This window comes from Camarhynchus parvulus, chromosome 3 (assembly GCF_901933205.1).
Source record: "Camarhynchus parvulus chromosome 3, STF_HiC, whole genome shotgun sequence".
NCBI lineage: Eukaryota > Metazoa > Chordata > Aves > Passeriformes > Thraupidae > Camarhynchus > Camarhynchus parvulus.
Genome location: NC_044573.1, coordinates 32,526,790 through 33,103,505, shown reverse-complemented (window position 1 = coordinate 33,103,505; position 576,716 = coordinate 32,526,790). Strand labels below are relative to the sequence as shown.

General features: G+C 38.8%; 6 protein-coding genes across 9 annotated transcripts; 4 read left to right on the top strand and 2 right to left on the bottom strand.

The window, feature by feature from the left end:
• The first annotated feature begins 21,269 nt into the window (after positions 1-21,269).
• AHCTF1 (AT-hook containing transcription factor 1) lies at positions 21,270-57,861 on the top strand. Its single transcript, XM_030944460.1, is given in 37 exon segments — positions 21,270-22,440; positions 22,540-22,666; positions 23,822-24,075; positions 27,678-27,858; positions 28,632-28,839; positions 29,673-29,789; positions 30,511-30,595; positions 34,896-35,046; positions 35,755-35,887; positions 35,974-36,081; positions 36,083-36,153; positions 36,618-36,679; positions 37,459-37,587; positions 39,679-39,769; positions 39,856-39,945; positions 40,136-40,276; positions 41,047-41,151; positions 41,275-41,368; positions 41,680-41,803; positions 41,903-41,959; positions 43,121-43,267; positions 44,000-44,187; positions 44,361-44,505; positions 44,599-44,730; positions 45,272-45,419; positions 45,505-45,655; positions 46,196-46,303; positions 46,763-46,958; positions 47,830-48,024; positions 49,216-49,645; positions 50,165-50,264; positions 51,183-51,289; positions 52,466-52,626; positions 53,652-55,443; positions 56,206-56,339; positions 56,777-56,883; positions 57,397-57,861. Coding segments are annotated over 36 exon segments (6,750 nt in total). The 5' UTR covers positions 21,270-22,440; positions 22,540-22,545; the 3' UTR covers positions 57,584-57,861.
• Positions 57,862-63,437: 5,576 nt separating this feature from the next.
• LOC115901645 (protein ELYS-like) lies at positions 63,438-80,972 on the top strand. The gene is made up of 24 exons (XM_030944461.1): positions 63,438-63,569; positions 64,614-64,867; positions 65,342-65,522; positions 66,291-66,498; positions 67,650-67,766; positions 68,433-68,517; positions 69,915-70,065; positions 71,022-71,154; positions 71,241-71,422; positions 71,884-71,945; positions 72,628-72,756; positions 74,106-74,196; positions 74,283-74,372; positions 74,563-74,703; positions 75,467-75,571; positions 76,053-76,146; positions 76,449-76,572; positions 76,672-76,728; positions 77,709-77,855; positions 78,599-78,786; positions 78,961-79,105; positions 79,198-79,329; positions 80,501-80,648; positions 80,734-80,972. Exons 1-24 carry the CDS (start codon positions 63,449-63,451, stop codon positions 80,883-80,885), a joined length of 3,237 nt encoding a protein of 1,078 aa, XP_030800321.1. The 5' UTR covers positions 63,438-63,448; the 3' UTR covers positions 80,886-80,972.
• SCCPDH (saccharopine dehydrogenase (putative)) lies at positions 80,521-93,809 on the bottom strand. Of its 2 annotated transcripts, none has more exons than XM_030944463.1 (12): positions 93,732-93,809; positions 93,232-93,344; positions 92,322-92,402; positions 91,744-91,873; positions 90,086-90,135; positions 88,500-88,630; positions 87,825-87,942; positions 86,785-86,904; positions 86,596-86,652; positions 85,510-85,621; positions 84,596-84,677; positions 80,521-84,161 (listed from the first exon to the last, which is right to left on the bottom strand). In XM_030944463.1, exons 1-12 carry the CDS (start codon positions 93,790-93,792, stop codon positions 84,056-84,058), a joined length of 1,161 nt encoding a protein of 386 aa, XP_030800323.1. In that variant the 5' UTR covers positions 93,793-93,809; the 3' UTR covers positions 80,521-84,055. The 2 variants fall into 2 exon arrangements, with proteins under 2 accessions (XP_030800323.1, XP_030800322.1); XM_030944462.1 differs by having other exon boundaries at positions 93,519-93,799.
• Positions 93,810-121,839: 28,030 nt separating this feature from the next.
• Positions 121,840-168,069, bottom strand: CNST (consortin, connexin sorting protein). 3 transcript variants are annotated; one of them, XM_030945603.1, is made up of 12 exons: positions 167,913-168,069; positions 166,170-166,267; positions 153,923-154,360; positions 147,223-147,428; positions 144,294-144,324; positions 141,113-141,199; positions 140,541-140,655; positions 138,057-138,078; positions 137,788-137,884; positions 131,918-132,777; positions 124,458-124,593; positions 121,840-122,818 (listed from the first exon to the last, which is right to left on the bottom strand). In XM_030945603.1, exons 3-12 carry the CDS (start codon positions 154,308-154,310, stop codon positions 122,613-122,615), a joined length of 2,148 nt encoding a protein of 715 aa, XP_030801463.1. In that variant the 5' UTR covers positions 154,311-154,360; positions 166,170-166,267; positions 167,913-168,069; the 3' UTR covers positions 121,840-122,612. The 3 variants fall into 3 exon arrangements, with proteins under 3 accessions (XP_030801463.1, XP_030801462.1, XP_030801464.1); XM_030945602.1 differs by having other exon boundaries at positions 167,940-168,069; XM_030945604.1 differs by lacking the exons at positions 166,170-166,267; positions 167,913-168,069 and having other exon boundaries at positions 153,923-154,375.
• Positions 168,070-168,188: 119 nt separating this feature from the next.
• On the top strand, positions 168,189-178,491 carry TFB2M (transcription factor B2, mitochondrial). The gene is made up of 8 exons (XM_030946482.1): positions 168,189-168,492; positions 169,308-169,396; positions 170,331-170,484; positions 170,905-171,053; positions 172,668-172,757; positions 174,977-175,039; positions 176,237-176,388; positions 177,702-178,491. The coding sequence occupies exons 1-8, from the start codon at positions 168,189-168,191 to the stop codon at positions 177,886-177,888; spliced, it is 1,188 nt and encodes a 395-aa protein (XP_030802342.1). The 3' UTR covers positions 177,889-178,491.
• Positions 178,492-184,553: 6,062 nt separating this feature from the next.
• Positions 184,554-567,790, top strand: SMYD3 (SET and MYND domain containing 3). Its single transcript, XM_030944597.1, has 12 exons — positions 184,554-184,737; positions 228,105-228,168; positions 234,932-235,039; positions 236,136-236,193; positions 240,460-240,596; positions 489,804-489,871; positions 492,322-492,424; positions 498,979-499,089; positions 518,840-518,927; positions 522,222-522,396; positions 560,982-561,090; positions 566,754-567,790. The coding sequence occupies exons 1-12, from the start codon at positions 184,574-184,576 to the stop codon at positions 566,859-566,861; spliced, it is 1,293 nt and encodes a 430-aa protein (XP_030800457.1). The 5' UTR covers positions 184,554-184,573; the 3' UTR covers positions 566,862-567,790.
• The last annotated feature ends 8,926 nt before the right edge of the window (positions 567,791-576,716 follow it).

Below are 576,716 nucleotides of genomic sequence, written 5' to 3'. Positions count from 1 at the left end.
AATAATCTCTTCCCTCTGCTGGTAATTTATAACTGGTAGTAAATAGGAAAACGTGCATTTCAGCACTGAATGTATTCATCCTGCCTTCTGCACAGTGGGGTGAACATTACCCTTGCACATCCTGGCAGGCTTGTACACTGACAAATATTTCTGGGGATGGTAACTGAGCTATGCCAGGCAGTCCTCTTACATGTGATACAACTTTGGCTTCACAGACAGCAAGCCAGAGCCTGAGCCCAAAGGGCTACAAGCATATCTGCAGATAAAGTCATAAACAGAAAAATGGGGACTCACAAAGCTGAGCTGGACACCCTAGAGCTGTGCTGATAACACTGGGCTGAACTCAGGCTTGGCAACCAGCACTTTGAAGCACGTCGAACAGTGAAAATCTCCCTGACTTCAGCAAGGATCTGGTTTCACATGTGTTTTCTCTGCTCAGATGTACCAATGGCCTGTAGCCAGTGATTTTCAGCTCTGTTTCTACCCAGCATGTCTTAACCCTGGCAACTAAGGCAAGATTTTTTTCATAAAATAATATTGCTGTTTTCCCTCATTTCTGCCAAGATGCTTTTTCACAGGCATTTCAGAATTTCTTCTCTCCCTAGGCCTTGGGCTCTTAAACATTTCCTACAAGGAGGAGTAGGATAGACTGCTTGTATACCTCTGCCTTCCCCTTTTTTCCAGTCTGGTTTAGCCACCAGCTCAAGTAGAGACTGCCATTCCTGCAGCCCAGCTGAGAGCATGTGTCCTTGTGGCAGGATAGAGGCCAACCCAAACAGCACTCCCTCAGTGTCCCATGATGGCAAAACCTTGCACCATTTCATTAACTTATTGTCTGCTATGATTTTTTGGGGTTTTTTTCATGTGCCATGAAGAACCTCCTTGAAGAGTTTCCTCTCCTTCATGGTTTCAAAAGTCTTCTGAGTTGTGTGGCATCCTGTTTGGGTCTGTGTCAGCAAGTTCAGACTCCACCTGAACTGGCAGTCCCTGAGCCATGTCTTGGCTCTGTACGGTTTATGCCCTTCCATCTCTTACTCTTCCTCTCATCCATCTCCTAGGCTTTGCCTCCTCTCTTTTTAAAATGGATCTAAGCATTTGAGGCTCTGGGCCTATCTGATGCTGCAGTTGGGATTTTGTCCCCATGGGAGATGCAAGCCTGTACCCTGTGTCCTTTCACTATGGACCTACCCAGCATGAAGCCTAAACTCTCAGGTGGCAAAGAGAAGCCGGTAGATGAAATAAAATAGAGTTTTCTGCCCTAAAAGCACTAAAAGCAATTGAAGTTGGAAGAGACTAGGAGTGCTGAATTTCCACCCTTCAGCAGGTCATGGAGGAGGTGAACACAAAGGCAATTCCTTGTACTGCCTTGAAAAGATAAAAGGGTCACGTCTGGGACCAGGGCAGGGAGTCCATGGCAGGACTGGCTTGCTTAGGAGGTCAGCCCAGGTCAGATGAGGAGCTCCATAGAAGGGTCAATAACAGTAAGAAATGGGAAAGCTGTTGGCTGGGAAGGTCACTGGGAACTTTGGGGGTAAAGTTCAGGATGGTGTAAAGGCATCAGTGGGGCCGATGCTCTCTGCCCAGACAAGTCATTCCCAGTCTTAGCACTACAGGCTAAGGATGAAGGACCATCTCTAACATTAGCTCTGATGAGTATCAGTGGACTGGTCTGCATGTTCAGGGTGCCATCTTTGCTCTGAGCACGGTATCATTTTCTCTGAAGTTGGGTCATGCGAGTGGTTGGTGCTGGGCCGTGAGTCCCCTGGGACTCTCTGTTGACCAGGGCTCTGTTTAGACCAAGTCTATCTCTGACTATCCAGACTAGATGAATGGGTCCTGGCTAGAAAGGCTAGAAATAAATTTACTAATTGGGCTTCCTTTATTAGAAAAGTGGATTCTAATGCTGGCTCAAATGTACCCATTTGTGCAACGTTGTCTGGATGATGTCTAGATGTTCTGGTAATCCAGACATCACCTGATTATATCCAAATAATTATTTCCATTATTTTGAAACCAGCATTCAGTGAAACTGACCCACAATTTCTGGTTGAGCCCTCACGTTGCAGGGCAGCTGGTGTTATAGCACCCTCTCCTCAGTTTTTCTTGATCTCATTTGTGGTCTACTGACACTGTGTTGCTTTTGCTGCTCAGAGGACATGATGAGTTCTTGCCAGCCTCAGCCATCCCTGCTCCCCTGGTTGAAGCAGCGACTGGGAACTGAGTGAACTGGAATTTGAGTAAATGAAAGCAAGGGGCTTGATTATGCCAGATGTCCTGGGCAATTAGAGTGTTATAGAGAGGAAAAGATCTTAACCACAGCAGTGAGTCTGCCTGGGCATCCCCCAGGAGGTCAGGGGGTGCGTGATGGCTTCTGATGAGAACACCATGCTTCCTTCACTTAACACGCTTTTGTTTGGGGTTTTCTATCGTGCTGTAGCTGTGAGAGGGGGAACAGCCAAGGAGGGATGACTCACAGCCGTGCTGGAGGCAAGGCAATGACTCAGAGGTGGAGCTGGCTTGCAGTCCAGCTGCAGCCTTACATCACACAGTAGTGGTGGGGCTGGAGAGGCTCCCAGTGTGCTCTCCTTATTAATAACCCTGACAAAAGATGCAGTGACTTGTTTCTGGCATCTTTTAGCACATTCCCAAAATTTATCCCATATGTTCACCTGCTTCCATCTGACTCAATCTTCTCTGAACACAAGTGACCAGGCTCAGTTCTGGGATAGCAGGCAAGGCTTGTCTCTGCCTTTATATGATAGCAATAAAGCCTACTGCAAATGCCTGGCCTGACACATCTGACAACAGCATTTACCTTGATTTATGTCTGTATCACATTGGGAACTCATCATAGTCCTGGGGTTGATTAATGCACCACAGAGCCCAGCCATGACACCTCCCTCAATGGATCTCTGTGCGACTTGGAAGGACCTCCTAGGGAGGCTTCATCCAGCCTGCAGAGCTGCTTAGCTCTTGCTGAGCAAGAAGCAGCTTGTTAGCACTGCCCAGCCAGATCTGTTGTAGGGAAGCTGTTGAGAGAGGCAGGTGCATGCTCACTTCCGTGAGGTGGAGGCCATGCCATCCTCATCCTGCTCTCTGAGAAAGTCCTTCAGTGTGAAAACACATTGCCCAGCTGCCATCAGGGGAAATGGCAGAAGGGGTTAAGAAAGGCATGCAACAGAGCTCAAAGAGTAAAGCAGACTCCTTCCCCAGAAAAAAAATGTACACACCCAAGCTGCGACACAGATTTATTCCCCCACTTCCTTGAGGGGGGGGTAATGAAGGGCTGGGCTGGGCACTGCACGTCACTTGCTCCTGATGTCAGGATCAGAACCCTTCAGTTTTTGTCTTTTATTTCTCCTCACTGGAAGGATTTCTCAATCACAGCAAAGTGTGTTTTGGTGATATTTTTGTTCCTTGGTCTGAGGATATGTTGACAATCTCACTTCCTACCAACTGCAACACTGCAATTGCTTAATGCAGAGTGTTGTCACATCCCTAGTTTATCAGACAGAGCATTTCAAGTTTTTAACCTCTCATTCAAATGATTTGATGAAAATGCCACAATAGTTTTCTTGCTATAGCCATAAACATCAGATGCTGTGCAAGTTTCAGTCCAAACAGCCTAAAACCCTATTTATTTCAATGAAATTACCATTGGTAATTTGTACCTTTTCATTTAAGAATGTGTTCACACATGAAGGAAATTAACTGTTTTCAGATAAAATTACTTATTGCTAGCAAATGACTATTATTTTGACTTGCACTAACAGTTGCTAATAATGCAAGATGGGGAGGGAGAGAAACATGTGTCTGTACCAGCTGTTGTATCACTCTTATCCAAAAAGCATGAAGAAGTTGCTGGCAGTAATCACAAAAAGATTTTCTTTCTTCCTCTTCAAACACAAGTATGACAGCTGTTGCCTCTAGCAAGTGTAATGTTTGCCCTATTGATGTTCATCCCATACAGAGTTTTGTAACAGACCAAAGAAAAATAACTCCTCAATATGGTAATAGTTGTGCAGTGAATCAAACTTGTTTCCTATGGTTGGCACTCAAATAAGAAAAAATACCCAAAACCAAACTGGCCACATGAAGATGTAATGACCTGACACCCAGACCTGTCCTGTGTGAAGAAGGGCAATAGCAGCAGAAATTATCAACCTGGTCTCCTGGAGGGGCACTGCCTCAGATTTCCTCACAAGTCCTTTTCTGTTGCTGTATCAACAATTGCACTCCTTGTCCCTCTGGGCAACAACTCTCCCTCTTGACAGAAACTTTGTTTTCTTGTTCCACAGTGGGTCTTGTGACAAGGAAGCGGCACAGCTGGGCTCCCTGGGCCAGGCTGCTCCCCGCTCTGCTCTCTGCTGCCCGTGGACACTTGTGAGCTGTGTCTGCTCCAGCAGCATAATACCTCCTTACCTGAGCTGATGAAGTATATGGAAACACATCATTTTGGGGGTGAACACATCATTTTGCTTGTTCTTACAATTGTATAGTGTCATGGCCCCAGTTTTCACAGGGGAGTCTCTGCCAAGGCAGCCTAGGTCCTACAACAACCAGCAACCCATATAGTGCCAGCTCTGCAGTGCAGCTAAACTTTTGCTGGGCAAACTCAATCCCTATTAATATATATCAAAGAAAGAAAAAAATCATCTTGAGGCAAAATATACGGGTAACCCCTGGGTTCTGAATTTTCTCTATTTTTTTTTGGCAGCCAAGCTGCTCACTTACTGTTATCAGCATCACCTCTGATTTCCCTCCATCAGCTGTGAGGTTTTAACACTGTACATAGCCTACACAATTCCTTGTTTCTCTCCCTTTCATTCTGAGACCTCACATTTGTCCCTCTATCTGTCTCACCAGTACTGTATTTTGGTGCTGTCCAAAAAAGTTTCAGGCTGAGGTGAAGTAACATGGGTCAACTCACTGCAAAATACCCTTAAAAGAGCTGCGCTAGAATAGAAAACTTGGCATTCCCTCTTTAAAATCCAGCAGGTTAACCACAAGACAACATACATAACTCTAAGTGCATGCTCAGGGATCCAGTGTATCAATATCCAGGGTAATGTTTCTTCAGTTACAGCAGTACTTCTTTTTCTGCCAGACCTCATGGGCAACATGGTCAAAAACAAATTCTAGATCTAATACTTCTTCACAGGCTTTTGATTAATAAATCAAAAAGTGAAGAGCAGCCAAAATCTCTAACATATGCAAGGAGCTAAAATAATTTGTGATACTTCGGGACAAACCTCATTCATTCAGAGGGGAGTGGGCTGGAGAGGAGGATACTCACTCCTGTGATTTAATTTCAGCTGAAGTGAGAGGTGCTCAGCTAGCATGCAAACTGTAGCAGCATCATTTGTCATTCAACCAGAAGTCATGATTTGGATGAGGAAATGACTAGGTAAAATCCAGTGATTTGTTCTTATGCAGAAAAGAGATTAGAATATTGAATCTGCTTCTTAAAGCTTGAAAAATCTGTGCATTTTTATTCTCCAAAGCCAGGGCCAAGTCACAGCAATTATTTTGGGGTAAAGTTATCTGATGTGCTCAAGGGCACATGTGGACTAGAAGTCAATGGTGCCATTTGGCCCTTCAGTAGGTCCTTGTCTGCTGTTAGCTTTACAAAATTCAGGGAATGTGATGTTCATCATCCAGCATGAGCAGCTGCTGCTGGAGCTGTTCCTTGGCTGGAGTGCTGGTCAGCCAGGGGCCAGCAGTTCCTCCAAAGTATATTTAATTTTGCAGTGTAGGTTTTTGAGCCTATTTCTTAAGAGGCAGTATATGAATAAATGCACAGATCCACCTGCTAGCCAGATTGAAGCAGGTCTACTCAGATGCCAGGAACTGGGAGAGCTGGTTAACATTTCTGGCTCAACTTTTGATCTGTTGCATGAATTTTGGCAAGGCATTTCTCACTGTAGCTGCTTCCCTTCCAATTTGTCAACATGCAAGCACTTTGTGTGACAGGATAAATGTAGTCTTGTCTTTATATGAAGCCTAATGAGATGGGACTCTGATCTCAGCCAGTGCCCCTAGACCTAAGCTGTTGAATTTAGATTTTTTTAGTTAGGTGCCTCTGAAAAAAAAAGACTTGGTAGCCTGTTTGTCAGCAGCAGCAGCAGATCCAGGGGCCACAATGAGACTGCAAGGAAATCTGAGCTCTCCTTTTACCGGATGAGTCACAAAGCAAAACCAGGCAAAAGTTGCTCTCGGTGAGATCCCCAGCCAGAGTCCTGTCACTGACTGGCATTGTAATATCAACAATAGGAAGTGAATTCAGCTTGCTTACAACCAGTTTTGGATCACACAGCTGGTGAGGCATCTGACAGGCCACGTGCACTGGCTTCTTTCCTCTGGAAACCCCTGGCAGCTTTTAAATGTCAAAACTTTTCCAATTCCTATGAAATACTAGATGAAAAGAATCCTTCATGGGAAGAAGCTGGACACCAGGCAGTTTCCTGGCACCAGTGTGCCATGGTGCTGCAGAATCAGTGGTAGCACCAAGGAGGAGGAGCTGGCTCTGTGGGAGGCACTGGTGGCAGGGAGGAGGTCCCTTGCCCTGTGTCCTTATTCAGCTGTTGAAATAATTTTTACACTCATCCATAGTTTGAGGCTCAGCATCAAGAAAAGATATTGTTTCTTTGTCAGCATTTTTTCAGGGAACTCCCATGGGAGTTCCCTGAAAAACTCCCATGTTTTCCCCACAGGCTGAGGTTGGACACCATACAACCTGCAGCAGAAATGTTTGCTAGCAGAAGGGAGAAAATAGTAAATATACCTCCCTCATTAAAAGGAAATGTTTTCCTACAAACATCAAGCAACACAAGTTGGCAAACATACTCATCTTAAATGTTCGTTGTAGGGCATCACCACTCATTTATTTCCTGAAAGCTGCACTGTCTTGTGTAATTAACACGGTACAAGATGCTGGTGTAGTTTCTAGTGGAGGTGGGGAAACAATCCAGCTGATCCTTGCCTAGGGTGATGTGTTTCAACAGAGTTGGTGCTACACAGAAGCTGTGTCTCTCTGGAAGGAAAAAGACCTCTGCCCAGAAAGCCCCTTGGAGCCCCAAGCAAAGAAGCCAAGTCTCCTATAGGTCAGGTAGTACCAATTCTGGGAGCTGTCCCAGCCGTGCCAGGGACATGAGCCCAACATGCCCATCCCAGGCATTGCAGGCAGAGGCAGTTAGGCAGGCGGGAAAATCAGGGGGTCTACCCTCCACAGGCTCCCTTAAAGCCTGGCTAGGCATTGCCCCACGCCTGAAGCTGCCAGGCAGAAATTCAAGCTGGTGCCACTCAATTAATTTCCATTATGCCACTTCCAGAAAAATATTTTTTAGCTTTCAAGTGGTGGAGAAGGGGAAGCAAAAAGAACTACTTATTCACAGTAATTCTTTGTTCCAGCAGTTAATGAGCAGATTCAGCAGACTGAGTGATGTTTCCTCTAAATTGCTCAAACCAGAGGTCACAGTGGCTCTTTCAAGGGCACTGGCTTTATGTTAGCTGTCTGTGTTTGCAGAGGATGGATCACCTCAATTTTTCAGCACAGGTGGGTCACAAACACAACAAGGCTCTGATCACTTTCTGCAAGGCACCAAGCACGCACTGACAAATGAGATGTCTTGGCACTTCTCAGGAGGTGATCAGCATCTGGCAAAACAAAAGGCTGCGGGGCTGAGCTATCCAGACAGCCTACACAACAATAAATTACACATTGAAGTTGCTGTGCTGGCAAATGTATTAGTCACCCACACTCAGCAGCGCTTCTTGCACAGCTGGGCACATTGACATTAAATCTTACCTGCACTGGGAAATGACTCTTTCTCTCAAACATTTTCAAGAGCCAGTCTGTTGCAGATGGTTTGGAGAAACACAGATATCCTGAGCTCTTCTACACAAGGCCATTTCTCTAATTTGCTTTCTCTGCTTATAAAGGAATGGCTGGGTACTGTGTGCTTTGCAAAAATCTGTCCTTGATGGTCATTTCAACATATACAACCACATTTCTTATGAAAAAAAGCCAGTCTGATTTTTTTTTCAGGTTGCATTTTCTAGCATTTGGGGGTTTGCTACCTAAGTTTGGATTTTTTTGCCTCCAAGTTTTCTAATTAACACCTATTGGTACTTTGACCTGAGGTCACACATGTAGAGGTTAAGCGCCAAAGAAAATGTCTAATACCAATAATGTCATCATGGTCCCCAGCTCAGCTTGTATTGAATTAGGGCATTTCAAATTTGAACATCATATAAACCACCTTACACATGCAGTATTTGCACAGTGATAATGAACTGTAGTCAGCAGAGTGGTTTCGGTGCAAGTGGAACTGGAGTGTTTTTATTTTAGAGCTCAGAAAGCATCTGCAGGCTAGTTTGCAGCACCTCAGCATGGCAACCCATTTCCTCAGTTCAGTGCACTGTTGCCATTGCGCTGCATCAACTGAGTTCAAAATCCCCCTGAACCAGAAATCACAGGGAAACTGTATTTCCAAGTTGGATTTTAAGACCTTTTTCTTTAGGATTAATTTGTTATTTTCCAAATGTGCAAGCGCATTATTCCTTTATTTCAATATGAAGGGTAATGGATTTGTCAGAGCTGGAAGAAAGGCCAGAAAAGCAATGAATAAATTATCTTTTTTATTTTGTGGGAAAAGCCTGATTTTGGATTACTGATCATTGGTATTTATCTACAAAACCATAGGCATAAAAACCATTGTGCTCAAATAGTACAATTAATTTAGTCAGATTACACATGTGCTATGCAGGAAATTCTACTCCTTTGCTGTGTAAAGCAATGTTGTTTGTTTATGCCATCGGGCAGATGTCTTAGGTTGGAAAGGGGGGTGTGTATTCTATTCCTATCTGTTAGAGGTGGGGCAGTTATCTTCTGTTATTTGGGAAGTTTTCTTTATCTCTTCCACAACCAATTCACGCTCTGGGGAGGCATCTTCTGTTAATGGGCTATTTAGTGTCGCTGCATGGCTGATCAAATAACATCATCCCATTGTGAGAGGCTCTGCCCAGAGGGAGGAGCCAAGCATTCCTACTTGGATATAATCTGAGGTTTGGGACACTTCAGGGAGCCTTTTCCTGCTGGATTCCCAGAGAAGCAGCTGCCTTTTCCACTGGATTCCCAGAGGAAGACCAGGTCCATCTACACCACCACTGGACCTTCAGAGGAAAACTCCACCCTTCTACAGGATCACTGCTCCAACAGAACCGCATCTGTCACTGCAGGAGGACTGCAGCCACCACATAACGAACTGCTACCAACACACTGACCCACAGGGTGTCAGGTCGTATTCTGATTCTGTCAGTGGTTTGTTTTCTTTTTTGTATTCTTGCATTTGTGTTTTTAATTTTCCTGGTAAAGAACTGCTATTTCTATTCCCATATCTTTGCCCGAGAGCCCCTAATTTCAAAACTATAATAATTTGGAGGGAGGGGGTTTACATTTTCCATTTCAGGGGAGGCTCCTGCCTTCCTTAGCAGACACCTGTCTTTTCAAACCAAGACAGACATAAACTCCATGTTTCTGAAGACATGCAATGCAGCCCAGGTGCTCTAGAACATGAAGGTCCTTCTGTTTTGGCTGGTGGGTACTCTCATTGTGTGACCTTCATGCTGCACGAGGAGGAATGTCAGTCATCAAAAAGGCTAGGCAAGTGAAATACTGCTGGTGAACTTGGGAATTTCTTGTGTGGTCAGTTAACAAAACAACTGAGAAGAAAGAAACTTCCTGCTTTGAATTGACTGGCGTAAGGCATATCCACATCACCTCTGCTTACCCTTGGTTTGCTTTGATATGTTGGTTATTTTAAATACATTGAAGCAACCATCTACCTTTACCTGCACAAACCTAAAAATAAACATAAAAGGAGGGATAAGCAAATGGAGGCCATGGACTTCCCTATAAGGAACTGCAGTGTAGAGACTCGTGTGTCTGGGGAGTTATTTTGCCTTTTATTTCATGATCAGCATGGATAATTGGAAGGTTTTAGAGCAGTCTAACAAGCACAACTTATGGGAGAAGCTCGCTTTATGGGGATTTAATTGGCTATGCACTAAACAAGGTTTGTAACCACAGCCACTTCCCAACTCCTGGTGAACAGAGCCATAGGTAACTACATAAAAGTGAAGCAACCTTTCCTTGCCACTTGCCTAGGTTCCCCCTAATGTTAGAGGGAGAACCAGGCACCCCAGAGGGTCTGACCTATCCAGGTGTCTCTCCTACAAAGGACAAACAAGGTCTGCTGAAGTGCGTACTCTTTTCTCCAAAAAACGGAGAAAAGGGAGCCAAGATGGTTAATTTATGGGCAGTGGTGCTGTAGGTGGGACAGGGTAAGGTACAGGGCACTGCAGGGCTGTAAGCAAGGGAAATCTGACTCAGAGATCAGTCAGCACAGCTGAAAAATAACAGTCTATGGACACACTTAAAGTCGATACTCATCTTTCATACAGCTGAAGTCAGATGAGATAATCCTATCATAATGACCAAGTGTTTGTTTCTAGAAGAAATAATCTCTCTTGAAGATACATCTGCATTCCTTCTCAGCCTTGCTATTGACAGACCCATATTAATTTTGAGTTAACATGAAGGTTATTGTATTGTGAAGAAATGCATTGACTTTTGGGGGTGGGGGAAAGGCTTATGTGGGCATAAGCTATACATATGTAAAATATTTGAAATCCTTTATTTCCTCACTTTTGACTGCTTTGTGCAGATTTTAATAAACGACATGATGCCCATAAATTATGAAATGAAAAGCCTGAATGGCATTAGTGAAGCTACCAATATTACTCAGAGGTTCCCACCTGCTTGAAGCCAGACCTTGCAGTGTTTGTCTTCTCTCTGCTGCTCATTTAGGAGCAGATGTATGCAAACTAAGTGTTTGAGCAAGGACAGGTCCTCCCAGTGTCACAGCTCACACCAAACCCACCAGCCAAAGAACTTCCCCAATTGCTACACACAGTGGCGGGATGACAGAGGACCAGAACAAGAAAACTTTCCTGTCCCAATCTGATTTAAGGGAAGAAAAGCCATGTCTGCAAGAGGAACACATCTAGGCTTCAGATTACAATGGAAAGAAATCCAACAACAACAATAAAACGTAAAAAAAACTAATTCCCAAACTTAGTAATATGTAATGCTGTAATGTATAAAATTCAGCTGGGAATAGCTCTGACAATCAAGCTGTAATATTTTCTACAGGAAAAACTGAGATGTGATAATACTCAGTATGCTGCTTGGGAATGCAGTTTTCAAGGTCTCCTAAGGTCCCTCTTTTTCTTTTTAAACTGAAATGCATACACTTCTCTCCCTCCTTATTTTTGTGACTTCATGACATTTCTGCAACTGCCGTTTCAACCCAAACACCACTTAATATTTTCTTTCTCTGGGAAATTCTGGAGTGCCTCTCCTCATATTAAATTATTGCTGCTCTAGTGGAGAATAGAAGAGATCCCGTTATATTATGTTCAGTCCATTAAGTCTCTAATTACTTTGATTTTGATATTGAAAAGCTCTAATTAATTCTTTTAATGTGTAATATTGTTAAAGCCCTACAATTGACTTAATACAATTTTAAAGGAAAAAATAGTAACTATTTCTTCCCAATGAAATATATAGGAGAATTAAAGGATGAGAATACTTAAATATTACTTAAGACATGTATAGAACTAATTGCTAGTACATCATAACTAGGCATTCTGAGTCCAGAAAATTAAATTAAGATCAGACTCTTAAATCTTACAAAAATCTCAGCCAAAACAGTTATATCAGCTGAAACAATTCACAGTGAAACCTCTCAAAAAGCCCAAATGTCTTTGTGTCTGAGTCTTTTTAATATTTGGCTTTTAAAACACCACATACACTGTCAAAATAGATTCCTTCTATGTAATTACTGAAAGACAGTATTTAATTCCTTGTTTTTAAACTTGTACCCTTGTAATTTGGATAAGTATAACCACATTGCTAAGCATCCTGTCTCTTTAAACAATCCTGTGCTTGAAAATAATCATTACACCACTGCAGCATCTTCTTTGTTTCATCTTTACATCCCTGATACATGCCAACAATATAACCTTCATTTTAACACAAAGCTTTCTTCATCTCAGTATTTGCTTACTTTTGGTGTAGCTTACTGAAAATGCCAGACCACAAGGACCAAGAAATGCTTGTAGAGGATGCTACTGCACTATCTTCACAATGATTTGAAAAAATATTATCAAGCATGCAACACCTTTCATTTTAACTTCTTGAGGCAAAATCACAGTTACTCAAATGCAAAACAAAGGCAAAAGTGGATGCCAACTGGATGCACCAAAGCAGCAGCCACACCCCACTGCAGGAGCAGCACAACGCAGCAGAGTGCTCGTGGGTCTCACCCATAATCAGATATTGACTTATCAACCTGGAAGAAAGGCTGTGCTGCAGGATGCCACTGGGGAGTCCAAACCCCACCTCCCGCTCCCTGTCATTCAAAAACTGCTTTTGGGGTCTTCTCCCAGCTTTCCCAGAGCAGATGGACTGACTCAGTTCTGGAGCCCTTCCTTGCACCCAGCACTGTGTTCCAGGTTTCCCAATTCCCTGGGGAGGGGTATTGCCAGGGCCAGGTACCCCCGTGGGTGCATCAGGACCTGGTGTCCAGACACCCACAGCTGTACAGCAGCCAAATTGGTGACAGGGTCTGGGGAGCTGCACCTCAGAGCTGCTGTGCTGCTGCAGCTGAGACTCCACTGGTTCCCAACCCAGCCATAACAATTAGACTTGGCAATCATTAACTTAGCTGAGTAACAACATAAGCTTTCTAATACAGCTTGTCCGCCAGGTTTTCAACAATCCTAACTGCCTGAAACCTGATGACATCTGGTACACCAAGCAGCCTAATTTTTTCCAGCTCAGCTGAACATTTTCCATTTGCATGCACTTTGCATACATTTTCAGTCGCAGCATCTTCCTCTTCCCTGCATCTTCCTTCCTGCTTCCTTCTCTATTTGCACAACATCTCACTGCTTTCTTCCTGTGTTTTGACTTTGCAATCCCCCCATCTCAAACCCACTTCCACTCATCTCACTCCCAGTCTTTCCTGGTGCCACAGGCGCAGAGCTCTCTTTGGTTTTGCCATCCTGCTCCTTTTCTTGCTGTTGTTTCCATTTTCTCTCGTCCCTTAATTGCCTCATGCTCATTTTACCTTGTTAATTGCTCACTCTTGTCTGGCTCTTTCTCATTTCAATAAATGCAACTATTAATTCTCTTATTGTTTACAAGCCACCAACTCCTCCATCATTCCCCTCCCCAGCTGGACAGGGGAGAGAAAATATAATGAAAGCTCGTGGGTTGAGATAAAGAGAGGGAGAGATCACTCACCAGACACTGTCATGGGCAAAACAGACTCGTTTCAGCGAAAGGGAATTAAATTTCTTTAAAATTATATCAGAGTGAAACAATGAGAAATAAAAGCTAAATATTAAAACACCTCACCACTACCCATCCCATCTTCCTGGGTTCAACTTCATGCCTGAGTTTCTCTACCTCCTCCCCTTCCTGCAGCACAGAGGGATGGGGAATGGAGGTTGCAGCCAGTTAAGCACACATTGTCTCTGCTGCTCCTTCCTCCTCAAGGCCGGGACACTTCACTGCTCTCCCACCCCAGTGTGGATTCCCTCCCAGAGGAGACAGTCCTCCACAAGCTTCTCCAATGGGAATCCTTCCCATGGGCTGCAGTGCTTCATTAACTGCTCCAGTGTGGGTCCCTTTCCAAGGGTTCCCTGTGGGATCACAAGTCCTGCCAGCAAACCTGCTCCAGTGTGGGCTCTTCTCTGCATGGGATTGACAGGTCCTGCCAGGAGCCTACGCCAGTGTGGGTTTCCCACAGGGTCACAGTCTGCTTTTGGGCATCCACCTGCTCTGGCATGGATCACAGGGGACTGCAGGGGGACAGCTGCCTCATCGTGGTCTTTACCACGGGCTGCAGTGGGATCTCTTCTCCAGTGACAGAAGCATCTCTTCCCCATCCTTCTGCATTGACCTTGGTGTCTGTAGAACTGTTCCCCTGGCATATTCTCACTCCCCTCTCTGGTTGGAATTATGCTTTTTGTTACTTTCTTAAATCTGTTACCCCATAGGAACTACCACCATTGCTATGAACTGGCCTTAGCAGGCAGCAGGTCTGTCCTGGAGCTTCCAGGCTTTGGCTCTGTCAGACACAGGGGAAGCTTCTGGCAGCTTCTCACAGAAGCCACCCTTGAGGCTCCTCCACTACCAAAACCTGGCCACACAAACCCAATACAAACATGCCCCTCTATTCTCTTTGCTTTGTAAGCTCAGTGAAAGGCTGGACTCCTCCTCATGAAACTCCTCCTCCCTCATCGGGCCCCTGCCCCCACATTCAGTCAGCACTGTTTTTGTGGAAGCCTCAAAATGACCTCCTCTTAGGCAGCTCCAGCTCTCCCCATCACCTGTCAGGCACTTGCCACAAGTCAGCTCCCCCTGAGAGGTTATTCTCTCTGTCATAGCTCTGCCCTCCCCTTTCCCTTCCCTTTCTTGACCACCGTACCCACTTTTGGAGACTCCTCTTTATCTTGCTCTCCAGACTCTAGAAGGGGTGGTATGAAATTGTGTTCTTGTCCTCTTTCTCTTCTATGCCTTTATGTCCATGTAATCCCTACCACAAACATAAATTCACCTGCCTAGCAGCTTAAGAACCCAGTGCTCAATTCAGATTAATCTCTAAAAGAGAGATCAACCCAACCAAAAGTAAAAAGGTACAGCATAGGTGGCTCTACCTACAATGGCTCCATCTAGGCTCCCATTACAGCTAATCCTATAGGAGGTATCCAACGCCAGCCAGGACAGGCCCTCAGGAAAAAGCTGTTTCCTTCCCCCACCTAAAAAGGGAGTCCAGCTGAATGGATTGATTACTGTACCGTAGACACTTAACTCTGGGCCAGATGAGTCATAGAGCCTTTTTTCCAAACACATCCTTGCTCAGCTCCCCGATGCCTGCTCAGATAAGCCTTGCTGTCAGTTGAAGCTCAAGCTTGGCTAAACCAGTCCAGTTCATCCCATGGCCCCTCAGCTGCTGTTCAGGCCAATGTTCACTTATGCCTCTGACAGGGAGGACAGCTTTGGTCCAGACTTCTCCTTGTGTCCTTATTCTGATCATACCTAAGCCTTGAAAGCACTGTTCCACAAATAATTCCTAACATGAAGCCCTTCTCTCTCCATGTGTGGAGCTAAGGCTCTCATCCACACTGAATAGCCACTTTGAATTGTGCTTACTGCCAAAGCACTTGTCCTTCCCTCAATAAATGCAGCCCTGTCCTGCACACAATCACTCTACATGTCTTTGCAAAGGATATAGGTCTGACTTGTCCTCCAGTGCTGCCACGCCTATCTTTGCACTTCTCCCTTAGCTCCCTGCTCTCTGTCACATCAGATGAGAGCTGCCTGTCCTCGCTTTCAAGCCCACCCCGGATCTGTCTCTGTCATGCACAGCCTTTCACGTGTAACAGCCAGCTCTGCCATCGCCCATCAGCTGGTGACCAGGGCCAGGCTTCCTTCTTTGCAGGCAAATTCTGTCTCACCAACACCCTGGGACCTGTGCACAAACGCCCCCAAGGTCAGGGGCCGGGCTGGCCCCTGCAATCCTCATGGATTGCACAGGCCTTCTTCTCCGTGACCTGTGCTCTTCTATGATATAAATTAATAGACTTAAAATGGCAACAGCAGCCACCCAGTCACAAAAAAGATTTGCATAATAGTATAAAGAAAGGCAACTCAACATTAAGAGTGTGAAAAGAGTGCATATTATACGGCTCTATGCAGATATTTACTATATGTGTTATGTTGTACTGATAAGTAGTGCTGTATTAACATTTAATAGTATGGTAAATGTAGTTTTGTAGTTAAAATGTAACTTTTGTATTTAAAATAGAAACTATGTATATGGGATATTTTTTTAAAGAAAGGAATGAGGTACTTCCACTGAAATAGCAGCCAAAGGACACCTAAATCTTTCAGAGAAAGAGAATTTATTGCTCCATTATCAGAAGAAATGAACTTCTTCCCGCCTCACTCAGCCCTGAGATGCTGTCAGGATTAAGAGGAAGAAGTTGACACTGACCAGACAGAATCCTGTGTTTGCATGGAATTTATGCATCATGTATGAGATGTATGAATATGCAACAGGCTATTGCTTTTAAGGGTTAATCCTCTGTTAATGTGTGTCCTTTTTCGGGCTTATTTTGGCCAGAAAAAGGTACCCAGACTGTCTGTAACGCTTTGTTTTTATTGTCTCGTATTGTCCTAATCCCAATTGTTCAAATTTTTATTACTCTAATTTTATTACTATTTTTATAACCATTTTATTACTATTAAACTTTTAAAATTCTAAAAACAAGTGATTGACATTTTTCCCAAGAGGCATAGCTGTAATTTAGGGATAATGTGTGCTGGGAGAAATTAAATGCCTTTGCCACCCCTTTGATGATGCTGCCACTTCTTAGAAGCATTGCACATTTCATAGAGTCATAGAATGGCTTGGGTTGGGAGGGACTTTAAAGATCATCTTGTTCCAACACCCCTGCCATGGGCAGGCATGCCTTCCCTATACTATTTGTTTATCAATACCTGAAAATATTTTTTTAATGTCAAAGAATGTTTTGACCACATTAAAATATGTACACTGAAAGGATTAGCATTTGGCTTGCACTTTTGACTTCATACTTACTTTTTCTCCTTTCAGTGACTAACAGTGTAACATTAATTTTATATTAATTTGTTGGGTTTTTACATAAAATTTCTTATTAAAATTAAGAGGAAAACTGCAGCTAAATAGCCTACCCCTTTAAATCCTTTTAAGTAGGTGACCTAATGACTGGCCTTTCAGTACCTGAAGGGAACCTACAAGAAAGATGGACAGGGGCTTTTTACAAGAGCATGACAGGAGAAGGGGGAATGGATCCAAAGTAAGAGTGTAGATTAGATAGCAGGAAGAAGTCTTTTACTGTGAGCGTGACAAGGCCCTGAGAAACTGTGGATGCTCTATTCCTGGAAGTGTTCAAGGCCAGGCTGAAAAGTGCTTTGAGCAACCTGGTCTAGCGGGAGAGATCCCCTTCCGTGACAGGGGGGCTGTAGCTCGATGATCTTTAGAGTCCCTTCCAACCCAAACCATTCTGTGATTCAATGAACTCCAGACAGAGCGCGGGGGGAAGAGGGAGGAGTGGGTGAGCGGCTCCTGCCATGAGATGGACACAGGCAGGCAGGGCCAGCTTTGCCTTCCCCTGCCGGCGGTTCCCTCACGGCGAGGCAGGAGAGCAGAGCCGTCCCCACGGACGGGCACCGCACGGCGCCGGTCCTGCCGGCCCAGGAACTACAGCTCCCAGCGTGCCCCGCGACAGACAGAGCCACCGGGGCAGGGGCGGGAGCGGAAGCGGAAGGGGCCGTCGCGCGGCACGCCGGGATCCGTAGTCCGGAGGCCGCCGCCGCCAGCGCCTGGGGCCGTGTCCCGCGCATTTGAAAATTCCCGCGGAGGTTCGCTGCGCATCTCGCGAGAACTCGGCCCGTCCCCCCCCGTCCCGTCCCGCCCCCCGCGCGGCGGGTGAGCGAGCGAGGTGGGTGCGCGGGCGCGCGGGGCCGGGCCGTGCAGGGCCGTGCCGTTGTCGCCGCTGCGGGAGGGAGATGCCACCGGCACCGGCACGTACCGGGAGTGCGGGCTCGGCTGGGCTGGGGGCAGCGGCACGCACAGGCGGAGGGGCGGAGGTGGCGGCAACGGCGACCCCCGCCCGCCCGTCTGCCTTCGTTCTTCCCTTTCTTCCTTCACCCCCGTACCAGCGGGTACCGGGCGCTCCCGAGCCGCATAGGCCGGCACCGGCGCTGGCGCAGCACAGGCCCGCGGGGGCCTCGGGCGGGCCCGGCCGCCCGTCCCTTATGTAAGTGACCCCCGGGCTGTGGCGCCGTGTCCGCCACACGTGCCTCGGCCCCCGGCGGCGGGGGAGGCCCGGGCGGCGCGGCCTGGGCAGCGCACATGGGAGGCTCCGCAGCCGGGAGGCTCCGCCAGGCTGGGGGGCGTGGGAGATGCGGCGGCTGCCGCCAGGAGCTTTCCCTCCTGCCCGGCCACCCGCGCACGCCCTCTGCTCTCGCCCCTTGGGCCGTGTTTTTGGAGGGTTTTTCTTTACTTCTTTCTAATTCCGCCTCCCCCCCGCCGGGCTTCGGGGTTGTATTCCATGAGGAGGCGGGAAATGCGCTCTGTGCCTAGAGCGGCGATTGCGGGACGTGGGATGGGTGCAGTGGGGAGGCCATAGCTTTGGAAGAATCCAGTGCGATTTGTGGGGGTCTCTGGGTCTCTGCATGAAGCAAAACATCGCGAAGCAGAGTTGCTGCTGGCTTAAACAAAAATGCTCGGTGTCTTCCTTAATAAACTGTGAGTCCATGTGTGGAGCTTCTGCCAACAGAATGCTTGGTGTCAGTCTTTCAGGTCTAGTGATTGCTTCCTCATCGTGTCTGGGGAAATTGGAGGAAACTGAGGGACTTGTTTGTGTCGGGATGGCTGCACCCCGTTTGGGGTACAGGGCTGAGCGTGGTCGTGCAGGTGCCTTTGCAGGGCCCGTCGGTCTGGCTGGTTGTGTCAGCCTTGGCTGGCAGCTGTCCCGTGTGCTTGGGCACGCAGCTTTGTATCCTGGGGAGGACAGCTCCTCCTTCACGTGCTGCCTCAGCTCTCCTTCCTGCATCGATTTGCCTCGGATTGGCTTTTTCAAGCGTGATCAAGCTTCTGTGAATTTTACATCTTCTGCCTAGTAAGGTGTTGGACAGTTTTGGAGAAGCAATGGTAACTTGCCTTTCCTGGTGTGACGCTGCTTTGGTGGAAAGAATAGAATCCTTAAACTGACAAGAGAGAGTCACCCTGTTGCATGGGTTGCAGGTGTTTCTGTAGTTGGTCTTGTCAGGTTGCTGGTTGTAAAAAACCTATTGGAGAATTAAATGTTCCAATTCCATCTGGATACAGCCTTGGGCAGGCTGCTCTAGGTGATGGCTCGAGCATGGTGTTTAGGAGAGGTGACTGTGTGTGATTCTGGCAGATCTTTCTCTTTGATGTGATTCTGGAATTTGTGCTGGGAAGGGCCAGCAATGGGATGGCATTCCAGTGTGGTATGCTGGAAATGTCTTCTAAAATACAGTAGTAGAACAAAGAAGCAAATGCGAAGATGAGAGATGGCAGCAAGATCTCTTTTTATGTCAGTGAAGTCAACATGTCCTGTGAAATCTTGTTTTCAGCTGTGACTGACCATATTTTTAGCTTTTTCTTCCGTGAGTTGTCGGCCTTTTAAACTGATTTTTGTGGAATACCATCAAAGTTGACATCTCAGAACTCTGACTTGGCTGTGTGCAATTCTGCTTAAACACACAATTTCTCTTTCTCTTTATTTTCCCTCCTTCCCTCTTCCCCCCTCCCAAGCTTTTTAATCCAAAAATTTATGACATTTCTGTCTTTGGAAATAGTTCATGGTGCTTGGAAGTTATAAGTTCCTAGGGTGAAAAAGAACAGTCATTTTGGCAACTTGCACACAGACTGCATTGCTATAGGATACAGCTGGGAGGTTGAATTCTGGTTCATTCCTGAAAGTGGAGTAAGCATGTGACATTTTACCCTAATCTGATTTCTAACACAAATAAGAATGTGATTGTAGTTATTGTTTCAATGACAGCTGAAATGCAGTTGCTGTTGGATATATCTCTTAAGGTTGAGAGGCTTTGTGCCTTTAATCTAGATCTGAGTATTTCCCCTCTGTTTTGATTTCCTAGCTGTTCTTGGTTTAACTTAGCAAAATGATGCAAGGAAAGCATTGTTATAGAGAGATCAGTATATATTGTTCATAATTTGTTATAAAGTTTCTCAACCTTGTTCCATGCTTGATTTCTAAAAACAAAAAGAGGTTTTTAAAATGGTCATTGCCTTACTGGAGCAAAACTGAGCATGCCTGATGCTCTGGTATTTTCATTTTCTACAAAAATGGTTTAGCTCTTGGAGTTCTACTTATTTGATGGTTCTTACTGGTGTTAATGGATGGATTTTTTTAGTATTGTGGGCAGGAGTATGCTGTGTTAACATATGAGCTTTCCATCAGGGAAGAATTCTTTTTGGGATGGTGAGGAGTTAGTTGTTTAAACTCAAATCTCCCCAGCAGAGGATGTTTGAATTTGATTTCCAGTTGAGCCCCACAAGGTTTTGTGCTCTTGGCACAGCAGGTAGGCAGTGTCTCCGGCAGGATGGCTCAGGGTGACTCAAGGAGAGCACGCAGCTGAGAAGTTTCCTTGCATGCCCTTACCTGCCCTACTGCAAGATATTTGTTCACTCTTTTCTTAAAACTATCTTGCTATTATTGTGGTCTATGGTATTAATAATCATATACTTACTACACAGACATCTCCATTCTTATTTTCAAAAAAGAAAAAAAATATTCACTACAATAATTCTGCAATTTTGTGCTCTTTTCTAAAATTCCTTAGTATGTGTTGTCAGAGTCAGTGCTTTGTCAGGTTGGAGAAATGGGCTGACAGGAACCTTATGTAGTTTAAAAAGGGAAAGTGCCAAGTCCTGCACTGGGGAGGAACCACCCCAGGCACCAGTGTGTGTGGGGGCCTGTGCAGCTGGAAAGCAGCTTGACAGAAATGTCCCTGGGACACCCGGTTGGCCATGAGCCATCATTGTGCCCCTGCAGCAAAGAGGGCTGATGGTGTCCTGGGCTCATGAACCTTTGGCAGCAGGTAAAGGGAGGTGATCCTTCCTCTAGTACTGCACTGGTGAGGCCTCAGCTGGAATGCTGTGTCAGGTCTAGGCTCACCAGCCTCCCAAGATGAGAGGTGAAGGTGCTGGAGAGAGTGCAATGAAGGGCTACAAAGATGGTTAGAGGAGATTGGAGCAGCTCTTCTCTGAGAAAAGGCGGGGAGACAGGCTGTTCAGCCTGGAGGAGAGAAGGCTCAGGGCTTCTCCTCAATGCACATAAATACCTGAAGGGAGGGTGTAAAGCAGATAGAGCCAGCAACATTCCAGTGGTGCCCAGTGACAGGAATACGAGCACACGCTGAAACATTTCAAAGATGCCATTCATCAACCAGATGTGTCTGAATTAGTATTTGCTATTATGTGTTACTCCTAAAATATATCCACTAAATTGCAATTAAACTAAGCAAGAATGCTGGTCAAATTGTGAGGCATTTTACTCTCTGGACCTCCTGGATACAGTGCAGAAGTTGTCACTTGAAACTGATGGCAAGTACCAAAAGAGAAACTCAGCTAAACTACTGCAAGTGAGTTGTCCCACTTGGAACCTGATCTGTGCTAGTAGTGAATGCTGTCAGAGCGATCAGGCTGGCTGGCTGCAGTAGTGGTTTTGCCATCAGCAACATTTTTGTCAAAATGTTGACTTGTGCTTAGTGCAGGACCCTGACTTACCCTTCCTGTGCTTCATGCGCTCGTTGTCCTGCTGGCAGCAGATACAGGAGCACAACCCAGCACTAGTGACCTGTGTATAATACCTTGAGATGTCATGAAGAAAGCAGTACTGTTTGAACAAGACAGTTGAATTTGTCTTGTCTGTCAGAGGCCTTTTCTATAAGCCAGATGACATGCAAAACATAGATACTTAAAAGTAATTTGTATTTCCATGCATATGGATTATCTCATATTTAGCCACCTGTTTAATCCTGTAAATTAGTTCAGCTCTTCAGTTTCTCCAGGGAAAAAAGATCTGTCTTGACATACTGAAATGTGAACTCTTGTGGAGCACATGTATGAGCATGAAACTGTCTGAGGCCTAGAAATTTTTTCTCTAATACTGCAGAGATGTGATAAGGAAAGGCAATAGGAAGGAAGGGACTAGATTAAGAAATATAAGGATTTCAGCAGAGAAAAAGAAAAATATTTTGAAGTGTTGTGTTATGTTCACCTCTTAAATGTATGAAAAAATACTTCTAATTGATCAGCTATGAAAGTCAGTATTGCTTGAAAGTACTAGCAATATGTTTTCTGGAAGAATTTGAGGATGAATTTGGTCAAGAATTTTGTATTCCTGAATGCCAAAAATAAGCATGCAAAAAGTAAACAAGACATGGCTGATCTGTGACATTACTAGAAGACAATTGACAAAAATAATACTGTATTAAATCAAGGGAAAGGGCAGAGTTATACCTCTTACCAAGAAGCTTTTTGAAATATGATTTTTCTGAGATCACGTCTTGCTAACCTGTATGAGTAAGCTTGAACTTGGTGTGTTGTTCTCTTCCCTGTTATTTATCTTGTTCATCCCTCTGTGTCACTTACTGTTGGTGGTCTTGTAGGCATTGGAAAAGCTCAAGATTCTCCTTGTGCTCTGCTGTGAGATGAAAAACTGTCCCAAGTGCCATTTCGTTTGAGCAAAAAAGGAGCTACAAACGATGTATGGGAGATTTGTCACTGCATACTGATAAAGCTTGGGTCAGTCTCAAAGATATTTATGGCTGACATGAGTCTCTTTGCCTTTTGCCTTTATTTCCAGTGAAGAATGCGAGACCTAACAGCTCAGGTAACGAGCAGTCTGCTGCAGTTTCCAGAGGTGACTGTTGAGGCACTTGGGGAAGATGAGATCACCCTAGACTCTGCGCTGTGTGGGAAGTTTTCTGGAGGTGAGCAAATTTGGATTTGGTATGAAGTTGTTAGTGCCTGAAGCACAGGGTCTTGGCATCAGGTTGGTTCTGTTAAGTAAAGTGGATCAGGTGTTCTGATAGTGGTGACAGGATATTTTAACATTTAGAGGCATTGCAAGTGCAACAGCCTGCTCCAGTCCTGTGCTGTTTAAATAATCTAGCTGACCATGCCCTCCTCAGTTCTGAATGAAATAGAAGGCAGTTTTCAAGGAAGAAATAGTGTTGTTTCAGGATGTATTCTTTTTACCAGCTCAAGCTCTCCGTCCATCATGACATCTCATGCAGAAATAGTTACAGGGACACAATATACTCCTTTTTCTTCTCTAGTCTAAATAAAAAGTGGAAAGAGGGAAAGCTCTGTTAAGTGCTGCCCATGTATTTCCAAGGTACTTAATAGGATATGGATTGAGGACCCAGTGAGAGTTGCTGACAACGCCTAAGCAGATTAGGCAGTTGACTTTCTAGGTGATCTGAAGGTAGAGCTGGATGCCTGTCTGGATGTCTGGGCTTCTGTGAAGACCAGGTAGAATCTTATCTACCTGATTGTACTTGCAGTAATGGAGCTCATCCTTCCTTTGAGCTTGAAGTCCCTCAGTAGAGGAGCAAGTGTTAAACTCTTTGGTGAAACACCAGTTGTTAAATTCTTTCTGGGATCAGCTCATGTAAAAGTTGGAATTACACATGCAGTGCCCATTTTAAGATAATTTCCTGTCCAAATCCCTGCCCAGAGTAGTCGTGTGTCAAGCAAAATCCTTAACTGGAACTGAATTGGTTTAGGTGGGCTGTATTTGAAGTATGCTTTGAGACTTGTATTCCTGTACATATTTAGGTGTTTTTTAGCAAAACCAGGCCAGGTATGGTGTACAGACTAGAGCTCAGTCTATTGTGATCTTTATCCCAAACAGTGAATGTTCTTGAGTGCAGAAATGACAAGTAGAAATACAAAAGAATGGGGTTATTAATTTTAAGAAATATTGGTTGAGGATTGGAATGTGTGATTTAAAATGACTTTCCAGGAGTAGGTAGGTTGGCCTTCCTCCCTTTGTTGCATTTGCGGGAAGGGCCCAGTGCCATTGCTGTTGTTCCAGTTGTGCTGCTGGGCATTTGGTGAGTGCTGTTCCTTTTGCCCTGCAGGCAGAAGTGGCCTGGCGTGGCTGGCGTGTGGCCCCCAGCTGGAGGTGGTGAACTCGGTGACAGGAGAGCGGCTCTCTGCCTATCGCTTCAGCGGGGTGAACGAGCAGCCTCCCGCCGTCCGCGTGGTGAAGGAGTTCTCTTGGCAGAAGAGGACTGGGCTGCTGGTTGGCTTGGAGGAAGCAGAGGGAAGTGTTCTCTGTCTCTACGACCTTGGGATCTCAAGAGTGGTTAAAGCAGTTGTTCTTCCAGGAAGGGTATGTATCCTTTTGGAGAAATGGAAGATTTTGTGTTGTTTGGTGCTGCATAATCCTGTTTCAGGAAGAGCTCTTGTGCATCTCTTTGTATGACTTATCCTTTTTATACTTCATTAACCTATTGTCAGTTCAGATTATCCAGTCTAGAGAGCCTTGATGTAAAATCTTGCACTTAGCAGCTGCATTATCTTTTGAGTTTACTGATAGTAAAAAAAACATTGTAGAACACATAGTGGCAAAATTCTCCACTTTTAAGAAAAAGGCATTGAAAACCAGAGCAAAAAAGAAAACCCTACTTAAATTGTCTGTAATATACCTTTTCTAAATGGCTAATTTCTGTCAGGAATACTGTCCTAAAAGTATCTCAGACTCCCAACATTGTGCTGTTAATGACTTTGACGCATTCCCATGAATCTCAGACTAGGAAGCAGGTGACGTGGGAGCAGAACAGATTTTTCTGTTAGCTTAGGATTGGAAAAAAGATTGTAGTGAGTTAACTGTCAGATAGTTGGCAGATTTACTTTCAGTCTGCAGTCCTTGAGTCTCTGCTTGTTGAATATAGTGTTTGTGTGGATGGGATACAGTGATATGTTGATAATTTTTTCTGCCTTCTGTAGAACCCTTGAATTCAAATGATGCTGTGTCCCTTTGTCTCATTAACACAATGGAAACGAGAATCAGATTAAGTTATCAGAACATCAAGATTCATTGTGTTTTTATCATCTTAGAATCTGCAGAAAATAAATACTTATTTACTACTCAGTTTTCCCTAACATTATTTGGTTTGACTTACTAGAGTTCAGGTCAAAGTCTTGTTAGTAGTAGTAAGCATTTGTGTTAAGTTCTAAAGATACAAGTCATATCAGTGTTCCAGTGTGTTGTTTTGCTATCTGCTCAAGTTGTAGATGGAAAAGTAGGCTGTGTGCTAGCATGAACTTAAAATAAGTAAATTATGTTTTGGTAAGTGATGTTGGTGTGTTAGGTTTTATTTCTTCTATCTAAGTAAGCTAGGAAAAAGCAAAGGTTAAGAAGTAAGAACTATGTTGCATGTTGAATCTGTAGCTGTGGAAGGGTTTTGAAATAGAAGGTAGTTCCAACAATCAGTTGTATTAGAGTTGTTCTATACCACAAAAACTGATGAAGTGCTGCAAGAAAGAGTTGGTTGTTGGGTGATGAAGGGTAGGAATTTTGAAATAAGCCAGAGCTGCTCTGAAAGTTATGCTCTTATGCCCTGAAAGCTCATGATTACAAGTATGTTTGGTCTGTTGCTTGTGTTTTGCTTCCTGTGTCTTTAGTATTTTGTTAGTTCATAGTCAGGACACAGATATTGCTAATTGGAGTCTTAACTTTCAGGCTGTGAGTGGGAGTAAGGGTAAGCGAAAACAAGTAGATAAAACGTGCACTTGGCTGCGGTCCATATGTTTTGAGTTCTTTCAGAAACTCATATTTGCATATTATGTAATGTATAGTTTTGGGGGGGGGATTGATTTACATGAATGTTTCTCTGATTTTCAGATTGATTATTTTTAAAGGTAAAATGTGGATCTTTTCTTAACATCACTTCCTGCAGTTCTGTCATTTCTCTTTTAAACCTTTAATGAGCACTGTGGTTTTGGGACTATTTTCTCAACAGGTATAAGTTCTGTAGACAGCTAAGTTGTACAGCTTAACCTAGAGCAACTCTGCTCCAAGGTGTCAAGATGTTAGTGTATTAATACAGGGTGTTTATTGTGACTGTGTGAACATAAGAGTGGATGTTGAGTCGATCAGAGAATAAAGAAATCAGTTAAAAAACCCAGACTCAGGAACTTAGAAAGAATTTTGGCATAATATCTTTGCATGTGTCTGTGAGTGTCTCTCGATGCCCTCTTGATATGTGTATGAGATGCAGCAGGAGATTGAAAATGTTGATGAGTATGATTTGAATTGGATTCTGAATTAAAAACATGAAGTACATCAAATCAGTTTATAACAGTTGCATGTTTCAGAGCTGTTGCATGGTATTTTCCCAAATTTTCCTGGTTCGTATGAGGCAGAAGGGCAGCATTCAGATTCAGTGAGCTGAGAAAAGTTTTCTTTGTTCTTTCCCAGAATGAGTTGGCAAAGTGCTAGGGAGAATGGGAAAAAGCAGTACATAGCATAGTGGAAAAATATGTCGTTTCAGGAGCTTCTACATGGAAAATTGAAGTAATCAGGGAACGTTTTTGGAAGCCTATGCAAAACTAGTAAAGATTCATTTGGAGCCAGTTGTACAATGAAAAAACTAACTTGAAAAGAACTCAAAAGTAACACTTCAACCTCAGCTAATTGCACAGCAAGTTGTGTTCTGTATTTCCTCCTCGGTCACCAACACTTGGAACGCAAGAATCCGAGTAATCAAAATACTTCTGTTAGTCCTCGGAGCAGCAGAGAGGATTAAAAATTTAATTTGAATCATAAGAAATGTGAAAGAAAATCAAGTTTCCTGAATAACTAAAGATACTTCTAAGATTGGGTTTCTTGTGTTCAAGGTGAAAGGTGAATTGCGAAGCGGGTGGCCAGGCAGGTGTAGTCATAAGCAAGTGCTTGATACAGGAGAGGAGAAAGCTTCAGGGGGCGATAAGTTTGGATATTTTCCCCCACTTCTGGGGTAAATAAGCAGCATGAAAAGATGGACTACATTGTGACACTCACATCTTTGTTTCAGACAAACCTTTGTTGCTGATGTAAAGCTGTCTGCTTTCATGATGCTACATTTGTAAGAGTTCCTGTTCCTGAGTAGTCCTGCTCCTCTGGTGCAGGAGCCCTGGTGTGCTTGTGTCTCTGCTAGAGCAGTCAGTATTGTCCTGGGTGTTGTGTGGGTGCTGAGGGGTCTGTTCACCTTGTGCTGAGGTCATGGGGAGTGCTTGGCCTGTCAGGGAGAGAGAGAGCTCCTACCTCAGGCTGAGCGAGTTCTTGTTTGGTCTCTTGCTGCCTTTGACAGTTTCCCTTACCATCTGTAAGAGTGCTGGTGTGAATTTAAAATTTTTGTTGGATATTACCAGTCAAAGTGAGGGCCAGTGAAGATTTTAGTAAGCCAGCATCTCCCTCCAACCCTTTCTAGAATGTTTCATTCCCATGGAAATGGTGTGTCTGGTGTACCCCACGGCCACTGCCTTGTCTCCTTGAAGCCCTGATTTAGCTTACAAAATGCAGGGTAAAGAAGGCCTGGACAGTATCACAGTGCTGATGGGCTTTGAGTAGTGGGAGAACTAGATCTAGCTTTATTATTTAAGATTAATTATTACTTAAGATCTAGATCTAGTCTTTATTATTTAAGTCCTTTACACATGGTAAAGCTTCTAGCATGTAATTGATTTCATGTCTCTTCTTAGATGCAATTATTTCTAAGTAGGAAATGGAAACGGGTAAGCTGTAAAGACAGAATACGCCATTTAAGTGGGGAGAGCTTTCTTTCTATTAATTTCCTTTCTGCTTGATACAATAGGGAGCAATGATTTGGTTTTCAGTCTTATGAACCTGTATTTCCTGTCCTGTTTCTGATGTGCTAATGCTGGCTTCCCTTCTGAGGATTACTCCTGGGGCTGTCAAAGACTCTGACATTAACGTGCAGTTCCCTGCAGGTGACTGCCATCGAGCCCATCAGCAATGACGGCGGAGCCAGCGTGAGCACGCGGCACCTGCACCAGAGTCTGCGATGGCTCTTTGGAGTGGCAGCAGTGGCCACAGATGTTGGCCATGTCCTTCTGGTTGACCTTTGTTTGGATGATTTATCTTGCAGTCAGAATGAAGTAGAAGCGTCAGGTAAGCTGCAGTTTTGAAACTTGAATTTAGAAGTAAGAAAATGTTTCTTTTCAAAACCCAGCTTGTATCCCAGCGAAGATCCCAGCGTGCTGACTGACTGCTGGCATTTCTGACCTTGCCCACTGCTGGCTCAGACAGCAGTTTGACATGGTGTGGTTCTGAACTGATCCAGAAATGGAGTGGCTTAATGTTCTTCCTGATGTTCAGAAGGGCTCTTGCTGCCCACACCCCTTTGTCCCTATGATTCTTGCCAGTGGGAGGTAGGAATTTTTCCATTTGAGTCAGTGCAGCTGTGTGATAGGAAGTTGTGTCAGAGGTACCAAATTCCTTGGGAATGTTCTCCTGTTTCCATCAATGGCTTGGGGCAGGCTTTAGGCTTGTGTTTTGAAATAAATCTGGCTTATCAAAAGTCATTCATTTGGGTGAATGAATCCTGCAATTTGTGTTGTCCGATTGCACTCTTTTGGGTGTTGTAAGAGTGGCTTCAGGAGTTCATATCCCTTCAGGTAGTTTCCTCATGAGGCCCAATAAAGGAATTTGTCTACAATGGTTACATTTGTACCCAGTTTTGAAATAGGAGTGAGAATACCTGTCCCCTTGGAGAGTCCTTCTGTTTCAGAATGGGTGCAGAAACAGGAATAGCCAAAAAAGGTGCTGCAAAAATGGTTATTTTGCTTGAAGAATTAGATTATATACATTGTATAATCGCATCACATCAAATGCAACTGAAGTGGCATAATGCATTAATTTCTTGTCTGCTTTTACATGTTCAGATCTAGAAGTTGTCACTAGAATTCCTGCTGAAGTTCCACAAAGAAGAGAAGCTGTGACCAGGGAAGGGAGGCATCTCTGTTTTCAATTGCGAAGTCCTTCAGGAACAGCAGTATCCACCCTGTGCTACATAAGCAGAAGCAACCAGCTCGTTGTGGGATTTTCTGATGGCTACTTGTCACTATGGAATATGAAAACTTTGAAGAGGGAGTAAGTAGTCACTTCCACTTGGTTGCACTTGGAGGTGCAGGGCTCTCAATTTTTTGCTTCAGGAAGTCATGCAGAAGGGATGTGATAGAGCTGAGTTTTTATAATTCTGTTTGTTCTGTCCAGTTGTATTTTGTGAGCCGAGGTAATGTGTGTGTTTCCATGAAAGATTTGGAATGATTTACAACCAGTTACTGCAATTAGGGCATCCATTGAAAGGCTTCACTGTATGAATAATGTGATTTTGGTGATCATATTCTTTAAAGTGTCCATGATGGATCTAGTGAGACATGATAATTCAACATCTGTGCCTGAAAACACATTCTTTCCTACATTTCAGCCGTGATGGAAATTGGTGATCGACTCATTCCCGGACCAGGAATATGTGAATGAAAGTTTGTTTGAAAGATTTGGAGATCAGAATAAGGGATATATACATTTTAAGCAATAGTGAAATTTAGAGGTGATTTGAAATCTGCCACTTGAAATATATGACCACATTCAGATAGGTGTTACTTAAGGAAATCTACAGTGCCCCACCATAAACTATCTATGTGTTGTGGATGCATTATGGATGCATACATAGACAGTGGACACATAATTATATGCAAAAAAAAGATTGTGAAGATGCAATTGAAGTTCAGAAGTTGGGAAGACAAATACTTAAGAAGTAGTGGCTTGTCAGTCATCAGTTGTTTTAAATGGAAGTATGACCATCTGTACTTTGAGGATAAGTATGCAAGCTGCTTTTTTCCCAGAAGATGCTTCTACCCTTTTACAAGCAGCCAGAGCTAGCAGGCTCTCCTTTTTTCTATATTTTTCTTTTAAACCTGTAGGCACCACTCCCAGCTTGAAGGAGGAAGGATTCCTGTCTATGCAGTTACTTTTCAAGAGCCTGAGAATGACCCCCGCAATTGTTGCTACTTGTGGGCTGTTCAGTCTACACAACAAAGGTGAATAAAATCTTGCCATAAGTCACTGTTTTGGTTTTTTTTTTTAATATTTGTTCACATTCGGTTGATAGATGTGTATTCGTTTGGTTTCTTTAACTGTAAAGGAGATGAAAAGTGTTAAGCTTACGGTGCAAGGATTTTACATTTGTAAAGAGGGGTTTGAATCTTTACTACCTTGTGGAAGAAGGCAAAGGAAACAGTGGCTATTTTTTTGTGCTTGCAGTCTCAAATTATGTCCCTTGTTTCTTGATGACTGCTTCAAGATTTGTTTGGTGTTCCCACCATTATATTCAGTACCATTTAAAGTAGTTTTGGCTGTAGATGCAGAACAGTAAACATCATCAGCAAGCTACTTAATCAGCACAGCTGTTCACAGACTGGCAGTCTTCTTAAGTTCAACTTAAAAGCAGTTTTCATGGAGAACGCTTTACTGTTGTGAGCTATTTCCAGCAATTCAGCAGTTTTTTTCCTCCATGTTGCATATTAAAGCTTTCCAAACAAAGGCAGAGCTAGCATTTACCCCTGAAGCTGTTCATGTCAAAATTTTCTCCTTTCTGTTTTAATGGCTAAATGTGACCAATTACCGTGTTTTGGGAAGCAGTGTTTTTCTTTTCAGCAAGAGCCATACTCTTAAGTCAGTTTCAGCCTAGATCTAATAAAATTATAATGAGAATTGTAAAGCAGCTTTGTAATAAAATTTTCTCATTTATACCTTTTTCAGTGAAGGTGATGTTGTGAGTTTACATCTGTTGCAGTTAGCATTTGGTGACAGGAAACGCCTGGCATCAGGACAAGTCATGTATGAGGTAAGACAGGCCTGTATGTGAGAAGATGAAAATAGTAATTTTGTGTATGTAAGGATCAGTTAAGTTGACCAATTAATATTTACCATGAAAGATCAGTGAGACTTAAGAAAAAAGTCTTTTGATGAGTCTTTTTAGGCATTCTTTTGTCCGTATTTTTCAGAACAAGTCATAGAATCATGGAATGGTTTTGGTTGGAAGACCTTAAATATCATGTATTCCAATCCCCTGCCATGGCTATGGATGCCACCCACTAGATCAGTTCTCTCAGGGCCCCATCCACTCTGGCCTTGAACACTTCCAGGGATGGGACATGTGTAGCATCTCTGGGCAGCCTCACCTCCAGATCCTCACCACTCTCACAGTAAAAAATTTCTTCTAACATCTAATCTAAATCTCTCCTGTTTTAGTTGAAAACCCCTTCTCCTTTGTCCTATCACTACCTGCCCTTGTAAAATGTCAAAGCCTCCCTCTTTTTTATAAGCTCCCTTTATGTGCTGAAAGGCTGCCCTGAGGTCTCCCAGGATGAGGTTGAACTTCTGGGCTGTGAGTGCATATTGCTTCCTGTCCACCAGAACCCTCATGTCCTTCTTGGCAGGGCTGCTCAGTCACTTTTCCCAGTCTGTAGTCATGTCTGGGATTGCCCCATTCCAGGTGCAGCACCTTGTGCTTGGACTTGCTGACCTTCATGTCCTGAGATTCCTATTGGCCCACCTCTCAGGCTTCTCCAGATCTTTCTGGATGACATTCCAGCCTTTTGTTTTGTCAATGCACCTTTCAGCCTTGTGTCATCTGCAAACTTGCTTAAGGTGCACTTGATCTCACTGTGTGTGTCGTTGATGAAGATATTGAGGAGCACTGATCCCCACGCAGGTTTCTGAGAAACACACTCAACGTCAGTCTGTGCTTGGAGATAGACTGTTGGCCACAACTCTCTGGCTTGGTCCTTCGAACCAATTCCTTATCCACTGAGTAGTCTACCCTTCAAATTTGCCTGTCTTCAAATTAGAGATGGTGATGTCATGAGGGATTGTCAAAGACCTTGTAGAAGTCCAGGTAGATGACATCGGTCAGTTTTCCCTCGTCAAGTGTTTGTCACTCCATCATAGAAGATGGCCAGATTGGTCAGACACAATCTGTCCATGCTGAAGCCATACAATTTTATACTTCAGTGTCATGAGTTCCACCTGGATTCATCTGCAAGGAGCCCTTACACATGTGATTCCTGAAGAGGAAATAGCTGTTACAAATGAAATTACTCTTAATTTAAACATCACATGAATGGCATGTAGGAAGAGAAGGCAAGGCTTTGAATAGCTTTGTGTTACCAAACTATAGATTTGAGGAAGCTTCTGTCTGTCTCCCTTTCTTTCAATATGGTCATATATTTCTCTTTATACATTTCTGACCTCTATTTTATAATCTTGTTTTTCTTTTAAACTCCGTCAGCCTGACTTAAAATACACCTACAAAAATACCTACAATGTCTCTTCAGTATTGATTCTGAAACTCAGTAGCAGTAAAGATGACTCTTGTTTTGAGTTTTGGATGGGTTATCTCTGAAATCTACTCTTAAAGCTAGCAAAAGATGTACATACAATGTACAGTGGTATGATTTGGTCAGAAAAGTCTCCATAAATTTTTAGAACTGGTTCCAGAGATGCTGTGGTATAGAATAAACAAAATATACAGGGGGTATCATTAGGTCTCAGATAATCTAACAGAGGCAAGAGGCACCTCCATAATGTTTTATAATGTTTAATTCTGTTCAGTAGTATGCACGAAACTCTACCAAGATCTTTTTGATGCAAAAGTAATCTTAATTCACATTAAGTCTTTCCTCCTATTTGACACTTGTCCTTGTATGTTCTCAGTAGTACAAAATGAAATTGAGATAATCCTTGGATTGTGGTTCAAAGATTTTTTTTTTAATAGGGACTTTGAATTTTGAATTTTTTGAATGAGCTTGAATTTTATGCTTTTTTCCTTTTGTCTGTAGGAAAGGGCCTTCCTGATTTGGAAGTGTTGCTTTTGAACAGATAAAGGTTAGGTGTTGGGAGGAAGTGGTGTTTCTTTAAAATACATCATCTATCATGGTGATGAAGTAGAAATACCTTCAGGTGGTTCAACGTGTCTGAATATGCATGTCATATCTTCATGTGCAGTTTTTAAGTGACAAAAATATACAGTGCTCTAGAGGAACAGAACACCTTGTTTACTTGGGGCTTTTTTGTGTTTGGTTTTGTTGGGTTTTTTTTAAGGGTTTTCATTGCAGTTCACTCCTGCATCTTGTAGTGCTCTAAGTACTTTGGCAAGTTAATAGGGGAAAGTTTCTTTAATCTTCTCAAGATTTGCTTTTGAATTTCAGTTTTGTTTTATCCTCTTAAAAGAAAATTTTTAGCTAAGTCTTAGTGACAAGGACACTACCTTTTACTGTGTGCTGCACTGGGGAAAAAGCAATTGTCTCTATTTCCTTCATGGCTACTACTTCTTTCCATCTGAACAATTTAATGTTAAAATGTGAGACCTTTAACTGTTTGGCAGTTATTTGTCTTGGTTGTCTTTCCTGAACAAGATGTGACTAATGTCAGTTTGTACCTCAGAGAGTTGAAATGTTTCATCAGTCTTTAAAAATGGATTTACTAGAAATTCCCGATGACACTCTTAGAAAAAAAGCACACAAAGTGATAGAAAATGTTACTGTGTTTGTGACCTGAAAAACCTGTGGTGTAGTTAAAGTAAGACTTGGATCCCTCTACAGACTATACAACCAGTAGTACATTCACAGGCATATGTTGAAAGATTATAACAGGAACCAATCTTAGAAGGCTGTTGAAGAGAGCTGAATATCTGCACTCTCTGAGGAGGAAAGACAGATAAACCACTTAATAGTGTACTTTCATGCTGAGACCTGATAGCATCTACTTCCAAAAAATCCCCACAAAACAATTCTTAATCCCTTCCCAAGGGATGCATCACGATAGGATCTGTGCTCACCAGTGGACACTTAAGTGTTGGAATACTTCTTGTTGTCACAGAGTGGTCAGTATGACATGATGGTTCTCTTCTTGTTGGTCTTCAGTGACATAAAATTTAAGAGTTGTTCCCATTTGCCAGGCCAAGCCTGAATAAACAAGGAGAAATTAATCTAATGCTGCTCCTTGTTCACTGGGTATAAGTCATAGGAGCTTAAAATATTTGTCTGCTTACATCACTGCTGTACATCCCAGGAATCAGACTTGAGGCTGTGAAACCGTACATCTTTGACTTCATATCATGGTAAAAGTCACAAATGGACCTTTTGGAACATGTGGCACTGTGTTTTTATAAACGTGTCAGACTTGGGTCTCTTGCCTTCAAGGCTGGTTTAAATCTGCTCAAGTAAGAAAACTGAAAGGTAAACTTAAATTAGACTTGCAAAGACCTCTTTTAGATCATCTCAGCAGCTGCTGTATCTTGTAGGTCAATTCATGGTCCTGGAGCATATCCTTACATTGTTGTGCACAAGGCTTGAGTACAGTCTCTGTGTTCATGTCAGTGTCTGACCAGTGCAACTCCTTTGAACACTGTCATTTTTAACTGGTCTGGAATGTCATTTCTCAATATCTTCCATGCACTGGAGTTCCTTAACTTAGGTTTGCTTACCCCAGTGTGGAAAACTTGAAATATGTGAAATATGCAGCTTTGGTTAGGAAGTTGTCTTTGGCAGGAACTACTTGGTATTACTTTCTCCTTCCCCTCTGCACTGAAAGGTGAAATGGCTCTTCATACATGAATGAAAGCAGAAATTTCTAGTCATTAAAATTAATGCCGGACAGGTTTATGGAATTTTAGTGCTTTATCTTGTGGAACTGTCTTTTGGAATGGTGAATTTCTTGTTCAGGACATCATCTCTGTTAAAATTGGTTTTAGTGATTAGTTATCCTACAGTGAAGATGAGGTTCTTTGCTTAGGCTTCATGTTAGTTTTTCAAAGAGATGGTTTTGATTTTTCTTATCAGCCCTGCATATATCTGTTACTTCCAACATTCCTTAATAAAATAGTGTGAACTGTGCATGCTTCAGAGCAAAGTTTTGCTAAGGAAATGCTAATATTTGAAAATGTGCAAAGCCTTTTCAGCCAATATCTGTTAAAATTTCACACTTAATTCTCTTGAATGTCAAATGTAGTTTTTATTTGCTATCAGAAATAAGTTTATTAGAAATAAACAGTACAATATGCATGTTATATTAGGTATATACATTCTTTCTTAGTGGATCTAATGAAAACTACCTTATTTTCTTTTTGGTTTTTTTCCACACAGGGTTTGGAATACTGTGATGAAAGGTACAGTTTAGACCTCACTGGTGGAATCTTCCCCTTGAGAGGGCAGACCAGCAATACTAAATTGCTCAGCTGTCAGACCATAGAAAAATTTCGCAATCATGCTGACAGAGAGGACAACGTTAATGAAGGTTTGTTCTGATGTCCCTGCTTGGTTATTCTGAACTACATGCTTTGGAAATCTAAGCAGTAAATGCTGTTCTGTACCCACAGTCTTAAAGTCTTAAATATTCATCTAACTGACCTTGTTGGGCTTATTTAAAAAGCAAAATTGTTTGCTGAAGTTATGTGGAACTTTTTTATCCCTCTGAACATAATTTTTTAAGGGAAAAAATAGACTTTTGTTTGCTGGGATGGTAGAGCAGTGTACGGGGTCATCTGTATAAGGCTGGTCAGTCAGTTTGTTCTGCCAGTTGTCTTCATTGAACAGTAAGATCCTTCTGTCTATTGCTTAGGAATGTTACCTGAATGTTTTTTATCCTGATGAAACCTCTGGCTGCATCCATTTAGCACCTGATCACTAGTGGTGTTCCCCAGGGCTCAGTATTGGAGCCAGTTCTAATTGATATCTTTTTTTGATGATCTGATGAACAACTTGATGAGCTAATAATTGTGTATTTGGTTTGTTTTGGAACAGATACAATTTGAAAAAGAGGCAGTATGATTAAAACCTATCTCATGGACATTTGCTATTCTGTATATGGTTTTTATCATTCTTAATGAAGTGTTGTGTTTCTTGAGTGAAATAACAGCATTAAGCCAAAATAGAAAGTGGTGTTTTAAAACCAGCAAAAATCTCATATTTTCTACAGTAAGAAACAATGTCTTGTCTTTGACAGTAATCTCTCCTGACACCAGTGTATCAATCTTCAGTTGGCAAGTGAATACCTATGGTCAGGGAAAACCATCTACTTACCTGGGAGTGTTTGACATCAATCGCTGGTATCATGCCCAAATGCCAGACTCGCTGAGGTAGGTTTTAATTAAGAAGTTTCAATATCCCTACAAAAGGTTAATTTCAAAATTGCTATTGAGCTTATGCGCTTGTTTTCTTTAAGGCCAGAAGAATTCCTTCATGATTGCCCCTATTTTGCACTGTGGTCACTGGATCCTGTTATAAGCATGACTTCTCCAAACCTCATTTTGGATATTCTGGTACACGAAGTAGTCTGAGTCGGGGGTTCCTCCTTCTTATCCACCACCTGAACAGTTCTTTAATCCAAGCACCTATAATTTTGGTAGGTATTTCACTGCTTTTCATTTGAATAGTGACAAGCTTCGGTGGAGGTCAAATGCCACTTGAGTGGTTCTCTTTCTTGTTCATTATTTGTCACATGAAAACCAAACCAAAAAAGCCCCCACAAACTTTCCCCAACCTGCTTACCTTGTCCTAAGAAGGCACTTAGTCTTGTGAAACATACCTGACAGGCAGCTGAGCTTTGGGTTTTGGGGCTTCTGTGACATGGCCTGGGAAGGGGTGATGGTCCCAAAATGAAATACCTTTGAGCTGAGGCCCAAAGCAGAGCACTGGGTAGCACTCAAGTTTCTAGAGACAGAGAGTAAGTCCTTTTTATGGGACGTGTGTAAGTGGTGTGATGAAGGAAAGGGGTGCTGGAGGTTTGTCTTTGCAGACAGCACTATTTACAAAGCATAAACTGGTGAGAAGGTGCCAAGGTCTGTCAAATGTTCCTTGTTTCTGCAGATGTGACGTGCTTGCTCAGCTCGGGAGTTGTTCACATGACTTGCACTGGCTTCCAGAAGGAGGTGACTTTTTTATTGTATTGAGGGTGTCAAGAGATGAACCTTTTGTAACTTTTCTCTTGCTGTGCTTTGAGTGTCAGAGACCACTTGATGCTCACGCTGCCCATCCACATGCATAGCTGCAGTCATATCCTGCCAGTTTCATGCAAATGGCACTGGAGGCATGAGCAGGGATTGAATGGCTGGAAAGGAGGAGTGTGGTGGAAGCTGGGGAAAGTGTTTACTTCTTTGTATGATGTGGAGTTAGGGTTTTGATCCCTGATGAATTTGAGCATGGAGAGAGGGAAAAGTGATTTAACTGTTGAGGAAGAAATGCGTGTTTTTTCTCTCAGCCTTGGCCAAATTCTAATTTCTGAGCCACTGCACAGCTTTTGACAAACCCTTTCAAATTAAGTTCCCGCTCACTAAATATACCCATAATACATCATCTTCCTCACAAACGAGCGCAGAGTCTTTCAAAGAGTGATTTGTAGTTGTATTTGTTTTAACCTCTTACAGAATGTAATTTGTGTCAATGTTCAGGGAAAAGCAAGGCCTGTATATTGACAGAGAGGCTGGAAAATACTTTCTTGCCTTCAACCTTGCAAGGGCCTTTTCTTCTGTAGGATATTTTTTTAGAAACTCAAACTGTTAGTGTTCTGCTATCTTTAAGACTCTACTTAGCAATGCTTACCAAAAATGCTAACCTAAAGCCTGCTGCTTCTAATGCAGCTTTCTGGCAGTCCAAGTGATCTTAGTGATTGAATGCTGTCTTAACCTGTGTGTTTTGATTGATGTTTCAGACCCTGAAGTTTTTGAAGAAATCTGGTCCTTTAATAAGTGAAGCCATCCGTGACAGCTACTCTCGGTGTCTTGTAGCTGGCTTGCTGTCTCCAAGACTGGTTGATGTCCAGCCATCCAGTCTGAGTCAGGTGGGTGTATGCTGGAAAATCCAGAGGGAAGTATATCCATCTTGTCTGAAGGCTGTAGAAGCTACAAGACCATGATTTTTGATTGCAAGTTGCTCTGAGAAGGAGGTTTTGGCATACAGTTAGCAGAAGTAATAATGTTCTTCTGACTGTGAGCAGCCCTGAGAGGTTTGTCTTCAGTGACCCGTCTGTAAATTCCATGCCCCAGGTCTGCATGCGGAAGTATTCAGTCAGTGCTGGGCTCGTGCATCAGAAAGCAGTTCTCCCTCGGCACAGCCTTCATCCTCTTCATGCCCTCAGTGTCTCAGAGCCTTGGGTGCAGGGCAGTAGGTGGCTCCGATGGTGCCTCCCTCAGATGTGCACTATTGCAAACACCAGCTTGCTGCACTAGACGTTATTTCCTTCCAAGGAAAGTGCTAACCGGTTATAGTGGTGCTCTCTACCTGACAACTGCATCACCACTTCCTCTCATTATCCCTTCATCAGGGAATTTCCCTTCCCTGCACCCTCTCAAACTGATCTTTACCTCTGTAGCCTTTGCCTTGAGCTGTGGTAGATTGATTTCCTCCTCTTAGACTGCCCTCTTGCTGCAGCACCTTCCTCACCTGTATCTCTCAACACTGCTGCATTCTGTCACCACAGTGGCTTCACACCCCTCTCTTCTGGGTTTTCCATTTTCAGTGCAGTAAACTTTGTTTCTCATCTGAAGGCTTTCATGAAAGAAGGAGCCTTTGTGATGAACGGCCCATCTTTCTCCAGGCAGGGTCAAAGCTGAAGGGTTCGATGGTCATCATGGAGTGGAGCAGCAAGCACTAGGAAGGGGAGAGCAGTCTTCTCCCTGCCTTCATCTTCCTGTCTGTGGGATTCTTCACCAGACTGTGGAAATGTGTCAGGAAAAATAACACTTCTGCATAGTGTGGCAGCTAAAACAAATTTGGCAAGCAGACTCAGCTTATTTTGCAAGCCTTATATAGGCTTTTACATTCTGATTAGATGTTCTCATGTCAACTCTGGTGTGAAATTATTTGGGATAGCAAGAAATTTTATGATGACCTTTACTGAATTGTGACTATATTGTTCAGACACTGCATTAAATAGGGATTGCTTTGGAATACTAGAAAGAAAAAATTCAGAATTAGGGTCAAATATCTTGGAACTTTGGTACCCTAAGTAGTATCTGGCACGTTTCCTTGTCTGAAACCAGACTTCAGAAAAAGATGGAAATATCCTGTATGTCTTCTAATATGTAGAAATTGCTCTTAAATGTCATGATTTTAGTTAGAATGCAAACCTTTAAAATTTGTTTAAAAAAATAGAGGAAAGAAAAAAAGAAAAATTTGTTGCAGGATCATTTCCCTTGAAATAAATATCTGAGCTTGAATAAGCTGCTACATTATTTCCCATGTGTGTGCATGCCTGTGTATTATCCTTCTCAAGGACTGCCATGGCATTAGAATACAGTAATTGAACAGGCTGAAATTCCAGCCCATTAGAATTGAAATGTTTATGGTACTTTATGGTACTTTACTTCTTTGTGGTACTTTAACAAATTGTAACTTAATGTTTTGGCTATTAACGCTGCTTCCTGTCTTGCTGCTTTCGGGAACTACTTGGCTTCAGCTTCACTGTTTGCATGCAAACACAGTGGTGTTTGCTCTGTCCCCTTCACATGTTCCTGATGGCAAAGGGGTGTGCTCAAAGTGTATAATGGGTATTAGCAGAGGATGTTACTGGAAATAGTTAATTGGGACTCTGTAAATGAAGAATGAAACCCTGAGGCACAGAAATGGAGACTGAAACTAGCCTGCATGAAGTTGAAATGTCAGAGGAAAACGTTCCTGTGTTCCTCAAACCAACAAGCAGTCCAGCCTGTGGCTGGAATGAGGAAAGAGTCAAGAATATGGAACTAGCAGCATTTGCAGCTAATGTCTGAATGGGTATCCAGTTAGAAGCAAACACTTCTGTCAGTGGCTCAGGTAGTGTCCGATTCAGAGCTCCTACATGGGTTACCAACAGAAACTGCAGTGTTTATCAAGGTGAGACTGAGAGGAAAAGTCTGTGAGGTTGTGATTTGCTTTTGTCTGTTCTGTTCAGGAGGAGCAGTTAGAGGCTGTGTTGTCAGCTGCTGTGCAGACAGGTTCTTTAGAAGTTCTGACGGGATGCATTAAACACTGGACTTCCGAAGGTAATGCTGCTTCCATTGTTTTTATGTTGTGTGTGTTTTGCTTAGAAATCGTGGCTTCATGTCCTTTTTGTTTTCTGTTTTTAAAGAGCAGCCAAGTTCTGCTGTAAATTTACGGTTTGTTCTTGAGTGGACGTGGAACAAAGTGATCTGTACAAAAGATGAACTGGACCAAATCTGTGAGTAGCGGTGTGGTGGTTTTTGAAACCTTGAGTCATCCTTTGTAAAGGATCTTCTTCAGTAGTCTGCCAGTGTATGCTGCTGGTTTTTTAAGTGGTTCTTTAAGTCTCTTGTGGTTGTTGAAGTGTTGAAGTTTGGAAGTGTGCAGTGGCTCTGCTGAGTGATGATTCAATATTTTTCCTTGACAAGGTGTTCCGCTGTTTGACGGCTCCTGCAACTTCATTGACCCGCAGACATTACAGTCCCTCCAGCACTGCCAGCTGCTGCTGAGCAACCTCAGCACAGTCCTGAACTGTTTCCTAACAGAAGCCCGAGAGCTTACTGAGAAAGGTTGGTGAGAGCACTGCTAGGCCTCTGGTCTGCTAGTTAACATTTGGAAGGATGCTTGGGTTGTAACTGAGGAGGCAGGAGCTGCTGTTGTTTTGGATGGTTGGGAGAGAGTTGGGTAGAGCTGGGAGGAGGGGTTTAAATCTGAGCAGTTGGGACTTTGATTTAAGCCACTTTGAGTTCAGGGGAGCAGCTTGTTGTGGAGTTCATGAGGCTGGGTAGGGGAGGCTACAGTGGTTCAGCATTGAGCTGAGTAAGCACCTGGGCAGCAATTGCAGCAACTGAGTGTGGTAATGCTGAGAAGTGTTCCTAATTGTTAGCTAGCAATTGATAGTTGTGTGCAAATTGCTGGGAAATACAATAGAAACTGAAATGAATAAAGCAATTTCCTTGAGGTTTTTTGGCTTCTGATTTTATAAATTCTTGTTGGCATGTTAAGGGAAAAAAGAGGACTATATATAAGAGGACTCTTTCGCTAAAATAAAAATCTCTGCTATGTGGAAAACATACATTTTCTTCCTTCCTTCCTTATGTAATAGATAAGACTATTATTTTTCAGTTTAATCTTTAGTGATTCCGTTTCTTTGTAGTGATTGGTTTTTGTTTTGAGTGTGAACAGTGATTTTTTTCCTTCAAATTCATAATTGATCCAGAGGGACAACTACACGTAAGAAGAGTTTCACCATGGTCTTTTATACTTTGTGTTTGTTTTGCTGAATGAAGCTTTGTAAAAAGGGGAGGAATATCCAAAACATCTTATGCCTTTTTTTCAGGTTTTACAGACTTGACAAATAAGCAGATGGTAACCAGCCTCATTTCTTTGTACGCACAAGTGGTGATCTGGTTCTGTCGATCCAGTCTCCTTCCTGAGGGTTTAGGTAAGCAGAGCCTGTAGTACCAAAACACTTGAGGTTGTGTCATTTCTGTTTGGTCTAGTCCAAAGTTTTAGTTGAAAAACGTTGTCTTACTTCTTTAACTTGCTTTTACTTTATCACCTGTAGATGATCACATGCATTTGTCCAGACCTTTCTACAATTACCCTCTGATTCAGAGCTACTATATGGGTCACCGAGAGAAACTTGAGCGTTTATCAAGGTAAGACTTGGAGGAATTCTCTAGAAAACTGCCACTGTTAGACTGTGTGAGAGTGGTTATTTTTGCAGTTAAAACCCTTTGTCTGCACTCCTTGGCATTACACAATGTAACAGAGCATGAAAGCAAACCTGGAACCCAAAAGGTCATTCTCTCTTGGGCAACTCTTCTCTTGGGTTTATGCGCTGGACTCCTTAATGAATAAGTTCGTTGTGAGCTAAGGACCATCTTTGCTGTAACTCTGAAATCTGTGCCACTGAGAGGCTGGAATGAGTGTTTTGCTCTGTGCAAGCCCTTGCTCCCTTTTGTTGCAGAGGCAAATGGGATTCTGATTGCTTGATGATTGATGGAATGGTTTCCCAGTTGGGAGAGGAAGTGGAAAAGTTGTGGCGGAGAGATGAAGGCGGCACTGGGAAATACCCACCTGTTAGTTTACATGTGAGTGTTCTGTTCACTGAAAACCCCAGCAGCAGTCCCCTAAAGCTAATGATGGTGGAAGACAGGAGCATTAGAAAACCTTTTCGTCTTTCATTTCAGGCATTGCTGGATCTCTATTTGCTGGAAAGCATTGAAGAAAGCGACAAACATGCAATTGTATCCTTTCCAGATTCTGTCATTACTTCTTCAGTGTGCGCACATAAAAGTTTTTCATACTTGTCACCTCTGTGTGGTTAACAACACTTTTAAATTTATGCCTCAAACACAGTGTGAGTGAACACATTTATAATAGAATTAAGTCCTTGACAGAAGCATTGCTTAATTTCTTTCTAGATTGGAATTTTTCTGATTTCTTTTTTGTATGTTTTGTTGCAAAGTCTTTTCTCATATGAGAAAACATGTTCTCTAAGTTGTATTCAAGATAAAAACCTCACTTAGTTCTTCTCAAATTTTAACGCAGTTACCAATTTTTCAAGACACCCCTATATGTAGCATATGACTGCTTGTTAGTATGGTGCCCTAAAATGTACTGGTTCAGAGCAAAAGGGTTTATAACAGTGGTTTTCCAGTTTCTGATTTTTGCCAAAATCATTTGTTTCCCAGCCTTGCTAACAGTGTTTGGTTTTGGGTTTGTTTTGTGTAAAAAGTGCACTGGATATTCATTGGCGGAAACCTAATTTTTAGGCTGCTGAAACATGCAGCATTACCTTTGTTGTTTTTTGGCTAAGCCAAGAGTGGGGCCAGGAGAGCAAAGGGGTTAAAAATGCTTGTAGTCCCAAGGTGCCTCACTCAGACATTTTCTTAACATGGGATGTCAGAAAGGGAAGGTAACACTTTCAGTGAGGGATCCACATGCAGTTTTAAACACTGTTTCAGTCAATGCTAATTTGAATTGTAAAGGCACCATAACATGTGTTGGTTTTGTGAAGACAGGAAATGAGGAGAAGAACACAGCTGTAGAACTTGTTTTCTTTAATAATTAAGCATTGGATGTTGAGTGTCCAACTGGTAGCTTCACTGACAGAAGCAGAAGCCTGGGTTTGTAACAGCAATATATAAATACCCAATATCTTCCTTTTTGATTGCCTTACGGAAATCCACAAGTGTTTCTTTCTGGAAGTATATTCAGAATACAGTTTTAAGATTAGGGCCTGACTATTGCTATAATGGGCTGTAATAGCTTAAAATGGCAAGATCATACTTTGGGATGTTCTGCTTTCTGCTATTTTCATGTTCTTATTTCATTGTTTTGCTAACTGTAATGTGATACAAGTTTTTGGTCTTAGCAATTTATTCACCTTAATTAGATACTCTCAGACAATTTACTTGCTGCTGGATATTATGCATTCCTTTCCAAATAAAACAGAAACTTCAATTGACTCCTTTCCAACTGCCTTTGCTATCCCTTGGGGTCTTGTTAAGCTGATTCAAGGGTTTTGGCTTCTAGATCACAATGATTATGAAGTAAGTATGAAACAGTTGAGTTAGACACACATGGCACTGCAGAGCTGTAACCAATAAAAATATTTTTTAAATTGTTACTTAGGTATAAGGAGCTATCGAAGCATTGGAAGCTTTTTTTTAACACTGGTCTGACATCTTCAGCAACAAGTTATGATTTGAAATTTTGCTTTAACTACTTTAACAGGAAATTGATTGAAGCAAAGGAGTAATCAATACTTAATATTTGAATTTTCAAAGCTGTCTATGGTTAAGTTTTCAGCAGACTGCTTGGGCACGGTTTCTAGAAGAGTGTTTTGGGTACTTGAAGCATGGAAGCTGTGATGGTAACAGGAACATTTGGGATAAAAGACTGCAGGAGTAACTTTTCGACCTCATAGCTATTCTTCCTGATACTGAATGTTGTTCTTGTCACTGTGCTAATACGACCAATTTTTTTACAGCGTAAGTTATCAAATAATGTATTTATTAAAAGTGATCTCTGTACACGGGGTTTTGTGAACTTAGAAAAATCTGAATTGTTCCTCTTAAAGCATTCACTTTGTTCTGGGTGTCTGATTTTTTTTTTCCTGCAAATACTGAAGAATTTTTACTGATGTGTCCTGGATCAAGTATTTTCATATTTAGACCTCTAAGTTGGTCTAACCCACGTCCAGCCTTGCTGCAGAAAGTTTTGACTCTTTGTTGCATGGGTGTGTGCATCTATGGTAATGAAGCTGCTCTCAACTTGTGCAGAATTCCCTGGCCCTGCTCTTCCATCCAGCTACACTCAAGACTGTGTCATGGCAACACATGAGGATAATCCAGTCCCTGATGTGCCAGGGAGAGCACAGGCGAGCCCTCAGGTACATGCAGATGATGAAGCCGTCGATGTCCAGCAGCAGTGAGGTGCGGCTGTTCCTCACCGTGCTGTTGTCCAATAGGTAAGGAAACCTCCCCTCTTTTGGCATTCACATCTTGGGAGATGTGGAGAACTGATGACACAAATGGGGCTCCCCTCCATTTCCTTTGAGCTTTGAATGGATGCCGTCGCTGTGGGGCATCTTTTTGGCCTCAGTGTTCCCATTCCTTTCCATGTCCCAAACCTTAACTGCAGGTGCATGGTGGAGGCTTGGGGTCTGTTGCAGCAACACACCACCAAGTTAAACATAGAAGAGCTGCTAAAGCACATGTATGAAATCTGTCAGGAGATGGGGCTGATGGAGGATTTGCTGAAGCTGCCCTTCACAGACACAGAAAAAGTGAGTTTGGAGAAGAAACAAAAAAAATCTTGTCTCTTTGGTAAGAGAAGAGGCAGAATCGTAATGAAGTTTGAAATGTGTTATTTCTCACAGGAGTGTTTGGAGAAATTTTTACAGACCAAATCTGGTATTCAGAACCATGAATTCCTCTTAGTCCACCATCTGCAGCGTGCCAACTACATCCCAGCACTCCAGCTGAATCAGTCCATGAAGGCCAATCTGATGGTAAGGGTAGCAGTCCTCCTGAGTGAATTAAGAATTAAAATTTACAGACCATGATTGACTCCAGTCAGAAGACTTTGTTTGCATCTGAGGAATAAATATATATCTTGTCTTTTCATTCAGTTCCTCAGATCCCTCTGTTATGTATGGTTTAGGTTATGGAAGTTGTTTGTGTTACTGGTTTCTGTGGAATGAAGAGTATGTTGTATGCCATGTCTCGTATCTGGCTTTTACCTGAGAGCAGTCTAGATGCTCCACAGGTAAAATCTGCCTTTTAGGTTGTAGTTATCAGTTTTGGAGTTGTTTGGAGTTTCTACGTTTTCGGGTTTTTTTACTAGCCTTCCTTGCACTTATATGAAACAACCCGGTAAAATTGGTGTCTGCTCCTGGGTGGAACACAGAACTTGCTGTGGCTCTGTGCGGGGGATTTATTCTCCTGTATCTGTAGAGCAAATTTAGGCCTTAGTTAGAAAGAGCAATTAGTTCTGTGCAATGAACTTCTGGTGAATTGTTAACTTCTTGCTGTACACATTTCCCTTGTCAGAATGATCGTGATCCTCGCTTGAGAGAGAGAGCAGTAGCCAGAAATTCTCTCTTAGACCAGTATGGCAAGATCCTTCCCACAGTTCAAAGGAAGTTGGCAGTAGAGAGAGCCAAGCCGTACCGTTTGCCTTCATCAGTCTTAAGAGAAGGTAATTTTAGAGAAGGGAACAAGGATGTGCAGCTGACCATCACTGTGAATACACAGGGCTGATACTTCTCCCTCTTGCTTTACAGTCCCAAGGCCAAAGCCATTATCAACAGCAACAAGGCAGGCTAATGCAGGAAATGTCCATACAAGAGCAACTTTCATTAGTAAAGTGTTGTCCAAAATTGGAGAAGTATGGTTAGGAAATGAGGAGAAAACAAATATCTCACGATATGATAGGTAAGCAGCCTTTTATAAAAGTTACACTTAATCTGCATGTGTGGAGAGGGAGGTGGAGAGAGAGTGAGTTGTAGGGGGAGAGAAAGAGATTTCAGTTTGAAATGTGTTAGTTTTTTGGTGGGAAGGTAGACATGAATAAAGCTTTTATTTTGCATTTCTGCACATATATAACAGCTAACAATCAATTCCTCAAGTGTAGTGTTTGGAGAGTTTCTCTGCTATGATAATCTCTCTACAAATGCGCATATTTATATTATGACGAATGTGTTTACAGTGTTTAAGAAGCTGAAACTCAAACTGTTTGTCACTACCATGAAGCTGTTGGTGTACCAACTTTTATAGACATATTTGTGTGATCACATAGTAATCTTTTACCAGTTCCTGCTTGGTTATTTAAAAATAAGCAGAATTAGTAAGAGTGGAGAAGAGGCTTATTGTCAGGTGATTGTCCTACATGGGATGTAGGTAAATAAACTTTAATTCTGATATGGCAGAACTTTGAGGGAATGAAAACCAATTACGTTTTCATTTTCCTTCTAGTCCTAGAACTACAGAGCCAGCAGTCAGTACACATCCTGTCCCTGGTGCAGAGTTGCCTGATGCATTTCTTGGGACACCTATTACAAAACTTTCTCAAAGATGTTCAAGGTATAGTAGATCTACAGACTTTATATTTCAAAATTGTATTGTTTATCATGTATATACATGTGCATGTGTGTATGCTTTTTTGGTTTACCAGGGGTTCTGTTGGATTTAGTGTTGTATCTCAAAGAAAAAGTCAACTTAGGGACAAAATTAGGTACACAATTTGAAATGTAGATGAGTTTTCTCCACTGCTGAGAATTAGGTCACTTGTGCAACATAAAATTGGGTATTCTTATGTCAGAGGCAGGGATTTAGGAAATTAGTTATGAAATGTAAAGAAGTAATGAAAAAAATGCTCCTAAGTGCCTGTCACTTGTTTGTGGGACTGATTGATCACCCCCTGCAGTGAGGTTGTATTTCTTGATCATCCAGTGTTTTTGTTCTGCATCATCTGAGATAATCACTGCATGCTTTCTTTCATTTATTTATTGATGTTCCTAGTGTAAAATGGTATTTTAACAGGTTGCTGGATTTGGTGGTTCGTCCTGTTCCTTCCCGCTCTGTGGCACAGGAGGAGAGCTGGCAGTCCCCGTGCAGAGCTTCCACTTCTTTTGTGGCATCCAGCCCCCTGAGAGCAAGTACACATCGCCCCAGCTCCCAAAACAATCTGCCAAGAGCATCAGAGCTGAATTTACTGGAAACTCCTCGTGTGGTCAAGGTTTGTATTTTAAAAAGTTAGTAGCAACCAACCAAATGAAAAACTTTTAGGTTTGTTTTAGGTGAAATCACCAAAGTGTTTAGTAGAAGGGCTTCTGGATTGAAATTTTCAGTATGCATGTGGTTATTACATACACAGCCCTTTTGGAAGCAGTAAGTTGGGAACAGTCTTTAAGCAGGAAACTTTAGTTCTCAGCTGATTGCAGTGGACAGCTTGTCCTATAGCTTTGTGAAGTAAATTTATTTTTATTGTGTGGAACAATTCCATCTTTTCACCTTCTTGTGAAGTACCATTCATACAACTGAACTAGCTTCATCCTCCTCTTTTGAAGCCTTTTCAATACTGTAAAACGATCTGAGATAACAACAGCTGAATGCTTCTGCATGAGGATGTGTAGGTATTTCTGTAGCAGTGTCACTTCCTCTTGTGTGCAGCTGAATAACTAAGGAAAAAAAGCTGTGTCCATTCCTTTGCAGAATGGCTGTCAGATGCAGCAACTGAAAACGCTACTGTGCAGAGTAAAGCTGTGTGCCTTTTATAAGAGCAGTGTAGGAATTGCAAAAATTAGTGGATAGGAGAGAACATTGCAGAAAAAAAGATATCATATCCCTATTTCCTGAAGAAGTAATTTTGAAAAATAACTTTTATTTTGTTGGCATTACAAAGACAAACAAAGGGAAATATAAAAAGCATGCATTTTTATCTTTAAAATGTTGGTATTTTTGGAAGAACAGTGCAAAGGCACAAAACTTTCTGCTGCTATAAACCCAGTTCACAGTGTAGGGTAATTATATTTTTGTAATTTAAGCACAGTCTTCTGTTTTGAAGATTTAACTGATTCTAAATTAAGCGTTTTTATTTCTTTTCCTAGAGAGCTAAAGTTTTGGCCACATCTTCCGGTTTTCCTGGGTTTACTCCTCAGTCTATTCTCAGGTCCAGTCTTCGCACTACACCCCTAGCAACTCCCTCTGCATCCCCAGGACGATCAGTTACTCCTCCTTTACGAGCAAAGGAACCTAGAATATCTTTCAGGGAAGAGAGCTCCCATGCAAAGTGGACTGTTGGGGTAAGCTGGCCTGCAGTTAGTGAGTTTTGCAGATGATGCTGTGATTTAATTTAGATTTATCTATATTCCTTACACTGAGAATCTGGATTGTGAATCAGAATGGCAGAATTTGGTCCAAAAAAAAAAGATTGTGTTATGGTAGACATTTTGTAACATGGTGTTCTTGCAGGAACTTACTCATAATAAACATCAGGGACCATGGTGGGTTTTACTCAGATGTTGTTCAGAATGTTAGTTCACCTTTCAGCTGTACCTTCTCAAATGGTAGTGTTGCAGGAAGGTAAGGAATATAGATGGAGCCTCTTGTTTGGGTTTGTTAAATTTTGTAAATTTAATATCTGTGAAAGTAACAAAAGTCATAAAGATGCATTGATTCTCAACCTGTCATTTTGCAGCATTGGGTTTACTTAAATGATGGTAAAAAGAGACTCCTGATGAAGAGAACTGTAGTGTTTTGTTCTCTCAGGCCTAAAGTTCTCGGGTTAGCTTCTTGCCTTGCACCAGGGATAGCATCCATGTAGTTTTCAAATGCAATGGGTCCATCTTGATCAACTGTGGTCCCTTCTGCTCCTGCAGCTGTGTAGCTGGATTCTGTGGTTCAGCCCATCAGCCAGTTGCCAGCATAATGTGCCCAAATGGGGGGCACAACGGGGGCATGTGCTGCTATCCCATGTGTGAGTAGCTCATGTATGTTACAAGGAGCTACTCAACTGTAACAAGATGTACTCTCTCCTGTATGAAATTCTTACTGATAGTGGCACTATGGCCAGATTAATTTGCTTGTTCCATGCCACAGGCATAGTTGAACACCAGCATATTTTAGTAGTGCATATGTGTTTGTTGAAAGGGCAAGCATAAAATAGAGAAATCTTGAGTTAGGGTTTTACTAGGCAAAGCTTTGTCTTCCTGAAAATACACTAGTAAACCCAGTGAAGAGCCTTGAGATGACATTGTGAGCAAGACTGATTTAATCTTAATTCTTCAATGTCATGGAAACTCAATAAGCAATCTAAAGTGTAATTAATTCTTACACTCAGCCTTAAATCTAAGATAAGGCTAGAAGGAGAATTAATTTTGCATTGCCTCACTAAGGGGACATGTGGAACTTAGAAATATCAGTATTTGTTGGGTTTTTCTGTTTTGCTTTGACAACAAGCAGACTCATGTTGCCGATTTGAACTTTTATTTTAGGTGACAGAAGATGATAAAGCACTATTTGGAGCTTCATCTGAGCATCATCAAGGCTTGGTAGAGGATGCTTGGTCTGAAAGCAGAACTAAACCAACTCTGTTTACTCTGAGCAGTCCTGGGGAAGATCATGCTGAATTGCAGGAGTCTTTAGAAAGCATACCTGGAGATGATTTGGAGAAGATGGATGTCAGCAAGGAAAATAGTAACTTCTCTGTCAGATCAGACCAGACTACTTTGGAGTATCATGATGCAAAATCACCTGGTGATTTTGAAGATGATGTCATCTTTATATCTGCTAAACCAGCTAATTCTTCCTCTGAAGAAACTGTTGATGTTCAAGAATTGGAGAAGGAGGAAGAAAGTGAGATGGTTGAATATAAACCTTTCCAGATAGAACAACCAGATCCTTCAGGGCAAAAAAAAGAAGCAGGTAAGTTTCATCCTGTGATAACCTAAGTTTCTGAATTTTTTTAATGTCTTCAAAATATTGACTTACTGAAGAGTGCAGCAATTAATTATGAGTTTTCACAAGTGCTCTAGGCTTTTAAAATTACCTCTATATTTTAAGTCCCTTTTTGGTATCCTGGACCTTATGAATGTATACTTTCCTTGGCTGACATCTTTTTGTGTAGTTGCAGCTGAAAGGCAACAGTGTGGGAGTTTTGAAAAGGATACATGTTTAAAACTTTGGCTTCTGGTTATGTTTTAGGAGTACTTCTGTAATTTGCAGGAATTTTTACATTGTTTGACTGAAATTATGCATCAGGCTTCCTGTTCTACTGGAAAGAAGAACACAGGCCATCTGTGCACTTGAAGTCTTGGTGGCATTATTTTGTTAAGTCCCTATCCTAGGTGAAATGCATAAAGGATCACTTTAAACTCATATGAGCAATTTAAAAGAAGTGATGTTGAGTGCAACAGGGAAGTCATCCATCTCTTCATTTTGTAGGATTTGTGGAAGAATCAAATGCTGAATATCAGACCCTTCCTGAGCATAAGCCAGTGTTTAAAGCTGCTGACGCTGCAACTTCTGGGGCTGGAAATGAAGGGTGAGCTTAAGAAGTAGATGCATCTTTGGGTTCACACAACATATATAGCTGCTGGCTTTTCTGTGTTTGAAAACTGATTGTGACCTGGGATTAGTTCTTTCCTGTGTTCTTATATGTAAGGGCCTGTCTATTCCATTCTGTCTGTGACCAAAAGTAATCTGGCATGAATGTATGAATATTGACTAGCTGTCAATTTGAGCCTTTTTTCTCAAATCATAGCAGACCACGAAGTATGATGATAAAGACTTCATTCAACAGTCCCATACAGACCTTGTGAGAGTTACTAAGCAGATACTGTGAACATAAGCCCTGGATTTTTTTTTCTGAGAATTGTGTAGTTAAAAATGAATCCTGAGATACCTGTAACTTCAGTGGGTTTATTTTGGAGTTTGAGTGCTTTCTGACAGTATTTTTTACACTTAATTTTTGTTTTCTGTGTGTGCTCAACTAGCATCTATTTGTTTATGGAAAGGGAAGTAGTTTTCTCACCAGGTACTTTAAAAGCTGCAACTGCTGAGTGATAAAGACAGAATGTCAGCAATGAGAGAACCGTTAATTTCAAGTGGTAACTTTCACCTGTACTGACTTATGTTCAGTTGGTTCTGAACCTCTTATTGTAGTTGCCTTCTTTCTACAGAAGACAAATAATAAATCATTCTGTAATACACCTCTGCTATATTATTATCTAGTGTTGGATCGCTGGAAAGAATGTTAAGTACTTGATTGATTGCATAAAATGAGTTACAAAGTGAATTACGAATTGAGTCACAAATTGAATTATGTTGATAGAGAAATTCCTAATTTTTCTTGGTTTTTTTGTGATCTGAAACTTGAAGATGTTAGAGTGAGAAAGTAACTTGTAAAGCTCTTAAAGGTGTGTTTTCAAGCTTTATGATGAATTTCTCTCTTTTCATGAAGTGCAACAACCTACCAGGAGTCTGAAATGACCTCTTCATCAGAAGAAAAAGCCATACTGGTTGCAACAAACCCACAGCTCGCTAAATCCCCGGAGGAAGACAGTGAATGTATGTTGGAAATGTTCTGTGTGGTAGGGTAGCAGAGCTCAAGTGAATGTGTAGTTTGCCATACCACTGTAGGTGTCTCAGATTGAAATAGTGGTAGCATGTTACTGCTAACTTTCATTAAACTGTAGAGAGAACACGCTCCTTAAAGAAAGTCTTTGGAGAAAGTGCATAGTGAATCTTCTCATTCTTGATCAAAATGTTGAGATGCTGGTAGAACTCAAAGTATTATAAGGAGAGATCAGTGTTTATTTAATGTTGTACACCACTACCAATTTGTGTGCCATGGGATGTGCTGCTTGATTTACTATTTTAAAAGATGATGCATCCTCAGTATTCAGACTGAAGCAACCATCTACCAGTGTGCCTTTCCAGCCACATTTTCCTCTTTTTTTCCCCTCCATGGGGCTGATTTTCTCCTTCTTCCTTGCTGTGGGGCTGCATCCTTTACCCAGTCTGTAGTTGTCACAGTTTAGACCCAGTCGACAACTGAGCCCCACACAGCCACTCACTCATTTCCCGTGGGTGAATGGGGGAGAGAATCAGAAAGCTAAAGGTGAGAAAATTCATGGGTTGAGATAAAGACACCTTAATAGGGAAAGCAAAAGTCTTGCATGCAAGTCAGGCAAAACAAGGAATTCATTCACCACTTCCGATTGTCAGGCAGGTATTCAGCCATCCCCAGGAGAGCAAGAAAATGGGTTGTGGGAAGGAAGACAAGAACCATAACTTCTAATGTCTCCTACTTCTTTCGTTCTTTCACCTGCCTTTTATGCTGAACATGATGCCATATTTTATGGGATGTCAGTTGGGGCCAGCTGTCCTGGCTGTGTCCCCTCCCATCTCCTCGTGCACCCCCAGCCCACTCACTGCTGGCATGGTGTGAGAAGCAGGAAAGGCCTTGGCTCTGTGTGGGCACTGCTCAGCAGTAATTAAGACATCCCTGTTATCAACACTGCCTTCAGCACAAATCCAGAATAGAGCAGTACCAGTTATTATGAAGAAAATTACTATCCCAGCCAAAACCAGCACAACAGATTTAGCTTTTGGAGAAAGCCCAATATATGTGGCAGGATGGCGAACCATATTGTTTGCTCTTGCTAGCTCTGTTACTTCTTTTTGCTCAAACTTACATCATTTATATAAAGGTTAAGATAAAATTACATAAATCTCTTCTAGCTGTGATAAGTATCCTTGACAATGAGGACATGGTCAGTGCTCCGTCTCAAAATCGCCTTGAGGGCAAGTGTGTGGATTTACCTGAAGAATGTAACCCTGAAGCAGCTGAAGCTGAAGAAGTCCCTGTTTCTAACAATCCTCCAAAAACTGAGGAAATCAATGTAAGTAAACTATTTTCCCATTTTCTACACAATAGAACAGTTTGCAAATTGAGGACAGACCTGTTCTACTGACAATTTGGAGATACTCAAAAATGTGTCTGTTTCTTGAGCTGCTTAACACAAGTTTAAAATCTCAGTGTTGTATAGATAGATATGTTTTTCTCTTCTGCATTCTCTGTTCCTATGGGAACATGAACGGGACCTGTCAAGACTTAGGCCTTTGAGAGCAAACAAAACCAAAATAAAAGCCTAAAATATTTTTGAAACCAGCTAGGCATTGATTTGATTTACTTGAATTCAAACTTTATTTTACTTAAAAATAGTTTTAATGTTAAAGACAATAAGAAAGTTAAAGGAGTGCAGCTTCTTTGTACTGGTAACCAGTTGCCAAAGGACAAAAAGATGTGGGGACCACCGTCAGAATTATTTTGATGCTTAGGTCGTTTGTTCCTTCTTGACACAAAGAATTCCTAGTAATGAGCGCATTTTGTTGTCAAGATATTTCTTCAAGAGGTGGAGGTATTTAGTAACTATGTGTTATCTCATGCAATCCAAATGACTCCTCAAAGTGCAGTGTTGAGTTGTTGGATGTGATACCTGGCCAGTGTAAGTGCTGCTGTCAGAAATATCATGACTGAAGCTTTAAGCACTGGGGACCCAATTGTATTTTAGCCTGTCAGAGGCAGTGGGTCACTCTGGCTGTGGAGCAGTGCAGAGGGCACTGCAATGTGATGGGCACCCCTGGCTGCGTACACAGCTTGTGTTGGAAAACTGCTCCTGGTCATGGGCAGTGGCAAATGGTCAGTTCTGAAGAGAAATATCAGAAACAGAGCATGTGAATTGCACACAGGGACTGCTCTGATCCCTGTGCTTCAAATACATGAACTCTCAGCTGGAGTACAAAAGCACATTGTTTCACATTCAGGGGTGGTCTTAAGGGAACTATCCTCAGTTTCATCTAGCTCAGTGTGAAGTTAGTCTGTTTGGTATTGAATAAAGTATTAACAGCCATTTTTTAACTTTAGGTTATAGAAGATACCTCAGAACCAGCACCTGAAACATCACCATATAGTGAGCTAGATCCATCAAGTGTTCTTCATTATAGCTATGAAAATATAGAGAAACAGTTTGCATGTGATTTGCCTGATAATAAAGATAGTGAATGTGATGCAGCTGAGGGAGATGGAGACCTTTTTCTATCTCAGAATAATTTTACCCTAGTTTTGGAAGGAGAAGAAGGGGAAGCAGAGATGGGAGACCCTGCATCAGTAGATGCTTCTAAACCAGATGACACAACAACAGAAGAAAGGCCTGTGACCAATTTAGGAAATACTGAAAGCCAGGAACATGTTACAAACTCAGTGTCCACTGTAACTGGTGATCAGGAATCTCAAAATATTGCAGAGTCACTCCCATATGTGCCTGAACCTATTAAGGTTGCCATTGCTGAGAACTTACTGGATGTAATCAAGGACACGAGAAGTAAAGAATTTACATCTGAAGTTGTAGAACAATCAATTCATGAAACCATAGGTAAAAAGGTAACTAGATTCCAGAAGGCAAAAGCTCCCTTAACACCTGTGCTAGAAGCAGTGGGAGAGGAAACCAGCAGACATCATTATGGCACTGCTCCAAGAACACGCACAAGGGGACAGCTGGGTAGAAGTCTGGGTGTTCTGTCAGCAGACGCTCAGCAGCTACTGAAGACAGACAGCCCTGCTCTGCTTGGGCTGTCTCCTCGGAGAAGTACCAGGCGAACAAAAGAAGCACCTGAGACTCCCAGGCTCCAAACAGAGGAAAATGCTCAAGAGGAGCAAACACCTGTGACACCTGTTACTCCTAGGAGAGGTAGGAAACCTAAACTGTCTAATTTAGAAAAAACAGAGAGCAGCCATTCTGATGGACAAGCCTTGTCTGACAGTACACGGCCTATTACTCCTAGAAGAGGATCAAGGAGAGCAAAGGAGGCTGCATCTGAACTCCAAGAAGAGGCTAATGAGGAAATGCCTCTTGCTGAAGGCAGTGTTACTGCTTCTTTCGCTTCCAGAAGGACTAAAGGAGGAAAAAGTTTAGGTGGAAATCCAGAAACTGGCAAGACTGATACTGATCATCAAGTAAAAACAGCAGTCAGTCCCAGTAGAAGTGCAAGAAAAATGAAAAGCTTTAGTTTACAGTTTACTGAAGATACTGTCAAGGATCAACAGGTGCAGCTTAGTGATCAACTCCTTTTACCTGTGCCAAGTAAAAGAGGCAGAAGAAGAAAGATTAGTTCATCAGAAGTTTCAGAAAATTCTGATCTTGATGTGTCTAAATCATCGATTCCTCAAACAGAATTTAAACTTCCTGTCACGCCTAGAAGAAGTGCTAGGAAGGCGGCACAAAACTTCGTGGCAGACCAAGAGTCTACCTCTTCTCAGGAAGATGTACATTCAGGTGTGAAAGTAGAAGCCCTTGATACTCCTAAGAGAAAAACTAAGAGAGTGCCACAAGAGAACCCAGAAAAAGTGAATACTCATGAACAAACTCCTGCAGAACCAAGCGAGGAGCCACCCACACCCAGGACCACAGTGAGGACAGGGCGTCGGGGCAGGAAGAGGAGATCAGTGTCAGAGGAGACCTCCCAGGAACCTGGGGATGTTCCTTTGCTGCTGGAAGACATAAACCCCTCAGGACATGATCAGACATCTAGAGCTCTGACAGATCGGGTTACAAGGACCAGATCCCGCAGGACTGCCATCCATCAGAAACTGTCTGTTGAGGAAAATGAGGCTTTCCTTTTCTCTCCTCCTCTCACAAAGCTGACAAAGAAATTTGAAGGTAGGTGCAGTATGTTTATATACAAAAGAGGGCATACCCTCTTCTTTAAACCACTGAAAACAAACTGTGAGGATGGCTTTAAATATTGTAAAGAATGTAAGCATGCAAAAGAAGAAGTTTGCCAAGAGGCAGTTCACCTTTTGGCTGAAGTCTGTGTGACTGCCTGCTTAGTTCTGGTAGAAGCAGATTATGAAGCTGATCTAAGCCATGAAATTAAATTTAAGCTATATTTTTGTAAGGAACTTAATTTTTGTCACATTTTGAAAACCAGAGATTATTTGTGAATATGTGATTGCCGCCCCTCCTCCCCCAACAGAGAAATAAAGGATGTGCGTTTTCAAATTCTGTTCTGTTTTCAAGTTCAGATGTGCTGCATCTTGCAACAAGCTGTTTAATTATGTGATTCTTTTTCATGAGTGTATACTTTGTCAGTGAAATTACTGTACACAGGAGTTTTTTAATCAGAGTACATGATAATTTTTTTAAAATGTATAAGGACTGTTGATGGCTCTGGAGTATAATGTCTTTGATTATGTAGGTGCAGGTAAAATCACTACATTGCCTTAGTTTTGTTTCACTATTTTTATGCTAAAAGAATGAATCCAAAGAGGCAGTTACTGGGGGAAAAATGCCTTTGCATGGAGTGTTTATAAAGCTGATTGGACCTTTATTTTGGGAAGCTCTTACTTGTCAGCTGTAATTTAATATTACTGTCCCTCATGTATAGTGTATGTGCATGCTAACAATGCTTTGTCATTTTAGCTGGAAAAACAGACCATCCTGTGCAGTTCCAGGATTTAGACCCGGATTTGTCTTCTCAATTTGTCTTTTCACCCCCTCTTTTGAGATCAAGGAGAAAAACTGTAGCTAGCATTTCCCGAATTGTGAAAGAAGCAGTAAGTAAAATCTCTAGTTGTCCCATGTTCTTGATTTTAATTCTGTACCATTTTTTGAGATCATGCTTTGCCCTTTTCATTGGAAGCATATCTAAGAAGAGCTTTAAATGAATCAGCTAAAAATTTTATTGTTTTTCTTCATGAAAACTAGCTACAAAAGTCAGTTTTGAATCTATGTAAATCAAGAATTGATATATACTGTTTTGCTTTTAGCAAAAGGCACAGCGGCTCTCTTTAAACTTACTTCGTATGTTATCTGTTAATTGCAGAATTTTAACTTTTAGGATGGTAAAATAATTTGATGTGGAAGGTTTATTTTGCAAACAAAGGGTACTTTTGGAAATAACTTTGGCATGATTTCGTAATGAAAAAAAAATATTATTCCATGGAAGTCTAAGAACTTGTTCATGAGTAACGTTTTTGTTGTCTTAACATAGGAGCTTCCAGCTAAAGAGGAAGAGGATACCAAATCCATAGAGGCTGGGGTAAAGCAAAAATTGAAGAGAGGTAGAACTCCAAAATCAAAAATGAAGAAAGGAAGCAAGTATGAAATCAGTTTTGAACAGTTATTTGCATTTCTTAATGTGATGGTGGCTCAGCTGTTAAGTGCTTAACTACTTCTTCCTCACTTGGCTGGTCAGGTCTTCTCTCACTCCATCAGCATGTCCAGCTTGCTGGTCTAATAGGCACCTTTCCCGGGAACTTTTAAGGGTTTGGTTTGCTAATGGAAACGGAAGAGGGAAGGAATAGAAAAGGGCAGGTGGATACTAATTGCAGTGATGACATTGCAATGCTCTTACATTGTCTTATTCCACCTTATGAACTCAAACTCTTCTAGTTTAGCTTCTCATACAAGGTGGAAGATGGCCAGACAAGGAATAAAGGGAATGAAAGCAAAACAAACCTGATTTATGTACCATTTTTTACCTTAATTCTATCTGCAAAGAAGCCCATGCATTTATTTTTTTAATTGAGTTTGGAATTCCACATCATTTTTTTCCTCAATTAAATACTGTTAGTACTGAAAAACTGATTTGATGCCTGTCCTTCTTTTCAGAACCACAAAAGATTCTTGGTCACCTCCACCAGTTGAACTAAAATTCATCTCTCCTTTTGGAAGTCCAGTGGATGGAACAAAAACCAAACAGAAAGAAACTACAGATGCAGCAGGGAAGACCCTAAGAAAGAACAAAAAAAGACTGTCTAATTTTCCAAAGCCAGTTGTGCGCCGGAAGATGCTGTAACTGTTTTTTTTAAGTTTATAATGTACGCCACTGTTTGTAAAGTCATCAAAATTGTGTGAATTAGTAAAAAGAAGAAAAATCATCTAATTTGGAAGAGATAATTTATATAAATTATTGTAAAATTTCATAAAAAATGGTCTTCAGTAAGTAACTCCATATGGAGTGTGATTTCCTCAGTCAATGCAGTTTTCTATTTTATATTAAGACTTCATACATTTATATAATATGTAAATACAGCTTATTTTAGGAATGTTAAATAAAAATGTATACTTCACAATGTGCTTACTGTCTGATAGCTTTTTGAGGGAATATTGGGTTGAATGACCTGTATTGCTCAGAACTTTTAATGTTGGTTTGTGGGAGTTACAGACTCCCAAAAGTGATTCCAGAAGCTTTTAAAAAGTTTGTTTAGAATTCCTGTAACAAGTAAACATTTTAAGCATACTAGTTTTAATTTTAAAATTATGTTTGACCTTCTGGCACAAATAATTGGACTTAAAATACAAACTGGTAATTCCTTACATTCACGGTTAAGTTGTACTGTATTGAAGTCAGAATGTAAACAATTGTGTTTTAAGCTGTGCAATATATTTTTTTTGTATTTGTCTTAAACTTTGGGAAAGCTGCTCTTTAGTTCATAAAACCAGATCACACCTCAGATGTGTCATTATTTCTTAAAATTTGTTGTCAGCAAAAAGTTAACTGTACAGATGGTGTGATGCTTACAATAGCATATCAGATTTAAAGGGATACTACCCAGATACTTTGAAATTTGAGCCAAAATTATTTTCGTAATTTGTCTGCTACTATAATTGAAATGCTTACTGTCTGTAAACATGCTTTGCAGTATTTGAAACCTGCATATCACAGTACTGAAAACCTGATGGTAAAGCCTATATAATAGTCTGAAAAAGGTACAAAAATGTACAGAAATCTTAGTTACAAACCATATTTTTGAATAATTATTTCATTAACAGTCTTGGGTTAAGGAGTATATGTCCCTATAAAGTTTCAATTTGTATAAATAAAGTCACAAACCTATTCTTTTAAAAGCAGACATGGAAGTACTATTTTGATGTGCAGTCTTTTAGACAATGGATTATTTTTCTGTATGTTAATTTATATATGGATGCAACTTTGAAGACTACAGAATGGTGGAACCTGATATTAAACTTTTCAATTAGTAAAAACTACTACAGTTATTTAAGATATAAGTTATTTATTAACTAATAGCTTGTACATAGTGAATGAATGTATTAATAACAGACTTAGCTTGTGAAGGAAGATTGTTCTGGGGCTGTGATTTTTCTATCTCAGAACAGATCATTCTAGAGAAGCGATTGCATGCACTTGAATATTTTTCTCCTTGGGGAAGTATTAATGACTGAATGAAAGCTTAAAAAAAAGTCAAAAGTTTAAAATGTGAAACTGGCAGTAAATTGAGACCTTTGAGTCAAGTTAGTAATTATTTTTTCTGTTTATTTTGTACATGAGTGACTATAAATATGGTCAAAGAGGAAAGGGAAGGGAAATTTAGCAATTTTTATATTTACATTTCTCAGAAGTGCAGTCAGTAGCTCAAAATGGAGTAAAAGGTCAAATTTTCAATATTGGAATAGAATACAGATGACAAATCTGACTTCTTTTTGTAGTGTGCAAGAGTATTTGTAAAATACTCTGATTATTGTCAAATTGAATTGACTGATGAAATCCTAGTGAAGATTGCTTAATAGGGTTTTAATGCATTTCTGTAATTTATACTTATATATGTATATTTTTTGTATGAAAATTATTTAGAAAAAATGAAAATATAGCATTAGCTGATTTTATTAGTTTTTAGCGTCTATTTTATTTACACCTCAGCTAAAATATCCTCATTTGTCTGTGCTTAGGAAGAAGGCAAGCAATAGCAAAATACAATTGGCAATAGATTTAATAACTTCCTAAAAGTTTGCAATTTTCTAGTTAACTTTTTACTTCAAAGGAGTTTTAATTATGTGTTGAAATGTTTTACTCTTTTTTCTCTTTTTTTGTAACTTGGATTTGGTGCATGGTTCTCCAGTGCAGGCCAGTTTCCCCAAGAAGCAGTTTAAAAAGGAGCCTGAGCATAATGTGTAACAAGGAGTGGGCACTGAGAAATTTGAGGGACATAGAAGGAAATGGAAGCAAAACCAGACACTGTGACTCTGTTTAGAGTCTGAGGAAAGGAAGAAGCTGGGGAACGGTGTTAAGGCACCAGCTCAAGGATGGGTTTATAATGGAGTGGAGAAAATAGACTTTATGTGGGTGCTTTCTGTGTAGGCTTGCTACATGTGTGAAAGATGAGTGGAAAAGAATTGCAGCTGTTTGCACATGGATCTGAGAGGGAGAGAGCAGTAGTGCCAGAGAAGGGCAGGAGGGACCTGTGAGAGGAGGTGGGATGCATTGTGGTGGATGGATGCAGAAAGCCTTGGGGGCATAGAGCTGAAATTTTGTAGCAAGCAAGGTGGGAATTTCACAGGAGCTACAGCTCATTGCTAAATGGAATATTCTGAAGTATTTCTATAGAAAGGGAAGTAATTCCTTGATTCCTTAATGTTTTTATCCCCTAAAGAGGTGCTGGATGGCTAAAAGCTGAAGCCAGATTGTGCATCTGTACCTTTGGGGTATAACCCCAGAGAAAAACTCCACTGGAAAGTTGACCACTGTGGGACAGCAGAATCTTAGCTTTCAGGAAGAATAAAATGGGGTGCAATGGCAGATTTTATTCCCAGGAAGCACACAGCAGGAGATAAAAGTGACAGGAGTATGAATAACATTAAGGGCTGTTGGAAGGTACAGTGGAAATTATTCTCTTGAGTTACCTTACAAACTTTCTTTTCTTCAAACATTTATAAGCTGAGGCTGGTGAAAGTATTTGTTCTAGGTTATAACATGAAGGAGAGTTAAATCTTATTTTACTTTCAATAAGCACTCAGTGCTTGAAGTGCTAATTGATTCATGTCGACTTTGTTTATTTGCCTTAATATTTGTACATGTCCAGTGTGCAAGTAAGGACACAGATAACTATTTATTCCCCCATCAGAACTTCCTCTCATGGAAGGGCTACTCTCAGGGTTGTCAGTGCAATAAATTTGTTTGCTGCGATTTCATTACTTCCCATGTAACTAATATATAGCAAAGTTGTTGATTTCTGGTGGGGGAAAAAAAAGCTATAGCAGAAAACAACCTACAGGTTCTCATGAGTAGTTAGGCAATGCTTGCAACCAATTAGTCTAGGCCAATCTGAAAATACTGAAATAATAGAGTTTTAGGTAATAGGACAGTGTTTGTTTCTTCATACTTTTGTCTTCTGTGCAAGCTTCAGGATTTCCATTCCACAAATGCTTTTTTCACCAAAGTAGTCAAGATAATGAGTCCCTTTGATGTGCTTGAAGATAAATGTTCTGTGGTTCCTGTGGAATTAAAGTTGTTCCTAAAATAAAATGCATTTTCCAGCACTGGGCTGTGTGGATGACCAATATGTGAGGTAGAGTGAAAAATGCAAGTTACGGTTACTGATGTGACCGTTCAGGTCAGTTCCTCCCTGGCTGTGTCATGACTCACAGCAGGCATTGATGTGCTGTGCATTGCTGCAGAACTTGGTTTAAACCTGAATTCAAACATGAATTATTAGTGAATGACTGCTTGCTTGTGTTTTGATACTGCAACTGGGATTTTAATAACAGTGAGAGAAGGATGCAGGATGTGGGTGTGTGATTTCTGTGAAAAGGAACAGCACGAGCGTATATGATCCCAGGAGTCCGGGGCACTGAAAAACCTTTGCTTTTGACCTGACCTGTTCTGGCTTCTGACCTTGGTGTCTCCCTTAAAGGACAAGAACAGTGTGCTCATCTCAGCAGGACCCAACAGTTACATGGGCTAGGTAAGATCTTATTCAAAGAAGCAACTAAAATCAGTTTTCACTAATACACTGCTGTACACTGGTCTGTTTTTTTATCTCTCCTTACTAACATTCACCTAAGCATAATGCACATGTCTGGTGTTCATAGGTTTGAAGTGTTACATAGTGTTACCTACGTTTCTGTCATCCAGGAACTGAACACCAAAATGTAGCGCATGCTCTCACCCAGAATCACAGAATAAACTGAGTTGGAAGGGACCCACAAAGATCATTGAAGTCCGACTCCTGGCCCTAAACACACCGTGTGCCTGAGAGCATTGTCCAACATTTCTTGAATTTTGCCAGGCTGATGCTGTGACCGCTTCCTTGGGGAGCCTCTTCCAGTGCCCAGCCATGCTCTGGGTGAAGAAACTTTTCCTAATACCCAGCCTAAACCTCCCTGACACAACTTCAGGCCATGTCCTCAGGTCCCGTCACTGGGCACCACAGAGAGGGGATCAGTGCCTGCCCCTGCTCTTCCCTCACAAGGAAGCTGTGACTGCAGTGAGGGCTCCCGTCAGTCTCCAGGTTAATCAGACCAAGAAATCTCAGCCACTCCCCATGCATTTCCCCCCCTAAGCCCATCTTCCTTGGCCTTTTCTGGATGCTCTCCTCAGTATCCCCCTTCCATGGTGACTGCCGGGCCCGAGGGTGCCCCGGTGCCGGGGGTGGATGGATACGTTGTTTCTGGGAGCAGCCAGCCCCGGTCCCCGGGCAGGCCCTGCCGGTAGAGGCGGGGCGTGCGCCCGGCGCGGCCCTGACAACGGCATGGCTGCGGCTTAGGCGGGCTGCGGCGTTCCTGCAGGCGGCCCTGCTGCCTGGCAGCCAAGGACTGCCTTACTTGCTGCTCTGGGAATTAAGGTGTCAGATGTAGTTTTGGACAAACAGTGGTGACAGGCCTTTCCTGGTGTGGCGCTGGTTTCCTGGTGTAGTGGAGAGAACGGAATCCTTACTCTGGCAGGAGAGAGTCAGCGAACGCCAGGCCCTGTTGCAGGTGTTGCTGGAGTTGATTTTGTCAGGCTACTGATTGTAAAAACCTGCTGGAGAATTAAATGTTTCAAATCCACCTGGATACAGCCTTGGGCAGCCTGCTCTAGGTGGTGGCTTGAGTAGCAGGGCTTGGACGAGCAGCTAAAGTTGGATGAGATGGCTGCCAGTGGTTCCAGAAGGCCATTCTAGCGTTCCGTTGTAAAGCCAAGATTGTAGAACTTATGCTGGGGGGGACAAGCAGTGAAATATCTTGCTGCTGTGTTCTGTACTGAGCCCCTTGGCACTTATGTCTGTCTGTCCAGGTAAAGGAAGCAATGTAGAGACAAGCATTGACTCAGCACAGACTTTAGGAACTTTTGCTTGCTTAGCCATGTTAGACAGGCTGCAACTCCTGAATGAAATGAGAGTCGTGTCAGACAAGAGCCACAGCAGATAGCTGGGTAAATTTGCTCTAATGTCCAATTCTGATTTGTGCTGGTTTTCTCACTTAAAGGAAAATCAAACTTTGGTCTGCATCTAATACAGAATCTTAGCTCTTGGGAGCTATTGGGATAGAGTGCTGAAACCCTTTCTAATTCTCATCTTCTGCTGTAGGTTTATGCTTCCTGGCAATCACAAACTTTTTAAAATATTATTTTTCTGAGATCAAATCTTGCTAACCTGTATGAGTAAGCTTGAACTTGGTGTGTTGTTCTATTCCCTGTTATTTATCTTGTTCATCCCTCTGTGTCGCGTTTTCTTGATCTCATAGGTATCAGAAAAGCTCAAGATTCTCTTTGTGCGCTGCTGTGAGATGAAAAACTGTCCCAGTGCCATTTCGTTTGAGAAAAAAAGGAGCTACAAACGATGTATGGGAGATTTGTCACTGCATACTGATGAAGCTTGGGTCAGTCTCAAAGATATTTATGGCTGACATGAGTCTCTTTGTCTTTTTCCTTTATTGCCAGTGAAGAATGCGAGACCTAACAGCTCAGGTAACGAGCAGTCTGCTGCAGTTTCCAGAGGTGACTGTTGAGGCACTTGGGGAAGATGAGATCACCCTAGACTCTGCGCTCTGTGGGAAGTTTTCTGGAGGTGAGCATTTTCCTTTAAATTTGGATTTGGTATGAAGTTGTTAGTGCCTGAAGCACAGGGTCATGGCATCAGGTTGGTTCTGTTAAGTAAAATGGATCAAGTGTTCTGAGAGTGCTAACAGGATATTTTAACATTTAGAGGCATTGCAAGTGCAACAGCCTGCCCCAGTCCTGTGCTATTTAAATAATCTAGCTGACCATGCCCTCCTCAGTTCTGAATGAAATAGAAGGCAGTTTTCAAGGAAGAAATAGTGTTGTTTCAGGATGTATTCTTTTTACTGGCTCATGTATTTCCAAGGTACTTAATAGGATGCAGATTGAGGACCCAGTGAGAGTTGCTGATAACACCTAAGCAGATTAGGCAGTTGACTTTCTAGGTGATCTGAAGGTAGAGCTGGATGCCTGTCTGGATGTCTGGGCTTCTGTTAAGACCAGGTAGAACTTATCTACCTGATTGTACTTGCAGTAATGGAGCTCATCCTTCCTTTGAGCTTGAAGTCCCTCAGTAGAGGAGCAAGTGTTAAACTCTTTGGTGAAACACCAGTTGTTAAATTCTTTCTGGGATCAGCTCATGTAAAAGCTGGAATTACACATGCAGTGCCCATTATAAGATAATTTCCTGTCCAAATCCCTGCCCAGAGTAGTCGTGTGTCAAGCAAAATCCTTAACTGGAACTGAATTGGTTTAGATGGGCTGTATTTGAAGTATGCTTTGAGACTTGTATTCCTGTACATATTTAGGTGTTTTTTAGCAAAACCAGGTCAAGTATGGTGTACAGACTAGAGCTCAGTCTATTGTGATCTTTATCCCAAAGAGTCAATATTCTTGAGTGCAGGAATGACAAGTACAAATGCAAAAGAATGGGGTTATTAATTTTAAGAAATATTGGTTGAGGATTGGAATGTGTGATTTAAAATGACTTTCCAGGAGTAGGTAGGTTGGCCTTCCTCCCTTTGTTGCATTTGAGGGAAGGGCCCAGTGCCATTGCTGTTGTTCCAGTTGTGCTGCTGGGCATTTGGTGAGTGCTGTTCCTTTTGCCCTGCAGGCAGAAGTGGCCTGGCGTGGCTGGCGTGTGGCCCCCAGCTGGAGGTGGTGAACTCGGTGACAGGAGAGCGGCTCTCTGCCTATCGCTTCAGCGGGGTGAACGAGCAGCCTCCCGCCGTCCGCGTGGTGAAGGAGTTCTCTTGGCAGAAGAGGACTGGGCTGCTGGTTGGCTTGGAGGAAGCAGAGGGAAGTGTTCTCTGTCTCTACGACCTTGGGACCTCAAGAGTGGTTAAAGCAGTTGCTTTTTCAGGAAGGGTATGTATCCTTTTCGGAGAAATGGTAGATTTTGTGTTGTTTGGTGCTGCATAATCCTGTTTCAGGAAAAGCTTTGGAGCATCTCTTTGAAGGTTGTGTGTCTTCTGAATTGTATTAACGTATTGTCAGCTCAGACTACTCAGCCAAGAGAGCCTTTTTCTCAACACCCCTTTCTGCATTTTTGTTATATTAGTTTTAAGGCCCTAAGGAGCACCATATTTCTGGTATTATTTTCCTTGTGGGTTTATAGTGATTGCATGTTTCAGGACTTCCGCATGGTATTTTCCCAAATTTTCCTGGTTTGTATGAGGCAGAAGGGCAGCTTTCAGGTACAATAGGGAGCAATGATTTGGTTTTCAGTCTTATGAACCTGTATTTCCTGTCCTGTTTCTGATGTGCTAATGCTGGCTTCCCTTCTGAGGATTACTCCTGGGGCTGTCAAAGACTCTGACATTAACGTGCAGTTCCCTGCAGGTGACTGCCATCGAGCCCATCAGCAATGACGGCGGAGCCAGCGTGAGCACGCGGCACCTGCACCAGAGTCTGCGATGGCTCTTTGGAGTGGCAGCAGTGGCCACGGATGTTGGCCATGTCCTTCTGGTTGACCTTTGTTTGGATGATTTATCTTGCAGTCAGAATGAAGTAGAAGCGTCGGGTAAGCTGCAGTTTTGAAACTTGAATTTAGAAGTAAGAAAATGTTTCTTTTCAAAACCCAGCTTGTATCCCAGCGAAGATCCCAGCGTGCTGACTGACTGCTGGCATTTCTGACCTTGCCCACTGCTGGCTCAGACAGCAGTTTGACATGGTGTGGTTCTGAACTGATCCAGAAATGGAGTGGCTTAATGCTCTTCTTGATGTTCAGAAGGGCTCTTGCTGCCCACACCCCTTTGTCCCTATGATTCTTGCCAGTGGGAGGTAGGAATTTTTCCATTTGAGTCAGTGCAGCTGTGTGATAGGAAGTTGTGTCAGAGGTACCAGATTCCTTGGGAATGTTCTCCTGTTTCCATCAATGCTTGGGGCAGGCTTTAGGCTTGTGTTTTAAAATAAATCTGGCTTATCAAAAGTCATTCATTTGGGTGAATGAATCCTGCAATTTGTGTTGTCCGATTGCACTCTTTTGGGTGTTGGAAGTGTGGCTTCAGGAGTTCATATCCCTTCAGGTAGTTTCCTCATGAGGCCCAATAAAGGAATTTGTCTACAATGGTTACATTTGTACCCAGTTTTGAAATAGGAGTGAGAATACCTGTCCCCTTGGAGAGTCCTTCTGTTTCAGAATGGGTGCAGAAACAGGAATAGCCAAAAAAGGTGCTGCAGAAATGGGCATTCTGTTTGCAGAATTAGATTATACATGTTGTATAATCACATCAGTTTAAAATGCAACTGAATGGCACAATGCATTAATTGCCTGCTTTTACATGTTCAGATCTAGAAGTTGTCACTAGAATTCCTGCTGAAGTTCCACAAAGAAGAGAAGCTGTGACCAGGGAAGGGAGGCATCTCTGTTTTCAATTGCGAAGTCCTTCAGGAACAGCAGTATCCACCCTGTGCTACATAAGCAGAAGCAACCAGCTTGTTGTGGGATTTTCTGATGGCTACTTGTCACTGGGGAACATGAAAACCTTGAAGAGGGCGTAAGTAGTCACTTCCACTTGGCATGTTTGGTGATGCAGGGCTTTCAATTTTTTGCTTCAGGAAATATATGAATTTTCAGAGCTCTTTTTCCGTGAGTGGCATGTTGGGTATAAATTTGGAGTGTTCGGAAATCCTCTTCTGAAGTAACTATTAAGTCATACATGGATTAAGTGCAGCACCTTCTCTTCAGTGGACTGCAATTGATTTCTTACTGTGCCTGTGCATAGAGGTCTTGTGGAAAGTACTGGGTCATATCAGACAGCAGGGATGTGAGAGATCTGATTTTTATAAGTCAGTTTGTTCTGTCCAGTCATATTCAGTTAAACAAGGCAATGTGTGTTTTTCCATGAGACAGGTTTTAGAATTTTTTTTCAGAACCAGTTACTGCAATGAGGGCATGCACGGAAAGGCTTCAGTATATGAATAATGTGATTTTGGTGATTATATATTTTTAAGGGACCAGGATGAAACTAGTGAGACATGATAATTCAACAGCTGATCTGTGCCTGAAAGCATATTCTTTCCTACATTTCAGCCTTGATGCAAGTATGGGGCTGACCTATTCCAAGGCATTCATGTACATGGACCAATTTTTCCTTGGAAGCCTTGGAGATGAGAATAAGAAGCATATATATTTATAAACGATAGTAAAATTAACAAATTATTTTAAATCTACTGAAGAGCAATGTAACTTTAAATACGTGGCAAAATTCAGATAGGGGTGTACTTTAGCAAATCTGCAGTTACTCACCATAATTACTGATACATAAATAGATAGTGGAGGCATAATTTGGTGTCAGGAAAAGATTGTGAAGGTACAACTAAGGTTCAGAAGTCTGAAAGAAAACATTTGTTACAATGCCCAAGTAAAGAAATGAGAATCTCCTTCTGTTTGCTGTTTTTTAAAATATGTTCAGGCTTACTGCATTTTAAGTTCAATATGTTGAAGTAGGCTTCAACAATAGGAACAGTGTTTTCCCTAGCAGCTGAACTAATCATTTCTGTTCCTCCTCCTCAGGCAGAGGAGGACATAAACAGAGGTTATTGCTTTGATGGACAGAAATCTCCTCACCTTGAGTGCTACATAGAAAGGTAGTCACTTGCTTGCCTTCATTATTTGTCTTTTCTATTTTGTTTTTCAAACCCGTAGGCACTACACTCAGCTTGGAGGAGGAAGGATTCCTGTCTGTGCTCTTACTTTTCAAGAGCCTGAGAATGATCTTCAAAATTGTTGCTACTTATGGGCTGTTCAGTCTACACAACAAAGGTGAATAAAAATTACAATAAGCCACTGATTTTGCTTTTTTTTTTTTAATATTTGTTCACATAGAGTTGTCCCTAAAAGAGGACAATGACAGTATTGCTTCATGAGAGCTTCAGAATTCTTTGGAGTTCTTGTGTGCCAGTTCAGCTTCCCTGGCAGAAAAGGAGCAGTGTTCAGCAAACAAATCAATGGCTTCCAGCTGGGATAAGGAATAAGAGAGTGTAGAAGGGTGCACTGCATACAAGAGAAGGACTGGAACTTAGGTGGGAAGGGGACAAACATACCTCTCAGCATCAGCAAACTACTTAGCCCAGCTGTTCATAGACTGGCAGTCTTCTTCAGCTTGACTTTAAAGCAGTTTTCATGGAGAATGCTTTACTGTGAAAAGCTATTTCCAACAATTTTAGGTCCATGTTGCACATTAAAGCTTTCCAAACAAAGGCATAGTTAGCATTTGCCCCTGAAGCTGTTTGTGTAAAAATTTCCTCCTCTATGTTTTACTGGCTAAGTGTGACCAATTATCATGTTTTGGGAAGCAGGTTTTTTCTTTTCAGCAAGAGCATGCTCTTAAGTCAGTTTCAGCCTAGATCCAGCCTAGATCTAATAAAATGATAATGAGGATTGTAAAGCAGCTTTGTAATCAAATCTCCTCATTTATACCTTTTTCAGTGAAGGGAATGCTGTAAATTTACATCTGTTGCAGTTAGCATTTGGTGGCAGGAAATGTCTGGCATCAGGAGAAGTCATGTATGAGGTAAGACAGGCCTGTATGTGAGAGATTAAAAGATAAAGTTTCCCTGAGTATCAGTTAAGTTGGCTCCTTGTATGTGAATGAAAGCTGAAATTTCTAGTCATTAAAATTGAATGCATGATGAGTTTATGGAATTATAGTGCTTTATCTTATGGAACTGTCCCTTGGTATGGTGGATATCTTGTTCTGGTCCGCATTTTTGATTAAAATTGATTTTATCTTTAGTAATTTTGTAAGATGAGATTCTTTGCTTAGGCTTCATGTTAGTTTTTCAAAGAGATGGTTTTGGTTTTTCTTAACTCCTGTGCATATGAATCTGTTATTTCCAAAATTCATGAATAAAATAGAATAGAATGTGCATGTTTCAGGACAAATGTTACCATTTTTTCTTTTCAATAATGAAAGACTTTTTAATTTATTCATTTATTTTAGACACCTTTGATATTCATTTGTAGCATTTCCTGGAACCATTAAGAGAAAGCTTGTCTCTTAGATTAAATGAATTAAATGTATAGAATGAGAATGTGTTGCTTCATGCCAGTTCATTTTAGATCTCTGAAAGTTTTGGAAACTCATTTTCTGCTTGGAAGTGGTTTTGCTGTTTTTTTTAGTTTGGTGTTTTGTTGGGCTTTTTTATTGTAGAGCTGCTATTTGTCCACAGTACACACATATTCACATATTGTATGGTAGACAGGTTAAATGAAGGCTGTACTGGAAAGACAGTATTTCACTTAATGCTTCCTTAGAAAATGGTGGTGGCAGAGGTTCAGGGCCATCCCTTCTGTATATCTATTTCTGTGTCTCAAAGCAGTTTTCTTGCTCTGTAGTAATTTGGGATCTTAAACACATTGTCTGTGTTCATCCCATGTCCTCGCCATAAGGAATTGAGGGATATTTCCCTGATAAGAGCTCATGAGGTTTGAAAGAAGGTTTTAAATCTCGAGGAAGTTCTCATTGTTACTAGAGAGATGAGTGTTCACTCTACTGATGTGCTTATCAATAACCTCTCGTGACAGACCTTTAGCTGCTCTAATGTCAGGTTCTGTAATCAAAACACGGAGCAAAGGCTTTGTGTGAAGATGTGTTGCATTGTTTTAGATGTCTCTTTGTATGTATATGTTCAGGTTTGTGAAGACACTTTGATTATGCAAGGAATTCCACAAAACATGTTTAGATCTAGACTAATGTTAGGGAAATGCTAAATTTTGAAAATATGCAAAAGCCTTTAGAGTAAAACTTGCCTGTTATGACTCTTGCATGTCAGATGTAATTCTTGTTGATGGGAAACATACAGTAAAATAAGCATATTATATCAGATATTTGCATTAATTCATACCTAGGTATAATATATATTGTTATTTCAGAATTGCCTTTCCTCTCTTCTTAATTTTTCCCCCCAGGATTTTACATGTTGTGTCAAACTCTTCAGTTTAGATCTCTCTGGTGGAATCTTTCCCTGGAGAGGGCAGACCAGCAATACTAAATTCCTCAGCTGTCAGACCATAGAAAAATTTTGCAACCATGCTGACAGAGAAGACAACATTAATGAAGGTTTGTTCTGATGTCCCTGCTTGGTTATTCTGAACTACATGGTTTGGAAATCTGAGCAATGAATGCTGTTCTGTACCCACAGTCCTAAAGTCTTAAATATTAATCTAGCTGACCTTGTTGGGCTTATTAAAAATCCCTGTGTGCTTAAATTATGTGAGACTTCTTATCCCTCTGAACATAATTCTTTAAGGGAAAAAGTAGGTTTTATTTTATGTTTGCTAGGGTGCTGGAGCAGTGTACGGGGTCATCTGTATAAGGCTGGTCAGTCAGTTTGTTCTGCCAGTTGTCTCCATTGAACAGTAAGATCATTCTATTGCTTAGGAGTGTTACCTGAATGTTCTTTATCTTGCTCAAACCTCTGGCTGCATCCAATGTGCATCCAGTGAATCTAGCTCCCTAGGGCTGAGAACTGGAGGCAGTCCTGTGAAATATTTTCATCAATGATTTGAATGAGGGGATCGAGTGCACCCTCAGTAAGTTTGGGACAACACCGTCATGAACAAGAATGTGGATCTGTTGGAGGGTATGAAGGTTTTGCAGAGGGATCTGCACAGGCTGGTTTGATGGACCAAGGTCAGTTGTAGGACTTTCAAACACCTTTTGCAATGCTACAGCCTTGGGGAAAAGTGGCTGGAAATGTGCCTGGTAGAAAGCTACCAAGGTGTCCTACATGACAGCTGGCTGAATACGAACCACCCCACCACATTAAAAAACGCCAAATTCCCCAAATAATTATTCATTCAGCATGCAAAACTTAATTAATAATTGTGTATTTGATTTTGCTTAAAACAAATATAATTTGAATAAGAAAAAGAGGCACTGAAACCTATTGCAGAGATGGTTGCTATTTCATAAATTTTTTATCATTCCTAAGTAAAGTGCTGTGTTTCATGAATGAAATAACAGCAAAAATCTCATATTTTCTACAGTAAGAAACAATGTCTTGTCTTTGACAGTAATCTCTCCTGACACCAGTGTATCAATCTTCAGTTGGCAAGTGAATACCTATGGTCAAGAAAAGCCATCTGTTCATTTGGGAGTGTTTGACATCAATCGCTGGTATCATGCCCAAATGCCAGAATCACCAGGGTAGGTTTTAATTAAGAGGTTTCAATATCCCTACAAAAGGTTAATTTCAAAATTGCTATTGAGCTTATGCGCTTGTTTTCTTTAAGGCCAGAAGAATTCCTTCATGATTGCCCCTATTTTGCACTGTGGTCACTGGATCCTGTTATAAGCATGACTTCTCCAAACCTCATTTTGGATATTCTGGTACACGAGCGTAGTCTGAGTCGGGGGGTTCCTCCTTCTTATCCACCACCTGAACAGTTCTTTAATCCAAGCACCTATAATTTTGGTAGGTATTTCACTGCTTTTCATTTGAATAGTGACAAGCTTCGGTAGAGGTCAAATGCCACTTGAGTGGTTCTCTTTCTTGTTCATTATTTGTCGCACGAAAACCAAACCAAAAAAAGCCCCACAAACCTCCATTCTGCCTACCTTGTCCTGACAAGGCACTTAGTCTTGTGAAACATACCTGACAGGCAGCTGAGCTTTGGGTTTTGGGGCTTCTGTAACATGGCCTGGGAAGGGGTGATGGTCCCAAAATGAAATGCCTTTGAGCTGAGGCCCAAAGCAGAGCACTGGGTAGCACTCAAGTTTCTAGAGACAGAGAGTAAGTCCTTTTTATGGGACGTGTGTAAGTGGTGTGATGAAGGAAAGGGGTGCTGGAGGTTTGTCTTTGCAGACAGCACTATTTACAAAGCATGAACTGGTGAGAAGGTGCCAAGGTCTGTCAAATGTTCCTTGTTTCTGCAGATGTGACGTGCTTGCTCAGCTCGGGAGTTGTTCACATGACTTGCACTGGCTTCCAGAAGGAGGTGACTTTTTTTATTGTATTGAGGGTGTCAAGAGATGAACCTTTTGTAACTTTTCTCTTGCTGTGCTTTGAGTGTCAGAGACCACTTGATGCTCACGCTGCCCATCCACATGCATAGCTGCAGTCATATCCTGCCAGTTTCATGCAAATGGCACTGGAGGCATGAGCAGGGATTGGATGGCTGGAAAGGAGGAGTGTGGCGGAAGCTGGGGAAAGTGTTTACTTCTTTGTATGGTGTGGAGTTAGGGTTTTGATCCCTGATGAATTTGAGCATGGAGAGAGGGAAAAGTGATTTAACTGTTGAGGAAGAAATGCATGTTTTTTCTCTCAACCTTGGCCAAATTCTAATTTCTGAGCCACTGCACAGCTTTTGACAAACCCTTTCAAATTAAGTTCCCACTCACTAAATATTTCAGCTTCAGCACAAACAAGCACAGATGTGTGATTTAAAGTTGTGTGTTAGGTTTAACTTTTACAAAATGTAATTTGTGTCAGGGAAAATACCAGGCCTGTATATTGACAGAGAGGCTGGAAAATGCTTCCTTTAGCATTGCAAGGGTTGGTATTTTCTTCTACAGGGTATTTTTTTAAAAATTGAAACCATTAGTTCGGCTGTTTTTTTTAAAGCAGAACCTTTGTGATTGAATGCTGTCTTAACCTGTGTGTTTTGATTGATGTTTCAGACCCTGAAGCTTTTGAAGAAATCTGGTCCTTTAATAAGTGAAGCCATCCGTGACAGCTACTCTCGGTGTCTTGTAGCTGGCTTGCTGTCTCCAAGACTGGTTGATGTCCAGCCATCCAGTCTGAGTCAGGTGGGTGTATGCTGGAAAATCCAGAGGGAAGTATATCCATCTTGTCTGAAGGCTGTAGAGGCTACAAGATATGACCATCTGAGTTTTACTTGCAAGCTGCTCTGAGAGGCAGGTGTTGACATTATTTAGCAGAAATAATAATATTCTTAGATCCAAACTCCAAATTTGACTTGGAAGAACCTTCTTGGCAAGCCGACCCAACCCACAGGATGCTTATTTTGCAAGCCTGATGTAGGCTCTTACATTCTGATTAGATGTTCTGATGTCAACTCTGGTTGGGAAGTAACCTGGGAAAGCAAGAAGTTTTATGATGACATTTCCTGATATTGTTCAGAGACTTTTATGCGTTTGAGCAGGGATTGCTTCTGGATGCTAGAAATAGAAATTTCAGAATTAGGTCAAGAAGACTGGGTTTGAATTTCTTTGGCACCCTAAGCAGTATTTGGCATGTTTCCTTGTCTAAAACCAGATTTCAAAAAAAGATGGAAGTATCACACATGCTTTCATATGACAGAATGTGTAGAAATGTCTTTGAATGTAATAATTTAACTTATAAGGCAAACATATTTTTGAATATGTTTTAGGAAAAAGAGAGACAAGGAAAAAAAGAAAAATGTAAAATTCTATGCAGGATCATTTCACATGAAATAATGGTCTGAGCTTGAATACGCTGCTACATTCTTTCTGTATGTGTGCATGCCTGTGCATTATCCTTCTCAAGGACTGCCATGGCATTAGAATACAGTAATTGAACAGGCTGAAATTCCAGCCCATTAGAATTGAGATGTTTCACTTCTTTATGGTACTTTAACAAATTGTAACTTAATGTTTTGGCTGTCAAAGCTGTCTCCTGTCTTGCTACTTTCGGGAACTGGTTTCACTGTTTGCATGCAAACACAGTGGTGTTTGCTCTGTCCCCTTCACATGTTCCTGATGGCAAAGGGGTGTGCCCAAAGTGTATAATGGGTATTAGCAGAGGATGTTACTGGAAATAGTTAATTGGGACTCTGTAAATGAAGAATGAAACCCTGAGGCACAGAAATGGAGACTGAAACTAGCCTGCATGAAGTTGAAATGTCAGAGGAAAACGTTCCTGTGTTCCTCAAACCAACAAGCAGTCCAGCCTGTGGCTGGAATGAGGAAAGAGTCAAGAATATGGAACTAGCAGCATTTGCAGCTAATGTCTGAATGGGTATCCAGTTAGAAGCAAACACTTCTGTCAGTGGCTCAGGTAGTGTCCGATTCAGAGCTCCTACACGGGTCACCAACAGAAACTGCAGTGTTTATCAAGGTGAGACTGAGAGGAAAAGTCTGTGAGGTTGTGATTTGCTTTTGTCTGTTCTGTTCAGGAGGAGCAGTTAGAGGCTGTGTTGTCAGCTGCTGTGCAGACAGGTTCTTTAGAAGTTCTGACGGGATGCATTAAACACTGGACTTCCGAAGGTAATGCTGCTTCCATTGTTTTTATGTTGTGTGTGTTTTGCTTAGAAATCGTGGCTTCATGTCCTTTTTGTTTTCTGTTTTTAAAGAGCAGCCAAGTTCTGCTGTAAATTTACGGTTTGTTCTTGAGTGGACGTGGAACAAAGTGATCTGTACAAAAGATGAACTGGACCAAATCTGTGAGTAGCGGTGTGGTGGTTTTTGAAACCTTGAGTCATCCTTTGTAAAGGATCTTCTTCAGTAGTCTGCCAGTGTATGCTGCTGGTTTTTTAAGTGGTTCTTTAAGTCTCTTGTGGTTGTTGAAGTGTTGAAGTTTGGAAGTGTGCAGTGGCTCTGCTGAGTGATGATTCAATATTTTTCCTTGACAAGGTGTTCCGCTGTTTGATGGCTCCTGCAACTTCATTGACCCGCAGACATTACAGTCCCTCCAGCACTGCCAGCTGCTGCTGAGCAACCTCAGCACAGTCCTGAACTGTTTCCTAACAGAAGCCCGAGAGCTTACTGAGAAAGGTTGGTGAGAGCACTGCTAGGCCTCTGGTCTGCTAGTTAACATTTGGAAGGATGCTTGGGTTGTAACTGTGGAGGCAGGAGCTGCTGTTGTTTTGGATGGTTGGGAGAGAGTTGGGTAGAGCTGGGAGGAGGGGTTTAAATCTGAGCAGTTGGGACTTTGATTTAAGCCACTTTGAGTTCAGGGGAGCAGCTTGTTGTGGAGTTCATGAGGCTGGGTAGGGGAGGCTACAGTGGTTCAGCATTGAGCTGAGTAAGCACCTGGGCAGCAATTGCAGCAACTGAGTGTGGTAATGCTGAGAAGTGTTCCTAATTGTTAGCTAGCAATTGATAGTTGTGTGCAAATTGCTGGGAAATACAATAGAAACTGAAATGAATAAAGCAATTTCCTTGAGGTTTTTTGGCTTCTGATTTTATAAATTGTTGTTGGCATCTTGAGGGAAAAAGAGGACTATAATCTCTTTTGCTAAAGTAAAAATCTCTGTTAAGTGGAAAATAAATGTTGTCTTCTTGAACATATCTTATAGTTTAGATTTTATGTTTCAATTTTAATCTTTAGTGATTCTGTTTCTTTGTAATGATTGGGGTTGTTTTTTGTGGAGTGGTAATGGTGGTTTTTTCCTTCAAATTCATAAGTGATCCAGCGGGACAAATTCAAAGACAGGTTTCCACTGTGTTTGTTCATACTTTCTATTTGTTCTGCAAAGAGGGTTTTGTAAAATGAAGGGAATTGCAAAACTCAAATCATGTTTTGCCTTTCTTTCAGGTTTTTCAGACTTGACAAATAAGCAGCTGGTAACCAGCCTTATTTTTTTGTATGCACAAGTGGTGATCTGGTTCTGTCGATCTAGTCTCCTTCCCGAGGGTTTAGGTAAGCAGAACCTGTAGTACCAGCACACTCGTTTTGATAATAAAAGGAGTACCTGCATGTTTGGAACCTTTGATTTATTGCTCGAGGTGAAAGTTCACCTTGGAAATGCTCTTGAGACACCTTATAAATTCAATTTTCAACTTTAATCATTTTACAGATGCTCACATGTTCAAAAAAATAATTCCATTTGAGAGTTGTTTTTTAGGAGTAGCTTTGAGCTTACGCTACGTGCTCTGAATGCAGCATCAACCGCAAACATGAAACTGATCTTGAGACAAGAAGTAGTTGTAGTTTTGCAGTTTGCAGTAGTAGTTTTGTCTTAGTTCTCCTTTACCAATGGCAGAAACAGGATTGGATTCTTTGAGAGTTGGAGGCTTCTTGAGGTTGTGTGGTTTCTGTCTGTCTAGACCAAAGTTTTAGTTGAAAAACATGGTCTTACTTCTTTAACTTGCTTTTACTTTATCACCTGTAGATGATCAAGAGGATCACATGCATTTGTCCAGACCTTTCTACAATTACCCTCTGATTCAGAGCTACTATATGGGTCACCGAGAGAAACTTGAGCATTTATCAAGGTAAGACTTGGAGGAATTCTCTAGAAAACTGCCACTGTTAGACTGTGTGAGAGTGGTTATTTTTGCAGTTAAAACCCTTTGTCTGCACTCCTTGGCATTACACAATGTAACAGAGCATGAAAGCAAACCTGGAACCCAAAAGGTCATTGCGACTCTTCTCTTGGGTTTATGTGCTGGACTCCTTAATGAGTAAGTTCGTTGTGAGCTAAGGACCGTCTTTGCTCTGACTCTGAAATCTGTGATACTGAGAGACAGGAATGAGTGTTTTGCTCTGTGCAAGCCCTTGCTCCCTTTTGTTGCAGAGGCAAATGGGATTCTGATTGCTTGATGATTGATGGAATGGTTTCCCAGTTGGGAGAGGAAGTGGAGAAGTTGTGGCGGAGAGATGAAGGCGGCACTGGGAAATACCCACCTGTTAGTTTACATGTGAGTGTTCTGTTCACTGAAAACCCCAGCAGCAGTCCCCTAAAGCTAATGATGGTGAAAGACAGGAGCATTAGAAAACCTTTTCATCTTTCATTTCAGGCACTGCTGGATCTCTATTTGCTAGAAAGCATTGAAGAAAGCGACAAACATGCGATTGTATCCTTTCCAGATTGTTATTTCTCCTTCAGTAATAACAACATAAATGTTCTTACGTGTTCGTCACCTATGTGTTTTTTGCAAATTCTTTTCTGGTACAAGCAAACAGGTTCCCTAAAATATTCAAGATAAAAACCTTGCTTAGTTTCTCTCAGTATGTAATAATTTTTAACTTTTAAAGCACTCCTTTCTGTAGCAAAGGACTGTGTGTTAGAACAGTGCCTGAAATATGCTGCTTCAGAATAGAAGTGTTTGTAACAGTGGTTTTCCAGTCGCTGATTTGTTTCCCAGCCCAGCTAACAGTGTTTGCTTTTTTTGTTAAAAAGTACAAGCACACAGAATAATAAAGAGGGGGTTGAGAACAGTCATGGGGCTGAAGCCTAATTTTTAAGCTGCTGGAACATGCCGAATTACCTTTGTTGTTTGTTGGCTAAACCAAGAAGGGAGGATGGAGAGCAAAGGGGTTAAAAATGGTTGTAGTCCCAAGCTGCCTTTCTTAGACACGATCCACAGGCAATTTTAAACAGAGTTTCAATCAGTCAGTGCTAAGTTGCTTTGTAAGGGCACCATAATTTGTGTTGGTTTTGTGAAGACAGGAAATGAGGTGGACAAAACAGCTGTAGAACTTGTTTTCTTTAATAATTAAGCATTGGATGTTGAAGTGTGTTGAGTGTCCAACTGGTAGCTTCACTGACAGAAGCAGAAGCCTGGGTTTGTAACAGCAATAAATATCTTCCTTTTTGATTGCCTTACGGAAATCCACAAGTATTTCTTTCTGGAAGTATATTCAAAATATAGTTTTGTGATTAGGACTTGCCTATTGATATAATGGGTTGTAATAGCTTAAAATGGCAAGATCAGTACATTAGGATGTTCTGCTTTCTACTATTTTCATATTCTTATTTCCTTGTTTTGCTAACTGTAATGCGATACAAGTTTTTGGTCTTAGCAATTTATTCACCTTAATTAGATACTCTCAGACAATTTACTTGCTGCTGGATATCATCCATTTCTTTCCAAGTAAAACAGAAACATTACTTGTTTCCTTTCTAACTGCCTTTGCTATCCCTTGGGGTCTTGTTAAGCTGATTCGAGGGTTTTGGCTTCTAGATCACAATGATTATGAAGTAAGTATGAAACAGTTGAGTTAGACACACATGGCACTGCAGAGCTGTAACCAATAAAAATATTTTTTAAATTGTTACTTAGGTATAAGGAGCTATCGAAGCATTGGAAGCTTTTTTTTAACACTGGTCTGACATCTTCAGCAACAAGTTATGATTTGAAATTTTGCTGTAACTACTTTGAAAAAAATTGATTAAAAGAAAGGGATAATCAGTATAAATAATGCTTAATATTTGAGTTTTCAAAGCCATATGTGTTTTAGGAGCTTTTCAGCGGACTGCTTGGGCACTGTTTCTAAAAGAATGTTTTGGGTACTTGAAGCATGGAAACTCTGATGGTAGCAGGAACATTTGAGCCAAAAGACTGCAGGAGTGACTTTTCAACCTATTCTTCCTAATGTTTTAGGTTGCTCTTTACCTGTCACTATACCAATAGGATCAATTTGATTGTGAAGTAACTTATTATTTAGTAATGTATTTATAAAAAGGGGTGTTTGTACACAGAATTTTGTGAACTTAGAAAAATCTGAATTGTTCCTCTTAAAGCATTCACTTTTTTCTGGGTGGCTGATTTTTTTTCCTGCAAATACTGAAGAATTTTTACTGATGTGTTCTGGATCAAGTATTTTCTTATTTAGACCTCTAAGTTGGTCTAACCCATGTCCAGCCTTGCTGCAGGAAGTTTTGACTCTTTGTTGCATGAGTGTGTGTATCTATGGTAATGAAGCTGCTCTCAACTTGTGCAGAATTCCCTGGCCCTGCTCTTCCATCCAGCTACACTCAAGACTGTGTCATGGCAACACATGAGGATAATCCAGTCCCTGATGTGCCAGGGAGAGCACAGGCGAGCCCTCAGGTACATGCAGATGATGAAGCCGTCGATGTCCAGCAGCAGTGAGGTGCGGCTGTTCCTCACCGTGCTGTTGTCCAATAGGTAAGGAAACCTCCCCTCTTTTGGCATTCACATCTTGGGAGATGTGGAGAACTGATGACACAAATGGGGCTTCCCCTCCATTTCCTTTGAGCTTTGAATGGATGCCGTTACTGTGGGGCATCATTTTGGCCTCAGTGTTCCCATTCCTTTCCATGTCCCAAATCTTAACTGCAGGTGCATGGTGGAGGCTTGGGGTCTGTTGCAGCAACACACCACAAAGTTAAACATAGAAGAGCTGCTAAAGCACATGTATGAAATCTGTCAGGAGATGGGGCTGATGGAGGATTTGCTGAAGCTGCCCTTCACAGACACAGAAAAGGTGAGTTTGGAGAAGAAACAAAAAAATCTTGTCTCTTTGGTAAGAGAAGAGGCAGAATCGTAATGAAGTTTGGAATGTGTTGTTTCTCACAGGAGTGTTTGGAGAAGTTTTTACAAACCAAATCTGGTATTCAGAATCATGAATTCCTCTTAGTCCACCATCTGCAGCATGCCAACTACATCCCAGCACTCCAGCTGAATCAGTCCATGAAGGCCAATCTGATGGTAAGGGTAGCAGTCCTGCTGAGTGTGCAAGTTTCTGTCTGCGTGACTGATCACTTTTGATAGTCCTCAAGAAAAATCTTGCTTTGTCTTTTATACTACTTTTTGAAAGATTAGGAATAAGTTCCTACATGTCAAGTTACAACTCAACCTAAAAGGTGGCTGAAATAATTTTACTACTGCAAACTGCCTTGTGGAGTTATAAATTAAATGTTCAGTGGTTGACTCCACCAAAAGTTTGTTTGTATCTGACGAAAAAATAGGTATGTTTTCTGCCATCCCATATTTTCATTCAGTTCCTCAGATCCTGCTGTTATATATTGTTTAGCTAGGGAAGTTATTTGTGTCAGTTTTTTCTGTGGAATAAAGAGTATGTTGTATGTCACATCTTGTATCTTGCTTTTACCTGAGCGCAGTCTGGATGCTCAACAGGGTCCAATATGTGTAGTGGGGTTTATTTGTGGTTTTGGGTTTTTTATTTTCTCAAATTATAGCACAAGCTCTCTGATTCCAGTAGTTTCATGCTACCAATTTTAAGACATAAATTCTAACCTATGTTTCTCAAAATATCCAGATCAAATTTTGCATTATGTGGACTTCTCTTAGGGATCTCTGATGCATGTGTTGTGTTTTGAAAGTGTGTTTTTCCAGTAAATCAAACTTAAAAGGTAGTCTTGGAAGGTTTAAGTATGTGAAAACTGTGTTCCAGACAGAAGGTGTGTGTAAGTAGATTTTCTTAATTTTCCCATCATTTTGTCCAACATAATTTGCAGTTGCCCTGTGTATTCAGTAATCTCAGATATCTTTATTTCATGATAACTAGGGGAAAGCCTGCTCTTCCATAAGCCATTTGAAAATTGCAGGTGTTAAGTATGTAAGAATAGGCTCTGCAAAGTGCCAGGATCCTTTTAACTAGGAGTTTTATGTTCTGCTTTTATTCCAGTCTTCTTTGCACTTATCCAAAACTACCAGGTGAAATTGGTGTGTGCTCCTGGGTGGAACTTGCTGTGGCTCTGTGCAGGGGATTTGTTCTCCTGTACCTGCAGGTACAGGAGAACAAGTCCCCTGCACAGAGCCACAAATTTAGGCCTTAGTTAGAAAGAGCAGAGACAGTCCTGTGCAATGAACTTCTGGTGAATTGTTAACTTCTTGCTGTACACATTTCTCTTGTCAGAATGGTCGTGATCCTCGCTTGAGAGAGAGAGCAGTAGCCAGAAATTCTCTCTTAGACCAATATATCAAGATCCTTCCCACAGTTCAAAGGAAGCTGGCAGTAGAGAGAGCCAAGCCGTACCGTTTGCCTTCATCAGTCTTAAGAGAAGGTAATTTTAGAGAAGGGAACAAGGATGTGCAGCTGGCCATCACTGTGAATACACAGGGCTGATACTTCTCCCTCTTGCTTTACAGTCCCAAGGCCAAAGCCATTATCAACAGCAACAAGGCAGGCTAATGCAGGAAATGTGCATACAAGAGCAAGTTTAATCACTAAAGTACTGTCCAGATTTAAAGAAGCATGGCTAGGAAACAAGACCACAAATTTCTCAGAATATAAGAAGTAAGCAGCCTTTTCACAAAGTTTAGCCTTGTTCTATGTTTGTGTTTGAGGGGAGACAGAAAAAGGAGAGAAATCTGTTTGAATTATGTTAGTGTCTTGGTGGGAAGGTACATGTGAAAATAGCTTTGTTTTGCTTTATTGTACATAAAATATACAATGTTTGAGACACAATTCATCATAAGTACTATTTGGAGAAGCATACTACTATGATAATCTTAGTTAGGCAAATACATGTATTTACATTATGAGAAATGTGCTTACATTTCTCATGAAAGTTTAAGACAGCTGAAATGAAAGCTTTGACCACCACCAAGCTCTTGGTGTAGACTTTCACAGACGAACAATAAGAAGTGCCTGTCACTTCCATGTGGGCCTAATGTATCACCCCAGCAGTGAGGGTTTACCTGTATTTCTTGTTCACTGTGTATTCTTGTTGTCAGCATCACAGCATGCTTTTTTTCATTTATTTATTGATGTTCCCAGTTTAAAATTAGTATTTTAACAGGTTGCTGGATTTGGTGGTTCGTCCTGGTCCTTCCCATTCTGTGGCACAGAATGAGACCCAGCAGCAGCCCCCATGCGAAGCTTCTACTTCTTTTGTGGCATCCAGCCCCCCGAGATCAAATACACATCGCTCCAGCTCCCAAAACAGTCTGCCAAGAGCATCAGAGCTGAATGTACTGGAAACTCCTCTTGTGGTCAAGGTTGGTATTTTAAAAACTCAGTAGCAACCAACCAAACCAGAAGCTTGTGAGCTTTGTTTAAAATGAAACCCCTGGATTCAAATTGTGAGGTATTTTTTGCATGCATGTAGTTATTGTATACAGACCTTTTCACAGCAGTAAAATGGGAACAGAGGGAAATTTTAGTTTTCAGTTAATTGCAGTGGTCACCTTGTCCCACAGCTTTGAGAAATACAGTTGTTTTTATTGCATGGAACTAAGTTCAACCTGAACTTTTCAGTCTATACTTAGCTGCCTAAAGATGCAATTTGTGGCTTAACCATGTCATTATTTAAGTGCCAAGTAGCTTTGTGTAGTTTGATGTGCATTTCTACAATCAAGAATCATGCTTCAGGCTCTTAATCCAGTGTCATGAATGACAACTGAGCAATGTCAGTGATGTCAGTCTCTGTCAGATTCAGTGACGACTCTCTGCAGCAGTTTTGCTTATCAATTGTTTGTGTTAAACTGTATTTCCAGTCTTTGCCATCAAACTGTTACTATGCATGGCAGTAACACCTGACACGGCCCCTTGGTTCTGATCTTTTTGCCTTTGCCTACCTGAATGAAATCACTGCCATCTCCCTAAACCTTTTTCTTGTTAGGAAATATAATCTAAACTATTGAACTAGCTTCATCCTTCTCCTTTCTAACTCTTTCAATACTGTAAAACATTTCTGAGCCAGGAAAACCTGAACACTGCTACATGAGGATATGTAGGTATTTTTACAGCACTATCCCTTCATCTTGTGTGCAGACTGATTAATTAGTGCAGAAATAAGCTGTGGCTGTTGCTCTGTTGACTGGCATCTGGAATACAGCAATTGAAAACACTGCCTTGTGGAATAGTGGTTGTGTGCCTTTTAAAAGAGCAATGTAGAAATTGCAAAAATTCCTGGGATAGGAGAGAACATTGTAGGCAACAAGATGCTATATGCTTGTTTCTTCAGGAAATTTGAAAAATAACCTTTTTGTTGTCATGACTGAAGCTTTAAGCACTGGGGACCCAATTGTATTTTAGCCTGTCAGAGGCAGTGGGTCACTCTGGCTGTGGAGCAGTGCAGAGGGCACTGCAATGTGATGGGCACCCCTGGCTGCGTACACAGCTTGTGTTGGAAAACTGCTCCTGGTCATGGGCAGTGGCAAATGGTCAGTTCTGAAGAGAAATATCAGAAACAGAGCATGTGAATTGCACACAGGGACTGCTCTGATCCCTGTGCTTCAAATACATGAACTCTCAGCTGTAAGGTAGTATGTATGTTTCACATTCAGGGGTGAGTGGAAGGGAAAAGCAGCTTTTCTGTGTCTTGAATTTCTTCGAGATCGGTGCGAAATTAGTCTGCTACTGAATAAAGCATTAACAGACATTTTTTAACTTTAGGTTACTGAAGACAGTGCAGTGACAGCATAAACTTAAGAAGCAGCACCTAAAACCCCACCATATAGTGAACTACATCCATAAGGCAATCTTCGACACAGCTATGAGACTACAAAGCATCAATCTGTATGTGATTTGCCTCAGAATAATAAAGGTCAGTGTGATGCAGCTGAGGGAGATAGAGACTTTTGTAACCTTAAGTATCTCAGAGTAACTTTCATAGTTTTTACAAGTTCTACTGATACAACAAAAAAAGCCTCTACACGGAAACAGAATTTAATGTATTCACACTCCTGAAAATCATGAAGGCTACCTTTCAAATATTCCCAAGACTCAAAGCTTCCACTGCCCACAAATACCAACCCAGAAATCAGACAGCAGGACAAGACACTCTCATAATTCTTAGGCTAACAACAAAAATCAGGCTCATCAACCACAGTATCAAGTAGTGTGAAACAGGTCAGTGCACCCAGAACCTGGATCACATCAGGTCAGATTCCAAAAACAGTCAACAGAACAAGCCTCCTTCTTTACAGAAGCAAAAGCACAATACAGTTCATGACTACTTACCTAACTACAGAAACTACACAAAGATCTGCACTAACAGCAATTATTAAATAAAGATTAATTGAAGATGTTAATAAAGACATATACCGAACACACATTAGAAATAACTAGTAGCTTATCTGCTAAGGCACTTCTGTTTCCAGGCTGCCTGCTTTACATAGTTGCAGAATGGGGCAAACCAAGGCAGCTATGCTTACTTGTGAAGCAGATGGTATAGTGGGTCCATGAAGTAGGAACTTGAACTTAGATAATGAGATTAAGATTCCAGAATTAGTACCCAAGAAGTTACCAATTTGGTATGTCTGTGAATTAACACTCAATACCCACCTTTTAAGGGTTTGCTCACTATAGCAAATACTATTACAGCTTTTAACTTGAATTTTCTTCTGTTTCTGCTGCAAACAATAGCATAGTGAAACTGTTTTATGATTAGGCTTTTGCAGCCAAATGGGTTTTATTAGAGTTATTCCCAGGAAAGGTGTTAGTTCATACAGTTATGTTCTGACTTCAGACTTCAGGCTTGCTAATAACAGAGAACTCAACTCCACGCTTGTTGAGGCGATCAATCAGTTTTGTTTTCGAGAAGGCAGCTCCTGGAGAATATACACCACCCCTGTTAGTGAAAATCAAAAAGGAGAAACATTAGTGGCATAGTGATTGAGGGACACCTTTTGTTAAGCTAGAGATGTGCTTCCCTGACTAAGAAAGAAAAAGCCACTTAGTCCGAGAAGAGAGTGGGTGAGGAATTTGGCAGGGTGGTTATAATCACAGGTTCATTTCTGCATCCAGCAAGCTCTATAGAAACCACTCCATTAACTGAACATAAAGACATTGATGCCAAGGCCTGACTAAAAGCCTGTGACTACTGATTGGCTGGTGAAGAGCAAGTGGCTTTAAATCAGCTTGCAGTGAAGCATCTCCCTTGCACAGCCAGTTGGGTGAGGTAACACAAATCCACAGGGCTGATTAAGTGTATTTTCAAAGAGAAACATTTGCACACAGTAGCTTTAAGGGAGAACAAGCTGCTCAGCATGGGAAGGTACTTACCGTTTAGGCAGAGAAGCTGAATCTTCCAGAAGAGATAGAGCTGCTTGAACCATTGCAATTGGTGTAGCAACATATCCAGGCTCTGACAAAAAAAAAAAACCAAACCAAAACCCCCCAATGAAACACAGTGCCTTGAAATGTAGAATGCAATCTTGCTCTTCCCTACAGCATTCTGGAGAATAATGTCTTCAGCAATGAAACAGCCTTTCTGATTTAAGAACAGCTTTTTTTTACCTAGTAAACAAACAGACTGAGTAGCTGGTGAAATCCTTACGATCTAATCCAGACAAATACTGCTTCACATAATGGCCTCTAACCACACAACTGTGAGTGACCACATCGTGGTGACAGAGGGCTTTCTGACACAGCAAGAGCTTTCCCCATCCTGTACTTCAATTCAGAATTTTACCATGCAACACTTGCATTCTGCCACATCTCTAGTTATTTAAACAAGCTGTGCTCCAGTAACTCATTTCTGAATGTACATTCTTGCTCTCTCCAAATTTCAGATGTCATGTCCCCTCAAGGAATGACCTGAACAAAAGTATGTAATAGTCAGAAATTATACCCACACCAGACCTGTTAAAGTTCACTCTCTGGGAACTGGAAATAAACAAAGTACTAAGTCCAGGCTGTAACAACTAAAAACTATTCTTAAAGCCCTCTTCCTTCAAAAGGTCTGCTCTGCAAAAATGAAAATCAGACCAGGGAAAGTCAGAGGAAAGAGATTCACAAGAATGCAAGTGAACTGGCTATTTCAAAAACCAGGTCACAATGAATTCTAGTATTCAAGTTAATAACACTGTAAAGGCTGTTGGCTTTATTCCTGTTGCAGGTGCTTCTCAAGGGTGAAAGGGACAGCAGTGCAATCAGAAATGTATTTTAGAGCAGGGAATGCTAGGCAAAATACATACCTGGTCCTTTCACTTCAGTGCAGATCTTCACATTTGGTTTGCTTTTCTGGGGATCTTGTCCCTCACTGTAACCCTCACCAAAAAAAGTCATTGTAAAAGAGGTTCCATCCATCTGTAGTGGACAAGACAAGCATAGTCACCAAAAGAGAAACTGGTTGCTACCAGGAAAGCACAAGTAGTAAATAAAAGTATCCAAAATCTATATATAGAATCCTGCCAAATACTATAATCCATTTAAACATGAGAGAAGTTATTTTGAATTACTGCTTGAAAGGTTAATCTGAGTTTTTAATTGCTTCTGCTTTGTTGCACTGGCCTTGTACTAAAGTCTGTTTGTTCTCTCAGTACTTTCAGTCCTGGGTTTTTTGTTAATCAGTCTCCCTTGGTCATCACATTTGATGGAGTGCTCTGAGCCATCCATGGGAATACATCAGGCCCAGCAACATTATCCATTTATTCCTCTTAGCAGTTACACACACTTTGATGTCTAAAAGCAGAAGGCATGGTTATTTAAATATCCAGTAACTATCTAAAACAGGCACACACAACATGCATTTGGACCTAGAGGGGAAGCTGTATGAGTGGAGGCTGAGGTTTCTTGGTCTGATCAGCCAGGAGGAGACTGAGGGGAGACCTCACTGCAGTTACACCTTCCTTGTGAGAGGAAGATGAGGGGCAGGCACTGATCTCCGTGGTGCACCAGTGACTGGACCTGAGGGAATGGCCTGAAGTTGTGTCAGGGAGGTTTAGGTTGGATATCAGGAAAAGTTTCTTCACCCAGAGGGTGGCTGGGCACTGGAAGAGGCTCTCCAGGGAAGTGGTCACAGCACCAGCCTGACAGAGTGTCACCAGCCTGACAAGACGTGCTTGGACAGCACTCTCAGGCACATGGTGTGACTCTTGGGGTATCCTGTGCAGGGCCAGGAGTTGGACTGTAATGATCCTTGTGGATCTCTTCTAACTCAGAATATTCTGTGATTCCTTTAGAAATTATTTCTTTGAGGCTAAGCAGTTGACTCTGAATTACTATTCCACCATTACCACAACAAATGTATTCTATAACTGTGGTAGAAAACAGTCAGTTACCTGCTTCTGGGTTGGTCCTTTCTTTGAGAAGCGTCCAGCAGAGAAAAATTCTGGGTACTGTATGAATAGAGGAGAGAAAAAAAAAAAGGAAGAAAAAGACAAAAAAAGACCAGCAGTAAATAAGAGGGAGAAAAAAAGATATCTCCAATATCTCCAAACACTAAATTATTTTGTGTTTTGAAAACTTACTTTTGTCAGAAGTTTTCTTCCAAAGTTAAACTTCACCAGAAGAAGAAATAACATGCCCAGAAACATCAGCTTGATAACAGAGCCAAGACCACCTACGGTCACATAAGCACCATACTGGACCTGAAGAAAAATGGATTTTCAGTGATAGGATTTACATTAATTTTTTCCATCAATTGATTTTTATAAATCAATCTACCCTGTAAGTAAGATGCAGTTATTTTGTACAACATACATTGGTTTAAACAGGGCCTTAAACAATTGTCTTAGTTCTAAGGAACTGTTTGAAGAATGCTTCACTTTATCATTTATTCTGGGAAGACAATGTAACTACAGAGTGAAGAGGGAGCACACATGGTACACAAGAACAGACGACTTTACAGAAAGATGTGTTTTGGCATCCAATTTCAGCCTTCTTTCCTAGATCTCACTTTTCTCCTCCTTGTGCTTTTTAAAAGAGAAACTGAAATAGCAATGGCAAGCCTTTCTCATTTGTAGCTTCCAAGTGCATTTTTAAAGCACCATCTCACCCTCATTGCTGAACTGATGCCTATGATTCTGCACAGCAGTTATAGAGATTGTTGGTGGTTATCTCCTCTCAGGAAACCATGGAAAATAAAAATTAATCATCTTTTCCACCACATTACTTCACACTTTACTCTGCACACTGGCGACCCGAGCATCAAAGAAATCTTAAGATATAAATGAGCAGCATATGAATTATGTATCAGAATATTTACTACACTATACTGAGCTGGCTATAGCTACCATTGACTACAATTATGATGCTTTTAGAAGCTCTGCTTATACAACAAGAGAAGTCTCTGCACGGAATCAGAATTTAACATATTTATCATGACGGCTACCTTTCAAATATTCCTGTGACTCAAGGTTTCTATTCCCTACAAATACATACCCAGAAATCAGACAGCAGGAGAACCTGACATGACAATCTCATAACTATCATGTTACCAAAGGCAGGCTCATCAGCCACAGTCTCAAGTAGCATCAAACAGGCCAGTGCACAAATAACAGTAACTTACAGGTGTTTGCTGCAACTCGGTGTGCAAATAACGCTGAGTCCTTTTCACAACAGAGCCATCAGATCCCATGAATGTAAGACAGTACTCCTTGAATTCCGGACTGTAAAACATAAATCCCCTGCAAATGAAAAAAAAATTAAGTCAGAAAACAAATGTTCCAATCTTCACACAAACTGAAAGAAATTGACCGTAATGGCCTTACCATTACCAGTTTTCTCCCAAGAATTTTTGTGACATTATCTCTTTTCACTAAAAGCAAGCAATTCCAAATATATCCCTGGCTCACTCAAAATTCGCTACATATAATTCACTATAGATAATTCACTATATGCACTATATCAAGGATGAATATGATAATCAATATAATAGTATTTTCATTTTTTCCCTCCATTCTACTAATCGCTTCTGAAATCAAAAGTTTCCCATGTCACTAGAAGTCCTTTAGAATGCGTTAATTTTGAGACCCAGTAAATGATGAGACATGTTCTCTTTTCAGTAAGATATGAACAAGTCTGTAAAACTGAACTGATCTTCAATTCTACTAGATGACCATCTATGTGTTCATACTATACTAAAGTCCTAACTGCATCTTTTCAGTATTTAATACTGTAGCAATCTGTATCATAAATACTGGAACTGTTAGGAGACTGTATATTCCACATCTTATGCTTATACCTTTTTTTAAGCTTTGCACCAACTACTGGAACAGGGGCATATCCTATCTGTTTTCGAAGCTTCTTCAGGCTGGCTTCATCTGCAAGGCCATAGACAGCTGATTTCCAGGTCCCATCATGTACACCAAGACCCTTGTGACATACCATGAAACAATAATTAGTTCAGTATTTAAAAGTTTCATGGATTATTTTAATAATATTAGAATCACTACATGTATTACAATTATTACATATAAATGTTATGATGATAGTGTATTGAAATGGTGTGGGTTGACTTGGCTGGATGTCAGTTGCTTAATTACCAAGACACTCCATAACTCTCCTCCTAGCTAAGATAGGAGGAGGAGATGGAAAATAAGATGGAAAAATCCCTTGTGTGTAAAGATAAAGGTGAGTTAATAAAGCAAAAGCTGCATATGGAAGCAAAGGTGTGGTAGTAACAAATGCCTCCCCCTCTACCCTTCTCCTCCTTTCCCTTAGCCTTTATTGCTGAGCAGACAGTATGGAACATCCCTTTGGTCAGTCTGGGGCAGCTGTCCGGGCTGTGTCCCCTCCCAGCATCCTGCCCACCCCAGCCCATGAGGTGAGGGGGGGAATGCTGCAGAGACAGCCTGAGTGCTGTGCCAGCACTGCTCAGCAGTGGCCACAACACTGCTGTGTTACTGACACCTCTGCAGCTGCCACACAAAGCTCAGCACTGTGAGGGCTGCTGTGGGGAAATGAACTCCACATGAGCCAGACGCAACACAATCTCCACCCCTCTTTCCACATGATCTGCAACATACTCAGGACCCACCAAATCTGACACATATCTGTAGCTCTTCATAACTACACCTCAGTGTAGTTAATTCTCATTATTGAAATCCCTTCTTACCAACACTTTGAACTTACGCTATATATTTAAATATATGTCCTCATATCCAACATATAGATTTATACATTCCCATGAACTGCTATCCCCTGTTGCTTAACAGATACTACTCTCCCATTCCACGGGGGGCTTCCTCCATTCTTCCACATGTTTTTTAAGAAAAAAAATGGTTTGTAAGGCAAGATGGATACTCATGCCAGGAGCAGTAGTGTTTGGTTGTTGGGCATCCAGACTGACTTGGATCATTGTTGCATTTTTTAACAACAGCATTAGAATTATTACATATATTACACATTATTACAATTACGATCCACAGGTATTATCATTAAATGCATTAAAGTACATTGAAACGACCTTCACCCCAGCAACAAACAAAAACCCCAAACAGCCTAACACTAGGATTAGTGGCAATACACTCTGGACCTGTTACAGTTTCACTTGTGTAAGAATCCTTCCCACAGTCTCCAAAAACAAAATAGTTCTTGGAGCAGCTTACCAGAGCAAAGTGTGGGTAGACAGCTCTGCAAACAGACCTTACAAAAGGGTGTTTGCTTAGGATACTTTTAGTGGCTCCTAAAGAATAAAGTTCTTAGACTTATCAAAGACCTGCCAGCTTGCTCCTTGGTCTGACTTAATGTAGCAACATTTATTCTGATGGGCTGTGGTGATGTTATTGCAAATACTCCTGAGTTTCAGGAAGGAAGAAACCAACTAACCTCAGGCCCAGACTTCACCGACAGGAAACTCTCAACAGCAGTTAAAGTACCTGTAAGGGAGGGGAAAATATTACATATTTTCAATATTGCATATTGGCACACACAGTCATTAGTCTGCAAAGCCAGAGAATGCTCTGATAGACTCAAAACAGCAGGCCACTGACATTATCAGCAGAGTTACATCTTTATCTCAAAGCAAAGTAATGTAACATTAAGATGCACAGCTATCTGAGTTAGCAAGTACTACATTTCTTGTGGAAATTACTTCAATACAGGTCACTAGTATTACCTCTATTCATTAATTTTTTTCATTTATCTAATGAATGAGATAATGTAAAAAATTCATTGAAAAAAGGAAAGTAATATTGAGAGCCACATTTAGTTTTCCTCAAGTTTCAAAATAAAAGATGATGTAGGCTGTGAAAGCAAACATGAACTTAAAAATTTTGTTACACCCAAACTACAAAAAACCCACCACCAAAACAAAACAACCCACAACCCCCTCAAAAACCCAAAACAGAGAAAATATTTAATTTTAGCATAGTTTAAAAGAGTGTTCTGCAAAGAATGTTTAGTTTGATGAACAGCAGAACAACACAACGCCTCCAAATTCTGATTTGTTTTGCTTTGCTTAGTTCCTTCTGAGATTGGAAAACTGTATTTGTATGGATAAATTTCAATACAGCAAGCAACTGGATAGACAGAGGTAATGCCATAAAGTCAAAATAGGAAGAGATAAAAGACATCTATTCAAAACAGGTGTCAAACATCAAATTACAACCTCATGAACATCCAGACACTCATTTCCATACCTTGTTTCTCCTCCAAAGTCTGAGGTTTCTTCAACTGAATGCTGACTCCAATGTAAACCGATCCCATTTAGCAGCCTTTTTAATAGCCCATAAAAGCAAAACATTTGGATACTCTTATGGGCCCTCCCAACTGAAAGTCAGACTTGATGAACAGAGTATCCTCATCTGGGATCAGGATCAAGTACTATTTACATAGAATTAAACCCTCTCACATATTTTCTTAAATGTATTTCTCTTTCAGTTACCCTCTAGCTGCTATTAAAAGGCACTGCTACTTACACTCACAAAACAGCTTCTCAGAGCTTGCAGTTGAAAAAGGAAACTTGGGAAACCTGATTACACCCCCCCAAGTCTGTGGGCCCCTTCCCACTGTCTCTTTCCTACAAGATTCTCACTGCACAAGTGGCAATTGTGCTGAGGCTGCCTAGGGACATCCATACATTGGCTGAGCAGCCTGCTGCTCACAGCTGAACATTCTGTCCTCTCAGATTCACAGAATATTCCAAGCTGGAGGGGACCCATGAGCACCACTGAGTGAATGCTCTCGTGGAGATGGAACCCACAAGCTTGGTGTTATTAGCAGCCTGCTCTGAACAACTGGGCTCAACACAGGGCCCTCTTGGTGAGCAAGGGGACCATGACTCCTCCCCTACCCAATGACACATCCAATGGGAATATGACACTCAATTTCTCTCTACCGCATTTGGTTGAAACTGGTTACCTGGTAAAGGCAGGCAGAAAGAGACATTGAAAGAGTTTCCACAGGACCACTTCTGCTTTAGGAAACCAGATGAGAGCATAATCTGCATTCTTATTCCACCATAAAAATACACTTATTCTAGTCACCTTTCAGCTTGTCTCTGGTGTACAGTACTCCCATATCTGCCGGTATGGAGTCAAAGCCACAGCTTCCAACAACATATACTCCCTTTTCTGCAGCTCTCTCATTGTATTTCAGGTACATTCCTTCCAGAAACTGAAACACAGCCAGAACAAATATTTTAAGCTGAAATTCATTCTTGGCCATACCCAATATCAGCCATCGGCACTTCACTGTCACATCATAGCACCCTCCATGCTTCAAGCACCTTTGACAGATATACAATTCCTGGTCTGTAGTATGAAAGTTTCACAGCAGTGAAAAGAAAAGTACAAAATTCCCATGTAGTATCATAACAGAGGCTTGAAACATATTCAGCAATTTGGAACTTCCACAGAAACCCAAAGAGGGTGTCTTAAAAGCAAGAAAACGATACAACCAAGTATAGTGTACTTTAAAATAATTACTGCATCTTGAAATTGTAGATCAGGAGGCAGAATTTGTCTTCATGTTCAGAAACATAAGCAGAAACATGAAACAAACTAAACAAACACTCCTTTTTCAGAGCCTTGATATAAGGTAATGGTTTTTTACCATCACATACCTGGGGTTCTCCACTAATGTCAATGCAGCTTGCACCATTTTCAACACAAGCTTCTACCACAGGTTCTCCAAAGAATCTATACTATAAAAGGAAAGAACACCAGATGTAACAAAAGAAAACCCACACACCACAACTCAACCAGTGTGCTTTACCTAAAATATGTATCTGCAATAAAAGTGAACCTGGTGGCTATCGATTTTTCTAAGCAGGGCTAAAATGCAAGAGCACTTCTATTTCTTGGGAGTGTGGGGAGAAGAAAACATAATCTTCACTGCTGCCAATGGAGCTTGCTGCAGAATACCACACCTGATTTCTCATGAAATCAGATCAGATCACCAAGACCAATTGAATACCGCCACTAATTTCACTTTACACTTCCTGCACTCTTATTATCAGCATATTCTCTACTTAAACACTGAATTTCAAAGACATGGTCATGACCCAACTCCCACCTCGCAGACTTTGATGCTCTCTGAATGCACTGGAAATGCTGCCACTCTGAGTTTTAAAAGAGCCAAGCGCTTCTGGCAGCAAGCCTGTGGGCCCCTTTTCCAGCTCCGTGCTTAACCCTAGCCACACACTGACATTCTGGCCCAACCCAAAACGTTGCGCCAAACTTTACCGTCAGTATCTCAGGCTGCCTGTGAAGGACTAAAAACCATCTCCGCTATATTTCACTGTGGACACCTATCCATGAACCGCACCACCTGCGAGGGCGGTGGAAACCCTTCGGCCACTGCAGTGCACAGCGGTACTGGCAACTCCAGGGTCGAGTTCCACCAGCTGCGCTGTCCCTGCGCGGCCGCGGCAGCTCTCGGAGCCCCGCTCCGGCGCAGGCAGCCCGCAGCCCCGGAGCGGCCCCGGGGCGGACTGGCCGCGGGGGACCGCCCCGCCCGCATCCCGCACTCACCGGGCCCACGCAGTTCAGCACCACCCGGGTCTGCTTCGCCATGGCGGCCAGCGAGCCCGCGTCGCCCACATCGCAGAGCAGCACGCCGACCTCCTCCCCGGGCGCCGCCTTCCCTGCGCACCGGAGACCGCGGTCACCGACACCGCTCCGGTCGGGACGAGCCCCTTCCTCCCCGGCGCAGCGCCGGGGCTCGCCCCGCTTCGCTCCTCAGCCCTTGCCCGCACACCCGACCCGCCGGGCCTCCCCGGGCAGCGGCGCTGCACCCCCGCCCCGGCCGCGGCCCGTACCCAGCCGCTCGGCCGCCCGATCCAGCACCGCCCGCAGCTTCTCGCGGCTCCGCCCGGCCACGGCCCAGCGCAGGCGGCCGCTGCACAGCTGCCCCTCGCCGGCGGCCGTCGCCGCCGCCGCCCGCGCCACCTCCTCCACCACGAACTGGCCGGTGAAGCCCGAGGCGCCGAACACCACGATGTCGTAGACCCGCCCGGCCGCCATGGTACCACCGCGGGCCGCCATGGAGCGAGCAGCCTTCGTACTGGCGACAGCGCCGGGCAGCGCTGGCATGACGGTCCCGCTCCGCCCCGCCCCGCCCCGCCGGACCCGGCCCGCCCCGCGCCCCCTCGGGCTGCGCCGGTGCCCGCCCGGCCCGAGCGCGGCCTTTGCTCGGCTTGGGCGGCGCGGGCAGCGCGGAGCCTCCCGGGGCGTTTAACGGACCGATAGGGAGGAGAAGTGTGCCAGGGTACGGCCGAGGGGGCCTGGAGCCCAGCGGCGTAAGCGACGTTTACAGGGAGAGGCCCTATGGACTCATAAAATGGTTTGGGTTGAAAGGGACTTAAAGATAACTCCCCTGCCATGGCATGGGCATGGCATGCATTGCCATGCATTGCCATGGACAAGGACACTTTACTCGACCTGGTTGCTCAAAGCCTCATCCAACCTGGCCTTGAACCCCTTCAGGCATGTGGCATCCACAACGCCCCTGAGCAACCTGCTGCGGAGCCTCGACTCTCTTACAGTAAAGGGTTTTCCCCTAATACCTAATCTAAACCTGCTCTCTTTCCAGTTGCACCCATTTCCTCTTTTCCTGTCACTACATGGCCTTGTAAATAGCCTTGCCCCAGGCTGCAATTAGGTCATGCTGAAGTCTTCACTTTTCCAGGCTGAACAATCCCAATCCTCTCAGCCTTTCCTCACAGGAGAGATGCTCCATCCCTCTGATCAACTTGTTGCTCCTCCTCTGGGTCACCATTGTTCGGTCCCAAAGCAGACATCCTCTCTCGTGATGAGCATGGCTCTGTGGGGATTTCAGCACAAGTAATACAGGTGGTCCGAAGACTGTTACTAATAAAAAAGGAGAAATTTAATGACCTGGAAGTAAAATGAAACACTGTTGCCTCACAATTGCAGCAAATATTTATGATATGCTCAACAACAGAAGCAGAAGGACCCGACATGTCAAGTTCCTGTTGCAGCAGGGAGAACTGGTGGCCCTGTGGATAAACTTCAGTATGGAGCATCCCTGACCGCACGGGGTGGTGAGGCCACGTTTTCTGTGTTTTCATGGCCAGGCTGCTCACCTGAATTCCAGAGGCTTGCAGCAAGTCATGCAAAGGGAAGCAGCCTCGTGAATCCTGCTCAGTGGCCCATTTTCCCAGGGAGCACCTACCGTATTTAATTGTTCCCAACAGAAGCCTGTCTAACCTGTTTAAAATCCTCCAGTGATAGACGCTTTCATACTGTTCCTCAGGCAGTCTCCTCATGCATTTGTTATAAATATGGATGGAGACAAGAAGCTAGATCTTCAGATCTTGTAGTTTTAGCCCCATACTATTTCTCCTGTTTCTTGAGGACATTGGCAAAAGATTTAATCCCTGAGGAGTCTATAAAAGGATGCTGCAGAGCTGGAAGCTGCCATGCATCTTCTTAGTCTTTATTAAAAAGATTCCTTTGATTTTTTTTTCCTTGCAGGCCACTTTGAGCATAGATTTCTCCTGTTCTGAACTATCTTCAGGGGGTTTACATTTTTTTGGTAACATAATGTCCAGTACTAGACCCCACATTTGCCTTGTCAGTATGAAACTGATTGAGAAGGTTATGTGATATGATGGAATTTGCATCTGTTTCTACATGACTCAAAGCCTTGCCTTCTTTTTTTCTTTTGCAAGTGTCACATTGTTGCTGCACCTGCAGGTCATGACCTGTTCCACCTCAGAGGCTTTTTCAAATTATTGCTGCCTAGCCAGTCTTTTCCCATCTCAGATTTGTACTGAAGAGTAATGACCTTTCTGAATATATGCTAAACATCTCATCTCCAAGGCAGCAGCTCCTCTCCTCCAAGCATCAGTATCAACTCCTTGAGTAGTGCTGAAGCAGTTGTTTGTAGGCCTACACCATCAGCTGTGTCAGTGAAACAACTCAGTCTAACAAAAAACAAAGAGTGGGGGAGGGAAGGACAAAGACTTTTTTGTGCTCCTTTTTAATTCAGATAATTTTGTTGATCTGATTTACAGAGCAACCCTGCAAAACCAGTTTCTTGTGTTTGAGGTCACTGAACATCATCTGTCAAGCTGTCTCTACTACCTTCTTCTCCTTCCTACGCACCAGGATAATTTCCATCTGTGCTCACAATACTGTGGAACTCCTCTGAGCTCCTTTGCTCTTATGCTCAGTTTTTCTCTTCTGCCACCAATTGTCAGAGCAGTCTTCTTTGAGGCCACTGGTTTTGGTCTTCCATTCTCTTTCCTCTCTTGCAAAAGTTTTGAAAAACATTGCAACAATAAACATTAGATATTTTCCCCCTAATTTGAAGTAAACAAAAATATATTTTTTTCAGACTTCTAAAATTATTCAGTGACAGGAGGCTGTAATAAGTTTGCAGATTTGCAGAGGTATCCTGACATAGCTTGCAGGGCTGGCTGGGATCCTCAGCCTGCTTTCTTTATCCCTGTGCTTCAGATGCTTCTCTCTCTTGCTCACTCTCCCTCTCCATGTTATCTCCCAGAAAACAAGGCAGCTTATAAACCTATGATTCTGACTCAACCATTTGTTAAGAATCAGGGCTGCACAAGCCTCCTTGGACCATATGTATTTGATAAGACCTTCATTGTGTAGTTAGGCAGAGGCTTGGCAAGCACAAGCTTGCATGCAGTGCTGAGTGCCCTGTCTCCTCCTGATGACTGAAACATTACACCAAATTGGGCAGACCTACCCTGTTTATCAATCCACAACTCTCAAGATTTCACCTGCTCTTTCAATGTCAGCTGTGTTTCTTTAAAACACACTGCTGGAGCAAGATAATTCATGTAAATTGCAAGCTTACACAAGAGCGAAATCAGGGTTTAAGAATTACAGAAGGACAAGAAATAAGCAGAGGGCTATCAAACATGTGGCAAACCTAGGTTGGTTTTTTTCCCTTTTGTTCGCATTAAATATCACTATGGTAGCTTCAAGTAATTTTTTCTTGGGAGAGCTCTGTTTGACAAGTTGAAGAATTCTGTATGCAGTTTTTCTCCAGCTCTCTGCATACAAAGAGAACAAAATTCAAAGTCTCTAAGCCAGTTTCCATTCCTGCCTTTGAACTAACAAGTAGGTGGGTAGGTTTCAAAATAGCAAACATCAAGGTGATGTCAAGGCTCTGATTTTAAATGGGAGACTTACAGCAGACTTGACTAAAGGCAAAGGTTAACCCATCTCCGTAGTTAGTATCGACAGTGCAGGATTGCAAAAAATACTCTGTGGGAAAGCAGTGGGACGATTTACAGTTTTTCCTTGTCCAATAGGAAGACAAGAAATGCCAGATCTGCTGCCAAGTGCAGTTCTGCAAAAGAGGTTCCAACCTGAAACAGCTTCAGAAGCTCACCAAATAAAAAGACATTGCTGTTTCTTTTAAAATTTTGTTTCTTAGATTTGAAGGTAGGGTTTTTTCCACGTGTATCTGCATACAGATACTTCAGGATTTCAGTACTTTAAAGCCTCCTTTAGCTAGACAGATTCAGTCTAAAACAACTTTATCTACCATAGGTCCCTGCTGGTTTCTTTGGGATAGAAAAGCATGCAAATGAAACACACAACACTCCTGTGTGTGCTTTGCTGTATCTTTTCAAATTCCTGGAATTAAATGGGCTTGCCTCCCTTTGCTAGCTTATCCTGTTCCATCTGGAGCACCTGACAGGATCTGAGGAATCTGTGCAAGCATTTTTAAAAGCACCCATATGCCCCTTCATTTCATGGAAAGGTTGTTCCAATAAACTCCTTTATATCAATATTCATATATTTCTTGGACACCAGTATTTGTGGTAAAGTTTTTCATATTCATCTATAACTTTAGGGCACTTTTTGTTTACTGAAGTGGAAATGCAGATGTTCTATTACTGTTGTTTTTAATTAAAACAACACCAAGGCAGCAGAAAGAGCACAACATTATGTCATTTACACAATGCTGTATGAAGGCAATTTTATAAAACACAATTGTCACGTACCTCCAAGGATGAAACAAGATAGTTGACTTGCATAATTGCAAAAGTTACTATGGAACATAAGAGTAGGCAGAGGTGTTGGGAAATAAAGTTGATTAACAATGCATGGATAAATCACTGCAGGGAATGAAGAGTAATGTGGGTGAGTATAAAAGGGATTTAGAAGAAGCAAAAAGGCAGGCATCTCTACCTGCTACAGTTGCTGCAGTTACTCGCTATTTAAGAATGTGAGAACAAGAGTTTCTGGAACAAAGCCCACAGTTTTTAGTGCCATTTTATCCTTAATTTGTGCAGATTATTACTTTATAATCAAGAGGCAATTGGCTCCAAAATGCCAACCCATACAGAACTTAAAATTTGTAATAAATGGAACCATCTAGACCAGAACAAAAAAGAGGAGCTCAAACTAAAAAAGTGCTGACAAGCCAACAGGCTTGCCACATGTGGCAGTTCACTAATGTGTTATTTATTTTACTATAATTTTATTTTAAAATTAAAATGTCATCTAACCTTAAAAAAATAATCCCAATCTTGAATCATAAAATCATTTAGTTTGGAGAAGACTTTGAAGTTTACTGAGTCCAAATGCAAGTCTAACATTGCCAAGTCCATCACTAAGCCATGTCCCTAAGCACCACACCTACATTTTTTAAAATATCTCCAGGGATGGTGACTCCACCACTTGCCCCTGTAGCCTGTTCCAATGCTTGGCCACTATTTCCATGAAGGAATTTTTCCTAATATCCAGAGTAAAACCTCCCCTCATGCAACTTGAAGCCATTTCCTTTCATCCTGTCACTTGTTCCCTGGGAGAAGAAGCCAATCCCTACCTGGCTCCAGCCTCCTTTCAGGAAGGTGTAGAGAGTGACAAGAGCCTGGACCTTCTTTTCTGCAGGCTAAACACCCCCAGCTCCCTCAGCTGTCATCCTCAGACTTGTGCTGCATTCCTTTCTCCAGCTCCACTGCCCTTCTCTGGACCCTCTCCAGCCTGTCCATGTCCTTCTTGCAGTGAGGGCCCAGAACTGGACACAGCGCATGAGGTGTGGCCTCACCAGCACAGGGGGACAATCCCTGTCTTGGTCCTGCTGGCCACACCATTGCTGACCCAGGCCAGGATTCCATCGGCCTCCTTGGCCCCATGGGCACATGCTGGCTCATGTTCAGGTCCTTTTCCATTGGGCAGCTTTCCAGACACTCTGCCCCCAGCCTGGTATACTGGATGGAATTGTTGTGACCCAAGCGTGGGACCATCTTAATCTGTATGTATGCGTACATAGAGATTAATGTGTATATTGTATACATGATATGTAATATGTATATTATATACATATATATAGTCAACCAAATATATATTTAGACAAGTAATAAAAATGCATTAACAAAGTTACTTCTACCTATTTTGCTTGTTTCTGAATTGGAGATTACAAAGCAACAGATGGCAGCATATAATACTTGCAGATCCCATCCTTTTATTTTTTAATAAGCCCTGTGCACATTTCCATTCATACACAGCTCTAAACAATCTCTTGAGGAAAGGAAATGAAGGCACCATTGACACACAGAAGTACAGCCAAGGTCAAAGCTTTTGATTTTCACTGGAGTCCAGGCTCTTCCTTCTGTATTTACTGCAGTTACCAGTTCTCACACTGAACTTGAAACACAGGTATGAGAAGACTGATAAATGTGTAGTTTTGTCAGTTCAGGGAGACCAAACAAGACAATGTAGAGGAAGAGCACATTTTCTCTGGTGACACTAAGTAATAACCAGTGCTGAGTTAGAATGCTCTACAATAAAAGTGGGCACCCAGTAAATTAGGACTTTAGGAGTTAAATGTCACAGTTCTCTTGCTGAGGGCTCTGCAGTACCCCACAGCTCAGTATTCATTTTGATGACAACAATTGAAGATTTGAAACTTTCTTCCATAGCTGCAGAAAAATAATTTGAAGACTGGTAAGAAATTAAAAGTGAAAATATCTAGAAAATGCAGGCTGATCTCTACTAGAGAAGTTAAAACCTGGAATGCAGCTATGCTAAAAGAAATAAGGATAAATGTTTTGCCCAGAGGATGATAAATGTGGGAGACATTAGCAATGTTGAGCATCAGATTGCATAGAAAGAAATAAAAACCTGTCTCCATTTGAAGCTGTCATTTAAAACACTGCATTCCAGTTCAGCCACTTTGTTACAAATTGAAGACAGTTGCATGAAAATCACCCAGGAAATAATGAATTACCCAGGTACAGGAATGGAGACATCTTCCAGAAATAAAATTCCCAAGGTCAAGGTGTATAGTATCAAGATAAAAATAGCTACAGAGGCATGATAACACTTTGGAAATGTCTGAGGATGTAGCTCTTGGGGATGGAAGGTGAAGGGCTTGGAGCACAAGAAGAGGTGCCACCTGAGCAATGTGGCTGTCAGGGTGACCAGCACGACCCATTCCTCACAGCAAGGGAGGTGTCGATAGGAGAACAGGTCCTGTGGTTTGACAGGTGCCAGGGGACAAGACATCTGAAACTGACTGTGTAATTTTGTGACAAAGCACCAGAATGTTAACTGTGAGGAAGCCTTAGGCTGCAACAAGGGGAAGGGGATGGCTGGACAGATCCCCTGTTCTTTTCTGTCTGCAGTCTTCAGTGTTAGACTGAATTGTAAAATTCTCTAGCCACCTTTCCCTCAAGTAGGTTGTGAATATAAAACCAGAGTCTAATAGTCCTTTGAATACTCCTTGCATTTTACTTAAGCAAGATCATTATAAAGGGAAAATATCCATATGCTCTAATTAGCTGAAACTGCTCTCAGGCAAAAGCATTCAGTCCTTGATGTTATTCTCTGTGACTCTACTGACTTTAGCTGCCTCCAGAACCCCTTGGGGGCCAGTTCAATGCCTGATCCCACATCCAGGTGCTTCTGTTCAGTGCATTTGAATGATCTGTCTGTGCTCATGCAGGGTATCCACAGGTACTTTTCTTCTCTCAGCTTAAATACTGTCTGTTCACAGACAAAAAAGGACTATCAGATTATCCAGTTCACACATTGGCAAAAACATAACTGCTCATGTTTTGTTACATTTACAAATCACAGCTGAACTACACATGTATAACTGTTCTCAGAAGCCTTGTAGCTACAAGCTACCATCTTTGCAGTGGTAATATATTCCATCTTTTAACCTCCAAATACTTCTTTTTTCTCAGTATTTTCTTGAACTGCTCTCATGGGAGGCCAGCTATCCACAGCACCTGTTTCCTTTTGGTTAAGGGTTAGGAAGGATGGTCCTTCATAAAACTCTGATCTTCATCCCAGAAACTACAGCATCTCAGTGCAAATCTCCCTCTCTCATTCTGCAAGCAGAATGAGTTCTCTATAAGAAAGAAATAACATATAAAGAAATAACATTTCTCTAAGAAATAACACAGTTATTTATTCTGTTCCTATAAGAGTTTTACAACCTTTATGCCATCATAACTTCCCTGGAAGCCACCCTCTCTCTCTAAAGTTTGTTGCAAATGCATGGTCTGGGCTGCTTATGGAATTACTGGCAAAGGTATCAGCAAAAGCAAGATAAATATATATCTTATAACTGTGTGTGTATCATATAAATTTGCAAAAACACAGTGAAATTTGATGGCAATGTTCACTACCACTGTTAGATAAAGCACACAAAGGAAAATCATATTAGAACCAATCTAGAATGGTTTATTTGTAGACTGGGGATCCAAAAGTGTAAAGTTGGAGAAGGGCAAGGGTGCCAAAGGACAAAGGAGCCCCTTTTGTTGTTGCAAGAGGTTCAGAGCAGACCCCCTTGCCAAACTTAGTGTCAGACTTGATCAATGGTTTATATCCAAGGAATGTATCACCACCTAATCATTGACTAATTTAACATTTACAAAATGATCCAATAGGATTTGCTGTAAGCACAACAATAACTTAATTACAAATCTAATCTAACTATGAATGTGGGGTGGGAGCACTCGTAGTATGTTTGCTGTACCGCATGCCAATCGATTCACACGTGCGCACGCACACACACACACACACACAGAAGGATGTATAAAGAAAAATTCAGGATGTACCTGTGAAAAATTCCCCAGGAGTTCAGTGAAGTACTCACAGCAGATTCCTCTGCATCTCTCAGCAGCTGAGAGGTGGGGTATCAGCTCAGGCTCTGTCATCAATGGTCCTCTGGGTTGCTGAGCTCCAGAGATGTCCCACTCAGAGGGAGATGTGCTGCAGCCCAGGGGATCTCAGCAGGTCTCACTCAGGGCCACTCTTTACAGGGTTGAAGATGACTGACTCAGGTCATCAGTAAATTTCCATTGTGGCCACAGTCCAGGCCAGTAGTTACTGGAATTTTACTTGAGAAGTCTAATATTATTCCACTTAGGCTGTTACTCAGACAAAAATAAGTTTTCAAGGTTATTTGTTAGAAAACAGGAGCTCATTAGGCAACAGAAGTTCCTGGGAGCAGACAGTTTTTCTGATAAGCTCAGGGAGAGCTGACTGCCCATGAGCCAATAATCAAGGCTGAGGCCTAAGGAGTGTCCCTGAGATCATGAAGAAGCCAGAGAGGGCTAAGGGGCCAGATCTTGCATCACCACCATGCTACATCCTCAGGAATTATCAGAGATTGAAGGGCAAGGAGTTCCTGATAAGGTGAGAGGAAATGGTGCAGTGGTGGAGCTTTCTTTTTCTCCCTCCTGTTCCTGTGAAAGAAAGTGGAAGAAAAGAGCTCACCATTCAGTTTTGTGCAGCTGTCTTTGTTCTGTGTGGATATTTTGTGCAGCAGAATTTCTGCAGAGTTTTGGGGATGAGAGCAGTTTCAAATGGTGCTCTCAGCCACTGTACCCTGACAAGGTATTCCTGTGCTGAAATAAGGGGGATGAGCAACACTTCCAAGCTGATCCCTCTGTGTCTCCCATGTAGTTACTATTCAACAGCCCCTAGCTGACCTCGGCACAGCACAGCTGCAATTGAATTTAGATCTGTCTGTAGCATGGACAAAGGCAAGGTGTCTTCCATCTCCGCAGAGCAAAGATCCCAACTGATCCCTGTTGTCTGTAGTGTTGGAATGGGGCACATTTTTCAAAATCTTCTGCTCACAAATGCATCTCATCAAGGAGATTTTCTGAGAATTGCCACAAGATTAACCAACTATTAAATTTTGTTCATTCTGCAGAAAGCAGAAGTGTAACTTTCAGACCACTGCCTTGCCACTACTGAGTTTAGTCCTAAATTGAGCAGACAGTGCATGGAGCATTTACTGTGAGGATGGAAAGAACAAAACCACAGGATGTAATGCAGAGACAGCAAATTCCCCTTGTTTCATAAAACTGGCTGCTCAGCAGCATGAAGGGCCAGTAACTGAAATTTGAGAAATCCCAGAGAACTAAATGGTCCTCCAAGGTGAGGAATATCTGCAGTGCAGCACTTTTTTACCATGTTCTTGAGAGACCTGTAACACACCAGGTAACTCTGCAAGGCCTCTGTAGAGCCCTGAATTGGTTTGTACCAGGACAGAATCTTGCTTACCAACAGAGAGAAAATTCCTTCCCCCTTTTTTGACTTCCTGGATTATCATCAAGGTGTTTAACCAAGGTGAGAACCACTTATTTAATGCTTTACTTGAATAATAATTTCTTATTTGTCATCTACTGAAGCTGGCTCAATTCATATGAAATAAGGAATTGATCTTATTAACCGTTTTCACTGTGACCTGAAGGCGTGTGGGGTGATAAGGGTGAAAGTCCACTGTCTGATCTTATCCAACCTCCTCCTGTTGCACCTCCCCTCTAGCAGAGTGCCTAAGACTGTCCTAAGTGCTTTGGATGATTTTTCCAACTCATATCAGTATTTGAGTCTTCTCCAGCAAAAAAGGCTCCCAAGGTGTGCAAGAAAAACTTTTTTACAAGTGGTTTTAAAATAATAATCCAGTTAACGCAGCACAGCAGCAGATCCCAAGTCTGCCGTGTGCCGACTCTTGCCTGAACAAGAGCCTGCACGTGAGCACCAACTGCATGACATGGGGAGGACAGCCTGATGGCAGATAATACCTGACCACATTGTTAAAGCTCTTTACTCCTTAATCACTTCTGGGACAGCAGATAAACACTTTCCCAACAGCACTTAGAGTGAGCCAACAGAACCTTGCTGCTGTGCAGAGCACAGCCGACTGCTCCTCGCCTCCAAGCGGTGCCCAAACCTGCACTTGCAGCTCACAGCAGTGGGGCAAGGAGAGATAAGGGCAAAACGAGATAAAGCACATTGGTGACACCTGATGTGCTGTGGGTAGGTGAGGGGGTTAGGTTGGGGGCAGAGGCCAAAGGTTGGGCTCTGGCTGAGGCATGTTGCTGTGCCAGGAGGGTGGCTGAGGCAGGTGCACTGGTTTGCAGGAGCAGGACGTGCAGCAGAAGGCGTCAGTACTCGGATCTCAGGCTCTAGGGAGGGGGAAGGAAAGCACTGGCAGGGAATAGGCAGGCAGGAAGTGAAACAAAACTCTTCTGACCCATTTTTATGGTTTCCAAAAAGGTATTCTGGTAATAATTACCAGTGCTAACAAACAGAATTTGAGATTTCCCTGCCCAGTTCAGTATTGATTTGCAAATTATTTGCAGTTGAAATCTCAGTGATACATAGCCTGCATAATGCAGGCTACGTAGCTGCCCACACTGTAAATTAATCAGCTGGGGAGATTTACCAGCAAAACAAGGAGAGTAACAGGGTGAGGTGCAATAGCTCCTTGCTAAGCCCAGAAATTGTGTCTCGGCTCCCTCTAGTGAGATGTGTTGGTTTTCTACGCTCAGAGACAGCTACTGGCTGCCGAATACCTATTGATTGAAAGGCTAAATTCAGACACAAATGCTTCCAAAACAAATAAACAGGCAAAGGATCTTTGTACCTGTATGGTAACAGCTCACACCACTTCTGCTTCACAAAGCTAAGTTCTTTTTTTCAAAGGTTTATAGAAAAGCTCAAAAGACCAAATGTAGTTTTAGTGGTGATAAAGACAGATTGAAACGAAACTGTTTCCAAACCACTTGCAAAACAAAATCAGCAGGGTTGTATAAATTCGTACTGCAGGTAAGAGAAATATTTTCTAAAATGTGGAAAGGAGTGTGGTAGAGGGTTTAGCCACAATGAATGCACGACAGCTGTCAGAAATAAGGCTGGCATACAAATCAGTTCATTTGATAGCTTATGGAATAAGCAAATGGATGCATCACTAACTTTTTTAAAATTCAGACTGCTCAATTTTCTTCATGACATATGAAATCTAAGACATGGCCAGTAATGTAAGCCTAAAGAAGAGATTTTGCAAGTCATTAAATCCCCCCTCAGGATTTGACATCCTCCCACAATAACATCCCATTAGCAAAGTTGGAGAATATTTGAATTTGTTCAAATTTTACAGTAATTAAATAACAAACAAACCCCCCTCCCCCCCAAAATAGAAAACAAAATCTCATGGAGCATGCAGCTTGAGACATGTTTGTTTTTTCTTTTTCCCCCCAGTGTAATTTCTCTGCCTGCCATTTTAATTATTTCCTTCTGGAATGAGGAATAGAAGGGACCTTTTTGTATGCCATGAGCTTAAGCTACAGAGGAATATGGAAGCCCTTGTCTTGGTTGTACACTCTTGTCTAGGGACTACTGGCTGCTACAGCAAACTGTGGGCACCAGCAATGCTGTTCCCAGCTGCTGATATTCTCTGTCTTGTTACCATTTTTGCTATGCTCATGAGACTGAATTTTACTGCATCATTCAGCCACAACTACATATTAGCTTCTGTTATATATATTCTTCCTTTTTCAAGGTTCCTGTTTCACAAAAAAATTTCTTGTCTCTTAGATATGTGCCACTAACCACCTTTTAGAGCCCTACCCTCTTCTGGGTGCAGCATAGAAGTAGTTCCCTCAGAGTTCCTGTCTTCACACTGCCCTGCCTCACTGAGAGCTCATTTCTGGACTTCTCAAATCCACATACACATTTAGGAGTGGGCATGAGAGCAGCCATGAAGTTAATCAGAGCAGAATGAGAAGTGCTATCCCACCAGGATGAGTGAAAGCTCTAAAATTAATTTGTCCAAGTGAGGAAGAGGATGAAGAACTGGAGTTTGCATTTGGCATTACCAGGCATTTCCCTGCCCATCACATCAGGCTCATCACACGCTCACCAACAGGAGTTTTGTTCACTTGTTTTTGCAAAAGATGTCAGAAGAAGGGGAAACACCTAAATGCTGTGGTGGTAGAAACCACTGCCCTGTCTCCACACACCTCCCAGGCTAGCTCACCATTTAATCACACACTCAGCATTGAAATGGAATTTTTCAAAGCAATTGCTCTACCCTTTCCTACAAATCCAGTGGCAGCTGAGGCTTCCCAAGAGAGAGTAAGAGCCCCATTGACAGCTGTGCTTGGTCACCAGCTCTACCTGCTGCCTAATTGCAAAATGCAAATTTTCCTAGGTTTAGTTTAAGTTGAAATGACTAAGGCTGAATGCACAGGGATATGCTACAAAATATATAGCATGTGGAATGAAGGTAATTTGCAGCACCATGATCAGCTTTCATATTAGAGGAAGAATATAATGCTGAAACCATCTGGCCTGCGGCTATGAAAACACCAAAGAGACATAAAACCGAGTTCATGGCAGCATGCCAAGGCCTTGTTAAAAAACAGCACATCACTAAAACAAAGCAAGTGCTGATGTAGCACCAGCAAAGGCTCATTAATGGGCCTGGAGACAGAGCGCTCTTATATTTCATTATGTGCTTAACACCCATACCTGCCTCTGCAGAGGAGAGGTAATTTCTAATGAACACTTTCTCACGTCTTATAATGATTCTATACCAGTAATAAATACTAAGAGCTCTGGTTGTCCTGCTTACTCTGTATTATTTTTTTTACACAACACCCTGGAATTTTATTTATTTATTTTTTTAAATTACTAATCTTCTTTAGAGGAATAAATAAGAAGATGCATTGGGTGAAGCTGTTAAAATGAAACTAACATACTTTAGATTAAAAATAACTACAGGCCATGGATGCTAAAGTACTGTGTGCTGGTATTTAAGATATAAAGTTATTAGAGAGCATCTAAAGGAGGGCTGTGAAGATGATGATGGGCTCAGAGGGGAAGCCATGAAAGGAGTGGCTGAGGTTTCTCGCTGCAGTTACACCTTCCTTGTGAGGGGAACAGGAGGGGCAGGCACTGATCTCTGCTCTGTGGTCACCAGTGACAGGACCTGAGAGAATGACCTGGAGTTGTGTCAGGGAGGTTTAGGTTGGATATCAGGAAAAGGTTCTTCACCCAGAGGGTGGCTGGGCACTGGAACAGCTCCCCAGGGAAGTGGTCACAGCGCAGGCTGACAGAGCTCAAGAAGTGTTTGAGCAATGCTCTCGGGTACACGGTGTGACTCTTGGGGTGTCCTGTGCAGGGCTAGGAGCTGGACTCGCTGACCCTTTTGGGTTCTATTCCAGTTCGGGATACTCCGCGGTTCTGGGCTGAGCCGATGCGAGGCAGGAGCCGAGAGGATCCCGCCGGGACCAGCAGGTGGCACCGCCCGCTCTGCTCCCGCCTCCAGCGCCCGGAGCGCAGGGAGGGGGGATCCATTGCATGTAGGCAAGGAGGGATGGGAAAAACCCAAAGAAGGGCTAAGTGGGTAAAAGGTTCTATTTTTGAAGCAGCAGCCTGCAAAGTGCTTGCTGCACAGAGGTCAACATTTGTTTCCAAATAAAAATCTGGATGCTTGTTTGGGTTTGAGGTTTCTGCTTGTCAGCATTCCCAGAGACCGTGACTAATTTTCTTTTTGTGGGAATTCTCAATAATCTCTTCTCTCAGATCATCAGGACACACTCCTTGTTTTCTTTGTCTTGCAGGGATCGTGAAGAAGAGTGAAGGGATGAAAGTGAAAATAATTTCTGTCAAAAGTAAGACTGGGGATGTACACACAGCTAGACTAAACACAGTGAGGGGCACTATCTGGCTTCTTACTTGAACAAGATTGTCTCTAGATTTCCCTCTTCCTTTCTTCCAGTTTTTGGAAGCCATCAAGCCGTGCCCAGAACTTGCTCCTTCTGTTTCCGTCCTCCACTTGTGTTCTCTTCCAATTTATGTCCTCTTTGTGTTATGTCTGATGCCTCTGGAAGCGCCAAATGTGCAGGCAGAACACAGACTGCATGACCTCACACTTACCTGCATTTCACTGACAGGCAAGAAGGGAGAGGACATCTCCCCAGTTTGATGAGACAACATGCCACCAAGAACTCATTTTGATTCTGCACAGATGTCTTTCAAAAATTGGAAGAATAGTTTCTTGTGTAAACAACTGAGAAGTCCTTCTTCATGCACGGCATGTGTCTTCCTCACATCCTCCAGGTGGAGGATCTTTCAAGGACTTTGGGGTTAGAGTTGGTTGCAAAACATCTTAATAACTTCTTAATTTTTGCAGTATCTGTTTTGCTGGATATGAGATTGATTTAACACTGGCCTATGGATGTAAACAAGTAGTATTTGTGTATGCTGTGATGGACAATAAATATTGACCCTGAAATATTTGAATACAGTCTAGTGAAATGAAAGCTTTTTATATTTAGGTTATAGTTTCTAAGGCTTCAATCTTCTTAAAATATTTGTCTCTCCATAGTCACAAGGGACAAGAGTTTTAAATTAATAATTTCAGATTCTAGTAAGAATACACACTAATTAGTGGAGACTACAAAAACACTGTTGGACCTGGGATACAACACAAAGGCTTGAAAATACAACACGCAGAGGAAGCCTTTACCTCTGATTATCAGTCTCCTAGAAACAGCTGATTGCATAAAATATCTGAAATCTCAGTTAACATATTGTGTAATCACCTAGCATCAGGTAAGGATTGTAGACTGCATAGAGGATACCCCTAAACAAACCTTACAAATAAGGCCCATGAGGAGTTTCTGTCTCATCCCAATCCAAAAACTGTGGCTGTAATGTTTTCCATTTTATTCCCTCCCATCCCCCTGGGACCTTTTGCTTTCTCCCAGGCTAAACTAGCGTCACTATTCCATGCAGCTGCATCCCTCCCTAACCCACATAATTCCCTGTGGCAGCTGGGATCAGAAGGGCAAAGGACTCTGGTGGGTATGGAGGGCACAAAGGTCTCCATGGACTGTTTCTACATCCATACTTAGAAGGGAGAACAGCAGAAACATTAATAGTGAACATGTTGTTACAGACTTCAGCTTTAATCATGGAGCAGCTCCAGGAATGTCGCTCTGCAGATCCTGCCACCTTAAATACCTGCCAGAGGCGCTTTGGGAATTTGTCCAAGATTCCACCAAACTCCTGGCCAAGCAGCAATACCTTGGATCTGCATCCAAATCTAAAGCATAGTTAAAAAAAAAAAGAAGCTGAACTTACCCTAAGTCCACTGGAAGTTATAATTACTAACAACTGCATTTTCCTTATGGACACCAGAGATTTATGTTGACTTACATGTCCAGGAAATGAGTCATCCATTGGTGGAACTGGGACAAATTCCCATTCTAGGTGGAACCAAAAAAAGTCATAGCCATGACACTCACAGCTGCAACCTCTTGTCCAAGGTCAATTGATCCAGCTCCTCCCCAAAAACTGTTAGAAGTGGGGCAAATTGCCAAAAAGCTTTGAGAGAACTGATTGCTCCTCCCAGGGCTACCAAAGTGAGAGCAAGCAAGGAAAAATCAATCACCTAGAGGGGACAGCAAGAATCACTCAGATAACCTGCTTTTTAACCTGCTTTCCCGTCTCCTTCCACATTTTACCAGGGTCACTCATCCTGCGCAGTGTAGCAGAATCAATTACACAACGTGTGTTTCAAACCTTTAATTACTGTGGCTGCTTCTGTCTCCATATTGCTGGAGGGAGACATCCTTGCAATGGAGCTCTGGTGTCCGTGACAGCCACAGCACGTGCCATGCTGCTCAAATTCTGGTCCATGACTAAATTTCAGTGTCACCCTTCCTGGCAGTAATTACGCCTCACTATTAAAAAGGAATCATCATCAAGGCTGCTACAAAGAAACTGTTTTCATATGAAGCAGAGGACTCAAGAAAAATATTGTAACATAAAATAATTGAAAGCATATATTTTTTAAAAGTCTCAAAGGATGAAGCTTTTGTGATAATGAATAGTCTAATTTTTTGTAACTGAAACTAGGTCAACAACAAATTAAATTACCCAGCCAGCATGAAAAAGATGAATTGCAGGAAAATAAAAACCTGCCATTAAAATAGATTTCCAGCCTCTCTTGTTAACCTGGAAGGAAAAAAACCAGTAATTTCAAGATGTCAGTGTCATGAAAAGGAATTAGGCATTATCACGCTGCTTTCCCCCTGATGAAGTGCAGTGTTACAAGAACCAAAGAAATAAAATTTATACCAGGATAGTAACATACAGAAACAACAGAAAAGTGATAGCAGCTGGTCTGGTATTCTTTCAGTATGTCTTTTATTGAAAAAATATGAGATTGACAGCTTGAAATTAAATCATGGTGTCAAATCGTAACCATGAGATATTTTTCTCTTCTTTATCATTAAAACAAAAAAAGTCAAGAGTGTCTCAAAGCATTTTACTAGTTTTAGGTGCGTGTCAAATGTATTTGAAATCGAATTCCTCTGTGGGGCTGACTGCAGTGGTGAGAGGGAAACTGAGCGCTCTTGCACCCCAGCCATGGTGTGGGGCAGATGTGCTGCTGCAGCCTGGGGAGCTGGGCTGCTCTTGCACTGCTCTTCTCTGTGGGGCAGCACCACGTTCTGGGGAGATGAACAGGGCAGAGCAAGGCCTGACTGTGTTCCCTGTGGCTCCTGTCTGGGGAGATGCAGGACTATACCAGAAGTGAAGCAGGACCTGTGCATTGCCAGGCAGTATGACACATTATGAGCTTTAAACAGTAATTATAATAGCAATAAAATACCTATCTCCAAGACTGAAAGGTCAGTGACAAACCTACCCCAGAACATCTGTGTAAGAAGGGTTGTGAGCATATAAAAATCTGGCTTTGCTCTAGGTAGAGATGATGCTGCAGGGCTATCAGACAGCTTTTTCCATTTTGCTGTGATTTTGTTTTGGAAGAAAATAGCCTAGAAGTGTTCAGAAGTAACTCAGTAGTGTTCTGCTTTTGATTGAGCTGAATATTTTATAGCAATGCAGCTCTGTTTCTGCTTCTCTAAAGAGCACTGTCTCTTAAGATTGTAAAGCCAATGCCTCCAATCCCAGAAATAAGACTGCTTGAACTTTGTGATTTGGGCTTTTGGAACCTATGTGTTATGGTGCTGTCTTTAATTACATGAGCATATCCTGTTGTTTCAAGGACTCCTGTTCATGCAGTCACTGGGAAGCTGCTCAGAATTCTTTTTGCCTTCCTTACCCAATGAGTGGTTTCAGGTCTTAGTTAACATGCCTCCTCCACATCAGCTCCTGCTTATGGAACTATTCACTTAAGTGATGGATTAGCACTCATTTAACTACAGTGTCTGCAGGCTTTCTTGTAAATATTGAAGTATTTAAATATTTAAATATTGAGACCTTAAAAAGACAGAAGACTTGATCTCTGCCAACCATTTTGCATAATTTGAGAGAAGGCTGCTCAACAATGCCCATTAAACCAGTGCAAGCTCAGCCAAGTACAGAGACCATGCATGGCTCATGTGCTGGTTTGAAGTGAATTTGAAATTCAAAGGTAGTTACACTTGAAATTTGCAATACACTTAAATGAAATTGTTCTTCCAAATGAGAAAAACTCAGAAGGAAGCAATATATCTTATGATAATATGCATTGCTGATTACATGTCCAGCATAGTGTATCAGTAATTTACTTTAAGAAAGCAGCACTCCTCAAAGTAACAGAAACAGCAGCAGCAGCAGGAGCCTGAATTTTGTTTTGGAGAATGAGATATTTGGGGTCAAGAGACAATGAGAAACAAGAAATAGACTGAAGAAAGGACAATACAGTTACATTCCTTGCTCCTCTGTCTCTCTCCAATTTGAATAGATTGGCAATGAGTATTCCATCACAAGGAAAATCCCATTCCTAAGAGCTGTTTTCATTGAATTACATGACCTGCCCTTTCCCTCCCCGTCCTAAAGGTTTTTTACCATTTACTCAAACGTGCCCTGGAAATCATGGGGTGCTGAAAAGCAGCACCTCAGTGAGATATGCTAAGTACTTCAGCTCACAGAGATCTAACAGTGAATTTTAATAGGGGCTGACAGGATTATTTATCCATTTCTGGTTTTCCTGTGTAGCATAGGGATAGACAGCATTAAATGGTGGCTTCTCTGTGTTTAGTACTCCCAGCATCAACTGAAAAGAATAGGATATGCATGGGTCTGAAAAATGAGTCCACAGAAATGTAACAACAGCACCAAAAAAAGGGGTGCTACCTGCTGTGACCATAATATTTTTCTATTTCAGTAAGAGATTATGATACCATCACTCTTCTCTGCCACCACCTGGGTACATATTTGGAACCAAATGGGCAAAATCCTCTACCTTCTGCACAAAAACCTACAAGAAAATGACTCACAAAAAGGGGGAAAAACCACAGAACCAACAAAATGCCCAAATTTCTCTGCAGTCAAGGGCAGTTTCCACAGCTAATACCTGTGACAGAAGGTTGCTTCTGGAGGCAGCTGCACTAGGGAATTTCTAGATTGTGTTTGAACTGCTAGGTGTAACTTAATTTGGCTCATTTCTTCCTTTATATCAGCCTCCCACATTATTTTCAAGATTTCCAGTGAAGAGCTTATGATGGGCAATTTCTCTGTGAACTTGAGAATCTAAATCACTAAATATATCTAAATCACTAAATCCCAACTAATCCTGTCACTACAGTGAGTCACAGGTAGAAAAAAGCTTAATTGGTATAAATTTGAAAAGGAATGAGGATAGACTTCCACTTTCTCTTTCAAAACTTTTAGCATTGACACTTTGAAAAACAACCTGGTTGTATTTTCCACAGTTTATTTCTGCTAACTCCCCCTCTCCTTTCCCCACCCTTTGCAGAGACCACCAGCAACATCAGGCCCATTAAAAGCTCAGCTCCTCTGCGGGTGGTATAAAGGGGGAAGGACCAACAAGTCTGTGCACTGCAGATACCAGAGACTGAAATCCATCAGGTAACTGGCTTTACCCCTCACTCCCACAGGGAAATGCAGGGAGGCAAAAGCAGTTTTTATTTATACAGGTTTTTATTTTCTGCAGGTATCTTAAAATAGCTGTAAAATGTCACAGTATAGTCATTATGATGCTAAAACAACTCACAAAAAAACCCCCAAAACAAACTGAATGCAATTTATTCACCTGATGGCACAGCACAATAGCTGGCAGAAATATTAAAGTGTATCTCCCTATTTTTCCATACTTCTTTCCTACAGCGCCTCTGAAACAGCTTTCATATTCAGAGAAAACTCAAAAAAGAAAGTGAATAACAAGAAGGGTTTTCTTCCCTTCTTTTGTCAGATGCAAGGTTCATTGCAATTACTTGTGACAATGCAGGGTAACCATCTCAGTCAAAGCGTGACTAGCAACTTGCTGATGTTGCTTAAAATGTGTTACTTCTGAAATTACCATGACTCCACTCACTCTCAGGATCATTAGAATGAGAACTGCCACAGGGAGCTTCAGAGAATTGTCCCTGTCACATATGCAGTGTACTGAAACACAGGAGAATTAAGTGATGTGCTTAAGAACACACAGGAAATTTGTGGAAGAGCAGACAATTAAAGTAAACCCTCCCAAGTTCCAGGTTTGTGCTCTTACCACTTCATCAAGTCTTTCTCCCAACTACTTCAAATGGTGTCACAGCACAGCCTTTTCCAGCCACAGACATTTCCTTCTCTGGTCATATTAAAAAAAAAAATTATTGAGCCAATTAGTTAATAAGGATTTTGTCCAGAGGCAGGGATGAAGATTTGAGGAAAATAAAATAGAAAAGAATATAAGGACTAGGAAAAAACCCCACCACCCCACCACTAAAAAAAACCCCCAAAACCTGAAAAGAAAGTAGTTTTCTATTTACCAGTGCAGTTCAGAACAATAGCCAGAAAATAAAATTAAATTTGCCATGTCTCTGATCTAGTGTGACCTGTTAAACCATATTTAAATTCATGACTGTGATGGTAAGTGCTCTGTCATGTAAGTACCACAGAGTGCAGCCTTTTTACCTTAAGAAACTTGTTCATATTTGAATGATAGTGAAATCATGAGGCAGTGTCAGCAGCACTGCTTCTACTCAAAACTTTTTACAAGTCTTTTTAGGGTTTCCATGATGCTTTTGTTCAGGGATCCCAAAGTCTTTGATCCCTCATGCTACACATATCTACTTAATGAATATCAGCAAGTTTAGTACCACAGGGCAGATGTGCAGTCTCTTCTGTGCTGGACTGCAGGCAAAACAATTTCAGGCTCAGTCCTAAAGGACACTGCTTGATCTCCTGGGGGCAGAACATTTGAGTCACAGTTTTGGGGTTTCATTGCTGAAGCTGCAGGTGTCTTTAAAGACAACTCTTGGCTGTTAAGCTTTGAGAGACCTGGATATCCCTGCTCATCCCTGTGCTGAAAGGAGCAAAGGGAAGAATCGCCTCATTGGCCGCTCTGTACTGAGAAATTTTAGCCCTGAAAGATCCCAGCACAAATTGCACCAAAGTGCCAGACTGAGCTGGCAGTGTGGGTGGGCTGTGCAAGGCTTGCTACATGTTGCAAAATTCAGCTTATTCACTGAAAATATTGTTTCATCATCCTCCTGCACGACTTGATAGGGATGGCTCCTTTTAATGGGGCTGTTTTATAATACATGAGTCACTTATTGCTAATGGCCATCTACTTTGCCTTTGTAGGTAAATCATGGGCTATTACCCAGTGAATTGACTCAGAAAAGTAATTCCCTATTTATAGAAAAATACAAGAGACAGTACACATCAAAAAAACCCTCAAAAAACATTGCATAATTTTCTTTGCCTTCAACCAAGGGAAAGCTTTCAGTAACACAAAAATTGAAATGAAAATAGGGTTATTAAAGTCATTTTTTAGGGATGCCAAGAGCATTTGAAATTATTTTCATCTTTCACATTTGCAGACAGTGATGACAACATCCACTTTATGGTCAAAACATTTCTGTGCCTCACAAGAACTTCATTTCTGCCGGGAGGCAGAATCTGGTGACTGCGGCTTCTTTCCACATCGCTTTGTTTCCTCCCTCTTGGCACAGCCACAGGTATTGTGTGAAGCCCAGCAGAGCTGTGAGATTGTGCCTTGATTAGGATTCTCAGCAGGGCCCCTTCTGCTGAGAATTGTTATTTTCCTGGTACTTAACAGAGCATGAGTTAGATGGTGAAACACAAAGTAACTGCAGACAGCCTGAGCCTCATTTTCTGATGATAGAAATTGCCACTATACTTTGTGTTCCCACAAGTTTGTGGTCTGTTGATACCATTTGTTTTAATACATGTAAATAGCAACCAGCTACCATGGCTATGATGATATCAAGTACTAAAAATACGCCAAAAGGGCATTTGCAGTTTGTCCTGCATACTAGAAAAGAAATTAATCCCTTGAATAAAATTGATTCCTTAAGATCACCACAAAATTTATAAGAATATGGAAATATCTTTAAAGAAAGTCTTCAAAGCTGTGTGAAGTCAAAGAGACTATGAACAAAAGGCTACTCATTTATCTTCCCTAATCTGTGTTGTCCTAGTGGGAACTGGAAACAGACAAAAGATCATAAAATAGGATTTATAAACTCTGATCTTGCTCTTCTTCTTCCTGCTACGTGACCTTGTATAAACCACTTGCTCCTAAAGAGTCTACAAAGAATTTAACAATATTTTAATCCTCAGTCCCTTTTCCTCCCTGATGTCATTGAACTATTGTGCGTCTTTTTTCTGTTTCTGTAAAATCTGATGAAAAAATCCCATCACTGATAGATACCTTTATCAGAAATATTTTTTATTCTTTCCAGTAAAAAATTAGCATAGCTGATCTAAGGTCTTTGCTACATTATTTCTGCATCCATTTTGCCCACAAGATACTTTGTTTTCACCTTTGTGTAACACTGAGAAGTAGCTACCCCTTATTTATCAATTTCTACACAAACCTTCAAATCTTTGAAAAGTCACAAGAGACCTCAGAATTTTTTTTTTTTTTTGCTTTAAAACTCTTTTCACACATACTCTTTTCTATTATTTATGGTGGGTCTTTTGAAGCAACTTTGCTGGTTTCTGTGACGGTAGATACTGACATTTTGTCTTGCTGAAATTGACTGTTTGGATCTTAGTGATTCAAATGTTCCAGTCTCTTTTTTCTGCAAGTCCCTACCACAGTGCACTGAATTCAGCTGGCTCAGGAAAAATAGTGTGAAAATGTTCTTGCTACTCTGATAGCCTCAGAGACAATCTATCCATTTCATTAGAAATTCTGGCAGAAAAGCTGTACAAGCACGAAGATTCTCAGCATCAAGTGGCAAGATGCATGTTCTCTCTGGCAAAAAGCATTAATTCCTATTTCTGGAAAAGAAACAGAGGAATTGGCTTAATGCTGTATTTCTCTAATAAAAAGACAAGAAAGGAAACTGATTAATGTTTCCTAGATGAAAGTTTAAAAAGAAAAGAAAAAACATCTCCCATCTCACATTGCTCAACTTCTAGGGCATGTACGCTTTCATCATTTCTGATGCAACCACTCCCTTCTCATGCAAGGCTGCTGGCTCAGGAGAACAGAATGAATCCTGGCCAGCTTAAGGGGTGCACTGTTGGGAACACAGCATGGGCACTGCTTCTCTGCACTGCAAACAGCAACTGTGGAGTCTGGACATGTTATGGCAAAACCAGTCAAGTTTTCTCATTGCAGTTTTTGGCACATGGTGCTTTCTGAAAAACATTTAGCTCTCACTCTGAAAGCTGTTTTGGTAACAGCTTTAAGGTTGATCAGTCTATGAAAACACAATAGTGGGGCTTAAACTCATTTTCAGTGCCAGGCAATGAAAGGGGACACGATCATTAACTGGCACTTGACAGAAGTGTTACTGGAACCTTCCCAGCAACCTAACAAATGAGGGCTGCATCAGGGGCCCAGCTTGGCTACAAGATGACACTTTGCTAGACAGCTCCTTGGCAAAAAGCAGAGGGAGAGAGCTGACGGATCTGATGTCATGTGAAGATGGATTCAAATTTGTTTTCAAGAAGAGCAGCTTAAAATTTTAGATTAATGGAGGACTTTGGTCTAGTATTGGACGTATCTTACAAATTTTGGCTGTGCTTCAGCGCTGTCTCTATATTTTCTATTTTAGCCTGTTTGCCATAGTAAAAAAATAAAAAATCCTGATGAACCCAAGTGCAGGACTTTGGCTGAAATTCACTGGTACCAATTCAGTAACAGCCGTCACAGAGCAACTGTAAAACAGCATGCACCTACTCCCCACCATCATTTTCTTTAAGAGATGACCACAATATTGGGACATTACTGAAATCAGTAAACCCTAGGCTCAGGTTATGACAACATGGATTACCATGACTTTTAATTCAAAGTAATACAAACCACAAATGATATAAAGGAGCCTTAAATTCTAAAGGAGCCAAATTCTAAAAAATTCATTTTTAAGAAAGGACTTTATAGTTAAATATTTTAGGATTCCTTGGGTAGCTATTTTAGAGAAAAATATTTCAAATATTTCATTAAGACACATGGATGTCAGCATGCAGTCCTTTAAACACCAGCTGTTTATGAGCAGTACAAGAATCAGCCCAAGTTCTGCCATCACTGCTGTACACTGGTGAGCCAGTGAGAGTCATCAAGAGTTTTTACTGCAAGACTAGTTGTAATTGCTATTTCACTTTTGCCTGTGGCCTCATTGCTGATTTCTAAATCTTACTATTGAATTTCAGAGTGTGAGGTGGAAGAGGAAAGGGATGCAGGATCCCTACTTTAATAGAAGAATTCTGGATCCCTGTCAGAAAAGAAGATACTGTGGACAAGAAAGGGTGAAGAATCAGAAGGACAGTGGTAGAAAATAATGTATAGCCTGGAGAAGAGATGATTTCTCTGAGGAAGCTACTAAGAAATGCCCTCCCAGCAGTGAGCACCGAGCGCATGAGAGATGACAAATGGAAAGAGAGATTACACAGGGTATAAAGAAAACCTTTTCACCCTGAGCACAGCCAGGCAGAGGAATATACCCAAGGAGGTTGTGCAGTTTTCATCCTTGGAGGGTTTCAAGATCCAACTGGATAAAGCCCTGAGCAATTTGGTCTGATCTCAGCTGACCCTGCCTTGAGCAGAAGGTCGGACTAGAGACTTTCTGAGGTCCTTTCCTAACTCAATTCCCTCATGGTCCTGTGAATGATAGAAAATGTGCTATTTCATTCTGGGAAAGAACAGTAAAGTGGAAAGGAGCCAGAAGGAATAAAAATGGGTGGGAAAGTATTGCAAAATGTAGCATTGATATACTCCTATTCAGATCAGAGGCTGCTAGGTTGGATTGACTTGCAACTGTTTGTGTTTTTATGTATTTCATTGAGTTCAGAGAGCAGAATGCCTTGTGACCACTATCCAGGCCACCCACCAATTACTAGGAATTCTGAAATTCACCATCTGTCAATTTGCTTTCACAATGCTACAGTAAGGCAACATTTTAGTACCTGAAACCCACCTGGTCTGGCAGCACCAGGCTCTGTGAGGAAACTGGGTTTTTGTTAAACTATTGAAACAAATACAACCAGGAAAACTACACCAAAACTTACAGTTTTTATCCTCACTTTCCATTCTGATTTGGGTTTAGTAATGAAATTCATATTGGAGGTACTGTTCATTTACTTGAATTTCACAGAAAATCTCAAGTCTTTTCAGACATTTAGAAATCACAGTATCCAAAAAGTTTAATGTATTTTCTTTGGGACAGTTTTTTTTTTTTTTTTTTGCTACAGTATGTAAATTACAAGCTTGGGTGACTTTCAAAGACAGTTATTTACTCCTTTTGCTAAAGGAAGCTTAAGACAAATTTGTTACAAATAACTTTGATTCCCTTCAGATGTTCTTGGTTTTACATTACAGTACAAAGTAGGCAAACATGTTTCCTCAGGAGGGTCATCCCTTCAGGTTATTCCATTGGACAGTACCCAGCCACACAAGAATCTGGACTTCCAATGTACTCTGTTTACCTGATAGTTCAAACTTGCCCTTTACTACCAAGAACCCTAAACCAGTTTCCCTTTTTGTTACAATACTTCCTACTGCTTGTCACCAGGGCTACTATGCATTTTCCAGGTATGAAACCAAGGATAATGGAAAAAAAAATTAAAACACAGCCTGTGTCTAGATCACAAACTTCTGCTGGCATACCTGGGTTGTGGAATGTTTGCTTCCTTATGCTGTCTTGAGAAGAAGCCTGTAGTCTAGTGTGGCTCCACTACAGCACAGTGCCTTTCTTGGTCTAGTTTGGGCTGTTTGGGGTGAGGGTGTTAATTATGTGGTCAGATCTTTTGTCAGCATTATGCTGAATCTACATAAAAAGCCTTGTTGATTTTTCCTTTATCACAAGAATCTCTTTGAAATATTGATGCTCAAAGAATAAACAGGAAGGTGGGGGTTTCCAGCAGAGTACTGCAGATGATTAAGTGGCACAACTATTTTTCTATCAATTACAAATGTTTCCGACTCAGCACAAGTATGGTCCCTCTATTGCCAAGCAGAACAGCCATAAAGACAGTGGCAGGGAAGGAAACAATGAATAAAAAGTTATATACAAAAGGCTTTGAAATGCACCAAGTGTGTGTGTGAAAGGGAAGCCTTTTTCCACTGCTTTCTTCCTCCTGAAACAATTTTAGCTGTTGCTTGGTATTATTTTACCTCAAACGCTCAGATGAGTAATAACTGTTCAAATCCACTATTTCTTTTTGCTTTGATTTACCTGTCTGTAAGGTCCTAACCCCTCAGGTCACCCAGCTGGAAGCCATGTCACCAGTATTCCAAAGAGAACAGAACACACAGGAGGGCCAACATCAGGCCTGCCTGCATTCTTTGGAGCTCCAATGCAAAGTAAATTTTGTTCTGTTGATAGCTGCAAGTTTGGTAATCCTACAGACCATTTGCACTGACAGAACCGTCACACAAAGCAAGAATTTGCACCACCAGCTTTTCATAACGGAATGCCAACAGAAATTGCATCCAGATTTGAACCCCTGGTTGCCACTGAGGAGTGAGCAGCTCAGCTCAGGAGTTGGACAGCCTGTGCACATGTGCCTGTTCTGCTCCCCCAAATCCTGGGAGCCTTTGCAGGGCTGCTGCCTTGGCACAGCAGGGGAAGGCTGAAGAGATGCTCAGGTCCCAAGGAAAGGGTTTCTGAGTTACACAGAATGTCTGGCTGCTCACTTGTCAGTGGGTACATGTTGGTGACGTGCTGCACAACCTCCTCATCATCTTGTAGGCAGTTCTGCTGATACTCCTGAGTGTTTGCACCAGGAACACAGCACAAAGAGAAAACACCAGGATTTGGATCACTGATTTGAAATTGAAATAGTTATTAAAAATTGCTTTGACTTTAAATAGCTTTATAGTTTTAAATAAAATAATGGCTTTAAAATAGTTTTAATTAAATGAACCTAAAAGTTGTGGATCTTTGATATCCATGCCTGATATACTTTTAAATAAATAGATCTATAAATACCTCTTGATCTTTTTGGTGATGAAGTGCACAAAAAGTTAAAAATATTTTTTTTAAGCTGAAATGTACAGTGGTCTCTTTAGGAATATACTTAATATCCAGAAACACTCAATGCAAAGTTACAGAAACTCAAAATATATTCTAACTACATAGTCACTATAAATACATACTTTAACTGAAAGCATGCTTTTTAATTATTCTGTGAGTAAATTGCCAAAATAGAAAATTAAGCTTCTCTTTATAAGAAAAACTAAATAAATAAACAAACAAACCCAGAATTCAAATAATAAACTGAACCAGCCAGTAACACTTTAAAACACAAAAGTGTCTTTCCCTTTCTCCTTTAGAGTAGCCCATCATGATACTCTTGAGGACGACAAACAAACAACCCCCAAACTACCATTCTCAAGTTTCATTCTAAAAGCAAAAGTTTTCATTAATTTGGGCATTTGAAATTTGCTAGTTTAGTACAAAGCTGCACATGAGGCTCCCTAGGGTATAAATAAACCAAGCCTCCACAGTGAAAACCAAAAGAGAAATCATACATGCAGTTTATTCTAGAAAAAACCATGATTTTAACTTTCACTTTAAAAACCCGTTAAGTGTAACAGTGCATTAGGAACAACCAAGCTCACTAGAGGGACAATTTGCTTGCAAATGTCAGAAAGCATGATCTTTAATGTTATAATTCTGAGCAGTATCTCAAAGATTTCACTTCATAGCATTTTACAAAATGATGTCCTAAACCTGAACACGCTGCATCATACAAGGTTAGTAAGCCGGAAATCACAGAGTGGAGTGAAGTGGGCCCCTCAAAAATGCTGTTTCCTGAGGTGTAAAGGAATCCTTTCACACTCACCCTGTCAGCAGGGCTGCACCACTGGGCTCTGTGCAGCTGCCACCCCTCGAGCAGAGCGTGGCCCAGAGGGCTCTGTATCCAATTCTCACCTTCACTGTGCTGCCAGTGCTTCTCTCACCACCACACAGGGAGGGCTGAGCACCAAGGGATAGAAATACCCATTTCAAATGACTCTTTGTACTGATCTAAATTTGTTTGTAAAGCTGAGAAAGAACAGATTTTACAATCCAGGTCTCAGAACTGCAGGGCAAATAAATGCAAATGTGCTTTATTGGCTGGAACAAGTGCCCTGGAATTCTGACAGGTTGCGGATCTGCAGTGAGCCTCTGAACCTCTTCTGTTGGATCAGTCCCCCTTCACATAACCCAGAGGCTGCAGCCACACAGTTCTGTGAGCCTGTGCACTCATTTGGGATGAAGCAGACATGAGCCCTAATTCCAATAAATATTCATAGACAAAGGCAAGGATCATTATTCCCCATTTATGGAGGAGAAACTGAGGCACAAAGTGATTACTCCAAGTCAGTGATGTAGCTGGAGGAAAACCCAGTTAGCCCCACACCTGCTCCCAGGTGCTTTAAAATGAGCCAAAGCCACTTGATTATTTAATATGAATAATTTAGTAAACATCTTTTGTTTCCATGTTTAGTGAGACCAGTGATTTCTTTTTTAACCTTCCATTTCTAGAACAACCCACACGATACTGAGAGTAAAGGTCCAAGAAATTTAGTGAAATCTGCCAGCAGATTTATCCCATTCATGATATTCACTGCAAGCTGTAAGATACAGGGTCAGCCTGGTAATTACCAAATGAGGGCTCTGTGAATGCCACTGCACTCTTCTCACTCCACCCAAAGAATTACATGGCTCACCAGGAGAAATAAAATGGATAAAAACATTAAGACTTAGGAAAAAAAAATAATGTTTCCATAAAACAGAGACTTATTGCATGATAGCTGGAGGCAACACCTTTGCACAAACAGCTGTAAATTAAAGCTGTCCTTTTTCTAAGCTTCCAGAGATTGCTTACACAATGTGTGGCAATGGGAGAGAATACAGAAGACAGTTAATTTTCTTCCTTCTTCTTCACTTGCTCAAGTGGATGAAAAGCTACTTGCCTACTTTCAAAAGGATGAAGATAATGACTTTTTATGCTCCCATACCACGCTGCTACAGTTGTGAACAGATGTGAACATTGTGCCACCTGATTGCTAAACTAAAATTTTCTTGATTTCTAAGTAAATGTGAAAGTATCTCATCAAATACACATCACCTGCAGGTGGCAAGTGTTAAAGAACTTGAAATCACAATTTTGTTCTACTCTCTCCAGCAGCCGCAGGTGAGCTCTGAGCGTGCTGTGTCCACTCCTTTCAGCTATGAGAAGGCTATCCAGTGTTTAAGTTCTTCCACACGCTGCAGTATCTGTGTATAATAGAAATCCATGTTGGCTGCAAAATCAGTACACACAGGGGATTCCATGTCACCAAAGGTGCAGTACAGTGCAGTTCCTCCAATGCTAAGGAAAACAGTTGCTATGCACAGCAGGATCAGCAAAATACAGGAGCCACCAGACACTTCATCTGCAAATAAGAGCAGAAAAGGTGAAAAAAGATGCTACACAAAGCAATACAAATGCATGTGAGAAAACCTGAGATATGTTTTTATCATGAATGAGTCAGGAGGTAAACACACTTAATAATGCTCACTGTGTCAAAGTCACCACAATACACATGGGGAATTTTATGTTTCCAGTCCCTTCAGAAACCTAAATAATTCTCTTGCTTCATTTCTGCAGTCTGTGTGCCTGTCCTTGCTGGGATCACTGGTGGAGTCATTCCACACTGAAGCACAATAAGCTCACCTGGGAGAAGGCCCCACAGCCAAAGCCATCCTCCATGGAGCAGCTCAAATGAAACCAAGGCTTTGAAATGAAACCAAATGGAAACGTTCTTGCTTCATTTCTAATGACACCGACTGCACTATAACAAACTGCTTGTGATTACCCTCACATTTTGACTGCAGACACAAAACCTTCAGTGTAGGCTAATGTGAGGGGTTATTTTACATCTCAGTTATCCTCTGCTAATTCTTTGCATGATTGTTTATTCCAGAGTAGGAGTAATGCAGAGGTTGCAGAGGTGCTGCTAAATCCTCACAACCTCACTTGTCCTTGATTATCTGTACACATGAACAACATCTGTGCCTTCTGTCAGACTGACAGGGCTCTAAGGAAATTTCTGTGCTCCCTTCACTCTACACCAGGGAGAAGAAATGGGGTAAAAAGAAACATTCAACTGATTTTTTCTGGTGTGTGTTTGAAATCAAACTTGAAGTAATAATAACAATATAAAACAATTTTCCTTTTGAATCACTAAATCCTTGGGGGAAAATAATAGAAATAGCTCTAACTGGAATTTTAAATAAAACATAAATCCTTTAAAAATAATTTCAAGAAAAAGATGGGATAGGGTCCCTTTAGGCTCTGAATGTTTGAGACATGCTAACACACTTAAAAAAACTAATTTATACCATTTAGTGGCTGGCATACACAGTAGATAGAACTTTCTATATCATTAGCAATCAAAAGTAATTTTCTTAGCATCTCTTCAGTTTGAATAATAGAGACCCTAAACTAAAAAAAAAAAAAGGCATTACATGAGAAACATACTGTGTTTCTCATGAGGCTATTTAGCCCATCAAAAGGTGTAAAGCCAGATTTAATGACAGCTAGCAAATATGTATGGATGTTAAATTATAAAGCAAGGTTAAAATCTGACACCCTCCAATCCCATGGAAACCACTAGAAAGGGTTGGAAATGTACCCATGGACAAAGCACAACAGACTTGTTTCTCTTGCATCCCTCTACCTACACAGCAAATGGATTTAGGGAGAAAGCCTACACCTCCCACCTCTAAGCAATGAACATTAATGAAAGGACTTCAATTATTTGTCATTTGTAAATCATTCAGCCAGAGGAAAAAAAGCAGTGACTTCTTTCTCAACCAAGCTTTAAATCAGAAGTGTACTCACTGTATCCTTCTGTAGTCTTGTTACCCAAACCTGGTACAGATTAACAATCTTTGATCAATCACCTTTACTTACTAAGTTTTAAAAAAACAGAGAGTATGCTGAATAAATGCCTGCTTTGCTGCTGTGAACAAAAAGACTGACAATATTTGCACCCCAAGAGCACAATCCATGAATCAAATTTAAACTACCTTGATCCAATGTGTCTTCCATTTCTTGGAATCTCACTCTTCTCTTTGTTTGCCTTTGCTGGACTTGAGCAATTGTTTTTCCATCTCTGTCATCTCTCTTCTTTAGTATAGACACCAATCCTTCCACTGGGGTAATCTATCAGGAAAGTCAGTGAGTGGCACAAGAGATGTTAAACAGAGCTCATGCTTTGATTTCTCACAATGACTCAGGGAGGAACCAAGCTAAACAGTTAATAAATGGTTTCCAGTCTACTTTTCTTAAACATTGCAGCACTTGTGAAACCTCCTTCTTGAAGACATCAAGTCCTGAACAGACAGGACAGCTGCAGTATCATTCTGCTGCTGACTGACACTGCTTGCCTTTAATTCTTATAGAAGTGAAATGCAGACACATTTTCTGCTTGGAGTGTACTTTGTGTTCCTTTGTAAGCTCACTTGGGCAGGGGCAGTGGTGAGGCGGATTTGTGTCAAAATCACTGTCATCAGAGGGCAGGAAGAAGTCAATGACACACTGCTGCTGCCTCTCCAAAGATATAATCCTGCAGAGACCATCAGATACTTATTGAAAGATTAATTTTCCAGCACTGAAACTGGTTCCACAGGGGGGACAAGCAGCTACAGCGGGGCTACAAAACTGAAGAGAGGGAACACCAGGGAAAAAGAAAGAAAGCTTCAGTGCCCTGGATAGATTCCAGCTCCACATTGTAATAACCTCTCTGCATACAGCAGCAGCTCAAAATCCTTCCCTACAGGCTGGTCACCCAAACAGCTTGCACAGACACCAATATGGTCAACAAGTCAATAAACCACACCTTCTCTTTTCTTTGCTATAGCATTTCCATTAGTTGCAGGAATATATGCTAAGCCATACTGGGTTGGTTGAGCAGTCTGTAACTTCCTAGTTATTAATGAAATGAAAGTAGATAAAGTACCAGGAGAAAAATGCTTTCCTAAGCAAGTAGTTCCTGGTGTGCTAGAAATAAATAGAAATTAAAGTAGAAAGTATGTTTAGAATTGCCCTTTTTTTTACCTTGTGGGCATCCTTGTCTCAAAAGAAGTCGTAATTTTTTCTTCCTAGACCTTAGTAGGACTTTAAAAAACTTAATTCTGTAGATCAGCAGTAACGTTTGTTAACTTGAAAAGTAGCATGCATACATTTCTGCTACAGATAAAACATAACACATTTACAACTGAATTTGCAACTCATCTATTAGATAACCCCAAAGGCCTCTAATTTCCACAAAAACTCACACCACCCCAAACTTCCCATGTAACACTGTAGTTGCAGACAATGGTTATGTGTAAAATAAGTTAGAAGACCACCCATAAAAACTTGCCTGCATTGCATTTCCAAGAGTTGTAGAGAAACAGAAAACAAACAACTTTGTTTTCATAACTTCTGTCCTTAAGCTTGCCTGATGCTGTGAGCTTATATAAAGCATTGATTATAGAGAGAGAGATGGAGATGCACACAGGGAGACACAGGGCACAATCCAATAGGCACTGGAGCAGCTCTGGCCTTTGCAACATTGAACTGATAAATGTGGCAATTACACTTGCAGGTCTCTGGTCTGGCAGCGTTTTATAGCCCTCAAATGGGCAAATAATGTTACCCAGAACAACTCAGAGGATAAAATTGATCTCTGCCACACTTTTGATAGTCACTTTCCCTTTTGTTTATCTGCTCAAGAGCTTGAATGGATTATTTAATGAAACAATGCAAGGAAGTACTTGGAAAGTAGTGGAAGTGTGGAGGCAGAGGAAATAAATTAAGTCAACATGCAGAGGACCAGTAGCTGGCACAAATGACCCAGAAATAATAGTCTGCAAGTGTCTCATCACAAGAAATGAGTGCACTGAGGTGCAGCTTCTACTGGTAATGTTAAATTAGCCTTGCAAAACTGCCACGAAAATTTAACAGGGCAGCAGAAAAACCAACACTTATGTTTCTTTGTTGTGACAAGGAAGGGGGATTATGTAGGAGTGCTTTAATTTGACTTATTTGTTTGGAAGGGTGGAGATGAAATGATATCCTTTAGTAGAGTAGATTATTTTAAGCTTCTGCTTACAGCATTGCTTTCATAAAGAGGATCAATTGCTCCTCCCACACCACCCACACAGCAGGCTGGCTGTTGCCTGGCATGATTATTCCCAAGTGGCTTGGACTGCACAAGGTGGGAATGTCACCCAGAGATGAAGGGCATTCCTACCAGTCTGCCCTAAGATTGGAAGTGATGGTCTGTTCTGCAAGTCATCACTGCAACCTGAGGCACTTTTGTCTGTTGGCTCTTGGCAGTTTCTGAATGACAGTGTCACAAACTTGTGTCTTCTCCAAGCTTAAAACCAGAGGGCTATCCTTGACAGGATTATGTGGAAATGTGTTGCAGTAATTACAGTTACATAAAAGGCTTTCTGGAGGAAAGACTTGCTACAATGAGGTTCATTTACTTTCCCTGTCAGCCTACATGGATACATTTCAGGATTTACTTTAAATGTATAAAGAACTAATGTGACACAGCACAGGTTTCTCTATTCTGAACATCTTCTTTTGCTTAAAAAGAGGGAGCAAATGCTTTTGATTTTGCAATAAAAATCAGTGTGGCTAGTTACTTCCCTATCTCAACAAAAGCCATAAACTGTATTTTGAAAACTGGTCCCTTTACATGATATGCAATTAGTCCCTAGAATAGAATCATGGAATATGTTGAGCTGGAAGGGACTCACAAGGATCATCGAGCCCAACTCTGAGTCCTGCACAGGGCACCCCAAGAGTCACACCATGTGCCTGAGAGCATTGTCCAAAGACTTCTTGAGCTCTGCCAGGCTGTGCTGTGACCACTTCTCTGGGGAGCTGTTCCAGTGCCCAGCCACTCTCTGGGTGAAGAACCTTTTCCTGATACACAACCTAAACCTCCCCTGACTCAGCTTCATGGCATGACTATACTTCATCTGCCATACTTCATCTGCCTTTGAATTTTATGAGTTATACACTTAAGGACTTCTATCTTTGTCTACAATACACAAAGTGATTATATTAGATCCATCTCCCACGAATTAAACATCCAAGGAGAAGGACTTAGCTGCCACACAAGACGAAGTTCTACATTCCACTCTTTAGGAGGCAGGGGGAATTAAAAAAGGCAGAATATACTATTTAATTTGGAAGTTAATGAGGGAACTGTGGTTAATACAGTTGACCACAAGTCAAGCAGAAGCTTGACTTGAACCACAGGCAGAAAAATGCAGGCTTACACCAGACTGCCCTGCAAACAGCTCCTACATGAAAGAGCTGCATAAAGGACCCTATTGAAACATCAGATATTTTCTTAATTCTAAGCTGGATAATTAACAGAAGATGGTATTGGAGCATCTATGTAACTGAGTGTACTCAGCTCTGCTGGCCTTCACAAAATCTTTTGACAGGAGTTTTTACAGTCACTGTACAGGAACTGAAAGTGGCATGCATTATGTGGTGGCATTTTCACCAACAGTCAAAAAGGAAAGCAGCAATGACTGTTGGTTAATTGAAACTCTGTTAAGTAAAGCTTTTCTCTTTTCCCTACCATTAATAGAAAGTGAATCTGCTTCAATCAAAAGTTTCACACTTTTCAGAAAAATTTTAATAACCAGGTTGCAAAATCAGAAGAAATAATCTAATTAAACTACCTGTCTCTTCTCTGTTTAAAACAGAATTTGGTAATAAAATAACAAAAAGCTTCTTACACTGTGCTTATTTTCAATAAATGTGATGTGTGTATACTTATAAACATACTGGACAAAACAATGAAAATAAGGCCTTGTAACTCAAGTATATAGACATAAATAAAAACCCCAAAATGGAGGCACTACAAACTAGGAACTAGGAAGAAAAGTTCATTGTATGAAGCAGTTTGGTCTGAATGCAGAAAACTACTCAAGAAGGTTTGTGTATTCTTCTGTGGGCATTCAGTTATGTGGCAAAGGACTGTAGTTTTATTACAGGCAATATCAGATTTTTTTTTAAGCAGTAATCCCCAAAATGACAAAGCCCAAGACTGCCTCGTGTTACAATAAAAGCAGCAATCTCCTTTGCTAGTAAAATACATTAGATAAGTAATTTGAGTTTGAAAGAGAGCTGACTTAGCAGGTTCAGTATTCACACCCCAGCTACTGAGGGTAACCATTTTTCCTGCTGGGACACTTGCCATGCAAGTACCTGAGCTCCTTTATACAGCAACAGATACCTGATACCATGTAAGCACTTCACATGGGAGCACAGTTCTTACAAACGCAAAGCTACAGAACACAAGCCATACAAGAGAATGGAGGATCCAAAACATTGCCTCCAAACCTAGTGGAGACTTCATTTCTTGCTATACAAACTACCATCCAAAAGCTTTATGTCTTGGTAGACAGTCTCACTATCTTTGCTTTCCAAAAAGAATTTCCCAATTATAATTTTCTAATAAGGAAAAACTTTAGGATTTTACTCACTTCTCTAACTGTCTCTCACATAGAAAGTTTATGGTACAACCTTTTATTTTATATAGCAAAATGCAACTTTATTGAGGTTACAATTTGTTTTGCCACTGGTGTATCATTTCATTCTCAGAGAAATGATAGCAAAGTTATTTAAGAAGAGCTATATACTTCTAATATCTGTTGTTGCCAACTTCTGACCGTGCTTCAAAGCTCTTTGTTATGTGTATGAATCTTGTTTCTATAAAATGCCTGTGGTTTTCCATCATTTGCATGTTGTTGTACATGGTTTGTACTAGTGAAGAAATACTCAGTAAAAGGGCCTGTACAACATGAAAACTACTATTTCAGTTTTACAACTATTTAAATCCAGAGTCAGAATTTGGTGAATTTTAACTCTTGTAATTAGTTATTGTAAATGATAAACTAAAAGCAAGTGACAAAGTATCTAAGCTAGAAAACTGCATGAGATAATTCTTGGATCTCAATATGGAGCCAAGAAAAACTTCCTAACTGTAAATACCTACACAAGTATTTACCCTTCTCCATTTTCAATAAATTATTATTACATGTCAGTTGAAGAACATTAATGAAATTTTATCCTCCCATATGGGTTTTGTCGCCAGGTTATTTCAAAATTATCTTTACTTCCACCTTCCATTCTAATTTGTTTGTGGCAGTTTTGGAAACACTTACTTCATGACAAGTTTTATCACAGTCAAATTGATTATTTTTTTCTTTTTTATTGCCACATTGGTACATTTCATGTGATTAATTTAATTTCACTCATGTGGCTACCAATGCATTTTCTAGATACTCATTAACAACCAGTGTATGAAAACACTGAATCTTCTTAGGTTGCCATAGCCTGAAAAATGCAATTTCAAAGCCTACAAGAGGACAAGAAAGGAAGAAGTGTTACAGCTGGGTACAAAGATCCATCTGCGTATCAAAACTTCAGTGCAATCTCATTTTGGCACTGAAACAGAATCAATGAACAAAGTTAACAGTGCTGCTTTCTCAGGGGTGCCAAACTCTTTCAAATGTGTCTTCCAAGAAAGCTGTGGGTGCTCATCACTTCTGAAAAACAACCCCTAGGCTACTGATGGGTGGTAAGATTAACTGGAAAAACATCCTATAAGTGTATAATGAAACAATAGAAGCTGGTGTGCTGTCCTTACCTCACCCTGTGGCACCTAGAAATCCCAAGTATTGCAAAACAAACAACCCCAAATGAGGCATATGACAAATTTTAATTGCTACTGACATTAATCCTTCCACCCTTCTCCCATTTAAGCCCCTTGCCTCACACAAAACTTGGGCCTCTTGCTAAGAAGGATCCAAGGGGACTCTCACCAATGCAGCCAACATGATGCCTTATATGGCCAGAAAAAGTACTATGGAAAAAGGTACTTTTTCCTTTGCAGAGACTCAACCCTGCCATCAGAGTACTGGCAGTCCCAGCATCAGGAGAGCAAACTGGAATTGAAATTAGATGCCCTGTAAAGAATCATCATCAGTCACAGGGCCAATCAATACAAGCATAGTTTTTCTAACAGTATCAATATGCTGCTTCCTACCCCATCCTCTGAAACACAAATGGCACAAACATAGCTATATAAAAATAGATGCTATTGGATTAATTTAGGCTATATCTATGTGAAATGGAACAGTACTCCTCTGCTAAAATGCAGCACTTTCAGTGGGCTCAAGAGAAATTTAATGCTGAGGGATGATACTTAAATTACTCTTGTTATACACGTATTCAGGCTTAGCACACACTGTCAACAAAATGCTCTTTTTCAAAATCACCCTCAAAAAGAACACAAGCCAATGGACTTAGGAAATTTTGGGATGCATGTATTAACATGTATGTGGGTTTCCACATCTGCTTGTGTACAGCTTTGTGCACATGGCTGTCAGTCCTGGTATGTGGCATAATTCCTGAGAGCCCACAAAAAAGCAAGAGGCATGATCTTGGAAAGGACATCAGAAATTCTTTAGGTGGAAAGAAAAACCAAAATGCTCTCTTTTCAGCTCTGGAGAGTTTACCAAACATATAATAACATCAGCATTGATCTCCAGTATTTAGTTCCCTGCTTGGCCACTGTCCTTGAGCAATTGTGGGGGGTTCTTGGTCTCTGTGCATTAGCTTGATCTACAGAGAAGTACAGTAACTTTATTGCCAAGGGCATAGTCTATTGTTAAAGATCTTAAAAATAGAAATGAACTAAGAAGATACCTTCATACAAGCCTTCCCCCTCCAGCATCTGAAATAACATCATTTCACAATACACTGTTTTTTAATTTAAAAATAAAGCACTTAAGGATGCAAATGCAGCAAAACCAGAAAAGAAATAAAGCAAAGATGTTGCCATTACACTCTCCAAAAAAGTCCCAAAGCAATAAATCTTCTCTATTTTCAGAAAAGCAATTTAGCTTATGAAGCACTCACCCTTGTTACAGGCCTGTCAGGTGGATTCAGGGTTACAAGCTCTTTCTTAGCTTGGGTTGAACAACAAATCTGCCTAACTTGACAAAATCAGAAACCCATTCATTCATATACAGAATTTATATATATGTAGTTCTCACCCCTATGGAATAAGCACAAAAAAGCAAACTTTGTTCTATACATAGAAACGAATGATGGTACATCATAGGCATTATGTAGATTTCTGACACAAAATCTGATTTAACAGGAATTGTGAGAACACCTCTTAACAGTCTCTGTCAGAATAAAAAAAAAATTAAACTCCCCCCGGTATCACACTCATATGTAAGATCAATCTTATTTTTAAAACAGTGCACTGCTGGTAAAAAAGAAGAGAGAGAGGCAAAACAAAACTTTTTTCTGAGTAACTCAGAACAATTAAATAGGTATAGATTTCAGATTTGAAAAAGTGATACATAAAGGAATATTTAACACATTTTGAAGTGGGCAATATCTAGAATATTTTAATGGAGATAAACATGAAAGACTTTATAGGATTTACAATATTTACCTCAGTAATCTCTATCCTTCTTGTAAGTTCATCAAGAGAAGAAAAGCTGTCATCTAAAGATAAAGCTTCCAGGGAGTTATAAGATGCTCGTTCAGGTGAAATATCTGGAACAGCGTCAAAGTCCTCTTGGTTTGCAAAGTCTGCAGATTCTTCAGTGTCTATTATGTTTCCATTCAAAAATCTCAGAAATAAATCTTCGTGTTCATTATTGACCTTCTCCTTCTGTCCTATTTCCTTGCACACCTGTGAATGGGCAGCACTCGCATGCTCAGACCCTTCATTACACCCAGAGCATTCACCTGAGGCAGTTCTGTCCCATGAAGACTGTCCATCATCATCATCATCAGGCTGTATCTGTTGCTGCTTTAAATCACTATTTCCAAGCTGGCCACTAGGAATTTCTGAAGACCCAGCAGCATGTTTTGATCTGAGCAGACTTCTATCAGCTGGCACATCTTTATCAGAAGGAACCAAATCAGTAGGCATATAATCATCATCTGTTAAAGCCAAAGCATCTACCATTGGCTCAAGAGGGAGTTTCACTCCAGGCTCCCCAGCCCCTTCTATTTCCACTGCATCCTTGGAGAGCTGTCTTTCCCTCAGCTGCAGGCTGTTATCTTTACCAGCATCCCCAGATGATAAACAGCCCGAGGAAGGCCTGCCCCCTGTCCCTGTGGACTGGGTGTGTGGCTCCAGCGTTGATTCAGCACTGCAGTGCTGCTCCTCCATGTGGTTCTTTCCTGCAGCTACCCAAACACTTGCTGCCTCTGTCTGTCTCTCAGTTTTGTTTTCACCTGGGCAAACAGTGCTCGGCTGTTTATCTTCTTTCTTTGGTGCAATGCCAGGACAAGTTTCAGTACCTAAGTGCAATAGGAAAAACAGTTCCAGAGTTTTTAAATGATTCAAAGCATCAGCCCAGGGGGGAAAGAGTATACTGTGATTTGATAACATTGTAACCTAATGCTTCAAAACGCTCTCCCATAAAGGGCAGGTATTTTATGCTCCAGTCAGGATAACTTTTGTTAGTAGTCTCTGACTCCTGGTTCAGGGAAAAAAAAAAAAGTATTTGCACACATTCTTGCAGGTGAAGCACATGATTCAGTGTCCTTCTGAAAAAAGCTACTCCCAATATGTAAGTGAGTATCTTTCTGAGCAGTCACTTTTCCTCTAATGGATATTTTACATGAGTCATCTCATGGAGGCCTGGAGTTCAGACAAACGCACTTAATTACAGAAAACTGTACCTTGATGCCAGTGTATCTATCACCTAGAGAGATGTCTGCATTTCCTTTAAAGAAGCTGCAATTATACGAATTTAATAAATTTTAAATGTGCAGATCAATAGCTCCTTTGGTTAACACTAAACTAAATAGAAATTACATTTCCCATAAATGGACAGCATAAAAAGATGCTGCTTTTTGGATCACTAAGCTGGCACATGAAAAATGCAATTTGATGCAACTTATTTCTGTATTGTTATTTACAATACATATGAAAATTATTTTTTCTTATCTGAAATTTCAGAGACACACAAAGAGTTCTACATAGCTTGTGAATTCACCTACTGCTGGCATGATCTGCTGATGAAGGAGTAGATACTTAGCCCAAATTACCTATGAAATTATTAGGTATTAATCGCTACAAGGAAGCCAAAACTGTTTTTAGGCTTAGAAAGAAAGGGGCTGTTAAGAATTAAAATACCAAAGTAAGCCAGCTAGGACAGAAACTGCCTTTTATTCCATACTTTAATAGAAACTATGTTAAGACTATGTTATAGTAGAACTACTGTTGCAGTAACAGCAATACCCTCAATCAACAAATTAATAACTTTAGAAAACACTTATTTGCATTTTTTCATCATAGTGAAGAGCAGAAAGGTCTTATGAACAGATTAATAAAGATATCAAACAAAGCCCTTCTTAACTGAGTTCTCCATGCCAATTTTATTCTTCCTCACCTGTTAAAACCTCTCTTAAAATGTGAGCAATTTCCTGAACGTGTTACACAAAATAGTCACATTCATTAAAAGAAATGTTTGCATTAATTCATTGTACTGAACAATTTTATTAAATTGCAAACTCTACCCCTTTTAATGGATAATGAAATGCAAGGCAGCACAGAAAAGACAGACTTGAAAATTGAAAAAGAGAATATCCAAGCAAATAAAAATGTGGAAAAAACATCAGAATGACATTAACAGAAAGAAAGGGTACAAGGAACCTAACTTCTGTAAAACACTGAAAGAATAGGTGTGAGACAGGGACTTTTTAAAAATTAGACACAGATGAGTAGATAGCTCAAGGGATTTGTAATGGGATACTGAGCCCTTCACATACAGGTCATGAGTTCAAACACAGCCTGAATTATTGGTACAAGATTTTGTTACCATCTGTCAATTTTTCCTAGTGGATACATCCACATTACAACAGGCATCTTTGTTGGCAGCCCCAACTGCAACAGAGATTAAATGGAATTGGAAATTAAATCAGATTCTTTGCTGTGAAAGGTGTCCCTTGAGCTCAGGGCACTGTTCCTAAGGAAGTAATAAATAATCCTAGCACTGTTATCTAACCACAGATGTACAAGAACTGGGATGCAATGATCATTCACATCAAGTTTTCAGCAGTGTTCAATATTTACAACTACTTCAGGTAACCCATGCCCACTATAGACTGAGGGCAAGTGAATACAAACACTTGAAGACTTAATTAGAAAAGATGCCTTTGCCTACACTAAGTTAACTGAAGACATACCCACCAGGGGCATTAATTTTTGCCTGACTGACAGAGGTACAACAAAGTGTCTACAGAAAATTTTTTAGCAACAAAAGCACCTACAGTAATTTAAAAAATGGCTTCTTTTCCCCCTGACAGAATTGCATTAGAATTGACACTTGGTTTGCTCATCACAGGAACCTGTAGGCACCACTTTGTCCTGTTAACCCAGGACAGCCTAGCAGACAGAGTACTGATCTACAGTAATCTACCAATGGAGAATTAATTTCTCCATCTTTGTCCTTCTTCCCAATTAAAAACAAATCCCATAGAACCTAAAAGAAAACAGGGTATAAAGACTTTTTCTCCATCCTGCACATGAGTCTAAACTATATGTACACACTGCAAACTTATGCTAAGGGTTTTGTTAAATTCAGTATTTCATCAGGAAGGTTTTCATGAAACACATTAATTTATCTTTGGTCAACACTAAAGGCTATTAAGTTTCTGCTTTCAGTCAGAAGCTGAAGAAATTCATGGGAAAAGGATGTATCAAATCACATCTTTTAATATACACACACAGTATTAAGGGCCAAATTCTCTCTGTTGGTAGATTCAGAGTGAAAATCTGCCAGACAGTAAAATGTAATAGAACAGACCATTCACAACCCTTGCTCAGAAGGGTAGAAATCTAATTAGGTACTGCCCCAGGAATCCTAACTGGATGACTTCTTATAAAGCTGTTTGTCAGTTGCTGTAGCCCCAGGAGAGAGGAACTGTGAATTCTTAGGATCAACTGCCTACAGAGACTCAAACTATGTTCCCATATACCTTAGCAGATCAGTGGAGTAATTTTTGCTTCAGATTACCAAGCAAGTTTGATTTTACTTCAAAGATGCTACTATAGTGCAATGCAACAATCTCTACAATGTAATATAGATATTTCTATATGCATTTTATATATTCTTATTGATAATTGCTACATAAATTCTTATTATATATGGATCCATATGAAGGTTAGTTCTCAAAACACATGAATTTCCTTTTCCTGTCTTACTGTAAGCCAGACTTCTATTACAAGCATCTAAATGAGTTAAGTAGTTCTTCCTGTGGTTTGGTGGATAAATGTATAAGAAAAGTAAAACTTTACATGTTTACTTCTCATTTTTTATTTCATTTTCCTTTTTTTTGGTAGAGGAAAAAACACCTAAAAAGCAGAAGTCAAGCACTCTAAGTTTTCGGTGAGAAGGCCCCATGCATTTGGGCTACTGCTGAAAAAGTTAAGTATTAGGAACTGTATGTTTATTCTAATAAAGTATTCTGCTGAGGTTCAGGCAAAATCAAGGACCAGTCCCAAGTGGTCATATTGCTTCTAGTCCTGAGCTAGATCACTCAGGCACAGCTTGTTACCTGGACGATGTTTCAGACTATGAATCGCCTTTGTCAAATTTCTGTACTGGTTCACACTGCTGCCTTCCCTACCCAAATCCTTCTGAGTACAACCAAACCCATTCATCCCCATGCTACTGATGCACTGACACTGAAGGGCAGCAGCAGCCAATGACCACATGCTGCCTCAGCAGCTGCTCACACTCGCCAGGGAGAGAATTCATTGCTTCCTCAAGAAAGCACTAATCTTGTGGAAAGCAATTTTGCAAATCTCAACCATTTAAACTCGAGATAGGGTGGAAATATTCCTATCTTTGTGTTGGAAGTACTTAGTACTGCTGAAAATTTCTCAGCAGAACTGCTTTTTATTGGATGACATAGCTTTATCAATTTACCAACATTCTACAGGAACCCAAAGATTTTGATATATTTTGACAAGATTTACATTAAGAGAAAGGCATGAAAAGATGCATTTACACCATTAATTCCTTTCACCTTACGTCAAGATGCTGTACTACAGTATTTCAAGATTGAAACAAAATGCTCCTGAATTCAGAATGTTCAAATGTTCAGAAATTCTGCTCTCCAGAAAGCTTTTGTTCCCACTTGGAATAAAATCAGAGGAAAAATTGTAATTGACTATTTTTTTTCATGGGAATTTTCAACCATCCAAAAATAAAAAGCACCTGTATTCTTTTGATCTGCCTTCTGAGCTGTAGAACATGTTTGTTTCATGTTTCTAATGTTTTACGTTTAGTTGGGCTACAAGAATAGAAATGGAGAAAAGGCAGTATAGGGGTCATGATAAAAGAGCATGGAGGTAAGGAGGATCCACACATGTAGGGAACTGTGACTCTGTATTTTCATTAATTTCTGATTCTCCTGAACATCCTGGCTGATACACACTTGTAGGATAGTTTAGGTCGAAAGGGACATCCTAGGATCACTTAGGCCAGTTCTCATCTTCTGAAGAATTCTAGCTGGTTTTGAGGGAAGGTACTTAGCTTAAGCCAATTTTGGATACTGGAATGTGGCAAAATAGCAGAAACTTTTTGCTCAGAGAGAGGAGAGATAAAGCACAGCCTGGTTGTCTACCAATATTCTTTCCCACTCTGTCTCCATTTTAACAATTCATTAAATTGTAAATGTTTCATAAGAACCCAAAGATTCTAACAAATTACTCAAACAAAAAGGCCCCTGCCCCAAGGCAGAAAAAGGAAAATGAGGCTGAAAATGACATTAAAGTATGTACTGATAACAATTAACAGAATGTTTTTCTCTTCAATACTCCCCCAAAGGCCTCATCATTTTCTGTGTTGCTTCAGAAAAATGCATCTCCAAATCAGTACACTGCATGTAACTTACAATAGTTACTAATATTGTTAACTACACTCCATTGCCACACCTCAGAATGTCTGTCATCAGGTTGACTACCAAGTATATATTTGTATACATACAAATTATGCATCTTCTCTCTAGTTTCATACAATTTTGTAGCTTACATAAGCTAATAGAAATGCATGCACATTTAAGACTTTTTTTTGATGGAGGCTAGAATTACTTTACAATTATGAATATCAATGACTAATTAAAATTGCATTGTTTATCCATTGTGCTGAGAAAAAAAAAATCATCCATTTGTGCCTCTGTTGAGATCCAACAAATGCTGTACCTTCAAATGAAATAGCATTTTTATTTATAGGAATATACCATTACAGTGTAATATTTAAAACAAATGTATGCAGATGTACATACATACACACATACCTGATTTAAAAGCAGTAGCTTCTCTTTCCTTTAAAGTTCTGGACTCCATTAACTGAGGTAAACAACTGCTTTCCCATGTATTTTCTGCAGCTACTAGCTGTAAAATATGATAGTATTACCTGTTATTTTTGGAATTAAACAGGAATGCTGTGGCTTTTTGAGACATTCAAACTTCAAAAAGCATCTAAACTTGAAAGATTTTATCTAATATTTAATATATATTTATTACCAATTTTTGACAAAGCAGAATTCAATAAACAGCTGCTTACCTTATTTTTGGATGCCTGTGGCCTGCAGCAATAAAGAAAAAAAAATAAATTAAATAACCTAGTAGCAACACTGTTCATGATAAATGTAAGTGAAGTCTTAGAAACCTTTGCTCTGCTCTAAAATTAGCACAGAACTTTTCTTCTATTCAAAGTGTCAGCCTGCTAGCATACTTTCAATCACAGATCTGTACTTGCATGAATATCATCAGAAGACCAATTAGCCCTAACATTGTTCCAGCTAACTGAGCAAGCAGTCAGAAGAAAATTTACTGCAACATATCAAGAAATGTACATTCCTGTAAAAGGTTATGCTCAGAAGAAACTCTACCAACTTTAAATCATGTAAGAACTTGATACCTACTACTATTTAAAACAGGGATCACTATAAAAGAGATGGAGGAATGAAATGCCCTCCCCAAAAACCTATTTCCCTCTCCACAGACTGGGACATCTTCTGGGTTGTGTAAGGTACAGCAGCTCCCACTGACTCCATTCAGATTCACAGGTGAATCAACGCTGCTCACAGTCAGTGTGGACTTTGCCAGCTGGATACAGATTCATGCACAATGTGATTTATCACACACAATCTGTCTTGCAGTCTTTCATACAGCAAAGAAGACAAAATGTGGAGCATTTTGTTTAAAGCTACTGAAAAAAAATTGGAGAGAGACGGGAAGAGTACTGATGTTCCTATTCTGTAACAAAAACTTCAAAAAGTTACATTGCCTTTTAATTTTTACCATTTAAAATTCAAATAAAGGACACTCAAAACTATCTTTAAAGAGCAAACATGTCCAGTATGTAGCTGTAAAACTTGAGTATGAGAAAAATTTACATTACTTTCAATTAAAAAAGCAGAATGCTCACATTTTCCAAGACCTGCATGCTATTCATTAAAAAAGTGTAATTTCAATTAAAAAGTAAAATGAGTTTAAAGCTTAGGAAAAACCCCCTATATGAAAAAATAAAAGCAAATAGGCTTTTGCCTTGAGAGTTTGAAAGAGTAATAGTATTACATCCAGAGCACTGATCATGGCATATGAACACAAGCCTTAATTTTTATCAAACTGCAGGGTTTCTCAGAACAGGGAATGATATTTCAAAACTGAAATGAAAGAGAAAGCAGAGTTATTCTCAACGAGGTGACAACCCAGGTGACAACAGGGAGGTGCTGCTTGTTGCAGCACATAAATCCCAGCAGACCTGAGTCTCAGCCCCTCTGTGGGCTCCCAGGTCGTGTGCAGGTGATGCGGGCTGGGGCAGCCGCAGGCGCTCGGTGCAGCCTCCAGCAGCAGCAGCACTGTGGCTGCAAACCTGCAGCTCCAGTGCCACCCTGCCCCTCTTCCTGTGGGGATGCAGGAGTGCCTTCCCAGGGCCTCCCTCCCAAAGGCATTCAGAGTACACCTGAAAAATCTCTGCATGGATTCTGGCAATCAGCTGGGGTGTTTTCAAACTTTGGTACCATCACCCAGAAGAAAAAAAATTGATAGCCAAATCAATACTCTTTATGAGCAACAGGAGCAGTTTGCTATATCCAGAGCTTTTGTTATATCCAGATTGACTAAGCCAATGCAAAAGTACTAGAGAAAGTTCTCTCTCCCCATCTGATTGAGAGCATCTTGCCTGTCACAGCCTTTGAATGTAGTTGGTTTCCTTACTGCTGTTGGCTGATCATTTTTCAGTGGCAGCTTGTATGATTTTTTCCATCTGTGCATTAAAATCAATGTCTGGACAGTAGGACATTCATCCATGAAGGAACAGATCTCCTCCTCCTACCTGACGGGTACAATCCCATATGTGTTACTACCCAGAAAAGCACCCTGGGCACAAGTTTCTTGTACTGTGATACACTGATTCAGGAGGATGATGGATCAGGCAAAGAATTACCAACTGAGATTTCACTGTTCAGAACACTGTCATGCTAGGAAAGTACAGAATCACTGTTTCATGTAAATGCAACCGATATGAAATTGATAGAAGGTAACAAGAACTACTTTAAGCATTAAGGAATTGTCCTAAAACATGGAAACTTGGGAATAAAATCCTATAGGGTAGGTATGGGTGCTGAAGTGTGAGATGCTAGACACGTGCATTTTGAAACAATGATTAAACCAATAAGTATTAAGCAGGAATACCATCATTAGTTCTACAGTCTTTCACTTCCTAAATTAACATTATTCAGTTTTTTCCTTTGATTGAAATAATAAAACTCAAAACTACAGTTCTGGAAAACTGATGATTTGCTAAAACGAGTTCAGACTTAGTCTTCATGCATTCCTCAAACAATATTAAAAAAATGTGGAAACTGATGGCAAAAATATTTTAGTTATATATCAGAAGGAACCACCACTTTATAATCAAATTCAAGTCAGTGATGCAACTTTTATTTTGACGCTGATTATTTCAGAACACCCATAATGGCAAGGAGACAACACTTGCATTAACATACTCATTTGAGGAGTAATAATACTTTCTTATACTTACTGTTGATGTGAAGAGCAAACTCTAGTAAGCTTCTCCAGTTCTTGGCCACTCAGCTCTTTATCTGAATTCCTCAGTGCTGTAACTGGACTGGGAACTGCTGTCTTCCATTTTCTTTCTACATTAAATCAAAATCATTTTTACTCAAGATACTATAAAAGTAGCTTAACATAACACAAATAGGTGAAACTAATTAATGGAGGAATATTGACAACTTTTCTGTGGATGTTCTATAGTCTCGTTTCAGACTATGTAGAACATCATCCTATCCTTTCAGAAGACACTTTATTTTCATCACATCACATCACACTCACCAATCCTAACCCAAAAATGAGCTTGAAACAACTGTGGATCAAAATCTTGATTAACAAACTAAAGAATTACAAACTATTTCCACATCTATAATTAAATGTGGGCAAAACATTCCAAAGCAGGAATAGTCTTCTTGTAACAAGCTCAGAGAAATTCTGATATAAATGCTGCTTTTGCTATGTAACTTTTTATCCTGGAAATGTATTATTTAGAAACAGAAACTCAAGTCCTTCTTCTGCCATATTAGTTTAGCTGGTACTCACCCCACTGTTCCTGTATGGAAGAAAGATTTGCAAGCAGCTGCTCATGATAAAGTCGTTCAAGCTGAATGAACTTAATGGCCTTCTCATCTGAATGGGAGGTTAAAGGCAAATGCACACATATGTGGACATGGTGTGACTTACTTATAACTGGCATCATGTTTGAAAGGGAAGTAATTACACACTTGAAATTCGAAATAAGTGAATCAAAATGAATAATGGCTAGCATCCTGATTTCTGTGCAAGAAAAAATAGTAGACATGAAAAGAGCAAGCAGAAGTAAAATAAATTGAGAAACATTCAAAAATTAAAATCCTATTTCTCGGGTCCGGCTGTCTGGTCTCTGTCCCGAGATGAGTTGGGTGGTCCTGGAACGGACGCAGGCTATGAATAAAGAGTTCGATCTTCGGATTGTTTATTATTTCTTATCTATAAAATTTTCTCCCTGCCGAGCAGAGGTCTGTTCAGCAAGGCAGCCACAACACTCTCCGACCGCCCCCGAGGTAGCATTGTCTCTTATACTACAAACTACGCACATCATATTTACCTTTATTTTCCAATACCTATCACCTATGATAGACAGTGCATTTCTACTCTAAACCAATCCCCAAGTGCCAACATCACAGCAGAAGACGGAGAACAAGAAGAAGAAAGAAGAAGGATGAGACACGCCCTGTTTCCTCCATCTTGTCCCCATTACCCTTATACCAAAAATATTAAAACTTCTATTTTCACCCTGTGTGCACCCTGTAAATACACCCTTTAAACCCGTGTGACCTTCCAACTCTCATACCAAGCTGGCAATTCATTTGCAGGATCAAAGTCCAGCCACCAAGTGTTCCGGGCATCATGCCAAGATCTCCCAACCCCCCGATGGGGTCTCGGCTCTCAACGTGCTCTCGGGAGGCTCCGCACATCCGAAGGGAGTTCCCACACTATTCTTTTCAGCAGCTACCTCTTCCCATGTGCCTGAAGCACAACAGAAGATTTTTCTTGAAAAGAAATGACTGAAGCGTTATTATGCTGATAACTTTACCAAAAAATGAAATCTCTGGGAAACGACAACCAAAACATCTCACAAGAAATAAAAATACATGCCAATAACCATGACTAACTGAAAAGATGACTCCTTTCTCTGACGAGCTGGAGACAGTATTAAAACTTCAACTTTTGAAAAATACCTACCCCCCTTTTCAACCATTATACAACACTGTTGGACTGCTGAGTTTACCTTTTATTTTCCTGAAGATTCTGCTCACTATTCTTCCATATGAAGAGCTCTTTCCCCATGCTTAGGGTTATCAATATATTCACAAAAGTATAATGAAGTCACATATTTTACAACAGCCAGGATAATGCTAGCTCCACTAAGCCTGAGTTGTTAGTTGTGGGGCTTGAGGCTGTTTTACCAGCTATTTGAAATGTAATTCTACAATACAATAAGGACAGAAGTGAATGAGGTTCTTAGCAATACAGAAAACCCACTTTCCATTATTCATGCTAATTAAAACACTGGAGTAATTATTACAAAAACACAACCAGTAGTTGCTATTCTGGTTAGCCTCATGCAATAGCATGGCTTATGAACAACAATATTAATGGAAAGAATATTCCCTGTCTTCAGGAAATCTGTTATTAGAAACAGAATTACAGATCACAGAGAGAGCCTTAGAGGATCACAGCAACAAACCCTGAATTATTTTTAATATGAGATTCCACACTGGATGAATTAAAATGTCTGTCATGGATAATTAATACAGTGCAACATGATCAAGTAAGTTCTTTATTAACCTCAGGAAACTGATGGCTGGAGGTACAGCAGAGATATCCTTCATAAATATGTATTATATAGTGGTGTTGAATTCCACACATCAGGTGCACATTGCATTAAAAAATATTTCCTTTGATCAGCTTTAAATAGAATGCCTTTCAATTAAAGCAACTCCAATGAAAGAGGAACTGTTTCTACCATGCCATTTATATTTTAAATTTACTGTATCCCCCGCTGCATCATAATTTACTACAGAATTTTTCCATGCCTTTAATTTGTGCTGTGCAATTGACATTTTATGATGGACACTTTTGAATTAGGAGAACCAAAACAAAAATACAGTCCTCTAAAACTGTGATGGATATTTTATTTTATATGTTGCTTTTATAACATTGCAACTGTTAGCTCTCTCATTTTATCTACAGGCTAACATAATTTGTCTAGGTTTTGTATGCCTTCTTACTTAGCCTGCTAAACAATTGCCTATTGCTGAATTTTGTTTGTACAAATCACATAATGAAGAAATAATCTGTATGCACAAATTCTATAATTTATGATGCATCTTAGTGAATCACATATACCTTAAGGGCTTACTACTGCATCTTCTTTTTATAATCTGATCACTTTCTCTTTGAAGCAAAGAGGAAATCCCAGTCCACCTTTTCTAAAATTCCAACTTAACTCTGAGGTTTAATATTATTATTCTTTCATACAATTACTGAAATATATCAGAATGATTATCAGCAGTTCAACTATTACAATTTTTTTACCAAACTTACTTGCATTATCTAGGAACAAATCAAAATAAACTGGACTATTAAACTGTTCCCAGAAGCAATTACCCATATTTTCCTACAACAATTTTTCAAACTACCTTGATATGATTTTGACTGATTAGCATTTGTCAAACACCATTTTGCTATGCTTTGCAGGTTGCTTATCTCAGCTCCAGGTGCTTGGTATTTTTATTCCAATCTAGACATCTTTACTGCATATTCTAATCAACTGTTGTGACAATTTTATCATTACTGTAAGTACCCTATTTGATATAATACATACCCTACCTCTAAAATGGACATTTTCCCAGTTACTAATATTTAAAATAGAAGTTATCTTATAAAAACAAAAGTCCTTTGAAAATGTTTTCTTATTCCATGCTTATGTCCAGCTACTAATGATTGCATCAGTACAGCTGTTGGAAGTGAATCTATCCCTTAACTCACACTCCAGTTGTTTGATTAAGGAGGATTTGCTACCATAACGTGTAATCACTCATGGGTGAATTATGGTTGTCCACTTCTTTCTAACCCTGACCCACAAGATGCGAGTTAACAACAAAGCATTGGACTTTTATGTTTTATCATACCACATTATATTAATACCACGCAACAATTTCTGCAAGTAAAAGGATACATTCTTCCTCTTGAAAATAGGTCTCAGCTATCTGCAAAAGTAAAAAAAAAAAATCTGTAATTCTCATGACAGTGGCAAGGATGTAATATAAACTTTTTATCATAAATTTAAACATCTAGTTTGCAGGCTGTTATTTAGTTTGGGTAATATATGAATGTTCTGACAAAATACATGTATTCCTACCCTAGGAAAAAGGCTTTAAAAGAGTATCAAAGACCACAGAAATATTAAGTCCTCTCACATAAAACAGATTTGATTTTGTGTAATTTACAGAATTCCACAAAACCAAAAAACATTAGTAGGGTTTTATGTTCCTACAACTATAAAAATTATTTCAGAAACATTTTTACTTATCTTAATAGAAAGCTTTAAAATGACCTACAATAAAAGCACTATTTTTACTGATACCAGTTCAAAAGTTTGAATTCTGTGCCTGACCAATGTTTCCTCATGTTTGATCAAATTAAGATCATCGCTGTGCTCTCCTGAGCATTACATTGCAATGGTTTAAAACACAAATAGAGGTTTCCTGACCGATGAGAAAAGAACAGTCTTTTGTCCTCCTGTAAACAAAAAATATTTGATAATTGCAACAATAACTTATTTGTGCATGTTACAAAACTGTGCAGGCTTTCCTAAAAAGCTGAGGAATACTGACATCTTTGTCTGTAAATGTGATGAAATACAAAAAATATAAACCTCAGAAGTATTCCACAGAGCTCTACACTACCAGTGACCTTTATAAGCGGCAATTAATCACTCCTTGGGGACAGAAAATTTGGGCAGCCTTCCTATGTGCCATGCATGGTGAGGCAAGGGCAGAGCTTGCAAAATGTGTCCAGGACTGCAGGTATGCTGGTACCAGAACATTCAGGTTGAGGCACCTCATAGATGATTCCCCAATGACTTCTGTGGGAGCACTCAAAAATTCAGTCTCAAGATCTTTGGGATTGATTTAAGTAGTCATGATGTGGAGGGCTTAAATAAGCACTTTTGTAGAAGTCTGAAGATGATTGCTCAAAAAAGACAGCAACTTGATAGAGGAGTCTAGGTTACAAATTGTATTTCCTGGCTCTCAGCCTTACTGCTAACCACTAGACCATTCTGAGTCCAGTATCTTCAAAAGAGAATGGGTGAGTGACTTTTAATGTTCTTTATCTGCATATTTTGTCTGCTGTCCACAATAGCTTCCTAAGAATTTCTGGAGCTGTCAAAGCTCTACCCATGTTTTATATAAAAATACCTCTTAGATTCTGAAACAAGTCCTAAACAAATCAAATTAATCCCATTCAAGACAGGAAAAAAAATTACATCCTATTTTAATCAGAAGTTGACTCTCATAACAACCCCTATTATCCAATAGTCTTTAAATATTCAACACAAACACCATGGACTGTTAATACTCCAGAACATCTGACACAGCTCTTAATTTTACACTAAATTTTGTCACACAGAACAGAAAAATAATGTTGTAGATGAGTATTTGATAGACTTGGTTTAATGTTACGGCCAGGCTGTATTAGAAATCTGAAAAAAAAAAGTCTGAAGATGACAGGTTAATTCACTAGAAAGGGAAAAATTTCTCAACAGACTCACTTTACAGGAATGTTAAACTTAAAATCCTCCCCCCTCCCATCCTCTATTAAAAAAACAGGTTAGGAGCCTTGTAAGCTCCTTCAGCTTTCTTTCAAACAATCCATTCAAAATGCTTGAGAATTTTTAGGAAAAAAGAGATAGTGTTTGAATACATATTTCAATCTGAATATGCAGATTGTGTTCTCAGTTCTGTCACAGATCCTGCATGACTTTCAAAAGGTTCTTGCCCTTAGGGTTTGTCTTCCTCATCTAAAAAGCAACAGATTTCACCTCCATCATGAGCAATTGATTCCCCTCATGTTTGTAAAGCATTTTAAGTTTTTGCCCTATCTTGTTTTCCAAAAATGACCTTTGTACTGACTCATGAAAAAACATCAAATTCGATGAGGCTAAAAGCAAATTGTCAACCCTAAAGCTAAGCTTCCCATAAGTTAAAGAACAGTATCAAATATCTTTGCTCAAGTATGGATGAGGAAAAATAATTTAAAATCCTATGTCAAATGTAGATTATCTATAATGTGCAATCCTAAAGGTTTTTTTTTTGTATCGAAGAAGATGAACGCAGGAATGTCATTGCAGTTTAGAAATTCAAAATGTCTTCCAAAATAAAGACAATGCAGCTAAGTCAAACCAGACAGGTATAATATGGTCCATATTAGACATCATTGCCAAGCAAAAGGTCTTCTAGTCTTCTGTTAGTCTGACACAACTAAACAACAACTGCACATTAATGCTGCATCAAGTTCTATCCACATATTTGTTCTGCATCATAACCTCCAGAAAAAAAAACCAACACACTGGCCAGTTAGTAAGAAAGATTGCTTTTCAAACCACAGTTTTCCCTTTGGTCTTGCAGGTGTGGCAACTGTGCTAATATAAAGGTATACAGGAAGAAAATCTTGAATCTTAATATTCATGCACAAAATTTATGCTAGAAATATATCTGCAGACGTAAAAACCATTCCAGACTTAAATTTTTGTTTAGGTAGCTGCTGTTCTGTAATTATTCCAGTGTCTTACAAACTTTATTCAAGGTAGATTAAAGAGTGTTTTTGCTAAATCTTCCTGCCAAATGAATTTCACCATTTGGGAAGTTAGAAACCCATCCTTAAGAGTTTCCTTTAACTACAGATTATTAATAAGGCAATTTATTATTTAAGAAATATTAGAAGATCATAGAAGAGATATTTGCCTTGACCATCTGTTATGCATCAAAGTATCCTGTCTAGATATGAGTATCGGTATAAATTGCATTTACACATATTTTCCTAATGAACAAAGGTCTCAAATAAAAATAAAATTTGGTGCAGCACCCCAAAATCATAGAAAGTACCTGATGGAGACACAGGGGCAGTATCTTTGAATCCATCTGCTCAACCTCTTCACGGAGCAAAGAGAAAAGAGACTGCAATGTTTGCTTTTGGTCTTTTGGATGAAAGCTTTCCTTTGTTTCAACAGCACTTTCAGCCTGCACAAAATCTGTATCTGTATTAAGAGCATTTTCCTCCTGGATTGTTGAGGCTCCCACTGTAGAAATGCCTTAAAAAAGGACAAGTACTTAGGTTAGGATTCAAAAAAACATACATTGAGTTGCTTTTTTAGGAAATTTCACTATGAGTGTTATGAATAAAAACGTAGTAAGTTAAACAACATTGCTGCTTAACTAAATGCTGGCCTTGGCAAAATCAGTTGTGACAGGTCTGTCTCACTGTCAGCTCACCTACTCCACACAACACAGTAACACACATCAGATACATTTGTACACTTCTAAATGGGCCCTTGCTTTCACTTATGGGTAAAAAAAAAAATCAGGACACATAGAAAGTGTTATACAGAGTTCTTAATAAGAGACCAGGATGACCTAGAAGTTCTTAGAATGCAGTTTTGCTCAAAAAGGACAAATAGCAGATAGGTGAGGGCAACATGACTGAGGTTTTCAGTTTGTCTCTTTGCTCCTGCCAAGGATCTCAGACAGGGAGATCTCCTGGGGATGGACAGACAGAAGGGAGGAAGGACAATCCTATGGGTTCCTGTTTTTTAGATGGTAACACAGTGGCTTCTCACAGTGACTGCGGGATCTTAAAGGATAGAAAGAAGCAGATGATGCCAGTGTGGGATTCTGTTGTAGGAGAGAGGTGTCTAAGGGGACTTTCCTACTGAGTGAAAAGGAAGATTCCTCTACACAGCTGGATAGTTTGTTTGAGTGCCCAGGGAAAGAGGCAGTAGTGCTGATCTACGCTGGTAACAATGACACAAGGATGTCTAAACTGAATTTAGATCCCAGAACTTCTTGCTAGACAGAAAACTAAGCTCTCCATGGTACACCTCTGGCAGCTCTTTGTTGCCTGTCTCCAGCTTTATAGAAGTCAAAAAACATCAGGCATTCAGGTGGAGATATGAAAAATAATGTAAAGCATAACAGTACAAGAATATTACAGGGAAAAAAACTTTCTGGATGCAAATCCCACATTTTATTGTTAGAAATGCAAAACTTACGTATTTTGATCATGAATGTGATAGTTTTGAGAAAATGTTAAATGAGATTAAGAAAGAAGTGTAGAGTAGTAGTAGTAACAGCAGCAATGAGAGAAGTCAACTACCCATATACTGATTGGATCAGTCTCTCACAAAGATCAGAGAGCAATAAATTACAGCTTCCTATAACAGTCTTAGGAGCAACGAGAAAAGTACAGCTGCTTCCAACAGTTAATAAACTCATTTTTATTTCTCCATAAAATGTTGAATTTCACACACTTGCATAAGACTGAACATAAAAAGATTCCCACAATTGTTTAAAACAATTTAGAGAATTTGGCCACAGAAATGTGCACAATAAACTTTTAGTAACCTCAAATTATAATGAGTAATGTTCCCCAATCAGCATTTTCTGAAATCATGTTATCATTTGAAAGATGGACAGCTGAGGGCACTACTTTAAGTATCGTTGTGTCCTCAGCTTGGGCACTCTGTTTCAGACCCCTTTGTTTTCATCACCTCTGAAACCCAATAATGATGATTCAGTTTAAGATTTGGGACCTAAGAAAGGCATTAGCTTGTCCATGGAACGCTCCACCATTTTAGTTTTGATTATTTTAAACTCATTATTTAGTAAACTGTCCAAGTTAGGACTACTAATAATCTCTGTGGGTGGTTATTTTCACAGGGCTTACTGCCAGAAAAAATATGGGTGTAACTTAACATTGCTTTTTCAAAATTAATGCACATGTCTGATCTTCCGGTATTTATTTGGGTTTCCTGTGGGCCAAAAGCAACAAGAGACACAACTGGATGCAAGATACAAACCAGGAAATACTTCTAGAGATGGAATTAAGGCTGCCTTTAAAAATACAGCTTCCTGTTTAGCACATTATCATGAAACCAGAAAAGAGGGTCCTCGTGTTCTGGCAAACCTTTTCTCTCAGAAAAACAAAGAAAGAAACCAAATGTCACTTCAAGCTGCACTTTTTAAAGCAGTTAATAATCACCTGTCATATCAGAACATTAACGTTGACTGCAACATGCTCAATAGCAACTCTCATGAAAACCCTAATTTTAATGTTTTCATGATACTGTTGCTAACACACAGTTCATAAACTGCATTATTATTTGTTCATTATTATTTGTACATATGGTTGAGCTGTCACTCAAATCCTGCCCTCAAATTTCTTCCCTAATTTTGAAAGTGAGGCTTTACAGTTATGTGGGCTAATTCTAACTTGTTTGATTTTCAACGCAAGACAATACTTGTGCCTTAGTAGCACTACAACAAAGAATTTTTGTTGTAACACTTAGTAATGCTATTTCACCATAAAGATGTGATGGGCTAGGATCCCTATTTATTTTTTTCCCCCATTCTTGAAAACAGCACTCTACTTTTTCCAGGAATCAATCAATCTTACTGTCCAAAGCAGATAGATATCTTACATATATTTCTGTTTTTTTAATAAGGAAGGATTATTTTTTTCACTTTATAAAGCACTGATATTTACTACACCCCAGAATGGAACCAAAGCCTTTATGAAAATGTCTGCAAAAAGACACAGAAGTCATCAGTCAGTGGCCAGAGCACTCAGCAGGTCCATGGCAAAGAGCCATGTTCAAGTTTTTGCTCTGCCAGACTCACAAATGTTTCAACTGACCCCTTCTACGCCCAGTTGGGTGTGGCAATGTTTCCTAAGACATGGACAGAAGCAAACTTTCTCTCAATTTCCCCAACAGCTCACAGAAGCAGCCCCATGTTTGCCTAGAAGAGATCAAATGCTGACACACTTTTTGAATAAAACCCCACATTTTTTCAGTATGCCTCAGGTTTTTCTCTTTTTCAGTACTGCAAGTATATGAAATTGGGATGTTCTTTGTTACCTGCCTGAGGATGAATCCAAGGTGCAAGTATGAGTGATTTGCTATCAAAATAAAATCATGGATGTTGCCTTCTGTTTTTTATAGGAATTTGAATTTTCATATTCAGTAGCACTGGCTTAAGTCACCAGTAACAGCAGTTTCTAGTACAGAAAACATATGGCAATTTCTTTTTTTAAACATTCTTTGGTACCCAATACAGAAAGCTGTTTCAGACTGATTCATTCAAGAACTACTGAGGAAAAAGGAAAAAAGACCAGCAAGTATTTAAAAACTAGTCATTTTTAAGAGAAGAGATTTTGAGAGAAAAGTTTGGTAGTAAAGATACAACTTAACTGAGCAAGCTCAAAATCTTGTTTGGTTTGGTACATAACCCTAAACTAAATAACATTATTTGAACTATCATGTAATTTGACTATCTTATATTAATATATTTTATTTCCCTCAACACCAATTCCAAACACTTCCTTCCTTCCTCCACCTTCAAGCTGCTGCAAGAAATAAGTGGAATAATTTACAGAAAAAGCATATGCTGCAGAATTTAATTTGGGGAAAAAAAGATTGAGTGCAGGTTACCACGTTAAGGAAACATATAATGATTTGACAATATTCATCTTTTGAAAAAAGATGAACTTATTTTCAGAGAATATGGATAACCTGAAGTCCATTTTTACAAAAATGTATCGGAACAGATTAAACTTGATGAATCACTATCTCTACCACACTAAAGTTAGTACAACTCTTTACAAGGAATAACATTATGAATAATCACCAAAGTTTAAATTCTTCAGTTAAATACATGTGCATGTATTCTTTGGTCACCAGTCCTTCCATACCAGATACAATCATAGTACATTCAAAATTTTGGTGAGTATACAGAAAGAATATGAGAAAAAATTGGGATCTAGGAGCTATAGACTTGTCCATCCCCTCTCAATTTCCTACAGCAACATGAGGGCTAAAAGGAGGTGCTTCTTCAAACAATAAATAGATTAAATCCTAGAACTGCTTACTCCAGGACACTGAAAGAGATGCAAAAAGCAACTGTAAGTCAGGTGACAAATCTACTCTAAGGTATTACAGTTTGTCAATTTCCACTTGGAGAAGTCCTGAGATTGCTGCAGATGGGGAGCAGAACATGCAAACAAATCACTACAAGTTTGCCTTGTCCTTGTACTCTCACCTACAAATGCTCTGCTGGCCCCTGTCAGGGGAAGAATATTGAATCAGAAGGCTCTTCAACCAAGTACAGCGACTGTTAAACTTGCATTTCAGTCTACTGATAGGAGAAGCTAGGATAATTTTAGCTTCAACAGATCCCAAACATATACAGACTGATAATAACCCAACTTATGACTCTTTATTCTTCACAAACAACTATTTAGAGGGTTTCAGACACATTGCAAGTGCTAGTACTTGTTCTTTCTTTTAAAGTAAAAACATCTTGAGAAAAATAGATTAGCTTCTCTGACAATCACCAATATTGTGCTGAGCAAGTCACAAGTAAACAAAGATGACTAAAATGTAATTTTCTACATAAATTGCTTTAATGACTAGCAAGAAGAGGAATATGAACAATGTGCTTTTGAAGTCAAATGTCATCTTTTCTAGAATGGTAACATTTAACAGCAATCACAACAGGTGTGCTTACAGAGAAAAAGATTCATAAATCTCTTCCTTAGTTATGAGTCAAAGTAACTCATCCATGATTTCTCAATAGTTGAAAATATTTTTTCATAAAAATCACAACAATACACGCCATGAGAGTATTTAGTTTGATATTCCAGCTTGCTTGTGTGATGCTCCCACTGTCACCCACTCAGGAATCTTCCTATCTAGTTTGATTATTCTGTCCTTTAACTCTGAGTTGGTCCAAGGAGAAGAAAGCTAGTTTGGACCTTTACGTAGAGGGTGCAATGAGATATTCAGGGATCATTTAAAATAGCTGGTGCTGGAAATTAAATGGAAGACTGCCACTAAAATAATGACATTTGCAACATCAAGAAATTGTGACAGAGTTAAGTGCATTCTGTGAAAACAGAAGAAACATCATGTGAGAGTATTGAAAAAATTACTAAATGTATATTAGGCCATAAACAATGGGAGATACAATTTAATTTTGTATTCTGATCTTCCTCTCTAACAGAGTTCTTTACTAATAAAGTAACAAGAGTTTAGTAATAAGAATTCAACAAAACTCTAAAGAGTTTTGCAGACAGGATGTTCTCTTGTATGGTTTTCTACATTGCCAGGTTTTTCCATGAAATTTTCTATATTTTCAGGATTCTAATTTTTGTCTTAAAATTCAATCTACTATGGACAGCTCATTTTGCAGTATTTCTGTATCCGTTCATTCAACAAGAATACAAGCTAATGGGGAAAGAATATGAGTCAAGTTTAATTTCTAGTGTTTAGGTGAGATTTTTCCTTTTCTTCCTCTTATTGTGCTTCAGATACCTATGTCAACATGTATGTGTAACTTTTCATCAACTTGCTTTTTGTTATTCCCATCATACAGATGACTGGTTCTTAATTAATTCTGCCAATCTCATTTGAATTATTTTATTCTGTTATTAAAACTTAAATCTACAGGTGAAATAATCTACTTATTAAGTGCTGAAGATAGTTATTGAGAAATCATTCTCCCTGTAATGGCAGATTTCAGAATGCTCTTATCTCTACTAGAAAATATAATTCTTCTTTTCAGATTTTGCCTATTTGTACAAGATATGGAATGCAAGGCTTCCTTCCTTTCCTGTCTTTACCTATTCTATAATCCCTTAAAATAATAACCAGTTTGATGACTAGGTCACAAAATACTTTCCATTTAGGAGGAAAATTGTATTTTAAAATTATTTAGTTTAAAATGCATGGAAAAAAGCACACATGAATCAGCAGTTCTTTCAAAGAAACCTGTGGATGAAACATACTGATTTTAATTAATATATACAGCACTATGACACATAAGCTTTGGAATGTATGGCAAAAACCTAACATAACACATTCTGTTACACTAAATCCTACTCCTTCAAAAAGGGAAGGAGGATTTCAAATAAGAACATGCAATAAACATTATATTTTCCTTATCCAATTCACATCCAAAATATCTAAAGAAAAAGAAACTTTAAAAATTGATAGGAACACATTTTTAAACAGTTTGTTACTCAAAAAACACAACCTAGTTCTATCCGGAAAGCTTTGAAAAATGTATGTAAATGTTACAACAGCAGGGCAAGATCAAGCTATTTGGTACTCATAGCCAGATTTCAAATGTTGACATGGGATCAGGACACCAAAATGTTGCACTCGACCATGATGTTCAAATGAGCAAAACCCTAATGCCAGAATTTCTGTCCATTCTGATTTGGATACCAGCCCAGTTTCCATACTGACACAGTGTACCTCCCTCTACTCCCGTTTACTTGGTGTGCCACATTTGTTACATAGCCACTGTTTAAAATACAGAAGGTGAAAACATGTAGAGTTGAATCTGATTGAAGACTAGTAGCAGTTCTGGGAAAAAAATGTAAAACAAACCAAAACCCACCAAACCTTTAGTGAAATGCTAAAAATAATTAGTACAACATCTAAAATATATTTCTTATTAGCTCACAGATTTAAACTACAGTGTAACTTCTGAAATAAACAGAACAAAAGAATTTTAAATTAAGTACCTTTAGATTTTTTATTGGAGCTTCTTTTGCTTCTTGGACTTCTTTTTCCACCTGGCTGTTTTTCTGCGACAGGCTTTTCCTCCAGCTGGGGGTCCATATGGACATTTACAGATCTTCTCTCAGTCTCACTTTCCTTGCAGCTTGGGATCCAGTCTCCACTGTCCATATTCTCATTATTATTGATGTTATCCTGTTCACCTTTATCCTGTCGTCCCATAGCAATGCTACTACTGGTCAGAACTTCATTCCCATCACTGTCAAGTTGATTTTCATTTTCATCAGCTGAAGGAATCAAATGAGATGCCAAACATTCTACCCTGTAGTTAGTAGGAAGACTGTCCTTTGAGTCTATTTGCAGATCATTTGGTGGAAAGTCTCTGTCATCCATTAGAGCGTTACTTGTTGAACCACTTAATCTCCCCCCAGATATTTTTAGACCTAAAATATAAAATGGAATGAATCATTTACAATTGGTATAGTACAACAGATAAATAATGTCAGCCAGTGCCAGCCAACAAAGACTCACATTAGCCAAGTGACACAGCTTAAAAATAAGGGGAATTTTCTTTCATTCACTGACTCATTTAAAGTCTTAGTGTGGGGGATGTTTACATACAAAAAACCCTATAAAGTTGTATTCTTATCCAATTATAACTGTTCTAGTTACCTGAGCAAAAAGACAGCTGATCTTTACAACAGTGCTCCTGTTGTTACAGCTGAGGTAATGAGAAAAACAAAAAGATAAACAGAAGCCACCTCACGTCCCCCTTCCCCCCCTCCTTTAAATCCATGGCTAAAACAAAAGCATTCTTGTCACATAAGATCATAGTTTGCCTGAAATAAAAATAAACCAGGGAGGAATAAAAGTAGAACAACTTTTAATTCTGTCAGTGATGGTATCAGATCAAACTTGCAGATAGATAAACTGTGTTATCAGAATTAGATGGAAGTAGAACTTGTTTATTGCCTCAATTGTCACATTATTTTCAAGAAAACATTCAACATGTGTTCAGTATACACAGAAGCAGATGGTTTGTTGATAAAAAAACCAAAACCCCCCACCTACTCTCAGCAGGAGTCAATTTTCCCTTTTTGTGAAGGTGCAACTCCAATCAATGCTGCAATTAGACACATTCGCAGGAACAAAAAAAGACTAACTTAGCAGAAGACCTACATGTTACAGGAGCATTGTTGTATCAGTTCCTATCTTTAGCCTTTAGAAGCACGGCAATACTGCTGTTTAATTTAGCAACCATACACCCGAAATACAGCTCCATTATGTACATCTCACTAGATTTAGCTCACGTTTTAAACAGTGAAGCCAAGAACCAGCAAGCACTCTTGTATTATAGAAGAGCTCAGGTAAACCTCCTACAGCACGTTCCTATACTTTCCTTTAAATGAAAGTACATTCTGGGATACCTGTTTTCACCAGGCTTTCTTAACTCCTGGCATATACAAGTTGAGTAAATGAAATACAAACTTGGTAAATTTACAAGATACTCCTTCATTGTACTTGCTAGAAGAATTAAGTTGCAGAAAAATGGAAAAAATTTCCAAAGAATAAGTAAGCTTTCCTTCATACATAGAAACATATTTCTAACAAAGATTAATAAAGTGATTTTCCCCAAATTATTCCTTCATAAACTTCATTGTTGCTAAAAGGACTGAGGAAAAAAAAAACAAAGAAAGGAAAAAGAAAACATCACTGCTATTTAGGCACAAGAAGAAGGATTTAGGGAGCTACAGGCTGCTCTGCCTCACCTCAGTCCTTGGAAGGTCTTACAGTAAGTTAGCCCAGAAAGCATTTTCAAACCATCTGAAGGATAGGTGGTCATCAAGTGCAGTCAGCATGGATTTATGATGGGTAAGTTGTGCTTCTACAAAACACTGACTTGCTTGGCAGAAGAAGGTGGAATAATGGATGTGATTTACTGTGACTGGCTTTTGACACTGTCTCCAACAACATGCTCACAAACAAGCACACAAAGTACAGGCCTGGTTAAATAGATGGTGAGGAGCTCCAGAGAAGCACACAGAGAGCAACAAGCCACCAGCAGCTGGGTAATACAAAAGCAAAAGCCAGCACCACCCAGGACAATTCCATCTCTGCTTCCAACCTGAAGAACTGGCTAACCACTTCCAGCCATACCAGTCTAACGAAAACGACTGCCTACCCTAAAACACATAAGCAGCACCAGGGAAGGTCAGACTGGACATTAGGAAGCATTTCTTTAGTAAGGGTGTGGTCAAACACTGGAACAGGCTCCCTAGAGAGGGGTCAATGCCCCAACATCTAAGAGGCATTTGGACAATGCTCTTTGCAACACACTTTAACTTTTGGTCAGCCCCGAGCTGCTCAGGCAGTTGGACAAGGTGATAAAAGTAGGTCCCTTCCCATGGAAATATTCTATCCTAGTCTAGAAAAAATATGAATTGTACATAGAGATGAAAGTTGCATTTTCCTTTGGCAGCCACATTAGTTGATAATTGGTTTTCCTTGAGCGCCAGAAAGACAAAGGGAACTCTAGAGGAGATACTGAGGACTTATCTGGAAAACGCATCTGTTCACTAGAAGGATGCTCCTTAATCAAGCAATTTTCTCTCAAAGAGAATTAAACACAAAATTACAGGTTAAGAGGAGGACAGAATTTTAATCAGAGCAGAAAGAATCAGAACTAGATATTATTAGACATCCATACTACAGTTATGCTGATTTATTGATACCTGTTCTAGAGCACTAAAAAAATAATCCCAAACAGTATTATATTTGAAAGGTTCACATTTTAGTCTTTCTGTCACATGAAGTAATAACTCCTGCTGCTTTCCCCAGCTCATAGATCAAATGATGCATCAAAAGAGATTGAAGTAAATTGCCCAAATCCAATGAGGAATTAGTTTTATCAGTGATAATTAAAAAAACAGAATGTCCTACCACCACCGTCTTACTTCTATCCGTAGAAAACAGTTTATCCTTTCAACAGCCAGCAAAGGGAAAGAGAAACACACATGCATTTGAACAAAGTGTTTCCTATTTGATTGCGAAAAATGAGAAAAGATGCTTTTGAGAAGTGATATTTGCTGTAGAGGAAGCTGACATTCTGATGGAAAATGTTAACTCACTTCCTTTGAACATTTGGCTGAAGCGATAGTCCCTCTGTAGCTGAGAAGCTGGAAAGCACAACATTTCTTGGTCTATTGCTTGAAACTCAGTATTTTTCCAAATAAAAGTAGCCCTGAAAATCTATTCCTTTCTACAACCCTTAGGACTCCTTAGAGAATGAAAACCCAAAAACAGCTAGTTCAAGGAATTTAGAACACTCTTGCCCTTGATCTTTTAAAAGTATTTCCCCTCCCACCCAGATGAAATTTTTTATCTTCTTGATTTTCAATGCTGCTATTTGCAATTCCTCTTGAGTTTACCAAGTCACTAGGCAGGTATCAAAGTGAATCTAAATCCTGTGAGAATGAACTTTAGCTCTGTCTAAAAACAAAAGTAGAAACTCTTATTTATAAACAAAAATGAAATTAAAGTCCCTTGTGATTTAAAGTATATTTAAAAGACCATTAACATGCTGTTCCTGTATTTACTGTTTTGCCACAGAAATGAATTGTAAACACAAACAAACATAAAAAACAAAATGTTTGTTTTGTTTCTTCATAGGTCCATTTTTCCTCCCTTCACTGGTTGCCCAAAATTGAAATAAAAGCAACGCTGAGTAGAACTGTGTTGACCTTTGTTAAAGGTGTTTGTTACTTGTTATTTGATGAATAAAAGTGCTTCAGTTGCCACACAGATTCATACAATTGGGACATGTAATCATGGTGATTATAGCACAAATAAAAAATAAAATGGAAAATACTTGTCCAGTGGCTAAAAGAAAACGTCTGTATTGAAAAAATTACTTGTATGTTTGTTTGCTTTAGGACAAACAGTAGAGAAATTGCTTCAATTTTACAAGGCCCACGCTCGTCAGTGCTCCCTTTCATGTACTTCATACAACTTAATATAATTTTGATAACTTTTTCAGTTGCTCACTTTTTTCCATCTATCTATGGAAACATAACCTTAAATATAGCTGTTTGGGAAAAAAAAAAGTAGTAAGAAATGGGACCACTCCTGACCTGTCATGGCTAAAATTTGAAGAGGGCATTAAAACCAAACAAAAATCACAAACACTACCAGGCCCCTTAACCTTTCATACTAACTCAGCTCCTTTATCCTGAACAGTTGGTGGGCTCTTTGAATGTTTACTGAACATAGAGTGTAGTATTTAATTTACTGATCTTGGATGTATCTTACAGAAAAATCCAGGTCATAACGTTGTTTCTTCTGAGATTCAAAAAGTTTACAGTTAACTGATTTTTTATTCCATTTGATTGGCTTCATATAGCTTTTCTGCCAAAGACACTATTTCCCTCCCTCATTCTCATGCCATTTATTTTTCTGTGTTAATTGAAGAACAAATTTAATATTTTAATTCTTTGAAAGTCAGCTTCCCCACTATATCACCAACACTGCTCTATTCAAAATGAATGAGCATTTCAGATTGGTTTCCAGTGTTGCTTCTATGCAATATTTTCATTAACTTTGATGATAAATGACAACAGCAGTATAGTCTGCAGTTAGAAGCAGTTATAAGCATTTTTGAGGATTTAATTCAAAATTAATTGTAGCAATAAGTGCTCCAAAAGGAATAACATAAAATTCACTAACACAGACTATCTGCAAACTTTTGGAATAAATAAGCACATCTATCTGAAATAGGAATTAACCAGTCATTTTGTTATGATGAAGAGCATCTCAAAGAGATACCAGACACAAAACTGACCATGAGTCCAAGCTTTCTTTTTCTCCTGAGATATATACAGCAAGTATACCATGCATAAGAGAATTCATTATGTTCTACTAGGCACTATTCAATTACAATCATGGGGAGTTTTTTGTGTACCATATACGCAGAAGAAGATGCACACAAGAGAACCTGGATCCCAGCAAGAGAAGAGTTTTAGAGAGGAAGGGTCAGCACTTCATCTGGCAATAGCAATTCAGTCTAGAAAAGGTCTCTATATAAACAACCAAACAGGCTGTCTAGAGATGTGGAATCCCCATCATTTTAAAGGAGAAATCCAGCAAGTCTCAGGTTTAAGGACAGGTAAAAAATAGCCACTAAGTAGTATTAAAGGAATTTGGTTTTCTTTATTGTTGTAGGGGTTTCAGTATCTTCCCCCACCCAAAACAAACCAAAAACCAAAAATCCAAAATTTATTCCATGAAAATGAAGTTTTAAAAATCATTATGTTTACAGAGTTGGTGCTTCTACCATTAGAACAAAAAGAGGAAAACTGCAGAAACACTAAAATTTAAAGAATAGCTAAACGTAATCCATATATTTCTTAAGAATTAATCTGTTGATCTTTCTGATAGCTGGTGTAAAGATACTATCATTTAAATATTCTCTTGTGATGCATCTCTTTTCATATTGATAAATAATCTTCTACAAATTAATAAAAAACAATGTGAAAACGATCACTGCCCATTAACATCCACATAGAAGGAAAAAGGTTGACCCCATTCTATGAACATTAATACCAAAATTAAGATTCAGTGATGGGGGAGAAACTCTAAATGACTCAGTATCTACATGACTCTATGTAAAAACTACATACAACATAGCATTATGAGTTCATTAGCTTGCAAGAAAAAGGACAATGTCTACTATGCTGTTACAGGAGCCAATAAACAAAGAGCACATATGTTCTTTAGAGAAGTGCAAATGCAACTTCTCTACAACAGTTTGCTTTTTCATCTAATGTGGAAGCCAAGATACACCTACAGAAGCCTGGAATATTATCACCAGAGTGCCCTTGCCTCACCACAACAAGAAAAGTCCAAGTTGCTGAAGATATGCTTGACCAGCACAGAATTTGCTACAGAAAGAAATAGCAGCAGACAAAGGTGATAGGCAATTCATGTTCCTGTGATCATCTCACAAAGCCAGACCAATTCCAGCTAACAGAATTCTGCTCTGCATTGTGTTTTATGTTAAACATAATAGTTGGAATGCTGCTGTTTCTAAAGGAAGGGAAAAAAAGATATTCATATGTATGCTTCCATTATCCAACCTGACACCTCTGCAGAAAAACACACCCCATGCTGTTGTGCTGTCTTATAGCATGGACTCACTGGAAGTTTATCACTTCAAAAGACAGACTGATGTACAACCCTTTTACTGGGCAGCCTCACCATGAGAGAATCTCATTAATGTCCTCCTGTTCAGTTTGCCCTGCTTGGCTTGGGAAAAAAACATACTAGGGGTAAAAATATCTTTCTACGTGCTTTCTTCTTCTGTGTCAGATACACAGATTAAGAGGTCTATTTTTTCAAATGCATTAAGTCTGCTTTCCTTCAAGAAGTATTCAGATACCAGGGTGGTTTATCTAATTTCATTGAATTTACAAAAATGTCTGAGCACGAACACTTCGGTGGTTTTGTACTTTCTGACACTGAAGTGACATTTCTCAAGTGGCAGTGGCATTTAAAGGCACAACGATCTTCACATCTATAAACAGCAGGAATAGTGAGGTTTAAAGAGGAAGTTTCACATGCTATTTTCAACTTCTAAGCTTCCTAGTCATACTGCTTATTCACAGTTTTAATAAACAATGATAAACATACTGCCAGGCATACTCTACTATTCCACATTTAACATTACTTAAAAAATACGTTTCAGTCATGTAGCCAAATACAAGAGGTTTGTGTGGAAACAAATAGTAGCTTTTAGTAGAACATATGACAGTTCTCAAAAATTTCACACAAACAACCTCTTTGTCAGCACTCAAAACACACAATGATGAGTCCCCCAAGTGTTTGAAAAATTTTGGGTTTCAAGCTTCACTAGAACAAATTTGACTAAAGTTACAAGAACAAAAAGCAACCTCACCATTTGATGTGTTCAATTTTTTTTTTCTTGTCTGCAACAAAACACCAGAACATGTCTTGGGTAGAGAGATGGTAGAAGAGTCAGTAGACCAAACTGCTTTAGGAGAATGGAGAACTCTCATCACTGCAGCTCTTTTATAAACAGTCTAGACAAATGCTATTCAGGAATAACCTATGAGTAACTGCTCTTGCCTTGGGATGCAGGAACCTCCTTTTAAGTCTTCTGAAAAGTAGTAATTTGCCTTTTTTGATTTTTAAATTTTCTTTCTAATTGAAGAACTCTACGATTTTTGTTACACTTCAGAACATGCGCACAAGTTTGATTACAAAGCATAACAAAAATGAAAAGCTTCCTACTAGACAAATTTATGCATATTTTCTAGGATAGGTACTTTCTCCTTACAGAAAAAAAAAACCCAAAAAAAAGTCCTGCAAATCCACAGACTGTATTTATGAGAATTAACCAGCTCAACTCACTCTTATCCAAATCTTTACTTTCCAAGGACCTGAGAAAGCTGTTGGATCCTACCATCTCATAAGAGGTTGCGAAAAAACATACAATATAAAATCTCTCGTGATCTCAGGCAACAATTTTAAACATATACAAAAAAGCAGAAATGACAGAAAAGATCCCTTGAAATCCAAAGAAGAATGAGGCAATTCTTCTCAGTTGCCCAACTGAAGAAAGAAGAATGTTCAAGACTTTCTGAGAATTACATTTCATAGTAAGACTGAAGTCCATAATTTTTTATATGGATGAGGGACAAGCAAGTTTTATAGCCCTCATCAACACACTGGAAGTTAGTATTAAAAAATATTCAGTGAGGTCCTAAATCATATCAAGGCCAGAAGCAACCACAAGTAGAATAGAAAGCTGTCCATAAGAGTTATGAAACAATTCTTTTCCATAAGTATTACATACTTGCAGTCCCTCTGTTATCAAGCCTGCAGGTCCAACCAGAAGGTTAATTAAGAATAGAGCTAATTGTTAGTGCTTTAATAATTGTCACCATTAGAAAATCAGAATACCCAGCAGCTTTACTAAAGTCTTGCACCTATTTGCCTTTTATTTCCAAAAGGAAGAATGGTCTAGTTTCGACATTATTCAGTGTCAGATACAAATGAATGAGATCAAATCCCTTCTGTGCTCTGAACCTCCTCCATGAAGTCATCACACTGTTATATCATCTGTATTGCACTTCTCAACCACAAAGTCCTGATATACCTCACAGGGATGTAGCAAAGATTAATACAATGAGAGATTATGAAATAAATATTTCATACAAGGACTGTAAGGAGGTACAATACATTTAATCTGGCCTTTTTTCTTCTTTCTTCTTTTGGCCCTTAAATGCATGAGCAAGAACTTAATCATGTATGAGCTGTAAGAGATCTATGTGAAGCAATTCACAACCCCCAAAAAATTAATCACTGGTGTAACTGGACTGAAGTTAATGAAGCTGCAACTACTTAACCCCAGTGGTGAATTTAGCCTTGAGTGCTGTTTCAACTCTCCCCCTTTCAACAGGAAGTTATTATGGTAAATTCATTTTGGCTCTAATTGTGTAAACAGATATTGGCTATATGAGCTGTCTCTAACAATTTACACATACTTTTGACTAATAGATCTTAGAGAGGTTTTCTGAAGCACACAGTTACCAGTTTCTCCTTACAGAATTTGAATGCTTGCAAAACTTGAGCCTCTAAACAGAGATCTAATTTGTTTCAGATCAGCTTTTCAAAAAACTATGATCAAGGTCGCTTTAAGTTGTTTCTATTTAAAAAAGGTCTTTCCATTAAAAAATCCCCACTATCACAAACATTAGCAAAAACTCAGTACTGTAAAGTGGTAAAAACTAATCTCACTTAAAAACCAAAGGGAGATTGTTTCAATGATTCCATGATAGAAGAAGTTTAACAGCCCATAGAAAAACTGAATGACTATTACTTCTCCTTATGTTAATGATGTTATATTACAATATTAACATAGCAGACTTCAACAGTCTTCCAGGAGAAAAAGAGAAATCCAGGTAAGAAACTAAGCAGCTCCCAAAACAACATTTGGATAAAGAGTAATTTTATATGCCAATTCTTGCTAAGATCAAGTCTTCCTAGGATCAAATGTGTAAGCTCTGCATGGTGTAAGTCACTTTACAAAATAAAGACATGAGTCAGTGAAAATGCCAAAATATTGCTGAACAACTGACAAATGTGTAATTTCAGGACAAGATGCACCTTAATTTGTTTATTTTGCCAACTGTAGAACTGTAAAAACAGAATGAACAACACCTGAACTGTAACCCAGGTCCAGATGAAATGTTGGTATGAAGTGATAAGATCCTCATGCCCTCACTCAGAGGCTAAAAGCACACAAAATTCCAAGTTATAACCATTAAGAAAGAACCTCCAAAATGTACATTATGAATTTCCACATTATTTCAGTAACATATTCATCAAGTGAACTTAAAAATCTTCTAACATGTTCATTTTACCAAGATAAAATAACTACCACAATTAGTTTTAGGTTCTTTTTTTTTTAAAGCTATTCTGAATTAATCTGAACTTGCCTTCCAGTGTAACATCAATGCTCCAAACAAAAAACCCAAGAAAATCATTGGCATGGACAGAGAAAAGCAGTGCTAAAGCTCACATTCTAAGGCCACACATTAGCAATTCACTTGGGACAGGTGGAGCAGCGTAATGGAACAGCAGTGGAAAAAACTTCACACTCATGCTAAGCAGCTCTGTTCCTAAAAAGCAAGCACACAACACAGCAAAATTTGTCTACGGGAATCACTGGCACTAGCAGCGTTTCACTTTTTTTATCAGTTAGCCAGACAGTTTCAAAGACATCACAGTTATATTGTAAGTAGATTAATAAGAAAAAAACAAGTAAAAAAATCTTTGGTGTGACAGGCTCTCGAACAAGGCAACATTTCTAAAGCCTTCTGGATAAAGACTTATGATGAGATAGACACAAACACATGCTGAGTGAATTTAAGTCAGTAGAACATGCTCACCAGAATTCAACGAAGAGAAATTCTGAGAGAAATAAACAGAAAAAGCATCTATTGAGTGTTTTCGCTCCTCCCCACAAAGGTTTAATAGAGCTTTTTTTTTTTGCATGCACACAAAAAATATTTGCAGTAAATTTAGTGCTGATGAAAGATGCCAGATTGATAGCCCTAGGGACTGAGATTCTCTGTACACACAGACAAAGTACAGAGTGAGAAATTTGTAACCCTGCCAAAATGCCTTATAATACACAGCTTACGCAACCATCTTCACACTACAAAACCCTTCACCCTTCCACTGAAAATGTAAAAAATATTGCTTAGTGTTCAGTAGAAGGGAAATAAAACATGGACACTGTTGTTAGCATCAACAGGGACAGAATTCAAGGCACCAGATAATTTTTAAAATGTTTACTTTTGTTCTGAATGGTTCTTTTGTCAGCTGTGAACTTTGCTGCAGTGTTTGTAAGGCTGCAAAGTCAATCTGCACCTGGTATGAAAAAGCTTTCCTATTAAACACCATGGTATTACATAAGAAAAATAGCAAAGGAGTGGTTTAACTTTTTTATTCAAATAAGCTTATTCTAGCATACAGGACTTCACACCTAGTGCTCAGAAACTATCTCAAAGGAGAACTGACTTGATAGTTTCACTTAATTGGTACCTAGGCAGTCACTCTCCAGTGATCTGCACAATTGATCTAACAGACTTTTAATGGACAGCAACTCCCTATTAATCAGGTTTTCAGTGCTGGGCTGGAATCTACATTGTCACATGGAGCAGGCGAGCGTCCAAGGAACCCGGGATTCTAATTTCCCTTGCTACTAATAGCTTGGCCAAACTGCAAAAATCCCCCCACTCCCTAGCCACTGTCCCCCATCCAAATGTCAAGCCATTTTTAATTGTCAACAGAGGACATGGAGGAAAGCAGTTAAGTTAAGGTTTATAGACCGTAACAGCTCTAAACACAAAAATGCCTGACGTCCTTATAAAGGCAGACTTCTGCTCCAAAGGAAGATGTCCAACACAACCCACAGGCTGCAAACTCACTGGATCTCAAACCAGATTGTGGCATAGGATTAAATGTTACTTTAGTTCTTGGGAGATTTCCTTTGTGCACATATGGGCTAGGAGCGGGGGACAGCAATGGCAAGAAAATATGACAAAAGAATGAGGTTACTCTCTGATAGATTTTAAAAAGTAACTCTTCCAAGAGACTCTTTTCCTGAGTGTGCAGTGCTTAGAGCACTTTCGAAAAAATCTCTTACCACTCCTTCTACTACTTTCCTTGGTCACCAACCAAGCATTACAACAAAATTATTGAAGTATGCTTAACAAAATAAATGAATTCTGCAGCATCCTGCATCTCAGCAAAGCAGAGACATTCTGTCAAGCATGTAGCAGATTATTTTATTTTCACATTACTGAAGCAAATAGGCTTAAGTGATTCTTTCAGCTCTATTGTAAGAGCTTCTTTCATTTCTGTTGAAAGCTTTTTCTAAAAGTCACATTAGAGGTGGTATTTGATAACATGTAAACCTTTCAAATTTAATCTGTATTCTGAGTCCTTAGAGGAGACTAAGTATCCACTAGGAGGACAAGGAAAAAATACCATCATGCAAATTTCCATTGACATACTCATCAGGTTCTTTTTGTGGAAGATAGAAATTCTGCCAAATTTGTACTTAAAATGAAGCATGGGCACAAGAGTTTGAAAAATTGAGATCAAGATCCAGGTACTTCTGCAATTTTCACTGTTACTTAGACACAATTGCCGATACTTACTATGGCTAAGTGGCTGCAACATAGCAAAATAATAGTAAAAGACTAATGTTATAATATTAACTTGAAAATTAAGCTTTAAATTCAGCCAAATAAAGGTAAATGCAAAAGGTATTTAGAACCATTGAAAAAAAAATCAAATCTCTTTACTATCCTTTTAACCCATACAACAAATGAGCTCTTTTGGTTCAAACATAGAATGGAATCCAATAGAACAGGTAACCCTCTTGATTCCCTCTGATTTATTTCAGGAAACAACAATTAGAAGGAAACAATTCCAGAGCACTCAACAATGCACATAAATTACAAAGGCATAAGGCTGTATGAGGTAAGACTGTAAATTCATATATTTGCATGTGGTGATAGCTGGATTAAACTAGAAAACATATATCACAATCAACCATAATGTAAAAATAACTGTTCAAGTCTCCCTGTGATACACTTCAATATATTAAACAATTTTCTACATTGTAATTTCTAAATAAATTTTAAAAAGTAAAAGACTTACCATTTTCCTATGGTTTCATCAGTTTGTCAAAGATAATGAGCAGGTCATTAAAGAGGTAGTCCTTTATGCATGAAAGACTCAGCATATATCTAGCAGTTCTAGCAGGGGGAAAAAAAATCAAACCATGAGTTTAGCCCATAGAGACATGTGGTTCATCCAGGCAAGTACTAAGCTAACATAAATGAAGTCGTGAAGAAATGTGTATAATTTGTATGAAGACTTGTCAGGGCATTTTGTCATTTGGCTTTTATTAGTAAACACTCCTTTGAATAATCTCAGTTGCTCTGAACAGCCCATTCAAAGATGACCGTAGCACTCCTGAGTCCTCCAACTGACAACAAAAACTTCCAAAATTCATTAATTGAGCTTAAAACTATAGCTAACTTTTCTGTGGCCATAGCTGTCAATAAATTTTGATAAGGAATGCTGAATTAGGACATTACTAGACACTTGCTCTAAGAAAACCAAGTTCTGATTGATGTTCTACAAGTCCTACAAATTACTGAATTATCAGACTAATTAGTAAGAGAGGAAAAAAGCTATTAAAACATAAAGTCCAGTTTAAAAATGGATTGAGGTCTATCCCATCATCCAGCAGGACAATCTGTCCATTTCCCTTAAGGCACAGGGAAAACTATTACAGCACTCAGTATAAAAAAGCTGAGTATTTAAAAATAAACTGCAGAGTTGAAGGACTGCTGCATTTGCTAAGGCATTTTTCTAAATTCAGCCCAGCCGCTCTTCATGCCACATGTAGGTCTCCCCAAAACACAACAACAAAGGCACAATTTTCCATCCCAATTTCTGGTTTTGGGTGATATACCAAACAAAACGACTTTGGCTAGTAAGTAGGGAAGTGTCAATTTCTCAATTCAAGCAGAGAAACAAGATACAAGAAATTAAGCAATTTGCAGGAAATCATACAGAAAGTCTACTTCTGAACCCTTAATTTGAAGACCTGTGATTGCCAGATCTCTCTTGCCTTCTGCACAAATGAGACAGGGAGCAGGGAAACACGTTTGGAAGAATTCTCTCTCCCTTCCCCCATCACACTGCCGCCACTCACCTGCCACTGAGAGGTTTTGGCATAGCATCCCTGAAGGATGAACGCCACTTTGGCAAAACTTGAAAACGTCTTGAAGATGATCTTTAAATTATTTCTCGTTCAGGTACTGGGACGTTGCCGAAAGGACAACGCCACTGCTATCGAAAATGACAGGTTTCGCCTAAACCGTAATTGCAACAAGGTATGGAGTAGAGAGAAGCCGGCAGGGAGCGATGCCGGAGATCGGCCGGAGCAGAATCCTGCACCTGCTGAGAGCGGCAGGGCGACACAAACAACCGAGTCCCGAAGTGACTATTTAGCTGCAGACGCGGAGATCAAAGACTCCCGTGAAACACCCAGGCAAACCTCAAACTAAATACGTAGCTCCTGGGACTCCACCGACACACGGAGCACACACATCGTTCCACGGGCGCCCGCCACAGCGCTGCCCGCCGGCCCGAGCCCCCTCCCGAGCCCCAGCCCTGCCCGAGCTCCGCTCCGGGGGCACCGCGCCGGGGCCGGGAGCCGCGGCACCGCCGCCTGCCCACCCCGGCCCAGCCCGCCCGGCACCGGCTCCTTCCCGCCGCCCGCCCGGCGGCCCTAGCCCGCCCTGGAGCGCCCGGTGGCGGCCGACACAAGCAGAAGGCGGCGGCGGTGCGCGGCACCCGGGAAGCATCGCATCTTCCCTTCCTCCTCACCCTGCGGAGAAGCCGCTGTCAGCTCACCTCAGCTCCGCGGCGGCTCGGGCGGCCGGGACCCGCCAGCCGGCATGGCGTGGAGGCGCGGGGGCTGGAGCTGCCGCAGGCTGCCGGCGGCGCGGGGCGGGCACCATAGAAGGGCGGGCGGCGGGCGGAGCGCCTCCGCCGGCGGAGCGGAAGCGCGCTGGAGAGGCCGGGCACAGGAGGAAGTGACGTCCCGGTTGCCGCGGCGATCACGCACCCGGAGCGGGGAGACGCGGCGCGGGCGGCGCGGCGATGCTGGCGGGCCGGGCCCCGCTGGGCGCCGCGGGCTGCGGCCGCCTCCTGGCCGCGGGGCTGCTGCGGCCGCTGCTCTGCGGGCTGCCGCCGTGCTGGGTGACGGCGGGGCGGCACTACCCGTCCCTGCGGGTAGCGGAGCCGGCGAAGGAGAAGCGGCTGGTGCGTAAGGAGCAGCGGAGCAGCCTCGTGGTCCGCCGCTTCATCGCCTGCCCGCAGCTGGCGCGCACCGTGCGGCGCTGCCTGCAGGGCGGAGCCGGCCCGGGCCCCGGCCCCCAGCCCCTGCTGCTCGAGTTCGCGCCCGGTGAGCTGCCCCAGGCTCCGGCGCGCCCCAGTGACCTTGGGGGGGTCAGTGCGAGCTGCCGCCCTCGGCACCGGCCCTGCCGGCAGCCCGCCCGCTGCGGGAAGGGGCTGGGGCCGTGCCTCTCCCGGGATCTCGGGCGGGGGTGGCAGCTGCGCTGCGGTCCGGGATGTCCCGGCCGGAATCCCGAGCGGGGAATGTCCCAGACCCGCGCCTGGCACCTTCCCGAGACATGTGGGTGCGGGCCCCGGGGTGTGCCTGGGGGCGCATTTATGCAGAGCTTGGGGGATTAGTGAGGGTACAGTCTGGAGGCTTGAGTCACTCGTGTTAAGACTTTCCTGTAGAGTGACCAGAGATGGCATTTTCTGTCAGGTAATGCTGTGGTCTTGTAGGCGAACTTTATGAGTAAAAGCACACCCAGGATTATGGGCTGTGGATGATCCTCTGCAGTTACTTAATGGTTGAGGGTTTTTTTGTTTATATTTCTGCAGAATGTGTTTTAAAGATAATGTCGGTAAGGTTTCACAGTATATTTCAGTTGGCAGAAGAAAAAGTAATAGAAATATTCCAAACGTTATCTCCAGTGCTGTTCAGTATCTAATTGTAATGCTGTGCTCGGTGTAATACAGCGAGAAATCTCGGGCAGGCTGCCTGTAAATCATTTCTCTAACTCTTGTTTTGAGATGTGTTTAACAAACAAAAGCTATCTCCTGTTGAAGGTGATATGTCCCAAGTGTTGTGTTGGGAAAATCACCAAAGGTAATCACTTAGAAACAAAAACGCTATCCTAATTTTTTTTTCTTTATTTTCCTACTCAGGTCCTGGGATTTTGACTCAATCACTGCTTGATGCAGGTTTTAGAGTGGTAGCTCTGGAAAGTAACTCAGATTTTCTTACAGACTTACAGGTATACTTTTGATTCAGTTGCATGTTTCTAAAACAAAATTAAAGGGAAAATGAGAGCTTAAATAGTTGTGTAATTGTTGGATCAAAAAGGAATTGGACAGTGGTTGTTACTTGCAACATCTGACATAATGCCTAATAACAGTATATAGTTTGGCATTGTACATCACAAATGCAGAATGTTTTTAAGTTAATTTGGCATTTTGTGTATGTAGGAATTCAAGTTCATACATAGTCTTTCTATGCATAAATAAAATTTCATGCATAAATTTGAAACTGATTGGAGTCATTGTAGATGTTTATGTTCAAGCAAGACTTCTGTACGAACCTGTAAAAAATCTGCAAAAATACTCTTAGTTATTCTGATTATCTCACAGTTCTATTTAGTCTGTTTTCCTACAATTGACACATGTGTTGTCCTCTGCTGCTCACCTGGGCTTTGCATGGATTCAGAGGGGGTCAGACACAGAGCTGCAGAAGTTGCTCTAGAAGGTTTGCATTACAGTGCTGGTTTGGAACCAATGACTCTCACCTGACTTAAAATGTGTATAAAAGGTATCCTCTCCACAGATATGAAGAATTCTAGTTTCAAATTGTTAAAAGGGGTGGTTTCCTTAGTTTAGTAGTTTGTGTGGTTTTTTAAAAACATTGCAAAACATCTTACAAATTTAAGAATGTGGTTTAAAGCTCAAGTTGAACAGCACAGAAATTGTCAAATTTGTCAATTGAAAATGTCAATTGAAGGGGGCAATTATTTTTATCAGCTGAATCAAAGAAGCTGTTCTTTTTATTATCTGTAAGAAGCAGCTCAGGTTTGACTCTTGTTGACTGGGTAACAATTTTAGGTAGTGCTTGAATGCATTTTTTGTTTGGGTTGGGTGTTTTGCAAAACTAGTTTCCATATCCAGATTTCTTCAACTAAAGTTATTTTTATTCAGTTCCTAGAGAGTAGCCTGGATGGGCAGTTAAAGGTGATTCATGGAGATTTCTTCAGAATGGATCCTATGGCGAAGGGAGCTTTGAAACCACCTGCTGTGTCTTCTGAAAAACTTTTTGAAACCCTGGGTGTAGCAGCAGTTCCTTGGAGGGCAGGTATATGTTTATGATCCCACATGTTGCAAACACGTGTTTGAAGGGTGCGTAGGCAGTTTGGCAAAAACTTTGGGATTTGCTTGAGATATATTTTCTCTTTAATACACATGCTGGATCATTAGATGCTGTTTTCCACGTTTCAGCTTTGCTTAAGACTCATGATAGCTTCAGAACTGCCCCTCCCGCACCCCCCTACCCCATTGCAATATCAGATAATTAGGTATTTTCTTGTCATTTAAAGTTTTTGTCTAATGCAAATTGGGCTTAGCTTTGACTAAGGCTTGAACTGTATTCATTCTTGAACAACATGAACTCAAAGACTCTCTTCTCTTAGTTTTGTAGTGTAGACATTAGAATTAATGAGATTGTCTAATACATACTGCAAAATTTTAAAGATACTTTTGCTATTGTGGGAAACAGATGTTCCTTTGAAAGTTTTTGGAATTGTACCACAACAGCTGGAAAGAAACAGACTTTGGAGACTTCTTTTCGCCATGTATGAATGCAGTTCCATATACAGATACGGAAGAGTGGAACTCAACCTCTTTATAAGTGAAAAAGAGTATACGGTATGTGCAAGGCATTTTACAGGTAATGAAGGTGTGGTGCTTCACAGAACACAAACCCATTTATATTGTGTACTTAATGTTTTTGCTAGTGATTTTTTTTTCTACCAGAATTTTTAAGTATTGTCAGTTTCCTACTTGTTTGCTTTATGCTGTGATAGCACTATTAAGAAACATTCTGTTGTCATTTAACCAGAGATCTTAAAACTGTGAAGACTGGTCCTTGAGAAGTATATGCAGCAGCAGACTAGCTGCTTTCCATTGTAAATTGTGAGGTGATTAAATTCTGTGCCATGCTTTTGCAAAAAGTTTGTTTACTAGTTGCAGGTAGTAGTTAACGAAGACTGAATTCAAAACACAAAAACACAAGTGAAGAGGATTCAGAGTCGCTAAATACCAATACAGTGAGATGCACTTGTCCTCTTGAGTTGCTTTGTATGCAGTACTGAAAGTAATAGAGGCAATATATAATGATTTACACTCCTTTTTATTAATGCTCTGTAAACTAAGGTGCAGAGCCTTTTCTGCATTACATATTCCTAATTTATGCTGTCCCAAGGCTCTAGAACTGTACTTATACTTCAAGGATGACTTCTTTTTCTCTCTGTCCCTCCACCATGAAACTGGGAGGTTAGTACAGAATCATAAACCTTTAATTACTTGAAGTAGACAAGGACTTTCAGGTCCTTGTCCTTACATAACCAGTGTTGTGTCTAACACCCCACTGAAAAAAAATTAAATGTCTTAAGTATATTCTTCTGTGAAATGGCAGTTTGGACACCACTGAAATACCCACTTGCATGGTATGTTTTAATGGTCGGATGTTTTACTAAATACAGGGCAGCCTATTCATTTAAGGTAGTCCCTGTTCCTTTTTTTTAAATTAATTTTTCTGGTTATAATGTGAACTCTGTTACATAACAGGTGTGTAGTAAAAGCTATTGGAACCTTCTTTAACTAGACATTGTTTACTCCTTTTTGTTGGTTGTTCTTGCTTTTTATCTTTATGACAAGGCTGTGTAAATTTATTACACAAAGTTAAATCTCCCTGCTACAATTTATTTCTTTCCTTGGTGTTTTTGAGAATAATCACAAGCTTTTCTTTTTTCCTTGCCCTAAGAGTTGTTTGATTTGTAACATTGATCAGGATGATGACTCTGCCAGTTGCTTAATGTTCAGCGTGGTCACCTCATGTTTTCCTTACTCTGCTTTGTGTGTCTTCTTGGGAATTTTATCTTATCAGTGCAAACTGATAACTCTGCCAAAGTTACGGTTGTTATATGAAATCTGATCCTTATTTCTCTTCTGTGTGAAAATTCTCTGCCTTAAAAGGAACCAGAAAGTATATGCTGAGGATTCATACATAGTTCAGTTATCCAAATAACTGTTGTGAAGAAATATTTCAAATATTACGTGTTTTAGCCCTATGTTCTGACAAGATAAATTAAAATAGCACAAAGCACATGTTAGAGGCCTAATGTAACTTTACCTTGGAATTTTAGACTTAACTGAATTTCTTACTGTTATATATATATATATATATATGTGGATTTTGCTTAGATAATACACAGTCTTGGTTATTGCAACAAAAATGCTTGCTCTTTGCCATTTTTTTAGGTATTAACAGCAAAGCCTGGGAAGTCGAAGATTTATCAAGCATTTACTGTACTTGCACAGCTAGGGTATGAAATTGAATTACTGCATAAGGTAAGAGTTTTGTACCAGCTGATATGGCCTAAAACTGTGTATGGACATGCATTTAGAAAAGGGTTTATTTATAGTGGTTTAGCATTGCAAACTAATTGGAAGCTAATTTGATGTTTAAATCAGTTGGAGAACTGCTGAAAAACTTTTGTAAGAAGCTAAACCAGTCATGTTTTGTATAAAATTCTTTCAATTAAGCAACACTGTCATCTACTATGATGTCAGTGCTTTCACTGCATGCCATTGTACTCAAAAACATTTATTCTCAGATTCTAGAAGATAAAAAAAGATGTTTACACACCAGATAAGCCTTTTCTATTTTGCTAATGGTTGTGTGAAATTAGAAGTCTGCTTTTCCAATCTGTCATTGTCTGCTCTTTGTTATATCCTCTGAATTTTGCCAACATGTATGCTTTTGACTTCCTAAGCTGTGTTTAGTAGAAATTTTTTTGAGTCTCGGTGCTTAAATATTCCAAGCATACCTGCTTCTCCTACTAGTCAGTGCCTTCTTCCCTTGTGAAACATGCTGTGGTTTAGTTGTAAAAGTTGTAAAAGTTCCTCATGAGCACATGGCCATCAACTTTCAGTTAGTTAATGCTTTTCAGATTTATCTTTGTGCTCCATTTTTCTAGGAACCTACTGTCCTAGTTTAAATGTTTTGCTAATCTAAAATAAGGTTTTACTGCCCATTGTCTTCCAAATACCTTATACTACAAGGTATACGTTAAAGTAAACATTTAAGAAGTTGAAGAATAGTACTTTTTGAAGGAGGTCACCTGACTAACAGGGATAAAGTAGAAGTGGAGGCATTTGATGTTTCTTTTGCCTCAGTCTTTAATAGTACTGATAAGCCATGGTCTGCCTGGCTCCCTGAGCCAGAGGACCACGAGTGTGGGAACTGTGACTTTCCATTTGTGGACACTGAAACTGTAAGGGACCAGCTGTATCAGCGGAATGTTCAGAGGTCCTTGGGGCCTGATGGAATTCACCCCAGCGTACTGAGGAGCTGGTGAAGCCATGGCAGGACCTCTCTTGATCACATACCAAAGGTCTTGGAGTCTGGGGAGGTCCCTGCTGACTGAAGCAGGCCAGTGTTATTCCACATCTTCCTACAAAGAACAACGTGAGACTTGTTTGTCAAACCTCAGTAACTGCAACCATTCTGGAGTACCAGAGTCTGCTGGGTACTATTGAAAAGCATTTGAAGAATAATGAACTCATCAGGCACAGCTAACATGGGTTCACAAAGAAAAGTCTTGTTTAACCCATTTGACACCCTCCTATGATAAGGTCACCTGCCCAGTGGATGGAGGGAAAATGGTGGATGCAATTTTTCTGGATTCTAGGGAGGCTTTTGATACTGTCCTTCACAGCATCTTTCTGGAAAAGCTGTCCAGCTGTGGGATGAGCAGGTTCAGGGTGTGCTGGGTGGAGAACTGACTGAAGGGCAGAGCTCAGAGGGCTGATTTGGGCTACACCTGGCTGGCCACTGGTCACCTGGGGCTGCTGCTGGCAGCAGCTCAGTCTGAGGCAGCAGGGTGTGCCCTGGCAGCCAGGAGGGCAAACTGCACCCTGGGGTGCCTCAAACAGCATCATCATCTGGTCAAGAAAGCTGATTGTCCACTGAATTCAGCATTGATGCAGCCTCACCTTAAACACTTGGGCAGTTCTAGGCCCCACAATTTAAGAAGGATGTGAAAGTCCTTGAGTGCATTCAGAGGACAGCAACAAAGCCAGTGAAAGGACCAGAAGGAATGTCCCATGAGGAGGAACTGAGGGCTTTGGGCTTGTCTTGTTTGGAGCAAAGGAGGCTGAGGGGTGACCTCATTGCTCTCCACAGCTTCCTGAGGAGGGGAATGGGAGAGGGAGGTGCTGAGCTCTTCTCCCTGGTATCCACTGACAAGGATATATGGAAATGGTTCAAAGCTGTGCCAGGGGAGGTTTAGACTTGGCATTAGCAAGTGCTTCTTTTGGGAGAGGGTGGTCAAACACCATAACAGGCTTCCCAGAGAGGTGGTCAATGCCCCAAGCCTGTTAGCATTTAAGAGGACATTTGGAAAATGCCCTTTCTAAAGTGCTTTAGCTTGGCCAGCCTTGAATTGCTCAGGCAATTGGACTAGATGATCACTGTAGGTACCTTCCAACTGAAATAGTCTATTCTATTCTATTCTAACAAAACACTTTAATTCCATAATACATAATCCATTTGCTTCCTCCCATAGGAACCTTGGTCTTCATTTGCAACCAATTTGAAAAATGGGGGACTAGCGATACCAAAAGCTGGGGTAAGATTGTTGTATTTCCTTTTCTAAACTACTCTTAATGAAAGGTTAAAGTAACTTTATAGCAGCATTTACAGATGTGTTTTTTAAGAACTGTTCTAATTAAAATTTAGGGCAGCATAGATATTCATCAAAAGTGGAGTGAAGAATTGCTATTTTCTTGGAAACTGAAATAAACTCGTATCTTTATTGTCTGAGATGGAAAAAATGTAGTGAGTAAACAGCACAAAGGAATATGAATAGGTAAAGTATTTTGCAGAGAAAGTTACTGATGGTCACAGCTACCTGCTTGAACAAAACAAGTGTTACCACAGTCAATAACACAATCAGTATGCTGCTGGTTTTGGTTAAAATAGTTATTCACATGTCTATGATAGATTTCATGTGCAAGTTAATTGTAGAAAAGCACCAGTCTCTGAACTTAAATCTGAGAAGTGCAAAAATACCTTGTGTTATCTACTTCTCTCCTTCGGAAAAGTAATGATGTTGCTTTGTATACTAAAGGAATATTCCTATTTAATTCTGATAATATAAAAGCACATTTACTTAATATTTTTGAGTTTCTAGCCCCTTGGAAAGCTGCTGTGGTGCTGTATTGAGTGTAGTTTGCAATACTTCTGTAATATATAAGTGACTGGGTGTGCCTTATATGCTTAGTTGTGTTGCTGGAAAGCCATGTGGAGAGCCCCATCAGGTGGGCTATCCAAGATGTACCAGGACAACTTCAGAAGTAGAGATGCCAGATGTAATATATCCATTGCTGCCAATACAGAAGTACATTTATTTCCTTTGAAGACTCCACTTTGTCCCAGTTTTGTGAAATCCTCATGTTGCAATAGTGTCTTAGTGTTACACTCACATAATTCTGTCTTTATATATAAAAGGCAGGTCTGATACCTTGCATAGTATAGGCCATATAATATCTTGAAAACTCACACCAAGCCTGTGTTGTCTATTTCAACAAAGAAAGTCCAGTTTAAAAATATAGAAATAAACTCCAAGTGATAGTATGTTTCTTTTGTTTTCTATTTCCTTTTCTGTTTGAGGCACAGGGAGGTGAAGCCTCATCTTCTGATGAAATCATCTTGTTAAGACTTTTAATAAGAAATGTTACTGGCGGCAAAGATGAAACTCTTGGCTTAAGATAGATACTGTCTTAAAAAGTGATTTTTTCAGTGACTTGCTCTGTTTTTCTTGCAGCGGCTGCCAAATGACCATTTCTGTTTGGTACGACTGACTCCTCAGCAAAATCTATTTACGGGAGGCTTGAAGCCCTCAAATGCATCTACCTTTATTTTCATGGTGAAACAGTCCTTTGCTAAACCCAAGTCTAAACTTACTGATAGATTAAGGTAAGTAAGAAAGAATTACAATTTTTATACTTCAGAGAAATATATAAAAATATTAAAATACGTTCCCAAAGCAGTGTTTATTTGCAGATGAAATACTACCTCATAAAAAACCCTCATTAATTAATTTTTAATTAATTATCAACATGTAGAAGATTTTATTATGCAACCTGCTATACAGTATTTTGGGGACTGTTCCTGTCAGGAAGGTTGGAAAGTATTTAGAATGTATATGTGCAGTAATTCCTGTACCTCCAATGGAGCTTAGGTCATATATCTGTAAGAAGTTTTCACTTACTTTACAGATACAATAATAAAGCTACCAAGAGTTTTGCAGGTACAGAAATTAAAAGCTGAAAGAGATTCAGCTTACAACAGACATCAAAGTCACACTAATGAAAACAGCTGAAGGTTATAGAAGGTGCAATGGGGATGTCCTCAAATGGCTGTTACCTAATTAAAAAATTAGGCTTTGGACTTTACCAATTATGCAAGCTATTCACGTTTCTTTATGATCAGTAGGTTTCTGTTTCCCAGAAATGGAAGGTGTTCACAGTCTGGAAAGCGTTGACTTCTTGCTGATGAAAATAATGAATATACTTCTCATTTGCTGATAGTAGGTTATGAAAGTTAATTTCCAGAAAGGGGGAAAAAATAAGCTACTAAATTCCAGTAACTGTCTGAGAAAGACAAGTGGAAAGAGCCTTAATGGATTTCTTTCTTAAAGCTCAGTGGTATACCTCATCTCCACTTGATCCTTCAGCCAGGAAGTTGAAGGCTTCTAATATGCATCTTCTGTGTATTTATACACTTTTTTCCCTGTCTGGGAAATAGTTAATGTATGTGCACATTTATAAAAGTATAGCTTTCATAGCAAAGATGTAGATGGGAGGGAGGGTGGATACATCTGTTTAGGTGTAGAAGAAAATACCTGGGAGGTGTAAGTCACTAGTTCATGCTATACTGAGTCATCCTTGGCTTTAATTTCTCCAGCACTGAAGCACCCTTTCTAGGCCGTAATGCCTATTACTGACTTATGAATTTAGGATGGTTGAAGGAGAGCAAGTACCTTTCCTGTAATGAGGAGGTTTGTTTGGCTTGGTATTGTCTGTGTGTGCTGGAGGCTTTATTTGCTATTGATGTGTTTTAATAGCAGAGGTTTCTTCTTGTTTGCAGTATGGATTGAAAGTGTGTTGCAAGAAGAGGTTAGCTTCCTCTAGAGGCTATGAAAGAGTGGACCTTCAGATAATGTTTCTTGCTTTTTAATTTTTCACAGAAAGAAATGCTCCATTATGATTTTGTTTTGTTTGTTTCAGTTCCTGGAGCTTGGACAATAGTGACACATTACTGAAAGCACTAGAAATTCCCAAAAATGCTTCAATGTGTAACTTGTATCCAGAAGACTATAAGCGTCTTTTTGAGGCTTTGCAAAACTCCGATTTGTTTGCTGAGACCTTCTTCCATGATGAAGTCTTGGCAAGTACAAGGACCATGAACTTATAAATCGAAAGCTTTTGGAAGATCACTTTTGCTTCTGGAAGATTACTTTGATAAAAAGTGATTTAAATAAAATCACAGATACTGTTAGCTAGATGACTTCCTGTCCAAACAGGAAAAATTTAGCAATTAACAAGAGCCCTTCTACTTAGGATGAAAGTAATGAATTCACAGTTATCTTTCACAATCCTGTCTGGAATGGACAAGCTTTGCACACAATCCTATCTGCAATGGACAAGCTTTGCAACTTTTGCAGGAGCTTATTAGCCCATGCTACTTTTGGATGTACCACTTAAATGTAATGTTTTGTTACACTGTTGCTGTGTATTTACAACATTTGAAAAAAATTACCAGACCAAATTATTATTTGTTTGGTTTTTATTTTAGTGCTTAATGATTTGGATGCCCTTTTGACAGATTCACAGAATACAAAGGTCTTAACAACCACTGAGCCTGCAACATTGTCTGCTTTTCTGAATTTGCAGCCTAAAGTCAATAAATGCTAATAAATGAATAGTGGTATGTTAATAGAAGACAATGTAATGACAGGGTGATAAAATATTAACTGAGAGTTGCTTAAAATAAAGATTGTGATATCCCTGAGGAAAAGTTGTAAAAGTTATTTCTTTTGAAAATACGAGGGGCAACACGTACCAGGTTGTAATACAATACACAAACACCTACATGTGTATAGGGATTATTTTAGGTCTGAAAGTCATCAGAATATTCAGTGCTGTATAAATTATTTTTAAAAAAATAAAATCCTCTTTGAAACCTTTGCCAATATTTTTAATGTGTAATACATGTACCAAAAAATTACTCAAAACCGTATGCTATTAAAATTCTGGGTTTAGCTATAGTACTCTGAAAGGCAACCTGTTCCAAATTTCTCTATCTTGCCAGCTGTTCTCTTGTTGTTCAACAATGCTGAGAGGTTGTACTGGTTCTGTACTGGTTGTATATTGTACCCTCTAGAAAGAGCTGTGGGAAAAATACACTTCTTTAGCAAAGCACTACTTTATAAAATGCCATCTTGGTGAAGGCTGAGCTATTTTCAGGCTGTGGATAACAGTGCCCCAAACAATGCAAACAGAATTGTATTTATTAAGGTTAGTGTGAGGTATAGATGTGATAAGCATTCATCTCTGTCTTCCTCCTGCAGTTCTGGCTGCAGATGACAAAGTGACTTTGAGCAGCCTCAGTTCACTCTGCTAGCTAGGCTGCAGCTTCCTCTTGAAGCTGCTGCTGAGCTTTTGTAGTATTACGATGAAACTCCTGGAAAGGCTGAGGCTTAATTTGCAGTCTGTCTCAGAGCCTTGCTGGTATTCTGGTGCAGGTTGTCAGGATTTGAAGCTTCCTTTCTGCTTACATCTCTGACTATTCCATAGGTAGTCACTGTTGACTTGTCAGTGAATGGCAACCTTGCATTAACAGAAGCAATTCCTCCTTTTCCAGTCTCATCAGATGGTAACTGTCTTGTCTACTGGTCTACAAGACTGCTGTGTCTCTTGGGCTGATTCCCCCTCCCCACCTTGAATCAAAACACCTTGCTCTTGTTGCAGCAAGATGTCTTACACCTCCAACAGACCAGGAGAAGTATTCTATACATGAAATGTAAGACCACGACTGTCTAAATAAATTTCTTCAACTGTGTGCTGATAACATTTCAAACACGAACTGAGAAAAAGGGATTTGTTTTATTTTGATGCTGTTGCAAAGCAGCACTTAATGATCCAATGCAGAGACGAGCAGCAGGAGTCTGTAAGTGGAAGGAATGTTGCATAGCTGGGGACTTGAAATGAGATTTAATGCTCAACAGAAATGCACCATTAAGGCTAAATGTAAGCAAAGTTTAGCCCTGATCACAAATGTGAAATGGAGAGAGAAATGCCTGCCATTATAAAAGTGATTTTAGTATTCATGGAAAAGACTGAAAATGTGAAAATGATTACTGTATGTGAATAAATACACAGGGAGTGAAAATCAAGTAGGTCTATATATTTGATTAATTTATGCTATCCACTCAGTAATTCTTACGGTTGCAAGATTTTAGCTTTTGTCAGATAATGTTGAACTTTCACTTCACTTTCAAATTTTAAACTGTACATGAAGACTTGTCATACATTTTTCTGTTACCATTTTTTGTATGGGAATAGAATATAAGGAAATAAAGATAGTGTAGAAAGTAATCTTACCCCTAAGGAGTTGCAGCTGGGCCAATTATCAAAGACTGGGAGCAGGTCTGACTTTAACAGGCCACAGCTCTAATCAATGAGAAGAAGAGTGCTGTAAAAGAGTGGGGTGGCTGGTTGAGAAGGGAACTGGAGTCAGTTGGCTACTTTGAGAGGGAGAAAGAGTCAGTGCTTGGAGGAGCTGCCCATGAGGAAACACCAAGAAAGTACGAAACTTTTGTGATAAGGAAACAACAGTACGGAACCCCTGCAATCGGATGACAATTTTTAACCAATGCTGTACTATTTGTATTCGTTTTGCATGACTTTTTTTTTTGAGACTGATTTAATACGTGAATCTCTCAAAGATGAACCACATGTGATGCACTATCTAGTAGAACACTTTTAAGTGTTGCTCTCACTCTTCCAATATTTTGAGGAGCTGCCCAAAAAAGGTGTTTGGCATTCCCTATTAAAGCACCAGTATATCATAGCTGACATATTGATTGTAACTTTAGAGATGCCAAGGCTTTTCTAGTGGCCCTCATCACTTGTGCCATTTGTCTGGGAAAGAAAATTATGACTGTGCTAGCAATTGCCTAAGCTCTTCCTACTTACCTATATTTAAATCATAACAAACACAAATAGAATCAGAAACAAACTTGGTCCAGTTAATGAAAAATTTTGCCCCTTGGAATTAGGCCAGTTAAGTTGAACTCCATAGTCAGTTCTCTTTTGATCTAGAAGGGTTTGTGACCTTGCAGTAATTAATCCAGTAGATGCTGTGATAAGGGGTTGTTAAGGTGGAATGTGTCTGTACTGGCTGTAAACCTGTTCAGCATTAGACATTTCAATAATGAGAGCTCAGCCTTGCAGGCTAATGATAATGTTGATGGAAATATCAGCATAAAACTTGAGAAAGAGATTGTGTGGTATAGTTTAGGATGTGCAAATGTGATAGGAAGAAACTGAGGCTTCCTGAGAAGCATATTGAATTAGTTGTTTTGTCAGACTGAACACAATCTGTGGGGCTGCAGATTGAAAACTCTGACCTGAGCTTTGTAAGGCAGTAATTAGCAAAGCCATACCTTTCTTCTGTAGACGTTGAGAAAAAGGAAATAACAAGTAACTTCTCTGAAAAGGACAAGTCAGTGGGAGATGTTTATTCACTCATATTATATCCTTGTTTAACAGCTGTTGCATCTTTCTTTGTGAGGGCTGTTTAATTTGTCACTGCTAAAAATAGGCACGCTGACTGTCCCCAGCAGATAGAACACAACATGCAGCAAGCACAGGAAGCCCAAGGGGAATTAGGAGTAGTTAAGATACATGAAATGAAACAGTCGATTACTCATAATGTAAGTCTTAAGGCACTGATGTGGTTGATCCCATTGATACGACCTCAAATAAACAAACTTCCTGAGCTTGCTTCTGTAATTTGAAGGAAATTGATATGTTTGGGACAGGGAAGATAGATAAATAAAGTAGAATGGTTTGGTAAATTTCCCAGTAAAAAAACGAACAGATGAAATCTATGTGAAATTTATTATGAATTTGTGCTTAAAACACTTCTGCGGCGATTTTTAATTTAACATTCTAGAATCAATTTTTCACTGGCACACCAACACTGAAAGTGAAGAGACCTCTTCAAGAGATATGTGTTCATAAAAGATTTGTCTGTCCTTACAAGCTTTCAACTAATTAATTGATAGCTATTCTATGCTGTTAGTGACACAGGTTTTGTACAATCCAAAATTTAACACTTTGTCTTTTGAGCCATATTTTGCTCCCAGAAAAAAAAAATCCATTTTGTTCTGTGTTGTTTGGAATGGCTATTGCACATTTATGAGTAAGGAGCAGAATTTGAATTATTTCATTACTGCAGCTGTTTCTCTAAATTCATGTTGTAAAACATGCTGTCCTGAGATAGAAGAGCTGAAGCTCCATGCTGGTGTCTCCTGGCAGTAAGGATGTATGACTAATTCAGCAGCATCAGCCACAATTAAGGGATATTTCCTTCAAAACTGCCCTCATTACACTCCTTACAGCTTCTTCCGTCCAGAATGTGTCATGCACTTCAAACAGCTGCTGAGAAGTCTGACCTGTTTAGGTCTGTGTATGACTTGGTCATACAAAAATACCATGTTGATAACAGGGATTAAATTCAACTAAATATATTCTTGGGCTAAATAAGCACTTACTGGGATATACAGCCCTACTATCATCATGCTTTCGAGAAAATTCAGACATGATTCCAAAAACATCCAAGGTGGGAATTCCAGTGATCCCCATTGCTCAAATACTGTTGAATGCCCCTCCTAGGCAGATTTGTCGCTAACCTGTAGACGTAGATATCCAGAATCAGTTCTTCAGGCCTTTCACACAGAAGTCCAGATATCCAACACTGCATTAAAATGTTCAACGCTGTGTTTGAAGGCTTATCTATACAGAAAATCTCTATTACTGAAATTATGTTTTCATAGCACTTGAAATGCAATGTCAAAAGCTGTTTTCAAGTTTCTGTGGCTTATTTCCTGTACAGCTTATGCCAAGCTGATGGAAGTCCCTTTCTTCAGATATACATACTTCAAATCTTCCTAGAGTAGCTGGGCTCTTCAGGGTTGTGGTTTTCATTTTGTTTGTGTGACGGTAAGACAGAAGACTGGCATTCCCTCAGATGTATTTTTGTGCTTTGCAAGGTTGGGTTTTTTTTGTGTTACTGGACATATAAGTGAGAAAACCTGCCAAGAAAAAAAAAAAGAAAATAATAAAAATTACATCTCGTATTGTATATTTATATTAGCTCTTCCCCGAGTGCACTTTTTGCAGCTCATGGGTAGGCCTTTAGGTTCATGCTTCTTGTTTGACCATTCCTTTCTTAAATTTATCCACTAATAGAGGCAGATGTTAACTTCTTTTATTACTGGACTTATTTTTGGTACAGGTTTTGAGTGTTGCATGCTTAGAAACTACAACAGCATAGACAAGAAAATGCAGAACATTTAGCAGGTGAAGAAGTAAAGCATACAGGCCAAATACAGAGCTCATTGCCTAATAGTTTAATAACTGCTAAGGTTAATTCTTGAGAAACTCACAATATCACTGTAATTTAACACATTTCAAAAACTTGCTAGAAGAGCTAAAAATAAGCATAGTAACATGCATAATGACTTCACTAACAGCTAGATTGCTGTCAGTTCTTTTGGTAATGAATTACATCATTGCAGCATTAAGCAAATGTCAAAGATATATTTTTTGTGAGAATCCTCTGGCTTTAGGTACCTTGGTTCTTCCTAATAGCAGTGTTTTAGATATGCATATTGCCATGCCTTATTACCTTGTTGCAACTTGGATGAAAACAATTGCAGACTGAAATAATAGTTACTGGGAACAAAACTGAGTGGTTTTAGCACAGCTGCTTGGCAGAACTGTAAGGGCTATGTCTCAGCGTTCTTTGACAGCACGAATCGAGACTCCTTTCCAAAACACAAGCCCTACCTCCCTCTACAGGCGTCATAAGGAAAAACAGACAAAGTCGATCTGCAGTTTAGCACGTTTAGCCTGCATCATGAGTATAATCTCATAAATGAATGAAAGTTATGCAGACCCATGCAGAAAGCACTTATTTCACAGACTTTGTGCACCAGCATTTCAGATTAACGTTCTTATTTAATTCTGCGAGTTTTGCTTTTTCCATTGTCATTTATCTGGTGTCTCTAACTCATGGTTCTGACAAAAAGTAATCTGGTGCATGGGGTGCATTCTCAGTGAGAAACACCAGAGCATAGGTGCAGCTACCGGCCCAGTCATATTTCTTTGTATTCAGATCACAGTAAGATCCAGAAATACATACAGATGCCAGCTCACAAATATAAAGTGCTTTTTGGGGATGTCTTTTGACTGAATCATTACCACATCCCTTCCTTTGTAAACCAAACTGTTTAATATTTTGGGTGTAAATATCTAAAGTGGGGATGCCAGGAGGATGGAACCAGGCTGTACTCAGTGGTGCCAAGCAATAGGACAGGAGGCAATGGGCAGAAACTGATGCACAGAAGTTCCACCTGAACATGAAGAAAAGCTTCATTACTGTGCAGGTGACTGAGCACTGGAGCAGAGAGTCCAGAGAGGCTGTGGAGTCCCCCTGACTGGAAATATTCAAGATCCCTCTGGATGCATACCTGAGCAACGCGCTCAGGGATGGCCCTGCTCGAGCAGGGAGGTTCCGCCAGGTGGCGCACTGTAGTCCCTTCCACCCTGACCCACCCTGGGATTCTGTGATATGCATTATTAGCTGCCTCCTCAGGCAAAGGGCTGCCCTGCGCCTGTCAGTGCGGCAGTGCTGCCCCAGGACACGGGCGTGCCGCAATCCCGGTTCCATCCCGGCGGGCCCGGCTCCTGCCCGCCGCGGGGCTGCTCCCGCCCTTGCCCTGATTTAAGATGGCGGCAGCCGCGCCCGGTCACGTGCCGGCGGGCGGGGCGGCCGCGCTCCCCTCTCCGGTGGCGGCGCGCGCGGCAGGATGGAGGCGGCGGCGCTGGAGCGGTTCCACAGCCCGGGCAAGGGTAGCGGCCTCCGCTCCCGCCGGAGCGTGCGGCCCGGAGAGCTGCTCTACCGCGACGTGCCCTTCGCCTACGTCCTCAGCAAGCAGCAGCTGGGCAGCGTGTGCGAGCGCTGCCTGCGCAGGTACCGGCGGGAACGCGCCGCTCGCAGCCAGCGCCGCCCCTTCCGCCGGGGCGGGGCCGCGTCGTGCCGTGCCTGCGGGCCGGGAGTGAGCGTCCGCCGAGCGGGCGGCTGTGCCTGGCGGGGCGGGAAGGGGTGCGTGCTCCGGAGAGGAGCCGGCTCTGCCGAGTCCCGCGGCTGTGTGCTACCAGGGCTGAGGTGCGGGGCTTGCCGCTGTTTTTAACTGGAGGCTTTTCTTTTAAAGCGGCTTTTTTAAGATGCCGCCTCTTCCCGGGCGCTGCTGTTCCTGGAGAGGTTTCCTGGGCTGGCGGGAGGCGGCGGTGCCGGCGTGGCTCGGTGCGGTGCCGCCGCTCCGCGCAGTGTTCCCGCTGGGCCGGCGGTGCCGGGAGGGTCCGGGCTGCGCTCGGGGCCGAGGGGAGCTGTGCCCGGGGCCGCGCAGAGCTGGGGCGGCACCGGCCCTCCTGAGCTCCGTGTCGCCGGGCCAGGTTTATCCCCCTAAAGAGCACGTGGCTTGGAGACATGCTTTAAATAAATGGCTGCCTTCCTCCCGCGTGTCCCTGCAAGTGGAAACTGACAAACACATGGTAACTTTCTGTGTTTGTTTGGAAGGAAACGAACAAAAGTGGATTTTAAACTAGAGCGGTTTGCCAGCAAGCTGGATTGTGGCCGAGCTGTTAAAGGAGCAAGGAACATCTGTGTATTAGTACCTGAAATATACCGCTAGATGAGCCAAACCCCTGTGTAATTGCCAAGACGTGAAGAAGAGAGACAGGAGAGAATTTGATACCGCTAACTTTCCTTTTTTAGGTTTTTACTTTCGTTTGCTTTTTGTTGGTGGTTTTTTTTTTTGTTTGTTTGTTTGTTTGTTTTTTGTGGGGGGGGGGGGAAGAGGGTTATTTTGAAAATATTTGAAGTTTTTTTGTAGAAACAGTCGAGGTGGTTTGCTTCCTGGCCTTTACAGGCATGAGAATATGGGTCTCATTTAATCAAAGAAAAAATTGACAATCTATTTCAGGTGATGCTTGCATCTTGCATCTTCAGCATATTGAAAAAAACCCAACAAAACCAAAAACCCAACAAAAACCTGTTCAAAAAAAAAAAAGCCCAGAAAACACCAAGCTCAAAAGATTTTTAGCTATTATGTCTGTGAAGTCTGACTCGTGGCATCAGAGCCCTTCGGGGTGGTGACTGAACATTTTCTGCTTGAAGTTGTGAGAGGCTGCGGACTTCAGAAGACAGGCTGAGTGCAGCAACACCTGGAATAAACGTGAATCTGAGGTGTTTGGATATAGATGTGTAACCAGGGCATGTTTTGTTAAGAGAAATAATGGTATTACCAGCTTGTTATATCACAAGAGGTTATTAGCTTGTGATTTTGGTTTTTTTTATATATAGTGATAGCAGTTAAATTTAAAAAAGTAAATAAGGAAGTAAAAAATATATTGTCACCTCTCTGTCTTCCTTTGCAAAATATGCTGTGGGTAGACAGAGTTTATAGATCAAGACTGTCCAAGCTAACATTTGTCTAATTAAAGTATATATATATACATCAATACAGAAGAATTTTTTTGAATGTATAGAAATTAGGCAATGAGTAAAGTACTGCTGAACAGTAATGTGAAATAGAACTGTTTCATCAATCTGGTTTTGATCTGGTTGAATTGGGTGTGGTCTTTTTTCAAAGTGAGGTATCAGAAAAACATTACTGTTCTCTTCCAGGAATACAGATAAAAGTCACGTTGTTAACTACTGTTCCTGTTTTTCACTCTAATCTTTAGGTGGCAGTACAGGAACACAAATTAAAAAAAAAGTCTAGTTCTTAATGTTGATTTGGTGTTTTAGCAATCCTTTTATATGTGCAATTAAAGTTTGAGGCTTTACACTGATGTGTAATTCTATACTTTTGTCTCTCTGCTTGTAGTAGTGAATGTTGTTTGATGCAGTTTTAGGCTGTATGAGAAGTGCTGGGTGAGCCAGAAGATGGGTAGTGAAGTGCAGAGTATCAGAATATCTTCCTTCTGGACTGCCTGCTGAGAGGCAGCATGGTCTTGCCAGGATTTGGGGTCACAGGCTGGTGATGGTGCTGACTTACTCTATGACCTTGGCCAAGTTCCTACAGCAAGGGTCTGATGTACCAAAGCAGAGTAAGGTTGGCTGTTGGGGGCAGTTTGCTTCTCTGTTTTAGAAAGAAAAGCTCAGATAGTGCAGTAGTTCTGCTTAGTCTTGCCTCAATTAAAGTGAATATTATTGTGGATTTAAAATTTATATACAAGAACATACATACATATATATATATATATACACACACACACGTATACATATATATATTTAGTGCATCTAATGGTAGAAAGATTAACATCCCTTCCTTATTTTACTGGGCTGTTTGTACTATTTTTATAGTGACAATAAATTTTTCAGTCATTGTTTTTAGGTCTATCGTATGTAGTGCAGATGGCAGATTTTTTTCACTGTCTCCCCTTTTGTGATTTCTTACTTCAAATAGAACCTTGTATTTTCTAATGAACAGGTTCATGTTGGTATTCTTTTTACAAGGCTGGGCTGAAATGCTCTGCTCTAGATGGTTTAGTATGATAGTATAGCTGTTTGAATGGTATTCTGTTAGAAATGATAAAAAATACTGCCCTGAAATAGGATACATAATAAAGATTTGCTCTGAAATACAAGTTTTGATAGAGTGGTGGCAGTGTGTATTTCTATGGAAGCAGTGTCTTGGTAGACCATGATGGTACATTTTTTGCAAGAGTAATGTGACAAAATTTGAATGGCCAGCATGTTTTTCCAACAATTTCCTGGGGAATGCAACAGAAAATTATTTTTTCTCTTACTAATTAAAAGTTTTCTTTATGGGTTCTTCCATGCTTTAATATCTCTTTAATGTTTATCTGACTCTCAGATTTTGAATTGAAAATATACCCAGCCTATTATAGATAGGGAACTGAAGTGAAGGTCAATTATATCTTTGGTGTTTGTTTGCTTTTCACAAAACATTTCTGTGATGCCTTGTAGTTACAAGAATCCACTGCAAGAATATTTAAGTCTTAGTTGATAGTTAGGAGCAAACAAACTTCATAGAATCTGAGTCTCAGAAAAAGTAGGGAAAAAGAGGTAACAATACCCCCTTTCAAAATGCATTTATAACATTTATACCTTCAAGGGAAATGAATATATGAGAATAAGTAATTAATAACATTATGTATAGTTTATGAAATAAACTGCATTAGTGTTTCTTGTTTGGGTAAGGTCAGAGGTTCAGACTCTGGAAGTGGGTTAAGGGGAAGTATGAGTCTATTTTTTAATGACTGCAAGTTTTTTAAACATATTTAAAAAGGGGGGAGGGAAAAATGCTAGGAGGGGTGATAAGCTAGATGAGACTGCAAATGTTATTGCAGTATGGGAAATATAACCAAGCTGAATAGTTGGGTGATTACAGTGTACTAAACACAGGGCAGCAATTGTCTGCTCCTTCCTTGATTTCACCTGATTTAAAAATAGCCAAATGGAAACACCTTTACATTCAGTCCTGTGTCTTCAGCATTGACACACTCTTAAATTGGCTGCTTTGTTATTATTATTGCTACTAATAGAATCACTGCTACTGAGACAACACCAAGTTATTTCATCACCATGAAAATTGGCATACCATTGTTGGAAGTATGGAGTATCAAAGTTACTGGCAGCCTGAAGGTACAAAAATATCGTTAAGTTTTATCCACAGTATGGGATTTTTTAAGTGAAGAGAAGCAGGATTTGACTCAGAGAGTGACCAGGGGGGTGGTTGTGATTGTGTGATCCTTCCTGCCACTATGTGGCTTAGAGTTATGTGGTTCAGCCTGAGGGGAGCTTGTTGATAACTGTTCAGGTGTATCTTTTTCACACTGCAGCAAGGAGGTCAGGAGAGGAGAGGAGCTCATTATTTTGGCTTTCCAGCAATGGGAGTTTCTCCGTGAAGGTTCTCTCATTCACCAATAGTTAAGATGCTTCCTTAAGCACCAAATGGGGGGTCTTTTTCAGCACAGCACCTGAGTTCTGCTGCTTCCAGCTTTGCTGGGTGATTAGGTGCAAGCTAATGGATGCTCTTTTTTTTTAATGTGATGTTTAGCATATGTGCAGCTTCTAGTAATGCACAAGGCTTTAAAATCCACATTGCCTCTGTATTTATATCTGAAAAATACTTCTGTTACTGGTTAATACACAAATAGATGTAAATTTAGGCTAATTTTTTGAAAACATTCTGTTTTGTTGCTCTAGGTGTTCCTTATATACATATATTTTGTTCTACAAGGTTTTTAGAGTATGGAAAACGAATACTTGATACATTCTTTGACTTTCAACTTTTCATCAGTTGTCATCAAATGAAAATAGTTAAGTATTATAGTTCTTTAGATATAAAACAATATCCATGTTTTATATTTTGCTTGTATAAAAAGATGTTTTGGGTTTTTTCCCTCCTGTAGAATATTGTATTTCCATGGTTGCTTATAGAATGGAACAACAATGTTTAAAAAATTCCTTAAAGATATGTAAGAACATAATTCTTAGATTTACCACATAAATTACTAAAGTTGGTCAGCGTGACTTGGTGCCATGTCAGTAAGTCAATAAGGTTTTTTAAATGGGAGATATATTATGTGTTTGGTGACCCTTCAGTGCCAGTCAAAATTCTAGACAGAGTTCCAGTAGTTTTCAAGATGCGTAACTTCTTGTGGAGTAGAGGAATACTCACAGTGTGAGTATTACATTTTTGTGCTTCCAGGATAGGATAATCCTGGGAATAATATGCTATTATTTGATGGAGCATCCTGACAGGAGTGAAGTTGCAGCACTGACACTTGAAATACCTGAAAGTGTGAACTAAGAGCAAAGCATGTGAAACAAAATTACATGTGAGACAGAAGCTATACAAAGTATCATAATTTCAGGTTCTGTGTGCCTTTGTGAGAATGTTTCCCAAGACCTGAGGAATGGAACACCGCCACCACCAGTGTTCTTTCTGTAGCTGGATGACAGCCTGAAAAAAGGCAGCATTTTCCTTAAAAGACACTCTCCCTTCCCCATCTGAACTTAGTCCCATATTGTTGAAGCAACTTTATGAAAAGCAGTACAGAAATGTTTTTTGTTCTGCCCTCATGCCAGCTGGAGCAATAGAATTGGCTTTCAGGCTGCTGTCCCATGCTGTCAGGAAAGTCTTCTGTAAGAGAGAGCAAAGACATAGACTGTGCTCTCCTGCAGTGTGCTGTCCAGAGAAGGTCCAGATGGAGCGGAAATTACGCTCCATCTCCCATTCCTTCTGTTTGGAGTCAGGTTGAAGTAGGGAGAAGAAGGAAGCTCTGGCATTCAGGATAGCATTCATAAGGAGTTGTTCTGGCCTGCCTGTTGGTTTGGTTTACTTCCCTCACAGCACCCTTTTTAGTGTGGTCAGGAATTTTAGTGGACCAGGAGTTTTGTGTGTTACTGTTAGCAATATCCCTTGGTAGGTGCTTTTGACCGACTGTTTATTTATCCTGGAGGCTTGTTTTGAGAATGTAATCAGGTTCTGTTAGCTGTAAACCCTTCTTTTCATTGCAAGTATTTTGGCCTTCAATTGGTGCCTCCTCACTGCTTTGGATACTCTGGGCTTGCTTTAGCTACTATATGGGTCACTGCTAATCTCCTTCCCTTCCTCCCCTGCCTCGTGGTCTTGAGACTGTTGTTCGTGTCTGCTGCTGCCAACCTGGCTCTGCTTCTGTTAATAATAGGAGAAACAGAAAAGGGAGAGGCATTGTTAAAAGTAAATTCTCCCAGGTCAAGAGTTTTTATTGCCATGCCTGTCGTTCATGGAAAATGAAAATTTTAGACATGCTCTAAAGGGCCCTAATGCTATTACTGTGTTGGGATTTTGTGTATACAATTTTCATGCTTATACTGCTCTGTAATTTGAAAGGTATGGTATCAAAATTATTGTCCTGTCAAGCTGTGGCTGACCATTTAAGTTGTAGCATTCTTGTAGATTTTACTTAATTTAGGTTTTGCTGTGTATCTGCAATGCACACCTGATACTGTATTTCTGTTCTGCATGGTTCAGTCCCTAATATTAAAGTTTTAAAATATTAATATGCTCTGCATAAATACTCTTTGCTTGTGGTTATTGATAAAATGATGAAAATAAGTTTGTGGATTGGATGTCTTTAGTATGCATTTCCTTAGGTTGAACTGTAATTGTGCAAGTACAAAATTATAATCAGCACTAGAAGGGAAAAACATGAGTGATTAAAATATGGTAACCTCTAGGTAATGTAGCAACACAATTAGTTCCAGATATTTCCCAAAGTTTTTAATTATGTGTAAATTGCTTAAAGTTTTGTACTGCATTAGGAATTTATTGTTTAAATTCTTTAAGAACTGTTACTGATACCTTGCACATAAGTATTGGAATTCATGAATTGTTAGTGGTTGCTTCCACTAAGTGTCCTCAAAAGCCACTCTGTGCTTTTGCCTGTATGGTGTATGGAATGATGCTGTTTTCTCTTGAAGAACCTTGTCTTCAGAAGCAGTTGCAACAGCTGTTTTGAATTTTCCTGAATTAGATGGGTGAGGCTGATAGAATTTTCTGCCTGTCTCTCTGCCCCAGCTGATCATGTTTTGAAGTGGGTTATGGATCTGCTTGACAACTTACCTGATGTGCTGGCTAGGAGCTGCTGAAAAGGCTCCCCTGAGTCCTTGCTCTCCTTCCTGCTTGCCCCTTCTCCTTCTCTTTTGGCACTTTGCTGCTCATATGACCTACGATACACTGGTGCAGAGGAATGAACTGGCAGAAAACATACTCTACCAAAATAGAAGAGTCTTAGTGCCCTTGAATCAGCTTATTGCTGGGGGAACAGAGCTGAAGTGGCCATTGAAAGGGGGTCAAGGTCTGATGGTCAGGGCTGTGCAGTCTGATAGCAGCTGGCCTTTAGTCTGCTGTAGCTAAAGATGAAACTCTAAGAAGGAAGTTAGAGGAATTTCTGAGCTCTTATGGATGTCTTTAGGAGAAGTAGGGCTTTCAGGTGTGCAGGATTGACTGGCTTGTTAGTGTTGAGGGCAATTTTTTCTGCCTTGTAGTCCAGCCTAGTCCTGGACTGTGAGACCCCACCCTCATTTCTTTACCAAGGCATGTTTCAATCATGTAGTCGATCTATGTATTTCTTATAAGGGAGGAAACACAATTTTGGCTTCACTCAGGGAAGGCTTGCCCTGGCTGTTCATGTAGTGTTTGTGTGCTGCCTGTGTCATCTGATTTAAGCATTCAAAGCAAAAAAGCCAGCAAGTGTGTTGAGCACTACTTATGAGGGTGTGATTAGAAGTGGTTATGATCTCAGAATCACAGAAGATGTAGAAGTGTGGAAGAGGAGTAAAAGATCCTCACTAAATAAAAAGAGGAAGTAAAATCGGTCTTATAAACTGTAAACTACTTCTTACAATTCACTTAAATATGCCTCATTTATGCAATCTAATTCAAATTCTCATTCGACTGCTCTGAGTGTGCACTGGTGACCTGAAAAGACAACTTCTTTGATGATGGCATTCTTGGTAGTGGGAAGGAGCATGATAGAATAGGGAGAAAGAAGTTGAGATGTTTAGTGAAGAATGGTCCTCAGGGAGGAGGGATTTGTCTGAGGAAATACTGAGCATGAAATAAACTGTCTGTGTTTCTCAGGGTAAAATACTTAGTGTATTTTGTGCTTCTTGGGCAGAAACTTGTTTTTATTTTTTAGTCAAGAGCTTGAAAGCAGCTCACTTTAGCATAAAGGTTCAAACTGGAGTGCTGTCTTGGTGGGGGTTTTCTTGTTTGTTTGTGTTTTTGTGGGTTTTGTTTGTTTTTGTTTTCCCTTTCTTTCCCTGTTGTGTTAAGCACTCCTCCCTGGTAAGATAAACTGTGACCCTTCTTTTTGTGGGCTGATGGCTGTCTTCCATCACACTAGTAGAGCCTGCTACTCCTTCTGAGATAAGTGGTGTACCAAGGAAGACTTGCTGTGTATAAAAGTATGTCTCATAAATTTTATCTCTTCCATTTTTATGTACCTTGTATGTGAGAAATAAATTCCACCTTGCAGATCATTGTGTTCGAAATCTTTATTGAATATTGGATGGGGCGAGAAAGTTTATGCCAAGCTAGTACACTACAGTTTAATTTCATTTGGAAAAAAGTTAAGATTTTTTTTTATCAAACTCTGGATACACATATTTTAAGAGTTGAATGAAGGTTGGTGTGGGTTTGTACTTTGTGTAACTGGCTTTGATATCTGTGGTATATTGACTCCAAGTCCTTCAGCTGTTGAAAGTATCTTAGTCCAGATTTGTGAAAAAGCAAAAACAGATTGAAAGATTTAAAAGAAAAAATGAAGTGGAACAGAAAACCACTTCAGAGATTTATGGTCATAAACATCTATGTTGGTTTAGCAAATGAGACTGGCTATTCAGCTATGTATGAATTTTATCCACTTGTCATAGTAAAACAGTCATAGTAGTGGATACTCCTGCACAACAGATGGAATAGCCATGGAAACAATTTCTTGAAATACTGTATGAAACTCAGTATGTGATGATTGATTTATCTGAAGCCTTTGCCCCAGGAGAAAGAGGCTACGCAGTAATCCACACAAGATATGCATAGTATCAGGTGTAAAACAGAAACAGCAATGAAATGTATTTTATCACCAGTAAGATCCTTTACAGTATTATGTTGGCTCTTCTGTTTGTTTGTTTGCTTTAATTTTGGTTTTGTTCCACAAAAATAAGCACATCATACTTAGGTAAGTATCTCTTACTATAGAATGTCCCTCTCTGTGACTAAGAAAGTAGATGAATTGTGCTGATGAGCACTAAAAAGAGTGACAGGTATAAAAATAGCAAAAAAGTTATAGAGGCTCTTAGTTAGCAACCCAGTGCTGAAAGAAGTTAATCTTGCCACTTCCAGTGGATACCTAGTATTTTATTAGACATGTAGTCAGTTTGTGTATTTCTTATATGTGGGTTTTGCTGCCAATTAATAGCCTTTGCTGCTTTGGCAGTAATTTTGATTGAATTGCACTGACTATTTTATGTGGTTACTGCTTTATTCTGTGTTCTGATATGTCAAAACTACTCAAATTCAGTTTTAAATGAAATTCTGTAAGGGGTACAGACTTGCTGAGCATTATATGCAAAATAATTAGACCCATCTAAAGACTTTGTGAAAGTTTGGCATTGGGCTGTTTTATTGGATTCATATTTCTATAGGAAAGCGTACTGACAGGAGAATCCTGTTACATGTATATAAAATATGACACAGGTTGGAGTCATTAGTGCTGAGTTAATGCCCCTCATGGAATTTAGGATAAAAATAAATGAATATGTGGAATTTGATATGTGCGTGCCAAATTATATATTCAACTAATTTTTCATTGATTAGGAAGTTACTGGATTTTTCAAGACTTTTATTTTGGTGGTGTTTGTTTTTTTTGGTGTTTCAGGGAGCATTATCACTCTCTGGTGCTGTTCACTGCATTTTTAGAAATTCCCTTTGCAATAATACATGTCACGTTACTTGTCACAACCCACTTGTAAGGACTGGTTGTCATCTTTCTCCTTTCTCCTGCATGGACATTGAACACAGCTTGGGAGAGGAGGAGTCAATATAAATGAAAGAATGGCTGTGCTCACCTCTTTTTTAAAATATCGTGCTCATGTATAAAACTGAAGATATTGTCAGCTGATGTGTATATTTTAATGCATGTACGAGGACCATGACAATGAAGGATAACCTTGTAGTTCAGATACAGAATTGAAGGATTAGAGACTTTCTTTTGTCTGTTAAATTTAAGGTCTTTCCTAGATTACCTGTTTGAGAGAGGTGTGAGGTTTATTGCATTCACCCATGTATTTAGAAGTTGTTGGTAGAGTATAAAGTAAAATTATATAAATTATACGTTTATATATCACCTCAAGGACAATATTTGGCCTTAACCCACTTGAAGAATCTTAAAAGTGTTTATAGGCAGCATCTCTGCTATAAATTTAATAGTACCACTAGGAAACAGTCCAACACCAACAGGTTTATATGTATACTTGGAATTAACATGGCTTTTTAAAATTGGTAAAATACATCCTAATTGTGCCAGAGCTGAAAGCTTTGCCATGCAAAACTTTATGGCCTGTGCAATTTGCTGGATGTTATGATTGTTCCTTTCAGTTTCAAAAGCTGTGAAACTTGCTTGTCCTCGGCAAAAAGAAAGTTTTTGTGTGGAAAAACAAATGCAGCTTAACTGATACCATAGATGGATCAGTAGAGGCCAGTGGAATGTGAATTACCACAGACTAAAGAAAATGTCAGTGTGAAAAGTTGTTTACTTGAAATGGACTCAGCAGACATAACCTGGAGAGCTGCTCATAGCAGAAGAGATTAACTATTTCTGGGGAAAACTGATCATAAGGGAAGAACACAACAGTTTTTTAAAGTAGTTAAAAAGTCTGCTATGGATAATATTCTAGTATAAATCAATTACCAAAACAAAGAAAAAATTTAGCAGATGGAAGCTGAAGTTAACAATGTATTTATGGCATGAAAAGCTATGAAAAATGTTTTCCAATTTTTGTGTAAAAATCTCAGATTTGGAAAGGTGAGACCTGAAGTCCCTGGAAAGTTACATGGCTATGACCCTCTGTGTGACTCATGGGAACATTTAAAAAAATGACAGGGAAAAGGTTGATAATTTCTTCAATTTCCAGAAGTCGGAAAGCATCTTACAGGAAGGGTAGAAATGGTTTAAATAGGCAAGTTTTTTTATTTTTTTTAAAGATCTCGATGAACTTGTAGGCAAACTGGTGTGGAGGGAACTGGATTTTGAGCTAGGCAGTAGAAAGTTGTGTCTTTTATTTGATCAGGAGGGCTGTGAGATGAAAACCTCAATGCAAGGCATGTGGCTGGAGAGCCTGGGGCTGTTTTCATCCTGCCATCAGGGTGGTTATGCTGCCTGGTGGCAGAAAAGCACATCAGGTAGGTATATCACGGTCTGTACCAATGAACGTGGATGTTACCTGCAGTTCTGAATATCCTGTTTCAAAGTTGATGTTAGCCTCTTATCTTGTTCTTGAGTCTCAGGGGGAGTTGAATTATTAAAGGACATATTTTTTCTTTGAACAAGTAGCTCTCAGCAATGTCAGTGTTTGGTGTGCACGGAATACAGTGATGTTTGGCTTTTTTTGTGGGAAGCTGACACAGGGCTCTGGTCATTGCTGCAGCTTTCCTTCCCCAATCTGCTTTGAGGCAGATGAAATAATTTACAGAATGCCCAAGTGCATTAGAAATTACTATGGAGCCAAAGATCTTGTCCTTAGAGATTGCCTTGGAAGTTGTGACTTTGGGAATACGTCTGTTCAAAACCACTGTGCTGTAGACTTATTAATTTTTAATTTTCATATCTTCTTTTTAACCTCCCCCCATGGAGTCTTACAGGCTGTATCTGTCAGTACAGATACTATTTTATGACCTTTGTAGTTAGAGTTACTTGTGAAGCACATATTTGGTACTTGTTCATATAAGCCTTAATATTACAATTAATTTTCTCTAGAAATTACTAATAGCTGTTTGTTATTAATTGAAAGACTATACTTACTTTTCTGCTTATAGCACATGAGGATTCAGAATCAGTTTTATAAACTGCATTTGTTGGAACATCTCCATGTCGATCCATTTTACAACTTGAAGGTAATGGCATTTTTAAATATTCATTTTATTTTTGCAGTACAAAGTCACCTGCACTGTGTTTGCCTCCCTTTTGTTGTAAATTCTTTGAGGCATGAAATAGCTTGCCAGTTGTCTCTTATGCTCAGAAGTTAATGAATGGTTATCAGTTTATTGCAGATAATAACTTAGCTACAAACCGTAATGCATGCTTAAGCTCATTGTGTAGAATTTTTGCCTTAAGACAATGTTTAACCAGTGGTTGTAGGTTTAAGAATGTCATTCCAGACTGTGCATTCTCCCAGGACTACACAGCAGAAACTTTCTCCTCCCCTGCCATCCTGCCCCATTCCGTGAGAAAAATTTCTCTCAGCTTTGAAATGCCTCCAATTTTACCACAAACTCATCTTAGCTTTTAGTAAAGCAGGTGTTTTGTCTTTACCTCGTGGTGAGTCCTTAGTATTCATTCTGACTGTGAAAATTAATGACCTCCAGTTCTTGCTAGGCTTGTACCTATGAAATAAAGTCTGTCCTTGACATGTGTATCTCTTGTTTACTGCTGTTGGATGTGAGGTCACAATAAGGAAAAATAAAATCTCTGTGGACTCACCCCTGCAGTTATCTCCTATTAGAATAAAGACAGAAAAAAGGTTTACATTTTGTTCAGCTTTTATGACTCCTAGAATTGGTAATTTCCAAAAGTGCATTTTTTTCTTGTTTTTGGGTGTGTTTTCTTTTTATGCTTATGTATCCTGCTTATGCAATAAAAAAAAATCTGGATTACTTTTAATTGGGAGAATTATGTTCTCTTAAACTTACCTGATAGTGGAAATAAATAAAAAATTATGTTTGAACAGTCTTTAAAAAATTTACGTTTTAATTTGGTGAAGTTATTTCCCAATCAATTTCAGATTAAATTAATTTTAAAAATTCATTCATTTCTTCTTCTTGATTTTTTTTTAAGTTATGAGGTTATATTTACCAAATAAATATGGTGTGCATTTGAGGAAACAAGTTTCTAGTAAAGCAGTGCAGTTACTGATGGCACTTTGTGCAAGGTGGTGGTAGGCCATCAAATAGACCTGTTACTGAACGAGATTTACCACAAAGCTTTGTACAGTATTGGCTTCAATATCAGGCTTTTGGAGGAACCCTTCAAATACAAGTTACATCTTTTTCTGTTTTAAAGATGTCATAGCAGTTACTGGAAAAACGTTAAGAACATTTGGACTCTCTTCTTGCTTTGTACTAGTTTTTCATCTTTTGCATAATTGTGTGTTGACAAAGCCTCACTGACAGAAAATCGGCTCTGAAATGTGCACAGCATAAACAGTGTATGTTGATGTGACTGTAGTTCCTGTAGAACTGTCCATGAGGAGTGATGCTTTCCCATTACTCAGTCTTGTTCCTTAGCCTGTTTCAGCAGTGGACTTGGAAGCAAATGTCCCTTCTCCTCTCACTGAAAGACTAAACTGCTTAATTATGCTGGGGGATGTCAGTGCAGCTGCTGCCCCTGTGCTTTGCTTTAAAGCCCCCAGAGTGGTATTTTAGGTCATGTGTGATGGTGCTGCTGGGTGTGGAGGTTGGGTGCTCCACGTTGCTTTTGGATTACCTGCTCCAAGCAGAGCCTGGCCTTGTCTTCAGGAGCTGTGCTTTCCTTTCACCACTTGAATTCAGCTGTTGGGGTTTCACCAATGACCAAGGCCCTCTGTGGCTTGCTTTTTTTGGGGCCTCCACAGCCAAAATATTTCCAAAGGGAGGGCAGATGTGTCCTGGTTTGTTGTGTAAACAAAATTGTATCACAAGAAGATGAAGAATATTTCCAGGATGTTGTGCAGAGCAGCCATTTCTGGTGAACACAGGTAGCAGCAGCCCAGGGAATGAAAATTCAAGAGGATTAATATAGTTTGAAGAAGTGAATAGATATGACTGGGATTTAAAAATATGGTTGGAGAAAGGTAATTTACAATAACCTTAATTGTAGGAAAAAACCCCAAGCCTAAACAACAAATATCCAGAATTAGATTGCTTTTCTATGTTGTGCAAAAGCACTATTCTGTTTTGCTTTTTTTTTAACCTAGTCAACAATTTTAATTTGCATTTGACTAACATTGTTCCTAAACTCACTTTAAATACTTAACATTAAGAAAGCTAATTTGTCTAAAAAGTCTTAGTAGTGTGATTAGATTTTTTAATTGCATGCTCAGTTTCACTGAAAAGATGATAATTAAAAAAATCGGTGCCAGACATGGAAACAGTGTTTAGTTAGGCTGTAAGACTTAGGCAACTCTATCTTTCTTGACAGATGTTGAATTTCTCTGTGGAGATAAGTTTAAGATTTAAAAAAGGAGAAATTACAAGTGAAGCTTGTCTACCCACTTGCAAAATGGCCAACAGCAATAAAAGCAAGAGAGACTCACCAAAATTTAACTACAGCTTCACGATACTTTGGTTTTGTTTTCTAGGTGGCCAAAGTACACTTGTGTGTCTCCAGCAGAATAGGAATGGTGTTCCTCAACACTAATTTTGGTTGATGTCTTCCACATGCTTCAGCTAATCTGAAATTTGAAATTATGCTATATTTTAAAGATATTTTTGCAGTTGAAATCAGATTTCTCAGCAAGAATTAGGTTTGTAGCTTTCTATTCTCTGTGAACACAAGCTCTGACCTTAGGAGGTGTTTAGGTGTGTCCACTACTGCTGAAGGGAATAGACATTGGACATAAGGTACAGGAGATGGGTTATCTTGTAGGACTGAGCTGTTTCACTTCATTTCTGACCTAATCAGTATTTGAACTCTAGCTGCAGGAAATGAATGCTTACTCTTGCCATTTCATTTCTATAAGATGCTGCAATGAATTGGAAAATTATACTTCAAGAATACATGAGAACTCGAAACATCTGTTACAGTACTGGTGAAATGTGCATTTCACATGCCTGGCACAAGAAAACTAAATCCTTTAGATCTCTATATATTTTGGAGTTGCCTTTTTTTATTTAACCCCTTCAACATTTTTCTTTTCCCTCTTAAATTCTTCTCCTTTTATTTGCAGAAGACCTAAAAGTAAGCCTGCAGCATTTTTCAGAATGTTAGGATCTTTAAACAATTAATTTGCTAATGTTACTGTTGATTAAAACTTGGACTGTGGATTTGGATTTTGCTTAGAAAATCAAGTTTGAGTTTTAAACCCTGATTTATGTACAGGAAGATTTCTTTGTCCTGCTTTTGTGACCCATTCTGTATAACATTTTTGATAAAAAATGTGCATCCCTTTTGCTATCAAAAAACATTATATTGTTTCTCTGAATGTTGGCATATTAAATATCCTAATGCTGAGAAGAGATGATTTATGTATTTGGATGTGCCCATTTTTTTTCATTTCTAACAGCAAGTGAAGATTTTGATAAATTGTCTTTGTTACTATTGATGCAGTTGTCCTTAGGTATCTTTGTTCCTTCCTCATGGTTGAGCCCATCCTGTGACACTGCATGCCTGACATTGTTCTGGAGGTTAGTTGTGCAGAATTACTCAAAAAACCCAACCCCTGGGAAAGGAGAAGAACTTTCAAAACAGAAAGATGAGGAGAGTTCCAATCACATTGATCAGATAAGATGGGGTCGGTTCCTTGTGTTCAGACACACTGGCTTTAATCTGCAGGTTCTCCCCTAGATGTAAATGTACTCTCAATGCTCAATGGTTATCTTTCTGGCGAACAAGGAAGCATGGTCAACACTGAAATGAAAAATTATTTTCCAATGATAGATCTGTTTTACTGGGAATTGTTTAGCAGAATGTGAACAATGACTATGAGTCTCTCTGACTAGAAGATGCTCAGTTGTTGGGGTCTTAAACCAGGAACCTCTTATGCTGAAGTGTTTAAAACTACTGTAGATACTATCATCTAACTCTCTGTACCTACCTGAGAAATAATTATTTCTTTGGTCTGGCTATTGATGATTGATGCATTTGTTGAATACTCTGCCAGCTAAGAGATGAATTTGCTAACGAGGAACAAAATGACTACAAAGAACTGGAATTATGAAGGATTGGCTATGCTCTGAAAAAGCTGTGCAGATTCTACTTAAAACCCCTCCTGCTTTGGGATAGATGATATAGGATATAAAATCTACATATTCTGTTGCTATATGAAATAAGTAAAAATTGTGGATTTTATTAAGTAAAAATTAGGTGGTATTACAGTCTTTCATGTTCAGTTGTAACAGGCTGTGTACAAAATCTCTATATATCAGCTGTGGTTGCTATGAATAACTGAGTATGTTTCCCATCATTTGTCTGTATGTGATCATTTTAGTGATTACAGAATTTTCTGTGAAATGGTTTTGGGGGCTCAGAATTAATTCAAAGCATACAGAGTAGAGTGGAACAGTTATATGATCATGTGACTTACTTGTGTGAGGATTGATTTGATACAAAAGGACTTCACCAGCTGTTTTTCTTTCTGCTCACAGATCTCTTATATGTGTATGGATTTTAAAGGAGTTGAATGTTGCAGGAATTTTGTCTTACCTTCTGCCAGAGTCAGTTCAGTGCCAGTTCTAGTTAAAAGATGTTCTTTCTTCAAGGTTGTCATATATACTGAAAAAAAAAGTTAGTATGCCATAGGGAAGGACAGAACTTTTATTTAGCTTTAACTTTGCAATTCAGAACTATTTTCCTTAGACTAGTTTGCATCATGAAATAACATCATGTATTCTTCAGCTGTTCTGTGGTAACAAGTAGCATCCTACTCTGTGAAAAAACAAATGATTAAAAAAAAAAGGTAACCATTCTGGTGAAGGACATCTGTTGCTAACTAGTAAATTATAAGGGGGGGAAGTGTTTTTCAGCTGTAATTGGTTACATTCTGGAAGTGTAGGGGAACCTAGGTTAAAATAATGCAAGAGCAATCACATTTGTGAGCAAAATGAGATATGTTTTTAAAAGAGAATGTGCCTGGCATCTTAAGGAAAGATTTGTGGGGTGCAAGAGTCCACAGAAGAGTAAGCTCAAAAACTGAAAGCCGAGGGGAACCAAATGAGGCTGCTGTTGCCTCTGCAGAGGATAGATGAACTTGTGTTTTGATTATTGAGAGAACGGACCAATTTTAGTAAGCAATGGAATATTACCTCTTCTGGTGCTGTCATATTGAGCTCTCTTACATGATGCCTAGTGGCACCCCAGATTACATGCGATTTAAAAAAAATCCCAAAACTTGAAATGAAATAGAACCAAAATGCAGAATACATTACTTATCTCCTGCTATACTAAGCATTCTTCTATTTCCTGTGTCCTTTAAAGGTGTGCCCCAAAGATGCACAAACGTCTCTACCCACCCCACTAATATCTTTATTGGAAGTAGTAGGACTAGAGTGTACCCTTCAGCCATCTGCCATTCCACTATGCTGTGTTATTTCAGGATTGACAGGGGAAATCTTATTCTGCTGCTTGTCTTTCAGAACAGTGTGAACATTGCATCTGTCTTGGCTCACTGTGCTGATTTCCAGTTGCCTGTAATTGCATCCAGAGATGTTTGTGAATTGTTGATGAAGTAAAGGTAGACTCTGCATACCAAACCTTCTCCTCTGCAGCCCAGCTGGAGTATCCAGAAACAACAGGAAATTTCAGCTGGCCTTCAAGAGTAACACTGGGAAAAAATACGTTGCCCTAAATTGTTGCAGGAATGACACACAGGAAATGGTTGCAGGGAGGTCTGAGAAACCCTGTTTTGTTGGAACTAAAGAACTGGGTATATGCATCATGGCTAGGGCTTTGCAGCCTGGCAGTAACTGGTGGCCCAAGGGTAGGGTAGGATTGATGGCTCGCTCATTCTATTGCCCATTCCCATCCGATGGAATGTGGTTAAAAGCCTCAAGCTTTCCCCTCTTATCCAGAAACTTTGTCTTGGTAATACTAAAAAAGAAACAGCAAACCGTGCTCTGTTTCTTCTTAATTAGTACATGAACATTGGAGTTTACTTCCTTTAGATGTTGGATCTGGGCTTCTTCACATGCAAATTGTCTTGGATCTGTTTGTTAAAAAATTGTCTTTATTTTACGACTTCCTTAGCTGTTTCTGATGTTGCATGGATGCCATTTTTCCAGGAGTCAGTGATGAATTTTGATGGTAAGTTTTAACATGAATTTTTGTGGTAGTTCATGCATGTCTGATTTTAGATACTAGAATTATTATCTAAGCTGATGCTATGGTTGTCCTGTCCTACAGACCAATCCAAATCAATGACAATAAATGAAAATTTATTCAAAGATTATGGGGAGCTCTCCAAGATCTGTTTCTAGCTGCAAGTCATCTGTATTCATAGTCCATCACATGCAGTGTGTCTACTGATCTGAATGATGGGAATGGTCCCATTAGAGGAGACAATTTTGAATTCTTCAAAACCCTGTGAGCAGTGAATACCTTGTTTCTTGTATACCTGTAATGAATGAATAAAGGCTTCCTCAGGAGAAACCAGCAGGGTATTGTTTTAATAGGAGGTCAGCAGCAAGGCTGTGCTGTTCCCTGGGTGCCAGCAGTATGGCACTTCACCTGGCTTTTGAGTGCTCAGCAGGGCACAGAGGAGTGAGAAGTATCTGGACTATGGTTTCAAGTTACTCTTGAGTATGGGGTTTATGTGAGAAACAGTAAAAAGTAAAGGTTGGGTTTCAAACGCTGTTACCTTTGTTGAGTTAGGTATTTGTTAGAAGTCTACTTCTGAGCAAAACCAGTAACTTTCAAATGTGTACAAATATATTAGTGCATTTTCATATTTGTTCAAAATTCAGAATGTTTTGGAAACTGATGAAAACAACTGGTAGAAATAAACTTTAGCTCTATACCTAAGGTATGGATCTTCAGCTTGAAAACTGGATTGGTTTGGTTCCAAAAGACAAAAGGGTTTAGTAGTTTTGATAGAATATAACTCAGATTTCAACTAGTGTAGACTGACTGAAATAGTGTACTATGCTAAGAATAACATTTCTTTTAAAGCCCTAATTAGTCTTTTGATGCTGTTAGGAGGTTTGCTTCTAACTGTTAAATTGTGGGGTTTTTGCCCTCAGATGCCCAGTTATTTGTCGGTGTTCACACAGTGATGCCGCCTCTATGGTGCTGATCACCAGATTGGGTGTCGCTGGTCCTTACAGTGCTGTGGGGTGGCTGACAAGGTTTGGAGTCCCACAAGTATTTCCTGGTTTAGAAAGGGTAGCTTCAGTTTGCCAGAGAAAATTTTGTATCCAAATATTAGAATTTCTTTTGTTGTGCAACTGATATTTCAAATACAATACTGCATTTTAAAAAACAGTATTGAGACTGTCTGTGAAAGGTCATCTGCAATTACAAAATAAAGACATTTTCAAGAGTGTACTTATAATAGTAGGAAAAAAAAAAGGTAATTCTGTTTCAAGTTAAGTACATTAATCCTGGGTAATATATTTAGTCTTGGGCAATAAATTTATTCAGGTTAAGTATTCTTATTAACTCCTTTCATTAAGAAAACTGTCTTTATGAAAACATAATGATTGACTTTGATGTGGTCATTCTTCCACTGAAGCAGGATTTTTTCTTTTCCTTAAAAAGCAGATTTAAACTTATAATCAGTCTTTAGAGTAGGGAAAGTGCAATAGTGACTATAAATGAGAAATTCTGACAGACTTTCTAGGCATCCCACATCTGCTGCTATGATTGTGTTAGCTCTTCCAAGTAAATGGATAAAATTCCAAGATTCATAGTCAGTTTGAAGTATTTATATATTCTTTTAAAGATTGTAATGTTTGTCATATGCAAACAATGTGTAGTTTTTGTCATATGGCTTTAGTGTGTTTTTAGGAGGTGTATTTTATTTTTTCTTTGATGAAAGTAGTAAATTTTGCATGGATATTAAATACTTTGTGTGACAGAGGATTGTTAGCAGTACATTTTATAAGCACAATTAATAAATATTTTCCATGAGGCAAATCTAAAATGAGAATCAAAGTTGTACTTTTTGTTGGTTTTAATTTATGGCAGATATCTGTTGCAGGTATTTTTTGAAGAATGGTCTATTCATGATACTTAAAAGAATTTGAAGATATGCAAATGCACAAGTTTTTTTTCTACTGTTACTATTTTGATCTTATTCCCAATTGGTCTCAGTAACTGTACCTTACATGAACTGAAATTCATGCCAGTGTGGGGGCTCTAATAAATACTTCCTTACTTAGGGCCTTCATGCTTTTATTTAGACTTTGAAAGGTTTCTTTCCCTAGGTATTTTTCTTGTTAGAATACGGCTTGTTTTGTTAATGAATTTTATAGAAGGAAATACAGTGACATCATGTTAAGGTGAATTCCATCACGCTCAGGGTGGGCTAAGCCCCTCTGCTCAGGGTTTTGCAGAGCTGTTAGATACAAAGTTTGAAGTAGCTGAGATGGAGCATTAAGCAGAGAAGTTTGCCTGGAGGGATGTGTGTGCTTTATTTTGAGTGGCGTGGCACAGTACGCTGGCCAACAGTGTAATGGACCGTGTGTGCTGCAGTTTGCTGGGATGGAGTGGCCAGATGTGACAGTGTGCACAGGTCGCCTTTCTTGAGAGAGAGAGCAAGAGCAGAGGAGTTTGTTGTGCAAAAAAGTATCTCAAGAAGAGCACTTTCTATGTATTTAGCTGAAGAGTGGTTACCAGCTGATCTGGTCATATCCAAGATATATTTTTTTGGCATTTAAACACCTGCACACCACTGGAGAAAGACGAAACGTTGAATTCTTTGGAGGGGTAGGCTTATGGTCATATAGGTACTGCACATTTTGGCTACAAGACTGTAAGATTTGTTCTTAAAGAAAAACTTGCTGTAAATATGTAGCTTTCTGACAACCAGTATGTATTCATCTGAATTTAACATTTCTTGTCTTTAATCTAGATTTTAGGTCAATTTGATTTAGACAGACATGTTCTAGATTCATGAAACTACAGTGAAACAAGCCTGATTGAGAGATGCATCTTGACTTTTAGTGGTCAGGATTATGGCAGTAAAAGTAGTTATTACATGGTTATCACATGGTAGTTATTACATGGTTAATAAGCTGTGTGGATTTTCCTGTAATCTCGGGGAGATATTGGTTACTCTCTGATTAAAATTACAATGTAGCTAATTTATTTAATGGAAGGATTTATCCATTTAAAACAAACCAGCAGAGGGGTTCTTCTGTTAGGATAGTGAAGTCAGCCTGTGCAAGGCTTTATTCTCAGTATCAGTTCTGCTGTATTTGCATGTTTTCTAATCTCTGCATTGGAGGTACATAATTCCTGCGGTTGAAACTGTTCAAATCCTTCCTTTCACTTTCTACATTGGCTGCTTCACTCTTCCAGAGCTTCTATGTTGGTATCTAGTTCAAGTGTTTAAAGTACTCTGACTTTCTTTGCATGGCTTCAAATTGCTTCCAAAGCACATTTAAACTAGTGGCAGTTAAATGTTTTTGGTGGTGATGTAGTCTGTTTATCTCTTGCATTTTGTGTTATGCTGCCTTTCTGTTTTCCATATGTGTAAACATTCCTGAGAATGGTCCCTTCCTAACTTCTATAACCTTCATCATAGCCTCCTGAAATTTTACGATGGTTATGTTCATTCTCTGATTTCCATGAACCTGCTAGCTGATGTGTTTCTTGCTTTCATTGTCCTGTGTATTAGAGTATGGTATTTGGCTAATTAAATTTATCTGCTTTTCTTCTGTAAGTATGTACTTCTCATCATTTGATAATTGTTTTTAAAAGATTTTCTTAGGACTTTGATAATGATGAGAGCAACCTCTATACATCAAGTTACTTGGATCCTTCTTTGTAGGATAATTTAAACTGTAGAAAATCAGGAGTAAAATGAAAATAATGAAAAAGAAATACATAAAGTTCTGTTAGTGCCTTTGTTGTACCAATGTTCCATGTTATAAAGATTTTAGATTGTTGGTCAGTTTTAATGTATTAAAAATATAAGCTGAGATGAGGAATTGAACAGTGCTAAATATTTATAGCAGAGGAAAGTCAATAACTTCAGGAAAATGAAGGATTATGGGCTCCTTGTTTGAGGTTTCCAAGTCTATGAGAAAGGGTTAACGCAGATATTTAAACTTGCTAATAAATAGCATATGCTTTCTCAAGAAATTATTCAGTTTTGCTCCTACTAGGGACTTTTAAAATCTGTAAGAATAATGCTTCTTGCTGTAAGTAAACTTTGGAGCAGTTACATTTGCATGCTATATAAGTTATGATTTCTTTTTGGTGAATTATGGTACTTTTTGAAAGACCAATGTTTTGACAAAATTATTTCTCATTTGCCCTCGCCTTTGTTCCTGAAACTTTTCCAGTTTTCAAACTAAAGATTTAAAATATCTTTTTCTTTTAAAAAAATTTTGTTGTGCAAAATGGGATGCGGTTGACTTTTTTAAACAGCTATCTTGTAACCTCATCTAGTTTATATTCTACTGACTAAAACAAAATGCTTATACATAAATCAGTCTCTCTGCTCTTGATTATTGTGGGCAGTGATGCAGGGACCAATTCTAATAGAATTTGCAGGGAAGAAGTCAATTGAGTTTCGACAGGGGTCATGTAGGATCCATAAACTCCCACAGGGCAGTTATCAAAGATGTAACTGTATGCAATGGAGCGTAACAGAGCTAATGCCTTTTACTTACTGATTCTTGATTGAACAATTAGTTTGACAGTGGTCACCATGCACTTTGCCCTTATTAGATAGGTTTGATAGTACAAACAATCTTACTAGACATTTATAAGCTTCAAGGTGATTTTAAGTTCACAGGTAATTCTCCCAAAGCAGTGCTTAGGTATCAATTATCGGAGATTTTGCGTTTGCCTTCTCGGGTTTAACTCATACTCAATGTGTTTTTTCTTGATACCATCACTGCTTTATAAAACCCAAAAATTATGGGTTTGCCAAATCCCATTTTAAATCTTTGTTTTAATAGGTTAGTTGGGCTGGTGCCACATGTCCCCTAGAAAAAGGAGAATGAATAAACTTACTGTACATATTGATGTCTCTTTTTGTGTTTGTTTTTGAACAAAAATTACCTATGACTGACTCATTCTTGTTAAATAGAGGAGAAAAGGATTTCAGGTTATAATTAACAGGCATATCCCTTAATATCTCTTGTATTTTTTTAAATGATTAAAAATATTTGGCAAATTTTTTGGGAGGCATTGCCTTAGCTATTTATGCTTGCAGTAATTTTTACTAATTGTACTACTTTTGTGGTGAGTACATTACTGTAGTAATAATCCTTATGACAAAAATAGCATATTACAGATAGCTTTTGTTCTGTACAGTATAACTCTTGTTGAACTTGTTCACTCTAAATTTACAAGTGGTGTAATAATGTGTCATCTCATTCAGTGTTTGTGTTTTGAAGTAGTATTATATTGTCTGTCTCATGTCCAGATAGGGAAACAGGCAGGAAAATTAGAAGTTGCGCACCATTTAAAATGGAAACTTTAACAGATTGCCTTTTAAATTGGTTTATAGCTTTTACATATATGAAGTATTTCTGGCCAAGTGTGGTTAGGTGGTAAATATGTGAGAGCTTTCAGTATGCACGTATGTTACAATATTGAATATTAAAAACTATTCAGTGAAACAAAGTAACTTTAGTCAGATCCACATCTGGATATATGTTCAAATAATCATTTTCCTTCTTTTTGGAGTTGGAATGTAATTATTTTGATACAGTTCTTACACAGCAGCTGAGTTCTTAATTTAGATGCATTCAAAACTCAGTTTAATTGCAAATCATTCCTGTCTTTTACAAAATAGTCAAGTTATCAACATTTTCTTCTGACAGAAGTATGGGCTTTATTACCTGCAGCTGTTGACTGATCATCAGCTTCTGTGAAATCCAAATCTACATAAATATTTGAAGAAAACGGTACTTAAAAAAAAAAAAGAATATCAAAGTGAAACCACCATAATATACCAGGGTTTTTTGAAGACATGATATTTTTTTCCCCCAAATTTTAAGGTAAGAGTGGCAGAGTATCTGAAAAATTAGAGAAAGTGTAGTGTAACAGTGTGTGAAATTAATTCTTCTCTCTTATTGCAGCTTTGTCTGTTATAGGGGACATTTTTGGCTCCTGAGTCATTGTAAATCATTGGATGCAAATGGAATAATGTGGAAATAGCAGTGATATGTGCAACAATTCTCTGTCCTTGTGATCTTAAGTTCATTGCCTTTATTTATATTTTTCTTAGTAATCATCTTGCTGCTAGATTAAGGTTATCTTTGAGAACTCTTGCGTTCAACCCTCCATGCATAAGCAGTAAATACTCAGTTTTCTCTTCTGCTTGAGAGCGAGCAAGGAAATTTTACTGTGGAGTAATTCTTGTTGTCATTGATAGCAAATGGTTGAATGCAGACCCAGAATCTATGCTAATGAGGTAATCTGTTTCCATTTGCAATAGAATTTTATTATTCTTTGTAAACCATTCAGGAAGGAGTATGGGCTACCATTGATTAGTCTGTAATTAGTGCTCACAGGCAGTATGGTTGGAGCTGTGTTGGAGGGGAAAATTTATCAGTTTTTAAAAACTGCATGACTTGTGTACAGGAACTAAAGTGCAGACTCCAAAGTGTATGAAATTGCCATGTTTATCATCTACCTAAATGCTGCTGTGAGTTCTGCTTTATGTGCAACTGTTCCTCAAAGTGAGGCAGGAGTATCATGCATTACATTTGTAACAGATTGAACATGAGGCAATTATCATTAAGCCATTTGATGGTGAAGCTTATTCCCCAAGTCAGGAAGCTAGAAACAGGTATACCCTAACAGATTGGGAAAAGGCTTTTCAAAATGACCACATACTCTGTGCAGATGCACAGTGGAGCATCTGTGCAAGCTTTAGGCAGTCATTTATATATATTAGTGAGAGCATCAGTCCTTGTGTGACTCCTGTGGGGCATGCAAACACTGCTCAACTGTTATTTTGCTGAAAAATTTTCTTGCCAAATTTCATTGAAGTACATCATGGGGTAACATACAAATGGAGCTGAGAGGAAATGCCTACAAAGCCTGTCTGGGAGTCTGCCTTGCTGTTCTGACTTGTGTTTATTCTAGAGTTGGTCTTCCATTAAGTATCAGACCTTCACAGGTTAGCTACATTTGTCTTTCTTTTAAGTAGCTCCCTGTGTAGCACTAAATTTAGTCAAGCTACCTAATGTGTAATGCAGTGCCACCGACAGGGCTTGGTGATACTGTTGGTGTTTGAGCTCATTGAAGCCTCCAGCACATAAAAGGGTTTTGTGGTAGCAGTTTTGTGGTTGCAAGAGAAATTTGGAGTGCTCCAAATTGCCCCTGTGGAAGAGGGAGAGGCAGCGTGTCCTTGGCAAGCGGGGTGTGTGTGTCCACCTGTGCCTTTGTGTGCATTTCTTGTGGTATTTGCTCACTGAGCAGTGGTGGAAAGGCAGAGGGCTGAAGGTGACGTTGCTCTGAGCCTGGCCATGTTGCCTGTCTCTGCAAATGCTGGTCTGCTGCCAGGGTGGGGGATCAACATCTGTGGCTATTCCTCTAAATTGCTGCCCTGGGCTCTTTTGAACTTGGGTCTCTAAAGTTGGATGGTTTTCTTGTCTGCCTCCTTATTCCTTGCATTTGCTGGATGCTTTTACCTTGTTTCCTATTTCATTCTCTGTTTTGTTGCTTTCCAAACAACAACAAAAAAAAATTCCTGTTGTAATGTTTCAGAATTGAAACTGATGTCGCAGTACTTAAAAGTTTTCAAGAATTTAAGACAGTGACCCACTGCCTCTTCCTGCATTGTAGAAAATAATCAGTTGCGTAGAACTAAAACAATGAAGTGAAATTAATCGATACCTGTTCGTTTGGAGTTCAGCTGAACCTGCAAGTTCAGGCCACAGGGGAGAAAATGAAGAATTCCCCCTCAGCCCTCATGAAGTGAGGGACAGAGGAGGATTTGGAGAAACAGTATTTGCAATTGTGAAAGACAGCTATCAGAAAAGATAATCTGCAATGTGAGATTGTAGGTTTTCAGTTTGCATCTTGTATTTAAGCCATCACTTTCACTTGAGTATCTATAGTTGAGGATATATTTGTCCTCTTCTTGTTACTGTAAACACATACTGTCTTAAAATTATGTATTGTAGTAGAGATTTGTACAATTCTAGTCTGTCTTCATAGTTTTGTATCTTGAGCATGGAAAAAACATTGATTCATACAAACTTTCCAACAGGTAAGTGATCGTTGGAAGGTGTTGTCTGTAGTGGAATATCAAAGTCAATTATGGATATTCCCAATCTATTAACCTGTATAACCTTTCCTTTCCTTTTTTGGTTTGATGAATGGTGGAATCTCTGTCACAAGCTCCCAATGTTATTGTGTATGGATGTTCCATCCTCTTTCAGAAGGATTTGCTAAATTGTTTCACCAGACAAAGAACTGCTTTATTTTTTAAACAGTATTTGTGTAGTTATTGAAGGAATAGGTCATTGCAAGCACTTTGAGTTTTTATCCTAAATATAGTAAACTTCCTGGTTACAGGAATTAGAAAAAAATTATGTTCTGCCATTTATAGATACTGATTTATTTTTATTAAATAGGTATATGGAATTTTACTTCTATAATGAGGTTTAGTTTTATTTTAATTACTTTTTTTTCTAGCCATTTGTCCCCAACAGTAGCATTCTTAAATGTGTCGCTATATAAAGGAATCTCTTTCTTCTGCTTCTTATTTTGATTTTTTTGGTGGTAGTTTGTGTGTAGCGTTTTTTTTCCCTCCATTTTTTGGGATTTTTTTTGTTTGTCTTTTTTTTTCTTTTTTTCTGTGGTGTAGAAACAGTCTGTTAAAAAAGTGTCATGTATACTTGATAGTGGTCCTTTAGAGTCTTCAGTCAGTTTGAAAGAACTGGATTTTCAGGTGGTGTATATATGGCCTATGCTTACTAATGCTAAATAATGATCTCTTCCAGCAGCTCTCACAAAGAGGGATTTGCTCTGTCCCTCTCTACTCTCTCTTGATTCTCTAATTGCTCTTGGATCCCAGGGTGACAATTTGAGTGTCAGTGTCTTCTGGATGTCACCAAGAGGAATTGGTGACTCAACTCAGGTTGGTAGCTGCTCACCAGTACAGATTAAATGGTTTGTACTCATTTTAGAGAGATGAATATATAGATGTATAGCAAGATCAATGGGATTGATGATTGTGGAATTTTCACTGGCACTTATATTTAAGCAAAACAGGTTGTGCTGCACCTGATCAGCCTCTGAAAGTCAGCCCTGCTTTGGGCAGGAGGTGGGACATGATGGCTTTTAAAGATTTCACAAAACTTAACTGGTTTTATGCTTCTGTGATTTCTGTGCTGAGTTGTGGTGTAAGCATCTCTCCACAGCTGCATACTGCTTTCTCCTTGGAGTTATGAGGGGTCCTGAGAATGGTCCCCACAAAACTTGTTTGAATTGAAAATCTTTACAAATCTCTCCTTAGGTTGGTGTAATCTATACCTGCTTTTTCCTCTTCCCTTTGTTTCCCTAATCCCTGAAGCAGACATAGCTTTGGTGTTTGTTGACAAACATGTCAGTGAGTCTTACATTTGGAGAATGGACTAATTCCTGCCTAACCTTATGCAGGTGGTTGACTTATGAATAGTGATCACTTAAACAGCTTTCTTTTAGTGCTGAAGTTTTTGTAAAAGACTTTTTTTCCCAAGATCAGGTTTTGGGTTGTTTTTGTTACAAAATGTGTGACTGAATGTGTCTCTGTGCTGCAGAGTGACTGACTGGAGACTGCAGTGGATGCGTGAAGATTTTCACATGCTGGCTTGACTGCTGGTTTCAGCTGGGTCACAGCACAAGGGCTGCAACTCATAGTTACCCCAATTTCCCAGCTAACACCATCAGAAATTGGGGAGTTTTTTTGCATTGTATTGGTGCACGGTCAGTCTGTTCTGGTCTGACCTGAAACCTAGAGGCTCTGTTTCTGGTGTCAGTGCTAATTTCCTTTTTCACTGGTCCGAGGAGAGCAATCTTTGCTGGAAGAAACTGACCCAGTTGAGTGACTTGTTTTTCTACTACTGCATTCCTCCGGCAGTAGTGTAGTTGGTGAAAACTTTGTCAAAGACTTCAGTGGTACAATGGAAGTCCATTGCTGAGCAAGGTCACAGCATTCTGCTGTAAAGGTCAGGGCTTTTGGACTTGGAAATCAGCACTGGAGAAAGCGCCAGTTCTTGTTCCCAGAGTAGGTAGATTTCTTCTTTTCACTTACCTAGTTACCTTTATCCAGTATTTTTATCTGCAGCTGTCCACTCATCCAGCAAACACATTTTCCACTAGAAAATGCTAATTTGTAAATTTTTTTATGTATACATACTAAGTATGCTTTCATAAACAAAATTTTTCTTATCTTAGAAATATGCTTGAACAGTTTAAATCCAGTAAGTATTTGGGAAATTAATTGGTTTCTTCAAGTCATAACTAGGAGAGTTGTTGTATTTTTTGGTAATTACACAGAATGAGAAAATTTTAGGAGTAGGTGAGATCCTAGAACGAGTAATTCCTTTTTCAAAATGCATGACATGAATTCACTACAAAAATGGTCATAAACTGATTTTTTAAAATGTTTTTATAAGAATTCCAGTTAAATGTTATAGGGAGTATAGGATGGTAGGATGCTTTATTCTGCCAGTTTCTCTGTTTGCAATTAATTTAGAGTATCTTGAATATGTTATTTTGATATTACAGAAATTAAATATAATGATGGACCTAATTTAGGATTTCATTTTTCATGCCAGCATTCTAAAATATCTGCACTTAAAAAAAATCTAATTTTTTTTTTCAAAGTCAATGTTCCTGTGAAAATAAAAGCACCTTCTAAGGCCATGTACAAGTGTTAATAAATTGATAATATGTTTTTATCCTTAGCTAACAGAGTCCAGATCTCGATGACTTTTTTTTTCCCCCCAAATGTGCTTTTGGTTTTTTTTTTTAATCTGGTAGCACTACTAAGAATATAATAATTTCACTCTGAAGGAGAGTTGTACCATGTTCTTCTGGTATCCTAAAACAACTGTTTTGGCACTGCCTAGTCTATATTAATGTCTGATATTTTCGTAGGATTTATACTTTGGTTTGGGGTTATGTGCTTATATATATTTAGTTTTAGCAGATGACCACATATTTATTTATTTTGGCAATATCTTTAATCGTTCAGAAGACTTTTATCCCCAAATCCCTTAGTTTCCCAGGCAGACCTAGAACATCTGTTTGCAATTCTGTCTTGGACATTGCCAGCACAAATTAGTCTTAGAAACTCACTTCATAGCTTAAAATGTTCACAGACATTTTCAAGGTTCATGAGTTTTACAAGAACAATTAATACCAAATATACTCTAATCCAGATTTCCACCAATCCAGGTTTCCACCTAAGTTTCTTAAAAGTCATTATGAATATAAACCTGGGAGTTCCCCTTTCCAGTCACATAGGTTAGGGAATTTCTGCTGTCTCTTATTGGTTGAGACATTGCTGCTGCTCACCTTACCACAGTTTAGGATGAGGAATATAGATGAATAGTATAAGATGGTTGTGTGTGTGATTCATCCATCAGTTCCACCAGTCCTTGCCTCATCAGGCTTGTTTCTTGCCTTTTTTTGGTTTTTTTTGGCAAAAAACTGAACTCGTGGAATTTGGTTTTTTGTTTGTTTTTAAAAGAAGGCAGTGGTCAAAGCCTTAGGGATTCTTTTTATCTGTTGAAGAATGGCTTGTCTTCAACAGTGCAAAGACCTAGTATCATGATGGGATCTTTTTATCAAATTAGGTGAAAAAGTAACATTGTATGAAGTACAAAAATGTGGCCCTGTTTCAAGAAATGATTCTGTGCCAATGTCTTCCAATTTATTCTCCCAGTTTAAAGTTGGGAGACACCTGGCATATATATATGTTTATATATAATAGTATAAAGGGAAGCTTTTCAGTTTTTTGAATGTTTCTGTTGTGAAGAAATTCTACAAAATTCAGGGGTTACTGATGTGAAGCTAACACATTTTATTAATTACATGGAACTGGCATGCACTTAGCCTAACTTCAGAGAAACACTGATGCGCAACAGAGGGGACGCCACAACTCCGCCCTGCTGAGTACGGGTGTTCCAGAACATCAGAAATACCTATATAACGGCAGACTGAAAATTCAATCTGCTTTATGGAAGAAAACAAGAATTATTTTGACGTAAGAACACAGCTTAATTAAAATATGTAATTTCTCTAATTGACTGCCCTGAGCAAACATATATTCTTTAACATAACTTGTTCAGTGTGAAAGCCATCATACCAGTAGAATATACACTACATGTCCTTTTCAAAATACAGTTTACTTTTAAATTAAATAACCCAAACTGGTGTGGATCATCTCTGGGTTAGGTTTTGGACTTGGAATCTGAGTGGTTCCTTGACTAAATGGAATTTTGTTGCTCTGAAGAAATCTCATTGTCCTCAAAGGTGAATTTTGCCATGGTAACAGGAACTGCATCATACTGGGTTAAAGGTATTCCTTACCTATTTGTCATTAGTTTTATCCTTCCTGTATGGGAATGTTTTTATAATTTTTATTTTGTATTAGCAGAGTACTGGATATACATGCAGCACTTACAAATGCCTAAGTGCTTGTATTCCTCAGATAAATACTTCAGGAGTGGGACTTGTTTTTGTGTTTGACTGAACTGTGTTCCCTTTGCTACTTCTTCATGAACCCAACTGCTCTCTTTTTCAGATGGTGTATTCAGGTTTTAAGAACTCCACCAAAAGGAGAAGTCAAGTAATTTCATGTGGAGTTCTTATATTCAGCTAAAACTGTAGGTGTAATTTGGGTTCTTTTAGCTGTTTTAATAATCTCTATGAAATTAATCAGTGGCATTAATCCGCTTGCTAGCTGAGAAATACTCCCAGTTAAATACTCCTTGATTAAAATGAAGCAAACCAAAAATCCCTAATCCCAAACTACACCTGCATGTCCTTCTGTTTATGCTGACAATTTGACTTTGCTTCTTTTGGTCAGGCATTAAGAAGTGACCTTCTTGGCCAAGTATTTCCTGCACAGCCTAAGGAACCAGAGCAGCAGAGGTTGGGTGTTTTGCCTCTCAGTCTGCAAGTGACTTGGTCTTGCACCTGTCCTGTGGAGGAACATTTTCTCTGCATCTCTCATGTGCAACTTTGCTTTGTACAACTCATGCTTTCATAAGAAATACTCAAATCAGTGTTACCTTAAGTATCTGTTGCAGTCAAGTAACAACAGTGGGGACTCAACATAAGTTGCTTAAAGCTGTGGGCATGCTGCAGTGTGTTTGAGTGAAGCATGCTCAGGAGAACGTTTGGCTCTCCCTCCATTTATAATGACAAAGTAACCAAATTGGATGTAAAGTTTGACTGGAGACCAGAATTCAATCAGTACTGTAAGCTGAATGTGGGGTTTATGTTGATCCCTCTGGTACTGCACCAGCCTTTCCAATGTGCACAAGTCACTTGTGTGCACTGGCAGAGCTGTTGAAAGGGGCAGGTGCCCAAGGTGGTGAGGAGCCTCTTCTGAGTTTCACTGGGTTACTGTGGGAGTGGTGGTGGATGTTCAGAAAAGGTGATGAGTTTAAGAGTTTAACATTTTCAGGAGATACAGGAGGAAATAACAGATATGAGATGGAAAGTCACAATAGGAATAAAATGCCAATAGAGGTAGTATTTGTATGGATAAGAATATATTAATGTGTGTGCGTGCTCTTAAAAAACTTTTTATTTTGCAGTCTTGATGAAAGTGAGATTTTTATAAAACAGTGTGGTTGCAGTGGATCATTTCTTCCTGCAAGTTTTTTCAGCTCATTGATTTGAGGCATGGTTGACTTCAGAAATTACCAGAGGCTCATTTTTCTCTGACATATACTGCAGGCATTTATTTTATTCTGCAAAGCAGAGCATTGCTTGTGATTATTTAACTTTTACTGATACCTATAAGCCATATCAGCACTGACATATATTAACAAAATCCCCAGCTCTCTCCCAGCAATTGCCTAGCACATTAAACCTTCACTTTCTTCTTTTGCAAATAAGGAATAACATATTTCTCATTTTCCTGTACTGTGCTCTGCAGAGTCTCATTCCATGGTTGTTGAACTGAAACAAATAATCTGATTTCACTCATGACCCATTGCTAAAGCTATGGTATAATGATTAAAGGCTCATATTTCTTGCCCATGGAGAAAATGAAATTTAACTGAAGACTTATAATGAAGTAAAAGTAGTACCTTCTGGAACATAAACCGCAATTTTAACTAGGTAATTGTGCAAAATCCATGGCCAATCCGCATCAATTTGTGATTTTCCTTATTAGTTTAAACCTCCTTGCTGTGTCTATGCCCATTTTAAGCTTCTTCAATACCAGTGGCAATTTTTGAAATAGAAAAGTGTGTACTGATGTATTGTCATTGGGACAAATCAGCAGGAAGGTAAACTACAATCTCTTATGACAGATATTATGGCTTGGCAGGTCCTCTTCTTTTAACATTTGCTATGGAATGTTCTAAGAGAAACATGAGAACTGGTAGCTAAGTTTGGGGAAGCATGCTGTATGTTGAAATTGCTGTGACTTAATTAAGAAATAGTTTTTAAAAATTTAAATATTAAAATAATAGCTTCAGATTTTTAAAATCACTTGGTTGTTTCTCATGTTGATGCAACATCATTATTCTATTGCCTGATAAAATGAGCTAGAAATGGAGACACTTTCACTGAAAAATACATTGGAATTTTTAATAAAAAGTCAAGATGAAACAAAAGTAGTTCAAGTTTTATCTTCATTTCTACCGTTCCACAAGAATTTATGAAAACTTATTTGCAAGTATTATCTGTGCTTTATCTGTGTAAAATATTTCTGGGAGACACTAAATGATTTTGACAGTTCCTAGTTTGAATAGGTCTCTTTTGTGAAGGTATTGAGTGTAGTTAGAAATGTAGCAATACTAATTTCAGAAGCAGTTTGTGGGAGAGAGCTGCCATTTACAGGCATGCCTGAGCATTTACATATCTTCAAGCACATCAGTTAGTGAGATGGAAATTTTCAGGATTACTCCTGGGGTTTGATGCCTTCCTGGTCAAACTGTCAATTCTTCAGCAAGAAAAATTGTACTAAATCTAGTGATGGCATGGGGCTCCAAAATACATTTTGGAATTGGGCTGGTTTCTTTAAAACGATGTTTTTGCTGGAAATGGGCAAATTTTAAAGCTTTGAAGAATGTATAGGTTTTGGTTACTGAAAATTTCTCTAGAATAGTTGGGAAGTACACTTAGGCAAATTAACGCTAGGGTTCACAGCTGTTAAATGATAATTCCTTTTTTTCCCCTCAAAATATATGGGTGTCACTATAGCTAGAGACATTTCTTTTGACTATGTTTTTGTTTCTCTACTGAAAAAAAAAAGAAGGGAAACTTGGATAACTGCTGTCTCAAACTGAAGAAACATCGATTATGCTTTTAGCCATTGGATGTCACCAGAGTACAGAGAGTAAGTATTAGATGAAGTGGAACAGATTTATGACTTCCCTGGCTGTTTATTTTGGACTGGGAAGGCTCCAACCTTGGAGAGGCTTTCTCAGATCAGTAGTCTCAGCATCTTGGCCAGTTTCATCATGTCTCTGACTCTTGTTAAATTCAGGGTATTGAGCATGAAATAGGTTAAGCACCCTGTCCTGCATCCACGGGGGCATTGTCAAGAGTGAAGCAGGGGAGGAAGCAAACAAGAGGTGTACAAATATCACCACACATTTCAGCCTTGATATTTCCCTGCCTGTTACAGTGGCAAAATTGGCAGAGGCCTTGAAAACCACTTGTGTCCCTGCTGCGTGCATAGGGCTGGGGTTGCTAATTAGCTCATGTACCTCGTTTGCTCCCTGCTGTTGGGTGGTGGTGCCCTGGCAGGTTGGGTGGCTTGGCCTGTGCTCTGTCAGGTTTCTTTTGGGCAGCCCTGGGCACTGCCAGGGCTTTGCTGTAAACACTGAACCTGCTGTGGCTCAGCTGAGTCTGGGGACCTCTGCAGGAGTTTCAGTACAAACAGGTTAAATAAAGCGCAGGAGACCCTTACAAAGACCTTTGAGAACCAGATGAGGCTCCAGTGAGTCTTTAAGGACTTTATGCTTTGAGATGTGAAAAGTTTAGTGAGTATGTTTTTTAACACTAAGCTTTCTTCCAGGCGATGTGGCATTATAAATGGACTTTAGGACATTTTAGTTGTAAAGCTTAACTTTAAGTTTTAGCTATTATATGGACAGTCCTGGTTGATGGTCTTGCTTTCCATCAGTAATGGTGCAATGCAGGTCGGTGAAAATAACAATTTGGTTTTAACTGTCTTATAGGAGTCAATAGTAAATATATATGTCCTGCATTTTCTGAATAATTTATATGTAGCATTGCTGTTCCTATGCTAACATGAAATACCTTCATTCTTACTGGTGAACATTTCCAAAATTAGGCATTAGTGTGGGGACCTATGGAATCCATCTTTCAGTGACACATAAAGGAGGGACACAGAAGGGGAGATATCCCTTCTGTATTGACATCCAGAATCTGTTGGAGAAATAAGTGGGAGATATGACATAACAGATTTTATTTAAGCACTTGATAGGAAGAAGCTTTGTAAAATGTTTTTAGATCAATGCTTGGAAGTGCCACTCTGATGAGATATGAAAATTACTGTAAGGAGTATAAAGTGAAAAAGGATTTGAGGCTGGTGGGGAAAAAATAAGACTTCTTGGAGATAAAAAAACAATGCCTTTGTAATCTATAAGAGGAGAAAGACATTCTGAAATGGGAAAGGTGTTGAAATAGAATAAATTAGAGGAAAAATATGAACAGTGACAAGCAAACCAAAATGCCTGCAAAGCTGGAGATAATTAAATGACAGGGATAAAATACAGAAGATTTGAAGGAAAAATATGATGGAATGTGTCAGTTAATGGTAATTTAAAAGACTCTGTATCCAACTAAACTGAAAGAGAACTGGTTAGGCAGCTATTTGTAAATTTATTACAGATGATATTGATTTGCTAAAAGTGATCTTTCTTGAGGTTTCCCCAGTGTCTCACAGTTGTGTAGAATAGGTTTTGAGATAAACAGTGGTATTCTCAGGAATAGTCTGCATTTCTAGGAGGTGAGGATGGACTCAATATGAGAAGTGCCTTTGTCTGAGGGAAACTTATGTGCATCTAAAGTGCATCCCAAGAGAAACAGGTACAGCAGAAAACCATCCTGCACTAGAGGGCTGGATTGAAGTGGGAAGCAGAATTACAGATGTCAGGAACATTTTCATGTTCTTCTAATGCAAAAGTCTTCATTGGGATTTTATGAGTTCATGACAAGACCACTTCAGATGTCTTGTGAAACCTCACAATATCAGATTGCACCTGAGCTGGAAGCAAGCTGTTTCTCTGCTCTTTCTGCTATTTGATAGGAGCACATTTTTCCTGCATTTTACTCCCATTTTCTACCTTTGCAGGTTCTTCAGCTTATAAGCAGAACTGACTATTCCGTTCCAGTCACCTATATTTGAGTCTTAACTTGGATGTGATCTGACCACAAGGGCTAAGCAGGTTGAAAATGAAGAGTTCACTTGATATTTCCTTTCCCAATTTGAAATCTACAGGTCAAAAAGCACTGGTATTTATTATGAGCCTATCTGTGTTACTATGTCTGTCAAAGATTTTTGCCTGAAATAGTTTACTTTTTTGTTCGCCACTTTCAAAACATGTTCCATAGGGAATGAAAGATCTTTTGGGCATAGATGTTCACATTTGGAAAAAGAAAAGCAAGTGAATAGGCCTTGCAGGATCTCTAAAAAATGTTTATGCCAAAAATATACATGCAGTCCAGAAAGGAAAGAAGCTAAAAAAAGAAAAAAGCTCATGAAGATATTCTTCTCTGAGAGGGTCAGAGGGGTTTGTATTTCATTGAAAATTATACATGCATATGATCCCAGAGGTAATACTAGCAGGATGTAAATGTTTACATCAGTATGATATTTTAGAGTAACAGCTTTGTTTTGGTGGAACATTGACCTATGGGTTGAAGAAAAAACTACTTAGATATACAGCAGATTAATGACAAAATTAATCATTTTTATAGGAAGAAGTGAAAGATGGGATGTTTTATTATACGTAGCTTCATTGGATTTTAACCACATGTTCCATAAATGAGCATTTAAAAATTGCATGTAGCTTTTTTCCAGGTTACTAAGTTATAGATATGACCTTTTCATATTTTGAAATATAATCTTAGTCTTGCACAGTATTTGGCTTTCTTCTTTGATTGAAATCCCAAGGTGGAATGAATGTACTGTGTGACTGAAAATAATCTGTTTAAGCCTGAAATTGCTGGAGGGAGGCGTGTTGGCATGCCCACTGCTGGGAAGCCCTGGAGATGGCCTTGATTTGAAGGCAGTTGTGTCAAAGCAGCTTTGCAGGGCAAGGAGGTGCCACAGGCAGTTTGTAGGAGTTACCTGATGCTCTTGGAGCCACCTTCTGCTGTGATGCTGTTTCAGTGCTCTCAGTGGGGGACAGCTGTGAGTTTTGCTGGGGGAATAATAACAGTGTTTTCACACAGCCGCTGATTTCAGTTGCGATGGTGTTTGTTTTATTCATCGTGAACGTTGATAAAGTGTGTGTCTTTGTACATATACTGTGTGTGTACTTATATACATGTAGAAGGTATTATATTCCAAAGCCAGTCTTGTCTTCTAGGACAAAAAACTCCTTGTTTTGGGATATGCTGAGCACTTCTGAATGAGTTTTAAGGCCTTGTATTACTCAAATTCCTTCTAATGTAAATATTTGGGTTTTTAGTAGAGAGTTTTTTTGGTGTTTTCATGTGTAGGTTAGAATAAGAAGTAAATGTTGAATGGAGAAGTAGAATTCAAAGTTAAGATTAAATTTCATGCCAATTTGAGGGCCATATTTTTTGGTATTTCTTCTTATAAGTTCCTTCACTAATTTTATTGGAAAGCACATCTGAAGCATTTCACCATTTACCAGCTTAGTGGAGAAGAGTATAATTCTCTGCTAGGTTGTATCAAGTAATATAATAAGTACTACATTTTAATGTCTTTCTTTTAAAAAAATCAATGTTTTTGTTTGTTTGTTTGTTTGTTTCAGTTTAATCATAGGAGTGACATCTTTGTGGCTCTAGATAACTTTTCAATTTCAGCAAGGAATGTCTCACCATTCTTTTTCAAAATAGTACAAAGAGGTTTTGAAAAATCAATGCTTTCTTATCTAAATTTGGCGATACTTCAATCACTGGGTGAACACAAGGACCAGTTTCTATACAGAAGGAAATGAAATCTAGTACTTGTAATTTTTTTTCCCTTTGTTTCTTTTCCCCTGCCTTGACTTTGGCTCCTGCAACCTCCAAAAGAAGAAAAAACTAAAATTCCAATCTAGATTGTCAGGAAGAGTTATACTGCAATGAAGAAATGACTATAGACCCTTACAAATTTTGTTTTTCACAGTTTGAAGACCAGGTATTCTTCAGAAGAAAAAGTAAGATGCAGAAAAGAATGATGGGAGATATACCTACTACCCAAAACCAGGGAAAAAATAAGATCCAGAAGCTCTTGTCAGCTAAAGTTGTGTGAGCCATACATCTGTGGAGCGTGTATTTTAAAACTGAATACAGACAGTACATATGTAAAAAAATATTTTTTGTAAGGTTTGAACAGAACTGACACCCATTCTAAGCAGAAGGATCATCTTTCTCCTCATCCATTGAATTCTGATTTTTCCTTGTAGAATATATGCAGAAGTGTTTCAGGGTGTTACATGGATGTCTGGGTATAACAAGAATTACAGAAAATAACAAGTGGGCATTCAGGGTTACAAGTAAGACTTCAGAAACCAAAATTTAAGTTATGGGGAGTCATCCTGAGTGCAAAATTTTTGTTTATGCTAGTAAGTAGTGTCCTTTAGAGTGCAAACTGTCTTAACTAAATTTTCATCAGCAGGTTGGCTGTTCATGTGTTCTCTTTTACCTGGACAATGCAATACACCTTCTGTAGAAGGTTCAGGTATGAAATAGATGACCATATTATTTGGAAATAAAGTAGGTGTGTTTTCCTTATATAAAAGGTCCTAGTTCTTACTTGAATAATGGCTCTGATCACTGATGGCTAGCTGTAGTTGCTATCTTTTAACTCTAATTATACCTCCCAGAATGCTATTTCCCAGTGCTGCTCTTAGGTTAAAAAATATTAATTTGTATACCTAACACAATGAAGTGTGCATGTGGAGAATATGGGAGATTTTTTCACTACTTTTAGGAGCAGGGAATTCAAAGGCTTCTTACCTGGTGTACTCTTGTTTGCCCAGCTCCAGTGTGGGACCTGAGAGCAGTGTACAGCATAACCTTAGGGCAGAAAAGCCTGGCAGCCTTATTTCAGAGGCTGTGGGCCATGGGGCTTGTGGAAGACATCTTCTCCTCTGCCAACTCATCTGAGACTGCAGAGCAGGTCTGGGGTCCTGGCAAGGGAGAGCCGTGAGCCTGCCAGGCTGAGCTAAAACACCGAGGGCCCCAGAGGGGCTGGGAACCCTGCTGTGGGCACAACTCACTGGCTGCAGAGTTGTTGCTTGCCCAGTGCTTGGATTTGGGGTGTTGCGGACACATATGCCCCGGGTTGTGCTGCCTGGCCCTCAGCTCTGTTCATCCTTGTCCCCAGAGCCATCTTCCCCAGAGTGCCTGGTGCCCATGTGAACCAGCAGTGCCGTAGCAGCTGGGGACCAACTGTGTTGCTACACCTCATTATTGTGGAGAGAAAGCTGTAATTACATTTAACATTACCCCTGTGCTCTCAAATCTACCAAATGTAAGATGGCTGTTGGCTCTTCACAACTTTATTTTTATTATTAGAAGACAGAGGCATATTAGTTAAAATGATGAATGACTTCTTTGCTTACTGTAGGTATTGATTGCTTTCACTTCATGACAGGTCTGAAATGCACATACTTGAGAAAATCCAAGTAGACTTCATGCACTTGACAGGCTTGACTGAATTGCAAAGGTCTGAGAATTTGTTCAGGAAATTAGTTCAGCTTGACACTCATTGGAAAGAGCTGCTCTTTTCATTCATGTATACAGGGCAGGATTATTAACTGAAAAACAATATCAAGAAAAAAATGCAGGAGGGGATTTGTGTGAGATAGTCCTGTTTTCCTGCAAGATGTGGCAGAAGTGTGAATAAACTATGTGGAAAGCATGTTGAATGCAGCCTGGTAATCAGTTCTGTTGTATCTGACACTTGTGAGTAGGGCTGAAAGTCAAGTGCCTGCAATCAGCAGAGAAGTGTAGATGCATTGCCATTATAAATTAAGTAATCTAATTGTATTTGGTTGACTTTGTTGTGGTATTTGAAATTTATTAGGCCATTTCCTGGCACGCAGAAAATATCATGTGATGTTTTTAGAAATGCACTTATTTTTTAAGTTATGTGAGTGCAGGTGTGGCTCTGATAGGACCTATTAGTCCAGGCAAACCCTTGTTAACCTCTTCAACTTCTTCTTAAGGTTTTAATAATGTGTTAAAAAAAAAGGGAAAAAAAATTCTGAGGAGGATGTGCCCACTTGGGCAATTCCAGTTGAGCTGTCTTACTTGTTTTTCCCCTTTCTTGTAAGTTTTCTTTTGTTTCCTGTCCATATCAATCTCCTGGAAATTGTTCTAACCACCTCTGCATTTGGTGTTGCTCTTTTGCCTTCTCAGTACACATTGGAAGAGCTAATTCTACGAACAGTGTTTGCAGACGTAATGATAACAAGATTTAGCAATAACCAAATTCCTTTGAGGAAAGATTCTTAACCTGACTATAATACTATGTTAAAGGTCAACTGACAACCCCTGCTTACTTGTGGGTTTTGGTTTTTGTTGTTGTTTTTGGTTTTGGCTCTTTGTTTTAGTACAGGCCAAGATGCTCACTTTTGCTTGTTGTTTCATAAGGGGTTGCGGTCATTTGCAAAAACTTGTTTATATTGTGTTGGAAAATGAATAATTTATTTTTGATTGTTCCATCTTTCCTTTTTTGTTGCAGCGGAAAGTTTTTTAGAGATTAAAGTACAACTGAATCCATTATATCAAATTTCGTGCATTTTCTCATCCATTAAATTAGTCACATAGGGTGAGATGCAGTAGGTACATTGTAAGGGACTTGATACTATCTCCAGGTGAAGTTTACAGGTAATAAGAAATGCATGAGAACATCTGACAGTGACTTTAAAATTCCTTTAATAAAGCCTATGACATCAATATAATATTAAGAAGGACAGAAATATACCAGGGAAATTGCCTTACTTCTTAAAATGTTCTAAAATACATAAATCCTCTGTAGATGAATATGTGAATCTGACTAAAAAGGATTTAAGAGTTAGAGTTTTAGACCATGCTGTTTTACAGTTAGTATGCCACGTGGCATGATCCAGAGATGTTATGAATACAAAGGTATTTTTTTTGGTCCAGGAAGGGAAAGAAGGATTGGAAGAGAAAGCAATGATTTCATTAGCAGCTTTACCATTCAACTCTCTGACAGGCATTCTACATCTACTTGTCATTCAAAGAAATCTCAAAGATGAATGGATAATTCATTCATTAAATGGCACCAGGAGGGAGTCACCTTATTCAAATAATCTGACTGAAGAGTCAGTTTGACAAAAATTCCAGTTTTGAGTGCTGCTTAGATTTTTGTGTATGTGTTTGTTACTGCAGCATCGTTAACCCTTGGGGACAAGGGATACAAAGGGAATATTAACGTAAAGTATTGAAGCTTCTGAGCTTGCTGAGGGAATTTGGTGCTTTGTGGCAACACATCTGCTAGTTGTGTTACAAAAAATAGATGGAATATGTGTTGGTGACTTGACACTAATGTAAATTCTGGCATCTCTTGGAAAATTCCCAAGAGATATACCAAGGCCAGGTATCCTTGCAGTGCATTAAGGTTATTGCATCTAGCCTTCTCATGGAAGAATGTGAAAACTGTAGGAAGGACTTCTCTGATTGTTGTGGGTATTGGTTCTTTTTAATTCAGCATCCAGAAAGTTTTAGTTACTCTGCTTTGGAAATCTGCATCTTACCTGTTGCTGCTGTGACTGTGTGGTACTTCAGTGTATTTGGGACTAAAATTGTACATGTTCCTTTTTCAACTCTGAACTCATTCTTGTGTTTTGCTGAATAACATGTAGAACAAACAAAGTCTGCCTTCAAAGTGTTTTTGCTTGAGCTTCTAATCTAAATTGAGAAATATATCCTCCTCTACCAGAATGTGTTTAAGGTTGTGTCATTGCTCAACCTTGAAGATGAAGCAGCTCTCCCCAGCTGGCAAAATGAAGATTTCACACTTGTTTCTAACTCTGAATTATCCTCAGGCATTGCACCTTAAAATCAAAAACCTATTATACATGTACAAGATTTTAGATTCTGTTTATAGAAATCCAACAGTTGCTAGTTTTTTCTGTCTCAAGGGCTGGCTTTTCAGGTAGGAAGATAAAGAATGCTGTAGGAAAACATCTACATATTTCTGAAATGTTTATAAATTACTTTTCTCCTGGTAGTTAGTATGAATACCTTCAAAATATTGTGTGACAAAATAGGGGTTTTTATGCAGTACAAATGAAAATATTTTTACTTGATTTTAATGAACTGTTCATAGTGCTCTTTTTAATCTTTGACCAATGCAGCTGTCTAAAACTCCCCAAATGCTTATAAGAGACCTAAGATAATGCATCAGCTCTTACTTTTAATAATTCAAACATAGTAAAGCTTTGATGTATCAGCAAAATACCTTTCTCGCTTGTGGGACCTGAGGGAAAGGGGAGGTTGGATTTTGCTAGAGGATGGACGCTCCATGGTACTTCTGGTGTGCCCCTACTCTTCAGTTTCGGCATCATAGCTGAAATAAGTGGGCTGCGTTGTTTATCCAGAAGTTCTAGATTGACGTTTGTGGGCATGCTGGTTCTGTCTGGTTTGTACGTGGCCTTTGGATAGTGTTCTACCTTTTTGAAGTAACCCAGGGAAATTAAGATTTGGGAGCAACTGAGTGGTGTAAGTAAAAGAAGGTCACGTTGTAAAGCAGTTGATCTGGGAATCTGACTCTATGGTGTAGTCTCTAGATGGCTGACAACAGCAGAGGAGTCTTCTTTTGGTGACAGCAGACACAGCAAATTACATCTTTTCATTGCATCAGGTGGGAGTGCAAGGGAAAAGAGCACATCTGGTGCTCATGTGCAGACACCAGGGATCTTGCCCCTTCAGTTTGAAATGGGCTGTTACAGATAGTTATTTCCCAATTAAATTGGAAAGCTGAATTAATCTATATAATAAAATTTGAGGCAGCTAAATGTAAAACACTATAGCAACCTAAAGATACCATTACTAAAATTACTTTTACAAGGGGACAGTGGCATGACTGAACCCTCTTGCCTTGCCTTGTAGAAGGATGGAGAAGGAGGTACTAAGGAATAACTCCTGGTGGTAGTTTGTTGGGTGTAAATGAGCCGTGTTCAGCCCTGTGCAGCTCACAAGAGAATAGTGGCACTGAGTGAGGTGCCTGTGCTTCTTCACTAAGATCAGAGGGGTGGCCAGGAGGAAGTCTGAGGGGAAGTAGTAAGGGTTGTGCGGTCCACAGAGCCCAGATAATTGTTGTGTCTGTGATGTAAATGGCCTGCCTTTGGTTTTAACAGCAAAAAAACCCATAGACTTTTCCCAGCCTAGTTAATGACCATAACTCACATAAGCAGCCTTGCAGGTTGAGAACTGAAAGAGTGTTGCAGTGTTACCAGAATAATGCATCATGTACAGTATCTTCTGTGGGAAATGAAAGGGAAGGGAAACCTCAAAATCTGTCTCATTTCTACTCACCCAAAATAAATATCTTCACTTATACATTTGAGGTACAAGACTTGGTCTGTGTGTACTTTCACATTAAATGCTTACTGTCTAAAAATGTACAGAACTTCAGTGATATTTTCTTAAGTCATATAGATAAACTAAGATAGTATCAGAAAACACTGCTACAGTCAGGAGGTGCTTTTAACCTTTAGATTGTAATATATATGTCTGGTAGATCTCCTTCTAATTTTCATTGGATTTTTATACTCCTCCCATGAATTTTTATTTTGTTTTCATTGTCCCCTGATCTGAAGTGTTTTCTTAGAATAGAAATTTCTGCTGACATGTCAACTTTGGACTGTGTTATAAAGATAAAATTTGATGTCACAGCCACAGGTTCACAGCAAGGTCTTGTTTAAGACAGATAGTGATGCTTGCTTAAGACAAGGCTCAGATAGTAAATAGATTAGCTAGCTGTATTGCACAGCTCTAATTATGATGTTATCTACAAAATCAAACTCCTCAGAGTAAGAGCTACATGACAAAAGCACATCTGATAATTTTCCTGTTGGTCCAAAATGGCCCCAGAGATGCTGAGTGACACAAGTAAAGGGTTGTGACTATAGTTTTGAATATAGCTATGTACAATTTCTTCATGCATTACAGTGCATTTTAGACTATTCTTGTTTTAAATATGTTTTTTGTCACTTGGAATATTTGGAAATTGCTAGTTAGGTAAAAAGGATAAATACAAAACTTGATCTGTATTTATAACCCTCTTTCTTTTTTTTTTTTTCTAAACAGGAATGAAAATCTGCACAGATGTTCTCAGTGCAAGGTTGCTAAATACTGTGGTAGATCTTGTCAGGTAAGATAAAAATAACAGCTATAAAGGGTTTAAGAAAATAGGTATTTGAAGACTTTTTTTTTATAGAGTCTCCATAAGTTTTGCATGTTGTAATACCTCCACACTGTAATTTATTTGTAGTTTTGGACAGGGTGGGTAAAAATGCTGGCTTGTTTTATTTGAGTATTTTTGAAGCTACAAATGTTAGATTCTGATAAGTACAAAAGACAAAAATAAGTTGAAATGTGTGGTGTATGACTGTACTTGGTGAGAGGGGGAGGAATAATTCCTAAGCTTGTCTGTAAATTGGAAGCTCTAAGTCAATTTTGCAGTAAAACAATTTGTATTTCAGGAGTACTTTTTATAATGGTGAATTGGATATTCCTGTTTTTTAAGAGGAAATACGGGTCGAGAATCTGTTGAGAAGAGAACGCTTTAAGGAAAACTGCATCTCTGAGGAGTTTTTCCAGGAGCAAAGTGGTGCATGGCAGGAGGACAAGGGACAACAGGCTTAAGTTAAAAGACCAGAGGTTCACATGGGATACAAGGAAAAGCTCTTGACAGCCAAGAGATGGGACAGGCTGGCCAGGGTGTTTGTGTGATCTCTGTGTTTGAGGGTTTCAAGACCCTACTGGATAAAGCTCTGAGCTGGGTCTGACCCCAGAGCTGACCCTGCTTTGCAACTAGAGCTCTCCATAGATCCATTCAGCCTGAGGTAACCTGTGATCCTATCCTATGAAATATTTCTCAAAGGTGAAAAGTTCTCAAAGGCCTAAAATGTCAACTGTTATATTTGACTTGATATAGAGGATTGCCTTATAGAACACTTGAAGTTTTAAATAGTTTGGCACTGTGATTTTCTTTTTTTTTTTTTTTTTTTGGTGAGAGGGTGAGGGTTTGTAGTGGTTGTTTTTTATTTTTTTTTTGGGGGGGGGTGTGTATGTATTTTTTTTTCCTTTTCCTAAATAGAGAAAAATGAACAAAAGAAGCTACTGGTCAAAGTAGACTAGCAGTAATACTCTATAACCTTTTAAGTCTTCGACATTCCAACTATCTTGGAATGAAAGCATCATAGAATGGTTAGTGTTGGAAGGGATCTTAGAGATCATCTAGTTCCATGGGGAGACACGTTCCACTAGATCATGTTGCTCAAAGTGTTGTTCAAAGCATGCCATCCAACCTGGCATCAAACACTTCCAGGATGGAGCATCCACAGCTTCTTTGGACAGCCTGTACCAGTGCCTCACCATCCTCACAGTAAAGAAATTCTTCCTAATGTCTTAGCTAGGTATACTCTCAGTTTGAAGCCATCTCCTCTTGTCCTACCACTACATGCCCTTGTAAACAGTCCCTCTCCAGCTCTTGGTGACAGCAGAGACAGCAAATTACATCTTTTGCAGGCCCCCCCGTTCAGATACCAGAGGGTTGCTGCCAGGTCTCTCAGCCCGTCTCCATAAGAGAGGTGGTCCAGCTCTCTGGTCATCTTTGTAGCCCTCCTCTGGACTTGCTCCATGTTCTTGTGTTGGGGACCCCAGAGCTGGAGGCAGGACTCCAGGTGGGGTCTCGCCAGAGTAGAGGGGCTGGATTCCTTGCCCTGCTTTGGATGCAGCCCAGGACACGTTTGGCTCTCTGGGCTGTGAGTGCCCATTTGCTGGGTCATGTTGAGCTTCTTGTCAACCAGTACCCCAAATTCTTTTCCCCAAGTCTTTCTCCTCAGAGCTGATCTTGTCATGTGCTTCTATAAACAATTCTGTTTTAATATAATCTGTAGTGTTCTCAAGATCCCACAAATCCCTCCTTTTGGGCATTAAAACATATGGAGAGGGAAAAGAGGAAGATGTGTCATTTTGATTCATAGTATGGCAAATGTGTGCAATGTACATTAGGTGCTTACTGTAGCATCAATAATAATCCCACAGGTAGATTTATTATGGGAGATCATAAGGAAAATATGGCCATTTAGACTGTAAAAGACCAAAGTATTTGTCAGGTAAAACATCTTCTAAGAGAGTCATTGGTAAAGCTTCTGTTGGCAGGTCTCTAATATGAAATGAGACTGCTGGCACTGACCTGCAAAAGCAAATCTGCAAGGTGTAGTGCAATAACCTGTTCAAATTAGGTGTAGAGGCAATGGAGCTAGGAATTGGAGCATCTTCTTTGAGAAGCACAGCTGTCTGAACATTCTTCAAGAATTCATAAGGGATAGCCTGAAGCCGTCTTAAGTCTCTTTGCTTTGTGCTTTCAGCTCTGGGGTTCGCGTGCTTGAAGCCATCCATAGTTGTAGGTATGGATTTCAGTGAGACAGGCTACTGCTGCTTAAAGTAATCTGCACTTAACACACTGTGTATTGGCAGTCACATAATTTCTTGTTTATATAAATAAATTAACATTGAATTAATGTATGTAATATCCTGTGATATTAGGTAGCGATAAAGAATTACAGGAAAAAAGAAGTTATTTTTTAGTCAAAGCAGTGAATTTATTGGGATTGATGACTTGAAGCAGGTGATACAGATAAAACTGAGACCAGCCAGATTTCTTTGCTCTTGAGAACTGTTTTTTGATTCATATTTGTTCTAATAAGCTAGCTAAACCGTTTATGCTGCTCTGGTTTTATAGCAGCTGTTAGGAAAGCTAAACCAAATGCTTTGTGCCCTTCTTAGCCTCTATAGCTTAAGTGCAATTTATTAATATGTGCACTTCTAATTGAACTAATTGGTCAACAAATAAACAGCAGGGTATTGATGAAACTGCATTTTGCACATTTAAAAAAGTGAATATTGACAAAACAGGACTATTTTAGTTTTATAAATACAGATAACTTTGAAGTGCAAATTATGCAGTTGAATTTGCTGTTCACACTTAGTTGCAGAATGATTTAATTATTTTTGAACGTGTGATACTGCTACTCAAAACACTTAGGCTTAACACCTGTAATTTTTCTGGAGTTTTGTAATTTATACATTATATGAAAACAGAATTAATACAAAAACCTGAATTTAAAAAGTTTAATTCAATAGGTGTACTGGGTCTAGAATAATGGTGGATTTTGTGAAAGAAACTTCAATGTAAATACAACAGTGGATTTGTATTTCAGAGTGTACCAAAAGGAGAAATTTTTTTAAGCTGCAAATATCTTGTAAGAATCTTCATTTGTTTTAAAATGTCAAGTGGTTCAAAAAACTGTCTTCAGACTAACCTTTAGGAGAAGAAACAGTCTTTGAAAATGTCTCTCTTTCTGTAACTTGCAGTGAGAATAGTTATCTTTTAAGGGAATATGTATGCAGAGCCAGTAGCTGTGAAAAAAATCTATGAACAAATCAGAATACCCATTTTTAACAAATCTCCATAATGTCTGTTTTAAAGATTATGAGTAAGTTGTTCCAAATTAAAAAAAAAATCCCATTGTTTTTCTTTTTCAGGTCAGTTGAAGCAAGCTGTTTTAATTTAATTTAAAAAAAATAATAGAAATGTGAAGCCGGAACTTATCACAAGAGATCCTTTGGGCTGACCTTTTGCAACTGAATTGTGATTTCAGGATCAAGTACATATAGATTTTTCGCTTTTAATTTTTTTTTTTCACTCTGACCTAATTGGTTTTTGCCTGTATTTGACGTTTCCCTGTTGTAGTCCCTTTTCCACTGGTTGATGCCTAATTTCATGGGCTGCCTTCCTTCAAGCAATGTTATGTTGGCTGGGTGTGTCTCCAGAGGTAGGGTTATCACATCTGCTGCTCTGCATAATCTCTGTTTTGATCATCCCTGGCAATGTTTATTAATGTGGTGTCTCCCATACATTGGAGACCAATGATATAGATGATAATCCCTGAAAAATGGAAGAGTAATTTCAGGCAGAATTCAGAATGTGATATTATCAAACATTATTGAAATAATGTAATAAAAGTGAAATGTCATGTTTAAGAAAGACATCCTGGGAAAATTCAAACAGTCCTTGGGAAATTACAGATTATTTGCTTTTAACAGATCAAAACCTTCCAATGGATTTTTTTTTTTTCAGGAAGCATTAATTTTTTGTGGTCTTGCATGGAAGACAAGGGAAACCTTTGTTTCATCAACATTGCTTTAGGATCTTTTGTAGATTCAGGCTCCAAAGGGAGACAGCAGTACCATATGTCTGTGAAAGATTTGGATGTGCATTGGCAAAATCACTCTGCTGAAAATATGCAAGACATTGCAGGCATTTGTGCGGGGTCTTTGCCCATGACCTGAGCCAGCCGGAGGTGATCCTGCCTTGTGCAGGGAGGTGTTGGAGTTGGTCTGGTGCTGTTTCAGCAGGCAGACTCTCAATCTGACACCAGTAAAGAGCTCTGTCCTGCACCATCTCTGTAGCCATGTGGCTCAACATTTTGCCTTGGGTGGAGCCTGAGGATTTGCACTTGGGATGCACTGAGATTCGTGGAGAGACAATGCTTTGGGAGGAGATAAACAGAAAGATATTTTTTCCAAGTTCCTAAGTGTAGTGAAACCTTGAGCAGGAGGGTTTTGTATTAGCCCTGTACTGTTCACTTGCCTTTCTTTGCCTCCTTCTATTAGTGTTCATTTCTAACAAGACAAAAAGGAACGTTTGCAAAAATGGAGGAGAAGGGTCATACAGGTGGCCATGTCTCTGCACTGCAGTGTTTATACTCGTGCTGGATATAGGATATAAAACCTTGACTGAAAGCCAGGATACACAGAATTAGGAAAACCCTTCCACCAGGAAATGTGATACTAACATAAGTCCAACCAATAAGTATTGTTGGAAACTGACTTTAAAAGTAGGTTTCTCCAGGGTCACAAATCTTTGTTTTCATATTGTCCTGTCATTTGTATCCATGTTGTATGGATAGTAAGAAGAAATATTATTGAATTTCATTATATTTAACGCATTTGGAGCTTTTCTCTCTCTCCCTTAGCATTTGGGAATAAGTGGCTGGCAGTCTCTGTTCTACTGTAGCTCCTTCTTCAGAGGAATCAGAATGATTCCTTTTTAGCATCAATTTTGGCCAAAATGCTTTTTCACAAAATGCGTGTGTTTGAACTATTCTTACCACGTGGGAATGCTCTCAGAGAAACATGGCATATGATGCTATGTGGTCCAGAATATTTCATCTCATTAGAGCTATATTGGTTGGGTAAGTTATTAATCATTTTGATGTCACCTCTAGCATGTTTAAAATTCTGTTCAACATTTATGTAGAGGAAAAAATTTGACAGTAAAGGCTTACTCCTAGGGACATTTTTAGTTTAAGTTGGATAACAATGCCAATATAATTATATTACACAGAACGATGTCTGGACATTTACAAGCATGACTTTGTTTTTTCTAGACAAGGATAATTCTATTCAGCACTAAATACTTAACTTTTATTTGCCAGACAGCATGTGACACTAACTGTATTTGGATTAATGCCTTCTTGGTGTCATTTTTTCTCCTTGTAGAGTTATGGGTAAAAGAAATGAAATCACAAATCTCTCATGTATCTGAAAGAAATAAAAAGTTCCATTTATTTATTACACATAAGCCACAGGGGAAAAATCCTGAATTAAATTTAATAAATGGTACTGGTGCTGAAGCCTAGGTACCTGAAACAATTCCCTCACTTAAATGCAGCTTAGGAAAAAATTGTGTGAGTGCCTTTGGAATCTTTATAACTCACATGTCACCATCTCCAGGTCTGATGTGCCCTTACACATAGCTCTGCCATTTTATCTTTTTTTTTAATTGCTGAACATGTACCTAACATTAGACAATCATTTTCTCTGTGGCACTCACCTAACAGAAACTGGTTTTCTGGGTTCATGTATTTTTCCCTTACTGCATATTTGCGAGAAAATGTCACTTTCAGAAGCCTTTGGTTCTGAGTGCTTGTCATTGTAACAAATTTTTGTTGTGCCCTGTTCTTTTAATTTGCGATTAAAGCTATTTGAAACAGCTGTCTGGCTTCAAACATGAATTGTGAATATGCAAATAAAACATGTAAATATGTAGTATATTAGACTTTTTGTATATTATAAGAAGAATTTTCCGCTTGTAGAAACAGAAGACAGGAAAAAAAGTGATCAGAAATTTTCTTCCAACATATTTCTTTAGCTGAAGACTCATTGTTGCTGCTTTTCTGCACTAATCTTGGGGCAACAATGAATGGTAGAGAAAAAAGAAACATATTTCAGTGTTTCCTTTATCTTATCATCCTGACTCTTCCCTGCTATGGAAGTGTTAGTCTGTCTTTGCTATTCTAATCAAAGTGGCCTGTGAAACAAAATTTCAGGTTTGGGTAATAAATGTAACTAAAATAGTTTTGGTTCTGTCTTCTGTTTTGGTATCAGTGACCACTCCTGGTCTGAACTGTGAAAAATATCACCACCAACCCTCCCAGCTGTGGGCATTGATATCTGATCAGCTCAGGGATATTTGGGGACAGTTTTTGCAGCAATGAAAACTTGACCATTGCATTAGAGCAGCTGCATTTAGTGCAGTGAATGGACTCTGAAGGCCTCTGCAGTTCTGATTGCTGAGTGAACACGTGCCTAGAGTTGTGTGTGTTAGATAGCATCCTTTCTAGCTCTCTCCAATCTTGTGAAGTAAGCAGCTACATACTGTAGCTTCTTCATGCCACAGCAAAGGAGTGCATATTGTTTTGAGCATGTTTGTGTGCATATATAACTATAGATAACTGTATATATATAAAATATGTGTGTACATATAAAAAAGTAGGATACAGGTTATGTAAAATAAAATGCACCTGATTTTCTTTTTCTTCGTTTTTAAAATATCCTGATAGAAAGAAGCTTGGCTGGACCACAAGCAGGAATGCAAGTGTCTTAAGAGCATCGAGCCCAATTTTCCTCCGGACTCTGTCAGACTTGCTGGAAGGATTGTTTTTAAACTAGTAAGTGGTGTTCTTTTAGGTTGATTGAGTGCAGCAAATTCTGGTAAATACTTTCTCACTTTACGTTTTTAATGCAATTATGGGCTACAAGGCTGAAGTGACTGGGAGTGCTGAAAAAAATTAGACTGCAAATTGCATTACAAGTTTACTGATTCATTTGCAGAAACGCTGAAAGTATCAAGAGATTAGAAAACAGACATAACTAAGCTCAAGGGACATGTTTATTGACTTTCTTTTCCTATGGCTATGTGGTAGCATTCTAAGCTTATTCCTGCCTGGAAGCAAAACATAGGGAGACACTGTTTTCCCTTCAATACTACTGAAGTTTTTGGTGCTTTTCTGTTAACCTAATGGAAGCCTCATTAGGTGTTGTTTGAATGAGTGGTAAGGGCAGAAGCACTGGTAGCTAGCCCTTTCTTTAGAAGGCACAATGTCATGATTTCCATGCTGGGTTCTCTTAATCTCAATTACCTTTTTTAATGTTTTTCTAAACTCTCTTGGAAGTCCTGGGTGTTTGATATTCCTGTGGTTTGATTACTTTATATGGACTAAATTTTCTGATAGTTTAAGCAGCTTATAAATGTGTGGGATTGTAAATCAAAAGGGATTTGCTCTTTCTTTTGCTGAACCTGCTATGATGCTGTGTGTTTTGGATAAAAGTGCAGGTCTTTGTTGCGGTCTGAGGTGATAAAATATGATTTCCCACTTATTTTATACATTATTGCGAAGAGTTTGTGCATGATAGTTTTTAAAGGGCAAATATGTACCTAGCAATACTGTGCATTAGTTAGAGTCACATGAACTCTGAATTTACAAACCTCGTAATCTGATTTCAATTATGCTCTAAAAGGCTAAAGTAAGTTACTAAAAGTAAACTGCCAAAATGTTAAAAAAATTCAAAATGAGTAGAAAGTCTTACTGAAAGAAAGAAATTTAGTTTTTTAGGATAGTTTGTGCAAAGTCCTGGATTTATGTTGGTGCTGTTAGCCTTACCTGATTATCTTACACATTTATCACACGGAATAATCAGCCTTGTAGATTGTTTGCAGGATAAAACTTACTATGTGAGTGTTAATTATCTGTTTTTCCTCTACAGCTCAGACAATCAGTATGCCCTTCTGAGAGACTCTACTCTTTTTCCGATCTTCAGTCAAGTAAGTAATTGCCAGCCAGATTTCAGGAAATACTTCCCAGGTCTGCTTTACAAAAGGGCCATCTGATTGTCTTGCAACTTGCCTTCTGAAGGTTTGCTCTGTGGAGTAACAGAATCTAAGACAAAAACCTCTGTGGGAAAGAACAGTTATTTCAAAGATAAAAGGAAAAACATGCCTGTTGTCTTGAAGCAAAATCTTCCTGATGTTTTTTTTTTGGCTTTAGTATTTTTATTTTTGCATTTTACAATGCTCATTTTTTAATTTACACAATGTTTGCCTTACTACATACAGTGTCAGTATTTCTACATCCATAGACAATAGTACATATACTTTTACACTGAGATTTTACTTTTTTAATACTTATGTGCTATTGCATAAAGCTTCAAAATTACCTCCAGGAATAGGACAGAAAGTTAAATTTAAAAGGGATATGTGTATGTTTTTCTGATACATGACCTTTCAATAGAGAAAAAAGATGAAATGATGCAGTTATTACTTTTGTGGCTTCACAAGTTTCAACTGCCTGGGTAGAAAAAGATGCTCATTACAATCTCTCAGCAGAGCAAATGTTGAAATAGGAAACGTTTTTTTCATATTTTGTGGCATCTTAAAGACTTAGAAAGGAAGAAATACATACTTGGTTCATTTTTGCATCTTATTTAGAGGGATATTCTGGAGAGTAATGTGAATATTTTGATTACCTCGATGTTTTTAAGTATTATCCAGAATTTTGGCTACAAACTAGCTTGATCAATCGGTATAGTTAGAAATAAAACCCATATAAACATAAAAATGCAACACAGTATTAATTTTACTTCCAAACACCCTGATATTCGGCTGCCTTGGCCCAAACTGCAAGGGCAAAAGACCTTAAGGCAGCAAATTAAAATGGATAGGTTTCAGTTCTTTAAAACATAGTGATTTTCTGCAATGGATATTCTCAATTTGTGTAATAAAGGTTTATGGAAAACAGATGCTTCAAATCAAGTTAAATGATGTAGACTATGGACTTTTATGCTTCATTACACTGCTGGGATCCAAGGAAAGAGTCTTTATTGTACCAATGGCTGATTGCAGAGTGGTGCAGGAGGAGCTGGACTGGAAGAGTCTCCCTTTTAAAATTAAATATTGATCACTTGTACAGCAGTTGTCTCTAGTGTGGGCAAAGATTGTTTTGTAACTGATTGTTCCATACAAACTGATTTCTCAGTACCCTTCAGGAGATGATCTCAGCTTTCCTTGACTTGACTGGAGACAGGGGGAATAGTGTGATAAGTTGTCTGGAGAGAAGCTTTGTGTTGAACAGGCCTGAGCTGCAATGGATAAGTGGTACAGAAGTCTGTAGAGTGACCAGAAGCTTCTGCTAAAATTCTCATTCTGAAGGAAATGGTGATATGGCCTGTGATACAGATGGGATGACTGTCCTCTCGCTGATACAGAAATAACTGGTACATAGCCAGTTAGTTTAGGAGAAGACAAATGAGAGATCCACATTTCATCTGTACTTACTCTGAGTCTTAATAACAATTCCTGTGGAATCTTCTTCACTGCACAGCACCAAGTGTTTAGGACATGGACACATTAGCTGAACTTGATACTTCCAGCTACAGTACAAATGGCCTATACATAATCTTATGTAAAGGTTTTGGCTGCCTCTGTACTTGTGTTGTTTTCCTGGCTTCCTTGTTAGAGTGAATAGATGGTCTCCATGGTTTTGGAGTTAAAATAACCCAAAAGTGTTTTGAGTTGGTATGAGAACTTGTAGTAGCTGTGATGGTTTTTGTTGCCTCTGTATGCTCCAAAAGCTCCAGTTATTTCATAAGAATTTCCCCAGTGACTGCACAATTTATGAGTGGTGTTGATAAAGCTTTTGTTTCTTTGTGTACTTAGTGGATTCTATAGGAGAATCAGAAATGCATTTGCATTAGACGTCTGTGTAGGAGAAAAGATTTCTTTGAACAGAATCACATGAATTATGAATACAGGCTGTAATCTGAAACCAAAATATTCTCAGGAAGAATCTTGTTAATAGAAGATAATGTTTCAACACTAATTAGAAATGTGACAGAATTCTCATTGATACTCTTTGAATCTTTTTTTGGCTCCTCCCTGCCTTGTAATTCCAAAATATTTTGGTTTTGATAATTGTTATTGATGCTATGCTGTCTCATTTTGCTTTACACTATTACTTTTCAACATTACCTTGTACTGTTAGTTGATTTTTAGTGTGGTAGGCATATAAACTGAAAAGAAGTGTATAAAGTTGTATACACATTGAATAATTATCTGCTAAAACATATAAAACATGAAAAACCACAAAGTGCGTGGAGGCATCCAGCCCTTTATGAAGTTCTTTTCCAATCTCCATAATTCCTTTACATGTCCTGAAACTCAGATTAAGTAGGAGGGGTCTCTCTGAGCATTGTTACTTTTGCTAGTTCTCATTTATCTTAAGACAGTTCCGTCTTTCCTTAGTTCTTTGGGCTCTCTGTATGTTACAGCAATTCAGAAATCATCTTTGTTTTTACTTACCAAGATTCAGTATTCAGAAAATAGTTTGTGTGCTGTATTATGGGGCAAATATTTTGCTCTGATTCTTGTGTAAGAATCAGAGTTACATAACTGAATCCCCATGCCTTATTTAGAAAATTTTTCATGGGGCTTTTGTTGCATTTTGTCTCCCATACCAGGTTTCTAAAACAATTGAAAAAAGTTCCTTAAAAATAAAAATTGAAAACATGGACAAATTTAATTTCATTTTGCTTTTGGCCTTTTTTTTGTGTGCTTGGAAAACCAGGTTTTGATCATTTTACATTAAGGTTCCCATGGGATTTTTTTTCTGGATCATTAGCTCTGATGTCCTGGACAGATTCCAGTGTGGATAATTGCATTCTGCTTCCATCTCTATCAGTTCTCCCTGAAGTTCCAGTTGGTTTTGGTATTCATATTCACATCTGTCCTAAGCTGCAGTGTCCATTTGTAACATGCTCCTTATATGATTTAGCTTCTTTAGTCTAGGGTTGTTATATTTGCCAATAGTGAAACAAACCATACCTTTCTGTCTTTGTTATAATACATTTTGTAATGTATTATAGATAGTTTAAAGTAAATCACGTTATCTTGAAAAATTACATTTGACGTAAAAAACATTTTTGTTTCCAAAGGGATATTATACAAGAAATGCAAGCGTGTGTTTATAATTTTTCTTCTATATTTTTTAAACTTAATTGTTGCAGTCATCTAAAAGTTTGCTGCTTCTCTTGAAGGCATGGTCCTCATAGATACTATATTTTTCTATACCAGAGATTTTCTGTACATTGTGAAATACATACATGTGTAGATTTCTAACGTTTATGTTCGTTCATGCTTACAAAATCACCTGCACACATCCACACTGTTAATTGCACTTGGGTAGTGCTGTGAGCATCTATAGATGTTTATGATAAAATAAAAGTTCACCATTATGCAGAGATAGAATTGATTCATAGTGCATCATAAATCTCTGCCATTTGTTATAGACTGGTGCTTGAATATGTTCTTCTTCACATTCTCCATTTTATACTAACTGGTAGGAAAAAGAAAGTGTTAAGCAGGTAGTCAGGCAGTGAACCTGCTAGGGCAGGAGCAGTTTCACTTTCCATGTTATCAGAGATCTGGTGCATGGATAATAACTTAATTAGAAAATGAGGCACTATGATTCTTTCTGCTTCAGGATTTCTATCTGAAAAAAATGAATAGCAATGCTTTATAATTAAATGATATTTACTTATTTTTCTTTCATATTCATTGTTTACCAGTTGCACTGTATGAAACTCCTTTTGTTCATAAATACTTTTTTGTTTCATCTGCTAGCATAAAGTGTTTCTGACACATCTGTGGAGAATGCAGCATGAAAGTATGTACTGCTGCATAAAGTTCCGAGCATATTTCTAATGTGGTTAATGTTACAAACCCAGATGCCTAATTTTTGTATGTGATGTCTTACATCTGCTTACACATCTGCTTTATCTATTGGCTTTTGATCTTTAACTTGCTGCCACATTCATATGATTTGGCAGTAGCAACCTGATAAACTCTACTGTGTGTTGATAGGTAACTGTCACAAAAAATGAGAAATGTCTGCCCTCTGTCAAAATTGCCCTCTGTCAAGATTAATTCCTGGACTGGAAATGTCTAGACTGTATAGCTGCCATTGGATGTTTTCAAAATGTTGGTGAAGTGTTCTGTTTATGACATGGTCTACTGTTTTTTGCCTTTCCCAATAAGACACTGAACGGTTAAGTGAAGAAATGAAAGATGGCCTCAGGCACCTTGCGCAGACTTTGCAACTGTACTTGAAAACTGAGATCCAGGATGAGTCTCAACTGCCACCTGCAATTGACTTTTTTCAGATCTTCACAAAAGTAAGTGTTAAAATCTGGTTGCTTGACAACTCATAAATTATCTTTTCCTGGTGTTCACGATTTATTTCTGAGTGGGAGTTCAGTAGATACATTCACAGTGTGATATATGACAAAGTGGATTCAAACTTTTTTTTATTCAGTCAGTATTTAAGCAGAAGTATAACTTTAATATAATTGCAGCCCTTCAAAATTAAAGCAGTAGCTACAGGATATTTTTTCTTTTCCTTTTCTAAAATGATCATGTTAAAGTTGTTGGGTGAAGAAAAAAACCAAGAAAGTTCAAATATAATTCAGTCAATCAACCTCAGTAATTTTTTCACAGTAATGAAGAGCATATAACATCACTCTTCAGCCTAAAATTTTTCTGCAACGTGAAGTGTATTTGCAGATATCCTCCCATCCCAATTTGTCATTTAGAGGTATATGCTAATGTTTGCTATAGTACTGTATCCTACAAGCTTCTATTTCTAGAGGCCTTGTGGATTATTTATTAGGAAAGGTGACATATAAAGTATTTAAAATTAGATTCCACAGTATGTAAAATGTCTATTGTGCTACTAACTAAATATTGTTGGCTTTTGGTGTAGATATTCTATTACTTTCAATTCAAGAAGCTAAATTCAAACAATGCTAGCAGAAATATTTTATATGAAGAGTACTCATAGTTTTAACTCCATTTAATTTTTTTGATTTCTAATTGATGGATAAATTCTGCCATAAGATTTATCTTAACTTATATTTTGGTTGTTTTAGTAAGTGTATTCTTATGAAGTAAGCCAAAGTATAACTTTTTTTTTCTGCTATAAATAAAAGAAAGAGCCTCTTTGGGAGAAATTAAATAAAAATGCTATAAATTGTTTTTCTAACATTTAAAAAAAGTCTGTTTCCACAGTTTTTTTTTTTTTTTTGGACAGGAGTAGGAGCAATTTAATCAACCGTGTTGTTTTTCTGGATTTTTTAAATTGGTGATTAGACTGCTGTGATGCAAAGTTGCAATTTTACCTGAAAAATCACACAGTCTGAAATAGACCCAGTCAAGAGGGTGCATAGATAAAACCCTTTAAGTACTACCTTGTCTCCTCTCAAGCTGTTTTATTGCCTTGTGTTGGCAGCCTGGTTTGGCCTCAGCTTTGTCAGATGCATTTCACATGAAACATGCACGTTGTGTTATCTGGTGTAGAGGATTTGTGCAGCTGAAGATAAAACTGATTAACAGAAGATGATCACTGCCTAGTCAGTTTGAACTGAGTTGCAGCTTGTAAGAAATTCTTTTCAAATGTTTTTGCCTTCTACATAATAATAAGCTTAAGATGAGGAATGGCCATGTGGCTTTACAGAAACAGTGTGATGAGTACTAAACACATTGGAACAGTGGTGAAGAAATTGCAGAAGGTTTTTAATTTTTTTATGTACCCACATGCACAAGCATGTGCACATATGTGCACCTCCTCTCCCCTCCTTTGTATTTTACCAAAGAAGCATAAGTGGCCATCAAGGGGAGAGCGAAAGCCAAGACTTCCCAGCTCCATTTTTGTTAACTGGAGAACTGGGAATGCTCCTGTTAATGACAATATTTGCCCTACTGTAGCTTTGGTGTCAGAAAGATATTTTTTATATGTTGACTGTGAATTTTTCCCCACCGTATTGAATGTGGTGTGAAGTGCTGAGTTTTTAAGTTTTTTTTTGGTTTGGGGTGTTTTTTTTGTCCATTGAACTAGGGCTCATTTCCTTCTTTTGCTGGTTTTGCTTAGTCTGTGTGATAGTCTGCTCTGGGGAAATGGAGAGCAAATGACATAGACCTGTCATGTGTACACATACTTGATATCATTAATACTAAAAAGAACTGGCAGAAGGGATGGGAGAATTTGACTCGGCAGGTGAGTGGTTGGGAGAAAAGAGCAGTCAACAGCCATGTGCTTTGCATGAGTAAAATTAGTATCTTGTTAGAGTTCAGTCAAGCACAACTGTCAAGCTTTTTGTAAGACCTTGTTGTCACTCTCTAATTTTCCATGTGGCATTTTACAGCTTTCCCAATTTGGTTGTCAGACGAGTTTGTTATGAGTATGATAGTGTATTAAAATATTCATTTGGTATTTCCCCATCCCTAGGCAGGTAGCAGCAGATGTTTTCTGCCATTCCCATGGAATGTTCCTTGGAAGATAAGCTGGATGTCCATGCAATTTTTTTTTTTTTCAAAGCTGAGTAGGGATGCTTATTCTCAGCAGGTAAAATTTGGGACTTGGGAGCTGTAAAGTCTCTGATAAGACTTTTGCAGTCTCTTCTGTGTAGTATAACTCCTAAGAAGACCAGCTGTGACGACTTCCTTCTGTGGTCAATAGAATAAAGAAATACTACAGATACATAACTTCAAGATGTAATCTTGTTTTCCCAATCACTTCCAACATTCCTTTCAAGTTCAGTAGGTGCTTATTCGAACATTGAACTTTTTTGGATCAGTTCTTTCATTGCATGCCACAAAAAGATCCAGTCAAAGGTCATTTTTTATTCTGTTTGATGCTGGATTCTCAAGAAGGAAAATAAACAGACTGCCAGACAAAAGAGAAAAATTATCCCGTGGTGAGGTGACTATATTCCAGATGGTTCTTGGAAAATCTCCAACCTGATTTAGGTCAAAAGAGCTTCTCGGAAGCTCTTTTAAACAATCCTCCTTCTCTGCTGTCCACTGCTCTTGTCTTTGTGAAAATTAATTATAGTTTTATTCACTTGCATGCGATGCTTAATAGGCAGAGAATCCCCCTGAGTGCACAATTGTAGAAACTTCCCACTGAAAATCAAACAAAATCAAAGAAAATTTTGCCATTTCTTTCTATGGGGGCAGAATTTCACCCCAATGTATTTTTAGTTTGCATGAGATCTGTGGAAAATACCAGCTGTACTGGATGGGGAGGTGTTTCAGAAGGGTTATGCAGCTATCTTTCTGACAGTGTTGCCCTGTCCTTACTAGACAATTTGCTTTTGTACCAACTGTCCTTTGAGCTGGAGTTGAATTTTCTCATTTTTGTTATCTGATCAGTTTTTGCAAGCTTCAGTTTATTTAATGTGCCATTTATCAAGGTTGTGACTGTTTTAAAATTCTGATCCTCAGTATTAAACAGAATTATCTGCAGCTAATTACGTGGTAAGGCTTTAACTCCACTGAGACATTTTCTAATGTCAAGATAAATTTTTGACAGCGTGGTTTTATGGTCTAATGATGTTTCCATACCCTTGAGATAAAATCAGTCCTTGCTTTTTATTCTTCAGCTTTTACTTACATGTGTGAGGAGGTGGCCTGGAGTCCTTTGAGACATTTAATGGATGCAGGAGAAAGAATTAAATTTTTGTATACATTTATGGTTCTTTTAATACTAGCAGACAGAACAATGTGAACCTCTTTAAGACATTGAATAAACTCTGTACATATCATAAACCTGTGAGTGACTCTACTGACAGGAATCAGGCCTAAGATGACTTCTTTTAGACCAAATATAGGCTTGGTGTTTTAAATAAAAGTGCAACTACTTATACTGTGTCAGAATTCAATTTTGTGCATTTTGAAACAGTTTGAAGATTTATTTTCCAATTAATGAGAAATAAAAGAGATTCTGATGTGTGCTAGTATGATAACCATTTTAAAGATCTCCTAATTCCAGGTCCTCACATGTAAAATAATAATAAAGTATAGGCCACCTCTGCCCTAACTAGCAGTAAGATAAAATCCAGTGACAGTGAATGAACTGCTACAAGCAGACTTCTAGGGCAGTTTAGTAAACCTAAACCAGAATTTTATTGGAAAGACATTTTCTAGAGGATGTTTTGAAGAAACTGTTCATAAACAGTTTTGGGAAAGGATGCTGGATTGAAGATTTTAGGGAACCCTGTATGATGCTATTTTGGGTTTTGCCTTTTTTTACCTGCTATACATTCTCTTTATTTTTCACACATGTGCTTGTAGTTCTGTAGCCTATTGTATTGATGGCTAGTTTTCCCTGTAATTTTCCACGGCCTTTCCCTAAGCAGAAAGACAAAACAAATTCCAGAGCTCCAAGCCCTGGGAGGTAGAAGGCCCCAGTGCTATCTTGGTTCTACCTGGGAACCAAGGTTGAGAACAGCTCTTCAAGATGCATTCTCATGGGCAAAGCACAACTAGTGCTGAGGGGGGATTCCAGGGAAGGGGCTTAACCTGGAAGGGAAATTTAATCACTACTTGTCCTCCTAACTGGTGCTTTTTATCAATTATGCTGCTTTCATAGGACCTATAAATATGTATTCATCCCTGTGGAGGTGGACTTTTGTGGACATATTTCCAAAACTGCCCCTGGAGGCCTTCAAATAAAGATCCTCTTTTGTATTGCCTTCTTACTAAAATTATCTCGGGTTTCATTTCCAAGTTGGGAAAAAGGCAACACATAGAGCAGAGATGATAACCTGAAATAGCAGACTCCCTAACTCTTCTGTTGTGCAAAATTTCATTTTCTGGACAGTATTTTAACCATATGTGGGATGATAGGAACTAGACACAGAATTTTTAGCTTTATGAAATTTTCAATCTTTCCTGCAGTTCCTATCTTGACGCCTTTTTGTTATGAACAGATTCTACCTTGAAAGTAGGTGTGCTGCATTCTTTTAGTTCACTGGAGAGGTCACACACCTGTATATGTGGGAGGTGACTAGTCCTCTTAATGCATTTGGTGGATGTACTGCTCACCACTATCTTCTCAGGTCCTATTCTACTCTTTCCTTTTCAGGTCAGTTTAGAATTGACACAAATCAAAGAATAAAAACAGGTCTGAATGAGTCTGTCTAGCATAGTGCAAAAAGAAGTACCTCTATGTATTAGAAACCTGTGTGCAATTTTTATATGTCAGATTAATTTATTTTCGTCTCACTTTTTGGAGGTTTGTGGAAGAGATGCAAGTTTGATGCTGTAGGCCAGTCTCTGTGCCCACAAAAAGTTTTACCCAGAAGGTAAATTGTCTGTTTAGGCTGTTGGTGTTGTTGGTTTTGTTTTCAACTTAAAAAATAGTAAGGAGGCTCTATAACGTGCAGAGGTACATCCTTCAAGAGGCAAAGTGTCCTAGTCTCTTTAAAATCCTTTGTTTATTTATCCTATCAAAATTTAGATATTTTCACTTGTTCTTCGAACTTTTCTGTACTTACTTTTTATTCCACTCAAGGCTTTGAAAGAATTTTTTTTGCAACATAAGAGGTATTACTACCAATTAAATACAAATCTCACTGTTTAAAAGGGTTTGGTATGGATCTTCATGGGCAGAAGAGAGCTAGGAGTTGAGCAGTGTCATTTGGCCTTTGTAAAGCCTGAATACTAAATTACGGTAATTTATTTGTGTGTTGTTTTATGGGCAAGTTAAAGGAGATATTTAATGATGTGACTGATAAAATGTGTTTCATCTTCACATTGCTCCTTCAGATCTTACAGGCTCAGTGTTCTCTGGGAAGACCTTGGAATACAAGATATATCTGCCCAGTCAAGATACTCCTAAGTAATGCTTTCAGTAGGTTACTCTTACTTAAGATTCACTGGTTAACTTAATTCCTGGAATCAGGGAAATTAAAGTCGATTTGTATCAAGAAAGTCAAAAGAAATATTAGGATAAAGTTATGAGCAGGTTAAGAGTTGTTAAAGACATACAGGTGAAGGTTGCTTTCTGATGCTAGGCTTGCTAATCTAATTAACTCTGGATGCATTTGTTCGGTTTCCCTGTGATTGGGAGGCTGTGAAGTTTTTTTCCTGGAGGCAGGAAAAAAGCAAGTGCAATGTTTAATCCATTGTTGTTCTTTGTGTAATGCAGAGCTAATGTACGTTGCTGCCCTGACTCATGGTAAATTGAAGACCAGTACTGACAAATTTATTTTTAATCATGGCCCAGGAAATTATTTTGCAAAAACCTTTTAATTTTTATAGTTCTTTTTATTATAAATGCCAAATCTTATAATTTACAGGAATACCTGAAACAACATTGGTTAAGCTTAGGCGCCTAACATACATTTCTGTTTGTTAATCTTTTTGACACTTCTTTTTATTTTAGAGTTGTAAGCATATGCTCCTGCTCACCAAACTATATCAGAACCTTTTTTTCTGACAATTGCCATCTTTAAGTCTACTGCATGAGATTTGTGATTATCTTTTTACCTATAGTGCTGTTGATTTAGTTGATAAGGTTTTGTTTGGTGGGAATATGGACAAGGGAGTATGGACTCTGCATTTGTCTGCGTTTGTGGTTTTAAGCTATTGAAAACTTCACGCAACTGTGAAGAACTGACTTGCAATCATTAGAAATACAGTGTTAGTTACTGCCAAAATATTCCAGGAGAAATTTTCTGTACTCTCTTTCCAGTGTACTCCACAGGAACATAACAGAAGTCATTCTGATAGTTGTTCATAGTTGTACTGAGAAAACATGAATGATCACTTGCCTAACATGTATTGTTGATTCTGAGTTGCTGTCTTATCTAGCAAGAGGGGAATAAGCTAAGATCAGCCTCTGCAGCACACAAACTCAAAGGAAATGGGAAAAGCTAAATGTATTAGGAGAAAACTAAGCACTAGTTTGTGCTTCAGTTCTGCTGCTCTTGAAAGCATTGTAGTATGTAGAAAATCTGAAGTTGACCTTATTTTAAATTTAAATTGGTCTGTGATTTCAACATGTCTGTTAAATGGCAATAATGCTTTTCACTTCTGTAGTGCTTCCAATAAGCCTCAAGAAGAACGTGAATAAGATTTAGCAGCAATTCTTTATAGTTTTCTTGTGTGCCAGACAAGTATTTGTAAGAAAACTAAAGCTAATAGAAGGTTTGCCTTTTCATAAGAGTTCTGTAGGGCAGTCAGAACCAAACCACATCTGTCCTACCACACAGTGTAGGAGTCACAGTCTGCTGCTTGTTTCTACAATAGAACAATGAACAAGTAAAAAGACAACTGGAATATGCATAGTTGTTTTTAAGAGCCTACATCTTAAGTTGTATCTTTTAAATTTTGCAAAAATAGTTCTATACTGCTGCTGGGATTTGCATTATGTTTGTTTTGGCTCAATGTTGTTGCTTGAAATTAAGATTGCAGAGGAAGTGGCAACCACCGTGCATCAGCTTTAGCAGCAATAGTGTAAATAGAGATTAGAGAAAAATTAGTAAGTGTTTTAATCAAATAGGAAGAAATATTGCAGCAATACTCTAGAATAAGGGTGATAAACAGTCTGATAAGACTTCTCTCTACTTTGCCAAATGAAAACTGAGTCACTACAGGAAGTTATTTTTGTCTAAGGGGATTTTTCAGGTTTAGTGATTTTCTGTTATTTCCCCATTGAATTATAATTTTGGGAGATAATCTTCTGTAGCAATTATCTTAATTTTAAGTCACAGTAGTTACCTTGAAGACCAAAAGGATATTATACCATATCATGAAACAAGGCTTCAACCATTCTATCAGATTTTAAATTAAAGTATGTGATCACAATTAAAATGTAAGCTTTGGCTAACAAAGCTTGTTACAGTGAAAGTAAACCTGTAAGACTTCAGTATTTCAAAGTGAACTTACGGTATAATTGGGATCCCCTCATTTAGTTGTATGTACCATCTGTTTTACAAACTGTATAACAAGCACCAGGTGTAGAAAGTGAGGTAGACAGGTTTTAAAGCAAGAATATATTGCAAGGAGTGGTTGGGTAGAATTTGTAATTATTTGGTTTTGTGTTATAGGAAACCAAGCTTTTTTTCTTGAAGAGTGAAGGGAAGCAGAAAGACTAATTTTGAAGGAAGTTAATTCAGCACAGATTGAAAAGTGTAAACTGATAGAAAAACTGCTGACTGGAGTGAGGCGGCATGGGGGGTGTGTGAAGGGAAAGTTGCATACTTCTTGTTCACTTGATGCTTCTTCTGTTGGGCTAAGCTGAAAGTAATAAGATGGCAGAAAATAGAGAAATAAATGGCAGGGTAGTGAAGGCTATTTTGCAACAGTTTGGGTTTTTAAAAATTTATTTATGTATTTATTTTCTAAATTTTTTAGATTTTATATTTTAGTGTAGAACTGAAAAGGACGCAGGTGGCCAGGACATTAATTACCATTAATTTGCCTAATTATGCTCAGAGCATACCCACAAAACACACTTTTTAAAAGCCAGTGGTCTCTGACATGTGATATACATCAGTCTTTTGTCTGTTTTCTGACACCCTTATGGAAATGAGCTGGAAGCAGTAATGATAGAAAGCTTTAGTGGTTGTAGCAATTGGAGTACATGCAAAAAAATGTGTGGGGTGAGGTAACTTTATGTTTAGAAAAAGCCAGCATGAAACAAGGTCATGGAGATGTTTAATAAAGATCTGAGTAGTAAATGAAAACCATTTACGTCCTCTATCAGCAATTTTAAAAGCCTCTAATTGAGGAGGATAAGCCTGATACCTGTTTATAATGCTTTTGGCAACAAAGTGGTCCATCCTTGTCTTTAGGATGACCTGCAGTGGGGTTGCTTAAAGCATTTTTTGTTTGTTTGTTTTGGCTGTGGCAGAGCTAGGAATTTGTGTGGAAGGATTATTAATCAGCTCTGAGACTTGTTCAACATGTTTAATAGATGAAAAGGCACAAAACTATTTTTCATCCAGAATGACATTGCGGTAGATTGATAGTCAGTTGAAAAACACCATGATCTTGGAATATAGGGTGCTTTTGGAATACAGGATGGGGAACCATGTATTTGTGGTGCTATTGTTGACTTCTATATTCTGAACTGCTTCAGAGTCTCTCTGAAAATGAGGATAATATCTGTCTAAGGTATGCTATGGAGACAAATAGCTGTTACAGTTGAAGTATCAATTGAGGATGCAACAAGTTCTATCTCATGTAGGCATTTCAGTGGGTATCAATTAAATGATACCTACTTACATGGAATTCAGTCCTGAAAAGTGTGTTCTCTCCCTATTCCCCAATATATGAGTATATCTTTTTGCTTTAACAGTAATTGTGGTATGTCATGTTCTATTTCATTGAAACTACTCCTAAGTTTGTTGTAGACATAAGATGGAGAAAGAAACAAGGAGACCATGGTACTGGCTCAATGTCATGATTGAATTGATCCTGTATTTTAGTATGGGTGAGCAGCTGTCACAGTGTGGTTGTAGCACTGCTGCACTCTTGGCTGGCCTGTGAACACTTAGCTTGTGCAACAGCAACCTGGAGCTGACAAAGGCTGTCTCAAATGGTTTCATGACATTACATAACAGTGCTTGTGGATGTTCTGCAATAGTGGCTGGCAGCAGATCATGCAAGCGAGGTGCAAGAGCTCTGCCAGGGTGGTTTGTCATACCTTTCTTGCTTGCCTCGCCTTACACAGCTGTGCTGGAAGTTCCCATGCTGTCCCCAGGTAATTTAGATGTAGATTGACTGGCAGAGTCAGATCAAGGAATATTCCCTTTAGGAAATCATCTATTTGCCTGCATGATCTAATTTCTTTTCCTCCTCCTTTCCTCCTGATTGTATAAATGTTGACTAGACATTTTTCATGTCTGTAATCACCGATAAATTGTATTTCTTCTTACAGATCCTTTGAAAATATATGGGCTTTTTGAAATTTTAAATGTGTTCATTGAAATGTGTCCCTAATGTCGTAGATACTGCAGATAATGGATTTGAGCTTATCTCCCTTCTGAATTTAAAGTAATTGTGAGCTGTTATTAAAGTTTTTATAATCACTTTTGGAAATCTGGCAGTATTTTTCTAGTTTAAAATAGAAATCTGGAGTATTAAAGCTTTCTTCCTTCTCACATTCCACAAGAATATTCTTTAGTCTGTCAACAAACCTTGTGCTTTGCCTGTACTCACAAACATAAAAGTCATCTTCTTTCTTCTTCTATTACCATCAAGGCCAAATTTCCATTCAGCTTTCAGAGGAAAGTGGATTGGATGCCTATTCTTTGAAGGGTATTTTTATGCATCACAAAGTCTTTGAAGTCAGAGTTTCATCATGAAAATAGATAGGATGTGGTGAAGTGTTGCTCCTCGTCAAGATAGAAATGGTGAAGTGCTAACCTGCTGCTTTGTCAACATCCATTCAGTGTTGTGGATGAAAATTACTTTGCTTGTTTGGGTCTTTAGTCTGGGAAGATAGTAAAGAAGGGTGCACATATTGTCTGTGACATCAGTGTTTTCTGCTATGCAGAAATTATGCAGACTAAGTAATGCTGACATGTTTCTCGTTTTGTAGTAATTTCAGCCTTTAAGCTCATTCTAAAATTAAGAATCAGCATTTTAAACAGCAGCTTGCACAGGGTGCATTTGTGAATCTTCTGAAGGAATCATGTTTGCTTTTATACTTTATGAGTAAAATTCCATGACCTGACTGATAGTGAGAAACTGTTGCAATAGCATAGAATTGCTAGTTTTACTTTGAAACTTCCAACTTTTTTTTGTATTTTTATATTTTTGGGGTTTCTTTTAACCTGAGACCATATCCATCATCCTGATAATTTAAATGACATAAATCTGTACCTAGGTTTTATAATTAATATTACATATACTGACTATTTTTTTGCCTATTAAAAAGTGAAGTACAGTCTGAAGTTTTATAAAAAATTATATACTAGTGAAGAAGCAGCTTGTGAGAATATGATGATAGTCTTGGAATTTTCCTAGTGGGTTTGGACCAATGACAGATATGAGTCCAACATAATTTGCTGCCGTAATCATACAAGATCACTGTTTCTCATTCCATATCTTTTTTTCCCATTCAACTATCCTTTCAGACATATCAGACAGTTGGATGGTGATTTCTAATGTAAGTTCCAGTTCATTTGATTGGAAAGCCATAGTTCTGAAAAGCTCCAGTGATAAAGTTTAGTGCAGTACTTCATCAGTTTGCCCCCATTCTGTCAGTTTACTCTAGACCAAAATTTGTCCAATTGCCTGAATGATGTACCTAGGCTGACTTCAGAGCTCAGTGAGTGTGTGACCAAGAAGAGAATTCAGCTTGTTGTCTTACCATCCTTGTACCTGATAGTTAAATCAGGAATAAGTGCATTTAACCATCTCCTATAAAAACAATATACTTGATATGAATTAACAGTGGCTGCTGAGAATTACGAGACTTGTAGCATCATCTTCAGCATGACTGAACCACAAGGTATAAAAAATAGAAGCAATTTGGGTTATTTGTGTTAACTGTGGTTTTGAAAAATACCTTTTCCTGGTTAACTTTAACTTTGCACAGTTACCAAAAAAACTACTTGACTTAATGATGATGTTAATGGATATGCTTCTTATATATTATTGAACTGTCTTTGTAATATCTTGCCTATTGTTTGGGAGAAGAGTAAGTATATACACACCTACTTTCCAAGCATAGTGCTTCCAGCTGTATTTCTTTGATGTTTTTATCTTCAAATCAAAGAATTGCACTACAGACAACAGAATAAATAAAATTTATGCTGGCAACCCTGTCCATGATATAAGCAAACTGAGCAGCCCAGTTTAGTAGATCCAACATTGTACGATTTCTAGTAACTCTTTTTACTACCGTCTAATTGTTGTAGATTCACCAGAAATTACATTTGCAAATTTAATTTTCTGTTCATTCAATTTCTAGATGAGATGGATGAGAGGAATGTGAAGACTCATAAGAAAGGCACAGAAAGAGAAAAACAAGCCTGCTTATAAGGGAATGTGGTGTTTTCCAGTTAGGTCTGAGACAACATTTGAGCACCATTGTTTTTTGTCACAGCATCTCTTGGTGTTTTTTGAGGACAAGCATACAGGTATTTCTAGAAATTTAAATGAGTGTGCCTAAGTGTGAGAAATTGAGATGATGAGAGGCTGGTGAGTTCTTACTCATTTGTGTAGTTCATCATATTCCATATTAATTATTTTGCTAGCATTAGCCTGTACACATCAGGAAAGTGAGAAGTTGTGAATATGTGTCACTATATGGTTTTAATCACGCTGATACCCCTTTGACTGGAGCTCTGTTTTCAGTGTGCAGTTTGAGGAGATTTCTCTGGACTCCATTTTTGCATTGCTGTGGTGGAGGGGAGGAATGGTTCATAGGCAGAAATAAGATGGAGCTTGTTACATCCACCTTGTTGGATCAAACAAGCACATAATAGCAGTAATTTGTATTTATCTGCTGCCTTCTCCTGAACTGTTTTACTCCAAAGTTCTCACAGTCAGCTTTCCAAGATGTGAAGGTAGGAGTGTGTTACATGATGTCATTCAGTGGCAATTGATATTTACTTGAGCTAGGATTAAGTAGAGAGTGCTTGATTGTCTGATGATAATTCTGTAATTAGTATTCTTAGTGATTAGAAGTCTCGTTGGGTCTCATGAAATGATTTTTTTACATGTAGCAATATTAATTAACTTGCAACTTGGCAAGTTTTCTCCTGGTATCTCATCTTTCCAGTGGGTAGCTCTTGTACATCTTCTGCCATTTCAGTGGGGAGCTGTTAGTTGTCTTAGTTCTTTATGGCAGAAAGAGAACTCTTTTAGACCAACAAAATTTGCTTACTTGCTATGGTGCTACTACTAGCAAAAGAGAAGTTCTGAGTCCCACTTTTTAGAATCAAAATTGCACAGAGAATCTGGAGTACCTTCAAGAGGGAGGGCAGGTGACTCTTCCAACTCATGACAGCTCAATCAACGCAAGTGATGTTGATTAAATACAGGCAATGATCAATTGTGGAATTTAGAATAGTGAGGCAAAGTGACTGATTTATTCTTCCAAGTAAAGCTGATTTCCTGGGAAAAAAGATACGGTAAAAGATCTGGCCATGGGATCCTCCAGTGTTCACTTGGTCTTTTTGAAAACGAACTAGCTTTTTTTAAATAGTCAATTTTGCTTTCCTTTCACTAACACTGATTTTGTATCTGGGTCTATGTGAAAGAAAATAAAGAGATTTTACACCCCAAATGCCTGAAAGATTTTTAAGGTTGAAAGATAATTTTGCATAGTGATGGTGATGTACTTTTGTGGTCCAGATTGCGATCTGTATGGCGATCGTGTGTGTATATATATATATATATATATATATATATATATATATATATATATATATATATATATATATATATATATATATATGCTGTTTGACTTGGGTGTCCATTCTGACCCTGTGACCTTGTTTTTAGCCTTGTGTGTTGAGATTCAAGTAGATTGAGAGTCCCATCATTAATTTAATGGAATTTGGGACAAGATGTCAATGTACTTATTGCTTCTTAAGAGCAAACAGGGAAAAAAACTTGAATTTTTCCCACACTGATTTGTTGCCAGAACCTGCCTGCATTTGCTCACATGTCATTCTGTCTTGGTAAATCAATCTGCCTCCACATATCCATCTTAGCTCTTCTGTGTTCTGGGAGATGTTATGTTGGAATTATGATCAGCACAATGTATGTTCAGTGTGAAAAGTACACCATGAAATGATAACACTAACAGCATTGCACATACTGTTTTGCTATAGATTAGGAAGAATTAATTAGCACTGCTATTATTAAAGTGTTACTAATTAATGTTGCACTGTAGTCATATGCTGTAAAAAGTTTTCAATAATCTGTTCAATAAGCTGTTTCACATATGTAACAGACATATGTTGTTATGCAAAAGAAAGGTAACTGAAATCAGGATTGCCTGGGGTTTTATTGATGTAGATGCATTTTCTGGGGAAAATGACACTGGAGTCGTATAGATCACACAAGACTTCTGTATGTGTAGGTTCTACAGAAGGGGACATGAGAGTCTATGATCTTTGAAACCCTGAGAGAAGACCTTTAATGAAGCTTGACTTTATGCCAGAATACTTTGAAATCAGTTTGAAAATATTATTGATGTGTTTATAATAAGTTAAGACACTCAGCATTGTAAAGGAATGCTGGAGTACTTTGGAAGTTAGGATGAAAACCACTTTAGAAGTATTTCCCAAGAAAACACTCTTGCTCTTTGATGCTTCCATATGGCTCTGGCAAATGTTTCTGCTCCTTTATTTAAACCGGCAGGGAACCTGTAATTAAAGTATAGAAAGATGCACTGGAAAAAAAATCATGTCTTTACTTTGAGAATTCAGCTGGATTTCCTAGCTATAGGGATATTTTTATTTGTAGAAAAGTAAGACATGCTTGGAAATGCAGAAGGCTGCTTTGATGCTCTCTTGAGACATCTGTCCTTGATTAGCTGCTTGAACCAGTGATATTGTGTGTTTGTGCTTGGTTGCCAGGGAAGCCATCATTGATAGCTTCTTTTGAGAAAGGAAAAGCAGCAGATGAAAATGTACTCATTTGCTGCTTCATTTGAGGCTGAAACATTCCCCAAATTAACTCTTGCACATTTCAGTTTTTGAGGGCTTTGTGGTTCTGTGACTGAACAATTGGGAAATAAGTTTGAAGGCTTATATGCAAAAACATAAGGGATAGAAAGTACACTGTAAATTAAAAATGTTGAGCTATGGTTCACTCATTCACAACTATCCTGTGATTTAAAAGATACCCTTTAAACAGCATTTGATGGTGCAGTTATTATATTAATGGACTTCACCCAGGAAAACTTACTTCAGATGTATTCCTAGTAGTTGGTGAGTTAAAAGAGGCAATTACCTTTTATCTTCCAATGTGAGACAAATTCCTTGTCTGATGTCTAGTAGTTTAAGCTTCAACATTTGTTGCCAGCAGCCTACCTGTCTAACTAACCTAAATAGCTTTTGGATTGCACCAAAATCCAAATAAAATTGTTTTAATTGAATAAAATTGTTTTAATAAATGAGTACTTTTGGGAATTTCTGAAGCTCCCTCGGTTATTAGGAACTATTAGTTCCTAGCTAAAACTGGAAAAGATTGTTAGATTTAAATACAAATAAGAATCTTTTTTTTTTTACTTATTTCCAAGCAAATGGTGAATTTTAATAAGCCAGTGACAGTGAAATAAATGATTAAGTCTTTTGAAGTAATTTTGATAGTTTTCCAGCAGTTGTGTCTTACACACATGTAGAGCCAAGGCTAGGATAACAATACTGAGATTCTTTGAGTGGTGCATTTATTACAGAGGAATCCCTAAGGACTTCAAATCAGTGTTGGGTTTTCGTCTTAACTGAAATGCACCATCTTCTTCACAGAAAAGGAGGAGAACCATTGTGATGTTTTAAACTTCATGAACAGCTTTAGTATTGCTGTTCTTTTAGGAAAGGTCTGTCTTTCTCTTTGGATCTGAATGACTTTCTCATTGATCTGTTGGAATGGGCCTGGTAATGCCACACTTGCAGAACTGCATCCTTTGGAAATTTCTGGCTGCAGGAGAGCATTGTTGCTAGCAGAACATGTCAGTAAGCAGGGGCATCTCCTACAGGATAGGGAGATTTGAAGAGAGCCGAAAAGGCAACCCAAAGGTCATTTAAACAGGTTTTTTTTTAATATGATGCAAAATAAAATAAAGAAGACATTTCACTGCAGTGTTTATTTTCTCTTCTTGCAGTGTTACCAGATTAACAGAAAATCCCTAAAGTAAACAATATTAGTGTTATTTGTAACTGCTGTGTACATTTTGGGTAATACTACTCGATGTGTGTCAAGAAACCAGTGCATGGAGATAAAACAGGAATATAAGAAATAATAAATTTATTTTAAGCATGATTTGCTATCACCCTGCTGCTTTTGTGAAGACAGTAGTTGTATTCACACATGACATGATGTAGAAATTTTCAGCAAAATCCTTTATGAATTTTATGGCTGCAGTGGAGTTATTTCTGCCCTTTAATAGTATGTTGCAGATGTGATGTAAGATTTAATGGGACTCTTTTTTTCTTATAATTGAAAAAGTGTAATTGCCTTTGGTGGAAGCTAAGCTAGAAAACAGGAAATGCTGATCATGTGTGACATGATCTGGGATGGAATTGCTCGAGTTTTTATTCCTTTTGGCATTTATCTGAAATTTCCTTTTTCAAGCATTAGAAAACACAGGGAAGAATACTCTCAATGCATCTGTATTATAACTGGTATTTCTGTACAGGCTCAGCTTTGTTAGGAGAACTAGTTGTGACTGCTGGGTAATTGCAGGGTTGGGATTGCCCTGGGAAAGCCAGATGCAGTAAGTTACTGTGCATGAATTAAAAGCTGCCAGACTTTTTGGCTTTCTTTAAAGGGATGTTGTTGTTGATAGTGGTTTTTTGCTTTTGACTAAACACAATCCATTTTGATAGATTAGTTTTCAAACTCATTTGTCTCTATTAAAAAGGGGCTATATCAAGCTTTTGCAGGCCAATTTGGATTGTTTGGAACAACATGACTGGTGTTTAAATGTGGTCTTCAGAAATGGCCTTTGTTAACAAAGGCTCTGTTTGTTCCTGTTCTTGTACTAAAGAGTTTGAAAGGGGTAGAACTAGTTCACATCAAAGCTCTGGTTTGTCTAACAGCCTGTTGCCATCAAACAAGTTAAGCTGAACTAGGTCAGTGTATTGTGATTGAATCATATTAATGTAATGATTGGCTTTTTTAAAAAATACTATTATAATTTAAAAGATTGGCATTTTCTGAACCTTGAACCTGAAAAAAATAAGCTCTTGTATGTTTGACTCAACCCCTTTTTTTCCTTTCTATTTAAATACAGAAAATAGTAACTGTTCTTAAGGTGAGAGTAGAAAACCAAGAAACTGCTTGACCTGCTTAGAGGAAAGAAGCAAGAAAGGCAGAAGTAAGGGGTTGGGTGGCCTTTTCCTATTCTCCCAGTTAGCTTCAGGTTGGGAGATATCAGATCAATGAAAAAAGGGCCAGTGTTCCAGTTGCATTTTATGTAGCATTTCATAGTAAACAAGCTTTGGATCTTACAGCAAATGGCTTTAATGAAGCCTTTTAAAAAAGGATTATAACACCTAGTGTTTTAAATTTTGAGATTTTCGCTGGTTTTGTTGCTATACCAAGCAGACAAAGAGATTTATGAGATTCTGATCTATGTTCTATGATGCTATAGAACATTTTTACCAAATTAAAAATATTTTGGATCGACATGGTACAGAATAAATGGCAATTTAATCTTGCGGCTGAGCCCTGATCCTCACTTTCCCTGTTGTAGATAAGAAGATACAGGAAAAGCCAGAGGGGAGTGGGGGGAGAGAGAGAGAAGGAGCAGAAAAGGACAAGTAAAGGTTTTAATTTAGTGATTTTTATTTATTTTTGGTCCATATGCATTGGATCCAAGATGCTGGGTAGCTACAGACAAGTTTTGAGTTGGCAGGTTTGCCTTGACAGCTGTTACATTGGACTTTGGAATATTCTCCCTCATCAGTGGTACCATCTGGCTGCTCTGACATGATATTTCTACTTCATCAGTCTCTGGTATGTTGGGTGGAGCTGCAGGAGCTTCTTTCATCCTGTGTTTCTAATGCTGTGTTGCTGTAGTAGTGTTATCTGTATGAAGTCAGAGATCAAAAAGTAAGGCCTGAGGGGAGAAGGTAACATCAGATTTGTCATGTCTTAGACTGGTGTGATTGCTGGTCTGCTGATTTAAAAAACAAGTCACTGTCAGTTTTAAAATGAATACAGCCTTTGGCTCGGGAAATTCCTAAAGCAGAGGTTGGTGGGTACTGGGATGGGTATATTGGTGGAAAAATCCCTCTCTCTCTGTGTATTTACTACCCATTTTCACAAAGAATCTGGTGTGGGCTGATCAGAAACATGTTATTGTGCTTGCACATCCACATTTGTTTAGACCTGGAATAGCTGTCGTTAAATGATGATTTGTTAATCCTGTTTATCAAAAGTAACCTGATGATCTGTGAGCCTACCACTGGAATTCCCCATGTCAACTCACATTCATAAAACTAAGAATTAAAACTCCCTAACATAGGAAAATTAAATCCTATGTGTTTCAAATGTACAGAAATCTTTAAAATAGATAACTGTATTAAACAGGATGGATATAAAATGGTGTATGGAATTGTAGCAATCTCTGTGAATCTTGAACCTTATAATGCACACTGCTCATTTTTGTGTGTTTCTTTGCTCTCTCCATACCATGTGAAAATTGTTTAATTGGTGTAAATTCAGATAGCTTTGATTGCAGTGGAGAGCATTGGGAACTGCAGCTCTATACTTTCCAGAAACAAGCTATAGTGGTTGCTAGAAAGGAGGCAATAACGATTAATAACGTGGATTTTATGGTCAATAGATGGAAATGATCTGCATTTGATTTTTATGTGGGAAAGTGAACAAATAAATTATTTTTGTCCTTTCACAGGAATCATGTACATGCTGGCTACACAAAGCAGATCTTCAGATGAGAATATAGAGCTGTTGTTTAAAATTTTAGCAGTTATATTTATAAACAAGTGAATAATACCTAGCACCAGTCTATATTTTTGCTGTTCTTTTTTGGTGTATTTAGTACAAAAAATGTGTTGTGGGAGTTTGTTTGTTCCGTTTTGTTTTAGTTATTTTTCATATTTGCTCTATTTTAATGCCACAGTATCTCTTTCTCATTATAAAGATGATCAATCAATAATTACAATAAAAGGTTCAGCACACATCAGTTGTTTTCCACTTTATCCTGATGATAAGGTCACTGTCAAATACAAAATATTCTCAATAAAGACAATATATGGGTGAAAATCAAATCTTACCAAATGAGTGTTAACTGATTTAGTCTGTAGAAAAGGTGGCACAGGGGGGATCTGAGTGGCATGTCAGTCTCTTCCAAGTAACAAGTGGTAGGACAAGAGGAAACAGCCTCATGTGAACGAAGGGTTAGGTTGTATATTAAGAATTTTCTTTTTGTGGAAAGAGCTGTCAAGCATTAGAACAGGCTGCCCAGTGCTGGAGTCCCCATCCCAGGAGGTGTTTAGACTATGTGCAAATGTGGCACTTAAGGACATGGCAGTGCTAGGTTTATGACTGGACTTGATTTTCAGTGTCTTTTCCAGCCTAAATGATTCTGTGACTCTATGACCTTATCGAAAACAGATCCTTGATAAACTATTTATAGGGTTTTATTGATGAGTTTACATGTTTGGTGGAGAAAGATAATATTGCTATTAAACGAAGTTTTATCTTTTTGGTCATGTAAATGAAGAAAAAATATATCACATGCTAACTAAAAGCCTTGAAGAATTTTACAGTTATCACAGCATTCATTGAAAATGAGCATATTCCCTGTACATGCTTTTTTTCATGTCTGACTCACAGGGGTAGATTCTTGACCTTGTGCCATTCAATACTTTAGTGAGACTCTTTGTAGGCAATGATGACTTCATTCATTTGCCCAAGCACTAACAAAAGACTAGGCTGAGATACAGCTGTTTGGTAAGACACTGGGATGAACCTGAACTTTTTATTTCAATCCAGACAATATTTATTCCATTGTATTGTTACCCTGTGTATTGCATCTTCACTTGGCCAAAACCATGTATTCTTGCTGTAAGAGAAATTGTTTGTAGGTGTAGAGTGACAAACTTCTGGGGTTTTTTAAGAGTCAGGACTAAAGCCTTCATTTTTCTATTTCTGTGATGAAAGAGAGCTGAGCTATTTTCATTTATTTAAAAGTTGAAGAAAACAAAAGGAATTATTTAAACTAATCAGTGTGTGGAAAACATTGTCTTCTATTTTAAAAGCTAATATGGCAGACAGTATTTTTCTCCCTCCATCCAACAGATTACCAGTAGTGTCTTACTAGAATTGTTTTCATTATGCGTGGATGACTTTTCATGTGACTTTATTTGAATTTGACAATGCTTTTGTTACTTTTCTCTATTAAAAAAAATAGAGGTCAGAAGCTGTATGCTACTTACTCTGAAGCTGAAGTTTTAACTTACTAGCTTCTTCAGAAAGATTTGGGAATGTTGTGCTCTCTTGATAATTCTTTACCAAAATGTCACAGCAGAAGTAGCTGGGACACACTCCTTAAATTGTTCTCTAGGATTTAAAGATTTTAGTTTAGGTTCTGGTAAAAGGAGTGGCTACTGATGAGAAGCAAAGGTGGGGGGTGTGTGTGTACTTGTTTTCCCCTTTCACTCCATCATGGCATGTATTCCTGGAGAAAGAGTAGGAGGTGGTGGTCTCATACAGTGGGGAATTGGAAACAAATATTTCTGTGGGGTTTATAGTCATAGAAATACTACGGATGGTCTTGATCTAGACATTGGTTTTGCAATACAAAACATTTTAGTAATAAGATTTTCCCCCATGCATAATTTCATTGTACCCCTTCAGATAGGACTAGTTTGTTACTTACTTGCATGACTAGATAAGAATGTTGTCTCTACAATGTTTTATTTGGAATGAAGTCAAATGTTCTCTTTCAGTAAGTGAAAACAGCTAAATTGCTTTAAATTCTTTATGTAGCTTATTTTCCAGTTATTGTGGTAGCAAGTCTTGGATTTGTGCAAATGTAAGCCTTTTGTATTAGAAAGTCACAAAATGGAGTGATAAATGGATATTCAATAATTATACAAAAGCTTATTGCAAATCTTGGCCTCATAGAAGGAACTTAATATGCAGAATTTCTCAGTAGACTCAAGACTGTTAGAGGGAGATATGGCAAGTTCAAAAAATACAGTATCCTCATTTTTTTGTGGCTTACTGACAAAATTAATGCTGAGGTCCTATTTGGAGATAAGTAATCTTTTGATATTCTTACTGATAATCAAATTGTCTGAGAAAATTATTTTTGTTTTCATAAATCTATATCTTTGCAGTCATTTTATGCAGGTGATTTTAAAAAGATTTTTTGACCTTATAGAAATGGAAATGTTTCCTAGAAATGAGAAGGAAACGTCAATGAGGAATATATGGGATTATTGTCTTAAAAATCTAACTGGCAAAAACTGTGGATACCTCTTGAAAAATAAGCTGCATCTTCATGTCACATCCCAAGGAAAATCTTGACCTGCTCACTCAATGATGCTTAAATAATTTTCATAATTAAGTCCTGCAGCCAGTATTCTCCATGTGAGGAGAAAAACTGCAAGCTTGGTCTGTTAAAGTTGGCAGGCTTTGCCTTCTGCTGAGGAGTGAGCCCTGGAATCAAGGATTTTTCATAGAAAACACCTGATAATTTATGCTTTTTCTTCAAAGATTATTAGAGTGTTAGCTGGATGTTTGCTGGTAGACAAATGGTGCCCTGTGTAGAACTTTAAACAGTAACTGCCATCTGAAAAACAGTATGTAGCTAGAGGCCAATCTACAGGCAAGCTGTGTTATTTTCTCAGCATTTAGCAAAGTTAAACAAGCAACTGTTTTCTGCACTGCCTTCAGCGTTTAGCTGGCCTTGTGTGGTCTGGCTGGATTATGTTACAGTAATCTGGTACTGATGTGACAGTGTTTGGTAAACATAGCAATGAGCATAACTGGAAGTGTCTTTTCTTACATATTTCTTTATAGGAAGAGAAGAGACAAAAAAGTAGTGCTTACTTGTGACTCTCCATTTGAATAGAAGTTTCTGAAGAATTAATGAGACCCTGAGGTGTGATCATGTATGAAAAGAAATGCAGTTTATTTCTTCACCAGAGCAGTTGTGCACTTTTATCACTTCATTGAAACTTAGGCTTTTTCTGGGGATTTCTCTTTGAAATTTACTTCCGAGTTTTTGTGAAAGACCAACCATGTATTTACTCCAAGAAGAGGAAAAGTTTCCTTCTGTCCTGTTAAAAATACATTTCACCAGCTCAGTAACAGGGCCAATATTCTCTGCATTGATTTCACCTGGCCGCTGCTCCTACTAAATTTGCCGTCATAGAAGCCATGGCTCTGTGTCTTGATTGTTCTACCTCAGAGCAAGGCTCCATACTCTTATTACTTTAGTTTTGTTAGTACTGGCAAACCAAAGTACTGAAGTAATCCCCTACTGTTCTGATTGATTTCCACAATTTTCTGGCGTTAGCTGGGTTTTGTCTCAGCAGCCGTAGCCATCTGCATCTGGTCCAGCTCCTGGCTGCAGTCATGCAGGGGGTCAGTAGCTCCAGTGAAAGATGGATGGCTGATTCATGTGCTTCAAGACTGAGGAGATGATTGCAACCCTCAGTTCTTCCACAAGTCAGTCTGATAGAACAAAGGATTCTATTATGTCAGTGTAATTAAACTGTGCCTGACCAAAATTCCTTTCAAACATACCACTTTTGTCTTTTTATTGAACTGAAGAGTGGCCAAAAGATCTTTGCACTGTCCTCATGGGGATAAGGGCTGCAGTTTTCTGTAGCTAGCTTGTGGGAATTTCCAAGAGCAAATACACTGATCCTCTGCTGGAAACTGTTTATATATCAACAGTTTTTTCTTTTATGGTTTCCACTATTTAATGTTTATTTTTAAGTGTTGGTGTGCTGTGTGGATGCAGGTCAATTCAGCTTCTTCTGAATCAGTGATTGGAAATGCTCCCATATTGGTATTCTTCCTTAAGTTTGTCAGATCTCCATAAGACATGACTGGTTTGGTTTGTATTATGAATGTATGTTTTGTGCATTTTTTGGTGGCATATTATGGAATTTTGCCTTTCCCCCCCCTTTAACTAGAGAGGGTAATCTCTCCCTGCCTCAGATTTTCTGGTGAAAGAGTGCTCTAATAAACTATAATTCAGGAGATAGGGTGTAAAGAATTGTGAATTGTGAATACTTAAAACATGGTCAGAAATCACAAAAAAAAAAAAAAAGAGCTGGAGGACAAAAATGCTTAATATGCCAGCTTATACTACAACCAGTTGCTGTGAGATTTAGCCAAGTATTTCAAGTTTGAATTATGACAAGGTTCTATGGGGTTATGACATGCTTACTAATGATTTTTTTATGCACTGCTTGATTATAGAGATGAAAATGGATGCTGAAAATGGGAAATACTGAGCTAGACTTACTACTGTGAGATACCATTCTTTAGACCAAGGCAGAGTAGAGTGCTGGCTGTAGACCCAGGTATCTCAGACATTTTATGAAAGAGATTTCCAGCTATTTCCTATTCTTTAACTAGTAGTTTCAACACTACTAAGTGAGGAACTAACAGTTTGCTATTTGTAGTCACTTAAAATGAACTTGTGAACTTCCTTAATGAAACATGAAGCTATTTCATTAAAAAAATCAAATAAAATTATAATATTGTAGCTGTTGGAAGTATAATCCTTACAGTTAAGGATTTACAACTTGTCTAAACCATAACATTTTGCTTAGTAGACCTTGTCACATAGGAATGCTGCTTAATTTTTTTATTATTTTTGAAGCAAGTCCTGTGTAACAGCTTTATATAACACATATGATGTAGTAACTCCATAACCTTATCCTAACCCCTGTACAGCTGTAAAGGTACTGCCTATAAAAGAGGCATAGTCTGTGTACAAATACTCTGGGTATACTTAGTATATCTACCTCCCTCCTCAAATACTTGCAAATGGGAAACAATAGACAAAAGGAAATAGTGTGAACACAGTGATAAAATGACATTTCTTAACTTTCTTAACTTTTCTAGAAGAGCGTATTTTGACATTGGGAACTTTTACTAAAGTATAAATAACTTCCCCCTCCACTAAGAAATCTGAACACGGTACAAATGTGGCCACAAAAAAAAAAAGCATACCCAAAGATAGATAAGAAACCACCAAAAATACCTTTCTCCCAGCAATGTTTGTAATTCTCATGAGACATTTCCTGATTAAATACTTTCCATTTCATTAGTTTATTCCTCTGTGTATATTTGTTTATGAAGAAAGGCAATATGTATTTAACCACAGGTCACATATTGTATCAAATATCTGATGTTTATAGACATAAATAAAAATGCAGGACTGTAGTTTAGTACTTGTGTGTACTATCAGTCAACATCACTTAGTAAATTGAAATTATTATTTTTTTAGCATATGAGTCAATGTAAATGCATTTGATGAGAAGGCATATAAAAATATGGTATATTTGAGAAGCAGTATATGATGGATGTCAAGAAAAGAATTAGAATGATAATAGCACGAATTTTTGTTACCTCCACAAAATAAGTTGGTTTTGTAACTTTCTGCATTCCTTAGGTGATATATTTAAATTAAACAATTGAAGAAAGAAAAGGAAATTTTCAAAGTGAAGTAAATGCCACACTGATGCTGTATTTGAATACTTTACAGGTTTCTTAAAGGAAATTGTATTTGTGATCAGGATGAGTGAAATTTTTTTGCTTAAAAAAGGAGAAACTGAAGGTTCTATACATTTTCCAAACTATTCAAAACTCACTTAAAATGCTGGAATAACTCCCTTGTCTTTACCATCTCCTCCTTTTGGACAGAGACCAAATCTGCATTTGACTCCTTAAAGAGAAAACCAGGTAAATACCCTTTTCCCCCCAGGCTGTTGCTTCAGTCTTCCTTACCTTTTAGCATTTTTATTCCATTCTCCATAAGAAGCTCCAGACCCATGTCAGCTTCTTTACAGGTTTTATTTTATTTCTAAGTATTTATTTTCCCAGAGTCTCATTCCTTTTCTTGTTGGTGCTTCAGAAAAATGTGTTGTTGCTGAAGTTTGGTATTCTGAAGCATGAAAATACAGCCTGTTTTGTAAAAACAGCGGAAAAGTGACATTTCTATGGGAAAAATAGTCTGTTGAAGTCAGTCCTTGGTAAACAATTGAAACAATGTGTTCTACCTACCATGAAAATTATTTCTATCATCAAAAAAGTAATCCTTGAGCTATCTGAATTTGCTTATTTCCTCTCATGAATCAAATGTATACTTCTATATTTCTAGTCTATTACAATCTATACTTGCTGTATTGATTTGTATGTTTCTAGCAAACAAGATCAATGATTTTGATATAGCAGAGACAGCATGTTATAGTCCACACAATCTTACTTTTAAATCTCAAACAATGAAGTGAAACTCAGTTGAAAAGCACATTTTTCAATTAGATTTCTAATGCTTTCACATAAGAAAAGAATGTCAAGAGGTTTCAGGTGAAGGCAGGTATTATAAAAAGTGCCAGTCAGCTACCAAATGATTATAATTAAACATTAGATCACTATAAAAAATATCAGAGCAGAATTGACAGTTTTCAATTATCTTGTTATAGGACTAAGCCAGCTTTTGCTCACAAGGGATTAATTATCACTGTACATTTCCATATAAGCCTGTACTCAAACCACCATTGTAGCTGTCACTTCAGCTTTGGTTTTAAGTCTTTTTTTAATGGGTGACTGTACAGCCATGAAGTGATGAAAGTTTGTTAAACATATTGGACTGTTTCCCTGTACTGTGTTTGTGCTGTGTAAACAGACATCTGACCTGGCTGCTGGCCTGGCTGTTGAGGTTGTGTACCTGACCGTAAATTAGCAGAACATATATTTGTGTCTGAATTCGTATTACACTGTGATTTTTTGAATTATAGAATTGTATTAAAGGCCAGGCTGATGAGAGGGAAGGTGTTAACTGGTGAATTTTATGTGCCTGGACCCCAGGTACCCATGCCGGAAATGGAAATGAATAGAAGAGTGTTGGTGCTACACTAAACTGAGCTAGCTGTGAAACATTGCTGGTAGAGAAACCTAATTCTCCAAAGGGTTGTGCATGTGTGTGTTTGCTGGTGTCAGCCAGTGGAAATGTCTCATCCTCCTCTTGCAGGGCTGCAAGGGCCTAGAGAGAGTAAAGGGGGAGATGGGACACAGCCGGGACTGAGCTGGAGGCGTTCACCTTTTCTGATCATAAACCTGTAGGGGCAAACTGTATTTGAATGCACGGGTCCATGACTGTGTAAGTTAACTATTGACTTCCCTTGCTTGCCTCCATTAATCGCATAGTTGCTTCTTCCTTGCCACAGCATTAGCACTCAACTGACCAGAAAGAGAAGGGATGAGTCGGGATCTGAACCAGTTAAAGCCAATCCCAGAGAAAGTGAGATGGAAAAGCAGGTTATAGAATTTAGAAGTCTTCAGGTCTGTGAAAGTAATAAATAAATTAGTAGACTTGAAGGTGGCATCATAATTATAAGTCCAGGCATAGCTGGACTTGGTGGTTCAGAATTCCTGTTGTGTTTGTTTTTAGCATCTTTGTTTTTCAGTGCTTTCTGCTAAAAGTAATTTGTGAGTGACCTTTCAGTAAATTAACTGATCTCATACATTTGCCTTTGATATAATAAAGTGTTCCTTTTGATTTTCAAATAAATTCATCAGGAATCCGGTATTACAAAAAGCAAAATATTTCAAGATCTGATTCTAAATGTTTCTAAATATCTCTTGGTAAAAGTCTTATTGACCATACTGATATTTCTGAATGAAGTGTAGTGGCCCGGTTGTTGGGAATTCATTCTTACTACTTCAGATTCCTTTAAATGAAGCATACTTATCAGCAGTTCTGAAGTGGTGAAAATGCTGATACTTGCTGTAGAGTAACTAGTATTTGAGGTGCTTTTTGGCTGGAGAAAACCAAGGGAATTATTTGAAAATGAGGGAAAAAATGTTAAGCTTTCTTGTGCTTTATCGCATGGAATATATATCGAGAAATATAAGGTAAGACAGAAGGTTGAAGGTTGTAGAAGGTAGAAGAATGTAGAATGAAGTAGAAGGTTGTTAAACAAGACTTTTTGGTTCTATCCAGAATGTGCTTTAGGGAGGTACTTGAACTGGAGATGCTTCCACTTATAACATGAAATTAAATTTAGACCTACTAAAATTAGTAAATATTATTTAGGCTAGTTTTTCTCATCAGGTGACAAGAATTGTAGGTGAGTTTATTTTTCTCTTCCCCATTCTCCTTTTTGCTAGTAAACAAAAATTGTAAGAAAAAGGTCTTCTAAGCAAAGTGATGTGTGGTAATGATTATAAACAATACATGTGGAGACCCTGTGGTTTGTGTGTTTGCCTAGGGCCTTTGTTGTTAGAGCACCATCACATGCCAACTTTAGTAATGAGTGCTAGCCAACATTTATATTGATAGTTTGTTCTGATTTTTTTTTTCTTCAGATTTTATTTCAGTGTGATGTAGGTAAAAGAAAATGAAAATGCTGGCTACCTTCCTGCTTGAGTAGAGCAGTTTGTCAGCTGAACACATCTGGCCTTTGACAGGCATGCTTGTATTTGATTACCTACTGAAGATGTAGTGCAGGCACGCACAAGTTGGGTAAACATGCTGAGGGGGCAGTTTCCTTACCTCCCATGAAGAATATTAATCTCAACTTGTTTTATGTAGAATTAAACTCATGCAGTTTCTGTTAGAAGAAACTTTTACTAAGTCATTAATTATTTATGTGAATTTACATGCTATACTTTTGTCAAAAAATGATTTTATAATTTGATATGTTGAGTTAATGAATATACACAGTGAAGCAGTGTTTTTTAAGATGCTGGATCTTTAATAAGAGGCTTATTCTGTGTGTTTTACCTGCAGATGATGCAATTACTCTGTGTAAGCCTACTCAGGGAGGAGAGCTAGAGAGCATGAAGTGTTTAGGGAAAGATTTATTGACCTTCACCCCCAGACTGCTTATGTGAGCAATGCCTACAATGGGTCTCAAGAAAGTCTTTGCTTAACCAATACACTTTAGCAAAATATGTCTGCAATATTTTTCTTTAACATTTGCCATTATGGCAGTCTATGAGAAGCTTATATTGCTGCATCAGCTGTTTCTCTAGTCTTTTAGTTGCCATGATTTGGGTTGTTTTTTCTTTTTAAAGGCAGGAAGATGCATAACTAAAACAGAATGATTTATCTGCTGAATATTTTAAATGTAGCAAAGAAATTGAAATAAGATTTGACAATTTGACTTATGATGTATGGTAGAGAGAAGGGAAAAATGTTTTAAGGGAACTGAATTGCTCAGAGACATTCAGAGAGCTCTGCAAATCAATGCTGAGAGTGACGGACTCATATATCAACCATGACTCTGCACTGGCCAGAAAGTAATGAGAACTTCAGTAATTTGGCTCTGCTATGGTTGAATGCTGCTTCTGGGTGAAATTTCATGAGCATATTAGAAGTGAGACCAGGTCATTTCTGTCTTAGCAGACAGAGGTAATTTTAAAAATAGTGATACTCACCCTGGAAATAAAAGTTGGGTGAACAGTGAACTATAGCTGCAGAAGTATATGAGTAAGTGTATGCATTACACTTCAGCCATTGATTTCCCCCCTTTCTGTAGTGTTTTTGAGTTGTTGCTTCCTTATCAGGTAGATTTGAGGGAAGATCTGTAAATGAAGAGGCTAAGAAATGTATTCACAGGTAAGTTATGAGAAACTGTTGCGGTTTATGAAAAGGATATTGGGATAACTCACTCTGTGGGAGATGTTAGAAAAGAAGAAATAAAATAAAAAAGAAAACCATCCCCTTAGTATGTTTACTTTTTCTGGTACTACTCTTTTTGTACCTCCCTTACATTAAAAAAATTGTGTGTTTACGTGCTCTTCTTTTAGCTGGAATGGGAAACTTTGCTGTAGCCTGAGATATTGTAAAGAAAAGAAGGGCTGTTCTTTTGATACCAAAAGGGAAAACGCTTCAGACTTGATTTGGACTGGGAAGCACTTTTTTTGAAAATAGTTTTAGATTTTCTTTGCTCTAAGAAATCTTCTAGTGTAGTAGTACATTACCACTGTATTCTGATAAGGTTAGAATGACTTTCAAGAAAGTATTTTAATTTGTTACCAAATTAGATCAGAATCAAATTAAATTTGTATGGTGATGACAGTTAATCAGGGAACTTCTGGAAGCCTTATGGAGAAGGAGGATTGACTACTGTTAATATGCAAACAGTGTTCAACTCATAATTTCCTAGTTTTTTGTTGCTTCCAAATCATACTATTGTGTACAGAAGTCAGAGATTTTGTCCGAAGACAAGCTCTATTTTTGAAAACTGGCAGAATTTTCCACTGGGATGGAAACTCACTTGGATGAATAATAGGACGTATGTTGTTCTTCCCCTCTGCCCCATGTTTAAAGCATCTTTCTCTGGTTGCCAAACTCTATCTTGTTCTTTTGGGTTGCAGTTACTGCTATCAGATATTCAGATGGCTGTAAGAAGTCACAGAGTGGGTTTTTTCCAATTTTTCCTGGACTAAAAAAGTATTATGGCTTCTTTCCTTATTTCTATGTTTGTATTTATTTGAAGTTCTGCTAGAGTAATCCATGTCTGTCCTTTCCATGGCTTGCTACTGCAGTCTGGGATCATCTCAAGCACAGTGGGAATCTGAATTTTGTCCCTCAAGTTTAGAAACATTCACATATCTGAATTAAAAAAATCCCAAACCAACAACTTTTTTTCAATCTAATTTAAAAGCAGTTTCCATGTTTCTGTAAAACATTACCTTACAGTTATTTTTGAAAAATTATCTCAGCATTTAAAATTTGTATTTTCAACTGTTATTCATGTATTTGTTGTTTTTCCCATGATAACATTAATTTTAAAATATGCAATGATTAAAAAACGTTTCATACAGCAGGAACAGATGGCACTTCAGTATTGAAATGGCCTTTGGACTGAAAAATAAATTTTTATTCAAGAACTTTCTGACTTTCTCTTAGCTTTGAGAGTAGTTCATGTAAGAGAGTCTGTTACAGCAGTTTGCACTGGTCCATGAAAGGATCTGATTTATGGCAGTATTCCTCAACTGAAAATATGTAGCAGGGTGAAATCACATTTCTTGATGTGAATCACAGTTCTTATCTCCCTTGCTGCCTTTCTGCGTGATACACATGGTAAATATGGGCAGGATCTAGCCTGGACACCTCCCAGTACCTGGAGGGTAAGTAGGGGAATCCTTGAGCATTGAGCTCAAGAGTGACTGAAGTTCCATTGTTTCCAGGAACATCACAGCCTCTTGTCTAACTGATAAGCTCTTCCAGTAAAAGGACTGCAGAGTAGTGATTGTCATTCATGGAAAATGCCTGATTAGATGCTCTCTCCCATAGAGTAGAACAAATCAATGATGGGGAGGGAGGAGATGTTCTGCCTTTGTTGTTCAGTCATGTTGATTTTCAGTATGCAGGTGGCGTCTTCACGCTAGAGTGATAGACATATTAGAAAAATGCACCAGTGGGACTTTACTCCATTTTAGTCAAAATGCAGAGGTAATTAATGGTGTAAGGAGAAAATGTCACTCTGTTAGACAACTGTTCAGCACATTAGATTAAAATGTGAGTCACTTCTTTGGACAGGAATAGCCATTGCAGAGGAAGCTGTTAGGCTTTGACAGCTTGGATGAAGAGGGTTGTTAAAATTCCTAAACAAGAATTTGGAATGAGGAATATTGAATATATTACCAAGATTCTTCTTTCCCAGAAGTGGTGCTTTACATTCCATCTTAAAATTAATTTTAACGTTAAGAAATCTTAGATACAAGAAATGTATTTTATCTTTTGCTTTTCAGAATCAATCCTCTTTAATTCATTAGTTTTCCATATCTTGTCTCTAGGGCATCATTTTGTGATAACTGTATGTTCTATTTGTAATATTTGTTAGTTGTTCTTGAGGGGCACATGGTCTTGTTAGTGCCCAAAACTGTAAATGCAGTTACCTGAATGTTGGGACTTGTCTGGAGAGGGTTGGGTTTCATGCATCAGGGTTTTCTGCCTTGCGGGGTTTTTTTCTTTCTAATTAGACATGGTTCTACAGATTTTTTCAGTTGAGGAGTGTATTAAGAGATATTTGGACCAGGCCTTCTACAATAATCAGAATCATCAAATTTGGAAGACACTTTTAAGCATTAAGTCAAAATTTTCACAGAAGGAGATCATGTTGGTCCAACAGGACCTTCAATTTGTAAATCTGTATTGGCTGGGCTTGATCCCCTGGTTGTCCTGCATGTGTCATGGCACTCAGGATGATCTCTTCCATAACCTTCCCTGAGGTTAGGCTGATGAGCCTGTAGTGCCCTGGATCATCCTTCTGACCCTAAAAAAATTTCATTAATAATTTGCTTGACCTTACTATTACTCTGATACTCCTATTACCAACAGAAATCGTGTGGATAAGTTAAAAACTGGTGAGGGCTTTCATCCATCCTGGTATCAAGCTTATTTTTTACCAGTAAGTTCCCAATCTTGAAAATTAATTTAAAGGGTCATATTGCATGCCTCTTTGCTGCTGTCTGTGGAAGAAGCTCTACCATCCAACTCTTGCTCATTGCACATGGAAGCCTGTGTTGGTGCTGCTGGTGGTGCTGGACTGCAGATTTTCCATGGGTTTGGGTCCCCTCCAGAAAGGGAGGTGATGGCCAGCCCAGAGGAGCACTCCTCATCCTCGATACTGTTAGTACACTTGCCAATGGCTAATTTATCATGAGCCAGTGCCTTGCTGACCTCTGCAAAGTGCTGATATAATGTGCTTTTTAGGTTTCTGTGAGAGATGGATGCCACTTCCCCCAATCCAGCTCAGTCACCTGTGATAAAACTTAAGTGTGTCAGGCCAAAACTAAATGTGAATGAGGCTGTGCTAAGGTGCACGGGGGAAACAGTTGACCTATTCCCATTTGTATTCTTCTAACAAACTCTGGTGAGGTCTGAAGGATTGCTACTTGTCAGGAATCTATCTTCTGTTTCATCATTGTGCAGTGGCTTGATTTCCAGTCCCTCATGTTTTGTGACAGCCTTGTAAGAAACTAATGCTGCTGCTGTGACTGTTCAGAAAGGAAAAGGGAAGGGGATTTTATCTAGAATTGTATTGCAAACCTGCTTTCATGTAAGGACCCCATTACATTGTTTACAGCTTTTTTATTCCACCATGTGCTTTGCATTTTTTAATCAGACTGTACCTAATTCAGTTTTGAGGGTTTGTTTTATTTGGCCTCTACTGCAGAAGATGGCTAATGAACAATACTTCTTTCTTTTAACCTGCTGTGTATGCAGTGCTGCATGCCACTGCAGTTTGTCCGTTCTTTTATATCCACTGGATGCCTGCTTTTTATTTTTGTTTTATTTTTGGTTTTATTTTCCTCCCAATAGAAACCTATTTGGCTTGCTGGTACCTCCCAGGAATATTTAGCCTCTCAAAAAGTTTGCGTGTAAAATACCTATGCAGATGTTTGTGTATGTTTTAAATTAGATGGCTAGAGTATTTAGTATTCAGATACAGTGGTTTGTTTAGGGCACATGAAATTTAATTATAAGGCAGATTGTACTTGTCTTCAAAAATAGGGTACAAGACAAAAAATCTAATCCATTTCTTCTTCAATAACTGTTGCAGTAAAAATTCAAATTCATAGAATATTTGTCGTACAAACAACTGTTCTTGAAGTTATGTTTCATAAATAAGGACAAGAATTAAATTCCAAACAGCCTCCTGGCAAATGCAACAAAAGGCAAAATGATCTAGCTCTGTAGTGGGGAGTCTGTTGCCCTCCGAGACAAGCCTGAGAAGAGATAACGTGCATATGGGACAGATATGGAGGTCACGTAAGGAAGAATCTTTTAATTTAATTAAAAGCATAATTAATCCTAGAGAGATTGTGTTACTCTCTATGGTTGGATTTTATGTGTCTGCAGTGTTTGCAAGCCAAAAAGTAAATGTATTTTTGACATTTGAGGATGAGAAAATATCACTTTTTTTCTGCCAAGAAACTTATCTGATGGAGGAAGAATTAGTGAAATATTAAATGTCACTTTGCTGGCAAACATAAAATAGGCAATGCAAACCTTTGCCTCTTGTAGAAAAGATTATGATAAAACCAGCTTTTTCCACACTGACTTGTTCTGATAAGTTCTGCCTGTAGGATTTTTCCTGTAGTAGACTGTTACTTGCCATTGTACTTGTATATGGTGTTGTTCAGTGGCTAGAAATGCTAAGGCATAAAGCATGCATTTTAGAACAAAATGATACATTAAGAATTTAACAAAATAATGTTTGCATTATGATGCTGCCATCCTTTTTCTGAGAACCAGCTGAATAATATAATAGACTTAAATCCTTTTTAACAGAAACAGTTGCCTATGATGAATCTTTTACTTGATGAATCTTCATTTTATCAACAGCTAATGAGCCTGGGCTTCACTTCTCCAGCTGAGAAGAGAGAAGGGATTTTTTTGTTTCGCATGGCTGGAACACCTTAGCTCCTATTGTGCTACTGGTTCAGCATTTCTTGTAATGGGTCTGATAGCAAAGGGTCATCTGTTATGAAGCTGCTGTTCATCACCTCTGTTGTGCTAGAATGACATCAATTTATCTATCTATCATAAAGTAACTGGACCAGCAGCCTGAGATATTGATGGCTTATTTCAATATATAGTCATTCCAAGATGTAATGCATTTTACTTCCTGAATTTTTCAGATGTAGGAATACTGAAATAATTATTAGCAAAAGCGGGATTGTGCACACATGTTTTGTAGTCTGTAACTTTTTAGAGATGGCATCTACATACTTTGCTATAATGAATGCTGTGAAGTAGTTTTTTTTTTTTTCAAATGCTAGCACTGCACTCTGATTCCTCAGAAAAGCATCAATTTTCTTGCAACTAACAGAAATGAGAATTGATAGTTATCAAGACTCCTCAGAGTAATTTACCAGGACTATAAGAAAGTCAGGATTCCTGAGTCTTTCTAGCATAACATCTTTAGCTTGTTAGTGTGACTCTGCAGTAACATTAGCCTTTTGGCAAGTCATAAATGTTATGCCTGATTTCCTAGTGTGGGGTGAATGTACTAGAGGAAGGGAGAAGTTCCTTTAGGTTCCTGAACTGCTAGAACTGGGTGGCCTCTTGTCTTCCCCCACACTGTGTCATGTGCTCTTCTAACTCAAAGAAATTATTCTAAGGTTCTTAGGTCAACATAAACATGTGTTTCTCTTCTGCATTCCCCCTTTTCAGAATTTCCTGACTGGTTGGTCTGAGTTTTTGCATTTAAAACTTTTGTTCTGTGTCAAGGTATTGAAAATCGTGGGTGCTCCCTGTGGATTACAGTAACCAGAGCTATTGTAGACTCCTTAACTGCTATTTACACCATGTAACAATTCACAAGAAATGGAGCTATAGTGTAGTTAAGTCAGTTCATTGTTCTTCTATTTTGAGCAATGTTGAAAGTGTGTGCAAGAGGTTGCAAAGCCTGAATAATAGCTAAGGCAGACCACTGGGTTTATAAAAGCTGACATGTACACTTGCATAATCCTGTGTATAAAACATGTTGGAAAGAGGAAGATGGATAGAACCCAGCAGAACAAGAAGCTTAATGATTTCCTTCCAAGTATCAAGAAGTGTGTAGCTAAAGAAGGGCTGCTTGGTGATGACAGTGCTTCTTCTCTTTCCTCTGTTAGTTCAGCTGACATTTGCTCCTGCATGCTCCTGGTTATATTCCACTTAATTACTCCATTCTTCACTAACTAAGCCGGAAGAGGAGGAGCTCCCTTAGGTGTAGGGAAGAGAAAGCACTTAGGAGCTGTGCTTTGCTTTGCTCTTAAGAGAAGTAGGAGCATGGCCTCTTCTGATAGCTGTGGATTTCACAACTATTTTCACACAGAAGATATGCAGATTAGTTGCACCAACGTAACTCTCACTTCTCATTCAAAGGAGTCCACAGTGGCACAGAACTAATGCTCCCCTGTATATTTTTCCAAACCAAAGTTTAAAGCATTATGGCACAGGATTAAAAGTGAACTAATTACAACTTGGGAAAGAAGTACAAAAATAAATAGTTTTAATTTTTAAATTGCCTTTTGCTCTCCTGATATTTGGAACCTGCCTGTAGTGGACTTTAGCTGATCTTCCTCACTCCCTTTTCACACTTTTTCTTCATTCCCACCTCATATATTGGGAATTGAAAATGAGTCTGTATTCAACGTGCCACAAGGATAGTATACACATTTCTGTGTCAGGAAAGAATTTGTAAGAAAATAAGGAATGACTGTGTTGTGTTGTAAAATGGAACCGGGGATTTTGCAGAGCAAAGCAATTTCAGTACAAAGGTAGATTGCAGGTGTCACATTTACTGAGGTGCTGCAGCCCTGACTGATCTTTGAACAGACTGTATGAGCTACAATATTTCAAGTACATTTAGTGTTCTGCTGCAAGAAGTATTTTTTTTAAAGGTCAGGCAGCAAAGCAGGAGGAGAGCCCACTGAAGTGAAGACCAGTAACAGAGAGCCAGACAAAGAGAGAAGGATTTGAGTATTTGAAAAAGTTGCTTCCCTGGTAGAAAGGAGACAATTTAAAATATATGTGACTGTTGTAGGGGGAACACAAGCTAGCAAGTGGGCTAAGGAGAGAAAAGAAAAAGCAGAGCATAGAGTGCAAAAAGGGGTAGTAAAAGGAGCTATCCACGTTATGATTGAGGGTGTTAGAAAATAAAAGACAGGAAATAAGAAAAGATACTAAATGAAGTGACAAAACTGGGAAGGTGTCAAGAGCTGAAGTGATATATGATGTAGCTCCAACAAGAGAGGTGGTAAATATAGGAGAGATGTTTCTTGCTGGTTTCACGTGGAACTGATAGGATTGCTTAGTGCGTTTCTGTTAGGCCATCCTTCTCCAAAACACTTACTCAATTTACTTGTTATGTAGTGTGTGTTCAGTCAGCATGGTTTGAGTTGTAAAACCTCAATGCCTTGATGCGTTCAGAAATACCATTTCAAATCTTTAAAAAATCTATTTGAAAGCTGAGAAAAGCTTAAAGCTAAGTAGTACATCTTTGAGTGCAAAATTTAACTTTGCTTGTAAAATACATTAGGAGGGCCATTTTTTAAATCTCTGTGCTTTCTTTGAGCTTCATCTTTGTTCTGCCTTTATGGATTCAGATCCCTCGTGTCCTTTCCTCCTTTCCCTGTTTGGCATGCCTCTTGATTCCTCCACAATTTATCTTTGCTGCCCAGGGAATCCAACTGTCTGGGGCTAGTGGCTTTATCCCACCTTGGTGTCAAGGTCAAAATCTTTTAATTTTACAGGTGGAGTGAGTATCATGACCCCAGGGTCTGCTGCTGTATATTTAAATGCTGTCAATGTTCTCAGAATGACAGTGTCTGAGGTTTATATATGTCAGCTGCTTTATTGGGCTCTTTGGTGATATTTTGTCTAATTTCTTTTTGCAGGCATATAGGTATTTTCTTGTTAACACTAAAAGCCTGTGGCAGTAAAAAACCCTCAGATAAAAAAAAGAAGCTTAACAACATTCTTATTACAATTAAATTGCAGAGTATATTTATAGAAGGTAAAAACAGTTTTGGCAACATAATAGAGATAAGTTTGTCCTTACTACAGTTTCTGCATCATAACTTTAATCAATAGTTATGCTAAGGATGTCTTTTGTGTATTTCCATTCTTGGAAAAGCCATTGCAACAGGGAAGGTTTTGAATTACATTTTGCATCTACAAGGTTTGTGATTTTTAACAAGAGATCGAGTTTCCTTTAGCCAATTTTCTTGCTGTTATAGAGCACTTAGAATTTCTGATTGGATCTACCTGTCTTTCAGCAATGAGATGTAATAGTATTATAAAGTGAAACATGGGATCTCTTGTGCATTTTCAGTGTTATCTTAACAATGGTCCTGATCAGTATGGATTCACTGAAACAATTCCAGTAACTTCTTTGAACAAATATATCAGCATATTTCTATGTTTTCAAAAACTACAAGATAAGTAAATTAAGGAAGGTTGGAAGGTGACATGAAAAGCCAGTTACTCCCAAAGTGACAAATACCATTTCAGTTGTACGTAGGAGTTGAGAGACGAATGTGTATTTGGAGCAAAACTAGATGATGGTTCAGCTCTAACAAATTGGTACTGAAATCTTTTATTCTGGTATTTCATACAAATCTTTTAAATTTGGTTTCTTGTGAATCATTTTTAGACATATCTAACAAATTTAATTATTGCTTTAAGGTGTAGAAGTGTTACAGTAACCCAACAAAATTATTACGAGATTTCTTTTCCCTTGTGGGCAAAAGAAAATATTGCTGTCAGCCCCCAAATTTTTTGAGATATTATTGCCCAAATATTTTACTCTCCCCTTCCAATGTCCTGATCTTTAAGAAAGAAAAGAGAAAAGCCTAAATCTGACAACCTGCTTTGAAAATGTCAGCTAAAACAGATGACTGATATGAAAGAATGAGCCTCTGAGAACTAATAATAACTTCAAGGGCCTCAGATCTAAAGTTGCTGAGAACCTTTTCCTTTATCCATTACTAAACTATTCTTTTCCTATTACACAAAACAAAAAGAAAAGAAAACCTACTGTTTTCTTAAAATTTAGTCATCTTATTAATATGCGGGTTTGAACTCCAAGAAAGCACTTATTTATCCATTACATGCAGTTTAAAATTCTATGTTAGCTATTTATATGTGCCAGTTGACTGAATATTTTGATAGGCTGCCCTCAAATTTGCATTCTTTCTGCTGATAGTCCTGTGACTAATAAACTGATGTATTTCTGAAAGCTAAACAAACTTTACAGGCAGAAATTATGAATTCATGTATCAACCTTTTCCATTAGAAAGAAAACAAGAGGAACACCACCCAAAACACGATTCTCTCATTAGATTTGGTCTGCTGAAGACTTAATCTTTGGTGTTGAAAGGAGATGTGGCAGTCATCGTGCCAGATCAACCCTGGAAACTGTAATTCTGAGAAAGGTGAAAAAGACTTTTTGAAACAGAATCTGTCAACATCCATAAAAGCCCCAAATACAGATACCTTATTCAGTTGAGTAGCTATGTTGACTTTTTCAGAGTGTGGTGGATTGTTTCTTGTCAAAAATGTTTTTGTCTGCTCAGTTCGCAGTAAGATAGATTACCCATGCTGTATGTGCAAATTATGGTTGTACTCAGTGGTCCAGGCATATGGACATTTGTGCTAACTAAGCTATTTTAACAGCTCTTATCAACTCTGTCAGCAAAACAGTCACATGTTTTTAATGTGGTATTATTCTCCCAAGTTTCTCAGCATTCATCTACTGTTCTTATCATCTGTAAAGACTGCTGCAGTTTTTGAAGAATCATTATTTATTCATCTTAATTTAGGAACTTACCTTATCTGAAATTGAGCTAAAGTCTGCTCATAAATAAGCAGGACCCAAATCATAAAGACAACCAGATACAGTGGACCTCCTACACTTCTAGCGGCCTCCAAACATATGGTCTAGTAGTTCTGGCTAAATGCGAGTCACAAATTAGGCTTTTACCACTGCTGTGAACAAGTAAATACCGTTTACAGAAGAAAACATTGAATTTCAGTTACTAATTCTGTATGATCACTGTATTTTGTATGTATTCAGAAGCAGAGACAGAGGCATTGTTTATTAAGAAACTGTGTTTAAGATATAGGGTTTGCAAGTAGTGCTCTACTTGCTTTGTCTTCATTTAAAAGAACCTTATTTGACTAAAGTTTCCTTGATACCCTAAGCAAAATTACCCTTTCTGAAGAAAAGACTGAGCATTCTGGTACAGTGTTCTGCAGGCAGCTTTGAATGTACTCCTGTACAGCTGTCAGGGGTGAGCTGGGAGGCTCTGAGGCCAGCACTGTTAGCATGGAAGTGAACCTGAGCTGTTCCTGTCTGGGCTTGGTAAGCTCAGTGCTAAGGCAGCCCTGGCTTCTGAGACAGAATATGGGCAACCTAAGCTTGTGTTTGCTTTCAAAACAGTTCATCCTTCTGAGGAATAAGACTGATCTATTCCAGCAAGGTGCTTAAACTCAGATGCAACTGAGTGACTAGAGGAGAGGACTTTCCTTCTCAGCTAACCAGCAGAAATAGCTTTTCCTTGTCATAAGCAGAATTATTGTGCTTATTTAATTCAGCTCAGGACTGTTTTATTTGTGCCTATGTTCTTATGTATGTGTTTAGTATTTAACTTTTTAAAATTTGTGAATGATTAATAGATGACAAAGCAGAGATTAAATACATTACACTGTTTTTACTGTTGAATTATTTGAGATAATTTTTGTGTCTTTAAAATGTTCCTGTTTAATTTGTTCTTATTGACTCCTTCAGTATTTTGCGCATATTACTCAGATGCAAAAACTGGGGCAGAAATTTATTTGCTGAGTATATTGATTATATCAATAATACATGCTGGAATTCTCTCTGACTTATCTCTTACTTGTTGGGTTAGTCTGTCTTTAATTTTTTGCTTGTACAAGATTTTAATCTGGAATTGAGTTTTGGTGTGGGAGACTTTTTTTAACAGTGTATTTTGCATTATGCATTCTCTCCACCTTTGTTTTTTTTTCTTCAACTGCAGTAGTTTACTTTAGAGTGTTCTTAACTCATTTTCCTGTAGCATACTAGATACAGTTCCACTTGAATGCTTAGACATATATTATATTTGCCTTGTTGAAATGAGGTTGACACATGGCCGGAAGAAATTTACAGCTGGTGAGTGACAGCAGCAAGTTTGTATTATACAATTTAAAAAGGTCATAGGTTTTGTCACTCTTCTCCATTAGTTTGGATTATGATATTGCAGAGAACAACCCCCTAGCATATGCATGAAAGGCATGGGATTCTTTGTATAATCTGTAGAAGAATTTTTTCAGACAGCCTTGTCTAGTCAAGGGGTAGTTCTTGGGTTGTGTCCCTTCATCAAAACAGAGTGTAAATCTGAACCCCTTTGATGTTCTCAGTACTTCTGCACACTTAGCAAACAAATGGCAAATTTTGTCCGGAGCAACTTGCAAAGTGATGGATGGGAATAGATGCGTAGCCAGAAAAAATTATTAGGGTTTTTTTTTTCCTCTTTTCTTTAAATAGTTATATTTGAAGCTTTGTTTTGATTTCAGTTCAGCAGAAAGGAATGGAATGGGTGTACATAATCATTGCCAGCTGTGGGGGGAGATGTGCTCCATGGACCTAGGGAGCACTTCAATTCCATACCTGAAGTAATATTTTTGTCACTTCTTAGAATGTTTCTCTTCTGACTCAAAAATTTTTCAGACAGATTGTTTTTCCCTGTGTGTAGACTAATACAAAATCTTGACAGCATTTCTATCCATATTAAAAAGAAAAATTTTAAAAAAATCCTCATTTAAGGTAAGATGTTTAGATCATCCTAGTAATTTAATCATATAATTTCCTTGTATAAGTAATAATTCACTGATGTCAGTCTTAATATTTTTAAATGCTAAATAAAAACAGGTAATATTTCAGAATGCTAAACCCACATAATTACCTAAAGATAACAAAAAAAGTATGAAGAGATTAAAATAAAAAATTACGGTGTTGTGATCATATTTTGTAGGCCCTGTCTGAGAGTGTTGTAAATGCTTGGGCAATTGTTGCTTATCAGGACTGCTGATCTTGCTGTATCTAAAATGTGTGCATGCTTACAAATGATACTTCATCAATCCGAACTCTCTAGGTATTTCAGATATATTATTGAAGTTTTTTATAATTATATTTTGCACGCATTTATATGTGACACTTAAACATGTGAAGGACAGTTTGCCCATCAGTTCCTCGGGAGATGTGTACTCGTGTGTCTAGAGTAATGTACTCTGAGCCTGGTGGGATAAAACTTCTGCTGTTTCTAGTTTTCCCAAAAATGTCTTTGGAGAATTTTAGTTGGCATTGTCTATTAAATTAAACTTCATCCACCATCGTAGTGTTTTCAGTATTTTCTTTCCAAGCATATATAGCTTTGCATACTACAACTGCAATTGAAAGGACTAAACTATTGAGGGAAATGATTGAGTTCTTTTTGAAAGGATCAAGAAAAAACAGGTACTCGAAAAAGTAGGGTGAACTTTGACCCTATTTTTCCAACGCAATTAATGCAATGTTTTCAGTTTCTTTTTGCTGTCAGGCCACTTTCTACTTATTCTGTGCTAAAAAACCCCTCCAAAATAAACCACATTACTTTCTAGCTCTTCTCTTCTGTAACTTACTTTCCTTTTCCTTCTTTGTGATCTTTATTTTCAAGTCACATTTGATTTTAGCTTGGTTTTCTCAGGGAATATGACATGTAGGTGAGAAGGCAAGAGACTCCTTAGTGTGTTCACTAAGGAAATGGACGCCACAATATAGCAATAGACACAAGATAATTGAAGCACAGAGAAATGTGAGTGAAAACCAAGGAGACCAGGCTTTGTGAGTTCTGCTGTTTGTGGATTCAGTTTGTATGAAGAATTTTCAGTGGCAAAACACACATGAAGCAGACACACATTGTCATGTTTGTTTCATCATGGTGATGATGTTGATTATGGATATATAGAATGATGCCATTTATTTTCCTTGCCATTAGATGCCATTTATTTTCATTTATTTAGAAAAAGGACCAACCTATACACACATGCATGTATGAGACCTTGCATTAGCTGGGACTCCCTTTTCTGTCCATCCCAGAGGCTGCTGTTTAGCAGGCAGGGAATAGCAATAAAGGAAATGTGGCAGAATTAGAAATGGGGGAGAAGTGCAATCAGATTGTATAACAGAAGCGCTTTCAAGACCTTTAGGAAAATGTGACAGTGCTTTTTCAGCTTTTGCATGACCTTTCTCCTGATGAATAGTTTTATTTGCATGAGATGCTGAAGCTTGGGCCAAGCCCAAAAAGATCAACTTTCCCTTCAAATTTATATTTCTGAGAAAATTCACTCATGGGACCCATGGGGAGGGGGGATTTTATTACTCCAGAGCATCCTCATATTTGCATTCTCTGGCAAAAAAAAAACCTAATAGAGAGAAAAAGATCTCCAAGAAAAACTATCAGTTTTAACACTTGATGTTGACATTATACTAAACCCCTAAAAAAGTCAAGTATCTTAACCCTCAATTAATGCAACTTCAAAAATGTGTGACTATATTAATATTTTTAAGCATTTTTGTTGTGGCATAGTTTCCTTTGGTAGAGTTTTTATGGTTTTAAGATGGGGGAGAAAATGTTATCTCCTGCACAGACTTGCTGAATAGCCACATAATCTTACATGTCTGCTTTCATCTTTCCTCCCCATACTCTCATTGCTTCTTTCTGGGTCATGTCAGAAACTAATTTTTTGAGTTCCTTGTGTTACAAAGATTTGTACAAGAAAATGTATTAGCACACTTTTGGGTACCATTAAAAAACTGTTTTCATCTTTAGAAATCTTTTAAAATATCCAGGTGTTTTCAACAACTACAAATTGTGCCAGCAGGGGTCAGTTTAGCACCAATGGAAATTGAAATGGCAGAACTGTACACTTGAGGAGCTAGAACAAATGTGAAGCTTCTTATACACAAACTGTGTATATAACTTGGAAGAGAGTGACTAAAACGATTTTTGCTATTCCTGCTGGATTTGGATTTGAGTCCTTTTTTAAAAGGACTTTAAAAGGTTATTCATTGAATGAATAACCTTTTTCTGGAGTTTTGCTGATCTCCCACGATATTTTCAGTATTTTGTCCTTTAAGAGTATGTGAATAGTGTATTTGACACTTTGCAAAAAAAGTGTATCTTCACTACAAAAAAAAAAAGCATAGAAGCAACAGGATATGAAAAAACAACTGATTTCTGTGGTGTCTCACATTTAAACTGAAAAATTTGAACCTTAGGTAGGTACATGAAAGTCTTCAGGTCAGGTTCTTCAAATACAGGAGTACTGGTGTATGCATAGAGCTTACCCATCACTTGAACCTTCACATCCCTCCCACCTTCCTTCCTTTCTTAAAGAAACCTGCATTGACTTCTTTAGAACCACTGAATTTCTAGTGTTTGCCTGAGATCACCTGTGACCATAGTTATTCATTAAGGTAAACATGTCTAACATACAAAATAGGGAGCAGGAAGAGGATAAAATGGGGAAAAACAATAAAAAAGTGTTCGATACAGAGAGTTACTGTGAGCTTTATAATTTTTGTGCAGTTGCTTTTTTCTGCAGTTATCTGGTTTTGTCTTCTGTTCGCATTCTTTGCCACCTTGAAGTGAGTTGCATTTGTAGAACTACCTGGGTGCATCCTTTTTAGATTCTGACATTCCAAGAAAAAGTAAATGACAGCATATATCTTTTAGAAAGTTTTAACTTTCTTGTTAGTTCAATAGTGACACCTGTAAATATTCTCAGTTTGTGTTTGATCACTCTTTCACAAGTAGAGTTCAAATTAAGTCAAATAATAATTTTAATGATGTAATTAATGCAACATAATGAGGTACCTGAGGCTAGGGTTACAAGGAACTGTTTTTTAAGTAAAATATAAACTGTAAGAGGAAATAAAACATTGAGAACATTGAAAAGTTGGGGTTTTTATTCAAATGTTGCCCAATCAAGACTGAAATAACATTTTTCAAGATTGAAAGACTGGAATAACATCATGTTATCGGAAAATTTTATGACTGCACCAGCAGCAGCAAATATAACTGTTTTTAATTTGTCTTGATTTAGTTTTAATCTCCTTTTCTTGGAAACTGTATCTTCCTCCTGCTGTTTTCTGTTCTTCCAATTGCACTCTAGAACATTCTGCATATTATGTAACTGAAGTGGGTATGACTTTATGGATTACTAAAATATATCTAATTTGATTACATGGAAATTCAGAATTCAGGGCAAGGACCTATCTTGTGTTTCTATTTGTCATAATTTCTCAGAGGTTTTCTGTGGTAATTTTGACTTTGGCATCTAAAGCTGGTTCAAGATTCCCCAAACTTTGGGACTTCAGGTACAAACCTTAGATACTTCTGTCCATGTTTATGTTTCTCAAAGGTCTTAGTGACTTGGCCATGTTTTTTTCTCTGGAGAGAGATCATGAGTTAGAATACAGTTTTATTCACTGTGCTTTTAAATACTTCAAAAGGAAACATTTTCCCATTAGAATATATTATTCTTTTAAATGATCTTGTGTGAAGTTTGGTACAGCAAGGAATAAATTAATTTTGAACATTTGGGAACAAATTGTATTCCTTTATAAAACCTATACTGCCATTTGTGCACCTGTTGCCTGGCTTTCCATTACAAAGTTAGCTTTGGCTAATTTGTGAAAAACTGCTTGTTGCAAGATTGCTAATGCTTACAGAATGTTACAAGTGTTTAGTGCCATTTTCCTTCCTCAATTAGAGAGCAGTGTGGTGATAAATCTTATTCCAAAAGTAGCTGGGAGCTGTTTTTCTCAGTTGTCCCTTTTGAGCTGCCACAATTCAAAGTTCTTTGCCTCTTTTATGTGATTCCATGTGTTTACCTGTCTGCATTGCCGCCTGTGGTTTTTTTCCCCCCAGACAGACAACAAAAAAATACTTTTCTTAGCAATCTTGTTCCTCTGAGATGAATCTATGAGTCTTGGACACAGGTTTTAAGTAATTTTTCTTTCTAGTCAGTTGAAGCCTTGAGCACAAAAATTTGAGCTGACTTCTCCTCTTCCACAGTATTTTATAATTTCCTTCCTCAGGTATGCTGTTGCACTCAAATATGCTGGGCACCAGCCTCTCAACATCTGTCCTCACATACTGTGTCTCCATCATTCCTTAGGTCTTAGAAACAGGATTGCATGCTCAGAACTCTTTGTGGCTCTCCATTTTGCCCTCCACAAAGGACAATCTCTTTATTTTCTTGACTCCTAGTCTTCCTTTGAGTAAGTAAGGGCTTCTTTTCATGACAGGTATTTAGATTCTCTTTACTTAGAGAATGTTGTGAGAGTCTTGAACTAGTATGTGTTCGATTTGAAAAGTTCCAGCAATAAGATTTCTGAACAAATGTCTCTTGTAGTTCTATTCATGGACCCATAATGGGCCTGGGTATTATAATGCACACAGTATTGTGTGCTAGGGTATTAGAGGAGGACTGCTATGTTTTCTGCAGAGAGGAAGTGGGAAGGAGCACCAAAATTGTGAAGGTTCTTCAATTCCTGCTCCAAACCCTGCTATTACCTTCAATGTCTTGTCAATTAGTACAAAACCTAAGATGCCCCAAACAGTACTCTATTAAAGAGCTTTTATCCTTGCAGAACGTGTATCAGGATTATGGTGTGGTGCCTGCAAGACGTGGAAAATGAGTCATGAGGATAATATTGGCAAAACTCTCCATGATATGCAAGTAATTTGCTATGGTCATTAGGTTTTCAGATGCAATCACTTGATAATTGCATACTTTGAGGCTAATGAAATACAGTAACAAAAACCAGGAAACTGCTATGTCTCTAAGTGGAAATATTGCTTTTAAATATATATAAGCCTATATATAAATGCATAAATGCCCCACAGGGCGAGAGATGGTATATGGGAATTTCTCCTGTTTGTTTTGAAATCAGCTCCAGTAAACAAGGTGGTCTGAGAAACCAAACACCTGCAAAGGACTCTGATGGTCAGAGGATTCTCTGGAGTTTGGTGTTTCAGTGCAAACCTTGGCAAGGGAACATTTCTATGTGAAGGTACCTAGGGTAGTGATAGCACCCCCAGATTTATACGGATGGGTAAAAGAAGTGTTTCACAAGAAAGCAGAATACACTATTATGCAATATTAAAACCACAAAAGCCCTATGTCCCCAACAACCATTATGCACCCTGACAGCTTTGCAATGGAAGGATGGCTTATTTCAGGTAACTGATTTCAGTATCTTCTGATGACTGAGGCAGAAGCTGGTCTGTGCTTGTGTAAATCAGTGGACCTACAAGGCAACAGTAACAATGTGTGAATTTTGTGGCTAATAAAGTTTCATTTCTCAGTCTTTATCAGTTATATTTTGGCCAGAAGCTAGGGAATTCGTCTTTATAGGGAGCTGAGAAAACATTGATCTAGTGTCGGTAGATTCTTAGTACCTAGAGAATGTTTGTTTTTCAATAATTTCTCGTTGGAATTGTGCACTGTGAGCTTCCCTCAAAAATGCGAGGAGCTGTATGCTGATGAAAACATTGAATGAAATGGACTAAAGGAAAACTAGTAGGCCAAAATGAGGAAGGTATTTTCAATCTCAATTCTCAATATTGTCAAATGGTCCTTCATACAGGAATAGGACAAAATATGTGAGAAATGACCCCATACATGTGGGTAGAGCAATGATGTTGAATATTAACATTCAATTATGTGCCTGGCTTCTCCCAGGAAGTAAACTTCAGCAATCCCTGCTCAAGGGGAGGACAACATAGAGATTAGAAGACACATTGGGTAGGAGAGCATCTGAAGGCAATGAAGATGGATGGTTAAAAACAGTGGGTTTGAGATAGGATTTTCAGCAGTTGTTCTGCTTTTTCATCAGCTGGTTTTGTTAAGAAATCATCCTGACTTTTGAATTCATCTTCTCTAAAACAAAGCAACATATATGGACCTTCAGCATTCAGAAGTAATTTTGATTCACTCCATGGACATAAATTCCAGTGAGCAGTTCATTTTTTCTTTCAGAGCAGGTATGGTCTCAAGAGGAGCCAAGAATTCAGTAAGATCCTGAGGTTTTCAGCTGTGATTTGAGTAAAGAAAGAGAAGGGACAGAAACAGATTTCTTCTCTGCTGTGACCAGTGACAGGGCCCAAGGGAGTGGCCTGAAGTTGTGTCAGGGGAGGCTTAGGTTGGATATAAGATAAAGGTTCTTCACCCAGAGGGTGGCTGGGCACTGGAACAGCTCCCCAGGGAAGTGGTCACAGCACCAGCCTGAGAGAGTTCAAGAAGCATTTGGACAATGCTCTGAGGCTCTTGGTGTGACTCTTGGGGAGGTCCTGTGCAAGGCCAGACCTTGAACTTGATGGTCTTTGTGGGTCCCTTCTGACCCAGCTTATTCTGTGAGTCAGGGAAGATAATATTTTCACTAAGGTCAAGCCAAAGGTAGGCAAAAATAGGTTCTCAGGAGGTTTGTCTAATGGCTGAAGACATTCAGGATGCATTTTTGACACTATATTTGGGATGTTTTTTGACCTAACGGTTTAAGCAGCTATGTTTTGTCCCTTGCTCTGCAGAACCATATCTATCTATCTGTATCATCTTTTATTATGACTTCTGATACTCCTTAAGCAACCTCAGTGAAATATATAGAAGTCAAATGATTAGACTTGGCTTTCCTCTCCAGTTTAAGATGATATATAAACTAGTGATTTAAATTTGGCTCTTTTAGAATGAAATGAAGTTTACTATCTAGGCTTTCTGCATGCCAGCCAGATCATCCAGAAGTGTAGTAGAAGTGCGACAGAAATAACAGTATCCAAAACTACCTGGTGCAGCAGCTACAAAAGAGATGCTGACAACTATGCAATCTTTGGGGTTTATTGTCCTTATTGAAAGAAAAAGGCTTTTGTAGCAATGTGTGATTTGAATAGCTTTTTGCCCTATGAGTATATTTATTTCTCTCCCTGCTAAATTAGTAAGAAGAAATACTTCATTTATAAGAAGCTGTGTTCTTTTTAGCTTTATTTTCTCATTTGGCCCTTAATGTTGTTGAGTATTTAGTTTTATGCTAGTTTTATTTCTAAGGGAAGAACAGAGTTGTCAGTTTTTCTGTGTATGTAAAACATGCAGTGGTGAAAAAGTATAGACATTATGGGAAAGGATGACATTTCTTTGTGGTGGAGGAATATTCTAAATTGCATTAGAGGAGGTCTTAAGAAGAAAATCAATAGGACACTGTTTTCTTGCTAGCAATAATTTGAATGACCTTGTGTTTTTTAGCATTTGCCCATATTTCCTACAAGGAGAAACAAAGCAAAGTCAAATCTATCTTAGGCCTGTGTCACTACACTGATTATATAAATTCGTTCACTATGCTGATAATATAAATTTGTTATTTCTAATATTAGATTAAATGAATAGGAGAAATCCATTGGCTTGTTCCATTCTTTACCCAGCTATATGAATATGTGAGGAGAGAAGAGATACATGCTCATAAAAATGAACATAAATATAACCAATATAGTAATAATAATAATAATGATGTAATCTGGTATTCTCTATGCAGCAGCATTTGCAGACCAGAGACAGATCAAAGGGATTGTTTGAAAGAATGACCTGTATGCTGGTTAATAAGAAAACAGACTAAAGCATTATTGATCCAGTAAACTGGAGGCTTTTTAGTTCATTCTTATCTCTCTCTGCTTTTTGCCTGTTCATAAGTTTCCCAAGTGTAAGCACTAGAGAATACTGAATTTCTTTTTCTTTTGAATTCTTTCAGAACTATTAACTTAAGATCCCCATTGTCCTTCTGAAAAATCTGAAGATGCCAGCTTTTCCTTCTCTAGTAATTTTATTTAAAAAAAAGAAAAAACTCAGAGTTTGTTCAATTTAGCTAAAATGTGGTTTAGGTAAATTAGTGAAAAATCTTACTTGAACACATCTGGACTTGTTTAAGGATAACATGGGCTAAATCATTGTTCTGCTTTTATTCAGATCAAACAAGTTTTCCTTCAGCTTAACAAATAATTTTAATACTCGTTTCAAACTGGTGCATTTGGATGCTGATGATGTACAGTAGCCTGGATTAAACTCTTCTATTGAAGCTTAATTCACTAGAGAGGTATGTCAAGTAATGAAACTATCTTCATTTTCTCATGATGTTTTTGAAGCTGGAATATCAAATTGAGTTTCGTCTTACAAAGGAAGGAAAAGAAAAAAGCCTCAACCAACAATGAACGTCAAACCTCAGTGAGTTGTTTCAAGCTGTGAGAGTGTAAGGATTAGACACATGAACAAAGCAGGTGTTGTTAACTGCTCCATGGTAGCTGTCCATAAACATAGTCCAGCACTTCAAGGTAAAACACTGTTAATGAGCTCCTATTCCTAAACTGTATAGCGGTGAGGCTGTGCAGACTGTTTCTTCCAAAATGAACTGGTGCCCTTTCAACTTCTTCTCTGATCACTTGTCTTTGTAATGCCATCTCTAACAAACATTTGTGCTTTGAAAGATTGAAACAGACAAAATATCTAGCTGTTCTGAAATTTTTGAAGGCCATTTGAAGAAACTGGTACTTCTGCTAAATGTAGGAAATTGGATTTTTTGGCATCTCTTCCTTTGCTTTCTACATCTAAGCTGTTGAAGGTCTTGCAGGAGGCATGGAAACGGGTGTCTGAATCATAGCAATGAATTTAGATATAGCAACCATCTACAGCAGTCACCAAATTTCTAAGGTAATGAACTCTAGGTAAACAACACATTGTTAGAAGAATAGATAAGGGTTTAATAGGCAGATATTTGGACTTATTTTCGCAAGCAATTGATTTGAGGAAGATTAATATGTCTCCTAGAAATTAATTTGAAATTGTAATGGTATTACTGACAAATGCCAGAGTATCCATTCCTGCCTTGAAATGTGTTAAGATTTTTTTCTCTTACTTTTTGGTGGAAATGAGTTTTGAACACATAACTTGAGAAGGGTGTTTGATTTATCCATTTTGCATGGACTGTCTTTTCAGTGTTCCTTAATTTTTTTAATTCTTAAAATATGAGCAGTTCATGACTGGTTTCTAGACTATTCACAGTGTCATACACTTTTAGGTTTTCTTTCCAAAGGTAAGAGTCACGATTTGTTTTTCATACATACGATTTAATATGATTTTCTTCACTCTCCTCTTTAATCCAATAATTCAGTGATATCCTTCATATTTTAATCTACATGCATTGCAATACTATTCCTTATTCATTTTTGTTGTTCTTTAACTACAACTGCTGATGAGCTGAGTTTTGATAATTTGGATTTTTCTCACTTATTTTGCATTCATCAACACAGACTATATTGTGCTTTTGCTTTAGGAGCTCATTTAGTATGCTCTGAAGTGCCTTATTTTATTCTCTGGTCCTGCACATTTTAATAACTTTTGTCTCCCAGTATTACTTCTATTTTTATTTTATCCATTTCCACTTTTTTCCCGTGTTCTAGGTTATTAATAAATATAAAGCGTGTGTGGTGTGAGCTGAAAAGGTACTTCTGTGCCTCTATCTACCACCAACCAAATAAAAATTTAAAAAACACCAGAATTCACTGTGCACCAAATCTGTTGGCTAGTTTTGGTGGTGAAAGTTGTGTGAGGGCTAAAAATATGAAAGATAATAAAGCTACCACCTTTCTACTTCTCAACTACAAAGTTTGAAGTAGGTAAATAAAATGGAAAAAATTTAGCTTCATGACTGTAATTCCCCACATATAATTACCGTGTTGCATAATAATTTTTGAAACTTAGAAAACAGAAGAAACATAATTGCTTTAAACAATGTCAGTTAATGAATTTGGACTTGAGGAATTGCTGTTTCCCATGCTTAATTTCCTGCATTGATTCAAATCACCTACTTTTTGACATTTCATGGTCTCTGAAGCAATTAACAGTGATACCCCAATCTACAGTTGTGAATTTTGATGATGAATAAGCTGCAGGGAGAGAAGAACTGTGAAAAAGCAGAAGAAGATTCTGCTTTGTTGTTGATATTTTTGGTAGTTGAAAACAGACAGACTAAGAAAAGGATCTCCTAACAAAACTGTCTGAAAGTGGAATACTTTTCTGAATTTTCTGAGAAGAATTAATAGCCATGTTATAGTTTCATTTGCATGTTTCACCTCCTTTTTCTACTATTTAGTGAACCCAGAAAACACTGTTTGCAAATCATAGATCAGTTTACTTCCAATGAAAAAGCAGATAAGCACAAATGCAGTTATATTTGCAATGATTCAAAGCACAGTTCAATGCTATAAATGTGCAGTGCCCCATTAACCTTTTAGATTGGAGGCATGTATCCACATACAGTAAGTTTCCTCTTAAGTGACAGCTGCAAAAAATATTGCTGCTGTTTGTGTCATTAATTAGGTTCTTTTATGGATTTAATCTCTGCTGCAGTTTCCAGAGATGAAAACTGGTATATAACCTGTGAAGAGGAAAAGGAATCACCTACTTATATTTCCAAAGGTCAAGTCATGTGTTACTAACTCATATTTTAACTATTGTTTGTCCTCAGTATTATGAAGTTTTCCTGTTTGTTTTTTTATTAATTTTCATAGCTTCTTAGGTTGATAACATTTATTGAAATGCAGATCCTCAATTTAGTGAATGTCTTTGTTTGAAGATTAAATAGCTTTGGTGGGAGAGAATAGAAACACTCTCTGTAAGCAGATTTATTTGCTATATCAAGATGAAATGATGGCTTACTAACAGAATGCATTTTAAAACATTTATTGTATTTGAGATACTCCTTTAGTCCATGCATTTTGGAATCAGTTATAAATTAGAACATTAATGCTAAGATACACAGAAGATGAAAATATTATCCATTTGCTCCAAAGAGAGCAATGATTTTCAATATTAAAAAAATTATTGATTTAAGCATCAAATTGATTTAGAATTTTTAAATTCTATTGTTTATGAATTTTTCTTATTTTTAATAAGATATTGTTGGTGGTGTATTAGCTATTTCAGGGTGGTTATCATGTAATTGCTTTTTCATGTGACTGATTGAAACTTCATTGGTACATCATTTCAGAGCCTTTTTCTAAAGCACAAGAATAGCACTTTTCCAACTCCAGTTATAATCAATGATATAGTTTTTACTGAAGTTTTTACTGATAATGTTAAAGAGAACATCATGCTAAGCCTTTTGTTAGTCCTGCTGCTTTCCCTGATGTCTTGTTTTTTCTTTGCCATCCTACTGAATGCAGTTAATCACTCTGTGATATGGAAAGACAACCACCTTCTACAGGGTGATACAAACACTTGGCTTCCCTTGATACCACCATGCCCTGTAGAGTTTTTGGAAGTTATTATGTAAATCTTACATGAGTACAATAAAACTACAAAATTACTTTTTTTTTAAAGTTGGTTTTTGTTCTTTATGTGGGATTAAAGTTTTTGAAAAATTGTATCAGGATAAGTGATAAATTGTAAATGTAATCTGAAGGACACCTTAAAAAGTGGTTATGCTTGGACTACACATTTGTGTACTCAGGAGAATGACAGCATTGTGCAGAGTGGCAAGGAGGTAAACTTTGTTAGAAACAAGAGGCAAAGAGCTTGGGCATGCATCTAGACAGAGCCTGCCATAAGATGTTGCACAGAGCTTTTCTGCTCTTTCATCTGCTCCTGTCACTCTGCCCCTTGCTTGTTCTTCAGTAAATGGTATTGTGAAACACCTCCTTTCCTCATGCATAAATTATAGAAAATGCAGGCAAATATGTGGAGTTTCTTCTTGTTTGTATTTTGTAGCCTTTCCTTGACATTTTTTAACTTTGTGTGTCAGCTCTGCAATGGAAATACTATCCATGTGTTCTATCGATAACAGTGGGACTGGACTAATTCTCAAGTGTCTTGTCACTTTACAGCTTCTTTACCTATTTCAGAGAGGAGTTAGTATCCAGTGATTTAACTGTTTGAAAATTTTTAAACTACACTGATACACAAAAATGACGTGAGAGAGGTGCTGCTTCCATTGAGAGAATCAATCCTCCAACATCCAGCATACTTGTGACTCTGAGCTCTTGATGTTTGGAGGGAGATGACCACAATTTTCTGAACTTGTTCATGGAGACTGCCGTTTGTGGCCATGAATTGTGGGTCCTGTCTGCAAGTGTCAGCAAAGGTGGTAGTTAATGCCAGTAGTGATGGCAGCTGTATTATAAAGTAAACTGAGAGCAGCAGCTTAGAGATACATGAAACAGGTCAGAGGATACTGTGGGGATTTATTAATCTTCCTTAGGGTTCATCTCTGTGATTTACAGAGGGATTTTCCCGTGTCCTTTTGGAAACCACTAGTGAGATGAAAGAGCAGAGGTCGAGACAAGATAGGTGATAAGCTCTCTCTTTATCTGCTCTGAAGTAGGATGTCAACAGGGTGGGATTCACTGGGACAAGGATGGGGCAATCAGAAAAAAACAACAGCTATGCTAGGTCAAGCCAAAATCCACCTAGCCCACTCATTTGTCTGATAGTGACCAGAGATAAATACTTAAGTACAAATAGAAAATTGCCTTTTTTCTAAGGTTGCTTTCCAAGATGCAGTATGCTGTACTTTAAGTCTTTCCAAGAAGAGTTGAATCTGGATTTATTTGAGGTCTAAATTTACTTTTTTCCTCTTAAAAAACTAGTTTTCCATTTTTGTTTTCTACAGCATCCTACAGAAATACAGGCAGTAATGTGATTATACTTTATCTGAAGTTTAATTTATTGTCAAAATTCTGTTGTTGTCAAGTGTAGAGTAGAATAGAATATACTGAGTTGGCCAGGGCCCACAAGGTTCAATGAGTCAAACTCCTTGCCCTGCACAGGACACCCCAAGGACCACACCATATGCCTGAGTGCATTGTCCAAATGCTTCCGGGGAGCCTGCTCCAGCACCAAACCACCCTGTGAGTGAAAAACCTTTTCTTGATATCCAACCTAAACCTCTCCTAACTCAGCTTTATGCTGTTTCCTTGACTCCTATCACTGGTCACAGGAACAAAGAGATCTGTATCTGTATCTCTGCTTTACCTCAGGAGAAAATTGTCAACTGTGATAAAGTCTGCCCTCACTCTCCTCCAAGCTGAATAGACCAAGTCACCTTAGCCACTTCTCATACAGCTTCCCCTCAAGTCCCTTCACCATCTTTGTGGCCCTGCTTTGGATGTTCTCTAATTGCTTAATGTCTTTCTTGTATTGTGGTACCCAAAACTTCCCCCACCACTCGAGGTGAAGCCGTCCCAGTGCAGAGCAGGACAATCCCCTCTCTTGACCAGCTGGCAATGCTGTGCCTAATGCAGCCCAGGACACAGATGTCAGGGCACACTGTTGTCTCACAGTCAACTTGCCATCAACCAGGACACCCAGGTGCCTTTCCCAAGTGCTGCTCTCCAGCCTCTTGTTCCTTAGTCTGTCTGTACACATAACCAGAGTTGTCCAATCCCAGGTACAGAATCTGGCATTTCCCCCATTAAACTTCATATGGTTTGTGATTGCCCATCTCTCTGATTTCTTAAGGTTTCTCTGCAGGACCTCTTTCTCTTGAGGATGTCTACAGCTCCTCCCAGTTTAGTGTCATCATTAAACTTATTTAGTGTTCTCAGAGTCCTGCATCCAAGTTACTAATGAAGATGTTGAGGACCAGGGATCAAACCCTGTGGAACCTCACTAGTGACAGGTCCCCAGTCTGATGTCACCCCATTCCCTGTAACTCTTTGCACTTGACCCATGAGCCAGTTTGTCACCCATTGCATGATGTGTTTATCCAGCTGTGTGCTGGACATTTTGTCCAAAAGGATACTGTGGGAGACAGTGTCCGAAGTTTTGCTGAAGTCCAAAAACAGTACGTCTGCTGGCTTTCCTTGATCAGCTGGGTGGGTTGTCCTGTTGTAGAAGGAAGTCAGGTTCAACAAGCAGGACTTTACTCTCATGAAGCCATGCTGGCTGTGACTGATGACTGTGGCATTCTCTAGGTGTTTTTCAATGCCTCCTAGAATAATTTTTTCCATGATTTTACTTGGCACTGAAGTGAGACTGAAAGGCCTATTTCTAATCTACTTCATATTTCTCATATGTGAGAAAATGAATATTTGTTCATGATCTCCATTCCATGTAAGATTTTTCTCATATCTAAGATGACTTTTCCAATGTCAATCTGTTGAGCTTCTCTCAATAGAGATATAGCAGCATAACTTCCATGCACTGTATTGCTCTTCTCTGTAATGTTGCCAGTTCTGTTACATTCCCTTTGAAATCAGGTGGCCATGGCCACATGCTGTGCTAGAGAACTGGATGCTCTATGCATTTACTTGTCACTTTGATATTTTTCTGGTTTTCTCTGTACTATTTCTTAAAGCACCTATTGTTTAATTTGCCATTTTCACTGCTGCTTGGCTTTCAACTGATGATATTTTAAGAGAACTTTAAACAAAGACACAAAAATCTCTGTTCTGAAGAGTGTCCGGATTTGGACTCTAAAGCACTGTATGGTGTTTGTGTTGTTGAGGTTATTTTTTATAAATGTGTTGCTCTGTGTTTATCTAAGTTGAATGTCATCTGCTAGTTTATTTTTCAGTTGCTCATTATAGAATTTTCACAAGACTTTGTGATCAGTGTAGGGCTTAATTATTTGGACTAATTTTATATTGTCATTAGACTTTGTGAGCTCACCTCCATTTGCACAGTGTAGTTTTAAGCACAGATGCATGCGAGACTCCACAGGACCTTTCCCCATTCTGAAAAGGAACCATTTCTCCAGTAATTTTCTATCTTTTAACTACTTAATAATTTGAAATAGGGTTTTTCCTCTTACTTGATGAAGTCTCAGCTTCTTGAAGGGAAAGGTTTTGTTGAAGAGTTTTGTAAAAGTCTTTCTTGGAAATTCAGGTAGGCTGAAAGCTAAATTACAGTCATCCAGTCCATAGGTTAACTGATTTCTTTGAAATAGTCTGGTAGATTCGTGAGGTGTAATTTCTTCTAAGAGAACTATATAGTCTCATCATATTAATCTCTGTCTATATAAATTCTGTTCTCTTTTTTATTTTTTTTCTTATTGCTACCATTTTGCAATGTACAGATGTTGAAACTGGTGGTTTTAGTTTCATAACTGCTCTCTGAAACTCGTTTGAAAAACTGGTTTCATATTTTTCACCATTGATTTAATTTTTCAGTTTTCTGATGTTAAAAATGGGTTTGTTGCTTTGATGCATTTGACACATTTTTATTTGATGCCACAGATCACTCCTATTCCAAGATGCTGTGCTGATTGTAGCTCAGTGGTACAATGGTTTTGCTAACACAAAATTGTCTGCTCCTTTTTTCTTCTGTCCATACTTGTGTTTGGTTGGAAAAGGAGTTAGTTTATGTCGGAGCATAGTGATGAACAATGCTTTTTACACCTAACCAAACATACTATTAAAAGCCACAGTGACCAGTAAATGATTACCAATAAATTAGACATCTTGTAATTTATGATATATTTTGCTGTAACAATAGCCTGAATATGCAGTACCAGGATTATCAAAGCTATGAGTATCTCTGAATGCCATAAAATACTCTGCTGAGCTTCAGTATCTGGCAAACCCCAGAAAATCATGTTGCTGTGAGATCTCTAGGGCAAATTCTAAGGTGGTTTTGGGCATGGTGACTGTCTGCTTTGTTGCCAATAAGAACTTCCTAACGGATGTTGCTCATTCAGGAGTTGAGCGCTAAGTTGACTAAGGATCAATGTTGCTTACTTTCGTATTCCCTGGGCGGTGATAGATTTCCCATAGCTACAGTGTGGCATTTGTGCAAAGCTAGGTGCTGTAAAGCCAGTTGTTATTGTGCTGGACAGGGCCTGAAGTTCAGGCTGCACACCAGCCACACGCACAACACACAGCCTGCTGTGAGACACCAGGAGAGGTAACAGGTGTGATTGACAGCTAAAAGATAAACACTCCCCACATTTATCAACTCCCTCTATGGTGGTATTTGGTTAGACTTAAGAGAATTGCTGTTCCAAGAAACCACATTAGCTGACTAAAAGGTCTGCAGGTTTGGTGTTGAGCAGCACGCTTCATAAAGCCTGTGGTCAGCTCTGCCTGCAGAGGCCAGCTTGGCTTGGGTGCATCTGGAGTGGTTGTCTTTGTTCTTAATAAATTTCCTTACAGCAGTTTCTAAGGGTATATTGGGGTTACAACTCCATTTGTGTGTTCTTGTGTGGTACTCTTTCTGACTGCTGCTGCTTTTTCAGAGTAGGGAATGAGTTGAAGGATCATGGGTTTGGGGTTTTGCTGCTGGTGGGGTTACACCAGAAATGGTTTTCTTTGAAATGAAGGAAAAGATTTGCTTTCAGGTATGAAAGGAACACTTGGATTAGATGTATAATGTGTCACATTGCCCTATTTATTTATTTGTTAATAATGTCGCTGTATGATGTGGCTTATTTGGGAATGAGGTTGCCCAAGAGTGGCTTTAGGAGCACTGTGGGGCTGGTTGGCCTGAAGGGCTGTGTCTGGGGGCTCACAGCCACCTTGGAGATGGGAAATTGCATCTGCTATCAGTAGGTAGGAGCTGTGAAGGACTGATTTAGAGAGAAGTAAAGACTCCATCCAAGTTTTGAAAGCAGACCCTTCTTTTTCTGGTGGGGTGTTGATTTCTGACTTGCTGTGCTCAGTTCATTCAAGAGCTCTTGCACATGGTAATTTCTCTGCTTTTAGATGCCTATTAAGAATACAAGATATGTAGAGGAGACATGGGGGTCACATTTAGCTTCACAAGGTGTTGAGAAGTTTTAGACCTGAAAAGATAATTTTCTTGAGAAGCAGAGACTCCCAGCATTGCAGCTTAATGGGATTTTCTGTCACTCTGCAGCAGCAGCAAAAATCCATTGATCGCCTCGTCAATGATGTTGTGTCTCTGCATGAAATACAAGCAGTTAAGTCAGAAACAGTATTTAACTTTCTTCTTTCCATTCGATGTCCATCTTTTCATGCACTCGTAGCACTGCGCTAAGATCTTGTATCCTTCACCAGGAAATTTGGGCTTAGGCTATGGGGTTTAGAGGAGGTGAGCAATTCTTATGAGACTGCTGTTGTTTAGACCAAGCACAAGAGTGTGAGCGACAGAGACAATCAAAATGAGACATTTCATGTTTTATGGCAGAGTATATTTACTAATACTTTGTGCTGTTAGAGTCCTGTTTATTCTTTGCTGTGCTGTAGCAAGATCTCTCTCCCTGGTTATTTGTTCTAGGCTGTTGACAAACTAGCATTGCTAATTGTAAGAGTGTAAGCGTTGTAAGAGTGGCATTTGAAATTTTAGTAATCTGTTTGACAGCACTGAGATTTGATTGCTACTGCAGAATTGTATAGGTCTTACTAAAATTGGCAAGGTCTGACCCAGTATTTTATAACATCTCTTGGTGGTGCTCAATGAGAGGACAAGGAGCAAGGGCTATAAACTAGAAAACAAGAAGTTTCACCTCAACATGAGGACTAACTTTACACTGAGGGTGGAAGAGCACTGGAGCAGGCTGCCCTGTGATGTTGTGGAATCTCCCGTCTGGAAGCATTTAAAACTCATGTGGACATGTATAACCTGCTCTAGGTACCCCTGCCTTGGCAGGGAGGTTGGACTAGATGATCTCCAGAGGTTCCTTCCAACTCTAACTATTCTGTGGTTCTGTGATCTAAGAAGCTTTGTCTTTTATGTAGTAAAAAGTGTAGTGACATGGATATGAGTGCCATGATAGAAGAGTGTCATCTTGAGTTGATTGATGGGGACCCTCTTTGCTTGAAAAAGACAATGTAACCATACCAGTATATTTCAGTCTTTCTATGTAGATGATTTTGTTGTTTTAGGAAAGATTTTTTTCCTTCTGGACTGCTGTACAGTTGTGTAGATTCAGGGGCAGCTGTTCATAAACAAATACAAGTCTTTACATAGAAACATTTTGGTGTTTTGTAGTTGAAGAACTTGCTTAAAGCTATTCTGCTTGTATGATAGAAAATCTTATTTATTCAGTAACACTAAATGTCATACCATCATCCTAGATAAGTTGGGAAAGATAGAATAGCATGACAGGATAACTTGTGCTTACCTCAGTGCTGAAAGCTGGGCCTGCTCTAAGGTCACACTGAGAAGCCGAGGCCTCTCAGAATGGTGAGACTGTGCAGTCCTGCTGAGCAGCCTGGTCTGTAATCTGTAATCCTGAGTGAGGCTGCTATTGCAAACATTTCAGCAACTCTTTTATTTCCTCTTTTATTCCTGGACTGCTGTTTCCATTCAGATAATGTTATGCTGCAACTGTTGTGCATTTGTGAGTTCCTGTATGTTTTAATAAAGCTGTGTTAGCATTATCCTTACTTATGGCTGGGCAATACCAGTCAGGAGGGAAGAAAGCTTAACATCAAGAGACATTCATCAGCTGTTTTGGGTTGTGTTTCTTGCCCTCAGTATATTTATGGCAAAGAGATACTATCTTGTGTGATTCTATTGCAAGCTTGAACTCCACTCCTTTACAAAGTTAAATTGAAATGAAGGATTGATCCACTGTAGAATAGCTGAACAAGATTAATGTTAATTGATTGTTTCAGACAAACATCAGTGCTAAATAATATAGCTATGTTTAATGTGATTTAAACTTACAGATATGGAAGAGTCTAAAAAAGGAACCTGAGTATTTCTTTGCCTGTTAAAAACTCCTAGCTTTATTATTATATTTTGAGTTTAAGAGAAGATGCTTTATTTATGTGGATTGTTTATTTAAAGAAAAAAAATCTTTCAAGTCTCCTAGAAAAAAATTTCACTTTAGGATGTCATTGAGGTGAAGGGTAAATACCAAGAACAAAAAATGGTGCTAGTGCAGTTGCTCTGTGAGAGTTATAATTGGAAATTACAAAATGAGGAATTTCAGAGTCAGTTGCAGAAAATATTAGATTAGAAAAACAAGGAAAATCTAGAGCATGTGAATATCTTCAATTTAATTTCCAATGGATGTTATGCAATAAAAAAATTATTGTGAGAAACTAATTTTTTGTTGAATTCAGGTTAGATTACAATGGCTTTTTAAACAATGATGTAAATATTTTTATTCTGTTTGTCTCCTCAGAGCCTCACTTCCAGTCAGAGTCTGTGGTTCTTAAATACCATATATATGTATTTAAAATATAATAATTGTAGCCATAAATCTGCCTTTCCAGCAGTTGCAATTCCCTGAGCTTTTAATAGTTATAGTTTCTTCTATTAGTTAACACTGCTGAGATTTGATTTATAAATTTGGCTTTTGCATGTAGCTTAACTTATTATTGAAATGTGCGCAGTAACCCTAAACCAGAAACTGTAAAGCATGCTGCTTTATGGTCTGTTTAATGACTAGAAGGTGTTCTAAAAGTATTTGTCTCAGTGTGGCAGAAATCATGTTAAATGCTGCACTGTCCTAGTGCAGTATTAACCCCTGGCCCCATCCACAGCAGAGACAGAGGTGGGATGGACCAGCCCAGCCACCATAAGGAAGTTCATTCTCTGCACATAAATGTGCTGTCTGCTAAGTGTGAAATGCCAGAGCAAAACTGCAACCCACCCTGGGTTCCTTTACCTGATTTATAGCTGGCCAGTCCTTCAGATTCTTTTCCTGTTTCAGACATTGGGTGCCTTCATTCCTACCCAACTGCCAGAATCTTGGAATGAAAAGACTGATTTATATTTTCTGTATTAAGCAAATACTTCTTTCCATAAGAAAAAGTAGTGAAGGAAAGGAAAATTAAAAAAAAAATAAAAAAGATTTATTTTAAGGTAGTTACAGAGAACTAGTTTTCTACAACTGTGAACGTGAATATACCTAGTATCAAGATTTTAGGATGAAATACTAATATTTTGGTTTTAATAGTTGACAACTTTCTTCTAATCAGAAGTGTAGTGTCCAAGGTGTTGGAGGACAAACACCAGCTGCTGCTGCTTGATGGTGCCACAGAATGTTTGCCACGCTGCCCTCCCTGCCAGTTCCTCTGCTTGCAGACGTCAGCTCCTGGGTTTCTTTAGCTTTTCTAATTTAGTTGTTGTTTATGGGAGTGCTTGGTCCACGCTTACAGAAACTTGCATTTCCTGGCTTCCAGGTGCCAGTTGGAGATCTGCAGGACGAGGGAGCTGCTACAGGGTTTTAGAAATCTGGGACAAAAAGGTTTTTATTCTCTGATTTCAGGAAGGAAACTTCTGAATCTGCCTCTCATTTTTGATGCTACCAGGCATGCCACAAACATTTGCGAGATTTATACAAGCCTGCTTCTATTGACACACAAACACATCTTTAAGAATCAAACTCAAGTTCAGGAAGGTTCTTGTGTGATGCTGTAGTGTATTTTTATGAACTGGTAAGTTTAAACCATGTTATTGCCAAACTGCTTTCAACACACAAAGCAAAGAGGTTTTGGTGCCTCAGTATTTTCTTTAAAGGAAGGAATTTCTAAGTCTTGCTACCTGTGACCATTATAATCTGTTGCTTTTGGGTTTTTCTCACTGCTGCTATGCTTTTCCCTCTCCTCCATTGTTCTTTTGCTCTACATCATCATGTCTCATATTTTGTCCTGTCCCATTTTCCTTTTCACATGTGAATACAACATTAAAATATTGAAGACTGTGTGTTCTTTCCCTTCTCATTCTCTGCTTTTAGGCTTCTGATAATTTTTATTCCTCTTTCTTTAGGGTTTTAATAATTTTTTTTCTGCTTGTGCAGTTCTGTTTCTCTCATGTTTTCTGTCATTCTTGTCCTGTCAAAGCTTATCCCATAATGCTCGCTGTCCTTGTTATTCTTGTTATCCCATCTCACACAATTTGTACCATGCTTTTCTAGCAGTGTTCTAGCTGCCCCTATGTGAGCTGAGCTGTGTTGGTGCTGTGCTCCTGTAGCCCTTGTAGTTTTGCCTTCTGGGTGTGAGGGTAGAGAAAGAAGAGCCTTCAGCAGTGCTTGGGTCTAGTGAATTTGGGTAAGTCTAGCATTTAGTCATGGTATGTGACACCTGGGCAAGAGAAAAGGATAGCCATCTGCCCATTATCTTTAAAGAGAGGATGTTGTGGGAATTTGGGTGTAACAAACCTGAGTGGAGGATTCACTTTTTAGTTTACTTATTGGAGCACCAAAACAATATTGCCTTCTTTTTTTTTTTGTGACAAGCTTTTTGTTTCTGTGTCTGCTTTGTTTTTTTTTTTTTTTGTTTGAAGAGCTATAGCTTAGAGTTGGTTAGACAAAATAAGATTGTGAGTTTAGGATTAATCTCCCTGATTATGCAAATGCATGCCACGTGTTAATGGGAAGACTAAACCCTTAATTTATGTTTGAATACCAGCTCTGGTTTTTTACCCTTCAAGTTTCAGAGGCACTACAACTTTTAAATGAGAGCGAAAGGGATCTTAAAGATCATCTAGCTCTAACCTCTGCTATGGTCAGGGACAGCTAGACCAGGTTGCTCAAAGTTCCAGCTAACCTGGCCTTGAACACTTCATGGGACTGGGCATCCACAACTTCTCTGGGAAACCTGTTCCGCTGTCTCACTTTTCTCATAGTGAAGGATTTCTTCCTAATATGTAATCTAAACCAACACTCTTTCTTTGTAAAGCCATTACTTCTTGTTCTACCGCTACATGCCCACGCAAGAAGTCCCTCTCCAGCTTTCCACCTTTAGGCCTCCCACCTTTAGGTACTGGAAGGTGCTATAAGGTCTCCCTGGAGCCTTCTCTTCTCCAGGCTGAACAACCCCAACTCCCTCAGCCTTTCTTCATAGGAGAGGTGCTTCAGCCCTCTGACATCTTGGTGTCTCTCCTCTGGACTCACCGCAACAGGTCCATGTCCTGCATGTGCTGGGGACCCCAAATCTGGAGCCAGGACACCAGAGCTGAGCAGGGGGGCAGAATCCCCTCTCTTGCCCTTCTGGCCACTGTGCTTTGGATGCAGCCCAGGTTGCTGTTGCTTTCTGGGCTGCAATTGCTCATTGCCATGTTAAGCTTCTTGTCAACCGACGTTCCCAAGTCTTTTTCTTCAGGAGTCCTCTCAGTCCATTCTCTGCCCATCCTAAAATGGAATGTCTGGGAACAATTTATGTTTTTTTCCTAGTAGAAAAAAACTTTGCAAATCTTTTTTACAGGGTTTTTTATAGTGTCTCAGACACAAAATGCTTCCAGGCTGATGTATGTTCTGAGATAAGTGATGACTGAATGTCAAACTGTCAGAAATCATATTAATAAACAAAAGTATCAATGATGCTATGAGGATTATAGTTAATTGTGCACGTTTTTATGGAACCAGAAATAAGTACTTACAAGTGTATGCATAAATCCTATCTAAGAATATTTATGAAGAAAAGGGTTACAGGTAATGAAGGATTATGGCTGTAATATGAATGTTCAGCACAATGGACATGGGATAAAAGGACACCAGTTTGGGGAAGATTTTGCCTTGATTTGCCTTACAAGACTAAGGAGTGTGGTGAATACATAGAAAGGGATGCACTAGGATTTGTTCCTCCCTCTTTGGTCTCTTCCCTGGAAGAGGATTTCAAACTCAAATGTTCTGAAGCGAAGCAGACAGAAAGATGCTATTAATAGCAGATAATAAAAGTGATTTACAACAACTAATAGTTGATTACAAGGGAAGAAGCTTAAAGGGATTAAATTTATTTAGCCTTTGTTGACAGCTACAGGTTGCTGTTCATGGGATAGAGGCAGACTGTGGAAGGGAGCATGGTGCTTCCACCCTTGGACCTGGGTGTGTCCTAGGGAGGCACGGACTCTGGTGCAGCTGTGAGTAGCTCTTTGGAAGGCTGTCCTTCAAATCCCCTTGCTGCAGGCAGCGCGTGGTCAGCCTGCTCTGCTGTTCCCTGACACTTCCATGCATCCCCCAAGGGAAGCCTGCCCTAACTGCTCTTCTGTCTGGTGCATGCAGAAGAAAATTTTGTGGTAAACAAAATTTTACAATTCAATTGCTTCTTAGATCTTAAGTAGTTTTATTATTTTGCAAAATAAGAGAGCAAATCTGAATTATTTACAAATGCTATCATGGAATCCAGAGAACAAATGAGATTGTGAAGCATACAGGCTAAACCTAATTTTTTTCCTCCCTCCTCTTGTATGCTGTAAGTGCACCTTGAAATGCCATTACCTGCTGTAGCTGAAAACAAGATAATTTGTAATGTGGAACAGCTAATTTTTCTTTGTGGTTCCACTGGGGCATAATGCAAAACAATCCTGTGTGGCTACATTGGTCATGCAATAACCTGCATTCAGAGCAGGCCTGCTGAATCCTGTCATCTTTGGCCAATAATGAAGCTCTTTGCAAAATTGCTGTAGGCTTTTAAATATATTTGACCTATCCTACTTTTTTTTCAAAACATAGAAATCTATGCAAGAGGAAATAATTGAGTTTGGGTCATTATTAATGAGTAAATAAAAAATGCAAATTATACTCAGCTGAGTTCTTCCCAAAATCTAGAAGTCTTATGTTAGTGAGTTAATTTAGTGAACTTTCTATTTACATAGAACAAGATGTATTCTCAGAACCTCCTTAGGCAATTTTCTGAGAATGTTTTTTTGTTTGTGGGGTTTTTTTGGTTGAATTTTTTTTTGTTTGTTTTGTAGGGTCTTTGGTTTTGTGGGTTTTTTGTTTGTTTGGTTGGGGTTTTTTTGTTTTGTTTTTGGGGGCTTGGGGTTTTTTTGTTTTTGGGTTTTTTTCCTAAATGTTAGAGCATGTGAAGGATCTGGGAAATGGCAACTGTTTTAGGCTGGCATCACCCTGTGATATATTGGCTTTGAGAGTAATGCAGTTTAGAACAACTTTCAGTAGGCCAGTGAGCTGCTGTATTTCAGAAGCATCAGTGCACAGCTGCAGAATTACACTGTCCCATAAATTTTGCTATGTTGTCTAGAAGCTCAGCTTTCATTTGCAAAAAAAAAAGCTTGAAAGTTAAAAAAATTTTTTTTTTTTTAAGTTTAGGTCCTAAACTGCTTTTTTTTTTTTTTTCAATTATTGCATTCTGTGTGTCTTCCAAATCACCTGAGGTAACATGTCCTGTGTCCAGACAGAGCACTGGATCAGTGTGCTGATGTTCCCTCAGAGGGACAATTTTTATATTCCTCTTGGTTTACCCAGCCTCTAATTTTCCTGTAACTTGCTAAAATATGATTTCTTCCAGACCACTCTTCTGTTGTCAAACAAAACTAAAATAGACTGGAAAATTTGATAGTAAGTCGGAGAAGATTTGATAGGATTGTGCAAGTCTACTTTTGCGTATCCTGTGACTAAAAACCCACCCCAGCCCTCAAAAAAGAACACCTTAACTTTGCTACAGAGGCAGTATCCAAATGTCCCTATGTGTTTGATCTGCCTGTTTGGATTCAGCAATTGAAGCATTGCTGTACATATATAATTAATATGCTGCTCTTCCAGAGTGGATTTTTCTTCTCAGCAGAACAAATTTTCCTCAATGTGTTACATTGAGTTCCTGGAGGAATCCTGAAAGGTGACTGAAATCAGTCACAGTTTTAAATCTTGAATTGCATCATAATTCCTTCCTTATGAGTCAGTCAGAAAACCCATTCTCCAAAGTTAGATTCCATCTTCCTGCTGTAGATAACAGGAAAAATGATTTTTTACTGTGTAATCGCAATCCTCTTACAAGGCTGCCTGAATTAGGAATTCTGATAATCATAAGTAGTGTGCTTCCTCATCCCCTGTATTTACAAATCATTTACTTACTCAAGGCTTGTCTACTTGAGTCAAAAACAACTCATCTGTTGTCAAAGAGAAAAGAATTACAGACTCAGAAATCTCCTTTTAATATAAATTCTGATTACTATTTTCCTGGCTTTAATCAAGGTTGAATTATTTCTGACATTATTTGAGATGAGAAAGAACCTGAAAGCTCTTAAAAAATAATAGTAATAAAGGTAAATTCTCACAATAAGTTGCACTCAAAAATTTAAATTAAAGTCATGTAAGTTAGTGTGCCTCCAGTGAGAATCTGTCTCATTAATATTAATCTCCAGACTCTAATGAGAACACTAGGCTAGTATGTAATGCAAAAAGGGCACAGGTGTGACAGTTTTAGAGAAGGTGGAAGCCCTAAATCCCACAGGCTGTTAAATATAAATCAAGCTACCTAATTATTAGGCAATGTCTTGCCAGGTAATTGAAAGGGATAAGTTTTTTAGTGTTTATCTGTGAAAACTAAATGCCCACAGAAAACAATTTATCATACCTGGCACAATATATCCTTGAATTTTCCTGCAACAGAAAAATATGATGGAGAGGAATCTCTGACCTGACTGCTTTATCAGTATGCTAATTTATACTCTATGCAGAAGAATTCCATGGAAAGTCATCTTTTCTTCTTTTTTCTCCATGGATTCACGATCTCCTGGGATGCTCTGTTTGTGTCACAGTGATGCTGGGCTGGCAGCATTGAAACTGCACTGTTGAACCTCAGACCATTAAAAAGAAATGCATCAATTTACCAGTGCTTTGGTAGAGGGCAGCCATACCAAGGAAATTACAGGGGAAAGCATATGTTTATATTTGGGAAAAAACCCAGCTATGTATTTGCAGTTTACAAACAGTAAACTATTTTTTAGCTAAAATTTTCATTTCCAAGCACCTTTTTGGAGGTTTTCTGTCTTTCCAGCACTGCATATCAAGGTGTTAAGAAAATGAAAGGTTTGAAGCTTTGCGGTGTTCTCCACAGCTTAAGCATCCATCAGTTGGTCTATAATGGGTGCTCAGTAAATAGCGTGGTTTGGTCTCAGGAAGGAAACCTCAGTTCACACTTTCCCTGCTGTGCTCAGGCTTGAGGGGATGAAAAAAAAATACAATCTAGAGTTTCTTTCTTGGGCAATGTCAACGACAGCAGCCTTGGTGCACACAGGGAGTGTATTTAATCTGTTTGTGCTCCCAGACTTCTCAGTGATGGATTTCATATAAATAAATAAAGACTCAGGAGATTTTGTGAGGTGCCATTGGAAGGTGATCACAATTTGTCTTTATGAGAAACCTTGTGGTAGAAACATCCATAAACTGTATACAAATATGTTGTCCACACCTCCCTGAAAATGGCTAAAAATAGAGGAAAGAAAACAAACTTTTAAGGTGTAAATGTCCTTTCATTATTGTGCCTGCCAGTGTAGCTGTTGTGTTAATTGGTAATTCTTAATGAGTCCTCTGGTGGTGGAACATAATAGAGGAGGGACTGTGCTGTGTATGTTAAACGCACACGTAAAATATGATTTTGTTATCTTGAACAGAAAATTATATACAGGGTGAACTGTACAGATGGCTTGTAAAGGAAAATTACTCTTCCTTCTTGAAAAACCACTTGATAAATCACAGGCTTCTCTTTCTGTTTTCTTCTCTTTTAATGTCTAGAAAATCCAAAAGTTATGCAAATATGTGGTACTCCAATCACACTAAACACCTGGAAAAACATAAGTACTCTTAACAGATTACCCTAATATGCACTTTTTTTTTATTTGTAATATTTGTTGAAAAACACCTGAAGTCCTAGGCAATGCTTTTTAATTGGAAATGAGACGTTTTCTGTGTTAAATGCAGTAAATGAATGTTTCATCTTTTGTAATTGACAGAACCGACCTTCTTGAGTGGTTTCACTAAATAAAACATTTTATTTTCACTTATTACTTTTTTCTGTATTAGGAAATGATAACACAAAAGAGTCAATTAATAGGTTTATTGCTACTTAAGAGCGGGCTTGAGTTTGATTTGCAAATGGTGATTTGGTTGGACTTTCAGGTGGGACAAAGATAGAGATCCTGGCTCCTGATTATTAATGATCACAAATAATGTTGTGGACTGCCTTGGTGTGTGGAGGTGTTGCTGTTGAGGACACACTGCACAACTGGTACCTGTGTTACTGTGATTTTGGGCTTGGCTGGTCAGCGGGTGCCCACCAAAGCTGGTCTGTCACTCCCCTCCTCAGCTGTCAGGGGAGAGCAAATATAACAAAAGGCTCGTGGGTTGAGGTAAGGGCAGGGGGGATCACTCAGTGACTACTGTGACTGGCAAAAGAGACTCCACTTGGGGAAATTAGTTTATTACCAATTAAACCAGAGAAGAGGAATTAAAAAGAAAACCAATTCTTAAAAACATCTTGTCCCCACCCCTCCCTTCTTCCCAGCTCAACTTCACTCCTGATGTTCTCTACCTAGCCCCGCTGCCCTGCAGCAGCACATGGGACAGGGAATGAGGATTGCAGCCAATTAGTCACAAATTGTCTCTGCTGCCCCTTCATCCTTCAACTTATCCCCTAAAACACGTAAACGTGCATTTGAAACATGACAGTTGTGACACTGTTGCGTTTGTACTCTGCAGTCTTCAGGTGTTCCAGGGAAGAAGTGATGCTTTCTTAGCCTGTTTCCTGCACTTCTGTGGTACTCACTGTCTTACTTCCATGGAGAGAGTTCTAGGGTAAGGTCTTAAAATTGTTTTTCTGAGGTGTAGAGAGCAACTGAAGTTAAAATACAGTGGAGTGCTAGTTCTTCAGGCTTGCTTTCTTTTGTTGGCTGGATATCTGTATTCTCAAAGAGAATTTTTATTAGCATGTCAGCTGCGACTACCTCCCCTTCCTTATTTTGTTGTTGTTTGGCTGATTTTATCCAGGTCTGTTAGGAAAACAAAGGTTTTAAGTCCCTGTTGCTGAATCCTTATTCAAAAGTGTCATAAACCCATCACTACTGACTTTGGTAAGAAGATGAAGGTCTCCCAGTTATGATATTTCCCTGAGCTTCCTCAACAGTGATAGGTTACTTTGGTAGTGCCCAAGGCAGGAAGAGGTTGGAGTGTGGACTGCCTTTAGGACCAGAGATGCCAGGGAATGCATCCAGGGCCCCAGAAGCCAGGCTTTGTAGTGTCCACTGAGCAGCGAGTGCCTTGGGCTTTCCAGCATCTGGGAAGTGTGGCAAACCTCACAGATGGGTCATGTCCTCCTCGTTCAGCCCAGACAATCTGCATAGGAGCAATTGCTTCATTCATATGAATCTTCCTCATGAAATAAAGATCTTCTATAGTAAACCCAGTGATTGAGCTGCCTCAGATCTTTATTCATCATGTGTTGAATCTTTATTGGTGGTGTGATAATTTTTATGTCATGATGTGAAGCCATCATTGATTTAACTTGTGGTCTTCTCTTTGGCTATCCTGTAAGGGGAGTAAATGGTGTCAGGTGTTAGATCATATGGTGCCCATTCCCTACCTCACCCATATTTGCTTGTCCCTTGTTCAAAGGGGCTGCATGACTTTGGAGTCCCCCTAAAAATACAGCAAATGCCCTACACATTGTATTCCCAACCTTTCATTGCCACTGAAGTCCAACAAAATTTTGGTATCTAAAGGTACATGCTCTAAAACAGAAAACACCACCAAATCTGATTACTAGTTATTGAATTTTATTTAATGTTCCTCAGTAAATATTTAATCTTAATGACTTTGTAAACAGCTTGCTCTTTGCATTTGGGGGATAAAAGAAGACAGAATCCTCAAGAGAACAATATCAGATTATTTGTTAAGGAAAAAAAGCTTTAATACTTATTAATTGCATGATTTAGTCTTCTGTTATTGGCATAGTTGTTTAAAGACAAGTCTTTCCCTTTAAGTAGTGAAAAAAGTACAATTTTTTACATGCATTCCTTAAAAAGCAAACAAAAAACCACCTCACTTTTCCTGAGGGAAAGGCAGTGCCACCTCAAAAGAAGGTGGATGATGAGACAACATAGGACATAATGTTAAAATTTGAACATAACAATCCAGAAAATGTTGTGCTGACTGTGCTGATGATGTTGAGCCAGGAGACAGGAAGGCTCAGGGGCAATTTTATCACTGTATAAATGCCTAATTGGAGAGAATGAGGATGGTGGAGGAATGCCCGCTGATGGTACAAGAGGCAGTGGGCGGAAATAAAAACCCTACAAAGTTTCATCTGGACAAAAGAAAAAGCTTTTTCTCTTTTAGGGTGATCAGATACTGGCAAAGATTTTGTAAAGTCTCCATCTGTGGTGATGCTCAAGTCCTGATGGGGCATGGTCCTGGACAGCCTGCTGTAGGCAACTCTGAGCAGAGGCAGAGGTTCTCTCTAGCAGTCTTCAATGTTTCTGTGAATGACATAGAAACTCACTGTGTGTAAAAGATGTGAAATGTCCATATTGTGTAGGGTGGGTAATTGTTCAGGAGGTAAGCAGCTGGTTTTCAGCACTTTGCAGGCTTTCTGCAGTGCAGGGACTTGAATGAAGTTAGGCTCTGAGAAAGGTTACTTGCTACAAACTTCTGCATGTGACTTGTCACTGAATTCATACCAGAGTCCACCCAGTGGAGGAGCATGTTGGGATATAGAGCACATTGCATGCTCTGTACAATTTTATCTAGGCTGATTGGGTTCTTAAGAGTAAGGAGCTCCAGTTTTCCATTGGTTGTGCAGGTTGATCTGAGCTTGGCCTTCTAGATAATATCATACAACTGAAAACAGAGATCTATGCTTAGCAAATGGTCAGAGAGCGCATCTTCTTTGGGTTTTTTTTTTTTTGACCCATACTTACAGATTCCCCAGGTAAGTATTTGGATGGTTCAAACTAAAGCCTGGATCAGTTCAAATCTTCCCTTAAATACAGGTCATATGCTTAATTCTTAAAGAGCTATGTAAGTAGTGGTTTCAGAGGGCTTAGTTGTTCTGTACACATAAGCTCGTTTGCCTCCTTTCCAAGATAATTGGTGGTATTTTAATATTGTGCTGTTTTGGACTGGGCCAGGATTAAACCACATAAAATACATGCTGTTTGCCCAAATAAGTTTATTCCTAGGGCTTTTTTTGGTTGTTTGTTTTGGTTGGGGTTTTTTATTTATTTTTTTTTCTTTTCTCTTCTGATAAATAGCTAACTGCTAACAAAACAACATTCGGCAGTAGAAGCTTATATTAACCTCAATTTTTGTCCAGTTTTGGCTTTTAGTCATCTTCACGTTCTCTTCTGCAGTTTTAACAAAAACACAGCACATCCTCTCCAGACTGAAAAAACATCCTCTCAATGAAAAAATTTGGTGCAGAATGATCTTTCTACAGATTTATATCACTGTTTATATTTCTAAACGAATATTTACCTTACAATGAGATTCATTTTGAGAGCTTCTATACATGTATTGTTTTTCAGGCTATATGCAGAATCCCCTGCAATGGAGAGAAATATAATTTCTATGTGCTAAAATGCATACCAGCAAATACAAACCAATAACCAGCACAGTATGATCTGAAGAAATGACTTCCTCTTATACAGTGCATGTTCTTTAAAGAGAGCAGCCACTGCTTTCTTGCTCATTGTAATTCACACTGCGTCCAGCACTACTGGAAAACTAATGAAAATGCTGGGAGTATAAGGCTTTATTTTACTGTTGAGAATTCTCAGTGGTTACAATATTATGTTGTGCCTAATTCTCCTGGTACCACATTTTTTTAACAGTGATTTCTATTTTCAACCCAGTGATCCATTTCATGCATTAACCCCCTAAGTACTGGATGTACTGTGTAGCACAAAGGAGCTTTCAGAGCAAAATGCTTTTACTAGATTAATTTTAAATAGGAAAACTCTGCTCAATCAGTTAGAAATCTTATAAGCACAGGCTCAGTGATGTGGAAATCTGGGAAGTAGCTCTTTTTAAGTCCACCTCCAAGATGATCAAAGTGCAGGAATAAAAGAAGGAGGTGCTGGTTTAATTTTTTCATCTCAGACTGCATGATATGAAGTGATGCAACTGTTGCCATAGTAAAGTTCTATTGAAGTGACTACAAGCCAGTCAACACCATTGTGTAATATTCCCCCTCACCCCCACAAGCAAAGCAGAAGGATAAACACTTCTTGATTGATTTTGTTTCCCCCCTTTTTATAAGGAATTATAGGAACTGATTTCAGTACTCTCTTAAAAACATATAATTGCCAGCAGTGAAAAGTCAGCTGATATTTCTTGGATTTGGGGCATACTGTGTTTCAGATATAATTCATGTTTTTTCTCAAAATTGTCATTCATGAAGCACTTTCAATTGTCAACTGTGAGATAAAGGAGTCATCTGCTCAGTTAACTGGGGGAGTATTAAAATGTGGAAGATCTTCACATCTTAAAATGTGAAGATAATACCACTAGAATATTTTAAATGTTATCTTTACACATCTGTTTAAGTTTTGGCAGAATTTACTTACACTTGAGTAACAAGGCAAGGATGAAATTTATAGTGCATCTGAAGAATTCCCCTACTTTCCTCTACTTCACCCAACACACACATACATGCAAGGATGGAGAGTCCAGGTAATATTGTGTCATGGTCTCTGTTCCTCAGTGTCTAATTTTATGAGACATCTATGGGGGTGTGGCAATAACATTTGGTTGTTACAAAATAGAAAATAACTTCTGGTGGTGTTAGCATTCATATTTCCATGGTTCACGAGTTCTGTTAAGATTACACAGTGGGGTCAGTATCTGAAGTGTTGCTACATTGTTAAAGCCATTAAAATATCAAACAAATCTGAATTCCCGTGACCAGAGCAGCCAGATGCAGAGTACAGAGGCTCACTGATATTAAGATCCATTTCTAACAGTGTAGAAATAAGCACCTCCTGCTGGGTAGGAGGTGAGGGATGATAGCCTTATTCAGAGGCCTTCTTTTACTTCAGAGGTTCCTAATTTCTTCTTATTGCAGTGCTTGAAAACTTTGAGTAACACCTTAGGGGCCAGATGCTGCAGTGTGAGCCTAAACCTCCATCTTCCTCAAACCTCCAACACTTTGAGAGAGTGCTGAGTGCCCCACCTGAGCTCCAGGTGCTGCCTTCTGTCAGGTACTGTGTCTGTGCCATGGCTGCTGGTCCCCAGGGTTGTTTAAGATGCACAGTGCATCTCACATGGCTCTCAGTTTTGCTAAGTAATCTTGCTTCAGGCAACTGATACCCTCACTAATGTGATTTGTTCTTTCAACTTTTCCAGAGAGGCAGGTGCACTTTAAGGGACTTTATTTTATTTGAAATGGCTTCATGTGCTTACTTTGTGCTGTTGCTTTAGGCGGGGAAAGGCAAATTGGATAAGTGTTTCTTGCCAAAGAAATCAGAGATGCTGATGTGGCTCATAAAGTTGTGAAAGAACTGTCTCCCTCATGGCTGTATTACATGGACAGGCTTCTCTGTCAGTACTGAAGGCTTGGCCGTGCCAGGAGGGTTGACCATGGCTGTTATTTTGGAGAATAGATAGTGCCTTCTATGTCTACAACCTGTGTCCTTGTTTGTTCCAAATATTCAGGTTGTAAATAGATGACTGATTAACTTTTTAAAAATTAACACCCCAGTAAATGCCTTCCTAACTTATTAGGTGTCTGAGAAATCACAAGTATTCTCTGTGTTAGCAGTGAAGTTATGCAGGTGTTAAAACTTGCCGGGTTTTGTGACAGAAATAAGTATCTTAAATCAGAAGCAACAAACTGAAATCCCTGCCTGCAGTTGGTCCCAAGACTTTGAATTTAATTGGGGATTTAAAGGGAGCAGCTTTTAAAAATGGCTTTTTTAGGTTAGAAGCTTAGAATTCACTTAAAAGATGAGATAAAAGAAATAAAGGAAATAAAAATATTATTTGAAGTGAGCCTGGGAGAAGGAGAACAGCTGTAGATGCTTGTGGCCCATCCCATCATTCAGGGAGTGCAGTGTTACACAACAATAGCAAGGCTCTGGAAAGTGAAATGCTGCTCCTTAAAGTGCACACGAAAGTGCAGATTTGAAAAATTAACAAATAGGCAGTGAACCTTGCTATCATTGGCAAACAGGGAAGCAAAATTTCAAGGATATAGAGAGGGATGAGCAGGCCAGAGAGCACCTTGATGGCCAAAGAGAATGTGTCTGAGTGGAGAGAGAACAGGAGAAACCAAGGTGAGCCCAAAGAGACAGGTGGCCTGGCCACAGTGAGGGGCTAGGACCCCCTACAGCACCATGTGGAAATGGATAGGAGTAAGGAACAACTACATTTGTCAAAGGTAAGACTAAGTCTTGCAACCTGTTATATCTAAAAAAGTTTTTTTATTGCTTATGTCTGCCCACACACAGATAAGGTTTCTGCTGTGAAAGTATATGAACACCCTTGAAAAAGTGGTCAACAGCAATGTGTGCCATTTCAGTTCAATTCAGTTGAAGCAAATGTCTATGAGATAAGGTTTCCTTATATATTGTTTACCTCTTTGTTAGAGACATCAAGGCTGTGGTTACTCAGAAGTTCCTTTTACCCAGTAGCTGATGTTTTTCTGCATTCTCTGGAAGCATGTCTGAGTGCTGCAGCATTCAGTGCCTTGTGACAAGGAGTGTTGATACTCCTTATGTCCTTCCCCCTGGTGTAAAAATAAGGCTTTGGTAGTCAGCAGTGTCCCTGAGGAGGCCTTGTTCTGCAAAATTTAGAGCAGATTGGGGTGATTGGTAAGGGGGTGGTATGGTACTGTCTTCATCCTGCTGCCCTGTGATCTACTGAAGGGCTTTCTTATTAAAGCATTGGCCTGATATGTTTATGCTAGTGAGTTATTAGAAAAACTGTTGTTGAAGAAATATCTGTCAGCTAAGTCACACTGACTTATCACTATTGATTAGCAAGTGCTTATCATTATGTCTATTGACTACTTTTGTGGACTGGGGTTTTTAAGAGATTATTTTATTTTATGGCATCCTCTGGCTATTACCAGCAAGACAAAGCCTCCTGTATTTCAAATGAACTCGTTCATTATTTTTTATTGTCTTTTCTATTACAGCCATTATCTTAGATCATGTAGATGTAGTAGAAACAATATTTATAGGACACAGTTCTATCTCTGTAGAAAGGAAACCTTTCTAGATTCTACCCTATGAGAAGGAATATTTGCTGTGCTTTTAAGGAGATAAAAAAGGAAGCAAAAACATGCCACAAAGAAACCATAAGTATTAGAGAAATAGTATCATATCTAGTACTTCTTTAAGGCAAAATTTCCCCCCTTAATTTACATAATAAAAACAATCAGAGTAGCACCATCAACATCAATGTTATGTTGGGCTGACTCTGGATCAAAACTGTGTATGAATCTTTAGCCTTCATTTGAGTAAGTGGTGATGGTGGTGATGTGGAATATGTGTATTATTCATGGGCTGTATTTGTCTTCACAGTTAAGATTATATTTTAAAGATTGTGAAGGGCCTCTGTGTAAAGAGCCTACTCTTCCACTGATGTCAAGAATTTTCTTAGCTCTTTTTTCTTGTATTTAACTAACTTTTAGAAAGACAGAATACACGATGTTGCCATTTTCACCATTAAACCTTAATGGATTCCGTCCTCATATTCTAGCCTTTTGTTTGGGGGAAAAACTCAAACAGTAAAAGGAAAGTTAGATGTCTCTTTCCTGTGATTATTGATGAGAGCTGTATTTTGGTTAATAAAAACCAGAGGAGATGCAAAATGTTGCTTCATCAGAGGAAAACAGCAGGGACAAGTCTCTTGAGGATTGCCCCTATCTGTAGCTGTTTCAGAGAAAGAAGACCTTGATAAACTGTGTGCACAGGTCAGAGCTTTCTCCAAGACTGAGAATTACTAATGGGAATCCATTTTGCCCTCTAGAGATAGCTAAAGGTGGAGTGGGTTGACTGACTATTAAATGAACATGGCTTTAAATGTAGACAGGCATTTAAAGCCTTGTGCCATATAAATTAGAATTTTAGCTTACATGATCACATTTTCATGGAATATTTTTCATATAAAGTACAAGTAGCCTAAACTCTCCCCTTTTAGACAGTGTTAGGAAGAAGTGTTATGTTCCTAGAAATGAGAAGAAATGCTGTTCTTTTTAATATATGCACTTTAGTTTTCCAGTGTCTTTATGCATTTGCTCTTTTATTCATTATTGCAGGTGAGTATGACTTCTTTTTCTTTTTTTTGGTGCTAACTGGCCTTTAGAAGGAATGTGCATTGGTGGGAACTTCAGACAGTAATGGTTAATGCTGAGATACCTGTGTCTCTGATCTGTCTGCACTTACATGAAACTTAGCTAATGGCAATGAAGTCCCTGATCAGTGAATGAAGGACTTTAAAATTAGAAAAGAACTTTTGTCAGGAAAGATGGAAAATGAAATGGATTTTATCTCCTTTAAAAATGTTGTAGTGTCATTAATTCAAAACTTTCATGTGATGGGTGAGCCTGCATAAAGTTATATGGGAAAAACTTGCCAAAGCTTACTGTAAAGTCTCATAAACTCTCCATATGAAGAAATGCTCCAGTGGTAGCTTTTTCAGACCAAAGAATTTAGAATGATCGCTTTTCTGTGTCTAAGACCACTGACAATCAGTACAGATATAGAACCCAGGTCTAAAATTTTCTCTTTGATTTTACAGATGCTGGGATTTGGCAGAATTTTTTTTTCCCAGTCAAATCTCAGCACAGTAGGTTAAAGGCTTCTTGCCACCAAGGGAGGTGCAATAGGGGCAGCAAAATGTTGGTAAGCAAGCAGTTCTTCACCTTGTCTTTCAGGTTTTGTTGTCCAGTGATTATTTTGGATGTTTCAGGCTGCATGGAAATAATAACAGTACTGATATATAGCTGAATTAAATGAGACTTTTCTTCTTATTTGTGATTTTTTCTGTGGATTTTAATTTTCTTCTCTTTTTTGTATTTTTTTAATTAATATTCATTTTTCTTCAGTGCTAGTAATGTAACAACTCCTGGAATTAGAGATTGTGAAGCCTCAGAAGATTTCTGAGGTTTGAATAACACCAAAATGTCCAGTAGGCCAGAGATGCTTATAGAAATTTTCCTATAAAATATTATCATAACTTATTCTTCCCTCTCCAGCAGGCTGTCCAAGAGGGCTTTCATGGCTTCATTATATTAGTCACTGAAACTATGTGGTAAAATAATATTGCTGTTGTCTTGGAGAATCCCAAGAAGGAAGGACTGAAGTTACTTTCACATTTGCCTTGTGCATCTGTACCACAGAAGCACATGATAATTCTTTAATGTAGGTCCTTGTCTTGAGAGGGAGAGGGGAAACAGTTGCTGTGGAATTGGTGTTTTGGGTTTTCTACAGCGGTAGACAGACCTATGAGAGATGGGAAAAGCTCCTGGTGGAGACATGGAGGGTTTGGCTCTGGTGAATAACAGAAGCTGTAGCAGGAGAGGAGAGGGAGAAAGCACTTTACATTGAGCTCATGTTTACAAAACTGAAATACTTCCAAAACCTACTGTAAAATGGAGATAAAATAATATGTAAGATTTAACTTAAGAAAATATTATTTTTTCTTCTGCACCAAATTAATTTTGACTTCTACTCAGTTTTTGGATTATTAGTGGCATGACAGTATTAGTAGTTAATGACATCCTTGGTTCAATTGTAATACTAAATCAAGTGACCATGATATCTTGCCATTCTGGGCTATCAGTGGAAATCTACTGTCAGTGGTGGTATGAATGATTATGGGGAACACATGTGAGCGAATGAAATAAAAATGTTTTACAACAGATGTTGCTGTGAAGTAAAATATTTTGATTTAAGAAAAAACACTCCAGGTGTTATTTTAAATTAGTTAATACTTAGCGCAAACAGACTGCCTTCAAAGACATACTGTCATTGAAAATTGTTTTAATTATAGTTTTTTGGTCAGCTGTAGTAGCAGTTTTCTTTTAAAGGAATGCTGTATTGGAAATTTATATATGTATTTTAATATAGAGAATCTCTCTGACAGAAATGTGAAAGTCAATAAGATAGGATAGGTTGACATAAGAAAAACAGCACTAATGAATGTGCTAATAATATGCATTATGCCATTAATGATAACTCATCCCTTACAGTGCAGGAAAACAAAGGGGAGGTCATCAGAGTGAAAAGAATGAACAAAAATATATTTATAAATATGGAGCTCTCCTCTCTCACTCCTCTACAGGCATCCTACATCTGAAATCCTTTCTCTTGTTAGGAAACTAATTATACAGAGGTTGCCAACTCAGTTCTCTTTCAAGTATTAAAACAGTGGAGCATCTTCCTCAGTCCAGGTAGTAATTAGCAGTCACTTAGTTGCAAGGCCAGCAGAATCATGTAGGTTTTCTGCTCAGAGAGCAGTGATTTGAATGAGGGCAGTAGAAGAGTTCATATTAATTCCTGATGAAATTTTTTTAGTTCATCATGTGCCTGATTTCCCCTGTAGTACACTGCTTTTTCTTGTGCTCCCTGTCTCTATGCTAACTACTGCTTATTTTGTTATCTGCTGTGTAAAGTCATTCCCTGAGCCCATGGTTCTGTGAGATGTGCAGTATTCCCTCCCTTTGGCTGATGGATTACACCATTAATATCTCCAGTCAGGTCTGGGGACTGTTTTGGGCGAAGTAGCCTTGAGCTAGAGGAACAGTCAGTCCTTCCTCTATGAAGAGTTGAACATGCATGTGGTAGTCCATGTGATGGTAAATAGAAAAGTTGCTTTGGTAATCCAGTTCTGGCCAAATCACCACAGTCTAGAAGGCTGCTTCTTGTTTTAATGCTTGTGGAAAGCCAGAAGTTAATTAACTTCACTCCTCTTGAAAATAGAAAATCTCTGCAGCAGCTACTGACTATATCTTTAATTACTGCATGCTCTGGAATCAGAACTGTATGTGGGTTATGAAGTCAGCTCTGTTTCAACAGCATAATTAATTGAAATGAAATTTTAAAACTCGGCACTGGGAAGTGTATTGTTGGCCTTGCTAATCATAAATGACTAACATGTCCTGGTGTGTTCCCTTCACTTTCTCAATCCTTATTTACTCACGGACTGTAATTGGTTAGTGGGATACTCCTCCCAAGAGGGATTGCTCTCAAGGCCTCGTCATGTGTCCATGTATGCCTGTCCATGTGTCCAACACACAATTTCATACATCTGAAATCAGTGTCAGGATTTCCTAAAAATTCTGTAACAGACATTCTACAAATATGACAATTCTCTAAATTTGTAGAAACGAAATAGAGAAAAGGAAAGAAAATCATGTATGAAACAACCTCTAATGGAAATAAAAATTATAAAGTCAGTGAAATACTCAAATAATAGCAGGGTTTGTTCTTACAGTTTGCCTGAACTCTCTCCCTTTTATTCTAATGATATATGTTGCATGGAGATGGCACTTGCTCGTATTGTCTACTACAGTACTGAACAGAGTCCTGGTAAAATGAGCACTCTCCTAGAAATTTGTGGTTCTGCACCCAGCCTTTTCTGAGTCTGCTTATGAAACATCACGTGTTCCATTGCTCACTGTTGAGAGAAGTCTGTACTATGCTTAAGAAAGTTGATGTCATTGAAGAAGTGCTTGCAACAGTTTCTGAATTTTCTTTTCAGACAAGAGTGGCTCATGTATTTAGGCTTTAACTTCTTTAGTTATTTATAGATTTGGAACCAAATATTTATGTCTCTCTGTGAATGATCTCTTCAGGATATCAAAGATTTCTCCCTGTATACCTTGAAGCAGGGGCTGCTTCATGGCAATGCTGTCTGTTGAAAGTCTGCTTTAGGTGGCTGTCTTGTTTAATCTTTATTGTCACTGTTTTGTTTCACCCTGTTGAAAACAAGAAGTCATAATTCTTAATGTACATTTTTCAGAGCCTCTGGTGGTTTGTTTCAGAGTTTTGGAAAATTGATAAAAACTTTGGAGGGCTTTTAGGAGGAGATAAGGGAAGGCAGCAGGTGTTTTAGGTGAGTGCCAGACTTGGCTAGGCACTGTATGACTTTGTATACTTAGATAAACTCTTTTCTGTATACTGTTACGTGTGTGTTATTGCTCATGGTGAATGTAGAAGTATGTTTGGTGATATCTTTTGATCTCACTTGTGCCCTGGGCTGTTCTGTAAGTGGGACAACAACAGCAGTAGCAGTGTCAGGATGCAGAATCAATGTATGCCAGCAGCAGGAGACAGCCACAATGCAGGGACAGTATTCCAGAAGCTTATTTGAAGGACTCTATATTTGTTGTCCCAGTTGCAGGGGATAAATAACAGATAGTTAAAAGAGGATTTATTTGTCACTGGCCATTCTTCTGTCAGGCTAGAAGAAATGGAAAGTGACCCACTTCCCACTTCTCTAGGTAATGTTTCTTTTTCTACAGTGGTGCTTATATTTTATTCATTTTTATAGATAAATACATAAAGCTTAAAGGATGGTTACCCCACTTCTCCCTTGAGTAGTTGTGCTTTTTTTAAATACACAAATAAATGAAACATTGTTATTCTATTAGTTGATTTTGTTCTCTCTAGTTATTCTTTAGGATTTAAAATGTGCAGTTTTGGATGTTTGTATATAGAGAAGTAGATGCTTATAGTGATTGAAAGCTTTTTTAATAGTGTGGAAAATTTTTCTTTAAACTTTGCCACCCATAAAAATTGGTATAGTTTGCATTCAGAGTTGTCTTCTGTTTTTTGTTGTTCTCTGTGGTTGTGTGGGCTTTGGAGATCAGCTTCATGCCACTACAATTGTTGGCAGGTATTCAAGCCTTAAAATAATTGCCCATCTGTGTAACTCTCAGTGAAAAATTAACCATTCAGAAAGAGTAGCTGTGACATAATTTGAAGTCTGATTTGACAACATGTAAGATAACAGAGGAAAGTGAGAGGTAACATAATATACAGTCTATCAAGTAAAATTGTTCATGCACCTCTGATTTAATGATTCACAGAAATGGCAAGTTCAGGAATAAAGAGGTAAAAAAATCCAAGTAGAATTTAAAGAAAACTCTGAACATGAAAGAAGATGTAATCAAATATTTCCTATTAGAAAGAAATGTACAGGGAGGAATACAAAATTTGTGTGTATTGAGATGGTGGGTGGGGGCTTGGGAAGAGCTCTAGAGGAAAAGAAAAAGTACTATTTGAGAGAAATAGGGAGAGAAAAAGTGTTCTTGCTATCTGTGGGTAGCCAAAGTTTGTGAGAATCAGCTTTCTGATAAACTGCTGTTTAATGTTCAATGATTAAAGGAGGATAATACCAGGAAATGTCTTTCTCTGAACCCTCAACTCTCATAACTCATTACTTTGATGAACATCAAAATGCTGATATGGATTTCTTCTGTAGCTGTGTATCTGAATGTTACCTGTTTGCTCTAGTCCATTCAGGGTGAACTGAAAATAGAAGTCACTTCTGGTAGGGTGGTCAGTGCTGCATGTGGCATCCTCTTGGGTCTGAAGTTTATAGACAGGGTAGGTATTTTTCTCCTCAGATACCAAAACTCCTTACCATTAACAATTCCACCCCCAAACCTATATTAAAACATAATGTTTCTTCAGGGTGTGAGGTTGGGCCTACCACTGGAGAAACTGAGATGGTTAAAGACAGAGAAGCAGGGCTAGATGTGATTGGTTGTATGTCCCTGAATCAAGCACAGCAGGGACGTATGGTTTGGTCTTTGAAGCCCCAGCTCTAAGTCCTGCCTCCAGGTTATGAAGTACTTTGAGGCATTTGAAAGATCTTTAGCTGCACAGGAAACTCCAGTTATGTCAAAATAGAATACTCTTGTTTCCTCTGTGTTTGAAAAATGTATCTTCCCAACTGGCTCTGCTGTTTTCATGGTTTAGCCCCAGCCAGCAGCCAAGCCCGAGGCAGGCACTCACTCACTCACTCCGCCACCACTGGGATCAAGGAGAGAATTGGAAAAGAAAAAGTGAGAAAACTCATGGGTTGAGATGAAAAAAAGTTTAATAGAGAAAGCAGAAACTGTGCACAAAAGCAAAGCCAAATAAGGAATACATTCACTGCTTCCATGGGCAGGCAGGTGTTGAGTGACTTGGGAGGACAAACGCCATCACTCTGAATGTCCCCCCTTCTTCCCCCAGCTTTATATAGTGAGTATGAGCTGTGTGGTATGGAATGTCCCTTGGGTCAGCTGTGTCATCTCCCCACTTCTTGTGCACCCCCAGCCCACTTACTGGTGGGGTGTGTTGAGAAGCAGAAAAGTCCTTAGCTCCGTGTAAACAGTGCTCAGTATTAACTAAAACATCTCATTGTCTTCAGCTCAAATCCAAAACACAGCCCCTTACCAGTTACTCTGAAAAAAATTAATTGTATTCTGTCCAAAACCAGCACAGCTACCCATCTCTAGAGTGGCAGGTGGGGCTTGAGCTGCTGGGGAAAAGCCATGTCTTTAGGCATCTGAGATGACTAAATAACCACAGCCTGTTTGTCCTTCTCACTTCATAGTCTTGACAGGAAATTCATTTGGAACATGAGCAATATTTTTCTGTCCATTTAGAAAATAACCCAAGATAATTTGGAATGGTATCTTGGGAAAGGCATCTTCTGCTCTGTTAAATTGTCTGCAATGAACTTTCATGTAGTACTAAAGGTTTGAATTCAGTCATGTTCCAGAAATGCTTAGATGTGAAATGTCTGTAATTTGTAAATGACATGTTATTTTATATATGTGTGTGATGTAGTCTGACATATGACTCACATCTAAGAGCATATGTTCACAAACTGCCGGAGAAAAAGCATTTCTTTGCCAGGCCAGTGGCTGATCTTCAGATCTACCAATTCATGTATACCTTGTTTCCTCTTGTGCTTTGCTTAAATGCTCTAGTGCATTTGGGTCTCTGAAAGATTATTTGTGTATGTAGCAATGTGTGCATATTTGTGTGTGTAAATAGGCATATATGTACATATGGATCTTATATGTACAGGAGTATAAATGCATTTATGCATGCTAGCTCCAGTATGCACCCTTCATGGGTTGAGCCGTTGCTAGTAAAATCTGTCATCCAGAAAACATAAAATGCACGAGGAAAATAAAAAATCCCAAAGAACTACACTTGTTAACTAAAAAGTAAATGTATCCATTTACTGATTTATGGATTTGCATATTTTTGTTAAACTCCAAATTTGTGAATTTTGAAACAGTTTTTATTATTTTCTTCAGTACACTTTTTGTGAAGATTGACCTGTTGCATTAAGTAAAGAGAGTAAGTTGTTGAAAAGAGTAAATGATGGAGAAATGCATGAATAGTTTTACAGATTAGTCACCAGAGCTCCAGTAAAGTAGAAGGAAAAAGCACAGCTCCACTTCAAAACATGGTTGCTTTACAGGTGCTTTGATCAGTGTGTCAGTTCCAATGACAGCCTAAATAGCTTCACTGTGTGCAGGATTTTGTAAAAGCAGCACTTAGTGAATATGTGTATTAATTATATGTATGTATAATTAATGATAGATTATAATTATATATAATTAATTGTATATATCTAAAATATATAATTATATACCTTATTTTCTCATTTTCATGTTCAGGAAGTGATGTTATGGACAGCAGAGATTACAGTGGAACAGTAATGATTGACTACTGGTTCATGTTTGTTAGGGTTGTAGATTCCTACTTTTTTTTTCTTTAATACATTGTGCATGCTGAACTATTTGAGACTTTGCAGAAGGTGGAGTGTAAAGGCCAAACAAACTTTTATGTTTTATGCATGAGATGTTCTGTCATTAACCAGAAATGATGTTTGACTGAGCAACTTGCACATGCCCTGTGTGGCTGGAATATGCATCCACACAGTGATTATAACCAAATAAGAGGCTTAGCTTGATATCAAATTTTCTTGCACTCACTTAGCAGAATTGTTCTGAGAGTTTATGGCTGGGTTTCATTTTATCTTTGGGAACAAGAGTGATGCTTATCAGAAATTGTCGTTTGTTTCAGCATCTACACAAACCACAACAAATGGGCTCCTTTTGGAGGTCTGCAAAGGTGTCACTGCAATACTGTAACTGTTGTGGCAATCGTGTAAGCTTGGTCCACTGCTATTTGAGGTACATTGAATGTATGTGCATAGCAAACAAATGAACTTTTGAACTTCTGGAATATGCAAATATTTCAGCAAACTAAGCCACATTCCAGTTTAACAGATGTTAAATTAATGAGAGCTGTAATGTCTCACCACCAAAAATTAGCCAATAGCTTCCTTCCCGTTATACAAACCAAATCAATAAATCAGTGGGAAATCTTCATTTGAGAACAAAGGGAGAATAATGTCAGTCCATGGTTGTTTATTATATAATGCCACTGACAAGCCCTAAGGCTGAATGAAACCAATTTTTAAGATTGGGTTATGCTCTGAGCAATGTAACCTACTAATTTAGCTGTAAACCTCTTTCTTTTCTTGATATACTTAATATAGAATCATAGAATTAAGGTTGGGTGAGCCCAGATAAGGTGAGGAAAATGTTCTGTTTCATTTCTAAAATAGTCCGCATCAGCCTGTTTCTCTCTGCCTCATGACCTTCAGGTGGAGACCGTTGCAGGTGATGTCTCTAAGGAGAAATTTCTGTTTCAGGAAGGTTAGGTTGGTGCCTCCATTGCTAATAGGTCATTAACCCAGTTCATGTTGAGTTCTTCAAGTGACTGCAGGTAAACACAAACCATCTCTGGCCTCATTGTTGGCACACCAGATGGTTTGGGCAGTGTGTGCTGTGAAAGGAAAGTGGATCTGCCACCATTTCCCATCTATGCAGCAGGAGAGGCGGCTCCTGGGGCTGGCACTCAGCGCCAATATCCAACAAGTCCAGGGTCACCTCCTGGCCCCAGGCTCTAGGCCAACAAATTGTTCCTACCATACAGCAGAAATGCTACTGTCTTTCTAGGATTTGTGCAGCTCTCCTATCACCTAGAAGCCAACACAGATAAATTTTTACTTTTCATTGTACTTCATGGACATGTCAAGTCATAGTTTAATTATTAAAGATATCAGGTACAGTCAATGTGAAATGTGTGAAAGGTATTGGATGAAAAAAAAAATAAAAAGCCAACTTGTAAAGAACTTAATATGAATAATATAATGAAAGAATAAAAAGAATGCCATAGGAGAATCTCAGTAGCATAATTCCTACATATCATATTCCATGATAGCAAAAGAAAATAACGCCATACAGAAAAGATTTGGGAGCCTCCACAGGGAGTAGGAATAGAGACTGTGGAAGTATTTAGATGACTTTTCAGAGGAAATTGCAAGAGAAACTGTTGAGAGAGTAAACTAATTTTGTGAAATTATAATCCAATACACCATCTGGGAATGTGCACAGTTCCAGCTGAGCAAGGCGTCTTAGTGGTTTGGTGTGATAAATGCTAACTCATTGTAAAATCCCATTTGCCTGATGCTGTTAATTTATTTCTTCTGTTGAGGGGGAAAAATAGACATAAATATACATAGCTTTATGTCTGAAAAATAAAATAGAGTAGAGAATAAATGAAAATATTTTCAGTACCTTGAATTGCTGAAAAGTCACCATTTGTCAGAGAAACTAATTAGTGTCTTAACTACATTGCACTACAAGAATTACTTTGATTTAAATGTTGGACACAAAATGCATATTTGAATTTATGTGTTTTAAAAGAAGCTGATGAAATTTGCTGTGATATGGGATGTCTATAAAACGTTCTCTGCAAAATCGCAATTTTCAATATATTTCTAGTCCAGCCCATCAGAGGGCCTGAATCAAGTCTTTAAAAACAAAAAGATTAGGTTTAAATTAACAGTAAGTGAGAAATAAGAGGTTTGCAGATCCTGGCTTTTGGATGCATTTCAACCCCAAGTAAGTTACCATTGCCAAGGTAATTCCTTTTTCTCATGGGTTAGCAAAATGGGAAAAGCTCTGACTTTTTGGATAACAAAAGCTTCAGCAATCAAATGTGACTGTTAGTATGCACAAATAGCTAGGCAGCATGCCATTTGTTTTTCATTACTACATTGTGCACATAATTTCAAGTGGTATTGTTTATAATGAAAGAAAAACTTATTGATGGTTACAGGTGCTTTGCATGGGGAGCCTCTTCTGTCATTTTAAACTTGGTTTGTTATGTCAGCAAATAATTTTGGGGAAGAACAGCAGCTCCTTTGTCCCCTCATAAATACCTGAAGCCATCTCAGAACTCAGCTTGAGGTTTGGTCTGTCCCTTGCCAAGAGCTTGTGGGGACTGGGAGTTCTCCCAGTCAGCCCTGCTGCCTCAGGGCTGTGAGCACCATGCAGCACATGGAGGGCCTTGGGAATCATCTCTGTAAAAAACATCCTAGTCATACACTATTTAGTAGATGCTTATACTCATCAATGATATTGTAAGCAAAACTCTGAACAAAATGGATCCTGTCTCAGCTCTGCCTGCCCTTCTTGTTCCAGTGTCTCTCGCCCATTCCTTCCGTGTTTCTCCCACTCTTCCCAGGCTCTGAGCTCTGGTGTCCTTCCTGCCTGAGAAGGGCTAGACGGGTGCCTGATCCTTGGCTCCTGAGCTCACAAAGGTGCAGGCAGTCCCTCTTGCCCACAGTGCTCTTGGGGGGAAGAGGGAAGGGAGATGAGGGATGTTAACTGTGGCCTGCAGGAGATTGTGGGAAATATGGAGCAAGATGCAAAATGGGAAGCTGACTGGCTAAAGGTTGGTAAGTGTAGCAAGCTAGGATTGTAATTGATAGGTTTTTAATTACCAGCTGTGAAGCACAGGGAGTTGACTCTGTGAGTGAATTATTTTATTTCTTGGTATAAATTAGAATGGTATAAATGAGAATATGGAGGAGTAAGGGAAAAAAACCAATCCTGAGTATTGAAGAATCATATGGGCAGTTAGGTTTGAATACCTGAAAAATGGCATTCTTCTTTTGTTTGATCTTGATTTTCCTTCTAGTGCAAAAGGTCCTACGTATCTTTGAAGCTGGTCTTGGGAGGAAAGATGTGGCCTATTTTGATTTTTTTTCAAGAGTAAAAAAATTAATAAAAAAGTAAAATAAAGCTATAGCTATTCTTCTCTCTTTTCTTTGCTTCACTCTTAGATCTGTAATGGTCAAATGAGATTAGTTATAAATTTCAGTCATTATTTTTTTATATTTCCTTCTTGACTGCCTAAGATCAGTCTTTGTGAACAAAGACTGCAAGGTGGCAGATAATGCACAAATTAAAAAATAAGCACCAACAAAAAAACCTCACCCCTTATTTCTTGCAGTCAAGCAGTCCAGCCCCATGTCTCACTCACATCAAACAAGCTCTTAGGATATTAATATTGTTAATAACAGTTTTTGAATTGCCTGCTAATATGTGGAGATGTATAAACACCAGGAGAATTGAAGGTGACAAATAATAAATAATGTGCCATCAGAAAATGGTTAATTACAGTACAAAATTGAGATAGCAAGCCTTGTGTGCAGGGAGGAGTGTGGATCAGTAGCACCAGCTATAATTCATGATAGGTCAAGCCATATATGAAGGAAAAACTTTCATTTGTAAACATTGTCAAGCCCAGGGGGAAGCAATTACTGATGAGAAACAAGTTTATTTCGTGTCAATCTCATAGTGAGAGTTTTTTTTTTTGTTTTTAAATAAGGGCTGCTGCTGCTTTTTTTCCCCAGAAACCAACAAAAGGAACATGCAATATAATGTAGATTGAAGAGGGAATTGACCTGTCAGCTTCATGAACAAATTAATACTCATTAAGCAGGCATAGGTCTGTGAATGTGTTTCTTGCACAGGGAAGGCTGGGTTTGGTCTCTGATGCAGCTCTGAGTCAGTACAAGCTGCAAGGTGCTATCAAGTGTTAGCAGAGCATTAAAAGCCTTCTGAAGCTGTGTTGCCACCAAGGCACCCTCAGAGGTGTGACTTTGTCCCATTTGCTTTTGCTGTGCACGTGTAGCAGTTTGCCCCTGGCCTATCCCAGTCTCACATTTGGGTCTCTCTGACCATCCTAGTGGCTGACTCTTTTGGTGGAATCAAACCCAGCACCTGCCTGTCCCTACCCACCTGCTCACAGAGGGAAACCTGGGCACCTGGTCCCTCCTTTGTGCCCCTGAGGGACTTCATGTCACAGTCCTGCCTCAGGGAAGGAGATAGACTCTGGTAGGGCTGGCTACAGAGACAAGTTAATATTTGCTGGCTTTTTTGGGGGGGGAAAACTGTCACCACATTTCTCTTCACTGAGAAAAGCAAGGCACAACTTCCCAAGAAATTTCTGGGATTCATATTCTCTGAACCTCAGAGAAAGGAAAAACAATTCTTATCTCATTTGCTCTGCCTGTGTTTGTTCACAAGTGGAATGCCTTGTGGAAGATTGTTTACCTGAAGAGAATTGGTATTTGGATTCTGGTGTGAGTGTTTTGACTCACTGACCGATTGAATCCAGGTGTGTGTGCGTGTGTGGGACTGTTGGCTGACAGTCACGAGATGCTGTGCAGTTGGAGTTGAGTGCTTGGCAGGTTTAGTTTAGATGTAATGTAATATAATGTAATATAGTATAGAAAAGTAATTAATTAGCCTTCTGATAAGATGGAGTCCTCCTCATCATTCCTGCTGGACACTGGGCAAAAATATCACTGATAGAAAACTACTTGTAGAATTCTGTTTCATTGGGCATAAGAAAGTGTTTCAGATAGTCTTTTATATGAGCTCAAAGAACAAAAAGCACCTTTTAAAGATAATAATGCTAGCTTGTGTCTTTGCCATAATTAATTTATTGGTTTTATCTCAGTAAAAGACTCTCTACCAGTTCTGTGGTTTTATGAAACTCGTGTTTGTGTATGCATGTTTTTGTAAAAAGATCTACATAAATAAGATAAATTTAGCTGCTCTGTGCAGAATTTTCTTTATAGTTTTTAACAACATTCTAGAAGGCACTAGGTCCAACTAATTCTCCTTTACAGAAAGGATCAGTTTCAATTTGAACAGCTGATAGGTGAAGGTGTGGATCCAATAAGAAAAATTAACAGGGCATTATTACTAGGAACATGAAGAAGTAGCCAAACGATTTAGTGTGCAACCAGCTGTTTAAAGCCACTTTGTTACCTTGTGACTTCAAGAGGCTAATGACATCCTTGTTAAAAAAATAATAAAATGAAATAAAAAAAAATTGCTCCAAGGTAAATCACAAAGCAGTATTTTAGAGGAATTGAATAGGAGCTGTTGTAAAGATTGAAAATTATGGGTGTGTGACCCTTGGTTTATGTGAATTTAAAGGCCATATGGAGATTGCCAGCCCGGCAGTTGCAAAGAGAAGATGTGCTTCAGAAATCAGTGTAATTCCCTGATGGTCTCTGCAAGTGTATGTTAGGGAAGTCTCTCATTAAAGGCTCTCAAAGATATTAAATTCCCATGAAATAAGAGAATGATCCATTGATTGAAAGATAAAATTGAAAAGATGTATTGGTTAGCTCAGCTGGAGAAGAGAGGGTGTCAGTGAAGTGCAGTGTGGGTGCAAGCAGCACAACATACACGTGGTACAGGAAAGAGCTTGCACACTGTGGTGATTAATGTTTGATCCAATTCAGTGTAAAGAAATCTTAAATGATGCACAAGAGAGGGCAACACATCAAAACGTCACAAGTAGAAACAGAAATTATTGCAAAAGGAATTGGAAAGCAGAGCAGGGGATATCGGCACCAGTTTGTGAGTCAGTGGCACTCTCACATTTGAACCCCTCTTCCCTCTCCATTCATAAAGGTGTGGTAGATCTGAATTAGGTGTCTAGAAGAAGGATGGAGATTATGGAGCTGTTTACATTCTAGACAATCCTGACTTTAGGACTCTAGGCTGTATAAATCAAGTGTGAAGAAATGTATTTTTAAGCTGAGTTATGTCAGCTTTACCAAAGTTACTTTTCCTGGATTGAAAATACAAGTTTAACATGTGTCTTTACACAAACAACTAAGCCCCTATCTCTAAAGAGTTTAGGTATGATTTCAAAGTGAATTTTCAAGAGAGTTATGCAATTATTAAGCAATCTTGCATCAGACTTCTGGATCTTTAGCTGCTATTCTGACAGGATATGCTGCAGTTCTTCTGCTGAAGGAACCACACAAAAACAGTGCATCTTTTAAGATTATGAAAACTGATACAAGCACAGATGGTGCTAAATTGTGGTCACTACATGCATGGCTCGAGCCTCCAGTAGTTTCTGGAAGTATCAAAAGTCCACCTTGAATCCTACCATTTTGTGTGAATTCCTGGCCTTGGATGAAATGATGTTTACATTGAAGTTCACCCTTTAATCAGAGACGAGCAGAAAAATTAAAGAGCTGTTTTTGCTAGAATTGCTTTTGATATTAAATTGCATGGAGCATAAGGCACTGATATGAGGGAGAAGAAATGGGGAGAAAGAAAATCTTCTAAGCAAAGCACTTTCAAATTCCTCACTTTTATTATAGTTATGGACCAACAAAATTAAATCTTGCTCATTTTGTTGTTTCCTGGCTTTGCCTGGACTCTTATAGGAGATTGCTGCTTGAGGACAAGTATGTTCTTCTCTCTGTTGCTGCTTCATGCTTGGTTTTGTTCCATCAGGGTGTTTGCATAACAACCTGCTGCACTGGCTGCTGTCCAGGTAAATGCTTACATCTAGCAAATGGCAAAGCCATTTCCCCTTTAACAATTGATACATGTAATGGTGTGGGGAGACAGATGTAGGAATTTAAATAATTTTATACCATTTAAATACGCATGGACAATGTGTGTGGTGTGGAAGATGGAGAGCAAAGGGCAGCTGCATCAAAGGGAGGACATTTTGAGGGCTGGCTGTGGACCAGGACATTTGGCAGGCTCACATGGAGATCTGGTGAAAGTATACCGTTACCTAGTGTAAGAAAGGGGGTAAATAGGCACATGTGGGTTCTACCAGCCTCTTTGATCCTTCCTGCTAGCAAAGATAGCTACTTTGTGATGAGGAGAGTAGGAGACCTTTAATGTTCACCAATAAGTCCCAAGTTTTTTGCTTCAGTGTCTTCAGTAAAAGCCTTTTAAATCAAAATTCTACTCCTATTTCAGCATGGTTGGAAATTAAACTTGCTAAAACCTGATGAATAGGCTCTACCAGCTTTCTTTGCTCTGATTGATTTGGTTCCTTGCTTGCATAGCCTGTTTAATATCTCAGATACTAATTTCTTTTCTGTGTGTTGACATGCACACTGCAGCACATCTTCTGGTATTCAGCTATTACACATATGACAAATGAACACTGTAATGTCAGGTATACTGAAAATCAATGCTGTTAATATGCAAACAAATAGCAGACCTGTGACCTCTCTAAAGGCAAAGCATCTCAGGAATCAGGAATACAGGAATCAAAACCTTCATGATTTGGTGGTACCTTGTGAAATTTGCACTCAGAATGATAATTCAGGGTAATGGCTTTATGCTCCCATGGGGCAGCTGAAATAGATTCTGAAATGGCAGAAGAAAAGGGTATAGTAAATAAATGCAATGAGCTGTCAAAGAATATTTCTACATCAAACAAGTCTCTGAACCTTTTCGTACTTCATAATCTAACCTTTTCTAGCTGCTCTGTTTTTTGCCTGAATCAGATCATGAAATGAAACACATTAGCTACAAAATAAAAATAATAACAATAATAATAAACCATTTATATAGCCACTAAAAGTGTTAGAATATTGTAGAGAAAATTCTATTAATTTACAGTAGATTGGTGAGGGTAAAGCAGGCTTTGATTGCAGTTGCTAGGCAACCCTTCTGTGAGCAGATGTAGGTACCATTCCTGTTTGTTTAACACCAGCCGTACTGGAGGCTGGCCGCAAAATATGTTACAGCAGCAGCAGGGAATGGCAAAGGAGAACAATTTTAGCACTGTGGAGCTGAAGTATCTTTCTCTTGCATCCTTCATGCATGAGTAATACAAATGAGATTGCATGGAGAAAGCTTGACAGATTGAACAAAACAGCATGTTTTCACCTGTTGATCACAAAATGATTTGTTAAAAAAAAGAGTCCTTTTTCCCATTCTGCATATGGAAATGGGACACAGAAATGTTAGACTTCCCTATGAAAAGCTGCTGTAATTGCACATTAGACAACAAAAGGGCTTAAAGAAGACCCCAGGTCTTCTCAGTCCCACACTCAGTGGTCTGTGTAGAATTCTCATGATATTTTTGCCCTCAGAGTAATACACTCCAGCCAGCTATGCAGGATGATTTTGTGGTATTTCTTTTACAGGCAGCATCATTAGTATTCAGGGCATTGCATCAATGCTTAAAAAGACAATAACCAGAGTGTTTCAAGAAATGTGATTTATGCTTCTGTATAAACACTGGTGTAACATATGTTTTTGTCATTTACACTTAACTCCCAGAATGTGCTTACTTATGTTATTTACTTTTACAATTCAAAATTAAGTATATTTTATTCCAGACAAAGAGTGAGAGAGCAGTCTGTTTGGATGTCAATTGAAAATTCATGTTCAGGGTGTTAAAGTGTGGTGATTTCCTTCCAGAAGACCTCAGACTTAGAAGGCCAAATGTGTGCAAAAACACTTCTTTCAGAAGATCTTTGCCATTGGGAGTGGTGAAAATAAGACTCTTGCTACTCTGTTGTGTGCCATATGTTCTGATGGCTTTTGGCATGGCCATGTGAATCAGGCAAAGAAAAGATGGAAAGGGTTCATCATCCCATCTGATTTTTAAAGTACAAATAATTAAACTGTAATTTAGAGAATATGAGGTTAAATTATTGCAGTTGATACTGAGTAAAAGGTAATATCTGTGGTAGTGTTCAGTTTGCCTTTTTAGTTTCCCAGGTTGTGAGCAGGCTTTTTGTTTTTAAACCCTGGGTATTGGAGGGAGGATCTGCCTTTTCTTTTGCAGAAGACAAGTTTGGAGACAGGATCCTTTAGCTTAAAAGAAATAATGATCTCTTCAGAGGAAATGAATCTGGGTCAGATGGTTCGGGCTTATGGTCTGTAGCACATCGTGTTTGCAGCTGTGGCTGCTTGTAGGAAAGCTGGGGTGTCCCTGGAGTGACATAGGCAGGGCACCCCTGGTTATTCTGAAAAGTGTCTGTTTCCTCAGCCTGGGAGGGAATGGGACCCTGAGCGCTGGGGGAGAGCTGGAGGCAGGAAGAAGTCCCCAAAGAATTTTAGCCACAGGTATTCCAGTTTTATTTTCTAATTAATCAGTACATGGCAAACTTTGTTTCCACCTTTGCTGTCATTTCAGTAATTATACGTAATGCAGCTGAGGGTCCCTGAGGTGATAACTGTTTTCAGTACCATGCAGACAAGCTGTATGGTGAGAGCTATGGTGGACAGCCCCATAAACAGGTCTGGGCTGCTGCATGGTGAAAGAATGGGGGATTTCTCAGGACTGAAGTCCAGTAGGCAGACAAAGCACACACTCCCAGAATTATTATTTGAGTTCCATGATGTTTATTACAATGCTAGCAATTTTGTTTGTTTGTTTGCTTATTTTTTAAGAAAAGGTAAACTAAACAGAATGGCTTTTCCTGGGAATTCAGATGTTTTGAAGTAGAAATTTTGTGTTGTGATAGGTATTTTTAACACTTATCCAGCTCCAGAGGAAAGGATTTGACCTTTTAAATAAGTTTACACAATAATACCATTTATATGCTCAGAAGTTAAATGCATGTTCCAAGAAGGAATGAGGTTTCTGTACAGCTGCAGCTTTGACAAAAGAAAATGTAATTTTATAAGGACCTACATAAGGGTGAAAGAGTGCTGATCATTAACCTACCCATCAAGTCATGATTATACTTTCCTCAGAACTAACAGTGCAGATGTTTTATAAACATAAATACACGAATATTTATGAAACAGAACTTGCGATATATTTCTATTCACAGCAATCTTGACCTCACTGTTTAACCCTTACAAGTATTCTTGTAGTTTGTGTTGTGTAAAATAATACCTGTTTTTCTTTTTTACCAGTTAATCAGTTCATCAAGTGGGGTTTAAGTGTTGTACTAATCACAAACAATGTTAGTGAAGATAAATTACATTCCTTTTGCATGTTGTGAATTTTCTTTTTCCTCCCCAGAAGAAAGATAAGCTAGAGCCTCTGAGGTTGGAGAAATGAATGTATATTTTTAAAAAATTAATAAAAATACACATTTATATTTATGAGCAATCTTTTCTCTAAATTGCCTTTAAATATATTTCAGTCATGAAATTTAAAGGAAAAACTCCATTATTTCTGAGAGGTCCTTTTAAAGCTCATCCCAACTATTAAAACTTCATGAAATGGACAGGTATAGTGCCATCAAGAAAACCATGAGCTATGGAGCACACTTGGATATAGTTTTGGTATGGTGTAAAAGAAATGTTTGTACTTCAGTTGCTTGGTACGAATGGCAGTGACTCTTTTCAGTTTCATGGAGCAGTGCAATGCTTGGTCTCAGGCTGTATAGTCTGCCTTCCTCTGTATATGTACTTTACATTAATATTAATGAGTATTACACATGTGGGTTAGGATTAGGCTATTTTGAAACAACTTTCAGTAATTTCTTAGATGAATCCTTATGTAGTACTTCAAGTGTGTTGAAAGGTACAAATGACTTCAACCATGAGAAAAGGAAAGGAATTCTGCAGAAATAGGCCATTTTCAGTACTTCATTCCAATTGAGAATTAGATATAATATTAAAAAGACAAAAGTTAATCTTTCCTAGTCTGTAGAAGTCATTACCACTTGACAACTGTTGGAGGACTTGTGTGAAATACATTGGAGGTCTCAATTTTGTTTGTAGAGCATAGATGTCTTTAAAGTACCACAAATATCCTAGAAATAATGGTATTTTAGCTTTTTTCTTGTATTTTGAGCAGATGATCTACTTGTTATGGATATGGAGATGGAAGCTGAATAATTTTACTAAACCAGACCTGTCTTTTGTCCAATAAGCAACACACCTTATATTCTGGGATTCGGAAGAGAAGTGAAGAAGTGCTGAGGCAGCAATTGCAATAATCCAGTTTATTACAGAGCAGAGGGAGTGTGGCTGTGGTTTAGGAAAAAAAGAAGGTCATACGCATGTTTTGGACATTAGCTGCTCTGCTAATGTATTATTTTCTGTGACAGGAGTGGGTACATATATCTCTATCCCTGAAATTATTAATTTTTTGCTTCACTGAATGAAAGTTGTTGAAATTATTACTTTTGTTACTGTCAGCTTACTTTCATTAGCCTTATTCATAATGCAAAATCTCCTCAGTCTGCGATATTTTATTTTTAAAAGATCTGTGGACATTTTCAAATTACTTTCATTCATTTCTTGTTTTCCTGGCTCCTGAATTTGTGACTATAAAGCATCTCCTATATAACTTCCTTCTGGTTTTAATGTTTCACTGATTCTGATCCATGGCCCTCCTTTTTGTTGGTTCTCATCTGAATCAGTGTATGAGAACACACCAGACAGATGCTGCAGTCCATCTAGTCCTGTGTTTCAACTTGCTACTTATTTCCAGTACCAGGCAATTTGTGTGTTTGCCCTTACTCTTCAATGGGGGTTCCTTCTCCTGGAGCTGTGACTCGTTTTCACTGTGCTGCAGTTTCAGGAGATTCTGAAAAACAGACAGTAATACTTGAATTTCATACACATCCTACTGAATACTGAAAACAGAGGACAGGAACACATCCATGCAGTACATGATGAAAAATCACAGTCCTTGATACAGTCAAAAGTCGAATGTTGGTCATTTGGATATAACATGGACAATTGGTGCAGTCAACATTGTTCAAAAGATAGAAGGGAAAAGCAGATTAAAGTGAACAAAATTTTTAAAATCTTTGTTAAGAAAGAAATACTCTTAGTTAACCTAAATCCTGGTAAGATATTTGCAATATAATTTATCATTTTAAAATTAGATGGTATACTTGACTGCAGCCAAATTTCAGCACCCAAACTGTCTCATCCTGTAAGGTTGCCAGAATATTTTGATGCACTTTGTGGTTAAAATTAACTTTCATTTCTCTTCTGTAGACCAACATAAAACTCTGTTTTTTTCTTGTTCCTATAGCTTTAGTCTGCAAACCAGTCAATGTCACTGTGAGAGAATGCTTTTCATACAGTGTGGTCTTGAACACACAGTGATTATTCAGATGTGTCAAACAGTCAGCTAATCTGACTCCAGCCTTTCTTCCTCTAGTGGCAACATTTTAGGAACTATTGTCTAATGGGAACATTTTAGAAAGCCCCTGGACTCCTGGAATACAAGTGGTTGTGGTCATGGTCAAAAATGGCTGATGCTTTTTCTCATTCTTGCCTCTCATAGAGTCAGAAACGAAATATATTTTTTTAAACAGTTTTCTGTTTTGCTTGCATTTAAAAAATGTACTAAATATAAAACTATCTTGATTTGCCACGTGTTATCTACTGTTTGTCAGAAGGAATGACAAATATACTCATCTAATAAACGCTGAAGTAAGGATCCAGTGCAGCTAGGACCTAAATTGCTTTTGTGTACTACAGTGGATAAAAATCTAGGAAAGGAATTGAGTATTGATTTTCCTAATCTGTTTTGGTTTTGTATCAACAGACAATGCATACACATGCAGTACCCATACCAAAAAAAGCTTCTTCTTAGGTATGAAATTCATTACGTACTTTGAAATACATTCATGAAATATGCAAAGATCTCACTTCTCTCATTTGCAAATATTTTGCATTGAGTCTGCATTTATTTTGACATAGAAAACCCTAAAGCATTCCCTTATAGTCATTACCACTCTTCTTACCATCACCAGGCTATAAAATTGTATCTTAGATTTTGCTAAATCCCTTACTTAAGTAATAGTCTTTTGTTTTAAAGCCTGAATATAAACTTCTGCTTTTATTTGTGTTTGATTTGCTGTCTTCATGCAGAGTCTGGAGTGGTATATGCATCTGCAAATGATCTCGGTTTGCTAGTGCAGAGATTTATAGCTCTCTTTTTTTTTCCTTCAACAAAATACCAGAAATTAATGAAAAATTTCTGTTTACCTGCACTTGGAAGTATTTTCTAAACAACTGTGTAGAAACTAACCAGAAAGCATGTGTTCTGGTCAGCAGTTAATATGTTTCTATATTCCCATAGTGTATGGATTTGCTGTAACCCAAGCTGTAGTCAAAAGTAACCCTGCCTTTTGGGGAAATTCATTTAGAAACTCCTTATTTTGATTTTTTTATTACAATGGGGCCTGTCAGTTCCAGTCATGTTATATGCTTTGCTGTGCTTAACTCCTGGTGGTGGCAACTTAAGCTTTAAATGATTTCAAAACTGCTTCTGCTTGATCTGGAACTTAATGAAAGCTGATGGAAAGTCTGCAAGATGAAAATGGTGTATTGAGAACAGTAGGTCAGCAGGTCTTTGCAAAGATAGGCTAGCAGTGAGGGCGTGTGGGGAAAGTTAAATTCAAAGAGACTCCCGGGACTGGTCTGCCTGAAATCTTCTAAAGATCCCAAGCTAAGAACAAGCTTCAAGTTCGAGGAACTTTGGATTTGCCTTTAAGTTTTGCAACACAAGCTTATCTTTAATTTTTTATACCACTTCATTGTTCTAAGCACATGAGATAAAGCAAGATGCTTGCAGCTGGGTATGATTAGAATATATTTATGCTGCTAATTTAACATTATGCAAATTGTATTCTCTCCTGGGTTAGCTCACTGAGCACTGGATGGGAGGTGTCTCTCATCAGAGTGTGAGTCCTCCTTCTGTAATTATTTCATACTTTTCACTTGCAGAAATTAAAATTGCTCTGTCTTGTCATACTTCTTACCAAGTTTCTTCAAATATTGTAATTACATGGAAAGAAAGTTTCTAAATGAGAAACACAAGTCCAACTGGTGATTATTTGAAAAAGAAAATAAATTTTTTGAAGGTTTCAGATTTGTTGCCTCCCTGTAAAGGCTCAGGCTCTTTGATTTTTGGGCCAGTCAGACTTGCAAGAACTTTTTTTGCTTACAGTGAGCTGAAGATGGTGGGGGGCTTATTTTGATCTCATATATGTGTAAATCAAGAAAACTTTGAAGTTTGTCTGGGGTTAAACACAGTGTGACTGATGGGATCCAAACTCCTGATGTTTCTGTCAGAGATGTGTGAGGAGCAAATGCTTGTGCTGCTGGACCTGTGACCTGAGTGGCCATGGCTGGTGCCAGAACCACCTCCTGCAGAGCGCCGCATCCCCCTTGCCTTTTCCTCTTCAGCATGTGATTATGTGCACATCCACTTAGCAGATGTCTAAAAGGAGCTGAAGCATCTGCTGAAGGACTGCTGACATTCTCCTTTCCTTCTGTCCTAAGTGGACAAACAGTGACTTTAGTGGAGTGGCTTGTTATGAATTAATGGGTTGATGAGAGCTCCCATTACAGCCCTGCTAACAACTCAACCAGCACAATGCACAAAATCACAGGTTTCAAACATGGATTGTACAGCTCTGCACTCACAGAAGGTCTGAGAGTCTAAGGGATGGCAGTGCTTTGCTGGAGTAAAAAAAAACAACCCACTTCACAGTTGTTAGAACAAAACAAAATCACAATCCCTTCCATTTAATAGAAAAAAGCCTGGGAGAAAATGGCCCCATGCTGAGCCCAGCTGTGATTATGGTGGGGAGATGTGTGGGAGGGCAGGCACTGTTTTTCTGCCAAGACCTTGACTGTGGGAGTTGCTCCATCTTCCCAGCTTTTGTTGGTCAGAAATGAAGAGCTGCAGGGGATTTTGTGAAGTCTGCATGGCTGTGTTGCGGGGGCTTTCTCAGCTAGAGATGTTTTTGTTGGGAGTGGTTTTACTACAGTTAATGTAGTTGAGCTGACATGTTACTGCTGTTTTGTCAACAGGTGGTGCCCAGATATAGGCTATCCATGGTTTCTTGGTTGTGAGAGCTGGCTTTTGTCCTTCAGTGACAGCATGGTGATAGTGGTTCACTTTGTGTGATCAGCTGGTGGGGACAGGAGGGCCACAACCATAAGGAATACTGGAGTGTGGCTTTTGGTTTTGACTAACGGCATCATGGTGAAAGGTGGCTGTAATTAACTATGCAGTGTGAGTGTCTTCACCTGTGGCAGGGATTTTAATGTGAAACTGTAAACACCAGGAGCATCACTGCTCTCAGGAGGAGTTTAGGAGATGTATCTTTGCTGCTGCTGCTTTTTTGCTTTTTTTTTTTGCTGACACTACTGTAGGTTTGCCCGGTTGTAACATTTTCCTTTTTCATCTGGGTTTCATTGGATCAGGCCAGTTTCCTTGACCTGAATGTATTATTCCTATGCTTTCTATGCTAATGAAATTTATTGAGTATAGTGTCAACAGTGGCACTGTGCTTGTGTCCGTGTGTGTGAGGCAAACACCTGTGAAGTCGGCCAGATTTCACACGTCCTGTGAGCAAAAGTGACGTGATGGGGACACAACAATTGTGAGCTGAGCCCACTGTTTAGTGAGGCACTCTGGAACCCTGGGACATGAAAGGACGTGCATAAATGTGGAATATTATAATTAGTGAGCAGGATCATTGCCAAAAACCTCTTATTGTTCTCATTTGCAGGAATGTGTGCTGCTCTCTTAATTTAAAAAGTAATTCAGATAGCTTAATGAAGGCTTATTGGCTCACTGAGGGAGAACCTGAGCTCAGGGGGATGTTAGAAGTACCTTTGTTCATTCTTAAAAAAAGGTCAGGTATGGGGGAAACATTGTCTTGTAATGGCCAGGTGGCATAACAAGGGTTTTTTTCCTATATTTACTGAGCCTATTTTCCTAATATCCCTTTGTGGTATGGTGTGCACTTATGCAAAGATCCCCCAACTAACTTGAAGTGCTCAAATATTGTTAATTTCAGAGTTTCTATTAGACACTTATGTTTTTTTTCTTTGCAAACCATAGAACCAGGGTTTGTGAAGGTAGCCAACAATCCAAAATGGAAGTAGTTCAACCCTTGCAATGAAGCAGGAGTGAGCTGTGCATGCTAAAGTCAACCTGAAGTAGGAAAGTGTCCTGAGATGTGCATAAGAAATGTAGACTGAAATAACTTCTCTCAAATCTTGGGTTAATTTAATTCTTAGTTTTGGCTTATTTTGTAATTTTGTAGTGGGTTTTGATCTGTTAATACTGATGAACCTTTGTTGTTTCTAACTTTTACTTTGTTTTACTTTCTAGAAGCTCAGGTATTAGTAAAAATTTATGTGTTTGGGGCAAGGACAAAATCAAGGGCCTTATGTTGGTGCAGGAGTATTTCTAAATTTCCTATTTTTCTATATCATCTGCAACATGGGTTTGGCTGGAATAACTGCCCAAGGATGCCATCTACTCCTGGCCTCTCCTCTTTGTCTAGCAAGAAATGCTTACAGGTGACAAAGTGCATTATCTTACCAATCCTTATTCAGGAGCTATGCTTCTTTGGCTTTAAAAGTGACACATAAGGAAGATGAGGTAGGTATCCTCTTCTCCTACCATTCAAGGACCTGTAGCTCATCTGAGAAGGAACATTTTTGCTAATTGTTTTGTACTTCCAGCTTATATAATCACCTGTAGCCAAATTCTGATCATAATTAATGTGCTACACAGATATTTGGCCATGGACCTGGAAAGGATAATGAGGCTGTTGAGGCAGCACTTTTATAGGTTGCATTATTTTTCTATCTTTAGTACTAAGTAGGCAAGGTAAAATGCATAGAATTCTTCTTGTATTTAAAATATCTAAGTCTAGTTTCCTAGTTTTAGCTTCTCTTTTGTAGAGGTGACACCAAATGAGGACTCAGGAGGGAAAAAAGAAAACAAAATGGCATGCATATTTCTTTCAATGTTATCTAAACTACAGCAAGGTCAGCAGGCCAGAACAGCTGGTATTGCTGTACCTTTCCTGGCATTATTAAATGTTTTGCATACTGTTCATGTACCATCCATTTAGTTTCCAGTGATACAAGAACCAAAATGAAAAGTAAAGACATTTGCACCGACATGGTGTAGAATAGACTGCTGGAAATTCAGAGCAGTTCCTAGTTGCCTGCTTTGAGTAAGATCCCATGTTTATTCTGGTAAATGACTTGCTTGGATGGTTACTGCCAGCCTTTTGGAAGACTGCATGCCCAGGGTGTTTAGGTGCTGAGTGTTCAGCACATGTATATACAACATGTTGTATATCTGGCACTGGCTTGCATGAGGGCCAGATTTTCAAAGGTCCTTGGATTTCACACAAGTATTACACTAAGGCTGCATTCCCAAAAAACTGAATATCAACAAGAACTCAAATTTTTAAAAACTTGACTGCTTGGAAGGAATTATTTTGTTGCCTAAAATAAAATGAAACAAGAATTTGCTTCCTGGCAATGTTTGCAGAGGATGGGAAAATTCTGGCCAGGGAGTAGTGACAGATAACTGTGTTTCTCTTGGTTGCTCCTTTAAAGTGTGAGCCCTCAGAGAAAGCCAAGACCTCTTCAGGAGAAACAACCTCCCAAAGTGAACTCTTATACATAGGCTGAAGGGAATCTGGCACATATGGAAAAAAAAAAAAAGAAGGTAAACTCCATGTTGTTAATGATATGCATATTCTTTGTATTGTTTAGACAAATGCAGAGATTGTCCAGGGAGCTGTGGATGCCCTGGACACATTCATGGTCAGGTGGGATGAGGCTTACCCCAAATGTTGTGAGTGTGGAATGGCAGCACCTTTTCATTCACATGCTCTTAGGATGTGTTACGTTGCACACTGATTGTACAAGGACAAGCCAGGGTAGAACACTCTGGATCACACAGCTTCTAATGAGCTGTTGGTCCTCACTTTTCCCACACACAAACTGGTGTTTGATTGGCCTTTGCACTGAGGAATTTCCACAAGAGAAAAGGCAAGAGAGCCTTTATTTCACACACAGGTTCTTCAGTACCTCACCTGAACAGGTTGAGAGCAGTCCTACTGAGAAGGAGCTGGGGGTGCTGGTGGGTGAGAGGCTGGACATGACCCAGCCATGGGCACTCACATCCCAGAGAGCCAAACGTGTCCTGGGCTGCATCCAAAGCAGCGTGGGCAGCAGGGAGGGAGGGGATTCTGCCCCTCTGCTCTGGTGAGACCCTGCCTGGAACCCTGCATCCAGCTCTGGGGTGCCAGCACGGGAAGGACATGGAACTGTTGGAGCAAGACCAGAGGAGGCTGTAAAGATGATTAGAGGGATGGAGCATTTCTGTGCAGAAAGGCAAAGGGAACTGGGATTGTTCAGCCTTGGGAAGATCTCATTGCAGCCTTCCAGTACCTAAAGAGAGACAGGGACTTTTCTAAGGGCATGTAGTGACAGGACAAGGGAGAGTGGCTTTGTTCTGACAGAGAGTAAATTTAGATTAGATATTAGGAAGAAATCCTCTGCTGTGAGGATGGTGAGGCACTGGAACAGGTTTCCCAGAGAAGCTGTAAATGTCCCATCCCTGGGAGTGTTCAAGGCCAGGTTGGATGGGGCTTTGAGCAATGTGGTCTAGTGGGAGATGTCCCTGCCCATGTCAGGGTGGTTGGAATTAGATGATCTTTAAAGTCCTTTCCAACACAAACCATTTTAGGTTTCTGTGATTTAAGATAATAGGTGGTAAGATTTCTGTAACTGATAAAAATAATTCCTTTTGGATAATGGCAATTTCATGAAATCTAATTACAAAAAATTATAACGTATTTAAAATGGTTCTGTATTTTTTTGGACCAGTCAAGGGTAACTTTTTAATGACTTGTAATAAAGGTAAGGGCATGCTGGAGTTCCTATAAAAATCCCAGTTTGCTAATAAAACTGATAAACTTTGATAATTTATGCCAATATTTTATTTTTCTATTTTATACTGAGATTAACACTTGCAGACAGAGAGTTGAAGTTCATCATTGACAAGTGCCAGAGGCACTGGTGGGCTGTGTTTACAAGCCTTGTAATGACTCTGGTAGGTGATGCCACATGAATATTCATTTTAATGACATATATTGGTAGGCGAAAAATTGCAACTTGCACTATATAGCTGTCTCTTAAAAATTAAATGAACATATGGTAAATGATAGGCATTTTAAAGAAGCTCCAAATAGATTCATTACAGTTAGCTGGCAGTGGTGGAATTGAAGAGTAATAAGGAGGAAAGAAAAAGCTTTCCTTCTGTGTGCAGTCTGAAACCGTGGATACATTGGTATCACATGTATGGGATAAATGGGAAGGACGGCTCGTACCATCTGAAATTACTGACAAATGTTAAAATCAGTCCTGTATCATGTGCAAAGGCTTTAATCATGTTGCTGACTACATCTCTTTTTGTGAAGGGGGACACGTTTTGCCTTTGAGGACATTTACCTGGCTAGAAGAGGCTTGTTTCCAATTGTTATGCAGAACTGTGTGCCATCCCATTGCCACAGACTGTGAGCTTGTGATAAGAGCTAATTGACTGGCAATTCCTTATTTGCATCGCATTTTTGATTCCTGGAAATCAATGAGCAACCTGAAAGTCATGACATTGTAGAGGTCAGTGTGTGCACACACATGCCAGCAACCACAGAATTTGATTAGCTGAAATGGTGACAGGTTTTTTGTACATTTTTTAGCTTTGATATGAAACAGAATCAGACAAGGTAGGTCTGGCTGAGAAGTGTTCGCTTATAATCTTTTTTTCTCTCTCATAAAACTGCCAGCAGTCTACTCAGGTGCCTTTAAAGCTTGTACTGCTGACATCAGTTGGAGTTCCTGGGGAAGTGATATGATGCTGAGGAAGCAAGTTTAATTATTTCTCACATTGGTCCTATGCTGGTTAAAGCATGTAGGGTTTTCAGGACAAGCCTGGGAAAAGAAGATGGGCCACTAAGGAAGATGCTCTTATACCAAAAACATGTGCTGAAAGCCTGAGGATTAACTTTTTGTTCCTCTAGAACAGCAACTATTGTTGCATACTAAGCAGGATTTCTAATGACAAATAATCTAGGTTTTCAGGTTCTGCAAAGCAATGTGAGGTATTCTCTATAAATAATGCCCACTCTGAAAACACAGCCATTCTGCATTAAGCTTAAAGTCTAGCAGTGTGAATTAAGTATAATGCACTGTACATAGATCATCATAAATGGTCTTGATACCCCAGAAAAGGTTTCTCTACACAGATAATTTTCATTAACAAGTGCATGTGAGAAAGGTCAGTAATCCTTGCTCATACACTGTCTCTAAATTGACCATGAAAATGCATGTTAACAGTGACATGTTTTTTGAGAGGGAAACGCCACTTGTTTATGTTTTTTGTTGCTAATATGCTGAATGAGGTCTTGAATGAGGAATGTGTTGTCAGGAGGCAATGATGAGAGAAGGAAAAGGAATTGACAGAAAAGCAGGAAACAATACAGAGAATATGCAAATAACTAGAAAGCAGAAATCTGTTGTGGAAATGGAAAGTGATCAAGATGTCTACAATTAATTCAGGCTAGGTGACATTAGGAAAAGGTGGCTTCAGATATCTGCTACTGGCTTTTTGTTTCTGATTTCTTTTAACATGTGCAGTAGAAGAAAAATATTACCAAATACAAGAAAGACTGAAGAGAAAGTAAATCAAGGAAAAGAAAGAAAGGAAGAAAGAGAAAGCAAAAAGAAATACCACTCTGGAAGTGGGTACATCTTTGTCTTAAACAGCAAAAATCCCACTATTTCTGACTCCACTGCCACCTGCCAGCAAGTGAAATACATATTAAAACGTCTAGTTACATGAAAATTGGTTCTGAAAGAGCAGCAAGGGTAAAATCTAAAAGGAAGGCAGGAAAATAACAGAAATCATAAATAGCAGAAATCATAAATACCAGGAAGTCATGACAGGGGCATAGTCTTTTCCAACCTAATGATTTTAATATTTTATGAGGTGTGGTATTGCTGTGTTAAAATAAGGGTCTCTGTAGAGTTGCCAAAAAATCTCCAGCTAGTAATTGTCTGAGACATCCTGTGTGGGATGGGTTGGTAAGTTCCAGGCCTTGCAGTAGTGCTGTAGGCTCAGGAGTGGTGGACTTCAGGTAGAGTAAGTGCAGACAAAGCACATTGGCTGCCTTTGGGCAATAGAAACAAATGCTTCTTAGAGGTCACAAAGCCTCAGCAAGAATCAATAATTCTATAGATACACATGTGCATGGTGAGTGTTTAGCATGTACCAAGATATACTTTGTAATAGAACACTGGTAACTTCATACTGCAGGGCAGTAATGATGGGCAGCACTTTAGAACTTCATTTGTTATTGTTTTCTTTTACCAGAAAGTTAGATGTAGATGTATACTCGAATTTCTTAGGACCTGGAAGATTCTTCAGCCTATGAAACCACATCATGAGTAGCTGTTTTCCCTGCCAGGCACAGCAGGTCTGGCTTCAGACATCTCAGAACATCCTGGTTTGGTCTCTTTGTTGCTTCTATCTCCTTCTACTCTGTCTTCTACAATGCATGTGCTACACTATATCCTTTTGAGGAGTTAAACATGTACATTAAACATCCACTGGGCATTGCCTGTTTGTCAAATATTTGATTCTGCGAACCAAATATGTGGTCTTACATTTAGCTTGCAAGAGTAGGTGGTCATAGGGGTTTCTTTACATAGGCTCATTTTTAGCAGCTTAAAGGTTTAACCTCATCCTGAGATGCCAAAGATCCCTTCTGCTCTGTGCCTTCTGTAAGACACAGAGTTGGTAAAACATTTTGAGTGAAACATTGATCTTGTGCTACAACTGCACAGTGGGTCAAACTCTCTGGGTGGAAACTCTATTCTCTCCCTTCCACTGAGAGTATCTGTGGTTTTGAGAGTGCCTGCTCAAAGACCAATGAGACAGGTTCAAATCTCATAAACCAGCGGTGGCCTTTTTCACAAGATATTTGTAATTTTGTGGTAATTTTTTGTTACATATTTTTCTAATCAGGTTTTAGAGAAAAAAGAATTTGAATCTGCAAGCCTTTACTCACTTCTTCAATCCTGTTAATTTAAGTCGATTTTCACCCTCTTCAAACTCTATTAAAAATTGAAAAGATGTTTTTGGCTGTGGTTCATAAATGTACAGCAATCTACAGTGTTTCTTACTGAATAGAATTTGAATTCAAAATGCCTAAAAGATTAGTATTGGAGTCATGTAATCTTATCTCGAATATCCCTTTCTTTAATACAGGAGCTGGTTTCAACTTTTCTAATACTTAACTCTTTTGCCTTGTAAATAATGCATATGTGCTACCACTATTAAATATTCAGTCTATTGTCTTCTATTTTTCTAATTTTTATGGTTTTCCTGATGTGAAATGAAGAAGATTCTGGACATATTCCCTCAGGACAGGAAAACTGTTATTAGAATTCAATAGTCTCTCCTACAGAAATTTGAATATAATTTGAATGCATTAAAATTAATCTTAAAGGGCAGCATTCTTTGTGGCAAGGTATCAATAGGCATTTGCAACAAGTTAAGAAAGTATTTTTTATGTCCTAGAAGTTTGCTGTTAGCTTTCAACAGTCATAAAAAACCCTCAGAAAATGACTTTCAGAAGTCATTTTGCAGTGTATTAGAATATCAGTATAGCTCAAGTTTTACTTGTTGCCAGTATGATTCTTGAGATCACTTTGCAAGCAATGCACTGCACCCCATGCCACAGCATATACTGGAAAATGCCTTCCTGGAGACTGCAAGGAGACAGCTTCAGTTTGGGCTGATTTCCAGTGTGCTGCTGTGTCTGAAAACTCACCACATCACCTCTGCTGGCTCCTCTGTTTTCCAAAGGGATGAACTGAGGGGCACTGTGCATCTCATGGTTGTGTATGGTGTTCCATAGGTAGTTCTCCTGAAACCATAAAATTTTTGAAGTTAGGAAATTCTCTCTTGAGGCTCAGGCTGGCATACCATATTTGTGCAAGTAAATCTTGTGCAGCCTTTTCAAAGGCAACACAAATTGTGAGTAAAAATTGCCTATCTGTGTGAAGATTGATAGAGTAGGCATCAAATTTTGTGCTGTAAAAATGCCAATGAAAATGGAAGGTGAGTCAAGCTGCTTTATACACTTAAAAAAATTAAAATAATGAAGTGAAATAGACCTGAATGAATCCCTCAACTGCTCCAGATGTAGTAATACAAAATGGTAAAGCCATAGCAATGGAGCAACATATCTGAGACAAGGCTATGTATAATAGTAGTTTCCTGAATAAAATAGCAATAATGCCAGATTCTTATAGGCCATTATTCAAATCTAGAAGATAACTTTCTAAATATTTTTAGTTTACAGCATATAAATAAATCATAGAGTAAAATAATTATATGTCAGACCATATGCTATCAAAGTATTTTACTGTGAAAGGGGCCTTAGAGATCCTGTATCACTTAATCATTTCATAAATATGGGGTTTCATTGAATATGAAATATACACACAGTAAAGTCAAGTAACATGAATAGTACCAAAGTGACATATCCTACAGTAGTAAATAATCCAGATAACAGAATTTATATACTCGGGGAGCTTTAACAGGCACATTTTGAGCTGTATCGAGCAGTTGTGTTTATAGCAGTGTAGTATATCTCTTATTAGAGGTGGACCTTGACTCAGTTTCTACTAGTCACAATTTATGAAATTGAAGAGTGACTACTTTTAAACTCAGCTAATTATTTGCTAACTTAATATTTGGCAGTCTTGTTACTTTGCAACAGGGTCTAAATCCAAATTATTTATGATGGTAGTTCAGGCGCTGCAAGGGATCAGTTTTCATGAGCTCTGAGTTACTGGGGTTTGTGGATCAGCACACAGTCAAATACTCAGTGAAAGGAGGGGAAAGTGGAGCAGTGACAAGGAAATAACTGTGGAGGAATGTGACTCCCACCGTGGTGGGAGCAGCAGGAATGGTATCAGACACAGAAAAAAAAGCACAAACTAGCCGCTTCATTTTTTAGAGCAAAATCCTATTTTACAATCGCAATTACTTTCAGTAGGGGTGTGACTGAAACCATGTGTTGGACCAGGAGTCCCACATGCCATGTAATCTCAGTCCCAGTTAGCTTAGGCTCTTTAATTGGGATTTCCCCAGAGAAATCAGGGCATCTGTGTTAGATACCTGCCTCATTTTGCTGACTTTATGGTGTCAGGAAACCCAAGTTTGGTGGCATAACATTAGCTACTAAACCATATATATATATATATATGTATACATATATAGGGTGTGTGTATATATATGTGTGTGTATATATTTATATGTGTGTGTGTATATATAAATAAATATATATATATAAATATATATAAACAAATATATATATAAATATATAGCCTGAGACCCAAACAGATAATCTACACTATGTGGTGCCATGTCTTGATTCTGCCTTGATTTAATGAAATGGGTGTATTTAGAATTAAGGGGGAAGCAAAAACCAGAAAATGGATCTATCTTAAGCTCCAGTGTTTCTAACCTCTGAAACTCTCTTTTCTTTTTCATCACCTTCCTTCTGGGGTGAGCTATAATTATGCTAAAAATAGCAAAGCTACTTCTAGATTTGTCTTCTCTGGTGTCTCACTTCATCTGAGAGGTTAAAGCATTGCTTTTACAAAAGAAACTTACATGTGGAAATTTGTGTTTTTTGACATTTTTACATCCATTATTCCTGGATGAATATATCTTGTGAGTATTATACATTGTAGTTCAGTTCCAACCATAATAATTGGTAAGTTTCCTGGAATTGCATAAATATATAATGAATTTTTATTAGAATTAATGAAAAAATTGAGGGAAATTTTTATATGGCAGGGAGCATATGCTGCTGCCTCCTGTAGGTGCTATTCCTGTGGGGAAAATGGCCAGCCTTGGTCCTTCAGTCTGTCTCAAAGATGAATTGTGTATATCATTGTGCTCACACACTGCACTCCTTAGATCAGGGACATCATTTTAACATAAACCCTTGAAACTGAAAACTTAGGAGTGATGTGATCAGTATTTACAGAATCTAGGTTTTACATTTCAAATTAAAAAATGTGAGATTGATGTGATCAAAGAGCAGTTTTAGCCAGTCTTGCCATCAGAGCACCCCTCAGCTCCACCTCTGTTTGGCTGCAAGACAGATGCCACAGAGCATAGCTGTGTCCAATGAGCCCATGCCCCAGGCTCCCCCAGGACTGGAGAAAGGAAACAGATTTCTATTTGGGCCAGGCTCTGTTTGGTATTTGCACCCAACCAAGTATGTAAAAGATTCAGAACATTCCTGACATTTGTCCTGTTCCTTCTATCCCCCTCCAGGTATCTTTTCCCAAGACCAAGGAGCAGAATAGAAAATGTATTGATTTTTTATTCTTGCTCTGTAAAAGTAGAGCCCAGCAGCTTAACACATCTCATGTCTGGAGCTAGTGCAGACATCTTTAGTGTCAGCACATATTATTTTTGCAAACAAAAAGAAAATCTAAAAATAAAAATTGGTGTTATTTTGAAGCACTGGAAAAGCTTTTTTCTTTCACCTTTTAAAATACAGCATAAAATAAAATAAAAAGAGACTCTAAACTGAAATGCCCTCTGATTTTAGAGAATTCATATCAAAATCTCATTGAGCATGACAAGTTAGTAGAGCATGGAGCTGTTTAAACTTAAGGTGTGGATACAGATGCTTTAAATCACAGAAACTAAAGATAGAGCAGACTTTAGAGTATTTAAACTTCTGCATGCAAAATTATGCCGCTGTTGCTTGTAAATATGCTAAAAGCCTCCTGTAGTGTCTTGTAAATATGCTAAGAATCCCCTGTAGTTAATTCTCCCACTATTGTTATAAATGAGAGCAAAGAAAATGTATTTCTTATTTTATAGCCTCAGTTCCCAGGTGTAAATCTACTGTTTTGTTTGGCATTAGGAGCTCTGTTCCTTGACTGACAGGTTTCAACGTTTGCCATAATTGTGAGCTGTGCTCACATTCACTGTGCTTTAGAGTCAGCAGGGAATGGTACTATGTGCTAGTTTTTTAAAAAAAGGGCATTACAGTGGCAACATCTAATAAATCCCCAAAGCACCCCACCTTCTCTTGGTATCTTTCAAATTCCTGTAATAGCACAGTTTCCTTTCCATTACAACATCATTTTAGGGTCAGTATTTACGGTCAGTTTGGGGATCAGAGAAAAGAAAATATTGTATTTTCATTGTGCAAATCTGATTTTCCCATTGATTGCAGAGGCCAGCTCTAAGGTACCTCATTGAAATACTAATTCAGAAATCATTTATGATGTACTAAAACTGGAATTCCCCTATTGAGTAATGTACTGTGGTCAGTAGAATTTATCTGAAATGATGCCACTTTAATGAAGAAAGACATTGTTTGGTCATCTCTCTGTTTAGGCTTTAATCAGCCTGTTTTTCTCGAAAAAACTCCTGCAACTGTTGAGATTCAGTTTCTGATACTTTTCTGACTGCCATCAGTTTGTTTCACTGTATGGTTGAAATTTTATTTTTTTGGCGAAAATGTCATATTATATTGCTCAGTCAATGTAAGATCAAATCTTTGGGCAGACCACAGTATTACCATTCTGTAGGTTCTGCTAAAATGGGATCACATTTCCCTGCTTTAATGTAAATAGCATACTTTGAGTGCCTATTTAAATACCCTCTTTCTGCTATTTATTATTTTCTGTGCTGTTTTTCTGCTTTCAGCAGGAACCAATATAATTGGCTCTATGTACTTTCAGGTGAAGAATGATTTACTTACCAGACTGAAAAAAAAAAGGTATTGGGCATAAATAACTACTGAATGTGTCCCAGCATTCTTGTATTTATTACATGTTCAAGAGGGAGTGCTACCTAGTTTGAGAGCAATCCTTTGTAGAAAATAGATTGCAAAAAGTGCAGCATGTGTCTAGAGAGTTTTCAAAAACACAGTTCTATTTGTGGTGCAAGGAACAAAGAACTGTGAAAGAGGTGGTAAAACAAAATGCACAGTGATTTTTACGTACCAAAGGTGCTGATGCATACTAAATTACATACGTGCTAACAAAGACCTGAATGTTAAAGGTCTGTTTTAAAGCTGAATTAAATTCTGAATAGACTGGAAATACTCAGAAATATATTTTAAATGTTTAAGACATTATGTCTTTCTGCTTCCTTTTTTTTGCATGTCAGCTGGGGCTTTATTTGGGTTTTTTTACAGTGTATTGGGTTCTGTCAGTTTTCTAGAAAGTACTTCTATAATGAGGTGTGCATAGAAATGTGCTAGATTTATTTATCTCCTGTAACTGATCACCCATACCTTGGTGCCGTACATTATTTTATCGTGGGTTAAACTGGTCATTGTCTAACAGTCTCCACTCGTACTTCTTCCTGCTTCTATATAACACCTCTGTCAAAGATTCTGTTTAATGTCTAGTGCAGTATGTTGGATGGCTTTGTAGTGTTTTCTCTCCAGAGCCTTAAACTTACCACTGGAGAGGTGTTAGCGTTGCAAAAATGAAATTTTGAGTAGTTCATCTTATTTGGTCTGGAGTATTGTTACAGCTTTAATTCAGTTTGGTCTGCATGGGAAATCCCAACTAATTTATTGGTATTGTTCCATTAGTTGATTAAAAAAAAACCAAACCAGAAGGTAAAATTTTCTGAAGTTATGATTTTTTTTTTAATTGGAGAATGGCTGGTTTTGAGGTTCTTTTTTTCTGGACTACTTAGAGAAGGTCCTTGAACTCCACAAACATTATTCATATGTCACTGTACTGATTTCTGAACAAATTCTTTAGTTCTTCCTATAATAAAGTATATAAAGTATATAAAGATATTTTTTGGTATCCTTAAAAAATTAACTTAATAATTGCTTGTGATAATGTGTTATGTTTCAATGAATCTCCATCTTTCTGCTGGGATATTTTTACTGATTGTTAATTTCAATGCTGGATATTTTGTTTGAGTACCATCTAACTTGCTAATCTGTGCAGTTGTGCACTGGAAAACTGCTTCCTCCTGAACTTTGTATTTCCACTCATTCTTCTGAATCCATCCACCTATTTTTTTCCTGGATATCTTCATATTGATGTTAATCCCTATTGCAATACCTTCCAGTACCACTCTGAAATGCATAAACATGCTATTATACTAATAGCTTTTGCTGGTGTCTTGGCACAGACGTGTTCTGCTGAGAGTGCTGGTGAAAACCAATTTCAACAAGCCCAATGAGTGCCAGCAGTCACTCTTCTGTTTCTCTCCTCCACTTACCAGATGTAAATGTTGAACACCATTCATTTCCTAGCTTCAGAAAGCTTATAGCTTCTGTACCCTGGAGTGCTGCTACATGCGCCTGGGGGGATATGTAGGACCCAGGAGAGACATTTTTGACAATGATTTTATCTTCTCCACTTGCATCCTCTTCTCTCTCATTCCATACAGGTACTATAATCTTCTTGAGTCCAATGAGGAGTCAAGAGTCACAGCCTACCCTTAATTATCCAACGCTATTTTTGAAAGTTCCACGTCATACCTGGGGGAAAAATGCCTTTCTGTGTTCCCTTTGCCTGCTCAGCGTTACTCCTGCCCACATACAGAGACCAGGAACGGTGTCTCCTTGTTGCCTTGGCCTTGGGAGGCATGTCTGTGCTTGCTGAGCCTGATCTTGCTGGCATTGCTGCCTTTGGGAGACGCCCTTTTCAGGGGACTTTTTAGGAACAACCTTCTTACTTTCTCAGCCATTGGGTCCTGAGGTCATCTCTTGTACTTCTGCACCTGTGGGGAACTGGTCAGCAGGCTTTGAGGTCTGAGCTGGGGATGATGAGTATGGAGTTCAAAGTCTTGGCCCATCCAGTATCTGAGGACACTGCTCCTCGAAGGGAACTACTATTGCTAATTATTTACACTAAACAGCTCCCAAAATGTCTTAGATGTAGTATCAGCACCCAAGAACAGTCCACTGAAATATTTTCATATGATATTATATGATATATATTTCCAAATCCAGAAAAAGCACTGAGCAAGTTAAAGTTGAACAGTGCTTTTTCCATCCCGTTTTCTTCCCCGGTTTTCTGTTTGAAGGCTTTTAATAAATCTTTTCTTAACAGTATCTCTCTGTTAATTCAGAATAATTAAAACCATTTTTTCACTCTTAAATGTTGGATATCAATTCTGGCCTGCTGCTATGATGATAGAAAATGTGATATAAAGATTTTAATTGACAGTCTGTGCTGAATCACTATGCCTGCTAACTGTCAGGGACAACCTGTCCTGGTGATATTCCTGCCGGTTTGCCAGGTCCCTCAGCGATCCTGAGGAAACCATAGTAGCTCTGTCTGCCAAGTTTTTCCTATGTACATCGATGTAAAAGCTGTCAGGGTAATGAAGTCTGATTCTGTTTTTGTTTTGTTTTGTTGGTTTTTTTCCTCCCCTCTCACAAATTAATTAGCCTTATTTTTAATGTAGATTTCCTTTGCTTTTTGTGTCTCTGCATCCACAGAAGAAGAAAAAGTAGTAAATAATTTTTCTTTCATTGCATTATTTCATTTTTCCATTTTTGGTGCTATGCCCAGGCCCTGATACTTTCAAAGGTGGCTACATGAACTGCTTCAGGTCTTGGCTGTGCTGGCACTTTGAGCTCTTGACTTAACATCTCTCCATGGCTTCCCCATGCTTTCTCCTTTCTCTGAGAATTCCACCAAAAAAGTATTTAGATGTGAAGTGGGTCATTCCTTACCTTCCATTCATTCTCTGTTAGAATAACAGAAGGTTGGAAAAGGCCTCCAAGATTATCGTGTCTAACTTTTGATTGACCACCACCATATCAACTAAACCATAGCACAACAGAGTGGATCTCGTGAGCAAAGTGGAGATTGGTGGCTGTCTTGGCCACAGCAACCATGAAGCAATTGAGTTTAAAATCCGTTTTGACAGGAGGAAAAATGACAGCAAAACCTGTACTCTGGACATGAGGAGAGCAGATTTCAGGGTGCTCAAGGAATTAGTGAGTAATGTCGCCTGGGAAAATTTTTTTCTGGAGTGCTGCAGTCCATCAGTGCTATCACTTTGCAAACATCACCTCTTAAGGGGACAGGAACAGACAATTCCCAAATGTCAGAAGTCAAGCAGGTGAGGAAGATGCCTGACTTGCCTGACCAGGAATCTTCTCTTGGAAATAAGGCAAAAGTGGAAGGTGTATGGCCTGAAGCTGTGTCAGAGGAGGTTTCGGTTGGATATTAGAAAAAGCTTCCTATCCCAGAGGGTGTTTGGGCACTGGAACAGGCTCTCCAGGTAAGTGGTCACAGCACCAGTCTAACAGAGTTCAAGAAGTATTTGGGCAATGCTCCAAGGCATATGGTGTGATCCTTGAGGTGTCTGTGCTGGGCTGAGCTGGATTGGATGATTCTTGTGGGTTCCTTCCAACTCAGCATGATTATGAAGTTCCATGTCAAGTGGTTTCTTGAACACTGCCAGGGATGGTGGCTCCACCACTTCCTCAGGAAGCCCATTGCAGTGCTTATCTACCCTTTCAATGAAAAAATTCTTCCTGATTTCCAGACTGGACCTCCCTGGCATGGCTTGAGGCTATGTCCTCTTGTCCTGTCACTTGTTCCCTGGGACAAGAAGCCAATCCCCACTTGGCTACAGGTCCCTTCCAGGAAGTTGTGAGAGTGATAAAGTCCCCCTTTTTCTTCAGGCTAAACAACCCCAGCTCCCTCAGCTGCTCCTCATATTACTTATTTCCTTCACCAGCTCTGTTGCCTTCCTCTGGACATGCTCCAGCACCTCAATATCCTTCTTGCATTGAGGGGCCCAGAAGTGATCACTGGATTCAAGGTGAGGCCTCACCAGTGCCGAGTACAGGAGAACAATCCCTGCCCTGGTCCTGCTGGCCACACTACTGCTGATACAGGCCAGGATGCCATCAGCCTCTTTGGCCCCCTGGGTAGACACTGGTGCATGTCCCGCCACTGTTGATCAACACCTTCAGGTCCTTTTCTTCTGGGCAGCTTCCCAGCCATTCTGCCCCCAGACTGTGGCACTGCCTGGCATTGTTGTGGCCCTAGTGCAGGACCTAGCACTTTGCCTTATTGAACATCACACCACTGTCCTTGGCCCCTTGTCCTTCTGCAGAGACTTCCTGCTCTCCAGGAGATCAACACTCCCTCCCAGCTTAGTGTCATCTGCAGAATTATTGAGGGTGCACTCAATCCCCTCATCCAGATGATTTGATAAAGATACTAAATAGGATGGGTCTTTGCTACTTACCTGTGCAGTTTGTCTATTGATTAAACAGGTGCTTCTTTCATTTACTAAAAATATTTATGAGTCTGTGCATAGTTTCAGGATTTGTATGTGCCAGCCTTCTCAGTACCAATCTTCAGAGTGGATGCCATCCCAGGGTCCCTGAGCTGGCCAGGTGCAGGTCACGCACTGCAGGCAGGCTCTGGACAGTGCTTGCATGAGAGGCAAACAAGTCACGGTTTCCTTGAGTTGTGGATCACACAAAAGGTTAGTTCCACAGTCTTCTCATTTGTAAAATGGGAATAATAAGCTTCCCCACGTGGATGGTTAGTGTTTGAGCAACATAGGGGTTGTTCATCTAACACAAGAGAACAGTGCATGGAGATGAGTATGGAAGTAGGTGTTGTGCTGTGTACCTTTAATTTTGAAAGCAATGATAGTACATTCCCATTAGAATGAGAAATTGTGTCTTGGTGGAAGTGTCATCGTCATATTTTCTGAAAAAATCCCTTTGCCCAGGATTTTGCTCCTGGGAAGCTGAGAAGCCTCAAAGAAAAAAGAAAACAATAATTATCTGATTTGCTTCTCCTGTGTTTTGCTGCTTTGGAATGTGTTTGGACATTGTTTACCAACAGGTGGTTGTTTCATTGGTTTCATATGAATTGTTTTGACTTAATGGCCAATTACAGCCAAGCTGTGTCGGGGCTCTGGAAGGAGTCACGAGTTTTCATTATTATCTTTCTAGCCTTCTGTAAGTATCCTTTCTGTATTCTTTAGTATAGTTTAGTTTAGTATTCTTATAGTATCATAAAATAATAAATTAGCCTTCTAAGAACATGGAGTCAGATTCATCACTTCTTCCTTCATCTGGGAACCCCACAAACACAAGAGCGGAAGTTCTTTTATTTAATTTTGTAAATATCTTGTCACTTGTTCAGGGCAAAACTGGCTTTAAACATCTATCCCATTTGATAGATGAAAATGTTGCCGCTAGTCCCTGGACCTCTGAATATATATGATATCTCAGTAACTCATTCTGCTTCACAAAAAGGTACGCAGAGACAGTAGTGTTTGGCTCTTAGGGCAAAATTTTGGAATCTGTTCCGGCTTGTAGATTTACAGTAGCATGTTACACGGCCATGTTACCATCAGTCACAGAGGTTGCAACTGTAAGAGTTCTGCTTAATGTCTTAAAAAATCAGACCAAGGTTTCACCTGATGGATTCAATAACATCTTTATTAAAATAATTAGATTTTCCTATTATATAAGCAGCAATATATTCTTCAATATCACTGTCAGATAATTAATAATGTTGGATTATGATCTCTCTGTGGCAAAGTAGATAAAGAAAGGGACCAGAGGCAGAAAATGAAAGTATGATGATAATACTAGAGATAAAAAAAAAACCCCAAATGAGTGAAAGAGCTAACTATCATATTTAAAGAGATATCATGCAAATAGAAATGTGATAGAAGTGTATAAAGAACTGGTAGTGTAGAAGAAAGGAAAAGTGACGTAAGTAATGCAAATATATCTCATATTTCAAGGAAGTGTTTAAAAGAAATATCCTGAAATAAAAAAGAAAATTTAACAAAACAATTTTTAGAAGTCACAAGCACTGTTTTGCAGAACATACAGTTTCCTCATGGGAACATATTGCTGCTGGAGGACTGGAGTTTATTCTAGTTCAATTAACCTACATATACACACACTTATAAATCTGCATTATAGGGCATATGCCCATGTGGTCCTCACACATCAAGCTTCATATAAACACACTATGACATCAGTGAGATCCTGTGGGAGGACAGAACAAATACTGTCAGTGCAGAGAAAAATAGCAAAAGGACATGCCTTTGTAGCATATAACAAAGAAAATTTTGAGTTAAGGATAAATTCTGCCCTTTTACTTCAGAGGTGTTGGACCTTTGTACTGTGGATCTGAATCTGGCCTACAGAGCAGAAGAGTTCAGTATGAAGCAGGGTTGATGGGCTTTGATGGGCTGGACTCATGCCAGGCCTTCATGCATCGCCTGATCATTTCCTGTGAAATGCGTTACTCCGTTTTTCAACTTAGCAGGAATATTTTGTTTGCGAAACACGTAGCTGCATATTCACTTAGGCTTCCCAAGCATGTGAATGCATGGGGTGAGATGGATGGCAGTAATTTTCGCAGCTTAAGTTGCCACTTTATCATGGGGAAGCAAATAGGATCCATACGAGGTACATGTTATTGCAGGGAATGTTCCTTGTGTATCGTTTGGCTGCAGTTAAAGCTCATCAAATCTCCTTTATGACTCCTTATATCTCAAGATTCTATTTGCGTCAGATTTCATGTGTGTAGTTCACTAGAGGCTGCATTCAAAGCAACATATTCTAGACAGGAAGGAGAGCAGCTGCTGGCTGCTGCCATGCTAGGATGGAAATTCAGGAGAAAAACATCTGTGTAATCAGGGGAAATTAGAATTCCTCGTGCTAAAGGAGATGTCGGATTCAAGAAAGGGTTTTTCTTTAATAATTCTTACGTGTTGTACTGGAATTTGCTCTCCACTGATCTTGTTAGGTCACACAAAGTACTTTGTCTTAGGGTGATACATACTAGGAAAAAACCACGTTTAGATATAAAAGAAAAAGCAAAATGCATACAGCTGACTAAAACCCACACTTTGTCAGTTGAAGGAGCTATTGCATCCTGGTACTCTTTATACCCTATTTCTCATAATGAATTTATTTAAACATGCAGTATTTTAAATACACCAGAAATAGTTAAAGATTGCCTGAAGCACTGACCTGAAATTTCAGTACTGAAAGCATTTGGTAGTGGCTGCCATTTTCATGCATTAAGAAAGCAGGGATATTTATTCTTGGGAAAATACATTATCATAGCTGTCTTTTGGAAGTCTCTTGTCCATGAGGTTTCTGCTGGAAAGAGCTGTCTTTTAAAGAAATGCTAATTGTGATAGTGAGCTTTCTTGGGCCTTTTCAGGTCTGCTTGGGTTCTCATACTCCATTCATTAGTGCCATGGTTTGAATGATGAAGCTGTTGGATGTGCAGGTGGGTGTTCTCTGTTTGGTGTGTCCTGCATCACTCCTGGATATGAGGGATAAGAGTTTGCTGCAGCTGCCCTCTCAGAACCTCTGCCAGGGCTCTGCAAGTAATTGGGTGGAATTACTGGATATTAAAATAGGCCAATACATTTGAAAAGATGTTAGTGTAGCAATGGGATTTTTAGAAATGAAAGCTCTCTACTGTATTTTGAGTCTGCCCATGGCCAAAAGCTAGCCTAGTAGGAAACACAGCCAGCAATGACAGGGTTGTTTTTTTTTTGAGGATTTAGTAATCTGAATTTCTGCTGCAAAAAGATTTTACAGCTCTCATATATATTGATGAGGATAATCTAAAGAGAGTTTATCTCTGTAATCTAATTTGGAAGATAAATTACTGAGCTGGTTTTGATGTATTTTATCCATGCACAGTTTTGATGTATTTTATACATGCACAGTATATACAGTCATCCCAATGTACAATTAATCTTATTTTTTTATCAATACAGAAATTGAACTTGTGCTTTTGAATGCCATGCTAACCCCTGCCTTGGGCAACAAAATGCCATAGTCCTTTCGGATGAGACACTGTCCAGTGCTTTTCTGCTGTAGTGCCTGAGAGCAACAGCCCTAGTTTTGCAGTCATGACATTAACACTATTCCAAAAATGCACATCAGGAGACATTGCTTGTGTGGCATGGCAACGTGCTCTGCTTGCTATATATAGGAATACATAACAATATCTATCATTTGCTGGAGATACCTCTTGCAACTTACATTATTTTTTCCCAGAGTTTCTCTTCTGTTACAACTGGAGAACATTTCAAGTGGTTAATAGAAAATCCAGTCCCTTATCTGTGAGCTTGTTATATGTGCCTGTCATTTGCTCATATTATCACAACAGCTTGTAGAATATTGTCATTTGTTTCCAAAGCATCGAAAAAAGGCGGTGATCTGCCTCAGCTCCTCTCCCTCTGCACACAGCCTTGCAGCTGCACGGCGTGGGAGTTGTGTGGTTTTGGGCTGCCCATGCAGTGCTGACAGGTCAGGAACCTGAGATGAAGCACTGGCACTGATTTCTGAGAAATCACGAAACAGTGATTTTTAGCTGAAAAGAGAGTACAGGTGGCGTGTTGTGATAGCCTCCCTTTGAAAGATGATTGCTCAGGAAGTGTAGGGGGAGGAAAGTTGTAGGGTAGGGGGACCTTTGGATATACTTAGGGTATCAGACAGCTTTGTGGAAAATAAGTTATAAACTACTTTAGGAAGCAGTAATATGGTAGAGAGGAGAGATGTAATAAAACATTTATTGCATGTGAAGAAAGAATCTTTGCTGCCCACCTGATCTTACTTTTGTTTTGAATACTGAAGGAAATTATGCATCAACTGACAACAGAGCTTTTCAGATGCCTCTGGCAGTTTACATGCCACATCACACCTTAATCAGTGATAATTCATTCAGAAAATTTGTAGACATGGGACTCGTGTAATGAGATCACATACCTTATGGGGAGCATAGTCCTCATCTAGAAAAAGATAACAGTAAGCTAATTTTGGCATTCTGATTTGACATTTCAATGGAAGTCGTGGTAGCTCTGGCGAGTCAGTGTGGGAAAGCTTTCTGCACAAGAGAAACTATAGCTTTTATCATTCAAGTTTCAATTATCATGGAAAACAAGCAAAGTTGTAACTGGGATCTTGCTCAAACATCCAAATGAAGAAAATACAGATTTAGAGTTCAGCCAGACTCCTCTCTAATTAGTGTTCTTACAGTGTGGCAGTGACCATGGTAGATGCTCTTGAAGATTGTCACCTTCTGAGACTAGAGAAGAGCCATTAAATTCATTGAAGCAGTCAGTGTTTCCTTTCGGGTGTGCATATTCTTGGCAACTGAAAAAACGTTGCTCTCTTAAATTAGTGTGTTCCTATCAGGTAATGTCTGATCATAAGATGAACAATTGCAGTAAGTTATATTTCACTGTCAATCTCTTTACTTAATTGCTTTTTTCTTTTTTTTCTTTTTAAATCAAAGGCTATGATAGAAAGTTTTGTCTGAACTCACTGTCTTTTTCTAACACTTACTGTCCAGTGTACTGAAAATCTGTGGGTAATTAAGGAATTTTTAACTTTAGAATATAAGTGCTACTATGGATCTATTAATTTTGTGACAGGCATACCTAATACAGTCTTGTAATTTGTAAGAATTATTTAAACTAGCAGATAGCCTTCTGCTTTTTTAGGTTCACTATTAACCTAATATTTGAAATACCTTAGAACCAAAGGTTTCTGTAAGGAATTTTTGCAATGTAGAACTGCTTTAAAATATGTATCAGTCACACATAGGAGCTCATGGCATTCTAGGCTGCTTGTTTCTTTGAGGACCAGCCAAAATTTCAACACAAAGTCTTGATATCCATGCTTGCCAGAATTGATTTATTACTTATCCAGAAGAAAATTTGGCACACATGACTGCTGAACTCCAGACCAGCTTAAAGCACATAACTCCTGCATCATGCACAGCAAGTGGAGCCAGGTGTGTGTCCAACAGGGAAGGGAAGGTGGCTCTTGGATGTGGGTGTCCCGGTGCCATTTCTCTTCCACCCTGCCAGCTCATGGCAAGCAGAATGGCTCTTCTGGTGTGACCTCAGGTCCAGCAAGTGGACTCAGCCTGCAGTCTAAAAGTTGCTCTGAAAAGTGGCAGGAAAACTTCATCCATGGGTTAAGAGAGCTGGTTTAGCTTTTCTGATAGAAGAAAAACATTTGGTTTGCTCTTCAAACACCAGATCTGACTGGATACAGGCATCAAGCAGATTTGTTGCAAGATTTTATTATTTTATTCCATTTTATTTAAAATTTTTCACAATTTAGTCTTGCTCTAGCATTACATTTAAATAGAATTTAGGGCATTGTTTTTAGTGAATATAACCCAGGGAATGTCATGGGTCACTACTGTCAGAAAGAATATTTTATTACAGCAGTTGAAATTTTGATGAGGGGGAGGGTACCATCAGTTCTGTGAAATCGGTCTGAGGATCATGACCTTATTTGCTCATATTTATATACCTTATTTGTTTATTTAGTTTTTGAGACAGGCAGAACATTAATGAATGTCAGGAAGAAAACATGATCTGATACCATTTTAAGCACTTTGCCAAAGCAGCAAGCAAACTTTTCCAATCTGACTGATGATTTCTGTGATCATGCAATAAAGCTAGCCTAGCTTTTGGACTGGTTCAGGGCTAAGGGGTAACTTGTCATCAAGTGGAGATCTTTTCATTTATCAGTTTGTTTTTTTGTCCTTCCACAGAGACTGGCCAAATAAAATGTTTTCTTTGTGCCCCATTCACCACTCTGGTGTTTTCATCAATTTCTCTCTGTCTCTGGGGCTACAGGTGTCAGTCAGCTGCACTGAAGTGTCATTTTTGCCACTTCAGTGTTTATTGAGAGCTCTCAGATATTTAGTGCCCAGTTTCCTGGACCCATGCCTTGGGTAGGCCACATGGGACATGTTCTCAAGGGCTGTGGCAGAAATGTGTGTGGCTGATCTGGACACAGTAGTAATAAAATGCAGAGCTAAGAGTCATCTCCTGCCCACTGATAGGCAAGTGCAGCAAACTCTATTTATGTTTCTTGCTTGATATAAATTTTTGACTTTTATATTTCAGCCTGAAAATGTCCACGTGAACTCATAAGAATCAGTAGCCAAAATACCAGGAATCTTGGCTTTGTTACTGATAGAAAAATAGCTTTCTTCGCTTCCTTCCTTTATCGCAGAAAATGGCAAAAATTGGATTTTCTCTTTTTTGAATTCCATAAGCATGATGTTACTGCATCTGCTGCTTCCCCAGAACCTTTTGTGAGGCAGGCAGATCAGATCCTGCTCCTGCATCACAAGTGCAGACACAGACATGCAGGAAAGCTGAGAAGTCCTGCAGTGGGGCAGTCCTACCATGTGCTGGCTGTGAAGGTGAAGCTGGATTGCCCCTTTGGGTTCTGAAGCAGGCAGTGTGTTGCAGGCTGGGAATTTAGGCAATTAAAAAACAATGAGCAGTTTAAATAGAAATGGGGTGCAGAGGATTTTGAGACTTTACCTGTTCTTTACCTTAACTATTTTGCCATGTTAGGAATTAATGAATTCATTACCATTCTTCAGTGAGCCTCAGGCTAATAACCCTGTGAACTTAGATACCCTCAAGGTAATTTTTTCCTTCTTTTTAAATCAGGCTAATTTTGTAAATGTCAAGCAGTCTGGACTAAGAAATGACTAATTTTGTATAATTTTAAATCTTTTGGTAGCTAGGATTGTATCTTTCCTGAGTGTGATCAGTTAGAAAACTTGAAAAATTTGTGTTCACTTCAACCTGGGCAAGGTAGTACTACAGCAGCATTTAGCAATCCTTTAATCCTTCTGGAGCCAGAATGTTGTTAGGATCCCATAAAGTTTAAAGATGTGTGGCATAGTGAAAAGAATGTAATAGCACAAAATTAAACAGGATACTTCATTTGCAGATTGGAAATTAGAGATGCAACTGGCCTTTTTCCCTGGCTGTGCAGGAGTGTTGCAGTGTAGTTCTGTTTTGGGCACTCTGCCTATGATTGCATGGTTGCATGTTCAAAACTCATCTGAAACTGCAGAGTCACCTGTGAAGTACCACAGCAGCATGAAGTTCTGAAAAAGCAAGACCAGGAAACAACAGAGCAGCTAAAACATTGCCTGTGGTAGAGAGAACATGATGTGCAGTTTAATCATCTATTAGTTGATATAAAATGTACAAGCTGTTTTAGACTCATGTCTTTAGCTTGGATGAGGGAACAGAAGAAATGTTTGCAGAAAAAGTTTTGTGGGGCACACTGGACAATCTGTCTTTAGTTTTAAAAATGGCTTAAAAGTTCAGTTATAAAAATTAGTTCTCATAGAACAGTTTGGACTTTTTAGTGTGTGAAAGAGGAGACGATGGGAAAGAAGGGAATGCTCAGGTGGGTGTGCAGTACTGTTTCAGACTGGTGGAAAAAGGGAGATTTATGGAATGGGTCTGCCTGGTTAGAAGACATTTTCCTTGCCCTGTGGACTCCAAAATGGCCATCAATATAGGGAGGATTTAAAGAATTACACTGAAATTATGCTAGCTGAAAAGAACGTCAGGGAAATTGAACTTTGCTATTACTACCTGTAGCAAAAAATCTGATATCTGCAGATAAATGCTGATGGGGTGGGGGTGAAATACCTACAAAGAGCACACTAAAGTGGGCTCCCACAGTAATTCTATCGCTCTGAGTTATAGCTGATTCTTTCAGAATCCCAAAATATTCACTCTGCAGCATCCCCAAGGTAGGAACAGAGCAGTGTGTCATATAAATTATGTCCTAATCTCACCCTAACCTTACGGCAGAAGAAAAAGGATCACTAAAAACGACAAGTGGAACTCAACCAAAACCAGCTAACAAACATTGCTAACTAGCATTTTAACATTAGAGCAGTTATTAGGCACCAAAATCATGATCTATCTTTGAAATTCTTGAAGTTCAAATAATTTTCTCAAGTGAGTGAAAAATCTTTGCCATGCTTCTGATCTTCACTCTCATTCTCAGACTACAGTCAAGTCTGAGGCTTTTAGATTCACTAAATAACTGATGAGCCATGCTCATGTTCAGAGTGTGACACTGCTGATGTGCTTTGCAGGATAGAAGAGATTTTTCACCAGCTTCAGGGCATGGGACACCTGCTGCCATCCCTTAAGCAATAAAATGAAGATTTGTAACAGATGTTTTATAAGGCATTTTCATAATGAGTTGTTCTGTGTTTCCTTTAACTCCTCCTATTAAATCAAGATTTTAAAGCTGTTTTCTTTAAAGACAAGTGACAAGTGAATCAGTAAGTAAAGGTACAGAGACAGACACTTTGACAGCTTATGAAAGCAATCCAGGGTATGAGTGGCAAAGCTGATTTGTAATTCTGGTTTATATGTTGCAAAATAGTGAAAATTTCTAGGAAAATTGCATAGTTTTGGTAGATTTTTCTATAAAAATAACCTTCCCCTTGTTGTGAGTGAGCATCAGCACCTGCAGCTCAAACTATGGCCAAGTATGAGGACGAGAATTCGAATTTTGTTTTTTCCTTTGTCTGTCAGCACTGTGTGCTAGCACAGTAAAAGCTCTTTAGGAGTTCAGCAGAGTATAAGACGTGTTGTAGCTGTTCCCAGAAAGGTGCATTACTCCAAAGCTACCTTCACTTGTTCAGGGTTCTGTGAAGTTTTGAGTGTGTCCTAAAGAACTTATTTTTAAAATGTCATCTGTCTAGAATCAGTTCAGAGCTCAAAGACATACTATAAATTCTCTTAATGTGATCAGGAGGATTGGATTAGACAGCTTTCCCAGCTGCATGCTGGGAACACTTACACTGAAAGGACAGATGATCCCAAACTAGCTGAAATCCAGAGGTACAAAAAGATCTTCTTGCAGAGGTTTTCATTTTGTATACCTTAAACCTATTTTTTTTTTTTTTTTGGCTCTCTGTGAAAAGCTGTTCCTTCCTCAGAGTCTTTTGCAGTTTGCCATAATGGCTGTGGCTTGATGCCAGCTGGGTACACAACCTGACTTGCTGTGAGACAAGACTGGGGACTCTTCCAAGTAGCTGGCAACTACAAATACCTGCAAAACAGAGACAGGCAACTCTGCTGCCAGCTGCCCCTGTCTTACAAAAATGCTGTTTTGGGTTATATGCACAGAAGAGAAATAATAATTTAAAAAAGTGTGTGTGTGTGTGGGGGGGGGTGTTTCTGTTTCTTTGTTTGTTTTAGTGGGGTTTTTGTTAAGTCAGCTGAAGTAAAGAATCAAAATTTGCATGGTTTATGTGGGAAATAAGAGGAATACACATTATGGCTTTAGCTTCAGTTTTCAACAAATTCAAGATATTTGTAGCAATCTTTACAAAAACAAGGTTATTGGTCTTATTTATGTTTGGCAAAAAAAAATTGTGTAAGTGCTCCATAATAGAGGTGTTCACATAAAGAAAATTTAGTCATTGGAAGGGAGGGAGGAGTTTAAGATAAATATGCATAAATATAAATCAACACTAATAAAATGTAAATTTTGCTTATCACTTATGTATTAAGACAAAGAAATGTTTTCTTAGCACTGGAATGAAGAAAATCCAGTTGCACTTAAAAGTTAATTAGAGTGTTTTAAAAACTAAAAAGCAAATCTGTTTATAATTTAATTATGTCTATAAAATATTTGAAATGCTTCAAACAGTCTTTCCAGAGTGGGAGATGTTGTCTCATTATCTAATTGTCTGCTTCCCACTCCTCTGAAATCTAATCAGAGGGGAATCTCCCATCCCCTGGGAGGAATGAGTTTAACCTATTGCCTAAGCTATTTGTATTAGCAGAAAATATTTCCCTCCTACTTTTGCTTCTTTTTTATTGCTGTTTTGTTCTGTCCACAAGAATTGTTTACAGGTAAGTCTAGGAAAGGTCCTACATCTACAATAGGAATCAAGGAGATACATAAAGGCAAATATATAGCCATATAGAGTAATGCAAAACTTATCAGGAGATTCAGGGTAATAATAAACAAACTCTATGGACAGGACTATTTAATGCTGGTTATTGTACAAGGCTGATGCAGTTCTGAAACAGTGGCCCCAGTTTATATGCAGGCAAAAAGATTTAAAAGAAATATTGACTTAAATGAAGATGAGAAAATCTTCAGTTGCTGTAGGACTGACATTGAATGAAGAGATTGCATTTTTTGAGGTTTATGTGTCATCAACAGTATCACAATTAGGAAGTTGTGGGATGTCTGGAACACTGAGCTCTGAGGACCTCAGAGGTTTTTTGCACCTTTACTCTGAGCTTGGACTTTGGATTCGGGTCTGTTTCTTGAACTGGCCACCCCAAACTTTTCTGAAGTCTGAAATGCAGAACCAAAGTGGCATTAGGAGTGTTTAATTTCAGCTGTTCTCTGTTGGTTGCGGTAGATCTCTCTCAAAGGACTGTAGGAGGTGATCTTCCCCGTAGATTAAAGTACAGGAATAGACAAAAGGCTATCCCATCAATTTCAGTCAGGTGAAGTAACTTTCTGTTTAAAAATCTTTTCCACCCTGAAGTATTACATTTCTGCTTACCCAGAAATTCACTGTTATTGCTTGAAAGAGCAGAAGGGTAATCCTCTGAGGTGCTGGTGTCTGAGGGGCCCAGAGGCAATGAAAACTCCAATCAGTCAGTGTAGTACAAAAGCTCCCAGGCCGAGCTGTCTGGGGACTTTGCAGCAGCATGAGCAGCACTTATTTTTATTGCACCATAGATTAAAGGATGGCACTGTGCTGCTCCTGCTGCAGGATGGGGATGAGGATGAAAACTGGTGCTGCAGAGGAGAGCCCTATTGAGCTGAGTGAGGGGTGTGAGTGTCCCAGGGGAGTGTAGGCCAGGCTGGCTCATATGTGCTGCTCCCTCCATGGGGAAATTGGCAGACCTCAGTCAGCAGCAGCAGTGAAATGTCACAAGCCAGAAGAGAGAGGGAATTGTACAGTCAGAATAAAAATATTAGCAAGTAGTGTTTCTTACCTCTGACTTCCTTTCTCCTGAGAGGAAAAAGTAAAATAACCCCCCAAAATCCTTTGATGTTCTGCTGTGTGATTTCTGTTCCACTGCAGAGGTCAGAGAAGCCATGGTGGTGCAGCTGGGTGAGAAGTGGGAGTTACAGGTAATCCTATTTGCACTCACTCTCCAGAGGATTTACCTTTCCAGGTTAGTCTGAGGTCTGCAGTTTAAAAGTAATCCTGGAGGACAGTAACACTGAAAGGAATGGTGCAGTAGATGGAGGGGGGGTTGAGCTGTGCTGAGCCACCCCTGTGCAGTGGCACTGAGACACAGAGAGAGCCAGGAGGCTGCTGTCCTCCCTGGCACTGGGATGTACAGCCCACTGTGTGGTGCACACCCCCTTTGGGGACATCAGTGTCAAATCCTGGTGGCTTGTCCATGCCCTCAGTGTGTGTCCTTGCTTGATGTCTGTTGAGGATCCTTCAAATGATGCTGAAAGAGTGACCCCCACCTCTCCCAGACCTCTATGGTGCTGTCAAAGCAGGTGATGTGTGGCAGAGTGGCATGTCTTCTCAAGTGAAATGCAGCCTGTTGTTAATGAAAGGCCAGATATGGCTCTTCTCAGGCAAACCCTTCTTGTCACTCCTATAAAGACTATCAGAAGCAGGCTCCAGAAATGTGGAATCTACTGTATGATGTATTTTTATTTGGTTACTTACTTCTGAATGCATTCTAAAACTAGAGAAGGCCATTTTCTGACATTTGCAGGTGCATAAATCTGAAGGTCCCAGCTAATTGTTCCTCTGGAAAGGTACATAAAAGCATTGTTCCCCTTGGTTCTTGAAGCCAGGAATATTTCCTTTTCAGGAGCAGAGCATCTCTCCTCCCAGCACAGTTGGCTCAGCTCAATAGTGAATCCATAAACCACATGGTTTAATTTGTTTGTTTTCTCATTTATTTTTTTTAAAAAACTCCAATTTATTTTACACCAGGCATGAACAAGATGTAGAGGAATAATCTCTCTCTGCTGCCTTTTCACCTCTGAAAAGTAGCACCATTCAGGATGAGATTCTGCACTTGGGAATCCTTCTTAGAATTGATTATGGATTCTGGCTTTTCTAATTCATCCAAGGATTATACACACTTTGTCAGTTTTCACTGAGCTCTTTTTGCTCTTGGTATAAATATACAATTCCTATTCATAAGGAAAAAACCAAGCAGCTTTAGTTGTGCCTATCCACAGCAAAGCCTAATTTGATTCTGTGGCATAATTTAACCTTTTAAGGGCATAACCTGACCTTTTGCCAGGGGGACCTGCTTAATTAAGCTAAGCCAGTGTCTTCTGTGCTATTTAAGTGAGACAAGATTTTGGAAGTGCTTTACACTGCTTGCAAGACAGGAGACAGCCAAGAGCCTGTGCTGACAGATGTTGCTGGAACAAGCATTTGTGGGAGCAAGTAAGGCTTGGATACCTCCAGCCCCACCACAGCCTTAAATATGCCAGCAGTGGTGGCATGGAAACACTTTTCCACATTGTTTTTGTAAGGGGGAAGATGATGCTTTTTAACCATTCTACCCTTAAAATGCTTAATGTGGTGATGGGATTTTGTTTCTAAGCCTCCTGTAGATCTCAAGCACAGAGAGTAGTCCAGCCACGTCATAGCAACTTATTTGTAGCTGAATCAGAAATCCTATGGCAAAAATCTTATTCTTGGTAGTTATTCAGAAGATCTTGACATTTCCTGTGGGAGAAAAAGAGGTTTCTGTAAGCATTCATAGATTTCTTCTTTTACTATTACTATTGGAGACAGTTCCACAGATAAAATCTTTTATGTATATTTTTCACAAACCTGTACATGAGAGATAAATCAAGGTAGAATCAAGATTATATAGAATGTTTCAGTAACACTGGTTCAGTACACATATTTCATTGCTAAACTTTGTGTGTAAAAAGTGAATAGAAGTTTTAGAGTTAAGGTAAAATAATAAAACATGTATTGCTTTGATTTAATGATTTACATCAAATAAGTGATCTAGTAGTTAAGGCTGAAATGGTGCTTGAATTTAAATCTTAAATTCTGGGATATGGAGCTTCTATTTATATTTTATAGGGTCAAAATTTCACTTATATAGTCTCAACCTTTAATTTTATTTAAAGTAGTGGTTGAAGAATAACTGTTTATCTATAATTTCTTCTTCTAAACTTGGAAGAAGCTGTTTAGAAATTATTCATAGTATTTTGAAAATTCTGGCCACTTTAAAACACAATTTCCAGTAGAATTTTCTGAGCATGTGAAAAACAGTGTAGAATTTGTAGCTTTGATCCATCAGAATGCTTTGCTGTTGTTGGATAGACAACATACTAATCACAAAATGGATGTCAGAGCCAGCTGCCTGCTTCTGCTACATGTATGCCTCTTCTCAACTCTTTTCAGTGAAAAATTAATAGTCTGATGAGCTCCCTGCCTGTAAATGTCAAGGTGTCATTTACATAGGTTTCAAAATTTTAATATGTCTAAACTTAAACTTGCAGAGGACCTAACAGATTTTCAGCCTGAAACTCCAAATTCAATTTCTTGGCTGATTTGTATTTCACAAGGAAAGTGATCATGATACGTATATCAGTATCAGATCCTCTTAGTTTAGCCTATAGGTCCTTTGCTAAATGATTCTACAGAATTATGTATTGCATTATGGCACAGTCCTAACCCAATGCAACAGGAAAACTCCTAGAAAATTCAGTGGAGCCTGATTTTCGTACACTGCTCTTTGAGAGCTATGTAAGAAAGAGCCCAAAAACATTATAGCTGATGCAAGATTAGAGAAATAGCTTTGCATTTGTTTTCCTGATTAAGTTTTTACCAATTTAGTTGTCAGTTTTTAGTTTCCTAAATTGTCAGGAGTACGTTGATAATTCATTTAATAAGACATCAGCAGAGGAAAAGTCTGGGTTTGCTTCACTAAATATTTTCTCATTTCTGGTTTTGGTCTTAAATAAGGCAAACATGGTATCTTCCCCTTTGTCATCTTCAGTGCAGCAAGTGCAAAAGAACTGAGATTAGGAAACTTATTATGTGATAAGAACTCTAGCAACTGTCATGGGGCAGTTAAGAAGGAAGTAGAAGGGAGCATTAAGAACTCCAGCAACTTCTTAATGCTCTCTTCTACTTCCCACGAACATTAACATGCTCAACAATTTATGCCCCATTGAAGGTCTAGTGTTTGATAGTATAGACAGAGACTTTCTTTTTCTGCAATGTGCAGTTTCTTTTCCTATGCTAGAATCTTTAAATACTCAGTTGGCAATTCCTATTATATTTGATTATTTGGACCAGGAAAATTGCCAAATGAAAGGTTTGTAAATTACCTGCTTTATATTTTTGCGGTCCTCAAAGGACTGAAATTTGCTTTGGGGAGAAGCAAAGGACCAAGTAATAACAATTTCTTTTTTTTTAAAGCAGTGCCAGAAACTTAATTTCAGAAAGCTTTTTATTATTAAATTTCCCAGCCTTCCTTTCAAGCACTTTATTAGGAACATGGCTCATTTATTTGGGAGGGGGAGGAAAGCATTGAAGAAGGGGGAGATAAAAGTGAAAAGCAAGCTCATTAATTCATGTTGTGATCTAAGTGTAGTTTTCATGTTGGCAACAATTGCAGTTTTCTAATGTGCAGTCATCGTGAAAGACTGATTTTAACGTGGAAAGTGAGAAAATTATTTCTCTTGAGCTTTTTTTGGAGCTCATTTCTATTGAAATTTTCACGGCCTTTGGAATTTTTAAGTGGTTCTCCTAGAGCAGGTGAAAAAGACCTTTAGAAGGCCTTTGATTTCTCTGGCTCTTTAACAGAAGGAGCCAGAGAAACCAAACTTTTGCTTGTTTGACTCCCAAACTAGATGCAGCTTTGAGCACTGGGCTTGAGTCTGAGGCTGTTGGAAAAGCAAAGTCTAGCTAATAGATAGAGTGTCAGGAGGAACTGATCATACTTCTGGGTTGTGGTCTGTAAATGTTGTTTTGTTTATTTAAATTCATGGCTTAGCAGTTGGCATCTAACTTTTCAGAAGGGATCATTTATCTCCAGCCTACAAAATAAAGCCGGCCTGAAAAGGTGCAACAGAAGAGGTCAGTGCTGCTATTACTTACATAATAAATGCTTTTTTTTTCCCTCAGTGAAAGGCAAAAATACTGTGAGCCCACTTAAAGCAAACTTAAAGCATGGGGACAATCCAAGGCCTAATTATGTCAGCGACACCCGAGAAAGCTGACTAGAAATTGGAATTTCCATTCCCCAGGAGAGCTGATCAGTTTTGAATTTTCTGTGATTCCACTTGGAAAAATTAGCATTTTGTAATATTCTGGTTTAGTGGCATAAAAATATTTCAAGTTCAGTATTGTTCAAATTGACAAAAACGTTCTTGTTTTTTGTTTTCTGATTAAATGTTTACCAAACCTAATTTGATGAAATTAATATTTTCAACAGCAAACAGCTCTCTGAAGAAATGTCTTTGCTGTTTACTATCAGGAGATTACATGGATACATCCCTCTGAGGGAAGGCCTTCCTTTTCTACCCATTCAATTTAATTACTCCTCTGCTCTTTCTGCTAACTATCCGAGCTGCAGCTCTGAGTTGCTGGCTGTCCTTCTCCAGCAGCTGTTTCTGTAGTGTGTGGGTCTAGTCAAGGAAAGCATAGAATACATTTCCACTTTTTTAGCACCATTGATGAGATGTTTCTGGCTTCTTGAAACACTCTCAGGCACAGGGAGAGCTCTGAGGAGCTGCGTGTGTCTCTGGTGCTTTTAGAATTTGAGATCAGGAAAACTCTTCTATTCCACTTTTTCTTTGATTCCTTTAACTCATTCTTCAAAATACTTCTGCTGCCTTATTTATGCAACTTTTTCAGGCCTCCTTGTTGCAGATTTTTTTCTTTCACAGGGTTCAGTCTCTCTGGCAGCCTGATTTGTATTTTGTGTGCTTTTTTCTCTCTGAGGATAACCCATGGGCAGTTACTGTGGCGCTAGGCTAAGGACAAGGCTGCTCTACAACAAGTGGTCCTGTTTAATGGGAAGAGATGGATCTGCAATGGCATTTGGGTGGAGGAAGCAGTGCAGATGATGTATTTCTTACAGGTGGCTCCTTGTAGGCTGGGGAAGTGTGACAGCACAGGTTTGAAGGAATGCACCATAGTCTTTTAGAAGTGACAAAAATAATTACAGTCAGCTGAGGGGAGGCAGCTGGAGCAAGGCAGAATGGGGACACTTTACTTCCCATTCCCTTTTACTTCACATTTTACACATTTTACTTGTTGCTAAGGGATTCTGTGGGGTATAGCAGGTAGAAGATGTCAGATGTGCCTTCAGGTGTTTGAGAGATGCAGCGTTTCAGCATTAGTGTGAAAACGAAGAAAGCTTTTGGCACTTTTGCAAGAAATGGAGGGGAAAAATATTGCTGCTGCTATTCAGCAATGCTAAAAAAAAAGGTAACAATTTTTGTGTAGGTGTGCTGCAGAGAAACCCAGAGGAAAGTTTTGGGAAAAAATCTGGTGCAAAAATGTATCACATAGGAAGTAATTTTTCTACTATAAATGAGGTCCTGTTTCATCATTTATCCTCTGACCTTCACTTTTCTATGAACTTTTCAAAACCCACCTAAGACAAGGCACTTCTAAAACTCTCTGCTAGACTAATCTTTTCTTATCTTCTTTTAAAATCTATCTTTTAAAATCTACACCTGTGTGTCTTTTAGCTTAATGTTCCATTTGGACTGTTTAATTTGCGTACACTGAGCAGACAGGAATGCTGTCCTGTCCTGGTCTTGCTAGAGTAAGAAGCCAGGTTGTTCAGTCCTGCTGCATCAGAACATTATCTTGCTGGTTTTGAAGCCCATTTCTGGGGCTGTTCTGGTTGGAAGGACTCTTTCCCACATGGTTGGCATTGTCCATAGTATTTCAAAGGAGTAGCTCTCAAAGGGGCATTTACAAAGAAAATTAATCTTCCTTTACTCTTCTGAGTATACATCACCTGGTGTGTTTACTCTTTTCATGGCTGATGATTTGCAGACATCCCATATTCTACAAATGTACTTGTCCCTACATAGTTCCTCCATTGGACAAGCTCACAGTTTATCGTAGAAAGTCTTGTTATTGGTCCCAAAGCTTCTGACCTTGCACACGCCTATTCAGTTTCATCTCATTTCTATTACCCTTCCAGATAATCCAGCTCCTGCTATGTGAGCCCCAATCCTCCCTCAAGACATGCAGGTCTCAGGGAATTTATTTGTTCATTTTTAGATTTTTGTTCTAGTCATTAATACTAGTATTAAGTGAGATTGGCCTCAACCCCAGTCTTCAAGGGGCTTTTCATTATTAACCTGCTTGAAGTGTAACAGTTCCCTTCCTGCCACATGCTTCTCTAACAGGCTGCAGCTAAGGGGAGGGGAAGCCTGCCCTGGCCCCTGTGACCCCAAAAGCAGATGCCTGTGGGGCACAGGGCAGGCTGCTCTTTCCCAAAGCTTGTGGAGGAGAGGCTGCTGGAGCAGAGCTGACAAGGTCACATGCTGAGTTCTGCCTCTGCAGCCAGGAGAGGCAGAGACACACAGACAACCTCAGACAACCTTTGGGGATGGGAGAGATATACGTGAAAGGGCACCAAGAAAGGCCTTGGAGAATTTGCTTTGACCCAGCAAATGAGCAGGTACTGCTCAGCTGAAAGCCTGTCTGGAGGAAAGGGCCTGCCCTGCAAGGGCACAGAGGTTGCAGGAAGAGATTCATTTGCAGTCCCTCTTGCTTTCACTCTTTTACCCAGCAGAGAGAACAGATATTTCTTCTGTTAATAGTGTTTACTGCTCCAGCTGGCATCCTAACAAAACCGACTTTCTGAGATGCTGAGGTACTCAACTCAGGCAATAGATCTCAGCACTTAATCCCAAAACCTCATGTTGATTTGAGGCCTGCTAGAGTTACAAAAGAATTAAAAGATAAAGAAAAAAATAGAAAGCTGAGAAGTAACCTTCCTTTCACCAGACGGTACAACATAAGGCATTGCACTAAATCTGATTTAAAGGTGTTTTAACAACACAGAACTTACATCACCTTGCAATGCCAAATGTGTGAGTTAAGGGGTTGAATTTGTTAATTTATTAATGATTGCACACATTTTGTCATTTGGAAGAATAAATTACTCAGTATAACATTACACACTAATGATATCATTTTCTGTGTGGTCAGAAATTATGTAGAGAGACAGTATGCTAAACACCACGTTTCATGGGCAATAATTGTTATGAGTAAAGTGTATTTTCTTTTGTTACAACACTCATGAACTTGTCAAAGTTGAGATACCATGCTGATGCCTGTGCTGATACTTACCACTTTGCATGTTCACAGCCCTGTGCAAACATTAATGAACCAATGTAAACAGTCATTTTCATAATGTGGCTTAAGATAATAAGGCATTGTGAGCCTTGCTTTGCCTCTGTATGCACAAGGGATTGTAATTTACACTCCTTTCCATGCGCAGTAAAGGCTATACCCGTCATCTGCCCTCTCACAATCATCCTTTTCCTGTGCAGTTCCCACTGAAGGGGGGAACAGGGCTCCAAAGAGCCTGGGCCATAATTTGTTTGGCTCTCTTCCAGCTTTCTAGATGGTGCCAGTTTGCTCCAGGCTTCCTCTGTGTTATATCATTGCAAATCCCTTTTTGAGGGGTGTTGTTTTCCCCACATCTGGAATTACCTCTCTCATTACCCTGCCAGGAGTAAAAGCCCACCTGCATTTCTAAAGTGTGTGTCTGCTACATTGTCTTACACGTTTGTCAGCGAGAAAGCACTGCCTGCCTTGTCTTTTTTTTTTTTTATTATTTTTAATTTTACAGTGTTAGCTACCTTTTTGCTTCAAGCTAGAAGTATGTGCATCTATTTTGGCAGCATGATCTCAAAGAGCTCTATTTGAAATATTAAGTATGCGCTCTCAGGACTTGAGCGAGCCAGAGCAAGTAAATTAGCAGAATAGAATGAAGTCAAGTGAAGTACTGAAGGGCTCCAGATAGTTTAGGTTTGCAGCAAAAAGCATAACATGAGAGCCAGCTCTCCCAATTGTTGAAAATGTACTTGGAGAGAGTTGAGAAGATACCAGGCTCCTAGCAGCTGGTGCGAACTCCCAGAGCACTGACTACCAGCTGAAGTGATCTTTATGGGTGGTATCTCTGTATGATACCCACCTGTCAGCAGGGAGTTGCTTTTGTAGCCAAACTGGCCACATCCTGTGAAACCAGAGGGTTTACTGACTCCATAGCAAGACCAGGCTCTTTTGCCTCCAGGAATGGTTAGCTCCGTGGCCTCAAGTGTTAAGGTGAAAGGTGTGCGTGAGTTTTAATGGTGTTGTGCTGTTAGTGGACTACAGCTTGCTAAAATGTGATTAATTGAGCAGAAATAATTCAAGACTCCCTCCTGCAGATTGCTGAGGGGAGACATGCACCTGACACTGATACAGTTAAGCATTTGCAGGCGCTCCTTAAAGATGCATATTCTCTGTGCTTCTTGAGGAGCAAGCAGGAGTTGAACTATTCGTGTTGCTCAGTGCAGATGTCTGGTTTTTAGTCTCATCATTCATCATTGCTCCGCAAACTCCTGTATTCATACATTGCATCATAAATACTGCAAAATGAATTGTGATTTTTATATTCTTTGAATATGACTCTGACTCACAGCCGCACAATAAGAGGCACAACAGCCATGCTGTATTAGCTGTTAATTTTATGTTGGAGAATGATGGTTAAACCAAATTATTTCAGGATATATGACATTTCTTTACTTAATAGCCCCTCTACCAGCAGAGGATTGTGCTCTGTTGGGCTAGACTTAAGCATGCCAAAAAGATGTCTGTGAAAAGACTCCCTATAATGCTACTTAAAGATATTGATTGAATGGACTAAAGTAGGTCTATAATTTGTTTTATCTTCTAACTTTGAAAGCATCAACTTTAATGAGTCTCATTCATATTGATAGCTGGAGCAATGAGCTCAAAAGCTGAATGTAGGGTCAGACTAGAGCTCCATAGGTCAGAGGTACAAAACCTAGAGAAAAACCTAAGTTATTCCTGTTTTTCTTGGGAAGAAGGGTAAAGAAAGTCTCCAGATCTACTTTCAAAACAGATCTTAAGAAGTGGACAAAAAGCCTACAGCAAATGAAAACAATATCTTTATTGTTGCAGTTAGGAAAAATGAGGATAAAATTAAATTGTGGCATTGGCTTAAATCTTGCAAAGTAGGTGAAATGAGTAGTACCTTATCTATAATAACTGTTGATCAGTCTTAAGAAACTGGCTGGTCAAGTCACTAGCATAAAAAGACTCTAGAATAACTTAAGTTGGAAGAGATCTCCAAGAGGCCATCTCGTACAGTTCTGGTTAGATCTGGTTACTGTGTCAGGGTTGTGCCCACTCACATCTCGACCACCTCCAGGGACGAAGATCTGCGACTCCTCTGGGCAAGCTGTTTCAATATTTGACCACCTTGTCTAAAAAAGCTCAATCATCAGAACTGTTTTGCAGTGGCTGGGGACAGCTAACAAGAACTTTTTATGGAGTGTGAGCCACCATTCCCAAAGATTTCCACCAGTCTGGAAATGATTGCCCAGTGTGTACAGCTGTGCTCTGCTAAGCCATACCATCAACCACCACCACCAGCCACTACTGACATGCTGACAAAAAAAGGCAAATGCATTCTTATAAGTTATTGGCTCAGGAATTTCCAGAGGTGGTTTTTAAATGTAGTTCAACTCCTGCTATTGAAGAAATTGAAGTGGAGCAGGAACTGTGGGATATGAGAATGATTGATAATGAAGAATAGGGAGGAGTAAAAGAGTTTGGTTGTTCAGAGAAGTCGAATGAAGGCTTTGAAAGGCATTGTACTTCTCTCTCTGTAACTTCATTACCACTAATAGCTATAATGGGAAAGAATAAATGAAGACTGTTAATTAGAAAAATCTTTCAAACAAGAATGTGGTGAGGCCTTGGAGCAGCCTTCAGAAGGAGCATGTATAAAATACATGAAACAGACGCAAAGCCAAACTGACTTTGACATGGGGGTCTGCAGGGGCAGCCTTTTGCTCAATACACCATTTGTGTTTTTCAGGGTAGACTCTGTGCTCAGGAGGAATTTCCCTGGCAGTACACCTGGCAGCATTTTGGTTGCTCCTGTCGTGCCCTGTTACTTCCTGAGCACATGGACAGGAGTAACAGCATGTCTGCAATTGGCTTGGCAAGTCCCAGTTGTTCCCCAGTGCCTGCACCTTGCATGCATGTGGGATGGCTTGACACATCATGGAAAGGTCACAGGGAGCCCACATTAGACCAAGGACTTTGCTGATGTTTCAGTTGACTGGGCATCATCTTTGTATGTGCATTTCTGCTGAGGAAGTCTAAGATAAAAATATGTCAGCCCATAAGAGAGACATTTGTGAATGAGAGAGAAAGATGTGTACTCAGTGTGTCCCTGTGCATTCCAGCTCAGAGTGTTTTTCCATGGCTAAACAAAAACAGTAATTTCCTTAGAATAGTAGCTGATTATTTTTCAATTGTATGATTTGTTTGGCATTATTTTATGCCCTTAGAAGCAATTTAAGCCAAATTATGTAATTGAAAGCTTAGCTAGTACTTTTTAATCCACTTAGGAGTTTTGTTTTGGGTAGCCTGTTGGCAAACTAAATTAAAGCAAATTACATCTAAAAGCTGGTTCTAGTATTTGTGATTATGAAGTCATGAGTTGAAATTCTCCATAGTTGCTGCATTTCTCTATTTTATATTTACCTTTAAGACTGTAATGTATTTTGTGACCATAAATGGAATAGAGTAATCAAAGAGAATTGATGGAACAGATATTTCACTGGAAAATAACAGATTAGTGTTAAATGTATGTGTGACAGTGAGAGGGCTTAGGCAGAATGCAGAAATATCAATAAACAAATAGTAAGAGGCAAAGAATGGCATTTGAGTTCAAAATAAGGAAAAGAATGGACATATTAAAAGATATTTAAGAGGAAAGTATTAAGGAAGTTATCAAAAGAATAGTTTCTATTCCAGTATTTAAAATTCAAAAAGAGAGAGCAGAAAATAGCCATGCAGATGAGAGATGGAATGATCAGTGGTTTGGAAAGGCATATGCAGCTCAAAAAGGGATTATCTGCCAGAAAATCAGCTGATGTTTGCATCAAGGTCAGTCACTTGCAGTGACTGCAGTGTCTCTAAGTTTTTAGACCAAAAAAGTCTTTGAATTAGACTGATCCATAGGAGTATTTACACTGAATTCATGGAACTGCAGACTAAGTTGTATGAACCCCCACTATGTTGGTTTAGATGAGGTTTTGCCTAGAAAAGCTCAGCATTACTGTATTTTGTGTCACTGGGAAATTTTTTAATGTCCAAAACTAAAAATAATGGTATATTTGCTGCATTTCAAATGTCACCTTTTAGCACAAGCCCAGACATTCAATCCTGCTGACCACTGAGCTTCTGAGATTATTTGTTGGGATGAATGCCTTTATCCAAAGCACAGATTCAATAAATCCATGGAAATTTGCCAGCTTCTGGAACAAAACTTTCATCAGTTTCTTGTAGTGCATAATTACATGTATGATGACAGCTATTATTGTGGCTGTTTCTAAGTAGTTTTTGTGCTGGTAACATGAATGAGTGTTTGATGTTTGGAGAAAGGAGTATTTTTGAAAATAAAACCTGGAGCTTTTTCATCGCCATACTGGGAAAAGCTGAAAGGAAGGTGATCAACCATGCTGCAACTCTCATGTACCAGCTTTCATTCTGACACCTTTTCAACATGAGGGAAATAACTTCTTTGTAGGGAAGAGATGCAGATTATTTAAAGCTAATCAACTGAATTTGTATATTCAGTAATAATTGTTGCAACCCACCTGAGAACTTACCCAGATTAAGTTAGATCTGTAAGAGAAGTCAATGTATTATATAAAGATCTATTGGCAGGAGAAATTTCCCTGTCCAGGTTTCTGAATCTACAAAATCTACAGTCCTTGGCCTAGCAAAACTTAATGATTGTTTGAGTAAGAATTCCAAGAGTATGGAATGATTAAGAATTTTCCTCATAACGTCAAGAAATGTTAGGGTTTTCAGAAAATAAATGAAGTACATTGTTATGGTAAGTGTTGGAGTATAAAGAGACTACACCAAGATCTACATTTAATTTAAAAACAGTTTTTTATTTTTAATACTACTGATTCCAAAAGTCATTAGGTTTTATGTAAGCCTTTTTTTACCCATTACCAGTAGTTGAATAACAGTTCCTGTTCACTTTTTATGGATGAAGAAAATGATGTGAATAATATTCTTTGATAAGAAATAAAGTTCTGATTCATACCAGAACACTAACTTTGTGAATGCAAGTTCATTCAAATTTCTTTTTTAGAGACTACTTAATTCATGGTTTTGTAAGTATTATTTCTGAAAATTTATTTTTTAAGATATAACTCCAGAATGGAATTAAATATATTTCAGTTCAAAGAAATGTGCTTAAAAATGCTTTCTTTGAGCACCAAAAACTTGATCCAAATTTTGGGTTCAACATGCTTTTTGATTAGGTCAATGTGTAATGTCTTTGAAGTTACACCTTTAAAGCCTTTGAAAACTGGAGCACTATTTTTAGGAAGTGAATAAAACCTTTTAGGCAATAGATTTTTTTAATGTATATTAAATTTAGATTTGGCCAAATAGATCAGTTATAGCACATATATCGGGGGGAGGGGGGCAGGATGTGTTTGGGAAGCAGAAATACAGTCCTATCAGAGAAATAACATATGCATTGTAGAAATATAAACTAAAACAGAATTTAACATTAAAGTAACTTTATTTATTGTCCAAAAAGTAAATCCTTTTATCTGAGCATAAGTGGAAGAAACCAGCTCATGGGATCTCTTCTGGACCCAAAGGAGAGTGTTAGTTTTAATAAGGAATTTTTGGCAAAGCCCAAATATTTCAGATTTCTATTTGGATTGCAGTAGAAGACATTAGGAATTTTGAAGGAGAGCTATAGCGTTGCTTCTTACCCTTTTTAGTGAAAGTTTTTCTAGAGATATCAATTATCATACAAACAGAAATGACTCTCCCTTTTTGCCCAAGTGGACATTGACATTGTTGGTGAGAATAACACATATGTATAAAAACCTGAAAGCTGGAGACCTTCCTTGGTGAGTTTAGAAATCTGTAGCTGTGCAGGTTTACCATGGCTGTGCAAAATGTGAGTCAAGTAATTTCCTATGAGAAAAGAATGAATCACAGTCTGTTCACTGGAAACACATCCTTATATCTTGTAGCCTCTCTCATCTATGCCAGATATTTATACGATGAGTTGGCCGTTTGATCAATTAATGGCTTCAAAAAGCAAACCAAGAAGAGCGCCTACAGTTTTTGTGTTGTTTTCCCCTTCCTTCCAAACCCAGTAAAACCAGCTTTTCCTGAGGTTGGTAAAGTCTTTTCAACAGCTCTTTATAAATCATTGAGAGTATTATATTTCTCCTTCCTGGAGAAAAAAATGTGCATGGTTCAAGCCAGTGGTTTTAAGTGATCCTCAGGGGCGTGGCATCAGATTGCACTGGGGGTGCAATTTTACTGTCGTCATATGAAGGCAGCAACTGTTACATCAATGGAATTTTTGGAATGGGAAATTCTTGAGGCCAAATCCTGGCCTTGTTTCTGTGACCAGCTTGAAGCAGGACTTGTCCAACGTGCAGGAGTGAAGAATGGGGCATGAAGTGCTATGAAAATGCAGGTCTGGCAAGGTTGCAGAGTCAAACCACATGGACTTAATTGTTTGTCCTGAGTAGGAGCAGATGCAGAAGCAGTCAGCTTCAGAAGTCAGCTGCAGAAGAGGCAGTCAGCTTTTTGTTGGGGAAGATGTGTAAAATTTGGAGGGTCTTGGTTCTTCCTTAAAGCAGTGCACCCTGGGTGAGAATTACTATTACAAGCAGCATGTGAGAACAGACCTGTGCAAACCCTGGAGCTGGATGTCCTGGGAAATTGCGTTCGCTCCCAGACGTGACTTTAGCTGGAGAAGCTTTTCTTAGCTGCTTTTCCTTCCATCCAACTGGTTTACAAGTTCAGATTTTTCAATATTCTTGAAGACTCGAGCAGTGCTTATCACTCCCTATCACCAGGGTGGCAGACCTGTGTGTCTGTGCCACCCTGAGCCTTCACTGTCACTTGCTGTCACTTTTCTTGGGCTTTCCCAGGGCTCACTCAAGCAGGAGTGGGCACTGGTGTCACTCTGTGCCCCTGGAGCCATGGCAGCACGAGGCCTTGGGAAGCTGTTTGCCCAGGTTTGGTGTTGGGGACAGACTTGTCCCAGGGCAGCAAGGCTGAGCTCCTCAGGGCACATTTCTATTTCTCATGCTAAAATGTGTTTCTGACTACTAATCACCATTTACAAATATTTTAATGTCTGCTTAGGAACTTAGCTCAAGGGGAGAAAAAAAATTATGGTAATAGTTTCAAAAGACCACGAAGGCCACATTTTTTAGCAAAGCATTTGGCTTGCTTTACATTAAACATGCCCTCAAGTTCCATATTTATTTTTAATATATTACTCCTACATCATCTCTTCCTCCACAGTGATTTTCCCTTGTTGAATAACATCCACTCAGCTTTCCTTAACCTAAACAGAGCTGTCAATCTTAAAGTTTAAATTGGCATCATCCTTTCCCAACCCCAGCTGCCCTTGGCTTTCTTTAAATTTTTGTCAGTGTGATCAAAGTATAGTGCACTTGCACCCACATATTTTAAAATCTTTACTGGGTTTGTTTCTTTTGGATAGTACCCAGTGTATCACAATGGTCAAAATTGTTTCTGGCATCCATGAAGATAATTATAGCATGTCATAATGTTGTGAATAGTGTATTGTATTAATATCTTTACATCACATGGGGAATTCAAGATATGAAAAGTAACTGTTCCTGATAGTCAGGAATCTAAAGGTTGTTTTTCTGTACTCTCTAGCATGGTTGATTAACAAACTTGGCTTAAAAGAAGAATATACCTATGAAACTTCTCTGAGTTCATTTTGACTGTGCACAAGACCTGTTTCAAATTTTGAGCTGAGATGAAATGCATTCAACAAAGGTCATGGTATGAACAGTGACAAAATTATTAGAGAGAATTTCTTGCCGTTTTTAAGGCTTCACTGATTCTTCTGCCTTCATCCCTGATTTTATTTATTTATTTTTCTTCCCAAAATAAATATTTTGGTTTTGACAAGTTTTATTGTTCAAATTTGTATTTTATTTTAAATTTTCAAAGCAAAAGACATCATTGTCGTGGTGGATTATAATAGATGATACTTTTAAATGAACTTGTCAGACTTCTCTGTTATGGAAGCTGCCAGGACCCCAGTATGAATTTAGAATTTGGACATCATGTATACATATACATGATGTCCAAATTCTAAATTACATGTAGTAAAAGCATGTATTTGATATGGTATGGATTATGTACTTTAAAAATTGTCATATTCGTATACATTTTATGATTTAAGGGATAAATAACATGTCAAAGTTGCTGCATACCAAAGAGTATTCAGACAATATCCTGCAAAATTGGGGTTTGAATGACTGTTGACTCTGTTAACTTCAAACCTTTGTATCTCCAAGTACCGCAATAATAGTGTTTTGCTATAAAAATATGCAGTGTCTGACATACATACCGAAATCTGTTTAATCAAAATATTTTATCAATGAAACATGGGTTGTTCCCACATTGAACTTCTTGTTTGAAATTTCTATTTCAAAGAACCCTAAAATCAAGAATTGATCTAATTTTATGCACTAACAATAAAGGAAGTTGGAGTAGATGATGTCCAAAGACTCTTTGTAACCAACAGTTCTATCGTTTGATTAAAGATACTGCTATTGATAACTTGCAACCTTGCCATTTTGTAACCTTTGATAGACAGATAGTAACAGATGCTTATAGTTTAATAGATGTTTATAGTTTTTAGAAGGAAAAAAGGTTTTAGAAGAAAAATGAAGCCAAGACACAGCAATGTCAGATGTAGTAACAGGCCTATTCTTACTCAACTCTCAGTGAGCGTTTACAGGCCTTAGTGGAGTTTGCTAATAAATTCATTTAAGTTGTGAAACTCTGTGTGAGATAAACAATATTGGTTCATGGTTCCTGTGAAGTTTGTCTGGAAAACAAATATGCTGGAGACAGTACCCCATAGAGAGTTTGTGTCCCATGTCCCAGATGGTCGTCTTAGGAGGGACAGAAGCAATTCTGAGAGTCAGAGTAAGCAAGTTTTAGTTTTGGCACTTCTCCCTTCACCTTGGGGACCGTGATGTTCAAGTCATAAAGTGCTTTTGCTGAGACTGAGCTTTCCTCTTACATAATCAATATTCCAGCTGGAGTTCTAAATTATTTTTTTTCCTGGATCCTTGGGTTCTCTCCATTCTTTCATCTAACTCTGCTATTCAAAAAAGGGATGATCATCAAGCCACCTAAATTATATCCACTCTCCTATGTAGTTTATTGTGCTGTGAAGTAACTCTCTGTTCGTTTGATTTGTTTTGCAGGTAAGTAGCACAAGCATCCAATAGTCAACAATTTTTGGTAAGTATATTTTGTAATTAGGAAAACTAAAATTGAATTCCTGTTTATTTCTTTAAGAGAAATAAACAAAGTAGGGGGTTAGTCATACAATAACATTTGTTTCAGATGCTAGTCAGAATGTTTGCAGATGTCATTCGGTTTACATTTTTCTCCTTAAAATGTTATTCATCTGTTGCAGGAAGAAATAAATATAAATACTCAAGGCAATATTTCAAGGAAGTTGAGCAAACAATATTTACTTTAAACACAATAAACAAATGAGGGTTTCTTTTTTATTCTCAACTCCTTTCAGTTACAGTAATCTTAGAAGTTGTTTTAACTGAATGGAAATCTCACAAAATGCTGTGTGTAAATGTTGGTGTCCCTGTAACTTTTTTGCTGCAGGATAACTAAGACTCTTCTTCTTACCCAGTCTTTGACTTAATGAAAATATTAATAACACTGAGTTATTATCTATCTAGTATAATTAATAGTTCTCAGTGTACTTTCTAAAATATGTCATCTTTCTTCCCCTTCAGCTGGGGAAATAATCACAGAATGGTTGCAAGGGACTTCTGGAGATCATATAGTCCAAGCCAAGAGTGGTGAAGAGACCCTATTAGAAGCATATGGTGAAAAGATATATCCTGGGTCACTATCAGGGCTCTGACAGGGCTAGCCATCCTCTGTGGTGCACAGTTGTTATAAAATAAATCTGTTTTTTCTAGTATACATCACTGCTCCCATTAATTGAACGTCTTAATATGGTACTCAGTTGCTACCCAAGCAAACTTTAAAATTCAAATGTCAATTTTTAGCTTTTTTAACTTCCCAGCCTCTCTAGAGGCAGTTGTTATACTGTTAATATACTGTGAAAGGTGTTACAGCTTTGCACTGCAGTGTTGGGAATTTAATAAGTGTACATGGCACATTTTTTCTTGTGGCAAGACTGATGACTCTCAGCACTTGACACTGATGCTGTTTGAGCATTTGATCCTCTTAGAAAGTGATTGTGTTTTCCTCCCTGTAGTTTTAACTTTGTAGAACATTTTTCTTGTTACTGCTCAACTCCATAGAATTCTTATTTGGTGGAGCTTATTTTTGTTCGTTTCTTTTTGTTGGTTTTTTTGTTTGTTTGTTTGTTTTTGTTTTTTCAATAACATTTGTTCCTTTCTTCCCTTCACAGGTACCTTTTTTTGTCTCGTGGACAATTTCATTTTGAATTCAGATTGTTCTCTTTAACTGATCATACAACTCACTCATCCTTAGTCATGGAGGACTTTTCTTTCAACTTTACTGTACAATGACAACACCTGTAAGTTTATGATCTAGTCTACATTTATTTTAAAATCTAGTAATTCAGTTGTGTTTATTATACCTGTGGCTTAATTACCTGATCTTCTTTGACTATGCTTTTTCATTTTCCCATGGCATCTTCTCCAGAAGTTTACTTGTGCTGCCTGCTTTCTGGCATCTTTTGTAAACTCTTCTGCCAGAGGATTATTTCTCTACATCAACTATCACTTTTTTCCCTGAGATTTTTTAATGCATGTTTGTACATGCACATACAAAAGTGTGGTAGATGTGAAGTCACATTTAAACAGAGAAATAAAATATGTGACACTAAAATTGTCAAGACCCAATACTGAACATGGAGTTACACATTCTTTGCAGAGATCAACTCTGAATTTCTTCTGCCCTTTGAAACACTATTATCACCTTGCCATTCCCATTTTATCTCCTACATGCTAAGTGGGATACATTGTTATGTTTACATAAATTTAATTTTTTGCAGGGTGGTTACAGGGCTGGTTTATATAAATAAGAAGGACAGCTGGATGCTTTTCATTTGTGTTTTCATTTATTCTGTCTGCTCAGAAGGGAGGAGGTGACTCTTATAGTTCTTCCTGGCAGAATCAGCTCATGGTTCCGCTTCAGGAAAGGATTTCAAGAGGTGATTTCCTAGCTCTAGTGCCTCATATTAGGCCTGGAATTCTGAAAATCCTAAAGGACCTGCTGAGTAGGATTTGGATATCCCAATTCAAACTACCAGCAGGTTTTTTTTTTTGATGAAAAAGTTACCTCTGAACAGCAGAAGTACAAAAAAATTCCCTAGCCCTAATTGACTCTCTATATTGTGGAGTTTTTTAATATATTTTTTACATAACTTTCAGTACGTTCTCCTAAGACTGTACATATGTCCTAGCATATTTTTCACCTTCCAGCAGCAATGGAGTATATCACAAATGATGCTCATACTGCAACAGTTATGAGTCTTTTGGGTAAAATGAGGACTGAAATATATCACAAGACTGTCCCAAAAAATATGATGCATCTCTTCAAAACAATATCCTATACTCTTGAACTGTCAAATACATTTTGTGCAATTTTTCCACAGACTGGCTATTTAGACTGAGGTAAAATTAATGTTTTAAAATTTTCTTTTATGTGAGAAATTTCTTGTATCTTCAACTGTGTTTCATTTTATCATGGCAAATGGTCTCAAAGGCCTTACATGCATGAAAGTTCCTAGAAAAGTGACTAGCGAGTACACCCATGTAGTTTCTAGCAATATTTCTAGAGGTAGTTTTTCTTTTTTGCTTTTACCTGGGAGCTGCTGTGCTGAAGCAGTTGAAAATAAGTAATTTATTCAAAGCAGCTGGTGAAGATTTGTACTCTTAATTTTATTTTTTTTTTACCTCCTATTCTGGATGAGCCTGTTTACTGAAAAGAGCCTTAACAGAAACATCATCTTATATTAATCTGTTGACTGTGATTTGGGTTGGGCACTGTTGGGCATCTTGCCCAGACAGGCTTTCTGACAGTATTGGAAAGGGAAGTCTGTCCTCCTTTCCACGGGCAGCAAGCTGCAGCCATGATCATTTAATGTTTCACCATAACATTTCAGGCACTGTTTCTTTGCTGTTTTTTCCTTTGGTTCCTCTTTTGCTCTTGTACTCTTAATTTTGAAATAATACCAAAAAATCTGGTCAGAAAATAGGCCTTAGGAAAATTTAAGAATATCCTCAGCATTGTAAAAGTTTTGTAATATCCCAAGCATCAGTTGAAATAGAGGTACTCTTCCCTTTGTCTCAGCAGTTGTACAGTACTTCCCTTTTACAGGCAGTCAAGATTAGCTCTTCTATTGGCTTTAGATGGTAGGGATTTACCCTCATAGAGCATCAAAAACCATGGACAATAGAAATAATTACACTGGAACCAGTGCATCTATCTAAGTAAAGCAGCTAGATTATGTATTTATTAAAATAATAATAAAATATCAGTTCATCTCAGTTTGACTCAATCTTAACTTGCACCTGTCACATTCCCCATTTTGTATCTCTTTCCTTACTGTAATTCCCTCAGTGAAGCAAAGACTCAGAACAGTGGCTGTCTGAGAGGTGGATCTGAGACTGTCAGTTCTCAATGAGTTACCCTGATACATTTGTGTCTTGTGGGGCTTCTAAATATTTTATGCTAAGTGCCTTATTGGAACATGTAACATGAAAATTTAGGTGCTATCTTGAAAATGTGAAATGTGTGCTTCCACTTTCACTAGGCTTTCTAAAAGCTTTGGAAAAGAAATGATAGCAAAATAAATGTTTCTTACAGCAAGAAGATAAGGCACTATTGTTTTCCACTCAAAAATGTAAAATCTCTATTTTGTGTCAGAGGATAACAACCTGAATGTTTGACTTACAAAAAAAAAGGAACTGACTGAAGATTTTGTAGTTCACTAGCTGTTGAAATGTAACAATTAATACTGTTTTGGTTGTTTCCTACTATTTCTTTAGCATCCTTTAAAACAAACACCTTTTAAACTTTTTTAAATGTTAAAACTTGCATCAAGCAGAAAAGAGGTTGATTGGTTTCTTGAGAGTGAAAGGGTCTAAATCTGATACTGTTTGAATTTCCCAATTTCCAGGGTGAAGGCGTGTTTATAGAACAGCACAGGTGGCAATTTCACTTCTCTGTTTTGTCAGTGTGCCTCGGGAGGAAGATCAGAGAGACCACATCTGGGTTTAAGAGAGGATGTCCTCCTTTTTGTGATTTTCATCCTTTTCCTGTCTGCAGGCCCTTTCCACAGTGTTGCAAATTAACTCTGACTTCTGTGGTGGCTTTGATGATGTTGGGTGCTTGCCTGCAGTCTGGGTTGACACTGCCAAGATAATGGCCCTGAGCAATCAGATGCTGATAAATCTTAGTGATGATCAAAATGGGTTTTTTTGGGACAAATTCACAATAGTTGCTTGTGGAGGAATTTCTGTTCCCTGCTACAATTTTTTTTCTAAGCGTTTATTTTCTCTTATGTAGTGCTTTCAATAGCAACAGCCATTTTGTTAACTTGACTTTCTAGCTGAAAAGCTACACAGTAGAAACAACTTAAGTGATGTTTATGCCCCACTTAGAGCGAGGGGGTTGCTGCTGTGTGGGTCCTCTCCTCTACATCCAGATCATCCTGAATGTGGGCAAGAGCAGGATCTCACCCTTCAGCTGAGCAGTGAAATCTGATTGTGAGCAGGGATGCTGGTGTCCCTGGTATGCTGGCCATGCCCAGGGTTCCATGCCCTGTAATTCAGTGAGTGAGTAATATAGAAATTTGGCATATTTTTCGACAATAAAAATCACAGGATTTTGTAAAGAGGGTGACAAACCAGTTTCAGTGGAAGTGTGCCTGCTGAGATGGTAAGCTGTTATTAAGCTCAGTCTGAAAATAATTTAGCTGGTTTTGGATGGAAAAAATTCAGTGTATATATGCTTGAAGTCCTTGGGGGGGTTCTGTCATTGTCTACTGTAACTATGGCAAAAATTCAAATCCTATTCCTGTGATGAGCTTCCATGTGGTTATTACTGAGATATGGTCATTTGTCAAAACTTAATGGACCACAAAAAATAAGTGTCTCAACAAGGACATCTATATTCATGTTTTAATTCAGCTTGGGTTGTTCCTCTGAAGTGAATTTCCCAGTCAGTCCCCTTTGGCTGGGTTTGTTGAACAGCAGAACACAAAGAGGAAATCCATGCTTTTTGCTCCTGAGACTAAACTAGAGGATGTGCTCAGGGAGTCTTGAACATACACCAGGTACAAGTAAACTTCAGGACAAGGCATCAAAGCAGAGCTGGTCTGAAATTTAAACAGGGAAACAGGAAAATCTGAAATACATACAGTGGGGATGTCAGATCCTCAGCACTAAATTTTGGTCTATAGACCAGTTCCTATGTGTCTATAATACCTGCTAATAATATACATGTAGCCAGTGCTCCCATGAGCCTTTTGGATGCTTACCACCTCATGAAGTTAAACCATCTCCATTTTGGACAAAGATACTCTGTCCACTTATGTAATTTATACTCACATTGTTCCTGCAAAGCGTTTTACCGTGCAGTGCTTAGTACTGGTAAAATACCACAGAAATGTGTGTCATTCTGCAGGTCAGAAATTGTTAGTATGTGAGGAGTGTCAAAGCTGAGAATCATGGGAGGAATTCTTCTGCCCAGTTTTTAAATGCATTTATGAATATTTAGCATTTCTTCATCCGCAAAACCAGTTCTTGATTCTACCCAAAAAGAAAAGACAGGATTTTGCTTTCCTGTTGGAGATGCAAGAATCTCTTCCTTCAGTTGCAGGGTGACCCTGGCTCTGGAGGGCTGGGTACTGATGTGCTGTGCCTTTTCCACACACTCTGAAGAATGAGTCCAAAGCAAAAATTACTCTTTGGAGTCAATGGCAAATAAACCTTCCCTCCTCTTCTTACTGGTCAATCCTCAGAAAAATCAGAGCAGCTGGTTGTGTTGGGACATTGTTGCTGTGTCAGCCTTAGGTTTGCTTTGGAGACTGAAGGTTTCTGTGAGTTTTAGCAATATTCTGTTCCAGGCACTGTGCAAAGCTTCAGCACCTCTCCATGTACCAGCTGAGCATGTCTGAGTAACAACACAATGACTGAGCTCCTGAAGTTGCTGAATGAAGTTCAGTGGTACTGAAGGCTGAGGCAAGAGGTCATGAAGTGGCTGGTGCAACAAGTATAAACCAGTGTGGCATTGTTAGGGGGGCCGTGGTGGATGAGAGAGAAAAACTGCCTGGAAAAGACAAGGGTAAAGAAGCAGAGATGACTGCCCTGGAAAAAACATTCATAGTCAATAACAGAGTCCAACAAAGTTGTTTTTTTTAAATTAGTAACACTGAAAATGGATTGGAAAATTGCTCCTGGACCACTGTTATTCACATATGTGGTGAAGTTTGTAAAGACTTAATTTCAGCAGTAATAGTTTCCTTTTATAAATAACAATCTCAAGCTGCTACACAAAGGAGGTTGCTGTTATTACCCTATTTCTATGGGGGATAGGGAGTGAGATGCTGGAGGGGTGGCAAGAAATTACTTGTTCGAAGACACTCAGCTGACCCGAACAGATTGAGCAGCAAATCCCCGTCTCCCTGAAGTATCAGAGCCGTGCTCAGTGTGTGCAGTATGTATAAACCAACAAACACCAGTTTGTGGCTCTGTGGCACAGGATGGGGGTGCTCACCCAGCCTCTGGGAGCTGCCTCCTCAGCCTGAATAGTACCTGGATCTGGGATAGGGAGGGAGAAAACTGGGGGTGGACTTGTCCTTCTCCCAGAAGTGCCCAAGGTTATATCCAGTTGCTACCAAAAGCTATGTGCAGTCATGCAAAATCCATATATAATCTAGGTATGTGGGTTGAATGCTTTATGTGAGCTAATGGTTTATGTGAGCGACGTGGTGACCAAATTTTGTTGAGTGTCAATACTGCCAACAAGTTGTCCCTCATTATTCTGTGGGTATTAGTAAGTTCATTTTGTGTTCTTTGATAGTGCTTATTATCTAAATTATTTTAAGTGGTTTGTGTCAGTTCAGTAAATGCTGGTTATGATTTAAAAAGCATTTTCACAGGTGCTTTATTACATTTGTATTCAAGAGGCATATGTTCCTTTTGCATACATCATATGGGTATGCAGTCACTTTCAGAAGCAGATGTTTCACCCATGTACATAGGGTGGACTTCTGTAAGGTGGAGTAGAGACTCCTCTGTCAGAGAAAACCACTGTCACCCCCAAATTCTTTCGTCTTGCCATTTGGTTCCGAAGCGTGGAAATTACTTCCAGGCACAAAACATCTCCAGAAAGCATTTGTAACTTTGCATGAGGAACCTGGTCCAGGGGTTTCCTTCTGTCATAGCTGCTGGGAGCTAGGTAGTGTGTGTGCCCCTTGCCAGGGAAGCCTCGGGCTGCAGCTCACGGTACTCAGGCAGAGCTCACACTCAGGCTGTGCTCATGGCACGGTGCTGGGTCATGCATTAGTTACCAGATCCAGCTTCGGACTGCTCATCTTCCAGACTTAGAGGGAGGTCCAGCTGCATCAGGGGGGTGTGGGAAGGGTGAAAGTGAAGCAAGGACATAGTGAAGGCAGCTTTGCAGGAATGTGTGGGCAGCCCCTCTGGCTGTCCCGTGGCTGGTGCTCGCTGCGCTCTCAGCCCGGCGCAGCAGATGGCAATGATGTGCCACAAACGCACCTCAGACCGCTCACATCGGGGGCAGTCACGATGGCTCTGCCAGGTTCCCGAGCATGGATTGCATCCCAGTTATTGCCATGATTCATTTTCACTACAGCTTTTTCTCTTTTTTTTTTTTTTTTTTTTCTTCAGATTAATTTCTTCTCCCTGTAAGCTGTCTTTGCTGCTGGGATAGCATGGTCTTGTTGCCGACTCGCGATATTTTGGCTTAGATTTACTTAATCAGCTCCACACATGTCACTGGTTCTGAGTGATCTGTAGACCTTTTATGAAATGCATGCCATGATAAAGGAGGACAGGCTATGTGATTTAATGGCCCCCTCCAGACCTTAAATATTATGAATGTCACTTCTATGGTAGAGTGAAAAGATGATAAGGACTTCCTACACTACGAAGAAAATAGGGGAGGTGAAATTTTTAACTGAAACTTCCAAATGTGTTTCTCCCACTTCTACAACCTCAGGGTCAACTGCTTTAGGTAACAGAAATTTTAATTACCTTTTATAATTTGCCAGGAACAAACAATATTTGTGTGTGATACCTGCTACCTTAGTGATACCATTAACAAGCTGCTCTAAGGTTTCTAATGTCCAGTTTCTTTGTAAATACACAAAAATACCTGAATTTTGGAGATGCTAGGGTTTTCTGGCTACCCTTTAACTATGTGAAAACTGGACTACATTTGATAAGAATTGTCTATAAACCAAAGTGTTCATTCATTGGACAGACTAACCAGTAAAAAACCCACCATAAAATAATAATAATAGTAATAGTAATATCAACAAATAATAATAAATAGTTAACTTTGCATACAGTGACAGCAGATTTTGTAAATGAAAGTATTGATTGCTCCCTTGCATTGCTGTCCATTTGTTACTTGTGGCTTTTCTATACATTCAATCAGCATAATGCTTAAGTGAATAATTTAATATAAAATCAGCATTAGAGATTTTCTGGGTTCTGATACCCAATTTAAAATTTATGTGAAGATATTTATATTTATGAACACAATGCATGTAGGCACTGCTGCTCAGATAAGTATTTTTTCCTCTATGGACTGTTAGGATATTTTTTCAAGGCTGTAATTTTTTTTTTTTTTGGTAATGCAGCTCTATTAAAGCAATTCTGAAAGGAGGTCCAGTCACTACTAATTCCTGTGTAAATTAAGCATAATCACTCAGAGAAAAGACCCTTTATTTAGTGAGTTTAAAGCTCATTATACAATTTTGTAGGGGGAAAATTACCCTGCCTGTAAATTAGCTGCATTTCCTAATGAAATAACTTGGCAATTTTTTCAGCTTCCTTTGATAGGAATAAGAATTATAGTGGCGTTGGAAAGTAAAATCGTGCTATTCCTACTGGCAGTTTTTTCAATTGTATAAGAAATTATAACTGTGAACACATTTTGATTCAGATTGATCTCAACAAGTAACAAAAGCATCTTTTGTCATGTTGTTTTCTTATCTCTTTCCTACCTGTTTTATTAGAGCCTAAAGTCAGCTCCATCAGCCTTACTCCTGGTTTATGATGACACAAATTCTCTTGGGATATGTGGCTTTGTCAAGCAATAAAGCATCATTATGCTGCTCATTTCTGAGGATGCACTATTTCCCATGTGAGTTGTGTTTCAAGGGACAAGCCAGCAGAGCTCATCATGTTAGTTTTCCCAAAAAACGAGGCTTTCATCCTCCCATCAGGCTTGCAAAGGCGAGCGCATTTACCATAGGTGTCTGTGCTTGTCTTGTTCTACCCTGGTGCTTGTAGATGGCAGCAAATTGATGGCGTTTTATGTGCATTGGCTGCAGCTACCAGCAACAGGAGTGGTGGAAGACAAAATAATTGTTCTTGAGCTGGCTGTCCTCTTGCAAGCAGCAGCAGCCTCAGTGCACATTAGCAAGCCAGGCCGGTGCCTGTGGCTCTGCAATGCACACACAGCCATCCGCTGAGCCAGGTGTCGTGATAGGGGTACACAGACCTGCTTTAAAATTGAAAATCATTGGATTAATGCCTGAAAGAACTACTTTTTACTTTTTCCTGAAATTGGTTTTGCTTTGTAATATAGGTATTAACCATACGTACTGGTTGGGTGTGGTTAGTTTTCTTTCATGTGGAAAAGGTATAAATTTAGGGGAGCATGGATTAGTATCCTCAGGGTTTCTTTTTTCTCTTCTGGCTTTGGCCAGTTTTCAGCTGTATAAAATAAAGGTTTAAGAATAGTTTGACTTTGAAAAATAACATTCAGACTGTCCATAAAGAAGTATTCAGAAAGGTCATCTCAGTGTGTGGGTACTTCCTTAATTTCTTCACACAACAGCTCTGTTTGTTTTACGATAACAGCAAGAAGCGAGTTCTTTGAAGCCTTTTTCAGTGTATTAAAATTAGTGAAAGATTGAATGAGGTTTTGTTACATTTGATCAGTATGAAACTTCATATCAGTGTGAACAATATTCTTTCAGCAGTTAGGACCTGGTACTGAAATTCTGCAGCTGGACAGTGGTTTTGGGTCAATAACTGGTTTCAGAGTTGCTTGCAGTCCAGCACAGAAAAGCAAAACCATTTCCAAATACTGCTTCCTCTGGTTTTTGTGTAGATTCCTCTTGAAAACATAGGGATGTGCATACTTGTCAAACAGGCCAGCATGGTGAAAAATCATATTTCTATTTTGGATGAAATGAGAGTGTAGAGCCCTGAAGTTTGTGTACCTAGGTCTGAATTGCCAATACTTTGGGTTTGCACACTACTACTGACTTTCAGTGCTTAACTGTAGATACTCATCACTTCTTAAAAGTGATGTATTTCTGCTTAGCATTTTCAGCATCTGAAGGCAGACTCCTGAGAGAGTCACAAAACTAAAATTCATTCTCTTTGCAAATGTGAAAACAATATAGTGTGAATTTCCTAGGGCAGACGTTTCTGTGAAAAAAAATGCTTATTTCTGATTAAATTTTTTTTTAATTTGATTTATTCGTTGACGTATATTATATCTATAAATTGGTTGTTTATATCCATAAGATTGGTTGTTGCACAGAACAAATAAATAGCATAGAAAAACCTGAAGGATGAGGAAATGAAAAATAAGCAAATTTGAGGTGAAAGGTGCATTACTCCATTGCTATTCTGATAATTAGAGAGAAAAAATTAATAGTTGCCATAAAGTATTTTAAACATGAGAATCTCTTATTAGGTTCTTCAAGACTGTAATTAATCACTTGCAGCCACATATGTTCTTTGCGTAGTGGTGTGCAGCAGTAGCATTTCATTAAAATTCAATTCAATAATAGCAGGTCACTCAGGATGTCATTTCCTCTGGAGAAGGTCGGGAAGCTGAATGCTGCCTGCTTCACCCCTCATGTGCTGTGCCAGCACACTGAGTTGAGTGCAAGCTGAGCACACCAGAAAGCCCCTTGGTCTGGGTGGAAATGCTCATGTGAGCGTGGGAGCAGAGGGATGGATGGGCACAGGGCTGGCAAACACGTAACAGGGCAGCAGATGGACAGTGTGCCAGTGAGCACAGACACAGAGCTCTGATAAAGGCACTGCAAGTCACAGCCAAATTCCTACCAAGAGGAAGTACCACAGCTAAAAGGAAATAATTCATAATAATATAAAATAAATGCAAGTGATATATTGTCCTAATGACAGAGTTTTTTGACTTAAACAAATTTTTTTTTTAGCAGCAGTCATGGATTAAATACTCGCAGCTGCTGTGCTGCCTTCCTACCTTAACTAGTTTGCGCTGGCCGTGAAGTTAAGATAAAGATGGGTGGACAAGTGGTTAGAGGTGCTCTGATTGTCACTTAGTTTTATTAATCCCTTAGGGAACAAGATATCAGAGGGACAGATTTTGTCTAGTGCGTTCCATGTTCCTTTTGAGGCACAGGATGAAATATAAGCAAGAGTAAGAAGGTGCCTTTGGTGCCCAGTGGGATTTGGGAACTGAGAAATATTTTGGTAGCAGACAGTTTCCTGGAGGTATCAGTTTTCCTGAGTGAGTCCTTGCAGACTGTTGGGAACCATGTTACCAGTTAATCATTCCATCCTCAAGGCACGTAGGGTGCTCCCTCATGAAGCATGGAGAAAGTATAAAACATTTTCCCGTGCAGCTGAAGGAACCTGAAGCCCTGTCCTGCACCATCTTCTGCCTGTGACTCACCTTCCTTTTGAAATGTGTCTCACTGGCATTACAAGAAAACACATTAGGCTCCTGGAATTGTTCTTGGAGTCAATGAAGAGCAACATAAGTTGTATAGTTGCACTCTATTGTTTTAGATTTTACTTGAAGAAGATTTTTTTTGCAATTAGATTGTTGTTGCAGTCAATGAAGTACAAACATAGGGGGCAGAGAGGTTTTGAAAGGGAGGGCACCTGCCAGTAGCTGTCTGAGGATTCTTTCTAATCCTAAATATGATTTAATGCTCTGTGAAAAGAATTAAGAATCCCATTTTACACTGAAGCATGCTGTTAATATGCATATAAAAACCTCAGCAATTTTATTGACAGTTATGAATTTACAGCTACTGGTGGTGAAGTTTTTTAAAAAGACTGCTTTCCTTTACCCAATTCTTTGCAGACCATTGCCATAGTTTGCTATTAGCTAAGGCAGAACCTCATTTAGCAGAAATGCATAGGTCTTCAATTTCACTGTATACATCAGGAAAAAAGAAAATCAATGTGAAGCCTGGACTTAGTCTGCTGATGCCAGAGATGACTATCTGTAGCATGCAGAAAGAAACCCTGGCTCAGATTAGTTTTTCTTTACCCTTTGGATGTTAAAAATGACAGAAAGAGGCTACAGCTGCTGACAGTTCTTATGACTTTTATCCTCTGGTCAAATTTGGTGTTAATCCTAGAGACTGTCAGTGTATGTACCAAATATTTCAAGTACTCAGTATTAATTGAGTATTAATTTATATTTATTATTATCATTTATATTAATTGTTGGGAGGATGAGTATTAAGAAACAATTTGTGCATTTAAAGTTTCATATTTGCATTGAATATCCATTGTGTGTTTGTGTGCAGATGATTGCCACACAATATATGCATATACATATATATATATGCATACATAACTATATGTGTATGCATATATATATACATATATATGTATAAATACACATAGATGCTCCTTTTTGTCTGTGTACATGTGCCCACCTTCCAGTCTATTTATAAATAAGAACATGGGTCTGAATGACTCTTTAAATTGAATATTCACAATTCTTTTTGTGTATCTAAACATTTAGACATATTTTTGTGTATCTAAACATCAAGAATATAAAGGGGTGAAGGTAAGTTTTATTTTCAAACAAGAATTTGTAAAAAAACCAGCCAACACTCAGCTTGCGGAGTCCAGACTTCACAGGAGGGGAGGAGGGGTCTCTATGTGTAGAGTTTCTGTTAAATTGACAGTCACTGAGAAGATTCCTTATAAATTGTGTTCTTTAGACTTGACTAAAAACCCCTCAAGGAATAGATTGTCATGAACTTTTGGAAAATGTGAAGGTTATTGTTCCGTTGGATCTAAAATAGACCTATTTTCCCCTTTTTTATTACATTTCTGTAAAAGATATCGTGGCAACCATCTTTGAAATAATGTCTCAGATGTGTATTGGCCAAGAAAAAAAAATATGGTAAAGAGAATTTTCAGTAAAATGTTAAGAAAGGATAGGAAACTTTTAAGAAAAGGGGAAGTTATAATTGTAGCAACTCTACTTTTGAAACTGGAAAGATTTCCTTGAATAATTTTTTTCTATCCCTACTGAAGCTGCTATTTTGGCCTGTGGAAAATGACACTGACTGGTGTTCACATGATAGGATGGAGATATTCTTTATGACTCCAGTAAGAAGAAGCTGCAGCTTTACAATTATTTCTATCAACTGTTATGTTTGTAACGTAATTTCCAGCAGTTATATTTCATGGTATGTTTGTGGCATCGGGGTCTGCAAATCTCGTCTACTATTATTTTCTGAATTATTTTATTTATAATTGTTACTTTTTAATTCTGAAACATTACCAACATCTGCCAGTAGACTCTGCAAAGTAACTGAATTCAGTAATTAATTTCAATGGAATGTTGAGCTATTCCTTGCCCAAACTCATTCTCTGGTTCTGGCTTTCCAGAGAAATGAATTCAGTATATTTGAGCAGTGAACTTGCATAAATGTGCATAACTCAGCTTGGGAATCCAGCTCTGGCTTGGATCTTGAGAGATGCTGGTTCTGGACTTTTTCCTGACAGCTGATCCTGATTCATTCGTCTGATCTCTTTGAAGTACCTTGGGATGCCTGGAAAATGTGTGTATATTGTGTATTGTGTGTATATTTGCTTCCTATGTAAAATTATGCCCTGAAGATGCTGTATTTTGACATACTGCTTTAGATTTTAACATGTTTGAGATATATTCCTCATTTTAACTTACTCCATTGCTAATGTTGCTTTTGGAAAATGAAAAATTTGATTTTGGAAAGCAATCAACCTTCAAACTCCTTTTAGAAATGTTATTGTCTTCTCTTTTTTAATTAGTTTTTTCTTAAAGGTCACTTTTCTAAGGACCTTCTTAGAGATTCTACAACATTTTCTCATTCCTTCAAAAATACAGGATCTGTATGAAATGAACCCCATAATAAGCCAGAGTATTACTTCATATTAAGTATACAATATGTGTGATGGACAAAAGAAATGGAAAGACCTGTGGCATATGCTGTGTCAGGTATTTTTCTGTACATAATGATCTATGGTCCTTTCCCAAAGATGGCTATTAAACCTTATATAGGTGAGCTAGGTCTAAATTCTAAATTTAATCTAATTCTAAAATTAATTCTAAAGATGAGCTACTCTTAATTTAAATATAGTGGTTTACATTTACATAGCAAATATTTTTCTAATTTTAATTAATTAATCAGCCTTAGAATTGGAGGAGTTGCCTTTTTTTTTGTGTGTGAGCTAATTAGATGTAATCTCACTTTCTCTATCTCCATTGCCTTTAATCAGCTTTCTCTGGCCAGATAGCACTCTTAATTCAGTTATTTCCCTTCCAAACTGTAATTGTGTTTATATATTGTTGGCATTTATAGTAATGCTTGGTCTTGCTTGTTTGCATGAGCCGCAGCATTTCCCCATAAGCCTCCAAATGGATTTTGATTCCTGTGGTGATAATAAGAGTGGCAGAACCTGCTGCAGTAATGTGAACAGCAGTTTTATAATACTGTACATGAGAACAAAATATATCATGGAGCAGGCTGCTGCTGGGGACTGGATCGGTTGGAAAGACTTGTTTCATGCACATGTTTTCATTCCCTATTTCTGAGCTGACAGTTTGGGGTGACATTTATAGGATTCCTGTCTCACCTCTCTACCTGTTTTTGGTAGAAGTAGTTCCATACCTGCAGGACAAGTTATACCTGCATCACCTAGGAAATGAATCAAGCTTTGGTCTAACTTGCTCCCTCGTGCTCCTAACAAATCTTCCATCTCTACCTTAATTAACAAAAAAAGTATGTTTTGGAAAACGAATGCCTTAATGTTTTTCTCTCCCCTGCCCAAGCCACAGAGGCTGTCTGGGGTGCTGTGGAGACAAACCTCTCCATTTTCCTCTGTTCTGCACTGACAGCATTTTGCCCCAGAGTCAAGTTTCTCTTACTGAAGGGTCTCCATTGGCACAAGCACCAAGGAGCCAGCACATGCTCCATGATGCATCTGACCTCAAGTGTCAGGGGCCTAGAAATTATTAGTGAGTGCTCTTCTGGGTATTTAAAGTGCTGTGAATCGTGCTAACCGTGAGCAATATTTCAACTATTTAGATAGACAAATGTTAAATGATTTTTGAATATTTTCCATTAATAATTTTAGGTAGGCAATTTAATTTAATTTAATAAATTAATTAAAATTAACCATTATGCTTATAATATATTAAAATACTAATAACAGTCCGTGTTGCATGTGAAATGAGATGTTTATTCTGATCTCAAATTATTTGGGTTGCATCATGCTAAGAGTTCAAAATGGAAAAGAAGTATTGACAGAGGTTTAAGGATATGTATTTGTGTAAGACACAATCTGCTGAAGAGGCATTCTCTTTGCTGCTGTAAGACACGTTTTATTTTCACTAACTAAAGATCAGAGCAAGCTATTTGAATCAAAGCTTCTTATTTAAAACAGTTTATTAATGGCAACACACTTGCTGAATTTGCAAGCAAGCACCTTTATGTAGCTATAGCAGCATGAAGTGTGCCTGCCTGTTATTGGAAAGCATCCAAGGACATCCTCGGCCTTTCAGCTTTCCTCTGTGGGGTGGGGTTTTTGTTGCTGTTGCTGCTTTTCTTCATTTCCCGTACTGTAGCGATTTCTAAATAAGTGCTGGTTGATTTCTCCATTTGTTATTTTTGTCTTCAAAGTTAGGATGCTTAGTGAGCCATTGAATGGATACAGACTTTCTTTCCTGGACAACTTAAAGTAGGATCTCTTCCCTTTCCCTGGTGGTACTAGCTGCCAGCAGGCTTGGCCCTCTGGAAGAACACTGCTAGCCCCATGATTTGTGATGGCCAGGGTACCAAAGGCTGCCTCTTTAAACAATACCTTGCATTTACTTGCAAATGAATCCAGGTTGTTAATGAGAAATGGATTGAAAGGCAGCAGTGATTCCTGCCTCCAGAGGAATGCATGAGTTTTGTGGCGAGGAAAGGGCTCAGGGGAGTGGGCACCAGCAGAGGAGAGCTGGTGGTCAGTGACTCAGCAGTGTGGGATGAGAGTCCATTCCCCAGCCTCCTCCCAGCCCCGAGTCCCTGAGGATTTCAGGAAGTCATTAAGGTCACTCAGTGATGGGCTTTCTGCTGCTTTTCCCCAGGCTTCTCCCTTTCATCTTTAAAAAGCCATTCAAAAATTGCCTGTAACTGGCACATGTGCTGTCTGTCAGAGATGAAGGATGCCATTTGTGTCTAGCTTGAATCCTGACACACCATTACCTGGTTAGAAATTTAAAGAAGAAGCTGCCTTCTAAGAAAGAAGCTTTGACATTAAATAAAACATTTGAATTTAATTGGACAAAGTGGTTTTTAGTAACCTCTGTTTCCCACATGATATGCCCCTTTTTGTATACAACACTGGTGCAAATTCATCAGTATATTCTAGGCAAGTACAGAGATTACGATGAGGATTATGACATTATTTTAGGAGGAGATGCTGTCTGACTGATGCATTTTAAGCACTCTTTCAAATCTCTTTCAGTTGTGCTTAATGTCCAGTTTGTGATGCCAGTGAATGTATAACAATATAGTTCTTTTATAAAATCAAAATCTTTGTGCAGTGATAGAAACACTACTTGATTAAACAATAAATAAAAGAATTAACATTGTGACATAGGTCTTGTAAATGATCTCTAGATTAGGCAGATGCACATGTGGTCATGTTTAAAAACAGATTTTTGTAATAGTGTAAAGAAGCACTGAGATGTTGTGTGAATACCCACATCATGTTGAAATATCTAGTGGAAATAAAGGAAAAAAATCAACATTTACAATACATGATCAGTAAAATAGTAGATTGAGATTGAATGGAGGGATAGCTTTTAACTCTATTATTTTGGGCAATGATAAAAATGCCATCTTCAAGGCCTTTCAAGGGATAATTAGTTCTAGTCCTCCAATAATCCAAGGTTCTACTACTTGGAAGAGGACTGTTACAACAAAGAACCAGATCAGCCATTGCTTTGTCTGGATGAACCTTTCCAAGGACAGACTCTTTCAACCTGTTTGACAAGATATTCCAGTGCTGCTAGCAAAAATACTTTTCCAGCTGTCCAACTTTAACCTCTGAAACTTCTTTGTGTGGTTGTTTTCCTCGTTATGCTGTCTGACCCCACCAAGAGGTGTTTGGTGGTGGTGTCCAAAGAACTGCCCTTCAAATAATTGTAGGCAGATATTAAATCCCTCTGTGGTTTCTCCTTCACCAAAAATATCAGGCCCAGCTCCTTCAGCCTCTCTACATACAGTGTGTTAGGCACTTTGGTTGGACTCTTTCAATTTTCTCTGCATCCCTCTTGAACTGAGGGTCTCCCCAGGCTGACTCAGCAGGAGCTTCCCTTAGTGTGCTGCCACGCTCCTCTGGATACAGTTCAGCATGCAATTTGTTCTGTGCACAGTGAGGGCTCACTTCTGCAGCGTGGTGTCCACTGTAACACCACAGGCATGTTCTCAAGGGCTGCTTGCTTTCAGTCAGTGCATGGGGTTGTTCCACTCTGGTTGCAAACCCTGTGGGTTTTGCTATTGAAAGTCATGACATTTCTGTTGGTTACCCCCAGATTTATTGAAGTCTCCTGGACTGAGGCTCTGACACTTACCCTGTCAGCCACTCTGCCTAGCTCAGAGCTGCCTGAAAGTTTGCTGAGTCCGTTGACTTCCTGTTTGAGTGGAGGTCAGTCTGCCAAAGCCTACTGATAAAGTCCATACTGTTATTTTTGTTTTTATAGCTTCCTAAGATACTTAGCAATGCTTTTAGGAAAAAATCCTCCATGATGTGTCACATTATTTTCCTACTCTTCTAAAAAGAAGGAAGGACTCAATAGTGAAGCTGAAGTTGGTATTTTATCCTTATGCAGAGATGATGTAAATATATTTAGGTTGATATATGAAATTTTATAATACCTTTTTTTCCTTCCGAGTACACTGTTTTCTGTTCTCTTTATTTCACTGACTGACGTGAACCCTCTACCGCTCTATCTATAGATTTAGATACAATTTATTGTGCTTTTGAACAAGAAGTGTTTGATTTGTGACAAAGCAGTGTGATGTGTGTTAAGAAAGTATTTTCAGGTTAGACTCTGAATCTGTGGAGAAATCATCATAGTTGGTCTTCCAAAATCTTTATTAGACACCTTAAATAGTTTCCCATATTTGTGAAAGTTTCTATAACTTCAACTCCTATTTGACAGCTGTAGTGCAAATAAAGGACACTGACTGAATTTCTGTACTATGATAAAAATGTGGTCTAGTAGGCTTTTAGTACTGGGAAAAAGGAATGCACCTTAATATTTTTATATTTTTTTAGATACTGTATATCTTGAATGCTAGCCCCAAGCCAAACTCTCTATAGTTGCAAATTTTAATTTAATTCAGGGAAGAGAACTCTAGCAAAACAGGAAAAGTTACTTTAATCTAATGTATTTGGGGGGTTTCTTGTGGTGTGTTTTTTTGTTGTTTAACTCTCATTATTTGAACCCATTAACTAAATGACCAAGTGGCTCCAGCTCTCAGTTTATGAGCTAGATGATGGATGCTGCAATTATTTTGAAATAAAGTGTTATTTTTTATAAGTTAAGAACTGGTGCTTTGTAAGTGAAAAAATGGTTGCTGAACATTAGGAGGGTGTAAATGGAACAAGAAGGAAGATCTGCAGAAATTCAGAGGAAGACTTTTGAGGCTTTCTGAGAGGTCTTATGAAATGGAGCCCATTGACAGTCCCATGTTTACTCTCCCTGCTGATCACTGGGTCCATCTGGACATTTAAGGCAGCTTTTGGTCTTGTGGGAAGACATGATTTGGTTCAGGTTATTGTCTCAGTCCAGTTTTCTTCTTAGCTGAAGAAAAGCTTCTGTGCTGGGGTGGATTTTGTGGTGTGAGTCTACTTCTATTTCATTTAAAGAGCACGGTCTTCCTTTAACCTCATCAGAAGAATGAACAAATCTGGTTGACTTTCCCCTTAAATTTCTCTAGATTACTTCATGTGTTCGATGTGCAAATTAACATGAATGCAGACTAAGCAAGGAAAGCATTTTTAAAAGACTCTCCAAGAAATACAGCATACTGTGTAAGCACTTGTTTCTGCCAATAGATCAAGGCCCAATAATGGAGACCATGTACAAAGCCTAGAATAATGTTAAAGAACATGAAGAAGATGATTATGCAGGTTCCCTCACAAAAGCACAAATTCATGGCTAGTCCTACAGGACCATGTTAGAAATTGAATTATAATTTATCCCTACATAATTTATATAGTCAGTGGGGTTGCCATCCAGTACTTTATTAATTTTCTTCATGTGTTTTTTTTTAAGAAAAGCCCAAAGTGACAATTTTATTATGGTGGACAACCACAAGTTGAATGAGATGACAGGAATTATCCTTCAGACAATCTGATTTCATTCACATGGCAAACTTGTGAAACCCAAAGGACACACTGTGCCTTGCCTGGCTCCGGAATCAACAGAGCTGTGTTAGTTTAGATTGTAGATTGTTGTGGGTTTTTTTTAACAGAAGGTGTAACCTCCCCCCTTGCTGTTGAGAAGGAAATAGACTGGAGTATTATTTGTTCAAGAAAGCAGCATTGAGTTTAAACAATTTCTTGCAGTGATACCTTTGTTTGCAGCTCCTTAGAGCTACATGAATCCATTGAGGGAAACAATAACAAGTGGCAATGGGCTCTGATAACAGGTTCTTGACAGCAAAACTTCAAATGAAGAGAAGGGCAGCAACAGGAGGAGGGGTAATACCAGGAAGGTATTTGCTCTGATAACCTTGGCATGGGCAAGAAGTAGAACTCAGCCCTCCTTCACCTGAAAGTTTGTGGTCACAGCTGCTGCCTCGAGTGCCAGGATGAAAACAGAGGTGACTTCCCTTGGCACGTGCAGGTGGCTAAAGGGTATTCCGGAGCATGAAGAGAGCACACAGGCTGCTGGCTCCTTGCTGGCAGGCCATGGTGGGCTATTTTCATACTCACAGCTTTGTGACACAGCACTGTCACAGCAGATTCTTCTTATTTTAGGCTGCTGAAAGGGCTTGCTTTGTGAATTTGCTAGTTACATTGATATCCTAAAATTGAAACCATACACAGTTATGTCATGTTAATATTTGGTTTGGTAATTTCTGTTTTGCTTTATACACTTCTAATTCAACACAGGAATACTGCATTCAGCTAAGAGTTCGTTGACTCCCTAGGAGCAAAAAAATGCAAACCAAACAAACTTCTTTTGAGTATTGCTCTCTTGTGTTCCAAATACCAGTACTTGAATCACTAACTACTTGTGGTAAGCCTCTGAAAATAGATGCATATAATGGAAGTCATGTTTTTTAAGTAAAAAGCGGATCTGTGATCTCTGTTACAGATTCTCCACAAAACATCAGAGACTAGTTTAGCTTTCTGTTGGGGCAAGACCTTGGCCTTAAAAAGAGACCAACTTGATACTTCATTGAAAATATTGAGATAACCTTAGAGTGAACCATTTATTTTTGATAAATCACACAGAACCATAGAATGTTGGAAGGAACCCACAAAGCTCATAGAAGTCCAACTCCTGGCCCTGCACAGGACACCCCAAGAGTCACACCATGGGTCTCAGAGCATTGTCCAAGCACTTCTTGAGCTCTGTCAGGCTGGTGTTGTGGCCATTTACCTAGGGAGCTGTTCCAGTGCCCAGCCACCCTCTGAGTGAAGAACCTTTTCCTGATATCCAACCTAAACCTCCCTGACACAACTTCAGGCCATTCCCTCAGGTCCTGTCACTGGGCACCACAGAAAAGAGATCAGTCAAAACAATGTTTGCCAGCTTCCAGTCAACTGGACCTCTCTGGATTCCCAAGACTACTCAAAAATCATCAAGAGAGGTTTTGTGATGATATCAACTAGCTCTTTAATATAAATCCCATCTTTTGGATGAATCCCATCAGGCTGCATAGATTTATTGGGATCCAGCTGGAGCAGCAGAAAATCTGCTGGTGAACTCTGTCAATGGCAATAGCCCTAGAGCCATCTTATCATGGAAACAAATCTTCCAGAATTCAAAAACGGATCTTGCTGTCCTTCCACCAGAATAACTTTGACCTCATTAATATTTTTACTTTGGCAGTCTAAGCATGGTGGGGTTGTAACCCAGCTTAGAGGTGTTAGCTGCTGGACCTCAAAGGGAAATCCCTGATCCTCTGAGCCTTCTATATTTGCTAGAAAATCTACTTTTGGGAAAAGTGTGTGTCAAAGGGATTACAGAGCTAGTGTCACTGAGCTTCACTGTGGATTCTGCCCAGCATCCCAGCAGCAGGACACCATGGTGGTCTTTGTCACAGCTGCAGGGATTCTTGTCACAGCCACAATAGTGATCCTTGTCATATCCAGTGCTTTTTGTCACAGTGCTGTGGAATAATTGTGGCAGCTGCAGCATCGGCCAGCTCCATCAAGGCCAAGCCTGCACGTGCACAGGGAGCACAAGCTCTGCTTCCTCCTGATAACCCAGATGTAGTATGGGGTCTAAAGTCACCACCTGCTACATCACAGTGTTGGGTTTTGGGTACTCGTCCCAGATGAACCCCTTTGGCAGGAAAGATGAAATCAGGAGAGAGGGCAGCTCTGCCTCCATGGGCGCTGTGAGTCTGACCTGTGAGGAAGGGTTTAATGACCTAGAGATTCAAAACTTGTTACCAGGGGACATGATAGCAGCCTAATGGATTTGAAACAGAGAAAAATATTGCTCTGCTGTTTTGTTCCCTCATGTGTATATACTACTTTTCAATCCAAAGCTTGCCCTAGCTTACCTGTGGCATTACTGAATCACTTTTGTGCTTCTTCTTAATATTTCCACAACCTCTGTGCTTCATACTTCCCAACCTCCTTTTGGCTCTGACTACGTAAAGGGATATTAAGGGGCAGATATTAGACTTCCTAATATTATATAGGTACACTGGTTTTGATTCTGAATCCAGCTCTTGGTTTATTTCAATCTTGAGAAACTGAAGGATGTGAAAATGGCTAATACACATTTATGAATTCATGTGCCCAATTCTATGTGCCCTTTACAATTTGCAAATTTCCTGCTCCCACAGGACTGATTATAAAGACTGTTAAAAAGGCACTTGATGATATGTTAAAATCTTAGGGCCTTAGGTCATGACTTAAACTGTAAAAAGTATTACTAAGTGCAAAAGTCAGTCCGCTTCTAATGTCAATGGCAGTAATTTCCTTTACTGACTATGCTGTACTGTAAAACAAGTTTTATTAACCTCAAAAGTAAATGTCCTTAATGTGTGCCTGCACTGGATAGTTTATAGGGGCTGTGCAGCTAAGTGTGTTTGCCTGGCAGTGTCCTGCTGTTACCTGTACTTCTCTCAGTATTGCAATGCAGTGCTGGAAACCAGAATATCAAAAAGCATCTCTAGAGTATTAGCATCTGTTGTGGGGCAGCCACATTAGCCACAGATTTTGCTGCCTGGAAATGAACAATAAAAAGCAATCCTCTTGATAACAGCCATTCAAGTGGCTTCTTTATCTAACTGGAAGGGATCTTTCTGCTTGATTCTGTATATAAGAGTAGTATTAAATTAAAAATTAGTATTAAATATACAGTAAATTCTCTATATAAATATAGTATTTCTATATTTCTTTATCAAAAAAAGATTCAAAGTAATTTTATTTCACTCTTGAAAGTGATTTTTTCAGAAAATTACATAGAATACTAGCTAGGGAGATACGTATATTACTGTAATTACTATGCGGAAGTGAATAATTTTTTGCCCCTCTATATATTAAAATCTTATTTACTGGGGAATTATTCTGATTCTTCTTCCAAAGGATATTTCCAGCTTGAACCTCCTCTTTTTCCTTATGTGATAGGCAGCCAATACTGCTGTTTATGTTCAAGCTGCTCTGAATTAATCCTGTGTTCCCTGGCAGCAACCTCCCATTTCTTTCCTTATCTTTTTGAGGTGCTATGAGCGTTTGATCTGAGGCACCATTAGTAGAATAGACATAGTGATTGTATCAGCTGATTAGAGGCATCTAATGGATTTTCTGGACATCGGTTACTACTCAGTAATGTAATAGTTCAAGGGAATACTTCATGGAGCTTTGCGTTGACCAAGAAGCTGGAAATCTGTCATTTTGCTTACAGTATGTAGGCAATTTTTCCCTGTCCTCATTTTAGTGTGAAGGGTCCCTGGTGGAAAGGCAGCCCATCTTTCAGTCTAGGTTTACCCATGTCTTTGGTGCAAGTGACACAGCTTACAGGCAATTGGGTATAGAATATATATATAGAATATGTAATTGGTAGTACGGTAATTGGGTACTCTGTGGGCAGTTACATTGCTTCAGGCTCAGACTGGGACTCTTCCTGCTCACATTACATTCATCTTCCTCTGCCCCAGCTATCAGCTGGTGGCTGCTGCCATGACTTAAGGATAATTCAGTATGTGGGTGTGGTTATTGGAGCTATATATCAGTGTGCCAAGTTCAGCACATGGTGGTTTCAAATGTCTTCACAGCTATACTAGGATTTTCCCCCACTTTTTTTTTTGTTTCTGTGGAGCTATATTAATTACCAAGTTATTTTTTTATTATTTTTAAATTTGATGATGCTACTTTATTTTATTTCATCTATTTGACTCTTGTCAAAACCACTTATGAATAACAACAACATAATTTAGTAGAGGATATCAGCTCAGCTGCTCTATGAAAGCTTTATTTAAGGGGCTGCTCTTGGCATGCAGTGAATATTTAATCATTGCCTTTATTTTCTGCTCTCATTTTCAATTCAGTTTTCAATTTATAGGTTTTAATTATGTAAAAAAGACAAAGATATGCTCTTTCCTTCTTTCTGTTTAGTTTTTCTAAGACAGACTAATTTGAATTTGTCACTGAAGCTTTCCTTTTACTATATTAAAGTTAGTTTTAGAGTCCTTTCAAAGTCTCAGAATTTATATTAGTATTATATTTAGTATTTTTGGATCTAGAAAAGTACTGAGTCAAACCTTGCTGCTGTTAAATTCAATAGACCTTTTACCACTAACATTTGTACTGCTAGGATTTGCACATTTGGTTTTAGATAGGTTCGTAAGTTCACAATAATGCAGGATTTTTATTGCAAATGATGTCATGTTAGTACTTGTGATTACTTAAGGCAGCCTTTGTAAAGCTACAGTTAATTTATTGATTACTAGCAAATAAAATTAATTGCTTTAACAATTTAGGAATTTCAAATTCTGTTGGAATCAATGTAGGTTTAAAATATATTTTTAATACATGTCATCTCCTGCAAGTACTTAGTAAAATGTATATATAACATTAGTAGTAAAAGGATACTTCAGAGTTTTTCTGTTAACTATTCTTAGAGCTGTCTTTTTTCTCTTTTGTTTCATTTAAGGATCAAATTTTGGTTCCAATTAAGATTTTCCTGAAAACTCTAAGTTGTTAAATCAATAACATATGTGGGTTTGGGGTTTCTTTTTCAGAAGTTAGAAGATTAAACTAAGTTCCTCTAGAAAGAGATAAGTCTAAATTCAACTAACCTTTTGTTCTGCAGTGTGCTGGATCCTAACAACATCAGGTTCACAGTGGCCTTTAGTCCTTTCATGTTACCTGTGTACAGGTAACAAATCAATAGCCTCAGATATTAACATTTTCTATCTAATTCCTACTGCTTCAACAGTGAAATTCTAGAGTTATGTCAAGTATGTTTTGGAAATATCATTCAGCTTTGTATTTTTTAACCTATTAATGTGCTGAGACAATGTTGGGTTTCCTTCAATTACATTGTTGCAAAATGATTTGATGATTCCAACCCCTTTTTCTTACCAAAAAAAAAAAAGATTATTCAAAGAGTCCTAGGAAACTAGTGTCATTATGCAGCCTGTAACACACTCCCTGGCTCCTGGCTTTTTTTAAACTGCTGTTGTTGTCTGATAGGAGCAGTTTAGTTTCTGTCACACAGCTGCCATTAAGCCCTTGCTCTCGGGAAAGTTTTCTCCCAGACTTTTTTGTTATGCAAAAACCCAGGAGAGGGATTGGGGCACCCTTTCTAATACTTTGAAGTTAATACAAGTGTGCAGCCTTGAGTGAATAAAGTGCTAAAGAATTGGGATGGTACCTCTTCAGTCCAATTAATTTAATTTTACCTGCTTTAACAAGGTTAAATGTGGTGAATACCCTAGTTCATGATTGGGATGTGTGAAAAATAACGTTCCCATCTGTTTGACTTTAGCTTGAACTTTGGAAAATGGACAGTTGTCCTGTCACATGTGGGCTTTTCCTTTTTTTGTGGACCCTAGTGTGATTTTGCCAGGCCCTTTGAGTTAATTCATAGTACACTACTCTTCCTGTTCCTGTTTGTAGGTGTGGGGCCATGACTTTATGACACCTTCACATCCAAGGGACTAATGAAGCAGAACACTGCTTACTATTTTTCTGGCATAAAAGGAGAGCTCAGAATGAGCAGAAATCATAATTTAACTTTTATTTGGTTTCTACATGCATTTTTCATCGCCTGAAAAAATTGTCTTCGCAAACTAACTTTTTAATGAGAAAGCTTCTAGCATTGCTGGTAGCAATGATTGCCTAACTACCTATAGCACTTCTTGTTAGTTCATTAAAAGACTAGCCCTCCTAATCACATCTGCATGTCTTTCCATAATTTGTACAGACCTCAATAATTAAATGGGTGATAATCTATCAGCAGAATTGCAAAAGACCTTGATCCTTACATACACAAGCCCTCGGGCAGTATTTACAGTTATCTAATAGCATCTTGCCTTTCTTACTTGATTTTTAAGTGAATAGAAGACACTGTTGATGATATTAGCTTCATAAATAGTCCATTGTGGAATGGATGAAGACACTTTGGGATGGATATAGGCAATCTGTCACATTGCTCCCTCGTTATTGCCAAGACAGATCTCATTTCTGGCTTAGTTATTTGAAACTGTCTCTATTTCACTGATAAGTCATTTTAAAATCTGAAGTGAATGTTATTTTTTCACTCTTTGAAGGCCAAATCTCTTTGTGATGCTTGGATGGCCAAAAGATGGTGACTAAAACACATATTAGGTACATGCAGCATAATTTCTAATGGTGCAGAGGTGAAGCTGGGGAGCTGGTGCTCGCCCTCTGAAGGTCAGAGCAGAGATTGAGTTGCATGACTGTAAGTATTCAGCACTTACAGTGCTGCTTTAAGTATATTTATCTGTTTTCTCTTTTATATGTTCTTCTCTTAAGACAACTAAAAAATAACCCATCCTAATTTATTTTCTTTCATTTTAATTTTTTTAACCTGGTCTTCAGGTTTAGGGTAATTTTACTTCTTTCATACTTATGTGAGTTAAATACTTTAAGTCTCCATTTCACCTGGGAAATGCCTCCAAAAGCATCCATTTAAATATAGCAATTTTGGTGCATTGGCCTCCAGATAATTTAGAGAGAAACTATCCATCATTAGATGAAATTTTGCACTCACTCACAGTGCTCACTTTCTGATCATCTGAAAAGCTTTCAGACTCTCACCCATGAGTTATGCAGCCATCACTGCTCATTTTCTAGCAGAATCCCAGTGTCTACACGTGCTCCTGGCTTGCCAGCTCCTCTCTTAGTCTTCTCTCAGAGCAACACAGGGTAATTATCTTTCTAGCTCATTTGGCTTATCACATTTAAGACTCTACTTGAAGAGAGAGGTCTCAGCTTTAGGACTGCTTCATTATCTTCTGAAATATTTTTTAGATGTGCTGTTTTAGCACTACATTGTACATTTTATACATTCTGTCCTCAGAACAAGGGAGCAAAACTGGAGCAGGGAGAAAGGAAAGTGCCTGCTGTTTCGAGTTAGTGTTCCTACTGGGACATATCTCTGATGCAGGGTCAGATGAAGGTAGTGCAAATGGTGCAGGAAGGCACTTTGCTGAGTTGGAATGAAATATCACAAGTTGAAAGAGTAGTTTTTGACCACCTGCCTGGACAAAGTGATTTCATCTGGGCTGCTGTTAGAATTGTCCTTGCGTGATTTGGCAACTTTTTGCAACATCCTCATTATGCTATTTCAGTTTGTGCACATGTTGTGAATAGAAAGAAACAAGGAGAAAATAAAATTCAGATCTTCTCTGCCAGAAAAGCTTGATACCTATGGCAGAGTCCTCGAAATTGTCACTCTTTTGCAAAGGGGAAATCATATGTTGTCTATAACAAAGAGTGATGATAAAAAAAACCTGAGAAAACTTAGAAAAGAACATGAATTGAAAAAAATACAATTATTATGGTCTGAGATTTTTCATAGTGGGCAAAACCATGTGCCTTATAAGTTCTATTATTCAACTTTTAAATCACATTTCTTGAAAGTAAATTTATTCTGATGAAGGGGAATATCTCTTGTTTATTTCAAAAATTGGTCTATTTTGTGAGCTTTAGTGTTGTCCTGAGTTTCATGTTAATTATATAGGATCATAACTATATTTTTTAAAAAGTCTTCATTAAAAAAAACCCCATACATGAATATATTAGCTGTTAACTGTACTTAACAGAGGTTTTCTGTGTCTCTCACAGCCTTTATGAATTGTTAGGCTTGCAGACCTTTCTACTATTTATTTATGTGTATTGAAGTGACCAGATAATTTATCTGGTTTGGAGCTCCTTTCTTCCGGCATATTCAGAGCTTATCAGTATCACTAATTGAAAACCAGAAAGAGATTCATCCCTTAATTCCTAAACGTCTTGATAAATGAGCAACAGAACCTGCCAACCAGCTAATGTAACATGGCATACAGACCATGATATTAGGTGTAAGAGATTTGTTTGGCAGGATTTTTGAGTATAAGTCAAGTGACTTGTAAGGAGATGATACATAAAATATATAGCCTGCCTCAATATTTTCCCCAGTACTCACATGGAAGTGGCAACAGAGTTCCTGCTTTTCAGTTCAACTCTCAAATGAACTTGCCTGCCTTCTTGATTTTGAAACATTGGTGTGAAGAATTAAGATTGGTGCCTGGATGATGAGAGAATGGAAAAGATTGCACTTCAAATGATGCTGAGATGGTATGCAATGGAGCAGAACCCTTGTTAAATGATTGGTTCAAAGCAAAACACAAGCTCAAAAACATTAGCTTTTAAAAACCTGCTTTACTGCTTGTGACTCCTCTCTGTGCTGCAGATACAATTCATATCAGGTTTTAGGATTTATCATTACTTAGACTACCCTGGCTTCCATCACTGTCATGCCTATAATACTGAGAGTCTTGGTATAAAATGCCTTCATCCCCTCAAAGTTATACTTCTAGAAATTGCAATAATCTTAAATAAATAATATTAAAGGCAAAAACTTCTAGGATTACCTAACATTTCCCCCTATGACTGTCAACAGGAAAAAAATTGTATTTTGACTTCCTTAATGAAGTATGTGTTGGCTAAGATGGATTTAGCTACTTGACTGTGTCATGATAGATAAAGATTAGAACTGTAAAAATTAAATACTAGGCACATTATTCATATTTTTCTAACTAGAAGGAGCAGCTAAAAAGTTGGGGTTTGTACATTAAGTTAACATAATACTGGATTTTGAAAATTCCCCTATTTTCAATTATTTTTTCTTGTTCTTTTTTCCTTTTTTGGTGAGGCTTTCTTTATTTTTCCAGGGATCAGCTGAGTAATACTGGTGCAATATTTCTCCCTGGAACTGGTGTCCCTTGTTCAGTGACACTGTGTGTCTCATGTGGTCAGTCCCAGAAAGGGTATTATTGTAACAGCTGCTCAAAGTGTATATTAGATTTTTTTTTTCTAAGATTAGTCTAAGGCATTTCAAATACTTGGTCTTAAAGGCACAGCTGATTCATGTGGCTGCTTTTCAAGGGATAAATGGCAGTAATGTGCCTAAATTCTGTTTTCCTGATGTGGGAAAAGGGCACTGAAAGGATGCCTTTGAGAACTCTTTTTCTTTTTGCCTCAATTTATTTTGGTTTATTGCTTAAACACTGACCAGGAAATATTAGCTAGCTGCGGTGCTTGACTGAATTACGAGTAAGATGAGCTAAAAAACCATTGTTCTTTCATGTTTCTTTGTGTCATTCAATAGCTCTGATCTGATTTCTAAAATATATTTACACATTTTTCTTGGAATTTCATGATATCATCACATCTGTAGATTTAAGGGTTTGATGCAAATGATGATGTGATTCTGTTAAAATTATTAGTCTGCCAAAACATGAGCAACATTTTGTATTCTCTCCATCTCTTACATGGCTGGATAGATTCCAATATTTTATTTATGTGATGGACTTTGTTTTGAATCACATTCTTTTGTTGTATGCATGAAGGTTCTATGAAACTTTCTTCCAGTATATCAGTTTTGGGAACAGCTGGTCCTCCCTTCCTTAAGCACCCAATACTTTTCACAGTCTCTTGGCTACTTTAAAGAGTAGTACTTCTGGGTTTTGGCATCACTTTAGCATCATGTTGTTTGTAGTTAATTCCCCACACAAATAGAAATGAAAGAATCTTGGGGTGAGATAAAGTTGTTTAGATTAATTAATCCCCATCAAAACTTCATCAAGCTATTTACATATATAATTTAGGTCAATATAGACTTTCGTTTTAATTCATGCCTTGATGTAACAACTTATTTACAGCCTGGATTTTTACTTCTATGTGCTTCACTTATGAACTCTAATAAGTGTGACTCAGAGATGTTGCTTGGACTTTCATTTTCATTTTAAGTGGAAAGGCTATTGCAGTCCCCAGATTATTGCCTAAAAGTTGTTTTCAAAACACTAAACAGATAAAAATATAAGAAAACTCCTTTACCATGCAGCCAAATATTTCATACAATATGTGTAGTTTTTACTCCTACTTTGGCAGAGAATGTAAGAAATCATTTTAATTTGCTACCAGCATGCTGTGTCTCAAAAAAGTTGTGCTTTGTGGTCTAATCAAAAATCTTAGCTGAAATTGTGAGGATGAGGGTTTTTATGGATTGCTATGTGGAAAAAAGAGATTTTTTTCTTCTTTAGTATAAAAAATCATCCAGTGATTCCATTGAAAATATTTTGTCTGAATACTGATACAGAAATATTGCACTGAAACATAAACAGATGATGTCAGAATGACTGTAGTAAATGCAATTATGCTTCAACCCACAATAATCTTAAATGAGATATTTTATTAAATGTTAATAACTTTGGGGACTAGACTGGTTTCTTCTTAGGTCTTTCAAGTAAGAGTTACTCTGTGCAATAAGATGTCTGCAATATAAAGAAGGTGGAGTGTGTACCAAGGGATGTTTCTGAGGGCTTAAAACCATTTGAGATTTATTAATTTTCTGGAGTTGGGTTAACATGGTTCCATGAACAGGCACAAGGCCTGAAGAGTGGGATTAGGAAGGTTTCCAGAGGCTCTGAACTCATGTCAAGCAAAACTGTCATACCAAGCAGCGAAGCCAACTGAATAGGGAAAAGTCTTGGAAATGCTTTATCAGTGCATAATGTTTGTAAATTTTATTCAATTAATTTACAGCTGCAGGGCTCAGGAGGCTGAAATTAAAGTTTTGTAAAGTTTTGATAAGGAAGCAGCCAAAAACCAACAAAAAAGTTTGATTAGCTCTGGATGGCTTTTAGCAAGTTGGCAGGGGAACAAAATTGCAAGCAAGTATTGCAGAGGAAGGTGCACCCAGTCTTGGGAACTGTTGTAGCCAGCTGGGTTGGTAGCAGAATTCCTGCCAGCACCCTGCATGAAGAGCTTGTAGGTATGCTTGGCATTTGCCTTCCCTTCTGCCAATAGATGCCTCAAGGAAAAACCATGGCCCTGAGAAAAGCTTCTGGAATTTAGTGCTATCAAAAGTACTTACAAATAAACATTATGCTTTAAATTCCTGTTTTTTATATGAAAAGATTAAATAGAATTTACTTCAGACAAAAGATGAATGAAAAAGAAGATATGCCAGAAGATGCCTGAGGTGCTAACATATGAACTTTACACAATATCTATGCCTCTGTTGCAGGCTTGAAAATTACTGTGTCTTGAGTTGATGTTACCCATGCTGCTTCTTATCTGGGGTTTTTGGGTTTTTTTTGTTGTTGTTTGTTTTGTTGTTGTTGCTGATTTGATTATTTTATTTTTATTTATTTATTTATTTTTAAAATTATTTTATTTTATTTTAAAAATTATTTTATTTTATTTTATTTTATTTTATTTTATATTTTATTTAGAATCAGGGGAACTCTCAATGTCTCCAAGAGGCCTTTGGATAAATCCTGGCAAAATCACAGTCAGGGCTGCCACCCCATTTCTCTGTTTCTTGTGGTTGAGTTAGGAGAAATGGTGTTGCCTATTGATATCTTACTTTTGTCCCTTATGTAGGCTCATGATAGACCAGAATTTTGGAACCAAGCTTAGCCTGAGCCCCATATGCAAAATCTGTTGCTGAGGTAGCAGTTTCTTTTCCTTTTAGTTGTATGTATTCATTATCTCATATTTGCATTATTGAAAAATATTTTTGTTTTTTCATTATATTGTTTATTTTTAGACTTGAGTTCCCATTTCTCAGTATTATTTCTTAAAATAAGAAAAACCAAGTGAATTATCCAGGCAGCTTTTATACTTCCAGTCATTGTGAAATTTATTTGCAACATTCTATGCCAGTATATCTACAATGAAAAAGGAAATTCCGTTAAAATCAAATTATCACATGAGAACCCATCTATTTTTGCTGAAATATTTTGATTTATTTGGGGAAAAATCTAAACAAAATGCTTCAATTTCAGTCAGGTCACTTCAAACAATTCAGTTTCTTAAGAGCATCTTTTAATGGAGTGCTATAGGTTTGATGCATCCCAGTTATGCCAAAGTTGTGGTAGATGAGAATGCTGATCTCTCTGGAAATGGGAGCTGGACAAAATGTCAATTCCCTTTTCTGTGATTTTGGGAGAGACCTAAGGGCAGCAGGGAGTTACTGGACATGGTGTATTTTGCTGTGGTGCCTTTTCTGCCGAGGGCACAGCTCCCCGGGTGCCCTGGGGAAGCTGCTGTCCCACCACCAGGGGCCCACCAGGCTAAGTAGAAATTCACACTAAAGTAACTTGGATTGGACCCAAATGGCTGTGAAATACTTTGAATTAGTTTCTGAAATTACAGATTAGGATCCTTCCTGCAATGCTGATGGTCTGGAAGGACTTGAAGTCTTTGCAAGTGTAAATCGTGCCACACACTCTGGTTATTTAACTTTGAACTTGTTGTTCGTGGTTGGATGCTAAACGTGTTTTGCAATGCTATTTCCATAGAAGTTTGAAAAGAAGCAAGTCTTCCTTTATTAAGTAATATTTCCTTCATAAATTCTGCTGACATTTTAGGATTGGAGGAAAAAATTGAGACAAGTAGCTTTCAGACTTCCTTCTATCTTAGAATGACACTGTGACCAAACTCCCAGACTTTCTGGTGGGGCTTGCGTGCCATCCACTGAGTTTTTTACACTGGGACAGCAGGTGAAAGGCATCTGGGTTTGTACTAGGGGAATTTGTATAAAGTCTTAAAGGATGCTTTGTAAAGTTTTCCTGAAACTTTCTTAATTTTTAAAATGTCCTCTACCCAAATTCATGACTGAGAAGTGTAATATATGGATGAGCATTCACTCCAGTCTACCTCTGCAGTACAGGGGAGATACCAGAAGTTGATTATCCTAATGGTTTGGCCTGACCATTTTTGGCTCTATGTGCTATTTGCCCAGTTTCACTCCAGTTTTCTTTATTTTCTTCTTCAACTATCTATGTGGATTGTTCTAGTGTAGTTTAGAAGTTGGCAGAGCACTGTCTTAAAACTGAAACCTGAAAGTTTTGGTACAGTGTGACATCTTATCCATTGTTTTCCAGTGTCACTAAGAACAAAGCAATCTTGCTGAGCTATGAAACTGCACACTTAAAATCAAGTGCTTTATTTATGTGAAGTTAAACACATTCAGTGCCAAACTTTACGCAAGATTCCGATTTTTCTATCCTAACTGTGCATGAAAAAAGCGCATATTTTTCCATCTTAATTTTGCATGAAACAAATAAAGCAGAAGCTTTCTTTGAAGTCTCTGAAAATATTTGGTTTTGTACTCATTAATGTGTCAGTATATAGATAACTTCTGTGCTTTAAAAACAGGCTCAAACCCCCCGTATTTCTTTTGGGTGTTTAGAATGATCATGGTCTGTGTCTCACTCAAGAGACAATAGGTTTCCTAAAACATAGCCATGACATACTAGGTTTCCTAAAAGGTAACCATGACCTCTTGGTCACAACACTAAATAGAGATGATATTTCAATGTATTGAGATCAGCCTGTTTATTTCTGTGTCAGAAAAATAAATTATATTTTTATATACGATTCTTAAATGGTGGTCAAAGAAAACAGCAAAACTGCTGGAAGTTGCATCTATTATTGAGATTCTCAGAGAATTTGAAAGCATTAGAATAATAATCTTTTACAATAAAGCTATGATATACCTAAGCCCTCTCTTCTTAGAGGGAACTTGATCACTCAGGTGTAAATATATGTCACATATACCAGTTATTTATATATATATACAGTGATTATTATATACAGTGATTCTTTTGAAATTAATGAAGCTTTAAAACAAAGATATTTAAAGAAGCAAATCAGGAACTGTTTGAAATGCTAGGAGTCATGGGAAAGATGGACTTGGTCACATAAATAGTTGGTCTGGATTTAAATGAAACCACTTTATAGCAGAAACAAAGGAATATTCTATGCATTATCCTAAAGATATTATAAGTTTAAAAATTTTCTATGCCTACACAGTATACCTGCTTCCTGCTAGCAGCTGTAATTTGTTCATGTGGGTTCTGTGCAGTCAGTCCATTTTTGAGTCTGTATCATTATAACCTATATTACAAAATGCCCATATGCTGTTAGCTTCTATTTTAAGGGAATAAAGTGAAAGCTGTTTCTGTGAAATCTAGCCTAGAGACTTGGGAGGCATTTCTGGGCATTTAAATTGATTGTATTTGTCCATAGCATTCAGCATGGCCTAGAAAATAAAAGTTGGGAGGGGCAGGAGTGGGTTTCTTCAGAACCTATCCTGGGTTATGTGTCCTGGAGAATTTTAATTCATTTGTGAAAAACTGATCATACGACTGAGGGCTCCGAAGCTCTTTGACATGCAGGTCCTCTCAGTCTTAGGAGCAGGAAATTTTTGAGACATGCTCTCCCTTTAAATGTTAAAGTCTGAGGGATGCAGATACGTTCAAGCAAGTACTGTGTTTGTACAGTTCCATTTATCCTTTTGTTGTAGTCCCAGTTCCCTGTAGCCTCTGCACTGCTCTTAGGTACTGCTTTTTGCCTGGCTCTGTCTCTCCAACCATCCAAATACCTGGGGGTGTAAAATAAGCCACCATTAGTTCCAGTCCACTGTTTGTGTCCGTGGTGTGCTTCCTGTCAGTGCAGCCAGTGCCACATCCACTGACAGCCATGCTTGGAAGAGTTACTGACTGCCAGAGGTGTGGTCTGACAGTGGTTTATTTATGGAAAGATTAGGGGGGTAGACATTGGACACAGACACTGTTGACATCTTTGTTTAGGCATAAGAGGTGCAAGAACATTATTTGATAGAGGCTGATTTTGAAAACAAACTTGCTTGGTGAGGAGGGGCTCAGTGAGGCATCTCATATGAGAAATGTGCCTCTAAGGGGTAAACAAGAACATAAAATAAGCAGAGTGCTTTTTCAGGAAACTGGCTTATTGATTAATTATGGCAATAATACTCTAAATGCAGTAAAACTCTGGCGGGCCAAAAGCAGTATTTGAGAAAGCTGATCTTCCCAGGATTGACTGACACATGGGGTTGAAGCCCAGTGCTTGTTTCTGGTTAACTTACAGCTAAGACTTCACCCTGTTTCAAAGCTTGTTTAAAAGATACTGAGTTTTTAAATGAGATTTCAGGAAATTAATGTGTTTTTCAATCATCCTTTTTACTTTCTTTGGTTTTGTAACCTACTAATAACATGCTCTTACAAAAAATAGCTGTTCACAAATGGTAGATAATGTGAGGGAGATATAGTGGCCTGTAAGCTTTCTTTTAGAGAAATTTAACTCTCAGTTCAAGGAAGTCTGAATGACAAGCTATGGCCAGGGGTGTGTTTATGAGTGCAGAGATCTTCCTGCTATGGGAGCACTTGACAAGAAACAGAGAAGGCATGTGAAGACCTAACTTGCAGCAAGATTGTTTACATCTTCCAGACTACTTCTCTCCTCTGCCTATGCAGACATTTCTGAATTTTCAGTCTGTATTCGTCTCCTTGATTTTATGTAGCTTAATAGAGGATTGGTTATGGCAATTTGCTTTTTATAGTGCAAATTTTTTAGTCGCTATCTGTTATGAGACAAGTTTCCTTTACTAAATATTTTCTTGTGTCTGTGCAATATTTGCCCTGCCTCAAGTGGAGACTAAAGGAACAGCTATACTGCATATAATTTTCATGTCTGCTGCAATATTTCTTTGTTGTTTTGCAAAAAAAGACTGTGTTGTGGAGTAGTAGTTTAAACTTCTAGTAGTTTATCTTGGAAAGAAGAAAACAAATATAAAAATGCTTTATTCTTGTTACTCTGTAAATTATCTAGATGTGCTGACTTCTCTCTCAGCATTACTAGTTTTATCCTAACCACCATAAAATCTTTGGCTTCTTTTTAAAATACATCTTGTCTCCCCACTGTGGAATAGTTTGCACTATTTCCTCAGAAATATTGGCCAAAATCCCTGAAGGGCAGCTTGGAATAAGAGTCATCTTGAAATAAGAGTCATCTTTTGTAGTGGTGAGAGGCTGCAGAAATGATCAGCATTCAATCAGTCAGAAAGGGCTTCCAGTTCATTGTTGGAAAGAGAAAAAAGTGCACAATCTTTGGTGAATCTTCCTGTTGCTAACTGATTTCTAAATATATTAATTAATATGATGAATTGTTGCTCTTTCCATTCAATAGTTCAGTCACAAAAGTCTGCTGAGGCCAGAGGGCACAGCACATGGCCATTGGCGAGGCAGTGTGTGCGTGTGGTGGCTCGGCAGAGGGGCGGCTGGCCCACACAGGTGCCACCTGCAGGGTGCTCCGCGGGGGGATCGCGCACAACGTGGGTGCTGTGCCCCCTGCTATTGCTGGGAGCAACTGGATCACACTTAAAAGGCACAGTGATGGGCATGCCAGAAAGAAAGCTAGGTTGGCATTCAAGAGGTTAATTAGACAGGGAAAGAGCAATTAAAGGGACGTGAGGAAGTCTTCATAAAACTGTAATTGAGTGCTCTTCATTAAATGATCTCATTAAATGAGGCAGAGGATTTTTTGTTGTTGTTGAAACTCTGTACTTCCTATTAAGATTGTCTAATCAACTTTCTGAAAGGGAAGTTATTACAATACCATAACTTCTGAAACCTTTTGTTGTTCTCAAGATACTGCGAGGTATGTTTTATGTGGATGTATTTTCCTTGGCATCAAAATAGAGAGATGGAAGCAATAATATTGCTTGTGTATGAATGTCACTAGTCCATTATTTTTATTTGCCCCACCTATGAGACAAATGAAGGTTTAGCTCCTAGCTTCACTAATTGCATCCTTGTATTATGTAAAGCGTGTAGTAATGTGGCTACACATACAGAATACAAATCAATACCTTAACAGCAAGTAGCAGATGGATGGCTCCTGCAAGAGAACTTTGTTGTCCATTTATTGATCACAGTTATGTTAACAGAGACATACCATAACCACCGGTGCCAAAATAAACATCAGTTTAAATAGTGGTCCAGTGAGAACAGGATTCTTGCTGGTTTACTTCTTGAGTGCAGTCTTGTTAACTGCTAGACTGATTCTTAAATTCTCTGAATTTAAACAAAGAGCAGGGACTCAGAGAGACATTTGTATTGTATAAAATATCTTAAATATTGTAAAGAATTAAATCATTTAAATCACAACAAATAAAACCTGTTATGGAAAAATATTAATTAGAAAGAGGCACAGTGAAATGCTGCTGATTTAAAAGCAACCAAAAAAGAAGTAACAGCTTTGCCTAATGTGATACTCTTCATATTCCTGCTGTATATTGTTGTCTCAATGATTTCTGTTGGTTTTCTTTTCTGCCTCTGTATTTAAGACCCACAGAACTGCATGTGCACATGGACAGAGGACAGCAAAACTCAGTGTGCACCAAGTATTGCTGTTGTAGAAAGTAAGCAAAATGAAAGCAGATGGAAAAGCTTCATATCTTACTAATTCCCTTACCATGACCCTGGGTACTGTGTGCTGTGGTGGTAAATGCCCACACAGTGATTAGGTTACAAATTATTTTTGATGTTATTGATGTCCTTCCAAAGTCTCCTGAAGTGATTTACACGAGTGAGTGTGTGACATACATTTTGTGGATATGTTTATGCTCTCAGTTTGGCTCAATCTCTGTTTTGCACCGTGGCCCCAGCTCTGTGACTGTCCAGTGTCAGCTGTCTTATGGCCTCCTCTTGGCACAAAAACAACTTGTTCTGTTTTAGAGGAAACTCTGGCTGCTGAACACAGATATATTGACATATTTTCCACATATCCACTGGGGCCTGCTTTCTACAGAGCAGTGTAAATATAACCAACCTGGAACAGCATGGATGCAAGCCAATATGTGCCTTTTGCTGCCAATTTTTCTTCTATATTGCAAAAGCAGTTTTGAGGCATCCACAATATACCCTTACTGTAAACAGCACTGCTCTGATTGGTCATAGTAATAAAAGTCCATTTTTCTTAAATGGCCCTTCAGTGAAGTACTAATTAATTCCAAGGATTTGGGAATCCACATTGTGTAACTTGTGTTTTCTATTATCAACATATGTAATTTATTGGAAAATTAAATATAAAATACATGAGTGGAAGAAGAGGAAGACACATAACATTCTAAAAGTGACAGGGGAGGTAGTAGCCTTTAGTCTCAGACAACCTCCTAGACATAAACAAGGAAGGAGCCTGTAGGAAATGTGGCTTTTTGCCTCCTGTCAGTAGATTTTGAGACTGCATTGCCTGCGTTTGCCCTTGCCTTTTGCTCTTACCCCTCAGCTGTGTCCTGGCAGCTGCACTGGCTGCGTTTCTACCCTCAGAGTCTTGGGAATATGGGATTATAGGGGGAAGGAAGTGGCTCAGAAATAGAGCAAGAATTTTCTTTCCTCTTTTAGCATTTATACCAATTATCTATTTTATTTAAGCAAATTACTGAAGAAACTGTCCATATATTTTCCTAGTTCATCCATATGTACTGCAAAGCAGCTGTGGCAAATTAGCCAAAAGGCATGGCACATCAGTTCATACCCCTTCCTCTGAACTTGGCTGCTTTTTTTTTTTTTATATGGTTGAATCCTGCAGTTCCTTTAAGGATTAGAAAGGTCTGAAAAATCTTCGAACCAGTGTCTTGCTTTTGTTCCCTTCCTTTTAGGGAGAGCACAGAACATCCCCCTGCCATGTTGGCTGCTGTCCCTTAGATCATGCATAGAAATAATGACAGCCACTGCTCCTGACAGCCTGCCTTTTTTTTTTTTTTTTTTTTTTTTTTTTTTTTTTGAGGTGGGGTGGGGGAAAGAAGGAGGGAGCACCATTTTTTTTTGCTGTAGATGTAAAGGTATGTCAGGAAGCTCAAAGAAAATGCAATGGTTTGCATAATTTAGCATATGGAGAAGATACCCAGAATTCAGCCTGACATGTAGGTCATATCTGTGAGAGGAAGAAGAAACAAAACCGAGACTATGATTAAAGTAATGCATCATCAAGACTTCACATTGAGAATTATGCTCATAGCTGGCTGAATTTGACTTAGAAATGAGACTGACATTACACATACTCTTTGGCCCTTCTTTATCTTCTGCTGAGGAGGAGAGAAACATCCACTCTGTGCTTACGCAGAGATCTTGTCTAGGGGAGCGCGAAGCATGCAGCACATAAAAATGGAATGATTTTACTTAAAAGAACTTGGTACTTTTTTCCCTGAATGCCCTTGTCAGACAGTCTTTCCTTATACTTGCCAGTTAATTAGCGTCTAGTGATAGTTATTTCATTTCAGAGTGATAGCAAAACTTAATTTGTGCTGTTAATTACTTTTCATCAATTTTCCCATCTTTGAATGGACAGCATATGTATCTATACTATTAATGAACAGAAAAAACCCTCCTAGATGAAATGAAAAAAATAGTAGCTTGTCTTCTTCAATAATTTTAATTATTTTTAAGAGATTGAGATTGGATTATGATACATTACATTTTAAGTCTAAATGCTAATTTAAATTGATTGCAAATTCTTGCAAAATCATAAAGGCAGCATGGAACTCAGAGAATTGTTTTCAAATTAATTTCTGGAATCTTTCTAGATGCAATCAAAATGTTTTTAAACATGAATATGTTGGGTTACATAAAGAACTTTTATTTAGTCATTAGCCAGGAAAAAAATGGGATCTTTATAATATGACCTATTAATGCTATCTAAGGGAAATAATTGAGGACACAGCTTAATGTAACTATGCAATGAATTCTCTGAAATATATGTTCTGAAAGCTGATGAGGTGACAAGCTGGATAAAATTGCCATGTAAACACAAATTGGCTATGGACTGCAGACAACAGTTTCTTTAATTGTAGGTCTTGATTTAGTGGGACTCATACCTTATCTGTGCTTTTGCTTTCTGATTGAAGGAAATGTAGCACTTTGTGAACATTTCTCTTTTATTAACATCTGCCTTACTCTTTGCTGACAGAAAAATGAGGAGTAAGGTTTAACTGGGAAATGGAGGAAGACTGCCAAAATTATTTTAATTAGTGGAATCCTTAAAAAAGCTTATGGAGTCTTTTGCTGAAGTTGTTACCAGGACAGTTACTTAAGTCTATTTGTTTTGGGCTGTGTAGCTGTGGAAGTTTGTCAGCGTCACTCCAAAGTTGGGGAGCCACCTCCTTTGCTTTCTTTTCACTATATTTGCAAAATTGTTCTCCAGCTTCACACCTGCAGGGATGCTAAATTCTGTGAAGGGTGAGGAGTCCTGTCTGTGGTTTACACTTGCTCAACCATCAGCAGACTCCCTCCTGAGGAACGCAACCCACTGAGACACCAGAGGTGTGGATGTGTTCCTTCCTGCCTGCCATTAGTGCAAGTGCGCAGGGCGCATCACCCAGGAGGATGCATGCCCTGTGTGCTAAGGGGGGCACCAGCCCATTCACCCATGGCTGAATGCTTTGGACACAGTCACCAAGAGCTCACAGCATGGTGTGCTGCCCCTTCAGACTCCTGGTGAAAGCTCCTCTCTTGATTTCAGATAGCTCTGAACCAGACCCTTAGAACAGAGTGTTTGTTTTTTACAGGTACACTTAGTATTGCAACCATCTGTTTCTAATTTTCCCTAACCCAGTGAAAGATATGTGTAACCAGAATTGTGTATCTGTTTACTTTGCAAGGACCAAAGTTAAATAAATAACAGCACAGCATTCAAACTTGGCAGAAGCAGGGTCTGTCAGTGGGTACAGATTTTGTCTTCCTGATTCATGTGGCAATAAAGGAGGCTATCATTCTTTAATGTACTTATGGTGTGACTGTTTTATTAGAGCAAGGCAGGCTATTCCTAACACTCATTCACTGGATTTGTCTCTGAGAAAGAGATTATGATTATCACAGGAAGGATGCCTCTCCCTTGATAGGTGACAGAAGTGTCCCAGTCTGGGTCCTGGTGGGCTGCCTGTGGCTGGTGGAGCTCATGATACCTGTTCTAGAGGAAGGTGGGAAACTCTAGGCAAGGGGATGATTTCTCAGGAATCCTGCAGGAAGCATTTTGGATGAGTGATTCGGATTGTTTTGCTATTACTTGTCTAATTCGGCCAAAACTAGGTGAGGACAGAGTAGGACATTAGACTTCAGTAGTGTTTATCCTTCCTAAGAGTGTTACAGCTGTTGAATGTTGGTAAAGGATTCATGCTAAATTTGTGGGTGATAAATGCAAAGCAAATTGGAACAGCCAGTCCTCTACGTCATGTGTTGTTAATCAGTGGAAATCCTTGCCACAGACCATTGTGCGTATTGAAACATCACGCAAATTCCTGGCAGTGTTCCCTGCAGAATTAGTAAATGAGTGAAAGCATGCTTGGCTTAAGAAAAGCTGTGGCTGTAAATGTTTAGAGTACAGGAGAGTACTTCAAGGAAGAGTAGTTCCTTCTCTTCACATGTCCATTCCTGAAGCTTTCACTGAGCCACTGTCATGGTTTAACCCCAGTCAGCAGCCAAGCCCCAGGCAGCCACTCACTCTCTCCCCCACGTGGAGATGGAGTGAGAATGGAGAGAGAATGGGAAGGGTAAAAGTGAGAAAACTCATGAGTTGAGACAAAAACAGTTTAATAGGGAAAGGAAAAGTCACACACACAAGCAAAGCAAAACAAGGAATTAATTCACCACTTCCCATGGGCAGGGAGGTGTTCAGCCATCTCCAGGGGAGCAGGACCCCATAACAAGTAACAGTGACTTGACAAGACAAATGGCATCACTGAGATGTTCCTCTTCTTCATCTCCCCCCTCCCCTTTTTTATCCTTAGCATGATGTCATATGGCCTGGGATATCCCTTTGGTCAGTTTGGGCCACCTATCCCAGCTGTATCTTCCCATACACCCCCAGCCTCCTCACCAGTGGGACTGTAGGACAAGCAGCAAAGGTCTTGGCTCTGTGTAAGCCCTGCTCAGCAATAACAAAAACAGCTCTATATTATCATCACCATGTTCAGCACAAATCCAAAACACAGCCCCATATGAGCCACTGTGAAGAAAACCAACTGTACTCCAGCCAAAACCAGCACAATAACATTCCTCGTGGCTCTATTCTTGTGGTTTTGTTGAATGCTTTGCTTGATGGATTGCTTGCAATCTTTTTCCTGTCTATCTTTGCTTACAGTGTCATGTGTCTGTGTATCCAATATTTCTGGTCCTGAGAAGATGGCTGGTTTTTATTTGTTTAAGTAGGACAATTTCAGGAAGCAATTGCCAGAAAAACTGTTAGAGAGAATAAAGAGTTTGGAAGATTGCTATCAGCAAATGATCTAGACAAGAAAAGTTCTATTAGGAGAACATGAAAGCACCAAAATTTTATTTTTCAGGTTTGAAGAGGAAAGCTGGCACAGAGAGCACTCAAACGCTCTCTTCATGACACTCCTTTCCTTCTACAAATGCTCTTATGCTATTCTTCCTTTTACTGTTGCCATGATCTTACCCTCAGTATAAAACTGAACAAAGAGAAATTTCAAATGAATCCAGCTAGAAATCCTGTTTGAAGTATTTTCCAAGATATCTTTGCCATGCCCTATCACTTTAAACTAGGCCTTAATTTTACCCTATATTGTAATTGAACTATGTCAGAAATAGTTGCAGAAAGGAAATAGAAATTGTTTCCACCTGGAGCCAGGTAACTATTTCTACATTCCTCAAGTCTATGGGGAATTTATTGTAATTATTTTTTATCTCGTTTATCTGTAGTTTCCATCAATTTAATCTGTGTTTATTAGTCTATATTAAATGTTTCTGAGGAGGAAGATCTCTTTGCTTTTTATGCACATCTTGTGAATGGAGCCATCCAAAAGGACACAGCCATTTTCCTCTTAAAAAAACCAACTGAACAAAACAAACCACTCACATTGTAGAATAGACTTAAACCTGTCCTAGCAAAATCTCTTCAAATGAAGTGTTTCTATCTTTTTAGCCTTCCTTATGTGTTTAGGCTGGTGACTTGAGTTCACATCCAGACTGATTCATTTTATCTTTTCTTCTGACAAAGTGAAAACAAAATGAGTAGCATCATAGATTTAAGTGCTCTGTGGCCAGAGGTAGAGCCAAGATCTTCTGTGATAACCTTTACAGTGCTTCAAACAGACCACAAAATAGTTGCTATGTCATGCCCATGAATATGTGTCTGAGTTATAGCACATCCTTAACAGTTAGCTAGCTTTGATTTCAAGGTGTCAGGCAATGGTAAAGCCTCTGCATTTCAGTGTGGTGTTGTAGTGATTAAATTTCTAGCCTGAATTTAGTCAGCTTCGGCTTCCACTGATGTGAACTGTTGTGAGTTTGTCTGAGGAAACTGTCTCCCACACTGAGACTGTGCATTAAATGCCTCCTTATCACAACTTAAATAAACTAAACAGATTGTTTAATGTAGATGCTTCCAATATAACTATTCAGGTTAAGATAATTAAAGCTTTCTGTGGGGAGAAGATACCTTACCTTACTTGTGTATAAGTCAGTGCTTTCCTGCTGCTGACTGGCTTGAGAAAGACTAGAAAATGATCTCCTGGATCTGATGTGAAGGACGCAGATGTTGGGAGGGAATGTTGTTCCCTCTCACTACCCAGTCAGCTTGAGGGAAGACAAATAGCTGTCCCTGTTTCTTGCAGGTCCTTTGAATGACCCAACTGCCTCTCTCTGGATGGGTGTACCTGTGCTTTAGGGCTTCATCACTTCCCTGCAGCCAGTTTTCTGGAAGGGAGGTGGTTCTCCAGCATTTTTCACCCAGGTAGACTGTCACTGCTCACCACTTCAGCAGAAATCAGTGTTGGCCTGTGCCTTCATCTAGGTTTTCATTCAGTTCACTGTACAACATGTAGCATAATGTATGTGGCATGGAAACTGGGACACATCTGGTGCCATCAGGTGTCTGCAGACACTGCTGCAGTGTCAGGAGGTTCTGTAACTTCATAAGATTTTACTCAGCTTGATCTGCACTTACTCAGATCAGCTCTAAGTTTGTGCAACATCTTTGTTTATTGTTTTTCCAAATGATATATTTAATTTATATATCCTCAGTGGAGTCTTGACTTGTAAGAATGTTTATCCCACAGGCAGTGTTAACATTTCACAAGCAGATCTGTCTGTGCTTTTCATGGTGTTCATTTATCTACCTAGCCCACTCAAGGCTGAGTTTCAGCACAGGAAATGCTGGAAATGCACAGTGTTTCAACACTATGAGCTGTTTATCTTCAGATGTACTTTTCAGGGTCTGGTTTGTGTGGTGCACTGAAGAGAACAGATCAAAGTCACATATCCTGTAATTTCATTACCTTACAAATTGTGTTTGGGCCTGTTGTCGATAGAACAGCACTGGGACCAAACCAGATATTTGGAAAATCTTTAAAGTTTGGAACATATGGGAGGTAGAACAGACTTGTGACAGTATACTCTGCTTGACAGCTAAACTGGTAATTTAATATACTGAATGCATTATGGAAACTGTTCTTGTTTAAAAGCATTGACAAAGCATCAGTTGCTAAAGAAAACCAAACTCTGTCTTAGATTTGCAGAAACTCTCAGTTCCTGTGTTGGCAGTGAAACATATTTATCCCAGAACCGCTTTTTGATGTTCCTTAGTGCTTTACATCCTATCTAGTTATTAGCAGCAAACTTCATACAAAGCAGCTGAAAAAAGTTACCAGGGCAGAAACTAAACCCTGTCTTATATCCTTTTGAAAATGTTTAAATAAGATACAAATAAAATATCTTCCAGCTAAGGTACATAGTGCCTTGTCTTTCTGAGCTGAAAATTATTAATTTTACTGAGTTCTCAAAAAGCCCAACAGAGTACACAATGTAGTAAAGAATCCTGCAAAGAAGTTTTCTGTGCTTTTAATTCTCCTTGAAATCAGGAATGGGCATTAATGATGACATTTTTATCTGAGTCTGGGTTTTACCTTTTTGCAAAGGTTTTATCTGAGTCTGGGTATCTGAGTCTGAGAGGTCAGATCCTTAAATTTTTGGTGGAATTGAGATTCCCAAATTTTTGAATTTTTTATTTTCATTTCTTTGAAAAACATGTTAAACATAAATCAGAAAATAGCTTATTATTTTATTTGAAATAAGTATTGAAATGGTTAATTATAGTTTAAAAGTGCAGATTTATACTTTAAAATTCCTAAAGGCATGGTAATTTTTGTGTACTTCTCCTGAATATTTTTTGAAAGTGTAGACCAAACCATAAAAATCATAAACGAAACTTCAATTTGTATAGGAATAGGGTTACAAAAAAAGAACACATAGAAGCTTTCCATTTCTAATAATCTTCAGAAATAACTCTTCATGGATCAATATTTGGTCTGATGCAAAATGTGTGATGCTGTTGATTTATCCATCCAGTTTTCCTTAAACTGAATAGACCACATTCATTCTTAAAGTTCAGAGAAAATGTGACTGAAGATGAGAAATGAGTTAAAAGAAGAATTTGAAAGTAATCCTTCACTACCAACTATTAAGTCCTCTCTTTGGTTCAAGGTAAAAATTTATATTTAACTCTGCCTGAATCATTGCAGTGAAAGCTCTGTATGTCCAGGAAAACCCTGAATGTTTGATTGATGAGCAGTGTTGGCAGAATATAATGTGCCATGCATGTTGCTTTTAAATTTAGAAAACGTATGCATTTTAGTTCGGAATATCTTAAACTTGAAAATATACGTAACTTGGGAAATGTGCTCCTTATTCTTATCCTATTTCAGATTATGTTAAAATTAACTTTAATACTATGCTCTAGCTGGTGGTATGTTTTGAAAAGAACAGTTTATGACCGGTATGTTTTCCTATTTTGGTGTTTCTGAACATAGTTGTATGACATATGGCAATCAGGAAATTAGATGTTATATATATTCAAATAAGGAAAATAAATTTTATGTAGTCTTCCTAATTGTGGGGAACTCCCTCTCCATGTGCCATAGGAAAATCTAGTTCAGTTGACAATTATGGCTGTGGAAAGAAATATTCATGGAAATATTCATGAAAAATGTGGAAAGGTGGTGCTTCCCTCAGGATTTAGAGTGATCAGAAGTCCTTTCCCTTGGTACTTACAGGCCTTAACTTGCAAGTCTTGCTTGACTGAGTCCCTGGTTCTGTCTTCAGGAGCCGAATGAGGAGCTGTGCTCTGGCTCCTCAGTTCTCATCTCAGGTTGGTCAGATGACCGAACCTCTCAGTGCCATCTTCCAGGCTGCATCAGACTCCCTCCTCCCTGTTCTTCTCGTCTCTTACCTCCTGTCCCCGCTGAGTAGTGAGAGGAGTGCTTCTCACCCACGTGGGTTGCTGTGAGGGTCGATGTTTTGTGAGTATGTGATGCCCTCAAATATCAAAGGAACCAAGGAAGTAACGAAGCCTAGAGAGTAATCTTTTATTGCACAGATGTTAGTGTCCATTCTTTGTGATTTCTTTTTCCTTTACACATCTTGCCTGTGTTTTTGATATGTTCAATCAGAAAGACTGTGTTCTGGAAAGAAGTGACACTGCTGCTTGTTGTCAAGGCCCTGCCTTTTTCCTGTACCACAGTACAGATGCCCAGGATGATGCTATGATCAACATCACAGCATCAGCTTCCTTTCTCAACTCTTTAGTTGCTTCAGAAATTCAAAAAATGCAGGAATCCACCTTAAAGTCATAAATACATATGCAATGACACTATTTTCATGTCACTGAATGTGGTTTTGAGTGCACATGCATGAGTGAATACCCACATTAACATCATAATTTTTAGTGACATACATACCCATAATGTCCAACAGCATGGACCCCTGTTAAGAGCCCATGAAGTTCTGTGCTTGACACCTGCACAACAAAAAATGTGCATATGATTTTTTTCCCAAATTCTCAGATTTTTAGTTTACTTTGTAAATTCTGTGTTTATATCTAAGCTTTTAGTTATAGTTGGATTTTGATCTCCTGGGCCTCTCCACTGCAGTGAGATTTTGATGTACGGAATGTGACGTTTCCATGCATCTGAATTTCAGAATAGCTAAATGTATACACTCTGGAGTTAGGGAAATTGTTTAAAGATTCCTTAAGTCCTCTGGGGTATGAGTTTTGGCAGCAGTTTTGTCCTCTGATGGTAAAGCCTGAAAAAAGAAAAATAGAGGTGAGCAGATAAACCTGCAGGAGCTCTTTGTGAATGCTGACATTAGCTCAGTAAGGATATCTCCATCAGCTCCAGGTATACTCAGTCAAGGAGAGGGTGTTTGTCCTCTACACAGGGACTCAGCAATCAGAATAGGCTTCGCTGGTGAATGTTTTTCTCTCCATTGACTGGAGACTGTTTAGACACACCTGATTAAATCAGCCTTGATGAGTATTCTTTCTGATGGACTAATCTAAGAACTGAGTTCCAGTCATTAGGAAAGCTGATATGTGAATGGTATCTCTGTATCTTGGGCAACTTGCCCTAAAGATGGGCAAATTAAGCAGCATTACGAAGTTCTTTATAGATAATTTTGCATTAGGGTTTTGTAATTCTGAGCGGACTTTGATCCATATTACCATAGACAGGACAGTTTAATGAACACAGGGGAAAAGAGGAATAAGCATTAAGAGTGGGGAGATGGAAGGAAAACAGTCTTATTTGAACCACTGTATTTCTGACATGAAATCTTCAATTTGTATTTTTTCCTCATTAAAATAGAGATGCATGTAATTTTCATTTGCTGAATGAAAATGGAAACGTAGAAAAAGCAATCTGATAACTGAAGATGTTCATGATGGGAAAACTAGCTTCAGATGGCAGTGGTTCAGTAGCTGAAATTTTTGACCTTGTGTAGTCTTGTGGATTATGAGAGAGTTTTTAGGAAATAACTTGAGCTGGTTATTAAGGGCACATTAAATACAAAAAGTTGGCTCAGGTAATGTAATTGCAAGTAGAAAAACAAAATGGAGGATGCAGTACAAATGTATTCACAGTATACCTATTACACTTTATTTACACAACTACTGCTGGTGATGTTTGTTTTTTCTAATCATTTGAGTGGGTGGCTCCATGCAGAAGAAATATTTATATCTATCTATATTTTCTTCTTGTGCAAGTTTTCAGTTACCCTGGAGCATTGTAGGAAAATGAAAGTGTGATTGACTCTCTAGCTTTCATTTTTCTGTAAAGAAACTGAAGTTCTGATCTTTTACTTGATATGGTGTTGTAACATTCTTTCATGTAGAGATCAACTTCTGTTATGCAAGATGGCAGACCTTTCTGAGGTATATTCCTAGGGTATTCCCTAGAGGCACTCTGTTGTTAAAAATGCCCAGTCTTGTTGAGAAGCTTTTGGAAAAATGGGAGCACCACATTCTCAGACTGTCACTTGTGTGAACCTGGTGCATCACCATGGGAAAGAGCAGTTTGATACCTGTGCATTAACAAAATTTGTGTTAGAACCTGTAATATAATACATAAACTGGAGTATTTGGTTTGTGTGGCCAGGTTGTGGTAGCAGGTGGGCTACAGGCTGGCTTCTATGAGAAGTTGCCAGAAGTTTCTCCCATGTCCAACAAAGTCAGTGCCAGCCAGCTCCAAGATGAAGCCACCACTGGCTAAGGCCGTCAGTGACAGTGGTAGCGCCTCTGGGATAACAGAGTCAAGAAGCAGGGGATAAAAATCTGTGCAACTTCAACCAGAAAGAGGTATAAGAATAGCTCAATTTCTAATTGTCCCTAGTTGGAGGTGAATGACAATAAATTAAAATAATTTCCCTATGTCTCACCTGTTTTGCCCATGACAGTTACTGGTCAGTGATCTCTCCCTGTCCTTATCTCGACTCACAAATGATTCACTGTATTTTCTCTCCCCTGCCCAGATAAGGAGGGAAATGGTAGAGTGGTGGGCACCAGGTGTATAGCCAATGCCAACCCACCACAAGTATCAACTTGAGATCTAGTGAAAGCAAGGCATGTTGAAAGAGCACTGCCAGTCTTCCCTGGGAGTCCTTATGCAGGGTTGTCTCCTACAATGGGTAAAACTGTGTCTGCCTCATGGGGATCATATGTCTTTCCTATCCTCAGAGGCAGGGTAACTGGAACATTAAAACTGACTTGAGATAAATTATTTAGATTGGTTAAAGAAATAAATATTAACTGTTGTCAGTTTGGGAGTTGCTATTATTCAGTATTAATTAGGAGTGTTCACATTTAAAAGTGCTTTGGAGTTTGTATGATACAAATATCAGAAATGCATTTAATTGAAAGAGGAAAATCTTTTTATTGCTTTTTGAGTGTGGGTGTATCTATTTATAGGAGTATGTTTGCAATTTGCTGTCCTTCAGATGTAGTGAGGCACATTCAGAGCACTGTAATGCTGTTTCAGCTGCACCCTGAACTATGTGCTTGTGTTTCTGCTGAAATTGTATGAGCATTCAACACTTTGTAGAATAATTAGATGTTTACATAATAGGATAGCCAATTTGTACTGCTGGGGAGCATATAGGTGCCTATATGTGGTTCATAGTCTTTATGTGAGATGCCTTGAATATCCTCTGATTGTGATCCATTGGCTCTAATAAGGAATGATATCAGTGGGATTTAACCTCTGTCATGCTTCTCTTCTACTGCTAAACATCTATATTCTACCAGTTCCACAATATTCATGTGACTGAATACCCATTTTAAGCAATGACTGCATATATTTTGCTTAAGAACCAGAAAGACAGGAAATGAGATGAGAGACACAGATTTCAGCTCTCACTTTGAGGAGAATGTTTCTTGTTTGAGAAAGGACTGTTCTCTGGTCTAAAATATTGTGCCGAGACACCTGATTCAGAAGGGATAACCATATTAGCAGATTTAGGTAAGCAAATGCAGTTCTCTCCCTCCTTCCCTCAAAAAAGTCATTGAGATGCTGATGAAGTCATTTTTAGAAAAAAGCTTAAAGAAAACAGAAATGCTTTAAATTTTTTTTAATGTCAGTTCAGCTCACACCATTAATTTCTCATAATGGTTCATAAGATCATGGTAAGTAAGCAAGTAAATATTTAGTAAGTATTTAAAATTGCTTCCTGTGTAAATTTCATGTTAATAAATTGGAAAAATATTTTGATTAGGGATTAACAACATTTAGTCTTTTTCAACAATGATTTATTGGAAAGTTCTAGTCACAGTACTAGATGGAAACACTTCAGGATGGAAACACTGATATTCGGAAAACATCTTAAGTTTTTATTTTTACATTCTGATTAATGCTACAGTAGCATCTAAAGGCTTGAATTTGGAGTAGTGTCACCCTGCAGAAGTGCCCAAACACATTATGTGAAATGGTCTCTGCCTCGAATATATAATGGTAACAGCAAAAGCACCTGGGAAAAAAACACAGTGAGGTGCAGGAAGATGAAGAAACTTGCTGGAGGTAATGCAAGAATGCTGGAAGTGAATCCAGGTTTTAAAACTTAGGTTCAGTGCTCAGTCCATTACCATATTCCAGCCACTCTCATTCCTATTTCTTATGGGAGTTCAGTGTTTATGACAAGAAACTTGATGTCAGCTCAAAACAAAATTAGGAACTTGAGATCTAATTATAGAAAAACTGTAAAATAACCAGATTGCTTCATTGTGGACAATTCAAAACTTAAGACAGACACAGCACTTCAGCTGAGGTGCTAACATTTCAGTTCAGCCCGTGGTAATTTTCTCAAATGTACATCCCCTCAATATATATATTAAGTTCTGTCAGAGACAGCTGCATATAAAAAGCATTATTGCAGTAAAATTTTCTGAAATTATGCAACTATATAAGTGTTTAAAGCCAAGATATACTGTTTGTATTATTTTGGTGACTCTGTGCAAGTTCTTACTAATCAGACCACTGACATTTTTCAACCATGTCCAGTGCACCATGAAAGGAATATATGCATTTATTCCTTTTATGATCAGTGTGAATATCTGCAAAGTTTCAAGTTTTCATTTATCTCACTTTGATTTATGTAAATGTAATTGGATGAATGATTTGAAAGCATTTATATTGCTCATGTCTTACTTCCAACAGTTCCCATTCAAAATCAGGTCTGTGTTTCTTCCCATCAGCACACGTTACATTGAGATATACAGATTCTTCAGAATCAGAATGTTAATAGGAATGTGTGTATTTCATTTTTGTCTTCTATTGAGAGCCTTTATTTTTGAATTTTGTGTTATCATTTACATAATGTAAAAGCAAAATGATACTGTTTCCATAAGCATAATAGAACAATAAAAGTTGAAACTAAAATGTTGATAGTGCTAAAAATGAATCTATGAAAAACAGTGTTGATTTCTCCAACCTGTCTTAATTGCTTGAGAAAGAACAAAAAGAAAAGATTGAAAAATAAATATTTCACAATGTTTTGTGTGTTTAGAACAGTTCTGTTTTCACATGCCAGCACTTGAAGTGATGAATTCGGAATTTGTCTTTGGTAAATAAGACCTTAAAGATTCAAATGCATGTTGCATTTTTTGGAATATTTGCAGATATAGACATGTGATATTTTCACATAGGATATATGAGTAAAAATGTAACTACATATTTAGCACCAGTTTTATTCTTTATTTACTATTCTGAATTTTAGGAAAAAAATGTTTCAAACCTTTAATAATTTTTTTTCAATAAGGAGCACATAAAGAAAGCTAGAATGTGAACAATTATGCTATTTTCCTTAGAGTTTCATATTTCAGTATTTAGCTTTTTCAATAATGGCTAAAATATTCCTTTAAATCTGTATTTCTTAGACTTTTAGACAGTTCTGCTTATTATATGAAGCTACTGAGTACCCATTGCTGTGACTCCTGCTGTCACTCTTAGAGGTCGGGTTATGTGAGGGCTACTGACAATCATGAGGCTTGCAAGCTTCTTATTAGTTCCATGCCACATGTGCAAGAAAAGGTTGAAAAATGAATCATGACCTGAAACTGTGCCCATTTTCCCAAATCGAGTTTTTGCAGCCAGTGGGAAGCCTCTTTGGGATGTAAAGTGACTTGTACATTGCAGAAGTTTTCCAGGACATAGCAGGAAAGAATTGGGTTACAGTGATGGATTAACAGAGAGTGGGTCTGGCTCCTGACCCACTGAAAAAACAAGACCATACCAAGGCTCATTTTCTCTTCTGCTGTACTTCATCATCCAGTCAAAGCCTATTCCTGGTGCTCAGTCTTCATCAATTTTTTTGATGCTAATCGGAGCAAAAGTAGGGTTCCAGCACACATCTATAGGTCCAGTACTATCCCTAAACTATCTTTGTTTAATGCCTCATTTTCAAATTATGTTGAATTTCTTCTTGCTATTGCAAATATTTGAAATATTTTTCTAAATATAACTTTGCAGTCTATGGTTTACTATGAAAAATATTGAAATTGCTTGCAATCTTAATTATCTTTCAAAATATCAACCGAAAACTAGACTGAGCTTATTTTCCCAAACCTAAATAATATGAAAACCCTTCTAAAACTCTCCAAAACTTTGTATGCCATATATCAGAATCAGCCTACTGAATGACTCCTGTCTCTGGACTATTATAGTTGCTAACATGCTGCATCTTGAAGATGCAGCATAAAATTACATGTTAAGTACTGATTTAGGTTCTCTTGTTATTATTCATGAATATGTGAGCCTGTGGTTGAAAGACATTATGGTTAATCTCTGAATTTAATCCTTTGCAGGAATAAAAAGTAGAAGGGACTCAGCATTATTTGGCTTGCTTATGCCAGATGACAAGTACTTGAGTCTTCCTGCACAGAAACAGGCTGCCAGATATGCTTTTAGATCTTCCTTTTCTAAAAAATTGAGTGGACAGTGAATAAATAATCGAAGCAGTTCCTCTTCTTGTGTTTCAAAACATTCAGCAGAATAAAGGCATAGTTCTGAAAAATCTTCAGCCTCTTTAAATTCTAAATCAGATGCAACATTAGTAAAGAAAGCCAGCTGCTGTTATCTGCCAAGCAAGTTGCATAGGGCCTTCTCTTGCAGTATTTTTTTCCAGTGAGCTATGGGTGTGGAATTCCCCTGCTGGTCCCTCCCTTGTTCCTCATGTCTCCTTCCTCCCCCCACAGTAATGCAATAAGATGCACTACTAAAGTTAGCTAAAGTCTCCCAAATCCTGATATTTAGTACTGGAAAAGGAAGGCTTATAATACATCAAGTGCTAGACCTTCTTCAGGTACGGGGCAGTGTATTTACCCAAGCTCACTTGAGATGTTATTTGTATTTCTTTTAAATACTTGTCTAATCTCTCCGCATTTTGGAAACTTGTGCTTTTCTCTGTCAACTTAGAATTTGGAAGAAATCTTTTCGTTTCAGTATATTGTGTTGTTTTTGATAATAGTTGTTCTTTCAACAAGGGTCTCAAACTATCTCTCATACTGTCCTAATCTTTTGGCATATGTTGCTGCTCTTCAAATCGAATCAGTTGGAATTGCTTCTCTTCTCTACTCTTAGCTTCAACTGGGAAAATGAAGCATGTTGTATAGATGAGGAATTAACAATTTCAGAACTGAGCCCCTCCAGAGTATGAGGCAGAGTCTGGAACATCATCCAGTCAAAAGGTGTTCTCTTCTAGGGACAATAAATCTTTGTTACATGCAGGATGTAGTCAGTGCTGCTTCAGAAGTGTTTCATGGCATATCTTCCTCCAATTTTTGCTTTCTGAAACCTTATCTTAAATGCTTTCACCTCAAATCATTGGATTTGTATGAGGGATTTCTCAAAAGATGTGGTGGATCTACCTGTATAAGGCTAAACTGTGCCACAATACCCAAACCCTGTTAGAGAAAAAAGGCTAAGAGAAGAATATCACATTTTTATAACTTTCATCATCCTTATTTTTCAAGGACTGAAGTCAGATGCATTGGTGCATAACTGTTATAGAGCTTTTCTTTTTTTTCCAGAACTGAGCTTTTCTGGGTTAAAAGACATTTCATTAAAGTCTATCAAAGACTAGAATGAGCTGAGCTTCCATGAATCAGCTAAAGCTGCCAAATATGTTAATATTTAGAGTAAACTTCTGCTCAACATAATGGGCCTTGCCTCACTGGTGGAATCCATCCTGTGAAATTGCAGATTTTTTTAAGATATCTATATCAAAGCAAATTGTGCTCTTTTTACACTCAGAGGTTAAAAAGTAAAATGGAATGAAATTCATCAAATCTAAACCAGACAGCATCTTCAAAAAAAGATGACTCATGACCTAGAAAAGGCTATTTATCTCTAGTGGTTCTAAAGCAAAACTGAACAGCTCTCTGGGATGTATGTCCAGAATTTGGTTGACTAATCTTAGCCTGGATTATTAATTACTCATGTTAATTCCATGTTAATTCCATGTGTGTGTGTGACTTGATGAAAAAATCCCCAATTAGAGGTTTTCTTGTCTCTTTAATCTGTAACTCTAGCTTTGGTCTCCTTGTGTTTCACACTCAGATGGTGAATACTGCAAAACCACCTACTCATCTATGAAACTTCTGATGTTTCATTTTTTGTCAGTCCCGTGATCTGTAACTTGCAAACAGGCAATGAGAAGTAGGAAATAATACAATAACAAAAAGTTGTGCTCTCATCAGCTGGACTCCAAAACCAGACAAAATGGGTCTTCAGGAGAACCCTGTCAGTGTGAGAACTGCTGATAGTTTCTGGTTTTCTGTGTTGGTAGAATACAACCTTTTAGAGGCCTATTCACCTTTGTGACTACTGCAGAAATGTTAAACAGGCTCCTGTTCTCAAAAAAAACCCCAAACCAAACTAAAAAACCCAAAACCACCACCACCACCACCACCACCAACAACAACAACAAAAAAAAACAAACAGGAAAAAATAAAACAAGCAAATTAAAAGGAAAAAAGAAAAAAACCCCATCACAGTGGAATTCTAGCAAGGTAAAGGAGCATTCTCAAATCTCAGATTGGGATTTCCCACTTCCCTGAAGGCCAGACAGGCAAACTCAAGGTCTCCTTGTTGCTCTCCATGTCTGAGCGGAGCTGCCTGGAGCACCAGTTGGAGTTGTGCTGTGTCACTGTTGGTGTTTTAGGAGCAATGCTGCACTTGGCAGGGGCTGTGCTTTGGTTTTGCTCACGTCGCAACTTTGAACACTCCTGTGCCTCCCCTGTCTTTAAGTCATGGGGTCCTAGATGAAGCTATCCACAGAATGCTCATGCACACATGCAGAGGAGAAGGGCTTACATACTCACTTGGATATCACGAGGACACTCACTTGGGTCTGACTTTGAAATGTGCCACTAGTGTGTGCATTCTCAGCTTTTCCTCCTGTTACAGTTGCCCTGTTGAAGGGTTTGATCTGATCTCTGAACTCCTTATCTGAGCAATGGGCCCCTGTCTGCCCTTTTCTGACTGCATGAAGGGAAGGTGGCTGGCAGCTTGCCCTCTGCATTTAGGATAGAAGCTCCCGTGGTGCCAGCACACACCCTGCCTGAGTTCCATATGGCACTGCATATCAAAGGAACAGTTAAAGGTCAGCAGCATGTCTTGTACCTTGGAACTCACCTTTACTGGTACAGTCCCATCCTGACACCTTCTGCACAGGAGCCTTTGTGTGGGTATGAACTCAGCAGCCTGAGCTGGCAGTTCCCCTCTAAAATCCCTAACTGTAGGAGGGGTGAGGGGGAATATGTTTAGAGAAGAAATTTGCTATATTTGCATGAAATTAATAACCCAAACATCTGTCCAAGATTCATTCTAAATTTCAGAAAACAAAATCTCTATCCTGTGTGTCAACAAATATTTCACAGAAATGGATAAAGAATAGTTTAACCAAGAAGCACTGTCAACCCAGCTGAAAAACTTGAAACTCTGAGCTTGTGAGATATGGAGGTTCATGACACTGAGGTCTTGCTCTCACAAATGTGCCCAGGCACACACACACATACATATACAGATAAATACACACACACATATACACATGTTCACATGTACTTGCAATTCCAGAATAATACATATTTACAGAAAATGCTTGCCTGCAGGACTGTTGTGGTAGGATTCACACCCCATAACAGCATTTTAAGGAAGGAATACACAGGAACATTTGGCTTTCCATCCCACAATAAAATTTGACCATTTTTTGAACATTTTTCATATATAGCACAATTGCTAAAAGCCCAGTTGTTTCCTATTTATTTGTTGTAGAAGTTTCTTATGTACATATGTTTTTTGATTCAGATGTCATGATAAGGGCTCGTTTAAATCATGTTGGGTTTTTTTTTTTTTATTTTCTCATTAATGGAAATTATCTCCTTTAAGGAGTTTCACGGAGAACAGCAATGTCACCTTTGTTTAGTGTATTTGGGGTCTCATTCCTTGTTCAGATGCCTGGAAGGCCTCAGCACTGAAAAATGTTGCCTAATCTTTAACAGAACTCAGAAGTCTTGCTGAGAAGTTGAAACAGGATTAGAAAACTCAGTATCTGATCCTTTGTGGACAGTTGCTTCAAAGGAGCAATACAAAGCTGGAGGAAAAAAAGTGAATGAACAAGCTTGCAAGCTTGAGCCCTTTGAAATATTTACTGTTCAATGAATTTGGAGTGGAGGAGGGAACATGATGAGGCATTCCCACTCCTGACAGGTGATATTATCCTCTTGTTATATTAATAGGAAAAGTATGACATTATTACTTTGACATTTGTTTTGTTTGATAGAAGCCAGAGACACCGATTTAAGTATTATACCTTATTTATATATGTATATCCATATATATACACACACACGTGTGAAAGTGATAGAAAAAAACTTTTGAAGTTCCACTTATTTTTCAATATTGGGATTTTTTTTCAGGAATACTTCAAGTCCCTGTAAAACACATTCAATAACTGGATCAATAGCCATCATGTAGTAAATACTAATCATTAAGAATCATTCTTTTACATGATTTACACTATCACTGAATGTCCTGGTAGCGATTCCTCTCAATTTCAAAGCAGTTGTGGAGCTTGAGTTCTTGCTTTGGCTCTCTAGATCAGATGGAGATGTGTATGTCCTGGTAAAAATTCAGACTTGGCAGGGAACTATTCCCTTGTCACACAGTGTGTACCTATCCTGTGCCTGAATTTATTTACCCAGCCACTTTTGAAAACACCTGTGCAGTTCTCCATTTTTTGTCAATAAACTTGGACATTTTCATTATATGTTTCCTTATGCTCATCTTCTGAAGGCATCTTAAAAGATCACCTGATCTGTAGAGTAAACTATAATTTCATAAAAACTGGTGGGTTTGAATCTCTCCAGGTGACCATTTTGTCATTGAGACAATACGATCCAAAGGACAGAGCATGGCAGACCTGAGAAGCCTAGGGACTCAGCCGGTGTTATCCATGCAGTGTTGTGTTTATATGAGCTCCTAAATGCAAGGGAAGCTTTTCAAACACAAACCAAACATGGCTGTTAATATTTACTTTGTCAATTTCTTGAGTTGCTGTATGGAGCAAGTTAAATTCAATGTGGATGAACAGCTCTTGCCAGCCCAGCCTCAGAATGAGGATCCCAGTAACCAGGCATATCCCTTCCTGTGTGCATGGTATTGGGGTTTTAATTGCATTTAGTGCAAAGGTAATAAGAGCTTGCTAACAGATTTAGGAAAAATAGTTGTTGAAAACGAAACCCAGTCTTGAGTCAAAAGTTCATTGATTTTTGAGAGGATTGTAAAAATATTTCAGGGGAGGCCTTAAATTCTTCAGTGGATTGCTATTTATCTATGGTCATGCTCATGCTAAATAATTATATTAAATAAATTACTCTCCTGTTGTGTTTTATAATAGAGCAAAGCCTTCCAGCTATATAAACAACACTTTATTTTTCCAGCATTATGGAATAAAATGGAGAGATGGCCTTGTGGGTTGACTATTTGAGGTTCATGACTGAACACAATTTCCAAAGTTGAGCCGAACTGTGATGATAAGTTATGCCTTTTGTAGTGCTCACTCATGCAAATTAAGGCACCTTTTGAACAACCTGTGCACATTACATTTCATATTTGGCAAATCTTATGTATTTCCCATCATGTTGGATAGAACTGCCAGTGTTTTAAAAAAGCAATTTATTTTGTCGTCTTTGAAGTAGCTGGTGCATTAGTAACCCTGCCACCTTTGAAATTAAACAGGATTTTGTCTGCAGTTTGAACACTCTGAAGTGTTCTTCTATTTTTAAATCTCATATGCGTATTTGAAATGCCTTCAACTCTCCTGCAAATGGGTTTTGTTTAATGATTGCTGTTGTCTCTAAATGGGTCTTGGCATTTTTATTCAGTTTGTGATGAAGCAATTATTTTTGCTAATTGAATGTAGAGGGAATGACTTGCGACAGGGAGCAAACAACATCACATAGTCACAGGCACTTTAGGAGTGAGAAGGTTGTCCAAAATATGGCATAGCAGCCTTTGTATTTCATCTTTTCAATTCTCCCAGTATATGGGTAATTTCAATGTCTGTGACCCAAATGCTTTATTACTTCCTCAAAGTAGAAGTGAGATATTCACTTTATACATGTGCAGCTTGTAAAAGAAGTGTCCTAAGTGATGTTTGCCAAAGCATGCTGGTTTTGTTAGGCTGCTTGTTACCATTAACTGCTCAAGTACTACACTGGTCAGTACAACTAACAGAAAAATAGATGTGCTGTCAGATTCTTCTGGTTACCTGAGATATTTCACCACAGAATCAGAGCAATGGAAGGAAAGACGGATTTGAGCCAAACCTGCAGGTCTCAGATGCTTGCCAAAACTGTAGGTGTTAGGTGTTTGTGCATGCTGGAAAAACAGAAATGGCCTCGTCTTTTCTCTCCCAGTCCTTTGCTGACTTAGCTTAGAGCACTGTAAGAAGTGCCTCACTCTTACTCCTTTCATGTTGATCGTTGCCCAAAATGACAATAAATAAGTTTCAGGCTAAATCAACCATTTAATTCCTTCAAAGAGTCTTTAAGACATACTGATTTCTACTGAACTGTACTGATGAAAAAACTAAAGAGAGAAGGGAGGTTACTAATTGCATAGCAATTGAGAAGGGAGATAGGAAAGCTTTGGGAGAGGATAAAGTTAACAAGAGAAAATTGAGCTACATTTTGGAGAGCTCTTGCTCCCTGAGAGCCCCGTTCAATGCACATCTGTTGCCAAGGAAGGAAACCAAACTGGGTTTACTGAGACTGGCAAAATAAGTAATATTTGAAAATACCATATGGATAACATTAGTCACTTGGTAGTGGACAAGGTGAACTAAGAGGTTAATCTAGTATGGAAAATCTCATTGATAATGTTGGCATGTGCTCAGCAAAATTGGCTGCCCAGGGAACAAAGGAAACATTGTTTTTTTACTGTGTGACACAAGAGACCCAAATAGTAAAACATCCAGTTACTGAAAGATAGTAGGTTTTTGTAGGAAAGTAGGAAAGACAGGAGGTTTCTGCTTAAATTGCATGTGCTGGACACTGATGCCCTAAATTCCCTGTATAATTCCTGGATTTGGATTGTGGTGTATACATCACTGAATTTCCTAAAACTGTGAAGAAATTTGATCAGCTTTGTTGAGGAGCTTTTTGTGTCAAACCTTGTGAAGTACTGATTGTGAAATAACCACAAAAGAAAAAGGCACAGAAACCCTTTAAAATATGTCCAAAAAGTCAAGCAAGGACAAAAATCAAGTGAGAGAAATTATATTTATTTTTCTGAACACGCAAAAATGGAATTTTACTTTATGCTTAGCCATGCTTTGCCATCACTTAGCACCATTATTGCTGCACTGACATAGCATAACTTTTTTGTCAATGTATTTCTGTTAATTTGATAGCCTTTGGTAACATTCAGATCTCTCTTGGGATGCTGATATGTCCTGGGCTGAAAGGAATAGAGTGTGAAATCATGGTTTATAGCTCATTTAAAAATTATTTTCTTCTTCAGAAGATTAAAGAAAGCCATATGCATGGTATGAATTCTCCCTTACCCATGTGATGGAGAGTGGAATGAACAAAAGTAAAAATTAGTCAGCATCCTTGCAGTGTGCTGTTGCACTATGCCTGGCCCTGGGAGGGCTGTATTATTTTAGCTGCCCTGTCAGAGGAGTAATCCTCCACCCAGAATCAGGTGAAATGTCCCTAGAGCTGCAGCACAGTGTGTCTGACAGCTACCTTTGGATATTGATGAACCTCCAAATTCTTGGAGATTGAGTGTGTGTGTCTTATAGCCACTTTGAAAGAATCAGGGCTAAAGATTGGACAAGTCATTGGGCTCTTGAGTAAGACATTGTGGTCAGTGTTTTATTTCATCTTCCATATGATCATCATGGTCTTGTTACATTTCCACATTCCCATGGAAATGAAGTGAGGATGCACACAGAATTACTGCTGTTCATTTTGTATTCTTTCCAGTGCACTTTTCATCTGCACATCATGGAGCAGAAAATGAGAGGCTTGCACTCCCCTAATTCTCACAGGGGATCATTAGGATTCCCCACTGTTGTCTAATCATGTGCTGTCCCATTGATGTGTAGTCAATGATGGGTAATTGTGTTTTGTGCAGTAGATCTCGCTTGAGTAAAGCAGTGTGTTGGCTTTACTTACGAGAAACTGGTATGGATTTTAAGCTCTTAAATGAACAACAGATCATTCTGTGCTTCACAAAGTATAAGCACTAAGTATGGAGGGAATCAGTAATGGAAAAAGGAACATTAAAAATTTATGTTTCCACACGGACTTTTTTGTATGGAGGAAGTATATCAGATGCATGGCAAATAAGCTTATTTTTTAATTTTTGAAATGCTGGAAGGAGTTTATAAATTAGACTGCCAGTGCGTTAGAGGAGCTGCATTAGCTGCTGGAATGTGCCTGTCATAACACAGTGGATTGAAGTTCCTGCTGTGAGCTGGGGAGCTGCAAAGCCTGAGCAACACCAGGGAGAGCAAATGAGTGATATGGAGGGAAAAAGTTGTCTTCAGACTCTATTGTGTGTGCCTTGTGCTCTGAGCTGCAGTCATTAGCCCATTGTGGGTGAATGGAGCAGGGCTCCAGCTGAAGCTGTGCTGGGTGCCCAGGCCTCTGGATAACACTGCTGAGTGTTTTCTGCAATTTGAGGGAGTGCAGGACCCTGCAGTCTAATATTCAGATATATATTAGGAAACCAACCCCTCAGCAAGGGCACTTGTGGTGAGCCCCACAATATCTCATTGGCACAGACCATTATTTATAAAACAAAACCCTACTTATAAAACAAAACCTCTACCCCACAGAGCTGCAGACAGGCTGGGTGGAAGGAAAGCTGACTTCTTTCATAGAAGTAGCAAATTCACTGACCTCATCAGTTTAGTTTCCTATGGTCTAGCTGGGTGGCCCTCAAAGTGTTTCTGTCTTGGAGGGTTTTTGCAGGAGGGGGTTCCAGTGGGGTCATCTGCTGGGGGAAGCACTTTGGGCTGGCTTTTGCTTTGTTGCTACCTCTCTTGGGTTTGCTGGGCTATTTTGAAGCTAGTGGTATTAGGCTGAATGACATTAAACCAGGAGCCTTCAAGAGCGTGTGGAAATGCCTCTCTGGTGCTGCAGGGCAATATTGATTAGCCTCAGTGTGAATCTGAGAGTGGCAGCTCTGGAAAGGTTACTTAATATTGTTTTGTGGCAGCTCACATGTTTTGCAAACGGCTGTTTTGAAGGTCAGCCATTTGCACATAGAGCTTTTCCCTGTTCCCTGCCTGCCTTCAGCTCACAGCCAGGCTTGTTATTACTTAAAATCATTTTTGAGGTTGTGTTTGAGATGAAGACAAGAGATAGAGCAGATTATCAGTGATAGCTGAGGAGGTTGTTATGATGAGACATTAGCTAGGGATAGGAGAAAAGGGAGAAAATAACACATCCACTTGCCTGTCTGATAATGGTGAGGCAGTTTCTGTTTGTGCATGTACAACACTGGTAATTCATTGTTGAGAACCACTAATAGAAGGTTATAAAGCCTGCAGAGTTGTTCCAGCTGCTGTTTTATACAGATGCACCGCAGTATGAAATGATGAAATTTGTTTGTCCCAAGTTTTGCTTCCTCTTACTTTAATACACATTGTATGAATGTACAACTTATGCATTCTGTAATAAAACTCTATTTTCAGTGACCCATAGATTTTTTTAATATGTACTAGCTCTCTCAGACAAGGCAGGCGTAATTATTTTAATGTACTTTTCAGCAAAAGCAAGGGAAAAGGGTGTATTATGATAAATTTTGTGTACAAATGTACATTAGAAAATAATCAGAATTAAGAAGACTTAATCCTTTGCTTAATATCTTTTGTTTCTTTTCTTTCTTATATAACTTCTATATCCTTTTTTCCCTAGTCCTTGTCTAAAGATTGGAAAATTCATAGGAAAATATCTATGCGACCACACTCTGATCTTTACTGTGCAGGGAAAATCTTCTGACTTCCAAATGCAGAATTCCTTCAGTTCACTGACTGCATTGATTAAAAAACTCTTAGGAAGGATGGGGTAGAACTGTAAATGTAAGATTAAGTAAGATTAAGAGGTTCCAAAAGGTTGAACTGAAACCAAATCCTTAATTTGGCCACTGAAATTGAATTCATAATTCCTCAGTTTTTTACTGCTGTAAGGTAAATATTACTGTAGCATCACAGATTATTTAAATGGAGGTAAAAGCCAAGTATACATGCTTTATGAGAAGGCAGAGAAGCAGTTCAAGTGGTTGTAAGTATTATGTCATATTTGTATTCCCTGACAGACCGCTGCTTACACCTGGTAATAGAAAATTTGGGCATATATGCCAACTAAAATTAGTTCCACATTGTTCATTGTGGTATTGTCAAGACATCCACTAAATCACTGTTCCACTCATCACTCTCTTATTGCCTGCAGAGACCTTTGCCAATACTTGGGGAGTCATAATCTCATTTCTGCATTTAAGGAAAGTAAATGCTCCTTTGGTGTGAACAGGGCTCTTGCTACCAAGAGAACTTTGGGGATTTGCAGGTTTGTCACAAGCTACATGTGTGTTACCTTCACAATATGGCTTTAGATGTTAGAAGGATGAAGAATGCAGTCTGTTACCGCCTCTGAACAGATACAGGACCATCCTGTTCACAGAGGTGGATGTGTATTTGAGCCAGCCACCGTGCTAATTACTGCTTCTTCAACTTGGGAATTCCAGCTTGCTCATCACACATGCAATACCAAAGTCAACAACAGTCTGAATTAGTCTGAATTTTCATATTACCACCTTCACTGTTACTGGTATGGTTTTATAAGTCATATTTTACATGACCAGTTGCAAACAACAGTTGGTTTTCAATGTAAGAAGAGCTGGTAACAGCAGAGTGGGAATGCAGGAAAGCAGAGATGAATTGCCCAGGCCTATCAGTTGCACACCAGAGGGATGTAGGAATTGAAATGCCAGTGTTTTGGAGAGGGGATGATCAATGTGAGTTTGAAGCTTGTCTCTGCCTCACTTCAAGGGACAAAATATTCCTGACATCAGCTTTAAGAAAGACACTTATATTACCTGTGAACTGGTTAGGGGCTGCCTTGAGAGGAGCACTTTTTGCTATATTATCAATTGAAAGTTTCATCTGTTCTCATAGGAGAATTGCAGTATTTTTGAAACAAACACAACCAAGACTCAGCATTTCACAGCAAGGACAAAAAAATAGAAATTGCAGTGGTAGACTCACAATGAAGGAAAGTAACTAAAAGATACCAAGCCTACCTCACTCCAAAGATAAAGGTAATTAGAGCAGCTCTTATACACCTCAGTGCAAAAGCTTGGTGGCCATCTGCTGGGTAGAAAAAATAAACGAAGGTGTGAAGTGTTTTGCTTGGCATACTGTGATGTCAGATACCCATATCTGCAGTTTAAAATTATACTACACTGGGAAATAAAGCAAAAGTAACCACAAAATATCTCTAGCCTTTTCAAACTATCTGTTGCCTAGGCTACTTCTATTATATATGTAGAATTAAGTATGCTAATTAGTATTTTTTTAATTACCCTAATTAAAAGCAGAAGTTCTTCTATTTCCCTGCTAAATGTTATAGTCAAGGTTCTGTCCTTCTGTAAGTAAAACTAGAAATATGTAAACTTGAGCCTAGATGTGTGCCCTGTTGGGCACACGTATATTCACTAGAAGCACAAGGGTCAGCTAGGGTAGAAATCACCAACCTCTTCCAATCATATCATTACATATTCCTTGGAGATGGTAGCTGTGGGTCTTTTGTGAGTTGCTGTGCTCATCAGTACAAATGGCTCCTCTAGGGGTTGTGCTCAGGCTGGAGAAATGTCCTGAAACAGCTCATGCACAACTGTGGATCAATGACAGAATGTAGATGTGTGCATTTAATGTGAATCTGAAAATAAAATCAGGGCAGAAACACAAACCTGTACAAAGATTTGATTTTATCAGTAACCTGGGTAATTAGAAAAAGAAAGGCTTTTGTTCTCCATGTTGCCAGCTTTTCTGTTGTCTCTTTATTTGTACCAGTAACATTTCTTAAGGCATTGGGAGGAATTTCTGCATGAGCAAGGCTGCAAGATATGGTTCTGCTAAAGTCAATACATTTTGAGGTGTATAGCTGCTTCATTCTGTGGGAATTTGTACTGATGGGTAGCTCTCCAGAAGCCAGCTGAAATATATACACATTTGAATTTATGTTGGTGGTAAAATTACATGACAGAACTGCAGTATTTCCTGTGAATTATTGTTGTAAGCCTTCCTAAGTCTGTTGTCTTACATTTCATTTCCTAAACTCATGGCAAAAATGCTGTACTTTTTAGGCATGCATTTCAAAGGTCAGCATGTAGTTATATCTCAATTCAAATATAAGAAAAATAATAATTGCAAGAAAGTGTTGCTATTCATTGGCTTTCCAATAAATCTTCTTGTTTTTACTTCATTTACAGCATATAATTTCAGGCAATGAAGCCAAAGTGGACTTTTGTGCCAGCTAGTCTCAGTTGCATATAGCAACTCCTTAATTATCACTTAGCTTCTCCTTTATTATGCTCTGTGCTCCTTGGTTTATAAGGATTGCTTTCTGTAAGACAGTTAAACTCAGTGTAAATGTGCTTGGAGATTAATATCGTGCCTGTTAATTTGTTTCCAGCTTCTCTCATCTTTATTGTTAAAGTGTACATTAGGTAGGAATCTGAATACACCATTTTGGCTTTTATCTGATAGTTCTTGCTGCCTACCAAGAGTGTGAAGCCATAAAAGACATCTGGCAATAGAGAGGAAAAAATTGTAAATATGATTTGAATGCTAATTGTACTTCAGGTTTTTTAAGACATCTCGCTGGAAGCCTTATTAGTCTTTTATGTTCTTGCATTTCTGGGCTGGTATGATCTGAACAGAGAGAATGAGATTGTAATTTCCCTTCTGCTGGGGGTGAATATAATTTATTTTTCTTATTATTATTGGACTCTCTTAGCAGGAATTAAGACTCATTGCTTTAAAGACACATGCATTTAATAACAGGAATTTGATGTGTGCTGATCTCAGTGCCCATATGTAGTCTCCTACAGATCAGAAGCAGTGCACAGCTGCAGATATTTGTGTACATGAAGTGCCTTACAGGACCACTGCCTAACTGCATGCATTTTACATGCTTTTCTTCTGATATGGATCTAAAGCTGCCAACAACAGCGTGGGAGCAGCAAAAATTAAAAGAAAGGGAAGGAATGTTTCCAATAAAACTTTTCTCCCTTGCATAGTCAAAGTGACAGCAAGCATTCCAGCTTTGAGGGCTTTCAGTTGGCATTGTATGAAAATATATTTCAAAGTGGGGACAAAAAGATGACTATAAAGAGGGGGAGGAAAGGACTGCGGCACCACTGGGCTTCGTTCAAATTTGCAGCCAAGGCTGTGGAGAGGGAAGCGATGACAACCTTGGAGTTGTGTGTGCGTAAGAGCAAAGTTTCCCACACGTGTTCTCAGCAGTATCACAGTTTGGGGTGCTTGGTAATGGAGGTTTGGGCTTCAGCCAGTAGGGAGGCAAGGCCAACCACAAAGTTCAGATCTGGATCCAAATGCCTGCGTGTTTGGGAGTAGTTATCCCTCTGGTTTGAAATTTTACTCAGCCATGCACAAAAAATAAGCAAGAAACATGAACAAAGATGATTTTCAAGTTGCAGTTGTAATACTTTAAGTATTTAAGCCCTTTAGCAGTTTTGATTAACCAGGGGATTACATGAGATTTTCTGTGCCATTTACTTTATTTTAGCAAATTTATATATGACAAGTCCTCTGTCATTTGTACTGCAGATCAATCTTAAATGAGCCCCAAATCAAATTTGGACTAAATACCTCTTGTGCCTCCATATTAGATCTTGTGCTTTAGGGAGCACCTGGTTACCTGCAGGAGAGAGAGTGAGCTCATATTCTACTCTAAAAACTGCCCTTCAGCCATACTGAGGGAGAAGAGATGGAAGCCACTGTGCTGGCAGTGATGTGGCAGCCACTGGCCAGTGTCACAAAACCGTGGGCAGAAATGGCCACAGTGAGTTGCACTTGCTGTAGGACATCACTGCATTTTGCTAAACAGCCCCATTTTCTGCTTGGAAGATCTGATATCTACCCCACTTCTGGAGACTCTACTGCTACAAGCATAAAAATGGACATCCTGTGCTTCCTGACCTAACTGAATGGGTTAGAATGCACAGAAAATGCTGGAGACTGCTTAATTTATTTGAACTTGAGAAGATGGCCTTGGTTGCTGGAGTTGGTGTGGCAGCGGCCTACAACCTTCTCCCTTTTCTCTCGCACTTCTGTTGCGGAGGTGCTAGAGAATTTCTCTTGCACTTCTGTTAATGTTTGGAGGTGTTAGAGAATCCCTTTTTCTTGTAAGAAGTCTTCACTAGGGTTTCATCACCCCAAATCCTAAAAGGCACTTGCTCTGCCCACAGGAGTTCTGCCTGAGCTGTGATCCAAAACAAGTCCAGAAGCTCCATTGGAATAGGAGACTGGAATTGTTTCAATCATTTTTATTTTATTCCATTTCAACCATAGATAAAACCAACACCAGTCTAATTAAACAATCTTGCATATATTGATCAGACTTTGAAATTTGCATTTAACACTTTAGCTACAGTGGCTTATGACATATTATGTAGAATAGACAGGTTTTGAAGACATTATTTGCTTTGCTGCTGGTGGTTTTGTAAAAAAATGAGCTAGTGGCCCTTTGTAAAAGCTCATTAATGAGGGTCTCCTAAATAATAAATGTCTGTCTTGAAAATAGGGCTGTCCCATGCTTCCTAATGTCTTGCTAGTCAGGTCACATGAGGCAGACAACTGAGCAAGCACACTGTGTAAGTCTGACAGTAGGCAGGTCCTTGGAAGCAGTTGGCCGTGCTTTAGCAGCTCTTTAAAAAGGGTATAATTATAATGTAATCCAAAGGGGTTTTTTATTTTTTCTTGGTCATACAAAAATAACACATTGAAGTAGTCCTCATGCTCTTTCTAATTATACTAGCTACTCTGGATTAATGTAGTTTATTCCAATTCAGATTGTTTCTGTTAAGGTGCAGTTGGCATCAAAATGATAATTTCCTATGACTACGTCTGTATATGATATAATTAAGGAGTAATCCCTTTCAAAATTGGTCATTAGCATTAGATAGCAATTTGCTAAATTTGCTTCAAAAGGTTAATGCTACAACTATGGTAAACAATAACTAATTTCATGGGGATTTATTGCTGTTAAAAAGTATAATCAGTTTCTAATAGCAATACTTAATTTTTTTAAAAAACTGTAGATTGGTTGAGTGCACTCAGATTGCTTTACAATGGATATTTTCCTGGCAGATGACTAATCCTCTGCTAGTAATTTCAGTTCTGAGTTCTCAGATTTAGCACCTCAATTATGCATTCTTCATTTGTTTTATTAATTGTTTGGTTATATTTGATGATGCTGAACTATACATGCATGCATAATATATGAAATATTATTCATGAAACGTTGCAATGTGACAGGCTCTGGTTACTCATGAGTAATACAGCAACTGTCACATAATAAATAGAGTAAAGTGACTTTATGTAAGCTTGTTCTAAGTTCTTAAACATAATTATCTGAATTGTTGAAAGGAAATGTGTTGAAATTACTGTGATGCATGATGTAGTAATTCAAGGAAATAATTTTTTTGTGCAATAGGTATAATTCTTCTAAAGGTGTTTATGACAGGAACAAATGAGATAAATGGAGATATTCTGTACTTAATACTGAGGTTGAAGGTGGCTGAGATTATCATGCTAACCCTTGCTGTAAATTTCTGCCACTTTATTAACTGCAGAAGAACTGGATATAATTTCATAGGCATAGAATTTAGCTGTGAAGAAGCATTGCTGCTGTGTAGAACTGAAGTTCTTGCAGTATTGGCCCTGCGTGGCAGGAAACACATGACTGATGAATTCTGTGAGTTGCAGCGTGCTGGACAGCCTGCTTTCATGGATCTGGTTGTAATGCACAATAATTTCAGCTCCCTCTCAGTGCTTTCAGATGCAAATATTCTGCCATGGAATTCAAAGGAAACCTACTGTCTTTGGTTTGAATCAAATGAAATGAAAACTGTTTGCTGAATGGCAAGGTCTCATTTCAGGTAACTTCGAGTTCTGCATGGCAGGTATGCTCTGCCCTGATGCCTCATGGGAGCCGTGCACAGGTGTGTTCTTCCCTCATCCTTCATTCCTTCTGTATTGCCCACTCCCCAAATCTCTTTGTGCACAGAGATATTCCTGAACTTGGCAAAAGGCTGGGAGTCTGACCATAGACTTTGTAGGTGATGGAGAAGGTGAAGTGACAGCCACTGGAGCTACAGCTCTCACAATTCTCCAGTGCTTGAGGATTGTAAGATTTCTACTGAAGTAGACTTTCTTGAAACGTAACATTACATGAGGACTCAGGGAAATATATAGTGCTTGCATTATGTGTTTTGAGGCTTTAGTTTCAAAGTACTTTTTTCTGTATTTAAAGTACCAGGAAAAATATTGAAACTTTCAAAACGGGAAAAGCCAACAAATTCAGAACATTTTATTCTGTAAAACATTTTGTTTTATAAAAACCTCACAATTTTTTCTGAGGCTGCATGATATTATACTGGTCTTGTTTTTAGACAATAAAATATTTTCCAGTGATTTCTCACATGATATAGGGGTTCAGTATGCAAAGAAGGAGAAATAACAGTTGCAGATAAATGTTGCCACTTGCTGAATTCCATAAAGTGCATACTGAACTTCTTTGAACTTGTAAAGTAAAATTATTTTTTAAAATTCCAAATATTTTTTCAAAACATCCTTCTTGTTGCTTTGTTTTCCCCCTCTAAAGCCTGTATTAGCACTGCTACTTTAGGACTTTGACCAATTGTTTAAATTATAAAACCATTTTAGATAATTCAACCTCTAAGTAGCAGAAATTAGTAGAAAATTATGACTTAAAATGAAATCAAAGAGAGCTCGCAATAATCCATTATACTATGTCTATCAGTTTCTTGTTGATTGTTATTCACCTGCCACCAGACAGTATCTTTACCGAAGAAAACCAGACCTGAGTAGAAAGAACATCAATCAACCTGTCAAGAGTAACACCTCCAAGTTTTTTATTATATTTTATATTTATATTTTATTCATATGCTCTGGACAATCCCTCCAGCTTCATTAAGACAGGGCTAATGCAATATAACTGTTATTTCCTGGGTTTCCAGAGAGAGCTAGAAAATAGTGTCTGTTCATTTCCTTGAAAATCTCAACATTTTATCATGAGAAGAATGCACAACTGCAAAGAAGTAATTTTTTGAGTAGGTTATAAAAATTAGATTTAAAGATTTAAATAGGTATTCATTTTGTGATCATAATTTTGATTCCTCTTGTAAATTGTTGTGTTTAAAGACAAACTGACAGCCTTGTCAATTAAATATGGCTGTTATGACTGAAATTCATTAATATCAGAAGTTAGCTTTAAAAAAAAAATTAGCCATGTTATAATCTCTTGAAGTGCTGCTAATGAATACTCATACTTTTCTTATGTTGTCTTCTGTTAGTAAGAATTAGATTCTTCTTTCATCTGCTGCAGCTGCAAACTACTGATCTTGTAGTTCATTTCCTAACATGTAGAACTGAAATTAAGATTGTGGCATCTAGTTTTCCCTCCCTGGTACAATACAAAAAGAAACCTTACTTTCCCCAAAATTTCTTATATGCGAAAGGAATTTTGGGACACTCTAGAAGAGTGAATTCAGTGACTTTTTATAATCTTTATTTTGCACTCTATTACAGAATTATGTGGAATAATAGTACTATTTTTTAAAGTAGAACTACGTTAAACTTGAAAGCAGCGAACCACAATTCAGTAGAAAAAGTTCTACATGAAAATTGGAACTCAAACATTCAAACATAAACAGGAATATCTCTGTTGGCTCCACTGGCCTTGTGCATTTCAGGAGACAGAGCAGTCTAAGGAGTCAGTACCTCACTCAGCACAGATGGAGTATTTTACTCCCTTTAGTCTCATTCTATTAGCTATGTGATTCAGCTGGCATCTGTGCTTTGGTTTATGTGCTACAGATCTGGTTATATCAGTTCCAGTGACACATAAGTACTAATTCATCCATATGCTTACTTTCCTGACACAGGTGTGTTTGAGATCATGGAGGTGTTATTTTAAAGAGCACATTTTTACATGGGTCATGAAGTCACACATGTGTTTGTTTCACAGGGAAATATATGTGAACGAAATGCACTGTTAGTATTGAATAAGTCGGCTTCACTGTGGCAATCTTTATGTATGGAGAGTATGAGAGGAGATCTGTCAGTAACATCTGAATAATAAGCCTGAGATGTACCAAATACCTAGTGGAAATGTGGTTTCTAGAGTTGTTCTCTCATACTGAATTCTAAATATAGGCTTCTGAGATGAAAGAATAAAATCAGCATTCAAAGCATATTTGTGTTAGGGCTGTTAAAGGATTTACTTTCCATTGACTATCAGCATTTTTGCTCTCACATTTCTCATCTGTTTACCTACAGACTTACCACAGGGCTTCATTGTGTGCCCTCTTCTGTCACACAAATATGCTGGCTAGCAGAAAACCAACAAGAACATTACTGTATTGATTTTCTCTCATGCCTGCAAGTCATGAAGGTTTCGTGATTAATATAAATCAATATTTGTGGTAGAGCAGGAGGTGATTTGTGTAACTGCTGATGAAAGAGGCAACACTGAAACTTTCATTGAACACTGTTATTTGTAAATACTTTCCTTAAGAGGACTTCCACTGTACCAGGCTTCATACTGTGAAGCTTGAAGATTTTGTGTGGTATTGGCAGAATTTCCTCAGCTGTGACCCTCTAAAATTTCAGCCCAAGTTAATTTTAAAAAAAGCTAGAATGTAATCTGGATTCCCTGCTTTCCTACTACTTGTTAGAGGAGGTATGATAGAATAAGATAGAATAGAATAGATTATTTCAATTGGAATGCAATGAACAGCTAGTCCACCTGTCTGACCAAGGACCAACCAAGACAAAACTCATAGTTAAGGGCATTGTCCAAATGCTTCTTAAACCCTGATAGGCTTGGGGCATTAACCACTTCTCTAGGAAGCCTGTTACAGCATTTGACCACCCTCTCATTTAGTTAAAAAATGCTTCCTTTAGTCCAGTCTAAACTTCCAGATGAAGGGCAATAAATAGTTCCTTGAAAACTGAAAGAGTTGTGCATGGTGTATAGGTCCAAGGTGAAAGAGTGTGCACAGTGATAATGCTGGGCTTTTGCAGTCTAGAAAATTGCAATCCTAGCTATACAGCTTATCTGCTCTCCTCTGTAATAACAGGAGGTCCAGTTCAGTGGTATTTCCTTTTTGCTTTCCTCATGTAGGATTATTTTCAGTCTCTTTTTTACCAACCCTCTATGAAGAGATCAAAAAACAACAACTGTAGACTTTGAAATTGTGATTAATAAATTAATCTGTTAAAGGTCTGTGTCTGTATGTTAAATGCATACAAGTAAGTATAGTATAAGAGTGGAGAAATTAATTTCACATGAATCTTTATAGATATTATAGATGTGATTCATAGTTCAAGTTTCAGCTGGAAATTGTATTCTTCCTGTGCTCTTTTTTTCAGGAAGAAAAGAACTATTGCTGTGAACTTGGTGTATAATCATTTTAAGGCATAAAAGGATGTGTATGGATTTTCAGAATTTAGTTACTGATTTTCAAAATTGAAGAACTCCAGAGCACAATGCTCTTTCACGCTTTTTTCAACTGCATGGGCAAATTCCACGTAGAAAAACTGGCCTGCCACATGTGTGGCATAATTTACATTCAGCTTTGCAATACTTCACTTTTCTCACTTTTATGATTGGGTTTCTATCAACAAATCTAACTTTTAAAAGCTTCACATGGTAAGCATGTAAGTAGCTCAGTGAAAACCAGGTCTCTCTTATGAGCTAGTAACTGAGTGTGCTCAAAATATATGGTGGTTCTGGATTTCTTTAAAGTTTTACATTACTTGAAGAAAACTGTATTGCAGCTTAAGAGCTACACTTTTGGGCATACATATTCTTTCTGCATATCTAAATTGGGCATAGCAAATGGTCTAATCTGACTATCACAGTCTGTCTTTGTACCTGCGTATGTGAAAGGTCAATGTCCACAGTGGTAGTCTTTTGGCAGTTTGTTGTCTATGAAAAATGTCACTCCTTAACAGACATTAGCAATCTAGAGAATCTCCATTTCACATTTAGATATATAATTTTCAAATTATATATCTAAATTACATGAATTTACAGCATGAATTACAACAGGAAAAAGTTATTATATTCATCAACTTTATGGACATGTATAAAAGGACACTTTTGTTTCTTTATTTCTTGGTGTTAGAAATTAATTTTTGGCACAAGTAAGATGGATTATTAGTAAAGTCAGACTGCTTGTATTTTTTGATTGAATTGAGGACGAAAAATGCAGGTGAATCCTTGGAAGCTGATACTGCATTCACTGATGAGAATTGTGGAATGTGCAACTTATATGTTACACTAGATAGTGACTTCCTTTTAATGCTGAAGATTTTTCCCTGGTAGCTCTTGTATTAATGTCATTTGTGTGAACGTTATAACAACTGGTGTGGCAACAACTTTGTTTGTGCATGATTGCTGTAAAACTCTGTCTCAGAAACAGGGAATTTGCCTCATACTGATATGAGTCCCTGGTTATCTGATGCAGAAACAAGGTTTGCATAAGTCCCAGCAGTTTACATGAGTAGTTTGACCAGTAAATCATGTGCAGTTTCATTGCTCTTGTTCTGTACTTGCCTTTTGATATACTGGTATTCATCCCTGCCAAATGCTTGTCAGTTCACTACTTTCTGAATGACTACCTTGTCTTCACTTTTGAATAACAGCAGGGGCAGGTGGCTGTGTAGTTTCCAATCAAGAAAGAATGCTAATGAATTATAAAGAACTCCTGACTTGCATTTAATAGCACTGTGACATGTTATAACAGCCTGCCAAACACAGCATTTCTTATAAATCACACTTCAAGGGGCAAAAATATCCATCTGTCATATCTGAGGCCACTGCAAAAGTCAGTGTTTGAAGATGGTATGATTTACTCCGTCTTGTAAAGTACCCTTTTATGAGAAATTTTTCTTTTTTAAATGGAAAAAATAGGAGAATTTAATATTTTCTCCCTTTTGCCCAACTATGACAGCACTGTGCACTTTATTTCATTTTTGGAAACACTCTATTGTTCTCTTACAAGACGAAAATCCATTTCAGGGATGATGTTTTAATAATAATTGGCAGCATGCCCGAAGTATTGTCTCATCAGGACTTTTTACACCTGCATGTCCATGCAATGCCTAATCTTTCTTAGCAAGTTATTGATTTTATATAAGTTTGTTAAATACTGACAGTTTTTACATACTCATTTTTGTGGTCATAGATGACCTGGAGCCATGACATACCATTATCTGAAGCATTATAAAGCTCAATGATTTATTTCCTAACAAATGGTGGCACAAATCATAGATGTAATGTGGGGAAACACATACTAGTTCTTCACTAGACAGTGATGTGTAAATCAAATGGGTAAGGCGATTTTCTGGGCTAAAACAGGGAGTGTTTGTTTCAGAATTGATCCTCAGGCCTTGGGCAAGGAATTGTTAATCATTTTCAGTTTTCAGAGGGTAGTAAAATAAATTTACCTCTTCAATTTGGCATGATTAGCAGATATCAGTACAGAATTCTTTTCTTTTTGAAGAGGTCAAGTCATCAGAGAGTTATTTCTGTCTTACAATGTAATGAACAGGAAGGAAGTCTCAGCACTGCGAAAATGTTCAGCCATCTTAGAGCTTTCTACATTTTCTGTTACATACTTGTATAAGAGATTTGTACAGCTCTGTGAGATACTGTTTGGATTCATGGAAACGAGAAAGGCTAAATCCCCAGCTGGTATAAATCAGCCTTGCTTTACTGAAACAGTAGAGCTGTGCACTTGCTCTATACCAGCAGACAAGCTGGGTGAAAGCAGACATTAGAAAAAGCAAGCTTCGGTCCATACATGTATTGTTTGCTATATATATTAGTGGTAAATACCAAAATATAATCCCAGTGGCTCCAGGGGATACATATGTTAAAAGGAAATTAATTAATTTTTTAAAAAGTAAAAGGAATTTTAAAATAGAAAATTAAAATAAAAAAGTAATGCCATAGTTCTGCACAGCTGTCACTAGAAGCACAAACCTAGTCTTCTCTTTTGGTTTATATATTACTTATTCCATAATTTAATTAAAACTTTGGTGTATATTTATTTTAGTATTAATACATTTAAATGTAAAATTCTAACACTTTTTTTTTTTATTGAATCATGCTCCTGATTTATGTGATCAAAAATCCTCTCTGGTCATATTGCCTTGTTACTGTCATATTACTTAGCATTATTTAAGCAATGCATAAATTCTCCTGCATTTGCACAAAAAACATAAACAAACAAACAAAAAAACTTAGAGAAAAAACTAAAACCAAAAGGAAGTAGAAAAGGAACTGTTGTCACTTTCACTTGTTTTTCAATGGGCTCTTTAGGACTAGTCTCAATTCAGCCTTCATTCTTCCTAGATCAGGTGGGGAATCCCGAGGGTTTATTCAGGGAGTGTTGTGTGCAGGTCATGCCTGCCTCTTTTCCGAGATCTCATTACTCTGGCCACTCCCAAGAAACATCCCTTCTCAACAAAGGATGTTTTCCAGCACAAAAAGATCTCATTGACTGTGAAAGCCAGTTACACCTAGCAAACAGTGTTTTCTGCTGCCCTCACCATTGCCCTGCCTTTTGGGCTGATACACTTAGTGTTGGCTAAGTGGGGAATTGGTGTGAAGAAAAGGGAGGTGGCTGACACAGATACAATAAGAAAGAACAGGACACAAAAATAAAAAATGTGTGAGTGCACACATTGTGAGTTAATAGTAATAAATCTACGCAATGAACTCCATGTGTTCAAAGATGATGAAAAAATGCTTTAAATATTTTTCAGCTTCCCTATAGAGTTATGCTTTTCTTATGTCAAACCTTGATCTATAGTTCTATGGAGGAAAGAAGCATTTGCAATGTTAAAACAACGCCTTTCACTTTAGATTTAAAACAGGATGACAGAAATATAAACATCGTATTAACCCATATTGATTTCTCTTCTCTTTTGGAACGAGAGGAACAAAAGTAATAAGAAATCTTGAATTTCATTTCAAAGCCAGTCCCTTCATGCTTATTCTGAAAGTTTAGTCTTTTATGTGAAAAAGTGCCTGCTGACATTATTAAGTACATAAGTCAATGACAAATTTTCCACTGAATTAAATGGAGCCACAATTTCATCTCAAGATATCAAACCAGATTTTTAAGCATGTATGCATTTGCTCTTTGTTTAAATATAAATTGGAAGCTTAAGAACTGCATGGCAAACTATGTATTTTCTAGATTATGCTGAAGAGCAGATTAGTGATTACAATTTGGCGTTAGAATTTTACAGGAAGAAACCAAGCTGTTTATCCCCTCCCTGAAATATTTTGGATCTTCCTCTGAAAATTATTTCCTCTATGAGAGTTCAGTTACTCTGCTCCAGATTTAGACCTAGATCTATTCTACATCATTCCTCAGTGAATTTACAGGGAACAATTGTTTTTGTAAAAACACCACATAAGATACAGATGGGACTGAATTCAGTGTGATGGCCGCTTTTTGCAGTGCTCTCAGCAGAGGGCTGCGTTGGTGGAAAGTCAAAGCACTGCAACTTGTTCACACCCAGTCTGGCAAAAAAAAAAAAAGAGCATAATTTGTCATTTGGGAACCCATATGCAAGCAAAGGAATGCTTTTATGTGACAGGCAGGTCTGCACAGGTGTTGGGATCCAAGCAACAGCCACAATATAGGCTAGGCAGGTATTTCCTTTGGGGAAAGAGGAACATAAACATTGTACTGATCACATCTGTATTCTTTTGGGGAGTCCTACCTGCCCCTTCCTGTCGTCTGAAGGGGGCTGAGTCAGCACCCTTCACCCACCCTGCACATGTGTAACATAAAGCTGTCTCAGCACTTAGCTGAGATGTGCACTGCACCTATAGACTTGCCCAAGTGGCTCCAGCAGCACAGCTGTCACAGCACACACCCCAGTATAGACTGTACCAGCTCACCTGCACACAGCCAGCTGGCCAGCATCACAGTTCAGCTGCTTTGGCTGGTATTGGAATTGAATGGAGTACTAGTTGTGGGAATAACTTTGACTTGCTTAGAAGCACCTGTGTGAGTGCAATCCAGTGGCTTTGCAGATGTGCTGTGAAATAATCTCTATGTCTGTTAGAAACAATCTGCTTCCCTGCTTGCTTAGAGCATTCTTGGGAGACATTTCAATCAGAACCTTGGTCCAGGAATACCATGGTAGTCACAGGTACAGATGAATAGTACAGATTCACTAAAGCGTCTTGTTAGTGTTGCCACAGTGATGCATTCTTTTATTGAAATTTAGATTTTGGCCCAGTTTTCTATCTTAACCACAAACATTACAACTCACTGTTAAATGGTAATAATACAGTCATTATAATTGCTAAGCTGTCTGTGTGTGTTGGAGGATGAGAAGTGCTGTGATAAAATAACGAGAAAATTCTACAAATTTGGGATTATGCAGATTGAATTATTGCTGTAAATGCAGAGATAGCTATTGTGAAAGATAAGGATGAATCTCTGAGGGTATATTCTATCTAATCAAAACATTTCCCACATGAAAAAGTAACAAAAGCAGTAAAGTGATAAAAGCAACATTAAGCTACATAAAGATGTGATATGCAGACAAAGAACCTATTTGCAAAAAAGGTTTCCAGTTCTGAAAGACAATTATGACTATTTGGTCCCCTCAGAGTTCTTTAACAAACACTTGGGAGCACTGATTAGGGCCTGTATCTTTGTTTTCCCACCGGCATAACAGAAATAATTAATGGCACAAAATATGAAAAGATGGACTAAGAACTTGGTATTAGATTGTGGGACATATTATTAGCTTTAAGCTAATTAAACTGAAACTGAAAAAACCCTTCTGATCCTCAACAGTTGAATGTTTTCTCTTTTATGTTATTTGGAGACTATTTAACAATATCGATACCGGAGGGGAATAGAAGAATGGTGGTTTAATTTGTTTACTCCCTTTGCTGAAGAACTGGGTTGTAAGGCCTTTCAGAATTTAGATTTTTACAGAGCTCTAAGAAGTCAAAAGAATTGTTTATTTATATATAATTTTTTCTGTTATTCTGTTCATGCTTCAGAGTTTGGACAAAATCAGGAAAAAACACTGATTTATATATTTGAAATAAATCAAACCCAGCAACTCCTTAAGGTTCTGCAGTTTTAGAACACTCTGCTGTTCCTGTTCCTCCCATTATCAGTAGTATTTTTCCCATGGTTCATAAATTTCCAGTAAACCTCAGAGAAATATTCCAAGACCACAGATAATACTTGTTAAACTAAACCCAGCCCATAATGATTATTAATTATTTTAAGTGCTTCCTCCTTAGGTTTCTTTTCCACTGTTGGCAGACTGGGTTTGAGAAAGGCCAGCTAGCTGAATACCAAGGAACATTCGCAAGTTAAAACTGTGGAAATCATTAGAGTTATTTCAGATATGAACTGCAATGTCCATCCATTTTGCTTCATGGATTTGTCTGTGGCTTCCCACATGACATCTGATTTCAGGACCTGATGCAAAATCCCCTAAGTCAGCAGGTTCACAAAGAACTTCAGGAGACTCTGGACTATTCAATTGAATTCTGCACCTCTTCTTACATCTGTGGATATTACAATGGGTAGAGGCAATCTTCCCAGGCCTGGAAGCTCATGGAAAGCACATGAAGTTTTGCTAAAGCCTTCTTTCCATAACCACAGGCATACCTGTGGTTTAAACCTGGGTCTTTTTCAGGACATCTCACCCAAGTCCTGGAGCTAAGGGCACTGTCCTAACTCACACACTGCTCCTAAGTGTCACACCTCAGCAGCTCTCTTGAAGAAGGGTTTGTATAGCCAAAACTTGTCTTTTTCTTCCCCCTCCACACTGTAATCTGTTGCTCTGATGAAAGGCATTGGCTTCACTTCCACATATTGCCTTGCCTAAGTACTTAACCCATCAGGCATACCGTGATGCCACTACTCAGCTTCTGAACTTGCCCTCTCCCTTAGTCCCTGTGTGTTAGTTTTGACTGGAATGACTTTGGCTGTCCTTGGATTGTATCTGCAGTGAGCTGCTGGGATACTGCCCTTCCCTAGGAGCAGCTTCTGCTCTGAGCTCCACTCCAGCGCCTTCGCTTTTGTTCCTTTTGTCATCCTTCTTTTTAACTTCCTTCCTAGATCTTTTTCAATTGAAAAGCTGCCTGGGGAGCTGCACTAAATAGAGATGTGAAGGATCAGTGTTTCCCTCCCCTGCTAGCTGCGGCTGGGCCCTGGGACATGATATGCAAATCTAGCAAAGGGTACGTTCTCTCTCCTTCCTTCCTTCTTGTTTGGGGACAGGATTTTCCCTTCTCCTTATCTGGCTACTTTTAACTTGTATTTCACTTGTATCCTTTAATTAGCACATTCCTTCTAGCTTGGCTGGCTTTTTCCTGTTTACAGCATCTCCACAATTGCTACCCAGCTCTACAAATCATACCCTGCATGAGAAGTACTCGTTGTAAATGTGTGTGTTACCAGGCTCATCAATTCTAGTTCACTGGGAGCTTGGAGTATGAATTCTGTATTACATATTAATAATGCAAAGAGTAACTTAGTACTGAAAGTGACTTCCTAAATGGCCTTCCTTTTTTCTGTGTTTCATGGTATTGCCATACCTGAGTAAGGTTTCATGGTATTGCCATACCTGAGTCCAAATATATCAGATGAAAAGACGTACAAATTAACTTTATATAGAAAATTAAATTAATCATTTTGTAAAGAGCACTAAGTAGCAGAGTGTGAGAATACAGCTTCTTAAAGGCATAATTTGGCTCATATTGCTTCTCATGAGGAAGAGGAGAAGGGTTGTGATATAACCCACTAAGAGTCTGCAGATAAGAGCATAACAGAGAGATGAAATGAAGGAACAAGAATTAGGGTAGCACTTTCTTTCCCCTTGAGAGCAGTGTGGCCATGTGGCCAGGCCAGATGTGCAGTGTGACAGCTCTTTGTGATAAAGGAGCATCTGCAACATTGCTTGATGTGGGGCTCAAAATGTTCTTATTTAACAAGTTACAGTGTCAAGCAATGTAAAATACATTTTTGTAGTGCATTTTAAAATAGTTTTGGATGGAAGATTATGTACAAATGGTAGATGGTTTTATAATTCTTAAATGATACATCAAGATTTTAGAGAGGTCTTAATAAAGTCTCTATACACTGTATGTATAAGCTGCCAAATCAGAAAACTAAATTACATCTCAAAAAGCAGAGTTCTTCTCAAAGTAAATTTGATCTCTGATTATGTAAGTTGATAAAAACTTTACTTACATAAAATTTTCAGGAATACATTAAAAATGTGAAGTGCCTTTCCACTATGTAATACTATTGCACGGACCATTGTAAGATGCATAAAAGATTGGTTTATGTACTAAGCAACAGACAGAATTTAGCTCATGTTACTTCTACAACTCAGTGTGAGTTGTATATATCAATATCAGTGGGAGAATACAAAACTGTCTCTGCAGTGTTCAGCTGTGGCTTCCATACAGTGCTGACATGGCTTAGGAATGGTACTCTCCAATTTAATGCTCCCACTAAAACCACCCCACCACTCAGTCCCCGTCCAAGTGAAAGTAAAAAAGGCAAAGATTGTGGGTTGAAATAAAAACAATTTAACAGCAAAGAAATGAAAAAATGAACAGTAACAGTAATGGTATTAAGAACAAAAGGTATAAGACAAAGAAACCATTTGCATATAAAATAAAACAGTACTGGACTGTTTTGTCCATGACTTTCTCCTGCTGGAAGGAATGCCCTTCTTGGAAGCCAGAGTCCATTCCCCCAGCCCTGGCAATGATGTGAGTTGGTATTGAATTACATTAAGGTCCTGGCCAAAACTAGGACAAGTGCTAGGAGAGATCCTGGGTTTAGGAACTGTGTTGTAGTCATGAATGTCAAAAGAAAGAATTGAGGCTTATAGACTGAGGTAGGCTTTTGTTAGACCATCTGATATAATTGGAAAAAAGATCAAAAGTTTACCCGTTATTTCCTCTGACATCAATCACTCAAGATCTTAAGGTAAGATACTTAATATATCAAGATACTTTAAGATACTTTTATCATACAAACCTTTTCTGTTATATTTATCTTTCTAAGTGTAAAGGACGTACCTTCTTATGTCCAATGTGCACTTTTTAGTATTTGTTATTGAGACATTGTATGTGACAAAGGTAAAGCAAATAAAGAAAGGAGCTTTGATGAATGCTAAGCAGAGTTTAACGCAGGCAGACTTTCCAGGCAGAGCTTATTAGAAAGGACAGATCTCTGGTGAGGAGAGATTGCAGTGGAGTGGGCTGGAGTTGTACTAGACAGTGACATGAAGAAGCAAACTGAAAGGTTTAAGCTGAAGTATACAGATTTAGTTTTGAGACAATAATCAAAGATGGAAAAGAGTTCAAGGTGGGTTTTTCCTCATTCTGAAAATCTTAGGATGGTAATCCAGTCTTTCTTTTTGTAAGAGATTGCAACATTGCAATTTCTTTCATTATGGCCAATGATTTAAGACTAAATTAGAACATTATTTTTTGGATTTAAGAGTGCAAATACAGGAGGATTTACCCATGTTCCTCATAATTTTTCCAGAACTACCTTTGCTAATTTGATTATCCACTCAATAGACCCTGCTGCATCATTTCACCAAATGCTGAGATTTTTTGGCAAAATAGATTGTGACCAATTGCTTTAAACTTTCTGTTCTTTATGTGCTTGGAATTTCTTAGCACAATGATTTTTAATTGTTTCAACCTTCACTTGAAATTCCATCTCTAAACTGTCATCTATAGCAGTGTAGGAGGTGTGAGTTGCATCTTTTATGGGAAAGGAAAATAACAATGTCCTTGCTTTACTGAGCAATCAGAAATTACATGGGAGAGCAACAGAAATCTCAGGTTTGTAAAGTTTAGCTATGATACATTTCAGCTGAGGAAATGTAACTGGGCAAGAGCAGTGAGCACTAGGGAGCACAGAGGACAGTGACTTTTTTTAGTTTGTCAAAGTGCAGAATAGTTACAGACGTACTGGACTGTACTTGGTTTGGCCAAGGTGGAGTTCACTTTCTTCATAGCAGCCCCTGTGGCACCGTCTTGGAATTGTGATTAAAATAGTGCAGGAAACACACCCATGTTTTGGCTGTTGCTTAACAGCACTGGAACAGCCCCAAGGCTATCTCTTCTTCTCACTCTGTCCTCTCCTAGTGAGTAGACTGGGGAGTCAGGAACACAACCGGGACATCTGACCCAAATCACCAAAGGGATATTCCATGCTGTATAACATCTTTATCAACAAAAGAAACCCCTGGTGTGGGGTGGGGGTGAGGATTGGTTATTAAAGTGTCTATCTAAACACACATTTTCTTGCTTTTTGTCTTCCTCTTCCTCATCCTGCTGAGGCAGTGGTGGGGAGTGAGTACCTGGTGGGTGCTTTGCTGCCAACCAGGGTGAACCCACGGCACAGTGGTTACTGCGTGGGTTAATGGAGCATCAGGTTCAGTGGGCCCTGGTCCCTCTGATCTGATTCCTCAGTTAGGATATGGCCAATTGGCAGTACTGTATCCTTAAAGTCTGAGTCACTGAGGAACACTTTCAGGCAACCAGAACACCAGGAAAAGTACCGTGCAGTTAAATGTCAGTGCCTAATGCTTTGGGATATGTATTTGCATGTGGTATCATGCAGTTATCATCCTTTATTCTTCTAACAGGGTTGAATGAGACATAGACATATTTTTTTCCAGAACAGGTGCTTTTGTCAGATAGACTGATTTAATAATCATTCAATAAATAAGTACCTTCTTCATTTTAACTGCCTGCAGCACTTAGAATTTCCCGTCAAGGTGATGCCACAGCTGAATGCCTGTCCCTCACATTATATCTCTCACTGTATCCATGCCACCAAAAAATGCAGTTTAATCTTTGTGTATCTGTTCTTCACGAGAAGAAATGTCTGATCTGAGTAAGAACAGGAATTGCAAGGGCATTTTGTGCCACTGCCACCTAGCTGAGGTGACTGGTGAAAAGCAGTCCACTAGCTGGAAGGGTTATTCCTAATATGGGGGTGAGGCTGGGAAGTCCTAGTACAGCAGTTGATCACTTAAAATTCAGATTGCAAATAAATAGTGAAAGACTAAGAAAACTTTGCAGCATCATCCAGAAGATGAGCATAATATTTCATCTCCAGGTTGCAAATTTTAAACTTTTCTTAATTGATTGAGTTTTCTTGTCTTTCCTTGGTGACTATCTTGTCATGTCCAGTCAATTAAAAGAAGTTTAAAACCTGGAATTAATACTTTAATATAGACAGGTAAGTTTGAACTTCCTCAGTCATGAACATGTCTAGTGTTTTCCTGTGACGCTGAGCAGGTAGTACCCTCTGACACTCAGCTTGAAACTTCAGTGGAGAGCAAAGGCAGGATATGTGGTTATGCTCTTTTCAGTAGCTGATACTGTGGTGAGTAGGGAGTGATGGCAGAGGTGAGCCTGTTGCATTACAACTATAGAGATTTGCATTCTAGCTGGTCCTCAGGGATCAGAGGGGTTGCTGTGACTAGTCTTGATTTCTGATTATGAAAAATTAGGCACTATTGGTGCCTATGTAGCTTCATATCATTCCTATTAAAGCATAGACAGTTATCTTGGAAGCACTTGTGATCATCCTACTATTGCTTTTTTGGGAAAATGCTTTTAAATGCCTTACTGGACTGGCAGAAAATGGTCTCCAATAAGGATGGCAATAATGAGTATGCAGACAACAGAATACTTTTTTTTGCTTAGTTCTGCAGGAAATTTTAATACTGCTCTAGAGTACTTGTGAAGATTATTTTAACCCAGAATTCTTTGTTCCCAGTTTTGGTGTATATATTAATGTTCTATCAGCAGTAGTGGAAATGCTTTTTAGTACCAAAGCAAATATTGCACCAATTATAATATCTTTTTTTTTACAAAAGTGGTTGCTATTTAAATATAATGATTATAAATAAAAGTTGGAGTAAAAGTCCTTAGGAATGGAAGAGAAAAATTTCCTTTTTTATAGTGCAGATGCTATTATGCCAAAGGACTGACAAAATAATATTGTGAAGGTATGCTCCATTTTATTTTCATTTTCTGCAAATCATCTGCTCTCAGGTTTGTGTAGAAAAACACTGGGTCAAAACACTTTGAAGTCAGTGAGGATTTTTCCACTGAGTGTCACGAGCTCTGTGTCAGATGCTTGTGGTTTATAACTTGTGCTAACATGCTGGACATGGGGAATCTGTTTCTCCACTCTTCTAATGCTGAAATTGGGGAATTAGTGTTGTTTTTCTGCATCACAGTTTGCCAGACAGCCAAGAGGTTTTACCTCATCCTGTGCTGATGAGCAAACTGACATCTTTTGGTGACTCCTTTCAGCCTGTGCAGAGACCAAGTATAATGTTTGCCCTTCATGCTGGGTTGGAGTGTTATAGGACAGATGCTAAAGACAGAGTGACCTCAATCATGGCAGTGCTGGGCATCTGCCTCTGATAGCAGATGTTGCTGTCTTCTTCCTGACTTCTTCTGGTGGCCTTAAAGACCAAGGACAAAATGGTCTTTAAAGAGAGAATTTTCATCTCAATAAATGGGATGTTTGAGACACATGAATAAGCAATTCCTTGAAAGAATATTCATCACTTCTTACCCACTCATTACCACCCGCAGTAAAAAGAAAAATTTAGATCTGTTTGCTCAGCAATGACAAAGTTTCATTATTACATTTCTATGATGTTATTAAAGGCAAGGTAATTCCTTAATTCAGTTGGCTTTGAGCAAGTAAAATTACAACAAGTATTCAGGGCCTCTTTCAAGAAAACTTTTCTTCCCATGAGCCGAGTTTCTTTAACCACTTAGTATTTGTTGTACTTTTACTTTTCTTCTTGGATGAAAGTATAATTGAATTAAAACAATCATTCACTGAGAAGTACTTCATTTACAGTAAGCTTAACTGTAGTAATTTTATCTGTCACACAAGATCCTGCTACCTTGTAAAGCTACATTTGAAAAATCTTGCTGTTTTCTTCCCTGGAAAATTGGAAATCACAGTTGGTAAAGCAATATTACAGGTCATGTTTTTTACAAACAAAAAAAGCAGAAGCTAGAATTATCCAAAATAGTTGAATCAAGACCTCTAGATATCTTTTCCCTGTAGAAGCACATGTTTATATAACAGTTTTTGAGAAATTGGCATCTGTCTGTCAACCATATGAGACAGATGATATGAGTCTAATCAAAGTCAGTGAATTCTGGTTAACAGTTCAGATATGTTTGAAACAGTAATGTTTAGCTTGTTTGGGTTTGTGTCACATGAACAGATTTTACATTCCAAGGGGTTTGGCTGTAGCTTGACTCTGGGCTTATTCACTTAAAAAACAGGGTGTGACATTAGGGCAAGTTGTAGGAAACAAGAACAAAGGGCCTGAGCTTTTTGTTGTTGTTGCATCATATTCTTATGAAATGGTATTGTAAGCCTCACAGGACAGGGAGAAAACAAAGAAAACTGGGATATAGAACTGTAGAGTTGGAGAAAACAATTTCTATTAAATGCAGAGCCCTGGATCACACAGAGGGTAAGTGATTTGACCAAAGCCACAGAGGAAGTATGTTGCAAGTCAAAGGCTGGAAAATTTGTGCTCATGTTCTCTTATTTTTCTGTGGGAATAGATGGGCATTGCAGGCAAATAACACCTTTTTTTTCCTCATTCACTGTCTTTATCACTGTCTTCCTATACTTGCTACATTTTGTTTTACCTTTTTATGTGGCACTGGAAAAAAATCCAGGAAGGCAGTAGCTGCTATATTTTTACTGAAGTGCCACAGTTTCTGAAAATACTATTAGTGTGTTATGTATTCTACGTTTGGCACCACTAGAATAATGATTTTTGACTGAGTGTATAGCCAGGGGACTGTCCTAATTTGCATTGTTACAATTTTAACTAATACAATGATATCCCTGCGGGTTATTTGCAACCTGCGTAATCTATTTGCTGAAGCAATGTCATGTAAATTAGAATTGTGAGAAGATGATTGTAAATTATTAAGTTGGCATGTCTAGAAGTTACTGCCCTTGAGTTGAGATGCAGCAACAGATTGTTGCAGGCCTCTCTTTCATGACAAGTAAACTCTAACTCATTTAATGCTAATTTAAGTCACTATGCAGTGCCTGTCTGACCGTACCTTACAATCTATTCTTTTAAATACTTAGATTATTTTTTTCATTAGGAAGTCTGAAATTGTTCACAAGCTATCTAAAGCTTATTTATCTGACAGAGTCAATACAAGGATAAGTTGTATATTTCAGAAAATGAATTTTGTTCAGGGATGTGTATGCGGCACTGGAGGCTGCTGCTGGTTTTAGATTCTGTTTCAGTGCAGGTGCATGGCAGCCCACCAGGCAGAATGGTTGCTCTGGCATGAGAACTGAACACTGTCCTTGGGTACAGTGTGGCCTCTGTATCCTCTCTACTGCCTTTGAGTTTGCTGTGTTTACTGAAGTAAATAGTGTTAGATGCTGAAATCTTTGTATTCAGTAACTAACATGGACTTTTCTTCGAAGTCTATTAAGTCTTGCCATTCCCTGCTAAACACCTCTATATAGATATAATTTTGGCACATTTTGGAGGGAAGGACAAGGCATGAGACAGAATGATCTATTGGGTTTCCTTTATTCAGTCTAGTCTTACGTAGTATTGGCACAAGCACAGTGGTTTTGTGTCTGTCAGTGCAGTTCTTCGTGGCCATAGAGTTATCTTCAGAAGAAGGAGATTTTCAGAATGACACAATAAACAGATATGTGCTGTTGGGGGAACTTTTGGGACAAGACAGGCTTCCAGAATACAGAGTGCAGACTGATAGTTGGAAAGTTGCTCAGATCCAGCAATGAGTGCTGCCAAAGCAGGCCTCGAGCTAGACGGTTTAAAAACCTAGACAGGGATTGTATCAGGCATATATTTAGAAAATAATTATGCACATTCTTTTGAATATATAGAATGATTGTGAAAATTGTATCATTCATCAGGCATGTTGGTTTAAAAAACCAAGAAATGCTGTTAGAGCCTGAGAACAGAGACATGGTATCTTTGTGAGAGATTCACAGACGCTTGATTTCATTCATCCACCCACACAGTCTGAGATAAGCATAAGAAAATTGTTCTACTTCAAGAAGAGAAGTTAACTGACTTGAAAAGCTATCTTGGAGGTCAAGGACTTCTCTGATAAAACTTCTACATTTTTATTTGATCAATTTGCTGATTTTTCCGCATAAGAGTTGGTTGGTTTTATATTTTCATGTTCTCAGAGCAGAGAATCCACATTTTGACAAATATACTGCTGTACAGTAAAAAAGAGTGCTATCAATGAAACTGCTGTCAGTACAATTAATGTACTTAGTGCCATTTTCTTTCTTGTGATAATGTTTAATTCATTTTAACCTTAACAGAGATACGTGTTAAAAAGAAATGAGAGGGAATCTCAGACAAAAAGAATTCAGCAAATTAATTTGGCCTAGGTAGAATATTTAACATTACAAAGAAAGCAATGAACTTCCTCCTTAATTATATTACATTTTTGTCACTGTCTGATGGCTTACATTCATTGCTATAAATTATATCAGTACCATGTGAAATCTGCTTGAACCATGCTGATATGCACAGCTGAGGAACTGGTCCAGTATTAAAAGCACCTGTTGGGTCTCAGAAGTTGGATGGTCCTAATTGTTACAAGAATGGTCACATTAGCACAGGCATCTTCTAGTTGTTTCTTGATTTGAGAAATCAAATAGCTCAATAGTAGGATATGCAAACTGTTTAGCATTATTATTAGAAACATTTATTGTCGTTTTAGAATAATGTCTTTATTTTTGTTGTTGGGTGTGCTTTGGAGTGCTGCAGCTGGTTGAGCTCCAAGTGCCTGACTCATGCCAATTTAGAATGAGACTTCGTTTAAAAAAAGTCTTACAAATAGGAAATTCCAGGAAAATAATTCAGAAAGCTCCCCAAATCTCATAAAGGTTATTGCTTAAGTTAAATGTACTTGAATTGTACGAGACTGGCATTTCAATAAAACACTCAAGATTCTGCAAGACAACATTTACTGAAAAACCATCAGTTAAATCTACTTTACAAATTATCCTTATTGTTCCTGTGAGGGATCTTCTCCTCTCACTTGGCTGAGCCCCAGCTGCTTTCGATTATAATCTCCAGAAGATATATTGTCTGGCTAAAACATAGCTCAGGTACTCTGTTCTATCTAACACCAACCACTACTTTTGGTTAAAATCTTGCTTGAGAACAAAGTGTCTGGTCTGCTAATCTGAATGTTTTTGCACTCCTGTATTCATGGCATCTACAGAGTTGCTTTCAACTGTCTTGCAGGAAAACTGAAGAAAAGTTCTTGAAACCAGCATGAATCATGCAAGAATTTGCATTTTTCTTTTACTAGGTGTTGTTATTGAGGCTTATGGACTGACTCTAGAAGGGAAAACTGGTATTGCCATTGAGACTATGATTTGCATGACAAGATTTGCTCCAGAGAACCAGAAATTTGCTTAAATTATTTTTGAGATGTGATGTGAACTTGGGTGTATGATCTTAAACCATATTTTTTTGTACAGTTTTTAAAAAGGTCCATGTGGATTTGAATTAAGACTCTCTAGTTGGGGCCTTCTGTGTAAACAGAAGGAAATAAGTTGCCATTCATCCCAACGTGCTCCTCCCAAAGTGGAAAATAGCACAGATTTCATTGTGCACTTTCAATGACTCCAGGAAAAATAGTTCATAGTATTTGTCCACTGAAAATGAATAGCAGTGAATGTTTTTCTAGACACATAATTTTCCCACATGCATTATTTTCCTACACACATTTATATGTGCCATTTATATGTGTTTTGCTTCTTTCAGGAAAAAAAACCACACTTTTTTTCTTCCCTATAATTCATTATAGATACCTTGTATTGGAGCCAGAAACTGCACATGCTTTCAATATACAGACAAGAGTATAATTTTGGAAAATACACTATTGATGACAAATTGTTTTTCTTGTGTATAGTAAACGTTTGACTACTGAGGGCTATTTCCTCATGAAAGAAGAAGAAGGGGCAAGACAGCCTTTTAAATCTTTTCACATTTTCTTCTTTCATTGAAAGAAAATAATTTAAATTCTTCCAGAATCTGGTTTTCTTGTCACACCTGTTTTAAAGGCATCTGTTTACTTATTAGTTTTCCACTAAAGCTGCTTTCTGTAGTTTTTTGTTAGGAGTCTTCATCTGTCATGGAGGGTGGGGAGGAGGAACAGAAAGTATTTGCTGTCAAGTGAATAATTACGTTTCTGTTATGATTATGTCTTAAGTATTGTAATCTTTTTCAAAGCAGTATTTTGCCATGACCTTGTTCACTGAAGAAAGCAACTGGTGTAAATTGGCCCTGTGCACAGTCAGCATGGGGGCTCAGGGCTAGGACAGGGCAGGGACAGGGCAGAGCCTGCTGGTGGCTGCCAGGCAGTGACAAGAAGCTCTGTCACCTTTGTGCTCTGACAGCCTCAGGGCTTCCTGGTGACCAAGGGCCCTTCCTGAGGAGCCCCACTCTGGGGCACAAGTGACTTTCTCATCTCACCAGGAGACAGAAGCCAACTGAGAGCTTCTTAGACCCCGAGTCACAAGTGTTTGGGAAGTGTGACTGCTAACAGGGCACACAGGCAAACACACCAGCTGTGCTGGGTTTAGTGTTGAATTTGGATCCTGACATCTTTAGTGCTGAGTGTATTTTCTGGGTGCCCTCCTGGCCAGGAGCAGTCATGCACATTTGAGGCCATAGACATTGCAGCCCCCACTTGCTCCCCTGCCTGCTGGGCCCCAGGAAAGCTGTTCCTTCCCCACGGCAGCCACTCCCTTGCTGTCTGTGCTGTGGGCAGCATCACCCCACCAAGGCAGAGTGCAGCACATGGGTGGTGAAGGTCACACAGCAAGGGGACCAGATGGGCTGTGCAGCCTCTCTGTGCTCTGGCATATCACAGATTCACAGAGTAGTGACCCCTGGAGGTCATCCACTCCAACCAAGGCAGTGTCACCTAGACAGGTTGTACAGGAACGCACCTGGGTGGGTTTTGAATGTCTCCAGAGTGGGACATTCCAGGCCCTCCCTAAACAGCTTGTTCCAGTGATGTGCCACCCTAAGGGTAAAGAAGACCTTCCTCATGTTGAGGTGAAACTTCTTGTGTTTTAGTTAACTTTGCTCTTCATCCTCTCACTGGGCACAACTGAAGATGGAACTTGGCACCATCCACTTGGCACCCACCTTTGAGATATTTATATGCATTAATGAGATCCCCTCTCAGACATTTCTTCTCTAGACTAAACAGGCCCAGCTCCTTCAACTGGTTCAGACTCCTCATCATCTTTGTGGCTTCCTCTGAACCCTCTCCAGTAGCTCATTGTCTTGTGCTGTTTGACTGCTCTTGTCCCAGGTAGTTCAGGGATCTCCCTTCCTGGCTTGTGGTTGAGGTTTTAAGAGCACTCTGCAGCTTTATGGGTTTTGGCTGCTGAAGAGATTTTTCCCCCCTCCTCTTTGTGTTGCCCCCTTTTGTGTTTTCTGTTTGATGAGTTTGCTGTGTAATGGTCATGCAGTAATCTGCATAAGTGGAGAAAGGCAAGTGCAGGCTGAAAATGTACCAGAGAAGTGCATTGGAGCTGCTGTCCAATTTCACAGCATCATGCAGCCAAGACAGAAGACATGAAATAATACATGGCCCTTAACTGGCATAACATGAACAACGCTGTGCCTGCAGCTGTACTACAGCACTGCACCATCAACATTTGCCACAGGGAAGTGTAAAGCCAGGAATCCTATTTCAGTTGTGGATTTTATGCTTCTGTTATTTTCCAAATAACATTAAGGGTTTTTTTTTCTTTCTAACCTTTTGGATACAGTCAATGACTTCAAGAAAATTCCTTTGTATGAGCAGGGCCTCTTTCTAAAACTGCTGCTGAGGTTCTTTGTGTCCTTGGTGTTACATTCAGCATCTTTATTATTCAGTTCTGCATTTCCATTCTTCACAGAGGTGTTGTAATGCTTAACTAATTAAGGTCTACATGTTGCTTGAAGTCCTTGAGCAAATAGAAATATAAAGCTACACATATATAGACAAAAAATAATATTTCAGGCCTTCTGAAATCTGGTTTCAACCTATAGTCACAAAACTGAATTGCCAAAGTGAGAAGCAGGAATGAAGTTTTATGAGAAGCTGCAATGAGGAAAGGATATCCAAAAGCATTACATTTTTCATTTCTCCCTGCTGATGAAATGCTCTGTTATTTTACTTCCCAAATTTGAGGCAAGAAAAATGACAGAAATGGTTATTCCAATAATGAGATGATGCCAGGAGAAAAAAAGAAAATTTTATTCTCAAAATAATAAGTCTCATGGTGGTCTGGGTGACAATTTCTGTGTGGGGTAAAAAATAAAGAATCAATATTTTCCAAGATTCATTGTTCCATTAATTGCTAATGTATTAGGGCTGGACATCTTCCATCTTGTCTTTGGGACTGTGATTTACATTTAGCATCTACGTTGCAATGTAATGTAATAAACTACAATAAGCCAAAAGCATTAATTTTTAGGTCAGCATACATGTCTGCAGACTTAGGAACTGTCACAATTTAATATTTGAGTGTGAATTTTTACTATGTAGTTCATGGTTGGCTCATGGAGGTCAAAAATATCAACAGCAAGAATGAAAGGTTTGAGCTGATTTTAAATTAATTTTGACAGATTTTCGATCTGCTATCAGGGATTCCAAAAGTAAAGAAAAAAGCTGCTTTTGGAGGGTAAATGATTTCTTGAAAATCATTTGCTTGTTGAAATGAAGGGAATGAACAGGCTCAGGTGTTTATTGATTTAAAGATGTAGCATTTTTATTTGTGAATTATTTTGAAATTGATAATATCTAAGCTCAGTTATTGTGCAGTTAGTTACTATGGATACTTGGTTTGCAAAATGTGTGGCTTTACGGCTAACTTCTGCCAAAGACCATATTGTTAAATAACATCTCTTTTTTCAGGCAAACACCTGAAGTGGCAGGAGGGTATGCTCATAGTCATGCACACAGATCTCCAGAGAGAAGTGTGAATAAGTAAATATCAGTGAGATTTATTTTGCAATTGCCATTTTATATGTCTTGGAATAGATGTGTCTGATTTGTATAAATAAAGCTTTTTAAATAATGGCTTTTATTTAGAAGTTCAGTAATTATTTTTTGTTTTAACTAAAACATCCATGCTTCCATCTTCCCACATACTGGTAGCGATTCAGCTCTCCTAGAACCTGATCAGCTTTTCTTGACTTTTTTGACTGTTACTATCCAGTCTTAGGGAAGTTTTGTGGAACAGATAAATTTTTAGTTATCAAGACCAAGTGTTCTTCACTTGATTTCCCACTTTAACATGTTTCCACTGGTAAGAGACTTCTGCATTCATTTCCTTAAGTATTGTCAAGTACTACTCAGTGACATATTTATTAATAAGCATGTAAAACTAATGATAATTTTATATAATATTATAAAATAATAATTATAATAAGAATGTAAAAAGTCTCCCTGCACAATTTTAACTGTCTTCTCCCCATCTCATGTGCAGATCCTGGGATTGGTGCTGGGTCTTCTGCCTTGGGAATCCTCCCAATGGCCACATTCTTCATGAAAATCATATGTGTATTCAATAAAAAATAAATTTGAAGTTAACATTTTCTTCCTTACAGAAGTCCCACTGAAGAGACTAAGACACAGCAAGCCATATAACACAACTAGTTATGACTGGAATAGCAAAATTCAAGTGAATGGGTGAGCCTTTCACAGGGCTTGGGTTGCAGGATGACTTACTGAAGCAGGTGAGAAAGAGTAGCAGTAGCCTGCCTGTGAGCCACCCTTTAGAGGTTATTGAGAAAACTCAGCTGAAAACAAAATTTCTCTGTAAGTGCTTGCATGAGCAGGGCCTCTTTCTAAAACAAGAGCAAAGCATGGAGCTTTTATTTCTACATCATCAAATGAATGAATAGTTTGTACAAAGGTAGATGACAATCTGAACCTTTTTACCTGTAAATCAGCAGAAGAGTATAATTATGTGGTCAAGGTGTATGTACTTGTTTGTTCAGTCATTCCTGCAGTAAGACAATTGGCAGTGCAATATCCATGTGATTGATAGGTGCTGAGGTGTCAGTGGATGGACTCCAGTCCCCGCCCTCTTTCCAAGGCAAGGTGTATGGTTTACATAGCCCTAGCTGTCCCACTGATATTAACTCCTCAGTTAATAAGAGACAGATTTTGTGAATTTGTGAGTGTGGCTTGGAGCCAGGGACCTTGAGATCCACGGGCAGGTGAAGCTTCAGCTGCAAAGGGTTGAGTTCAGCCCTGCATTTTTGTGCAGAGGCAAAAGCAGCTGCTGGCCGCTGATTGTCACACTGACGCCTTCAAGATCACCCCAGTAGACCCTTAGTGGTAAGTACTGTGTCTGAACTGGATTGCTGCTTAGAAATACTGAGGGAATTAAACTGTACAATAATTTTAAAAACAAAACTCTACCTATATTCTTTTGCAATCTGCATATTGTAACACATTTGAGCTGCTGGTGGAGGAAATTAAGTACCATTAGCCTTGACTGGAAGTAATCTGTTCCAACAGTCTCTCTTTCACACTCTACCCACAAACTAATAAGTTAATTGATAAGTGCTAATTACACAGCAAGTTATCTCTTTGGTCTTGGTTTTGAATACATCATCTCATGTAGTTGTGAGTTCTATTTTATTTCTCTTTATAAATTCAGTCATTTTATAGTGTTTGTTGCTTTTTCTTTTCCTGCTTGTTATCTTCTTTGTTAAAAGTCATGGACATGTAACTAGAGTTTTGGAGATGTAGTTTGGAGAGACAGATTTAGAAGTCTAAATTTCATCCTAAGGGATAATTTTCACATATTTGGTTTCATTATCTTACACAATCTGAACAACAGACTTAGATGATCCATCAAGTAGTAATAGCTCAAAAATACTTTGATATATTTTGTATGCTATCACAGTGAGCATAAAATGTCAAATAGGTAATAACAGTGAAGCTTAAGTGCTTCATTCATGTCAGAGCTTTGCCAGTGGAAGGGGGCACCTGTTTCCACTTCACCAAGGAGGGGATGTTACTGAAAACCAGCTGGACTCAGTCTGGAAAGACTGGCTATAAAGGCTAGATCATGATTCAAGCTTTCAAAATGTTTTGCAATTTTATTAGGGTTAAAAGCAAAAGAAAAAACCCACCAAAACCGCAAAAGACAAAACCAAACCAAAACCAGGGAAATATTTGGTATATGAAAGCTTGATATTTTAGATTCTTGTTAAAAGACCTAAAGGTTACAATTTTACAACTTCACACAGCTGATTTATATTTTAGATGAATGGCCAAATGTAACAAAACATGTAAAATACTTTAAAAGTACATTTTAACTGTAACTTAAACAGGAATCGATGGAATGAATTACTCTTTTCTGTGATAACATGTAAACAAGAGAATTATTTCCACATTGGTGGAAAAAAAGGAATGACTGTACTTTGTTTTCATATGGCTCTCATAACAAAAGCTAACAATGGAAACTTACCTAATGTGATTTTGTAATTTTTTGTTTTAAAATCTTATCATGAAAGATTCCTTAGAGTGAAATCTCTTGGGTTTTGGAATTAATTTGTAGTTTTACCTTGTTCTAGTCTTTTAGAGGTTTTAATGCAAATTTTAAAGGTAAAATTTTCATATGCAGCCAAATCAGATGACAGACAAGTTATGAATGTTAGGAAAATGTATTCTTAAATAATCATAACCAAATACAGTTTTCAAGGTCTTAATTCATGACAGAAGAATGTATTTTGACATGTAGGTTTTTGGCATGATGTTTATGTAAAAACTAGTATGAACATAAGGAGGGGAGTCATTATCATAAACTGCAGAAGAAATGCAACAGTAGATTTGAATAACCTTCTGCCTTGTGGTTCATATTTCTGATCCAATTTTGCACTTTCTTTAGTTTGTGATGATTACAAGAGAGCTTTGTGGTGTAAATTTGGAGTTTTCATTCAGATGTGGGGCAAGGAATTTGCTAGGATCCACAAGTGTTGTTGTGACCAAAAATGATTATGTTCTTTGCTGTCACCCTGCTTTTTGCCAGGTGTAATAGAAATGCCAGCTGGTCCTCACTGCTTGCTGAAATCACTGTTTTCTTGTTTTGGGTACATGTAAAGATCAGGTGTGCACAAAAAGGAGAAAAAAGCTCAAAGTGAGGAGGATGAAAGCTGTACATAAGGATTTTCTAAGAGTGAATCTGCATATCAGAAAAAAATAGCATGAAACATTAGGAGAGTGTTGCGATTCAAATGGCTATTTGGTAAATATTTTGTTAGTTTTGTAGATCCATCACAGCCCTCTCAGCCATCTTTTTCCCTTGGAATGTATAACATATGTCCATTGTAATTTTCTCAGCGAATGGAGAGTATGTTGGGACTTTGAAATGCAGAGGTCATGTTCTTAAAGTTTCTGATACCCTGAATCTAGGTTATGAAGACTATTGACTTAACTTAAAAATTCTAACATAAGGAAAATTGAATGAAAGCATCAGTTTTTCAGAGTTCACACTGGTAATTACTTGCCTGCTCTTGCATGTATGAGTGAGATGATGCAACTCTTCCTGTACAGAAACTTTGATACTTGTACATACCCAAAAGTGTCACTTTTCCCATGGACAAATGTATTGTTATGGCAGTAAATGGCACTTTGTAAATGGCAATATATCATTTTGATACATATATTTGAGTCCTGGGAAAACACAACCAATTTTGATAAATGTAAAGTTTCTGTGCCTTTCAAGGTATCTCAAGCTAGGAGAAAAAAAATTGAAATGTTATTTTTAAAACTGTTTGCTCAACTTCCCAGTTACCCTGTTCAGGCTATCTAATGATATCACAAATACCGTCTTGGTTTAAAAAAAAAGGATTTTTATTTTCTTATTTAATGTTAATATGGGATATTTGTAGTGAAGAGCTTATGTTAGGAATTAAGCAAATCAAAGTTTGCAGACTGTCAGTGATTTGTTTTGTCTGAATTTTACAGAATTTTGACCACATGGAATTAGATCACCTTGTTTCAATGCTCAGAGAAATTTTATTTCAAGTTCAATTTATGAACTTTCTTCCTACTTGATTGCTGTTTTGTGTAACTCATCTGGTGCCACTGAAGTCACTGCCAATTTACATTAAAATAAGTGTAAATTTTGTGCTCTTACTCTTGTTGCAAGTTCAAAGAAGAAAACAGCCCAACCACGTGAAGTTTAGACAAAGATAAATGAAAAGAGAGTAGATTATTTTGTTTCAAGCTTATTTGTATAAAAGTATATCCTTTATCAATTAAGAGTTGCTTAAAGCATGTTTCTGAGAAGTTGAAAGATTCTGTTCCTGACTGTAAGATTTAGTTCCTCTTGCAGGGGTGGAGAAAGCCCTGTTCATCACAGAAATGCTCTTAGGAAGTTTCTTTGCTGCTGAGTTTGTGGAAGGGCAAAGGTGAAGGAGCAGGGAGAAAATTCTTTTGCTAACACAAGTATTTCCTGTAGACAGCAATTACATACAGGTCTGTGAACTTTAGTTAGCTACCCACAAGCATTTGAACTGTGAGCTCAATGTAGTGTTTGTATAACCTTCCTTTATTTCCAAGATATGTGGTAGAGACTTTTTAAAATTAAATACTTTTTTTTTCCCTTTACAAGTGAAAGATCAAATAATGCAATTATTTGACCATTTTCTCACCAATTTACAGTCTGTATACCCTGAGAGAGTTCATTAAGTAGAAGGAGTACATAGAAGTTCAGCTTTTTTGTGACTTTTTCTGCAAGCTATGATTCTAGCTGTGCTACTTTATATCTAGCTGGTTTACAGTGCTTTTATCAACTTATTGCTAGATGTTCTTTGACTCAGAGTTCTCTGTTTGAGCTTAATTTAGAGTAAATTGTTACATTTTCTCTGTGGCTCTTGCTCAAATGGAGATGGTGCTTAATGCTGCCTCCAAGTATTATATGGTTTTTTTCCTAAATAGTAATAGTGTATATTAACAATGCAGAAAATCACGTAATGGCTACATCTGATCTGGTACAGTAAAGAAAAACACTGTTTCAAAGGAAAATATATTCTATTCAGTTGTAGGTAGAACAATATGCTGGGAATTTTCTGTTTAGTTGAGGTAATTCCTTCTGCTAAGGAATCCTGATGGATGGAGGGGTGTTTCTGGGGGTTGCTTTATGGAGTACAGGCATTGTGGGTTCTGAAAGCCTTGTTCCCATGTAATCACCCAATATAGGTACATGGTTCCTTCTCTTGACATAAATAGCAGTTGTTTTCTACTAACACCTTCAAAAGTAAAAAGAATCCAGGCAAAATGTGAAAAGGGTTTCCTGTAACTTGGTACCAACTATTCAGTCATTTCTGATTGGAGCAGGTTGTAGCATCCAGAGCCTTTCACGCAAAATCCCTTAGCGTGGCCTGAGAAATGCAGCTCTGCAATGTTCTGACTTAGGTCCCGGGTGCCACATGCACCCTGTGGTCCAAAGGAGACCAGGACCACAGAGCAGGATTGGGTTTTTTTAGATTTACCTCATGTCAAATACAGCATAAAATGCTAGCAAATCATCTTTAGTATTGTTAGATGTCATTCACTGACTATGGTTTGTCATCAAATAAGATTGTCCAAGAATGTTGGACTGTCACAGACATTTCCTTTGTGAAAAATCCTCTCTCAGGATTTTTCCTGCTGAAGCTGAGAAGTTCAGCAACAAGACATAAACAATAGGTTATCTGCTGCTGTGGAATGCAGCAGGTCTGTCTGGATTGGCCCAGATTGGATGTTTAGAAATAATGGCCAATCCAGAACTGAGAGCTCTCTCGGACTGTGCCGAGAGAGCAGGGTTTGTTATCATTCTTTACTTTTCTATTCTTAGGTTAGGTAGCAGGTTCTGGAAACTCTCCTTTCCTTTTCTTTTTAGTATAGTTTAAATAGATGTATATATAATAAAATAATAAATCAAGCCTTCTGATCATGGAGTCAACCATCTCATTTCTTTCTTCACCCAAACACCCTTGTGACAGCCGTCACATTGGACTAGAACTGGGGGAATGAGAAAATGAGCAGCATCAGCACAAAATCTGTACCTCACTATAACTGGACATGTATGTGCTGTGTTGAGAGATGGCCAGTGTTATGAAATTCCAAAAGCTGAATTATATAAACTGTTTCCTGGTCATTGCATTGTTTGAAAAAAAAATGTCCCCAAAATAGAGAGATATAAAAGAAATGCTGGCTGGAAATCCTTGAGGAGTTGATCAGAGATATTAGGAATGCACACATTCTGTAGAAATCCAAAAACCCATTGAATACTGAGTGCTTGAGTTATACGGGTCTTAAATTTACTGCTTTCGCTTTAATTTGTTCTATGCATCACATCACATCTTTAAATTAAATACTGTTCTACTTTATACTTACATTGAGTTCATCTTATGTATTCTGGCTTACATATCCTGCTATTTTCTCTATTTCATTTCTGCTGTTTTCTATGGGCCTATTCACCCTTCTGTGCCAGTGCACATGTGTAGAGCACAGTTTTCCTTTTCAGTCAGAAAGAGATCTTCAGCTGTGGTCTGGATTAAATGATCTCTTCCGTGTCTTCAATAGGCCACTACTCTTTTCCCCCAAAAGATCTCTCATTAAGGCACTGCTATGGCGCAGTAGCATCAGTCGTATCTGACAGCATTCTTCATACACTGCCTGTGGAAGGAAGGTCTAAGGGTGGGAAAAAATGCATTCTGAAGGCATACGCTAACCAAATGTTCAAAAAATTTCGAAGGAGAACAGTTTATTTAGGATATTCTTTGTTGGCACTTTACAAACAGCACATGTATTTGTCAAATCATGGTTTTACACATAACTTAAATTACCTGCTCTCAGAAGATCTTTGACTGCCAACTATCTGGAAGAACAGTTCATGATTCCCACTGTCTTACTGATTTCCTAATGTCTTTAATGGGAAGAAATGGGGTTGTATCACTAAAGGTAATGAATTTACAAAGGGGCATGTCTGATGCACTGATTTGTAGAACTAATAATGTCACCCAGTTTGAATTATAGGAATAGGTTAGAAAATAAATATAAGTAACTTAAAACCTTTTTTTTTCTTCATTGATATGATAAAAAGAACAATAGTTATTCCTTTTGATAAAACTGTATGTCAAAAGAAAAATAGTGGCTTATCTATACAGAAGAAGTGTAAGAAAAATGGAAGGAACTGGCAGTGGTATCAGTTTTCTTTTGGGCCTCAATGCACAAACATTATAAAAGCCTGAAATTTTGTTTGGTTAATGCAAAACAGAGCAGGCTTGGCTCGCCTGGCTTGTCAGTGATCATGGACACAGGCAGGTTGTCAGTGTTGTATACTTCCATATGGAGTTGCCATGCATTCCTTTTCACCAAAAAAAATCTTAGGTTCAGTCCTAAAACTCCCCAGTCATCTCTGGTTTAGACTGTGAGTCAAGTAGCAAAGTGAGACTAGTGCTGGTTCAAAAACCACATGCTGCGTATAAAAAAAAAAAGGAAAAAAGTGTTTTTTCATAAAAAATGGTTTCCATGTTTCTAAATTAATTAAGTCAAATGGGTTTTGTTTCCAGTTTCAGAAGAAAATTCAAAATCAAGACATTTCTTTACATTTGTTTAAGTTTTTAAGATTTAAAAGTACTCATCTCAGGCCATTCTATTTTGGAAGAGATGTTTCCTTTTTTCCTACCCTTTTTGAAATTTCTTTCGAACATTCTCAGCTTATGTGCTTTCAGAAATTTCCTAGTGGAAATAATTTCAAAGCAATGGCATGAAAAAGTAGAAAAAAGTAGACTCCAGATTTTTGTAGTCCCCCTCATTCCCTATGCCCTCCCCTCAGCAGAAAAGGTATTGTTGTACCATAGATAAAGAGTGAGGAAGGGAAGGGAAGGGAAGGGAAGGGAAGGGAAGAGAAGAGAAGAGAAGAGAAGAGAAGAGAAGAGAAGAGAAGAGAAGAGAAGAGAAGAGAAGAGAAGAGAAGAGAAGAGAAGAGAAGAGAAGAGAAGAGAAGAGAAGAGAAGAGAAGAGAAGAGAAGAGAAGAGAAGAGAAGAGAAGAGAAGAGAAGAGAAGAGAGAGAGAAGAGGCAAACATTCCACTAAGCCCAACAGACCAAATCCAAAGACTTATCGGTTGATGAACTTCAAAAGTTAAATATACTTGAAGGTCCAGCTCAGCAAGCACTTCCAAAAGAAGTAACAAGTATATTGCCTCTGTGATAAAACATCATCAAACACTGAAATATTTAGGTTAGAATCTCTCTGACCTATCTTGGACTGCCTAGCAGTTTGGTGTGAGGAAATCACCTGGGTAATGGAAAGAGGTGGCACATGGTATTTTGTTCCACCCACATTATTAGCTGAAGTTATGTAAGAGTAATTCATTAAGGTTTTGATTTTGCCTATGTGATTTCCATACAAGCATCTGTAGCTGAATCTCACCCTAATAATTCATAGTAAGTCTAACTTCTTTTTTTTTTAAATATAGCATTACAAAGAATTTAAACATCTATCTGTAATAGAATAGGCAAGACAAACACAATGTGAGTTAATGACTCCTGGATACCCATGAAGTTTGATCCCATTCATAAACAAGCAGTGTGTTTTTAGTAAGTGGGCATGCAGTGGCTGTTGAAATCAAGTTATTAACTCTTCCCCGTTTCACAGGAGTGGAGTTACCAGTAGGAAAATGAGGATGAAGAGAAGGATGTCATGCTCCTACTCCACTCCAATTAATAATGCCAAATGCTGCAAGCATACTGTAATATGATCCATTAGTGGCTTTGCAGCTCCCACTCTCCCGTTCTGCTCCTGAAATAGATGCATTTCAGTTCTGTTCCAAAAAGCAGGAATAATAATGACATTTACAGAGCTGGGTAAAAGCTAAAATTTCTCCAAGGGGACCATGAGACTTGCTGACTGTTGTCAGAGGGAAATTTGTGAAAAGACTGAGACAGGTTGCACAAAACTTTAATGGGAGTCCTGCAAAAATTCAGGATATTTTGTTTTACACTAAGAGTGCAATCGTTTTGCATGTTTCAAGCTTTACCTTTTCAATTGCAGGTTTTTAACCACATGTTGCACATGCATTTAAAAAGAAAAAGGTGCTCATAGCAAACATAACATTTGTCCTAGTAATGATGGCTTTGAAATTCTTAGTAATCAAATATATTTAGTTGCATAACTAAATATTTTTATTTGAAAGATTGGAAAAGTATGTGTGGGATTAAGGGGAGAGGAGGTAATTTACCATGACCTATTTTCATTCCATTTCAATCAAAATTGCACCACTTAGCTGAGTACTATAAAGGGATGCCTGAAGCACACTTGCACTAAATTATCTGTTAATGTCAGGGCAAATTTCTGGTCTCCTGTCTTGTAGGTGGTGACAGCCTATCTGCAAGGGATATCTGTCTTCTGCACACTCATCAGAAAACTTTATGTGCTAGGATAGCAAAAAAGGCCTGAAATATTGTTAGTTGATGTGAAGAAAGATGTCCAAAGGCTGAAGATGAAGAACTAAGAAAGGAATTGGAAATGTGTATCTTTGGTGTAACTAGCTCTGAAGTAATGGTAGTCTTTAATTCATCCAAAATGTTGATGCTTTGGCACAGGAGATTAATAGGAAATCTTTGAAGTAAAATTAAATACTTGTGAATTCAGTCAAGGTGTGAAACAAACTTTTTAAATTTCATGGTTTTGCAGCATACTTTGGCTTCTGAGCAAATATCATAAACAGTTAACTACTTGTGCCCTTTACTTAGTCTGAAAATCTAAATAAGAAAACTTTCCCTAAGTTCTTCTAATATGTTTTGATTTCTGTCTGGAAGCATTTGGACAATACTCTTGGGTCCATGGTGTGATTCTTGGGCAGGAGTTGGAGTCAATGATCCTTGTGAGTCACTTCCAGCTCAGCTTCTTCTGTGATTCTGTCAAAATACTGAAGAAGCTTCTTTTTTCTTCTTCACCTATTTTCTTCTTTTCTGATATCTCTTTCATCTCATTTTGTTTCTGTGGCTCTCATGGAAGGCAGTAAGTATGTCCTAAGTTGAATGCAATGTAGAATTGGATTTTAAGTTCCCGATATAGCAAAAACCTGTAAGTATGTATATATGAGGCACATATATAGGTCTAGTTTTCAAATGTGCCTCATTACAGGGCTCCTTTCAGGGCAGTGTTCAGGTAGCAGATGCCTACCCACCACGGACAGAGCTGCCATTTCAAAGCTGTGTCTGAGTAGAAAGCCTGTATGTCCCGGACTGTAGGCACAAGCAGTTGAGTGTTGTACACGTAAAACAGGGGCTTGATAGGTCTGTCACTGCTGTGGCATACTGTGCATTACAGTTTAGCACTGTTGCTCTAGTGTTCTTGTGTGCCAAATGAAATCATTAGCAGATTTGTGATCTATCAACCATCTGTGCCTGTTATCTGTTCATCTTCCAGTGGGAAAGCTATCAGTGCATATCTGTAGTGGGATGTGGTGGTCCTAGAAGGTCTCTGGGGTATGCCTTGGTCATTTGAGGTAATGTGCCCCTCACATAGCATTTACTGCTCGCCCCTTCCTGCTGGAAAAATGTTTGGGTCTCTTGAGAAGTCTATTAACATGAGAGCTCATTGCAGTAACTCTTTTGTTAAATAGTTGGCCATGACCAGTGATACCCAGGCAGCTTCGGTGTGAATGAGAGACTTAATAATCCATGAAAGGGCTTTTTTAATATCTATTTTTAATTTGCATTACATTGGGTTAATAAATTAGGGGAAAAGGGTTCATTATGGCTTTCTTCCTGGTGGTGGATTAGAGTACACCAGCTGTGACACACCATTTACAGAGATGGCTGGAGTCATCGAATATCAGAGCTGAAAATTGTATTGACCCTATCAGTGCAATATACCCTTTGGAAGTCCTTGGGAGGGTTTCTTACATGTGTTATAAGAGCTGCCTCACTGTGTTGCAGCAACAGGAACACGTGGAGACAAAATGATTGATTATTAGCCCTGGTGTTTGTAATTTGATCAGTGCAGCAAGTGTTAGCCAATAATGATTTGTTTTCTTTCCCTTACGCCCTTATTGATGTGTTTCATTGTCTGAGTGTCTGAAATTCCAAATCTGGAATGTCCTGCCTGTCAAGTCTAACTCTGCTTTATTTAACCCAAAGGCAAATCCTCAGTATGAAGCTGTAGGAATGAGGTCTGAACTGAGAGCAAATTCAACTCATTGTGTTGCAAAACTGAAGCCTCTGTACTCTGTCAAATGCAAGCACCAAAATAAATAATGACTGTCCTCTTGACTGTGAGTCTGGCACTGACAGAGATTGCTCAGACAGTAGCTTTAGACATCTTGAGAACAGTGGCCTCTTTACAGGGTAAATTTACAGAGTTTTCAGTAGTCACTCAGAGAGAAAATCAAATGTGACAGGTTGCAATAATTTTTGTTTGGTGATAAGGTATGCCTGAGAGTATTGGCCAGTCAGTAAAGTTGGTTTACTCATTGTGTGTTTACCAGTCTAGGAGAGATTATGTCTTCTACATGTGTTACCTTTCTGGGTGCAGGGAACTTCTCTAAAATATGTGCAGCCTCAAAAAACCAAATCTTTTTATTTAATTCAGTCAGTTTATATAATATGGTTGGTTGTTTCAAATAGCACCTCCTTTTAAATAAACTTGCAGGATTTATTGCCATGGAGGCAACTCAAACACTCAAAAGTGATTCTATAAACTGTTAAGTTTATAGACTAGAGCTCTGTGGCCAAACAGGCAATGATGATTGACCTTGATCACTCTAGAATATTTCAAAGTTTTGCATTTTAGAGGCTTGAAAAGTTTGTGACTCCCCTCCTGAGAGTTTTGCCTTGGTTCTCGTGCTGGGAGAAGTGTTTTTTCAGAAATTTTAGAAATAGCAAGGAATTTGTCTTTGCACTTTGAAGTTGTGAAGTGAGATAAATACATAGCAGTGTTTTTTTTAATTTGTGTGTATAACAAACTTTGTGAGTATTTGGTTCTGTTTCTGTATGTGGATATCCAGCTTTGTAGCTGAATAGAGAGGAATTTTTAAAGGATTCAGAAGGGACAAACACAAATTACATTACTGAGATAATTAATACTGCAGTATTTAAAACAACAAGGAGCATACCATTGTTTGGAAGAACACTTATTGAAGCAATCAGTTGCCGAGATTTGTTTCTTTTTCTTATTTTTAATCGCCTAGAATCAGAACCTGGTTGTAGTATAAGGAATAAAGTGGGTCAGTTAAGGCAGAAAAAAAATAGCACAGAATAACTATGAAACTTTAAAGAAATGCTGTGATGCATGAGATGTTTGTTTTGCCTTGGGTTTATGTCTTGGGTTTTTTTCCCCTAGAAACAGAGTTAGTTAACTTCCAGTCCCAGTAGGCTTTGATCTGTAAACAACTGCCTCAGGAACAAGCAGCTTACTCATGCTCTCCTGCAGAAATGTTGTATACTCCAGATTTGGCTGTTATTTGAGCTACATCTGTGTATTTTGGGAAGCTAGAAAAACTGACTTTTCTTTGGGTGTTATCTAAAAAAAACTTGTTGTCTTCATTTTGTTCCTTGGAAGTTGTGATCTGCAACACCAATTCTTGTTTTGAAATCTCGTAACTCCCCTTGATACAACAGATCTTTAAGTCAGACTTAAAACATCCTAAAAGTTTCTATAAATAGAAATGTAGAAGTGATTAGGTAGATTTTTTAGAAACTTTGTAACAAATCTAAAAGAGAACGGAAAAGCAACCATATATAACAGCCTATGAATATTTCATGTTTTATATCATTGTGGGCTGCTAGCTGTCTGTGGAGGATTGTCATTACATGAGAATTTCTCACACTGTAAGTGGTGAGATATTCCTTCCCTCTCCACCCTAATCTCAGTTCCCCTCTCTCCACTTGCTGAGCACAGAAAGCAGCCATGACTGGAGTTACTATTTGCAGTACACATTATTTGTGTATTGCTCTTGCTTTTTTCCATTCATGAGCTTAAAAGGGGGGAAAGATTGTCTTCTCAGAGGTTAAACAAACCTCAGAGCACCTGACAGATCCTGTGCCTCTGGCAGGATTGTGCACTGAATCATACAGCTCAGAACTCATGGGAGCACTTAGGCTTCTGCCTGTGTTTGTGTATTAAATGCCTTTTTAGATTTGGCCCTGTATACTTTGGATTCCCAGTATTATATTTGAAACTGTAAATAATTAGAAACTAGATGGCATTTCACTGCCTCACTGGATATTGAGATGCACCTGTATGCTGTGAAAATATCTGAGAAGTTAAAAAGTGCCTCACAGTGAACTACTATTAAAAATAGCTCTCCATATCTGAATCTCAGCTTATTCATTCATCTCAAATTTTCTTTGAAGGTATCCTGGTATAAAAAACTGATGCATGTTTCAAAAAGGAAGAAGTAAAACTATTGTGACTTCTGTGTGTAAATCTTTTCACATAATATAATTTATAACTTTAATAGAAAATGATGAAACAGTCTCTATAATTCTATGGTGGTCAAAATGCAATATTATTAATATAAATATGTTATGGTAATAATAAGAGATTTGCAAGAAAGAGGAGTTCATTTTTTTCTAGGACATGCTTGACCTCTGCTACTTTATCATCTGTTAGAGAGAGCTAAGGCTCACAAAAGCTGGCTTTCTTTCTATTTTACCTGGAAGGCATTATTTTTTCAATAAATACCAAAATCGAGTCAATATTTTTAGAACTAGGATAATTGCTGCCTGAAATGGACTAATCTTTGCTCAGAAGTTGTCTGACACTTTATACCCAATGTCAACAGGAAAGAAATAACTAAGATGTATGATTTTGGTAATTGATAGGGAACATTTGAAAGGGTTACATAAATAATAGACTAATCAAAGTATTGTTTAACGGTTTACAAAAACACATGCCCTACTGCATGTACATTTATTTAAATTAATGTTGCTGTCATAATTTATGAGAAATTTTGAAAGAGGATTTCATTTTCACCTTATGGTTAATGGTCTCATAAATAATAATTTGTCAATTTATAGGATAATTTATACTATTAAATTGTTCAACATACCTCTTTAAAACAAAGGTGTGCATTTACTGTTCTGGACAATTACTCTCTGAATAAAACTGCAACTTTCGAATCTCATTTCCATGCCTGCCAAACCCTACTCTTAACTCATTTTCTGTTCTAATGAGAATTAATGACATTAATAATCCAATGCTATGCAGAAGACACCTGGGACTTTTCTTGTATATGCAGTATCATGCAGTATTTTTCTAAAGATATCAATACATCAATGATAACTGATCAACATATCTAAAAAATTAATGTTAAAAACCACCAAAACCAGCTCTTCCCCAAAAACCAAATACTTTAAAAATACATTCACAATTGAATTCTGTTTTTTTTTTTTTCATTTAAGCACATGAAAGTTGTTCTTGTTAATCATTTACTAAGTGTTGATAAATCTTGAACACCAAAAAGGCTCAGTCTGATATTTGGGGTAGGACTAAATCTTCTTACTGGAATCTTTCATTTTCCCCCATTATTTTCTAAAACCACTTTAATATTGTATGATTATATGAAGGAAGAATACATTTACAATAGGAATATTTGAAATTAAAGAAAATGTTGTATTTCCCTTGGATGGCAATTTGAACATGCTTTGTCATCAGATCTACAAGCAAACCAAAATACCCATAATGTGACAGATTTTGCATTTATTTTCGCCCATATCAGGTTGCCACAACCGAGGCTGCTATTTTCTTCTAAACAGTCCCATATATATATATATTCTTTGGGTTCCACTGCTACTCATTAAAAGGAGCTGTGAGAGCCTGGTATCAGCAGAATTCCTGCATGGAAAACAGCCACTCTTTTCACGAGCAGTCACTATCCTCTGCTAGGTTGTTCCTGGGCTGAGCTTCTCAGGCTCTGTGTAGGGTGGCTTTTTTTATTCTTCTTTTCCTTCTACTTCAGGAAAGTAGGGCCCCTGTATGTGTTTTACCCCACATTTTTTTTTCAGGATACTAAGATTTCTGCTTTTAATTGACAGCAGTTTTACAGGAGAGTGTGTCCCAGATGTGATTGCTCTAAAATGAAAGAGCACTAGTGTTGGGCTTGAATGTTTCCCATCTAATTACCATTTGCCCCTTCGTTTTATTTTGGAAGGTTTTTTTTTCACTTGAGTGTGGGGTTTCCAAATGATTCTGGTAATCCTGGATTTTTTTCTCTTGTTTTTACAGGTGACCTGTAACTGTTTCACCATCAGTAATGGAGAGATGCAGGATGTTGGTGTTGGCCTCTATCCCAGGTACCGTGGACACTGTTTCATTCACAGGCTAAATCTATGTCAGTTTTTTCCCTTTTTTTCCAAGGAAGCTGTAAGGACCATCAAAGCAGCAGGTAACATGCCTAAATGAAAAAGTGGGAAATGGAAATAAATTAAAGAGTAAAAAAATACAATCTAGTTGAAAGCATACTTCATAGTCCTTATTACAGCACTAAAACAGTTTAAATTGTATACATCTTTATATTTTATTTTTATGGAGGTGGTAGTCTTTTTTAAATAAGAATAAATGCTGACATAAAGAATGTGCAACTGGGACTAGTGAGAGAAACCTGTTCAATGATGCTTTAGAATACAGATATTTTGCAGCTGAGAGCCTTCAGAATTAGTAACTAAAAGAAAAAGATTGATATATTTATAAGTAAATTACCATAACAAAGGAACCATTAAGGTGAAAAGGTAAGTCCCTTAAGAGATAGATGTTACTATTTCAATTTCTTATTATTGTTTCTTATTTGTATTAGGAAAGAAGTATGTACCAATGAAGGTTTTATCTTCATAGAATTAGTAGCCTGTAATCATAAATATGGAAAATTAGTATGTAGTTTAAAAGTATGTTGTACCATCTAATTTTTTTGTTAATGCATGGTTGAATTATGTTTGTCAGTACCTCAGTTGGCCTGTCACTGCTGTTTCTTTTCCTTCTAGTGTCATATGTAAAATTAAACTAAGGACACTTAGTATCTTGAGGTCTGCCTTGTAGTAAAGATGAGGAAAAGGTAGTTAAGAGAACATGGGAATTACTGTCATGAAGAGTGCAAAACAGTAATTTGATTTCATAATGGAATGAAAATAATAGTTGAGAAAAATGAAATATTATTTTTGAGCATTATTATTAGGCAAATGCTTACTTTTGGTTGAAAAAAAAAAGCCCTTAACTGTGAAGAAAGTATCTGTCTATGTTCAATGGTGATGCACTGGCAAGGGATGCCAGAGACTCTTTCCCAGGTCACTTCAGAGCAGTTTGAGTTTTGTTATAGCAAAACAGCTGGAAAAATTGAGAACTTTTAATCTGTTGTCTACAAGTTCTGGCCAAATGTCCTCCCAGATGAATTCATATGCTTCCAGAGGAAATTGTCATCAAAACCACTAGTGTCTCCATGAGACGAGATTTAATTAAAAGTCCTTTATTAAGCCTTATTAAGAGGTTGTATATTGTTGTATGGCTTGATAGCTTCAGCATCACAAAATATTTTGAAATAGGTAAAATCCTGTGGTCCTGCTGTGCATCACATTGTGAGCAGCTTTAAAAGTGAGCCCAGTGATCTCACAATAAGTGTAATGGATACTCTCCCAGTGGGTTCTTGAGGAGATTAGCCACAGATATTTTATTAGGTCAGAAAGGATACCAAAAGAGTCAGAGCCCTGTTGATACCTCCTGTAAGAGTCAAAAAAGGAAATAAACACGGTTTGGTGCAGGGCTCTGACCCTTGGCAACATCCTCTATTTTACCACTGTCAGTTGGGATTTTGAGTAGCTGAATCAGACAAGGACAGAATATAAATGCAGCTAGGAGCTGGATAAGCCAAAAATTCTTCTTCCAGCCTGATAATGCCAGAAATATTCTTTCAATGGGTCATTCCCATAGGGAAAAAACCATCAACCCCATTTCTGCTACAGCAAAAATATTTGCCCGGCAAAGTCAGCTGTTTCTCAGCTAAGGGAACTCGTGATTCAGAGGTATATAGGAGATGTTGTTAGCGGAGTCCTTCAGAGAGAGGGAAGGCTGTGCTTGTGCAGTGTTTGTGTCTCCTCAGGGTGCCCGGAGCTCCCTAATGAGCTGTGCTGCCCCAGCTGATGTCACATGCCACAAGAACAGAGGCTGGGCCAAAATATGCATGAAAACAGAGACAATGACCATGTTTCTTCTTTCAACTCTATACACCAACTTCTTTGGCCTTGGGACATAGTATACTCCATTTTCTCCTGATAGGAAATACAGGTTGATTGCTGGCCCCTTTGAGCTGTGCTTGCAATGACAGTCAGGTAATGGATAAAGTTAGTGCCCTGAAACTGAGCAGAAGCAGCAGAAATAGAGCTCAGTCCCTCTTGCCAAGGGAGGTACTGTCAAGGTAACAAGGTCACTTTGTTCCCCACTTGCTCAGTCCCCTGAATCAGGGCTCCCAGAGAGGCACTGGGAGGCCATTGAGTTCCTCCTGCCCTGAATACACAAAAGGCAGAAACATTTGAAGACATCTTGGCATGGCTCCTATTACCAAGGAATATAAATCTTCTAAGCATGCATTTTCCTCTCCTAACCAGGAGCAGCTGATTTAACAGGGAATTTATTTGTGTCGTGGCTTAATTGCTTGATACTTCAGATGTAATCATGTTAGCTACTTTCAAATGATTAAAGGGAAGTGGCAGTGGAGACTCCTCTGTTAAGTTTTTTTTCTTTCTTTCACCCCTCACAGCATGTCTTTACTGAACCACAGCTGTGACCCAAACTGTGTGATCGTTTTTGAAGGATACCAGCTTTTACTTCACTCTGTCCGAGAGATCCAGATTGGTGAAGAGGTAATTAACTTGTCCTCCCTTCCATCACAGACACCTGCAACAATGACATCTCCCTAAATAAATTCCAGACTGCTGGGCCACCAGCTTAATATTTTGATGATATATTGATGCCACTTTCTAGCACATAGCTATCAGGAGGAAAATGATAAATAGAATCATCTCTTCACACTGCCTGGGCCCCGTAATCATTACTTCTCATAAATCACTAGCAGTCTTGATAAATTCCTGTTCCTCCTTTCCTCCTCTAGGCACTTCATTTTGTTTGTATTTGAGTGTCTTTACCCTGATGGGAACACTTACAGTATTTCTGAGTGGAATGCAGTGTTCCTTAAGTCATTGCAACAATAGCATTTGTCAGGTGGCAACCATGCAGTTGTAGTAAACCTTTCATTGACAGTGAAAGCAGCAAAACAAGGTTTGTTTTCTTGTCCATTTCACTAGGAAAGACTTCAAAATGTCGTTTTCAAAAGATTTGTGATTTGGTCTAAGGTATTCTCCACTTTATTTTTACAACAGCACTTGTATTTATTTGAAAATAAGCATTTGTGGCTGGAAATCCAAAAAAAAGTGTGTTGCAGCAATGCAATACTGAATTTGCTTAATAAGACCTGGAATGAAAAGTGTAATATATATAATTTCATATGCATATGTGTAATTTCAGGTGCATTAATGACCTACATAGTCCTAGCTCTTGGTCATTTCAAAATCATAACCTAATATGAATATGATTCACACCTGTTCTTAAAACTCTGTGAATATGAAGGCCATACTTATTTTGATTTAGACACAATATTTATTTATGTCCCTATGAAGTTTCTTCTTTTGCAATGTATTCTTTCTCAAAGATAATAGGGCATCAAAGTAAGTAAATGGTTGAAAAAATTTTTAGGCCATCAAAACAAGTAAATGGTAGAATATTTTTTTCAGCAAAACATTGTTAAGAAGCAACAGAAATGTTTTTGCATGTTTACCTTTCTGCCAAGAGAAATCTTTCAGGATGCAGTATGTTTGTGGAACTATTAATTATATTCTATATTAATATTATAGAAATATTATAATTAATATTTCTATATTAATTATAGAAATTCTTCAGTTCAGCATTCTTGTTTTAGTGTTATTATAGACACCTTCCTTCTATTTTATCCATAAACCATAACTTTCCTCTTGGCTTCCCAGTTCACTAAGATGGGTTGCTTATTTAGAAATACAGTAGATTTTAATGTCTTCCCAGGAAGAAAATAGGCTTAAGGCTTAAGAGACAAAGTAAAGCTACAAAGTCAGTATTAAGTTAGATCTGTTATGGGAAGAGGAAGGGAAATAAAATTTTTGTAAGGGTATGTACAAGTCAGCTGTTCAATATTATTGTCAGTACCTATTTGCTTTTCCTTATACACAACTTCTGCCTATTTTCATTTTGTGTTCTGTATGATGACTTTGATGCAACTTTCCACACTGTCTTTCTGCTTGCCTGCAGCAGGGTGAGCTCAGTTTCAGTAATAGCCAGGTATTGAATTTACAAACATACATACATGAAACTGTATCATCTGTTGTGAGCTGAGTTTTAACTTATATTACTATTGTCATGATCTGAGCTAATGAAGATACATGTCAGGGAGGAAACTGATTGGGTTTTCTGAATAAATTCGGTGCTCTGAGATGGTAAGATGAACATTATTTCAAGTCATGAAGCAACAAGAAAATTCTAATCACTAGAAATTTTCTCTTGTCTTGTTCAAACTTACACTAGATGCAGACAGAATGAGATCCTCAGTAAAATAATTAATAGAAATTAAGCACTAAGATTTATCAAAAATAAGAAGCTAAGTAGCAACTCAAGCTCAGATTAGTAGAAGAGGACTATTCCATCCATACAGGAATATATTTTTTCACATTTGTAGTGCTTTCTGTCAGAGCACACTGCAGCAGTTACTCATTCTAAGGAGTGGTTGACCACCTGTAATTGCAGGGAAAACAGAGACATGGGGAGCTGAGATGACTGGCCATTGTGGTCATCTCAGCATTCTGAGCTTTGCTTCCAGAATATCACAACTAATTATAACACCTTTGTGCTCTTCAAGGTAATTACACAATTACAGAATGTTTAGAGTTGTTCAGAGGTCATCTGATCCCTTGCTGAGGGCAGAGACACTTTCACTAGACCACGTTGCTCAGAGCTCCATCCAACCCAGCCTTGAACTCTACAAGGGAAGGAGCCCCACAACTTCTCTGTGCTGTTGACTATTACAGTTAGATGATGTTAATTTGACAGCATACAAAGATTTCCTTTACTTGCAGCTCTTCTCAAAAATGAAATTTAAATGCCGCAAAGCAAGGTGAGATATGGGCAAGGATGATTAAAAAGCAAAAATTATTCGTCTAGAGATCATGAGGGTTACTTTACTGGGAAAGTAGCCTATCAGCTAGTTTTGTCAAAAAGACAAGCAGCCTACTCTTAAGAGGCCTTCATCATTTCCCTACCCTTAAGTAACCACTTCAAACAGCATCAAGATGTGTGCTATAATTTCAATTGATTTTTGTTAGCTGCTGAGTCTACCTGGTGTTTTGCAGGCAGACATGAGATGATTTCTCCTCCTCTCCAATCAGAAATTTCATGGTTTCAAATAAATTACTCTTGCTGGGAGGCAGAATGGATTAGTTGAGGTGGAGTTCTTCTCCAAAACGGGTTCTTTGCTTCTCACCAGTTTCAGAGTTCATTTAGAGCAAATTTTTATCTTTCTTCAGAATATCATATAACTGACTGTACCTTAAAGAGCAACATTTTTTAAAATACTGAAAGCAAATAATCATTTCAGATGATGAGCAATTAAATCTATTTTCATGATAGATTTCAACCAAGTTATATAGTGTTTTTGTTACTGTAATTCTGTGAGAAGTTTTGTATCTGTGTATGCTTGACACATTACATTTTTTCCCGTTTAAGTTTTTAGAAACAAAATTTTCCTTGAATTAGAAGTTTTGCTAGTTTTGTACTACTGCAGAAGGCCTTTTGATCTTATATGCCAAAACAGAAAGAGTGCAGACTGTTAAGCACTTCTGTAGCTCTGTCTCAGGAACAGACATCTGTACACAACCCTCCCTAAGATTCTGAGACCCATTACTGCTGCTAGTATTGAAATACTTGATTTTAAATTTTTACAGAATTTTCTGTCTAGAAATTTTGTGACTTATATTCTGTTACAAAAAAAAAAAAAACCAACAAAACAAAACAAAAAAAACAGAAACCAAAACAAACCAAAGAAACTAAAATACAAAACCAACAACAACAACAAAACCCCCACATAAAGTCAGTCCACTGCATCGTGGCAGTACTGGAAAATTGTGTCTACCTCAGTTGGCAGATGAGGAAAATGAGAAACTAAACACCATATCCATGATTAAAGAATTTCTGTGTCAGAGCAAGAAGCAGGGTTCAGGCAGTGCTGTATTTCTAAGGAGAGAGTCTTAAGAGTCAATAAGTCACATGGCTGTTAAATAATTCCTTGCCTTCATAAATGTTTTAATATATATTCTCCAGTTTGGGGGGAAAAGATTTATTGCATTCTTTATAAATGATGCAATAAAGAGGCAAGCTTTGGTCACTTGAAGTAATGTTTTAATTAGTAGCATACATCCCACATGCAAATACTATTAAGACAGCCTTTGATAAATGGGCATATTTCCTAAATATGTACAAGCTAAATGAGCCTTGCATCTAATGAAGTGATCCAAAATTAAACCAAGGACAGAAGAGAGACGTGAATACAGAAATTTTGTTTTTAAACAATTAAATTATTAGTATAGGCTCAGTCGCTGTTATGTTGATCATATTTCTAAATATTTTAGTTACATTTTGCCACTCAGTTTGCCAGCTACAAACGTTTTTTGCCTTATGGATTTCTGCTGGCAGGGCTGGGAATTTGAACCTGGGCAAGAGAGACCCTAAGTTGTTAAAATGCTAAAAGGAGAGATAAATGTGATGAAACCTCTTTTCCTCTTTCTGCCCAGTCATATGTTTTAATCCAGACCATGTTGGTACGTGACTGCTCATATCCACAACTGTTTGGCAACCTTTGAAAAAGAAATGTCTTTTTTTAAACTTCTTCCTACCCCCAAGGTTTCTGCAACATAAATGAAAAAAGGGGGAGGGGGTGGAAACCAAAACTATGAAGAGAGAAAGGGATGAAGCCTGTAGGCTGGATAGGTGAGGTATATTTAGTGTTTGCTCTGTGTTTATTTTGCAGTATTATAACTAAACCCTGCCTAATGATGGTTTCAATAGTAATGACAGGGTTTAAACCATTGTCTTAAATATTTTGGCAAATAATCTCACTAATCTCACATTATTTTTTCCCCAGAAGATTCTTGCTGTCTTTCACTGTGTCTGAACTTGGTTAAATCCTTTTTACTGTTGGATGCCACCTGAACCTAAAGCCCAGCAGGACATGAGTCAAAACCAGAGATGTTTATGCAAAGGACAAGAGACAGGGAACAGCAAGTGTGTGAAATTATTTTGACAGAAAACACTTGTGAGTTGCAAGGAGACATGAAGATTGGGAGACTTTTGGTGGGAGGGAGAAATTGGGTTTTGAATGTCTGAAGGATGAGGTTAGGACTGCAGCTTGGATGGAAAATGCTTTGTGGGAAGGAAGGGAGACAGATCTTTCTTACCACACCAAGGGGGATGCAGATTAGGACCAGCTGTGGAAAGAATTGAGGACAAAGTTGTTGGGGTCACTGAAGATGAAAAATCAAAATAGGGCAACAAGAGCTGTTAACTTGGGAAAGCAAGTGAACACGGTGGGGAAAGCTGTAAGATAAGGCTAAAGGACAGATCTGAGGCTAGCACAAGAAAGAAATCATCCCATTGTACCAAAAGTGGCTATGCAAGGAGCTATAATTTATGGCTAGAAAACAGGTTTAGGTAATCAGGTGTTGAGAATAAGACAGGAAAATGATATTCATGTTGAGAACAGAAGAGAAAGAATAAGAGGGACATTGGAGATAATGGGGCAGAAGAGACAAAGCTTGGAAGAAAAGGATGGAAAACAAATAAGCAACACAATTTCCATCCATTCACTGCAGAAAGATCAGAGGGAAGCCTAAAGCTTCCATGTGAAATATTAGTACAGACTGCTCTGCTGTAAGCCAGTAGTGGTGCAACTAATCCTCTCTCCCCTCACACATGCACAAACTGGGACAGAACAACATTATCTAGAATTCTAAACCTAACAAAGTTCTCACATTTGCTAACTTTTGATTAATTGTGGAATTTTAATTTGTCTCTTTAATTAATTGTACTATTACTCTTCAATTATGAGGTCATATTTATTTTAAATGCTTGACTTTGCCATCTCAGTAGACTTCTTTTAACACAGTTCTCCTTCAATATGTAATCAAATTACACTGTGATAATAAATGAAAAAAAAATGCAGGCATTGTTTTAGTTGCTTGGTAATTGCTCATTCAATTAGAAAGCTCACTAATTTGCAAAAATGCAGGTTCTGACAATGGATTTCGTGGTCATTTCTAAAATTGGTCAGGTTTTTCTGTAATTTCTTTGAATGGACTCTCATGACTTAGCTGAAAACCATGTGAAAATTCTCCCAATTAGCTGAAGTATCTAGGCTCAGAATGAAATAATGTGACCTGATTTTTTTTTCAGCTCTGACCCCTCTGGAGTGTTTCAAAGTGTGTTGGGCGTATAGTGTCTGAACTGAGCGGGTGTTTTTGTTATATCCTTTTCCTTATCATTAGTTTGTGCCTGTGAAGCACTTTAAACATTTCAAGAACTCTACAAATGGTTAGTCCTGTAAAATTCTTTCTGGCAGGCATCAAAGCGAACAAACTACAGACTTTTCTGTAGCTCATTGGAATTCATTCTGTACAGTGTAAGAAGTTGAAAAATGGCACAAATTTAGGCACAAATTTTCTTTTATCATTTTAATAAATCTTCATGTCAGTAGTTTCAACAACTTAGACTGCAATGCTTTTGTGCTTCCTTGGTCACAAGGGAAACATCACAGAGACACTGAAAATGGTTATGGCATATGAGGAATTCTCCCCAGGCTCAAACATATATTTGCAAGAAAGTAGGGGCTTCCCTGAGAAAAAAAAATTGGAGATAGTTGGATACTGTATAACACTAGTGGTAAATACACTCTTAAGCTCTGGAGCTAGACAGAAAATGAGATTTCATGTGCAAGGGATTCAGATGCTTTATGCATAGTTTCTTTGCTATCTTTTCTTACTCTCCTTTCTTTTCTTTTTCTTACAAATAAGGATTAGAAGTTGAAATAGTGATAATTTTGGGTGGAATTAATAATTTCAAACAATATTGATCTTGAAATGTGAAAAAGTGTTCTTCCATGGAAATTATCTTTCTCTTTTTCTCACCTTCTGTAAAAGTAGTCAATTTCTTCTGGAAAATAACCTGTTAGCAATTTATTTCATACTGGGAAAAACTTTGTATCCAAAAAAATGTTGCCTCTGCTAATACATACACAGAATATGGATTTTTTTGTAAAATATACCAACTCTTTTTTTTTTATGTACAGCTCACCATCAGCTATGTTGAATCACTGGTGCCTACCAGGGAACGCCAGAAGCAGCTGATGCGCCAGTATTGCTTCGAATGTGATTGTCCACTCTGCCAGAATCAAGAGAAGGTAGATTGGGAGGAGAAATTCCTTGCCAGTGAAACAGAATTTTCTAAGGCCTGTCAGCAGCTTTCCTTCCTTATTGTAATACTTATCTTTTGCTACTAATTAAATGGCCAGAAGAGGGGAGAAAATTGCCTCTGCCCTCATTGCGGTTTTTGTTTCTGTGAAAGACGACTCTGAATGAAAGAAAAGCAGAAAGTGTTGGCATTTTTCTATTCAAAAGAGTAATCTTGGAGCTTCAATAGAAGCCACTTGTCTGATACTACAGGAAGGTTGTGCTTATCCTCAAAATAATGTTGAATTAATTTTGCCAAACACCTGCATCAGTAATTTTCAAGAACTACCAAGCTTGTTCAGCAGTTGTTAGAGAGAATGATGAACATCCTTGGGTGACTTTGTAGTTTTTATGCTCACTTACATCACAAGTTCCTGGAGTAGCAAGTCAGTGGTTGTAGTAGATAAACTTTTGTTCAATATGATCTCTTACTAGGGTTCAGCCTAGCCTCACTTGATTATATTTTGGTTTGTTTCATATTTATACAACCTTGGCACACTAAATTAGTCCCAGAGGCTGATGAGAGATTAAATGGAATAGGCAAAATGAGGCTGGCTTTATAGCAGCTTTTATGCACTTAGCTCTTTTATTATATGTACAGTTGCTTTTATTTTCACAAATGCTTGTTTGGAGTGAGTCACCTGCCATAGCTAAATGTGTTCCTTTAAGATTAGAAATAGTAAGAAAGGTATTGATGAAAATGTAATTCCAAAGAGCATAATATGATTCATGAAATAATAGCTGCGCAGAAAAAAAAAAAAGGAACAGAAAAAGAAACCCCCAAAGTTTAAAGTTTAAACTACAACATATGCTTTGATTCATCAGTAGGCAGTTCAAAAATGAGAACACAGAAAATTTCATGCTTATGACATAATGCTAAATTACTTCCTGTCCGTGTTGGCATTTTGTGCCTGATAAAAGCTGCTGCAATTCTACTCAGAGGCACTGAAGACCTCTTTTATCTTTCTTTTAAAGATGGTCACTCAAGTGCCATGAAATCTTTGATTAGTTTTAGGTAAATGGCATCTTCACAGATGCAATGATGATTAAGAAAAATAAGCAGGCTAAAGAGTCTTTAAGGATCACTTAACAAGTTTGTGAAAGCATAGGCAAGTGGTGTAAAGACTGTTCAGCCTGTGGAATGTTTTAGGAAATAATATCTCCAGGCTGGTGTATATGTCGTTGTAAGAATCAACATACAACATCAAAAAATCCTGTAGTGAAATTATATGTGCATATATATTAATGAAAGCAATACTCTCATACAAAGGTTAAAATAAATTCATTATCTTTTCCCTTTTGAAAATATTATTTTCATTTGTGTTCATAGTCTATAAATTTTTGTTTTGTCATTTCACAAAATTTCCCTGGGGATGATACTGTGAAATGTTTGGAAAGCTCTTTGTGACCACATTCTGAAAGTCTGTGGTTGTCTGGTTGCAACTATGTTAAGAGGTCTGTGGAGGTCTAGAAGCATCATGCGAGCTTGATCTGTTAATGTCTATGGTGAGGACATCTTTATTCTCAGCTTCACTTTAGGGTGATTAAATGTTATCTGCAGCAGTCCTCATAGTATTGTGTTTCATTTCTCTGTGACAACTGAATTTATAAAATCTCTACATGACTAGCTTTTTGGGTTTTTTTCTTCCATTTGTCTTAGTCACTGCTGGTAAGCTGAGAGTCATGTAACACTGCAGGTACAGCAGGAGATAATATTTTTGGAAATTCTGGGTTTAGATTTAGATGCTTAAAATTGATAAAATCATTCAAAACATCCCTGCTGAAATATCCCTAATACTGAGACAAATTTCCAAGTAATCTTAGAAAATTTTTAAGAAGCAAAATCTTTGTGAATAGAATAGGCAACAGCTGTAACTTGGGATCATCAAGAGTGGCAGAGGCAATATTGTGAACCAATATAGTCAGCTAAAAGTGAATTCCCATATTGCAACATTGCTTTGTAGGAAAAAAGATAGTTTAGTCAACAGCAATTCATCTCATGTATCTTTCTGATAGGTAAAAATGCAAATTCCAGAAATGCTTTATCCATTCAAGTAAGTTCTTGTGTGTTGGGGATTTTTTTTTTCAGTTGCAGTCATCTCATACAAAAAGCTAGAACCCTTTTTGAATTTACATTTATAGACACACAAACACTTATAATGCTTGTGTTACTCCAGTCTTGCTGTCTTGCTGAGTATGCTTGTGAGCTGCTGAACACATACTAGGTACTAGTGAAAGCTCTCAAGATGCATACATCAATTTATAGTAAAGTTTTAAGTCAAGTGATTTGCACTGTAGCTTTTATTCTACATCTTTTGTAATGTTTTAAAAGTGATCCTGCAAATCCCCTGAGAAATATATGTTGCAAGTTTATATGAAGAGCCCATAAACCTTATGTTTATTTGTACTTAGTTACATGCATCCTTATTTATTCATATTTATAAAAACACTTGGCAAGATAATTATCAATGAAATTTATGCTTCCTGCTGTATTTTTTAAAGGCTTGCTCATTTAGTGTTAAATGCCTGAGTGAAAAAGGAAGATGGTATCAAGTTTCTGTTCTCAAGTCAGCTGACTGCAAGTGACCTTGGGAAATTTGTTTTATTCAAGAGCAACTTTTGTGTTTTCTAAGATCTAACCTTATTTTTCATAATTGGTAGGAAGCCGCTATTTCAATTGGAGCTCACCAGGTTTTTGACTAGAAAACAGATCAGAGTGTATTTGGGATCATTTTTGTGAATGTTCTGTGAAGCTCTGGTTTGTTCAGTCTCTAAAAAGGCAGTGAGAAGATAATTTATAGGTAATTTATACCTTTATCCCTTTAATCTGCTGAGTATTCTGGTGCCCAAAGGGTGATGAAGAAAGGTCCTGTATTTTCTAAGGTATTTTATCTTTATATGATGGATTTTTTAAAATGAGAATAATTCCTTGAAGCAGAATGGTTTGGGGTTTATTTGTGTGCTTTCTGCCTCCCTCATATGAACAGCAAAGACAGGCAGCTCATTCATACTGTCTTCAGTAGAAATCCATTAAAATTGGAATGGATAAGAGGTTAAAGGAGTGCCTTGAAGTAAATTGCCCACTCTTTAGACATATAAAATTTGATGAGAAAAATTATGCTGCTCCATGAAATATATATAAACACAAAATCAAGACTGACCCGGTTAGGTTTCTGTGCTAGCTGACATGGATAACCAGAGTCCAGTTACAACACTGCCCAGATGTGCACAGTTCCCTTGCAAAATTGTCAGGATCTGAGACTCTAATATCTCAGATATTAGAGATAGGCAAAGGCTACATTTTCAATATCATGAAAGGGGCTGCAGCCCAGCCACAGGGACCCTTGCTGAAGCCAAAGTTACTGAAGTTTAGCATCAACTCATACACACTGGCGCTCACCAGACCAAGGGAAGGGTTCCATGCCTGAGCAGTCACAATGGCACTGCATGCAAAATCAGAGGGAAAATGAGCAAAATGAGCAGTTCCTCACTGGTTACTGCTGGTGAAAGGACTCCAAAGGGAATCTTTGCTATACAGTAGTAGTTCTTTATCTTCCTCTCCAGCTGTGAGTGCAGCCATGGAATAATCTAGGTGCATAGCTGCTATCAAGGATGAGAAAACACAGAAGCAAACAGTGGCAATAGCTGAGCTGAGAATCTTAAATAATTTTTGTGCCTGAGCTTCAATGTGAGCTGCATTTAAATTCTAAGGATGTACTATAATGCTGGCCGGTGTCTTTTAGCAGTTGGACAAGCAGTCTGGCAAGCACAAATACACCACTGTATGCTGGTTCAGATAAAATTGAGGTGAACGTTTTGGTGGTTCAGTTCCTGAGAAATTAAATGGCACTAACTACAAATCTAAACAAGACTTTTGTCCAAAGCTAGAAAAAACAAATCAGAAACTAAAAGAGGGGGAAAAAAACATATCTTCCTAAAAGTCACTCATAGAATACGTCCTGTCTGTTAATACTTATAATTATAGCTACTGTATTGTCTTCAGTTCATTGTATCTTTGACAGCTTTGCACATTATTCTTTGCTCCATTTTAAGATCAATCTCCACTGTAATTCAGAAATGTGTGCCAAGCTGAACTCTTGGCAACATATTACTATTCCAGCACATAAAAGCCCCTTCCATTAATTATAATTAAAGATGGGTTTACATTGATGACAAACATTTTTTAAATGAAGAACAGTTTTTTCCACAGTCATGAGCCAGAGAATTGTTCATGTTGTACATCTTCAGCCAAGGATTTCAGGGACATTTGTGCTTATAGAATGGTTTTGTTATGAGTCGGGTTTCTCTTTTGGAGCCAGGATTTAATATTTTAGTCTAGTTTGGCTTTTGGAAAGCTTTTATTTATTACAAGGTCAAAAGCAATGGACTTGACTCTGAATCATTTTTATATTTGGTCAGTGTTTGAGAGTTGCCAAAGTTAATAACAACATAATGCCAGTAAGCATGTTATCCCTTTAATAATTTCTTTTGCTTTGAAAACAGTACTTACTTATATTGCAGCCTGAATTTTGGTAGAGAACATCACAAGTCCAGTTTCCAACTCAAGGGCTCTCAAAATCAGTTCACCTGAACAGCAATCAAGCTATCAACCTCTACCTAAAAACACCACCTGCAATTCCTTACCCGTTATTATATAAATCCACCAGCTCTGTTATAAACCCACACCCCCCCAAAATAAGTTCCTGAACCTGAAGTTTTGACATTATTTTTGTAGCAGAGGGAACAACTGTAGTTTAGAACTTCATCAAATGTAAGTTAATTGATCAAATTAGTTGTTGCAGCATGTCTGTGGTTGATTTGCCTCACCAGGTTTCCTGAAAGAGACTTGAATATGACAAAAGATACATTATACAACATCTTCACCTTTGATCTTAATGTTTGTTCTCAGAATACCTTTGAAGAATATGTGCTTAAATTACAGAGACATTGTTAGATAAAGAGTATTATTATTGACTGTTGTTTTTAATTAGGATGTAAAAGCTTCATGCAAAATCACTATACTGGTGTTAGTACAAAAATGTCACCCCTCCCTCAGGGATCATATATTTAGGACACAGGAAACACAAAATTATATGTTAAGAAGTACCTTTTAAAATTGCTGGATTGTGAAGTTCCATAAGTTTGTGTCCCAGTTTTCCTAATATTTATTTTTTTTTAGACATTTACATTCTCACTAAGTTTCCCAAGTACAATATTAAAGATGAGACCTCCAAATTAATTCAAAAGATGAAGTCTGGGAAGCAAGGATTGTTGAATACACTGTCTTTTTATACGGCTAGGCTAGCTGAACATAAAACCCTTTGATCAAAGCAAAGACAAAACTAGGAGCATCTATTTCTCTAGTCATGATTCTAAAAAACTTGCTAAGTACCAATGTAGTACTAAACAGTGTGTTAAAAATTATCAGGATTTTGTTCCAATAAAATCCTGGTTTAATTAATTTCTTATCAAAATGCAGAGTTTGCAATACTTAATTGTAGAAATTTTTCATTCCTCATATTTTTTACTGTTTTGCCACTAGAATTGCCTTTGAAGCAAACTACAGGATGACATCAAGCCAGAGAGCAGTCATGTTTCACCCACCTACTCCTCTAGCCCAATGTCAATATAACCAGTGCCTACAAAAGTCAGTGGCAGTAATTGGAGCCTGCAGGGACACAATGCTGTTTCTCTCCATAGGTGGCTGGCTATTTCTTCCCTCTGGCAAGGCATTTGGTAGTGACATAAATCCTGGATTCATTCCTGAAATCCAGCAGTCAGACTAACACTCTTCTGTTTCTTTCAGAGGATCTTACTCTCTTGGGATGGATTTCCAAACAGCCAAGGACAGAGGGCTTTTATTTTTCTAGTGCCAAAAATAACAGTAAAAAACAAGGCAGCCGCTTCTAATTTCTGGGATCTCTTGTTCATTAACAAAGGCATCGTGTCTTCAGCTTCTTAGCATTTCTTACATGACTTCTGAGGCTCCTTCCATCTTTCAACATTGTAATTTTTTTCCCCTAAAGTGCAGTTCTAAAGACAGTGGCAAATGCACTGTGATCATTTTTCCATGACAGCTTGCCTATCCCAGTTGCTTTGGGACTGCCTAAGTGTGCTCTGGTCACCACTTGGCAGCATCCAGCTGGAGCTCGCTTGGGTTGTCAAGGTCATGGAAAAGATCTGGCTGTTCTTATAAATAGACATGAGTTGAAAGATGTATGTAAACTCTTTGCCTTTTCAGGAGATCCTTAACCTGTATCAGTTTGGTCCATCGAGTTCATATTTAAAGCAAACATAGAAGTTGGGAGTGTGGCACCCTCCTGGGAGTCTGGCTTTCTGCTCATCTCTGTGAAGCAGAATCTCATTCCTTTCAGATCCAGCCATCTAATAGGAAACTTAAATTTTCTGGCAGATGTTTTAAGGAGAAACACTTTTTTTACCAAAGGAAGAGAGGGCATTCTCCTCACTTTTTTAGACTGTTGCAGCTACATTTAAGTGCCTGGATCCTTCTGGATCCATCCTTTCTGGATGTCCAGCTTCCTTGGGAATGCTAGAACTAGCTATTAGTGGTAGAATTTATTTTTTCACATGTTGTCATTCCTATAGCAGTCACTATTTGGTCTCTGCTGAATGACAAGCAGAAATAAGAAAAGTCTCACTCTGGATTAGCAATTTAAAATAAACATAGAATATTCAGAGAGAAATAGCAGTAATTTAGATATAAGGCTAGATCAGAAAAATCACTTTCCAAACACTTTTTCCTGCAATGATTTTGGAGAGACTTTTTTTCCTAAATATGTATAGAAGCCAGTCATTGCATTTTCTGAACTTGAATCTCTGAATTCTCTTTTGCTGAAGCTCCTATAACATCTTGTGTGTTTCAGCCTGTCAAGGTGGTTTCTAATAACAGTAGTACCTTAGAGAATATTCTTGATTTTGGATGCCTTTTCTTGATCTGTTATCAGTCACTGTTTTCTATTTTGCAGTGTGTTGGATCTTTTAAAATGCCATTAATTAGGTGATTTGATTGAAATATGATAAGTTTCAATTCAGATCCCATAAGTCATTAAAAAAATTAATAAGGATGTTGCAACTTTAAACTGCAGATTTCTGGACTGAATGAGTTTTGATTTTCTGGATACAAAAATCTCTCTGGTTGAGGGTCATCCAATTTGGACAAAATAATATCTACATCAGAGCCAGAATGAAGTCTTTTCTTATCTGTTAGAGCAGACCCTACGGGGTAAGAGAACCCCACAACTCTCCTAGTGCATCAGGTGATGAGTGAGATTCAGGTGAGTCCAGGATGTGCACTGAATCTTTCTTCTAGATTCCTCTTCCAAATCAAGTAAAAATAGGAGCTTGGATCTTTTTCCTTCCAAGAGTATATTTTAATGAGCTATGAAGTTTAAAGAAAAAATAGAAGAAAGTGATTTGAAATACCTTTTATTCATTGGTTCTCTGGGCATAAGCAAAATCCTTTCAGACACTAAAGCAATTTATCATTTACCTTTAAAAACTCAAACTAGGACAGCAAAATTATATGGGCTGACCATCAAGTCAGCCTTTGTGGGCATGCTGTGTATTTTGATCCCTTCATTTTACTGTTTTGTCTGTTCTTAGACTCTCAGCTTTTGGGATAAATATTCTTTTTACTCTGTGCAATCTAAAACCTTGAAAAACAATGTAGCTGTGATTCTGATACTGCCAGTTTTATAAATAATAGCAACATGAAAGTCAGCAAACAATCTGAAATCACACCAACATGGAGAAAAAAAAAAGGTAGAAAAGTAGTCTACTGTTTATCAGCAAATTTGAGAGTTACTTAAAATAGGACACAATTTTATTATCTCACTGAAATTTTTTGCAATATGCCATCTTAAAGTAATTTCAGCTCAAGTTCTTGTTGTTTTTAACTCATTCCTTGTTGAAGACCTTGCCTTGAAGACATCACCCAATACTACTCCGTGGGAACCATTTCCATTCTGAATAAATGTTATCTACTATGGTTCTTATGATTCTCCTTCATATCAGTGCATTATGTGTCTTTCTCTTCTGATTCTGTTTTCTGCATACTCCAAATTTCTGGTTCCTAATGCCATCCTGATTGTGTACTATATACTTATGATTCTCAGCAATTTGTGTTTTGTTTCATTTTTCTTAGAAAAAAAAAAATTGTCCTGATAAATCTTTCCTTTCTTACAGTGTATTTTTGTCTGAGATCACTTACTGTCCATACAATGCCCAGAAATCACTAGAAATAAATACTGCAAATACAGGAGGTGTAAATGCTTGGTAAAGATTAGATTCATTGCAGTTCCTGTTGTCCTAGTTTGCTGAAAATTCCAATCAGAGAAGAGGAATAATGGCTGGTTGTGTTAAGCAGCTTTGTGCACATTGAGCCCATAAGTATGACCATGGTTTTACCTTATATGGGTCAATAATAACTTTTAAAAGTCTGGGAAAAGTTTAATCCAGTGGTCCTGATTTTTATCTGGTAATCTACCCACCATTAAATCTGTGAACTAAATCATTCCCTCTCTTGAAAGAACAGCATATTCTGTGAACCCTTTCACTGTGATTGCTTTTTGTGGTGAAGTGGACATGTACCTGCACTGGACAAACCCAGGTCTGAATGGCAAAAGCAGTATTGTATGCACATGTGTGTGCAAAGGTACATGCACGGAACATGCAAGGACAGTTTAAAAGATCTTCCTATTTCATGAACAATGTGTTCCACATCCAGTACAGGGTGGGGGTTGTTTTCTTTTGCTGCTATTTGTTTTGTGACCTTTGTTAGGTAATGTGAAGCACTATTTCTTATCTCCCTTCATAAATTAGATGCTGAAATGCCCATTATATGAGTAAAATTAAAAAAGATGAGTTATTCTCATACATTCTTTAGTATGTCTCTGCATGGAACTTACTAGAAAGACTCACATTGCTATTTCCCATGCCACGTTGTGAAAGTGCATCTTTCACTCTAGGCTTATTTAAATTAAGAGAGATGGCTCTCCTGTCAGCTGCCTCTAAGCTTTTAAACACTTTGCAAGCCAAATTTTATTTTTAAAATATTGATTGACTGATTTAGAACTATGTGGCAAGGTCATCAGGTATCATGACTTCATTCTAATTGCTTTTTGAAAGTGTAATAATTCAAAATTGAGATTCTGGCTGAATTCGTAGGAAGCACCATACATAGGTTGAGAAAGACAGAATCATCCTCTTCAGTGCCTAAATAATTTCCAGTCCTTAACTAATATCCTCTGAGGTGTATTAAAGCAAGAATGAGCTCATTTGAATAACAAGGAGGCCTATAACTTTTGAGACTGTAAAACTGCAGACTAAATGCTTTGGCTTGAAAAATTGCTATGATAAGCAATGTGCCATATCAGCTTCTTGCCATAATTTAATTCATGTCACAACAATGCAATAACTAAGTAGTAGTTATAAATTTTGTATTTGTGAGCTCTATTCTGAGACATGAAGAGAAACTTTCGTGTGTGTAGAAGCCAGCAGGCTTTAGAAGGCCATATGTACTCTAGCCACAAGAGTTACAGAGGATTCAGAGGATTGTGTATTTTCTTTGACCCACTGAAGGATGTCCTGCTGTTTTCCATGGGATTTCTCAGTGTATGGTATGGAAGATGTTGACTATACCATAAGCAGTGGTTTGAACTGGGGACTGTAGTAAAGCAGTGTATCACAATTCTGCCCAAGATTTATCTGAAGACCATCATTAAGAAAAACTTGTCGCTGCATCATATTGATTATGGTATGAATCTTTGTCTTAGTGTTGGATATAAACTAAAGCTCCTGCATGTCCTTCTGCAATATCTAGACAACAAAATTTTCACTCTCAAAGTATTTCTAGTGTATAGCTTTATGTAAAGCTTGCATCATTCTCCTGCACGAAAGAAATCCTTCTGAGCTCGGAGTGCTTTAGATGTGATTCTAGCTACTACCTAATAATACAGTAGCTTCAATCTCTAGACATTTTGTATATGGACAAAGATACTGTGAGGTTCTGTAGCTACTACGTTGTATTTTGTTAATGATGGTGGTGGTCCATATGAAGTGAGCTGCTTCTCCCCTGCCACAAACCCTGACCTGCAAAAGAAATGTTACAAAGAAAGTGTTGAGGTAGCTTTTTGGAAGGGCAGCACTCATCCATCTGACTGGGAGAAATATTTTAGGACAGTTTGTCTGTTTTCAAGCAATGAGTGAAGTACTTAGAGGAGAGTACTTATTAGGACATAAAGAAATAGATTTCTGGTACTGTGTTTTGGAAAACTGGAAATCCAGTGTAGATTATGAAGCACCAAATTATGTTGTATGAGGTGCCATGAATAGTTGTTTTGAGGTAAGATGTCTAATTTTCCGTATAGGTTTTGTGATGTAGGCTACCTCTCCTTGCTTTGAGCCACCTTCACCCATCACCATTGAATGCTGAGGCATGTAAATACTTCTAACACTGGCAGTCAACAGGAGCCAGCTGCACGGGAGCTGTCCAAACAGTAAATAAAGGCCCTGAGAAATAGTCAAGGGTCTTATAATAGTTTCCATGGCATTATGACGTTTTAGAGAATGTCCCTTTCACTTTCTTTCGTATTTTTTGTGAAAATGACTAAAATGTTCATATTATCAAATCAGAACAACCGAAAGATATTGGAAACTGTTTCAAGCACTTGTTTGCCTTATGGAGTGTTTCTGACTGCTTCCCTTAAACCCTGCAAGAGCCTTCACTGTTTAAATTGGTGTTAGTTAGGGGACACTCAATAATAATTCTCCAAAGAAGTTCTTGAAATGACTAAAACACTATACATAATCTTCTTAAAGTATTTGCAAACCTCTTCTTTGATTATATTAAACTAATATTAATCTAGTCAGAAGTCAAATATTTTGGCAAAACTCTGGAGGAGGAAACTCCAGGTATTGTACTCACTCAGGGAGCTGCAGTTGTAAAAAATTAATTCCACTTCCTTTATTCGTGACCTTAAAAAACTTGGAGGCTGGAGAGTGGATTTGAGTACTGATGCTAAATAATCAAGAAGCATACTAGTGACTTAGGCAACCAGTTTTTGTCAGTACTCTAGGAATTTTGAGATCCAGCAAATATTTTGAGGTGTAGAGTGGATTGATCAGCTATGTATTTGTTAATCATGTTGCATGGTCTTTTCTAAACCATCAGCCTCCTGTATTTCACACCCATTCATTCAGAAAGCACACGCTGAAGTAAATACTCTTTTTTTACATTTCAATATACATTAAAAAAACAGAATTACTATAGCTACAATCTTATCATGTGGTATCTCATGCATTAAGATATTAAATTGTTTTGGTATTAGTGTTTAAAAATAGTATCTAAATTAATGTCAGTATATCTTCAGTGAGAACCAATAATTCAATGGGCACAAGTTCTTCAGATCACTGAAGCATATATTGATCTCCACAAGTAACTACACTTCTACTTAGTGAAGTATTTAGTCATTTGCATAGATATTAACTTCAATGGGATTTATATATGCTTTTAAACTTAAGTGCATATTTCAGTGAACTGATGAATGTGGATTGGATTATACCTTGTGAATAACTGAAAATTCCAAGGATTTTGGACCTACAAATCTCTTCTGAGCCACTAAATGCACTCAGTGGCACTCCATATCTCCACAGGTTGCAGAATTAAGGAATAAAGAAGATTTGCCTTATAGCTGTCAGTTTGTGTGCTGAGAGACCTAGAGATTGCCTTAACAAATGTATAATGTCTAAGACAGTCTGTGAAATACCAGTCTCACTGTTGCTAGGGATTAGGCTGAACAGTATCCTTGCTCAGGTAGATGAACTAACACAGGGTTTGTTTTTGTATTGATGCTGGAAATTACAATGGAATTACAAACGTGACAAGAATTTTTGGGTGATCTGGCATAAGGCCCTCTTTCACTGCTGCTAAGCTGTAAGTAATTTCCTTTGCTTTTCCCCACTTCTGGTTTTTATGAGTTGATAAATAGTGAACTTCTATCTATTGTTCTTCCCACTGTCCAATCAATTTTTATTTCTGCTTGGATGGGAATTGTGCAGTCAGCCCTAAGCTCCTGACACAGGGAGATTTATAAAGGCAGTGCTGTTACAGGCACAAAACTCAGTCCTGTTGCTCATCATCCTGACTGGGAGTAGGCACTGAAGTCTTGAGTCTGCAAAGTGTCAGTCATCCCCAGGGGCCTGAGCTGTGTGTGACACAAAGATGGGCAAGTATGACCCCAAAAAGAGTGGTAGTATGTAAGGGACCTAGTTTAAAAATAAATATGGTAAATGTTTTGGTCAGCAACCAGAATAACTTACACTTAACTGAAATGACTTCAGAATGCATTAAATACCTTTCATTAAGTGCCCTTCATTTGAAGAGTCTCCAGGTAGCAAGGTGCTATGATGTAGTTTAGCTGCTTAGCCCTGTGTATTTATTATATTTTGCCAGACCTATCTTTAGATACTATGATGCTTTCTTGCTAAGTAGCCTAACATCCTTTTATACTGTTTTCTAAGAGAGAAAATGGCATCTGAAATATTATTTGTTGAGATTTTTATCACAAAGAGTAGATGTAAAACAAAAAAGCTCTAATAATAACACAATCTGGGAGCATTATTGGGTTTAAAGAAGTTCCATTGGGCTCTGATGCTTGAGACTAATAAAAAACTTTGAGCTTTTTTGGTGTATTTTCTGTTACTGCAGGAATTTTATATGCACACTCTAAATATATGTACACTCTAAAAGTTGTTCTGACAACACACTTAAATATTAAATCACCATAATAATCAGTTATATATAATGCTTATGAAATAATTCCAAAGTGTATTCATAATAACTCTGTTTGTAGAGTACACAGCATTGTCATGAATGAAATTAAAGTAATTGCAAAAACATTGCCAGTAAAATTAATGGATGACAAAGACTGAGAGAATAATAAACATTTCTGAGAACAGATAAATAATAGAGAGTAACTGGAATTGCTGGTAAATTGGACCTATTGAAATATAATGCACCACCACTGCAATGGTGTTCTACATCTGGAAGGGGGATCTACGGCTATGATTTATTTCACCACATCTCAGACAGCTACAGGATAAATATCATCTGGGCTAGTTGCTCTAGGCTTTCTCTATAGATAAAATGGAGAAGAATGAACACACTTTGACTGTTATTCATCTGACATATTTTAGAAGCCTGCTTTAGGATAATGCAAGTTGCACCCAGAGAGTGTTTCTTTGTCATAGAGAAGGGTGGCCCAAATATTTACATTTGAGCAAATGAATCTCAACATGGGTGTCTAAACACCCACAAAAGAAATGGAAAAACACTGTGTTTTCCTCTGGCAAGGAAATCTATAATCTTGAATCTATATAGCAAGGGAGTCAGTAGGAAGAATGATGTCCATTTTCTTCACTATAAAATTTTCTTCACATTTATGAGATTGCCTGTGTATCATACAAAGTACAGATGCAGTGATCTTTGAAAAGGCTGTTTAAAAATGTGTGTATCTAAAAAAGTCACAGAAATTAATAGGTGAAATGGGATTGCAATGAAGGAGAATGGAGTATGTCTCTGACAGAAATGGAATTACTATTTTCTGCTATGCAGAATTGTGAACCTGGCAGATATTGGACTTGCAGCAGTAGAGGTTAAGAATTGTTTGTCTGATTGCTTCTCCTACCTTACAGTTTGGGTTAATTAAATCTAAGATGGACTTATCTTAGTCCTATTTAATTTTATTAAATTCAACTGTCTTCTTAAAATAGACTTGCTGATCTCAACTTTTTCTTTATCAAAAGCATCTCATTTTAATAAATTTCTCACAGTTGTTTTTGATGTCACTTTTAAATTTTTGTGTAAATATAGTAATGTTGTAACTAAATTGGGTAATGTTAAGGGAAGGTTATTCATACTGCCCTGTGAAGGTGTTTGTCTTTTTGCACTACTTGTATGCAGGGTGTGGGAAGACCTTCATCTTGATCTCAATGCCTAAGTAGAGCACTTAAACATGAATGGTGTGAAGAGCTGCTAAATTTTCCAATATCTATGTGATTGAGATTGTTACTAGCCAGTGCAGTTCTTATGCACTTCCAGACACCAGAGGCAGTAATCCATGAAGAGCTGGTATGGATTGTGTGAGGGAATGCATCCTGCCTAATACTGAGCAATGTACTGCACAGATTCAATATGGCATCCAGCTCTAATGTGTCTTATTTTAATCTGAGAATTCAAAAAGAAAAAGTACAAATTCAATTTGTTCAGAAGTTGAATCCCATCCCCTCCCAATGGCCTTACAGGGAACACAGTGTTGTTTTTGTCGGCAAATAGAATACCTTTGGAATTGCCACGTGTCTCAGCCACGTGACAGAAAACACAAGGCTTCTGGTGAGGACAACTTTATGTGGGTTGTAGAGGGTAGATAAACTGGTATTTATTAACCTGGCATTATTTTTCATGGAGCAGGGCAAGGGAGCTTTTAAAACTTCAGAAATCCCTTGTAAATCTTGAATCACACCAGGGCTGTGTGCGCTGTAATTTCACATACTTGTAGCTCTTAATGAAGTACACTCACAAGACTGAAGGTGAGTGAATCTTCAGCTGAAGCTGCAGGCTTCTATAAACCACAGCCCTCAGAATCTAAGAGATGAGAAGTCTTTGATTCTGAGTTTAAACTTTATCCAGAAAATGTTTCATAGGAGATGACCTCAGCTATTTTGAGGAAGCACTCAAGTGTGCTTTTCCTTTTGCTGTGTCTGTAGCTGCTTGCACCTGTGATTGCCTGGCAGGCCCTCGTGCCCTTTTTGCTCTGGAGAACTCATGTCAGAAATTTAGTATAGCTGCAATATCACAGCTTGTGTACCACATTTTCTCACTGACACTCTTCTTCATCTTTCTGAAAGGGAAACTTCAGAAGATGTGCAGTGTCTTTACTCATTTAATGCTTTTCTTTGCTGTCTAGCGTAAAAGAATGAGTTACTGAGTTTACTGGAAACAAACATGCAGTCGCTCCTGCACTTTAAAATGGAAACAGAAATAAAAAATCATTATTTATGCTTTCAGAGTACAGTGTATGAGATCTGTTCTAAAATGTCATGCCCTAATTTAAATGTGTATGAGCTCCTCTGTTCTGTTCAGATGCACATCTATAGTTGCCTAAATTTTTAGAAATTATTAAAAATTAAGCAAATCATATGCAATGGACAAGAATTTCTATGAAATGGTTAGGTATCTGAGGTATCTACGGCTTTTAAGGTGTTAAAGTATTACAGTTCAGAAAACTTCAAAATTAAGCTTCCACAAAAAAGAGAGAACAGGGTTATCTGCTGCTGCCACACAGGATTATTTATTTTATTATTATTATTATTATTACTATTACTATTATTATTATTATTATTATTATTATTATTAATTTTATTACTATTTAGAAATATATTTCGTGTTCAGAAAAAAAAAATTATTTACTGTGATTTTCAGTCTTGCAAAAATATCATATCCAATCATATTTCTTGTTAGACTCCTAATTTCTGTTTGAACTATGGTTTATATGTTTTTATCCTTTGTAAAACTGACATTTGCTGGTTACATTGCACTCTTTTAATTCATTTGTATATTTAGAAGAGCAGACTCTGGTCAGGGAAAACTTTAGTCCTTCTTTTTCACTTGTCTCAGGGCAGCCTGGGAGTCCAATGCCTCCTACAAAGCTTTGCTTATTTCTGCCTACGTGGGACTGGATACCTGAATTCTGAAAACAGGCACATAATGAAGATGCCATTGGACATACTTCAAATAGGAGGAATGCTAGGAAGGAGAAAAAGAGGTATAGGGGTTATTTACCTTTTGGATTTTCCAATTGCCACTTCTCCCTTCTCTGAAGGGAGGTGAGGAGTTCTTCATGGTTTCCTCTCTGTGGACAATGTTGGGCTTGTTTCTCTACCTCCACCTATGACAAGGAGAAAGATGAACTTTCTAGAGAGGACCAAAAATCCATGTCTCATAACTATACTGTAACCTAAATGTGAAAGGAGAACTAGTCCTTAATGAATCTTTGTAGTGGTCAGGAGAGTTTTGGAGGTGCAGTGCATAACAGATGAGCAGTGGTGGGGCTGTGGGAGCACTTCTGGGGAGAGGGCAATGGTGCTTAGCATGTGCTTATTTTGGTAAGAGAAATATCTTCTCTTAGAGGACATGCTGTCCATGTGGGAATCTTTCAGCAATCAGGATTTTCAGTGCTGGGATCACAAAGAACAGTGATTGCTAACACTGTGTGTGAAAGAAGTGGTGCCTGAAATTAATATGCAGGGAGCACTTTCAGGAAGTATATGAAACAGATGAGTAACTGGGGGAAGAGGAGTGGTGTGAAGGAAGAGGAAGGAAAGAGAGGCATTTATCTGTACTTTGTAGATTGCACTCCTTTCTAAGGACAGTTCCATTAAGGATGGAATGTGTTCAGGACACTCAAGTAGCAGAAAAGATAGAGAGAGAAGTAATTTTTAGATAGAAATACTAGAGAATGGAAGAGGTGATTACTTTCAAATGCTTATTTCTGTGGTGTCTCATGTCTGTACTTGTTCCAGGAGATGATGCTTTTATAATAAAACTTCCTATCACTTAAAGCTAGAACTGCAGATCATTTTATATTTGACCAGTCTTCAAACAGATTACAGTCCTCATCAGATACCCTCCAGTTTTCTTGTTTCTCTCTCTTTTGTTAACACTGTGTGACTAGATTATCTGGTCTAATTATTTTTTGGACAGAGAAGAGAAGAGAAAAATATTTTGTTGTTCTGAGAAGCAAACTCTTGTGTTTAGTGTCAGAGTTAGAAATAAGGAAAATAATTAGGCAGAAATTGCCAGATCTTCCTTCTTTTTCAAAAGCCTTTTCTCTTCAGCTGCCATTCTTTTCTATAAATGAAAAAAGTCCATCTTTATTGTTGGCAGCTCTGCACACCTGGAGGTTTGACTGGGAACTTGTTCTCAAAAGAGATGTTTGAAAGGATGTTACTCCACAGAAAGCTGTATCTCTCATAGCTGTTACTGCCATGCTCTTAGATTGAATTTAAAAATTTGGTATAACTTTTAATCATATCAATTATTTTCATAATTCCAACTCCAAGACAGCTTTGTGTTTTTAACTGGCTTAATCATATTGCATGGCCATGACTTTGAAGGTGTTTTCCAATGGAGAGAAACAACTTACTTAGAAAAAGCTTATTAGGCTGGAAGGCAGTGTTCCCAGTGACAGCCTCTCCTTGTTTTGCAGCCCCTGCTTGGCTGCCTGTTTGGAAACAGCCTCCATACCTTGAACTAGAGCATTTAGGAAAGGACAGGACTTCTTTCATGTGTGGAAATCTGATGAAGAACAGTAGAAGTGTAAAATGCCAAGCTAGCCATGTCTTTGCTTGTTCTTATGTCAGCCAATCCCTAAAATGCCTCATCTTAAGAACACAGAAAATGTCTCATTGAAACCTGTGAGTTAAATCTTGCCCAGATCCCTCCATCCTGAACTCTCATACAAAAAGGATAAAGGCCATGAATCCAGAGAGGGCTGGGGGATTATTGGTCCAGCAGACAGTCTCTATTCTCTACCTGGATGTGAAGCCAGTGTTGACTTAACTCTACGCACTAGAGTGAAGGTTGGAACTCCCAACCTTGCCCTGCTTTATGCTGCTAATTAAATGCTAGAAAACAACAGTAACTCAAAAAGCTGCACTAGACAGAGGAAGATTAAGCCCATCTGAGTGAGCACTTTAGTCATTCATCCATCAGTCTTGCTATGTGCAAATTGAGCCCTAAGTCTTTGGCCTTGCTGCATAGTTGTTTTCCTTCTTTCACTTATAAGTCTCTCTCAATTCCCATGCTTCTGAGGTTTTAGTTGCTGGGCTTACAACATCTTAGAAAAACACTCTGAACGATACTTGGGCTAGTGAGAAAATATAAGTTAAAACAATTTTTCTGGTTTGGTAGCTCCTTAAATGGAAGATTTCACAGATGTCATTATTAGTATCTTATAGGCTGGATTTATTTTTTAGATCAGTCAATGAGCAGCACCTGATCCATGAAGACATTTTAAAGAGATTGTTTCAGTAGGAGATTCAGTGTCCATCTACTGCACAGCTGGAAGAGGGCTGGGCAGGTTCAGTCACTGTGTTGATAAAATTTCTGTGGGTTGTTTTTTGGTTTTTTTTGTTTGTTTGTTTGTTTTGTTTTTGCAAGTTTGTTGGTTTTTTTTCAGGTTTTTGGTTTTTTTTGGTTTTTTGGGGTTTTTTTGCAGGTTTGTCCTAACATTCACCTTATCCCTTCTGATGGCAAATTCAGCTCTGCACAAAATTATTTCCGGGTGATCATTTTGTTCAGAGAACTGATTATAAGGGAAGTTTATGTTCAGAATGCAATGGGGTCAGGCTGCCCTCCTTGTAAGGCCTTACAGGAAGGTAGGGCAGCTGAGAACAACCTTGATTAAATCTTGATTTAATCATCCCTGGAATCCACAGAGGTCTGCTGTTTCATGAAGCAGATAGAAAGACAAAACTGCAAATTGAATGTGAAACTCAGTGCTGATTCTCACTGTAAATTTTTTCTGAATTTATGGCAAATGGGGAGCAGTGGAATAAGAAAATGATGTAATTCTAAGCAATTACAGATGATGGGCTTTTCAGTGGAGGTGCTCCTGTGATTCTTGGTGAGCATCTCTTGGTTACAAAGCACTTGGTAAGATTTTAACACACTTTCTCTGTTCCTCTGCAGACCTCTACCCCTGCTGAAGACTGATCTTTTTAGAACTGAATTTAAAATGTTCCTGCAAGACTTTGCACTTGAAAAAACCTCTTATTCAAAGTAGCAGGGCATTTTATAAGGAGAGAGCAGCAATGAACTGCAGTGTATTACAGGCCAGAGTTTTAAAGGTATTTTAGTTCTGTAGAAATAGAAATTGAAGAACTAGATGCTTTTGGAAATCTCACAGGATGCTTAACTGTGTCTGTAGATGCTTTAATGCATTTGTTCCAAGTGGTTTGCCTAAGGTTCAGTTAGTCACTGCTAGAGAGTTGAAATGGGAAACTTTCTCTTTACTGCTGTAGCCATTAATCTTTTTTTTTTTCTTTATGAGAAAGCGATAGGAAAATGTAGCTGTTTGTAGAATCCAGTGGAGTAGGGAAGAAATAGTAATGATTTAAATGGTAGTTCAGCTTTTTTCTGAGTTGTAGACTTCTCCTGGAACCACATGTTTATAACTGTAATGGATGAATCTAAACTCCCACTGTTTGTCTCTAAAATCACCATGTGGTTAAGCAAAATAATTTGCTAAATCCTTTCTACAGTGTGCTTATGGGAAGTCTTAGGTAGCAGGTCTTTGGAAGAATTTGATCTCCTCAATGCATTTTGATAGTAAAAACAGTCTATTAATTCTTCTGGTTGATCATAGTTCTTGTTGCGAACTTAATATATGATTTGAGTGTTTAATGTTTCAAGTTTGCATTCATTTTTCTCTATATCATCTCATTTGCTTGCAAAACAGGCTGAGTATGAATTCCAGATGAAATGGGGTTTATAGAAAACAGCAATGCAGTTTCTACAAGTAGCTTTTAAGAGTTAAATCCTTTAACCCTGTTTTTTTATCATTACTGCATATTGTCATTTTACTGTTTTTCTCATTATATGCATTTGTTTCCATTATCCAGGATGCTGAGAAACTGGCTGGTGAAGAGCATGCCTGGAAAGAAGTCAAAGATGCTGTAAATGAAGTGAAATATCCAAAATCAAAAGAAGGTATCCTTTCAGTGACAGGCTATAGTCTGTCATTCGGTTGTGAAAAGATCCCATTAGTATGCAGTTCATCTCTTGAGATTAGTTTCCTTACATTTACATTCTTTTTATTGTAATGTTTTTGAATTCATTTGATGTTTAAAATGTGTAAAATTCTTAATTGTATTAATAATAGAGTCTCTCATTACTTGGAATGGAACTGCTTCATGGCAGGGTTAGTAACAACCAAGGATATGAAGGGATATTTTTGCTCTGATTTAGATTTCTGCTATCACAGCCCACCATTTCATATAAATCCAGTTCTAAATGAAAGAAAGCTTTATTTAGGCAAAGTTAAATTCTTTGTTCCATTACTCTCAGTGTGAACGTTTACAGGTTCTCATTCTGTGCACAGCAATAACAATAACAAGGAAATAATCACAGACAGGTTCACAGCAGACATTATAGCATCATTATAATAAGATATAATAATATATAATAATAATTGATAATTAAGCAAATTGAATGAAATGATCTTGCACTAATAAACAGAACTGCAGTCTAATGGCTGTCATGTAGACATTCCATCCAATTAAAGAAATTAGTGAACAGCAGCAACCAAGAAAAGATGAGCAGAAGAGAAGTAGAGATTTTTACTATAATACTATGGGTTTTTTAATCTCTTTCTTACCTTGGTCTATTCAGTGGAATTTCCCAGACTGGGAATTCAGCCTGTTGTGGCAAGATGCCTTACCATTTTCAGAAGCGTGGGCTTTCTCTCAAACTAGAAAGAATTTAATCTTCCAGTAGTCCTTTTTGACAGCATGAAAAACAAGTTTGCATAGTGATATTCCAGGCTGGAAACAAGTGATCGCAATTTATACAGTGACAAAAAACCCAACCCATTACACTGAGTTTGTTTCTTTCTAATCCAGAGAGATTAATTTTTTTTAGCAAAGGGGAAACAATCATCCACCTTGTTTTAATCTCACATAGCTTCTAGTTTGTTGTAAATTCCTCTGTAGTCACTGGATTGAAACAGAACTGAAATAGTTCTTCAGGGCCCACGTTTCAACATGCATGTTGAATTATAGATATGCAACCCAAAGGTGCAGCAGTTCTTAAACTATGCAGTCAGAATACTGGTCCTATTTGATGTTCCTGTATTAAATTGCAGGAGAAATTGCATTACTGTATTTTGCGAGTGTCTTTAATTGAGATTAGTGATTTAACTGATAGTTAAAAATTAATCAAACGTGTGGTAATAAAAGACATCAGGACTGGCTGGAAAAATCTATTCTTGTTGTCTGTTCAGCTTCTGTTCTCAGTCATGCACTATTTGAAATGTGTCATCTTTCCTTCCACAGCACCACAATAGCAGTGTTAACTGACATGCAGTGGTGAGTGCAGTATTGAAGAGGGAGCTTGACTTTTGTCCACTTGCCAAGAATGAGTAGAAAACCTTCCTGGCAGACTGAGGCACATAGTTATTAGCTACTGCAAATATCATTTTTTAAAACTAATTAAACCAACACTTTCTACAGTTGAGAAAGTTGGTGACTCCCACACTCTGACCTACTGATGGTAGCTGATGTGGCTTTGAAATGCTAAATTTACAGTTAGAGCTGCTTGGGGCAGTCCTCCTCTACTGCTGGGCTGATGCAGGACATGCAGCCCTTTGGTACTGTTGCAGCTGATGGCAGGTTTTCTAGTTTGCAATTTACTTACCTGAAGATTTGGTCCCAAGAGGTTTTGTTGTATAGCACATCTACTCTCAGATGCTGGTGAATGCACAAAGCAGAATAATGAGAAGTAAAAGCAGACATACTGTACGTCAGCTAAAATGGTAATCTTTGAGGAATGTCAGTGGTTTGTACTTTCTACAAAAATTGTATCAAGTGGAAATAACATCCCTCATTCTTCTGGTTTTTGTCCTTAATCAGTTGTAAAGAATACATGGATGTTTGCCAAAGATATAAGGGTTAAGGTGCAATTTTATAATAACACATTCCTTGCCTTATATGGCTCTTTCAATCCAAGGGCATGAGAGCAATTCACAAATAATTAGTTTAGCCTTGTAACAACCATGCTATAAATCCTGGCCCATGGTGGTCACATTCTTAAATTTAAGTATGTAAATATTCCCATGTTCAAGATGGACTAATTACTTCATCACAGGTTTATCATTGTACGCTTTCAATTCATTGCTGGATTAGTGTGAGTAGTACTTGCAATAATTTGTGAAGATAACTACTGGACTTCCTTGAGCTGATTGTGTGGAAAGGGCTATAATACAATCAGTGTTATCACTTCTCTTGCTGTAAGTGTTAATTTTTTATTTATTTCATTTCTTCTTACTTGTGTGAGTAGTATCTTTTTGGTGTTAAGACTGTTCACAGTCTGGGACTCCCATGGGTACAATCACAGGTGGTAATACTCATTTGAAAACTGCAAGTTTTGGGGTTCAGATTAGGTGTGGTCAGAGAGAGAAGAATCCAGTCCACAGAGAAGTCAAGTGTAGACTGTAATGAAAAAAGTGATTTGTGCTAAGGAATATCCAAATAAAGTGAGTGCAAGGTTATCTTTCCTCACAAAAGGAGGAGGTTGGTATTCCAACCTCACAAAAAAATCTTGAAGCATTGGAGGTGAAAATCTCTTTTACTGCCAAGGTCATTAGTCCTGAACTACAGTCAGACATCAAAACTGTGATTCTTTTCTTTCTCATGCATGAAACGTGCAGCTGTACATGAAAAAAAATCACAATGCTCTTCATGAATGTTTCAAGGAGAAAATTAATTCATTTCAAGAAAAGGTTCTCATTTCATGAGAATTCTAAAAAAATAAAAATGTGCCGCATAAAAGAATGAGTCATTATATATATATATAGATATTATTATTGTTATTATTTTAAATTCTTCTTTTAGCTGCTGGGACTTTTAAAAAGACATTTCCATGGGCTCTTGCCCTTGGCTTTAAGAACTGGAGTATCTTAATTAAATCATGTTTCAGTACCTAAATAAAAGTTCATTGAATTTTTGTAATGTATTAAAATATCCGTGCAATTTTTCTTCTTTCTTTTGCCATTTATTGCTAAAATACTGTCTTCTATAGAAATTGTTTTGCTACATGTAAAGAAAGCACAGTTACCTAAGCTGCCACTTCAGCATTTAAGTATGTTTTCAAGAATTGTAGCAGAGTCTGGAATGGTGGCAGCTTTTCTGTTTTAATGCTTTGAGGCTCTTACTCCTTGCTAAACAGCATTTAGAAGTTGTATTTTTGTCTGATTAAATAAATTTCTTTAACTAAGGCCAATAACAGAGTGGAAGCATGTTCTGGCAAGGTGCCAGAATCTCTTGAGGAGCCACAAGAGTCATCTCCCAGATACAAATATCTATCAGCTGAAAATGCTTGACTGTGCCATGGATGCCTGTATTAACCTTGAATCCTGGGAAGAAGCATTGTATTATGGCAGCAGGACTCTGGAACCATACAGGTAAGGGATGTAATTGGTTCAGCTGGCTCCAAAGAGAGGGGAGAGCTGGCTGTCTCATTAAAAGTGAAGGTTGTGCTTCATCTTGATACTTCTTACTGTTTTTATTTCTTGTGTGTATCTTGCATTGCTTTCTAGGTTAGTGAATGAGGCAGGATGCTCATTCTGCTTTCACAGTCAGGCTGAAGGCAAATAAAAGGATAACAGAAACTATAACAATAATAACTGATTATTATCTCCTTGCTTTTTCACGTGTTCAGATGCTGCCCCATCCCTGATCAGAAACTGCCTTTCTGTTTCAGGCTCCATTGACATGAGAGTATCAGTGTTTCATGCTGAGACGGGGCAAAAGTGAGGGACAGGTGGCTGGTTGAAATAATGTGTATTCTCTGTATACTCTATACATAGATTTTACAGAAAGAATAAAAAAGTCTTGCATAAGGCAATTTCAACTGGAAATTAAAAAGCTCCTGGTCCTTATTTTGGGGAGAGATCAAGGTGGTGAAGTACTTGCTTTTCTTCTCTCCTGATCAGTACTTGTTCCTCTGCTATGTGCTGGGAGGGTTTCTGAGGCTGATGGTCTTTTGTTGATAAGGATAGTCTAGGAGTTCATACATAATGTGATAAGGCTTGAAGTTGATTGGAGCCTGGAGTTGTAATGCAGCTTTGGTTATCTAGTACAGCAAGGGCAGGTGCTTCTGCTTTGGTCAGTGTGCTAAAAGCTTTAGAACACTCACGTCTTTGGGTTCTGAATAGTTGCATTGTTTGTAACTAAGTGTAAGCCTGTGCTGAGTGTCCAGGTACAATGTCATTCATGCATGAATGTTCATTCTCAGGAAGGTATTTTTTACAGCATCCATTTCTTCTCTGCTCGTGCACCACGTGATGTTTCAATACACTGTGTGATGCTGAGAAGCATGAGGAGTATGCTAGAGCTGAACAATATGCTCTGTTGTGAATATGAACATTTCAGATGTTACATATTTCCCTTAATCAAATAGAGATGCCATCAGCATTCAGCATTTTGCCTGAGGAAATCCCATATGGCAGCCTGTTTCTGAATAAAACTCAGGGCTTCACTTGAGGAACACAGTGTTTCAGAGCTTTCACTAAAAGTGATCATTGATAAACCTGCATAGACTATGGTGCATCACAACTGTGGAGTAGCTCTGTGTTCATAATGACTATTCATTTTCATAGAGAAGGACATGAGACCCTAAAAATTTTCACATTTCTTCAGGGTGAAATTCACATTGTGCATGTCCCACTTAACCTTTTATACAGGGTTTATGTAGTACTGCAGCAGTACATGCTTCCTGCCAGTGTTCTACCTTGTGACACACTTCAGATGAACAGAGTATTCTGCAAGTTTAAATGTTCCCCTATTAAATAAAAAAACCCCAAACCTCAGTTGTTTTGGGTTGGGTTTTTTATAAGTTGTTAATTCAGTTCTTCACAACTGAAACTGAGCATTTTTTTTCTGCAGACATTTCTGACAGCAGAGATTACAGTGAGACCAAGTGCAGTCTTACCAGATAATTTAATAAAGTTTTCTCTGTTTTGCTTGCTGAAGTAGTTTTCAAGCTGTTTCATGCAGCAGTTTGGAGATGAAGGATTTGACTGTACATCCAATTAGCATCTCTTAAGGTAATAATTATTAACATGAGATATTTGACCTTTTTTGCGCCTTGGAGAGCTTGTCGTTATTCTCTCCTCACCCAAAAGCATTATTTAAGAGAGATTTTCAGTTGTTTCTTTTTCTTTATACCTTCAAGTCATCACTACAAGCTTTGACACACCTGAAACAAAATCCTCAGTTTCTCATTACAACAAATTGTGCCCTAAGCAGCAGGAGAGCAAATCCTAGGAAATCCTTTGGGATACATTGAATTTCTCCTGTTGAATCAATCTATTGCTTGGCTGCTCCTGCAGTTCCATTATAGGTACCTATTTTCCTTTCCTCAGCTCTGGAAAAAGTATTCATACAGATCTCTGCAGGGAATCACCTGAGAATTCGCGCAGTCCATATAAATAGGAAATCATTGTTACAACTTTAAAGGCTCTGGAGATTTGGTCAGAACCAGTTTTAATTTCAGGTAATGTGTTTATTGTGCATTTTCCATTTCTTTAGCAGCAGGATTAATTTTCAGTGCTGTGTGACACATTGTATCACAATGTATGTTTTCATTATGATGGTTGCTGACTTTTTCAGAATCATCCACTTCATGTAAGTGGCAGAGATAGAGCTGTACTACATAAAACTGATTTGTCCTACATAAAACTGATTTGTACTACATAAAACTTGATGTGTCATGCTGGATACCAGGCCCAGTGTTTTAGGTAGCAATAATAACCCATAAGGAGCATTGTTCAGGACCCCTGATATGGTTTAGCAAAAAGAAAGGAAGAGGCAGTGTCTGCCAAGACGAAAAGCTGCCTTCTCCTTTTGGGCTGAACTGTAGCCATCCATTTTTTGTTAAAACCTACAACATGTACTTTCACTGAATAGCCTAAGCCAAGTGTATCTACATGGCTTTCCTAGAAAATGCCACATTAATAGCCTGTCTGTGCAAGAGCCTTAACCAAAGCTAAGACATTTGCCTGAGTGAAAGCTGCCCCATGTCACAGTCAGCACTCAACAGCTTGCAAAAATAAACTTCCTTTCAAAAATCCTCATGAGTCTTAACCACAGAATAACAGAGTATCAGCAAGAGGTGTTACATGGGTTTGTCATGTCTCAGTTAGCACATTCACACTCTGCTCTGACTGCTGCTCGTGAAGGATCAGATTCAGAGATACTGAGAAAGACAGATTTCCCTTAGGTTACCTCAGAGGAAGGACCCAGCATTTAGCCCTTTAATTACTGACAAGGCACATATGTTCTGGGGATTAGGTTTGGGGTATATTTTCCCCTTGTCTCAAGTATTCAGTGCTTTACACTGCTGCCAGAGAGTGGAAAAATGCATCTGTTATAAAGCTCAGCTAGATGTCCTCAGCTATTGTGACAAGGGTAAGAGGAGGAAAAAGGAACTATGTGACACCACAGGCCTGCTGGGCTTACCTGCTGGATAACACCATATCACCTCTTTGGGCTCATGGCACATCAGGTCTGGTGAGATTCTGATACAGAGACAACACAAATGTTCATCGATTTCTGCTCTGCACTGCTTATAATCCCCTGCTGAATTTCAAGCTAATGTAGAAATCCCACTGATTTTCAGATGGGTTGTTTTAATTGAAAACCCTTCATCTCCAGTGCTGCAGCATTAGAAGTAACTGGAGGGCTTCAATATAACAAGAGAAAATTCCTTCTTTTCATCCCCTACAGAAGTGCTGTGCAGAAGTGCTGCTCTGGCTCCTCACCCAGCAGCCTTGAACGTCCTTCCCCCTCCAGCCCTCTCCACTGAGTCAGCACAAAGGCAGGGCTTGTGCAATGTGCCTGCTCTGCTTCTGCAGTGGGAGGGAGCTGGGTAGGTGCAAGGACCCCAAATTTGTGTTATCTGTGCATCATTTGTCTGCCCTTCTACCTCCTCCTATTCTCCATCCCTTCCAGTAATATTTTGTAGTACCCCATTACTTCACCTTTTGTCAGTGACTGAGTTCATTTAGGGAACAGGGAAAGCAATCCCAGTGAGTGCAATTTTGGATTGTTCTGCAAAGGGCTGGGTTTAAGAGCAGTGGCTGGTGTATTCTGTCTTTTTCTGGGAACATGGTTGAATTTTCATTGGGTTAATGAAATACCAGCCAGGAATTTTTGATTTAGAATTCTAATTCAATATATACGATGGTCTATATTTTCTAAGTATGTGAACTTCAATCAAAAGGCAGATTAAAAATTGATGGTTGCTATAGTATCCTTTTCTTGAATCATGATCTTGTAAAAAAGCCAAAGAAAGCTATAGAACTTAATATTCTTGGAACAAACTCTAAACCTATTTTCTCTTCTTCAAGAAGGATTTCCATTAAAGAGTCTGACTTTCTTTTGGTCTGATTTTTCCCCATTTTTGAACGCATTTAGGAAAAAAAAATCCTGTTTTTACAGCTATGTCTTTTGCAATACACATGTGATATATGCAATGACTGGAAAAAATTTTTTTTAATCAAATACCTTTGATTCTTTACTGAGCTCAACAGACTTCTGTGTACTGGCTAGTTCTGAGGCACTTGAATTGAATTTGTATTTACATTGTAAGCTAGAGAGCCGAAAAACATCCCCAAAATGGCACTGCAGTGATAACCAGGGCCACTGGGGGATGCTCCTGCTTAAGGGTTACAGCCCGGATCCGTCGCCAGTCGGCACCCTGGTTAAGGAGGGTCCCCCGGGGCTTCGAGCGTGGCTGCCGGGTTTCTGAACCTAGAGACAGCACTAATTCCGTGACCAAAGTTCAATGTCTTAATCATAAACCATCAGTTGTAAACATAAATCTTACCTCTGGGATCACCCGAGAGGGAGAGGAAAATGTCAAGGTGGAGAAAGCAATTTAAAGAAATAATGAAACAAAGAACAGAAAGAACTAAATCTTCCTTATTCACTTTGCTGGTGGTTTTAGAAAATGCCCATGGCATTTAATGTTTAGAGCAAAATGTGTCAAAAGAAGAGGAAAACCCAGTATAAATAAGAGCGTGTATTGTCTCTGGTTAATTATAGGTAATTCTTTCAAAAGACAGATGTTTGTAGCAATATTTATACCATTTTTTTGCTTCAGTGTACCTGTTTTGTCCATACACAGAGATAATGACTTGTCACTGGGCTGATATGTTTAGGAATCCATTAAAACACTTCAGCAGCCCACTTCTGTCTTCCATTCCTCCCTGCTTCCTGCCCTTCACTCCCAACAGCCTTCTCCAAAAAATGAAAAAGAGAGGTTTCACATCTGAAGTCTGGTGCCTAAGTTACCTATGACCTGATCAATCCCTTTCCCATGTAGGAAATGGATTTTCTGTTTTGCTGGTTGCTTGCTGTGTATGTCTGTATAGCACCATCACCTTCAATTCTTTGGTTCTTTCCTAGTTTTGTTTTTCTTGTATGTTTCCATAACAACCATGAGTTGTCCCCCAAAGTGATACTGACCTGCATAATCCTCAATGACTTCCATAAACTCACACTCCCATAAGTGCTCCCCCTTCTACCTTTCTTCATTTTCACATATTGTGCATATAGGTAAAAATTCTTACTATTCTCTCCAGTCATGCCAGCTGGTTTTTTGGTATAATTTTGATGCTGCTGGCATGTCCAACAGACTCTATCACACATGAGTAGAAGCTCAGCAACAGCACTGTTAATTTGCATTGCCTTGTTCAGTGTATACCACATTTCTTAGGCTAAGATTTCCTTAAATATCTTCATTGCTGCAAGATTTTTGGGTCAGTGTATGTCCAGTAGCTCTGTATTTGTATACTGGTGCTTACTATCTTCAGTTTTAGCTTCAAGTTTCAGGTTTAGTTTCTGGTTTCATCTTTCACTTATGTCAAGAGCTATTTGAATTTAAATTTTACAGATAGTGATCTCCTAGTAATTTTAGTGAACTAAATCCCTAAGTTTCCCAGAGTTGCATATTTCTCTGACACAACTGCAAGTGTTGATTTCTTCATTTCTCACATAGCATTTCCAGGTGTTCTTAGATTGCACAGATCTTGAAAGCTCTGTGTTCTTTGCAATGATAACTTCATCTGCAGGGACTTCTTTTGGGTTTTGGTTTTTTTTTACTGTAGGATCACTTTCAGATTAAGATGTTAGACCATTTAGCGAGGTTCACGCTCTGTCTTGAATAAGGATTTTGGTCCCAGTCTGTCTGCCTACCAGGGCCAAAAGATTCAGTTTGCTTTTGGTATTTCTTGGTTTGTTTGCTTTTCTTTTTTACTTAAGCAGTAATAGTTGGTATTTTTGTCTTGTAATCAGGGGATCCTTTCTTGGTTTTTTTGTATGTGCATGCTTTCAATTTACAAAGTAAGGACTTCTGCAGCCATTACCTGAGCTCTTTTCATTAGTCTGCTTGCTATTACACACTAGCTAAAGGACACACTTAAAAAACAGAAATATATGCATGAGCAGATATCATGAAGACTTGTGTGCTGTGGAAAAAAAAGAATGCAACGTAGTTATTCTATTGAAACAATTTTGAGAACAATTTTGGGGAATTCACAGTGTCTGTATGGATTTTGCTAAGAAGAAAAGGGTGGAATTGATGGCATACAAATTCTAAACAAAACTTTGGTTACAACCTAAACTTAAATGAGGTTGGGAAGTGATTTCAAGGGAGCAATTAACAGTTAAAAAATAGAGACATATGAAACATCTATGGCATTTTGGATTTCTTTGACAGTAACTGAACATTGCCTTGCAAAAGCTACGTTAGAGGTAGAAATCATGGTGAAAGGGAGAAAAAAAGGAGGACAATCACTTAAAAAGACAGATAAATTACAATTCTATCTCTAATGAAAGAGAAAAAAGGAGAGGGCATGAAGGAAACAGGAGCAGAGAAGCTGTAAGGAACAATGCATTCTCTGAGGGGAGATTTAGGAAGAGTCTGATTTTAGTCATAAAATACAGATTTCTTTGTTGGAATAAATTGTCAATTTGAGTTGAGGAAGCAGAGAGAGGAGACTTGGCAATACTTCCAAGGTAGAAATCAATTAAGAGTTTCTTGTGGTACAGATGCGAACAGCAGTGAAAAAGTAAAATTGTGGTATTTGAGCAAGGAAACAGAGATAATAAAGGCTAAAAAAGATGAAAAGGCAGTATTTTTTTTCCCCATTGAAAAACCAGAAGAGTTACTGAAAAGGAAAACCATAGTCATGAGGAAGAGGAAAGGAGCAGTGGATAAGGAGAGCAAAGAAATTGAAGAATATCGTTTGTTTAAAGGGTGAATCAATGTGAATGGCCAGGGAGAGTGAGAGATGGAAAGATCGTGCTTTGAAGAGGGGTGTGCTGAGCCTGAAAATCGAAGGAGTTATTGTCAAACAAGAACCACGACAATGAATTACTAAGTTCCTACTGAGATGATCCATGCAGCAGGGAATGCAAAGAATGAAGATCACAGAGGTTCTGTAGTAAAATAGGTGATGCTGAGTAAAGCTGAAATATCACAGACTCATATTGATAGGAAAAGGAAGAAAAAAGGAAGAGCATGCAGATGGGAGGAAAATGTAAGTTACTGCACTGAGCAAATCCTAGAGATCACACAGTTAGTGATGTCATGGTAGACTACAAGCTCACCGGATCTTGAATTTGCCAGTTTTTGAGTAAAAGGGCTAAAATGTTGTGGAAGATGTAATTAGGAATGCTTTACTTGGATATACCTGAAAACCAGGAATATGTTACCTTTGTTAACAGGTTCATGCATACTCCTGTCCACCATACCAAATCGCTATGAACTATATTTCACTTGACCTGGTCAAGGTCTGTTAATCAGTTTTCCTTAAGCCCATAAAACCAGAAAATCCAGTGTTTCTATACAGAGAACCTTGGAGGTATCAAACCTAATTCTAAATTATCTAATCTGGTATGAGAACCACCACAGCCACATTAGGATAGCCTTATGTAATTAGCAGTAGAATTGTGCCACAGGGAAATGCTGAGAATACCAACTACTATGGAAACACTACTTGTGCTACCTCATAAATACAGCAGTTTATGGCCTTCAGAAATTTAGTCAATGCCTAATCTTTCTAATATTGGATTATGCAATTTCAAGTGAAAGAGTTGATGTTGTATTGACCTTCTGATTAACTGTAAAACCCTTCTGCATGTATTCCCTTGGCTGCCACAAAAGGTGCTTCCTTTCCACTCTGGTTTTCTATTAGAAATTCTATTTGCTTTAGGGCAGAATCCCAACTACTTGTGTGCTGGTATCCAGCCCTGAGATGCTTTTCACCTTCAGACAAACCAGTTCCATGGTTAAGGAGGTAATTCAGTGCTTCTTCTCTTTCCCTGAGTATACTGGATCTTCTTTTCTAAGGTTCAGTTTGTCATTTTATCATCAGGCAAGACACAGAAGCCTGAATCAGCTTTATTTATGTGACTTTGAAGATGAAAGTAGGAAGAAAGAAACAAAAAGCAAATTATTTTGGGTAGAGAGCAGAATAAAGATGGTAACTGATTACAAATCCTGGAAGGCTAAAATACAGGCAGGCTGTAGTGCTGCTAAGGAAAAAGGTTCACAGAAACAGAAAGTGGCTGCTCAAAGGGCCATGAAAACTGATGAATGTGAGAGCAAGAGAAATATATCAAAGAGGAAAGAATCACTCTCATAAGATAGTGCAAGCCCACTGATTAATAATAAAATATACATATTTTAAAACCAAAATAAAATCATCTTTCAGGAATGCAATGCACACATGTCCAGTGAAGGAAGAGCATGGGTCTATGATATAGGCAACCAAAGAACGATGACAAGAAGCCTAGAAATATCAAAATTAGGGTGAAAAGGCCTTTCTTTTAGCTCTTCCCCATCATCACAAAATATCAGAAAGGGAGAGGGCAAAGCAAATGGCTACTTGCCACACTCTCTTAAGTTGCAAACACTCTCCTTAGAGAAAAATCAGCTTTCTCTAGCCATGCAGTGTGCTCTTGGAGGATACAGCTGATGGGCTGCCAGAAGTGAAGATAAAGTTCTGGAATCAAAGTGTTTTCATTGTAGCAACATCATGAATTCATTTACATCTTAATTCAGGTATGTTGAATGATGCACACCACTGTTCTTTTAAGACTGGCCAGCCTTTCAGAAACCTTCTGAAAACTGGAAAAAGTGACAGCCAACAAGTGGAAGCATCCTGAACCAGCTCTTTCTACTTGAATCACTGTTGATGAAATAGAAAAGAGAAAGAGAAAATATTTTCATGCAATAGTGTGCTTGGCAGACTTTGAAAAATGGAATTAGATCCTACTTTGCTATGAAACAAAAGTCTCCATATATAGAGTCATAAAAAGGAAAAAATATTTAGGAGATTAATTTTCTCAGCATAGGGCTAATTTGAAAGATTTACTAAAGCATCTTGTGAAGTACTTTGCTTTAGATGCTGGCACAAATTATATGTTGTAAAAATGTTTATGTAAATATGACTGGAGACCTTGCTTAAGAAGAATGGAAAATTGCTGCATGTTGTAGTTTGAGATGTTCTGAAACACAGACATTGTGTCTTCTGAAATGCAACACAACTTCTCAAATCTTACCAAAAAATCACAAAGTAACTTATGACCAGGGGAATGCCCTACTAATTAGTTGCATGGTCTCATCACTATAGCTAAAGATAAGTTATCTTAGGTATTTGTCTCAGTACTGTGCCAGCATAAGATCTCTTATTTTTCAAGGGATTTCAAAATGCCTAACCAAGTTGGGTAATATTACTTCTACCAATTCAACATCTCAGAATTTTGAGATGAAAAACAGGTTCGCATGCTTACAGTAAGATAAAATCCTGAATGCATACTCAAGCTTTATCTATTGCTACCTGTCTGGATACAGTTCATCTGTGTATTGTCTTGCTGGCAAGTTTGCAGTTCAAGCCAGCTCTACCAATGCTGGATGTTTATCAAGAGATGCTATTAAATTGTGTTAGGTTGCTTGTGCCAGTAGAGAAAAAAAAACAGGTGGAGGGGGTGGGAAGTGTGGGTGATGAGGTCTTTTCCGTGTGAGAGAGATCAATGTTAATCTGCGACACAAAAGTATATTGACTTAACTAAAATTGTTAATTTTATTAAATACCCCATGCTTTCAACCTCCTGCCTTGCTCTGAGAGCAGCACTGTCCCAGGGAAGTACTCCTGACTTCTGATAGCTTGAGGAAACAAGAAGCTCCAGTCCTATGATGTGTTAAACTATGTCCATCAAAGAACAACCAACTCCAGATATTGCAGTGGGACAGGACTTTTCCCATCTTGTTGGTAGAGGTGAGGACTGTCATTTGTTCTTGATCTTCATGAAAAACACTAGGGTAGAGCATTGACTGCATCCAGTGACACTAAAATAACCCACAGTAAGTTGCACTCAGACGCTGCTAAGCTAAACAAGAGAAGAGTGACAAAAGTCTCTCATAAATTGAAAGGACACATCTTCATAGAAATCAGGGCTGGCTTGTGGATGCCAATCTCACCACAGCGCTCAGCAACCTGCGATTCACTGGAGAAAGCACTTCACTGGGAGCCAGTCTCTTCTCCCAGGTGATGTGGCAGGATGAGAGGAACCGGGCACAAGGTGAAACAGGGGAGGCTTAGATTGGATACTGGGAAAAATTTCTTGACTGAAAGGGTGGTCAGGCATTGGAATAGGCTACCCAGGAAAGTAGTGGAATCACCATCTCTGGTGAAGTATTGAAAAGCCGTGTGGATGTGACGCTTGTGGATATGGTTTTTTGGTGAATTCCATAGTGCTGGGTTAACAGCTGGACTCAATGATCTTAGAGGTCTTTTCCAACCTGGATGATTCTAAGTTTCACTGTTGGTTATAACAGTGTGGTGTACATAGTGCGGGATCAGTCTGCCTAGGGAGTGAATTATTGAGCCTTCTTCTATGAAATCTATTTCAGTGGTCAGGACTGGATAAATATTTACCAGGTAGAATGCAGAAAATAATTGCTTCGAATTTTCCTGCTCTTCACCCCAAAAAGCTATCCTTTCCTTTTTGTGTCTTGTATTTAATCATCGAACAAGATGAACTTCTTGACTGCTCTGAACTGATAGAACTTGGTTTACATCAAGTAAGGATGCAAAGGCTTTTCCATGAAACTTCACCTTTCTCTCAAGCACAAATGCAGACATTCATTGCATATATTCACGTTTGCATATACTCAGATGTGTTCCTCTTGCTGTCACGGCTTCCTAACCAGGTAAATCCACAATTAACTGGGTATCTTTAGAAAGCTATGTTGTATTTTACTTCAGTTTTTCAGTTAATACTGTTTTTAATATATTAGTTCCTGTCTTCGCAGTCCTTTTACCAAGATTTCTTCATAATGGATTCATCAAATATACACATGCTTAAGCCAGACAAGTTGTGTTCCAGTAAACAGCACGTTCCTTTGGCCCTTTCTGCATGCTCCTCAGGTGGCTCATCCCTGGCTCTCAGGGCTACCCTTTGGCAAATTTCTGCTTACTTTTGTTTAACTGAGGTTGACAAAGGTAATTTGATTTCCAGGGCCTTTGGCAGTGGTAGTGACAGCGATGGCTTAAATGGAGATACCTTAGCCTGTTCCTGAAACAGAGTTAGTGTGTTGTATTCCAGGCCATAACACTACCCCAGCTTGTGATTAAGTGTTTAGTGAGTTCCATTTCCTTATAAGAACATGTGTAAGAACCCAAGAATGTATGCCACAAGTGAACTAAGCATTAATCTGTCAGCAGCTTAAGTGTGTTTGGGATAGTGCAATGGAAATATGTGGTATAGTGACACAGTGTTTGTTCTCTGGGAAGCACTTAAGAGCAGATGGAACCTGTAAAATGGATTGATTTGGGAAAGTGTGCAGCTTCTATCAGATTTGCTTGATGCTTACTTGTTTTAACCCAGATAAACACAGGCCACATGTGTTTTAATTTTCAGTAAGTTGCTGCTAGCTACATGTGGGGAACCTAACATTAATAAGTGCACAGAAACTCATAATGAAGGGACTTCTGTTTAAAAGGCATGCTTCTCTCCTAAAATAATGAGATTAGTAAAAATTACCATATAATCGAGGATATATCCTAAGGAACTAAAAAAAAAAAATTAAGGTGCTACAACAACATAAAGAATACAACAACATAAAGAATACAATGCTGGAGTCTCATTTCAGTTAAATGGAAAATTAAGTCGGTAGCTGGTATTTCTTAAAATTCTAGTATAAATCAATAACATCTATAAAAATGAGGTACTGTTGTATGGAAATTACATTAAAATCTGTAACATTTTTAAATTAAATGTTAAGTATCCTGCAGATCTGTTGAAGCACACTGTAAAACTCTGTGGACAATGATTGCAAGTTGAATTCCATTAGGGTATGTATGTAAGGAAGACATTACATTTGCATCCTTAGAGATGACTTTTGGTCCTTTCTGGTCTCTTCCACCTGCTTGTCTGAAAAATAATAAATCTTGCATCTAGAATCTTATATTTGTGCAATGCTTCACCATTACTTTAAGGACATTGAGTTGTGTGCCGCTGAGGCAACAACAATTCAGTTTTTCTGTTTCAGAATTTGGATGAAATTGAAGCTTGGCATGGAATTTGCAGACAGCCTACATTGACATTTATCTAATTGTTTTATACTGAGCTAAATCAGTTTAATAAGTGAACCAAAAGAAAGGCTAGATTTTCATTTTTTGAAAGCAAGCATATCAATGCATCTGCCAAAATTAAAAAGAGTATGTGGCTTTCTGCCATCTTGCCTTCTGTGTAGTGCAGAATTTCTGTACCTGTAGCACAGATCTTGTTTCAGCTGATTGCGAGAAATTTGCCTGGGGTAAACAGAGTAAGAAATAATATTAAAAATGTATCTCTGGAAATATAATTCTACTCTTGTGAATTGTGTGTGCTGCAGTCTTCAGTTAACTTTAAAACTACATTTTATGTGTTCTTCAGGGTACAGTATATAATATTCTATTAAGCTATTTTGCATGTGATGTTGGTAGGACACATCCTTAGCATGATTTTGAAAGGCTCAGTAAATGTCATACCTCTTCCTAAGGGAATTTTGACTATGCAAAATATGGCAAAATGTGTACAGCTGCACAGAAAAACACAGACCCAAACCCTCAGTTGTTCCCACAGCAATATTGTGTCAGGAATATTCTATCTACCCAGAGCATTGGAGAGCAGAATGGCAAGGTCCAGGGACATGCCATAAAAGAAAGATTGTCATACATTGTCCCAGTAAGAGCTTGGTCTTTCAACAACCACTTAGAAATTAAAGACATTTCAGTGTCAGTGAGGCTTCTCTGATTGTATTATCTGTGTGTGTACCTTTGCTTGTTACTGCTACCTAGCAACTTGCATAAAGACAGAGATGTCAAGTGTATGAGGTTCCTACAAGACAGGAGAAGATAAGAGGCCACATATATAGTGCCTATAAAGAGAGAAGTTGTTTAACCTCCTGTTTGAATGTATCAGTAATCACCAAAATATCCACATAGCAAAAAGCAGTTTTTAATGTCCTGGTGCAGGGGAAAAAGCTCCACACCTATCTTAGCATAAAACAACCACAAATCACAAGGAGTTTGGTAAATTCAGATGCTCCTACAACTAGTTGAAAGCTGTGATTCTGCTGCTCTCCTCAGTGGCCCAGCTATAGGCAGAAGCTAAATCCCTGACACCCTTATTGAGGAAAGGGAGAAAGTATAAAGGACATGAAAGAGCCATAAATAGCAGCTTTTTTCTGAGGCCCATATTTTTCTTTAAAATGATGCCATTAGAGCTCAACATCTGCATTAACCACACATAGTGCTCTGTGATATTGCATCTCAATGAATGCTTTAGATTAACAGAATTTACACAGTATCAGTGACATTTGCTTTCCTGCCTGCTTTTTGTGCTATGGAATTGTGGATTTGGTATGTTTTAATTAGTTTTGTCTTATTTTTAATGTATGGAGAAAAAAATACTATGATAAAAATGGCTAAAAATTTAAAACCAAGGAAAATCTTAAATTGTGTCTGCTGTTTCAGTTTTACTTGAAGATCATGTGGAAGAAAAAGTCATTGCATACACAGCAGTTCTTAGTACACTGCCTGGTCGAGGTTGAGAAGTTTTGTTGAGTCTGCATTCTTTCATATATCAAAGTCAACAGAGTCTTTGGCAGTGTTTTTGGAAAAAGTTCAAGGCCATCAGGTGGAATACTTGGCATTGTTGTAGTTATTGGCAATGTTCTCTTGAGTTTCATCTCTTGTGCTGGTTCTAGATCAGTCAGCTGTGGATGGCTTATGGATGAGTCCTAGGGAAATGTCCCCAGTATTTTCAGAGCTGTCACATCTCACATGCCAGGTAGGAAACTTGGTCTTCTGACCTCTCCTTTGTTCTCCCCATCCCTGGTAGAATGGCTGTTGTTTCTCTTCTTAGTGTCTGTCGCATCTGACAAAAAAGATCCCTGGGAAAAGTCAGCTGGAAAAATTTATTGGTGGATAATTGGTTATTCAGGAGCTATGCTGTAACAGGTCCTCATCTCTTACATGCCTGGAGTGCAGTCAGTCACATGCCCATGCACTTGTCCTCCTATGCATGAATCTCATGTGTGTGGTTCCTGTAGTGTGTTACTGTTCCTCCGATCTCTGTGGGAATGGTCATTTTCATAAATTCAAGACCTGACTCCTTTCACATGAATAATTTTTAAATTACCTAACTTCTCTGTAAGTGAGCTACACTTACAGCTTTTGATCACTGAAGGAGTTTTTGTTACATTATGTTGACAGATGTTTCTATTTCTCCCTGGGTTCAATGAATCTGCTTTAATTTTAGCATAGCCACATTTTGCATTTTTACTTTATTCTCAATAGCTGATTTTACTTTATTCTCAATCGCAACCTGATGGAGATAACAAATTATTTTATCATGTAACCCAGAAAAGCAGTTACTTAGAAAGCAGAGAAATTTTTGTGAGCCGTCATTATAACAACCTTCACTGTGTAATGCACCTTCTTATGCTAAGCAAAAGGATTTTGGGTAATTTAAAAAAAAAAGAACCCAACATTATCAAGCTTTTTTTTAGTTATGAACCTGTAACTTAACATCAAAGACAAAATATACTGAATGAGTTCATGGAAATAAAAATTGAATTTTTTTAAAAAATATTTTAAGCTGGCAAACTACAATGCTTTCCTTTTGAAAAGCACACTGTGCAGTGTAAGAGTTTGTCACAAACTATGACGGTCCTTAATAAGTTGGTGTTTGTGTACTTAACACTTCTCAGAAACTTTTTTTTTTACATGGGGATTCTATTGGGCCAGAAGCATCCTAAGATTGTGTATCCATTGGTGTGAAGATGGATACTTGCATGACTGCCACCTTCTTCTTTTTTCTGTCATAGCTCTCAGGTTTCAGTGACTTTAATACAGTGACTTTATTTCGAAATATTTTTTAAAAGCAGACAGAGGTTGGTGGATTGGGGGGACCAGAGGTAATGATACCATTTAACTTGGACTATTAGAAAAATGAGGCCAGTATGTCCTTAGTAAGAATAAATCCAGCCCATTACTGATGTGTAATATGGTATTATGTTGTTTGTGGAAGTGTTGTGGATGGCTCATTACAGTCTGAAGGAGCAAGCCCTGATTTCTGCACTGCTTTGTTTTTAATAGCTGCCATCATTGCTCCTTCTCTAGTGTGAAAATATCTCCAGTTTTGTACACTGTCTGCCTTGTGTCACTGCATGTTGCTCTGCTTCATCCCCAGTGACAATCTCAGCTTGCCCTTTGTCCAAGTTATCACCAACCTTTACACTTCTGCCGATACAAATCATACCAGACCAGAGTCAAGTGATACTTACGTAAGATACATCCAACCTTCTGTGTCTAATAAGAATACTACTTTGTTTCATAAAAAAGAATTAATAGGCATACTTTAAAGAATGTTGTCTGGTTTATTCTCCTTCTGAAGACAGCTTGCTAACAACAGTCTCTCAGGAGGTCTGTTTTTCTTCTTTACGTGTAAATGTTTGCTTTTTGTAAGCCAGAGATTTTCCTGAAGTGCTATCCATAAATGTAGAAGGGTACAGAAGAGTTGGCTGAAGACATGTGCAATAAGCATATTGGAAATTTGCATTTTGTGGACTCCTCAGAACACAGGACTTCAGAGACCTGTTTAGTATGCTCCTTGTAGCCTTTCACTGCTTGTTAATGCACAGGTACTTCATGATAGCTGTGGTCAACCCCAGGGTAGCTTCTGCCTGTAAAAAGCTCCTGGCATGTTAGCTCTAAAGGAAAAAAATACCCCCATGCCAGTGCTCAGCCTCTGAGTTGTTCACTGGTCTCCAGAGCTGAGGGAGCTATTTTTCCATTAGGTTTTTGCCTCTGACTGACTGACTTTTTATGCTGGTTCACTGAATGATAGCTATAGTGCAGTGTTCATGCAGTACCTGTTACACATCAGAGAATTTACTAGAACTCTCTGGAATTTTAGATGGGCATAATGAAATTTATAGTGCAGAAACCAGAGTTTCAGGAGCAGAGAATTTATAGCATTTCTCCTGAGTGCATTCCATCATATCTATCTCAGGGCAAAGCTCAAACTGTGTTCTTTACCTTGGGGAATGTACTGCTGGTATCGTTATCTTCTGTTATCTTGGTGGTTTAGATTATCAGAACATCTTTGAGATTTCTACTTCAGTGCCAAATTTAACTAAAATTGACCAATGGATTCAGAAATTACTACAGAAGAACAGGCAGACAGATGATGGCCCCATAAATCTTGTTATCAGGCTGAAAAAGGGATTTTTTTCCTTGGCTGTCACAGAAGATAAAGCCAGCAGGTCAGGGAAGGACAGGCTTCCAGTAAGATAGAGTGTGACCAGGACATCAGTTCTTTCCAGCCTGAGACAGTCTGAGTCTGTGTGCATGGGTGACAGGTCACCAATTCCTACATGATCGAGGCGTTATCCAGGAACTGCGACAAGGAGGAGTTCTAATGAGGGATTTGTTGAAATCTAACAAACAGTTTTATGGATATGTGTAGGAAGCATACATTCCAGGTATGAAGGCCAGCTTGAGCTGCAGAAGGGAAAGCCTTTTAGTGTGACTGAGCAATGACAACTGAACATCTCAGTTTGTTAGGTGCCCTAGCACTGATTAGGTAGCTTTAGCTAGTCAGTCTTATCGAGTGCAGTGGAGCATCAATTTCTTTTTTCAAATGCAATTTTGGCACCTGTCAAATCTCTGAGTTACTTTCTTTTCCGTGTGGCCTTGGTCTCACAGAGCACCAAACACTGTCTTCCTATTTGCCCACGTTCCTGCCCATCTCAGGACACCTTCCCAGCTATAGGCATGTATTTTCTTTTCCAAATGCCATCATTTTTCTCTTAGAAGACAAGCTACAAATGACAAGCAGCAGCAGCATGCCTGTGTTTGCCCACAAATACTATCACCACTTCCACTACCCAAATGGTGTCTTGCTCTAGATAATTCTCACCTCACCTTTGGATGCTTTCCCAGCATTTAAAATTGAGATATTTAAATTAAGGGGAGACCCTTGCATAACCCAAAGCAATCCTCAAGGGACCATATAATGGGAATTGCTATAATAGGATAAACCACCATCTTGCATTTTGTAGTTTCCAGTAATGATTTTTCAGGAGCTGAATGTGCCACTCCCCCATGCCATGATTCAACTCAGCCAGAGGTCACTGGCCTCCATCAGTGTTACTAAAATTGGGCTTGAACAGAGCAAATTATTAACAGAGCTGAGAAAGGAATGAATAACAACAAATTTATTTCCCAAAATTACTTCCTCCTTTGCCTTCAGAACAACCATGAGCATATGTGCAGCTTTCTCAGATTTCTTTTTAGTAGAGTTCCTTAAATGAGTATATTTTAGAATATTTTAGAATATTTTACTATGTGACTGTATTGTGAGCCTTTAAAACTCAAAGCTCAGTTTTTATCCCTCAGGTAAAAATACTTTTGACTATACTAGCTGAGCATTGAGACACTTCCAGCCAAATGCTGGAGTTTAAAAATGGAGATAATTCTTTCGCAAGTTTCTCCACAAGCACAAAGTCATCTTGGAATCCTTGCTAATGGCTTTAATTATGAAAACCAAACGTTAACTTTACTAATTCACACATACAACTGTAATATGCATGCTATGAATATTTATTATAGTAGAATTCAAGTTGTCATTGACTGTGAAACAAAATCAAGGACCTGATAAATTCAGTTAAAATACAGACAAGTATGTTCTACTTCATTGCAAAGTACAGGATATTTTGTGCTGCTTCTAGCACTCTTCTGAAATGAGGAAAAAAAAAGAAGCAACATATACATTTCCAGATGCTGTTTATATGACCAAATGCTTAAAATATTTGCAGGGGGTTCTTTTTTACTATATGTAGATTTTTTTTTTTTAACAATATGGTCTAACTTGCTGTATGGTCTAGTTTACAGATCTAGTTTACCTCTTATCTATGTTCTCAACCCTGTTACTTCACACTTTCTAAGTGGTTCCTGACTTCCCAGAGGTACCCAAAATACTCCACCTAAGCCATTCATTCTGAAACAGAGAAAAGAAAGGAAAAAGTGTTAATGCAGTTTGTTTGTGCTGGACCCACTGGTACCACTATCAACAGAGATTAAAGTAGCAATCCAGATGTTCAAAATCCCTTAGCTAACCTCTAGGTGAGAACAGGAGAGTAAATAAATCTTCTGTTGAGGGTGAAAAACCTGGTGTTAGAGGTGAGAAAGTTGATTCAGTGGTTGCACATGCTGACATGCAAGATTGCTGACTCAGGTACATTTTCTTAGCCTGTCTGCCCAAGAAGACAGAAGTGGACGTGTGCAAGCCAATTCATGACCCCATCGAGGAGAGCTGACAACAGCCACTGTCTGCTCAGTAAACAAGGCAGGGGGACATAGTAAATGTCCAGGAAAGAGCGTGTTGCATTTTTGTTCTGGGGTTTAAACACCTGTGAATGTTTGGTGTTAGAGGCAGTATGGGTCTTCTAGAATCCCTAAGTTCATGTTCTTCTTTTTCTCTTTGTCTTGGTACCTACCTCAGACACAAACATGTTTTGGATCACGTTCTTTTCTCTCCCAAATTATTTTTATACTCCTCACTGCTTCTTTAACTCTGACCTATTTATCTTCATTTCTTTGCCTCTTCTCTCTGTCCCTTTGTGAAGAATGAGTTAAGGGGTGTGTGGGTGAGTGAATGGGGGGTGTATTTCTGTAATTTCTTCTCCTTTATGCCCCATTTCCTCAGCAACTTCAGAGTACAAATATCTGTCATCACCGATGGCCTCTCCTTTTCCTCTCTATTTTTGATAGAAAATCAGTCCTCCTTCCAGTAGCTCCTTTGGGAAAAGGATGAAGACCCTAGAACTTAACTTTTCCTTTCTCCAGTGAAAAGGTTGCCCCTGACACAAAGTCCCCCTTCCATAAAGTGTCATTCCTCAAACCAAGGTGTCAGAGGATCTTTTTCATCTTCCAAGCATGGAGAAGGGAACTATGTCCCATGCCCAGGCAGGGCAGGCAAGAGAAAAATAATCAGCTCACTAGAGTTTGGCTGCTCTATTCCCAATGGAGAGATGAGCACCTTGGCACCTGGTTAGAGGGAAATAAAACTGTGAGGGCATCCTCCAAATGTCATTAATTTCCATGGGGTTTGAAAGTTGTTGTCAGAAGGCAGGCTTTCACTGTGGCCCAAGCATTGTCTACACAAAGCATCTGCAGATTGTTGTGAACTAGAAGAGCTGTTTCAAGAAAGACCTATTTTTTCTGAGAGTAATTTTACCTTTGTTATCCATCACAGCATTACCTTCCCTAGGTTTGTCTGCTGTCTTGAAAAAAGGAACAAGAAAAACAATTTTAAAAAAAGATGAGTGTAGAAAGGGATTTTCATACTATGGCTCCTTAGTCTGTCAAGTCAATTTTTTACCTACACTAAAATTCCTGTGGATTCTATAAAACTTTCTCTTTTACTTACATTTAAAAGGACCAGCAGCTGCCATGGAACTACAGTCTCTGGCTACCTTTTACTTTACTGGGCAAACTCACCACATGGATGGTGCAACAAATGCTGCCCCAGTGCTGCTCTTGAGTTGCTGCAGTTGTGTGGTCAGTGGAGGGTTAAATGCATTTCCTTGCAGTACGTGCTTTCTTATGAGTTTTCAGAGGTTTTTTATAGAGCTATTTTCTTTTCACCCCTTTCATCTGTTTGTTGTGGATGCCCACATGACCTCCTGAAAATACAAACACACTCTTTTATTTGCAGAGCCTATTATCAGCCTTGTCTTTAGCCTCATGATAAAGGTCAAGTAGATTAGTTAGGGAGGCTCTTGCCTTTCTAAATCCACATTGGTTATCTCCTTTTAGATAATTACTATCCATGTATTTCTCTAATGTGCCCCAGGGTATAGTTTCCATTCCTTGAATACTGCAAGGTTAAATTCATCTACTTTTGACACATTTTGCTGGGTTTCAGCTCTGCTAACTGGTTTAATACCAATGCTTTTGTGATTAGTCATCCCGGACAGTGGAAATAGAGCAAATGCTCTAGAAGAATATTATTTTCCAATGCGAATTCTCTAAGAAACATTCGTGTTCTAAGAAACACCAGCAAATTATTCTGACTTTTCATGTAACAGTTTTTCAGCTCTCCACGCTCTAGCCTCTTCCTTCAATGCTGTATTGCCTATGCAAATTCATGCTGTCCCTGGAAAACCTGGGGGAGTAAAGGACCACAGCAGCAAGAAAGCAATGACTAATATTAACCTCTGAAACTTCTAGTCAGATTTTAAGATGCCACTGAAACATAAAGGCTTTCCAGGTGCTTGTTTTAAAAAATACTATTCTGATATTAAAAAACTTACATTTCACAGTTGTCAGAAAAAAAAAATCATAATAGATTTCTTTTATTTTGTACTCTTTCATCATGATAATAGTTGCAAGACAAACTAGAAGGCTTTAAACATATATATGCAAGATGTCACTCAGAATTACTTATTTCCAGTGAATATTCCTTATCTATGCATTATCAATTTGGATAACCCTATTTTAAAACATGCTTTATCCATAGTATGCATGTGCTATTTTCCTGGGCTTCCTACTGCTCTTCATCAAAACAGGATGTTTACAGTGCTGCATACTTTAGTATAGAATAAGGAATATAGAGAAAAAAAATTCAAGATCATTTCCTCTGAAAGGATCCTTTCAAGATCTTTGGTCTGAAATGTGCTAATCAAAATACCTGGTTCCGCCTCATTTAGACTTTCAGTATAATATTAATTCCTGATGTGACAGCCAAGTGAGAGCATTTTGATATTTCAGTTTTGACAGTATTGTATCTTTAGAGGCCAAATCTTTTATTGTGAGATGTATCTTTCTAGCAAAGCAGCAGTAAGGATTTCTCATGTGAGAAGCATGGGTTCTTCTGATAATTTCTATCACTATTTAATTAATTAGTTAATAATAATGTCCACATTGCTATGCCTAATGCACATTTACCAAAGATAAAATGTCCTCATTTCCTGAGGTATATTTACATTTGTAATGTTCATTTCTGCTAATCCATGTGTCCTGTCGTCAAATGTGTTATCACAGTAAGGAGCACAGAGCTTTGCACATACATTTTTGTTCCATCCTCTTTCTAGGAGCATTGGTAGACAAAAAAAAATTCTCCCTATCACACACTTCCTATTCTTGCTATATCCTCAGTGCTATGTACCAAATATAACAATACATTCAATTAAATAATTCAGCCACACTTTGATATTTAGGAAACTCTTCTGTGCTGGAGGTCAGCATGAACAAAAGCCATTGAGACCCAAATGAAGACATTTGGTCTGGTTTGCCCATCTCCCCATAACACTACACAGAAATTCTTTTTGAATGTAAGTTGATTTTCAGTTATGAGAAGATTTAAGAATTACAGAGACTTTGCCAATATAATGTAAAATTTTCTGCTGCTTAGAGGACACTGTATGTATGTGGGGTGTGGTATAAAACCCAGCCTAGACTGCACTGTAGGAAGCTTAATATTTTTATTAGCTCTATACTCGTTTAATGAAATTCGTCAAAATGCTGAAATGTTTTTATTCATAAGGGTTTTTCTTATGTATGCAATATGCTTTGCTATTCCTAAATGATTACAAAATCTCTGGAGAAGGAAATGAGGTAAATATTGCAAAATACAAAATATTTTTCAAATGCTAGAGCACTGACCTTATAAAAGAAGATGCAACCTTGAGTCAGACAGCCAAGAGCTTTTTAGCACTTTAATGTAGCAGAATTCTACCAAAGGGGCAAATTTTTGCATTACTTTGCTATTGATGTGAATGCTGCAGCTGCGTTTGTGTATCCATATTCATTATTGCTTGTGTTCCTCCTGGATTATGACTGATCCAAAAGAATCTGAATCTTCATTTTGAGGGTTTTTTGTTTTGTTTTGTTTTGTTTTTTTTCTTTGGTGGAAATAGACATAAAGAATACTCAAGGCATCCATTATTTTTTTTCTCCAATTTGCTGGAAATGGCAGAAGGTATTAAAAAATGAAGGCAAGCATATCTCATGGTATTCAACTGATTGATAATTAAAGTACCATTACATTTTTCATGGTAGATTGTGTTTGTTTTCCAAAGAAATTAGAAACTGTGGCCCTTTGAGAACTGTGCTTTTAGTCTCTAGACATTTATTGCTATAGCATGTAGTAAATGTGATCATTGATGAAGTTTGCATATCCAGCATATTTATATGAGGAGGTTTATAGTGTAAGATGTTTTTCTATTTGGAAGTGTGTTGCTCCTGTAGAAATGCACTGTGCTGAAGCTTCCCATATTTATCAAAGATTAGTAAATGAAAAGCAAAATCAATCATTCTGTATCCTCATTTCAATTTGAAGAATCAAAGTGTGACACAATTTATGCCACAGTTAGGAGTCTGAGGCAACATGACAGAAAACTGAGCCCATAAAGTGATCTTGAATTATTAATGCTGAGGAATATTCAGCAGGGGGAGTTGGATGTTCTGAATTTCCTTCTCAAGGAATCCTTGACTGTGCACTGCATATACTGGGAAACTGGGAAGATAAAGCTTCCTGTCCTGGCATCTAAAGTTAGATGCCTGTGAGCTGTCAGCATGAATACACTGTTGGGATAAATCCTACACTTGCTGTCATGTAAGGGTTCTCTGAAGTCATGTTCAACTATAGTTATTGATCTGATTATTTGTTAACTCTTTAAAATCAACTGCAGGAAGATCTGGAAAGGATTTGGACACATGATTAAAGGGTGGGAAGAGGTAAAAATTCTGCTTTCTTCAGGCAATGCAGAATATCTTGTTTCTCAAGAGAGTTTTAAATGAGGCTATGGTGATATTTTGGCAATTTGACATGAAGTGAAAAATCAGGAGATCCAGAGATAAATGCCCAGAAATTAAGTTGGAAAAAAATAAAAAGTTTTCTCAATTCTGGTATTGTTGATAGATTCAGATAGAATCTTCAAGGAGAAATTCCAACAGAATGCAAAACCTGAATTCCGTTTGCTTTCAGAGCAAATTTCACACAGGAAGTATCTGACTTGTCTCCAGGAATTATGAACACAATTATTATGGTAGTTTTTCCTATATGTAATAATTTAGCATGGATCTAAGTAGTTGAATACTTGTCAAAATATTTCATGTCTCAAATAAAAACACTAAAATTCTGTAGTAAGTAGAGATTCCAGATTTCAGGATTCTGCCTTCCTTAGAAATGATCACTAATGCAGAAATGTAAAGGAATGGAGAAACATCTCATTACTAAGAATCCATGAATCTTAAATAATTTCTCATCCAGGATTAATACCAAGTCCACATATAATGAAATTTAACCATGCATCTTAAGTCTTATATTTGTGTGACCAAAACAAGTAATCGAAGGCTTGTGGATCTTGTGAGCTTAGTGCAGTATTTGTTGTCCCCTGCATTTCCCAACATAGAAATGAATTTTATGGACTACAGCTAAAAGCTCTTCCTGTAGAAGATCAAGACAGAGAAATAATCTTTTTCTTCAGAGAGTACCATCCATCTTCCTCTTAAGGGCAGAAAATTTAGTACTGTGGCCACTATTTCTTGCACTTGCTTTGTGCTTGTAACCACTTTGTTTTGCTGTGAGAAAGGGAAAAGTCAAATACAATTGAGGTAACAATATCTGCAAATTTAGATTTTGATTTGCTAACTTCCTTAATGTTCAGATTTCAGCTGTCTTGACAGGTATATTCATAGGGGATGAAATTCACATGCAGACAGCCCCAGGCTTATGCACCATATAAATCCTCTCTAAGCCTTTAAAATGTGCTTTAAGTGGGCCTAATTGATGTACAGGACCTGTACTGCCCTTATACACATGGGAGAATTGCCTCCCGTTTTTAGGCTTGAAATAATTAACTATTGTACTTTCCTTTTATTCTTTTTGATCAGATTTCATGTCCCTAGTAAGCTGCTTTTATGTTGCCTTTTGTTTAAAAACAAGCATAGTGGAATATCTGAGATCACGATATATATATATATATATATATATATATATATATATATATATATATATTAGATGTAAACACAAATTAAATGTAGATTGGAAAGGTCAGTGCTCAATAAAAATTCAAATCAGTTATTTGAATCTCATAAGGCACTGTGTGATCTGTGCAGTATGCACATGGGGATTCTGCAGAAAATCCACTAAACACGATTATGGGAAAGTACATATTTTGTAAAGGACAGAATTCGTCACATCCCTTAACAATTCTTGAGGCATAGGTGGAGATTAGAATTACTATAGCAACTGATTATGTGTTTGCTGATGGGTTAGTAGTTGCTAGTACATTCAGCACAATATGCCATTTCTAACTAATACTTCATAATTTATAGTTATCGTACCATCAATTTTAGATCAAAATGTAGCACAACCAATTAGGTTGCATTATTAACCTAATAATGCAAAATATAGTCTTGTGTCTAGTTTGACTCTTGCCCCATTTTGTCTAGCATTTTATAGAAATTTTTTTCCCTTCCAGATTAGCCAGTTTCCTAGCTACCTCCTGTTTGTTTGGAACAAGTCATATAAAACCATCAAATTTTGTTCTAAAGAGAGGACAATCACATGATATTCATCATAGGATTTTATCTTTACACGTGTTTTGGGCCAATGATCACAAGAGTGAAGGGCTTTTGGTTTTGAGGCATACCCTTTTTGTTTGACCAAAGCTTGTGTTTCAAGGGTAAATAACCCAAATAGATTTTAGAGTGCTTTAATTAATCTTTTCAAATACATGTGTTTTTCTCAATTTACTGCAGTCTGGCCCAGTTTGCTTTGGAAATGAATCAACCTAAATATGAAATAACTCTGTGTTAGTTTTCAGTGACAGAAGCTACAACATGGCTGAAGTGATTATTAAGTGATTAATTTTAAATTCACACTGTTAATGAATTCAAATTAACCTTGAAAGTCTATAGGTAGACAAGCTGTCTCTGGTATTATGCAGAAGAATTATGTCTACCAAGAATTTTAGTTATTTCCAAACTCCTCCTGAAAATCAGTCTGCTTGCCCCATAATGTAAGTGCTGAAAATTTGAAGTTGTAATTTGAGAACGGTTTCATATTGCAGTTACAATTTCTAATCAAGTGTGATAGTCTCATGTACACTGGCAAGTATAAATCTGAGCTTTGGCCAAGCACTCTTTCTCCAAAGTATGTATGAATTGTCTTTAACCTATATAAGTTGTTGAATCTCTGTCTGTAAGGTAGAGAGGAATAGAAGAGGTGAGTGTATGTGCTCTGGCATGGAGACAAAACAAGGCATTCCTGCACTCTCTAACCCAGTAACCTCTCAATTTATGGCTTCTCTGTTAAGGGGAAGATAGTTTGTTCAGTGATTGTTTTCTGATGTAAGTATTTCTCCACATGAAATTGGCTTGAACTATTATGTCTTGTGTGTTGTATAATATTATATGATATACTGTATGATATTCCTTGATCTGCATTCTATCATGTAGGAATCAAAAAAAATTGTGACATGGGTATATTTAATCTGTCTGGGCTCATCTTTTAGGCAATCTGCATATTTGCATGCATTCATTGTAAATCTACTTATGTCATGATGGAAATACTTTTGCTACACAGTAGTATTCATGCTGTCAGTGTACATCCATGCACAGCAAAATTTCCCTCTTGGCTCATCTCTATTCATAAACAAATGTCACAAAGAAGTTAATACTCTGCAGTTTCATAGTAACTACTGTATCGTGCCTCAAATCAGCATTGGCAAAAGGTACATATTTTGCAAAACTCATTATTAGCATTATTTGTATTTTATAGTAACTTATAAAATCTTGGAAGAACTTTTTATATGAAGGTACAACTCTCATAAGCTGTCCCTCGTAAGGGACAATGTAAATAACTAAATATCAAGGACTCTGATAAGGTATATAATTTTTTTGGCCCAAAAAAAAGTCTGCTGAAAGCCACTAAGAAATTAGTAGAGCCCTTTTAAAGATGTGTCTTTCATGAAAAATGGGAGTAAGTGGACCAAGAGCATTACTTGATGTACCAGCATGAGCAAAGAAAGAAAGAAAATACAGATCAGAGGGGCAGCATGAAATTCTTGTTATTACAAAAGCTTGCAGGGCCATGATGTGCATTTGCAGGGTAATTCCAGGAAAGATCTCCATTTTTCTGGGAAAGAAGCTGTCACCTAGCAGAGGCCTTTTTCTGCACTCTATTAAGATACATCCGGTCCAGCATGAAATACAAACTGGAAGGGATACAAAAATCCTCAGAACAAATGCCATGAAAGCCAAGAGATATCTGAGCCATATTTCAGACAAATCACAAATTGACAATCAAATTGTGGTACTTTGCAAAATCAGAAGGAGCCATGACATTTTATTTTTGCTTGAGGCAAGTAAATGCCATTTTAGAATTTGATGACTGCCTCATTCTATGGATTCGCATTTAATAGCAAAGACAGTATGTGGTTTTTCCTGTGCCTCGCTAAAGGATATTGACAGATTTCTTCTCATGCCTTGCTCCTGTACGAATTTAGAAAGATGCCCTTTAGGCTGCAGAGATTAATGGACATATCATAGATCAATGGGTGGTTTCCTGAGGCTTTATGCACAGTACACCATTGCATGTCTTAACATGTAATTTGCAGTGCATAAAGGGAGTTTACTTTGAAACAGCTGTTAGTGGTCTAGCAGTTTGTTCAAAGATGGATATTGTGCATCCAAATGAGCAGTCGGCCTACACAAGGCTTAGCACTTTGGTTATAGGTAGGTAGAGAGGACCCTGGAGTGAAAGAATATTAAAATTGTGAATAAAAATATAATAAGAGTTGGTTAGAAGAGAAAAAAAGGCAGCTTGTTAGGATAGAATACTGAAAGAAGAAAATATAAGGGCAAGGATAGAGAAACTGTGAAAGAAAGATGCAAAAACTATAAGAGCAAAACAGAGAAGAAAAATATCTGAGAAGAAGGAGAAAAGGGAATTTCTTCTTACTGTTTGAAATAATGAGTTGTGAGACAGACTGGAGTTCTGCCTCAAGCACAGCTGGTATATGTAATGGGAAACCAAAAGTAAATATTATACCAGAGAGCTTTAGCCAACAAAGGGGTATAACCTGGGACATGGGATGACATAGTGGTCCAAGACCCACAGATTGATTACCCTGACTGCTCTGCTGCACTTGCACAGCAGCTTGCTGGAGCTCTCCCCCATGTGCTAGCTAGTGCTTGAGCTAGAACTGTGAACCTGGTCTCATTGCACGGAGGTCCACTACTGGGAACTGTGAGCCAAGTGTTACAGAGCCTTTCTTTAGCTCAGCAGGAACCAAATAACATTTGATAGAAAAAAATAGTACTCGACAGAATCCACATATGGTTTTTTTGCTCATTTCCCCTCCTCCATCCCCACTCATCCATAAATCAATGTGGTAATTGCCTCCATACAATCAGCTGAGAGAGAATGTGGTTGTTCACTGTTTCGTAATTTTAGACTGTTACAAGCCATTTACTCATGTGCTTTAGGCATGATTGTGCAGTTGTAGCTCCTCTTTTGTGCCTGTACTGCCCTCACTGAGTGGGATGCAGGGTAAACATTTGCCAGATTGTTTCAGAGGATTCTTGTCCGAAGTGTGCTCCACCACAATCAAGTCTCTGTCAAGTAACTCCAAAGGATTTCCTCTGCAGCTTCCAGAGCGGGTTTTTTGATTGGTTGGGTTTTTTTGTTTTGTTTGTTCATTTGCTTGGGGTTTGGTTTGGTTTTGTCCTTCTGGTGGGCCCAAGGCCATAAGCTTCAGTGGCATGTTCAGCCACTGCACTTGTGGTCTGGCCCAGAGAGATGGCCACCATTCCATGGCTCTCCTTACAAAGGGCTGGAGATCTCATGAGTGGAGAAAACATCCTTGCGACAGATCCATTATGTATTTTTATGTAGTTGGCGCTAAGTAGCAGAAGAAACAGCTAATTCTTTAGGAAGTGAGTTCCTGTGTATTTTGCACTTTATTTTCAGTCTGGGAAAACTTTGTTTCTGTTTGTATACAAGAGATGTATTCAGTAGGTCCCTGAATGCACTGCACTTCAGCTTAAATGAATTGTTCATCCCTGATCTTGCCTATAGAAATATACCCTCATCATGTCAAGATGTGGACCTCTAATGACCTAATCTAGAAATTCAATCCAAAACCTCATACTGAGGAAATTTGATGGAAAGTGCCAATTGGAGAGTATCCTTCATGCTCGCATATGTGTCTAAACAAGCCCTGAGTGGCTGGGCCACATAACTATAGCTAGGTACAGTTTTGAAAATCCATACAATCTTTTGGAACAATAACATATAATTACAAAATGGTGGCTTGAGATCTTCCCTTTAAAAATTTTTACCTTGTGCCTGTACTGCCAAGATACAAACATACCCATTATTCAAGGCATACCACAACCCTGTCTTTCCTTGAAAAATGCTTGCTCAGTGAACATGCTACTTTCAATTACAAACAGAGTTCAAGCATGCCTTGGCCATTTGAAGTATTGCACACTGTTTTCCATGCTGTGAAGAGGCACTGTGGTGTGTTACCTGAAAAAAAAATCTCTCCTTTATATTCAGCTAACATTTCAGGCAGCACTTTGGAGCCTGGGAGAGATTATTGCTCATGATTGCTATTCATAAAGTTCATAGCTGGTCTCCTTTTTTTTCTGTAAAGAATGCTATTTTCCCCCTCCCATTTCTTCCAGATTGTTTTATTTCCTAGAAAGCTCTGGAGCAATTTATATGCTTTTTGGGTCATGCAAGAAATTTTGTAGCCAGCTGAGCAACTGGATGGAAGTTACGTGTTCTCCAGCTCAGACAGATGGTCTTGTTTGGCTGTCACGTTTTAACTCTGTAGCCTACCAAGGATTTGTCATCCTTTTCAGAGCTATTACTAATATTTTGAACTCCCACAGAATCTTCCTATCGAAGTCTCGAAGCTCTTCACAAACATGATAGTATTTAGCCTTCATATTAGTCTACTGAATAAAGAGATTAGTATTGTCATTTTACAGATGGAAAAGCTGAGACATGAGGAGGAGTAGGGCTAGTTGTCTAAATGAGATATCTGACATCAGGTAATAAAGTTCTTGTTCAGACATGCTGGTATATGCATGAGAATGTCACTAAATGTTGCAAATACTAATTCAGTTGCTGTTGTTGCTATTATATTTTACAACAAGAGTTGTATCCAACACTATAGACAAGCTGGAATGGCAGCTGGTAAAGAACAGGCCTGACAAATTTTGAAAGGTGACAACATGGTGGGAGAAATGAAAAAAAAAATGGAAAAGAGAGGTAAGCCTGTAAGGCACACGTGATCAAAAATGAACCTGTTATCATTTTTGTATTACAGCAGACTTCTGAGGTGATCTGAGATACTGGTGAGTACAGAGAGGACATTTTGCACTGAAGATGTCAGTGTTACCGGTTCCGTCCTTCCTTCTGCAGCCTGTGAACACCCATACACACTCACTGACTTCTCCAAGCTTTGCTGATACCAGTAGTATTTAGATGTGTGTGGCTCAGATACTGGGGGACTCGTGTCATAGCAGAGGGAATCCATTAGAGGCAGGTAATATGTGACTTACACGGAGATCCATCAGTGCTTTACGTTTTCCTGTCACTCTTTGTGGATGAAGAAGACAGACCATGCAAACCTGTAGGTCTCTGATTAAGAGCAAAGTCTAAACTTGCATTTCTTGTACCTGCAATCTTGTATTCTCAGCTGCATGTAGAGATAGGGAAAGTGAGTCATTTTTCATACCATCAACAGCTGGTCAGAGGTTCATTGCTGGAGGAGAAGATGATGCCAAGATCTTTTTCACAAATTACAGCATCTCTAGTGTACATTTCCTTTCAGTTTCTTGCTTCTCTTCCCATGCATGTTCTCTTTAATTAGCTTTCCTTTTGTTCCTTTGCTGCATTTCTTACCCTTCTTGTGTTTTTTTGGCATTCTCCCAATGTAATCTGTATGGCTTTTAAAATAATTTTATAAATCCTTTGAACTAAAGGATCTGTTGATCTCAATCTCTTACTCTCCTGGTTATGCAAGGGCAGAGACAGTGTATTGCTATCTGCAGTGACAGCCCACACTGCCATCTTTATCTGTAGACGTGGTGAATTTAGGACAAAAAAACCTCCTAACAGCTACAAGATGTTTTGAAGCTCAGCCAGGACAAAGAGACAATATTTAAAAAATCTTTTCCTCTTTCCTTTCCAGATTGGGCAGCCTTTCTTTCCTTAACATCTCATAATATCAGAAGAGGAAAGAACATTGAAGTGGACATTCAAACTGAGAGAGTTAGCTTTTTAAGTGGATGAGTTAGATCAAGAGCCAAGATTAAAATTGCAGTTTATCCCATTTTTTCATTTTATTGCAGTTATCATTCAAATCTTGGCAGAGGCAACATCTGGAACAATATTCATTTTAATGTGACATAAATTATCATCATAAGGAATATGGCAGAATGATCAGCAGCTAGAGAGAAATAATTTCTGAGATGGATAGCTAACGTTTCTTGACAATTCAGTCAATTAAGAAGTATGATTGCTTATTTGATCACATCAGTTAAATTACTGAAACAAATAGTAATGGAACAATATGAGATGCAGATGTGATGAAAAAATATTTTGAAGCATTATTTCACAGATCTAAATCCTGAATAGCTTCCAGAGGCAGTTGTTCCACAGAAATAACAGGACATATCTTGAGTGACAACAGAATAGATGAAAGAAACAGAAAAATAAGTTGTCAGTCTGGCACAAAAGTTTCTTAACTATGGGTACTGTATCTACATTTTGTTTACAAAATACAGCAAGCCTGTTAAGCCTCTAAATTTATGTTTACTCTCATTTGGATTGTTAGAGCCAGACAGCTAGGCAAGACAGCACAAACACAAAACCCAGACCCTGCATGAACCAAAAGCCATCCTAGAGCTACAGTGAAACATAGGTTTAACTTCCCCAGAGATTTTATCTTGTAACGTTGGACAAACTGTTTCACTTGCCTGGGCCTCCATATCTTATCTGTGCAGAACAAAGACGGTCATGCCATGCACTTTGCTGCTTAGTAGGATGAGGCTCATGCATGAGTTGTGGGCATTGGTGAAAATCTCAATACTTGGGGGACAACCAAGAGTTTTGCCAATACAAAACAATCCAAAGAGAGAGAAAGCACATTTAAATTAGGCTGCAAAAATATACAGCCAGGATATATTTATAAGAGTATGGAGCATTCAACATGAGCTCTGAACAGAGGTGTTAGGTCTGCACATCTGTACTGATATCACCCCACCTGGCTCAGAAAATGAAGACCATTTTCTGGTGTTATTTGGTTAGACCAGAAGTCTCTTAGCAATAATTAGTAGTTTTGCATAGTAATCACAGAAAGCAATTCTCCTGCTTTTGTTTGTAAGAGACCTCCCAGCATTAAATTTCTTCTAATAATGTTTTCCCATTGCTGGCAAAGCATTTTTATAATGCTTTAAGGATGTGCACTAGTGGTTTCCTCCAGGAAAACCTCCCTGCTAGTGCCAAGGAGCTGATCCCAAAATCCAAGTCAGAGAGGTCGAATCCAGAAAAAAATAGTAAAGTCTGATGTCAGAATTAAACTGTTCACTGATGCTTTGATCGTCTCCATGAGACACTGTGATGGGGAGATAAAATGGACAATAAACATTCCTGGGCAGCTGGAGTATATCAGGTCTGGCACAGGTAAAGGATTTAGTCTTCTGCTCAAAAAACAGCATGGCTGCAGAAGGTATAACGGGATTTGTGAAGTACTGAACTGATTTAAACTTACCTGGTCATCCATGATAGACAGGAAGTTGTTAAGAAAAAAAAGAGAGGGGGAAAGAGAAAGAAAAAACAGAAAAAATAACAGGTTAACATTATTATTATCCTAATTTAAAAATTTAATATTAACATGAAAGCCAGGCCAATATATTTGAAGGCTTTCACAGGGACCCCTAAATATTTTACACAGGTTCATACAGATATATTGGTCTTAAAAATTTCAAAGTTCCAACCAGACTGTTTTGAATACTCAGCATTCAAAACAGTCACCTAGTCCAGTATCAATGACACATTCCCACTTTCTCCAAAAATAACCCTACAACCTTGTTCGTTCCAGGCAAAACTCTTGCACAGGGCTTGTGCTCATTAAAAAGTAAAAAATTGACCACATTATGTACAAAGCTGCTTAAGATTACTTTCTATAAATAGAGCATTTCTTCTTAAGCAATATTTTAGCCTCAAATTGCTGGGTCTGGAGCAGGAATTGCTAAGTGAAATTCCACGCAGATCAGACTTTGACTTAAAGATATGAAAACTCCTAAATGAGTGTAGTTAGTTTACCTGGCTTGTGCTCCTGATGCATGTGATTTCTTTGACTATTTCATACTTTTTAGCAGAAATAAACATTTGTCCCTAAATTTTCCCTAAAAATATTTATTATAGTTCTTGTGTGTAGAACCCATTCAGCATCCCAGCCAAAGAATAGAAATAATATGTGAATTAATTGACCAGTTTCACATCACTGACTAAAGAAAAAAACAAGTAACTGGACAACATAAAACCAATTCCTAGGCTTCAGTTCAGTGAGCAGCTTTAATGAATGTACTCAAATAATGAGGAGTTCAGAAATCAAGAACAAGTCAGAGAAAGAAGAGAAGGTTGAACTTACTGGGTCCTGTATTTGTGGTGTACATTTCTGTTGTGAGGCTGATACTCTCCGCTATATTTTTCTTACCACCACTGCTGAAGCCCTGGAGCCTCTTTATCCCTTTTCTGTTGTTGGGGCTCCTGAAACTGCTTTATGTCTTTTGTGCCATCATATTTACTTGCACTGAAAGGTACTGAAAACCAGCTTACAGTTATGTATAGCCTCACCTTTTACATGTCATCTTAGTAAAGAGACATTATAACATTTCCATTTCAAACCTTTATTTCAGGTTTTGTAAATCCTTCTGCTTCTAATTACATCAGATAGAAGACAGCAGTATAAATGTTAGCCCCACAGACTGATCTGCAAGGAATGGTAGACGTCTATTTTAAAATATGAGTCATCAGAAAAGGCAGTGATTTTGCATAGTCTCTTTTTTTAATACTAGGCTTTAATTCACAAGGGAGCACAAAAGCTCTGACTGCTTACCTTGTAATTTGAGATCAGTTGAGTGGAATTAATGGAACTACATTATTAAGAAATAGAAGGAATCGGCTACATTTTGTCAAGGGTTGTGGCTTTTGCACTGTTCCTTGCATGAAACACAAGAGATTCAGAGCTAATACATAGAATGAAGAAAAAAATACTTTTCTTTATAAAGTATATGAATAGTGACTGCTCTGGGGGTTAATCAGGGCAAACTTTGAGGCTGAATTACCAAGAGGAGCAGTGGATTTCCTTAGAAACAGCTACTGTTTTGCATCATATAGGCCATTACTTTGCTGAGTGAAAATTGGTATCCTTGGGAAATTGGTATTTTGGGAATGAAATGCAGGAGCTGCTGCTTGGAACAGTGAAGCACTGGTGCAAGCTACCTGAATACTGGGAAATAGCTTTCATTTGTGGTTCTGAATAGGTGGTGCCTTCTTTATGAAGTATGCAAGGCACACCCCAGGATAAGGGTTGAGCCAGGGATTATCTGAGACCATGTGCCCCCTACAATTCCATCAGACAGGATGCAGGAATTGCCTGCAGAACAGGCACTGAGAGCTGGATAGTGTACTCACTGCTGGCTTTGCTAGGCTGAGACAATCAAGGAGCCAGCAAGCAGGTCAGGCTGTTGTGGTCCAGGTGAGCAGAGAGCTAGACAGGTACAATCCTGCCTGGGGGTACACTGGGTGCCATGGTTGTTGGTCTGTCTGTCCCCTGTTCGATGCCAGTAACAGCAGGAGTACCACGGGTCTGTCCTGGGACTTGTCCTGTTTAATACCATTTTCAATGACCTGGAGGAGGCAACAGAAGGCACTTCTGTGGGGTTTGCAGGTGACACCATACGGTGGGGGGACCTGCTGACAGGCAGGAGGGCAGGCTGGAGGAACAGGCCGGCATGGATGCTGTTGGGCATAGATGGGTAGAAAGTTGTGCTGCCTCATAAAAGCAGAGGATGTGATACAAAATGTACAGCTCCTTCACAGCCTCCTCCAGCTGTCTTGTTTACAGTGCAGCTTTACTTGTTAGTTGTATTTTGTTTAATCTCTCTTTGCAAGTGATCTACTGGGCATTGACCAGTGCCAAGGGCAAGGAAGCATCACTCCACAGAACTATGCTTACTTCAGCTTTCAGTATGTTACTGTTTCTCTTCTTGTCCCTCAGGCCCTCATAAATCTCATAAAATCCTTTTCAGATTGAAATCCTACTCTTCCCAAGCTGTAACATGTTTTACAGCATGTATTTCTCTATAGTTATCTTGGTCTCTTGTTGAAGGTCTTTAGGTAGCAGTTCCTTGGCTGGTAAATATCTTCCTTATTCTTAAATCTATCCACTTGCTTTTGTTCAGAGCAATGCATGGGGATAATAAATTGGCCCACAAGTGCCTGAAATGGCTTAGTTCTTTCTGTTGTGCCAGTGTTTCATAATACTGAATCCTGGGAATGTCTTGAAGAAGCCAACAGCATCTTCCCCACTTGCACATCTCCCAGAAGAGCTGCAAGCTGCCCAGATTTCTCTAGTAAACTCACTCAATGGATGTCCTTCCATAAACAGTGTTCCAGTAGTTTAATAGATTTATTCCAGAATATGAAAATAAACAGTTGTTTCAAATGCCAGTTTTAAGACTTGCAAAATGGAACTATGTACATGCATAAGATGAGAGCATAAATCAGCTCAGTAAAACAGCTTTGTAAATATTTATGAGCACAGGGCTCCTCATTTCACACATTTTACTCCTTCTCTGTCCTCATCTTAAGTTTTCACTTGCTTTATTTTATGGCTGGTAGTTTGGGCTGAGTACCTGACATTGCTGAATTGCTGCCTGTTTTCCCCAGCATTGCACATACCACAATCCTAGACCTTTAGTGACTGCAGGTGAATGCATGATCTACAGACAGAAACACCTTTGCATGGAGGGACGTATTCTGAATTCTGATGGACCCACGTTGTGTTGTGTGAAGTTTAGCAGGCACCACACTGATGAGCCAAAGCACAGCCTGGAGTTTCCTGCTTGAGCTGGCACCCCTCATTTGGCTGCAGGTGAGGCAGGACCCACATTTCCTCTTTGTGGTGGTATCAGAATGGGGCTGGTTATTCAGAAGGGTGAGGAAAGGAAGATTAAAAAGATGGTTGCTAGGATGAAAGATAAAGGTGTGGAACAACAGAGATGTGAAGCAGCTGTGAAAGAACAGTGGCAAAAGAATCAGAGCTGTCAGGAGCCAGCAGAAGCAGTCTAATGGGGCCTACAGAGATGGGTTATCATCTCATGCAAAAATCTTTTGTCTCCCTGTCCACCTTCTCCTGTGGCCATGATCCTTCCCCAGACATCCTGGCCTTTTAGTGGCACAGAGGAGAAGAAATGCCATTTTCACTCCTTCCTTTGCAGCAGTCACAGACAGAAGAAGGATGCAATCATATAGACATTTTCTTTTCAATTTTTATGAAGGTGTGCTCATTATTTCCATTTGTGTCCATGTTAGTGCTGGAATTTCTATTACTCTTCATTAATTCACACCAAAATCTCTGCATTTTCTCCCTATTTCACTAGTATCAGATAGCACCATGTTGATATAATAACCAGAAACAAATTCTAAAAATAAACCTACTGATAATTTCCTAGTGTTTGTTTAACCAGACCCTTGAAGTTCCTGAGTGGTCAGTGGACTGAGATAAGTGCTATCATTTTTCTTCTCTCTTGTCTGCTGGCTTTTCAGCCTTTTTGAACTGCAACCCACAGGGGGTTGAGCAGGAGGTGCTTGTGGCAATTCAGGATGGATTATTCTCATTGAGGAATTGGCTTCTGCTGTTTCATGAGAGGCTTTGGCAGATCAAAAGCTGTTGCTGCTGAGATCCTGCCAGGCATGCTTTCCATGTATTTCTGTATGTCTTCACTGAAACTGCGTGGGATCAGTGGAATAGGGGAATTTGAGTATGAAAACATTTTTCATTATGTTTACACATCCTAATTAGAGATTTATAAGGACAGCCAGATATGCTGCCATTTAAACAATTACTTGTATTTAATTGTGTTTGCATTTTTATTAGGGAAATATAACAGAGAAAGATAACTTATTAATTTACATGCAGACTTATCAGAAGATTTCTGTACATTGTACCAATTTACATCATTTAATGTCTTAGCATGCATCTAATCATATTCATGCAAATTTAAGTGTCTTCCTGACTGCAGTGGTATCATTCATTAATAGTTACCCTGAACTCTGATGATCATAGATTGGGCATAAACCCAAAAAACTATTTTCTTCAAAAAGTAGATTTTGGAAAGCTTATTGGCAATTCTTCCTGAAGTTGTGACTCATTTTGTATTTTTAGACACTGCTCAAGCACAACTGCTGGTGTACTTGAGGAAAAAAAATGCTCTTTGATCAAGTAGAATGTTTGTCTCTGGTGAGCTGTGCTTGAGGCTTTTATTCTTTCATTTGCATAGTCTGCAGTCACTGGCATTCCCCAAGGATCAATACTGGGCCCATTCTTTTCCAACTTATCAGTGGCATAGAGGCCCCCTCAGCCAGTTTGCTGATGACACTGAACTGGGGGAGTCATGGATCACCTGAAGGCTCTGCTGCCATTCCATGGGACCTTGATGGGCTGGAGAATTGGGCAGAGAGCAGCACAATGGGTACAAGGGCAAGTGCAGGGTCCTGCACGTGGGGAGGAAAACCCCAAGTGCCAGCACAGACTGGGCACTGACCTACTGGAGAGCAGCTCTGTGGAAAAGGACCTGGGGTTCCTGGTGGATGACAAGTTGTCCATGAGCCAGCAGTGCCCTTGTGGCCAGGAGGGCCAATGGTGTCCTGGGGAGCATTGGGAAGAGTGGCCAGCAGGTTGAGGGAGATGATCCTGCCCTGGTGAGGCCACCTCTGGAATGCTGTGTCCAGTTCGGGGCTTCTCAGCACAAGAAAGACAAGGAGCTACTGGAAAGGGTCCAGTAGAGGCCACAAAGACAATGTGGGGTCTGGAGCATCTCCTATGAGGAGAGACTGAGGGAGCTGGGCCTGTTCTGTCTGAAAAAGAAAAGTCCAAGAAGGATCTCATTAATGTATTTAAACCTCTCAAAGGAGGGTGCCAAGAGGATGGTGCCAGACTCTTTTCAGTGGTGCCCAGCGACAGGATGAGGAGCAATGGCCATAAACTAAAACATGAGGAAGAACTTATTTCCACTGAAGTTGGCAGAGCACTGGAACAGGCCACCCAGGGAATGGATTCTCCATCTGGAGACATTCAAAACCTACGTGGATGAGTTCCTTTGTTACCTGCTCTAGGTGACCCTGCTTTGATGGGAGGGTTGGACTGGATGATCTCCAGAGCTCTCTTCCAACCCTAACTGTTCTATGATTCTGCTATAGTTAGTAAAAAAATATATAAGGTCTTTTGTAGGTAACTTAACTTTCAAGTGTGTCCCTTCACCTCATGTTTCCTGATAGCCAATTGCATCCACGGCTTTCTGCAGCCCCCAAGTTGTTTTTTCAAGATATAATGATCTGCTCATCCAGAACAGGGCTGGGGTGCAATCCACATATGATGAGCCAAGGTCATTGGAATTTAAAAATGTGGAGCAGCCACTATGAACATTTCAAGAGCACCTTGAAAGCAATTAATGATGATACCACTTTCCTTCTACTTCCTAGAAAAAAGAGAGCATCATTCTGTTTTTTTAACAGAACCTCTGTTTCTTTGAAATTAATTAAGAACAAGAATGTCTCCTCATACTAGCAGATACCTTGTGTAGATGAACAAGCCAAGTCTGAGATGTGTCCTTGAATGTGCAGAAACAGTTCTATTTATGCAACAGGGAGCAGCATACAAACCCTCAGAAGCAGTGGTCATGATGTTACATACCTACTTTCACTGCAGTCCCACTCCTTCATCTTGGACAATCTAGGAGTGGGTTCCCTGATGAAGCTTCCTCTTAAATTTATGCCTCTCCAGAGACCTGAGATTGTCAAGGACCTCTGTTTGCAACACTAACTACAGTAAATGCTATTGTATTATCCAACAGTAGCAAATTAAATAATCCCACTCCCGTCACTTTCTAACAGGATAATGTTAAAGGCATTCCTCTGGGATGGAGAGTAATAATTTGCTAATTCCCCTCAGTATTTAATGCTTCTCAGTATTGCAGCTAATTTTCTCTGAGTACCTTATTAACATTCACAATGACTTTGCAGTCCCACCCTAATAGCTCTCTGCAGAGGCAGTGACTGTGAAGGTGAGAGCTGACAGTGACACATTTTCCTCCTTTTTCCTCTACAGACTGTATTATCCTGGTTTCCATCCACTGAGGGCTGTCCAGCTGATGCGAGTGGGCAAACTGCAGTACAGTCAAGGCATGGTTCCACAGGCACTGGAAACCTTGAAACAGGTCAGTATGGTGAAATATTTTTTCTCTATCCTGATCCCTTGCTTCCCCCAAAACTGCTGTGTGATTCCCCTCCTCATGCCTTTGGATGCTCCTCACCACTCCTTCCAGCAGTGGTGTTTCCCCAGGCTGCAGCTGGTGTGGTGATGGGTCACTGTTGCTCAGCACAGCATTTCAGGCACTGACATTCTCCAGCATCAGTTACAGCTAATTACAGCTTGATAGCTCAAAGGTGCCTGGATGAAAAATTACTATTAGTTCTGGAGAGATAAATTATCTCAGTGCTTCAAATGTTCTTTATTCCCATAGCAAAGTGATTCTGAGACCACTGAAAGTACAGAAACAGGAGGAGAGCTGCAGTTTCTACCCTCCTTATTCCCTATCAGGTTCTGTGATTTCAGGCTGGAAAACTTTGTCTTCAACGTATTTTATTGTGAGCCACACTGAAATCAACAGGCATGTCCCTTGATCCCTTGTGTTTCTTGTTGTTCATAATCTTTGATCTGGTTTTGCAGCTGTGCTTTCTTAGTTACATTTCAGCTTTAAGCCATCCCTCTTGTACCTGAGCTGACTTTTATATTCATTCTCTTGTACCTCAGGCTCTTGTTTGTCCTGCTGTTATATTGCTGTTAGTATCATCTTAAATATATTAAATAATCCCTTTCCATGTGCAACATGTCCTCAGGATGTAGAATCTTGCCTCCCATCTCAAGCCCTCAATCACTGCTGGGGCGCATTTCTCTCCCTGGAAGATGTGCTGCCTCTAGTTTCCTTCAAAAAGGTCTCATTCTCTTCTGTCGTTGACTGTCCTGTGATCAGCTTGCCCTGAAGACACTACATGCTCCATGTGACTCCCTGTCCTGGCGCTTGGCTCCCCTCCAGTTCCTGACACAGCTCCTCATTTGCCTTTGCTGGGTGCTGCCAAAAGCCACCTGGCCCAGCTGCCTGCCTGTGTCTGCTGGGCAGGAGCGGGCCCAGCTCTGGCACCAGTGCTGGCAGGGAGTGAAGAATTTGGCTCTACATTCCCTTCAATTCATGTTCATGCTGTATGAAGTGCTTCGTGGCAACTGCTTGGGATAGAAGGGGATGGGTGTCTCCACTGGAGGTGAGGGAGGGGTGCATGTTCCCCTCCTGCCCGGGTCCCCTTTAAATATAGTATCAGTCATGACTCTCTACATAGTAGGATTTTGTACTTACCTTTCTTCAACCCCTATATCTCTTTGGTGATTAATGATGCAAGCTGAATAATTTTCATATGTTGAAGTAATAAATTAGTATTTAATATGATGCCACTCTTGCTAAGTCTTGGTATAACTTAAATCTTCACTAGATATATTTTACTTGAATTATAGCCAATTCTGATCATTATAAAGCAGGCAGAAGAGTAATCAATTCTATTTTATGTATTATTCAGAAGTATGTCATATATCTGTCATGTGCCAGGTAATCCCTCTGCTCTTCCCCCAAAATATTTATAATTTCCAAACATTCAGACTTTCCCTTTTAGCAGTGGAATGAATGAGACTCCAGTCAGAGGAGCTTCTGTTTGCATTGACACTGCTACAATTATATCAACAGGCATTGTTCTAATTGCATTTCTAATGTGATACTGCATTAGATCAAACTGGAGCAAATTCCCCTAGAGACAAATGAATGCTGCTGGTCAGTGAAGGTGGACATTGCAATGGGGATTTATATGTTTTTGGTGAAGAAGCTGCCCATTGCAAGCCAGATTGCTACGCTTTGATCCCTTGGAAACTGAGCAATGCCTAACACAGAAACCTTTTCTAGGCTGTGACCTCCTCTTTCTCTGCAAAGGGACATTAAGGGGCTGCTTGCCCTTCTGTGTCATACTTCAGTGAGCCTCTAATGGAGGCTCCATTGGTGCTCCCCAAGGACACAGTAAGTGCTTTACAACTGAGGTGTAGAAACCTGTCGTGGCTTTGCCTATTCCCTATTCAGCCTCCTTTTTCACCCAAGTGTGGGAGAAGGAGAGACTGAACTCCCACTCCCTGGGAGCACAGCTGAGAGGAGGAAGAACTTCTTGCCATCCTGTTTATCTGTGTAACTTCTTCAGATGAGCTCTGCAACCGATTCACTTCCTTGCTTTCTACACTGGAACAAATTAGAGGAAGATATAATTCCCAGTTTGTTGTGACTAAAGGATGTGATTCCTAATATTAGTCAGATAATGTCCTAGAGTTATATGAGAACACAATTTGCCCCTTTGTGATTAGATGTGTCAGCAGAGCATGCCACATGCTCAGAGCAGAAACTCGATTACCTTCTCTGCTTCATTACTCTTCTTAATACACTCTGACACTGAATAGCAGCACCCTGTTGGAACCCTCGTCAGACTAATTTCACTGTGGCATTAGGAAGAAGGATATGGAAGGTGCAGAGGAATTGGGATCTGAGTGGAATTCACCTCACATAAAAATCCTGTTTAATCAGGCACAGCCTCAGAGCTGCTGGGGATTGACAGCCTCTGCAGCAGATACATGCTCTGTTAAAATCAGGGCTTGGCTCTGCAGCCCAGCCCTCACTGCTGCTCTCTGTGCCACAAAAAAATGAATCACTATCCTAAACACCTTGCTCTTAGAGCCCTATGGGTTTAGCTCTCTGCCCTGTACCCCTGAAGAAGGCTTAAATAATGTGGAGGGCTTTAAATTGGCCATTAGAAAGAAATCACCCCCTAAACTTATATTAGGCCCTGCAGAATCTTATTTGCTAGATTTTGAAACAGAAGTTTTACAGAGACGCAGTTCTCCTCTGGAATGAAAACTGAAGGTAGTACTTTACAACCAATATATTCTTTTACAATTTATATACATATATATGAAAGATCTAATAGAGGACAGATTGAGTTATAGATCTGGAAAGCTTTTGTCAGCAAAACACAGGAACTGGAGCCCAGTCTGAAAAACAATTAGAAGTGCCTGGCATGACATGGTCATGGGAGTACTTTTGTCCCCCATGAGCTGATGGGTATGGCTGTCTTGTCTCATGAACATCTACAACAGGTACTGTATGACTTCCCTTCTTATAGAATTCCCTGTTGTGGAGGCAAAAAGCACAGGAACTGGGGTAAAATCCTTCCAAGGTCTCACAGGAACACTGAAGAAATCCATTCTCTAAGTGCTTGCTTCAAACACTGAGTTGTTTACCAGCTGCTATTGATGGTATTCCTGTGCCTGCTTTAACAACTTGTACTCTTCAATCAAGAGAGATGGAAAAGCACAGATATTCCCTCTGAAATACTAGCCTACACTTCCTGCCACTCTGGCTCCTGACCACTTGCTTCCTGCTTTCCCTGTGACAGAGCTGTGCCATCCTGCACCTGCCCACGGTTCCCCACAGCCATGGCCATGGGTATCCTGTCCCATCCCCCTGCAAATCAGGCACAAACACATGCACTGCTCCTCCTTTACACTCATGGAGCAGCGGCCCTACCTCTGCTCTAATGGGGTTTATATTCCTCAGGGTGTAGTTGATGACACTGTGGCCTTTGTTGCCATTGTAGCTTTTCATAATTAGATTTGCTCTTTTAGCTGGGAGGGAGACCACACAGAGCACACGAATCTGCTCAGCCTCAGCTCTGCTTGTGAGCTGTGGGATTGAGAGCAGGGGAATGGGCAGAGAGCCCACCCACATGTTCCTGCTTCTGTCCAGTAAAACAATTCCTTGCACTGGAGCTGAAATTATCCCCAGTTTTGCACTGACCTTTGCCAAAACAGCTACATAGCCTAATACCAGTTGAATTTAGGGATTACTCAAGTCATTGCTGTTCTAACTTTGATGCAGCTGGTTCTGACTTGTACAGCAGTGTGTGAGATGGTACATTGCATAAAAATTATTTCCTCCAAGGAAACAAAAGGATAAAGACTGAGTGCTTTTGTCTACCATACTTATGAAAGAAAAGAAGTGGAAAGAAAATGTCAGAGGTGGGAGAAAGGCAGCAATGGTAGAATTAACTCAAGATTAGGTTTGATATTAAGGATTATTGGTTTTTAATGGAGGGATATCTATACAGACATCTCTGGCTTGGCATCTCAGGGTGTCAGGGTCCAAGTCCATCACTATGAGCCTGACCTCTATCCTGTAGTGGGGTTGAAGATGCGAGTCAGCTGCCCCAGGACTGTCACTCAGATGTATCCAGATGCACAGCTCTTAGCATACATCATTCACAATAAATCCATCAGCTTTCTGGGACAGGGCATGCAAGCACTGTGCACCAATATGTCAGGATCCAGGGCCAATTCACACAGCCACTTTGCTCTAGAGTGATCCTGTCCCCTTTTAGTTAGTCTGGGTGCAGCTGCATGTTACAAAATTTCATATTCCTGATTTTGTTTCACATTTCTTTGCCATTTCTAAAAGCAGTGAAAACGCTTTTCAATCTTCTTTTTAACTGTGTAAATTTTATCATTTAGTAGTAGGACACTGTGGTAGCTTAAAACATATTTGACTCGTTTTAGAGCTCCTTGCTCACCATGATTTGTTTTGACTGATATTTCAGCTTGTTTTTCAATCTTGCGCTGCCTCCCTCTTTTAAGAATTAACAAATTTGACGCAAAAATAAACTGTGCTGGAATTTTCATATGCCTGCCAGTCTTCATAATTTGGAAGTAGGCTTTCATTCATTCATTCATTCCTTCCACAAAAATCTATATTTACTTTTGTCTATCCAATTTAAATGAAGCCTCTTCCTCAACATTTTTTCCCCAAGAAGAAATGCTGCAATTCAAAGCCAATTTAGCTGAATTTTGTCAGCTACTGGACAAAGAACCCTTTGAAACATAGGCTGCATTTAGTTTTTTGCAATTATTTGGTTTAGGATGATGAAAAATCTCTGATCTTTTCTCTTGTCAGTACACTACTGGCTCCCTTGTTCTGTCTTCAGAAGTGCTGAATCAGCTTCCATTTAGGACTTCCCTCCTTCAGGAGGAATTTAATAGAAGGAAGAAGCAGAAATGCCATATGAAAAGTGATGATCTAAACAAGAGCTGGGCAAAGAGCATTGCAGACATGTGTGTGGCAGGAAATCAGCAACACTACAGGCAATATCAGCAAGCGTAAATTAGCCCAGCAGTAGAAGATGACAGACATACAGAGAAAATAGTCCCTGGCAAGAGTAGCACAGACCCATTCCCCTGCATGCCTTTTGACAGTGAAACTATTAATGTACTCATTTGTTTGATGCTATGTATAGTTGCTCCTGATAGAGTTAAGGTACTTTATTCCATGGGTTAAGCATTAATTCATTTCTAGTTTTACAGTACTTTCAGGCTCCTAACATCATGAACATCACAGTCATCTTTTAAATAATGTATCAAAACCTTGGGTGTTGTAGTTGACCAATCTTGAAATGGCCTTCATGTCTCAGTGCAAAATTATCTCTCTCTGCTATTCCATACACCCAGCTGTGCAACATATTTGTGGGTTTGAACACCTAGGAATAATGTGTCAATGCCTCCTTCTTTGTCAGGGACAAATCACCATGCACTTTAGGATGCTTCACTCCTATTTCAGCCATGCCATGCATTCAAGCCCCCAGGTGCCAGCCATTTGAGGACCAGTTCTTGCAGCCCACCCTGCTCCAGGGTCCAGCCCCTTTGCATGGTCTGCACGATGACTAACATGTCCCTTTCTGTTCTTTCCTAAAGGCCTATAATATTATGAAGGTGACCCATGGGGCAGATCACAGCCTGATGAAAGCCTTGATGGAGATAAAGGAAGAGTGTGAGGCCATGATGAGAATACAGCGAAGATAATCTCTAGTCTGGGAAACAAAGTATTCAAGGCAAAAGAAGATTTTTTTTATTTAATTGTGAAGCTTCTCAATGGTTTTACTGTCTTTTCTTTAGGTCCTATTTGCTTTACAAAAAGGTTTCGTATTCAGTATTTGCTGTATGGTCTGAATTGAGTTGGTGTTTGGCATAATTCCTGTAATTTTCAGAGGATTTTTTTGTCATCAATCATCAGTCTTATTGACAATAACTAACAATACCTAATTATTTGATTGTAAGTATTGGGAAATGCATACAGAGTGTTCATCAGTTACAAAGTGATCTAATTCCATTGATATCAGCAGTCAATTTTTTATATCAGCTTATGCCAGCAATTAGGAATCTCTTGTCAGACATATCATAAATTAAGCAAATGTACTTTTTTCCCTTTGCCTTGCCCTTTGGCGTGGTTTCCAAAAGCCTGATCTAGTGCTCTTTGACATCAAATAAGTTTCCCAATGTTTTATATGGGATTTTCTTCCCTCCCAATAGATCTGCAGGGCTTTGTCTGTCTTCTTCTTCCATCTCATACCTTATAATATTGAATACTAAAATGGATTAAATAAAAAATTTTATCATAGGTGGAAATTGCTTACTCTGCTTTTTCCCCATTTTACCATCTTCAAGTGTTTCTCACTTCATAGCAGTTTGAAAAACCAATATTTGGACTTGTGAGCTCAGTGCTATGGCTTCTAGACCTTTCTGAGTCTGTAGGGTTTGAATGTCACATCCCCAAACAGAGAATCCCAGAGATCTACAGATGAACATTGTCATCCCTGGGGAAGACAAGGATGTCTTGGAAAGCACAGGCACACTATTTCCCCATGCTCATCAGCAAGAGACTTGTTCTTGCCCAAGCTGTTTACTTCCATTTTTAACACAGAAACAAATATTAACAAAAGCCAGTATTTATGACGGACATTGAAACTTAAATAATTTAAGGCCTCTGAAAGTATTGCTTCAGGTGTGTCACTCCTCTAACAATTTATTGCTGCTACTCCAGCCATGACTGTTATTTCATTAATCCATCATTGTTGTAAAGTCAGGCTTTTTTCACACCAGTAACCTGACACCATTAATATTACAAGATGAGAACACATTTAAAAAGAAAATGAACACTCTGGGCGTAATTTACAGCCATGGCACACGAATGCCAGGGCTGAGGAAGATATCTCCTTTCAAGATGTTTGAATTTGTTCCAGTATTTGGAGCGTTCACTTGCCCGGCAGTAATGTGCAGGCAATAACCTCTGAAATGCACTGCATTTCTGGAGTATGTAGCATGGCTTGCTGCCAGAGGCCAGGTCCTATCAGCCACCCAAGAAGTGCAGTAATCCTCACAGAAATTCACTGCTTGGTTGGGTCTTCCTGCTATTACAAAAAGGAAATTGTCTGGGGGAAAAGGTCAGACCTTTGCACTTATTGGGAGTTCTGACAAAGTACTGATGGACAACCAGTCTTCAAAGCCTACTTTCTGTTTTTAAATGGGCACATACATATTGGAATTTACATGATTTTTGTGTAAAGATCATGCTTATGTTATCTCTTGTTTACATATCTGGTACTAAGATTTGCAAATGGAGGGGACTTCAGAATCTAAGGTCAGGTGATGCATTAGTTTGTGCAGCATATCCTGGGAGGGCCCAGAAGCCCTCAGGCATGCAGACACATCTGCAGGTATGAACTGCAGAACTGTTTGCTGGGGCTTCTGCTGCAAGGACACCTCAACAGTCCAAGGTAGGAGCTGGGGGAAAGGCAGAGTTGCCTGCTGCTGCGTGAGAACAGCTACTTTACAGCAAGCTGAAACCTCTACCTCTGCTGGGGTCTTCTCTCCAGCAGTGGTCTTCTCTGAGAAGACACTTAGAGAAAAGGTGCAAAGGAAACAGTTGAATGACAGCCTGATGGGGAACAGAGAAGGAGTGTGCTGCTGGCAGTGGAGTGTCACAGCAGCAGCTGTGCTGCCAGGAGGGCAGAGCTGTTGGAAATCCATCCACAGCCCCAATGCTCAATGCCAGAAACTGAATGGGCACCAGAATCCTCAGTGTGAGGGCATAACCCATACTTTACATTAATTACTGTTGATGCAAAACTTGGTCAAGGCAAAAGTCACATTTTCTGGTTGTTTTCAGTCATTTACTGAGCAATTTCCCTTGGAGATTCCCATGCACTAACACCACCAGCAGTGTTGCAGGGGAGGTTGTTGTGGGCAGATTTTTTCTCCTGGTGGTCCTGCTCCAGTCTATTTTCTGCGGAGAATGCTGGTCTGTGTGGAGGGATTTACCTGAATGCATCCTTTGAAAGTGCAGCAGCAGGCAAGGGTGCCAGGGAGGAGGCAACATTAGATAAGCACTCATTTCAAATCAAGTAATGTTATCTTTGCACAGACATCATGTTTCAGTTTTCATGAATAATATCTGTCAAATTTTTCAGGTGCTGGTATTAGTGGTAAGATAAAGATGCTAAAGTCAGAAACAGGCAGACTGCAACGTTATCTGTAATGCTGGCAGGTTTGCTGCTTGCTTCCAACAGGTTGGAGGCTTTTCTGGTGCCTTTTGGAAAGCAGCGGTTACTTGAGTTCACCTCAAGTTTTTGGAATGCATTTTGAGTTACTTGTGTTTTGTCACTCTCCCTTAAATTTGTCCAGGAAAAACAATGTTAGATTGCACTCAGAGGAAGCAGAATCACACTATGTGTTTGGAAGAAAAGCAGTAGCAGAACACAGGGAAAAAACCATGGGGAATGATACAGCTTCGCTAATAACTGATTACAGTTGAACAGAACATTTATCTTAAACAAAAATAAATGCTCCCTAAACTCTGTTATTTCTTTAAGCATGGCAAAATTCTCTGTATCCATGCCCCTCAAGGGTGCTAACCTGAAGCTGGAAGTAAAAACTCTCCAAGACCTTGGCAAACAGACTGTTATTCAGTGCATAGTTGAGGTAGTAGAAAGTGAAAGAAAAGCAGAGAGGGAAAATGCAGTAAACCAGTTTTTAGAGCTTTGACCTTTTTGAGTCTATCAACCTGTGTGTGAAGTCTATCGTGCATGGGTTTATGCCAAGAAAACTGCCCCTGAAAAAAAACCTGAGCCTTTTTTCTGCTTCTCATTGTAACTCTCTTCTCTGATAGCTAGGTTTTTAAGTGAGCCTTTCTTAGACTTGTTATTTTTTTACAGAGCATGCTTATGAAATACAGAGGCTATTTCCCCATACAGTATATTTCAAGTAGTCCCTGGCCACTGCAAAGCTCTTAATGAACAGAGTTCCATTTTTCACAGAGGTGGTGCCAATTGTGAGGATTTTTTCCCTGAATCAGAATTAAACCTCCCATAAGACAAGAAGAAGGAGGAAGGTCTTACAATTATGGACATGGAGTTCTGGCGTGGCTTCTCTGCTGCATCAGAAATTGTGTCTGACCTTGGGCAAATCAGACAGGGTTAGATATCTATACTTGAGTTTCCTTGTTGTTGATCCTTGGAAAATAATGAAAAGACGGGAAGGGAAGGGAAGGGAAGGGAAGGGAAGGGAAGGGAAGGGAAGGGAAGGGAAGGGAAGGGAAGGGAAGGGAAGGGAAGGGAAGGGAAGGGAAGGGAAGGGAAGGGAAGGGAAGGGAAGGGAAGGGAAGGGAAGGGAAGGGAAGGGAAGGGAAGGGAAGGGAAGGGAAGGGAAGGGAAGGGAGAAAAAAGAAAATAAGAAAAAAAAGGAGAAAAGAAAAGGAAAGGAAAGGAAAGGAAAGGAAAGGAAAGGAAAGGAAAGGAAAGGAAAGGAAAGGAAAGGAAAGGAAAGGAAAGGAAAGGAAAGGAAAGAAAAGAAAAGAAAAGAAAAGAAAAGAAAAGAAAAGAAAAGAAAAGAAAAGAAAAGAAAAGAAAAGAAAAGAAAAGAGAAAAGAAAAAGAGAAAAGAAAGAAAAAACTGGCTATGACTCTTTCAGTAACTCTGCCTTACATGAATATGTTCAGTTTGGTGTAGGTGTATTGTCCAGTTTGTCAGAGCTGTAGCAACATGGCAGTGTCTGTGTTACAGCCCTGTCATCACTGGCTGTGGGTGGCACGGGTGGGAATGGCATCACTGTAGTTGTCATAACTGCAGGTATTATTCTGTGAGAGTTCCTCCAAAACTAAGTACCAAGCATGGGCACAGAGCAGTGAGCTGCTCCTGTCTACACTGTACCTCCTTCAAATAGAAAAAGCTTTCTTTCCACCCATGGAACTTCAACAACATCTAAAGAATCATCAAAAAATCCAAAGCAAATGCTTTTCTTTATTTCAGACCTAAGCCATGTTAGAGTTCCTCTTTTCTCTTTTATTCTTATTCAGATTGCTATTTTCTCTTTCCTTTCAATGTACATTTTTCCAAACAAAACTCTTTTCCTTTTTTACAAATTTAATTAGCCTAAAAATAGATTTGTTATGGCTCTTTTATAAAGGGCACCCTACAAGAACATCAAAGGTGTGATTTTTCCCTGCCCTGAGCAATAGGAGTGCACCTTACCTGAAAGTCTGTGGTCTGCAATTCTTGCCATTTAGCACAATGGTTTATGTTTATCCCCACAGCAGTGATGTGTAAGCCAGGCCTATGTCATCCCCTAATATTTCCTGGGGAAAGCTCAATGTTTTTATTTGCTCTGCACTTCTGATCAACATGGACAAATCAATTCTAACTCCATCATTTTTTAGACTTTTTGTAGGTTTTAATAAGAACCTTAGAGATTCCCTCCCCCCCATATGAAAGAATAACTCAGGCTTAGTAATTAGGCTTCATACAGTCACTGCTCACACCGAGGAACCTAACAGGTTCTTTACAGTTCCCAGGAGACCAATTAACCTTCTTTTAAACATATCTCTATATAGCCACTGAGACAAGCACACACAGAAATGCATACACACAACAAGCTTTTCAGCAGTCTCAGATGCTCCAGCTCCTTGTTAACCAAATTCTGATGGGGGTTATGGCAGGAGGGCAGGGCTGAAGCATCCTGCCTGAGTTCATTTTAACTCTAAAGATGACTAAATCAGGACAGACCACAATCTCTTCTAATTTCCTTGCCTCCAAGACAGGAGGATGAGAATAATCATGCAGCCTCTTCTATGCCTTAAATTCCCTTCCATCTCTTGGGGTGCGGCAGGCACCACTTGCTGGTTCTGTTACCTGCTCCCTAAGGTACCAGCTAAGGAGCCTGCTCTCCCGTCTCTGTTTCAGTTAAGAGCTGGTCTAGTGGGGCTGACAAGCTGAGGAAAGAGCAGTGATTTCTTCCTCCGCCCCTCCAATTCAGCAGCTCTGATTCCCAGTCCCAGAGGCTCTGGGTAGGAAGGTGGCAAATTTACATACGTCTTGAAGGAAAACTGCACTTTAAATCACAGGTGATCCCTCTTGACAATTCCACTTGACTTTCAGAGCAAGAAGCAGGAGACAGTAATAGAGAAGGGTGTCTGATGAGAAAATTAGCAGAGCACCACTCTTCCCCTCCCCCAGGCCCTGTGCACTGCTATGAACAGTTCTTGCTTATTTACTGTTAATGAAGCTCCTTTTAATTAAGTATTTCTTGTGCTGTCTTCCTGTTCCTGCCTCTCCTTGTGGTGCTGAGAATCCCATGATAAAACAGATAGAGAAGAGGTCTGGCCTGATCCTCCCTGTTCTGTCCCTTGGGGACACCCAGGTGATGTGTTATGAAGCCCTGGAGCTGCCATCCCTCTCACCAGCAGCAGCACACTGCAGGAGCCCACAGGAAGGGATGGAAAGGCTGTTGTAGTCTTTGGATGGAATTTCAGGCGTCCCACTGCTGTGGGGAGGAATTGCTCTCCATACCTATAGTGGCAGCCATACAGCTGAGGGACAGCTGGTAGTCTGGGAACTGGAGCAGCAAAGATCCCAGAAGCACAGAATAAACTGAGATGGAAGGGACCCTCAAGGATCATTGAGTACATCTCCTGGCCCTGCACAGCACCATCCCCAGGAGTCACACCATGGGCCTGAGAGTATCTCTGCTGGCAGTTTGCCTCTGCTTTTCCCATTCCCCTTGCTGTACTTCAGTCTCCTTGTGAAAGTCATGTCAAGATCTGTGGGACTCTTCAGTGAGGTACTGGTAATGTCTGCATTTCTGTTCTCACTAATGTCATTAACATTGTGTACCCAGCTTGTGCCATGGTTAAGACTGTGATCAGAATACAATTACTGTGGAGTGATGTTCCCCATCATGCTAACAGAAATGATGATTGAGGAAAATTCTTATCATGACTTGGGAATGTTAATTTCTGAACATCTGTGGCTGAATGCACCAGTAAATTACAGTATTTTTAAAGGTCAGAGTAATGAGGATATACAAAGACTACTTATCATTACCAAATGTTTTCTGTGGAGACTGTTACATAATTTGTGAACAATAAACAAAAATCTGATTTGGTGTTTTCTGCAAAGATCAGAGGATTTCTGATCCCAAGTCTGGGAAGGGGCAGCCTGCCAGCAACCAGGCAAGGATGCTGCCTTATTTACAGCTGACAAATGGGAAAATCTATAAAAATCTTTCAGATGGGCATTGTCCAAATTAATTTCATTGCGGCCCCAAAGTAGCTTATGCAATCCATATAAAGTGACTGATACACCCAGGCCACAAAACTGTTTTACCATTAAAATCCAAAGCCTTGGCAAAACATGTCCTTCCAAGATAGTGGAGAAGCTCCTCCACAGATCAACATTTCTCTTGTGAAGGAGTCCTTTGAAATCTGCTGCTAAGTGACATAAAATGATGGTTATTGGATGGTAGGAGCAAAGGGTTTTTCCTGTCTGTGAATTGGGGAAAGACTGGTGTGCTTTTTGTTCCGCAGAGCTGCAGAGTGGACGCAGGTTTGGCACTCTGCAGCCCTGCAGACTTGCTGAAGTCGAGCTCATGGCCCCAAGAGGTGTTGTTCCTCCTGACCGAGGCCTGTCAGGCTGGCACTGAGCTGGGCAGGTATCCCAGCTCAGGCCAGGCCAACTGAGGAGCTGAGGGAGGCAAAGGCAAGGATTTTATTCCTGCCTGATGTGTTACCTTAAGGAACACCATTCCTCTGCAGGTGGGGGAATGCAACAATGTGCCAAAGCCAACTTCAGAACTTACTGCATTTTCCTCTGTATCGGACAAGGGGGCTTGGGGTGCTGTTTGGGGCCGTCCACCTTGCAACTCGTGAGCCTCAGGGAGCTTCCCTTTTCCCTGCTCCTCACTGCAGAGAAATGAGCACATTCCTGCCCACTTTGTGTCCTGTTCTGTAGCAGATTCAGTCTCTCATCAGGGGCCTTTGCTCTTGAAGCTGTGGAGGTTTTCCCCTTGTAAAAAGATATCAAGTATCCAACTCCTGGTGCAGGGGGACGAGGGAGGGAACAGAGAGCAAAAACCTCTCTAGAAAATACCAACCACAACATAATAATTTCTGAAGGAGCATGGAAATGTTAGCTTTCGGCTTCACTTTGGGCAAACATCAGAGAACAACAGTAAAGCAGGACAAGTCTTCAACACCTACATTGGCTTTGGATCTCGGCAGCTGTTTCGTGCCTGCTGCTCTCTGGTACCAGCTGAGCTGGGCCTGCTCGGGCTCTGCCCTGCCAGGGATTTGGGCTCAGCTGCCACCACCTCTTTGTGGAGCAGGGCTTTGCCACCTGGGGATACCCATGCAGGGGGCTTGCAAAAGGCAGCCAAGGAAAGACAATCTCATTATGATTAGGCTTGAATGCCCTCTGCAGCTGCCATCTGCAACTCCCATGAAAAGCTTGAGCAGTTTACCAGATCAAAATGGTGAAACCCTGAGATGCCTCAGGCCAGCAGATGGTCCCAAGCAGAGGAAGGCAGATGTGGTGGCACCAGTGTCTCTGTGTCAGTCTTCAGTCAGCCCTGCCATACACCTCAGGCACTGTATGAATTTTCTCACAGCGAGTGGCCCAGCTCCTGGCCAGCCAGCATGGTCCTGCAGCCAAGAACTTCCAGGATATGGTAGGTGTAGGATTCCTTAGTTTATAGCTTTCCCACCTGAAACACAGGTTTAACTACAAGTTACTTCTCAGTGCATTTAAAAAAATAAAATAGGAAGTTCTATTCCATCTTGCCTAGGGAAGAATTTCTAGGGTTATAGAATTTAGAGCTCAAAGGTTTACAATCCCAACAAGATAACACTTTATGGTGTGAGCTTATGAGGAGGTCAAAATGGCTTAGCATGAGGGTCAGTTTTACTCAAAGTCCCTATTTGAGGAGGGGAAATAACATCCTAAATCTTCATAGCTGGCTTCAACATAACTATTACATTAAAGGACATATATATTACATGGCGTTGGATTGTTTGGTTTTCTCTCCCAGCCTCAGTGGGTATTTGCTTCCAGTGAGACAACAAACTGAATCCCAAAATGAAACAGTGCCTCTGAGCAGGCCTCTGGGCAGCTGGAGCCACTGCACATCCTGTGCCTTTGTAAGGACATGTGAGGAGCTATCATTGCTCTGGGACATGTCAAGGGGCTGTGCACAGGCAGCGTCACTGTCCTGGTGTCTGTGTGATGTAGAGTGGTGAAAATGGCCAGTTCAGAACAGCCTTAAAAGCACCTTAATAAGAAACTACATACAGCTTTGCAGCAACCTCCTAGAAGGCTCTCATGTCTTGACTGATGACTACAGTAATCTACCACAAAGAACGGGGAAACCTTCATCTTGAGCCATCGTGTGTTGCAAATATTTGGAAAACTTGGGAAAGCAAGCTATTAGCAATGACATAAAAGCAAGCAAAGAGTTGTTCAGAGGAGCAATAAATAAATATTTCATAAAATGAGTCACGGGAGTCTAGGTGATTTTACTGGGTGGAGGTACCAGTCCCAGAACAATTTTTTCACCATGGAAGTATTTCAGTGCCCTGGTGCTCTCACACAAACTGCAACCCCATCACAGATTTCAGGTACAAAGCCCTCTTGCCAGACTACAGGTTTATTTGGTGTGCACACAGTGTTTGTGACTGATCTGCTCTGTGGACGCTTCATGCCAATTGATTGTCAAGCAAGCTGGAAAGGGTACTCCCATTATTTTGGCCTTGACAGCAGAAAGAAGATCTCAATGGGTGCAAAGTCTGAAATTCTCCAGCTTAGGGGCTGTCCAGAAGCTTTTCTGTGGATTTCACAGCATCTTAATGGTTTTACATAACCTTCAGAAATGGTTTTTTGAGCCTCTGGAAACTCAGGGCAGGCTGAGCTACACCAGCCCCCAGGGCTGCAGGAGTCACCAGCAGCAGGGCCAGGAGCCAGCTCTTATCTTGCTATCATTCCAGTAATTGCCATGCCTTCCGTTGTCCTCAGAAATTAGGAGAAAATGCTGTTCACAGTGTCTTGCTTGGCTCCCTCAGTGCCCCTTGCTGGGTACTGTGAGGCTCCCATCAAATATCGTTTAGCAGCAGGCAGCTTGCTCTTAAACAGAACCAGGCAGCTGCCATGACTCTCCACAGTAGTGTCCCTGGGCATCCAGCTAAAGCACAGAGAGGGAGCAAGCTGAGTCCCTCTGCACGGATGGGCGCTGAAAGGCAGGGTGAGAGGGAGCGCTGCTGCTCCCTCAGTGCCACCAGGATCCCATTGCAATCAAGCTCCAAGGGGCAGTCTGCAAGGGGCTGGGCTGGGTGGCACAAAGCATCCAAGGGTGCCAGTGTGGAGGAGTCTGTGGAGCACAACCCAGTGAGCAAGGTGGCTTTGTGCTCCTTTTCCCTCTATATTGTAACTACAATGAACAATTCACCTTTTGACAAACTAAATATAGGAAAATGTCAGTGCTTTCTCTCACCTCCCACCTCTGTCGTTCAGGGAATGGAGATGAGCAAGGATGAGAAAGGGACAAGGACAGTCCCTACTC

Bases quoted from the DNA above. Each gene is read 5' to 3' on its own strand.
- LOC115901645 (XM_030944461.1), top strand. From the start codon at position 63,449: ATGCGAGACCTAACAGCTCAGGTAACGAGCAGTCTGCTGCAGTTTCCA. The intron at 67,767-68,432 runs GTGAATAAAAAT...TACCTTTTTCAG, and splicing joins GTTCAGTCTACACAACAAAG to TGAAGGGAATGCTGTAAATT. The intron at 74,704-75,466 runs GTTGGTGAGAGC...CCTTTCTTTCAG, and splicing joins CCGAGAGCTTACTGAGAAAG to GTTTTTCAGACTTGACAAAT.
- SCCPDH (XM_030944462.1), bottom strand. From the start codon at position 93,792: ATGCCAGCGCTGCCCGGCGCTGTCGCCAGTACGAAGGCTGCTCGCTCC. The intron at 87,943-88,499 runs GTATAAGCATAA...TTTCATTTGCAG, and splicing joins GGTGCAAAGCTTAAAAAAAG to GGGATTTATGTTTTACAGTC. The intron at 84,678-85,509 runs GTATGTATTTTG...TTTTTTTGTCAG, and splicing joins CACTGAAGTGAAAGGACCAG to AGCCTGGATATGTTGCTACA.
- CNST (XM_030945603.1), bottom strand. From the start codon at position 154,310: ATGGATGACAGAGACTTTCCACCAAATGATCTGCAAATAGACTCAAAG. The intron at 140,656-141,112 runs GTGAGTACCAGC...GATTTAATGTAG, and splicing joins TTCCATACAGGAACAGTGGG to AAAGAAAATGGAAGACAGCA. The intron at 137,885-138,056 runs GTAAGCAGCTGT...CATATTTTACAG, and splicing joins CACAGGCATCCAAAAATAAG to CTAGTAGCTGCAGAAAATAC.
- SMYD3 (XM_030944597.1), top strand. From the start codon at position 184,574: ATGGAGGCGGCGGCGCTGGAGCGGTTCCACAGCCCGGGCAAGGGTAGC. The intron at 235,040-236,135 runs GTAAGTGGTGTT...TTTCCTCTACAG, and splicing joins GAAGGATTGTTTTTAAACTA to CTCAGACAATCAGTATGCCC. The intron at 522,397-560,981 runs GTAAGGGATGTA...TTTCCTCTACAG, and splicing joins AGGACTCTGGAACCATACAG to ACTGTATTATCCTGGTTTCC.
- TFB2M (XM_030946482.1), top strand. From the start codon at position 168,189: ATGCTGGCGGGCCGGGCCCCGCTGGGCGCCGCGGGCTGCGGCCGCCTC. The intron at 170,485-170,904 runs GTATATGTTTAT...TGTGGGAAACAG, and splicing joins AGCAGTTCCTTGGAGGGCAG to ATGTTCCTTTGAAAGTTTTT. The intron at 172,758-174,976 runs GTAAGAGTTTTG...TTCCTCCCATAG, and splicing joins AAATTGAATTACTGCATAAG to GAACCTTGGTCTTCATTTGC.